This window comes from Grus americana, chromosome Z (assembly GCF_028858705.1).
Source record: "Grus americana isolate bGruAme1 chromosome Z, bGruAme1.mat, whole genome shotgun sequence".
Lineage (NCBI taxonomy): Eukaryota > Metazoa > Chordata > Aves > Gruiformes > Gruidae > Grus > Grus americana.
Window position 1 is genome coordinate 41,041,707 of NC_072891.1, and position 502,582 is coordinate 41,544,288.

The following is a 502,582-nucleotide window of genomic DNA, read 5'->3' on the forward strand; positions in this document are numbered from 1 at the left end:
GGTTAATAACTCTCCCATCTCTACCTGGGAAGACCTACCTGCTTGAGAAGTCGTTCCTGATCCTCCAAAGTTAGCAGCGCAGTGTATAAAGGCAAACCAGCACTGGTTTCACTGCTTCTGCCTTAATACATTGTAGCATAAACTACAGCAAATGAGGAATGCATTCCCCAAGAGTTAAGCCCATAGGGCCAGTTCTGATCCCATAGGAGCTCCCTGTATCTAGCACTCTTTTTGTAAGCCCAAAAGCGTGCAAATGCTGTTGGTTTATTGTTAATTCTTCAGGCATATGAAGATGCGTAGACTGTGACTAGACTGAAACATAAACAGTAAACATGCTTAGGGGCTGATAACAAATTCAAATATTTGGCAAAACCACGTATGTCCCTACAAACATTTTGCTGATCTGAATTTCTCCATTGCTCTTGGACATAGGTCAGAATTCCCTATGGAATCCAGGATCCCCAATCCTACAAGGGGTTTCTTCACCAAGGTGCAGAGTCTCAGTTTCTCTTTTTGTACCCTCTTTCAAATAATTTTCATTTTGCAATCAGTCAAAAAATTAAACAAGAGCTCCGTACTAGGAAAACAGTTTTCTTCCTCACTTCATTATCACCTCTTAACTTATAAAACTGATATCTCCAGCTTTGTCTAACTTAAAAAAAAATGATTATTTTGGACACCAGTTTTTCTTGAATTTCCACCTGTCCTGTTTTCCCAAGCTTTACCTCAGTGGGAGCCTTTCAAAAGCGTGAGTCTGCGTAGTGACAGCTTGCATGAATGCCATTGCGTGGGAGAAGTTAAAGATGAGATAGTTTGCATTCCGATTGAAACAAACTTAAGGACCTACTGCATCAAACAGAAGTTCTTAGCAGTCCGGTAAGAGACCCTTAATGTCACTGCACACTTTATTCTCTTTCTTTCACAATCAGAAAGATGACAGTGGCAACATTTGTTGGCCCGTAAGGGCAACAAATACCTTCGAAAGTATTAACACTGAGTGGGGGAAACGGAGAGAAGGGAGCCAACCACTCACACAAGAAAACTTGGCCTGCTTGTCAGCTTCTAGTCCTAAGCGAAAAACCTCTGAAATTAGTGAAGTTTGGCCGTGAAGGCTTTGAACCAGGTTGTCAGGTGGCTGCCAGGGCTGGTTTGAGGGCGTAAGAAGAGCAAGCAAGAGGCGTTGGTCCAATTAGAGAGCTGAAACGCTTTTCTGTAATGCCCTTCTCTTCTTGGTATCTTCCCTGTTAGCTGACAAGATAATTAGAATATATATAGCCATTACTTACACCTTCCTCCAACTTTGTGGTGCAGATCTGACCTGTTTCTTCTCCACTCACCTCCCCCTCCACCCACCTCCAACTGGCGACCAATCTGTGACATTTTTTGCTCATTTGTTACAGTTGTGCAGGCTGGCCCTGCTGTGCATGGAAAAACAAACTGGCTCATTTCCTCTCTGCATTTCTTCCCCATATGCACAACATCAACACGGGGCTCTCTCAAACTATATTACTATAGCAACTGGTCTCAGATGTCTCACAGATCTATTGTTTCAGTAAAAGGATTCAATATCATATAAAAGGTTTTCAGCTGGACATATTACTCTTTTCCATTTGATGTTATTGCTGGTTTTGCTCCTGAAAAAAAGCCCAAAAAAGTTCAGAATTAGAGGATCAATAAAGTCATTGGGTACCTGGTACCAAATAGCGAGATAAATATATAACTAAACCATAAAAAAAGAATTAGTGAATTTTACTTTCAAACTCTTACTTTAGACGAGATGTTCCACTTCAATTTTCAGCGTTCAAAAATCAAATTCTAGCAAACCTTTTCAAAGCTACTTGTCATTGACAATAATTGTACAAGCTATGACTGTACATAGGAAGGCTCAGGTTTATGAATTTAGGTTTTTTTGATTCCAAGTCAGCTACTCAGCCTAATCTCATGCATATGTTTAGTTATGTGATTATGATGAATGATTCTTTGAGCACATGAGGATTAAGCAAAATCATGTGTTTGTAGATCTGAGTCAAATATATGATTTTGGAAGAAGCTTTCTTACTGTGCTTATTCTAAATCAAATGCTTCTGACTGTAGTTGCTTATGCTTGTTTCAAGGTTTTGCACTCATTGCAGTGGTGGCTCCAAGGCTTTTTAGCTGGTGAAGGTCTCACAAGAAAATGTTGTAGTAGACATGAATGCATGTGTGCACATTTACATACCAAGCAGAGTCTTAAGAGAACAATATTGTACAACACAAGAACGGCATAGGTTTGTAAAGATGGTAGTGTAAAGAAGCTTGTTAACTTCCATATGCCCAAGCTGTTAGTGATCATCTTGGCAAGCTTGGGAATAGCAGCAAAGTCCACAGAGAAATACTGTGCATGTCTGTGGCTGCTTGAACAGGGTTATGAGTTTCAGTGTAATTAAAACAAAAATGTGGAGGGAGATATGTCACATGCCATCCGCTTGTCATATGTTGCCTCTGTTGTGTTATGCTGCCGCTGCACGTCACTCTGAAGACAGCAGCAGTGAAACATTTTAGCAAGGTTTATGAAGTTCTGGTCAGGTTACCCTGCTGCTTGCAAAGAGCGAGCCACCCTCATTAAAAGCAAAAATAATTTTGACATCTACACCAGAGTAACTATTCATTGCATTATGCTGTTATAATTTAAATCCAGAGAACATCTAATGGCAGTGTGTGCTTTGCTTCTGGAGTTTAGTGTGTCACTTTCTTTCACATTAAATTTCAGTGGCTACGATACAGTTTGGCCATACTCATTATTATTTTGTGCTTTATACTCGAAAATAAACAATTTAAAGGTCAGCCCACCAAAAAAAAGATGTGTAGAAACAACCTTTTAAAAACCCTAAAATGTTTTAAAATTTTTTCAATGCACTACATACATACAAGTGAAAACTGTTTCTTAAATAGTAACATGTTCACAAAATGTTTAAAAAACAGACATTGCTGTATAATTGAAAGAGAAGAAAATCATAAATAATACTTTTTTTTTTCCATTGCCACAACTTAGAAGACTAAGTTGTAAAGAGTGCTCATTTTGACAGGATAATTAAATTCTTAGCATTCATTGATTTAGACATATTTAAGGTGGTAGGGGTAATCTACGTTTTTACAGCGTAAGTTTTAACGTTGTACTGTAGCCTTACGTTCTAATGAAAAATCTTCATTATTTAGTTTTTCTTACCAATCCTCCTATCATTTGTTTTAAAACAAACTAGATTGTAGTTGTTCTTCTCTCCAGGATGAGATCTGGAGAAAAGACTGACTCGCACCTGCTGTTTTATCCCCATGTTATCTTAGCTGTCAAAACCTTCATTGGAAGCAAATAATATGAGTGAGATGAAGAGGATAAAGACCCGTGTAGCTCTCCAAGTTAATATCTTTCTTTTCTTTCTTTTTTATTCAATAACAATGTGATTTAGCCATTTTTACTTTTTATTGTAAAAAAGCGAAAGTATTTGCAAATAGACAAAAAATGAAGGATTTGACTTTCTTAAACATTTGGGGGAAAAAAAAAAAAGAGGACAGAAATGTAATTGAAATGCAGAAAAGGTCTGGATATTTGGTGCCTGGAACAAATTTTTTTCATACCTGGAATGCAATTTGGCATGAAAACTCTCTATGTATGGTGCATCTCAGATCCCAGGTCAAAGCCCTCTACACATTGAACAGCAAACTACCCCAAAACAGCACTGCTCAAAGCTATTCAGTAAGAAAATACCAGTATGAACAGGACCTTTAATTAGAGCTTCCAAGTGTTTCACTCAAGGCTGCAGAGACGTGTCTACACATGCTCCAGAAGAAATTCTTGAATGGACCTGCTCCTGGTATCCTGTTTTTTCAAGGCAAAAAAATAAGACTACCTTAGAGATGCAATGTTTGGATCTCACTGTATATTAAAGTGTCTAGAATTTCCTTAAAAAGACACAACACTGCTTCAGCTCCTTTCTTTGCTGTGGAGATCCACACGTGGAAATCTATGTGTGTATGAATGGATGCTGCCTGCTGGGGGGTGCAGAGCAGTGGTAGGCACCTGTGGGAACCCAGGGACAGGGAAAAGGAGCTGGGAGCCTTACATCCCATAGCCTCAGGACACGAGGAGCTGGGAGCCTTACATCCCACAGCCTCAGGACACGAGGAGCTGGGAGCCTTACATCCCACAGCCTCAGGACATGAGGAGCTGGGAGCCTTACATCCCACAGCCTCAGGACATGAGGAGCTGGGAGCCTTACATCCCACAGCCTCAGGACATGAGGAGCTGGGAGCCTTACATCCCACAGCCTCAGGACATGAGGAGCTGGGAGCCTTACATCCCACAGCCTCAGGATGCGAGGAGCTGGGAGCCTTACATCCCACAGCCTGAGGACACGAGGAGCTGGGAGCCTTACATCCCGCAGCCTCAGGACATGAGGAGCTGGGAGCCTTACATCCCACAGCCTCAGGACATGAGGAGCTGGGAGCCTTACATCCCACAGCCTCAGGACACGAGGAGCTGGGAGCCTTACATCCCGCAGCCTCAGGACATGAGGAGCTGGGAGCCTTACATCCCACAGCCTCAGGACACGAGGAGCTGGGAGCCTTACATCCCGCAGCCTCAGGACATGAGGAGCTGGGAGCCTTACATCCCGCAGCCTCAGGACACGAGGAGCTGGGAGCCTTACATCCCGCAGCCTCAGGACACAAAGGAGCTGGGAGCCTTACATCCCACAGCCTCAGGACATGAGGAGCTGGGAGCCTTACATCCCACAGCCTCAGGACATGAGGAGCTGGGAGCCTTACATCCCACAGCCTCAGGACACGAGGAGCTGGGAGCCTTACATCCCACAGCCTGAGGACATGAGGAGCTGGGAGCCTTACATCCCACAGCCTCAGGACACGAGGAGCTGGGAGCCTTACATCCCACAGCCTCAGGACACAAAGGAGCTGGGAGCCTTACATCCCACAGCCTCAGGACGCGAGGAGCTGGGAGCCTTACATCCCGCAGCCTCAGGACACGAGGAGCTGGGAGCCTTACATCCCGCAGCCTCAGGACATGAGGAGCTGGGAGCCTTACATCCCACAGCCTCAGGACACGAGGAGCTGGGAGCCTTACATCCCACAGCCTCAGGACACAAAGGAGCTGGGAGCCTTACATCCCACAGCCTGAGGACACGAGGAGCTGGGAGCCTTACATCCCGCAGCCTCAGGACATGAGGAGCGGGGAGCCTTACATCCCACAGCCTGAGGACATAAGGAGCTGGGAGCCTTACATCCCACAGCCTGAGGACATGAGGAGCTGGGAGCCTTACATCCCGCAGCCTCAGGACACGAGGAGCTGGGAGCCTTACATCCCGCAGCCTCAGGACACGAGGAGCTGGGAGCCTTACATCCCACAGCCTGAGGACATGAGGAGCTGGGAGCCTTACATCCCGCAGCCTCAGGACACGAGGAGCTGGGAGCCTTACATCCCACAGCCTCAGGACGCGAGGAGCTGGGAGCCTTACATCCCACAGCCTGAGGACATGAGGAGCTGGGAGCCTTACATCCCGCAGCCTCAGGACACGAGGAGCTGGGAGCCTTACATCCCACAGCCTCAGGACATGAGGAGCTGGGAGCCTTACATCCCACAGCCTCAGGACACGAGGAGCTGGGAGCCTTACATCCCGCAGCCTCAGGACATGAGGAGCTGGGAGCCTTACATCCCATAGCCTCAGGACACGAGGAGCTGGGAGCCTTACATCCCACAGCCTCAGGACACAAAGGAGCTGGGAGCCTTACATCCCACAGCCTCAGGACATGAGGAGCTGGGAGCCTTACATCCCACAGCCTCAGGACATGAGGAGCTCGGAGCCTTACATCCCACAGCCTCAGGACATGAGGAGCTGGGAGCCTTACATCCCACAGCCTCAGGACACGAGGAGCTGGGAGCCTTACATCCCACAGCCTCAGGATGCGAGGAGCTGGGAGCCTTACATCCCACAGCCTGAGGACACGAGGAGCTGGGAGCCTTACATCCCGCAGCCTCAGGACATGAGGAGCTGGGAGCCTTACATCCCACAGCCTCAGGACATGAGGAGCTGGGAGCCTTACATCCCACAGCCTCAGGACACGAGGAGCTGGGAGCCTTACATCCCGCAGCCTCAGGACATGAGGAGCTGGGAGCCTTACATCCCGCAGCTTCAGGACACGAGGAGCTGGGAGCCTTACATCCCGCAGCCTCAGGACACAGAGGAGCTGGGAGCCTTACATCCCACAGCCTCAGGACATGAGGAGCTGGGAGCCTTACATCCCACAGCCTGAGGACATAAGGAGCTGGGAGCCTTACATCCCACAGCCTGAGGACATGAGGAGCTGGGAGCCTTACATCCCGCAGCCTCAGGACACGAGGAGCTGGGAGCCTTACATCCCGCAGCCTCAGGACATGAGGAGCTGGGAGCCTTACATCCCGCAGCCTCAGGACATGAGGAGCTGGGAGCCTTACATCCCGCAGCCTCAGGACATGAGGAGCTGGGAGCCTTACATCCCGCAGCCTCAGGACATGAGGAGCTGGGAGCCTTACATCCCGCAGCCTCAGGACATGAGGAGCTGGGAGCCTTACATCCCGCAGCCTCAGGACACAAAGGAGCTGGGAGCCTTACATCCCACAGCCTCAGGACATGAGGAGCTGGGAGCCTTACATCCCGCAGCCTCAGGACATGAGGAGCTGGGAGCCTTACATCCCGCAGCCTCAGGACATGAGGAGCTGGGAGCCTTACATCCCACAGCCTCAGGACATGAGGAGCTGGGAGCCTTACATCCCACAGCCTCAGGACGCGAGGAGCTGGGAGCCTTACATCCCACAGCCTCAGGACACGAGGAGCTGGGAGCCTTACATCCCGCAGCCTCAGGACATGAGGAGCTGGGAGCCTTACATCCCGCAGCCTCAGGACATGAGGAGCTGGGAGCCTTACATCCCACAGCCTCAGGACATGAGGAGCTGGGAGCCTTACATCCCACAGCCTCAGGACGCGAGGAGCTGGGAGCCTTACATCCCACAGCCTCAGGACACGAGGAGCTGGGAGCCTTACATCCCGCAGCCTCAGGACATGAGGAGCTGGGAGCCTTACATCCCGCAGCCTCAGGACATGAGGAGCTGGGAGCCTTACATCCCACAGCCTCAGGACATGAGGAGCTGGGAGCCTTACATCCCACAGCCTCAGGACACGAGGAGCTGGGAGCCTTACATCCCACAGCCTGAGGACATGAGGAGCTGGGAGCCTTACATCCCGCAGCCTCAGGACACGAGGAGCTGGGAGCCTTACATCCCGCAGCCTCAGGACACGAGGAGCTGGGAGCCTTACATCCCGCAGCCTCAGGACACGAGGAGCTGGGAGCCTTACATCCCACAGCCTGAGGACATGAGGAGCTGGGAGCCTTACATCCCGCAGCCTCAGGACACGAGGAGCTGGGAGCCTTACATCCCACAGCCTCAGGACGCGAGGAGCTGGGAGCCTTACATCCCACAGCCTCAGGACACGAGGAGCTGGGAGCCTTACATCCCGCAGCCTCAGGACACGAGGAGCTGGGAGCCTTACATCCCGCAGCCTGAGGACATGAGGAGCTGGGAGCCTTACATCCCGCAGCCTCAGGACACGAGGAGCTGGGAGCCTTACATCCCACAGCCTCAGGACACGAGGAGCTGGGAGCCTTACATCCCACAGCCTGAGGACATGAGGAGCTGGGAGCCTTACATCCCGCAGCCTCAGGACACGAGGAGCTGGGAGCCTTACATCCCACAGCCTCAGGACGCGAGGAGCTGGGAGCCTTACATCCCACAGCCTGAGGACATGAGGAGCTGGGAGCCTTACATCCCACAGCCTCAGGACGCGAGGAGCTGGGAGCCTTACATCCCACAGCCTCAGGACATGAGGAGCTGGGAGCCTTACATCCCACAGCCTCAGGACACGAGGAGCTGGGAGCCTTACATCCCACAGCCTCAGGACATGAGGAGCTGGGAGCCTTACATCCCGCAGCCTCAGGACACGAGGAGCTGGGAGCCTTACATCCCGCAGCCTCAGGACATGAGGAGCTGGGAGCCTTACATCCCGCAGCCTCAGGACACGAGGAGCTGGGAGCCTTACATCCCACAGCCTCAGGACATGAGGAGCTGGGAGCCTTACATCCCACAGCCTGAGGACATGAGGAGCTGGGAGCCTTACATCCCGCAGCCTCAGGACACGAGGAGCTGGGATCCTTACATCCCACAGCCTCAGGACGCGAGGAGCTGGGAGCCTTACATCCCACAGCCTCAGGACACGAGGAGCTGGGAGCCTTACATCCCACAGCCTCAGGACATGAGGAGCTGGGAGCCTTACATCCCGCAGCCTCAGGACATGAGGAGCTGGGAGCCTTACATCCCACAGCCTCAGGACATGAGGAGCTGGGAGCCTTACATCCCGCAGCCTCAGGACACGAGGAGCTGGGAGCCTTACATCCCACAGCCTCAGGACGCGAGGAGCTGGGAGCCTTACATCCCACAGCCTCAGGACACGAGGAGCTGGGAGCCTTACATCCCGCAGCCTCAGGACATGAGGAGCTGGGAGCCTTACATCCCGCAGCCTCAGGACATGAGGAGCTGGGAGCCTTACATCCCACAGCCTGAGGACACGAGGAGCTGGGAGCCTTACATCCCGCAGCCTCAGGACATGAGGAGCTGGGAGCCTTACATCCCACAGCCTGAGGACATAAGGAGCTGGGAGCCTTACATCCCACAGCCTGAGGACATGAGGAGCTGGGAGCCTTACATCCCGCAGCCTCAGGACACGAGGAGCTGGGAGCCTTACATCCCACAGCCTCAGGACACGAGGAGCTGGGAGCCTTACATCCCACAGCCTGAGGACATGAGGAGCTGGGAGCCTTACATCCCGCAGCCTCAGGACACGAGGAGCTGGGAGCCTTACATCCCACAGCCTCAGGACGCGAGGAGCTGGGAGCCTTACATCCCACAGCCTCAGGACACGAGGAGCTGGGAGCCTTACATCCCGCAGCCTCAGGACATGAGGAGCTGGGAGCCTTACATCCCACAGACTGAGGACACGAGGAGCTGGGAGCCTTACATCCCACAGCCTGAGGACATGAGGAGCTGGGAGCCTTACATCCCGCAGCCTCAGGACACGAGGAGCTGGGAGCCTTACATCCCGCAGCCTCAGGACACGAGGAGCTGGGAGCCTTACATCCCACAGCCTGAGGACATGAGGAGCTGGGAGCCTTACATCCCGCAGCCTCAGGACACGAGGAGCTGGGAGCCTTACATCCCACAGCCTCAGGACGCGAGGAGCTGGGAGCCTTACATCCCACAGCCTCAGGACACGAGGAGCTGGGAGCCTTACATCCCGCAGCCTCAGGACACGAGGAGCTGGGAGCCTTACATCCCGCAGCCTGAGGACATGAGGAGCTGGGAGCCTTACATCCCGCAGCCTCAGGACACGAGGAGCTGGGAGCCTTACATCCCACAGCCTCAGGACACGAGGAGCTGGGAGCCTTACATCCCACAGCCTCAGGACACGAGGAGCTGGGAGCCTTACATCCCACAGCCTCAGGACGCGAGGAGCTGGGAGCCTTACATCCCACAGCCTCAGGACACGAGGAGCTGGGAGCCTTACATCCCGCAGCCACAGGACATGAGGAGCTGGGAGCCTTACATCCCACAGACTGAGGACACGAGGAGCTGGGAGCCTTACATCCCACAGCCTGAGGACATGAGGAGCTGGGAGCCTTACATCCCGCAGCCTCAGGACACGAGGAGCTGGGAGCCTTACATCCCGCAGCCTCAGGACACGAGGAGCTGGGAGCCTTACATCCCACAGCCTCAGGACATGAGGAGCTGGGAGCCTTACATCCCGCAGCCTCAGGACACGAGGAGCTGGGAGCCTTACATCCCACAGCCTCAGGACGCGAGGAGCTGGGAGCCTTACATCCCACAGCCTCAGGACACGAGGAGCTGGGAGCCTTACATCCCGCAGCCTCAGGACACGAGGAGCTGGGAGCCTTACATCCCGCAGCCTCAGGACACGAGGAGCTGGGAGCCTTACATCCCGCAGCCTGAGGACATGAGGAGCTGGGAGCCTTACATCCCGCAGCCTCAGGACACGAGGAGCTGGGAGCCTTACATCCCACAGCCTCAGGACACGAGGAGCTGGGAGCCTTACATCCCACAGCCTCAGGACACGAGGAGCTGGGAGCCTTACATCCCACAGCCTCAGGACGCGAGGAGCTGGGAGCCTTACATCCCACAGCCTCAGGACACGAGGAGCTGGGAGCCTTACATCCCGCAGCCTCAGGACATGAGGAGCTGGGAGCCTTACATCCCGCAGCCTCAGGACACGAGGAGCTGGGAGCCTTACATCCCACAGCCTCAGGACGCGAGGAGCTGGGAGCCTTACATCCCACAGCCTCAGGACACGAGGAGCTGGGAGCCTTACATCCCGCAGCCTCAGGACATGAGGAGCTGGGAGCCTTACATCCCACAGACTGAGGACACGAGGAGCTGGGAGCCTTACATCCCACAGCCTGAGGACATGAGGAGCTGGGAGCCTTACATCCCGCAGCCTCAGGACACGAGGAGCTGGGAGCCTTACATCCCACAGCCTCAGGACGCGAGGAGCTGGGAGCCTTACATCCCACAGCCTCAGGACACGAGGAGCTGGGAGCCTTACATCCCGCAGCCTCAGGACATGAGGAGCTGGGAGCCTTACATCCCACAGACTGAGGACACGAGGAGCTGGGAGCCTTACATCCCACAGCCTGAGGACATGTGGAGCTGGGAGCCTTACATCCCGCAGCCTCAGGACACGAGGAGCTGGGAGCCTTACATCCCGCAGCCTCAGGACATGAGGAGCTGGGAGCCTTACATCCCGCAGCCTCAGGACGCGAGGAGCTGGGAGCCTTACATCCCGCAGCCTCAGGACATGAGGAGCTGGGAGCCTTACATCCCACAGCCTGAGGACATAAGGAGCTGGGAGCCTTACATCCCACAGCCTCAGGACATGAGGAGCTGGGAGCCTTACATCCCACAGCCTGAGGACAGGAGGAGCTGGGAGCCTTACATCCCGCAGCCTCAGGACATGAGGAGCTGGGAGCCTTACATCCCGCAGCCTCAGGACACGAGGAGCTGGGAGCCTTTCATCCCGCAGCCTCAGGACATGAGGAGCTGGGAGCCTTACATCCCGCAGCCTCAGGCTACGTTCAAGCCCCCTGGGGCCAGGGGATAGTTTGCAAGAACAAGCATTACACTAGGAGTAGGTAACAAGTCTGTCTCCTGCAAGGAGGGAATTCTGCTCCCCATTTCTAGGATTCCTATCATTTTTGGTCATTGAGTAGCCATTGGAAAACAAATGCATGTTACAGCACATATAACAAGCTTTCATGTGGGGATCAGAACCTGTACACCCTCCAGGACGCCTGAGCTCCCTGATGCACTGCGGTTCTGTCCTCGGTTTCTCAGTCCCACATGAACCTGACTCATGCACTGCAGTGAAGCAGTTAGGGTGGCTTCTGTGACATGGGAGAGAAGTTTTAGATCCTCTGGAGCAGAGAAAGGAACTGAATTTGGCTTTGTCATGTAACAGGCCACCCTGCTAGCTGACGGAACTTTTTTTTCCTCCTTGCTAGCCCTTTGCCAATGTGTTTTGAACAGACAGACGTCTTGCTAAAAGGTATTTATTTACAGTCTGAGGTATAGCTTGCCTAACAGAGGGCATTGGTAAGGAAGCTGAGGCAGGAATGCTTCTGGCTGGATGTCACAGTCAGGCCTATGTATGAAACCTGTACCTGAGGTTCTTGTAGCTTTCTTGTAGCTAGAAGGCTTTAAGGCTAAAATAAAAATGGAGGCATTTAAGGAACTTTGTCAAGTTTTAGAGAGTGACAGAGAAAAGAATCACAGCTCTGGTTTTCCTGAACTTTTTCATATTTGATAAGTTAAATAAAGTCACATATAATTTATGGTAAAAAAAAATCTCATTGTTATTATTGTTTCTATTCAGAGTATTATTTTTTATTTCACCAGTAAGTTGTTCAATATTCTGACACTTGTCAGGGACACTGAAGAAGGCTTTAGTAATATAATAAGATTTTGTTCTTCTTCTGCTAACAGTGACTTGAAAGTTCTTAAAGCTCCTTTGCCTGCATATGAAAAGATGAAATGATCTGATGAGCATGTTGCTTTTGAGTGCAATAAGCAATGCTTGAAAGCAGAGCTCAGGCTGTAGGGGTGCTTTGTCTGGTAGCCTGTGACCCTCAAGATGTTAGAAAACAGCATCTTCTCAGTCCCCATGTGACACTGGCAAAGCTGATTCACTACAGCCTTTATTTATTCAGCCATAAATAAGTAAAGTGAATTATTAAGTAACCACCAACTGTTTTATTGTAGTTTGCCATTAGTGTGAAATAAAGGTTTGCCGATTTATGCATCTAGCCAGTAATGATACCTACTAGGAAAAGGGGAAGCTCTTCTCACAAGGGAAAACTCCTATCCCTTCCTGAATTCAAAATGACTCCATAAACAGAGGAAAATTAATCTATAAATAGACCCATTGAACTCATGTGCCATAATGCCTTTCACACCAGTTTCAATAATCATGATCAGTGTCATTCATAGATTGTTTCAAGAACCAGCTGGGATAATTATGACTTGGCTTTGAATCCAGCATTAGTACTAGAATTACGAAATTGATCATTTTATCTCAGGTGACAGGTGGCAAAACTTCTTTTCTCCCCAGGTATCGATTGTCTCCACAGTTGATAAAACACCAGGGCTTACTGCAGGAGACGGCTCGAGGTGTACAGTGATTAGCCTTCCTTTGCGCTCCCCAGCTCAACAGGCAGCAATGTCAGAGGAGAGGAGATAGCTAAAGCCAGTCACGGGCACCTGCGGCAATAACAACATGCAAGAACTCTGAAACTGCTGTGAGGGCTGACTCTTCTCCCTCCACCCCTGCTTTTTCCGCCTCCCTGCTGTAGAAATGCACCAGTGTTGCACTCTGCTGATAGACTTGAACCTGTCGCATCTCCTACATCTCCCAGAATGAGGGAAAGGCAGCTGGATTCATAGCAGTTCGTCTGCGGAGAGTTGGCTGCCCAAATGAAGAACAAACAGGCAAATTTGGTGAGTTTCCCATTCTGTTTAAATGTATTGAAATGAAGTAAGAGTTTTGGTGGTGGTGACTGTTTTAAAAAGTTAATTTCAGATATCGGGATTGCTCTTTCCTAAGTCTCTAGAGACTGTCATGGCAGAGAAACTCTGGAAAGAAGATTTACTTTAACAGTTCACTCTGAGATCGGGTGCACTGTACAGTAGAACGACCGGGAAGCCACAAATGCCTGAAAATATCAGTCTTCCTGGATGATGCAGCATCAGGGTACTGGAGATGTGATAAGCTGTTTCTTGTTTTGTTGTTCCAGGAATGGCAAACAAAATAATGAATACAGAAAGGTTTCAAATCTCTTAAATAAATTGACACTGTCCATGGAAGCGCAAAGATGAAGTTCAAAACTACCACACAGTTTAATGTAATATAACTTTGTTAATTAATTCATAATGCTTAAATAATATATGCAAAATGAACAAAAGTTACATTTTTTAAGCTATGAAAAAATATTAGTGTCTTGTCTTCTCTATTCTGATTTTGAATGTTTAATTCATGTACACTGAGTGTATACACAGAGTGCATGTCATTTTGGTCTTTGTTACTTGTAGAATTTTTTTACTTTTTTAGTAACATTTGTTGTATGGGCTAGGAAGTATCCACTAGACATAACGACAGCTTGCTTCTGCACTGTATTCTGTAAGCAATATGTGAATGCCATTCGAGGGCTGACGCTTAATTCTGTTGAGAACTGCAAACAGGGGATATTGTTTTTGGATATAAGTGAGATGTTTTCTTCTGGAGTTTTGCTTTGTTATTGCTTTGGACCTCACAGTTTAGTAGTCCAAAGAGATTAATTTGGTTTATGTGCAATAATTATTTTTATGTAATTTAGGTGATAAAATCATAGAAATTTTCTTGCTCGTGAAATGTATTTTAAATGGAACATATTCATGCATGACTAAAACTATTCACTGAAAAGGAATTTTCCCACAGAAGTCTAATTTGGAAGGGGTTTCTGACTATGGTAAGTGGTCCTTACTCCTTAAAAGATAAACTGCGATGTGATTTGTCTTGCTGCCTGTGCTTTCCATGCTATGACTTTGCCAGAACTCTTGGTTTAGAGGCACTGCTAAGTGAGGTAAGTGCCGAGAGCTGTTGCCTGACAGTGGCGTTACGGGTGGGGGCAGAAGGAGCCACCTTTGGACAGAGCAGGGTCCAGACAAGAAAAAACCCCCACATTATATGCAACTGCTGTCACAGCCCTCTGGTGTAGGAGAGAGAGGACCTGCATTTTAGGTTTGTGGCTTGCTGTAAACGTTCAAGTTGTTCTACTGACACCATTAAGACCTGTCTATAGATGGCTGGAAATGATAACATTCTCATTATTGGGAGTAGTGTAAAATGGATGAAGCGTAAAATGGGTTCTCCAGGCCTTTTCCACTTCTATCTCAGGTTTTAGAGCACAAATGTTTTGAGATGCAAGTGGAGCGAGTCCCAGGTCTGTCTTGCTTATGTGCAGCATCAGAGGCAGGGGTGTAGAGGCTCTCACATTGGAGAGCATAGCAAGGAAACTGAAGACATCCAGGAGTATTTCCCCAGCAAATGAAATGTATAAGAGCTTAGTTACTGCTTATGAAGGATTCTTAAAAAAATTGTGTTATTTATGTTGTTAGCTATACTGCTATGTCTCTTTGAAAAGCGTATGGGGAGGAGGACTTGGGGGGAACTCAGGACTAGACATTGAAATGGTTTGTAGTCTCTGGATCCCAAACATCTATAGTAGCTTAAAATTATACATAAAATTTATTTTAAGAATCTTAATTTTTTATAGTTCAGTGATAGAAGAGAACTATTTTTCTAATCCCTCTTCCTCCATGGAATTATACAAATACCATTTGAAATTTGCTGGCTTTTCATGAAGTTGTCTTGTGGAGATCTTCTGACATGCTTTTTGTATATTTTTGTGCTTTCCTCCTTTAATGCAAAGAATTGCACAAATCCAAGGTATCTGGTGGTTTTTAAGATTCTATTCCTGCTGATCTCAGTGTCATATTGTTCTCCACAGCAGTACTAACTGTTATGTCACCAAGTGGGAAGGGGGTAATAATTAACAGCAGAGTATCATTAAAACAATAAACATAAGTTCACATGAGAACAAAATAATATTAAAAAGGAGAAAATTAAAAACCCAATGTTGTCCGATAACAGGAATTCTTCTGAAGGGTGAAGTTCCTTTCAGAAAGGCATCAGTACATTTTAAAATGGTCAGGAATGTAATTTAGAAGATTTCATTTCTAATAAAGATGAAAGGACTAATTGTTTGCATGTTTTGCTTCTAGACATGGAAAATGATAGTTCAGCTGTGCAATTGCATGCTCCCCATATTAAGTTTATTTACTGCAAAAAGAGCAGATGTAGTTGCTACTGGTACGGCTGTATTTTTGAAGATCAGCGGTACAATACAATATTATTCTGAACAGTAACATCCCAATCTTCATGCATACACACTAAAACATATTAAAAACTATTATTGATGTTTAAAGGGCATGCCTTGGAAAAAGCTCTCCTGATGGTATTGTAACATTATTGGCTGAGAATACAATTTAAAGACTCCTGTTATTGCATGACGTCTCTTCTCCAAGAAGCTGAAGTGTCAAGGCTGGCCAGGGAGGACAGTTTCCCAGGGTGGCTCTGGTAAAGCCTTCCTGTGACTAACACGGAAAAGCAAAGAAGCGTAGGGTTTTCAGCATCATGCATCTCTGAAGCAGCTCTCCACTGAGTGAATGAAGAGCTTTTGCCTCTTAGAGTCTGGTTCTGTTGGCATCCTCTAGTTCCATCCCTGTTCCAGGCTCACCAGCTCACATCAGTGGGTGGAGGGCCTGCTTCAGGAGAGCACCCAGCATGGTACCTCAAGAAGCATGTTTTCAGTAGTCAGGCCAAAAAACATGTGTGAATTAGACATCACAACACTTTCCATTCACAGATTTTAAACGGATGGGTGCCTTCCTGAATCACTACCAGATGGATCATTTTCTAGACTGTGGGCATAGCAGCCCACTTGCTTGCAGTGATTGTTAACACTGCCATTTTCCATCCATCTGGGTATCAATCTGCTCCACTTTCTGACACTGAGCTCTGCTGGCTGAAGGATTACCTCCCTCATTTTGGAGTGCTTCAGAGGTCAGTGCTGTTGCTGATGAGGTGTGCTGCATGGATCTTCAGTGCATACCAAATCATATCTCACTGGAAAATAAAAGCTTTACCAGCAGGCTGACTCACTGCTTAGGCTGGAGAGGTAATATGCCAGTGTCTGGGTTAGCAGAAGTTTATTACAACCAAAAACCAGCTGTGGTAATGTGTGTGTGGTGGTGGGGTTGTTTATTGTCTTGAGAAGCAGGTGTGAAGTCTTCGTGATGTGCAACAGACTCTCATCACTTTTGCCATGAGTGGCTGGTTGCTGATGGCATTGCTGCTTGAGAAAAACTGCTTGCAGAGTTAGTTCTAGAGTTACGTTGGTAGGGCTGATCATGAATTTGCTTTTGTATGATCTTTAATTATCTTCAGCATGAATAGCACACAGAGTCATACAGGAGAACAGAAACAGTTTGGAAGACACTGATCTGAAAGAGATAAGGGAAGCAGCCTTTATGGAGGGCCAGGGACACGTGTTTTGTCTGAAGTTTAGGCAGATGCAAGTGAATCTTAGTTTGCCCTAAATGAAATCTTCTATTAAAAGGTGCATGAATGGTTTGAAATGTATTTTGGGAACTGGATATTTTCTATGGAAGAAATGCATATTTGCTAAGTTTTTTTTATAAACTTCAAATAAAAAGCATCTTCTAGCTATCATTTTAAAGAGGATGAGTTATCTGGTTACTCTACTGTGATTTCAGATGTGCTACATGAACACGGTGATGGTGTCCTGCTGAACTGGAGGCTGCATCCAGGTTTGAGGGTCACTCAGAGAGGAAATGGTTCTAGAGATGAAGTCGCAAAACTTTTCTCTCTCCAAATACATGAGATTTCTACAGAGCAGTATCTCTTAATGAGTTCAAAATGAAGACCTGAAGAGTCTAACATGCAAATCATTCCTTTCATCTTTCTCATGTTGTTCTTCCTAATTTCTTACAGCAAAATGTTTAAGATTCCTACAAGCACTGAAAGAGGTTATTAGGTTAATAAGGCTGATGTCTATTTACACTGCCAGGTCCTTGATTCCTGATCTCAGAGATGCTGAGGCTTTCCTTAAGCCAGGGACTTTTTGGCTGGTGCTTGCAAATTGTTACAATCATGACATGTACCGTGTGAACTGTGATCATCCAGGGAGCTGTCAGGCTTGTCCTGAAACTCCACTGCACTCTGGGCTGCAGGACAGAGCCACGGTGAGCTCAGATGTTCATGATCTGGCTTTGCCCTCTGGTGGTCCCATCTCGAAAAATTCCCCGGGCTAGGGAAAGGCTTCAGAGGCTGGAGAGATCTGAGGAAATAGTAGGCTTATGTGATGAATGTCATAGTAAAGATTAAAAGAAAGGACAGTCTTGCAAACATCAAGACTGCGGAGGCCAAGGAGGATGCCGAGCAAGAGTTTGAGACGGGAAGGTTCAGTGCTCCTCCATCGAGGCAGGCCTAACAAGGAGTTTCGCTAACATGCAGTTCCTTGCTGCTCTGAGCAACGCTTTGACATGACAAGTGCTTACAACTCGGAAAAAAAAAAAATACTGTTTTATTACAGCTCAGTTCCTTACCTCGTTATGAGGACTTACCCCAGGGAGACTTTCCTGTATCTCAGCAATAGTGAGAACTTTTGGGAATTGGGAACTTTAATCAGAGGCATTCTCTCACTGGTCTTCAGAAAGCTGCCAGTAACAATAAGAGGCTTTCATGCAGTGTGGCTGGCCTTTCATTTAACAGGCAGAGGCATTTTGAGGGGAGATAATTGTTTGATTTTTGCCACCAGGGCAGTTTATGTGCTGGCAGTCCTACATGTGTGGGCATAAAACTTCTGCTTCTCTTCTTGAAAAAGGAACTAGCAACTATTTATGGCCTATAAGGGAGAGAAATGCTCATCTGAGAATATGGTTGAGATGTAAATCAGGTGCTGAGCAGCAATTAGAATAAAGAATGGTGTGTCACAGTTTGAGAAGGAGAATGGCTGTTGTAGGTAATATTTTTTTAAAAAGTGCACAATTTGAATGTCTAGATGTAGCTTTATTTAATGGTTTTGCTGCTTTTCATGCTACTTTAAACTAGGGAGCAAAGAGATGAATGCTTTTCAGAGAAAGGATGTGGGTTTTTTCTCCTTGATAAAAGATTTGTTTAGTTTGGAGGATAAAAGTTCAGAATAGTCATTGTTATATTTAGCCATGTAAAAAGGCAGACCAGATCCTCCCTTTTTACTGGTTTTAGCATTCACAAACAGAAAGCTGCAAGTTAAATTAAAATCAATGTACTTACAGTGGATATGCAAATGTAGGGCTAATCTGCGCAATAATTCTTTGTGGACAGATCACACAGGGAAATAGCTATTGATGAATGAATAAATAAAGTCTGGGGCAGAACAGGACGTGTTTGGCTGGGTATCCCGGTGGGACAATTTTTCATTACCTTCCAAAATAGCTGGGGTATAGGACCATGGGTCTTAGTCTGGTCATGCTTGGATATTGCGGTTATCATATCCTGTAATACGTCTAACTGATGTCTCAGTTTTGGCAGTTGTTACATTTATCTTTCAAAGAAAAGAGCAATAAAATAATCCTTCCTACCATCCATATGACCACATAGCCATAAACCTCCCTTCTTGCAAGCATTTGTTTTCTCTCCTACATTCTGGATCCTGACTTTAATTCTTCAGGCCTTGCAAAGCACTGTGCTCTGTGGAAACGGACAGTACAGTACAGTTTTGTTAGTCTGTCGGTACCACAGAAACTGCTCCAAGGATCCCTACACTCAGAAAATACCATCCTGAGACAGATGTCAACGCACTAATAAAAAGCCAAAAGCCAAAATGCTCTGGAAAGCATTTCTGTTCACACAGATCGGCTCCTTGTTGTTTTTACACCGCAGATGACAAGTTTCGGTGTACCCAAAATGATGTTGTCCATTCCATTGTAGCAGGGTCCTAGAGATATTTTGTACCCATGGTAGGAGAAGGAATAAATTAAAACCAGAAATGTACATATTTGTGAATATTTTTAAGTCAAATAAGATCTTTCTTGTTCTCAGCTTCAATTTTGCTGGTTTCTTCTTTAGAAACAAAGGAAAAATTACTTTTCTTCTATCCCAGTGTAAAGGACCCACGTTGCTATTGGTTCTGATTCCAACATTCAAATTTTTGTCATTCCGTTTTAGTAAATACGCTTTTTTTCCTAAACATAACCATGCTTGTAATGCCCTGAAAAAAAAATCATTGCTAGAGAAAAAACCCCTATCATCAGAGTTATTATACCAATTATCATCTATATTTTTGGTAAAAATTGTTTATAACTTTTAATATGTTTAAATTTTCAAGTTTACTCAAATTAAAGTACCAGACGAAAGGGTGAATGACTTGTTTAAATAGTCCATTCAAAACGTAGCCTTTATTTTTTTCACTCAATTAAATTCTAAATGTTATTCACGTTAAAACGTGCTTTTCCCAGTTGTTGAAGATGAATAAGCAATGCACTTCTTATTCTTTTTCTTTTTCTCCTCCTCAAACTTTTATGGTTTTATATAGGTATTTTTCTCCTTCAAAGGATAAAGGAATATAAGGATGATCAATAACTGCATTAATCTAGGCTTGCAAAGAAAACACTAATGGTATATTTCTAAAGTTAGGTAGTAAGAGTATCACATGTTCTGTACTGCATGGAGCATTAGCTTTGTTAGCTAGTGTTTGTACAATTCACTTTAAAGTAAAAAAAAAATGAAATTACTCTTTGATATCACTTCAATTTTCTCAGTAGGTGTCTTTAAAAGCAGTATTAACAGTGGAGAGCTTTGGGGGAATTGACAAGAAAGACTTTCCATGTCTAGTGCACAGCATCTAAAAACATGTACTAATACTTATGAAAAAGCTGACAAATGGGTAAACGAGACAAAATAGAATAAGCAGAAAATAAAGAAGGATGGAATAAAAAATTGAAGTTGGTAATAAGATGTTCATATTTCAATGCCTGAGCTGTTGGAGGGGTTCAAGAATTAAAATATGGTAAAAATTCTAAGGAAGGAAAATGGCTTTGACAGGCACTTGAGTAGGTGTGGGCAAGACAGTGAGGAGGAGAGAAAATCGAGACTGACAGTGAGACCTGCAAGACCCAGGCAAAGAGACACAAGGCAGCCTTCTGCACTGCTTGGGCTCCAACAGCTTCTGCAAACACTTAGGTAATTGTGATTTGGGTTGGAAGGCCGGGTTCATTCTCTCCCTTCTGCTGCAAATGCCTGCACCTTCTGTCTGGCTGTAAAATCCCTTGCCTTTTTCTTTAGCCTGCTACTTCTTCCCACTTCTACTGGTTGCTGTACAAAATAGGGCAGGAACAATAAATTCTGTAGTACAGTCACTTAAGCTTAGTGCCCATTTCCATATCGTAGTTTAAATCAACACCCAGAACATTTTACCAAAGTATCCAAATTAAGAAGAAATACGGTCACAGCTCCTTGCTATTGAAACACACTTGCTGAAGATTTGAGAAGCATCTTATGGCTCAGCTGTTCAATCACAAACAATTATAATTAGATTATGGGCCGGCATTTATGTAGCACGTAATGGCAATCTGATCACTAAATCCTTCTTGGAGAATCTGATTTAAAGTGTTATCAGGCTTCTTAAATATCTTAGCACGTGTAAATCTTTCTGTCCTGATACAGCTCTTATTTTGTGCAGCTTATCCATTTATACCCTACCACTAATGTAGGGTATAAAAAAATCTAATCTGTGAAGCATTACCAGTGTTTTGTACAACTCTGAACCTTTGGCTTCAGGATACTTCTGCTAACCAAATATTTTACTAATTCGAAATAGTCACATGAGCAACCTGGAAAAGACTTGGGCCTGATATAAGCATGTTGATGACAATAGTTTAGCTGTATAACAGTTTGAGATGGCTTCAGTCCTACATAAGACTACATGGATGATAATTTTGAGAAGATTATTTACAGTTCCAAGACGAAATGTCTTCCTCCTTTCCTCCTAAACAGGAAAGGCTGATAGAGAACTCAGTCACACGAGTTTACTTAAGTACTGTAAACTCTTCATATTTTGTACTTCAGGAATTTTTCTTTTAATGTCAATATCATGCTCTTAAAAACAATTCTTTCAGTTTGCACCCAAAGAGCAGTAGAACAGCCTAAATTTTTATTTTTGGTGACTTTGGAGTAGGGACAAAATTGTAGCTGAAGAATACTCCACCAAGGAGTGGATAACTAGCTCTCGAGGTGTCTGAACCTGCATGTCTGACTGGTTGGGCTACATCACCAAATTGCTCCTGGGTCTGTGCAGCCTTCACTCTCCTCAAGCCCACTTTCCTGCCAAAACTGGTCAAGTGTTCTAGATGCCCAAGGACCAGACAGATCTCATTCAATTCGTCCTCATAGTAGTTCTCACACAGACTTGTATGATCAGAGCCTTCCCAAAATATATTGGTTTTGAGTAAATTTTCTTATGAAACGTGATGGCTAGAGAAGGGGTTGCTCTGGTCAGCACCACCAGTCCTGGTTGGAGTATTTTCTCTGCCCAGCCTGATATGGCTCAAGCACCTCCTGTAACCCCTGGGAGACCCCAGCTCCATGATCTGGAAGTTGATTTGAGCAGGAACAAGCCTGCACCTTCTTCCAAGCTGTGCCCTTGTGCAGAGTGAAGGGCTGGGTTCATAGGATGCAGGACATCCTCAGGTGGGTTTTCCCTCCTACCTGAATGCCTTAACTAAGAGATCTCTGTGCTCTCCTGGATGATGTTTTATCCACAGTTCCACAGTTCTCTTCCTCTATATAGAGGTGCACAATTTTTTTGCATCTTTTCTCTTTAATATCCTGGTACAAACTGTTTTATGATCAGGGAGCAGACTCTGTCTCCAAGTAGAATGTGTTCAATAAAACAAAGCTGGCTCTTTCAAATGCATGTACTACATGATGTCTTCATCTTACTTGTAATAACCTAAAAAACCTAGCAGGCACAATACTGCTATTAGCTTCATAAAATCCTTGTCACAGAGGCTCTGGCATACATCCTGAATTAGACACTTAAATGGATTTTAGAGCATTAAGACTTTTGTGACTCATTAACCTGTTAGACAAATCCCAGATGCAACAGGGTAACTTTAAACAAATCTAAGCTATTTCCTCTTCAGGTAAAATAAAGATCTAAAAATCATACATTTTTTGGTATGAAATTGGGAAAGACACAATTGTCTTTGTTAATGTTAAGGATTCTGTGAACTACATCAAATTGTGATGTGATATTAACGTGTTATGATGTGAGTGTAGCTGTTTGTGTGTCTACAAAGTACATAGATGACAGAATAACATGTAAATCCCCTTTGGAATGGACTGAAATCTGGTAATCAAAACAGAAGATGAAAAATAAGCATATGGCTGGGCAACACATTATCTGCTACTCTATGCTTTAATTAGAGCTAACTGTTCAAAGTGGAAAGTTTCAGCTGTGGTGTCATAAACCTGCATCGTAATAATGATAAACCTAGCCATATTAAATTCCCCAATCTCTATGGCATCAAGATCTGTGATTTAAACTGTAAGCATTCAATTATTTGTAGGTAAGTAAGGCACAATAAAATACAGTGAAATGCTGTTAAGAGAAACTTTTTCCTGTATGGATTGGGATTTTCTCTTGTAACTTCTACAGTGAGTGCAATTGTAAAGAAAGAGGGCTTATTCAACTCAGTGCTGTAAGTTTAAGATTGAGAGACTTTGGTCTTTCATATAATTTGCTGTAGCATTTGGACAAGGTTTTTAAAATTCTAGTCAAAGGTGCTCAGTCTTCCTACTGAAGAGCCCTCTTGCAGGCAGATTGTTTTGCAACTTGTGTTACCAAAAGAAGTTTGGGTAAAAGAGTTTGGACCTAAGTTCAATTTATGTTGCATATTGCACCAAAAAGTACTTGCATCTTTTCTGATATGACCTTTTTTTCCAAACCAGAAATTTAGACATTCTCAAAACTGAGCATTTTGGGACAAAGAATATTCTTGTAAACTGACACAGTGCGTGTAATGCTTATTCCAGGTATTCTGCTCTCCTGCTGATGAATAACAAAAGAATAGAGTTGAGCAATTTTGTTTCTTTTCACTTTAAAATAAACATGGCTTTGGAAAATTTTTACATACCTTACTGCTGTTAAACTTGCCTTTTGGGTTTTTTCCTCCTCTTTTCTCCCTTTCATCTCACGACAGGCAGCAGTAAGTTTGTTGCCTGTCAATGATGGTTAATAGGGCAACGTTCCTGCTGCTTCTGCAGAGGCCAGGTGACACTAACAACCTTGCAGTATGCTCCAGCAGTCAAATTTTCCTCTTTCTAACATCCTACTGGCAGAAAGGAACTGCAGGTGACTCTTTCACATCAGAAACAGAGGAAAAAAAGGTGCAAAGGTTTGCCTCATTTTGTGATTTGAAATGGTAGAAACAGATGTTAAGGGCACAGGTCTTTTCTCCCTCCCCCAGCCCCCACCCCAAAGCATGTGGTGTTTTACGTGAGTTACTGGGTCAGAGTTAAGGCACTAACGTGGCTGGCTTGCTGAGTGATTCCTGGGAGTGGAGAGGATGTCAGAGTCACGGAAACAGCAACTGTCCAGTGATGGCAGGGAGGTCACAGCACCAGTGGATCCATCTACAGGTGTATCCATCTACAGATCCTAATGCAGGTAATGGTTTATAGAGAGGTATCTGTTTCATTAACCATTGTGATAATGAGTAACAGTTTAATATCACACAGCTACATCTTATTTTGAAATGACCAAGGGAGTGTTAAATCACTATATATGATCTGTAACAACTATTAAGTATACTACAAAAAAAAAAAAAATCATTGCCTCCTAGAATACGAATACCTCATATGTGCAACATCCAGAAAGAAGATACCACAAAAATATCATTTTTCCTTGTAGATAGGATGACTTTATTCTGTTTTCTCCTACTTTATTATAGAGTTATTCTGCCCATGTGGAAAGGAAAGCTATGTTTTGAGCCTTTCACCAGCTCTTCATCCTCCAGCAATCTCACATGGCATTGATCAGTCAACACAACTTATCTCTTTGCTTTCCTGTGTGTCCTTGAATGCTTAGAGTCTCTCAGGTCACTTCTTCTCATAACACTGAACTTCATGCAGTTGCCTTACAGAAACAAACAAAATTATATAATTTTTTATTTTCTGGATGATTCTATACTAATGAATATGCACTGAGGCAGAGACAGAAGTGAAGTCGAAGTGTACTTTCCTAACAGAGCTGCATGCTGTTGTTGGGAGCTTTCTTCAGGCTGGAAGTGTCCATTCCCCACCCTGAGGGAGAGCTGCCTCATCCACCACCTAGGAGCACTGGGGTCGCAGGGCATCACCTGGTCACCCTCCACCCTGGTGGAGACGGGCAACAGGGCTCAGCAGAGAAGCCGTAACAGACAACCAGACTTCCAGATGGTAGGCCTGACTTTATCCCTTTCTCCTTGCAGGAGGTGAGGCTTTGGGGCACCTACAAGTGGGTGCAACTTGGCTCTGCCTTTTTGCGATTTCATACACTCAGAACTGGAACTGGAAGGAAAGAGGCTGTGGGGGCTCTGCCTGCCTTCCCCCCTCCCCCCACACCCCTTCCCTCAACTCACTTCCTCACTCTTTAGAGCCCAATCTTTGTACATGAGGATGAAGTAAGGATTAAATAGTTGTCAGGTACCTTTTAGTAAATCTCACTCTGTATAGTGCCCAGGGATCTCTTGCTAAAGAAAAATCTATATGAAATGAGTTGGTTATCATCAGAGGTGCATGTAGGCAAAGTTCTAGCACAGGAAAGGGTTTGGACCATCTGTGATTATCTGCCCAGAATCAAACTACACATGTTCTTAAAAGGTCGAAAGAAAAATGTAAAAAGTATCGAGTAGCTAAAGACCCTTTTGCCAAATACATGTCACGTCACTCGTTTGTACTATAGATACTTACGGTGTGTAGGCTCCCCGCTCCTGGACTTGTTAGGATGGTATGTCTTCAGTGAAGCTCTTTTTTCATTTCTATTCCCTTCTTCTGAGTGCTGTCCATTTGCTGCTGATTGGAGATTTGCATTTTCCACTAATAAGTATTTCCTGGATCATTATTCTCTTTGCTAGCAACAGTTCTATTTCTTATTTAATGACCCAACTAATTTTTTTATTTTCCAGGCACCCTTGCTTGGGAAGAAACCTTGTGGGTGTGTTACGTGCTCTAGTCTTTCTTAGATCGAGTATTTCTGCTAACTTCTTGCTTAGCATAGAGTTTAATCTGCTCATCAAACCAGTGAATAAGCAGAGTTCCCTCTCCTTTTCCCAGGAGAGGTGAGGAGAGGGGGAAGGAGCATCCTCTGTCATGAGAAGGAAGAACATCTCACCTCTGTGACAGGCTGGCAGATCTGTGGTTGACAGAGGTTTCCATTTACTGTCACATACTTTAGGAATCACAAAGAAAATCACTGCTATAACATAAATGGCCTGACTGAGCCCAGAGATGCTGGTGTAGCCTTCCAGAAAAACCCGTCCTGGCTGTCGCTGTAACACAGTGCTGAAGCTCAGAATACCTCCCTATGTGCGCCATACGTCATGGCCCTCAGTGCTTTAAATCAAAGACTTGATCCTGGCTTTTGTTCCTCCACAGCTGCTGTCAGGTAGTTGAGTTGTGGTTACTGTCCGCCAGTGTGTGCTTACAGGCAATTTGACGTGTCCTAGGCTCTTTGTGGGCATAGCCTGGATCACGGTAAGAGAGGTTAAAGCTGAACCAAATTGCCTTGTATTTACTGTAGCCTGTAGGTGGACATACAGGCACTTACTACAAGCCAGCTTCATTAACTATGGAAAATAGATCATGTGCTGAGACTCAGCCTAAGAGCATGCCCCGAGGAGGTAAATTGGGACTTAGTTTCTTGATTTCCTTCCACAGGGAATCATGGTTTCTGCTGCTGCATTTTTTTTTTTTAAGATACGGAGTTAATAAAGTCTTGTTTTAAAAAAGCAGGGAATTTTTCCCATGTAAAGACATTGGTGTACTGCACCCTTCTATTCTCCTACTGGAACGGCCTTAAAAATAACGTTTCCATTGTTCGCTGAAATAGCCGGTATCTCTTGTAAGTTCTGGAGCTCTGGGCTTCCTTGTGTAAATCTAACATTAAAACATTGTTCACTTCCCCCATTCAAACTGTGCAGCAGAGCATAACTGATGTTTTATTGAAGGGATACTAAAATAATCATTTGGCCTTTTTGTCCAAAGGCACTAGCTGTGATTCTCCTTTTCTATGTAGTATATCACTGTTAATTTGACAGTTGACTGTATCCTTCCCCTCTGTGTTCTGAGTGCAAAGAAATCACAGTTCTGCACTGGGTGTATGTCATGATGTACAAGACAGTTATCTTTGCTATTATTTAATTCTCGTGTCTTCTGAATACTCTTTTAATCTAGATATTGCAAATGGTTGTCTTCATCTAAAACTGCAAGTTTACCCTGTTACAATACAACCTTTTTAGACCCTTTGCTTCACTCTTTTGCTCCTGCTCTAATTACTGTAATACCCACATTTAATTTGCATGCAAGGTTATGTGATCAGCTGCACAATTTTCTTTTTAGTCTTTCAACACTTACAAGATTGGGCCTGACTGACTGTATGCATGAGAATAATCTGTGCTGGAGGTCTAGAAAATACAATTGTATGTAGTTGCTATGGTAAAGTTCTTATTAATGAAAAGTTGAGGGTGAGGGGTTATAACAACTGTCATTTTTCCAGAATTTGTCTTTTTGAATGAATGGATTCTTCAGGTTAGGATTTGCTCAGCTATTTGAATTATCTGGATTTTTTATATTCTAAATCAATTTTAATATCATGGGAGAAACAAACATGTTTGTTTAATGCTAGTGTATATATCTTACCGACATTTTTAAACATCCTTGTTTTCATGCTGTGGAGGGACAACTGTCTTAGTAAACTCAGTACAGCTGCTGCTCAGTTTCCCCAGACACATCTTTTTCAGACTTTTTTTTGCTGAAAGATACTCACTGGCAAGAGAGATGGGATGTAGCTTTTTACATCTTATGTGCCAACATGAGGAAAACAGTTCACCAGAACGTCATTAAATTTTCAAGATCTGCAATATGGAAAGATAATCTTTAAAAGCAACCGTTTTGGAAAGAGATCAGCCTGAAAAGGCCTCATTCCCCTGAAGGATGATCCAGGTGTAAACGTGCCCTACAGGAGGTGACCCAAGGAAGGCAGGAAACATTCACTGCAACCCGGTGAGAAACTTTTGTCTGAACTAGGAGATATCAAAGTGGACACAGCAGATTTTTTCCTTAAATGTGGTGTTGAGCTCTGTGGCCACTGGTAGTCTCATACTGCATTTTCCTGAGGATGCTAAGGGACTTTCTTAGGTAATCTTAGTCATACTAAGATTCCCTCTTGCCTCTGTGTTTCTCTGTGCGTAAAAGCTCTTAGTTCCTTCCAAGGATTGCTGTTCTCCAGCTCCTAACCCTGCATGATAGGTACAGAGGGCACTGATGACATAAATGTAACTTTCTGCTTTAAACCAAGAATAGACGAGATTTATTTCACCCCCTTTCTTGTTTAAATCCTTGCAAATGAGGGCAGACATCTTACAAGAGCAAAGCATTAAGTATGCAATAGCCTGGGGGATTTAAATATGAAATTGAGATTTTGTGTTCTATGTGTCTAAAAAAATATTTGAGTAATGAACAAAAAAAAATTGACTGGAGCTGTGCTTCCAAATGAGAAGGATTAACTACCCATATCTTAAATCAGAATAGCTCAGTCATTGCCAAACACTTCCTATGTTAAGTACTATTTAATCTTGGCCTGAAAAGTCCGTTCGAGGCATATTCTTGCCACCTTAGCAAATGCCCCTTGCTGATGTCAGTTGGACTCTGCAATCCCACAAGAAGCCTTAACTTCAACCAGCCCCTGACACAGAAAAGAAGGCCCTGCACCAGAGAAACTTCCTGTAGTCACAGGAATGTGAGACTAGAATACGTCTGGGCCATAAAATCTCGTAATTTGTTCTTGCGGTCAGCTTGTTCTATGTCATTTCAGAATAGGTCCCAGAGAGTTCAAGCAATAAAATATCTCTATGTAAATGACTCGCTTTTCAGACAAGCAAATTCATGTGGAGGATGTCCTAGCTACAACCTCTCTCTGCTTCAGCCAGAGATTGCAGGAATGATATCCTTTTTATTAAACTCACTGAAGACAGAAGCCAGATGTTACTCTGACTATAAGCCATGGTATTGTGCCTCTTGCTGTGGCATTTGACCTCTAAAGCGGCTTTGGGAAAGTTGTGGGAAGTTTTCACATTTACCAGAGCTAGTTGTTAATCTTAGCAGCTACACTGCTTCATTTTGCGCCAATAAACAGGCTCTGCAGAAGAAACATAGCACAAGTTATCAGGGCTGAATTTTTTTCACCACTTGTTTTTCAGCTGTGAGCCTAAAGATGCCAGTATGTATGCAATTTCTGTCTAGTTTGGCTCTTTTGATCATTCAATTTTTTTCTCTTCCTGCAGCTGTAGGAAGGATAATCTCAGTTAGAAACAGTAAAAATAAGCAAGCAGGACTCTAATGGGAATCAATCTGTGCAAACACAAAGGAAATATAAATTTCTTCTGGTGTCTAGATTCCGTATGAAATGTATTAGCTGTGAAGAATGATGGTGTGAGCCTTTGCATGGGTGGTTCTTTACACCGAACTTCTTGAATACTCTCTTATCCTGTATTGTCCTTTTGTATGTGTTTCTTCTTATTTGTTTTTCTTTCCTTTTGGACTGAAGTCAGTAAACTGTCTTCACGTTATATCAGTGAAGTTCATTTTCATCTGAATTAACTAATACATATAAAAGGGTTGTGTTTGTTGCAGAACAAGGAGGAATGCAACTGTCTTGAAATGATTAAAAAAGCTCATAAATCCAATATTAACACTCCTGAGAGTGGCTGGTACCTCATCCCTACGTACCTTCTGCACATTGAACAGCTCTAGAAGACATCTGAACATCTGTCAATTTTGAAATATCTTTGCCTGCACAACAAACATTGGCTCAGATATACTCTGGTACATATCAAGATTTCCAATACTTTCAATAACACAGAAATCTCCCATGACACTTAGTCATAAAAGGTTTAAATTTCTTATAGTTTTTGCATGTCTTGCAATTCCAACCAGGTTTACATACTTTTCAAAAATGCCCCATATTAGTAAGCCACCTTCAGCTGATACCAATAAACATGTAAAGAGGGTTTTTGCATTACTTCGTCAGCATACTTAAGGATGACACAAGGAATCAGAGCAATCTGCATGAATAGTGTTTTCTACATGTCCAGTATATCAACATCATTCATGTTGCTTTTTGTGAAACGGCAGTCTTGTTTTCAGTATTTTTATGTTACTGGTTTTTCACCTGAGATCCCAAGCTTCTCTGACATAAAGGCACCTCCTAGTTTCACTGGAGTGCACAAACATTCTTGTTCCTGGAGTTAGGTCTTGACTCTTGGTAAAATTATTCTTGTGAGTGATGATGTTCAAATGTTCTTGGTGCAAACATCTTCATTTCCCACCTGCGCAACAGTGACTCTGTCCCTACTTCAGTTCACTTGTTCCTTTCTGTTTAAAACCTCTCGGGATGCAGAATGTACCACTCTGTCTTTTTTTTCTTTTTTTTTTTCCTTTTTTTTCCCCTTTTTCTTTTTCCACCCCTTCTTTTCTTTTCCCAGTTTAACTCTTCAGAGATTTCTTAGTTTGGAAAAGTTTATGGAAATCTCTTCAGAACTCCTTCCTTCTTTAACAGAGTCATATTCAAGATAAATGAGAATTTTGGTGTAAGAAATTTAGATTTTTTTTTTCTTTAACTCCCAAAATGTAGTGGGAGCCATTAAGTTAAGAAAATACCACTTGACTGTGGTTTTTACAGTAAATAAATTATGTAGTGCTTGACACATTGACAGAGAATTTAAGGAGAAGGTTTTTCAATGTGTCTAGGAAAATGTCTCGTGAACTTTAGTCTAGAAGCATGTCAAAAGCTTTTGATTTATTACTGTAATCTGTCTGAATTAGATTTTTAAATTATTTTTTCTGAAAGTTACAAGCAAAACCTATTTTATGCATGCTTTTAAAATAGCTTAACATTTCTGGATACTGAGTCTGCTGCAGCAGCACAACCAGTATCCAGAAAAATAATGTGTTTGAATGACTTTATTTTGCGTAACTACATAGAACAAATGTGTTAACAGAAAAGAACTTGGGTTTTTGTGGGTTTTCTTTATCTTTTGAGCGCTTCAGCAGGCTCTCAGATCAGCGTAATAATCTGTTATATGGGGACTGCTGGGGATCAGAAGAGGTCAAACTAAGCTATTTGCTTTTCACGCTACCATTACTTCCTAGAATTGCTCATCTGCAGAATCATAAATAGATGTTATGCATAACGAGAGCAGGTGGCTAATTAAAAAAATACTCTGAAAGGTGTTAGGTAACTATGCAAATCAACGCAATATTAAGAATCTGTTAAAAATATATATATATATATTTTGGCCTGGTGTCAAATTAATGCATAACTTTTAGTGGTGTATTTTTATTTGTATTTAGCAGGATCATTCGGTAAAATTAAATTCAGGCTTATGACACTTGAATAAGGGATTTTTGAAAATAGTATCTGCATCTGATATATGTATTCCAGTATCAGTGCAAGCTGGCATGGCCTAAGCACAACCTCTCCTCCTGCAAGAGACTGCAGGAATTATGCCCTATATTTCACCACAATCTCTATAATTACAATAGAGTGGTATACTGGCCACACACTGGACATGTAGGGCTATTTCACTAGTAGCAATACAGTATTAACCAGCAATACCTCTAATCAATTTTCACTTACATCTATTGATGCATATGTACACAATCTTTTTGGTCATGAATAATTTAAAAAAACTCCAGTATCCCTTTCAGAACTGTTGTGGTTTAACCCGGCTGGCAGCTAAAACAACCACACAGCTGTTCACTGACTTCCCCCCCTCATAGTGGGATGGGGAGAGAATCAAAAGTCAAAAAAAAAGTAAAACTTGTGGGTTGAGATAAAGACAGTTAAATATGACTGAAAAGGAAGGTGATGATGGAGGGTTGATTTAGATTAGATGTTAGAAAGAAATTCTTTACTGTTAGAGTGGTGAGGCACTGGAACAGGTTGCCCAGGGAAGCTGTGGATGTCCCCTCCCTGGAAGTGTTTAAGACCAGGCTGGATGAGGCTTTGGGCAACCTGGTCTGGTGGAGGGTGTCCCTGCCCATGGCAGGGGGGTTGGGACTAGATGGTCTTTGAGGTCCCTTCCAACCCAAACCATTCTGTGATTCTATGATTCTATGATTCTATGATTCTATGATGATGATGATGATGATGATGATAATAATAATAATAATAATAATATACAAGTGATGAACAGCATAATTTCTCACCACCTGAAGCTGATGCTTAGATAGTTCCCAAGCTGCCCCATCTCCTAGCCAACCCCCAGTTATTTACAGAGCATGATGTCATATGATATGGAATATCCCTGTGGCCAGTTTGGGTCAGCTGCCCTGGCTGTGTCCCCTCCCAGCTTGTTGGGTGCCCCCAGCCTTCTTGTTGGCAGGCCAGTACTGAAGCAGGAAGCTGAAAAGTCCTTGACTGCTGGGCAACAGCTAAAAACATCAGTGTGTTATCAACATTGTTCTCATCCTAAATCTGAAACATAGCACTGCACCAGCTGCTAGGAAGAAAATTAACTCTATCCCTGTCAAAACCAGGACAAGAACAAATATCCATTTCACTTGCCTTTTTTAATGATAGGAATTCTGGGGAATACAAGACTCCTTTAAGTCTAAAAAGGATCACTCTCCTCACCCCTACACACCATGTCTTTATGACAGCTCTTCTGTGGCATACCATTTTTCTCCTTGTCTCATTTAAGATCCTTTTGGCTTGTCTTCTTTTTTTTTTTTCCTTTGGTTTATCTTCCTTTCTTTTACCTCCCCATCTTCTCCTTCATCCCCTCAAGCTCACTGGTTTCTCAAAAAACTAAGCTAAAATAGTATTGTCTTCCTGAATTTTGTCACACACCCACTCTGCCTGCCATACACACCCCACTTCTTGTTACAGTAGATTTAATACAAGATCAGACCTAAAAGAACTCAGCCTCAGTGTAACTTTTTTAAATGAGCAGTAACTGAATGATTAAAATAACTTCTCCTGAGATGTTACTGGTTCTCAGGTCTTTTTTGAAAAGGAATAACCTAAGTAATGAATTCTGATATTCTCTGGAAGAAAACGCTCACACTGTACATTTATAGCTTCATACCTGTAAAAGCAATGAACTACTATGAAGTGTGGCCATGCTCCCATTATTCCACACTCTACCAGAAGCTGTGGTTCCCATGTCATTGTGTGTACAGATTCTTACCCTGGTATGGAGCGCTCATTTTAAACACTGAAATTCCTTGGCTGAGTGAGGTAAGTTTTAGCAAGAGCTGACTTTTTTTATCCTCTAAAGTGGACTATGGCACAGATTCTCTGCCCTCTATCTTGTTGCTTCTGTCATGGTTTAACTCCAGCTGGTAACTAAGCACCACACAGCTGCTCACTGACTCCCCCTCCCCAAACCTGGTGGGATAGCGGAGAGAATTGGAAGGGTAAAAGTAAGAAAACTCATGGACTGAAATAAGAACAGTTTAATACTTTAAATAGAATAGAATAGAATAGAATAGAATAGAATAGAATAGAATAGAATAGAATAGAATAGAATAGAATTTATTATTTATTATTATCATTATCATTACATTGTAACGACAAGGAGAATAGCAAAAACAACAACAAAAAAGAGAGAAATAAAAACCAAGAAAAACATGTAATGCAAATGAAAAACAATTGCTCACCACCCAAAGGCATACTTAGCCTGGTCCCCAGCAGCCGCGCCTGCCCCCCCAGCCAGCTTCCCCCAAGTTTATATGCTGAGCATAACAACATATGGTACGAAATATCCCTTTGGTCAGTTTGGGTCAACTGCCCCAGCTGTGTGCCCTCCCAGCTTCTTGGGCACCCCCACCTTCTCATTGGCAGGGCAGTCTGAGAAGCTGAAAATCCCTTGAGTGCTGAGCAACAACTAAAACATCAGTGTGTTATCAACATTATTCTCGCCCTGAATCCAAAATACAGCACTACAGTTGCTAGGAAGAAAATTAACTATCCCTTCCAAAACCAGGCCAGCTTCCCATCCAACTCTCCAGCTGGCTCCAGGGACTTTTTGACTTGGAGCTCTACTTTCTCATTGTCAAGATTTATGTATGCGTGGTGCAGGAAAAGTAGTGCAATATAACTCAGTGTTGAATCTTTTGGAAGGAATATGTGGTACTTGTTTATGAAATCTTTAAGCAAGTTGGTTTTATGCATTCACACTTCTTCTTCCATGGTCTTCATGCACTCACTCTTTCATTCACACACATACTCACAAGCACCAAGATATATGTGTCGAAGTGGACATGGAGGTGTTTCCACTCAGATGTACTGCATTCATATACCAACTTTAATATTCCTGTTAAAAACCTCTACAGCATCCAAAGGTGAAGTATTTAGGGAAAAAAATAGAATATTTTGCTTAATAGTCTTTCTGTAGTGTAGTCTATGTTTTAAAAATAGGTAGAAATTAATTCATTTCTATTTCAATGTAACAAATATCTCTGCTATACAATCAAAGTGGTTGTCACTTCAGTAGAAAAGAATGCTAGGTGGTAGCAAGCATTGTCTTGTTGATATAAATCATCAGTCATTTTGAATATGTGATCACATTAAATGACATAGCAGTACCAAATCTGGGAAAGAATTAATCTGCCAAAAGAACTTGGGGTACCATGGTAACTATTATTTCCAGATTTCACAAGTTATAGTTGGAGTTAAAAAGATGTCTATATTTATGGAAAATATCTTATATAGGCTAATGAGATAAAGTACAAGAAGTCCATTGTTTTATTTTTCATCCCAGTCCCGAGAAAATCTTCTATCTATATGTTTAAGACCAACAAAAATCTTTTTACTTGTAACCATGTTGGAAGACTAACAACTTTTGACTGCAGTGGAACACTTGGTAGTTTAAGGCCTACACAGAGAACATTAATTGGAAAGGCCCCCTATAGGTCCTTTCCCCACTTTGAAATGTGCATAAAATACTGCTTTCTTCTACTTATTAGTTAAATTCCCTCAAAGTACTATAAGCAGAGGAATTAATACACCAGAGTAATGTTAGTGGTTCTATTTTGCCTTTTGTAAAGTTTCGAGTGCTAATCTATTTACACATGTATATAGCTCCAGAGGTAAACTCATTCATGCCCAGCAAGTAACTTTTGTATTCTGGGGTTGTATTTAATAACACTATTACAGAATGCAATGTATAGGACCAGCTTTCTCATCTAAAATGTTGGTGATGTGAAAATCAAACCTTTAATAGCTGGCACACACACATTTTGTGTATCAGTACTTATATATTCAGCAGTACTTCATGAAGCAGACATGTAACTTCAATAAAAATCACTGGCAGTTCTATTGACTTTGAAGTTCAATATCAGTCCAAGTGCTTTGTTGGGTTAAGATCTTAATTTTATTTGAAAGAAAATATTATCATGTTCAACTCAATAAAAGTCATAGTCCTTAACGTATGTGAATAATACATAAATTATTAAGCTCCCATCTGCCAGGTGTCAGAAGTAAGAATTAGATTAAAAGATCACAAAATTCCTCTTATATAAATTTAATGGCTAATGCTGGCTGGACCACTTCAATATTGATCCTTTTCAGGGCTTCTGTTCTGCAAGGACTGATGCAAGGTGGGCAGATGAAGCAGTTCTGGGGTTACTGCCATTTCAGCTTGGCCTTAAATCTGGCAGAAGGGCTAGAAGAATGAAGGCAAACCTACAGTGGCAGATAAAGATTATGATGGTTTCATCTAGAAAGGGGAATTAATAACATTCGTGCATGAGACAGACCAGTTCTATTAGATAAACATAGACCTCATTCAAGCTGGGGACCTATCAGTGTTGGGAGGTCTTCTATGAAAAAGGGCAGTAGAGTGGCTCTCACAAGGAATTCTTTTTTAGAAATAAAGAAAAGTGAGTAAAAGAATCTTCTAGGTTTAGCAAGCTTTCTGAAACTTTTGTGCTGAATGCCTCTACTCTTTCCTTAAATAAATAAAAAGGGCATTGCAGGGGCCACAGAACAGCTTTCCACTGCACAGGAAAATCTGATAAATTAATTGAAAAACATTGTTCCTCCCTCTTTCCCTGGAAGCTTTTCTTCCTTGCAAATTGTTTTCTGGGTTGTATGGGGTTCATCTCCTGCTATTCAAGCATTTGTATGACAGATTCCTATAGCGAAAACAGGCCAGTGAATTAGTCATGATTTTGGACCTTAATAGGCTAATGGGAAAATGAAGATGCAAAATCAGAGCAAGGACTCAGTTTTCTCTAATCTGAATGGATTAACCTTGGCATCCCTTCTATTCCTGTTAGTGCTTCAGTGTTTTATCTGTGACAGCCAACCATATAGCCAACAAAGATCCTTTACTCGCAATTTCAGTCAGAAGTACTTCAGCAATACAAAATTGTAACAGGATGGAGTCCAGTGTTGTCACTTGTTTAAGGCAAATATGTGTCCCAAAACTTTGCATACATTTATTATTATATAATTACTACAGTGGGGTGTAAAAGCAAAAGACATAAACTTGCACAGGAACATCTTAGTTTGCTATAATTTTTAATTGAGAGGAATTAATTGAAAGATAGTGTGTAGCAGTAGGATGAAAACTACTCCTGACAGATGCAGAAGCTATTTTTTTCCATCTTTCATGCTGGGCATATGGTAAACTAATATACCTAGATTTAGTGAACAATAAGGAATCATTAATTTATATGCTGAGGAAAACCACTCAATTTTTAAATACCGATCTAAGTTTTTAAAGCCATGTAATAGTACTGACATTAATCTAACTGTACCATTGTGCCTTATGTGGTGACTGAAGGATTAAATATTGTGGACTTCTATTAGCACAAACTTTTTATTTAAGGCTACAATTGTCATTCATGTTGGATTGTGAAAGTGTGATTTAAAAAAATGACTGTGTAAAGATAAATTGTAGTTCCCAAAGTGCAGTTTTTGAAACTATAACTCCCCTTATTCTCTTTGAGTTTTATATGGGTAGAGAAAAGTCACCGACAGCTGTATCCAACAATATGGCCCGACCTGTGATGCAGACCAGGGTACTTAGCAGATATTTGTGACCAGGTCCGTATAACTACTGTTGGAATGCTTCTTTCCGTGTCTTCTTTGTTTCATCACTTGCCATATTGACTTCTTTATTTGTCTCCATTAATTGACAGTTGTGTATTTTTAGCAAAGGATAAATATTATGAGAATGCCACGGTGGTTCTTAAGCACTTGATATTTTGACATCATGGGTCCTAAGAGGAACATTGCTTCCAAGAATTTATATATCTTGAACTGTACAGGCCCCTCTCCTGAAGGCAGAATAAGCATCTGTGCCTTCTCTGTAGAGTAACTTTACAAAACATTGTTCACTTCCTGCGTTACAGGCAAGTTTCACAGTCTGAGCACAAATATGTTGTGTCATCAAATGTTCTCTTTATGCTGCATTACCAAGTGCTAAATGCATCTTGAAATGAATATTCAATCTAACATTTCTGTAAAAAATAGGCTGAATTCCAAGTCGAGCAATTCTTTATTTTGTTCTGAATTTGCTGCCTGTTTTTTGCATAAGATGAACAACGGCCTTAACAAAAATACTGTACAGTATTTGTTCATGCTGTCTGCTCTGTAAGGTATTACAAATGTTTCTGACAATGCTGTAGTGAAGACTGTGACCTTTTGATGTAAATAGACAGGAGAAAGAAAAACTGAGCATAATTAAAACTTAAATGTTTAAAGTTTGATCTTGCACTCTGTGCTCAAAATGACTTCCCTCTGTAGTGGGAGTTCAGCTTGAATAAACACTACACTGACAGCTTCTAAGAAACCATAAAAATTGTGCCTTTGTTTGTCCTGTCATGCTTTAATGAGGTGTCCAGGTATGTTTTAGAAAGAGATCTTATTAATTGCCAGTATTTTGCTATACTGCTGCTTCCAATAGTGATCAAGAAAACAATCTATCTGTTTGTAGTGTCCTCCTGCCTAAACACTCCAAGGCAAGAATGATCAAGTGGCGAGGGCATCAGACAGAATTGAGAGGATACAGGTTAACATCACTGGTTCAGTTTTAAAGTTGGTGTGACACAGGAGGTCACTTTAACTCTGTTTTTCAGACATAAATTTCCAACACTGCTTTTATCTTTAGTCCACTGTCCTGCGATGATGACTCAGGTAACCGTAAGTATATAAAGTTCATTTTCTAATCTGGTATAAAAAAGCTTTAACTCCATGTCTTTCACATCGCATGGAAGGAAAAACAAACAAAACACATTTAATCCAATGTTTAGTTTGTTTTGAAACAAGCCAAGCAGCCTGTTCCTATTTAGGTTATGGCTTTTTTGTGTGTGTGTGTCAATGACTCAAGCAGTATTTAATGTAAAAGGTTTAATCTATAACCTTCAAAACCCAGAGACTGCTGTAGCTTTGTGCTTTAGAAAATAAATTTTACTGTAGTAATTACCAAGAATTTCAACAGAGATATCTTTACTATCTAATATCTAGTATATCAGACATTTTGGTGGCTCAGTCAGAGTATGAATTTTAAGTGAGTTACAGGGCTGGTTTTGTTGCCTGACTTAAGGAAAAGCGAATGATCACCTTCATTCATTGTGCAAGCAGTTAAGACTGGCCAGTCTTTTTGTTTCAAAATTTAAGTTGTGTTGTGTTGGAGTGCTACCTCTCTCAGAATGTGTTATGGTTGAACTAAACAAGCATTTTGTAAGTATCCACCAAAGAATATTGGTATTGGCTTTGATTTATCTGTCTCTCTACAAAATTGGAAGGCATAAAAAAAAGAAAAAAAAAATCTATGTTAGATAATACAAATGATAAGCAGCAACCGTAGTACAGAATTTCTGAAAAAGACTCCTGCAAGACTTTGATTCTAGTATATTTTACTTTCTTAATTAAAACTCTATAAACTGGAGAATGGAAAAAGTCTTCCATAATGCAGGCGATAAAAAGCAGACGTGTGACCCAGTCCTAGCAGCAGATACATGAAAGAAACTATAACATTGTTCCCATTTTAAGAGCAGTGAATAATTTACATCAGCTCTTGGATTATTACTTTTTCTTTTTCTGTAGAAGCAGGAAACTTTGTGAGGAATCGTGTTTTTTTCTAAAAAGAAAAGAAGTTTGGCAGAGAACTTTGCCTTTGAAAACATGTATTTTTATACTATGACCCACACTTCAAACAGGAGAATTCACAGACAACCTTTTCTGCCCCTCTGCAATTGTTTAATATCCTTAAAGTAATTACTTCCATGAAAAGCTAATCAAAGAAAACATGTAATCTTTGTTTATGTCTTTTCATAGAGTTGGCAGAGTTTATGAAATAGCTGCATAATTTTGTGGAGTAATTTTGAGGTAGTCATAAAAGCATGATCAAAGGCCTAAGAATGAAAGCCCTGCAGATATTTCATACTTGTGATCTACTTGTGATGTACGATCTTACGAAATGTTCATACTGTAAAATAAAAAAGAACTTTGCTTTGTTGAACTTCATGAGGTTTCTACTAGCTTATTTCTCCAACCTGTCCAGATCCTTCTGAATAGTACACTGCCTTCCCCTCAGGTATCTACTGTTTTCCCCCAATGGGCTATCATTTATGAACTTGCTGAGAGCAGACTCCATCTATGTCATTAAAGAGATTAAACAGTATTGACACTATTGATCCTGGAAGGATGTTACTAGTAACCAGCCACCAGCTGGACTTTGTACTGTATTTTATGCTGATCATAACCCTTTGAGCCTAATGGTTCATCAGTTTCCCATCCATCTTATTATCCACTAATACAGTCCATATCGTAGGGTACTATGGGAAACCATACAAAAGGCTTTGCTGCAGTCAGGCAAAGCAACACACACTGCTCTTCCCTTGTCCTCGGAGTCAGTTATCTTGTTCCAAAAGGCAATCAGTTGAGTGAGGCTTGATTCCTCTATGGTAAAAGTATGCTAGCTATTCCTAATCATCACCTTGTTCTTCATGATTCTGGAAATGGATTTCAGGCATATTTTCTCCATACTTTCCCAGGGACTGAGGTTAGATTGACTCATCTTCAGTACCCCAGGTCTTCCTTGCCTCTCTTGAATAGGGGTGTGATGTTCACCTTTTCTTTTCCCAGTCATCAGGAGCCTCCCCTGATTGCCATGACCCTTCAAAGGCAATTGACAGTGGCCTCACACATTGACATTAGCCAGCTCTCCCAGGACCCTTGGATGCATCCCACGAGGTCCCATGGGCTGGCGTGTATCCAGTGGGTTAAACATGCCTTTACTGTAGGGACTACCTCACTCTTACAGATGCTGTTATACATGTGTCTTAACTTCTGTATTTCTGCAATGGAAGACAGAAAACAAGAACAAACAAGCAAAGAGTTTTCTCCAGTTCCAAAAATATGTCACCACATATTCTTAATTACTAATCCCTAGTGCATTTTTAGTTCAACCAAGATATTTCAGCTAAATTATTTCCCAAATGTCTCTGACAATAACTTTTAATTTAAATATTTTTAATATCAATCTTGTTTATAGATAGTTTTGAGAGGGAAAGCACAACGGAGGAAATAACTATGAAGTAGAACTAGACGCTCGAACTGGTGTCCTTCCTTCATTTTCAGGAAGGTACCCAAAGAATACAAGCCATCTGTCCTCCTCTGGTTTAACCACCTAGCTTTTGAATCTATTGACTAGTTTTACCCAATCAGAAAAAAAAAAATAGCAAAAGTATGATAGTTAGTTAAATTCCCATAAATCTCACAAAACAAAACAAAACAAAAAAGTGCTTGTATTAAGTAGTGAGATATAAATAAGCAATAATAAATTAGAGGTTTTACACTGGCCAGCTGGGTGCCAACAAGCTATCAGTGTTCACCTTGCTGTTGGTGAGTCAAACCCTTCATTGCCCCAGGAGACTGCCACATGAATTATTAGAATAGTGAATAGGTTTGTTACTTCACCCGAACATAGAATAACTTAACAGATACTAACAAATTTGCTCCACTTTGTTCTTTCCTAATATCATAAGAACAAAACTAAGCATTCCACAGACTTCTGCCCCAAACTGGCCAGCACTATTTTCCACATGGATTTCGTTTTTCAACTCTTTTGTATTTGTTTGTGGTAGTTTAGATCTGTGCTAACCTTTGAACTGCTCAAGTTTCTGCTTGGTTAGTTGTAGTACACAACAGATGATGTACACAAGACCCCAGGTAATAGGCCCATTATGTCTGATGATGATTAGCAGAAAATTCCAAGCTTATTTGTGAAGCCGCTGAAGTAGCTGAAAAATAAACATTACATACCAGGGTAAGCATAACCAATACCCGAATTATTTCCAATGACTGTATGTCACAAAGAGTAGGTTTTAGGAGGTAACAAAGTATACAAATGCTGTGTTTTAGAATATTGCTCCACTGAAAGATTAAAATCCTCTTCTATCTTCAAAAGTGAGTGTCTTTTCACAGTTGCTTTCATAATTCATACACATATGTAGAATAATTAGTTACAAGTGTTTTCTAAGTGTACAGATGCTGAGGATAACTGAAGGGACCAAACTCATCCCAGACTTTTTTGCCATTAACATCAAAAACCAGATGAAGCATTTGCCATCCACTGGGAAAAGTCTACCTCTCCTCTCTCTCAATCTTAGTCTCCTTCCAGTTTCCACTTCCCTCGCCATGGACCTAGGATGCTGTTTAAGCAGTGGCACCATAGCCTGCAACTATGCTACACTATCATCTTGGTGCTGCTTTGCTGCTGCCTCTTGGTTTCATTGTCCATCAGAGAAGAGCACAGAGGGGAAAGCCTGCTCTTCAGGCTCTCTTGGTCCTCAGCTGGTTCCAGGAGGTAGGCAAGACTGCCTCACTGCAGGTATGATCAGCTGAAAAATTCCCACACATGTAGCTTCCAGGATAACATCCAGGCAAATTGCACTCCTCTGCCCTCCAGCAGACTTACAAGCACTCACCAGAGGCAACAGCATGATTTTTTCTCTCACGAGTTTGAGGCAAAAGCAGAATGACTTTCAAGCCACCTGTCCCAAAAGTCAGTTGCCAGTGCCCTACATCATAGCAATGACAGACTTGCAAAGATGATGGTCCCAGGTAAGACACAGTACCTCTGGCAACACTATACTGCTGTGATAGCAATCTGAATCCGATTAAAGCAGATATATATACAAATAAACACAAATCCATTCTTTTCTAACAGGGAGGGGATGCCAAAAACTGTTCTCAGAAACATTGCAAGGAATAGTACATACTTAAACAGTGTTTATTGTTGTTTTTTTCTTTTCTATTTCTTACATCATAACTATGAAATATCCAAGGACTTTCATTCTCAGGCCTTTGATCATGACATCCTTGTCAGATTCAATGCCAGCTGGCCATAGGCTTTCCTAATGTCATCCCTGTGTGCTAGCACAATATCTCTGTATTCCTCCTAGGCTACCTGTCCTTGCTTTCACCTTCTCTATACTCACTTTTACATTTGAGTTTTGCCCAGATCTCCGTGTTCATCCATGCAGGCATCCTGGACTTTTTCCTTGACTTCCTTTCTCATCAGGATGGACCACTGTTGAGCTTGGAGGAGGTGATCCTTGAATATCAACCAGATCTCTTGGACCCTTCTTTACTTCAGGTCCTTATCCTATGGGACTCTTTCAAGCAGATTCATGAAGAAGCCAAAGTCTGCTTATGCCTGGTTGTGGTGTTCCCCCAGCAGATACTGGGGTGGTTGAAGCTCCCTTGTGAGGACCAGTGCCTGTAAATGTGAGGCTACTTCTAGTCATCTGTAGAAGGCCTCATCCACATGATTAGTGAGAAGAGACCACGAGAATAGGTTTGTCCAGTCTTGAGGGCAGAGCCTACAGGGAGTCTTAATTGTTGCCTCCAACTGCTGAATGGGAAGCTGTAGAGAAGATGAAGCCAGATTATCGTTGAAAGTGTACAGTAAAGCAAGAAGCAGAAACAAACACAAGTGGGAATGTGAGAAATTCCAAGTAGTTATAAGGAAAATCTTTTTCACTGAGACCATGCTTAAGCACTGAAACATTGTCCAGAGAAGCAATGAAATCTTCAGTTTTGTTTTTTTTAAAGATATGACTGGACAAAGCCCTGAGCAAGCTGATCTAAGTGGACCTACTTTAAGCAGAGGGTTGGAACAGGTAACGTCCAGTGGCCCCTTCCAACATAAATTGCTCTATAGCTTCTGTCTTGTTAATGCAAAGTGAAATGAAAACATTTCATAAGCCCTGAATAACTGTTTCCAAGCCCCTGAGTAGTTCAAACTTGTTTGAAAAGTTTCAGTGGGTCTTGGACTCTGCTAGGCTAGAAGACTTAAACCAGGCAAATGGAGCCCTGTCACCACCTATTGACATGCCTTCTTGTAATTCTTGATAAAGATTTGAATGTACATATAAATGACTGTGAAGAACAAACATGTAGGTGGAATGAGAAAGGCTGAAATAAGGGTATCGGGCTACTGTATACATAACACGCAGTCATGTCCTTCTCTGTTCACAATGAAAATACTTTCTTGCCAGGCGTACAATATGCCTGATAAAAGCCCTAACAGCAATGTTTACAAGCACATGAGGAATAAACATATGGTGTGTATAATATAAATGTTAGAAACCAATCCTGTGTAGGTGGTTATTAAACATACATGTTGCATTAAATCATGTCAGACCATGTAACAAGTTGAAACTTACTGTTACGATGGTTTACACAAAAGGTGACTGGCACTTAGATTGTCAGGTTCAGATGAATTAGGGACTGAAATAAGAAGGAAGCTGTTTTCTGCGATGAAACTTCAGCCTCGACATCTGAAAAGAAACAGTATCTTCACATCTATTGACATGTGCATTGCTTTTCACAAAATTTGACCTGCTGATGTTAATCAAATGATCTGTGTTGTGTATTAGACTTGCCGAAGCTTAAATTGCTCTTGGCTATGATTTTGTTCTATTTTAGTTTGAAGTTTGCAGCACAGGCTATTTAAAATAGCTTTGCCATTTTAAATATTATGTTATTATTTGCTTATTTTTCTGTTGTATCTTACATGGTACTGTGAGCTCAATAAGTAGTCTAGCGCTGTCTATGTAACTAAAGAGGTGAAGGCACTAAACTTCATATTCCAGCTGCCAAAGAATTAATCAAGACTACTATCAAATCAGTAACACAAATATTTTTGTATCTTGTGCATGAATTCCTTTAGAGATTTTTATTCCCCATCCTTCCTTCTGCCAAGACTCCTTAAGAGCATGTCTTCCAGGTTTTATGTAATCTGAGTTTTTAAAAAATAACTTGCTTACAAATTTTTGTGGGATTTGAAAATCATTAGACTCCTCTAATGCATAATTAAAGGAAAACACTGAAGTTGGGAAATTTGATAGTTATGACTAGCAGATAGAGGAGACATCAGAGGAGTTGATCTATAGATGCCATTAAAAATGATAAAGCTAATTGACTTAATTGGCAAAGCTGACCAAATGCTGATGTGCCTCTCAGTGTGGAATAAATGAAGCTAAAAGCCCTCATGAGAATAGTTCAGCCAAATGAAGTAACTTGCTATAGTTACAGGTGTTGGAAGGAAAAGACCCTCCAGATAAAGCCTATCTCCAGTGAAGGGAAGGTAGTCAATCAGTTTGGAGTCTCATTAGGGGTGCGGAGGGCATTAGACTACCTAATGCCATAACAAAATACTTAGTTATTAGCTTCCAATCTATATTTAATAGAAAATTTAACATGTTTTTTTGGAAACTCTGACCCATCTTTCTTGCTTGTTGTTATGGCATTAGATACACTGTGACAAAAATATATCCTTTCATAAATCATTTTAAGTACTTAAGAAAGTACTACTGGAGAGAACAGCATACATCTGACTTTTTCAGTCAAATGGTCTTCTGAGAAATCTTGGTAAGAAGGGTTAAATCATAAGTACAAGCCTGCAAAACAAGCAATTTTTTGTAATGATCCCTGAGAATCAGAGCTTTTTTTTTTTTTTTTTTTTTTTTTTACATGGCTGTGTAGAACCAGATAAAATATTTACCTTGTAATGCTGTTGCCTGAGCTTGAATGCTAACACACTGACTAGCCATCTTATTAGTTCAGCCATGGGGACTTGAGCATCCTCTCACCTCATGAAGAAAAACCATCCATGAGCTCAGAGGGCAGAGGAGAGGCAGCTTTCCTCTGAGGCACCGCACCAGTGCCCTGTGCCCAGCACACAGAGCTGATGAACCCAGTCTGCACGCTCCTAAAGTGCCTGGTAGGGCATGTTGAATTCAGGACCCTGACCAGGACCACAGGAGACCCTTCCAGTATTAGTAGAGAGACTGTTAATTCTGGAGATACTCCTCATTTAATTTAATCTAGAAAAGCACCCCCCTAAAAAAAGGTTGCCTTACCAACAGGTATCATGCCATCCTTTGCTTCTGACTTAGTGTTTCCACCCTCCCAAGTGTAAAGAGGAGGGAAAAGTGCTAGACTTAGTGTGGAAAGCTGTGCACTTGTATATGCTGTTGGACTTTCAAAAGGAACATGTTTTATTATGGCAAAACTACTAATTTAGTTCCGTAGAGCTTATAGTGTAGCTTAATGAGAAGAAGCCTCCTGGCAAGATTTTGGCAGGATCTAGACACTGAAGTGAACAGGTGGTGTAACCTGTCACGCCTAAGCACGGTATAGCTACCTGCCCTTTTCATTTATCGTGCCTGTTTCCCAATTCACGCCGGGCACCTTTTTCGGCTCACGCCCTAGATTAAAACTCCAATTTTGCTATGGGATATGACGAGCTTTAATTGCCACCAAGGACGCCACGCCTGCCCCATCACCCCCTCCCCAGGCGGGTGTCCCCTATCACCCCCCCTGCAACTGCTCCCCCCGGGCACCCCTCCCTTCCCGCGCCCCCCCGCCCCCGCGGGACACGCGCCGCTCGCCCCATCACCCCGGCACCGGGGCTCCCCCAGGGCAGTCCCGCGGCCGCGGAGGGCGGGCGGCGCCGCTCCGCCCCAGCCCGCCTCCCCTACCCCCCCCGCGGTGTCTCCGCAGCATCGTTAAAACTAAGGGCGGCGCGGAACGACCACCGGGACCCGGCGGCGCCGCGGGCCATGGGACAGAGGCGGCAGAGCCCCGGGGCGGCGGAGCGGGGCTGCGCCGTCGAGGGGACGGCGGGCAGCGGCCGCGGGAGGCTGGCGGAGTCCTGGCGGCGGCTGAGCTCCCGGCGCGGCTCCGCCAAGCGCGGCGGACCCTCCGCGCCCGCGCCGCCGGTGAGTGCCTGCGACCGGGACCGGGACCGGGCTCCTCCGTCCGGGCACCTCGTGAATCCGGGTGCTGGGTCGGGGTGGTGGTAAGAAACCTGTTGCACTTTGGGAAGAAGAATCCCCCTTCCCGTGCGCTGAATCTCACTTCGTAGTTGTAACAGGTGCAGGTCTGCTGTTTTGCTTTCTGCGTGTGTGAGAGTAGTTGTTAGCGGCGACGCTGCGCGCAGCTCCTGGGAGAGCAGCGGCCCCGCTCCCGCCGCGGGTCTCGGAGCCGCCCGGGAGCGCAGCCGGTGCGGCTGGAAAGCGGCGGCTGGAGACTTGTGGCTGCGTTGCGCAGCTGAGAGGAAAGTGTCAGCTATCTTAAGCGAAAGACTTGAAGGCAGGTAGACTAAAAACATGCGCTTGGGAAACAGAGGTTTTGTTCTTGGGAAGGGGTCTTCCTTGGTGGTGTGTCTGCCTTCAGCTAGCTCGGTGAGATGTGTCAGTAATCTCTGAGGTGATGGACAGACATCTTGATGAAGATGCATGCCACAGCATAGATTACATATCAGGAAAATTAAGATCTTGGGAAGATACACACCAAAATTGAGAGAACAAATCGAGTATTCAAGTAGAAGAAGTGAGAGATTTATTTGAGTGCTTGACGGTCTTTTTCCTTGGGATCAGCACCCTAGTGTGAGGTGCTAAACAAACCCATACAAACAAAGATTTTGGATGAACTGCTCGCTGTCCAAGTACAACCTCAGTCCTCATGTGTTTAGAAACAATGTTGTGTGTTCTTACCAAAAGCTGACTCTCTGAGGTCTGGAATGATATGTCTTATTCAACAGATCAAATGTATTGTTTCAAAAAGAAACATGGATTTATAAGCTTTTGAGAAGAGGGGAAGATGCCCACAGGTTGAATGCCAACTGGGGAAATAAAAAGGGTGAAGAGACCTGCGGTAGAAAGGATGCCATGGCAACAAGAAAGCATCAGAGAAAGTAACACTATTCTCTTATGGAGGGGGAAGAGGAGGAGCATTGCTGTAGATTAAAATACTATAATTTAGGTGTTGGGTTTTTTTCCAGAATATACTAACATCTCTTTACAGTATGTGCCGTAAACTTAATTCTCAGGTATCGGTTCTGTCACCAAAACTCATCGGAAAAATGCATAATGCAGTTGAGGATTGGGGGTTTTTGTAGGGCTTGTTGAGTTTCTGTTGTTCTAACCAAGTGGTTTGTGTGCCTTACAGCAGAGATGAATTCTTACTCCAGGCAAAACCCTGAATGAGATTCAGGTTGTAAGTGTTTGGCCAGAACTGAAAGTCTGTATTAATCTTTGATTAATCTTTACATTTCCAGAATGTTTCTGAATGGGTGAGCAACTTCGTTCTGTTATCTTCTCTAAAGCAGTATTAAAGTGATGTATTTATACTAGTGCATTTGCATTATACTTAAATTAGTAAATTCCATAAATCGCAGGACAGATGGGAATGGTTGATTCTGAATGTTCATTTGTGGGTGGCTTGTTGGTTTTGGTTTTGTTTTTTTTTTTTTTTAAATTTTTGTTAGTTTTTTTATAAAACACTGGGGTTTGTGAATAGGTAGGTATTCATTTGTATTTTCTTCATTTATACATTTCTCTTTTTTTATGAGAGCATAGGTTTTCTGAAATCATATTTTACTAAGAATAATTCACTTGAGATAATTTTCCAAAGCAATACCAGAACATACTAATCCTTAAGACACTTACCACCACCACCTTTGTTTTGCTTCCCTCTTGCCCCCAAACAATCCCTGAAATAAAAAAGTATAAGATTTAAATCCTTTTAGCATTAGCATTATGGCCTCCCCCCAGCCTTGCCTCCCTGATTGTTTTTTTCTTGTAGTAACTTCTATTTGTCTGCCACAGTTTACTTTTACAGGTTGTCACCGATCTGAGGAAGATTTTCTGTCATCAGTGCTGAAGTAGGAGACTGGCACAAGTGATGCTGTACGCGTGTATTTTTTTTGTTCATGGTTCTTCCCTAATCTTGTCTTAATACCATTGTTCTGAGGTCTCAGATTCTGTGCCTTTTTAATTAAGAAAGGCTAGTTTTGGTCAGTGTTGTTAATCATCTGGAAACTGTCCAGGATGTGCGGACTTGCTTTCTTTCGCTCCTTAAGCAGGCTAAGAGCGTAAGAGCCTTTTGTAATGTGCCTTAGGGGAGAGACCACTACGGTGTGCAGAGAGTTTTGGACAGGTGAACGATGATGTGGGTAACCTCCTTGAAAACTTAGAATATCACTGCTTTAAAGCAAGCTCTGGGGTTTAACCTGTGACAAACTTACTTCTTTAAAACTGAGATTTATTCAAAAGAAAATGCAGAGTAACCCAGAGTGAGTGTGTGTGTGTTTGTTTTGCATAAAGCGTCTCATCCGAATGTCTTGTAAAGCCATTTAGGTAGGTGTTCTTGTTGTGCAAGAAAAGGAAAATTCTGCGTTTTGAAGAACTAATTTCCTCCCTATTGAGGCTTGCTTTAGATTTTCTGTCAAATGCAGAAGTTTTATATTAGTAATTGCACATTGTGGTTAGTAGTGAGAATAGCTGTGTTATTCTTCTGCATCCTTCTTATCAAGTACTGTCTACCAATATCTGAATTTTCCAACCTTCCTTTTCTTCACATGATGATTGTAGAAATTGTTGATTCTGATGTTTCACACTTAGTCAATGAAAAAGTAACAAGTAATAATCCTGAAAGTTTACTTTTGTTTTATTTCTTTAATTTTTAATTCCTGAAGAATAATTGGTAGTCTTATTTCTTTACCAAAACAGGGTTTTTATTATTTTATTTAGCTTGTTTTGATATTAGTCCTTGAGTGATAGAGAGGGAGTTGTTCTATTGGCAAGAGCTGAGGAAGGGAAGGGTATTTGAGATAGAAAAGGTTTACAAAAGCTAATATTCGCTAGATCACACATGTGGCTGCCTCTAAACAATCCTTAACTTCAAAGCGGTTATCTTTATTTGTAGTGTACTGACCCCGGTTACGTTTTGAGTAAAGGAGTTACATATTGAGGGACTAAAGTACGGCTATTGCTTCAGAAATGAAGCCTTTGCTGCTGTTTCCCTCTCTTCATCATCTGCTTGTGTAACTCTGGTAACAGAAAGCTGAGTGGAAACTGTCTGCTCAAATTGATGAAAGCTTTGCCATTCAAAACAACAGATCACATTTTGGATCATGTTAAATTTCTGCCCATAAATAGGAATGTCTGGCTTCTTTCTGCCAAGATCTTGATTGTCATTTGTGCTTATGGTCTCTGAATTATGTGAGTTTTTCAACCCATTGTAACCAGGGGCTGCACAGTAGAGTGTTCTAGTTCAGTAAAAAAGGAGTTAAATGGCTATTCTGCTGTACAGTTTCTGATTACAGCAACTCTTTTTTCTTTATTGTTCAAAGATAATAGGGTTTTCTTATTGCTTTTGAGCTGAATTTTCCCAGAGGATATTTACAGTAGCTCAGAAACAAAATGACCAGTGAGAAATGTATGAACACACAAAATACAACTTTTCTCTTTTATTTTGCTGTGGCATCAATGAAATTACAGCTATGAAACAGGTCATTGGTCCTGTCCTGGAGACTGAAAATCAGATGGGCTGAGTACAAAAGATTGGCAGGGAGAAATCTGCTACCTTATGGCAGAGCTGAGCTATAGTTACATGTGTATGTGGTTGGGGAGCAGTACATGTCCGGTAGTTGTCACCCAGTGAGTGAAGAGCTGGATTTCAGACTGACTTGTGGAGCAGATTAGGGGGCCTAGAACAAAACTTAGCTTGCCCTCTGAGTTCCACATTTGTGATTACTGTAATTTCCTCTTTCTAATTTATTGTGGCAAAAGCATCTTTGCCAAGAGGTTGGCCTGTCTGGCAAGGAGACTGTTAAACTGGGAGTGACACCAGAAAGAAATTACAGCCCAGAGGTAAGTGAGAAAATGGTGTGGCAAGGGCAGAAGGCAAAAGTGCAACGTTGGGGGAACAAGGCAGAGCTCAGACATGTTAAAACAGGACAAAAGGATATCCACCTCCAGGGTGCATGCACATCCATACATACATAGTCGAGCAGGAGGGATGAGAGCCCAGCATGTGGTCATAGATCTGCAGCATCATCGGGATACCTGTGACGTGGCGGAACAGCTCATGTGGCTGGAGTGCTGCGATGGATGGAGATGAGCCCTTCAGGAGAGACAGGCAGAGAAGAGGAGGAAGGGGGCTGCCCTCCATGTGAATGAGCAGCTCAGATGTGTGGAGCTCAGGTCTAGGTAAGAGCTCGTCAGGATTGGAGGAGAGGTCACTAAGCATGACACTGTGGTGGGATGTGTTACAGACCACTGACCAGGGTAAGGAAGCAGATGGAGCTTTCTCTGAACAACCTGAAGCAGTCTTTGTCTCACAGACCCCCTTCCTCATTGGGAACTTTAATGTGTCAGGGTGCCAGGCATTCAGGAGATTGCTGGAGGCTGTCAGGTATAACTTCTTGTTATCGAATGGTCCTCCAGTCCTCATACAGCACACTGTGCAGACCCTATCCATAGAAAGGCTGACCTATTTTGCTCATTCAAGCTATTACAGGATTTTCTTCCAAGGAAACAACTCTATTCATCTTTTCTGCTGGCAAAAAGAAACAATGTTCTCATGAGAACTTCTTGCTGCACTTTTAGATGAAAGCACAGTGGTGCAGGTGGTGTAATTTCTGGTGATGAGTGGGAGCTGCCCGCAGGCTACTCTCTTAAAATTGTTGTCTGAGTTTGTCCTGCGGCCAAGGACTTTGTGCAGCACAACACAGCCTGAAGGCCAAGTCATATGAGCAGCACAGCACAGCACAGGCAAGGGTGTACTCAGGAAAACTGGAATGTGGATCACTGACTCCTTGATGTGCAATGGTCTCCCTGACAGGGTCACTGATGGTGAAGGTGATACAGCGACAGCAGACACAGATAAGGCAGATCCCCACCACCTTCTTTGTTGTCACCAGCAAGGTCTGCCAGGCCTCTGTGCTTAGTGACAGGGCTCAAAGAGGAGATGAGCTTCCAGCTGGGGATGATGGTCGAGTCAGGGATCACTCGGGAGCACTCGACCCACACACAACCCTGGGACCCATTGGGCTGCACCTCAGGGTGCTGAGGGAAGTGGCTGATGTCCTTGTGCAGCTGCTCTCCATCAGCTCTCAAAGGTCGTGGAGATCAGGGAGGTCCCCAACAACTGGAGAAAGGCCAATGTCACATCTACTTTCAGCCAACCTGAGGAACCACAGGCCGGCCAGCCTCCTGTCGGTCCCCGGTAAAATCAAGGATTGAGACCTTCTGGAGCCCACATCTGCGCGCAGAAAGGCGAGGACAGCGACAGGGAGCAGTTGGTGAGGATTTACCAAGCGTAAGTCATGCCTGACCCACCTGACTACCTTCTGCAACATGATTGTGAGGACAAGCAGAGAGCAGCAAATGCCACCTACCTCTGCTCTAGCCAGGCTTTTGGCACTGTCTCCCCCAATATTCTTGTACCTGGTCTGTGACATTACATTCTGGGAGGGACGACATGTTGGTGGGTGAGGACCTGGTTGGGTGGTGGGCTCACAGGGTGGTGAGTATGGGTCAGACACTGCCTAAAGGCTGGTATCAAGTGAGATCCCACAGGGTCTGTGCAGGGTCTGTCCTGTTCAGCATCTCCACCAGTGACCTGGAGGAGGGGATGGAGGGCGCGTGCAGCCCTGGGGAGGAGTCAGCTCTGGGGCATGTCCTTGGGCACTGGTGGGCAGCCAGCTGAGCCAGGAATATCTGTATGGCCAGGCAGCAACGAGGACTAGCTGTACCTGTAGTGGAGTGGGGCAGGACATGGCCCGAGAGCCAGGAGAGGGCAGAGACTGTCCCCTCTGCTTTGTGCTTGTCAGACCCCACCTGGGTACCACCTCCAGTTTGGGTTCCCAACACAGAAGAGAGATCAGCAAACCAGAGGGACTTCAGGGGACAGTGACCATCCTGGTGATGGATGATGGGACTGGAGCCCTTGCCTTCCAAGAAGAGGCTGCAGGACCAGGGCTGGTTCAGCTGGGAGGAGGGATGGTTTCAGGAGCACTCAATGGCATCCCTGGCACTGATGGGAGACGATGAAGGAGACACAGTCAGGCTCTTCACAGTGGTGCGTGTGGCAGGGTGAGAGGCAGCAGCACAGCTAAGACAGTGAAGGCTCAGGCTGGAGATAAGAAGAAGGCTTTTCCCCAGGAGGACAGCCCAGCTGTAGAGCCGGGGCCTGGGAGGGTGTGTCGTCTCCATCCTTGGGGGGTTCATGCTCCAACTGGGTGAAGTACTGAGCAGCCCAGTCTGACCCCGTGTCTGAGCCTGCTTTGGGCAGGGGCTGGAACCGGAGAGTGCCCCATGTCCCTGCCAGCCTGAGTTACGCTCGTACTGTGCAAATCAGCATTAAAAAGTCCTTTGAGAATTAATTTACAAGATGCACAGTAACATATCTAGTAACTCTTGTCTATAATCTTAATAACTTCTTGAAAAACTTAGAAGCGTACCAACAGAGGTTATGAGAAGTGAAAACACACTTCTTAATAAAAACCAAAAATAGTAGTTCTAGCCCAGGGCAGGGACTGGTAAAGTAATCTGATAATACTGCAAAACGGAAAGTAACGCTTTGCCTGGCCGTTCTCCCTCCTGCGCCGGTGGGAGGGTGCACTCCTCTCTCCTGCAGCCCCCCAGCCCAGCCCCGGCTCCTGACTGCCTCCTGCAGCTGGACGATTTAGCTTGCAGGAGGTAGCTAAAAGCAGGTGTCTGTTATATTCAAATGTAATACTTTTCTGATGGTTTTGTTGTCCAGAAAGCGTAATAATAAAAGATCCGATAAAAATGGAAACCAGAAGTCTCTGTCAGGGGTGTGACTGGGAGGGGAGGCGAGGTCTTGGCGGATGAAGCCTGTGAGGGTGCTTCTGCAGGATGCAGGTTGGGTGTTGTGCTGCTATGGGACTCACATCATCAGATGAGCTGTAATGAATTTTACTTCTGATATGGTTTTAACATCTTTGAAGAAAATACTCATCATGAATTTTTTGAAGTTTTTGGTAGCTGAAGCGAGCATAAATAATTCTCTGCACAGATACTTTAAAATGTGTGACAAATTGGACATTTTTTCTAGCTTTTATTTTAGGTAACTGATCTTTTTTCTTAATTTTGGCATCTATAAAATGGGGGGTTTAAATATGATATAGTATATAGTGGAGTGTGTTGGGTTTTTAGTTTGTTTCTGTGTACTGTGGATGAACAACGCTTTTTCTGACTGCTTATTCGGAGGGATTAATAACAAAGCCAAAACCAATGGCTGTTTATACTTTGGATTAAACACAGTTTCCTGCACCTCAATGTGAGGTTGCTTTGTTAAGAATCTCTCCTGAATGTGTTGCCTAGTGTCTCCCTGCGGTGAGCTTCCAGTGAGGAAACATGTCAAGAAACTTCTTTTAGTAGACCAGTCCTATATACTTGTCTGGACAGCTGATCTTGAGTTTGTTCTTTTACTGGTGGGGAAAAAAAAAAAGTATTCTGTGATTTACCTATTTGGTGCATGCATGGACTAGTCTAAGTAGTGCAACAGCTGGATTTTTAAAGGTTAATAATTCATCATGATTTTAGGGATCATGTTTTTATCAGAACTGTCCCGTGGAAAATGTTTTTGCTTGCCTGTTACCACTCTTGTGAAGAAGTTCTCTGTTGCATATACTGAGTTTTGTCTGATACTGGAAAAACATCTATAATCCTCTGTCATTAGTATGAACTGATTTTGAAATTGCTGAATTTTGTGCTGAAGAGAAAGTTTCAGATTTTGGATTTAAATAATTTTGGAAGATGCTTATGTTAGGCAACCCTCAGAAGTTCCTTCCATGCTAAATTATTCTATGGTTGTAGCATTTAACAGTAGTACTCCATAGCACAGAAGATGAGGAAAACAGGAAAAAAAAAAAAACAAACCCAAACCCAAACAAAGAGGGGAAACGGATTCTCATTAAAATGATGAAACAGAACAATAGTTTCATTTCCATAATTCTCATCTGTTTGTCTCCCCTGAAAATGCATCAGGGGTTATTATTTTGAAAACATTGTGTCTAAATATCAAGGACTGAAGTTACCTTGCTGTTTTTCTTTCTTTCTTGTGGAGATAATAATTATTAATTATTCATGTACAGTCTATTCTGTATCTGAAATCAAAGTACATGTATTTTAAAAGGAGATGGAGATTTAATAACGATAGTGTCAAACTCCATGGGCAGAATGAAAAAAATTACTAATAATAGGAGGTCTCAGATTTTTTCTCATTTGCTTCTTTGGGGCCTTATAATTTTTAAGTGGTGGTTGGCCTTCCTTTTTAATAGAAGATTGATTTCAAACCGAACATCCAGAATCAACAGACATCTTTTAAAATCTTGAGCACTTCTAATTGTGTGCTGTGGATGAACTGGTAGTCTGTGAGTTGGTGATGTAGAGGTACTGTTGTCCCTGACAGTGATAGAGTGAGATCTCTGTGGTCTTTTGATTTTTGTGGTACATTTTTTTTACTATTTTTTCTTCACTATAGGAAGCAACTACCGTGAGGCATGCATGTTGGCTCTTGGAATTCACCTGAAGGTTATGCAATATTGTTTTATTCATCACAGCATAATACAGACAAGTACTTCTCAAAGTATTCAGTATGTTAATATCAGTTAAGAAAGCAGGAGCACATTTTTAGACACAACTTGCACATTTTTAGTCTAACAATAGCTGAAAAGTGATACAAGTATCCTATTTAACCTATTTTCTATGCTTGTAGCTGAAAGCAACTCTTTAGAGACGTATTTAATACTTCTGCTGAAGCAGCACTTTAAAAATTCTGTCACATTTCAAAATGAAAATTTTAAAATAAATTTTTCTGATATGAGTAGTTTTTTTCTGTTCTTCTTACGTTATTTTTGCTTTTAGGTAACATATTTGCTTTAATGACATAATGGCAATGTATACCAAGTAGGCAATCTCCTGTTGCAGCTTTTAGAAGTTTGCTGTGAATTGCAAAGAAAGTCTTATTATAAACGCCTGTGAATCACAGTGACTGCAGAGGTGCAAGGAGGAGAAAAAAAAATCATGTCTAAACAAGCAACTGAAAACTTTCTGCTACTTATTGCCAGACTTTAAGTGCTTGCTCTCTGGAAATAAAGTGTAATGAGAAAAAGTATCTGATGGTAATGTGCTAATTTATTATAGCTATTTATTCTATCTTTATTTCCCCTGAATGGTCATAACGTGATATTTACTGTGACTATTTTTTCAGCATTTTACTCATATATTTAATTATCTTTTTTTGAACACACATCAGATATAGTTTTTATTTTTAGTGGCTGGCTGAGCTGGTTTATAGACCACCTAAGGAAAAATTTAGATCTTATGAAGATAGGTGAAGCTTCAGTGATGTCAGAGTATTTATGCTTAATCTTATTATACATTTAAGATCAAGAATAAGTTAATAGAGAAATATGTATGTGCATATTTATATATGCTGTGTATTTCTCAACTTACTGAAAATTATTTCCAAATCTAAAACAAAGAAAGTCAGAGGAAGTTCCTGGGAGCAGAAGCTTATGTTTGGCATTACAAATGGTACCCTGTTTCAAGTTGCTCACGACATTAATGTTGAAATACTGCTCTATCCATAGAAGGAGCATTAACAGTGTTAACTAAGAGTTGAATCGCACAAGCTCCTTCTTTGTAGTTATCACCATCTGCATGTTTTAAAAAAATTAAAGACCCGGTTTGCATTGACTGACAGGTTTTATATATACATGTGCATAGTCTGAAAATTTTAGCTATGAGACAATAAAGTCTGTGAACTTCACACTGGTTTTGTGGGGGTTGCTTTCAAAGCTATCAAAACTAAAGGCTAAACCTGGACCTTCTTCATGAAGAAGCAGAGGTGACTGTAATAAATCTGTGGACTAATAGCCTAGTGTTTCCATTCTCTGACTCCCAGCACAGGCCTCCATCAGTATTCCTTGCTCCTCCGGAACGCGACCTTACGCAGACCTACAGGATATTCTGGCACAGGGCTCTCACCTTCATGTTGAGCTGTTACTCTTTCGAGGGAATAAGGTCATTTGGGAAGGTGAAGGTGGGTCCTTGTACCAGCCCTGATGCCTTCTTCACTGGACTAGTTGGTGTGCTGAAGATGCTAATGGGATCTTCTCTCTAGTTTAAGAGTAGAACTAAGGAGAATCTAGCCTGGAATGTTGAAATTACTTTCTTGGTGGAAAAGCTGAAGCAGGCTATAATATGTTTCACTATTTGCTCTCTTTTTTTTCTTTTCGTTTTGAAGACAGTTATTATGGAGAACCCAAATCCACAGTACCTTTACTTCCTCAGTTTTGTCTTGTTCTCCAATGTAAGCCAGCCTTTGTTGTTAAAGGATTCCCAGACATTTCCCAGAAATTCTTCATGGCTGGACGTGATCTAGGGAATTGCATTAGTGGTCCCTCAAGAGAAGGGAATACAAAAAAAGGGAATGAAACAGAAAAGCCACTGCATGTGACTGGATGACTTAGAACTTCCAGAAGGGCTGGTGGGAAGCTTTGGGTCCCAGAAAGTTGTTATAGGAAATGAGGAAGGCTGTAGTAATATCAGAAATTGTGAATGAAGCTTGGGTAGAAGTGGAAAGCTACTGGTGCAAGAAGACGGGAAAGAAGATTTTAATGAGCTTAGCAATGAAGGTAGATGCAATGAGGTCCACCTCACAGAAGTAAGCATATTTGTTCTCCCATTCAATTATGAAAATTGTGACATATGTTCAATCCAACTGTTTTGGAGATTATGATCTTTTTATTTTAGATGCGCATTTTGAAGAAAATATTTCCCTAATGTTTAGGTATTAGAGTTCTTTTAAAAGCTAATATTAAAAGACAGACTGTCAGTCATATACATTGACAACAGAAAAGCACAGATATTGTGTTATATGAAAATACAATTTAATCAGAATGCAAGCTTTCAGCCTGTGTGGGCTAGGTCTCCAAAGGCACAAATTCATTCCTGACCCAATGCATTTGAAGTTGATGGAATATGCCCTGATGCTGAGCATATAAAACATTTAAATATAAGAATGTGAAAGTCTAGGGATACTTTTTTAAAAGGTCACAGTCTTAAAATTAATTCATAGAAGCCATTAAGAAGGCAAGCCTCTTAGTTATGATTGTTCTGTGTCAGTAAATTTGACAACCTTACTAAAACTCCATGATGGTTATTTCTGTGAGGTACTGAGAGGACTTCAGAGATGTCCTATTTCACACTATTGCATCAACTGAGTTATGATGCAAATAGAGCAGTAATGATTTGTCCCTATGTCAGTGCTGGAGTGTGACTGTGTAGATGCCAGTTCATGTTCCAAGTGGGGTGGCACTACTCAGACTGCAGAGTGTGCTGGTGAAAATCTAAGCTGAGTAATTAAGAAAATGCAGAATACAATAGTAGATCGTAATGCACAACATTCATAAATGATGGTGCAGCAGAAAGCAGCGGTTTAATTAACTGGGACACACGTGCTGTTGATCACAATTTTTCTGCAGTAGTTAACAGAGGGTGCGACTAGCAAAATACTGAAATTACTCAGACAAGGTTGTTAATCAAAACGTAAGCAATGAATATCCTTCTGTTAGTGTTAATAGATTCTCAAATAAGGGATTAATTTTGAGTCAATAAAGAAACACAGTCATGATTTTGGTTCATCAAGCGTTTTTCTCATTGTTATGAACAAGCTGCTTATAGGCTACCAGACATACTGTTTTGGCTTTTGTTTCAGTACAGACACAAGTTCATCACTGCAGGCCAAATAAACAGTGGATATGAGCTATAAGCGTAAATCACTACTTGCGTCTCTGTAATCTACCAACTGCTGCATTACAATGTGGTTGTGGTACCTCAATGGGAAAGCCATGGCAAAGTGGCAACTGTACAAAAATGTCTGTTAAAGCAGAAATTTGCCTTAGCTATTTCTTCTGTTTTTTCAAAAGGGGAGAGGGTAACAACCTACATCCTCACTGGTGCATACTGTTGGAGGGGTTTCCCATTTGAAGAGAAATTTAGAACTCTTTAAAGGTCCTTATGTGCTGTGACTTCATTTAGCTTGAGAAAAAACACAGTTCACCCAGCTTCTGTAGTTGCTCTTTGCACTCACCAAAATATCCTTATGCTTCTCTTTGCCCATCATAAACCCCTGTTTATCCCACTTTCCCTGTTTCATCAGCTGTGGGATTGTCTGAACCTCCCCCAGTCCAGTCTCCATTTTCAGGAGTTAATTGTATCTAAAGTTGTCAGATTTTTCTTGGAAATCAGTGGTTTATCTGTGTGTGTTTTCCCTGGACTGTCCTCTTTGCATGTGTTAACTGTTCTATTCTTTCCCTCCGAGACTTTCTGCAACACTGAGACTATCATCTCTGCATATTCTTCTCTTCCCACTCTAATTTTTATATGTATATATGTGTGTGTGTGTATATATATATATATGTAAAGTCTTTTTGAAAGTTGAGTCATAATGATGTGTTTATATTGTGTTATTGTTGGAGAATGAGCAGAAGTACTATTATACTGAAAAGCATTGATGGTCTCATCCCACATTTTCATTGGGTTTTAGATCTATAAACAAGTATAGAATGCTTGAAGCAATGATTCTGCATCACTGTTGATTCCATATCTCCTCCCCACTATTTTTCTTTTGGTTCCCACAGCCTTTCTTCCTTTGTTTCATCTTCTTAGAAACTGCAGTGTAGTTAATATTACAATGCCCAGACTGTTACCTGGCTCTTTCTGAGTCAGGCATGCTGGAGCATGGGCTGGAGCTTAGCGTTGTCTCAGACCCAGCCTGCTAGAATTGAAAGGGCCAGTGAGAATATCTGGTACTCCTCTAGATAGTCAGGGGTCTTGTGACATAAACCAAACCATTTGATGTTGAAACTAGAGGCAAGACTTAATGAAGGTGCCTGTCCCAATAGGTGTGTCTGTTTGCCTTTTTTTTTTTTTTAATAGATAGAATAAGTCTTATAGTTCATTTTATTTAATGTCATGATTTTGAGGGTAATCTTTAGTCTCATGCTGAAAATATCAGGTGTATTCCATTTGCATAAAGGTTAAAATATTTTTAGTTTCCTGGAGGCAGTGACTCTAAAAAAAGAGAAATCATGCAGTCTTGTAAGAGTGTTTTTCTTCACTTAATAATATGGCACTGGAAAGCTATAGCTAATTGTGCCTCCTATGCTAATGACCTTGCTGAGTATGATGTTGTCATCATAGGCAGCTAGGGAGATCACAATTTATTGCTAGTGGCTGGGGTGTGTGTTCCATCAACAGCTGCATATCTCATTGCAGAATGTGTTCTAATGGAAGGAACACTTCAAGTCAAATTAAGAAAGTTGATGATATTTCACTGTTACAATAATCTGACTGGATAAGATGCCTATACCATTACAATCAGATCTAGTACACTGGGAACAAAGTCTCAAATTCATTGTGTGAAAATCCATAAATGTTTTGTTAATTCAGTTTATTAATGTCAGAACTTCAGCTGCTGAAATTGCCAGGCCTTTGGATCTTGATGTTACCCTTAACTAGAAATCACTGTTTTGCTGGCAGATAGGGAAGGAGGTGATAAGTCTCAAATTTTATGAGGAAAATTAGCTGTTGATTTGCCTGGAATCGACTGTTGTACTGGTAGTGTGATGGATGTAACATTGCTGTTAAGGGCTGGTAATAGATACACAGCTGAATCAGCACATAATGAAGCAAGTATGGAAAGTATAGCTAACATCTATCTGGGCATTCTAAATAATCATCCAGTTGCCTCCACCTGCACATACTCAGTGGGCTTTGTTGATTTTTCCGGTATTTTGTAGATATCCCGTAGCTATAGTTCCAAATGTACTGTTGAGCATTGAGAAATCCCGGTATATCTGGTGTACATGTGCAGATGAGAAATTGAGTACATGCACAGTAGATCTGGTATGTCTAGGAAATAAGAGTTTGCCAAGCCGACTTGTGCACGGTGGAACATCTGGCATCTGATACGCTTGCACTCCCCTGGGCTTGCACACATGTGGTACATAGCACATTGACTGTTTTCCTCTTGAAAAACTCACAGTGCAGGACAGGGCTTTGTCACAAAAGCTGTAGCTGCATTAATTAATTCATTAATGAACTAATCCACCTAGAGGATTCCCAGATTTCTAGATAGAAGAGTTTGTCCTAAAACAGTCCCCCATATTACTGTGGTTCTAAAGCGAACTCTTCTATTGAGGTGTGGCATTGACAGAGCCTTACTGCTTCAAGAAATGGAATATGATCTTTGTAGATTTTTCAGAGTTACTTGTCAGTATGGATGGAATTTTTTTCAAAAGGAGACTTTAGAGATAAAAGCACAAGACTTCATTTTGAGATGAGCTTGTTGTGTATAAATACAATTCTTTTTTAAAAAATTGTTTTAGATAATGGTATAAGACCTCTGCATTTGATAAAATATGAGTATTGCACAGTTGGAGAAAATGCTTCTATGACTTTCTCATACGTGCAAGCAATGAAGTAACATGTTTTCACAGGTGTAGTAGGGGACCTAGTGAATTTCTAAGCATATTTGGAACTAGATAGAAGTATATTTATGTGGAATTCAAAGCAAAAAGGAAGAAAAATCTAAACTTTGTTGAAAAACTTAGGTTATGTTTGCTGCTTGATTTTTTCACCTCTGATAGAGACAATTGCTTTTCACATTTAAATAAAATGGTTGTGCAGTTATCTGCATACTTTTAGACACTGACATTGTCCATCTTCTTACATAGAGGGAACCAAGTCCATACACTTCCCAGAATATTGGGGAAATATTTCAAAATCTGAAATACAGATAAATGGCAATGTCACAAAGGTATGAGTTTGAAACAGTTTTAAGATTATATGCTAAGTAGCCTGGCATAGCACTGATTTGCAAATAACTAAGAAATATATGAAATATATGAAATTGATGATCTTTAAGGTCCCTTCCAAGTCAAACCATTCTATGATTCTATGTTTTTGTGAAGATGACCATTTGATTTTTCTTCGTCTGCTTCAGCGTGGTACCAGGAATATAAGAGGTCAGAAATTCCAGCCTAATCATTTGCCTCGTTTCAGTGCAAGAGAAGTCAAAATTGAATTGCTAAATTGTTACCTCCACAGAGGTAAGATGAAATTGGGAAAGGGAATAATAATCAGAATATATTTTAAAACATAGAAATCCAAAGACAAATTTGCAAAGTTCTCAAACAGTCAGTTCATTTAAAGTGTGTAGATGTTACACAAGTATGTAGGTCTTAATTGAAAAGAAGTGTTCAAATAAAAAAGTCACTGTTGGTATATACTGTTATTATTTCATTTGTAGCTTTAGAAATATTTATTACAGAATTCTCCATTGAATTTGGAACCTGTCAGCAAATGCCAACAACAGAAGGAAAAAAAAAATCCAATAAATCTGTTCTCAACACATAGTTAGGTCTGCCCTTTAAAAATGTTCTATGGCTTTTGGGAGAGAAAGGAAATATAAAAAATTAATCTTTTTGAAGGGCATGTCTCATCACCATTCTTTTTTCTCTGAAGAAAGAGGAATGAAATTTTCCTTTAACATAGTCATCCACTCGCCAGACTTACTGTGGGACGTGTCTGGAGAACATTAGCAATAAAATATAGAAAACTTTTATTGTAGAGAAACACGCAGTTAAGACATATACAAGTGTGTACAGGCTACAGTCAGCAGGGTGGACTTGGAAATGAAAATTTTATAGTAAAAAAAAAGAACTCAATGCGTTAAGTCAAATATTTAGACTCTTCAATTCTGAATCAGAGTTCTTTATGTTAGAATGAATCTTACTTGAGTTTGTGCAGGGCAAAAGTGTAAATCTGATTACTTTTGTATATCATATAGAAATTTCCATTCAAATGTAATTCCACTTGACAGTATCACATGAGAATTTATTAACAAGCATAGACATACAAGGTTAGGTTACAGCCGTAGTAATAAATCATTTTGTTTTAGCCTTGTTGGAAAACACCTCCTGCCTTGCAAGTAAGCCTTTTGCAAGGTCCTCAGAAAGAGAGCAGAAGCTGAAGATGGTCTGGCTAATCTACATGGCGGAACAAGTATTAATCTTCTGGGTTTCAAGGGCCCCTATGTGCAGAACATGATTTCAGACTTTTGCCTATCATTTCTTCTGACGGGTTTGCTCTCAAGAGTGTTCTACAGGTGCTGGAGTTCTGCAGAGCTTCATTATGTTTTCTGCTAAGCTGGAGGTTGTTTTCTCAGATGGTAATGAGTGATTTCATGAAGTTCTGTGTGTGGCCACTGCAACTCTGTTTAACCTGAACAGCATGGGCTACTGTTTGCATGCTGGCATCTCCACAAAGTCTTTCTGGCGTGACACTTGAAGAATTCTGATTCCTCTTTAGTTGCATACTCAGTGTGATACTACATCTCAGTTGGGTTGCTTTTGCTCAACTAGGATGGTATGTGGAGTGAGCATAAGACTGGTATGTTGGTGACCAGGCAGTTAGTAATAGGACCTAAGCACTCAGGAGACAGAAATCCAAAAATTACTTGCCATTTCTGGATCTGGCTATACTTTATGTTCTAACATAGTCATACTATGTGACTATGCAGTCTACATTGTACAAAACTTGCCTTTGTCATATGTACTAATCCTGGCATCATGTTAGGCATGTCTGTTCTTGGATGCCTGGAGGTGCTCTGCATATCCCAAGAGAATGAGGGCTGGTGCACAGGAGTGTGAGAGAAGGGCAGTCTTGGCTTCTCATTTGGTCTTGGATGCATCCAGTAACCATCTAGAGGTGACTCAGGAAATTTCTTATCATTTTCCAGTTCACATATAACTATGCAATCAAGCTTTAGCAAATTTTTTGCAGTTTGTCATTTTAACAGCTACCCTGTGATTCAGCTTAGGCTCAGGAGCTCACTTGCACACGTGTGTTTTAGCCTGTTTGGAAGCTTAATTTAAGTGACTGCCTGTTACTATTAGAGATGTCCTTTAGAGGCCTGCTAGAAGAGATCAGCCGCTGAGAGCTTGTTTAATGCAGACAAAGCCTAAATTAATTCCAGTTTTGACTTCTGTGAGACAAAACCTCTAGTTTTATGAAAGTGCTAATGGAAACGTTGCTGACTTGATTTCAGTTCCTGTGAAAACAAAAATTTTGAGCAATATGGGGGGGGGGTTTATGTTTTTTAACATTTGAGACTAACATCACCTCTTTCATTGTCAAAACTTAAGTTCCACAGTTCAAATATAAACTCAAAGCGGACCTTTATTTTGAAGTCTGTTTATGCCCTTACGCTTGTTGGCCCAGTGCTCTGCCCTGAAACCAAAAGGGAACCAGCATTCATTGAAAGCATGGAAGGTGTCTTCTGCATTGGTCTGTCTACTTCCCATTATTTTTAAGTACTACATTATGACACTTCGGTAAGTGTATTGATAATAATTTTAAAAGCAGCTGGGTATTTTGCATGAAGTGGTTAGCAATTATTCTCCTCAGTTTTAGCCTAAATTTATTCATGGCCTCGCTTACCTATTTGTTCTTCTTTTGTTGTCAACCCTTAGATGAGATAAGATTTATCCTATTGGTGTTATTATGAAGTGACAGCTAGAAGTTAATCTAGCTCTAGTCTTCAAATGTCTTTCTCCCTCAACAGCCCTTCTCTGTGCTTATTCTAAAAGAAGCAAATCTTTTTTCTTCTTTTTTTTTTTAACATAAATGGTTAAAGACTACAGATTGCTGCTACAGAATTCCAAAATTACTTTCTTTCCTGGAAATATATTTCCTGATACATCCTAGGACTTGGTGGCATATAGTCTTATCATCTAATCCCCCTTATCATTTAATACCTGTTGAGGGTATGATCTTGCCTTTTGTACTATGAAATGATCTTTCTTCTGTTGGCTGACATGGATAAGTCATCCAGATATTTCCCTGTATGACTGGTGCTTTCCAAAATTCTGTTATTGACAAATATGACTTCTGTTACTGGAACAGGGGTTTTTTTTTTACATTAAGGCAACTAATGAAGCTGTGGAAAAAGACTGTCCTCCAGAATGATACATGAGGAGATCTGCTGGTAATCTCCTTTGTCTGATGCATTTTTATTCCAAACTGCCCTTTCATGTGGTTGTTTTGACTTTCTTTAGCAATTTCATTCTTCTGTAGCTTATCTAATCTCTTGCTGTGTGACAGTGTATCAAATGTTTTATTACAGTCAAAAGAGAGAAAATTCTCTTTTTTTCCTTCCCCTTTGTTCAGAAATCTGGCTCTTTGTGTCTAAGGAGGCTGTTTGGTCCATCTGACATGCTTTGGTTTTGCCAAATTTCCTCAAATTTTTAGTCCTAAATATAATGGAAACAAGTAGCTGTTTTTTCTGCACAACTGTATGAAAAAGGCTTTTTTTTCTTCTTCTTTTTTTTTTTCTTGTTTTTCGGGAGGAGGGTTTGGGAGGTTCAGGAAAACAAATATGTGGACTAATAAACTAACAGCTAACAGCACTACTGATGGACTTTAGTCCTACACTTAACTGGATAAGAAATGTAACTTTATTAAAGAAAAGAACCAGGAACACCAAAACAAGAATGGGGTATGGCATTTATGTTCTCCAGGCAGCCTTTTGATTGCCATTTGCATTAAAGTGTCTACAGACTCCCACATACGTGTAACTTTTCACTTAAATCTTCTGCTTGCACTGAAACAAGTTATAATTAAAAAATAGCCTTGAAACCTGACATATATTTGGCTTGAATAAACAGTGCCATTACATAAAATGCCAGACTTTTTGTAAAGGCAGACACTGTCATTTGTGATACAAGTTTGACAACTTAGTTGAATCTTCATACTGAAACAAAGGCGGTAAGTACTGAATACATTTGACAAGTAAATTCTCCTAGCAGAGGATAGCTCCCATCCTGTCTCCTGGGGAGATCTTGCTTTCTGTTCTCCTTTCTGTGTATGTGAGGGCTCCTGAAAGGACACCAATGTCATTCTGGTCATGGAGACAGAGAAAGAAGTTTGTAATGGGCACAGATGAAACAGCCCAAATTAGAAGAGCTGAACCTTCTGTGTGGCAGAGGAGGTCTATGGGTGCACAAGGTAAACAGAGGAGTCTTGCAAGAGGATTATGACAATACATGAATAACATCAAATGTATGTGGCCAAGGCCTCGATATGTCAATCTGGGACAACATGGACCCACCTTGAAATGAATTGTGTGATGTGATTTAGATGCTGCAGAGGACACTGTGTGATACTTTTGAGGGACCACTGCATATCCCTAAGGCCATTTCCACAGACCAGTCACTCACACATGACAGTAATTTTTTTTTTTTTTTAAGTTTTAGCGCTAACCAGGACCCCTAGACTTACCAGAGGTGTGTAATTTGTTTTTTTACTCTGTGTCCTGATAAGAAGCACGGACACATCAGAATTGTGTAGCCAAATGCAATCTGTTTTAGCCATGGTGCCTCTTCCTTACTGAAAAGTGATAACCATTTGAAGGTAGCTTATATTCTATTTTTATGCAATGTTTCAAAGTCCTCATAAAAAGGCAAAGAATGTCCAAATGACAAGTATAAAAATCAATTAGACTTTTTGTACTCCATATATATATGGCAAACAGTATAATTTGCAGGTTTTGCCCTCTTTAAAATTACCTTGTATTAGCAGAGGGAGGAAAGCAAAGGAACCACCTCACTGCTGTTGGCTGGGCAGGACATTGCACATACCTGTGCAGTTCTTACGACTGGTGGTAGGACCTTCCACTTCAGGAATTTGCCTACTTGAGAGCTTGCTGAAGTTAAACCAAACTTTCTTCCAGGTTCTGTTCCCTAAATGGAGTATAACCTAGATCTATGCTTCTTCATGGTCACCTCAGCCATACAGATAACAAGTCACAGATACAAGCTACAGTTTGTAAGATTCCATTATTTTTCCTGTTTCTTGCAAATGTTTGCCCTTTAGGTGGCTCACTGTCATAAATTTCCTCATTAGGAACAGTAACCAACATTTACCAACCAACAGGAACTAACCAACAGTACAGTAATAAATTTGACGACCATGTAGAAACACTTCTACATGAGGATTTTTAAACTAAGCAGGCTTTAACAGAAAAGCTGACAGTTGTCAGAGGTGTCTTTCTCACTGCATTGTTATCACTGTATCATTTGCGGAAGACGGGTGAGCAGAATTCTCTCAGAAAAATATCCAACCCAAAATATTTATCTTGCAAACTTTCTCCCTCTTACATCTTTTCCTTAGCCTAGCACTTTGCTCCTCTGAAGCACTTTGTTCCTCTGCTCTCCTTTTAACAAAACAGTAAATAGAATTGAACTGATTTAATGGATGGAACGGACGAAAGGCTGAAACAGTATGAATTAGTGCATGAAAGTGTAATCTAATCAAGCTGAGAAAAGTCTAAGATTCTTGTTTCAAAAGCTTCTATACTTACTAAAGGCCTACTTACTGTACAGGAGCTTTCAAAAATTTATATTACTATTTTAATTGTGAGGCATATGCATTGTATTTTGTTATATGCATCAAGCTACTGCATAATTTGGAGTAAAGATTTCAATGGTTAGAGCACTCCTAATGTTTCTTAAGCTTCCTCTATGTATCTACTTAGAGTCATAAAATGTAGTCAATAAAAAATTGCTATGTAATTAAGTATTGTTTCATACTTAGCTTTAATATTTGTGCTGGAAAGTAAATCTGTTGCACAGTGTTTTGCTAAGAGTGGTTAGAAGCAGTGTTGCTAAACTGCTTATCAACGTTAATACGGTACCACTGTTCTCCAAAGCAGAAGGTCCCCACTGAGGGCTAATCACAAGGAAAAAGCTCATCAGTGCATTATGTGGTTTAATTTAACCATCTGTATTACCTTGGCATGACAAGTAATATTTATCTGACTTTCCAGCTGATTTCAGGAAGCTCAGCTGCCAAGATGCAAAGTTTTAAGTAATCAGATAGTAGGAAGACAAAATATTCCTCTAGATAAGGAATGAAGAGCAAAAACTGGGAAAACATTCTTTCAATCCTGTCACTAAATGAAGTTGATGTTCCAACACTGTAAAATATCAAAGGCAATTCAAGTATTGTTTTTAAAAATGATCTAGTTACTCCTACTACACAGTCCATTGAAAATAACCTCTGAAAACTACTTGCACGTGTGTATTTACAGGAAAAAAAACCAAACCAAAACAATGAAGAAAAGATAGCTGAAGGTTAAAGCTGTAGTATAGAAAGAAGTATAGATTAGGTCACCTTGCGTGGGTGGTTTCTCCAAGCCGCGAAGTGCTGTAGTTATAACAATGTTGTGGTAACACTGCAGCTTTTTTGAAGAATATGGGGGAGGAGGTGGGGTTTTGTGGTGTTTTCTTGTCTCACCCCTAATTATTAAATACCAACTTTTGCTTTCTGGAGTACGAGAGTATGGATTATTTATGTAACAGAGTGGGCAAAAATTCAAAAGAGGATTTAAAATGCTGGCACCCTTCCAGGAAAAGATGAGAATCCTGACATGGAACAGATGCTTTGATTACTTTTTTTCCTACAAAACTGTAGACTCCATTGTTTGATGTTGTTTTTAAACCTTCTACAGTTTGACAGTAGCGGTGGTTTGGCATACATCTACAGGTCTGTGGGTTTGGTTTTTTTTCCAGGGCTTAATCTTTGTATCTGTAAAGGGATATCAGTAATGCACACACGTATCCACTCATTCTGAAAAAAATGTTTTAGCAATGTATTCATAGTTTGCATATATAATATGGATTACTTAACCATATCAAAAACAATGGGAAGAGGCTTAGTTACTTGCATTTTTTGCATTGTGCATTCTTCCTTATGATTTGCTCAGCTGGAATCTGATCTGCCAGAGTCCTTGAGACCATTAGACCTCCACCCAGCACATGGCAAGAGGGAAGTGGCAGCGTGGTTTTTAGCACTACAGCTCACAGTCGCAGATGTGTTTAGACAGTCCTGTCTGTTATTCGTACTGTACGTGAACAGATTGCGTCCCTGAAAAAGTTTCTGCATTTCATTCTGCAAACTGGCACTCCAGAAACCAAACCCCTCTTCGTAAATTGACGTGCTGCTTCGCCCCACGTGGGAGGGTTACTCTGAGCTGTGCCGCAGTGACGTGTGCTTGAGCATGGGCTTCCTCTGCTGATGGCTCAGGGATCTCAGGGGCTGTTAAGGGAGATAACAGGCCGCTTTGTGCATTTTTAATGAACTCGTTCTAATTATGGCATAATGAGATTCTGTTCCTGGTCTTTTCTGCTGTGTCATGTGTTAAACCACAGGACTCGCAATAAAGGCAGGGAGGACAGGTGTTGTTTTAGGCTAACACAACTAGACTAGAGCTGTTTTCTTGCCTGAAAAATATGATCTCTGTTCAATTATTGTTTTTTATAGCTTTGCATTTTGAAAGCATTCCCTAGACTGGGTATGAGAAATTGCGTCATTTTAAAGAGAGAGTTTTCGATCTTGTGGGGTCTAGATAAACTACTTGAATAAACTGGGCTGCCATTGAGGCTCCAGTCAACTTTACTGTGACCTAATCTTTCACAATACTGAACTTTTCCTTCTAATATGTTTCATAATTAAGAGTTTGCAGAAGGACCCTCAAAAGATTTATCTGGAAACACTAAATCAATTTATACCAGGTTAGCCTTTCTTACAATGTACATGGGTATAAAATGGAGGAATCTCTTTCTACCTTCATATAAAATATACAATTGGAGCTGACAGGTACCACCTTGTGCTTATTGTAGCTCTTGAATTTTAGTATTCTTACTGAATATTATGAGGCCAGCTTACTTTCATAAGAAGTCAACATTTCCCTGGGCCACAGTTTCATCTTATTCTAGAACTTTTTGACCAAATACAGCCCCTGGCTTAGTTTGTGATTCAGCTGATGGTTAAGGAAACAATTTCAGTTCCTGTTCATCAATAAGTAATGTAAAATGGCAGCAAAGTCATTGTGAGAGATCCCACAGCCACAGTGGTGTTGAGGCTGGTGTGCAGCTTTGGAGATTGCTTGGTCCAAATCCTGGCTCAGAGCAGGGTCAGCTGCAGGAGGTTGCTTAGAACTGTGTCCATTTGATTCTGAGTATCTCCAAGGATGGACACACCACAGTACTTCTTTGGGCAAGTTGTGCCAGTGCATTACCACCATCAGTACCGAAATGATTGTTCCACCTTGTGGTGGGTTGATCCCGGCTGGAGGCCAGGTGCCCACCAGAGCCGCTCTATCACTGCCCTCCTCAGCTGGGCAGGGGAGAGAAAATATAACGGAAGGCTCCTGGGTTGAGATAAGGGCAGGGAGAGATCACTCACCAATTACTGTCACGGGCAAAACAAACTCAACTTAGAAAAAAAAAGTTCATCTAATTTATTGCCAAGCAAAACAGAGTAGAGTAATGAGAAATAAAACCAAATCTTAAAACATCTCCCCACACCTATCCCTTCATCCCAGCCTCAACTTCAGTCCTGATTTCTCTCCCTCCTCCCTGCCAGCGGCAGAGGGGTATGGGGAATGGGGGTTGTGGTCAGTTCATCACATGTCATCTCTGCTGCTCCTTCCTCCTCAGGAGGAGGACTCCTCACATTCTTCCCCTGCTCCAGCATGGGGGCCCTCCCACAGGCTACAGTTCTTCATGAACTGCTCCAGCGTGGGTCTCTCCCATGGGGTGCAGACCTTCAGGAGCAGACTGCTCCAGCGTGGGTCCCGTCCACAGGGTCACAAGTCCTGCCAGCAAACCTGCTCCAGCGTGGGCTCCTCTCTCCATGGGGCCACAGGTCCTGCCAGGAGCCTGCTCCAGCATGGGCTTCCCATGGGGTCACAGCCTCCTTCAGGTGCCTCCACCTGCTCCAGCGTGGGGTCCTCCACGGGCTGCAGGTGGAATCTGTACACCCCCTCATCCTTCCTCCATGGGCTGCAGGGGGACAGCCTGCCTCGTCGTGGTCTTCACCACAGGTTGCAGGGGAATCTCTGCTCTGGCATCTGGAGCACCTCCTCCCCCTCCTGCACTGACCTGGGTGTCTGCAAAGTTGTTTCTCACATCTTCTCTCTCCTTTCTCTGGCTGCAAAAACTACTGCTACTTTGTGGGATTTTTTTTTTCCTTCTTAAACATGTTATCCCAGAGGCCCTACCAGCATTGCTGATGAGCTCGGCCTTGGCCAGTGGTGGGTCTGTCTTGGAGCCAGCTGGCATTGGCTCTATCAGACACAGGGGAAGCTTCTGGCAGCTTCTCACAGAAGCCACCCCTGTAGCCCCCCCCTGCTACCAAAACCTTGCTATGCAAACCCAAAACAGACCTGTTTAAATGGAATTTCCTGTATTTTAATGTGTGCCTGTTGCCTCTTGACCAGTAACTGGGAACCACTAAGAGCCTCGTTCCATCTTCTTTTCTGTCCCCACCAGGTGTTTATATACATGGATAAGATCCCCTTGAGCGTTCTGTCCTCCAGTTCCAGCCCTCTCAACCTCTGCTCATGTGATAGATGCTCCAAGCCCTTCACCATCTTCATGGCCCTTTTCTGGACTCTCCAGTGGCTCCATGTGTCTCTTGTAGTGGGGAGCTGAGAACTGGACACAGAACTCCAGATATGGCCTCACCAGTCCTGAGTAGAGGCAACCTCTGTTTTCTGGCAATGGTCTTCCTAATGCGCTCAGGATGCCATTGGTCTTTGCTGCAGTAGTATGTTGCTGGCTCTTGATCAGCTTTGCTGTCCACCAGGGACCCTCCAGGGCCTTTTCTGACAAGACACGTTCCATTTGGTCAGACCCCAGCCTGTGCTGGAGCCTGGCGTTATTCCTCCCCTGGGACAGGACTTGGCATTTCCCTTTGTTGAACTAAATGAGGTTCCTGTCAGCCCATTTCTCCAGCCCATCAAGGTACCCCTGAATGGCAGCACACCCATTTGGTCTGTCAGCCACTCCTCCCAGGTTTATATCATCTGCAAATCTAATGACAGATAGATCTCTGCAGAAAAATCTAATTTTATTGGAAATTACTGTATGAAGACAACTTTATTTCCTTTCTCAGAATGCTAGAAAATTTTTCAATTGATGACATTGCTAATCTGATTCTGCGAATTGATTTTGTCAATATCCAGAGCTGTGGCTGTTGGATGCTATCGCATTCCATGCTGAGAAGGACAAATCCTTCTTCCACTGTCAACTCAGAAGTCTTTGAAATATAATTGAAATGGTCAGTTAACATCTGAAATTGTTAATAGTATTTGGAGGACCCGGGAGACTGATCATCTGATCAGATGTCCCTCATATCAGATCTGACTGATAACTGAGCTCTCAGAGCCTATAGATTACAGGCTAGGAAGGAGGCCTGATCTCTGTGGTCAGTAGTATGCTAGTGCATTGTCTTATTTCTGGGATTAGATTGCTTGTTAAACTATATCAGGTTTCATATAGCTAGGCTTGTTTTTTTTCTTGAAGCAGGTCTTCATTCATAATTATTTGGAATGAAAATGTTTGATATGAATGTGACTTGAATACTTTTTTTTTTTCAAGTAAACAGTGGAACAACCCTTAACCATCTGTAAGATGCACAGTAAAATGAAAAAAAAAAAAGAGGGAGGGAACATTTGCTTGTGGTATATCTTTAAATGTATTCAAATATGTGGTTTTGGACGAAGGATATTCAGCTTTTTTGCATTGCTCATGCAAGAGGAAACAAGGAAAACATATCTTGCAGTAATTTAGACTGGAAGAGTATGTTGTTATTCGGTTTCAGAAGTTTATAATAAAATGTTTCTTAGTGGCCTTTGTTTCTTCTTAGAACTCAAAGTCTGCACCTCTTCATTTCAGATAAGCAATTCTAAACCAATTCAACTAATTTGCAGTGAAATGCTCATTGCAAATGCTTGAGATGTGCTTCAGGGATGTCTTTAGGTTACATCCTTCCTTTCTTTCTCTTCAAGATGAGAGCTATTGTATTATGAGATGTTATTCTTTGAAAATCAAAGCGAGATTCTAATACTTGGTGATTCTAATTCCTGGCGATGAAGAGAAGATAATTTATTAGGTTGAATAACATTCATTTACACAAGTGTACATGAAATTAGTCTAGCAATTTTGAAGTAAATCCTGCTATTTAAATTACCTTTTTATTGTGTTGATCTCTGATTGCAGGATTCTTTCAAAGCTAAATCAAAATGCCTGAAAACCTCCAGCTACTTTTATAATCAGTGTTTGCCTGCCTGCATTGCATGGCAATATGGTCACAGACACATTGGAAATTCCATATAAAATGAAGTAGGATTTTACGTGTAACCAATATTGCAGTAAAGATGTTAGCCTTCCAACAAAGCAGGCCAGTCTGGTCTCCGGCCGTCACTGCGTGCTGCAGCCAGCCTGCGGTGAAGGCTGGTTCTGAAGTTCATTTCCAGCCCAGCTGAAGGCCAGTGTGTCTCTTCTGCTGGGTAACAGCACCCCCTCCACCCTGACTCCCAAGGGACCACCGCAATCTCCACCCCGTCCCTGTGTTCTCCTTCTCTTTGGACATCTTTGAGGAAACATTTCGACTCTGTAGCGAGCTTGCCTGTGTAACTCCTGAGAAATGTGGAGGCTACTTACACTGACAGACTGAGACTTGAGCCTTGGGCATGATTTTGTCACAGCGAGGGGCCAACATGTCTTTCAGCTATTTCAAGTGCCTGATATGTTGAGCCTTCACACAAACAAGAAATGTAACTTCAGGTTTTTTTCTGATAAGGTATTGAGACCTGCTGACTGGCAGGTCTGGAGGACAAACACAGGTGGAAAGAAACTTCTGTTCAGTCGACTTCTAACAGCTGTGATGAAAGGAGTATACTGATGGCTAATGAAGAAAGAAGAAAAACAGCTAAAAACTGAGATTGAAATGCAGAAAGCTAGAGAGAAAATATTATGTGTCATGTTAATATATAACCAGAGAGGAATGAAAAAATAAACAAAATGTCTTAATGAACCCAAACAAAATGTACTAAACTGCAAGCATTTCTTGAAACTTTCTGTGTATCAGCAGGTATTGGCAACTTCAAATATTTAGCCCTGTATTTAGCACATATTTAAGTATAGCTGTTTGACTTTGTTGACGGCTCTTCTATACACAGGGTAAAAATGGTGAATGCTTACAGCTGTGAGTGTTGGAATAAAGGAAGGAGGAATACTGAAATGTAAGCAGGGCGAAGGTTAGATACTGGAACAGGCAGGGCGAAGGTTAGATACTGGAACAGGCAGGGCTTGTAGCCCAGCTGTACCCCCACTGTTTCCCCATGCTATAAGGCAGAGAGGAGGAATTGGGAAAAATAAAATTGTGGCTGTATGGAGTTGCAGCTAACAACTAGTGAGTGAAGGAAAGTTGCTGAAGTCTGAAAATTAGAATTGCAGATTTTTATTTTTTATTTTCCCTGGCAATATACAGATGTTGTTATTGTTGCAAATATTTTATTTTTATTGGGAAGATCTGAGATATGCACGGATTCCATGGTCATGTATGATCCTGACTTGACATAAGTTAGAATTGCAAATGTAATTCCAAAATAATCATTGCAGTGCTCTATTTAGGAAAAGGGTCAAGATATTTGTATTATAATCCCCCAAAGGAACATTATTGTCATGAAGTTAGTAATGAAATTACATCTTTGACTTCAAAAGCAGTATTCGGCATTACAAGCAATTCACTGGAATCTGTGGAGAAAAAAAGCATAACTTTCAAATGTGTTGCTGTTTTATGCAGTATATTTTTCATAAAACTAAAAGCAGATATTTTTCTAGTAGTGCTACAGTTGTATTATGATGTTTAAGATAAATTTTTTATACTCTGTAAACCAGATACACTTACCTTTAGGAGATATCTGTTTTATTCTGCTTTTATAAAGACATTAGTGCAAGACAAAATTACAATGTCAATGAAGATGTTATTCATTTTAATGAAATAAGCCTAATGCTGCAGAACATGTAAATCAGTATGAAGTGGATGTAAATTGGGAGAACCATTTGCAGCCTACCAAATTTTCTCTCAAAATTAAGCAAATGGGTCAGTGAAGATGATGAACAGGTTTTGCATGCATTAATGAAGCGGAGAAAGTAAAAAGTAGCAAATGTATTCTTCTGTAATATAATAAAGTTGTCTGGTGCCATCTTCTGGAGGTGGCAGTGATGATTCAGAGTGCCTAGGATTCTAAACTGAAAAACGCAGGGTTTTTAAATGCAGTTCAGGATGTCTCAAACAAACGAACAAAAAATGCATTTACTGCAATGCACAGAGAGAAGACCTTGTGTAGCACAGTAGCACTTGCTCTGTCTGGGACATTTACAGCATTTCCAGTGCTGTTTTTCAATTTTTGGCAGTCCTAACTCAAGATAGCTAGAAGTCTTAATCTCTTTTTCACATAAAATGATCTCGTGTAAGTTATCTACCATTCTACACTAAATGCCTGGGGTTATTAATTTTTTCTTCGGGGCTACATCAGTGCTGTGGTGGCAGAGCAGAGGTCTAGGCTAGTTTTCCCAGGAGCAGCCTAGCCATAGAGCTGTCGGTGTGCAGAAGTGGGTACGTGGAAAACCATGGGGGACCAGGTTCCTGTCTGCTCTGTGAGATCACCAGCAGGTTTTGTCCTTTCTGGCAAGTTCTGGTTTTGCTGCCATTGGTCAGCCACGCATTTGCTCAAGTGTATCCTTGCTCGTTTGTGCAAGTGAAAAGAGGCCACGTTTTCCTTTGAAAAAGTCCTGATCCATGTTTAAATGATGTAATTTATTCCTCTTTCTTCCATCCCTCATATCTTTGACAGCTGAGAGAGAGCTTGTCTTCACAGTATGGTTGTGAACCTTTTGTAACAGGGTCACGTAACTTCTGTACTTCAGGCCTGCTACTTGCATAAATGGGTTAGAAAACAAAACAAAACCGGACAACAAAGGAAGACTGCAGAGGTGTGGCTCTGAGTCTTGGGATTTTTTTGTCTAGTCTTATTTCAGGCCTCACTGTTTAATTAAGCCTCATTTCTTAAAGTCACTGCTTTCTTAGAATTGAATGATTCTATCTTCACTTCTCACAGCGGTTTTGAGAGACAGACCTTAGTGTCTTGGTGAGGAAGCTACTGTGCTTGGCTTTTAGAGGAGGTACAGAGTGACTGGGGACAATACAATTGCAGAACTTGGTAACTGGCAGATAATGTTTATTTTGGTTTATGGGCAAGTGCTGCACAGAAATGCACCCAGCCATTAATAATGAAGTAAAATAATAGGTGGATGCTGCTGTTTATTTTTCTGGAGAGCATAGGTTTCTAGATGCTTGTGTGGGTTTGAGGGGGTTTTTTTCTATTTCAAAATATGTAGCAGAGATAATCAATAATCTGCTTGCCATCTTCCCTTCAGTCTTGCTGTAATAGGATACTGCTGTGCTATGTTGGTTACTATAAAGCTACCAAAATACAGGCCACAGCATCTTATGCAAGTTGCAGCAGGGATCCCACAATTAATTTTTGTAATACACTAGTATCCGACTGGTAATGTGAACGTAGTTGTTGCTAAGCACAGTAAGGTCTTTTTTAACCCCCTAGCATACTGTGTGGGTACCCTGTCCTTAATCCGGTCTTCTCAGCATATTAATGGTTACATAGAGCAGTATAGCTCGAAGCCCCCATGTTCACTGTTAATAAAAGCATGGAAGTCCCCGTAACACAGCTCAAGGGTGCATAGCTTGGTAACGCTGTATCTCCTATAGCACGGGTGGATTCAGCTGTAAGGTGCCAAATGCAAGTTAAATGCACCTAACATTATTTAATTCAAACCCAGGTTCTTATTTATTTCTCACTTTTTCAAAAGGTAATTTTTTTTCAGGTGTCACTGTTATTGTTGAAAGATTGTATTTTGCAATGATGTAGAAATGAAGTAAGGCATTGGGTAAAAATACTTCCAGTTTAAATGTACAGGGAAAAAAATTGCTCTTCTAATTCAAAACATGGAAAAGTAGAAAATAAAACTTACTACTGGTATGTTGAATACAGAGGAGAAAAGTTCAGATGTCATCTATGGTTGAGCAAAATTCAGTGAAACTAGTAATTAAAAAAATCCCCAACCAACCCTCAGTTATAATTCAATATTCTCAAGAGAACACTAGGAGGGTTGAGGTCACTTTAAAAATATAAATTCTTTCACTTTGCAGAAAAAACATATCATTAGCTCAGAAAAATGACTTGGTCTTGTAAAGTGCTGAGTACCTCCTGAGGTTTTCTTAGCATCAGCTTCAGTAAGAGGTGATGTTGTGTATATGTATACATATATACTTATATATCACTTTTGCAGTGTGAAGCTCATATGGAAAGGTAAAGTCGCATTAAAGACACATAGGCTGAGGAATGTGGACGGAATACTCTCCTGAGAAGTGCTGAGCATGTTCAACCTCCAGTGGGTAAATTTTGTAAAACTGGATTGCATTTTAATGTTTAACGCTACAGGTGAATATTGAGATGGTTGAAAACAGTGTATCTTTTGGAATTTTAAGAGGAGGCTGAAAGGTTTTTGTTTGTTTGTTTGTTTCTGGGTTTTTTTGGGTTTTTTTGAGGGAGGGATGGGACCCCAAAATGTTCTTTGACTGTAATGTCTATGTGTGCTCAAATAGTGATGACTGTAAATTAATGTGTGACATTATGATATAATCAGAAATAATCACATATGATTAAATGACTGTAGTATAATTGAAAGCTACTGAAAGCTCAATAGTGTATGAGGATAATATGAAAAATTACTTTGCTTAATGATTGCTTTCCTAGCTGCTACAAATGTTCTGTATCCACGGTACTTTCGTGTTAGATAACAAGTCAGGTTGTTTCATTGTCTGTTGACAAGTATATAAGCATGGAGGAGTGTCTCCTCTGTGCAGCCATACCAGGTAATTGTTCTAATTACTCGCTGACAAATTGCCATTAAAAGACATCATTGATTATATAGTCAGAATATTCCGAAGTATTTTTCTACTAAATAGTGCTTGTGTAATACAGTGCAATTATTTAAAAACATACATACACTCAGTATATATTTATTAGAAGCACACATTTTCCTGCATATTTAAATTGCTTAAGCTAGTTTTTTTCTTTTTATTTGCATCTTCAGAGAAAAATGTCACATTCTTCTGAAAATATATATTCAGTTTAATTATAAATGTAGTAATAGTGTTTACTTCTCAGCAGCATTTGGTGTTTTATTTAAAAAACTGTAACTGGGAAATTGTTTTTACTACTCATCAGTGAAAACTGCTCATTCTGTTTATGTATTTGCCCCATTGCAGTCTGCTTAGGTTAAAATAACAGGTTAATTCTTTATTGTGGCAATTTTACAGTCTGGGGAGGCTTTGTGCATGATGCCATCACTTTGTTTCTCGGGTGTATAACATGAGAAGTTTATCTTATTGCACATGCTAATCCTGGTGTTTTTCCTGAGAAATACTGCCAGAATTCCTTGCCTAGTTGTTGCTTTAAGCAGTTCATCTTCTGTCTTTTGTTATCCTCACACATTCTGACTTGCTCAGGTTGCACACCATTCCCTTTTTTTCTGTTCAAATGTAGTTTAACTCCTTAAATAGTTTTGTATGACAATATTTGTCACTATTCCTTTTTAATTAAATGAAGCACCTTCAACATCATGCACAAATTTTTCTAACTTACTATCATCTCACCTGCTTACTTTATATCATCCTTGCCCAGGCCTCTTTACATTGTTAATGAGGATTTGACAAGCTGCTTCCATTTCACCCACAAAGGTTTCCCTGCTTCTGTCTCTGAGCACAATATGTTAAACGTTCTTCCTAAGTTAGTTTAGCAGGACAGTCTTCAAGCTTTCAGACTTAACTGTAGTCTTTTCTCCATCTGGATCTTTATACGTACATTGACAGATCAATGCCTACTTTTATTTATTCAATTAAAGTGGCTCTTTTATTCTACCATTTCTTGGATTTTTCTCTGAGCATATGTTCTATGGGGAAGGACAAATTAGCCCTCTAGTATTTGTACAATATTTGGTATTGTGGGGTTTTAAAAATAAATATGTGCTTGGCAGTGCCTGCACATAAGAGAGAAATCTGGCGCCAAGCACCTGCAGTTTAATTAAATCCATTTTGTATTCTGCACTGAAGTACACAGAGGCATGAGGCACATAAAAATGAAAGTAATACAGTCAGGATATAATACTTGACAATCACTAAGTTAGGAAACAAGTGTTGCAACATACGTGTAGTGTGCTTAAAATCATACTTTTACAGACTAAGACTCATCATACAATTCTGGTTGAAAATCTTGAGTACATCCATTAAAGCCATGAAAGTAACCCATGGAGTTGCTATAGCTGTCTAACAGAGTGTGGTGGGTTGACCCTGGCTGGGGGCCAGGTGCCCACCAGAGCCGCTCTCTCACTCCCCTTATTCACCAAACAGGGGAGAAAAGGCATAATGAAATGCTTGTAGGTCGAGATAAGGACAGGGAGAGATCACTCTCTAATTGTTGTCACGAGCAAAACAGACCAAACTTAGAGAGGGAATTCATCTAATTTATTACTAGGCAAAACAGAGTAGAGGAATGAGAAAATAAAATCAACTCTTAAAACACCTCCCCCCACCCCTCCCATCTTCCCGGGCTCAACCTCACTCCCAGCTTCAACCTTCCCCCCCTCAGCGGCACAGGGGGACGGGGAATGGGGGTTACGGTCAGTTCATCTCACGGTGTTTCTGCCGCTTCTTCATCCTCAGGGGGAGGACTCCTCTCATCGTTCCCCTGCTCCAGCATGGAGTCCCTCTCACGGGGTGCAGACCTTCAGGAGCAAACTGCTCCAGCGTGGGGTCCCCCACGGGGTCACAAGTCCTGCCAGCAAACCTGCCCTGGCGTGGGCTCCCCTCTTCACGGGTCCACCAGTCCGGCCAGGAACTTGCTCCAGCGTGGGCTTCCCACGGGCCGCAGCCTCCTTCAGGTGCCTCCACCTGCTCCGGCGTGGGGTCCTCCACAGGCTGCAGGTGGAATCGCTACACCCCCTCATCCTTCCTCCATGGGCTGCAGGGGGACAGCCTGCTTCACCATGGCCTTCACCATGGGCTGCAGGGGGATCTCTGCTCCGGCGCCTGGAGCTCCTCCTCCCCCTCCATCTGCACTGACCTTGGTGTCTGCAGAGTTTCTTACATCTTCTCACTCCTCTCTCCGGCTGCAAAAGCTCTCTCTCTCTAAGTGTTTTTCTTCTTCTTAAATATGTTATCACAGAGGCGCTGATTGGCTTGGCCTTGGCCAGCGGCGGGCCCGTCTTAGAGCCGGCTGGCATTGGCTCTATCAGACACAGGGGGAGCTTCTAGCAGCTTCTCACAGAAGCCACCCCTGTAGCCCCCCCGCTACCAAAACCTTGCCACGCAAACCCAACACACAGAGATCACTGTTGAATCAAAAAAGCTGAAAAGGATTAATTTTGGTTTTAGCTCTCCTGATTTCATTTTCATATTGTATTGTTGTAGATCATTACCATGGACTTCCGGAGGGCAGACTTTGGCCTGCTCAGGACACTGGTTAAGAAGGTACCTTGGGAGACAGTCCTGAGGGGCAGAGTGGTCCAGGAAGGCTGGGCATTATTCAAGAAGGAAGTCTTAAAGGCGCAGGAGCAAGCCATCCCCATGTGCTGTGAGACAAACTGGTGGGGAAGACGACCCGCCTGGCTGAACAGGGAGCTTTGGCTGGGACTCAGGGAAAAAAGGAGTCTACCACTCTTGGAAGAAAGGGCAGGCAACTCATGAAGAATACAAGGATCTTGTTAGGTCATGCAGAGATAAAATTAGAAAGGCAAAAAGCCCAGCTAGAATTCAATCTGGCCACTGTTGTAAGGGATAACAAAAAATGTTTTTACAAATACATTAACAACAAAAGGAGAGCTAAGGAGAATCTCCGTCATTTATTGGATGCGGAGAGGAACATGGCCACCAAGGATGGGGAAAAGGCTGAAGTACTTAATGCCTTCTTTGCCTTAGTCTTTAATAGACCAGTTGTCCCCAGGGCATTCAGCCCCCTGAGCTGGAAGACAGGGACAGAGAGCAGAATAAACCGCCCATGGTTCAGGAGGAAGCAGTTAACGACCTGCTATGCCATCTGGACACTCACAAGTCTATGGGGTTAGATGGGATCCACCTGAGAGTACTGAGGGAGCTGGCGAAGGAGCTTGCCAAGCCACTTTCCATCATTTATGAACAGTCCTGGTTAATAGGGGAGGTCCCAGCCGACTGGAGGCTTGCCAATGTGATGCCCATCTACAAGAAGGGCCGGAAGGAGGATCCAGGGAACTACAGGCCTGTCAGCCTGACCTTGCAACTGGGGAAGATTATGGAGCGATTCATCTTGAGTGTGCTCACCAGTCAGGTGCAAGACAACTAGGGGATCAGGCCCAGCCAGCATGGGTTCATGAAAGGCAGGTCCTGCTTGACCAACCTGATCTCCTTCTGTGACCAGGTGACCCGCCTAGTGCATGAAGGAAAGGCTGTGGATGTTACCTACCTGGACTTTAGTAAAGCCGTCGATGCTGTCTCCCACAGAATCCTCCTAGAGAAGCTGGTGGCTCATGGCTTAGATGGGTGTGCTCTTTGCTGGGTAAAAAACTGGCTGGAAGGCCGAGCCCAGATTGTTGTGGTGAACGGAGTTAAATCCGGTTGGTGGCCAGTCACAAGTGGTGTTCCTCTGGGCTCAGTCTTGGGGCCAGTCTTCTTTAATATCTTTATCAATGATCTGGATGAGGGGATTGAGTGCGCCCTCAGTAAGTTTGCAGATGACACCAAATTGGGAGAGAGTGTTGATCTGCTTAAGGATAGGAAGGCTCTGCAGAGGGATCTGGACAGGCCGGATCAATGGGCCAAGGTTTAATAAGGCCAAGTGCTGGGTCCTGCACTTGGGTCACAACAACCCCATGCAATGCTACGGGCTTGGGGAAGAGTGGCTGGAAAGCTGCCTGGTGGAAAAGGACCTGGGGGTGCTGGCTGACAGCCAGCTGAACATGAGCCAGCAGTGTGCCTGGGTGGCCAAGAAGGCCACCAGCATCCTGGCTTGTATCAGGAATAGTGTGGCCAGCAGGACTGGGGAAGTGATTGTGCCCCCGTACTTGGCACTGGTGAGGCTGCACCTCGAGTCCTATGTTCAGTTTTGGGCTCCTGACTACAAGAAGGACATGGAGGTGCTGGAGCATGTCCAGAGAAGGGCAACGAAGCTGGTGAAGGGTCTAGAGCACAAGTCTTATGAGGAGCGGCTGAGGGAACTGGGGTTGTTTAGCCTGGAGAAGAGGAGGCTGAGGGGAGACCTTCTCGCTCTGGACAACTACCTGAAAGGAGGTTGTGGTGAGGTGGGTGTTGGTCTCTTCTCCCAAGTAACTAGCGAAAGGATAAGAGGAAATGGCCTCAAATTGCATCAGAAGAGGTTTAGATTGGATATTAGGAAAAATTTCTTCACCGAAAGAGTGGTCAGGCATTGGAAGGGGCTGCCCAGAGAGGTGGTGGAGTCATCATCCCTGGAGGTGTTCAAAAAACCATGTAGACATGGCACTTCGGGACATGGTTTAGTAGACATGGTGGTGTTGGGTCGATGGTTGGACTTGATGATCTTGGAGGTCTTTTCCAACCTTAAAGATTCTATGATTCTATGATTCTACAATTTTGGGCATGTAGAAGTAGATGTTTTAATATGAATGCTACATGTAGAATATTTTATTGATTTCTAGATTAGTTCCTTCTTTGGGGAAGGTATTTAGGTCTGAAAAAATAGACAATACTGACGATGTGGCTTTTTAATTAATTTCCAGCATCTTTGGAATACTAAAAGAAGTTAAGAACTCCCTTGTAGGAGAGGAAAATTCCTGCTCTGTCAGAGGCTGCAGCTCATGTTCTTGCATCAAAGCAGCACATTGGGATATGGTCGACAGGATTAAGACCAAGAGACAATGCAGGTGCTGACTTGGGTTGGCCTAGATTCATGAGGTATGTTTGTCAACTCCTGCAGATGATGAGCTAAGCTCAGAAAAGCTAAGGTCAAGTGGGCTTTATGTACAGACAAGGAAACTTAATATTTCAAAGACCACACTCTGGAATCTCAAAGATTTCACAATATCTTTTCAAAACTTATGTTTTTCTTGTAACGTCCTTTGCTTTTTCACAGGAGCAGTGTATCTGAATTTCATAATAAATCTTCATTCTTGTGGGATATGTCATTTCAATTGGAAATATTGACATAGCAAATATTCACAACTCAAAAACCGTGGGAGCAAAAATACCTATTAAATATCTTGAAAGTCAACAGTAGTTTTCATTCCTATTTAACACAAGTTGCCACATCTCAATGAAAGTAGCAGAAAGATAACTTCCTGTTGCTCTTTTATTAGCTTTTAGTCACTTGTGCATCAATAGCCCCCAATAAGTGTAATAATAATTAGCAAAAAGAAAAAAAAACTCAATAGAAAAAATATGGGAGAAAAAGCTGCCACACAGGAAAAAAGTAAAAAAGATAATTTAATACAGACATCTGTGTGTGTGTAAGTGCTGTCACAAAATGGCACAGTGATGGCTCAGTAAAAGGAAAATACCTATTTTCAGTGATGTTTTTGCAAAGGTCTGACATAGTTGAGAATGGACCAAATCCTACCCTCTTTAATCCCTCCTAGCAGGGCAGCAATTCTGTCCACTTGATCAGTCCCTCTTTTCTGGACCTTTTCTGTCTCTGCTATCCCTCTTCTGGAGGTTCAAAGACCGGAATTGCATGCAGAACTCAAGATATGAGCAAACTATGGGGTTTTTTGTTTGGTTGGTTTTTGAGGGTTTTTTGGGGGGGAGGGTTATGGTGACAAAATAATTGTTCATTTCTGGTCAGCTGTTCTGAGCAGCTGAAGGTCATGTTTATACTTCTATTGCTGAAATACTATCACCTCCATCTGAGACTAGGTGATAAATATTCCTTCTTTTTGTGGTACATGTGCATATTTTTTTTAATATGAAGGAAGAATGAAATTATTAGTTCAGTGAGGGCTGTATATCTCTGTGGAAAAAAGCCATTCCATGTCATCGGAGAACTAGAAAATGACCTGCTATTTCAGCTGCCTCAATAAAAAGCTTGTCTCAGCTAGCAGAGCAATTCATGTGCTTACTCAAGAGAGTGGGAGAAATTTCTGACTTTACCGAACCCTGTAATTCAGTGCTTGTAATATCTGTACTTTAAAATCTGAGTTTTTCCAAAAAAAAAAAAAAGGCTAAATGCTCTTTGCTTGGTCTCTGAATGTCTTCCTTTGTTTCTTTGTCAACATGATGGAGCTCCAGAAGGTGAGAGCTGCTCTTAGGGCACTGAGTCCACAATTGGATATGGTTGTATCCTAAAGGCTGTTGTATACAGCATGCTAAAATGTGATTTAAAGAGGCTTACAAGTATCTTTTCTTTTCCTACGTTACAAGTAGAATTGATGGAAGTACTTTTTTAGTGAAGGAAGATAGAAACTTGCATTTCTGTAAATATTGGAAATGATGGAAATATTCTCATAATATGATATATGTTATTATGGAATTATATTAGGTTTATGTGAAATTTATTCTGCGTTTCAGTAACATTTAAACTTCAAAATCATAGTTCTTTTCCAAAGTTTAATAGTGTTCTACACTGTCAGGTTTTTTTCCAAAACAAGATTTCTCAAATTAAATATGACACCACTTGCTGATTCTGTGATCTTGCTAGGAGTCAAGAATGAGGCATTTTTTGAGCAGATAAATACTATTTATTTAAAAGTACTAAGCCTAAAATGATTCACATCTGTGAAAAATCTTTTAACAGCGTAGTCTACTCATATTTTATACTATGCAGAACATGCTGGCAGCTTATCACAGTTAAGAAGGGATAGTGATAGAATTTTAGAGGAAAAAAGCATATTAAAAAGGAAAATGAGAAAAAATAGTAAATTTAGGATACAAATTAGGACAGCAAACCTGTTGGTGACGGATGGTGAAGAAAGAGTGGCAGTAGTTCCCTACATTTTGCATCCTGAAAATACCGTTCTAGCATACAGGGGGTTTTCTGCTTAAGAATTTTGATGAAAACAAGTTCAGAAGGAATGTTGTTTATGTTTTAATCACTGTGTTATTTTTCTTACCAGATATTTTTTTAAAAAAGCTCCTAACTTAGATTTTTCTGGGAGATCATAGAATCATAGAATGGTTTGGGTTGGAAGGGACCTTAAAGATCATCTAGTTCCAACCCCCCTGCCATGGGCAGGGACACCCTCCACTAGACCAGGTTGCCCAAAGCCCCATCCAACCTGGCCTTGAACACTTCCAGGGATGGGGCCTCCACAGCCTCTCTGGGCAACCTGTTCCAGTGCCTCACCACCCTCACAGTAAAGAATTTCTTTCTAACATCTAATCTAAACTGACCCTCCTTCAGCTTAAACCCATTACCCCTTGTCCTGTCACTGCACTCCCTGATGAACAGTCCCTCACCATCTTTCCTGTAGGCCCCTTCAGGTACTGGTAAGCTGCAGTGTCTGATGTCACAAATGTGTGGACTAAGAAATCTGTATTTCATCACTTGCACACTTTTTTTGTAACAAGGAGTTGAGCTTTATTCTAAAGGATGCAGCTTACTTGAAAGAAAGGTGCCCTGGCCTGACAATGCCTGCAGCCAGCACTGCTTGGCAAGAAGCACCCCTGTCTCTCCCAAGACCATCTGTATTTGTCTTAGGAATGCCTCTTAAGATTTTAAACAAGTGTTGGCTGTTTCATTGCAGCTCTCATGTTTACATACCTTTCCCATCTTTTGTCATTAGTGTGACGTGAGGGATTAAAAACGTGGGGTTTAATTCTTCATCAGTAATTCTGTGGATTTCTAGGTAGAAGAAACTTGACTATGCAAGTCCCCAGGCAACATGATCTAGCCTTAAAGCTAGCCTTGCTTTGAGCAGGAGGTTGGACTGGGTGGCCACTGTCTTCAAACCTAAATGAAATACAGGTTATATCATTCCATAAGCCATATAACTGAGTAATTTGGAGAAGATCAGGCTGTCTAAAATTGTGTCCTGCATACAGGAAAATGCAAGAGTTTGGATCTTAACAGCTTCAGAATTTGTGTCTGAATTCACCAGAAGAAAGTGACATCTAGTCATCTAATATAAAGTTGCAAAAGATTTTGTAAAAGCCCACAGGTGGAGAAGCTCTCATGCAAAATGAACTGGCAAGTAAGTGTGTGGTGTCTGCCTGCCTGCCTGTGTGCGTGTGTGTGTGTTCAGTTTCTAGCTCTGGAGCTACTTTCAGTATGCTCTTGCATTATATGTATTTAAGACAAAAGTCAATTACTGATACTGTATCATGCTAGTTTTGCTTATATTGTCTAATGGCTTGCCCAGAGAGCGGAAACTCCTGCTGTTAATATTTGCCTGTGTTACAGTGACTTGGAGCAGTCATTGTTTATGTAAGTATGCATTAATACTTTGATAGCTCTCTCTAATAGAATTTGGCTTATAAGAACATTATTTGTTTGGACTGAATGAGAGCTAGACTATTAACTCTTTGTAAATTTATGATTAAGTGCTTGATCAGTATTAAATATTAACCATTAAGAGATGTATTTGGTTTATCATATTCTGTTAATAATTTCGGCTATGGTCTATTCATCTAAATGTCCTACCTAGAGACTGACTGTTCTGGAAGTTTGTCTAGTCAAATAGACAGATAGATACAATCTAATATCATCTGAAGAATTAAATTTGAATAGTTTTGGATTCTGAATGCACTTGCCATCAACTTATTCTATTAGCAGCAATTGCTGCAGCTAAATTTTCACATCGTCTTTCTGGGATAAAATAGGATTTCTTCCCTCTGGGTACAGTTGATTATTTGTTCAATACTTGCCTTGCTTTCTTGTCTTAGTATTCTGGACATGTAGGATAGTCATGTAGTAAATATTTCTATCAGTTCTCTTTATAGATTGTGCTTTTTTTTTTTTTTTTTTTGAGATTAAGTTTATCTGTAGGTAGGTTTGTCTACAACTTTAGGTGGAGTGGGAAAGCGAGTAGCTGAAGCTCAGGGAATATGTCAACAGGAAAAGAAATGTTTGCGGGCCTGTCTATGCTGCGGACTTCACTCAAGTGAGAAGACCAATGGACCTCCTTGACTTGACCTTCTCCTCCTGTTCCAGGTTGGAAGTCCTGAACTCCCTGTACTGGCATCTCGCTGGTCTGTTGTTAGCTCTAGAGTATCATGACTACAACTTGTCACTTCGAACACGATTTTATGTGCTTCCCTTGTACTGTTTTCTAGTATGAACTCAGCTGCTGAGCAGAACAGCAAGTGCAATTGACCAGTGTGAACTTCCAGCAGACAGGAAGTATTTCTCCCATGTAGAGTACCTGCCTGCATGGGCACTATAAGTCCAGTAGGATAGAAATTGGTCTTAACCAACCAGCCAGCCAGCTTAACCAAACAAATTAATCTTAATATTGCCTCTGTCTTTCTTTCGTCAGAAAGGTGGTGGTCTTGGCATCTTGTTGAAGCTTGTGCTTTATAGACAAATGCTGGGATAAATGGGATCTTGAAACCTTCTATTCTAACTCTTTAGTTTGAAGTTCAAACTTACTGAACTGAGTGCTTGACATTAAATGCAAAAATAGGCTGTAATGATGATTTGTTTTAAAATCAGCTAATTTTTAGGTAGTTCAGAGTGTACGCGTGTGTGTGTGGGTGTGTACATGGTATACTCTCCTGTTGTGTGTGTTATAAATTCTCACGTAAAAAGCAAAAAAGATTAATATAAACTCATTCAGATCTGAACAACACGATGAAGTTCAATTGCTTTCAATGGTGCAAATCAGCAAGTGAGTGAAAAACAGGTCTCAAAGCCTTTATAAATAGAGATTGATATACTTCACATAGTCAAGCTGCTGTTCTGCCATCTCCGGACAGGAGCTTTCCCCTGATGAAGGCCTCTTGGGCATGCTACTGAAATAAAGTAGTTATGTGGAAGTGCTAAATTATTATGAAAAACCCCAAACAATAATACTTGATTGATAAATATTTCTTTTATATATATGTATATATATATCTCACAAAAATTATTTTTATAATTGCAAGAAATTACCACAACTAATTTCTTTATCCTGTCTTTCAAGATGCTTCTTGTTCTCTGCAGTGGAGAAAAGAGATGATATACAGGTGGAAGGGTTGGATACAGGGATGCCCTGTGTGAACATTTGAAGTATCCACATTCTCCCATCCTAGAACAAGACAAAGGGATATGGATCTAATCCCACATTCTCACAGAATTTTGGGGAGAGACTTTTTGTATGGGATTTAGACCAATTTACCTTCTGTTCCATATCAAAAAGCACCTTGCTTTTCTCAGGTCTCATTTTCATTTTGTTCTCTTTTTGACCTTCTTCCCACCCACTCCTGTGCACAACCAACTGCTCTTGGAGTCAGCCGCTTTCAAAGTAATTAACATTTAAAGCCCTACCCCTTACTACTACCCACTCTCCTTGTCCAGCTTTCTGGTGTCTCTGTTCTGCCCATTCTGCCAGTCTGTCAGGCTTGTCAGCTGTCAGGTAGGTGTACAAGAAGCTCACCAGATGCACTTGCTTGTGACTTACCCACACATTCATTGCCCTATCCACTTTTAATGAGCATGATTAAATATTCACCTTTTTTTTTCTTTACCTCTTCCTGTTATAAGTCAAGCTTCTAATACCCTTGCTCTCTCTTGATTATGCTGTTTTATACTTTATCCTTGGCCTTTAATTGACATTCGTATTCGCCCACTTCCCTAGTGTTGTCTGAGAAGCAACCGCTACCCGTATGTAGGTGCAAACATTTAGCCATCTTGCTTTTTCTTTCCTTATGCTACTTTTCCTCCTCTTCCCTCCCGCCTTCTTACACAGCTAGGGATGTGTCTCAACATGCAGTAGTTATACTCAGCATTCTGTTTACATGTGCTTGTTATTCCCTTTAAATACATCTAAACAGAATAATAAAAGGCATAGGTCTGATTCATCAGTTCCACAGTCCATCTATGCAGATAAATAACCAAGTTACCACGATGTTTTAAAAAAAATCTTCTATAGATACCTACTGAAAAATCTTGGGATGTTGGAAATTCTGTATCAGTTGATGCTATTTTGAAAGCAAGTGAGTGCATTTGAAAAGTGGAGTTAGAAAACATAATTTTTAAAATGTTTTTACAAAATCTGTTAAAATTTCAAAGCAAAGTGCTTTCACACCAATTTCATATGAACTGCCTGGAAAATGAAGGCCTGCACCTGGAAGACTTTTCTGACTCCTACTGGAGTTTCTAGAAGTCCTGCTCTAGTGTAGTGTAGACAGTGATGTCTGTGGGAGAAAGACAAACCAAGTTAACATGCTTTATTATAGCAGAAGAATTGTTTGTCTGCAAAAGAGGCAATGAGGTCTTATGAATGACGAGACCTATCTGTTGACAGTAAAATCTTATTGTATTGGCTTATTCTAGGGCAGTCTGGCAGATTCATCTTTAAAAGAGTAACTTCACAATAAAGTGTTGTTTTATTAGCTCAGATTCTGGGTAACATGCTGAAAATGAGACAAAGAGTTTCTTTTGCGCAGTGAAAGAAACACATTGTGCTGAAAGAAAAGTGTGGCTGGGATACTGAATTTAGTAGAGGTTTTCTCTTTGGTCTTTTTGGTTGTGTAGTGTAATGATTACTTTGAAGTCCAAAATGCTTTGTTTTCTGAATGACAGCTTTTCTATAGCAGCTGGTAGTGATATTGTAAATGTTTTGTGCTAGATTTTCTTATGTAGATTCAGACACATATGCATAAACCTCCCCCCCTCAGCAATCGATACCTTCCTCTGAAATCTTCTATTTATGTATGTAAGCCTACCCTGAATAATTTTATTCTGGAGGACATTCCTATAGATTGCAAATTAGGAAAATAAAGGGCTACAAGAGCATAAATCCTTTCAAATATAGCACAAAAATGGAAGACAAAATTCTACTTACATTGAGATATCTTTTATTTTCTTATTTTACTTTGATCAGAATTTTATGTATATCAGAACATGCTTTGAATGGATGAATTTTGAGCTGATCTTTTAATTATTGATGTATATATTTCTCTATGTTACTGGGTGACAGTGGACACAGTATATTAAGATTTGTAGCTGAATTTCTGTCATATCATTAACATTATGTCTAGCATTGCCCCACACACACACTCCACAGTAAGTTCAGTTAAAATTAAATTTATCGGTCATAATCTTAAATTATAGAAGCACTTAATTCTGACAGCCTCTAAACATATTTTTGTTTTCATATGTCTTTTAAAAAATATCACATAACTCCCCAAATGAAGGAAATTTTTTCATTTTGGATTAAATAATTTCTAGTAAATGGAAACAATACTATTTGTACTTCCCCACTGAAGTCTCAGGCAATTTAGGGGTCAATGGCAGACATGTTAAATTTGTCAGCTTCACCATGTTTTGTCTCATGCTTTGTCCTAGGCGGTCACAAATGTAATCTATTGTCTATTCATACTTACATGACTATATTCACTTCCCGCTGAATTCACTTCCTTCTTCGCATTTTTTAACAGAAATTATGTAGTCCCGTGATGTGCAAGTTAAGTCAGAGGAAAATGTAAAATTTGTCTTCATTTGAAGTCAATAATGAATAACAGAATTACCATCTTGTGGGAAGTCAGTTGAGGAAGAGATACATGCTTACCTAAGCAGTGTTTTGAATTCTTTCTCCAGAATCTGTGTTTTGAGTTGCAGGGTTAATTAGACCTATATGAAAAGCATGTAGTGGGACATCCTGAAATCAATTAGTATTTCAGTAATGGGTTATGAAGCAGGAAATGGTAAAAATGGATGCTTTTGACACCTGAGAAGTGCCGCAGAGTGCAGAATACTGAAGACAAATAATTCAAAAGTGGTCTGAAGAGCTGGGCAAATTAATGTGCCCACATAGTATATGCCCCTAGCATATATGTAAGCCTTTAGGATATTCATTGCTGTGATGATAAGCATTCTAAAACACACAAACCCCCAGTATTTCAGTTGCTTTTTAAAAAATGGAAAATACCTAATTAACTGTCTGGGTTAAAATCAATATGCTGTATTTACAGTGAATTTGTATTGTTCATAGCCTGTGGTTGCTGAAGGGATGTCGTGAAATGAAATTTTTTTACAGGGCTTTGGTTTAGCAGCAACTGAGGATTTATTAATATTTGAGCTAGATCACAATATTAGGTTGTATAATTATTAACAGCACTTAATCATCAGCCAATTAACAGAATGATTCAATTAAATTTGTTACAATCAAAATAGCAACTTAGTTAAAGATTCAAAAATGGCAAGGGTCACCCGAAACTTACAGCAGGGTTCACACACAGGTGGGGATTAAATCAAATAATACGTACAGACAGACAGACAGGCAAATAGTTCTGAACCAATTGCATACACACACACAGAGCTTAGCCTATGATAAAAATTTCCCTTTTTGTGAATTCATAAATTACTCACTTCCATGTGCCGGCATACGTCAACAGATAGTCAGTGAACTTTGCGAAATCAAGCCTTTGAGTCCTCGTGAAATCATTGATGGACGATCTTTGAATCCATGTGAAATCTACCCTGAGATGTGTCCCAGCTCCGGGGAGATACTGGGTCACACAGCCTGCTGTGGTCCTAGAGAGCTCAAAGGGTCTGCAGTAATAGTCCACATGCTTTTCTTTCCAGCTTCTGGTTTTGATTTTTCCTTACACTTCAGCAAAGAGATGATATGATGATCAGATTGAAGTGCTCAGGTCAGACAAAAGGACAACAATATCAATATTAATTGTGTACATCAAGAAAAATAAAAGTAAAGATTTGAATTATATGTTTCAAATGGACTTTTCCACAACAAAAATTTTTTAATGTGGGAATCCATTAATATATTAGAAGTTCTTATTTAATGTATTATTTATTCAGAAACCAAACTTTTACTGTATTTTGAGTTGGCTTCAAATTTTTTCTTCCTTAGTGTTTGCTGTCATGGTTGTTTTGGGGAATTAAATATTTTCAAAGGAGGAAGAGACTGATTTTCTAAGTATTTTATGATTTTAAAATCTCACTTGACTCTAAGTTGAGTAATTCATACCATTCCAAAGAAAATGAAATCCCTGCTCTAAAGGGTTATAACTGAAAATTTAAATTTCTCGTAATTCTGTGATACAAATTTGAAACTAATGATTACATTGTGAAAAGTGCAAATGCATGTGTCTCTCTGGTAAATTGCTACAAAATGTTAATGTGGAGAATTTGAATTTCTACTAATATAACTGAGGTGTGCCTTCATTACATTCATTGCCATTGTTGTGGATTTACATCCTTGTAATGCACTTAGCAATTAGGCTTTGAATCACAAATTGCCAGTACTAGAGAGACTTTTTACAGTAATGCTTTTAGTAGTTTTAGCTGAAAACATCCAGCAGTAGCTCCAGTAGATACAATATTTTCCCTAAAAAGCATCTTTTAGGTAGAAGATTTCCCCTCTTAATCATTCTGGTGATGTATTCCTTAGTTAATCTCTTTTAGAATGCTTTGACAATATACATATATTTCATGGCTATCTGCCCTTAGGGATGTAGACTCTTACAGTCCATAAATAAGCAACATGTGGGTGTGAGTGAAAAAACAAACCCTCCTACCCCCAAAATAAACTTTCCTCATAGGCAGGTTAGCAATTCATAGGGACCTCTGGAGATCCTCTAGTCCAACCCCCCTGCTAATGCAGGATCACCTAGAGCAGGTTGCACAGGATCGCGTCCAGGCAGGTGCTGAATATCTCCAGAGAAGGAGACTCCACAACCTCTCTGGGCAGCCTGTTCCAGTGCTCTGTCACCCTCGGAGTAAAGAAGTTTTTCCTCATGTTCAGATGGAACTTCCTGTGTTCCAGTCTGTGCCTGTTGTCCCTTGTCCTGTCACTGGGCACCACTGAGAAGAGTCTGGCCCCTTCCTCTAGACATCCAGCCTTTATTTATTATCACCACTACAAGCTGTCAGCTAAAGCAATTGTATTTCTAAGCTATACTTTCCTATCCCCACAACAATTTTAACAAGAAATAGTCAAAAAAGAGATTGTGCTAATTCTTCTCTTTTTTACAGAATGTTGTGTTCTCGTTGATTTTCTATATATGCAATCCTCAGAAAATAGTTATGCACACTGAAACTCTGTAAAGGCTGGGTGAAGTGCCACCACATTGTATCTATTGCTGATGTCCAAACGGATTGAGTCAAGGGATAGTCTGTCATCCTGATACTGAGCGTCCCTACAAATGATTATGCAGACCAGAGATTACTGTTTACATATGTCTTGTATTATGGACCTATGCTGACCTTAACTAAATTATACATGAAATTATACATACAAATGTCTAATGTATCTGAGGAAAAAATGAAACGCTTTCATGCCCTGGTGACTTACCCAGAGCTGGTTTGTGTTTACACACAGAGGAACCACAACTGTCTTTCTCTCAGTTAAGAGTATGTGGCTGAGGGAGGCCCTCCTGTTGAGTCATGACATTCAGAAAGGACCCCCCTGCTTTCTAAAGTCCTTCTCAGAGAGGAGCCTAGGTGCGGCTAGGTCCAGTCTTAGTCCCAGACTTGGTCAACAGTTCATGTCTAAAGGATTATGTGTGTAGCCACTTATCAGAGTGAACATTTGTCTGTCAGAGCCCTCTCAAGGGCTTTCACTGAGACAGTTTCACAAAGTTGAAAAGATAGATAATTTATTAAGGCAACAGGTATAACAAGTTCAGAATTACCATTGATAAATACATTTTTTCAAAGTCTCTTTGTGCTAATATTTTCCTTTCTTGAATAAATCCTGTTGTCTTCCTTAAATGGTATGTCCTGCTTTAAAATTAGAAGTTGGTCAACATATTTTTTTCTGGTGTTGTAATTCAATTTATAAGTCTTTGCAAAAACCTTTAAATTTCAGGATGTTTGCAATATAACCCTTTCAAAAATCTTTGTAGTCAGCTTCCTTATGTCTAGTATATTTTTATGCAAGTGGTAAAAACTTAAATGATTGAATGCTAATAATTTGGTAGGAATGATGTATAAACTCAGAGTTAACCTGATCTTTTTGTGTGTGAGAATCTTTTATGATTAAGTTGCCATTTCTCTTGATAAACTTATGTCATCTTAGGTGAAAATATGTGTTATCTATTTAAATGAAAATTGGTAGGAAAAAATATCTTTGGCTTTGTGCTGAAATGCACCCACTTAGAAAATACAGACTTGAGTTAATATTTTTCACTTTTATATTAAGAAGTCATTGAGTGAGGGACTTAAATTCAAGGATGTGCACTTCCCTGTGAGCCACAACACCTGTATTGACACTCACCTACTTTGCAGGGTACAACATCTCCAGTGGGGTTTTCATGGTGCCTCAACCCAGAGGTTTCTAGAAGGAAGAGGTGCTTCTGACATAGGTTCAGGTCCCACGGATTTTCCTCTCCCCTTGTGCCATTACATAGCAATACAATTTCAGCTTCACTGGGATGAGCACTTCTCTCTGCTGCAGTTTAAAGCACAGCAGTCCATAGAATCATAGAATTGTTTTGCTTGGAAAAGACCTCTAAGATTACCAAGTCCAACCATTAACCCAGCACTGCCAAGTCCACCACTAAACCATGTCCCTAAGCACCACATCTACACGTCTTTTAAATACCTCCAGGGATGGTGACTCCACCACTTCCCTGGGCAGCCTGTTCCAATGATTGACAGCCCTTGCAGTGAAAAAATTTTTCCTAATATCCAGTCTAAACCTCCCGTGGCACAACCTGAGGCCATTTCGTGTTGTCCCATCACTTGTTACTTGGGAGAAGAGACCAACACCCACCTGGCTACAGCTTCCTGTCCGGTAGTTGTAGACAGCGAGAAGGTCTCCCCTCAGCCTTCTCTTCTGCAGGCTAAACAACCAGCTCCAGGCTGGTATTGAGAGTAGGCTCATTTGTATGCCACTTTACGACCACAACAAATGCCCTTCAAAATCAATTTTGCCTATGGTGTTCCTTTCCAATGCTGACACACTGAGCAGGTTTGTAGATCATGCACTTAGGCCCCAGCAGGATTTCAACTGCTCCCAGTGTGTTATAACTGAGGGAGCTGGATTTGTAGGGCACATGGCTATTAAATTTTGCAGTGAGTTGAAATCTTTTCTCTTTTTCGGGTAGTCCATCCCTACTGAGTCAATTAGAACTAGCCACACAATGCTTCCCCTGCTGTCAGTTGCACAGAGGGAGCAATAATCTGCGAAATAGCTATATTGTGTTAAAGTTAGTAATTTAAGACCAAAAGAGCATCCAGCTGAGATAGATCTGCTCCCCCTTTGTCCTGTGTCATAAACATTTGAGAGTTCACATACATATCAGAATGGAAATGAGAGATTTAAATAATTTGTTTAGAATTGCTCAGCATCTTTGAGAACTTAAAAAGATTTCCAAACAAGAAAGGGAATTTAGATGGGCTGCGATACAAATTTTGTTTTTGTAAGGTAAAATGTACTTGTTTCCTAATAATTGCTGTTGATGCTCTGGGAAAATCCAGCTATGACTTTAAGGAGTGTAATGCACTTCCCTCTTGTCTCTTTTCAGCTAACAAATGTAAAACTTTTAGCTGAAGCCATAATTGCATGGTTTTGGTTCTTGAGGTGTCAGATTAAGTTCCACACTGATGACAACTAGGTATTATTGCCTGAAACGGGCTTAGGGAAAGCAGGTTGTACAAAGGCAGGAGAGACACTGAATGAGCAGAAAAGCATCTTGTTTCAAAGAGCTCACTCAACCTCCTGGGTGGGATTCATTGGTTTAAGTGTCATCCATAAAGTCCGAAGCTAGTGGAGCTGAGGATTTACAGATATATTCAAAGAACATGAGTACTAAATGAAGAGAAAATCCAAACACTTTTATCCATACGTAATAGAATTAAACATCCTGAAGTGTATGCTGCAGCATCATTTTTCTCCAATTATATGTTACGGATATTGTAGAAACTCTTCGTGAAAAATGAAAAAAGCAGATTTCTGCTTAGTATTGAATAGCTGAAGGAAATAAAATGGAGATAGTTTTTAAAATTGGAAGAATTTAGTTTCCTTAACTTAGGTTCTCATGAATGTATTAGTATAGCCAGAGTTATTACCCCGTGTCATGGTTTTACCCCAGCTGGCAGCTGAGCACCACACAGCCCCTTGCTCGCTCCCCCCCCCCGTGGGGTGAGGGGAGAGAATCAGAAGAGACAAAGAGACAAAAAACTTGTGGGTTGAGATAAAGACAGTTTAATAGGTAAAGCAAAAGCCACACATGCAAGCAAAGCAAAACAAGCAATTCATTCCCCACTTCCCAACACAGGCAGGTGTTCAGCAGGGCTCCATCACATGTAATGGGTATTTGGTAAGACAAACGCCATCATCCGAATGCTGCCACCCCCTCCCACCCCCCCCCCCTCCCCATCCTTCCTCTTCCCCAAGTCCCTTATATGCTGAGCATGATGTCATATGGTATGGGATATCCTTTTGGTCAGTTGGGGTCAGCTGTCCCGGCTGTGTCCGCTCCCAGCTCCTTGTGCACCCCCAGCCATCCCGCTGGTGGGGTGGGGTGAGAAGCAGCAAAGGCCTTGGCTCTGTGTAAGCACTGCTCAGCAGTAACAAAAACATCTCTATATTATCAACACTGTTTTCATCACAAAGCCAAACCATAGCCCCATACTAGCTACTATGAAGAAAATTAACTCTATCTCAGCTGAAACCAGGACACCCTGCCTGTAGGGAAAGGATAACTTTTTATTTGGGACCACCAATGCTAAACTGATAACCTTTGTCTCGAGATAAATAACCAAGCTCTGTTTGAAGCAGAGGATTCGTTAGCTTCATATGAACTAATAATAAACAGGGAGGAAAGGTATATCTAGAAACAAGCACAAAAAACCTTACAGTATTTCTAGTCATAAAAAATCATGCTTTAATTATGAATGAACCCAATATTATCTTTGTGAGCTTACAGACAGCCTAACAGAATAGCTCTGAGAGAAGTAAGCTCATTCATTTAGCTCTTGAAACATAGATATCATTATTTAGGAATTTTACAGCTAGAGAGAATCTTTTAGCAAACTAATTTAACTATATTAAAAACAAGACAGTCTTTGAGTGATGATTATTATATAGTTGTCATGGAGGCAGATATGATTTTCCACCTCTACATGAAAGAATTGGAAGAAATAAGGATTTACTGGACAAAATAGTCAAGTGCAAACACATTTTGGAAGAGGTACCAGAACCCTTGCTGCCCGGAACAGAGGTTTGAAGAACTGTGCTTGTTCCTGCTGTCTTCAAGTAAAGTCATTCTTTGCATATAAGCAAAAGTAAAAGCCTGTGGATCAACACAACCTTGCTGTTAATAATTCTACAACTTATGTCTATTATAATTCTTTTTTCTTTTCTTTTTTCTTTTTTTGCTTTTGATGAATTCTGCAGTGCTGACAATGTAATTTACTTTGAAGATTCTTGCAGATTTAGATAGATTTAGCTAATCTTTTAGCAAATTAATTGGTTTAAGCTAATAAATTTGAACTAACCATAATATGGTTGCTTTTACATTATGGCTGCATATGATGGAGTTTAATTATAATTGCATCTTGAATATGTGAAATACAGCCACTGTATTTTATATATTAATAGAAACTATGAGGAACTGATTAATAGAAATACACACACAGGTGGAAAGTTATATATAAACAGACAGACCTTTCTGAGGTGTCACAGCTTCTCATCCAAAAATGGCATTCCACAAGTTTTGAATTATGAACGCAATTTTTAGCAATCCTATCTGGATACTAGTTTGTGGGTTTTTTTGTTTTATTCTCTGAGGGGCATAGTTTGGGAACATGAGTGCTAAACTTTTTGAGAGGAGGAATTTCTCCTTACATATTGCATAGGACATAGGACTGTCTGGACTGAGGTAGCATGGAGAGAGAAAACAAAACAAGAAAGTAATTTTACCAAACAATAATGTAATTTTTATTATTTGAAGGTAAAATAAAGATGTTACTGTTATATTTACTTCCAAGAGCTAAATTTTTTAGTTACAATTGCCAAACATCAAGATACAAGTAAGTAAGTTGAAGATGCTGCTTTACTGTTTTTGTCTTGTTGACATGCTAGCGTCTGGTGTGATTCCCAGCTATTAGCATTAACCTAAGACATTTACACAGCGACATGTGCCATCTATTCCATTTGATGGAGCATCTGCCACTCCCTGAGGTGCAGTGTAAACTAGAAAGTAGGATTTGTTATGTTTCAGTATCAAGGAATGTGCAATCACTGTCTATAGCAACCAGCAGGCACAGCAGTCTAAATGTGGCTAATAGTGCTTTCAGGTGTCTTCCTCTGAGACCTGTGCACATATATACCATACTATTTTCATGCCCTGCTGTTATTTCAGACTTGCAAATTATCTGAATTATTACTCCTGTGACCTCAATGGTGTTTTCTTCACAATTTTTGCTTTCTGGTTTTGAAACAATATAGTAGTAGGCTGGTGTTAAGACTGTCTGTCATAGTTACAGCCAAATATGAACACAAAAGTGTCATAATGAAATGAATAATTTCCACTGTTAATACCATAAATAAATTGAAATTGTGCAAAGGTGAGTCTAAATATCTGCAGAGGAGTTGTGGAATGGAGTTGCCTTGATGAATTTCCATGGAGAAGATAAAGGACTGATGTAAGAGATCAGCTTGGAGTCTACTAGTTGCTAAATAGGATGGCATTTCCTACTACCAGTGTCAGATAAACACCTCATTTTAGCATGAGATGGGTTTGATTTCAGAACCCTGGCTATCTGCAGCAATAGGGTTCTTTCTACCCTGAACCACCACAGTCAAATTCAGAGCAAGAGTATGGGGAGTGATGGCTCTTACCTAGGAGAGAAACCAGCTTCAGTAAATAGGTGCAGTTCTTGGAAGAACAATTGACATTTTTCAAACCCAAGTAATGATCTCATACCTTACACTGGAAATATTAAGTTGACGTCTTGGTTAGGAAGAATATTTGAATTGGTTCAAAGCCTGTAATAATAGTTCTGTCTTCAACTGATATGTTAAGTAATAGGTTTCTTATTTTGTCTACTCTCTACTTTTTCCTTCCATACTAGATATTGTAAAAGCAGCAGATAAATCAAGGTGGGAAAATGCAAAGCCTCAGCTTAGAATATCTGGATAAACTGGCATCTTTAAACTGAATTTTATCTCAGAAGTATGCGTTGCAAATTGCATCCAAAATACACATCGTCATAAATTACATTTACTGACATCTTACAGCTTTATTTAGGTGTTGTGCAACTGACGTAACAACTGACTTCTGACAGATGCTGATTTGCCTTAAATCCCAATATGCTGTATAACCCCTCAGTAACTGCACTAGTAGGAAACAGCAAAAGAACATCTCACTGCACTGAATCTAGCGTAATTTCTGGAACGGCTTGTTATCATCTGCCCATCTTGAAGGCTAAAACCAGTTGCTTAGCACAGTGTTCCATGAAGGTCTATGAAATAAAACGCAAAATCTTTTCCGTTTGGGCATAAGGAGCCTGGGCATGTAATTTAGGACCCAGAAGTTGATGGGATGTGAGTACCCTTCATTGTGTCCCAACAAGTCTCTCTGGTACTCAGAGTTCTGGCTCTGCTGCTTGTTACAGGCAAATGTAATGAAAAAGTGGGACAAGTCAGCACTGTAGTCCCATAGCTGTGTGGGTCACACAGGTGCTAGGTGGCTTAGTGAGTGGTGAATGCACAATGACTTAAACACTTTTCTTCCTGTTGGTATTGGGGGTGTTGACCATTTGTCTTGTTGCCTGGATTTGGAAATTTGGTAAACCATGTCACTCAAATTTCTACATCTTCAGATATTAAAGCAGAATCAGTCCAAAGTCTGTTGATTATGGGCCCCATCTGCATATATGCTTTAAGTATGCATGCTTTGGCAAAATCATGGAATCATAGAATCACAGAATGGTTTGGGTTGGAAGGGACCTCAAAGATCATCTAGTTCCAACCCCCCTGCCATGGGCAGGGACACCCTCCACTAGACCACGTTGCCCAAAGCCTCATCCAGCCTGGCCTTGAACACTTCCAGGGATGGGGCATCCACAACCTCTCTGGGCAACCTGTTCCAGTACCTCACCACCCTCACAGTGAAGAATTTCTTCCTAACATCTAATCTAAACTGACCCTCCTTCAGCTTAAACCCATTACCGCTTGTCCTGTCACTACACTCCCTGATAAACAGTCCCTCTCCAGCTTTCCTGTAGGCCCCTTCAGGTACTGGTAAGCCACAATTAGATCTCCCCAGAGCCTTCTTTTCTCCAGGCTGAACAACCCCAACTCTCTCAGCCTGTCCTCACAGGAGAGGTGCTCCAGCCCTCTGATCAGCTTCGTGGCCCTCCTCTGGACTCGCTCCAACAGCTCGATGTCTCTCCTGTACTGGGGCCCCCAGAGCTGGACGCAGTACTCCAGGTGGGGTCTCCCAAGAGCAGAGTAGAGGGGCAGGATCACCTCCCTCAACCTGCTGGTCACACTTCTTTTGATGCAGCCCAGGACATGGTTGGCTTTCTGGGCTGCAAGCGCACACTGCCGGCTCATGTTGAGCTTTTCGTCAACCAACACCCCCAAGTCCTTCTCCTCAGGGCTGCTTTCAATCCATTCCTTGCTCAGCCTATAGTGATGCTTGGGATTGCGCCGACCCACGTGCAGGACCTTGCACTTGGCCTTGTTGAACTTCATGCGATTCACACAGGCCCACCTCTCCAGCCTGTCAAGGTCCCTCTGGATGGCATCCCTTCCCTCCAGCGTGTCGACCACACCACGCAGCTTGGTGTCGTCAGCAAACTTGCTGAGGGTGCACTCGATCCCACTGTCCATGTCGCCGACAAAGATGTTAAACAGTGCTGGTCCCAGTACTGACCCCTGAGGAACGCCACTCATCACTGATCTCCACTTGGACATTGAGCCGTTGACCACAACTCTTTGAGTGCAACCATCCAGCCAATTCCTTATCCACTGAGTGGTCCATCCATCGAATCCATGTCTCTCCAATTTAGAAACAAGGATGTCATGCGGGACAGTGTCAAATGCCTTGCACAAGTCCAGGTAGATGACGTCAGTTGCCCTTCCCTTATCCACTGACGCTGTAACCCCATCATAGAAGGCCACCAAGTTTGTCAGGCAGGATTTGCCCCTAGTGAAGCCATGTTGGCTGTCACCAATCACCTCCTTATCTTCCATGTGCCTGAGCATAGTGTCCAGGATGGTCTGCTCCATCATCTTGCCAGGCACGGAGGTGAGACTGACTGGTCTGTAGTTCCCTGGGTCTTCCTTTTTCCCCTTCTTAAAAACGGGGGTTATGTTCCCGCTCTTCCAGTCAGCGGGAACTTCACTGGACTGCCAGGACTTCTCAAATATGACGGAGAGTGGCCTGGCCACTTCATCCACCAGTTCCCTCAAAACCCATGGATGCATCTCATCAGGTCCCATGGACTTGTGCACCTTCAGGTTCCTTAGATATTCTCAAACCTGATCTTCGCCTACAGTGGGTGGTTCTGCATTCTCCCAATCCCTGCCTTCTGTGACCTGGGCAATGTGGCTCAAGCATTTGCCAGTGAAGACTGAGGCAAAGAAGTCATTGACCACCTCAGCCTTCCCCATATCCTGGGTAACCAGGTCATCCATTTCATCCCGGAGGGGAACCCACATTTTCCCTCGTCCTCCTTTTATCACTGACATACCTATAGAAGCTTTTCTTGTTGTCCTTGACATCCCTGGCCAGACTAATTTCTGTCAGGGCTTTAGCTTTCCTAACCTGCTCCCTGGCTGCTCGGACAGTTTCTCTGTATTTCTCCCAGGCTACCTGCCCTTGCTTCCACCCTCTGTACGCTTCCTTTTTGTGTTTGGCTTTGCCCAGGAGCTCCTTGTTCATCTATGGGGGCCTCTTGGTGTTTTTGCTTGACTTCCTCTTTGTTGGGATGCATCGCTCCTGAGCTTGGAGAAGGTGACCCTTGAATATTAGCCAGCTGTCTTGGGCCCCTCTTCCTTCCAGGGCTTTGTCCCATGGTATTCAAAATGAAATTCAAAATGCTGTAGATGTACTGATGTTGTCATAAATGATAACATTTGTCTAGGAAAGTCTCAGAATGAAGAAGTACCACTTTCTACGGGATTGTGTCCTCTAAGTGTGAAAGATGGTGATGATGTATATTATGGTCTAGTGAGGGAGAAAGCATACTATCTAACATATGGACTTCTTAGTCAGCTGCCTGAACGTACATGGATTCATTTTCCTGTGACAATTTTGTATTTATTACTTGTCTAAGTAATTACTGTTACTATGACTGAAAGACAACATTTATTTCCCTACTATTTTCAGCTTATTTCTTCATGCATTTCAGGAAACAACACAGTATAACAACAGCCACACTTCTTAACTCAATTTCTACTTGTCCAAGAGCATCTACTCTAAAAAGCATAAGTCAAGACACTGCATGCACTGATGTGTACTGCGAAGAAGAAAAGGGGGAAAAGCATGCAGTTGCTTTATGCTGCATGCCTCCCATAAAACTCTTGCAACTGTAGTCAGGGATAACAGAAGCATTATGAATGTCCAGCCTTAGCCTTGCCCTGTATCCTTATCCATAAGCAATTCTATTGGAAGTACACTCTAAGATAGCAGTTTTCGAAGTGACTTAAAGCGGACAAGGTCTCTGGCTTTTGGTATGTCAGAGCAGATAAGCAGTACAACATGATTGACTTTAAGTTTTGGCTGAGTGGCTTGGTCAGTGTTTACAGCACAGACAAAGTAATACTTGGAATTTAATCACGGATTTCAGTGCAAAGAATTTATCTTCACCCATTCCTTGAAGGGTCATTGTAATGGAAATTAGGAAAAGCTCTTTCCTGGGGATATCTCAAGATAAACAGAAACAGTTGACTGGACTTCAAATCCCAAGGAATCAATTATCTCACCACAATGTGAAACTCTGTTGCGCCTTCCTGCTTAATCTCAGCGGATTTTTTAAATTGAAACTTTGCTATATTGTTTTTGGCCCTTATAATGCCTCACTTGTCACTTGTTAGTTCCATTTGCAGAGCACAGAAATACCATTAGTGTTAAAGAATTCTGTACGTTTGGTTGCTGCAGTAAATCAGTTTGCATTCAAAGCTAGAGCATGACACCTAACCTCATTTAAAGCCTTAGCTGAAATAAAGAGGAATTTTACTTAGACTAGAGCATATAAGTAGTGAAAAATCTACAACCATTAAATGAGGGATTTTGTTTTTAATGACATGACAAATTATTAATGTGCTGTCAGATTTGTACTATGATGTGTCAGAGGTGTTTATTGGCTAGAAGCTTGTTGCTCATGAGTAAATATTTTCATTATCAATTGGATTTAAGTGATATGTTATTGCAGTTCTGTTTTTATTTCCTTGAATAACGTGTGCAGACATGTGCTGTGCATCTATTCCCTTTCTGATGAAAACATAATTGTATGTTATGCAACAAATATCTGGAGTATAAGAAAAGCATGACAAATGACAAAGTACTTAGTAGTCCTGCATTTTGAATTATGCATTTCCAGGCAACAATGGCAGAAGATATCTTAAAGACATCTTATTAAAATTTCAGGTGAAAGTTAGTCAATGGTCTGAACACTTACAATATCAGGAGAGAAATAGCTTGACCATAATCAAGCTCTTTGTGTTTACTTGCATATTGAGTGTGGAAATACAGCATGCTTTTCTCAACAGAATATGTGTTTCCAGGTATTGGACATCTATCAACAAATGTCACTTCACTGTAAAAGGTGTTTCTGCTTAACTGGAACAACTTTTTATTCGGGCAAGGACAGAAGAATTTTCAGGTTTCTCTATTACAGATCTAAAGGTGATAGTGTTTTCTAGAAGGATGGTAGAATATTGCATAATCACTGACATCTAGCTGCTTTTTTCCCCTAAGTGTGGAGTTTAAGAGTTACTGATTTGCATAAGCACTGTGGGTTAATTAGAATCATAGAATTATAGAATGGTTTGGGTTGGAAAGGACCTTAAAGATTATCTAGTCCAACCCCCTACCATAGGCAGGGACACCTTTCACTAGATCAGGTTGTTCAAAGCCCCATCCAACCTTGAACACTTTTCAGGGATGGGGCATCCAGAACTACTCTGGGCAACAGGTTCCAGTGTCTCACGACCCTCACCGTAAAAATATCATCCTTATGTCTGATCTAAATCTACCCTCCTTCATTTTAAAGCTGTTGCCCCTTGTTCTGTTACTACAGGCCTTGGTAAATGTCTTTCTCTGTCTTTTAGCCCCTGTAAGGTCTCCCCAGAGCCTTCTCTTCTCCAGGCTGAACAGCTCCCAACACTCTCAGCCTGTCTTCATGGGAGAGGTGTTCCAGGCCTCTCATTTTTTGTGGCCCTCCTCTGGACCTGCTCTAACAGGTCCATGTCTTTCTTATATTGGGGACCACAGAGCTGGATGCAGTACTCCAGGTGGGGTCTTATGACAGTGGAGTAGAGGGGCAGAGTCACGTCCCTTGACCTGCTGGCCATGCTTTTTTTTTTTTTTTTTTTTCTTTTGTGCAGCCCAGGATACAACTGGCTTTCCAGGCCAGGCACGTGTTGCTGGCTCATATTTAATTTTTCATCTGCCAGTATCCCCAACTCCTTCTCCACAGGGCTGCTCTCAATCCATTCATTCCCCAGTCTGTACTGATACTGGCGGTTCCCCTGACCCAGGTGCAGGACCTTGCACTTGGCCTTCTTGAACTTCATGAGGGTCACATGGGCCCTCTTTTCAAGCCTGTCATGGTCCCTCTAATGGCATCCCTTTACTCTTACCAACTGCACCACTCAGCTTGGTGTCATCTGCAAACTTTGCTGAAGGTGTATTCAGTCCCACTGTCTATGTAATTGATGAAGATCAATTTGGACATTGAGCCATTGACTGTAACTCTTTGGATGCGGCCACCCAGCCAGTTCCTTACACATCTAATAGTCCATCAAATCTATATCTCTCCAATTACGCAGCAAGAATGTTGCATGGAACTGTGTCAGAGGCCTTACAGAAGTTCAGGTAGATGATAGCAGTTGCTCTTCCCTTGTCCACTGGTGCAGTCACTCCATTGTAGAAGGCCATTAGGTTAGTCAGGCACAATTTGCCCTTGGTGAAGCCATGTTGACTTTCTCTAATCACCTCCTTGTCTTCCATATGTTTCAACATGTCTTCCATATGTTTCAACATATCTTCCAGGAGGATCTGTTCCATAATCTTACTGGGCCCTAAGGGGAGGCTGACTGGTCAGTAGTTCCCAGGGTCCTCCTTTTTACCTTTTTTAAAATGGATGCAATATTCCCTTTTCTCCAGCCACTTGGGACTTTGTCTGACTGCCATGACTTTTCAAATATGATGGACAGTGGTTTAGTGACTACATCTGCCAGTTTCCTCAGGACCCTGGGATGCATCTGATCAAGTCCCAGGAACTTCTGCATGTAGTGGGTTGATCCTGGCTGGAGGCCAGGTGCCCCCCAAAGCCCCTCTATCACTCCCCCTCCTCAGCTGGACAGGGGAGAGACAATACAATGAAAGTCTTGTGGGTCAAGATAAGGACAGGGAGAGATCACCCAGCAATTACCATCACAGGCAAACCAGACTCAACTTAGAAAAAAAAATTAATCTAATTTATTACCAAGCAAAATGAGTAATGAGAAATAAAACCAAATCTTAAAACACCTCCCCCCACTCTTCCCTTCTTCCTGGCCTCAACTTCATGCCTGATTTCTCTCCCTCCTCCCTCCACCAGCACAGGGGGCATGGGGAACGGGGGTTGTGGTCAGTTCACCACACGTTGTCTCTGCTGCTCCTTCCTCCTCAGGAGGAGGACTCCTCACACTCTTCCCTTGCTCCAGCATGGGGTCCTTCCCATGGAAGACAGTCCTCCATGGACTTCTCCAACATGAATCCTTCCCACGGGCTGCAGTTCTTCACAAACTGCTCCAGCGTGGGTCCCTTCCACGGGGTCACAAGTCCTGCCAGCCAACCTGCTCCAGTGTGGGCTCCTCTCTCCATGGGGCCACAGGCGCTGCCAGGAGCCTGCTCCAGCGTGGGCTTCCCAAGGGGGCACAGCCTCCTTCAGGTGCCTCCACCTGCTCTGGCTTGGGGTCCTCCACGGGCTGCAGGTGGATATCTGCTCCCCATCATCCTCCATGGGCTGCAGGGGGACAGCCTGCCTCATCATGGTCTTCACCACAGGTTGCAGGGGAATCTCTGCTCTGGCACCTGGAGCACCTCCTCACCCTCCTTTTCCACTGACCTTGGTGTCTGCAGAGTTGTTTCCATATTCTCACTTCTCTCTCTGGTTGCAAATGCTGCTCGTCTTTTGGTTAGGGTTTTGGTGTTGGTTTTTTTTCCCATCTTAACTCTGTTATCCCAGAGGTGCTACCGCCATCGCTGATGGGCTTGGGCTTTGCCTTGGCCAGCAGCAGATCCGTCTTGGAGCCGGCTGGCATTGGCTCTGTCAGACACAGGGGGAGCTTCTAGCAGCTTCTCACAGAAGCCACCCCTGTAGCCCCCCTCTACCAAAACCTTGCCACACAAACCCAAAACACTGTATGTTTAGGCTCCTCAGGTCTTGAACCTGGTTGTGTCCTGTAATGGGAGAGACCTCATTCTCCCAGTCCCTGCCTTGATGTTCAGGAACTTGAGAGATGTGGGGAGAGATTGACAGTGAAAACTGAGGCAAAAAGATTGTTGAGTACCTCAGCCTTTTCCATGTCAGTTGTCACCAGATCTTCTGTCTTATTTATCGGGGGGGAGGGGGATAATATTTTCTTTATTCTTCCTTTTCTGGTCAACATACCTGTAGAAACCCTTATTATTACTCTTAATGCACATAAGGTTTATTTGTCTGTACTCTTACTTGCAAGTGACAATTTGCCAGGCTATAAAAAGAATATAAACATCATGTTAGAATGCCTTTGGAGATTTTGGAGCAGGATGCTCAAAAGATTTAGTGTCAGATTTTCTTACTAATAATTTGGATTTTCTTATCACATAAAACACTTCAATATATATTTCAACAATAATGCAATCATTTCCAGTGAAAAGTGAGAATATGTTAGCTTGCCTTCTGTATATATGGATGAAAAAATTCACCACAGATATCCAAGCTGAATCATCACAGACTTCATAGCTGTCTTTGAAGGGATACATCAGGTAGTGGGATACCTTTTCATGCTGTCTCTCTAACAATGGCTAGGAAAGACTTATTCTGACAGTTTCACAGCAATAGCTGTGTTTCAGAACACTGCAAGAAAAATCTTTGAAGTGTTCATGCTCTAAGTGTAAGGGACTCTCAGCCATGCCTTGAGAACTGACTTGACTTTCCTTGCACTAGCAGACATGATGTAACTCCCTTTATATTGTTAAATCCTTTAGACATTTTTTTTCCCCTGGTTCTGTTTCTTCTTCTCCACGAAGCAATGGACATATAAATACACATCAGTTCTGTGAAACCCTTGTTTCTGTAACAGTGATCTTTACCCCACTGTATCCTGTGAGCAGGCTGCAGTTTTATTCTTTTAGTGCTACTCATAAATGGGCATGGTATGTGAACTATGTGGTGATTTTACTGCCTTTGAGGACATCGTCTTTATTCTGCTGTGTCATCCCTGCCAGAGGTGAATCATCCCCAAGTTAAATGTTTAACAGCTAATTTTATTCAGGAAAATATTTCCATAAGTTTTGGGGGAGGGGTTTTTTTAACAACACTGATATGCTTTAAAAATTTCTAATTTTTTAGCACTGAATTTTATCTTACATTGCTCACTGGACATGATCATTTGGTAGTGCTGTAATTAAACAAAAGGGTTAAGATTGGAAAGACTGTTCCTGTTGTGAAGGCTTTTGGGGTGCTTTTTGGTTGTGCAGTCTTAAATAAAGAGAATCTGGACCAGGTTGCCCAGAGAAGCTGTGGATGCCCCCTCCCTGGAAGTGTTTAAGACCAGGTTGGATGAGGCTTTGGGCAACATGGTCTAGTGGAGGGTGTCCCTGCCCATGGCAGGGGGGTTGGAACTAGATGGCCTTTAAGGTCCCTTCCAACCCAAACCATTCTATGATTTTATGAACAGAACTTGACTCCTTTTACTTTTTCTTTAATTAGTGAAATTTTTTGTTGTTATATTTATAAAGTTTAACATTTAATATTGTGCTAGTAACAGTAAGATATTATTAGTGATGGACAAATGAAGAGCATAGATAAGTACTGATGATTTGTTGGCAAGCTAATACTGTGAATTATCCACTAGTGCACTAGAATATTTTCCTTGAATTAACTAGTCAGAAATTAGCATTAAGTGCTAATCCCAATTAATTTAAGAAATATTCCTATTATTATTATTATTATTATAACAAAACTTTCAAATCCAAAACAAATAATCCACTTTCTTCTGCACACTAGTACCTACTAGAGATACATGAGCTCACTTTATTATCTGGTTCTCAAAATAAGATCTGACTATATTATAGTAAAATTCAGTTCATTGGTAATATGCTATTGTTTCCAGCCATTACAAACCTGGATTTAACTGAAAAAAAAAAAGACAAAAATGTTTCCCAGAGGCTTTTAAAATTTTGTGTGGTTTTTATGTATATTGCATAACTTTACTATTGAACACAATTGTATGTTGCTCCTTCAGTAATGATGACAAAGAATGTACAGTGCCTGTCTCTTTGGGGGTTTTTTAAATGTAATTATTTATTTTATTTATTATCCTTGCACATACTGACTATCTAAAAATCACTTCAGTGGTGAAATAATTTGTTTTGGAAGTGGAAAACATTTTGGTCATACTTAGTGTTGTGACAAACCCAAAGCTATAGGATCCAGGATGAAGAAGACAATGCTTTTCTCCTTCCTCATGCTGTGTCACAGAATAGCACCATTAAATGAGACAAATCTTGTTCAAAGCCCAGAGTAGAAAACCTAACATTTTAAAGTGGTTAGGGAGAATATCCTGAGCATCAACTCTGTCAATTTTGGTTTTGTTTTTAATGCTTTTCTGAAGTAAAATGGTTAACAGAGTTGTATACTAAGGCACTGAAAATTCCTCAACATCTGAATTAAGAAGCTATGTCATGGCCCGACATGATCTGAAGTTACCATGTTTAAGATCCATGTGAAATACAGTTTTTCACTGTTTTTTTTTTTTTCTAGTTGTGTTCTTAAAAACTGAGCTGAAAACATTAAAATAGTAGCAAATAACTGCATTTTTCTTCATCACAAGAAGAGCTTTACAGTTATTCTAACTTCTAATTCCCTCCCAGAATTATTTGGGAAATCTGCCCCAAATGAAGAGAAGGCCAAGGCATTTCAAGACACAGATTTTGGGTTTGGTTTTGTTTGGTTGGATTTTTTATTTGTTTTGGGGGGTTGGTTTGGGGTTTTTTATGAAGATTTTATCACATATTTCCTCTACTGATACAGAACCCCTTTATTCAGCTTATGTTTAATTTTGATTCTTTCAAGGTTGCAGTTAAATAAGACTTCTATCCGTTGTCCTCAATTTTTTATTTTTTTATTTTCTTGAGAAAGTCCTTCTGAGCTTTTACAAATGGCACTGGAAGATGTTTGCTTTCTCCAAAAAGAAATTGATAACAACAAAACTCAGAGCAACAACAAGGAATTTTGTGTGTACAGAGATTTCATACATCTAAAAATTAAGTTGAATGTCCTATTTGGCATAACTATTCTATGTATGGGGACTGTAGACCTGTTTGTAACTTAATGTTATTCTCAACAGCTCCTGCAATGCTTAATGCTTTACTGTTTAGACGGGAGGGTTACTGTGGTAGCTGATGAGAATCTAGTTGGTGATGCTGCTGTTTCATATATTTTGGAACCACAAAATAATTTAATTTGGGAATTATATGGTCAAAAATCCCATTCAAATTAGGGCCAGCTTTGAAAGTTGAATTAAATTACTCATGGCCACAGAGTTTATGCTCACTAACTTCATTTTCAATCAATATATTAATATCCTCAAGTTAAAGGAATGTTAAAATGTTGGTATTAGAGGAACCTGAGATACTACATAGCATTGTGTGAGAATAATGATGCAAACACAAATGTTTCTTCTTAATGTGGTCTTACAATAAGACTTGGATAGTTTGATTTCATGAGGATTACTGATATGGATACTTTCTCTCTTTCAATTTTATGGCCTGGAGAGAAAACCTGCAGTGATATGTTTTGTGATTACAATCTATCGGATTTTTATTTTATGACAGACCAATTGTATCAGGTGACATTAGAGACTGGTCTAGCCTGGAGTATTTTTGGAGAGAATATAAGGACAAATTAAGCCTATGAGGACAATTCCTCACTGTGCTCTCTAAACTCCAATTGTTTGCAGCTCAGGAATTTCCTTATATGTATAATAATTTAAGGTATTTATGTGGAATATTTTTTAATTTTAGTATTAAATATGAGGTTTCTGTATGCATCTCTGCTAGAGTTCCACTCGTATGTGCAATTTGATTGTGTTTGTGTTATTTTTGTACTTCATAATGGCAATAAAATCTGTCCATTTTTGAAGCAGCTTTTTGAAGTAGGTGTTTAAATCTGGTTTTGGTTTTTTTTTTTAAGAAAAAAAGCTCTTTTGAAAATGTCTATTTATTGCCAGATTTTTTTTTTTTTCTTTTCTTGCGGAGAAGAGTCACTTTTAATAAGCTTTGGCAGGTATGTGTCCTTAATTACTTTGGTGAGATGTTCGAAACCTCCCTTGACAAAAGGGGAAAGGAGTAAATGCCAGGAGCTGCCGCATTCATGAGACTGGTTTTACTATCTTAAGCTGCAAGGAATAGGCCTCTCTATGTGAGGCAAGATCTGGCTCTTTGAATGTAGACTGACTGCCGAGTACCCCAAAAGAGTGATAAATTAACCTGAAAGCTATTGTGTGTTTTGGGCTCTTGTTTTCATTTTTATGTTTGAAGTCATGTTGCTCTTGAATAAATTTAAATGTTTTATGTGGAGCGCTCTTGTACCCTGAAGAAATTCAATCCATAAAACGAGATGCTTCAGAGAATTTTGGTAACAAATGAGATGTTCAGTGGGCTTCAGAGAGCAATGAGTTTCCAGCAAGCCTGGATGTTTAGTATTTTGGTGTCCTTATAATGTATGGAAAGTGCCCACTGGGATGAGCAAAGTTTGAGGTGTGATTCTGTCATTTTCGTTTGATTGACAGTTGCGTATTTTTTTGATTATGTTATGCTTTGGCATAACTGGATACTGCACGACACTTTCCTTCTAAATTAGGGAATTAGATATACATTTCCATCGCATGTGCTAGCGAAACAATCCTTGTAGTAATGTTTGGGATGAATACAGGGCAGGGGGGCCAGATGCTTTTGATGCTTTTCTCCCTTTCCAGCCATTTCTGTGCTCTCCATGTTTTAGTAACTGCTTGCTTGGAGTTTCTCTTCTCTGACTCCATACTGAACTCCCCTTTCTACTCTGGTACTTAATGACTATCCCATCTCCATTGGTATGTTCATCACCAGACATCAAAATCAGCGCAATTTCTCTGCTTGGGCAGTCAGCCACCTTCAGCCCAGGAGGCCTTGTGTCTTCTCTGAAGAGTCTTTCCTGGCTTGCTTTCCACAGCTCTCACCCATCCTCATTTACCTGATGACTGTCAAAATGTTTTGTCAACATGACCTTTTTCTGCCCACGTTACTACCATGGGTCCCCACCTCTGGTGCCTCTCTCAGAAACTGTGTTTGAAAGCACAGAGTCAGTTCCTTTCCATGCCTGCATTTTAATTAATGTCTCCCCAGAGCTTTAAACTTTGACCACTAGCACAGCCAGAAATATTTTCTTAAAAACAACCCTATAAATCACCCCATTGCTTTTTCCTTCACTTTAGAGTAGGCAAAACATATTTCTGTGATATTCAGCTGTCCTTTTCTGTATTCTTGAAATTTATTTCATCATTCAAGAGATCTTCCTTCTTGTACCTACCATGAAATTCACATCATTTGACTTTTAGAGATAGTTTAGGATTAAGTAACCCCAGCTGCAGTGCAGTTGTATCTTTTTTGTGGCATGATGTTGTGTTTGGGATGCAATATATTGAATCAAAACACTGGCACTAGCACTATGCAATCTCATTCTTTTTTTCCTTTATATGATGGTTTAGACTCAGTGATATTTCTGGACCCATTTTCTTATGTAAATATACCAACTGCTTTTTATTATCAATGTGAAAATATGGAAAGCAACAGTTGATAAATAAAATGTTTGATTTTAAAAACATGTAAAAATTGTTTTTAAAGGTTGTATAAAAGTAGTCAAGGAATCCGTTTCTTCATCTTTGTTACGAAAAAGGGTTACAGAGTTTTGTGAGTTTCTTTTGTGGTTGAATTACTTCCTCAAAAAGTTGTCCATCTAAGAAAAAAAAAATTATTTCTTAAAAATTTTAAGAAATGCAGCACGTACTTGTTCTATCTGTCTTACTGACAGCTAAGAATTATACTGCAGCCAGAATATTTTAAATTCCCTTTTCTGTTTTAAAACAACAGGATAGCGCCTTTCATATAGCACATTTGAGTCTTAGCAAGAAACTTGTGGGATTCTGATTTTATGGCTCAAGTGTTTCCAAGCAGATTTTCAAAGGTGAATGTAGTGCGGTTTGTATCTGTTAATTTGCCTTTGTCGTGAATGGAGCTAGAGACATCTAGTGGTTTAAATGAAAAAATACGGGTAATTCTACAGAGTTGAAACTTGCAATTAGCAGTTATCAAAATAGCACTGCAAATAGCATATGCAAAATATCATAATATCAAAATTTAAATTGACAAAATAACTAGAATTTTTACTTTTGATGTGAATGAATGGATTTAGTCCATTCACTCACTTATTTTTCAGAACAATCAAAGTTGCAGATTTTTTTGACCCCCCTTGCAAAATAACTGGAAGTGCAGACATTACCTCCGGTCCCAGACAGCACACATGTTAATTTTTTCATTTTTGTTTGTAGCGATACAATACAAATCACTTCACAGAAGAGAAAAATCATGCGTTAATAACTTACCAAAATGTGTCAGCTGCACACACATTCATGTTGCAAGTCAATGAAATTTACTTTTGCCTGAGCAGTGGTCATGTTCGTGGTCCTTTTATGGCCACTTCAAGGCAGACTGTACGATAAGGGTCCCACTGCACATATCTTCATTTTTTTCCCCATGACTGAGAGAATGTCTGTAAAGACAGGTTCCATAATCTGTCTGCAAGAACAAAGCCATTTATTTCCTGAAATGCTTGGAACTTCTGTTAATCAGTCATTAACAGTTAAAATGCTGCAAGGAAAACCTGTACTCCCAGTCATTTTCCAAAGTGATCAGTTTTTCTTTGTCTTTACCATGTATGTCAATTCTTAAGAGTAATAAATAATGTGATTCCTGTAGTATATATAATCTGTAGTATCATAAATACCCAAAAATTATTTCAATTAGTTTTACTAGCCAAAAATGTAGTTTTCTACGCCTTCAAAGTCTTTGGGTATGTAAGATGGTTGCAGACAAGATGCGTGTACTATCTTCATCTGGACAGTGGCTGAACAGGAGGCAACAGGCACAAGTTGTTTAAGGGAAATTCTGTTTGAGTATTAGTAAAAGATCTTTGCCATGAAAACAATTAAACACTGGAATGTTACCTCAGACAACTCCCCACATAGCAGGGAGGCAATGAAATCCATCTTTATTTGTAGGGCAGTTCCGACTATTAAAAATGCTCAGATAAGTTCTTCCTTTTTATGTACCTGTTGGCAGTACTTCTTCATTTCTAAAGTATCTTAGCACATAAAAGTCTGCTCTGTGAGATTAACGATAGGGCTTTATCCAAGTTTTGCAAATGAGGAAATTTGAATCACAGCTTTCAGGTGCTGGCTTGTAATTCTGTGATTCTGGTTAACCTTAACTGTCATCCAGAAATTGTCTCTGTTTTACACCAGTATAAAAAAAAATTGAGGAATGCTGGACTTCCTATGGAGCACTGAGACGGCTCTCCCTGTTGATGGAGGGAAGAAAAGAGCATTGTTCTTTGTTTTGCTAGGATGAAAATTGGCCAATTACATCCTACTTGCTCATCGTCCTTTTCCCGGTTTTTTTTGGTCCAAGATAATACTACTTGCCCTTTAACTCCTTAGCACTCTGTCATTTCTGGAAAATAAAACCACTAAAATTAAGGCCTCCTTTGTGAATTTAGAGATCATTTTCTTGTATCTACTACCTGGATGTGCTAAATGAAATGTAAGAGATACAATTTCTCTTTTGCAATTCTAATGTTCGTTATCGCACAACTTTCCACTGTGAGACTTTCTTCCACTAACAGGGAATATTCTAGAGACGAATAGTAATTTTGCTGCTACTTACATTAAATTCTTAATCATAACCTTATCCAGCTCTGTTCAGCATCAGTCCTTCATTAGCAATCTTACTGTATTGCTGAAGATTCTTTTGACTTCATCACTATCAACAGTGTTTTGTAATTTATTTTTTTTAGGAACTGGTGGGTCATAGCTTATGGCTTCCCAGCTAAAAAGCAGCTCTGATAAAAAGACTGCTGACAAGATCAGATGCTGATGGTGGATCTAGTAATACATTTGGGTTTATAACGAGCCAGAGAAGCCACAAAGAATGAAAAATAGTGCTTGGTGGCTCTTCCTCAGCAGGCACATTTCTTTATGTGATTTAGTATGACTGTTTCAGTAGATGGGCAGCAATGCATAAAACTTGTCTTGTTTTTTTTAAAACAGAGGAAAAAAGACATGGGTTTATCTGAAATTTTATGGTGGCTATGGCAACACAGTGGTCTGCACATTTTGAATGATCTGTTGCTGTCTGATGTGTTTTCTAGCTGAATGGTTTAATACTAATCCAGTTATAAACAGGACGTGGGAGCTGCCAGGCACTTAGGACCAGGAGTTCTTCTGATGTTCAATTTGACAACTAAAACTTTATCTGTTTTCTTGCACATCTATCATCAACTGCAGAAAGTCCATACAAACTTAGAGACGTTTGTTATTTTTTAATGATCAGTTTAGCAATGTTACCTTTTTACTGAATTCTCTTATGTATATATATTTTCTCAGTTCCCTGGAGAGCTGCCCTGTGCCTTGAAGACTGTAATATTTTCTATCTTGCAACCCTAATGAATAGTTGCTCTAACTAGGGAGGATTCAAAGGTTTTTATTACCTCTCTCAGCCTTGTAGAAGTCTTTGGGTATATGCCATTTGGCATGGTGTATATATCAGTTTGTCTGGACAACCCTTCTCTTCATTGATGAACTGGATGTATTTCCTTCACTTAGCTTCTCAGTAATCTTCTTTAACTGACAGTATAACCCTTTGTGAGGACATTGACATTACAGATCATTCTTGTTTCCAAGTGTTTTCTGTAAAATAATTGGAATAATCTCCCCAGGGAAGTGGTGGATTCCCCAACATTGGACACTTTTAAGATTCAGCTGGACAGAGTGCTGAGCCATCTTGTCTAGACCACGCTTTTGTCTAGACAGAGCTCTTGCCAACAAAATTTGGGCCAGATGATCCTTGAGGTCCCTTACAACCTGGTATTCTGTGATTCTACGATTTGATGAAATACTTTCTGTGTTTCAGCATAACATTTATTTGAATTCCAGCTTTTGCTTTTGTAATTTTATTTACCTTTGCAGTTGCTATTCTCTGGAGTTTGAGGACTTTAATTTTTTTTCTGATACTTCAAAAATTTCTATAGGAAGACTACAGATGAAAATCCAGGAAGAAAATCCATGCCCTAGGAATACTGCTGTAATCCACTTGTTTATTCTTTGTTTTGTTTCTAGTTCTAGCTATTACATTGTGGTTTATCTCTGATAGAATCTATTGTCAGAAAATATTCTCACATCAAAGCTACTATACTCTGATCCAACTGCCTCTTCACTGTTTCATTAAAATATGATTTTAACAATTGGGTTTAAATTATAATCTTCTGTGGTGAGCTATAATTAGCACTGACTAAGATTTAAGGCTTAAAACAAAAAGAAAAAAATGCTCTGCTCCAAAAGGGTGGGTTTATTTCTTCAATTTTTGTGCAGATGGTGGAACAGATGTCTCCTGTCAATAACTTCTAAACTTGTAATTCTGCTTTGAAGTTTTCTACATATGTAGATAAATATGCAAACAGCTTTGTAATTTTTTGGCACAACTTGTATTGTGCCAAATTGTGTATTAGGGAAAGACACTGATCTACACAGGAAAGGTGAAAGCTGCTTTATGTTTATAAATTATTTTTGCTGCTACTTTACATCTCACTGACTAATTTAGCAGAAATAGTCAGCTTGCCTGAAACATCATTGGAAGGTTGAATGCTATGGCAAAATATTTCAGGAACATTTTAAAACGAGTCTGTCAAAGCTTGCTTTAGAGATTGAAAAAACAGACTGTTTTTCATTCCGTGAACAGGTTCCCCATGATATGATTTTTGTCATCTGATGTGGTGATACAGCTCAGACTGGAGCTCCAAATTCCAGATATATTTCAATTTGTTCATTTTCATAAATGACTAGTTCTGGTAAATATAGTTCAATTTTGCACATCCTGTAGGTTGGATAAAACTTATTTAGTAAATCAGGATGGTTCTCTGTAGGCATTATGGTACCTGTGTTGGCAGGTGGGACTTCCCACGTGTGTCCTTTGTGCTGGAGGAGGCAGGCACCTGTCAGCAGCCCAGTAGAGATCCATCTGCTGTCTGTACCCTCACCCTGTCAGACCTGTGCAACCAGGGGGATAACACACCCCCAAAAAATATACATGAATGCTTTCACTTTAAAAATACTTTATTTAGTTAAAATGAAAATTGTTCTCCTTTTTTCTAGGCCTAGATTCTCAAAAAGTTGTTGTGTATGAGCTTGCCTAAACACAGGTGGTGATGCCAAACTTTAGGATTTCTTACACATTGAAAGCTAAGTGTCTGTATTCGTAAATTTTCCTAAGTTCAGAACTAAGCCTTTTTTGCTAAACTATTTTCTTTTTTTGGTATTTCATTAGTGATTTTTATAGCAAGAATGTGACTCTTTCTGCCAGAATTTACTCTCTATATGTAGAACAAACTCACAAGTAAGTGTAGGGAAAAAAGTCTACGGGTCAGTACAGAAGGCTTCAGGATCTTGTGAGAGCATCACTGGGTAGGGTACAAGGGTGCTTCTAAAACTTGCATCTAAACTTGTCAGAAAAGACCTTCTCTTTCCTTTGAATTTACTCTTACAAAGAGATAATGCTACCCTGCACTGACATAAAATTATGTGCTGAAAGAAGATATTTCTTCACATTTTTTCCATGAAAAATTACTGAAGTACATTGGAAAGATACAGAATTTTCTATGCTATGTCAGTATTACCTTTTCAGGCCATGGTAATGTGTGTACTTACTGTCTCTACAGCAAATCTCTGAAATTTTTTCTTGGAACATTGTTTCTGAGAAAATGTGCATCTGACTATATATGGGTAATAAGTAGAGAAAATTTTGTTCTTTATAAAGGTAATAATGCCTAGAACATAATAGCTTCTTGTTAGCATCATTAGTTAAGAGCATTTTATATGAGATGCTACTCATACACAAAGCTGCACTATGATAGAAGTAAATGTAAAAAATGTGAATCGTAGTTGGACTTGGGGCACTGCTGCCAGAGCACATAATTTGTGCTTAACATTTCAAAGTACATTTCTGATCTTCATCTTCCTGCCGGGTCACATTCTAAGTGCAGTTATTAGCAAAAAGTTTTTCTTGAAGTATACCTTACCATCTGTCTGTCATTGTTGAATCTTTTGAAAACTGTGTGTATTTGCAAATGATTTTTAAGCCAAAACAACTCACAGTGTGTTATTTTATTTATTGAAGCTCTACCATGCACCTTTCTCAGTATATAGTGTCAGTTCTTTACCTGCAGCAATACTTTTATTGATTTCAACACATTTTTGCCAATTTATCCTACTTTATAAACTGTTTTAGTGTATATGCATAATAAAAAACATCGCCACATTAACTTCTGTGTTTATTTTATTTTTGAGTTAGCAAAGCATTTTTGTATGCTTTTCCCAGCATGATTCCTCTCTGTATTTGGGGTTTTTTTGAAAAGGTTAGGTTGAGTCAGGTATTTTTCATCTTCCAAGAGATCTTTTGAAGGTGGGGTGTCCTTCCTCTTAGATAAGCATAGTTACAAAGATAAATAAATGACCCTAAAATGGAGGAAGAGCTTTTTTGCATAATGATATGTAATGTTCAGAAGGTTTTAAACTTAGTATCTTCAGAAGACCATAATTTTACATCCTAAATATTGTAATGTCTTTCATCAGTAAATATCTAGTATGTACACAAAGGTACATACTAAATACTGTAATGTCTTTCATCACCCATAAGCAGGATTATATGACCAGAGATACGCCATCTTTCCTCAGCAGGTGGATTCCCTTAAGTGGATGCAATTGTAGCTGTTCCTGGGAAGCTCCTGTGGCTGAGCCTTCCTGGTAGAGACTCAGAGGTGGGGCGATACTCAAGTCAGTACTCCCAGATACTAATTCCTAAAGGAATAAGAGACATCAGGCCAGTCAGCCTCACCTCCATCCCTGGAAAGATGATGGAACAACTTCTTCTGGGGGTTATCAATAAGCATGTGGAGGAGAAGAAGATTATCAGGAGTGGTCAACATGGATTCACCAAGGGGAAATCTGACCAATCTGATAGCCTTCTATGATGGCATGACCAGCCGGGTGGATGAAGGCAGAGCAGTGGATGTTGTATACCTTGTCTTCAGCAAGGCTTTTGATACCATCTCTTATAACATCCTCGTTAGCAAGCTTAGGAAGTGTGGGTTGGATGAGTAGACAGTGAGGTGGGTAGAGAACTGGCTGAATGGCAGAGCCCAGAGGGTTGTGATAAGCGGCACAGAGTCTAGTTGGAGGCCTGCAGCTAGTGGTGTGCCCCAAGGGTCTGTGCTTGGTCCGGTCCTATTACAACATATTCATCAGTGACCCGGTCGAGGGGACAGAGTGTACCCTCAGCAAATTTGCTGATGACACTAAGCTGGGAGGAGTGGCGGACACACCAGAAGGCTGCGCTGCCATTCAGCGAGACCTGGACAGGCTAGAGAGCTGGGCAGAGAGGAACCATATGAAATTCAATAAGAGCAAGTGTAGGGTCCTGCACCTAGTGAAGAACAACTCCAGGCACCAGTGCAGGTACAAGGATGATGAGGGGACTGGAGCATCTCTCCTGTGAGGACAGGCTGAGAGAGCTGGGTCTGTTTAGCCTGGAGAAGAGAAGACTGAGAGGGGATCTTATCAATGCTTATAAATATCTAAAGGGTGGATGTCTAGAGGATGGGGACAGACTCATCTCAATGGGGCCCAGTGACAGGACAAGGGGCAATGGGCACAAACTGGAACACAGAAGTTCCATCTGAACATGAGGAAAAACTTCTTTACTCTGAGGGTGACAGAGCACTGGAACAGGCTGCCCAGAGAGGTTGTGGAGTCTCCTTCTCTGGAGATATTCAGAACTCGCCTGGACATGATTCTGTGCAACATGATTTAAGTGTTCCTGCTTTAGCAGGGAGTTTGGACTAGATGATCTCTAGAGGTTCCTTCCAACCCCTGTCAATCTGTGAATCTGTGAATCTGTGAATGACAAAAGGGGATTTAATTTGCAGGTCTCTGACAACCTTGGTACATCTAGACCATGAAAAAAAAGAATGTTGAAGTGAGACATTTCAGAAAAACATATAAATAAGATGCAGGGAAAGAAGAAAACAAAGCCAGGAACACTTTCTGGAGGAGGTGTTTGCTATATACTCAGCTCTTTACTGCTCCATTAGTAGGTCCACAACTAGTCAAGAAATTTAACTTTTAGTCTCACAATGTGCATGAGTCCTACCGGTATTCATATTTTTTCTAATAGACTAGACTTACAAGCAGTTATGCTCAAAGTCAATAACCAAAGTCAAGTGCTAAAATATGTTTGAGAGAGATTCTGTTACTCAGCAGGATACCTCCCATGTTAAACTGTGTAAACGATATTTTCCCTTACAGAATCTGCAGGTGTGATATGGTAATGAACTCAGGGTACAGCTCCTAGGAAGGCTCCTCCAGAAATTAGATTTTTGTCCCCCCCATATGGCTCAAAATGTTTCAGCATTTTAAGAGCGACCTTTTAATTTAGCATACTATTTCAGTATTTCTGTGACATATCACAACACCCTCATTACCTACCCATGCAAAACTTGCAATGCAAGAAACAGCAGTATTGTGTCCTTATCAAACATGACGGCAAATAAACTTTTTCTGGAACTTCTTCATGTACAGTCATGCCACCTATTGCCAGACATTAGATGTCCATGTTGTCTAAGTTTTAGGGAAGAGAATAATATCCAGGAGTCATCAGATTTGATTTTTCTGTAGTTTGCTGCTGGTCTCAGGGACCGAGTACAAATGCTTAGGAACTGCCGCTGCTGACATGCAATATATTTCAATAATAAGTTGCAATTTTTCTTCAGAACATGTTTAAAGTAGATCATATTTATATTGTCCTTGAATGGATGGTTAACACTAACTTTTATGAAGCAGATATATTTTTTTAAAATCAGTACTATGTCTAGTTTAATGTCATGCAAGTTGTGGGGTCTTTTTCTTTTTTTTTCATGTGTATTATATAAAGAAGAAAATTGTTCAGAAAGTTTCTGACCCAAGTTCTGTCAAAAGGTGCAGATTTCTTCAGTGAAATGTTTTTGGAAACATTAATTTTGATATGCTGTTATTGAAATATAATCTGTTTTCTAAGATAAAGCCACTTTGCAGTATGTGTGTTGGGTTGACCCAGGGACAGAAGTGTTTGAGGAAGTCTTGACATAGTCACACCTCATTGAATGTTCTGGAGTTGGTGGCTCCATCATTTTCATTTTCTTGACCTGTGACCTGTCCCAGCTGCAGAATCAAACCCTAAAGTCCTCGAAGCTCCCAGAGAGCTGCAAAATCTTGAGGGGAATTGCTTATCAGCCACTTCGTCTTCAGGCTAAGAGATACCTTCCTAGTGTGTTTGCAGTGATGGCTTTGAGAACACTTTGATGAACCATTTCTTGGAACATTTCATGACACTTGAAACAGCAGGCAGAGAAACTTGCTGTTCTCCTGCTGGCCTCTCCCATTACTTTCTCCCCTCCTTATCCAATCTGGAAATTCCCCTGCCCACAAGAGTGCTGTGAGTAAGGATACAAAAGAAAACTTCTGACAGTGAAGTATTCAGCCCCTTCTAAAACATTTTCAGAGCTGTGGCTAAGAAAGAGAAGGTAAAACCTCCCTCAGGCCTACACTGAAGATGGTGGTTCCCAGTTCTCATTCTTCTTACAGTGACTATTTAACACTGATCTCATCTGTTTTATCATCTGCATCATTCCCACTAGGTATGTGTCAGTATACTTGCCACGTTTGTATCAATAACATGTAAAATTCCACATAAGGCCCAAAACACCGAGTGCATTCAAGGAGGCCTTGTTGAGAAAGTAGTTTGTACAGATATGCCGCTTAAAGCCAACAGAATGAGTCTTTCCCACACGAGGGTCAGTAGAAGAATGGATGGGAGGGATCTCTTTCCAAGAGAGCCTTTGAGGGCTTGTCGTTGAGTACGTGACTGACATTGAACACGCAATGCAGCAGGAACCATCCTGAATGTGCCCTTACATAGACAAGTCAACCATTTTACCATGTCACTTGAGGAGAATATCAAGTCCCCGTCAAAGAAGGAAGCAGCATGACATTACTGTTTCTATTTTTTAATGCACATGTATTTGTAGGCCTCTCTTCATTTTAGATACAGTCATTTTTTAATTATTTTCTCCAGCAGAAATAGGTTTAAAATTGAGATTTGTGCCCATACAGAAAACCAATCTGATGTGAGAGTAATAGACTTTCCCTGGGCTTTTCTGTTAGCAGAAAATGTTAAATAAAAAATTAAAAGGTTTCAAATTTTGTTTTTATTTCCCATTACACTGAAATCAGGGTGTAAAGAAGGTGGAAGGAGGACCCACTTGAAATAAAACAAAGCACTGAAATGGGGGGGGTTGTGTGTCTGAGTGGAATAAATGGTCAGAATAAATATATATAAAATTAAAAGCTGCTTTTGTTCACAAATATTACTAGATACATGAATCTAAAGAAGTTGTAACAAGTTGTTTCAACAAACAAGCAAAATCCAGTGTTTCATACCTATATATATTAGTTGCACTGAATCATGCAAAGTAAACCTAAATTTATTTTAAGTGCATATACAATTACGTACAATGTGACACTAACAATAAGTGGCACAGTATTGGACAATTCAGCTATCAGAACATTTAAAAGCTACAATGTGAATTGAGTATGGTAGAGGACATATTAAGCTTCGCAGTAAATATGTAACCTGAACTTTTGACAGCAGAACACAACAGTAATACAGCTGGCCAAAAACTTCAAAGAATATTGTAAAAAAATGAAAAACATGTTGGGCTATATATTATATAACATTGTATCACCAGTATTTAAAGCAGAATATTTTTTTTAAAGTGCAGTACTTGAGATACTCTGATTTTTAAAATATCATTTTAGTTAATTTAATTTAATTTTAAAAAATTAATTTATTTTCCTGTCACAGAATTAATAATCTTTGTACAAGTGCAAGATAATTTATCTTTTTGCACTCTACATTTCCTACTGAAATCATAAAATATTTTATTTATTGTACCGTACAGAGCAATTTATAGTAGTTGAATATAGTATAGTCAAGCACACAAATTATGTAGGCTTAATGCAGGTTAACAGTCATAAAAATAAAAGATTATATGCTTCTATTAAGAATGCCAATATATTTTCACCTACCTATCTACTTTGCTAAATCTTAGGAGGAGGTAGTCACAGATCATAACAGCAGCAAATGTTTTCATCCATTTAAAATGACAGTAGTAGTTGAGAAACAAACACCCAGGGAAAGTATATTTTATGGCTAGGAAGGCTAGCTACAGAGAATAATCTTTATTTCTGGCCAGCACTGCTTATTTTATTTCATCAATGAAGAAAAAATCTTTATGCTAAGAGAAGGACAAATTGCAGATACACTTTTACTAAAAATGACCTGAACAACAATGTTGTTATTATTACACAACAACCACCTTACTGAAGTTTTAAAAGCCATTAATATAAATTTTCTTTTTTATTTCTATAAGCGCTTATTGTAAGAGAAATATGAACAGAGAGGCAAAGAGACTTTATTGGTAATCATCCAACAAATATACATGATTGTAGGATAGGATCTTAGGATAATTAAGATTGACAGTGACTTCAAGAGCTCCTCTAGTCCAACCACCTGCTCAAACCATATGAACCAAACCTATATTAAGGTGTAGTCCAATATGAGAATAAGGTGAGGCTTGGAAACATTTTATTCCTCACCTCCTTTTCCCAAAGAAGAAAATTCACTCATTAGGTTTAGAAAATGTTTCAGAAGCATGATCAGCATTTAGCTTTAATAGTTATTTTGAATAATAATAACTCTTACCTGTGAATAGCAAGAGATATAATCACTGCTTAAGAATGCAGTGTTTGTTACTGAATGTCTGTATCAAAGATCTCATTTGTTTGCTATTACAGTTTTAATTATTGAGCATATTCTGACATGATGGTATGATTAATGATTAAAAAAAGGCATTGGTGAATCAGTTTTCTCATACAATGCTTGTATTATTTTCCCTGTCTCTTAGTAATCTTTTTACGTTACTCTAGGAACATATTACTGAATACAGAATAAGCACTTGGTAGAAATTAAAAGAAGGAAAAGTTCTTAACTGCTTGTATACAGATTTCTTTCTTTAGAGCCAGAGGAACTTTTCAAAGAATTTCCCAGGATTGGAAATACAAGGAGCAGCAATACTTCTTCCTGAAGGGAAAAAAGTATGTCAATGTTACTAAATGACTCTTTTCCTTTTGCAGTTTGCATAATTTTTTTTTTTTTAGTACTACCCATACAAACAGTAATAATTGAATCGCAAAACCATATGCTATTAAAAATTAAGAATTTTATTTGTTAGAATTACATTAATTAATTCCATTCTGAATTAAATTCAGTAACTGTATTTGCAGCGGTATTTCTGCATGTCTGGGAATCATACATACTTTTTAAAATGAACCCTTCTGCCTTAAACATTGATCTTTGTTGTCCCTGGATTATTCCCACTATTTTAATAGCTTTCAATGATTTTTTTCCCCTCCGTTCACCAACTTCTTAGTACCTTCCACAAAGATGCGTTCATTTGTGCAATGTCCCCTGTTAGATCTTGAGAATCTGCTGATAAGTAAGCAGATAAGTTACTGTGAAAGACCTGGTAAAACCAAGCAAGCAACAAACATTTGATGCCTGAGCATACTGGATTTCTGATTGGTTGGAGGTGGTCTTTTGGGGAAGTGGAAATTAGGGAGGGATTGTGTAGGTTGGTTGGTTGTTTTCCGCAAGACCCGTATTGTAGTTGCCTCTCCTTCCCTCTTTTTCTCCTGTTCCCCCACTCAGTCGAAGCCATGGGCTGAAAACAGGTCCCCTTAGGCTGCTTAAGAACTGCCAAATCTTTTTTTTTTAGTTGGCAGAGGTCATGTTCAAGGAAATAGGTTTATTGAGATGAGAGAACTGAATATAGAAGACTTTTTAATTTTTCTGAATAATTATGTCAGAATAGTGCTGAGAGTAGGGAAAATGAAAACAATGAAAAATACCTGAATTATTAGTGCAATCATGTTTCTCTCAACACAGCATGGTCTTGATTCAGTAACCATTCCATTAAGATGTATGGTTTTAGACTCTACTTTTTTGTAAATGCAACTTTTTGTAATTGCTAGTTCTATTAATTCCTATTAACTACTGCAGCAGCCTTTTTTTTTTTTTTAATATTTCAGGATACTGACATTAGCAATTGGATTTCCTGTAAAATTAAAAGAATGTGTAAGGATCACTTCAGCAGCAACTAAAACAACATTACCAGAGAAGTAGCTATTTAGCAACAACAGATAGTAGCTTAGGAAATGTAGAAAAAAAATTGACTAAGGCTATTCAAAATATCGATTCTTCCTTTAAAAGTGGAATTCAGTAGTCACAGTTGCCTGGATTACTGTGCTGTATGCAACATCGGCACATTGCTGTATTACGTGGAAATCTGTACCATTTTGTCCAACATCCACTGGTATTTTAGTCACAAAATTGAAAATTAAATCTTCACTCAACTAGTATATCTATTCAAGATCTTATGATCATACGATAAAAATTATGTTTCAGTGGATCCTGAAAAGCACATCTATGTTAAATGTGATTTTTCAAAATCCTTTCCTTCCATGTAATGCAAATGCTTTTATTCTGATTCCTAAACATTTGTAACACTGTCTCTTAATACACTGGTGAAGTAGCATTAATCTTCCTAAAGGTATTATTCAGTGCAAATAATTTATTTCTCAGTTTTGGTGCACATATAAAAACTTAAGCACCATTTGACACTACATAGTTCTGTTCTTTTAAAAAGCTGAAGTTCTAATTAGAAGATAGATCCCTGAGGCTACTTTCCTAGGTTACTCACTCATGAGAATTTGTTTTGTGTCTTAAAGGTCTTTTTATTCTGCTGTTGCTTTTAGAGCAACATTTCAGCAACATAATTACCAATTCCTTTCAATATCCAAGATATTTTTTCCAAAGAAATCACAAGATGAATGATTAATGTGAATAATATTTTGCAGAAAAAACAGCAATACTGAATGAAAAAAACAGTAGAATTGGGTCATAACCCTTTCCAGCTTCTGCATAAAGAAACTTCAAAGTCAGCTTTTTCTTAATTCATACTGAAGTAATATACACACTCCATTTGCATATGAGAGACTTGGGTGGGTGTTGCATGTTCGGCAGAAAGAACAACTTGTTCTGTTATCATGCAAATTGAATTTTGCTTTTTGTCAAAATGCTTCACAACCAGGTTTTACCTGCCTATTCTAAGCCTTGGTAAGAAAAAAATACACCCACTCTCTGCTAAACTTTTCACAAGATTTTTATGATATTTATCCCCTCACATGCCCCCCCCCCCCCCCCCCCGCCCTTTCTAGCACATTGTCTGTGTGCTGCACTTTGTAGCAAAAATATCTTTGCCTGGTAATGAATTGTAGATAGTTGGATTACAACACTGAGTAGTGGAAGATGTTAAGAAGGCACCTAGTATTTATTTATGGAAAATTGTACAGGTATTACAATTTATTGTACTGGAATATATTTAGAACTATCAGTAGTGCTAAATGATTCTTACTATATCAATTTTCTTGGTATTTTAACTTCCAAATTCACAGCTACAGAAATGAAATGAAATGAAACTTTTTTTTGTCTGGTAAATACATTTAATGTACTTTGGCTCTCAAACTGGAGTTCAGGAGGGGAGGCAGTGAGAACAACTTTAGAAATAGGTTGCCAGTTGTACATTTTAACATTTGGAGTGAAAAGGACTGGAAAAATAGTCCTGATGATGCCAAATGTCCCAATTTAACAGTTTAATGTAGCGAGTATAGAAACTAATTTTTATATAAAAGTATTTTTCAATAAACTATTTTTTCATAGAAAAGTAGGAGTTTTCCTTAGTGAATACTTTGCAGTAAATGAACTCAAAGTTACCCTGTGTGCTCTCTAGGATGAGTTAGAGGATGAACTCAAGAGTACAGACAAATCTTTATAGTTCTTTGGAAAAAATAAATCACCCTTGGTTTGATTTAAAAACCAAACAAACTGACAAACCCAAACCTGACAACTTCTATTTGTCTACAACTTCTAAGAAAAATTTCTTTAAAATAATACTACTTAGGTTTGGACATTTCTTTAAGTATAAAGATAAATATTTTATTATAAAGAACAGTTATGTCTGCTGTCTTTACAGTGTTTCTCAATACAATCAGGAAACCATGTGGCACATCTTTCTTATGTATAGTTTGACCTTTTATTAATAAATGTTGCTCTGACAGATCCAGCAACTTCTGCACTCAAAGACTGGCCCACAGAAGGGCTTTTAGGTGATGGACTGGGCATGGCATCAGGTTCCTTGAACAACCATTTCATGCATTTAATCTGTTTAATATAGCTAAAATTTTTTTACCTGTGAAATCACGCTGCAGGGTGCACTTTCAGTTAGATACACAGATTCTCAAGTTCTGTAATTAAGCATTTTTATTAAAGGTGAGCCCCTTACGAAAGGACCATTTTTACGGCATTGTTTTTCTACAGCAGTGATTGATTTATTTGAATAATACAGGTTCAAAATTCCTTTAATATTAGCTGTATAGAACTGTGTGTGTAAGCTAGCTAGAGTTTAGCTAAACAAAAACCTGTTACCATAATGGTGCCATTGTTCCATAGCAGGTAGTTAGGGTGGCCAAACAGTATATCCTAACTGTAGGACATGCGGTGTTTCCTTTTTTTTTTCTTTTTTTAATCCTCCCCACCCCTGCTACTCCTTCGTTCTTACTCTGTTCTTTTTCTCCATTGGTTTGTTGTTGGGTGGTTTTTTTTTTTTAATCTGTATTTCCTGCATTTATTATATATTCAGTCTGTCCTAGATTAAATTCAAAAGAAAAAAAATCTGTGCCTGTGTATGAGTATTATTCTCTCAGAGTGAACATCAATGACTGATCTGTTATTCACCAGTCTATTTATCTTATTATTATTTTTTAACAAGATAATGTTCTTACTCATATGCTTTTACAAGGTTGACGCCTAAGGCTGGAACTGCATGACTCCTCCAGGGTTTGATTCGTAAAACAGCTGCTGTTCTTCCCATCTCCCATATTTCAAAATGAGATTCACTGCACCTGCAGAGCTAACGTCTGGGTCTGTTCTGCACTGGGTCATTGGGGACTGCTGCCAGGGATGCCACATCTCTGAGCAGGAATGCATAGCCTTCCTCATTACGATTTATTTCTTCATTTGCACTGCACTTCAGCTGCGTAACGTGTTGAACCAACACTATAATTCTTACTGATGTTAAACCAGATGTTCAGAAATGTATAGTGGTTGATACAACATGTACATAATTTGTACAAAATATATAAAGCCTATAAGCAAACACAGAAGTTACAACTTTCTTCTTCAGTTAATATTTATTTTAATTGAGTAAGGCTTTTCAGAGTACCTTGGCACTTGACTAAAAGATTTTTCAAAATGTGAGCCCTCATTCTTTGTTTCTGTAGGATCAGTATCTGTCGGGTGTTTTTTGTACTGGCATACATTGTAATCGAAATTGATATTTGTCACATGAAGTAACCAAGATCTAGCTCCTGTGTCCTGCTGGAGCTTTTTAGAAGTTTTTTTTTTTTCTCCTTTCCCTCCTCCACATCTGATGAGCTTTCATTGAGCGTGGTATTCTTGGAATCTGCAATACTTACATTGCATCAACTCAGCCTGATCTCGTCTTTTTTTAAGGCTTTTATCAGAAACCAGAATCCAAGATATGCAATAGAAGAAATAATATGAAAAGAATAATATAAAAAAGCTGCACCCAGTTACTGAATTCATATTTGAATATAATTGATTGCAAGCAATGTACAATGGCTGTTTCAAACTCCATCTATGATAGCAAGCAATGCACAACGGCTGTTTCAAACTCCCATTTATGAGAGTACTCACTCCTATTAATACAACAAAATTATGGTGACTGTTCAGCTATATTGCTATGTTGTATAGAAAAACAGTATGATTCTGCAGAAATGTAATTTATGCAATATAAAAATCCATAGAGTATTTTAATAGGGATTCTAAAGCCTCCTATAACTTGCATTCTACAGGAATGCTTTTGGATTAAAATCCATAGGATTCATAAATCAAGTAAGTTACCTTTAAATGGCTTCTATGACACTTTAGCTTTACAAGCAATACTAATTTAAAGGCCACTGAGGTAATAGAAGTGCACTCATAATTTCTTTATTATTTTTGCTTTACAATATTTTTTGTGAGTAATAGATATTCAGAATTACTAATAACACTGGATGATGTGCTATGCCATGTTTTTAAATGAAAAAGAAATAAGATACAACAGAATGACCAAGGTGTATTTTAAATCATACGGTGGAATAACTTGTATTTGAGTTAAATTTAAAAGTAGCATTATTAAAACATCCTTTTTAGGTTGTTTTCGAAACTTGTTCTACGGGTTTGATACCTTAACACCACTAGATGTCATTGTAGTTGAATCCTACCGCCAGTTTAATATTGACTCCGTGCTGGCTTCGGCCACCGGGTGGCACCTTTCAATTGCTTTCAGGTACAAGGCTTTTTAATAAGGTGATTTACACAAAGCAGCTTATTGTAATGCTTCATTTAATGCTACAGTGCCTCTAAAAGCCTATGTTCTGTTTGCGGACAAAAACTAATATGGATGCCTGAATTTCAGATTTTTAATGAAGTCTGGAAACTTAATACTCAGAAGAGAACTGGAAAGATGTACATCTCAGTAGTTATACAATAGTCTTGCTTGAGGGGAGGTTTCTTGTGGTGCAATCACTGTGAGGTTAAGCGACATTGTGATCTGAAGAATTCTTTGAGCCTCATCAGAGAAATTTCAGGTTTATTGAAAAGAGCATGCAGCGCACTGTGCTTAGCATGGTGTTCAAAAGCATCTGCGTACTTGCTTATTTTGCATTTACCTAGCACAGCAAGTGTAATAAAACTTCTTTTAGTACTGGGACAGATAAGAAGGCATAGCTTCTTGTACAAGTATAACCTTTCAGCACACAAGCGCTGATAAAACACAAAATGATAAATCATTGAGAGTCTGGTTTTGCTGAAGGGTCTAGGGCTTTTCCAGGGTGGGTCTCTGCATTTTTTTTCTTCACTTCTCCTCACTGTCTTCACTTTCCTGATCTCCTGCAAGCTCACTTCTGGCCTGGCACCAACAAGCCAACCAGAGCAGCAAGACTCCAAAGCCTCCCTCCAGTGGCCCTGGCCGCCCAGAGAGATGAGATCTCCTGCCCCAGCTCTGGGTGGGACATTTTGGCCTAGCTGCGTGGGTAGGTGTGCCGGTGGTGGTGCCAAATGTGAGTCACCTGCAGTGAGAGGAGGTTGGCATCCTTTGCATCTGCAAGCAAGGCCCATCTGTGCTGAGGGTGGGGAGAGAGGCTACGCCAGCTCCTTCCTCCCTTGAGAGGCAGCAAGGCGTTTTTTTATCCTTGCCCTCGTTTCCCGCCTAATCTATGCTGCTAGTTTGTATGTTTGACCGTAAATTAAGCTTATGCATAGCTGGGTGGAGATTTGCCACGTTGCAGAAGGGATCCTTCTTGGGCATCTTGCACTGCAGCAGCAGCTTTGCAAGCGCTTCTGCTTCCCCAGAATTGGGGGCAGATGGCCACTGGGTCTCCTCGTGGAGACCCATGTGCAGGCGATCATGCTGATGGGCTGTGACACCCAGCAAACGTGTACAGGAGGAGTGTGCGCAGCTTTTATCCCAAAGCTCAGCTCTGCTTGTGGAGTTATTTTTGTAATACTCTCTTGTTAAAGAATCATTTTATTGGTTGTTTAATATTACATCAGAGCAATTTTAAAGCCCATTGAGATAGGAGAAGATGGTACTTAGGTCTTCACACAGATTTTTAACAAGTCCCACGGGCTGCAGTACTAAATTCAGTCTAGCTTTTTACAATTAAAATTCACAGAATCTATTGGTTATACATCTGTATTTACTTCGTTTACCTGCAGGGGAATGTAAAGACCCCTTCCTCCAAAGAAAGGAATTCAGCTTACCACTTGCCTTCACATAAACGGTACTTTAAGTGTAGTTTTAAAATGTCTCTAAGATAGTAAGAAATTTCATCTCCAGTGTGAAATTAATCTTCTTGTGAAGTTCATGCTGATACCTACTAAAGGTGGGTGTTTGCTCTGATTAGAGTGTAAAAAGTGTCATATGCAGTTTGCTTTTGAAGACTTTCTTTACATACGAAAGGAATTAATAGAAGCAGAGATAGAGCTTAGAGGCTGCTGTAAATGGGCACAGGTCTGGGTTCCGCTAGCTTTTTAGCCTTGAGTAAGCACAAAACACTTGATGTTTTTTAGCCTTCATTGTTGTATCAAGTGTCTTTAAGTCCACCTGTATATATGAAGCATTAAACTAGCCAGGGTTCCGGAATTCAAAAATACTTGGAAAAAAAAATCCACCCTGATTTGGTGACTGATCACCTGCCTTTAAAACACAAAACAAAGCAAACTCCTTTTGGCCACTGAGTAAGATATACTTTAACGCATGATCACACCTCTGGTTCTGGAAACCAGGTATTTTTTCCACTGAGTAATCACCACTTTGACTTCCTTTGCTGAAGAGTTAAAGTGCAACCTATTCTGCAATGATTTACGTGTTACATCTAGAAGCAGAGGGATGCAGTTAGCCTTAATTATTGAGAAGAACACATCAGAATACTTAATGGCAGAGTTATGAACACGTCAAGTGCGTCTCTTCATGTTTGAACAGCAAACATAATTGGGAATACCTGAGGAAACCAGAGGAATATTATGAAGCCTCGGTGGAACCCTTTCAAGCAAAAAAAGTTTCAATAAATTGAGTGCATTAATTAATGAAAGGTTAAATGATCAGACTGAATCAGCAGTTCGATCACTGGTCATTATAGTCATAATGATAAGATTGCAGTGACTTAATCCACTACTTTATACAGTGTAGTATCTACAGCACTTCCGGTTCACAAATAATAGAACAAGACTTTGCTAATCCAATCTCATATTAAATCTAAAGTTATTTACTTTATTTTAGGCTGTGTGCTGTCTTCATTGTGAAGCATCTTGTACCATGACCTGGCAATTTCCTCTGTGAATAGAAGGACTCATGAACTTCTCTTTCTGTGTTCCATTCTTCCATGCCCACTACCTGCCTCTTCAGCCCCAGCTGTGGCTGCTCTGACGTCTCTGCAGTAATAGTCACACGTGGTGTTGCACTGGGCAATCGCAGACGAATCGTCTAGTTGTCGTTATCCTGGCTGCGTTGCTGTGGTACCCAAGGACGTTGTTCCCATTGTGGGAGGTGCTGTATATAGCAAAGAGCCTTTGCTTTGAAGGCCAAGGTCTTCCTGTTTCTTTCTTTGACATTGTCAAGCTGTCTTTAGAGTGATGTAAGCTCTTAATAACAAATTATTTTTCTAATGTTGATGACTCTTCAGCACAGGTAATTTCAGCCTGCTGGTTTTTCTGTTCCTTACCATATTTCTAAAATGCTTGTTTGTACCCAGTAAAATTGTCTATAATTGATTCACTGCCAATGAAATTGAATTAAGATTTCAGGAAGAAATGCTGAGTTTCCAAATAAGCTCAGAAGGGACCAGAATTTTATCTATTCTGCTTTGTTTTTACTAGCTAGTAAACAAACTGTTAAACAGAATAGACAAATAACACTTTTGTTGAGACAGAACTTTCAGTCACTGAATTGAACTTACTCCGTATTTGAATTGTGTGTGAAAGTCTATTTGCTGCTGAACAAAGTATTTTTTGCAGCTATTCTGCAACTGCTCTATTATTCTACCATAAAGAGAAATACAGAAGTAGTATGTGAGGGAAAAGAACAGCTATATTTAAAATCCGGGATTTTAAACGGTGGACTTAGCCTTCCTGAACTCTCCTGCTTTGTAAGAGTTTTAAGGAAATTTTAAGTATGTAAAAGCTACTCTTACTCCTTTAGGAAACCTTTAGGTAAACTGAATTCCCATCCACTGTGCAGGATTAGGAAGCATAAGGATTTTTAATACAATCTGACAATGGAAAGGATGAATCATAGGAAATTTATAAATAAAAATGAACGCTTCAGTTTTCATTAAGATAAGTCAATTAAGAGCTCCCTATGAAAAAAGGAAAAAGAAAAGAAACCTGGATCAACCCATTGTGTAAGACGTGATGTTTAAAGGTCAGAAAAATAGCTTTATGCTAGTAACTTCTTTATGTGTAGTCCCTGCTGTCGTTTATTATCATACTGTCTGATGCGCCCTGCTCAGGACTGCAGCAAATCAGTGTCTTTATGAGCCCAGTGTGTTGCCATACTGAATTACACTCTAGAAAGCAGCAGAGGTAAGGAGCTTTCAAGCAGCCTTTACTGTTCTGCCATGTTCTCATGCGCTAATTCATAACAAGACACCCTGCATGTATTCCATCAAATTTGATTTTATCATGTACAAACATGTTTGCTGTTATAACCTTGAAACGTTTCTTTATGTCGGTCATAAAGTCCCTTGTGGGTGTTGCAACTGACAGGTGCTACCATATTAAAACAGAAACAAAAATGCTTTTGCTAAACAAATAGGGCACACAAAAAAAAGTTCTACCAGATTTTTAACAGTATCTTTGATTTACTAAGATCCAACTATTGTTGTAATGTAAGTTATATGAGAGTGATTACTTATTGTTTTCTGGTGCCTCAGAGGAAAAAATCCATGATCTTTAACTGCTAACTCATAATTGAGAAACTAGGGAATTAAGTTTCTCTTTAAAATATGCAGAGACGAAAGTGCATCATTTGCATTAGTCTTTCATGTTTAGTATGACTTAAGTAGTTAGTGATAACATAGTAAAAAAACCAAAACAAGCCACAGTCAGAAATTGATGGCAGTTTATTTATTCAACTTTGTCGTATTCCATGTATGAGAAGGTCTTTTTAAAGAGAAGGACGTTGAAACATTTTTTTCTCAGATGAGTGTCTTGTTAGGTAATTGTCTTAGTATGTTTGTATAGTTCCTCTGTTTAATGACTTACTCTGTTTTACATTCACTGAAAACATCTTTACACAAAATCTGCATAAGTAAAGCTATACTTAGCTTTACTGTCTTACTACTATATAGACTCAAACTTGCTGGCCATTAAGAGAAGTGCCTGTTTGCAGAGGGGTATTTCCTTTCTGAAACGAAAAGGCTGTCTTAGGTGCATGCATTGTCTGACTGCATTTATTTTTTTAGGGCCTAAGAGTGTAAGTTACGCAGCCTGGGTCAGTGTTGTTACTTTACGATAACGACTGTCACTTACTGAAGGGCTTTGTATGACAGTGCTTAGGGTCAGACAAGCACAACCGCTCTTCCAAAGAGATTTTGGTTTAAAATGTAAGGCCTGGCTTTAGTGCACCTTACTGATCTAGTGAACCTTAGAGGTGCCTTGAGCTGGCTGGTTTTTTACATGATTCTTTTGCAAGTATTGGCTGCCTTCTCTTTAGGAATTTCATATATTTGATGCATTCCTGGCATATATAGGGGGGTTTTGCCACATAAATAGATTTTGTTGCAATACTGAAAAGGCGATGTTTGTATGATATTTCAAAGATGTGTGCTGAAGCTTTGCTTCAGTATTGGCAACTGTCAGAATTTGTGGGTAAATGCTTTCAAAACCAGTGACAGAATTTACTTCATACAGACTGTTTTGAATAGTTGCTCTCATGAGGTTGGGGAAATGTCTGTTTCAATTGAGCACTTAGCTTTCTGATTCCTTAATTTAACTGCAGTGCAGGTTTTATGCATTTATAATGCAGTTAAAAATAGAGGAACAAGAACTAATATTGTAAGAGTGATATATGCATGTGAACACTGTACCAACTCAACTAAGAACTAAAATAACGTGTCAAAAATAGGTATTGTTTCTCGTGGAGGATTTTTTCCCCCCCCATGCTAGAATATAGAGTGCTGTTAAAGACCGGGGAACTATAGCATGCAGTCTTCTCAGAAAGCTCAATCCAGCAGCTCCTCAAAGAGGAAAGTGAGGAGGTGGTTTGATCAGTGTCAGCACACACTTAGTAAGATGACATTATATTCTAGCAGACAAGTATACCAGGAGTCATGGATGGACGATGGCAAGTTTTATTCTAAAAAAAGTACACACTTGTAACAACTACAGCACTATCCATTGCAAAAGGTAAGAGTAGACAGAAGCTACTGCTTGCTGGCAATTTTAAAATCAGAATTAGATGTTTTGTGCATTTCCATGCAGCGGTGATTCATTCAGGAAAGTGCTGCCATTTATCCACACAGGAGTTTGAACTGAATGATCTTTTGTGACATTTATAGACCCAGTGTGAATTTATATGTATACCAAGGTATTTGTGCAATGCTGGCTGATTTCATTTAGTTGCACTTAAACTTACTATCATTGCCCACTTTTCGCTCTCTAGAGGGAGATGAGATGTTTATTCTCTGGCACGACTTGTCTACTTCGCACGTTTTTATGGGAGTTGGTTCATATGCAACAGGTCTGTGTTGAGGAAAGCCACTGTACCCGTGATGCAGTAGCACCGGACCCTGCTGCGTACTGAGAGAGGCCGAGCGCCACTTCTGCTATGAGCATCACGTTCACATTCAACACTGGGAGGATAAACTGTAGTCAGGTGTCGTGCTGGATGAAACCCTGCATCAATCCACAGGGCAGAGGAGTGAAACGCTTTGCAGAGCAAAAGTCAAGAACCTGTAGATGCGCTTTTAGATGGAACGATTGCCTTTGCAGATACTGTTACTCAACACATACGATACTTTCATGGATAGAAAATGTAATTTTACAAGGCACTAAAAATACTCCCTTTTTAGAAGCCTAGCTTGAATGCATTTTTAAAAATATGCGGATGGAGGGAAATTCTAAGCTAAACAAAAGGATAATCCTCAGTTATTTCAGCACCATTTGTTTAGAAGAAACAATATGGATAGTGTAAGAATTTGAGTTTGAATGGATATTATTGTAATGCAAGACATTTTTAAGCTGCTCAGAAATTCCTTTCTATATTAGTTTTTTAGATCTCTATCATTAGGATTGTACAGGACATTTATTTTAATAATGCAAATTTTGTGCACAGTTGTCATGTTGTTTCTAAATATTTATGAACAAGTTTTTGCTGTAGAACAGATCCAAAATTGTTCAAACTTGCAGGTGTCAAATTTTGGGACATGGGCCAACATGTAAAGGGATTCTAAGTGGGTGTTTTGATGTTCAGTTAAGGGTAGAAAGACACTTGCAGTTCTGGTTTTATTTTCAGGAAGGTTCTGGGTTTATTTTCATTTTTATTTTCTGAACCTTAGAAAAGATCAAGGCTGAAGAAAAGTACAATAGATAACTTATGGAAAATGTAAAATTGTAATGAATGTGTCCAGGTTGCATGTAGCTATTCAACTTAGATGTTAAATATGCTACTGTATTTGCTGAGAAAACTGCATTTCCCTGGCCCTTTTCAGTGGCTAAAGTAATCTACCGGCATGATTTATTTATGCACAAGGATGACAGAATCATCCTATTAGCAATTGCAAACTACAGGAAAGCATTTTTTTTAAAAAATAAACTCATGTTTCACCTCAAGTTTCATAAATACTTAAGGGATGTAGCTAGTTTAATGAACTCATTATCTTTTTGGGCTTACGCTTTCACTTTTTCATTTTTTTAAAGAATACCGCAACTTAGCACTCTAAAGATATTTGAAACCATTTATAGTTAAAAAAAAAAAAAAAAAAATCTACCCTTCCCCAAATATTTTACATGTTGAAATTTGTCTCCTCATGCATAATGTGCTGAGTTTCTGGTTACCTAAAGATGAGCTAAGGAGGATTTGCCTAAGTTTTCTAAAAGCATGAACTCTCTGCGTACCTCCAACACTTCACAATAAGCTGGATTTATTTAAGCACCTATATTCCAGTCAGCAGTTTTATGTTTCCTTTAGCTACTGAAATTTGTTAATTCTTTTTCAGTTGCCACTAAGATTTTATTTTGAGAATACAAACATGATTCAACCCTAAGAAACTGACACATTGTGAGATCTTAGAATTGAACTTACTAATGCAAAGTATTGGTGATTGGAATGCTAAATGAATGCTGTTTCTGTGTAGTAAGTATGTTTAATACATATTGGTTGTTGTCAACTTGAAAAGCATTAGTGTTCTCGTATGGCAAATTATTGTCAAGGTTATTCCAAGTATAATATGATATCAGGATTTGTCTGTTGCTGGTAATCAGGAAAGTGGAAATCGAAAGATTCTGGGATTCAAGCTCCTGTATGGAATACTGAATTTCTTACCTTTCCTATTGCTACACTTCTTGCCAGCATGAACTGCTATGTGGGCATCATAAAACACTTTGTTAAATAACATAAAACTTTTATGAACATCGTGTGGCTTATGTGTGGAAAAAATGGGCATGTGTTACTAGGGGCTAGGTAAACAGGGAAACATCTCTCAAAGTATTTTAAGATTCTTCATAACTGTGTCTGACAGTGCATGGGGATTTGTCTCTGCTTTTCTTTTTGCAGTAACATATCTGATGCTTGCATGTATTGCAGGAATGATATGATGCTGAGTAGGCTATCAATGCTTTATAAATTACTATTAAAAAAATCACACTCATCCTTTTCTAGCACACTCTGGATCCCTCTGATGGGATCCTGTTCTGAACTTTTATTGGCGATTAAAGTACTGGTGGTATAAGTGAGAAAAAGGCTGTGGAGTTAAAAAAGGAAAACAAACACCCAAAGCACCCCTTCTACATCACATAAATGAAATTCATTTTTCATATTGTTCTGCTAGTCATTATAAAATTATTTTTATTCTAACTCTTTACAGCTAGAACACTAGGGCAATATTAGTTATCTAGGAGAAAATTGAGAAAATATAGGAAGTACTGTACAGAAACTCTTTTATAATAGAATTAATTCCATCTCAGACTTTAGGTTGAGCACATCAGTAAAGCCTGATTTCCCCAGCATGACTTCTGTATAGTCCTTAAGCATGCTTCTCTCTCAGCTCCTGAAATAACACAGGACTAGTGTGATACATGACCCTGTCCACTGAACATATTTATGGGTGTTAAGGTTCTGATTTAATGGTACTTTACTGATTTAATGGTGCTATATGAGATGTAAGTCTTTTTCAGTGGAGGGGGGAAATGATACAATGCAGAGATTAATCCCATCTACAGTCTTCACAGAAATCTGGTAAACTTTGATCTTTGCTCTACTGTTTCATGAATCAAGAAGCTCTGTCAGGATCTTAGTGGGTGGATGCATACTCCTTTAGTACACATTCAACTGAATGATGGACAGATGGACCCTATTTTGTCATCAGCTTATGAAATCATTTGCTTCACCTTTTTAAATTAATTACTGGAGGCAAAGATTGCATTCATAGCCAGACATGACTTTCCAGTCGGCTGCTGTTTGGTTTCGTGCCAGCAGGATGTCCGTGGCGCTCAACATATACGCTTTGAATGACAAACCACTGAGTGAAGGAACTTGGCGGTCTCAAAAAAAAGTGATGCTTTGTCTCAGAAAAAGCTGGGGCATGGGATGAATGTGGTGCGAGCATCTGTATGTATTACCCAAGTATCACTGTTACCAGGATAGTCAGAACATTGCAGATCACTTTTGCATTCTATTTGCAAATTAAATAAAAAGTGAAATAAATACAAGCAGTTTAGTAGGAAAAGTCTATGACAGCAGAGAAGAGCTAAGAAACTCCTAGGACAGACTTGGAACAGTATTAATGTCTCTCTGTTATTTGGATGGATACAATTAGACTGTTCACCTGTCTTTTTCCTGATGTACAATAATACTTTGAGTTAGAAAATATGTTCTTGATACTATGGAGAGTATTCAGAGATCCAAAAAATTATGGTGTGGCCAGATTCCCTTTTCAGATCTTCTCTTCTCTCTTTCTTTATTTTTTTTTTTTCTTTTTTTCTTTTTTCTTTTTTCTTTTTTCTTTTTTTTTTTTTTTTTTTTTGAGGAATATGGATAATTATCCTTATTGTAAACTTAGGATGAACTTCTGTAATCGTTTTGATCCACATGCAGGTGGGTCTCTCCCACAAGTGATTACAGTTTAATGTTTTAAGTAAATAAGAAAATACAGCACTGAAAGCTGCAGTTGTGCAATTAGAACTGCTGTTATCCATCCTCTTGTCTTAAATGAAGCAGTACTAAATCTCATTATTGATCCTTATGGTGAAAACAAAATCTCTTTTGTTTCTCTGAGTATTATTTTTTCCCCACTTTCATCTTATCTATGAATTTGAGTTTCAGCTTAGTTACTCTGTCATACCTCATTGTGAATCGATTTTGCTAGTGTTCTCAAACTTACTTGGGTTGTAGATAACTGCCTCTTTCCATTTCTAATCTATTGTTCTTCTCTGCTGCAGTGGCCAGTTCTGTATGGCAGGAAGAACGGGCTTTAATGCAGTGCTGACATTGGAAAACTCAAACAGGGGCTATGAGCATTCATCTCAGCAGTGACCTCTGAGAGCGTGAAGAGTATTTGTGCCCTGTCTTCTGGACCACAATGGGACTTAGTCTTCCTGGCAGGCAAGGGGACTTGAAAGGAGAATTAACAATATATGAGAATAGGGGCTTCACTGTTATGCTTGTTTTGCTTCTTTCTTTTTAGTATTTCCTGACTTTCTTCCCTGCTTTTTGGGGGTTTCTTTCTATTTCCTTTTTGGTGATTTATTTCAGTATGGCCTTTCCTACCTTCGTGCTCTTTTGTTTGTTTTATTTGTATTCAGTTACTGCCTAAAATCTCCATTCACAGATCTTGGTATTAGCTACTCAAATACATTCCAACATATTGTTCTATTCCCCCCTTCCATCCTTCCATCCCCCCCCGCCCAAAACTGAAGTAAAATTGAATAATGATGAAAGAAAATATGAAGTGAATGAGTGAAATAATGAAGTGAAATTGAAGAAAATATGTTATTTCTTAAAAAAAGGAAAAAGGGAAATCTAGAGTATTAATGGGACAACTGCAATTAGATCAGGTATTGTGGAAGAGGAGAGCTGTAAGGAGTTATTTACAGAATGCAGAGTTGTTAGGGAGAAGATGCATCCATGTTTGCAAGGTAACAAGGAAGGAAAAAAAAGTCTGAAAAATTATTAAATGGAGAATGAAGTCTAGCATCTTGATTGAGGCAGATCAACAGATCAAAGTGTGGTAAGTTTATGCATTAGGCAGTGATTGCCTGTGAGTGGACCAGCACACAGAAAGCAGAAGGGTTTATTATGGTAGAGATAATCTAGCCTCCCACTAGGTATTCAAAGTACTAATGCCTCCACTTTCATTTCTTCTAAGACTCAGAAACACAGTTCTGTGGCATTTTCCTTGTTTTTCAAAATTGAGAGTTTCTCTGAAGAGTTTAATAGTAACATTGAACTCTGGTTTTACTAAATATATTTTTTGCTATATCTACTGAAAATAATGTATCTTACATAGCTTATACTTCTGCTGCCAGGTAAAGATCTTTTATCACTTCTGAGCACAAAGCTGATAAAGAGATTGTAAAAAGGGATGTGTATTGCCTTCATATTCTAACTTTTCAGGTCAGGTGCAGCTAACAGGGAAATAAATAGTATAGATTTCTTTTGATTTCACCCAATATTGTATAAAATCTCAGCTCCCATAAAGGTTGTGATGTGAGCTGAGAAGTGATATCTTGATTGTAAAACATCAGGAAAAAATTATTACTTTAAACAGACCAAGTTAGTGCGCTCTTTGATAAAAAAAGAAAAAGAAAAAAAGAAGCTAGTAAGAAGTAAAATATTGGCAGACATATTTCATCCTAAAAAGACTATTCTGAAGCAAAACTGAGCAGTTTTAGACTTTTGAGCCTTAGCTATTTGGGCATGGATGCAAGTGGTTAACCCCCTCACTATGGAAGAGGTGGTGCTGCCATAAGCATAGAAATGTTATGCTGTGTTTAAGGTACCACTAAGGGATGGGGGGCCGGGGCAGGGAAGGTGAGCCAGGGTCTCAAAGGCTTATTGGTGTGAAAAAGGCAAAACTAGATTTGAGCTGGAGGTAGTTAAAGCCAATGAAGTTATGGAAGCCAAACTGCAAGCTCCCAGGTTCCGGACTGACATGTGACGGACAGTAGGTATGGTGATATCTTTGCCTAAGGATGGGTTGGCTAGAAATTTCCATAGATGCAAGGAGACACCAGAGAGCATAGTGGAATAAAACATTTAAGGAGGGCATGTTAAATAATCTCCAGCTCAGAAGACTGCTGAAGTTGACAGCAGATAGAGAATGGACATATAGGAAATCCCGTACATACTGACTCTTCCCTGGGATCTCCGTATCTCCCAATGAGAAAAGAATGTTGGCCTAAATAGTGTGAGTCAGTATGGCTATTTTTAGGGAGGGGTATAGGTTTAAGCAGGAGAAGTCTGAAACTCTCAACCCCGTTGCTCTGTAAGGTTGCCTGTCATGTCTTATGCCTTTATTAAAGAACGTATGCAATGTTACATTTCCAACCCCTACCATTCTGTGATGATTCCCTGATTATTGCTGTCTGCTCTTGAAAGCTCCCTCAAGATGCTATGAAGTTTCTCATGTCTCTTCCACTCCCTGCTAAGACTTATGTTGTATTCCTTGTTTTGTGCTTTAAAATCTGCTATCTATACTCCCATGATCAAAAAAATGGACTGAAGGTTCCTGAGTGTTTTGAGACCAGTCAGGGATCCAAAGGAGAGGGAGAGAGCAAGCTGTAATGACAGAGGGGAGGACACTGGTGGAAGCAGCAAGGAAGACAAGAAATAATACTGAAGCATGCTTGAAATTGTTTGCCTATTGCTGTTCCAATAGGACTCTGAAAAACCTACAAATTGGTTAGAATTTCCAAATGAGAGTGGTAAAGAAATGAAAAGCTGTTTAAAAAAGAAGAAAATAACAGGGAATAAAGGGGCTGAAAGTCTGAAATTGCCAATTCACTTAGAACATGTTATTCTTTGTTGTAGAGGTGCTCTGAAATATTTTTTTAATTCAACTCCTTCAGGTAAGGCCAGTAATTATGAAGGATGCCTGTCCTTCACTAGTATAAAATATGAAATTCCTCAGTTTGCTTTCACTTTTATTTAGGTTCAGTTTTCTCCTATGTATTCAGCTATGTCTTCTCTAAGAAAGGGAAAGGGAAACCGGCTCTGCTGAAGGGTTATGTAAGGCTAAAATACCGGGCACAGTAAGAATGGGCTCAACTTTTACATTCAGTTGCTCATGACGTAGCTTTACCAGTGACTTATAAGGGGGTATTTTGTAAAGGAGCTGTCTGATACAGACTCAAGTCAAGCAGTGCTCCCTCTTAGTGGCTTATGGAAAATGTAGGAAGCAGCAGACGTTTTTACTGTCTTGACAAGTATTTCGTACACTAAAAGCTTTTCTTTGCTAATGAAACCTCTCCATATTTTAGTCTTGTGTTATTTCTGACCCTTATGTCTCCCTTCTCCTTTCTGATCCCTGAGTAATATTCTCTGCATTATAGCAAAGTTGCCCTGCATTTGCAGAACTCCTGGAAGAGCTTTTGGGGTTTCCTATTTTTTAATGTTTAAAAAATATATAGTAGCGTCTGAGTATCGTCATTTCCATTATAACTCATGGGAGACATATCAGACAGCTGTGTTTACACATTCAAATTGCAGTTTAAACTCTGAGACTTATGCTAATCCTTCTCATCTAATCAGATACTTATTCTGGCAAGAATTAAAACTGTAGAACATGTACTCGTTATCATTATTATTTCAGTAGATATCTATACAGCAATAAAGTAGGTTAGGAAGTTTTTTATGACATATCTCTTGAGCGGATAGAACTTTTTTCAGTTAATTTAAACCACGATTTGCCTGCACTAGGTTCAAGAAAACATTTTTCATAAATGGGTGCTTTAGTCAAAGGAAAAGTAGAGATCTGAAACCCGAGAGCCATCAATGGTCAGCCAATGGCTGAAGTGTTCACTGTAGATGCAGGAGATCAAGCTGAAATTTCTGGTTTACCTGATTTACAGCAGGATATTGAAATGGCATTTTCAGAATTGCAGATTGCTGTTCTGGACAACAGAGTATAGTGATACTTTAATACCAGCCTCTTACTGGCTTGATGAATATTTCACAATTAAACAAAGAGGAAACACTCCAAACAGAGATAATGGCAGGAGTTAAGGAAAGAAGAAAATCACCATAAGCACATAAGTAAGGGACAGTCAGCTGGTCTATGGAAGACCCAAGTAAATATCTTTTCAATAATTTTGAAGAAAATACTAAAATATTTTGATCCTGCCTTGATACGGAATGCAAACGGGCTTGTCTTTGTGTTGAATTTTTAGTGGACTTTTTTTTTGGTCTGGCTCCTGATAGCCTATAGTACAACTTTTACTTTAGCTAGACATTGAAATACAGTCTTAATGGATATACTTAATGCAATACATTAACAGACATAAGATATCCCTCAGTTTTCATGTTGAATGAACAATGCATTTATGATGAATGATTGTTACTAGTACTTTCAGCTCCTTAAAATACATCTCAGTGTTGATGTACAACTTCATTGGAGAGATTGCAGTGACCCTGTTATAGTGCTATAGTATTTTGAATAGTAAATCCCTTGTCCTGTGACTCACAGGTTGATTCTTAAATAGAATAATGAGTAATAAGAGATTAAAGGATAAATGAGGAATTCTGAATTAATTTCATACTGTGCCCTATCCACCTTCCTTTATATCCTTCCATGTAAAACATGTGAATTTAAAAAAAAAGTGGAAATAACGTGTCTTAACATGCAAAAACATTTTGTTTAACATGCCCGCTTTCCTAACCTGCTTTTTGCAAATAAAAAAAAATAAAATGCATCAATTTTTTAAGCAATTTTCACTACCAGGAAACCACTAGTCAGCAGATGTTTGAGAAATGACCAAAATCCAAGATATGCTTAGGTTTGAGAAAATGCATGTCTCTCCCTCCTCCTTTTATTATTGCTCTCCCATGAAATTTTTGTTCAAGCTGCTCCTACGTCTATTACCCACTCCACCCCACCTCAACTGTAGAGAAGGTAACCACCAGATTTCTGCTTTCTGCTTCAGAAAAGTTTAGCTAGTTGTGTTTTGTTTTGCCAAAAAAAGAAACATTCAGAGAAAATATTGACACATTATAAATAAATAATGATGTCTGTTGGTTTGCCCTAAGGATTTTTATTTTTTTTTACTATGTAATATTTTCTGAATAACAGAATTTGAAATAGTTTTAATCTGGTGTTATTTCAGCCTAAACTAAAAACCTCAAGCAGGAAAAAGCAGTTAAGCATGCACTGGTTAGGATTTTGAGAGACCTTTCCAAGAATTTAATGTCAAAATTGTTCTCAAGCTCAATTACTAAACTCATCCAGGAAATATACATTTAACGTATTCCTAGAGGTTTGTATTTGTTTAAAAGTAAGCAGCAGCAGCAGGCCTGGACTTCAGAGCAAATAAACAGAGCGCAAGGAAGCTGCTTGCAGCCTTATTTTCAAACGTGCTGAAAATGCAGCTGCAGCTCCCAGTGCTTCAGAGCCTGAATGTGAGGTTGCATCTGAAAATCAGGCTGTAAATGAACTCCAGAAACAAAAGGGGAAATAGTGTTCACAAACTCTTGTTGTCTGTTTTAGTAGGCGTTGATATTGTGCCACTAATTTTTTAACATTCTGCTTTAATTAACACTGTTTCCTGAGGCCTCCTGTTCAAGTACTTATTTTTGCTACATTTACATAGACAGAAGGTAATGTTTTTCTGAAGCTGAAGTAGAAAAGACTACTGTGCGTAAGTAGCAAATGTCTTTCTCAAGTGTCAAAAACAAACCCTCAAGTGCTAGGGATGTGTGAAAGATGTTTCTTTTTAACAGCTCAGACTAAGGACGTCACTAGTTTCACAGTGTACCAGGGCACTATGGAGAAGGATGTACTTCTAGTAGACATGAAGTCAGCCAGAAGCTTTCAGTAATTGCAAATGACATTTATATCATTTTGACCTTAACACAACAAAGCTTGGGGATATGAGTGATACATACAGGTTAAGTGGATATGTTAAATGAGTATTATTACCTGTTTTCCAGGAAAACACATCTGATCTGAGGCTATACTAGCATCAGTCAGACTCAAGTGTTTTCAAAATACTTTGTGTTAATAGCATCCTGTCACCCAGAAGGAATGATTTTCAGTTTGATAAGGACCCAGCTAAGACAAGGTTTGAAGATAGTTATAGAAAAATGTAACTGTTAATTTCCAGGTAAGATATGCTCTTACTTTAAGCATAAAGAAGCAAATGCTAAGCACTTGGAGCACCCTGGGTAAAAACCTATTTGGAGTTGGCTTAGAGTATGTATAGAATAAGTAATCTCTCCTTCGCCTAATAATAATTTATTATTCAAAGAGGCATTATAAAAAAGTTGGCTTTTAAAGTATTTTTTGCCCAGATTTCTCAAACACAGCACTAGGATGGAAGCATTATTAAGGTACTGTTCAGAGTTTTAACAATGAGGAAGAACTTTCAAGTGAGCACATGGATTTTCAGGTTAAGGTGATGAGATTGAAAAGCATGGGGAACTACCAGATTGGAGGAGTCTGGATGTGATGGTGTCTCCTACTAAAAAGCTACTGCTGAAATCAGATTTCTTTGTGGTGATGCTCCGTTAATTTATACTTGCGATTAAGTTGTTGAAGAACTGAAAGCACTGATGCATGTTCACGAGTATATCTCAAATGCAATGAAGTTGGCATTATGCTTTTGAAATAGTGCATGCAAATGTCACGGAAGTGGTAGAGAACCACCGAGACTTGCTTAATCCAGAGTAGTGATGGAAAGGATAAAATCGTCCAGTATGACCCATGACAGACAAGTTCATTAGCAGCTAAACCACGGCAGAGTTTAGCCTGGACTGGATGGACTTCCGCAGACGGAAAGCACTGCCAGTAGCCAGAAGGCAATTCCTTCTTGTTTTGTATGGTAGCAAGAATGATTTCAGATTTGTAGAGCATTGAATGAAGCAGAAGCAGCAAAAAACTCTTCAAATATTCCTTGTTAGTATTAAATAAACTGATCAAATTTCATGATAAATTGCAATGGAATTTGAATAGCACTCCCAGATGATGTGTTTGTGATTTAACAAGGAGCTACAGGTACACACTTGGTGTTCTGCACTTATTTGGAAACTCCTAGTTTACAGTGGCATTGACGGGTCATATGATTTGTGCTGCTTTCACAAGGATTGGCAAAAATGCCAATTTTCAGAGGTTTGCCTTTCTGAGTTCTTGGTGGAGTTGTATTTCAGTCTGGCAGATCTTTTGAACTTTCTGTTTGTAGCTTAACATATGTTCCTAAAAAAATAACTACTGTCAGTGTATCTGTTTTCTGACCAAAATGATTCTCGGCTCCTTTTACTTCTGTAGAGTTGGTGTGGTAGTGGAAGAAAGGCTTCAGCCAATTTGTAAGGTAGCTGAGACTTGGAAAAAAATGCAATTGCAAGAGGCCAAATAAGAGAAAAAAGTTCCTGGTTTTTTTTTAAGTTACTGCCTAGGTTTTTAGAAAAACTTCTTTTTATTTACAAACAAGAAGATTTAATATGACTATTTAAAGGAACATATGTTTGAAACAATGGTACTTTTCCATTAACTTTTCATGCTCTAACTGTGTCCACAAAGCACTGTGGCTATGACATTAGTGATGATGGAAAAACTGCATAGGATGTGAAATTTCCTGAAATATGGAATCCAAGTTGCACTATAAAGTAACATATGTCAAAAATATTTCTAGAGGGACCTGAGAAAAGTGTAATCTAAGCTCTGAGAAAAGCATAGATTAGTTTTAGATAACAGCACTGGTTAAGCCCATATAGATGTATAAAATAGTGAATTAATTATAGGGATTTTACTTCTAAATTTTCATTGGGTGCCTTGATTTGTATGCCAGTCATAAATTAACATGTTATAATCTCTGAAGTAATTCAGGATTCAGGAACGAATATAGATTGCTGCAAAGTTGTTGGTTAACTTAGGAAAGTGGAACTTGCTAACTGCACAGCAAACACCAAATCTCACCTCCATTCACCATGAAGCCCCTTTAGAAGGAAAAAGGCATATTCATAGGTGTATCATATGCAAAAACAGTAATAAAAAACCCCAACACTCCAAACAACAAAACAACAAGAAAGCATGTGGAAAATATCTGGAGATTTTGAGTGCTGCACAGAATTCATTTTTGGCATCACCCACCTCGATGGTGTTGTTGCAGCATACACCTTGGAGAGATTAGAAGAAATCCATGAAGTTTCATATATGTCTCATAGGAAAAAAGCTCAGCCTACCATCACAGACTTTAGAAGCAGGAGAAAAGGTACAGCACTAGGTCATCTAGGTTAAGTATGTTTCTGTTAACTTTCTTGTGGAGCCACTCATATTTTGATGTAATTTACTGTCCACTTGATAATGAATGAGTTTGTACATTTTTAAACCTCATCACCTTTCTCCTGGTTAACTTGATTTTATTTCTAAAAAAAAGTCTTGCTTATGTTTTGTGCCCTTTTCACAAAAAAAACCCCAAAACAAACAAACAAAAACCCCCAAAAAACAACCCAGCAACAAAGTAGTCTTTCTCGGGCAAGTATACCTATTGAAGTTTTAATCTGTTGTCATTGAATAGAGGGAGATTAAACAAGTTTATCAGGAGAGGTTAAAGGACTTTATATAGAACAGTGTCTGGATTCACATTATCAAATTCTTCAAAGTTATTGCATGTTCTTATGTGAAATACAGGACCAAACTAAAACAGTGGTATGATAGCTTTCCCAGTAGTGCACAAGACCTTCAAAGCAGTAACCATGCAGGCACCCAGGAACTTAGACTTGTGGAGATATTGATTTTCCCTTAAGATCCATGAATGTTTGATCACACGACTAGAATTCATTTTCCTGTCAAACCTGAATGACATCTGCTCATGGCTGTCATCTGGCTGCTTTCCATGCTGCTGCAGCATCTCCCAGCTGCCAATCCATTTCCGAAACAGTGAGGGAGAAATGGTTCGGCAGGAACAAAACTCCATAAAGCTGGAGGCTCCTGGCACACTATGTGTAATCCAGGACAGACAGTTCAAGCTTTGAATTACAGCACAGACACAGGAAATCTACCCACAGGAAATTATTATTCATTCGTGTAGTAGTAGTAGTAGTAGTACCAAGGGAAGCTCATTAGGAATCTGGGTCGGTTGTCGTAGGAACAGTATGCATAATGATTTTTAAAAGATAGAAAACACTTTAAATCATATCAGAAGCAGAAGAGCTCAGTGATGTGAGGGCTACTTATTACATCCATTCCTGGTTTCCATGGTGTTTTCAAGGAGAAATTAGGACTTATCCTTTCCTCTGCTCTGCCAGGGAAAGCCAGGGTAAGCAGAGAAGGGATGGAGTAGGGAAGTACAGAGAATACTTCTGTGTGGGAGCCACACATCTCAGTAAAGGTGCCTGGCACTCAGGTGTAACAGAAAAAAAAGCTGACATGGTTTTGGAGGTACTGGGGCTACTTCAGCACCTCTAGTGCTCAAGTACCATGCTTTTCCTTCTTGCTGGTCCACCTGTTAGATTTAGAGATCCATCTGGCTGTTTTTCAAAGGTCTGAATAACACAGGCTGCCAAGTCCAAAATGAAATGGGAAAATGCTGTGAGTGAAAGATGGGTACAGTTTAAAAACTTCATCTAATTTGGAAGTGTCCCCACAATGTCATGACACTGCATGCTAGAATCATTTATTCTGCAGGAAAACAGCACCAGTAGCAGTCAACAGCTGTTTCTAATGCTGTTGGTGCTTAGGCGGGTTTTCAGTTCAGACTAAGAAGGATAAGAGAAATGGCATTATAAATACTTTTGACGTTTATGTCTAATAGAGCACATTTGTATAAAAATCTGAACAATAAACTTTTGAATGTAAGTGAGGTTAAAAAATGGAGACAGAGTGGATCATAGTAATTATGTCTAAGAGGGCAGTTGAAAATTTCTGAAGGTTCAGCTGGGTGTCTGATGAGAGACTAACTCTGGTTCAGACTGAGATGAAACACTCTGTGAGAGAGCCCTTTGTGGAAAAAAACCCAACAACAAAAAAAACCCACACCAAAACCCACAGCATTTCACCAAGCAGGTCCTTCAACATGTTTCAAAGCATGGTCTGGTTGCCTCTGCTTGAGACTGTATGTACTATAGAGTAGGACAAGCCAAAATCTGAATGAGAACTCAGTTGGACACCACAATACCAGTACAAGCAAACAGGCAGAGTCAATCACGGTCTTTGGGCAAGGCAAGCCCATTTGGAAATAGATGCAAGAACTTAGATGGATTATATCGCTTTTGGGATTTGGCAACACAAACAGGTTCTGCACAGCATAGAGAAAGAACACAGTATGGTTAAAGGCATAATCAACATCTCTGCCATCTCTCTGGTGTAGGAAGAGACCAGAGACAACATTGAATGATGAACTGTGCAAAGAGGCTTGTGCCAGAATCAATCACCACCTGAGACTGCTGCTCTGAAAAACTGACTGTGGGAGGATATCCTGATGGATGAGGCTTGAGAATGGGAAAATCATCATTAGGTGAACTTTGCCAAAAAGGATTAAAATAAATAATGTGTGTTGCTATACCAAATTAAACAATGAGGTTTTTAGGGATTTTTTTTCATTATTATAATTTAAGAATGGTCCAGTGCTTAGAAGAAAGTGACCATAAAGCATGTATACACAGAAAGCTGATAATCTGAATGTTATTAGCAACTTCTGCTATATTTTTGGCTTGGTTTCATGAAAGGAGGAACACAGGGAAATATAAAACCCCTCTTTACAGCCCTTTTGTATGGAATTATTTTCCCTTTGTTAATTGCCTGGTACATTTGACTTGAACATTGCAATTTGCCATCTGCACCTACATAATGTGCCCTCTTGTTGCTGTCTTTAGTCACATTTCCCACAGGTTCTTATCCCAGCCAGCTTCAGAAATGCAGAATTAGGGTTTACTTATATGCCTGTTGGGAGAAACGTTATCAGACAATAAAGCAAGTACTCATAGACAGGCTAAATTACATTCTTTCCTGGTAAGTTAATTCTTTCCTTGCAAAGTATGACAAGGCGAAGAATTGTATATAAAAGTTGCTTAATTTTATGTGGTCCTCTTTTCCCTCTGACTTCTGCACAGAGCACAAATCTGTGGAAACTCTATTCAAGTCTATTCTCTGGGTAGTCGCATGAACAGATGAGAAAGCCATTGAAAAACTTGCTAGCATTTCTACACTTCAAAAGTTCAGGCTAAAGGTGATGTGAACTAGAAATTTATATTATTTATAGGACAGATTTGCATGGTTCTTTTATGACTAATTGGAATAGATTGTTGCAGCCTTTCTGCCCTGCTTGTGCTAAACTGAAAGCTTGTAGTACTTAAGTAATACTATATTTTTGTTACGTATAAAAGCTGTATTGTTACTAATAATATAATTTTGTAGCATATGAACTATCTTTTTCTAAGGTATAATCTGCAATTCCTCTGTAAACTATAATCCAAGTGAATTACGCTATTGGGTAAAAAGCCTCAATGCATTTATTAAAATTTTCTTGTAAAGACATAATATATCTTAATACAGTCTCTGGTCTTTTTTGTTTCTAATGATCTTTATACCCAGAAGCACTGTCTTCCACAAACATTATATTACAATATGATGGGTAGATACAGAGACCTGTGCATTTTAAAATGTACATAGGCATCATCAATACTACATAGGGCAGTTTACATGACTTGCATACTGTTAACTACTGTTAACTGCTAATGTATGTGAGGGGAAATCCTCCAAAACACTATTTTTCCCATGCTAGAAAGCACCTCTCTTTCTTCACTGACTGTAAAAAGAGCCAAGGTGACTAGCTGAGATGTGGTGCCCAGCTAATGTTATTGTTAATGTCCCATTCTTACTTCCTAACTATATGTTAATGTAAGTTGCAGCTTCGTTGTTTTGTTATATATCCCTCAAATGAAAACAATGTCTAGAACAGCATTAGGAAGAAATACCATATACTTTTGCCCAGTTGTTACTCCCACTGCTGCTACTTGTGCTGCTAACACAAAGAAGATACTGTGTTACATGGAACAATATATGACCTACTATGGCCATTGATAAATAAGTGGTCTTGCCTACTGAGTTCGTTTTTTCCTATTTTTAACTTTTCTTTTTTTTAGCCTGGGCATTCTGTAATCATCTATTTTTTTAAATATTTTCCAGAAGTGAATTTTCAGATAGTAAAAAATGTTTGGCAGTCATTATTTATTTATGTGATGCAACCTTGGTAATGGGAACACTTAAAATGAAATATTTTTAGTGATATATTTCTGACACAACATCAATATCATTCCTTCATCCCATAGTTTTAATCTAAATTGCTCTTAATGTAAGCACTTTGCTATAATCTGATTTAGTTTTTAGCCAATGCCACCATGCCCATGTGTGCAAAATTTATATATTTTAATAAAATTTATTAGAAAAACAGTAGCAAGGAGCTTTAAAACCTGTCCTGCCTTTATTTTCTGATACCTGTGAAGTTTTCAAGCCCTTCCAGATTAATTCTCTTCCTGGGTTAGAGAGACGTGTGTTTGTTAATAATACTGTCATGTATGTGGTAAAGTTTCTCATTAGGCCCTCCTTTAGTGCCGTGTTCTGGGATGTAATTTCTCTTTGCCAGTATATGTAACCAGTATTAAGGATCTTCCTCCATCTCAGTTAAGACCTTTAAAGGATACAACTCCATTTGCTTTTTGTTTACTTTTACAGTTCTACTTGGCAAGACATTGTTAACTTCTTTATCTTCTGTATTATTAATTTCCTACTTGTTATTGGACTGTTGGATTTTTTTTAAAAGCAAAAACTAACAGAAAAATATTTTTAAAGTATAGGAAGTGTAACTAAATCTAGAAAAAATGAGACCCACAGGCATCTGCAGTGTCTGAAATGATATGCAGATGGAGGAACTGAGAATTTTGAATAACCAGCTTTAAACAGACCTGCAACTTGTTGCTGAAATGAATGTTTCCCTGAAACTCTTCTCTAACAGCTATTTCAGTGGCCAGCTAGACTAGGTTGAGTCAAGAAGAGGAGAAAAACATGTAAGTTGTAGAGAGACAGGGGTGAATCACTGCTTTTCGTGATCTAAGACTGAGCCTCCTACTCATTCCACATGACAGTTAATCGGACATAAACTTTCCGCTCCTAAATGAGCCATATTGGTTGTAATTTGTTTATGAGAATAGCGAACTTGGTAGCTTTCCCAAAACTGTGTTTTGATTTGTGATAAGTGTATTTATTTTTTTACTGTTGCAACCGTTAGTAGACTTTAGTGTCCTGGTAAAATGGTGCTGTTAATGCTCTTTCTCTGACATTCTCTGAAAATAATTTCCTTGTCATTTGCTGCCTGCAAACATGATCTGAATCACTTTGGTGTGAAGCGTGACTGCACCTCGTCTTGGCCATGTGATTGGCCTTTTGATCTCCTCTAAATTTTGTCAGGGTAGCTCACACCGTTCATCTCTGAGAAACACTGCAGCATGTCTGGAAATACGACACAAACACTGAACAGCGGAGTTAAAGAGCAGCCCTGCAGATGTGTATGCTGGTGAAATGCCAGTTCAGGACAAAGTACCCGTCCCCAGAAGTCTGTTTGTCGGCAGTTTTCAAAGCAAAATCTCTTGCAAGAGGTAGCTACCTCTTATGAGAACAGCAACGTTGTTGGGAAAAAATGTTCAGTCCTTTAGGCACATTTTGTATACTCATGACCTCACCTGTGTTCTTTTTGACATGCCATTGGTCTCAAAAATCTGCTAAAGAATATTCATTTAGGGTAGGTGGATATCCTATACTCAGAGGACCATGTGTTGTGTCTACTATACTGTCAACTTTGCTCCATCTTGTTTCAGGCCATGAGAGTCTGGCAAACTGAAGACAAGGGCAATAGCAGAACTTAGCGCCAACCGTTCTGCTAGGGTTGCAATATTGCTAACCTATATTCTGAACGCTAGTGATAAGTACTTAAGTCTTTATAAAAAACCTACATATTAAGTGATACATACCAGCTGGCAGTAAACCTAAATTTGCAGCCTAACTTATCCCACTAATGAGCCAGGGGCTGTGATGTGTTCATGTTAAATAGCAGGAAGTGTGCAGCTGTTGCATTAATGCTTTTTAAGTTGCTGTTACAAGCAGGCCAACCTTCTGATTTATCTGTGAATACATTGGATGTCTTAGGAAAAATACACTCTTTTCAGTCTTCTTATGTCAATTCTGCTATCCTCAGTTGATTGAAGCTTATTACATGCAGATATAAAATAAGCGTACTTATGAAATTTGATGCTCAGTCACTCACATTTTTCTTACTGCAGTTTTCCGGCATTTTGCATGAAAAGTCAGACTCGGTTGTAAAAGCTGAGTGGAAGAAGGTGTCCAGTTTAGTTTTTCACGGAAAAAAAAAAAAAAAAATATGGTGCCGGAATCTGAGAATGGCTTAAAATTGCATCATTTCCAATGAAAGATGGAAATTTTATGTGTAATTCAAAATATTTCCTGTAACTTTGTTGTTGACTGTTACAGTACAACAATACTAAATTCTGGTAATTCATCATGGTTTAACCCCATCCGGCAGCGAAGCACCACGCAGCCACTCACTCACTGCCCCCTTGGCAGGATCGGGGACAGAATCAGAAGAGTGAAAGTGAGAAAACTCCTGGGTTGAGATAAAGACAGTTTAATAGGTAAAGCAAAAGCCGCACACACAAGCAAAGCAAGACAAGGAATTCATTCCCCACTTCCCACGGGCAGGCAGGTATCCAGCCATCTCCAGGGCAGCAGGGCTCCATCACACGTAACGGTGACTTGGGAAGACAAACGCCATCACTCCAAATGTGTCCACCCCCCCTTCCTTCTTCTTTCCCCAGCTTTATATGCTGACCATGATGTCATATGGTATGGAATATCCCTTTGGTCAGTTGGGGTCACCTGTCCCAGCTGTGTCCCCTCCCAGCTCCTTGTGCACCCCCAGCCATCCCGCTGGTGGTGTGGTGTGAGAAGCAGCAAAGGCCTTGGCTCTGTGTAAGCACTGCTCAGCAGTAACGAAAACATCCCTGTGTTCATCAGCACAAATCCAAAACATCACCTCACACTAGCTACTGTGAAGAAAATTAACTCTATCCCAGCCGAAACCAGCACAGAAAGTAATTACATTTTCTGGAGTATAAGAACAGCCATAGTTTAGATCCCTCTAAATTATACGACCAGAGTTACTCTAATGAAACTGCATAATCTAGGCTTCATTGCCAACTATCTCTTGCTTTCAGAAAAAACAGCTAATAAATATGTGAAGTATATAAAGCATTAAGGAAGTGCCAATATTTTTTACTTAGGATAAGATTCAGCTGTTACTTTTCCTAAGGCTTTAGCATAAGGTGTTCATAGTGGTTTTAGGTATACATGATAGATTTTCCACTAGATTTATTTTCCTCCATCAGGAAGTATGGTTTTCTGCCAGACTTTTATCCTACCCTGGACAAGAATTCATGCACAGCTGCTGGCTGATAAACTTTTCTCCATTAGAAACTATTCTTCCTCACATTTCCCAAGTCTCCACACCTGCAGTTAAAGCATTAAAGAGCCTAACAAAATGGTATACTCATGGCCAAACAGTCGAGGTAGCTACAAATAACCTTCAATCTAACTTGCAAAACCATGAAAAGGAACCTCTAAGTCAATGAAAGCCTAGCCTTGCTACTCCTATTTCTGAGGAATGCAGCACAGAACATGTGCTACAAACCTAACTTCCTTCCCTCCTCAAAGGGTGCTTGCTCTTGAATCCTCACAATTTTATATTTTTTTTTCTAAATATCTTGGGTGAGCCTTTCTATAATATTAATAATTCAAAATAGGACTCCCTGACATATTTGTTGTTGGATGCTCTTGCACAGTAACAACCTCTTGAAACATTTTGCATCAGCAAGGCTTTTATTCTTACTAGAACTTCCTTTAAATAAATCTCTTGATAGTGCACTTGTAACTATTTGTTTTGTCATGTAGGACACTAAGTACAGCTTTGTGCGTAATCCAATTTAACAGTACCTATAGAGTCTAACGTAGTCACAGATTGAAATAGATACCTTTCTGTGATTTTGTTCCACTCTCAGCCAGAATGAATCTCTGGAAAGAATTCAAAACCACAGGCAATTCAAAGTTATTCTTCTTATTTGCATTGTTGCTTAAGCTGAAATACATGTTAGAAGGAAAAAAGAGCACAGTGTGTTTTTATTTACTATTAGAAATGCTAAGGAAATTATTTTGATTCAGTATTCCATGTGCTAGAGATGCTTTAGTCATGATGGTCTAAGAAATGAAGCTCTGTAGGAAAAAAGTAATGGATTTTATTAGATGACTAAGGTTTTTTTTTCTTTGGTGGAACAAAGTTCCCTGATGAGATGAAAGCATTCTAAGTTTGAAGACTTAGAATCCAATTTTTCTGAAACAGTGTAATTTGAGTGAAAAAGATAGCACCTTTCCCTATATACTTTCTTAGTTTTTCATTATTATGTGTTTTTTTTCATTTGTCAATTTGGTTTGATTCATAGCTAATACATACCAGGTTCCTTTAGAGATAATTATTGATAACATTCAGAATTCATGCATGAACAACAGATTTTTTAGCAAGACAGAATGGCAACCTTCTGGGGGCAGGCTGGAGGGGGGTCGTGCAGATTGTCACTCTGCATTGATTGTCAATCAATGAAACAATACCCCATGTTGAATGTCTACTCTAAAAATTAATGTTAAAACATACTTATACAAGTCTGATTTCAACAAACTAGTGAACAGATGTTTTGCCACAGGAACCGAAGTTGGAAAATACATGTTTGTCTGATTTACAGTCATTCTCATTAAAAGTCTCTGTCTGAAGGGTGATTTCAACTGAGGTGAGGATGGCTGAGGAATATTGCAGTTTTAAGTCTAGTTTAGCACTGAAATATTTTCAATTGGTTCATAGGTGTAGCCTTTACTTGTACAGAAACATTCAAGAAGCAAAAGGTAGCGACTTAGTATTTGAGATACACTTGATCCTTGTGTCATTTGATGAACAATGGTGTCCCTGGTGAATATTCACTTTCACTTCTCAGTGGCCATTTCTCAGCTAGGCAGTCAGCTTGTCTGATACAGTATTAGTCATGGGAATTCACTGAGAGTCGATAACACCATTGTTGCATTGACAGTAATCCTCCTTAATTTCAGCATTCAGAGAGAAAATACCACTACATTAGAGCTGTTAGTAACTGTGGATAATAATAGATACATATCTCATTAGGCAGTTAAAACTGAAAATATCTGATAAACCATATTTAGCATCACAAGCATACTATAATCTTCAAAATAAAGGTAAAAGATAATGTTTAAATCCCAAAATCCAATATCATCTTCTGTTCATAAATAAAAGATGTCAGAACAATAATTTCAATCAATATTGAATTCTAATATAATTGGGGAATGCTAGAAAGCATATGGCTTATACTCTGAAAAATAATATGTAAAGCTTCTTATCTCTTGCCTCAGAATTTGAAGTGTTTCCCTCTGCAAGAATTCCAGCTTTCTCTCCACAGATCAGGAGGGGTTTCTTGCAGATATCTGTAGTACTAGTGTGGAAAGGCAAACTAAAAAAATTTCACTGAGATTATGGTATTCTTACAGGAACACAAACAATGTCAAAATATCACTGATAATCTTCATTAGGGAATAATAACAGAAGCTTGTGTTTATCCTAGGTAAATCTTGCATAATCCCCAAGGTATTGTGCATGTTGCAAACCATGGAAATGACATTGAATGTTTCCAGATGTGTGGTTCCAATCTGTCTCCACAGAAAGAAGAGTAGGACAATCTCAGGCATTTAAGTTATGAACTGAGCAAAACAGGGAGGCAAAAAGAGGCTTAGAGAAGGCAAGAAAATCAGATGGTATGGATAAGGATTCATTATGGATGGATGAATGTTCTAAATAATTTCAGCTGTGAACAGATTTCAGTGCCATCTGAGACTGATGGTAATAGTTCTCCCTCTAAATAAAAAATGTGGAAGTGCATTTACTTCTAGCTCCAGCAGATGAAATCACTGCAGATAGGCTGATGTTGCATTGCTCACAATGATTTTTTTCTTTCTAACCTAGTGTTTTTATTTAGCTTTAAAGACTTTCTTTTCCCCTGCAAAAAAGAACTGCTGCATTATTAGACTTCATGCTTTAAAAATAAATGCATCAGGTTTTATTTACAGCAGAACATTGGGGGGGAATTTTTATGTTATTCTTATTAGAATTTCTTCAGTGTATGCAATCAGCATAAAGGTATGTACTTCTGTGTTTCAAGTGAATGTGGCCCATGGTACCCCACAGTAACCCCTTGACTTCATACAAAGATAAGAGGGAAAAAATTAATTCTCCTTCTTAATGGAACGGTGAGATGACTTACAAAAGGCTGTACAAAATGTACCATCCAAAAGAATTAGTGTTCGTTGTTCTCCCTTTTTGTCTAAATCTATTAAAATTGTAACTCACTTGTTAAAACATATAATTTTTTTTCAAAATGTTTATACAAGTAATTTCATTTTGAGAATAATATCAAATATGAAATATAAACCATTCAAATATCTTTTTTCTCCACACAAGGAGCTATTCCCACATAGCTGAAATAATGCATGCAAACAGTTTTCGTGAAGCTAAAAAAAAAAAAAAAAAAGGCTGAGGAGACTCACGTAGGATCCTGGTTAGCTTAATCGGTACTTAGACCTAAGAGATTACTAGACAGCCATATACAGAAGTATATTCCTCAAGTGCATCCCTCACTGCCTACCACCAGTATAACACGGACAGTTTTGTCTGGGAGGAAGCCCTGTATCGGGGATTATTGTACAGAAAAGCTTTTCATTTTGGAATTGTACTATAATTCTGTGGAGCCTACTTATTACGCTTTCTCTCTTATTCTTTTTCTTACTTTTATATTACTGGACTGTTTAAGCTTTTTTCTTGTTTATCTGTTTATGGTGGGGAAATGTTAGGCTTTGAGTTTTGGTTTTAGTGAGGGGAAGTAGAGACTAGAATGTTCTTTAACAGACATCTTCACATAAGAAGATATTCCATTGTAATTTGGGCATTAAGTCCTATAGCTTCATAAAAGGAAAATAAAGCAAAACATGTGTGCAGAGAGAATAAAAAATATAACAACAGAGAACTCTTGAGATGGATATTGGAAAGCAGTACGTGCCTCTTACTTACCAGTTTATCATACTGTAGATAGTTATAACTAGTACCTAGATTTTTCACTGAGCAGAGCTTGGAAACCACAGAGACACACAATATAAAGATTTTCAGAACACACAGCTGAAAGTAAATATTCTAGATGGAATAAACCAGAAATGTTCACAGTTGCGGAAAAAAATAGCGCAAAACTTGTTTTGCACTATTGGCTCAATATTCATCTTTTATATTCATATTCATCTCTTTTTTTCTCTTGCAAATTCAGATTCAACTTATGACAGAAATACAAGAGGAGAAGATGAAATCTTTAAAAATCTAATTATCAGTATGTCATCTATTGTAGAAATGACAAGATTGCCACGGTATTAAAAGGAAATCTGTGTATAATGTTCAAGTATAAGCAGTTTATTGCAAAAGTTATGTTCACAACACATAATGGAAAAACATGAACAGCTAAAGATACTCAGCCTTAAAAACAGAAGCATGGAATTTCTGTATTACCATTGTCCCAGGCTGCTTTTTCTTCCAGACATCAGTTTGGTTTTCCGACTTACTCTGCAGCACTCTTCCCTAACCACCAGGGAATGCAGGCGGTGCTTGAGATGCATTGGAGCTGCCTTGCTGAGGCTGGCAGAGAGCTGTGGAGTTGGAAGCTGGCAAAATGCTGCAAGGCGCCCTGAGGAAAAGCACTCGTCCACAGCCTTTCTTTTTAGACAGATTTCTGCCATATTTCTATCCCACCACTCCCATGCAAACAGTGTCCAATGTATGGGAATTGCAGCGGGGTTTACATTTGTGTTGTGCTCATGTGTGACACGTGCACCTAAATAATTACGGTAGCCCTAATGTCTGCCCACTGTACCATTAAAATCGGAAACAGTGACTTGTACTTTTCTTACTGGTAAGCACAGAGTCTCAGTGAAACACCGAGCGTCGTGCCAGGATAGCTGATAAAATCATCCAGTGACTGCCTTCTGTTCGCTGGTGTCAACTTGTAAATCTTCCGTTGTGCAAAGAAGTCTCTTTATGCTTTATGTAGACTCCATCAACAAAATGTGTGGGCAGTGCAATGTTCCCTGACTTCAGAAGTTAGTGTTTGGGTTCTAGTTTGAGCGAGTATCAGTAAGTTGCCACTAATTAAAGTGAAATCTTAAGCTTCTCAAAGGCTTAGAGAAAAATCATGACTTCTGGTTCAGCCTTATTTCTCTTATATACCTTGTTCATGTCTAATGAAAGTTCCTACTCCTTTCAGGAATATTCCTTCCCATGTGTTATCCAGGAACAGAAGTAGCAGTAAGCTACCTTGCACTGATTTTGTTTAAACAATAACCCTAATGAGGTCCTATCCTTCTGTGGGTGCAAATGCCAGAAGTCATTACAGTGGGACTCTTGGGTCATTCTTATTACCGTACTAGTAAATTACATAGTCACTCCCTACTCTTCAAGATACAGAGGCAAATTTACCATGGCATGCTTCCCAGGACGAAGGGAGCACATAGCCTTATTCTGTAGGTATTTAGCACCTGCTGTGAATAGCACCAGCAGAAGTCTGCTTTTGTGTCACCTTCTCCATTTCACTGCGGAACTAACCAATGATTAGTGTTTGTCTTGAGGATTTTTTTCTTAAGCTAATGAAATAATCCTTTATAAAACAGATTTTGTGCCAAAATACTATCTTCTATCCATCCTTTTAATCATCCATGTATTCTGTCAAACTCATGAGCAGTTTTTGTAATCAGGGAAATAAAATTCACGTTTCATAGGGCTCAGTATCTGAAGTTGAGCCTTAAATAAATACTTGGCTATATCCTGAAATCTGAATGTTCTTCTTTATGGATATTTGCAATGAGTTTTCACTTATCTTCCATCTTTCAGAATAGGTGTTTCAAGAGCCACAAGGGTAATACTGCTGAAGTCAGCCTTTTAGCTATGGCAGTCTTTCTCCAACAGAAAGAAAGTTAAACATATCAATTATTAAATGCTTTCAGATAGATTCTTCTTAAACAATTTAAAGGAAATATTGGCAGTCTAGACCAAATAAAATGAGAAATGGCTTTCAAACAAGATGCTAGCTGAACTAGAAACAGACTAGAAATAGAAAATTTTCCTTATATGAAGGAAGTTCAAAGAAGAGTGTTATTTCTTCACACCTTGCTAGAACAAATTGTATTTCTATATAGCTGCAGATAATCTATATGGACAAAGTCTATATAGATGTCTATCAAAGACATCTGTTAAATGAAGTGAATCATTCTTGTGGAATAAAATTGTGTTTAAATCTACCTTCTGAAATCCTCTTAGCCTTCTTTATCAATGTAAAAATGGAGGTCATAAAAACAATTAATGCAGTGTTTTTCCTTTCTAATTTTGTGTTTGTGTGACATTTCTCTGGCAGTGTTATTAGATATTCTGTGGGCTGCCTAAGCCCCAGAAACTAGGAGAGAAAGACAACAGAAGTACTCTGAGATTTCAGTTTTATGTTAGCATTCCTAAATTATTTTATTCATTTCTATTTAGGCACAAAAAAAGAAAAGAAAAAAAAAGAAAAAGATGACTCCAAGCAGAATTTTGTTAAATAATGATGCAAATTCATTTTCTGTTACTAAGCACAAATGAAAACAGAAAAAGGGCTGAGCCTACTCGCGTTTCTTTGTTCTTCATTTGTGTGCAATGCGCCAGAAGTAGGCTAGGTTTTTAACAAAGAATAAGAAATCAGTCCTATTATATCTTTCAGATGACCAACACAAAGGAAATGACGGAGTGGTGAGGTTTACATACAACTTGCTGTTTTCCCTTTTTAAAAATTTCTTTTGATCCACTTATTTTGACAACTCTTGCTTGAGAGCAATGATATAAATGCACAAAAGAGAAAGAAAATGGCTTGCTACTTACACATTTGGAGCTGAAAAATGAAATTATACAGTATGGATTCAAGATAGTGTAGATTCTAAGTGGTAGATTCCCAGGGATCCAATTTTCTCAAATACAATTTCTGTTGTACACATTTTCATTGCACAATGTCAGACACTTTTCAGATGTCAGTGTGTTACCCACTTAGTTTCCTTCTTACCTGTACTGTATTTATATTAGTCACTTTCCTGGGCATTGATTTGTAAAACAAGAATATTTTTCTAGAAAAAAAAGCAATTGAATAGGTGAATCCAATGAAGCTTTTCTCATTCTTGGATATGCAAATGCTAATTAATACTTTATAAGTCATATCCAGTGAATGCTGACATCTCCAGTGGGTTGGAAAATCCTGCCACTCATTTTGTGAGTTTGGGAGAGGAGGATTCTAATGGGGAAAATCTGATTTAGTAAGCTTACACATTCAATGTGCAACTGCGCCTTCAAGAGTCAAAGGGAACAAAGTGCCTGTGGACTTCCTTATGGAGATGTTAAATGCCAGAGAATCTGTACAACAGTTTCTCACTCTCTGAAGAACGCAGCCTACACAATTAGTACTATGCTCACTTTCAAACAACTGTTAGTGCACTTTCTATCATCTTTCATTAATTTTATTTGGATGCCTATTTGCAACATTTGCTGGATAGAAAATTCAGTCTTTTATGTGAGTATACAGAATGGTGAAAATAGTATTAATTGGATACTGAAATGTTTAAAACAGTGAAGTTTTTCTGCAGTCCTTGCACTTGTCCATTGTAGTAACTAGCATGAATCAGTGAAACATGAGTGGCATGAATGCATGTATCAAAAAATCAAAATACCTACAGGCATTTCTGGTTTGTTTTAATGGATATAAAGCATATATATGTTTCCATAGGCCATATATCTCAAACTACATATATGGAGAGCAAATTCTCTCTGAACCTTTCTAGTTGTTGCTTCTGTGGAACTTGTAAAGCATATGCACAATAAATTCCTTCTTTCCTTTTTGAAGACTTACAGGGCTATATTTGTATGAATAGAGCTAGTTTTGTGCTAGTGCAACTCCAGTGTTGCTGTAATAACCACCAATCTAATGGAAACAGTGAAAATAGGGACTACCTGGATGACACTCTTAGTCATATGATTTAGTTTTAGGTGGTCCTGTGAGGAGCAGGGACTTGGACTCGATGATCTTTATGGGTCACTTCCAGCTTGAGATATTTTATGGTTCTATAATTCTATAAATATACCAATGTGATGTACAGAATTATGTGGGAGAAGGGAACATTTTTCTTGGTTCAGGCATGCTTGTTAGTTCCCACAACTAACTTCTGTGTCTCTGTTTCTCTTCACAATGTCAACACTGAGCTAGAAGGAAGGAACTGAGGAGAAGCTCTAGGATAGTGAAGCACTTTGGGGTTGTCCTGTGGCATCCCATTCTCTCAGTGCTGCATGATATAGTTATTGTGTAGCTATGCAATTTGTTCATGTGCACACACATGCGTGCATGCACTAATGTCTTTAACATCAGAAAAGATAACCATGAAGTCTTAACAAGGTTTGCCTTGCTAAAGTAGCAGTGTTTCCATCTTACTGCGGGTCAGTTAATCAATAGTCTTGCACTTGAAAAGATTTCCATTTCTGTAACACAGGCTTACAAGGCATCTTCAGGTGCCTTACCCATCTGACAGTGTCAGTACAACTGCAGTATGTTTGGATGCCCAATGATTCAGATACTGAGGAAGGCAAAATACCCATTAAATAAAGGAGTTACAGACCTCTGATGACAGCAGAGGAACAGAGTCAGTAACCCAAAAGGTCTCTTCTGGTTTGGTGTGATGTGCTTCTATTGTCAAGGCAAAAATCTCTTTCCGTAGAACATCCTGCCAGCAGCTCTTTGTGAAGTGGGAAAGAAATACAAAGGTTTCTGCAAATGGTAGCTATGGCAATATGGCATGGAGTAGGAAGCATTCTCTTAAGTAGTGAAGTATAAATCTATTTTAGGTTTTATGGGTCCGTCTTAAAGTCCACCCAGGTAGCAGCAGGAGACTCCTGGAGATCACAGAACAAAGGTCATACATGCTGTCTCTCAGAGACATACTGCCAGCAAGGAGCATTCCCATATTCTGCACTGTTTTTAAGCTCCTCAGTATCCGCATTCTCTATTGCCTCCTCTGATCTGAAGGGGCTTCTAAAAACCACAATTTTACTATCAAGTTTGGATGTGAATATTCACACATTAGAATATTTAGACTCATATACAAATTATTTTAGTTCTAATTTATATTCTGCTAATAATGACAGAGTTTACGCTATGTTTAACAAGTCAGTGCTATGATAATTGCCTAGGTGTTTGACCAAGGAGAGTGAGGCCTTACACATAGAAATGGTGTTATGTTGTGCAACACGATGTCTGTAAATTGTAATTCCTAAATGAAATGGAGTATAGTGCACAAACATCAGAAGTTTTATTATTACCATGTTGACTCATCAAATTAAGACAGATTTCACAAGCTGCTGAAGGGGACCTGGGCAAACTGAAAATGTGCTTTCCTTCCAAACTGCAAATATAGATGGATATATAATTATAGATGCTCTGAACTGTATTGCTCCTTCTAAGTCTTTTCTAATGCCTTTTGAAATCAAAGGAAGTACTCCTCCAGCTTCAGTAAGCTTTAGGTTTGGCCTTTGGTTATCTTCTTTCTGGCTGTGTTCTGAAACCATGTAATCATGTGGGATGTAGGGTAAGCTGCTGTAAATTCTTGTTAATTGCATTTAAAAAAAGAAACTAGTTTCTTCTGCAGAACTTCCTTTTCACTAGATATCTCATAATTACTAAAAATTATCTCTGCTTTTTCAGTGTTTTATTTAGATTCTATTTTTAGTTGAAATTAAACTTTTCAAATGTTTGTGGTGCTGAAAGTTATGATAATATACATATGCTGCATGATATTTAATATAAAGACATATCTGTATATAAGTAATTTTCTTTTTCTTTACATTTTTTCCCACTTTTTTTACAGAGTTCGGGCTTTTATACGTTATTAATTCAAAGTTTTTAAACTTCACGGTAAGGTTTTTTAGGTGTCTCCACAACAACTGACCCATTGGCCAAATCATTGGGATTGCATAAGTATTTTCAGGACTCTATTCTGGAGGGTATTGCTGATACAGAAAGGCTAAATGAGTTCGGTGGGAGACTGGACAATGTTCACAGAACAGAAGCCACCTTTAGAGTTGCTAAGGACTTACAAACCACCTCAAATACAGGATGCTGTAAATGTATGGGTGCTAGAATACCATCACCCCTCACCATTATATGTGCGCATTTGCCCTATTCTCACACTCTTCCATAGGCACTGCCTTTAGCAAAGGTTGGAGAGAGGATACTTTGGTCTGACTGTCTTTCTGTTCTGATGTTCTTCATATCTCTATGCAGATAGAAGTGGTGTCCATGCAATCCATAATGCCAATCTCTGATTTTGTAGAAAAATTCCAATTTCCAGTTGTCATCCTTTAAATTTGACACACTCTGTATCACAGTAATCTCAGAGTGTTGTAGAGTTTGTAGAGTGCATGTTCACACTGACACTATTTAAAGATGCCTGCTCAAGATATGGAGTAGGAAGAGAGTGCATAACCAACCTGATTATTTAACACAGTCATATTATTTTGATACTTTAAGTAGCTTCTATCAATGAACATATTGCAACATTAATTAATTAATTAATTGGACAATTTGTCTTTGATATGTGACAGCAAGGTGGAGTTCTGGGAAACAGAAATTATGTCAGAAAATTTGAGAAAAGAAAAAAAAGAAAAGAAACATCCCTAAGAGTGACATTTCTGACATTTCTCTGAATTATATCAGGCTGTCTGAAAGTTATAATACAGGACTGTGCTGAAGTACGATTTGTACTGAGTACAAATGGAAAGAATCTGAGTAAACATTTTTACACATATCATATGATTTTCATAAAAGCTAGGAAGACTTATTCCAGTACATTCATGTATTGTAGTTCATTTTTCTTAGTGCTCTGATAATCAGACACCACTTACTTTAGTTCCATAGCAATCTCATATGTGTTGCACATTCTTTAAATCTGTGGTATGTTATTCACAAATACTGTTGTGATAAGAAGATAACAAAAGGGAGAAAAACAAACAGCAATAGTGCAAAAAGTAGAAGAATGTTGACAAAGTTTCTCAGCAAATACAGCATCAGCCTTGTTTTAAATTGATTTTTCTGATAAAAGTAGTCCTAAAATGGTACAGCCTTATTTTCTGTCTGATATATATCTTACTTGGCTATCAAGGAGATGATCAGAACTTTTTCTCAAACGAAGATAACTTCTCAAACGTGGTTATTGAACAACATTTTAGTCAAAAAGCTCCACCAGTTGTCTGTTAGATATAATCCTTTCTTAGTGAAAAATCGCTTTTACATTTATTTTAATAAGCTGCTAATCACAAGAAGGCAGTTAAAGGAAAAGTTAGAGTACATAAATGATGTAACAAAGGTGCACTATGATTCAGCAAGGAAAAAACTACTTTTTAAGAAGTATCCATCTTCCTGAGGTTGCCTGACTGCGGTATCTGTCACACTCAAGGCAGAAATTCCCTAAGCTTGCTGTTATGCAGCTTGTAAAAACGGGCAACTGTAGATCTCAGAGCCTTAGTGTAACACTGACATTTGAAATGTTTTTTCTGCTACACAGTGTTGTTTAGTCTGCTGGTGTAGGTATCACCATTTCCCATCGTTGGTGATCTGTAAAGCAATTATAACCTACAGTTCCATGAAATACTGGGAGAGGAGCCGAAAAATATTTAATTCCCTCTGTAGGCAAAAGCTTTCAAGCTTCCTTCATTTTTGTTCTTTCAAATCTGCATACTGCTTGGTGGATTTTTTTTGCCTTAAATATTGATACGGCTAGAAAGTTCTAGACCTTTTAAAGGCAAGGTTGTACAGCAGGTTGTACATCCTGAAATGTTCATTTATAAAGTTTATCATATCATGGGTAAGAACAGCCTCTTCTAGGTCAGTCCCAAGGTCCACCCACACTGTCTCTGACAGTGGCCATCAGGGAAGGCTGAGAACAGGACAACCATATGGTGAGACTTATTAAGGACACTGTCCAGCCTCCAGCATTTTGGCACAAAGCCATTCGGACCTAGATGTGGTCTCTCTGTATTTAACAGATATAGATGGACTTTTTCTTTCCCTCATGAATTTGTTAAATTTATTCTGATATCATAGCGACTTCTATGTATCTGTGATGATGAAGCATTCCACACAAAGTACAGGCAGTGCAAAGGAGCAAGTTTTTTGTTTATTTTGTACCTGATATTTTTTTTAATGTCTCATAGTTCATGTAAAGAAAAAAAACCCACCTGGACAATTGTTTCCTGTTTACTTTTGCTATTGCATTTGCAATTTTATGTCTTTACATCATACCTGTTCTACTTTTCTCTTTCACAGGGCAATGACTCCTTGTCAGCTTAATCATTCCCATTTATACTTACAATTATCAATGGCACCTTCCTCAGAGCTTTTCCAGTCTACATCCTGTTTTAAGATGAAGAATCAAACCCTACACAACATTTAAGATTAAATGTGCTATGGATTATACAGTAGAAAAATCATTATGCTTTTAAGTTTTTTTTCCTTTCCTAATAAAACTAGCATCAGATTTGCTTTTTTTATCTCTGCTGAACTCTGAGATGACATTTTCATGGAACTATCTATTACAGTCCTGAATTCTCATTTTTAAGTAGTAAAAGCCACCTCAGAGAGGTATATAAAATTAAGATTGGGGTTTATTTGTATGCATTACTTTCTTTGCATGAAAGTTCATCATTTTATCAGTAATTCAGTCTCGAAAGGTCTTTCTGCCTTTCTTCATCTTTAGGGCATCATCTTTAATTTTGTTTCCTAATAGCAAATATCAGTAAACTTTGTCACTCACTATTTTTTACTCTTCTAGGGCATTCATAAATCTGATGAACAGCATGAGACCAAAACACACTGTGGAACATTGCTGACCTTTCTGTAGTGCAAAAACTTGCCCTTCAACTCAGTTCTTTGTTTCCAGTAGTGTTTAGCTGCTAGTTTTCCCGGTTTAGTTTCTTTAAGGATTTGTAATGTGAAATCTCTCTCAAGTGCTTTTTGAAAACTCATATAAGCTGTATCGTAGAATCATAGAATGGTTTGGGTTGGAAGGGACCTCAAAGACCATCGAAGACCCCTGCCATGGACAGGGACACCCTCCACCAGACCACGTTGCCCAAAGCCTCATCCAACCTGGCCTTGAACACTTCCAGGGAGGGGGCATCCACAACTTCTCTGGGCAACCTGTTCCAGTGCCTCACCACTCTCACAGTAAAGAATTTCTTTCTAACATCTAATCTAAATCGACCCTCCTTCAGCTTAAACCCATTACCCCTTGTCCTGTCACTGCACTCCCTGATAAACAGTCCCTCACCATCTTTCCTGTAGGCCCCTTCAGGTACTGGAAGGCTGCAATTAGATCTCCCCGGAGCCTTCTGTTCTCCAGGCTGAACAACCCCAACTCTCTCAGCCTGTCCTCATAGGAGAGGTGCTCCAGCCCTCTGATCAGCTTCGTGGCCCTCCTCTGGACCCACTCCAACAGCACCATGTCTTTCTTGTACTGGATGCAGTACTATATCTGCAGTACCAGTACGGAGAGGTAAACTAAAAAAATTTCACTGAGATTATGGTATTCTTATAGGAACTTACTTTTTATTACCCTTCCTTAAACATAGCTTTCGCTTTTTAAAGATGCCCTCTTATTTTTAACATCCTCTTTTATCTTGTAGTGCCATGCAGACTTTATTTTGGTCTTCCTAAAATCTTCTTGGACAGGTGCTATGCATTTGACCCAACGTGCTAATAAATACTTTTTGTGCTGCCTTCAAACATTTTTCGCTTTTAGTTGTTCTTCATTGCTTCTTTTTAGAGAGTTTCCTCTCTAAAGCACTACCATAATGAAGTTGTTGGCTTTTTCTCTCATGCAAGGAAGCTGAATCAAAGCATACTTTTGACACCTTTGGAAAGCTTTTCACTAGAAACATTTTGAACACTGTCCTGTGTGCTACTCAGGATAGCTTTTTCTCTCCTAGGTTCCCTGTATAGGTCTGCCTCAGCATGAGGATTTGTTTTTGTATAGACTGAATCTAACTGGAGGTAGCCACAGTCTTCTGTTGTTATCATGTTTCTTGCCCTCCCACACTGATCTCCCTAAACAAGTCATGGTCACTTTTCCCATCTTGGTAAGAGGATAATAAGATTGTATATGCAAAGAAGTTACTTTGCTTATCTTAATGTTACAGAGGTAGAATTAATGTTTCCATTAGAATTTATCTCACTCCCAAAAATTTAAAATCTACATCAAAAAATTAAATTTCAGGACACAATTGGTTCTATCTATCTGGATATCAATGATCCACTAAGCTAGAATAGACCGTAGATGGGGATCTTTAAGTAGATTCAAAATTCTCCTTTTAGCACATTTCTTGTATTCCTATTTATGAAACATTAAATACACATTACTATTTAAATGTGTCTTCAGTAATGTTTTATTACTGGTTAATAGCTCAAATGCTGACACATATGAACCTGCTGGTCATTTATCTTATGGAAAAACAACATAGAGAAATGCTTGTAAAGGTCACTGTATTGAAATGGTGACAGACCACAGCATTCATTCTGCTGGTTCCATGCCTTTTTTCCTGAACGGCATGTTCACACTGGAGTCTGACTTTGCTCCACATGTTCCTATCCTTATGCATAGCAATACAGCAAAACTAGCTCAGCTATTGCCACCAATTTACCATGTAAGCATCTTGCATGCTGCTGCTGCTGGTGATCACTTCTGGTTAATGTAAGAATCTTACTCCTCCCCATGTCCATGAATTTCTCAGCTGTTAAGTCCTTGCCTGTAGAATATGACTGAGAGATAAAATGGAGGTCTGAATCCAGCTTGCAGGGTTACAGTGGGTGAAGGCATCTTGTGAGTGGGCACATACCGCTAATGCAGATAGCTGGATTACAGAGGCAAAGTCGCTTGAGAGTACCTGCTCTGGTAGCTGTGCCAGGCATGGGCTATACTAACACAGTGAGTGGCGTGTGGGAATGAGTTTTGCTGACAAGAGGTACAATTTATGTACCGGGAGTGGTCTGTAACTCCCAAGGAGCTGCAGAGCCAAATGATAATCGTTCCAAAACTGGTTAGTTCTTAGGCGGCTATTTCAGTATGAGTACCTTTTCCTGGTTTGAAAACATGAAATGCCATATATAAGGTAAAACCCCATTTTTTACAGAACACCCTCAGTGACAATTTGAGAATCGCAAACAGAAGCTCCACAAAGATAATTAGTTAGTTAGGGCTCAGACGTTAATAAAATCATCAATATTATTTTTCACTATATACACTAGTGCTTAATTGCAACGGTAAATTTATAGGCTCCTACTTGAACTTATTTATCCGAATTCCTCTCCTCAAAAAAGTCAAGTGCATATAATCCTCACTGGTCTTTATTACCTGATCGCTATTTAGTAAACCACAACAATCTCTGATATTGAAGCCTCTGAAAGCTCTTACTGTGGCTGCATTGATCCATTTTAATTCAGGTCTGCCAGGAGAGTGGTTTGTAGACCTAGTGTGTAAGGCATAAGCAGAAGTTCTGCTGTGTGGTTACTTAGACATTTTGCAGCGATCTCTTAAGAGTGTCACTACCTTCACCATTCCTGTCTTGGGTAAGCATTTGCATGCTATTTACCCCCCAGTTATAATGCACTATGGAAAAGGATTTATTTACTAGATTCATTTCCTTTCCTTATCTGTTAAATACAGTTGCTGTGCAAAGCTAACCAGTCATTTATATCCTATGGATAAGTCTACATTTCAGTGAAAGGGGACGTGAGATGACTAAATAGGGCTTTTAAAAAAATTAAAATTGAAATTGTTAAATTTTGTAATTTTTCAGGATGAAAAACATTGTATGAACATAAATTTACAGTCAGTAAAGTGCCAGTGTCAATTAAAAATTCTACCAGTCTTCTTTTTCTAAAGAGGCTATTTAGGTACCTAGAGTTGCTGCAAATCAAACCAAACAAAACAAAAATGTTATGTGAAAAACTTACTTCATGAGTTGAAATGGACTTGTGTAAAGTCTACCAGTTACAAAACATGGTTTTAGTCTGTAAAATAAGAACAACCAGGGCTTCACTGGTGTGAATGCACCTGACTGTATCTCATCTCAGAAGTCGCCATCCTGCAATGGCAAGAGGCAAACTACTCCAGAACGCAGATATCATTGCTGTGAGTCGAGGAGTATTTGCCTCCAAATGTTCATCCACAGACTCTGAAGGTGTGAAAAGACTCAGCTTCTCTCTGTAAAAACTGTCAGCTTCATAAATAGGAATAGATTTGTTCTTCAAGACTAGAGCAGGTACCTCTTCCTGATCAGGAAGAAGTAGTTGGGGCCTCCTTCAAAAGTGGGAAGAGGCCTCATGTTCACAGGCCTTGGTCCTCATGAGAGACCTGTATCACATTGATATCTGTTGGAGTGGCAGCACAGCAAGCATGAGCAATCCAGGAGGTTTCTGGAGTGCTTTGATGACAACTTGATGACACAATTAATCAAGGAGCCAAAGAGCTCCCCTCTTTGCAGAGAACTCCATTCTGCTGACCCTCATACTTACAAACAAGGAAGGACTGGTTAAGGATGTGAAAATCAGGGGCAGCCATGGCTGCAGTGACCATGAGATGATGGAGTTCAGAATCCTGAGAGGAGGGAAAAAAGCAAAAGGCAGGATCATAAACGTGGACTTGAGGAGCACAGAGTTTGGCCTGTTCAGGAACATTTCCTATGGGAAATGGTCGTGGAGAGAAGGTAGGTGCAGGAGAGCTGGTTGATTTTTCTGGTGATCCACCTCCAAGATCAAGAATGCTCTGCTCCTGACAAGCTGGAAATTAAGCAGGAGGCCTACATGGATAAACAAGTTGCTCCTGACAAAACTCAGACATAAAAAAAGAAGTGCAAGACAAGAGGTAGAAGTAGCAAAAGGTGGCCCAGGAGGAATTCAGAGACACACTCTGAGCATGCAGGGATGGGGTTAGGAAAGCCAAAGTCCATTTGGAGTTGAATCTGGTGAATAAATTGAATGGTAACAAGCAAGGCATTTATGGGTATACCAGCAAAAAAGGAAGAATAGTAAAAGTGTGGGCCCGTTGGTGAATGGTGCAGGGAACCTGGTGACACAGGAGATGGGAAAAACAACGTACTTGGTGCTTTCTTTGCTTTAGTTTTTACTGGTAAGACTTGCTCTCAGGAATCCAGGGCCACAGAGACCAGTGGGAAAATCCAGAGAAAGGAAGACTTACCTTACTGGAGAAGGATCAGGTTAGGGAGCATTTAAACAGATTGAACACACACAAGTCCATGGGCCCTGACAGGATGCATCTGCAAGTGCTGAGGCAGTTGGGTGATACATTTGTGAGACTTATCTGGACGCAGTATTGGGTAACCTGCTGACACTGCTCTGTGCCCGTGTTAAGTATGCAATACCGAGGTGTTTTGGGTGCACTCAACTACTGCTCAGTCATAGCAGTGAGTAAGCATTTTTGAGGATCAATTGTTCATCAAAAAAATCATGATTTTGAAGAGTTGCAAGGTTTTTTTCCATTATTGGCTGATCAAATGATCAAATAACTTGACCAGTTGATCAAATACACATGAAATATTTCTTTACAGTATTAATCAATACTTTTTTTTTCCAATTCTAGTTGTATACACATATATATTAGTTTCATAGTGTTCCTGAGATGTGTGCTTAATGATATTCTACAAGCAGCTGTATGATTTAGCAATATTCTATTTGGTTTTATGAAAGCTATTCTAAATTCTTCAAAATACAAGCAAATTCTATGCTTGAAAAAGGTCTTTTTCCTCAGTGGGATCTCAAGTAGAGTCAGATGTGACTTCACTGAGTTGGTCTTTCTAACCGAAATGAACACGGAAAAGTAGCACGAAGGCAGAAGACTGGGCTCTTAAGTTTGTACTAATAACACTTATGATAACATTTTACCTTTCACTGGGGCCAGTTCTTGTCATGTGACATTGTTCAAGCTTGCTTCATAAGAACTGTTAGACAGGAACCATATTTTAAAGTGGTCTTTGAAAAATTGTGACTTTAAGGTAATTTTTTCTTTTTATTGAAACAGTGCAAAAGAAAAGCTCTTCATTTGCTGTGTAGATGATAGCTGTAGACAAGAGATATAGCCATAACCTCATATATAAATATGATATATAAATGTTGGTACAAACCACTGATTTTCCAGCCCTCCATGCACACACAATTGCTTGACGCTGGCTTTAATCAACACCAGAGGAAACCCATCTGTTGTGGGTTGACCCTGGCTGGAGGCCAGGTGCCCACCAAAGCTGCTCTATCACTCACCTCCTCAACTGGATGGGGGAGACAAAATACAATGAAAGGTTCAAGGGTCAAGATAAGGACAGGGAGGGGTCATTCACCAATTACCATCACAGGCAAAACAGACTCAACTTAGAAAAAAAAACATAATCTGATTTATTACCACACAAAACAGAGTACTGAGAAATAAAACCAAATCTTAAAACACGTCTCCCCTCCCTTCTTCCTCCCGATTGCTCTACCTCCTCCCTGCCAATGGCACAGGGGGACGGGGAATGGAGGTTGTGGTCAGTTCACCACCCGTTTCTCTGCTGCTCCTTCCTCCTCAGGGGGAGGACTCCTCACACTCTTTCCCTGCTCCAGTGTGAAGTCCCTCCCCCGGGAGACAGTCCTCCACAAACTCTTCCAATGTGAGTTCTTCCCACAGGCTGCAGTTCTTCATGAACAGCTCTAGGGAGGGTCCCGTCCACAGGGTCACAAGTCCTGCCAGCAAACCTGCTCCAGCGTGGGCTCCTCTCTTCATGGGGCCACAGGTCCTGCCAGCAGCCTGCTCCAGTGTGGGCTTCCCACGGGGTCACAGCCTCCTTCAGGTGTCTCCACCTGCTCCAGTGTGGGGTCCTCCACAGGCTGCAGGTGGATATCTGCTCCACCATGGACCTCCATGAGCTGCAGGGGGACAGCCTGCCTCACCATGGTCTTCACCACGGGCTGCAGAGGAATCTCTGCTGTGGCACCTGGAGCACCTCCTCTGCACTGACCTGGGTGTCTACAAAGTTGTTTCTCACATCTTCTCACTCCTCTCTCTGGCTGCAAAAACTGCTGCTCATTTTTTGTTTTCTTTTCGTTCTTAAATATGTTATCACAGAGGAGCTACTGCTGTTGCTGATGGGCTTGGCCTTGACCAGCAGCAGGTCCGTCTTGGAGCCTGCTGGCATTGGCTCCATCAGACACGGGAAGCTTCTGGCAGCTTCTTGCAGAAGCCACCCCTGTAGCCCCCCTGCTACCAAAACCTTGCCACGCAAACCTAATACACCATCAAATAACCTTGCTTAATAGTTTCAATTAATGCATTTAAATTGCACAGAATTTTATGTAGCATCAAACTTGCACAGCATGGCATCTGTTCTAGGTTTTAACCCTCATAAGCATTTACACACGGTGGCCCTCAAGCCATTGCTATCTGCACAAAAACAATATACATCAATTGTGCTGGTTGATGGGCATATGTTAAGTAATATGTTTAGTGGGGCACAAATTGATTTACATGGAAAACCATTGGATATGAGAGGAATAGATTGTTTAACCAGTTATGCTAATTCTGCCATCTAAAATATGAAGAATAAAAGTTGCATAAACACGTTCTAAAATTTTCCTCTAATAGTATGTTCACCAAACATCTAGCAATGTGTAACCTTTTTACCACTGTAAGGTTTATTTACCACTTATGATTATATCTGACTAATAACACAAATTCAAATATTGTTATGTTGCCTTTGTGATGCCTTTCTATATGTTTTTTGATACAGGCTCTTTAGAAAGGATGACCTTTTCATTGTAGGTACAAGTGTCTAGTTCACTCAAGTTGGGGCAGGACAGGACACAGGACTCTTGTTGTACATGTATGAAGTAGCAGCATTCTCAAGACTTTTAACTGAAATACTGGTAAACCAGTCACTCAAGTGCCTTCAGTTGTACATCATGGGAACTATTATATATTTGCACATTATTGTCAAAAGATTTCCGGAGGGATTATTGATGCTGATGGTTCTCGATTAAGGGATTTCATTTCTGCTGCACATTTTCTGCTCTTTCATGGAGAACTAAAAGAAACTGAGGGCAGATTCAAGTTTGTACTATATTAGTTGGGTTGGAAAGTGTTGAGTAGTGTCAATAAATGAGATTTCATTAAATAGAAGTAGTACTGGGCACTAGAAACTAATGTACTGTAATATGCCAAGGAAAAGAAATTCAGTGAATGTTTTATGTGTTTATAATGATGTTTTGGTACAGAATCCTTCCCATAAAAGTAGGATCTTTGCCTATTTAAGGCTCTTACAGTACTACTGAATTGCATGAACTGTGACCACAAATATTTATATAAGTGACTAAAATTACATTTGGCTTACACAGAAAATTAGTCCTCAGGTTACCCTAACACAGCTAGAAAAAAGAACAAAGCGGCTGCTGAGACCCCCTTGGTTCTTACGTTGCACATCTCAGCCATTTTTCCGGGTAAGAAGGAGGAGCCATAGAGTTACTGTTTCCCACCCATCAGGAAAGGAGGGAGGAGACAACAGGCCACAAAAGGCCACAGGTGACCAGCTGGGGACACTTGCAGGGTAAATGTCCCTCTCCCCTGCTGGTTCTGCCTCAGGACCATAGGCTGCAAAGCTCGGGCATTCCCAGTATTAGCCCAACCTCTGCTATTTTTCTGTGGTCATAAGTTTGCAAAGCACAGCTCATGCCTGGATTGCAGCACTTGAAGCCTGTGTATGGGGCTTGCAGAGGAACATTGTGTTGCTGCATTTGATGGAGGTATTGAATTTCTCTTTAATCTTGTTGGGCAGCCCTCGGCTCGATGCCCCTCCACTGGGGATCCCCCACGAAGAGAGCCCCCGAGGTCCCAGTGTGGGTCTAGAAATAATGAGTCCACCCAGTGCCAGGCTGCCTGGCAGCATGTCACCCAAGCATTGCATAGCTAATGTCAAAAACTTTTTCTCTCAACTGAGAGTTTAAGGGAAGACTGTTAGGAGCTTGTCTGCTTTTTCATTCTCCTGGCTCACAGTCTAAAGCAGTAGGCTCTGCTCAGGACAATTTTCATAGAGTCTGTGGTTGTTGTTAGCAGGACTTGAATTCTTAGCAGCATATTAAACAGTTATTGAAATGATTGTATCTCTCTTCCCTCAAAGTCTCTTTCCATGGTAGATAATACGTTTATTTGACAACAAAATGCTAGGGAAGTCACTGATACTCCTTTGGGAAAATCTCATGAAGTATCTTCTCACTGTTTCCTGTACTTGGAAATTGCCTACTGTGTTAATCAATTATATAAATAACATACTACGCCTCTCAAGTCAAATGCAAAATAAAAGTATGTATAACAGAAATGCAGTTTTAGTAATGCTCAGTATAGCAAAAGCAAGCCCTTTTCCCTAGGTAAGAGAGAAAAAAAAAATAGGTTGCCTGTGCCCAAAGCAGTCCAGATGGAATCCCAGTAGGCAGCATACTAGTGTAAATGAAAGGAGTTTTATTTATTTCAGGCACTGTACGCTTCACATTTCTGTTATGTTTCTTTGCTTTCCCAACTATGGCATGCTAATATTCAATTACTAAGTCTTCAGGGATTTTTTAATTTCCAGTGTGCATTGTCACAAAGAGGTTCTACATTTTCCTTGTATTAAAAATATGTTTATTTTATGACAAGACTGGTTTCAAACCACTGCACAATGCTTTTGTTTTCCTGTGTGTTTCAGTATAGTTGAACTATTACATATTATGCCAAATAAAATATCTCAGGTAGCAAACCATCTTATCTTGTTACATTCTTTAAAATAATTTATGTAAGCTGTGCTGTAACAACTTTCTGGAGCTCAAAATATAAATCTAGGTTGTCATGGATACACGCATGAGAAGGTTTTCTTTATAAATATGTTATGAGTCTGACAATTTATTTTTAGTACATAAAAGTAGATTTTAAAAAAAAAAAAAGTAGCATATAGCTAGGGTCATTATTGGTTATTCTGATTGCACTTAAAAGCAATTTCTTGTTCTTCCTGTTCATCACCTCAAAATATTTCTCAACACTGAGGTTTATGTGGATGTCAAAATGGCTGATGAGAGCCCTGGGCTTTTCTCTCACCTGTTTGACCCTCCTTTGTACCAAGTATACCTGAAGTGGAATTTGTATATTGCTTACCACCAGTTAGAAAGTTAGGCTTTTTTATCTAGCACAGGGTCAAGCAGTGCTTTCAGGTCTGAAGATATTTCAGATGGCATTTTTCTCTCCCAGTAGTTAAACTGGATACAGCAATTACAACATGTAGCTGGATAAGCTAAATAATTCATGGAACTTTCAAGTCAGTAGATACCTTCTGGTATCATATGATATATTTTGTTCCCCCTTCTCTGCTATATCACTAGTGCAAGAGTCAATGCCCTAAAATGTGATTTTCTGTTACTGGTGATTATAAAACAGAAAGTTATAAACCTGTGATAAAAACTGATAAGCCTGTGATTTTAAAAAAAAAAAAAAGGGTAATAGAGTGCTGCTAGTTTAGACCTCTCAAACTGGGTGTGTCTTGATATAAAGTAAAACAAAATAAAATAAAAGCAAACTCTTAAAGAGGATAAATGGAGGATTTCAATAGAATAAGCACAAAATATTAACAATTATTTAGAAAATCACATTTTTTCCAAGAGTACATAAATTTTAATCTCCAGTTTGTTGCATGAACTGTAGTGAAAAAACAGATTGTGTTTAGAATTTGTGCAGTTCTTTTCATGGAAACATTAACTAAAAATTTATGAAAAATTCCACATATGAAAATATACTTCTAAGAGCTGACTTGTTGATGTTTGTATCAAACAACAAATAATTTTGAAAAACAGGTATCAAAGATGTTGATGCAAATACTTGAACAGCTGTTCATTGTTATTTTCCAAAAGGCTTTTCTCCCAAGAATTTCTAACTTGCTTATGTTTGTCCAGCTTCAGTAGTCAGTTTTCAATTGTTTCTCCTCTGAATTAGATTAGCAGCTGTAGTAAAATGATACACAAGTCATATCCATAGATGCTCTGTTCCATTAAGAATAAGAAAGTCTTTTTTAGGAGTCTGAAAAATAATTCATGACTTGTGTCCTAAATATAACAGATACTTTATACGTAACACAATAGAGTCATAAAGTCTAGTGCCAACAAACCAGAAAGAATTTGTTTGCTTGCCTTCTGGGACTACGACATAAATCACAAAGCCAAAATTTCTGACCTAGCATATTAAGAAAGTGGTAAAAACATGAAAGAGAGGGTGAAATCACACAGTCCTAGAGAGAATCTGTTCATTTTTTTTAAGGCTACCAGCATCAGCATTGTTTGATGAAATAGAACATAGAATTACTACATCAGGAAATTGCTGTGTCTCAAATTTATTTTCAGGTTCTAGTTGTAGAGAGAGGGCCTAAAATACAATATACATGTACCGTCTTTGCTTGTGATTTGAAAATCTTCGTAATAAGGATTCATAAGTAATAGTAGAATTAGTAGAATTGTACAAATCGTGGGAGTCAAATAACAGAGTGCTTTAAAAATAACTAATATGCTATGTCTGTTGGATGTTACAGGACAGCCTACAATGAGGACATTAACCTGACAAAGACTAATGCCAAAAAAACTCCTCCAGAAAAGCCTTCCAGCAGCTCTATATTGCCAGTGGGATGTGTCCGTTTAGCGTTGGTAGGAATGGCTAGAGTTTTGTAGTAGTGATAGGGGAGCCATGAGCACAGTGCAGTGTTAGAAAATGCATGCTTCAAGTCTATTGCAGAGATCAATTGCATAACTGAGTGACACTTTTAAGAAAAATAATCCTCTTTCCTTTTCTTCTGCTCTGTTCTCCTGCTCCTGTGGATTCTGCTGTTGCTACGTCTGAATCGTTACATGTATTTTCTCTGGAAATGTGGAAAAGCATGGGCAGCTTGTCTCCTTAAATAAATGAGTAGTCTTTCATGAGTATTACCACAGTTGTGCTCTACCAAAAAAGATAGATTCTTCTGCAGTGCAGTTTTATATTCCAGTTCCATTCTGCTGTCTGGTATAAGAGTTTAGAACTGCATGAACTATTGTTCATAGGGGACTAGTGTTGCTACTCACTTAGTATGGGGGTTCACAAACAAGTATTTAATATTTCCCCCCAAAAGTAATAGTTTGGGCAGGCGTTTTTGAAGTATGAGTGATGGCTTTTCAAATGGACTGATTTAATTGATCAATAAACTGTGAAACAGATGTGTTGCAATGTAAAAACAATGATGTGGATTTAGTTTCTGATTTCCTAATTTCTAGTTTCTGGTTTCTTTTGAGCAAGGAACTAAACTGTGCTTTACATCTGAGCAGGAAAAGGGTTTAAATCCTACTACTACAACAACAACAAAAACAACAAAAAGGATTTTAAAAAGGCAGGCAGAGTTTTTTCTGTCTTTCCAAGAAAAAAATTACTGGAAAATATTTCCTTCTGATGAGTAATTTTTTTCAGTAATTTCCCAGGTATCTGCAGTCACAGGACTTCAGTAATATATCATTTAAATGCAATATCAAACTTGAGTAAAAAATTGCCTATAATATAAGCCACTATGAGAGAATGTTGTGTTTAATGGTGGTATATGTGCTTGATAGGTTTGATTCTTCTGTCAGAACTAGAAGGATTTTTAGTAAGTCAGTGCAGATCATTTCTCTAACTTTTAAAGGCATCTGCCTGGGTGCCTCCAAACAGCATCCCTAGGAAGTGGTTAGGCAAGCGCAAGCTGACACTACAGCTTATTTGATGCAATTGATGCTCTTTTTACTGTTGCCCTCATCTGGCACTTTTCGGTTCACCCATCTGTTGTGTCTGGATAGGAAACTAGATTACTGTCTCTGGAGGGCATTAACTACTTTTTCTACAGCTTTGATTAGTGATCAGTCTGAAAGCCCCCAAACTTTGATTTTGTCCCCAGTGTAACACTGAATGCAAATGCATAATAAATGAAAGAGACACCATGGAAAACACCTATATCACACTTTCCAGAGTTTGTTGCTGTCCAGATATGCTTACAATTGTCCCAGTGAAAAATGTAGGTGCAAAATTGCAGGTGTTTTGTGAGCCCACAATATAACAAGAACTTATGTGAACTTGGTATGTAACTTCAAAAATAAATCAAAACAAAACCTGTAAAGTGCTAAAAACAGACTTGATTAAGGTGGTCAGTTTGAAAGTGTATTTTAAAGGACCACAGGAGTCATTTATACGTATTTAAAAAGTGTGGTTTTGAATAATACTTTTTGCTGCACAACCTAGTCCAGCTTTTGCCATTCCCCTTTTGTTTAATTTAATGAAGATCCCAATCTTACCCTTTTCCTTGTGTTGTTCTTTAAAAGAAAAACACAAATTGCTCAGGGGATGCAGAGGATCAGCAGCTCTCTAAGTCTTCTTCCTGTTACCTGGTAGAAGGCATTGCTGCTCAAAACGTGTGAGGAAAAAATTGCTTCTAACTCTTGTGCAAGCTTTATTTTCCAGACCCTGAATCTTCTGTGAAGGATTTCCTACTGAAAGTTCAAGTATACAGTTAGTTAATTCATAGCACCTGTGTAATAAGCATAATTTTATCTCTTTACCAGGGACTTTTGGCTGTTACTTGCTAGCACTCCACCTGTTTGTGTTAAATTGATTTGACAATCTTCCTGCAGCTGCTTCTGTGGTGCTGACTGCTGTGTGTATCTGTTCTGGGCCATCTGTCACCGGGGTGTTTCCTCACAAGCATGAGGGTGCCCCAGAATGGTCTTTTCTCTTCAGTTTTGGTGACTGAACCATTCACTGTCAGATACCCTTCACCATAAGCACTTTGCGGCCAGGTTAATTTCACAGACCGATATGAATACTGGTACACAGCTAACTGAGCAGCTGGGGAAAGTACGAAAGGCCGCGCAGGATTAGCTGTCTGCATGGATGCATGCTGAAGGTGATAAAAATTTGGTGGAAGGGAACTCTCAGGAAAGCAGGCGGGTCAGTAATGAAACACCAAGTGTGCTCAACCCTGCGAGTCTGAGCCAAGTGATTGCAGGAGGCTTAATTATCAGAGGTGGTGTAAGGCCTTTGCCTTTGGGAGGAGGGCAAAGCTGGGGGGGGGGTGTGGGGTGTGCAGATAGGCAGTACATGTGGAAAGGATCATTTGGTTATCTTGGTTCTTTATAACCCATAGCAGAAGGCATTAGAGATTTTTGTGATTCTTTGCCACTTTCAAATGATACTAAAGCACTTTCCAGTTCTGGAGGACTATAAGCTGAGGCAAGAAAGGTGCTCTTGTTGCATACTGCATCTGTCTGTGGCAAATGAAGAGAAGTCCCCTGTTGCAAGATAGTTGCTGTCTAGGGTCTTTGTTGAAGTGCTTAACAGTCAGGGTGAATTGCTCCTTTTCATGAAGTTTTTTTCTTCTGCATTGTATTTACCAAGATAATCAAGACTAGAAAGTGTTTCCCATTTATCTGTAGGAAAATATTACACCAACAAAACTCAGTAATGTTGATATCTGAGCTGAAAATGATAGAAAAAATGAGGTTGCAGATCAAAACTGAGAAAGCATTAACACAAAGTTAAACAATGCAGATGAGAACATGGTGGCCTAAGACAGAGAGAAACTTTTAGCATAAACATAAATCTGAACATTTGAGCAGCCTAATTTCTGTTGTGTGCTGTAGAGGTTACAGAACTAACAGCTTGCCTACACTTGAAAGTCAATTTAAATTAAGATAGATTGTAATTTAAAATGCAGTATTTGTTTCTAAGTAACAATCAACCATGGACATTTCTAGTCCCAAAATAAAAGTGTTATATGCCTATGTGTTTTAATCCCTTTCAAAGATAAACTATAAAGGCTGCAAACTGTGATTAGAGAGGAACGTGTGGTGAAATATACCATTCAAGGATACGGCTTCAATAGTTAAGGGTAGGCAGATTTACACGTACCTGGAGAGCAACCGAAGGTAAAATGGTGCAAATTATCAGGAGTTTCTGCCTGTAGCTGCAGAAGTGGGACCACAAATAATAGTGAAGGCTGCTGATGACATACCTGCTCAAACTTCCATTTTCTGTGTGTATAGTCTAACGTCCACTTGCCTATTTTGGAACTGGGAACAATCTAACAGGGTCTCTAGGAAAATACCTCTAGCAAGGGAGCATTGTGTGTGTCTGCACTGCCCAGATCACCTCCTGTCTCACAAGTTCTCTGCAGTGCATGCTCTGGTAGCCCTGAGATCTCTTGTGGCAGCCCAGCTAGGTGCTTTCCCAGGAAAAAGCTTGATGCAGATCAGTTAAAGGATATTTCAAGGTGGTAGTGAGTAGGTATATAAAATAATTTAATCATATTTGATATTCATCACACACCTGTAAAACTTAAGATAACAGAAAGAATATCCTTTATTCTGGCTTTTCAGTCAGATGCCAAAAGCCATAATTTATAGCTATATACAATACTGTTTATGCATGTGCTGAAAACTGTCTACAGAATTGCCTGCATCTAGGACAAATTATTTAATTAACATTTATAAAGTATATAGACTTTACATTAATACGTGTGTCTGTGTCTGGGGGACAGGGAGTAATGGATATGAGCATGTGGCAGAAGACCTGTGAAAAACCTTAGCAAAGATAACAGCAGAAAAAGCTATGTCAGGCATGCTGTGAATAGAAAAGGTGTGAGAGCAGTGGAGAAGTTTTATACATTAATTATCAGTTAAGTTAAGCTTCAGGAAAATCCAGGTCCATTGAGATGTTATGGCAGGCATAAATTTAAGCATAGTTTATCCCAACTTTATCACATATATGTATCTTTTTATTCTCTGATTTTTGCAAGAAATCACACAAAATGAAGGTAAATAAGTTGAAATATGAGTGTGTTGGAAAAAACCCAACACTGCCATTGCTGTTATAAATATAGGCTTCTGTTCATTGATGTACTCTTCAATATTGTTTAGTTTATAAACCTGTGAAGTGAGTGGGTAGTAAGATGACCGATACTTCTTGACTATACCTGTGAAATGCTTTGTTATCTCTGACTTTTAAAGAATAGCTTTTAAATTACATCTTCTTTTTCTATTGCCATCCTGCCATTTCCTCCACAAACCTAGGAGATGGCCAAAGTGTGTTATGAAGAGCTACCACCTCTGCTTCAGCGTGTCTCTGTAGTACTCCCACGATGAGCAGTGCAAGCATAGCCATGTTTTCTCTGGTATTTTCTCCCCCACTGGGCAGTGCAAGCCCTTGGGGAAGCAGAAAGGTGCTCCAAGATCAAGGAAGCCTTGGCAAAGTGGCTTTATAGCTGCACTGTGAAGAAGATGTATCTTCTCACATCTGTTGATGTAGATGGGAAAAACAGGTGTGGAATCATCGGAAAAGGTTGCTTTCTACCATGCTGACCAATACATCTTTCTGGTTTCCTTGTTCTGCCCTTTCTGCTTTTCATTTACACTGCATCTCTTATTTCATAAAGGAATTGTTAACTGGGCAGGATAAGAGACCAGTGGCTGGGTTTGTAGTCCATAATACCTTTTTGTTAAATGTTTGCTCTCAGGTTGAAAATGTTGCAGATTACTGGTGTGCTGAGAGTGGTCTGGATGTTAATGGGCTTCTCAGCAACTTTTCATTCTGTAGTGTACCCAGAAGTGTTAAAGTTTACTGCATCAGAGCTTTCAGTGTAGGATTATTATCACATTAGATGGCAGAAATCTACGAAGAGGTGGTCTTAAAAATGCTTTCCATGAAAAATAGCTTTAAGAAGAATAGAAATCTCTCCGTATTGTAGGAAGCAATGGAATTTGTCTTCTATTTGCTATGCCTTCCTGTGATACCAAAGGTGCTCCTTGGCAAGAGACAAAGAACTACATGTGAATACTGATGGTGCAGTGAGCATGCTTCAGGGACAGTTTTAATATGAAAGTGGCAGCTCTGTCTTTTAGCGCTAGCAAAGTAGGAACATAAATCCTAGTGGGATTGCTACATTTTTGCATCTCCTAACGGGCCTCAGATTGTAGAAGAGCTGAGCTGAGCACTTGCTTTTTCCAACAGGATAGAGTAAGAGATTCAAACTGACTTTTTCACTGGTGATACAAAGCCCCCCAAAACAAAAAAAAACTAAACTTCTCCCTAATCTTTCACTATATTATTTAATCATTGTTGTCAGCATCTCTGAAAAAAAGCTTTTCAGAATTTGCTTCTTTACTTCCTAACCCTTCACCATTAATGATTACCGAAAATTGGTGGAGCCTGCTGCCAAGACAAAGAAATCTCCTTGCTTGACTTTTCTTAAATTTACACTGAAGAGCCTCAAAATCACTGCAGTATTGCTTATAGGTAAGAGACATACAGTAAAGCTAAAATGAATTAAAATGAAGGCCAAACAGGGATTAAATGATCTATCCAAAGGTACCCAAGGACTTTGTGGTGGAAATTAACCTCCCACGTCATGGTAATGTCCTGTCAGTCAGAGCTTCCTTGCTGCACAAACAGAAGTTAGTATTCTTGCGCTCACTTTCTGCAAATACAAATGACTAGGCAAGGCACAAAGCCATGGAAAACTGGCCTGTGAAAGAAGGTTCGTGTGTATTAAACACTACAGCACATAACAGCTCTTATCCCTAAGGTACTGTTTGCAGAAAGCAATGATAGAGCTCATCTCAAAGACAGCAAGCTCTGTGGAAGCTAGAAGATACATTGGGCTCACTATTTTTAGTTTATTAAAGCTATCTGTTATGTTTCTTTATTGTCTTCAGCTCTCTAGCCTCCTCTAGAGATTTGTTACTCTACTCATGGAAAAGAAGGGCTATGATTCCTCTGTATTTGTCCCTAGCACATAGGCTGAACATTTTGGTTTATGACAGATGACTGATGCAAAACATATGTGAAAGGGTCAAGGTAATGATGAGTCTGGTACCTTCCCAAGAAACTCTTTCCTGATCTTCAAGGGTAAAGAAAAGTTACCAGTATGGCTTGGGGAGTGGGAGGGCAGGGAGAAGACATGGTCTTGGGAGTGTTAAGGAGTCCTTGTTTCTGATTGGTTTGAATCTTTCACTTTCTTTTTACTCTGAACCCCAAAAACTTAATTACTGGATATTATTACCTTTATAAAAGAGCAAAGTTATCATGCCACACACATTTTAAGGTACATTTATTTATTTAAAGTCGGATTATTCTTTTCTACCTTCTTAATTCTGCCTCTTTAATGGAGCCTGAGAAAAGTAGTTTCAGAAAATCATATTTACTTACTCATGTTCCATTTCACTATCAACAGCAAGGGTTTTTTCTTCCTTTAATAAAACAAATACATTCAGAGCTCAAACAGGAAGGCATTTAAGTATGTATAATTTAAACTAGCTGCCCAGTCATAACTAGAAATTCATCTGCACAAATTTTTGTCACAAGGGAATGGCTCCTGGTGTTCTATCCATTCTGTTCCACAGGCAACCCATGGTCTGGTTTCTGCACCTTTGAATTTTTATAGTTTTGCCATGTACAGAGGGATGGAACAGATGAGAGCGCTCTTCTGGTGCATAGTCAGCCTTGCACTATGTTCTGGGACATTATATTCTGGGCAGAATAATTTTTTTATCCAACACTGAGGCTCAATAAGAACATTCATACAATTCTTGAGAGGGTACAATGAGGACGAGCTGGCTAGTATGTGTATGTTCAAAAGAAGCATTAAAGGTACTGGACTTCGACCTCAATGCACATGTGCTCCTTCTACATAGGCCCCAATATATAGGCTTTGGAGAATATCGATCTATGTGCAAGGGCAAAACTTCCTTTGGAGAGGAAGACTGAGATGACCAATCCTTACCCTGCTTTACTGGGATAACTTCAGTGGTTTTAGGATCCTCTGTTTACCTTGGAGGATCTGATGGTATTGACTAAAGTACTGTGTTTCCCTATTCTCCTCAGAGTTATCTGTCCTTAAACAAACTTTAAAAAGCAAACCAGGAGTATTGTTTCATGTTAGAGAGTTTTAGATTTGCAACCCTACTGCAAACCATTATAGACATTAATATGTAAACCAGGCAGATTAGCATAACCTCATGGAAACAATGTTCTTCATCTCTTTCCTCTCATTTGGAGAATTATTCAGCTTTTGCTGATTAATGCAGACAAAATAATAAGAATAAATTATAAACAAAGGAGAAAAATATGTGAACTATTGGAATTAAAAGGAAATATGAAAATGGCAGATCAATGAAGCCTAGCCAAGTAAATTTTCTAACCTGAGTCACAAGAGATTTAAACTTTGCTGAGAAGTGACTGTTTACCTCCATAATCTGAGCAAAAACTGGTCATTACTGGCAAAATGAAACATTCCCATTGCTTTATAGGATGTTTGCTTTTGGACTTTCTAACTCTTCCCTCATGTAATCTTGATGCTCTCCAAAACATAGTGGGAAAAAGGTACTTCTCCTTTAGCTGGGGAACCGGCATTAAGAATAGCTTCATTAGCTGGGAAAGCCAGTTACTGCCCAAATGGAAACATGCTTTACTATACTTGAATTGCCCCAGCACTATTACTTCATGTGTTTGCATGTCTTTAAAAGAATTACTCTGTCCATAGCTTTAATATTAAAAAGAGCTGAATCCTGAACTTGATTTGTTTGGGGTTCTTTTTTTTTTGCCAGAATGTGCATGTTAACGCTCATACTCTTATGGTACAGCTTCTAGCCGCTGCCACTTGCCGCTAGCGCACCAGTACAATGCCCGATCAATGAAACTATGCTTTCTAGGTCCATTATATCAGTAATTCAAGAGTGAATTAATTTTTTCCCCTCTCAATCTTTGCTGTCTGAGCGTTGGCCCCTCCCCTCATGCCGGTTTCCCTCTCCTCGCAATGCTTTCTGAAAGAAAGTGCAATTACCCCTCCGCTTGATTAATTTAAATTATCCATTCTGCCCTGTTTTTTCGCTCAGGGAAGCGGAGGAGCGAGGCGGATGGGTCAGCTTGCCCTGGAGAGGCTGACCTGGGTGCTCTCCGAGGAGCGCGGGAGGGAGAAAGCAGGAGCGGCAGCTCTCACTGCAGGTTTTTTTTTTATGCGGGCTGCCCCTTTTCGCTCAAGGAGCGCAGCGTGCCCTGAACAGCGGGCTAATCGCCTCCATTCAGCCACATTTGGTATGCATGAGCACTGCTGTTCCCACGCAGGAGGTTGCTCTTTTAAGGAGGATCGGTGGCTACAGCCGCGCCACTCGCCCAGCCCAGCCCTCTGCCCGCGCCGGGCCAGCCCTGCCCTGCGGCACGGCGGGCGGGATGCGCCTGGCGTGCCCGCGGCCTGGCGGGCGGTTTCCGCGGTAAGCGCTCTCACGTCTGCGGCTGATCTCCCGGTGGGATTTGTGGACGGTCATGAATCAGACCGATGCTCCCCGGCCACTCAACTGGACCATCCGGAAGCTGTGCCATGCCGCCTTCCTCCCCTCCGTCAGACTTCTTAAGGTACGGTGACAGCCCGCGTTCAGAAACGGCGTCTGCCGCTCAGCATCTGTCCGGAGGACAGCAGACGCTGCTGCTGGAAAGTTAATTCACATATTGTCCCAACTTTACTATTAATTAGCTTCCCTGCTGCCTTTATAACCCCTTGCGAGTACCTGAAGATACCAAAATTCTGTGTCTGTGCTCCGGTTCGGCATGTTTATCACAGAGAAAGGTCTGTGAGGGGGGTAAAAAGGGAGTAAGGGATGGTGGATATCATCTGTGCCTCTATTTGCCTTGTCTTAAAAAAATCAAGTCGTGAACTTCTGGGGATAAAGAAGGAGTCTTTTTCTAAGGTGTGTTCCTTTGTGAGCAGTCCTCTGCTATCTCTTCTTTGGGGTTACCTATTCCCTAGGAAATGCCCAAAGGTCCAGTACTAGTCAGACCAACTTGGAAGTGCAACACTATGTGAGTGGACAAAAATCATCTCGGTTTGTTGAAAGCTGTACGCAGAAACAGGGTCAAAGAAAGACTGGTGGTGCAGACAGCATCACTGAAACTTTCTGATCATGATTTTTTGTTCTTTTTTTTTAAACAAAGTGGCACCGTTTTGAAGGTGCTTTTGAAGGTGTTTTTAAATGTGCTTTCCTAGGACGTAATTATTAATTATTTGAAAAAAAATATTTGGGGTTATAGACAGTGGAGGGCTCTTAATCTCAGCATGCAAAGTGCCATTGCTACTGTGTCCCACCGAAGCTGTTTTAGAGGCATTTGTAACTTGAAAACAAAATATCTTGAATCAACTTTTTGAGGAAGAAAAGGTTACATTAAACTGAAAAGTCTTCTTTGTTCTTGGAACTTCTTAACTGGATTTTACAATGAAAAGTTAAACAAGATAGTCAGGTCCCTTTAGGCTTCTACACCTGTAATACGTTTTATAAAATGCTGGATTCATGACACTAATTATTTCATTTCAGTACTTGATAGTTTGGCTTTGAAATTAATATGCAACCAGGTAAACCATGGCTACTCTAACAGTATATTAGAAGGTGATGTTTGATGTAACCATTTGATTTTGTATGGGTAGCTGAAATTAGGTCAGTTCTTGCTAATGCAACACCTTTGAAGAGTTGGGTAGTGTATGATAGTGCACTTAGCAGACATATATTGCACATATAGTTATTGTACATAGGATGCACAAGTGACCATACTGTGTATCATAACAGGTATTTCTCACATCCTGACAGGAAGGGGCTACCCTAGAAAAATATTTTTCTTTCCAAACCAGATGTATGGCTGCTGGGAGGTACATTGTGAGCAGCTCCAAAGAACAGAAGATAAAACTTAGATTGCTGAAAAATCAAAATATATCTAATACAGAACAAATCAGACAGCGGTGTTGATTCTCTTTGCAAAGGCTTCTGCTCCCCACTACCCCCTCCCTATCCCCCCCCACTGCCACCACCCCAGAAGCACACATTAGAATGTCCGTACTCTACAGGTCAGATACATCTAAGAAAACATAATTTTGTCAGGGTGTGAGAACTCAGATGTGGGGAATTTTATTATCATTCTCAATATCGGGGCGGGGGGGGGAAGTCTGCAATATTTCTTTTTTGGCAGACAAATGTTGCCCCCTGTGTATGATTTCTCTTCATTGCATGTTTTAAGGGTGAACATTGTGATTAATTATTAAAAGAGCTGACTTACTTAAAAATATTTTCTGAAGCTACAGCTATAACCTTTTCGGGCCAGATAGGGAGCGGACCCTGCAGAGTTAACAAGAGCAGGGCAAATAACCAGAGTTAAGCAACCTCTGCAGAGAGGGGTGTGTGAGGTGTGGGAGACACCACAGCAAAGGAGGTGGGACTCTGGCACCTTCCTGGGCTGATGAGCAGAGCTGGTTGATTGGTGAAGGAAATGCATATATCAGCATCTTCAAGGCTTCTAATCAGCTTAAAATTTTGCTTCCAACATATACTTATCTTTGTCTTTTGTTATTTAACATGTTCAAAGCAAGTGATTCACATAAGAGCAGGGCCCCATTTTCCTGATTCTCCAAAAGATACAATAACCAACCTGAAGGAATTCTCCTGTCCTGAAGCGCTATTAAGGAAAGTGTGTGATAATAGCAGCATTAAATTACCAGATGAGCAGTATAAATATTTTCCTGTTTTTCCTCAGGGAATTTGAGAATTTTTGTGTATACAAATTCACTCATCAGAAGGGTGTCTGTATTCTTTTCTGGTTTGTGCCTTTCTCAAAACAATAAAGAAGAAACCCTCTTTTTTTTTTTTTGCCCCTAAATGAAGGGTGCTGCTATAAATCTAAAAACATTGCAAAGGCAAATGCAATAATCAAAGCTCAATTTTTAATTGCTCGGTTTCAAAATGGATTAAGTGGTCTTAAGGACTAATGCAATATTGTTTCTCAGTAGACAACCAGTAGACCCTTTTTTATACAGCCTTTCTCTGCAGAGAATGCCCTCAATAATAGAATAAACTTTGCAAAAGCTGGTATGTAATGTCACATTTTTATTATTATCTACTTTATTTATGGTTGCCAAACTCTATTTCAATTTATTAAGAGTAAGAGAATATAAAATATCATTGTGTCTTTGTCATTTCCATGCTTTATTTTAGTTTACCAGAATAAAACAACTAAATGACATCATTAAGTTCAAGGATACACCTTCGCCTGAACTTGCAAGAATGAGAGATAGCAGAGATTTCCTGTTTTAAGTGTAGCATCAGTGCTTTCACACTGATGGATATAAACACTGGAATCTAGGACTTGCATGGACACTGCTCACTTCATATTCCTCACAACTCTGTAGGATTGTCTTGAAATGACTGGTTTTAAATAAATAATAAAAGGGGTTATTCAACAGGTAGGCTATGCTTTTATTCTGTTCTGTTGAAATGGTGCGCAGTGCTCGGTTGCCTGAACCGAGATTTCATATGGCTCTGGCCGCAATGGCCTCATTTGATTTAGGTAAAGTAGGATCATTTGCAGATGCTGTCCAGCTTTGTTCCCTCTGCTTTTCTTCCAGGCGTGTGTTCCTGTTCTAACCCACTTCACTAATACCCTCATGTTTAGGTATGGTTTTATAATCCTATTTTCTCAGTTTTTCATTTTCTAACAAACAGGCACACGGAGTACTAGGAGCTGTATTTGAAGTACAGATTGAAAGAAATTATTGGAGAACATTTTTACGACTTGTGTCACCAGCTCATCCTTCATTGCTCCCATTTTTTCCCCTAATACATATTTCCTGTAGCACGTTCCATCCTGGTACTTTTTGTAGTTGTTTCAATATGCTTAAACACACGCTAACACACCGTCTAAAGCCTTCCCATCTGAAGTAAGAGGATTAAGAAGTGCCTTGAGCACATGTGCAGAGAGGGTGGCTTTGTGCAGAGGGGCAACTCTCTAAGACTACTAAATTTCTTTTTAATAAATTTGAATTGCATGTCAGTAAGTAGGCTTGGAAGGCAGGAATTTTGGAAGGGCCAGAGGAAATGAAACAGAGTGAATCAGAAGAAACACTGGAGAAAATGTTTAGGCTATTTTTTCCCAGCATATGGCTCAGTAAACATGCCCTGTTCAGCTCTACCAAATAAATACAAAGAACATTTACCTAACCTGGGCAGCAGCCTAATCTAGCTCCAGGAACTGCTGGAATCTTAAAGAGATCAGCCACTAAATTTCTTACCAAATGAGAAACTAAATCTTATTTTTATTAATTATTTTTATTTGCTTGCCCTACCAAGAATGCATAAGGTAACCCACGAGAAAACTAAAAAGCTAAAAAATCGTTCATTAGAATGAGACACAGTGTCTTGAAGTGTAACAATATATACTTAAGAAATGCTGGCTGGGCTGAAATATGTGAAGTAGAAGTGTGGACAGTATCTCTCCTGCTACAGCGAGTTTCATTATGTCCATAAAGAAGGTATCTACAGGAACAAAGACTGGGAAACACGTGGAAGGCTTTATTAAGGTACATGGTGAAATACCACACTGTTGAACAGTTCAAATCAGCTAAAATCTCATTACTATTTGATTACCAAGTCCACCTTTATTTCAGGATAGTTTTTAAAAAACTGATTTGGTAAACTGAATGAAAAATTTTCTTCTCCAGAATAGTGCAAGAATTAAATATGTTCTTTATAAAACAGTAAATATTTATGCTTCTGAACCCTCTACTGTGAGAAATAGTGACTGTAAGAGAGGAGAAAGCTACCGCTTTTGGAGCTGAGTTTATTCCTCATGTGGATTTGGAAAAAAAAAAAAGGTTATTGGACTGATAGAATAGTCCTATAACTCAGGGAAGCTGCGTTCGATAAATTACTTGTAAGTGGATTTGTGTGCTATAATCATGAGACAGTAATGTTAGGTTGTGTTATGGTCTTCAGAAACAGAAGTGTAAGCTTTTTGTGCTATTTTATTCACTATCAGTGAGAAAATGAACAGAAATCTAGACACAAAGGTAATCAAAATGTGTAGATTTTTTTCTCTTAGCTAGTCTTTTGATGTCCAGTTGGCAGTGGAGTGTTCTGGTTTATCACTGCTTAATAGCTAAGAATTTATTCTGATTCTTATTTTAGTTAATTTATCATATCCACCTTTCAAACTGCAACAAAATGAGAGGGCAGGTTTACTAACTCTTGACTGAAAAACTGAGATACTTGGAACAAATCCTAATGCATACCGTTATCATTAGTGATCTGGCACACTAGATGTTTCTGAAAGTAAGTGATATGCACATTACTGACAGTAAAATGAGTGTAGTAATTTACCTGTGCCTGCACTCAGCTGCTTACTGACTTAAATTGTAATAACGAATGAGCCACCACTCTGTTCCTGCTGGAGGATTTGATGCATTCTGGGAAGTAATGACAGTTCAGCCCTTAGGATTAGACTGCTTAAAGCACAGGCATGTAGAAAATATCAGTCAATGTCACAATTTTCTTGTAAATTTGCTAGTAGAATAACTAGTCACACCTCTTGGTATGGTGGGATGCTGTATACAGTATGAAAGATAGATGAGTTCTAACAGTGCATATAAGTTGTGTTCAGAAAGAAATTATTTGATAAACAAACTTCTGTTTTCCTGCCAGAAAGATCATAGTTATATCTATTACAGTTGTAATAGATGTTGCATGTTTTTGACTCTAATTCACAGATTTTCTGGGGTGCATATTTGTCCTTAGAAGCCCAAAAGCCATGTTACCAGCAAAGAGAAAGATTCTGCTTTCTGTTGTGTTTTCTGCTCCTGTGCCATCAGTTTAAGGATGGCAGGAAAGTGACCTGGCTTGGGCATTGCTTTGTCTTTGCGGTCTCCTGCTTTATCAAGAAGTTCGTTTAACACCTCAAAACAGGGGAGCAGTGGGTGCTGCTGTGTAGCTTCGTGGCAGCGTGGTACAGGTATGCTTGCATTGCTGCTGCTCAACTGTTAGCTGCACCTCTAGTACTTCACATTTTATAACCAAGTAATGACAGCACAGTGAAAACACTTTACAGCTGGGGTTGAAGAACTGATAATACGCCTTTTAGGGGCTGCACATTCCCAAAAGCTGCCTATTTTTTTTAAGTCATGCTTCTCGCCAACAGTGAGATGAGCTGATCCTTCTCATGTGGCAACTGGGCATGTTCATGTGTAAGGAGTTTCTGGTAGATTGTTAGTTCATTTCATCTGAAAGGGAAGGAAACGTGGAAGCTGATAATGATTTTTCCCTTTTTTTAATACAAATGTGGTCATTTCATGTGGTTAATTCTTTTTGGTACACTGTACATTTTTTTATGTGATCTAAAGTGAATCAGCTTATTAGCAGTTTGCCTTATTGCCTGAATCTTTTCCGTGAATATGACTCAGTTTGGTGACCACTGACTTGGAAGTGATGTAGCAGCAAATCAGTTTCCACAACAAGAAATATTATCCCAATTAAGAAAAAAGAAAGGGAGAGTTCAAAACAAAAAGCCTAGCAGTAGAATTCATGTTTGCATGGGATAGCCTACACGTAAAAGAGGTAGACGCATCAGTGCCATTTTGAAGGAAACTGTAGTCTACTAATTTCATGTAGAGACAAAAATGTTTTTGATTTTCAGGTTGGAAAAGGCTGTGTGAATGCAAAGTTTCTTCTTTTAAACCAGAGAATTATAGAAAGAACATGGCTTTTCTTTCTAGGTATGTCACCACCATGTGAGTGCTTTTCAAAAAGAAGTAATAGAACAGGTAATACTAAATTTTCAGTCTTGATGCAGCAGCTAAGGTACAAAAGTGCCTGGCTGTTTTAAAGTAAGAATCCTGCAACAGCTACAGGTTTTTATCCTCTTGCATGTCAATGTTATTTTGCATTTTGCTTTCCCTAAATCCAGCTCTTTCATTACTGTCTTTACCTTCATCTTCAAAAATACAGGGGGGGTTTTATCTTCATGCCACATGGCCAGTGGGCTACAGTGACGAAGGTGAGGTATCAGAAAAGTCATTCAGGGTTGTCCACATTTCCTGCATGCAGAAGGACTTGGCTTATAAATGATCTCTGCTTCCCATGAGGCTCAGTCTTTTCAGACTTGAATACTTACATGAGGTGGCAAGTGGCCTCAATTCCCACTGGCCTTTGCAAGAATTGATAATGTATGAAACACTGCAGTAAACTTGCCTATCAGAAAGTAAAGGCAAATTTCCTAATTTGTGACTGCATAAGAGATGCTTTATGGTCTTGTTTCCAGAGAAATAAATAAATAAATAATAGTTGCAAATTTTATGTATATAAACAGAATAGGAAAAAATTAAGGCTTGTTCTGAACAGACACTATTGTTTTAAAAATAATCGTAAAACGCTACTAACTACAGAAGTCATACGAGCAAGAGGCTACAAATACGATGCTGCTTAATGTGTTAGTGGAATCCTGTATTAACAACATAAGATTTTAATGTTGTTCTGCAATACCGTTACTTACATTTGAAAGGGTGCCATGTGAAAAATTCAGGGCACAAGACCATAAAGTGAAGCTGAGTGGTTTTATTCCACCTGAATTGCTAACAAGACTATGCTACAGTGTAAAAAGACGTGCCCTTGGGGCTCTCTGGAAATTTATGTCAAAGCCGGTAATAAAGCATGAAATAAAATCACTTCATCAAAAATATCTTTCATCCCCCAAATAATATGATGACATGAAACAGTCTGACAAAGTGCTTTTAGCAGTGTCAAGGAAGTTACTGAAGAAAATATCAGGATTCTGATAATGTAATTAAAAGAATCATCAGGCTGATTTTACATTAGGGAGGTGATTGAGTGAAAACAGCTTTCAGTTGCCTTTTTCTTCACCTGTCATTGGTAAATGCAGAGGGCAGATGTAGTAACTTACTGAGCTATAACTAAGAATTTAAGAATTTAAGGATGATGCACCGCGCTGTTTTGATAGGGAAGGATGCCATTTTTTGAACTTTGTGGCTTACTGAATCGGCATGGCATGCTACTGCCGGGTCTGTTGTAATGCACTATCACACCTCAGTTTCCCAGTGTGATGGCTTAATGTGCGTCTTTGCGTACAGCTGGAAGGAGAGATCAAAACTACAGCTGGACTGGATGAACTAATTACAGGGTACCCTGAGGACCTTCCAGCCTGACTCTTCTGTGATTGTATGTAGAATTTTCTAAGTTTTCTGAATCACAGAAGACATTTTCTAAATACATTCTTGTTCAAATTTGGGGTTCAGTACTTCAAATTACTGGGTGGGGTCTTATGCAGGAAGCCATATTTTATGAACAGTGGGGTTTTTTCTAGCTGCAAATTCTGTTTTATAACATTAAAACTGTGAAGATCCATACAACCTAGCTATAATACTACTGCTTTTCTCAGATTTTTTCCTACATTTCTGCCCACCTCCCCACTGGCCCTTTTCCTGAACTGCATCACTCAAAGCAGTTTTCTAACATTTAGCTGCTGGTCCTACACTTTCTTCTGTGAGAACAGGATAAATTTGGATATATTGTGAAAAGAGATCCCCAAAAGTTGCTTACTCTATCCTGCCACTAGCAGGACTCCTTCAATATGCATAATTTCTTACAGGTGTTTGTCAAAGTTCCTAAAGCCGTAACCCTCACAGGCAGTCTTTTATAGTGACCCTATCTACACCATCAGAAATGTTTTTCTGTGGTGTCTGCCTGGATCTTTCATGCTGCGGTTAGAGTCTATGATTTCTAGTTTGGGTCACTGTGAGCAGAGGGGACAGATGTAGCAGCCTTTTGTGCTAAAAAAATTCTTGTGTTTGGAAATTGGATAGTTTAATAGATCCGCTCATGACATATGGCTCTTTGTCATCTTCCAGCATAGATTATTAGATTCTTTATTCCACTGTTTCCTCCAAGGAAGTTAGACTGAGTTTCCCTTGCTGCTTGATTTTTTCTCTCTTTCTCTAGTCTTCAGGTGAATTATTGGAAAGGCCAGCTGGAACGTGAGGGACTCCTGCTCAATCCTCCACGCTAATCCTAGCTCTATGAACTGGGGGAGGGTTGATAAGGAAACAGAAGGTAGCACAACCCTCCTTCATTTCTGTCTCCTGAAAAGACCAAATAACATTTCTGTTATATTGCCTACAAAGTCTTTCTGATTTAACTGACTTTACAAGAACGTGAGGTGACTAACAACTATCAGTCTTCAGGGAGGGCTTTGGGGGGGGGGCACAATCACTTTCTATTTCCATGGTAGAAATATTCTGTTTCTTTGCATAGTAATAAAACCAGTGCTTTTTAATGGTCGTATTAGCAAAAAAAATTTAAAACTCAATGTGGGGTACAATCAGCAGCACAGTACTTATTAAGACATTGAACTTCAAGCATACGTGCTACCTTTATTACATACAAATGAGGACATTTAATGTTTTTGTGCATTTCTCTGGAATAAAAAGGTGATTTTGATCCTTCTAACACAAATTTGGAGGGGGAGAAAAAAACAAAAAAGGTTTTCAGAGATATCCTAGTGGGAAATTAAATGTGATCAAGTTATTTTATCTTGATGCATGTGATTATTTAAGAATAATTTAAAGATAAAGATCTGATATATCAAGCCAAAAAATATCCTGTGCAGTTTCTTATTAATGATAACTGTGGGAGCTTTAGCTTATTCAAGATGGGAATAGTAAATTGTTCAGAGGATTGCTTTCCCTTACAAGCGGCTGATTACTATTACTAACATCCAAGGACAAGGTTTTTTTCTTTTGGTTACTTTTATTCTTAAGTAGTGCAAATTTCCAGTTTTATTTAATGTTCAAAAATTCTCAAGCGTTACTAAAACATCCCATGATAAAATGGATGTCTGTAGAGTTAGAACAAATGAGAAGAACTACTTGTTCACCCAGTACTGCAGTCTGCCAGGGATGTGACTACAATAGGAAGTCTTTAAGTAAGTACTGAAACTGAGCAAATTGTTTGCATCAAATTATCTGACAAATTTAGCATCTCAATGCCATGAAATATGTTAGCACAAATAGTTTCCATTAATTTATTTAGGACTTATCTGAAATCCAATTGAATCAATGGAGACACTTTCACTGATTTTTAGGGGGTGTGACCCTTATTTGCCAGGTAGCAGAGCTTGAAGCTTGAAGCAGAAACACTGCAATAGTCCAGGATATGTATAATGTACGTTGTTTTATTTGGATTCAAGACTGGGCACGTGTTCATGTATCTCTGCTGCAAGTAGTTGTGTGCATAACTAATGCTGCAAATTTTTTCCATTTCAAATCCCAAGTGTACTCTCCCCTTAAAGTAAATGAGGAAGGCAAAAAGTTGAAGCAAACTACTTAATATGATTAAATAAATATGAGTAGCTGCAGAGAAATATGTGGAACATTTATTAATTAAACTGATTAGCAGCATAGCATAGAAAAAAAATGCTTTTTCATTTTCTTTGAGCAATGAGGATATGCTCACTGTCCATGGCACTTCTAGCCCTTGTTTGCATTGATGCAATCACAAAATGAAATTTCATTACAGTTAAACCACATTAATGGTGGAGTGTTTGCTTTAGTACTTTGAAATCGCATAGTGAAGTATTCTACTTTAGCTCATTTTGTGGAATACGCTTTATTTCAGTATCGATGTGATCACTTAATGTGACATTATTTCAAGTCTTGATAACTAGATTCTCTGTGACAGTCATCCCAATGCTAATTCTACTCTCAGCACTTGTTAATAAATGTTCATTTGAAAGTCAGAGGTCATTTCATGTCACAAGGCTTTCTCCCCAGTGGCGGTTTAAGCTTGGCTGATGTGGCAGTTGGACCGCAGTTCTGGGACACAATCTTCGTTGGCCTTAGCCAAAGCAAGGTTAATACTGCAACACCATCTGAACCAAGCTGGCATGTGTCCCTTCTTCCTCATTACAAAATGCTATTGCATGCACTGGATGTGTATGTATAGTCTAGAAAAAGGTCTCTTGCAGACTGAAAATCCCAGTTTGGAAGTACCTATTATGTATCATCATGAGTAAAACTAGCATTAACATCCTTAATGTTGCTTTTCAATGCCTTATTTTTGTGTGCTCAGAACTAATATCCCTTGACTCTAGATTGATTTTTCAGAAACGGCTGAGGCAGCATTCTCTGGGAACAATAGTCCCAATACAACTATAAGAGCCCGTTATTTTATTTCCTGAAGCTGGAGAACTCAAAATCGCTAAGATGAGGGACTTAAAATGTGTGTAATGTGTCTGTATCAAAACTGCTCCATTAAAATTTTAGAACTTTCTGGATTTCCGGTTCTGTGCTTCCATGATGCAATAGACTATGAGTCTGAATTTCAGGTTTGAGGTCTTCCTCAGATACTCAAATTAGCTGTCATTAAAACACTTGCTTCCTGCTGTGGGAGCTTTCAACTTTTCACTGGGAGGCCACAGGCAGCACAACATAATGTGCTTATTTCTGTGCAAAGAAGAAAGATTCAGTAAGGAATAAGATATCCATAATTAATTCAGGTAGTTGATATGTGATCTGAATACTCTGTGAATACATAAATGCTAAAACCTATTATGCTTAAAGCAGCAATTATTATTATTATATCCCATTTGTTTGGATTATATACATACTAGTAGATCTCTGCTTGTGCTAGATTTTTTTTTTTCAAATTCGATTCATAAAAGTAGGTTATTTAAAAATAAAAAAATTGAAGTAGGTTAGCAATAGAAATATTGACAAGATGTTATAAGTAAAATAAAGGAGATGAAAATAGAAAATTTAACTAACAGAATGTCTTTGAACTTCATGCACAGGATAAAATACAAATACATTTTAGAATGTTGTATTACTAATATCAGTTTGTTGCAGAAAGATTATCTAATCAAGTTAATCCTTTCACTGGCTGCTGTTTGTTGTCTGCTTCCTGATCTCATTCTGGAGATAGCAGATTACTAGTCCTAGATCTGAGCTAAAATTTGTTAGCTCATCCAGGTGTACTTAGACAATCATAGAATATCTCGAGTTGGAAGGGACCCGTAGCGATCATCAAGTCCAACTCCCTGCTCCTCACAGGACTATGTAAAACAAAACCATATGACTAAGAGCATCATCCAGATGCTCCTTGAACTCTGACAGGCTTGGTGCTGTGACCACTTCTCTGGGGAGCCTGTTCCCGTGACCAACCACCCTCTCAGTGAAGAACCTTTTCCTAATGTCTGAACTTCCCCTGATGCAGCTTCATTCCATTCCCTAGTGTCCTATCACTGGTCACCAGAGAGAGGAGATCAGCACCTCCCCCTCTGCTGACTCCCTTGAGGAAACTGTAGGCTACGATGAGGTCACCCCTCAGCCTTCTCTTCTCCAAGCTGAACAAGCCAAGTGACCTCAGCCACTCTTTGTAAGTCTTGCCCTTGAAGCCTTTCACCATCTTGGTCGCTCCACTTTGGACACACTCTAACAGTTTGATGTCCTTCTTATACTGAGGCACCCAGAACTGTGCACAGTATTCAAGGTGGGGCCACACCAGTGCAGTGCAGAGTGGGTCAGTCACCTCCCTCGAATGGCTGGCAATGCTGTGCTTGATGTACCCCAGGACACGGTTGGCCTTTTTGGCTGCCAGGGCGCACTGTTGACTCATATTCAACTTGCTACCAACCCAAACCCCCAGATCTCTTTCTGTGGGGCTGCTCTCCAGCCCCTCATCCACCAACTTGTATGTATAACCAGGATTGCCCCGTCCCAGGTGCAGAATCTGGCACTTGCTCTTGTTAAATTTCATATGGTTGATGATTGCCCAGCTCTCCAGTCTATCAAAATCTCGCTGTAAGGCCTGTCTACCCTCAAGGAAGTCCACAGCTTTTCCTAGTTTAGTATCATTGGCAAACTTACTTAATTTGACTCCTGCATCCAGATCATTTATAAAAATATTAAGACATTACTTCCCATTTGCGTTTGTACTGTCAATACAGGCATCAGTATGTTTTTTCAGCAAAGAGGGCCAGCTGCATCCTGAACTGCATTAGGACTACAACCAGCAGGGGTCAATGGAAGTGATCCTGCCCCTCTATTTTTGAGACAACATCTGAGAGCTGTGTCCAGTTCTGGGCTCTCCAGAACAAGAAGCATGTGGACATGTTGGAGTGAGTGTGGTGGAGGCCACTAAACTGATCAAGGCGTTTTGCACGTGACATGCAAGAAAGAGCTGGGCTTGTTTAACCATAGGAAGGGAAGGTGGAGCGGAAATCCTATTTCTGGCTTTCTATACCTAAAAACAGGGTACAGAGGAGATGAAGCCCGAGGTTTTTTAGCAATGCAGAGTGTCAGGACAAGAGTAATGGAAACAAGTCATCATAAGGGTGTTTAAGCACTGAAACAGGTTGTTTGGAGAGGCTGTAGACTTTCCATCCTTGGGAGATGCTCAAAACTGAGCTGTATGGGGCCTGAGCAGCCTGACCTAACTGCAGCTGTCTGGCAAATTGTGTTTTCCTGATTTGGTATAGTTTGCAAAATGGAGCAAAGACTTATCTTCAAAGAAAGTGTCCTTGGTGTTGCAGGCGTTTCTTCTGTTTTAAATGTGGGCAGAGATATATTTTTAAACACTTTCCTAAGCAGTGCAGAACAGCACTGCAACTACTAGGCTGTTATCACAGGAGCTTCTTGAATTCAGGAGTTGTCAGAAGAGTCTTCTGAAGTTAGTCTCAGTGCTTGGTGGCAGTGAGTATATCAAGGGCGAAAGGTGACAGACTTTGTATATGTTCTGTGGATGTGAAGCAGAGTGGTTTCTAGGTACACATTACATTACAATTATGTTCTGGAGTTGTTTTTGCTGTAGCAGCTTCCCAGCTGAGTGTCTCACAGATTTGTTTGGATGGCTGATTGTATCACAATTGTAGAAACTGATTTACACCAACAGGCAGCTTTCAGAAAGTTCAGACAGCCATTGTGTCTCTGACTCTTTAGCATGCTAGTGGTTGAGCTAGCAATTTATATCAGCTACATGCTGTCAAGCTGTTTGTTATCTGTGACCTACTTCATTGCAAATTGAATATTTACTTCTTTTATGCACAGTTACGCACAGTGGGCTATCAGTCATTTCTTTGGCAGGACTTGTTTTGATAAGTCTTTATGAACATGGCTGGGCACAACTGGTAGCTATGGTGGAGGAAGCATCCCAGAAGATCCTGAGGCAGGGTTTTGTCTTCAGGCTCTGTCTACATCCTTGCCAGAGAGAAGCACAAAGATCCTGATTGTCAATTAACAATGAGGTTGTGCTGCAGCAGCCATGCCAAGGATGATAGGAAAATGCCATGCAGGATGAGGAAGGACAAAGCGTCTGGAGTCTCATATGTTAGGGGTCCCCTTTGGATGACCCTGCTATCTACAGCAAAGGCAGTGATTGATGTGGGGCATGACTGAGTAGAAACTGGGGTCTTCTGGGCAAGTTGGGAAGCCACAGAACTATGGGAGCCAGGTCTGACAGAGACCCCTGCCTCTGTCAGAGCTGGCCTTGAGTCCAGCCAGCCAACCCCTGGGAGTCAGAGAAAAGAGGTTGCAGAGAAGGATTTCATAGAAAGATGGTTTCAGACTGGTCAGGGCAATCAGAGCTCAAGGCCTTGGACAAACCCTTGCATGGGGATGCAATAGTGATCAAAATTATTTTTTTATTTTTTTAGGAAGGAAAAACAGAGCACTGAGAGGGGCCGTGGAAGACTTTCCAGCCTCACTTGAATCAGTGTGTTGTTCTGCGTGTTTGCTTCGTAAAAGAACTTAAAGCAATCTAGTAAACTGAATGTTTCATTAATTCCCCATTTTCTTTAGACAGGCAATTTAAGCCACTATTTGTACAGGTTTATTGTACATATATACTGCATTGAAGCATATTTTGGAAAAAAAGCTTTTTAAAACCTGAATCATATCTTACAAAGAATTTTCACTTAAGATAAAGATATGGTAGAATATTTTTATGAATAAATATTCCCCCTTGCAGAGTGTACCGATATGACCAAATTTCCAGGGTAAACCACTAAGCAGCCATTAGACTATGACTTTTTCTCAAGAAGCTGTACTGTATTTGAAGCATCGATCAAGGTATCAATATGGAAGATACAAGCAGAAGGTTTTTTTACTTTAGTGAAAATACAAATTCAGTATTTTCCCTGCACTCTCAACCTCACTGTTCCTTTTTCAAAGGAAAACATGTATAATATCTTTCTGAAAAGCTTAAAAATTGTTCTTTCAGTATTGGTATTGGGGCTCATACCCATTAGTTGCTGTTTGTTTGTAGGGCAGGCCTTTTCTTTTCTGATTGTTACACATTCCATCACCTGAAGTAGTTTTCTCTTAAGCACACTATGTATTAATAAACCCATGCTGTGGAGGAATCACTTAACTCTAGCTGAGCTGGATGTATTCACATATGCGCTCACACGTCTCCTTGTAGTCATAGAGCTAGCTATGACATTGCATCTTAGAATGATTGTGAAGAAGGCTGTATGATGTAAGAGATCATAAGTATAGCTATTAATCTTCTCTCATAAGGATAAGAAAAATAAAATCTGTATTCACCAAAGGTATGTGCACAGCAGAGGGAACAAGAAGTCTTCAGAAGTCTCCACTCTGCTTATAGCTCTGTACTGAGATACTGAAACTCAAACCTTCTGACTCAAGATGGTTTCAGATTTATCTGCCATTCCTCTTCCCAGGAATTGTCCAGAGGCTGTTTTCCTTTTCTTCACCTTGAAAGATGAGCTAGTGACTGTACCTGGAAGCAAAGTATCAACTCACAGTCAGTTCTGAAGGATCCTGGAGGATCCTTTCTGAAGTAACTGTAGTAGCAACACCTGTATTTCTTTCCAAAGGTAGAAGATCTAGTCACATAATTCCACTTCTGAAGCATGGAAGATTAATCATCTGTTAAGGTTATACAGCTATATCCAGCCAGACGACATGTAAGTTATTCACCGGTTATTCACTGGGCCTTGGGCATCAAGCTCTGCTGTTTCTTCCCTTTGGCATATGACAAAGAGTTTTGTAAGGATTGAAAATGTTTTAATTAGAACTAATTCAGCTAAATATAGAGATCGACAATATACTCAAGATCAAATCATATGCTTACTTTTCCAAATGGCTTTGAATTCTTTAAAAATATTAGAAATGGATCTCATTTTTCTTTTTAAAACATTTTCTCAACAGGAGGTGGAAACAAAAACTCATTGCAGTGATTTAGAAGGATGATTTCCTCCTCCATATTTGAATGAAAACAGATAAAGAAATAATGTTTTTCTTAGTAAATATATGGTCTTTTGTATGACAAAATATAGCAGTTCTGATACAATTCAGGTAAAATAATTTTTGGATTCTTAATTATGTTACTGTTTGTATCATGCAGTGTGTTTAAATATGATGTGCTCTGTCAGTAGTCATTATTCCCATTGACAATTAGATGCCTAAGAAACATCATATTCACCTCTCAATATTTTACAAACACGTTTGGACTTGTACTCAGGAAAAGTAGTAGGACCCCAGAACAGTACCTTCTCAGTTTGTGATGCTTTCATGTTGTATGATCCCACAAATTTAAGATTGGTTAGTTGATGAAGAAATCTCCAAAGAGAAGAAAGAAGGTAGCACTGATGATTCAATAAATGATTCTTTAAGTTGTGAGCCAGTGAGATGAATCAATACTTCAATATAGTGTTAGATGGACTGTATAGCTTTTTCTGATGGAATGTAAAAAATAAAGTTCAGCTCATTCACATATTCGCTACGTACCCACCGTTGTGGCTTGGACAAATTTACTATTTCGCACATTACCTATATAATTTGGGATAGGTATGTATTTGTCAACTTTGAATGATCTGTATTTCATTGGTAAAAAAGTTTACTTATCATCTGCATATTCCAGCCCGGATGTAATGATTTCTTGTGACAGAATACACAATTAGCACAGATAGTTTGTTCTTTGTTCAGGTTTTTTTAATTTTTTTTTTTAATCTTCACAGTGAAAGATGATAGATGTAAGTTACTGTCTCCAAAGCCGTGCTGAATGAAGATCTAAATAAACTATTTGAGGTATGAATGTCTAGCTAAGAGAATGAAGAGGTTTTGGTAGTTACATAAGAAATTTTTTTTCAAATGTGAAAATTATATACATACTTATGAGACCTTGATTAAATTAAAATTGTCATCAGAATATAAGAGCAATAATAATAATAATAATCATAATAATCTGCCTATTCTTAATCTTTGCAGCAATTGCACAATGATACATGTAACTGAGCTGAATAAAGTAATATGCCATGTTTTCCATACCTAGTATCTGCATAAACATCAAATGAAAAGCAGTCTAAACAAAATGAGCTTAACCTAAACTCTAATGTTTTTCTAATCTTGTAATTGCTGCAAGCAATTACCTGTTGAAGGAAAAAGAATTAAGAGAAAACCTTGTCACTCTGTTCAGGATGACCTTTTATTTAGAAATGGTTATGCTGCCCCAGTAGACATGTTAATAACCTGATATTGAATACTTGCCTCTTTGTCTTAGCTCCAAGTCCTGAACGACTTCACTGAGGTACGTACACAGACGGCATGGAGACCTATTGTGTCAGAGAACATGCATTGTCTTAAGTTGGCTGGTTTTGGCTCAAGTGGTAGCACGTCAGCTTTTTCTGGTTTATGGTCCTTTCTTGACTGAAACCATATAATCACAAAACAGAAAGTAGGGGGAATTAAGCCCAGAATTCTGCCTCTGTCCTTTTGTAGACTCTGGGTTGCCTCTACCTATGACACAAACATTTTGCTATGGTGCTGGGATATGAGGCTATAAAATTAAATATCTAGTAAAAAAAGAAATGAAGATTTAAAAATAAAATCCAAGGACAGTTTCAGGGCTAACACCAAAGTAGGCAGTTTTTTTTAAAAAAAATAGATAATGCAATGCATAACAAGTGATATATTTACTGCTTTTCTTTGTGCCTGTGTACATAACACAAATTATGGCATTTACTCAAAAATATAAAACAATGCGTCTCTTAAAAGCAGGTAGTGATAACAACAGAATAAAACAAACAAACCAAACCACCTGATAGTACCTGAGTTTGGCACATATTTGAATTCTTCTCATTAATTCATGCACTTTAAAAGATTTTTCTCCAAATTAAGAATACCCCATCATTTCCTATAATGATAACATCTGCTTCAGGAAGCTGAAGTAGAAGGACCGCAGACTAAAATTAAGGTTAAAAAGTAAGCCTGCAAGAGGAAAGATTAGAAGTGTGATGCTGAATTAAATATGATACCTCTATAAACACCATTACATACATTCTTCATATAGTAAATCTACACTGCACATTCAAATTTATTCTATTCGCATGGTAATCTATCATATCCAGTTTTCCAGCTGGAGAATAAGAAATGTTTCCCAAGCTGCAAGCCGAATTTTTGCAAAGTGGATTCAGCTTTCATTTCTTGTTGTCAGATTGATTATTTTTGCTTGATGTAGGTCATTTGTATATGTACAGTATTTTTGTTACTTATTCAGTTGTCTGAATTTTCATAAGGTAATAATGTGCCAACAAAAATCATGAAGATGTCCTTTTTTTTTCCCTTTGTGGTATTAGTCTATGAATTTAATTTGTTCTTGATGTATTGCTGAGGAGATGAGGAAGCTGTCTTTATTTGGAATAGTATTGTTAGTCTGATGCAGTTGTGTGATATCTTCAAACATGGCTGGGTCTGGCAATATTCCAGATCAAAATCATAAATTCTGCAGAGATGATCAGAGAAGGTGCTTGTACAGGCTACACTAAGGCCACACTGAAATGGCACTAATTTTTTAGTCCCTGCATCTGGATTGTACATAATTCTGCTAAGATGTAGTGTGTTATTTTGTAGAATTTATGTGATCTATTTTTGTGTACCTATATGCAAATAATTATGATCAACTGAAAACTTTAACTTTGAGCTACTAGTGAAAAATGTCTCTCTCACGAGTCTGCTGTGTGTTAGTTTACAGGAAAAGTGGTATCATATTTTCTTAGTGGACTTCCAACCTTCTTATCCATTTGGTGCATTAAAGTATATAAAGTATTGAATTCATCTCAGTTATGATTGTTGCTTGGGTGCTGAATAGCAAAGTAGCAAAGACAAGAAGATTTCCATGACCCTTTTATGATGTAAAACTCAATTTTGAGTGATGCAATTTTTTTCAGTTCTCTTTTGAATAAGTCTTATCCAAATATAGTGCTAGTGATCTCAACTGGCAAAGTTTGTACATCTTTGGTTATTCATGCACTTTATTTGTAAGATACATGCTTCTGCTGAAATCAGCTGGCAGCCCCAGCTGTGCTAATTGCATTCTGTTCTGGAGACTGGCAATGATTCCAGTTCATTGGGTTGCATATAGCATATGAAGATACAGTTGACTTCTTTATTATCACCTTATGGACCACCATGAGACGTCCCTTGAAGAAACTAATTTTTGTTTGATTGTCTACCTAAAACCCCACAATGTGAAGATTTATGACATCTTTTGACAGTTGACTTCTGCCTTTGTTTTAAGAATGCAAATCTCCACAAATCCACAAATTTCTATTGTACAGGATATTTGCTTTTGTGTGGAATGGTTTACTTTTATAAAGCATCTTTTCCATTTGGATGACTTGTCTTTTCAGGTTACATGCACTTTGTTGCACATTCACAGTTTGCATTTTTTTTCCTGTAAGGCATCCCTGGCATCTACAGAGATCTATAAGGCAGATTTTTGTCCTTTGCATGGTATCATAGTTTATTTGTGATAGAAATGTAGTTATTTCTTCAGATCATCATGTTGTCTGTGAGACCTACCTCTTTTGGCTTTGATTTCCAAATATTAATATTCAACTACTAAACCAGCATTAGGTTGCTTTGTGCACATATGTTGGATATAATGAGCTGCATTTGAGTATAAAATGTTTGGCTGCTTCTGCTCATGGAGTGTATGTTCTGTTTATATTTTCTGGCACTTTTTTTTTCTTTTGATATTTTTCTAGCATGCAGCTTTTTATTGTTATAGTCCTCAGCAGACCTGAACAGAAAATAATTTCCTTATCCTGCCAGAAGCATTGAGATTTCATAAATTCTTTCCTACTCCAGAACAAACCTGAGATTGCCACCCCTTCCCTTGATAACTCCTGAAACATATAGGAAACCTCCGTTTGAAAAGTCCTCCGGTCAATATTAAATTATTATATCATCTTTCTTTATTGTGCCTTATTAAATTGCCTGTTACTTAATTAAACATTTTTTCTTCATTATAATTAAAACATGATGAATTTTTATTTAAAATATGAGATTCCTATATGATTCACTGAGCAGTTTAAACATCAATTATAAAAAACTCGCCATAAAATATTAAATACTTCAAAACTGGTATCTGAGAATGTCTCCCAGATGCCCCTGACACCTTCTTTTGAAGTACTGAGCCAGCAGCTTCTTTCAGTCTTTAAAGAGGACAATGCATTTTGTTTACATGTCTCTACTATGGATAAACAGGATGTCTTCTGCAAGAGTAACAAGGAAAGTAACAAAAATAGATTTTGGAAAATGGCAGGATTTGTTTCAAAGCCTAGTGATTTATGTTTGAAAAAATACATAATATAGCTCATTCCCCTTTTCCAGCTTTCTTTTATACATCTGATTTAAGACATCATTTTAATCTGGCAAAAGCTAATGGCTGTGAAAGGGGAGGACCTTTCCTATTTCTTCAGTGCCAGCTGCTTTTTTTCAACCAGCTCTCTTTTGCCAGTATCAGCATTCATGTGGCCACATCCTGAGCAGAGTAGCAACAGATCCAGCTCAGAAACGTCTCCACTTTTATCAGTACAAGGGGAAGCAATGGGAGTGAGCTACTTGGGACAAGAGAAATATGTGATTATCCTTTCTGGATTTTTGCTAGATTAAAGTAGCAAAGTAACCACAGCTTTAATGGATGTCTTTATGGCAGACTATGCGGATTTCTTTTGAATGCGTATTTGTTCAATACAGTGAGGGCTTGATACTACCTCCTTTCTTCCTTCATGTGATCCTTTGCACTTAAGATTTTTTTCTGTTTCTGCAGGGATCAGTGAAAATCACATGCTTCCTCACTACCGAAGAACTAAATTCAGTCTGTGTTATTAGCATTTTGGATACCTTGTATACTGTCATTTCCTTTTAGTGGCAAACCAGCCCAGTATATTCCTGCTTTGACCTCTTTCCTTACCCTTATACTCATATTAACACTGAAATACTCTGGGCAGTGCATTTCCGATGAATTATTTCATTTCTGGAACCTTTAAAATCTTCTGGCTGTTCACGATGTGCCTTAGATTACCATCAGCAGCATGCAATAATTTCCAACCAAAGGCATTCTTTTCATGTCTTATTATATAAATTAGTTATATTCCATTGACTGTATACATAATTGTCTAAGAAACTATTTCATGTTCCATGCCTGAAAATTTCTATATTCTAATAATATGTGTTTTGATTTGGGGCTTTTGCACTCCTTAGCTTTCTTCTTGAGCAGCAGCAGTCAGGAGTGATGTTGATGGGGTCAGTGGGCACATTGCTGTGGTTGCCCTTATTTGTTCATTGTGGCAGTACAACATCAGTCCCTGTTTTTTAAGTTTTGACGTCACTTTTAAATGCTTCTGAAAACATAAACCCTAATAGCCCAGACTGTTCACTGTCTCACATCAGTCTTACACAGCTAGCAAGTCAAAAATACTTGGTGTTGGTATTTGTATATGGTGCAGCTTCATTACATATATATCTCATCAACTTAATTTTAAACCAGTGAACTTTTACACAAGATTTCTTTTGACCTTTCTTCCTTAATCTGTTTTTATTCATTCTGAATACAAAAGGTGGGTGCAAACATATACATATATACTGTGCAGTTTACCTGTATGTAAGTTCAATATGTAAATGCAATTCATTCTCTATGTGTTTTATCAGTAGTGAAAATGTTATTACCAAGAAGACTAAGACTGGATAAGCAATGAAAAACAGATGCTTCTCTCCCTCTCTTTAAATCATCTTAAATTGTGACCTGCAGGAGGATCAACAGCAGTGCTGGTATAGGCAAGTAAGCATATGGCAGATGTTACCATGATTTTGTTAGAGCAGTTAATACTAAGACATCACTGTCTTAAAAGATTCTGGACACAAATAATTGTTTCAGAGGGAGAGAAGTAGAAAGATAGGTGTATCTATAATAAAGGCTTTATTTCCATATGGTTTGCAGTGAATTTTGTTTTCTTTCAGACAGGAGTTTCTAGCTTTGATAATATTCCCTTCTTTCTCTTCTATTCTGAGTAAATCTGTTTACAAAACAAAAAGACTCTTCACTAAAATATATGTGAATTTGCACAAGCCATTTACAAATACAGATAAATATTTCTTCACTGTGGTGCTGCAATACATGACATTTTATCTTCCTGTGCCCTTTTTGAAAAAGCATAGCCTAAGGACCTGAGACCCCTAAACAAACCTGAAGATGATCAGTGTGTATTTCTATATTCTCACTGGAGTGGAGAAATTACACTGTAGCTCAGTGTTGGAAAGTACAGACAGAGAGATAGATTCCTCCTCTGTGCCCATGAGTGAGCTACCTAGTTGGAGAGAAGTACGAGCATGCAGGCACAGTTTTATGTGTGACGCTAGAAAAATGAGAATTCTGTATATCCTGAATTCTTGGTAGGAAAGATGCTAGCCACTGGCAAACGCTGCTTCTTTTTTTTCCCTAAAAAGGAGCATTTGGAGCCTTCCTTGTTCCATTTCTGTCCTTGACGAGTGAGGGAAGAGATCTCTGTTTGAAGGTCCTGGGGAAGAGAGGGAGTGACTAAGGGCAGTCTTGCAGTGCATACCCAGGAATGTCACAAAGCTGAATAGTTTGGCAATTCTGTAAGGTTTGAAGGCTGTGGTTTACAGGCAGGTATTCAGATGCAAGTCTGCTTGCTAGCTGGTTGGTTTTTTTTTCATAGAATCATAGAATGGTTTGGGTTGGAAGAGACCTTAAAGATGATCTAGTTCCAACCCCCCTGCCATGGACAGGGACACCCTCCACTAGACCAGATTGCCCAAAGCCCCATCCAGCCTGGCCTTGAACACTTCCAGGGAGGGGGCATCCACAGCTTCTCTGGGCAACCTGTGCCAGTGCCTCACCTTCCTCATAGAGAAGAATTTCTTCCTAATATCTAATCTAAATCGACCCTCCTTCAGCTTAAAGCCATTACCCCTTGTCGTATCACTACATGCTCTCGTAAAAAGTCCCTCTCCATCTTTCTTGTATCACATGAATCACAAAATCACAGAATGGTAGGAGTTGGAAGGGACCCCTGGAGATCATCTAGTCCAACATCCCCTGCTAAAGCAGGTGGACCTAGAGCAGGTTGCACAGGATTGCGTTCAGGTGGGTTTTGAATATCTCCAGAGAAGGGCAGCCTGTTCTGGTGCTCTGACACGCTCAAAGTGAACAAGTTATTCCTCATATTGAGATGGAACTTCCTGTGCTCTGGTTTGTGCCCATTGCCTCTTGCCCTGTCACTGGGCACCACTGAAAGAATCTGGCCAAAAGAGTCTGGGCCCCCTTTAGGTACTGGAAAGCTGCTATGAGGTCTCCCTGGAGGCTTTTCTTCTCCAGGCTGAACAATGCCAAAACTCCCAGCCTGTCTTCATAGGAGAGGTGCTCCAGCCCTCTGATCCTCTTTGTGGCCCTCCTCTGGACTTGATCCAACAGCTCCATGTCTTTCTTGTACTGGGGATGCAGTGGTCCAGGTGAGGTCTCACAAAAGCGGACAAAAGAGGACTAGAGGGGGAGAACCACCTACCTTGACCTGCTGGTCACACTTCTTTTAATGCAGTCCAGGATGTGGTTGGCTCTCTGGGCTGTGAGCACACATTGTCAGGTCATGGTGAGCTTCTTATCCACCAACACACCCAAGTCCGTCTCCTCAGGGCTACTCTCAATCCATTCTCTGCTGAGCCTGTAGTTGTGCTTGGGATTGCGCCGACCCATGTGCAGGACCTGGCACTTGGCCTTGTTGAACTTGCTGAGGTTCACACAGGTCCACCTCTCAAGCCTGTCGAAGTCCCTCTGGATGGCATCCCTTCCCTCCAGCATGTTGACTGCACCACACAGCTTGGTATCGTCGGCAAACTTGCTGAAGGTGCACTCGATCGCATTGTCCACGTCACTGACAAAGATGTTAAACAGCACTGGTCCCAGTACTGACACCTGAGCAATGCCACTCATGACTAATCTCCACTTGGACATAGAGCTGTTATCTGCAACTCTTTGAGTGTGACCATCCAGCCAATTCCTTACCCACTGAGTGGTCCATCTGTCAAATCCATGTCTTTCCAATTTAGAAACAAGGATGTTGTGCAGGACAGTGTCAAATGCTTTGCACAAGTCCAGGTAGATGATGTCTGTTGCTCTTCCCTTATCCACTGATGCTGTAACCCCATCATAGAAGGCCACCAAATTTGTCAGGCACAATTTGCCCTTAGTGGAGCAGTGTTGGCTGTCACCAGTCACCTCCTTATTTTCCATGTGCCTTACTATAGTTTCCAGAAGGATCTGCTCTGTGATCTTGCTGGGCACAGAGGTGAGACTGACTGGCCTGTTGTTCCACAGCTCTTCCTTTTTTCCCTTTTTAAAAATGGGGTTCTGTTTCCCCTTTTCCAGTCAGTGGGAACTTCACTGGACTGCCAGGACTTCTCAAATATGATGGGGAATAGCTTAGTACCTTCATCTGCCAGTTCCCTTAGAACCCACAGATGCATGTCATCAGGTCCCATGGGCTTGTGCACCTTCAGGTTCCTTAGATGGTCTCGTAACTAATCTTCTACTGTGGGTAGATCTTTATTCTCCCAGTCCTTGCTTTTGCCTTCTGCGACTTGGGCGGTGTGACTAAGGCACTTGTTGGTGAAGACTGAGGCAAAAAGGTCATCAAGTACCTCAACCTTCTCCATATCCTGGGTAATCAGGTCTTCCATTTCCTTCCAGAGAGGGCCCACATTTTCCTTAGTCTTCCTGTTATCACTGATGTAACTATAGAAGCTTTTCTTGGTGTCCTTGATGTCCCTGGCCAGATGTAATTCTATCAGGGCTTTAGCTTTCCTAACATGATCCCTGGCTGCTCAGACAATGTCTCTGTATTCCTCCCAGGTTACCTGCCCTTGCTTCCAGCCTCTGTAGGCTTCTTTTTCATCTGGAAGCTCCTTGTTCACCCATGCAGGCCTCCTGGCATTTTTGCCTGACTTTCTCTTTGTTGGGATGCATCGCTCCTGAGCTTGGAGGGGGTGATCCTTGAATACTAACCAGCTGTCTTGGGCCCCTCTTCCCCCCAGGGCTTTGTCCTATGGTATTTTACCAAGTAGGTCCCTGAAGGGGCCAAAGGCTGCTCTCCTTAAGTCCAGTGTAGTGAGCTTGCTGTGCGTCCTCCTCACTGCCCTGAGAATCTTGAACTCCACCATTTCATGGTCACTGCAGCCAAGGCTGCCCTTGAGCTTCCCATCCCCCAGCATGGCACCTCTCCTTGTTGGCTCCTCTATCACTTGGTGAAGGAAGTTGTCATCAATGCATTCCAAGAACCTCCTGGATTGCTTATGCCCTGCTGTGTTGTCCCTCCAACAGATAGGGTGGTTGAAGTCCCCCATGAGGACCAGGGCTTGTGAATGTGAGGCTGCTCCTATCTGTCTATAGACGGCCTCATCTGCCCAGTATTTCTGGTTGGGTGGCCTGTAGCAGACCCTCTCTATAATGTCCCATGTCCCTGCCCTCCCTTTAATCCTGACCCATAAGCTCTCAGTTGGCTCCTCATCCATTGTCAGGCAGAGCTCCATGCACTTCAGCTGGTCAGTGACATACAGGGTGACACCGCCTCCTCATCTCCCCTGCCTGTCCTTCCTAAAGAGCCCATATCCTTCCATCCACACACTCTGGTCATAGGAACCATCCCATGTCTCTGTGATGCCAATAAGCCCTGAAGGCGTGTGCACATCTCCAGATCCTCTTGTTTATTCCCCATGCTACATGCATTCGCGTAGAGGCATTTCAGTTGTGACCCCAGTGAGGCTGACTGACTGGCTGGAGTGGCTGGGATTCCTTTGTGCTGCACTTCAGGTGCTCTCGTGCTGACCTGTGATCCTTCTTCTGTCTCTGGGCATCTATTGCTGGCACTGGCATCAAACTGGTAGGAGTGGGATGGATTGAGGTTCCCCTCCCCCAAACACTGACATCGTAAAAATGCATGAAGACTACAACTCAGCAGGATGTTGTTGTGATGTACAAACATAATATACGCATAAGCCTAAAGTTATTGCAGTGAAAGCATCAAGAAAGAAACAGAGAGATCAGTGCAGAAATTGGGTGTTTGTATAACCCATACAGCAAGCTGTCACAGAGCAGCACAGCTGAAACCCTGCTGCTTCCCCTACTCGTTTAAAGAGTTGGTGATTTCTGGCTCTCCAGGGGATCTGTACTTGGTTACTCTGAAACTTGGAACTTGCTGCAGAATTGATTCACTTAAAAGTACCATATCAAGGGTTCGTCTCAGAATAAGGACATCATACATTAATTTTAATATAATACAATGCTTAAACTGTATTTTAATGCTCGCTGTATTAGTACTGGTCCAGCTTTAACAGTTGTTACTGTGGTGTTACATGTTATTAAAATATTTATTAGACTATTTTGTTTAGTATCTGTTGTGTCCATTTATGCCCTCTCTATATATTTTAAATCCTGTGAGGGACAGCTTCTTTGTAAGTTCCTAATTTTGATTGCCTTGAAGTCAATTTGTCCTGAGTTACCTACAAAGAGATTTCCTCTTCCACAGGATAATAATAATTTCAGGTTTTCTGCCAAGTAATTTCACTTCTTCTCAGAATATAGGGGTTTTTTCCTGCTGAACTGATTTCTGTTGTAACTATGGTGTCTCTACAGACTGTAGAGAAAAAAGAATGGAACAGTCTCATATTTTAACTTGTTGAGTCTCTGCTCCTCCGATCTTTCCTGGTGAAGGCACTTTTATTTGAATCTTGACAAACTTCAAACTTCCTTTAATGTTGATGTTTATGGGAGTTTGACATCTCTTGTTAGGCAGTCTCATGTGAATACTCTTTTTTGATAAGAAAGTGTAAGATCTTTTCTATAGCTAGCTTTCACAAGTAGCTACGCTTTCTTCTAAGTGGATGAGTGAGTTACAGAAGTGCTAGATGGCAGAAGAAAAACTCATGCCTCAGGGAGGATATAATCTGGAAGTAAATGAAATAGTGGTGTTACCTACTGGAAGACAGGAGAATTATTGTGTGTCTTTTCTGAGGAGGGGAAAAAAAAAAGGTGCTTTGGTATTTAATATGTTCAAGTCTCTGTGAATTTGTAGCACTGACTTTGAAATGTAAATACAGTGATAGAGCATGCAGGTATTATAACTGAGTGACATTGTATTACCTGATGAGAACAGCCTAAGTATTTTTACTATTTGGATATCAGCTTATCAAACAACTGAAAACCAATATTTGAAGATCTCTTTGTGTGAATACGTAGAACAGGATTTAAAATACAGCTTAAGTGAATTGTACTGAAATAAATGCACCCAACGTATGCTGTTGTTGTTGAATAGGTAGTTAATGGCCCCATTTCCGATAAATATTTCTTTGAGATCAAATGTAGGGTAGAATAGTTTTCATTGCTCTCAGTTATAAGGAAAACTGCAAAATATCCACAGTAATAGAACTGATATCACATTTAAAAGGTCATCAATCTCTTTCTGGCTTGGCTAAATGCCTGTAGCCAGTAGTCCTTAAGCAAAAATCATCTCTCACCTCCCCCCAAAATTAGACAATATTTCTATATATCTGTCAAGTTGCTCAGATCTCATATATGTTTATAACAAATCAGAGATGAAATGGTTATCCTTCACATGTGTACTATGTAGAAACAATATAAATGAGCATAAAGCAGTCATAATTTATCCATGACAAATTCAAACATAGCAAGCAGCTATGCTTCAAACATAACTTCAAACAGCAAACAGCAAAGCCCACAAAGTATCGGCATTGTCCCCAAAAAGCATTATCAGTGAGTTAAAAACACTGGGAATCTCTGCGACAACCTATTGTTGGCTGAAAGCAAGTTTTTGGTTTCCTCCATTGAAATGCTGTTGGCTTCACCAGACACAAGAAACAAGGTAAAGCAAACTCAGAGCACTTTCCTCCTTCTGAGGATTTTCTCTCTATTGTCATTGCTCAAGTTAAATAACAAAACATAGTAGTACTATAGTCTCAGAGTGGCAAAGCCTGGATTATCTAGACACCTTTCTACTACTAGTATTTCCTGCCTTTCCACACCATTCTTACAAAGGTGGGGATTTTATTATTGTTGCAGACATCAGGAGCTCTGTTTGGTGAAGCAGCATCCTTTTTAACACGGGTCTTCTTAGAACTGAACTGTGACTTCCTCTAGGGAGATGTCATCTAAGAGTAACTGTAAATTTATCATAAAGGAAGTCCTTGCTTTCTAGTTTCATGGTATAAAATGAAGGTTTCTCAGAAATACATGCAATTTTGAAAGTGATGAAATGGATAAAAAATATACAACTCTTGTTAAAAAGTAGCATGTTATGACACCTTTTTGACACCTACAGCTTACCTATGGTAATGCACTAATTCTTTGACAATGCTAGTGCTATGTCAAGAATTTGAGGCAAATTTCCTACTACTATAAGGATGTGCATTCTAGGAGTCAGCTAAGTATTTTACTGTTCATATACTTAAGGTCCATGAAGTAGTGATATTTTAATATATGCTTTTTAATTATTATTTTGAGCACCACAGGGTTTCCAGTAATATTGAATTTATTATTTTATTAGCATTCTTAAAGACAGTCTTTCTGGTGATGCTTTGGCTTGAAGCCAGAGCAAAAGGGCTTCCTGAGAATAGAGGTGGTATTGCCTACATTGTTCTATTTCTTCAGGGATGATGCTGGTTATTTGCATTCAGGGAACACAAAAAGATAGCACATGGCTATCTTTGAGCTATTTTATAAATGCAACATTTGGTTTAAAAGACAAATTTCAGTTTAAGTTTATGAACATGAAAACTGACTCTACCAGAACACCTATTTTTGTGGAAATGAAGAAGTTATTAAAAAATAAAATAAAATTAATAGTGCATAGCTAGATTGATTAAAAGGGATTGGTTTTTATTGTCTGCTGTAAGAGAACTGTAATTTTTAGATAGGTCGCACATCTTGATTTTTTTTTTTATTTATTTTTTAAATTACTGTGTGCTGGAAAGGAGAAAAAGGAGAGAGTCATTGATAAGACATGGAATAGCTGACCAAAAACTTGACATCAGATTTAGTTAACAGAAAGCTGTTTCTGGTCAAAGGAAATTCTAGTCTCAGGATTATTCAAAGGTCTCCCTCAATTATTCTTGCTGGATCTGTTCCATGTTGCACAGATAAGTCATTGTTGAACCAGGACTTAAACCTCTTACTTGTAAAGGTGAGTTACTGACATATCGGTCTATGGATCTGCCAGGAGCAGAGATGGTAGCAGAGAAGAAGGCAGGCCACTTCCAGAACAGTCATGTGCGATCTAGTGGTTATACAGTGGCAATGGAAATTTTGCATAAACCAAAAGTCCTCTCTTGCCTATTGATCACCTTCCCTGACCTACCCATTTTTCCTATGTATGAACCACTGCCACCATAGTAGTGAAGAATGCTGATTGCTGAGAAAGAATCTATTTAAATGGAAAATGAAGGAAAACTCCACTCATTATATGCCATGAATTATTCTTTCTGTATGCACAAATCTTTCTGTTTCCATCTACCAAAAGAAACTCTATTTTTATTTAATTGACTTGTATCCTGTATTATAAATGTCTGCTCATTAGACTTGGGCAGAATTACAGTGGTATTTAATACACCAGTAGCTATTAATAATCCTCAGAATTTAGCACTTAGTATTATCCCAACTAATGCCTACCAGACAGAATAATGATATTTTTAGAATATTAAAAAGTTGTAAAACATTATCTCAGTTGTATTTATGCTAAGAACCTCATCTGCAAAATATCCAGAGTCTTTCCACTCCTGCTCTGCTTAAAGGTGTGTTCACGTTTTCCATGAACATGTGAAGAAGGGTAGGGTTTTGCAAACGCAGCCAGACACAGTGTGGTGTACTGTAAGCAGCTGTACTAAATCCAGGAGGTCTAGGGGTTTAGTGGAGCCAAAAGCCAAACTACAGCTGTTAAGACCATAAATGATCAAACTTCTCACTGAAACTGTTTCACTTGGTACAAATATTCATTTGCCGTGGTATGTTAAGGTGGCAGGAACAGTGTTTAAGTCAGGACGCCAAAATACAGACCCTGACATCTCTTTGTGACTTAGGTGTGACTTTGCTCTTCCAAAAAAGTCTTGGGTTAAAAAACAGAATGAGGTATGAAATCTGGGACCATCAAAAGAAGACAGCATGCCAGTGATAAGGGGAAGGAAAAAAAAAGTCAAAGATTATTTTTAAAAGGAGGAATTGAGGGAAAACTGCAGGAAAAACAAGGCAGTGAAATCCAAGTGAAAGACCTGAACAGCCTTTTTGCCTCTATCATGGGTACAGGGAGGAAAAGCAGACGGGCAAGTCAGTATTGTGAGGAGAAAATATTGAGCGTTAGCTCTCTTCTATCTGTAAAAGAAGTTCCAAGGAAAGCCAGGCTAAAAATTGCTTTTAAAGTCTGTTTTTTCGAGCTTCCTTGGTCCTTTATTATAGAAAGTCTTACTTCCCTTCCTGCCCTCCTTTCCTTCACTCAAAACCTAATAATGATTTAATTTCTCAAATAAATAAATAAAAGTAGTGCCTGTTACGTATTTTAGAGAAAGTTAGGGTATTTTTTTAAAAAATTACAAGCACAGAAATCTTGTTCCCAATTGAAAAAAAAAGTAATAACAAATATTTCAAAGACACATAGAAACCGGAAAGATATTTTTAATGTTTGTGTCATTAGTGAAAATTAAATCCAGAGCCAACGTATAAAAAGTAGATGGAATTAGAAATGAACAATGCACTGCATTCTGCAAAAGTGACCTTCATGTAAATGTATGCATCTTTCACGATCTCTCATAGCACACAAAGAATATAGCAGCCAGCGATACTGGAACACAACTCTCAGTCAGCCCACCTCATTTCTGCTGATCTCATCCGTATCTTCTTTTATTTTTTCTTCTTTTTTTTTTTTTTTTTTGAAGATAAGCTGTGTTGTGTAAATATTTTACAATGTTTCATTCTCATTCTTTCATGGCATTCTGAATAACACACACACAGGTTCTGTGCATCTTATCAAAATACGCTTCCCACCTTCATTCCTTTCCTCCCTCTCCAAAAATCGTTGTCTTCAAACAAAATCCTCTGTCTCATTTATCATCATGGACTCCAAAAGGAATATATCATGCATAGAACCCTTCAGGGAGGGAGACTCTCACAAGCATTGTGACATTTGAAATATTGACTGAAATACCAATTTCCATTAAAAAAAAATGCAATACTAAGCACTAATAGACTTACAGGCCAGACTGTGGCTTGAAGGCCACAGGTTGTGGATATATGTGTGTGAGATAGCTTATTGCTACCCGGTGTCCTTGGGGGACTCTCCCGCGGTATTCTTCCCCTCACACCAATTACACATGCACTGGTGTAACATTTCCACCTTAGCCGCTGAAGGGGTGCCACCTTCTGCAAGACCAGTTTTGCTTGGATGCTCAGGGAGGGAAAGGACATTGCCCTAGTTTTATACTCCTTTTTTTCACTTTTGGAGAAACTGGAACCTTATCCACTAGGATGCCAGTGTTGGTTATAACTTAGGAGTATTTATTCAGCCAGCAGTATAGGCTGAATACCCCTTGCACAGGATTTGAGGGGGGATGAAAGGACTGTGTGTATCATCTCCTTTTACGCATCCACAAGAGCCAGGGTCAAGTGGATTACAACATCTCTGCGGCGTAGAGTACACAGAGGATCACTAGTGCTGCAGGTAGCTGCTCATCAATGACAATTCTTGTACACATTTCTAGGAATGACTGTTAAGCATATAAATATCTTGAAAGGTTGTTCATAAATGCCCTACATTTTCCTTTCTTTCATTTCCCTAAAATATCTGGCCCAGCTGTTTGCAAAGTGGATCACGCTGAAAGTTTGCAGCAGGGAGTGAAAGTAGAGTACAGATGTCCTAAACAGACTTGGGCATAAAGAGGCTTACGTTTCTGAGATCTCTTAACCTGATGATGTTAATCCTATGCGTTTGGTAAACCTAATGTATAGCTTCTCTTGTTGTGACCACAACTTGTGTTCGTGAAATTTTTCCTAAATCTTGAAATGTATTGTGAGTTTGAACAGAGAGGTACATGTTCTTACACGTTAAGCTAATATAAAGTGTCATAAAGCAAAACTATGTTCCAGAGAGCATCCTATCTCTGGCAGTGACTAATGCTTCCTCCTTTATACAAGTGCTCAAAGTATCCTACAGAAGATATTTATGGAAAAGTTTCAGCTTTACCCTCAGCAGTAAATGTTTGGCATATTTGCAGAAGCATAAGCATGTGCATATATAGCAACCCCATTTGATGAAACTGTGAATGTTAGCAATATTTTGAATTACATCTAATCCTAATTTAGTTCTTGTTTTCCATATTATGTGGAAATAAATCCTTTTGGTTAATTATTCCCCAAGTTAGTTTCCTTTTACTGGATTTGAATGTCATTGAATATCCCTGTATTTTTCTAGATTTCATTTACAATTCATGACATTTGTAAGTATTTATCTTAATCTCCTCTTCAAAACAAATAGTTCTAATGTTCAGTCCTCCATATACACAATAGGTCCTTTCCATGCTTAGTTCATCAAGTATACTGCAACTGGGTTTTTTAGCATAGAGAACTCAAATGGCACTGAAACAGAGTGAGCCACCTGTTTTGAAACTGCATCCTTAAACTTAGCCCTCACTATCCAACCAATACAACTACTTTTCTTTATAGAATTAACTAACATTCTCATGCATGTTTATTTGAGTAATTAGGATTTCTTATGAAGCTATTTGTTGGAGGTTTTTTTGGGGGGTTGCCTTTTTTTGTTTTTTTATTTGTTGCTGTGCTGTACTTTGATTGTGATGCAAGTTTGCTCCAGATGCAGTTTAGTAATTCTTCTACCGTCTAGCTGAAGGTAGGACTCAAGTCACCCCGTATGGAGCTGAGTAGGTTGATTCTAAGTATTGTGTATGAAAATTATCTCTGTGACCAGTGCTGCTTCCACACGAGAGGTTTTAGAGCCAGTCCACAAAGTTCTTGCAGCAGAATTGCAAAAAGTGGTGGAACCACTCATGAAATGTCACTGCTCTCTCCTGCACATACACTTACATGAGTGAAATGTGTTATGTATAAAGTATTTCTATATATTTAGATGTAAAACGGGGACTCTTCTTTTCTCCCCCCTACTGCGGGCCATCATCATCAGTAGTGAGGAGGTACTTTCTGGCATGGAAGCACAGGAGATAAGTGTTTCCCTCCCTTCTCTGCCTGCCTGCTCCGCAACCCACGTGTGTACGATTCCCCAAGCTCCCTACCAGCAGCTCCTACTCCAATTTCATCTTGCCATCGCCAGCCTTCTGCTCCTGGGGAAGCACAGCCCCGGCAGCGGAGGCTGCTCGGAGAAGATATGCACGTGCCTCTGCCCTGTCCCCAGCTGGCCCTGGGGGCCCCACTGCTGTCTCCCAGGCTGCTGCCAGAGCACAGCTGCCCCCTGCTCCCAGGGACCCTCTTCTGCTGGGATTCCTGAAGGAGCGTCTTGCTAACAGTGTTCATCGGGACCCAATTTTTCCATAACGCTCTCTGCCCCTTGCTTTTTTAAATAAATAATAATAACTTAAAAAACAACTCTGTGTGTGTGGAACATTGCGGATGTAACTGAGCTGGATGTTCAAATAACATCTGCCCCCCTCAGCCAGAGTTTCTGTTTTGTTTATCTTCTGCCAGGGTAGCCCATGAGGACATTAGCAGAGGCGGTGCTGGAGACACAGCTCTTAAGCCTGTCACTTTCTGTGTCAGTGGAAGCTACATTGAAGGGACTTGTCAGAGGAGAGCTAGCTCTGCGAATTAGTTTGTAACAGTTGGCTGCTTCAGAAAAAGGGAATTTTCTTCATTGCCATATCCCACCTCATCAATATTGTATTGCTTTCACTCTCCCTGGGTAGCCAGAGTAAGCATAGTACATCTCTAACCATTTGCACAGTACATCAGAGAGTTTTAATGTCATTATACTGCCTAGAATGGAAGTGGCATTAAAAAGGCTTTAGAAAGTGGTTCTCCTGTATCTTTTTAATGTTCTTGCACTGGAAGGAATGACTGCAATTAGTAATAGATAACATTAAGTGGAAAGTAAGAACTAATTTGCTTCTTTCCCATGAAATAAATTAAAGGGGGTTTGTGTCTGCAAGAAGAACCATATGCAATTGAAATGATTGCAAATGCTTACAAAATTTAAGTACTTCTAAATTATATTTGAATACCTTGGGGGTTGTTCAAGTATGCTCACTATAGGAATAAAAAAATAGTGTTTTGCCTATAGTTTATATATATGTTTTGTTTGCTGTGTGTGGTAGTGTCTTTTTACATGGAGATAAAGTACATATTTAACATCGTTTCACATCTGTATACCCAGCTGTTTGTAGACCAGGAGAGAGAGCAGATCCTGTGTCTCCTTGGATTACTAGTTTCTATGACAGCAGAAATGGTGATAATGAATTTGGAGGATCTGGTTTTCTTTTATAATTTGCTGTTACAGTCCCTTCTGAAACTGCTGTGCTTCACTGCAAGGGGTAGGAGGCAATGACCTCTGTGGAATTACCTGGAAGAAAAAAGAAAATTAAAGCTGATGATTCCGCTAAGAGATTATTCAGATTCTGTGTTCTTACTAACTAACCAAAAGTTCATGTAATCTATCTGAAATATTTCTATACATTTTCAGCACCTGAATTACCTTAAGTAGTACTCTAGGGATTGGAAAAGATTATGTTGATTGGATATTACTTTTTAATCCTACCATGGACTAAGGACACAGAGGAGAAAAAAAAAATCACTCTTTGTCTGCCCACTTACGCTTTTTTTTTTTTTTTTAAACTACAATGTATTTGCTTATATTTAAATATAGGGAAATGTCGCTGTCCTGGCAAACCTAGAAATTGTGTCTGATTCAGCTTACATTTCCTTTGTGATTGCTTCAAAGCATGGTCTTCCCCTTTCAAACATACATAGTGCTCTTGGCTGGTACCAGGGCAAGGAATCTGACTGTTAGTCTTTAGAAATAATGTGAAAGCAAGCAATCAACCTACAGTTGTGACTCAAAAAATGCAAGTACAATTGGGATATATAGTTATCCATTCAAACCAAATCAATATTTGTAACATATCTTGTGTAAGGAAACATACTATCTTTGTGATTATAGGTTATATTTATTCTAATATATGTATCATCCTATGGCAGATAACTTTCAAGCCTTTCCCCTTTAAAATGGGTCAAAAAACAGAACAGAAATGGTGTTACCACGTCAAAGTCCAATGTATGTTTGCACAAAAGTCTCCACATTTTTCACTTATATGTACTAGTCTAGCACATATAATTGTACTAGTCTTCTCTACAGATTTTGCCTTTGAGGGTTGTTTGGTTTTTTGTGTGTTTGTTTGGTGGGTTGGTTTTTTTCCAGGAAGTAAAAACTTGGATTCCTTATGGTTAGTGTTGCTCCAAAAGCATCTGGTTGCTGATCTAGGCCAATGCAGCACAAACCACACTCTCACAACCTTGCTGGTATTGCTGTAGGCATGCTGGCTTGTGCCAGCTCCAGGGCAGGGACGTGTGTTGCCATCCCTGTTCTGTAAGAGCCAGGGAAAAAATTTCTGTCTTCCTCAAGCAGCTTCTGTGCACTGGACATGCATGGGCTTCAAACTGTCTGGTGATAAACACCCTGAATGTCCACCAATATTTGAATTGCTGCCTTCTTCCAAGGCCACAGAATTTTTTCTTTTCATCTGTCTGGATGCATGTGTGTGAGGCAGATGATTATCTCTACCTATCGTCTTGAACATAATGAGAAAGATATTCTTTGGTGTTGTAGACATCCGGAGGTCATCTGGTCCAGCCTCCTGCTGAGCAAGACAAAATTCAAAGTTAGGTCAGATTGGTCAGATGAGTTGTGAAAATCTTCAAAGATGGATATACCACAACCTGCATGGGCAACCTGTCCCAGTGTTAACTACCCCAACAGGATTTTTTACCTATGTGCATTTGGAATTGTGGTTATTGCAACTTGCGACCACTGTCGCTTGTCCTTTCACTATGCCTCTGAACAAAATCTGGCACTGTCTTTTCTACAAGTCCCTTTATGTAGTGGAATTCAGCAATTAACTCCCACCCTTAACCTTCTCTAGGCTGCATAAACCAATTGCCTTATCTGCTCCTGCTATGTCATATGCTCCTGTAATGAGCTTTTTGTGTTCATCCTTACACTGAAATTACCTCAGTGGAGCAGATTAATGTGACTGTTGCATATCAGGATCCTGTTTTAGCTAGCTGTTTTAGCTAGCAAAAGCAAAACTATCATAAGGAAACATCCCTTACATAACTAGTAATAACTCAGATTCTAAAAAAAAAAAAACCTGACCCTTTTGTTTTCTTCATTTTCCTCACAATTTTCAGCTTGCATCCTCTTCATTATGCCTATATGTAATTGTCATCTCTGATCACCCAGCTTTCTCAAGTCTATGACCATACCATTCAGTCTTGTTATACCTTTGCTACTTACGTCATCTAAAATCCCCCCCAGAGTCAGGCTAAATGGCTGGCCCAGACAAAAGGCTTGAGTGGCTTCTGTGGATGAGCATCCCCTAAGGCTGCTTCTCTTGACCATATGAGTCTGAGTAATGGCAGAGCTTTCTGGATCACTTTATTGGTACAACTACCATTGGGTCATGTGTTCTTTACAGTTTTCATAATGATCCAGTGGCAAATCTGCCTAAGGCAATGACCTGGCTCACCTCTGAATTGTGAATAGCCTACATGTGCAGTCACTCAGGGAAGTGTGTTAACTGTAATTAATAAGGCGCTTGAACTGAGTGGACCATACAGAAATCTACAAAAGAGCTTACATCCAAATTCATTTAATTTACTTTGAATTTGGATGAAGGAAATCAGGCCAAGAACAGCCAGCTGCTCCTTATAATATACGTGTAAGTACTATGCTGGGTTTTAATCTTTTTATCAGTTTGTAGAGCATATTGGAAGGGAAAATGGTGTTTCTGTGGATTTCATAATTTTCTCAGGTCATAGACACTCTTATAAGGTAGCCACCAGTGAGGCATTTTATTGCTAGATTGTAATTTATAGCAGTGAGAAGAGCAAAAAGAGAAATACCAGGAATAGCAGCTTTTGTCTTAAATTCAGTTTGGAGCATTACTGAACTTTACTCAGCAACCAAGTTCAGGCCATCTTCTTCCTATCTGATTCCCTCTCTGTCCTGGTTTCAGCTGGGATAGAGTTAATTTTCTTACCAGTAGCTGGTTAGTGCTGTGTTTTGGATTTAGGATGAGAATAAAGTTGATAGCGCATTGATGTTGTAGTTGTTGCCCAGCAGTCAAGGACTTTAGGACTTTTCAGCTTCTCACACTGCCCTGCCAACAATAAAGGCAGGGGGTGCCCAAGAAGCTGGGAGGGGACACAGCCAGAGCAGCTGACCCAAACTGACCAAAGGGATATTCCATACCATATGATGTCATGCTCTGTATATAACTACATATAACTGGGGGGCTGGCCAGGAGGTGGGGCAGCTGCGTATCAGCATCAGGTGGTGAGAAATTATGCTGTTCATCACTTGTTCTGTATATTATTCTTATTCTTAACCTTCCTTTTCTGTTCAATTAAACTGTCTTTATCTCAACCCACGAGACGTACTTTTTTTTTCCCTTTTCAATTCTCTCCCCCCATCCCATGGGGCAGGGGGGAGGAATGAGCAAACGGCTGTGTGGTTGCTTTAGCTGACAGCCAGGTTAAATCATGACACTCTCTCTTTGTACTTATCAATCAGTTTTAAACAAAATTAATAGCTTTTGAATGTGGGGTGGGTGTATGTAAGGTCTGTGCTATATAAAGCGTGATATTTTTGTATGCGTGTGTATGTGTGTATATATATATATACACACACATATATATAGAAGCATTGCAACAAGCAGACTGCGTTAGTGCCTGAGTATAGAATATAGCAAAGTACCAAACACAACTTTCTTGCTTTCCTTATCTTTGCCTTACCTCCCATGACCCACAAAGCTGGAGATGTCACTTAGGACTAGATGTACCAACGCAAGGCACCATGGTTTGGCTGCTTGTCTAATTTGTCTTCAAGTAGCATTGAATAAAATGCCTTCATCCCCAAGCTACAGCCAGTCTCTCTCTTGCATGTTTGTGCATACACAAATTTGTTGATCACTTTGGTCATAATAGCAGTCCCAACAGGAAATGTTGAATTCATTATTCCACCCATAAAGAAAAATCCCAAGCTTCCGGAGTTTGGAGGTTTCTCCCACTAGACTCAATTCTCCAGGATGACTTAGCTGCCTATACAAAATTTATGACAGCAGAAATTCAATTCCATGTGTGTGTCTAACAAAGATGCTGTTTGATTTCTTGAGTTTGCAGAAAGTGGGAGAAAAAAAATGAGGATTTTTTTACACATTGGCTGGCCACATGACATTTGTCTGATTTTTTAATTCTCAAAGAAGGTGCTCTTATGGCAAAAAAATGGAGCATAAAGACTTGAACTGTGTCTAAGTTGATGTTTTATGAACTTTCCAGTTGAATTGATCTAGCTGAGTAGGCAGTGCAGTTGAAAATGAACCATTTTTCTGTTCTAAGCAAGACCATAAATATGAACTGAAAGTATCACAATAAAGAACTGAAAGTTGTTTTTCTCCTAGTAAATATTAACAGCTGTATCTTACTTCCTTCTATAATGCTGTTTAAAACCAGAGAGGGAAAAAGTTCCTTTAATAGATTATAGCTGTTTTCCAGTGATGAATCAGGACAACATATATTGTTTATTTGCTAAGTATGAACAATGTAGTCAATGTTGCATAAGTCATAAAAGCAGTCTGTGCCTCAAAGAACATTTTAATCTAACAACACAGATGTTGAGTAGGCAAAACACGACAGAGTCCCCAGCAGTGGATAATTGGTATTTTTAGTCAAATTTGTAATTAATATAATTTATTCACTGTTTCTGGGCTCAGTTGAAAAGGTCTTGACTAAATACTCACTGAGACAAGAGTCCATTTACTAAGCTGTATGAAAACATACTTAATATGAGAAGTCATTAGTGTAATTTCATCTGGCATCAAGCAGATCAATGAGTGACAGAACTACTTCTTTGAAATTATTTACTTTGCTCAAAGCGCAAGATAATTCTTTGTACAGGAAGAAGAAATGGTTTTTCCTACTGGAAACAGGAATTGGTATTGAATGTGAGCTGTTGCTGTTGTCAGAAATTTCAACAGTACCTTCTTGCTACTACTTTCCCTTTCATACCTGCAGTGCATGGAACTAACAGTATTGAGTACTTGAAGTCAAGGGGACTACCTGTTGGCTCCCTGTGGATACAGATGTTTGGGATACAAATCCAGAACAGATGAGCTGCATTGTCCATGGGCAGCAAACAGCAGCGCTCTCTCTACCTGCCTTGGAAATCTAGGCTCTGTCAGGCAGGGATGCAGAGCCCGTGCAGCTGCACTCAAGGGAGAGGAATGTTTTATTAGCAAAGCTTTCTCCGTGATGTGAAGTGTTCTAAAAAAACCTATAATGTTTGCTCATTTGGGTGCCTGAAATTAGAATGTATGTTGGCATGGATCTGTCTCTGGCAGACAGATAATGCAACTGCTGATTTCACAAGTCTTGTGAAAATTGAGATCTGTGAAGCTCTCAGACATCAGCAAAGATAGATGCAAAAAATCATTACCATAGCCTGTTTCTCCATTTATAGTTTTATGATAGAGTGGAGAAAATGGATATCTACTGATTTTCGTAAATAGTTCTTGTGCATACAGCTCGAAACTAGCTGTGTGCTAAAAGGCTGAATTCTCCTGTAACTGCAATTTACTGAGGATTATTTTTAAAATTCCATTACAATTTCCTGATGAAAAATTATTCATTGCATTTTCATACTGATACATTGAAAGTTATTCTTGGCTGCAGATGTAAAAATGTCTTCTGTGTTTCTCACTTGAAAATTCTGGAACTCTTAAGGATTAGGAATGAGAGAAGTAGCTTCAAAAAGAGACTGAAAAGTAGCAGCAAGTGGCGGCTGGCAGGGCTGGGGCAGAGCCTTTCCCAAGCAATAGCAGAGTGCTGCCAGTGCAGCTTCCCAGTGCTTGAGCTGAGAGAACAGGGTCGTGGAGGGGGACCTAGATTACAGCTTCAGGTTAAAAAAAAAAATCAGGAATAATGGGAGTACCAGGAAGATGGACTGGGTTATATCCATCCCACGAAGAGTATGAGAACTTTTTTTCACATACATGCGAGTGCTGTTCTGGGTTCTCCTTTTGCTTTCCTAGCCAGGATTCATGCCACAGTGATACTGCTGTGATGGTGGGAGAGCTTAAGTTTCATCCAGCGTGAAAGGGGCAGCACTGTGGTAGTGCAAACACACGAGTGATTGGTACTGAGTGGGATGATAACTATGTGCATAAGTCTTGTCCTGAATGCATGAAACTTGATGGGTCTGGTATTGGCCATTGAATTTTGTGAAGCAATACAGGAGTTTACATGCAGGACAAGTAAATTTTTCCATTCCCGTAGTGGAAATGCAGCCGCCACAGGCCACGCTGGAATCCTTGCATTCGCAGCATGGGAAAGGGGGAGTGCTTAATATGCTGATGATGTGTACTTTGTTTCTTATTTTTCTATTTGTGTGGCTTCTTATGATGAAGGTGATGGCGATAATCAGTTTCTACTTTCAGCAAAACCTTGGTCTTGACAGGTATTTATTTGGTATTTTTAAATGAGTGTTGTTCCTGGGGGTGAAATAAAACAGGAAAAGTAGAGAGAGGAATTTAATGCTATCTAAAGAAAAAAACAGGTGGGGTTTTTCTTCCTGAAAATAAGAGATACTACAAAGTAGCGTTCAAAAATAACAAAAATACCTTCTAAAAGGGACTTTTAAAATAGGAAATATCTTTTGCTTAAACATTGTGCAGTTTACTTGATGTAAGTTAAAAGTACTTTACTTCATGTAAAGCCATTCTTTATTACATTCTTGATAAGATTAAAATAAGCTGTAAGCAACAGTATTATTTAATTAATTAGATTTTATTTTAAGAGCTGAACTAACATGGTATTTGCTGGAAAGCCAGCACTTGTGAATCAAAATCTTTATACATCCTCTGATCCTGCTTCTTTTCCAATTCTGTTTTCATGCCTACTACTAGCATCAAATAAATAAGCACAAACGTAAAATCAATATGGCACGTTTAGAAACTGGCAGTGAAAAATATATAATTCACTAAATACAAGTGTACTTGTGTGTAGAATCAGCAAATGTATTTTAAATCTCCTCCAATAGCCATTACAGTTATTTCTGGATCGAGCTTAGCAGTTCTGTTCATGTCATATCTCATTTTATTGCTTGCATTTTAGCACACTGAGGAGCTTTCTGATGATCTGTTTATGACTTTTTCATTTCCTCAATTGGTAGGTGTGTAATATTTATTTAAAATGAAATTTCATGGTGCCAAACACAACCATTAAATTTTTGAAGCACAACATATGGGCAAATTCCAGCTTCTGCTCAGTCAGAAAGAGAGGGGAAGTATAGTGAACAACATTAGCAAATAGAAGATGGCACATATGCAGATACTTTTATTTATGATAGTTATCAAACACAAACTTTGTTTTCACTTAGGAGGACATGAGTAGTATTTAGCACTCAGAGTCCCTTTATTTCAATAAATTAGTGTATTTATACTGAACAGATATGGTGTCTTCAGAGCTGACACACAAGTTTAATGGAAAACTGTGGTATATCCAGTGCAGAAGCCACACTTAAAGTTTGGGGTTGATGCTTCTCTAAACCATCCTTGTGTCCAAGTAATCTGCTTGACACTACAGCACAGCATAAACCAACAAGTTTTACAGACAGTTTGGAATAATCTTAATGGTTTCTGTAAATATAAGTATGTCAAGGTATCTTGTGCTGCAGATCTACAAGGAAAGGGGAAGGGAATGTGTGCTTTGGGATGCTTGATTTGACTGTTGGCAGTGGCTCTGGAAATTAGAACTAAAGGCAAATAATTAATCTCAGGGCTGAGGACCGGACCCTAAGCATCACGTTGCAAATCAGTCTGGTCAGCAACCTCAGTCCCTCTGCAGGCAATCAGAAGAGGCAAATATTTTTCCAGCTAGTTTGGTTTTCCCTTTCTGTTCCCCAAGTGAGTTTGCTCCCTCTCTGTTCAAAAAGCAGTCAGATGGAGGCAGTTTACTCCTGTGTATGTATTACTCTTCATGTTGTGAAGACTCTTGTTTGTGCCTTGTTTGGCAGTGTTTTTCATATTCTCCACTTGTTGAGATTCTGTAGTAGCTAGGAAGCACAGAAGAAGGCAGTAAATACACCATCTGTGGTGGTACCCTGCAGCCTCTACTGTTTCTTCCTTTATAGATGATAAGGAATTTATCCTATTTTTCTTTGGTTTGCTTCTTTTGTTATTGTTGCTTCCAGAGCTGAATTAGTGAGCAAATCTCATTGCCCAGGAGTTTCAGTCTCACTGCCAGAACTTACATGTGTTCTCAATGGAAATGTGCCATTGTAGGAAGTCTCTGCTGTTCAATGAGAAGGAAAATCAGTGCTTTGGCTGATTTTAGGAAAAACAAGCTAGTCACACTGTCAGTGTTAAACAGACCATTCAACCACTTGGTGTGTTTGTGTATATATATTTTTATCGGTAAGATATTTATTTGCATGGATCAAGTGCAATGAAGATACTAGGTAAAACAATGTCAGCCAGTAGACTGCTTAGTAATGTTGTGTAGGGAATACTCCATAAGCAATCAGTTTAGACACATAGTAGGATTTCTATTCTTTGAGAGGAGAGGAAGTAAATAAAGAGGAAATGGAAAAGTTCAAAGTACTAAGTCTTTGATTCACAGCGTAAGACCAGTGTGGATAGGATATATTAATGTTTTCATTTCAGGTCCACGTTTGAGACATTGCTGTCAGAAAAATAGGGCTGGTAGTACTTTGGAAACAAATTTAAATAGAATTTTCTCTTGAAATCAGGTAAAAAAAGGTAACACACTGTTACATTATATGTTTGGTATTTCTATATATTGGGTCAGTCACAAAAGGAATAGTCAGTTCCACCTGTTTCACTTAAGCTCTGGCTTCCTGCCCATTTTTCATTGTTCTGGTTGCAATAAGTTTGGTCACACAAGTTTACTGATGAACTGGAGCATTTAACCTAGCTATTGTCACCATTGAATAATACTTACAGTGTGTTTGCTAGGAAAGGTTTGGTTATACTTTAGGTCATTTCTGCAGTTAATTGCACATTGTTCAACATGTTCACTATAAGCAGGAAGTAGGAGGAGATGCCAAATGTCCAAGGACCACACTGACTCTTTGGGAAGCAAGGTACTATGAGCATTAGAGTTTTGTCTTTATGTGTGGCACTTCTGTTAATGCTCCTAAATGACCTGTGAGCTTCAGACATGAAGAGCAACTACTAGGCAGTTGTGGCTTCATGTCCATTCTTTTTGCTTATTGATTATAAAACTTTTCTTGCATGCAGGAAGCGGGAAATGGGAAGCTCTGTGATTCTAACAGGCTAATGCTGCTGAAGGGAATTTCCCCATAAATGTCTGCAGTACCCTCAAAAGACTTTTCCATTTTACAGTACCAAAGCTATGCCTGAGAGAAAGCCAGAGGAGAAAGTTGTCTTCCAGAGCCAGATCAGGCCCTATGACGAGCAGCAGTTGCTGGCATGCAGATTGCCACACACACGCATGCATGCAGAATAGGATCCTTCACCCAGGGGAAGAGTTAGAAATGGGGTTTAATGAGAAGACAAGGCAGACTGCACTGATCAGGCACTGTACATGTCAGGTAAGTGTACTGACCAGCCCTGTTTGCACATGAATGGTCCCTTTTATCCCCTTTTTTGTCTGTGCTTATTCCTCCTCCATGCTCGTTCCTCCTCAAACCACCATGATCCCTCCTGGTTCTTCCCCTGAACATCCCATAATAAGTCTTGTACAAGCCCAAAAGGCTCTTCCCAGGAGTCCCATGGCCCTGCAGTCTGTGTGAGGAGGCAGGGTCGCAGGGCCCCAGGACCGCTAGTGGGGCTGGCCGCTCTCCCACTGTCACTCGGGGAGCCCAGCTAGGGGCTCCTGGAGGGGTGACCAGGGATCCCCACCTGCCGTTCCCTTGCCCTCTTTGTGTTTGTAGAAACCAGCCTCTAATAGCATAGCCCAACAACAAGGAGAAAGGAAATTAGGATTTTTTAGAAAAAATCCATTCCGTGCTACACCTGGATAAATAATGGACTACCAGCACACAAGTTGCTCTGAAAATGCTGTGAGGACTAGGGCTTGAAGTAGCAGGAGGGAGAGGGGGATGTAGTTCTTGATACTGCAAGGCAGAAGGGGGCTCGCTCCTGCTTAAGGATCACCTGCTGATGATTAGCAGTCCCTGGGTCTCCTGAAACAGAGGTCTCCTTCCTCATGTCACCTCATGTTACTATGGGAAGTCGCTCTAGAAAATTTCTCAGAGAATAAGTTCTCTGATATTTCATAAGTAGAACTTGGTATATCTCAAAACGTTCTATATTGGCATTGTGACCATTATGTTTTCAACACAATCCAATGAAGTGACTGAGATGAAATCAAGTTGAAGATAATTGAATATGATAGAGATTTTGATTTTCAATAGTCTTTTCCATCAGATCTGAAAAAATTAGTATAATTCCATGAAAAATTTTACTACTAATTCTAAACATTTACACCTCTTAAAACTGGGAATCTCATCTGTGTAAAACTGTATGTTATTTATAACATAATACAGTATAATATAATACAATATACTACTATATTTTTTTGATTATGTATGTCTTGGTCACAGATTTTCACAGTGCTTCTCAGCCCCAGATCTTCTGTTTTACTAGTTCTTACTATCGCCAAATGGAATGGTTTCATTTTAATGGTGTTTTGCAGGTTGGGAAACTGACGCAAAGTCCAGGAATAACTTAAGTAAGATTATGCAGGAATTTGTTGGCAGAACAGCAGTTTCAACCTCCTGTCATTTCTCTGAAGGTCCAGCCATGCTGCATCTTGAACACAGAGATAGGAACTTCCAAAATTTCCTTTTGCCAGAAACGCACTGTTAATGTAATGAGGTTTAAGTCAAGAGTGACATCCAGTGGTCAGACCTTTTGTGCATTCAGGACTCTGTTTTCATTTCTCTGGCTAAGCACCAGTAATCTAAATATAAACTAGATTGATTTAGCCCCTCTTTTTTTCTGAGCATCTTCTGTGGAAGACAGATTTTGAAAAATGTGAGCTGCTCAGATAACTGTTCAGTGTATTATGTCTATGAATCCATTTCACCATCAGGACTGCTTTGAAACTCCTTGGTTGCAATTATTGTTCTATGTCTCTGCTGACCATAATTTATAGATTGTATTTTTGGATTGATGATCAAAGCTTCACAGTGCTAAGATCCCTTTACTGGATGTCTCAGACCTACTGAAAGCTTGCAGAATGAGATGGGGGGGGGTGTCTGTGCGTATCTTTATGTGCATATTCCAGTACTGCTAGTGATCTTTGATGCTTCACTTTTTCCATTTTATTACACACTCTGGGAACAAAAATTCATCTAGGGAAGGCTGAAATGTGACTGAAAGTAACGAGATACATCAATAAATCCACTCTGCTGTGGGCAAGCATACTCTCTAATCCCTTCCAAGAGTGTCTCACAGTACAGGCATCCACAAAGAAAGAACAGAAATATAGTTCTGTCAAATAGGCTTTTTACTCCCCTAAATATCATTAAATACTTCTTCTGCTTTCTTTTACTTAGATCTAGTAATTGCCGTGTATGTCTGCTAAGATCTTGCCATATATATCTGCTAGGATCTCAGTGTTTTTTCCCTTATCAGAATAAGAAAATCTCCACAGATCACATACATAGCAAAACATGCTCCTCAAATAATCCTAAAATTGGGATGGAGGAGATAGGATGGGGCACACGGGAAGGGATGGGACTTATGATAAATGCTGTGTTACACATTGATAATAACCTTTTTCATTGGGGAGCAAACTGATGACTGAAAATGCGTATGGTAAGAGAGGAAAGTGTTACAGAATAGAAGTGAAAAATATGAATTCTGGTATTTTTAAAGCAAGAGAAAAGCTGACATGACATTAACTCTCCCAAGGAAATATCACCAACCTGTGTATTTGATGATAAGTTTTATGTGCTTTTTTCTTTCATTCTAGATATGAGAGTTACATCCTGTTACAAAAAGTATTTGGCAAGTTAATAATTCAGTTTGTTTCTAATCAATTAATATGAGGTCATTCAATGAACCAGGTCTAGATTAAAAGATAACTGAGTCACATGATTTAAATGGGCTATTTTATTTTAGCAATTAAGTATCTGGGCTGAAATGAAATTGCATTTGAGAGATGTGACATGAATGTGTTCATTTAGCTCACATTGCCTTTCATTGAGCTGTACCTTAATATTATATTCTATCTCACAATGAATGACAAACCAGAATCTTCTGTCTTAGGGATAAAAAAAACCAAACCAAAACATTGGTACTGAAGTAATAAGGTATTTTGTTTGTAGCAAAATTATTTTGATTAATAATAATAATAATCATTATTATTATTATAAAAAAGCTCTTCTAATGGAATTGCCTTATCAATTTGTATAAAGATAGAGCTATCTCTATTTAAGACATTACTTTATTAAAAAACCTACTGTTTCAGTTAGGCGTATTCTGCTAGGTGACTTGCAGATAAATATCATAAATTTAATTTTTACAGTAGTAGTGAAGTCAAACTCTTCATAAAAACAGAGGCCTAAGCTTGGATATCCAAGTTACTAACATACCAAAATTCATATTCAGAGGGTACAGTTAAGGGATTTGTTTAGTTTATTTTTGTTTCTTATAGTTGGGGGGAGAGGGGGAGGTTGTCACACATTTTAAGAACTTGTTTCAACTTTATTCAAAGTAATTTATTGTTGTTGATCTTCAGAACAGCTGGAGGGGCAATTTCCTTTTCCTGCTTTGGGTGAGTTGCCTTCTTAGAGAGGCGAGTACTGGCTAGGATAAATTAATTTTGAATTTTATATTTTTGTATCTATTGGTTTATTAATTTTTTGACTGGCTTCTGCTGGGTCACAATGATGATAACAGAAATTACTGCCTTGTTTATGGGTGCATTAAAACATTTGATCCATTTTTCTAGGCATGCTTTATCAGTTATTTCCTTTTACATGTATGCCTAGAAAAATCAGTGCCCTTGCTTTTGGAGGGGATTAATGCCCTCAGGAAAGTACAGAAAACAATTTTAGTCTGCTGGTTTTTTCTTAAAGAAAGTTAAGAAACATCACATGGTAAGCACTGATTATTTTTATTTTGGCTGCGAGCCTGATCTAATCTTCAAGACTAAAATTTTTTCTCATTACATTTTGTGTCAAAATAGTCATGTTTCATGTAAGGTAGTAATAATGGAAGCCTAATAATTGCAATGACAGAAATGTAGTGTTGCACGCAATATTTTGTGTTCATAGAGAACCTTTTATCCCCCAAAATGTCAGGCATTTCACAAACTAGGTATGTACTAAGGCTATATTCATCTCTGAAAGGGGAAGATACACATCGTCTGTCATTACTAGCACATATCAAAAGCAAACTCACCAAAACTAGGCAAAACACGTAGGCCCTTATCACTGAATGTGACAACGGAAAGTTACCTTGTGTGGCATGTTGCAATGCAGTTGCAAAGAGAGGAAGTGGTGATATTTGACTTAGGAGTGCTAAGGAAATTCTCCTTTGCAGTAAAAATATAATGGACATTTTTAATATTTGGAATGAGTAGGCATAGAGTTTCATGTGAAAATTTTTTTGTCGATTAACGAAAGTAAAGCAATTAATTACGTACAGTGTGAACTCAGCATTCCGCAGACTAAATGTCATGCGTTGAAAAATCACCGGTAAATATGCAAAGTCTTCCTTTCCAGAGCTGATGTTATCTTTCATTGTTGATCAGAGAGGCTTAAAAATTCAAAGTGAAACACAGATTAGTAATTGCACTCACCTTTCTGGTGAACAAGTTGTTCTCATTTTGAGTGCCACAAACAGCAATCCAGGCAAAGCTTAAATTTTAAGGTACCCCTTGCTTGACTTGGTATGTGCAAAATCAAGGACAGAAGGCAAAGCGTAACTGTGTGGACATGCAATGTTTCCCTTCCTGCTCCCGAAAGTCCTTGTGTAGGTTCAACACTCCCCTCTTTCCTTTAGTCTCAACAGCATAAAACATCCCCCTCCCTATTAGCTTATTCACTCCTTCACTAGTTCCATTTTTGCCTGCCTGGAGTCCTCATGCAACTGTCTTCATTTCTAGTAAAGATCAACTTTACAGTTAATTTTACATCTCCAATGAAATTGTAGTCTCCCTTCTGCTTCCCAAACCATACTCCAGTGACTTAACAAAGATAGCTCTGATATGCTATTTCCTTTTCTTTAGGAAAGGAGCAGGGGCAGAGTGTGAGGAGTCCTCCCCCTGAGGAGGAGGAAGGAGCAGCAGAGACAACGTGTGATGAACTGACCACAAACCCCCATTCCCCGTCCCCCCGTGCTGCTGGTGGGGGAGGAGGAGGGAGAGAAATGGGGAGTGAAGTTGAGCCTGGGAAGAAGGGAGGGGTAGGAGGAAGGTGTTTTAAAGTTTGGGGTTTTTTTATCATTGCTCTAGTCTGATTCAATTAGTAATAAATTAAATTAATTTCCCCAAGTTGAGTCTGTTTTGCCTGTGATGGTAATTGCTGGGTGATCTCTCCCTGCCCTTATCTCGACCCAGGAGCCTTGCGTTGTATTTTTTTCTCCCCCCTGCCCAGCTGAGGAGGGCAGTGATAGAGCGGCTTTGGTGGGCACCTGGCCTCCAGCCAGGGTCATCCCACCACACTAGAAAAAGAGAAAACAGTGCAGCTGTTCCTGACACATTCCTGGTATAAAGTTGCTGAAGGCCTTGGATAGATGCCTACTCTTCTCCCAAGCAGAAGCTAATTTTTTAAGTCTGAGCTTATATTACAGAACTGGATAAAAGAAAGCAGATCACTGCATTTGCTAATTAGTTCCTCCATACAAATAAAGGAGAATCAAATATTAAGAGTTTAATTAGTTGTTAAATCAACAAAGACAGTTCAATTCTTAAATAGTTAATAAATGTTAATATTAGCTTTCAGAAAATCAGAGGTATGGTCTTGAGGCCTCTTAGTTACCTTATCCTTCAAATACATGTATGTTAGTCACAAGAAACACTGGATTTTATTCTTGTAATTTTATGTAGACAGATTAACAATGAAGGCAGAGAAGAGGCATAATCAAAGGCTGTAGTTCTTGTGACCTAGTGAACTGATGAGAGATAGTGCGTAGCTTTTGGCCCACTCTAATTAATTGGATATAAACAGTTACATCAAATTAAGGAAAACTCACTACAATAGCATCTTTCATCTAAAAATAGTTATTCAGTGTGGTGAGTGTGCAGCCACCTTTCAAAAAATGATCAATTTTCAAAGAAAGTCTTATGAGTTATCAAAAGACTTCCAACAGTTCTGTTGTGAAATTATTTCCTTTCATAACTAACTAGTATTTCTACTGTAAATCACTCAGTAGCATCAAGAGGGTAAGCAGTGCTCAGTCAAATTGAAAGTTAAGAGATGTGATTTGTACTGAAAAGAAGATTAGTCTGGTGGTATTGCAGATGTTAGAAGTCCTGCATTTTATATACAGATAAATAAATGACGTCTCTTCTTCTAGTTTAATCATTTTAGTTCCATCTGAAATAACAGTAAGTTATTTGCCTTGGTGATATTACACTGACCTCATTGTGACTCCTATTATTTACCAGTTTTATTTTAGCTCTGGAGGAAGTACTGGACATGAGCATAGAAGATGGTTTCTCTGGACACAGGTAGCTCATCAGTTAATATAAATCTGTGTGACTCTCTCAGTTGATCGGATCCTGCTGTACTCATTTCAGATTAAGTTTTACACTGTCAATCCCGGAGTTTTCTCACAAGCAGTAGGCAGTCTCCGGAGGTCCTGTAACCTGATGAACTCTCTGATACCACAATATCAACGGCAGAATACACCACGCAATAATTACACCATGTTTTACCCTTCTCTCCATTGTGGTCAGGCTTATCTCATCCTTTCATGTGAGCACAAGGCCTCTTTGATATCTCTTTGTAACCCATCAGCGCACAAATGTGCAACTACTGAAGCTAGATGAAAATGAGTACTGAGATGCTTGTTAAAGCAGGAGCAAAAACGCAATACTAAAGGCAAAAGTAGAGAATGCACGATGAAGTTAAATAGATCACTTCAAGCACAGAGTAGCACATATTGTGTATCAAAGCCAGATTTTTCCCTTTCTCTTTTAAAATAATCATTAAGATATCTAGATAGTAATTTTGAGTAAAATAGTTGGAAATTTTAATGTTTCAATTTTAAAATATTTTCACTTGAGCTTTCAGACAAGGTGATCATGTTTTAATGGTGGGGAACTATTTCATATTTTCTTTGTCCCAGTATCTTTCAATTTCATTAAAAACATTGCTTAACAAAATTACTTCTTTGGAATATAAAACTAAAAGGAATAAATGCATTCTAAATAAATGTGAGCAAGAAAAAGGATCAACTTTTACCCATATATCAATCAGGATATATATGTGATGATACTTTTTTTAAATTACATTCCTATGACTAGTACAGACTGCTTTGCTATTGTTTTCCACATCTTAGACAATATATACAGCTGTGTGCACAGAGATATATCTGAATATTTCTCTACACATTCAGGAAAATCTCAGAAAGTATTTATATGACTTGTCACCTCTCCTGCCTCAACACTTGTAATTTAGATAACTAATTAACATTAATTTTACTTGTCTGTTCATGAAGATTAATCACTCCTAACATTGGAAACTGAATAATAATGTTTAACTAAAAATTATGCTTTCTGATCACACCATTTCATTCAGCTTATCAGTTAATTAAATGATTTGCTTGATATTTGAGGAAATACCACATTTTAGTAACAAATAAAATACTCTTGCTCAATTTATGCAGATATTTTATTTTAGTCTGAATTATTTGAAAAAAAATTGCTTTTAGTTTTTGATCTGTATAGGTTTACATACAGAAGCTATTTTTGTGCTAACACCTGAAGTATGGACCAGCTCTTTTTGAGGCTTTTTCAGCATTGCAGGTGAGATATTGATGAGGTATGTGATTCTTACTCTGATCCCCTTAAAACAAGTCATAAGATCAGCCCCAGCTGGGGGAGGGAAGTTCTTCTCTCTGTCCATGGATGACCACCAGCACCAGCTGGCAGCGACAGCGGTGAGGATCAACTCCCAGCCTGTCTGGCTTTCACACTGAAGGCTTGATTTGAGGGTGTTCTGACTGACAGTCAAAACTGTTAATAATTTGAATGAGGGACTAATTAGCACCAAATCCAAGCACTGGTCTGGGGCTAAACACACAGTATGATTATACCTGTAATGGTACACCTTCTGGTAACACTGAGGCAGAATTCATAGTACATCAGTGATGCTGTTGAAGTTGTTTCCCCTCAAATTTAAAATGTTTTATTTGACAGAGTTTTCAGATTCTTCAGGCTATATTATGTATAAATTCTTGTAGTAGGGTTGTTTGCCTGCTGCATCAGAACTCACAGTGCCAAATTTCTGGTGCATATTTTTTATGTTGCTAAAAGCTCCAAAGTTATTTCTTACAGAAGCAATGGATTTGTATCTTATGCCGTCAAGAGAGCTGGCTGTTCTTAACCAGTTCACTGATTAGTTGAATGACATGAGTGAGAAGTTTTGAACCAAGAACAAAGTTATTAGTTGATTTAGAAAAGTACTAGTACAGCTTCTATTTATATGACATAGAATGCATTACCTGAAATGTCTATAGCATGTAAATAAATGACTTGTTACTTTGGAGTGAGAAAAAGTGTTGTCATTACAGTGATTGTTAAGAGTGCCTGTGTGGAAATCAACAGGAGACATCTCAGCTGAAGAGCCCCCTTCCTTCCTTCCTTCCTTCCTTCCTTCCTTCCTTCCTTCCTTCCTTCCTTCCTTCCTTCCTTCCTTCCTTCCTTCCTTCCTTCCTCCCTTCCTCCCTTCCTCCCTTCCTCCCTTCCTCCCTTCTCTCCCTTCTCTCCCTTCTCTCCCTTCTCTCCCTTCTCTCCCTTCTCTCCCTTCTCTCCCTTTCCTTCCTTCCTTCCTTCCTTCCTTCCTTCCTTCCTTCCTTCCTTCCTTCCTTCCTTCCTTCCTTCCTTCCTTCCTTCCTTCCTATTTTTGGATTACAGAAGCATTTTGGGGGTGGGTGGGCATGTGTGTTGATGGAACTTTAGAAATCTGTGTGTTACCATTTTCATTAGTTTGTGAGATGTGAAAGAAACTTCCTTTCTGGGGAAAAAAAAAATAAATGTGATGCAGTCTGGAGATATCTTCATCCTAATAGTACAGCCTATTTAGGACATACTGTGTTGGCAAATGGAGGTGTTCTCAAAAAGGTGCAGTGCTAGACAGGAAGCTGCACTTGCAGAAACAAGTACAAATGAGAATGTGAGCCTATTCACCCACCCCACCACCAATTCACTCTCTGTGACTTGTCTTCTATCATCTGCCCCTTATTGTTTTCTGAACTCTTCTTTTTTATTCAGGAGGGGATCTGTTAGAGCTCAGTGATCCTCCTTCAAAAAAGCCCTCTAGCTATTTCTTAGCTATTCTTAGCTTATTCTTAGCTATTTTGGACCTCAGAACTAATTATTGACCAGGTGGAAAGGCTTTTAAGAATAGTTCAAATCCAACCCTCTCTTCAACTTCGATAGGTACTTCGAACTGAGGACATCACACTTAACGCATTGGGGACTGTCCCACAGTTTACAGGTTGTTGTAGCAACTTCTCCAGATGAAGCAGAAAAAACAACCTCTAAGCAATAAGATAATATACAAAACTGAGTTAGAGCTACAAAACTTGGTTTTGCACATCACAGTCAATGAACGCCAATAAGTTGAAGAAAATGAGACCTTTGTGCAGAGAGCTTGTGGGCAGAGACAGAACCGGCATCAAGAAGTCTTGATTTCTACTTCAGTGTGATAATTGGTAGAGCTATAAAACCTTTGAATGTCTGCAAGAAGGATGTTCTGTGTGAGGATGATAAGCAGCAGTAGATGCAAAAGGAATATACATTAAAAGTAGGGCAACTATAAAATTATTTTCCTTTATATACCCCTCAAGCTTGGATAGACAGCAGTTTAAAGGGTCAGGAGCATCTTCCAGAGCAGTGTGTTTTAGATACTTTGCTTAGAGACATTGATGGTCTCCTTAATTAAATTACTATTTTATTCATCTTTTAACTTAGCCATCTTTAAATTCCTTTATCCCACTGTATCAATGTGTTTCACAGTTTAAATAGTACTCTGTCTGAAAGAGGGGGGTTTTTTATATACTTGCAGCAAAATTCTTAATTCCTAACTGCTTTTATGAGAAATAGGGAATTACCATTCCCTGGTCCCTCTCAACATCATTCATAATACTTTAAGGTTTTTTCTGTGATTTTCCCTCCTTCTCCCCCCATTTATTTGTCTCAGGTGGAAATGCCTTGTCTCTTATACTACGTAGTACTATAAAAGTATTTCATACCTGTAATCACCTTTGTTTTCATTCTCCATTTTTTCATAATCATCCTATATCTTTCTTAAAATCAGCTAACTAGAGTTATCTGACTTCTTATGTTTTGTTCTCAAATTCTTTCCCAATAATTTGTAAGGTTCTGTTTGACTTTCTGATGACACTTGGTGCTGAAACAATGTTTTCCAGGAATTATCCATGACCATTTAAAGATCTTTTCCAAAAGGGAATGACTGAGTCAGAAGCCATGCTTCTGCTTTTCCCCTTGGTGTTACTGTGTACTTTCTATGTTACATTTACCATTTTATTGCCAATTTATTCAGTGTTATGGGAAGTCTGTATTTCCTAGTTGCCTTTAGGAATTGTGTGTTCTGAATAATTCTGTGTTGTACAGGTCATTTTCCAGTATGCTAAACTGTTCACAGTGCCTGTAACCTTTCCCACACTGTGGTGTCTGCCTCATACCTCAACGCCGGTGAATGTGGAGACTCCCTTCCATCGCATGACAGCTTTGTTTCTTTAGGAGGCTTTGTGATAGACTTCTTACAACTTCCCACAATATTCCCAGACACTATCAGCTCACCCACCTGCTCATTGAATCTGTCGCAGAACTCCACCATATTTTTGAGACATTTTTATCTACAAAGCTGTATTGATTTCTCTCCAATACAGTTTCTTTATCCTTTTGCTTTCTGTATTTCATCATCATAGTTTCTACTAGTTGCCTTGGTACAGATCACAAACACACTAGTCTGACTTTTTCATATCATTTCCAGACTAGATTTTGCAACTTTCTGTTGCTAAAACCTTGCTGACTGCACTGGGCCGGGATTTTACTCAGTGGTCATTATGTCAGAGAAGTTGACGGTACCAATTAATAACATTTCAGAAAAACATTCAGATATGATATGTGTGAGATGTTTGTTTCAGTTGACTAATGCCTGCTGATTTATTTCCTTTGGCTGTCTTATCTGTCAGTTCTGTTTCATGAATTATTGTTACACCAAATGCCACAGTAGCCAACAACTCACACACTGCACCTGCTTCTCAATCTGACACACGGATGTTTGATATTAACAGAAAAATTAAGAAGAACAAAGTCAAATTAGAATATTCCCTGTTTTTTTAGTATCAGTGATATTTTGCATTAAAACATTTGGCTCATGAGCAGGCAGGAGATCACATAAAGATAAGAGCATTCCCAGAAGGTTAGAATGCAACTTGCTAATGAAGGATGCAGCAGCATGCATATTATGTGGGATTATCTTTAAATATTACCATAACGAAGTTCAAAGGCTTTGGAGAGATTCAGTTAATCTTCCTTAAATAACTTTGTAGTTCTAGGTGTTTGATAATAACACCTACAGCATGTCAAACGCTTACTGTAAATGCACAACCAACTTTTCAGCTGTAGATACCGCAGATTTTATTTGCAGTTAAGAAAGTTCTCGAATACATTTCTTCAAACCTATGAATAATATTTTCTTTTCATGACATTTGTCTATGTTTGTGTATTTGGCATTTACTAGTAGCAGATATATAAAGTGAGTGGCTGCATCTGCTTCAATTAATTTTAGCACAAACAAAGCCAGGTCCTGAAATTGCAAGTCATCATACCTGATTTTTGGTCAAACTTTAAAATTTTCTTCCTCGTGGTTGTGGGGGAGAAGACTCTGAAAAATGCCTGTCAAATCCATGATCTTCTCAGTATCAGGACCCAGGCTTTTCTCAGAGAAGGATTATTAACTTTGCAAACTGCTTCATTCAACACTTGCAAATTATACTGTGGCCCCTCTCCATTTGACTAATCAGCAGGGGATTTTGAGTTGTCTCCATCACATCTGACAGCTTATTCTAGAGAATGCTTATCCTTTCTCCATGACTGGTCCAAGAAGTATTTGAGGAGGCTCAGTTGCATGTGATGACTAATTGGTACAGTTTTATCCTGTTCTTAGGTCAAGCCTTTAACATCGCATCTGATGGTGGGTATCAAGCCTACCTCAGCAGTCTTTACAAGATCAGTCTGGCCAAATCATCTATGGGAAGACTATTTGTATCTGGGGAGTGGGGATTTTGTGCACTGGCCTGACGAGTGGGTGTGTGGCTGTCCCTTTGGACAAACATGAGGTAAAGAATCTAATCTGTGTTAGGTCAGATAGAGCTGGGAAACGGCATAGGCCTAGAATATTGCAGGCTCTTCTAATGCAGGAGTCTAAACTACGTAACAGAAAACATTACTAAAAGATGTTGACTAAGTCAGATAAGTCAGTCAAGTCAGTCAAGGACAGCTTGAAGGCTTTTTATTTCTTGAAGGGACAGCAGAACGTTGTGCGTTTTTTCAGTTTTTTTAATTATGATCTAGAGTTACATGTCTGTTCCTAAATAAAAAAAAACCCTCTGATTTTCTGAGGCAATACAGGTTTGCAACACCTACTGATTGAGTCCTTGAAATGTAAGATGTTTTCTGAAAACCAACTTTGGGTTTTCAAGTTTGAAAATTTGGTCTTTCTTTAACTTTAGAAGATTCTAGCATGCTTATACAGTATTAATGCCTGAAAATAACCATTTTACCCCTCTCAGAATTGCAAAACACAAAATCAGTAATAGGTGCAGTTTCTTGAATCTCGTATCCTATTTCTCCTTTTTGATTTTTTTTCCTTCCCTACCCTCACCTGCAGTACCATTGCAGATTCTTCATCCTGATACATTTCCCTCACTGGTGTATCTCCCTTCACTGCATTTATGCATTTCCCTTCCTTTCTCTTTCCTTTGTAAGCAAAGTAATCTGTCGCCTTGATCCCAACCCCACATACATATATAGCTCGCTCATTTGAGTCTGCCCTTTAAAGTGTATGGGGCAACTCTTTCCAGCAGTGGAGAGTGGTTCCCATTTGATCTTTCTCTTCTGATCAACCGGTATTCTTGCAGGTCAGTAGAAGAGTCCTCAGATCTTCTAGCCTATTGAGATGCATGACTTTGCTTTGAAGTATGCAAATCAATAGTTATATGCAGGAAATTCATTTAGGCATTTCACAATGATTTATTAACATCCAGATTGCAAAATTCAGGCTTTGAATCCCACAGTTCATACAATCTTTCCCAGCGAAACGTACTTAGTTAACTAGAGTGAGGATATTTTTCTAGGTGGAAGTAATAACAACCCCTTACCTTTTAGCAAATACATTTTTAATAGGAGCACAGCACATGGTGACACAATATGTTAGTGCATCCATATTTCATCGGAGAAGATCAGAATTTCTAGTTCAGACCATTGAACAAAATGAATTTAGGGAGAATTAGGGAATGATTCTAAGTCAGTTGCAATGTTTCAGTGTTTCATAGTATTTCAAGGATGTTTCAAGAGGTAATTCAAGGCAGGTACTCAGTGCAGTTTTTGTTATTTAAATAATTAGCTTACTTCTTACAAGGACTGAGGATGCAATGGTGGAAGACTATGCCCTTTCAACAGCCATTTATGCCACAATACCAACAGAGAGCAGTAAATAAATCTGAAGTTCTAGCAATGTTTGCTAAAGGAAAGCTTTAAGATTGGTATCAGGAATTGCAATTCTTGTGACCTGGCAACCTTCCTGTATAAACATATGTAGCACCCACCTGTACTGCTTTTAGTGTCAGAAATCATTGACTTTTCCCTCATTTGTATGAACAATGAATTCCCTGACAGAACACAAGTGAATTTCAGATTTCTGCCTAAATACATTCACGTAATATGTAGTAGAAGATGAAAAATTTCACAAAATATGAAACCAGTAACTCCATTGATTTAGAGGCAGAGACTGCAGACATCAAATCAAATCATCCCAACATTATTTTCAGGGGTCCTGTCAAGGCTTATGTCTTGCCTGCTGTTATGCATGTAGAGATAGTATTCTAATGGTTTTATGCAATAAGAATTGAAATAATGAGAGGTATAATCTGTGTTGTTACAAACAAAAAAAAGACATCTGTAATGGCACACCTCATATACCTCGGTTTTTAAAAAAGCATGTTGAAATGCAGAGCTGTGCCAAATACTATCAATTTTATTGGTGACATTAAATTTAATTGGAAGCTGTTGATCTGTGCATGTTTTTACTTGGACTTTTCTAAATTATTTTTGCACTTATTTAAATTTTCCCCAGACCTAGGTTGAAAGTTTTAAAATTCAGGTTTGATACAGAATCAGTCATCACCATATTTCTTTAATTCTCTTTGTCTTTAGTGTCTGGCGTGGAACATAGCTTATATATATAGGCGTTCATTTACATTTCTTTCTGTTGATAGAGGATAATTTTACTTAACCATCATATTTAATTTATCGTGCAAGTGAATGATTTTTTATTGTTTGAACTCCAGCTGTAACAGACAAGCTCATTGCCTGTTTAAATACAATTCAGATCTGAAGCCAAAGTTTCAGTGCAGCTGCAGTACTACCACTGCGCATTTCTCCATCATTAGTAGTTCTCCTTTATTTTGAACTCATTTGCTTAAGAAAATACTGGTAAAGAACTGACCTTACTAATGAACAATCTGGTGATAAAAGAACAGAATAGATACATTTTACTGTCAGAGACAGTGAAACTGTTAACAACAAATGAATGGAAGGGTGGTAAAACCAAAGCTAATAGGAAGGGATTCCCAGAAGTCCCTGCTATGGCATAGAGCTTGGCCGTTCCCATCACTGTGCTGCCAAAGAATATCATGTTTTGAACTGTAAATAAGTTAATTGTATCTTGAGCTTTGATATAGTATGTGGACTCACCGCCCTAATTTGGAATACTTAAAACTTTACAAACTGTATGGATACCATCTTCAGAAAATCTCATCTGACTTCTTTTCCTTTCCCTTCCTTTTCCTTTTCCTTTTCCTTTTCCTTTTCCTTTTCCTTTTCCTTTTCCTTTTCCTTTTCCTTTTCCTTTTCCTTGAACGTGTCAGAAGAGAATACACTAAAATTTTTGTTTCTGAAGTCCATGTGCAGTGTATAAGTGAGATCAGAAGATGTCAGGAAAAATAAGAGTGAAGTGTTTCACAAAACACTAAATTTAAAAGCCATGGAGCATTTAAAGAAAAATAAGAATTACAGCCAACACCTGATTAGTTCTTTGTAGACCTGTAAAACGGTAAGTGCTGGTTTGCATTACTTATTCTTGGGTACTTTGAAAGCACTTTTTAGATTACCTCCTTGGCAGAAAGAGTGGAGAGCCAGATATAAAGGCCTGTGTAAAGCGAGAGACACTGACTGCTGCTGTATTTCTCTGGGAGTTAACAGAGAGTAAAAACAGCCAAAGATTAATCTGATAATGATGTCCTTAGGGTCTATGTAGCTTAAAAATATCATCAAAGTAGATTTTTTAAAAGTACAAAAAGGTGGGATTTTTTTTTTTTTTTTTAACAAATTGCACACAGGTAAAGAGAGGAAGAATATTCTGTAGAAGATACAAACAGAGTATGCAGCATGGGTGATATATTTTCTGGGTAAACCTTACCTTACATTTTCTAAGAGCTTAAAGCTTTATAGATCTACACAATCAGAATTTAGTGCTGTAGACTTCACCTATACCAGATTCCATTAAAATCTAATGATGTGAACAACTATTGTGATATCTACCCATCATAATATGCTAAATCTTTTTTTAAAAGGAAAATCTTATGATGGGTGTTCTGATACAGGGCAATTAGGAAAAGAATAACAGTGAATATATATGTCTTGATTGTACCAGTATAGTGACTGAGGTTTTACAGAAATATGACGCCTAAATATGTAGTCACTCATGTGAATGTATATTCACTCAATTAAAGGAGATTTATTTGCATAAATAACATTACTCATGTACACACATTTCCAAATAGGAAACAAAGAGTATTGTTGTGCTGGAAGATTTAATGTAACACTTTTAACCACTTTCTTAGTAGAAAGATCTCTCCTTCAGTCATTTGGAAGACTTTCACTCTTCATCACAGCAAATCTTTCCCTCAGTAATGAAAATTACCGACTCCCAAAAAAGAACTCATCTTCTTAAAATAGCTACACTCTAAAATTTCAAAAAGCATGAGATATTTCTTACTTTCTCAGCATCTCTGTTTGAACCCACTAAATACACTGAATATTCTGAATATTGTCACCTTCTTGCTAGCTAGAACTGAAATAGCTATGACATGAAGTCAGGCATGCATTACCTTTGCAACGAATTATTTAAGATCTTGAGTTCTGTTATAAGGTATACTAGAATTTGAAATTTTCTGAGTGATGTGAGTCATGTTCAGAGATTATATAAACTCATATGAACATAATAGTTTTCATCCAAAATACTTTGGCTGTGGAAGAAAACCCCAAATATTTTTTTAGACATATTTTGCTCTATGATCTTTCTTCCAATATCAATACTTTTACTGACTTTTTTTACAGTGGGCTTTCTGCTTGCGTGAAGACCATTTACACAAACATTACCCTGTGCTAACTGTGATTCACTTACGGTTTTTTCCTTGTTGTTGAAATGAAGGTGAAAATCAAAGCAGTACTAGATCAAGGTTTTTGGAAATACATTTGTGCTGGAGTGTGTGAAATGGCTTGTAACTGCTGTTGCATAAAATGAGCTGGCTTGTTCAAGTTTCTGCTGAAGTCAGCATTGGTAAAGAATATATAAACCATTACTTTAGATTTTCATGTCCCATAGACTGACTTGGAAACAGTTTTAAAAATTGACAGAGTTAGTTAAAAAGAACTTATTTTGTCTCTTTCGCATTTGATGGATGTTTTCTCTGGTTCTATATTAATGGGGTCTGCTGTGCTAACACGAAATACTGACAGAAAGCCCAGCAAATGTCTTTCCAAATTGTCACCAGGATCTGTCGGAACAGTATGATAAATGTTAAGTTTCAATCAAAAAATAAATGGTTCTGTCCTGTAGAGACAGCCACTGAGATGATGAGACACATTATTTTATATGCCATATACAGGCAGGCTCAGGGAATAAGTAGCTGTTGTGGATATTGAAAATGCCCAGAAATTCTGACTAACTGCTCTTCCTGTTTTAATCAAAGACTGTCTACCTGGCACATTCATTTTTAAGGACGGTAGTCTAGAATTTCAAACTTCTATCTAAATTTTACATAGCTAAGGGTTCTCTTGAAAGAGCGCAGAAGCTCTGTAGTCCTGCTTTGAGTGTACTCATATCCTTTTAGATGTCTTTGCAGGTCTAGGTTTGCCTATTCTCTTCTCTTGCAAGATTCATTTTTTGCGCACTTGGAGTAAACTCCAGCATCAGTTTCACTTACTTCCACTGTAAAACATGTCTGACAACTGAACTGACACCTCCAGACAAATTTCACACATTGTAGGTAGAGCTTGCTGGCCTTGTATGGCCTGTAATTTAGGAGACAGATTTTGGTGGTGCGCTATCTGCACAGAGTAGGACTGAGAAATTGAAAAGTCAGTTTTCTTTCAATATTTTTAACTTTTCTGCCTAGCAGAAGTGATGAATAAAGGTCCTTTGCAGATCCAATTTTTAGGTAAATTGGTTATCTTACAAACTGAAGTGTTGTCTTCTAGAACTTACTCGTTTTACCAGCAAGACTGCCTGCAAAATGTTCATATTGAACTGATAGAAGTTGTAAGGAGGCTGTGTGTTACTTGTATAGGGTCCATAGAATCATAGAATGGTTTTGATTGGAAAGGATCTTCAAAGATCATCTAGTCCAGGCCCCCTGCAGGGACATGGACAGGGACATGATTCACTAGATCAGGTGAAAGATATGGAGAGTAACTCTTTTTCTTTGCCCATGCTAAAGCTAATGTCCTGTAAGCTCTGGTTTTTCCAAATAAAAAATTATAAATATAAAACTATGATAAAGAGAGATTGCCTGAAAAATATTAATTATTATAAATATAATTAAAATTCATGCAAATTCTGTGATACCTTGAGAACTTAGATCCACAGAAATTTTTTCCAGCCACTACTGTAACGAGCATCCCTCTGTACAGGATCACATTCAGAGCAGTGTTTGTCAAAGTGTGAAGCTAAATGTCTCCAGTGACCACTGTTGCATCTGTTTCCCTGTGCAGTTTTTAGAACATTATCTGAAAATCTTACTTTCTGTTGCTAAGTTGGATCTTATTATGAATAGTCTGAAATTATGAAAAGTCCTGCTCTTTGACCTTGCTCCAGCATGTTGGCATATCTGCATATGCTCTGACTCACTCCAAATTATGATGCAGACAGATTTTTACTTGCTTTATCTTTTCAGGTACCAGTCATGTCAATATAATTTTTCATGATGAAAATCTGAACTGTTTGACTTTCATGATAAAAAAAAAGTACTTCAATAATGATGAACCATTGTAGATTACATTTTACTTTTCGTGTTTGTTTGCTATTCTGGATGGAGTATATTTTACTCGGACAGACTCGAAACAAGTCTAGGAACAAAATGACTGTGATATTGGGCACACACAGAAAGAAGTGTAATGTTTTATGTTCAGAAAATAGATAGCATTAGACCTTTCAAGCTGTGTGTGCAAAAACACTGAAAACAATATAGGAATGTGAGAAGAGCAAGGGGAATGTAACCTACCAGCCCTTTCTTCACATGAAAAGAAATCAAAACAGTTATTTCACTAATGCTGTTCTTAAATCTATGTACATGCCAAAAATGCTTTGAAGTTTTCAATGTAGAAGATACATGCAGGGTTTAACTGAACAGTCAAGCTCACAGAAAGTCATTGTGGGTAGCATATGTCCCGTCTCATATTAATAAACATCTTTCTGAAATAGAGAGACTTGGAGGTAACCAGGTCAACCTTTTGGAGTTGTTCAGATAACTTTGCTTATTTTCGTCTGCTCTGCCTGTGGGAAAAGTTGGAGATGGTTATTGTGGTACTCCAGGACTTATCCTGGGAGATCAGGTGGATGTTATTAACCAAGTAAAGAGGCTTTATCAAAAAGGGGGGGAAACAAAGACATATTGCTTAGGGGTGACTTGCTGGCTGGTGATTCCAGGATTTAAGGGAAATGTTTTTTTCTGTATGTTTCTGGTTGCTTCTTTCTGCTGAAAGCTGGGGGTAACATCTGGGAAGTGCTCCTAAAAATTTAATATAGCTTTACGGTTATCTCTTTTGAATATTTCTCAGGAAAAACAGAAGGGAAGTAAAAATGTTCTGAGTTTCCTTTGTTACCTCTAATGATGTCTCTCCAGTAGAAGACCTTAATCTTTTGGACAGAACCTCCTGATCATCCCCATATACTGTGGTTGAATCTCAGAGGACACCAAAACAATTTCTTTCAGATGAAACTAAACAGGAAGGTGCATGTTAGGAGCATGCGTGTTGTGCTTCAACTTCTACTGGGCATTCAGTCCCTGAGAGCAGACTAGGACAAGTTCAAAGTTAAACCTTCCTAAAAGCATGTTGTGGCCCCTCAGCACCAACTGTTTCACTCTACTGCTCTTGTCCTATGGACTAACACTTGCTATTGTAGACACTGCCTAAATTTATTAGCTGCGCAAATTTCAAGACTCATACTAAAGCAAGTTACTTAGAAATTAAGAAATTATCTTAAATAATATCCTTAATATTGTTTCTTAAAATACCACTAGAAATCATAAAACTTACACTAACACAAAATAATATTCTTCACAAGTACTTTTTAAAGAAATGTTGATCCCACTGTCATCTTCCCTCTGATTTTGCTCACTCAGAGGTCTCTGTAAATTCTTCCAGGATGCAAAGTTTTTCAGCTTTTGGTCTGTGCATGAAAGCAATGCAGGCTTCTGGATACATTGAGATTAGCAGGACAAATGGGACATTTTCAGCTTTGCCACAACAGAGCATGCAACCCAGCTAACTATAATTGAAAGTTATTAAAGTCTGTAGGTCTTGACCCAGCAACCATAAAAATAGTAACTTTGCCATATTCTAATGACTACAGAGTTGATTTTCCTTCTTTTTTTAAGATGCAACCCAGTACACTCTGCAATCACCTTCCATGGAAAGTACGGGTGCATGCCACTTCTGAAAATTGGGTATTAAGTGTACGTCTGATGGCAAGAATCCTGCCCTATCATCTTATATTGCATCTGTTCTGGGAGAAGCCAAGACCTGACTGACAAGAGGTTTGATAAATCACCCTCCAGTCCCCAGCAGGGCAGTATAGATGCTTATGCTTGCGTTGTCTGTATTACGCTTCTGACAGCTGGGGTTAGAGATCACTCTTGAAAGTTGTCATGATCTTTTCCCCATGAAAAAGAAACTCATTCAAGCTATGTCTCCCTTATTCCACTCTTTGTTGTGGTAGATGGTCTCGGTCTATTTTTAGCATTATCCACTTGACTATGGCCCTTGAGACATCTGATTGAAGAGAGAATGACAATGTGAAGATAGCTACTGATGATAAAAAGTAAGCGGATCATTTTGCCACTCCATCACTGATTTTCAAACCTCTTAATACTTGGAAGCCTTTTGGGATCCCCTCTGGAACACTTCCCACCATAGTGCATTTCTTGAGGGAGGGGAATAGAGTACTTATGTTAAAAGAGCTGTCAGTTTGATAGAGGGGGAACAGGCATTGTATACATAATGAAGGTACAAACTATTTTGGCACAAAGTTGTAGCACTTTCAAAATATGCTACATTTGGTGTGATCATAAGCCTCTAAGGAGTGCTTTTAAATGCTGCTGTTAGATAGCTTTGAATTGTTTTGAGATAGGGATATTTGCATTTTAAGGTAACCTCATTTATTTTCTTTGATTTTTCTCTCCCTGTGGACATTTGTTACATTATTGGAACAGCATCATTTAAACAAGTGTTCCTGCAAGCATTAAAACCAGTTTCCCAGATTTGCCTTTCTTTGGTGACTGACTTTGGTGTTTAAAATGAGGTAAAATTTATTTAAAACTTTTCCTGTTTAGAGGGCATTTTTCTTTTTGTCTTTTTTCCTTCTTCCACATGGACCCATTCTGCCAAGTAATGCATATGCTGCTTCTGCATTTTTCCTACTGTTGCAAACACCTATGGGGTCACTTCCTTCTTCTCTACACACTATTTTAGGACCTCACTTCTCTGTGACCTCTTTTATCCTGACCAGTATGGATAAACTCAGTCACTTGGGTCAAAAGCTTTGGACGCAGGGAACAGAAAATATGTTACATGAATCTGAGAAGCCAAGCCAAAATTAGGAAGAACACTTGCCTGACTTGCTTTACTTTCCAGTCTCTGGCAGGCCTGGGTCTGAAACTAAGGGAAATTTTATAATGGGATGATTTCCCAACTATTTTTTTTTTTTAAATTGAAAAGTTTTGTCAACATATAAGTGAAAAGAGAAACAATCAAGTGGCAAACAAATGGCAATCATAATTCACTATCTCTCTCCAATTCCCTGCTTTTCTTAAGTAGGTTAATCAACTTGCTGTGGCTCAAGCAAAAGGATTGTGTAGAGTCATGTACAAATGCTCATGAACAGATGAGAGAAAGACAAGAGGGAAATTAAATTATATAAATTGTTTTCAGATGGCTTTTTGTTGTTTTGTTTATTTTTTAGTTTTTAAGATAACATGGTTCCAGATCGATTTTTTCTTTTTAGGAAAGACCTTAAAAATTAATGTCTCTTCATGGGATTCATCATCATCAGCTGAATCAACTGCTTACTGTTACATCTGTCACCTCCTCCTCTATAATTTGAATTAAAGAGTCGATGTAGACTTTGATAAAACAGAGCAAAGGAACAAAATTTACCAGTTTTCTCTCCAACTCCATGGATGTTCCCAAGAGTCACTGCCTTCAAAGCAGCAGCTGGATGTTCATTGTGCTGAATCAAGTATAATGAGAATAGAAACTGTATGCACTGCTCTAGCAATTGCTCTGTGAACACCCTTGAGACATTCTCAGCCCAGTAATCTCTTGCAGAAGGAATGAAATTGAATCTGTCAGTTCTGCTTACATACTTATGAAAAGACGCTTTAATTGTTTCTTGATTAGATTAACATTTTACTTATGGTACTTTAATGCACAGAATTTCATGTTATCTGTACTCTGAAAGAAAAATTCTCACTTACTCAGTGGTGGAATGGGTTAATACCTACCTGATACTGACTTTCCCCTGCTTCCTTTGCAGTCTTTTCCTATTCATCTGGTGTACATTACCTGGTGAATTATTCTCAAGGAACAATACCTTGTGAAAGGCTACATTGTTTTTGGTTCTCAGGTTATACTATTAAATTATCATTTCCTGGAAACTTCCATAATATTTGGTGTTAGTACCCTGAAGTAATGCTTCTGGTAAAATTGGTGGTGTAAAACAATGTTGGTTAAATTGAAACCAAGTCTGTTGTGCCTGTAGCGTAGCTGTTAATTACAGCATTTCATACACCGCAGATAACTCTGCCATCAGAAAAACTCTTTATTTCAAATTAATTTTTGTGAACCCATTTAAATTTAATTAGAGAGAAACTGTAACTGTAGGTGGGTGCTTAAGGAAATAGCAGAATACAGATTTTTTTTTCTTCTTGTGCATGTAGTATGTTGTTGTAGAGACGTGGCAGGATTAATTTTATTTTTAAGGGGCTTATAATTGTTCTATAAAAATGTGTTTGGGGTTGAAGATTGGCCAAACCAGTTCTACTACTGAGAACGTTATAAAGCTGGACTAAGATAATTCATTTTGTGCCTTAAATAAAGGATCAATATTGCAAATTCAGTGAAGTGGCAACAAATCTTCACCATACAAAACCCTTGAGGCCCATACTGGAAGTTTCACAGATGTCTGCTACTTGATTGAAAACATCTGAAGAGAGACACTTTTCCAGAGTGCTGCTTTGAAAAGTTGGTGTTCTATGCTTATATTTTTGATTGTAGAACATTAGCAAAGCACTAAAATAGAAAGAACAACGTCACTACAAGAAACTAATACATTTAGCTCCTGGCAAAAAGGATTTCAACAGAAGAAGGGGTTTTAAGCAAATGTTATATTTAATTCATACCTTTGGTTGTGCTCAGGAATCTCAGTTTCCTTTCCCTGGCAACAGTGTAAAGTAAGAATGACCTGATTGAAATCCATTGAGTTTCACAGGCACAAATAAAAGAAGAATCTGACTAGATAATGATTATTCATAATAAATAAGTTTAATATGTGGGCTATTAAAGCTGATTGAAGTGGAAGCCATAAAAGGCCATTTTTGTAAATAATTACTGGATTTTGAATTCATAAAGAAGATATTAAATAGTTTCACTTGATTTTTTAATTCTTCCCCATCTTCTCATTAAAGAAAAAAAAAAAAACACAAGGAAGGAATAAGGGGTAGCAAAAGAGAGAATCAGAATTCAGAATAATTCCTTTCCTTCTTCTGAAGTCTGGGAAAGAAATTTCCCTGACTGATACTGTTGGGGTTTTTTTCTGTTTTCAGTGAAAGGCTATTGATGCTTGTATTTAGTTCCAGTAAAGGCTACTAGTCATGACGGATGAACTGTTTTCATTTCATCTGTGCTGGCCCATCTTTCTGTTCTTCCTTACCAAGCAGTTTGTCAAGGTATCCACTTGTGAGTTTATAAGACACAAGTGCATATGGATGATATTGTTTACATACTGTCTCTGAAATGTATATACCAATACACGTGTTAGAAATGTAGCATTGAATGCAAGTCATTTCTTTTTAGTATACATGTAGCTTCTAAGAAAAGCATTAGTGGGCATTATTGCATGTAAACATTTTGATCTACCTAATGTACCTCAAAATTGTTCCCAGATTTGCATTGTGGATTTACATGTCAGGAGATGTATTTGTAAATTTCTGTGAATGTGAGTGAATAGATTTAAAAGAACTAGCTGTCATATAATCTTCGCCTGAGTGTTTCTTTTTGCAATTGAAAGGATGTGTTTAAAGTGTTTTGGGAGGACAGGGAAATGGGAAGAAATATGTATTTAAAACCATAAGGAAGGATATCACCTGATGTTTTAAGTATCCTGAGGATAAAATTATGAAACTTCACAAATATTATTTAACTACAAATATAAAATAACTGTATAATATTTAGCTAAGTAGGTAAAACTTCTGTGAGATAAGAAGGAAACGTTATGATTAAAGCTATGTGTATGAGAGTCATCAAGAGAGAGAAATAGGAGTTTTGGACATTATCCCTGACTTTTCTGTTACTATCTTTTGCCACAGCCTGGAGAAGAGAAGACTGAAAGTATATATTTATATACTTATAAGTATCTAGAGGGTGGATGTCTAGAGGAAGGGGCTGGACTCTTCTCAGTGGTGCCCAGTGACAGGACAAGGGACAACAGGCACAGACTGGAACACAGGAAGTTCCATCTGAACATGAGGAAAAACTTCTTTACTCCGAGGGTGACAGAGCACTGGAACAGGCTGCCCAGAGAGGTTGTGGAGTCTCCTTCTCTGGAGATATTCAGCACCTGCCTGGACGCGATCCTGTGCAACCTGCTCTAGGTGATCCTGCATTAGCAGGGGGGCTGGACCAGAGGATCTCCAGAGGTCCCCTCCAACCCCCACCATTCTGTGATTCTGTGATTGTGTGATTCTGTGAACAGTGCTTGTGAGAAAATACTCGTGGTGTTCTATTTGTTGTTGTCTTGTACCTGCATCTCGTCATTTGAGTACAAAAGTGGAAACAAAAATTTTACAAAATCAGATCACCAGCATATGGTACTAGCTTTCCATTTGCAAAAGTAACTACATGAGATGTTAGGCAACTGATGAATTCCCTCTTTGTTTTTGAAAGGACATGCTGTTGATCTGTCAGGGCAAGACAGGGAGGAGAAGAGGGCGTTGTTGTTGCCTGTTTTGGACAAGCACCCTTCCCTGTAGTCATACCCAATATGTACTACTTAAATGTGGAATGCAGAAAAAAGTAATTCACCTTTCTCATCTTTAGAGAATTTCTTTTCTTTTGATGAAGTTTTTTGCAGTGGGCTAGAGGGAAGAGAAAGCTCCAAGTGTCTTCACTGGTGGGATTTATTAGTAGGATGATTTTTTCAAGTTTGGCAGGTGGCAGGAACATTGTGACACTTGTGTCTTAACACTGGAAGAAAAGTCCTATGTTCCTCTTCATGTGTGGGAAGCAACTGTATTACTATCAGCATATTTTTTTACAAACTAACAAGAAAAATTGCAGTTTCTGAGAGGGAAGGGAGCATGGTGTGATGTGCTGTGTCACCCTTCTGTGCCACATTTTCCCTCACTCCTCAAAGAACTCCTGTAACTGCCCTGCCCTGCCAGCATGACAAGAGGTTCTCTTTATTTACGGGTGCTGTGAGTAGGAATGAGAGCAAGAACTCTTTGCATGCCTAGATCTTTATAATACTCTTCAGGAAGTATATTTTGGAAAAACAGAAATCCAGGAAGGATGGGAGCCATCTCCAAAGTTTTCTTTAACTAAGGAACAGAAAGGACATCTGCAGTGCAAGCCAAAACAGTGATCTTTTTTATTTTATGAGGCTGTAAAAATGTATTTTTTTAACTTTGATGAATTTAACAAATCTATCAAATGTCTCTTTGTATGTAAATGACAGTGAATTTCTGTAATTACTGACACATACTCACTACTTGAAAGGTCTTTGTTTTTCCTAACCATAGTAGTCTGCCTGTCAGAGAGCTGCAAAACATGGCAACCACTGGTGTCTTGCGCTCTTGGCTATCCAAATCTGAAACAATATAAACCCAAAATAATACCTATTTGAGATAAAACAACACCCTAGAAACTTTGTAAAGGTGTATAACACACTTTGTAAAGGGATACTGATTTTCTCCGAAAAATATTTTCTAAACTCTAGGCTTGATGCATTGAAATTCTGCAAATATCTGTGGTTGTACATGAATACATAACTTAAGATGTCTCAAGCAACTTGAAGGTCAAGACATCTTTTTCAGATGCTTTGGCATCAAAGTTGTCCAGGAAGTTCTGCTGTACAAATCCAGTTAGTGAAAAGTTGTTACAAAAACATAATATATAACATACATTTTGAAGAATTCTTAAGCTTTGAGATAGTCTTTTCATATACTTCTTAAATAGAAATACAGTGCTATAGGAGCCTTGCTTGTTGCCTTTGACATCCCATGCTGGACACATTTAAAGCTGGGCTTTGGCTTTCCCAACCTCATCTCCGGATACTCAGATGATGTCTCTGCATTCCTCCCAGAATGTCTCCATTCACTTTAAATAGCTGTTTCCCCATGCCTATTCTTAATTTTCCCACATGGAGACTATCAAGAGTAACACAAACCTGACTAAAACACAGTCTCTCTGTATCATGAATACTGACTCAGTAGTGAGTGGAACACCCACTCGTTCATGTTGTAAATTTTCTACCATAGGCAATACATAGATAGCACTTCAAAGGTATTTATATATTCTTGCAGAATACAGTAACCCTCAAAAATATGTTATTAGGTGTACATATTAAAAAGGTGGTTAATTGGTTGCTCTTAATTTCCTTAGTTTGGTACATTTCATATAGATATCCAAGAGAAGAGAAAGTGATTTTTGTATGGATTTGAGCTTATTTGAACTTTCACATAGGTGAAAGGCTATTGCACAGTGTTGTAACATCAGGACGATATGTGAGATGACCTATTCTGCCACTCTTATTTCTCTGGCAGAAATAACTGATGTTGCTTTCTTGAGGGGGAGCATATGCTGCTCTGCATCAATGTTTTTGTGTGTCTTGGTCTACTTATTTTAAGTGGCAGTCTGCTCACCAGTCATCTGGTGGTATGTCCCATGTTTACTCTGAGATTACAGATAGTTCATGTATGTCTGGCACTCTAATTGTTTTCAAGCAGTCTATTTAACTGCTTTTTCTCCTCCCTGTCACTATCAGCAGTGTGGACTGTTTTATTATTTGATACTGTAGCCCAAAACATGCAGAAGGTGCTGGAACCATATGAGCAACTCATTTGGAAAGAAATTAATTGCGGTGCAGGAACGTATACTGAGTTTGTGATGGGAAGACACGATGTCAGAAGGCTTTATCCTGAAGGGGTAATATGGTAGCCATGAAGTGTTCATTAAATGACAACTTGTGGTCTGATGTCTATTGTAGCATTTTTTATAAGAAAGGTTGTAACTTTCACAGTGGTTATTCTCAATTTGTTTAATAACCAGACAGCTCTAGCAGCAGCAGGTTTTTATCTTTAATTTAAAAGACGTGCTTGGAGCACATGCCTGTCAGTTCAGGAATCTGCTCATAATTACTTAGGAAATCTTTTACAGAAGGACAGAAGTAATTCTAGACTATTTAACAAGGAGGTTTCACTGAAGCAACATGCATTTATGTAACACACCGTGTCTTGTCACAGTTCTGGGGAGCCATTTACTGCCAATTGTAAACTGCTTTGCAGGGGTTCCTGTTACGTGCAGTTGTAGTCATAGCAGAGGACTGCATGGTGTTTAGACCAGATCTGTGATTTACTCATCCCGACAGGTGATCCCCATTTACTCACACGGTTAGAACAACTATTATGCAGCATCTCTACCGACTCCCTCCACGTGCTGCTGTTCTTGGATCATTTATTGGGAAATACTTTCTGGCTGCAGCAGACATCATTTTTCTAGTCTGGCTCTTTACAGGGTGGCCTTTTAAAGCAGAAGAGAAGGCTTCACTAGGATCGAAGCCGCAGAAAGCTCATGTTAGAGATGTGTATTTTGATGGGCTTAGAAGTGGGGTTTTTTCTGTCAGTTTGTAAGAGGATAACTAGGACTTGTCTGATCTTGTAGGTGTAAGTGAGACCTTAGGTGTAACTGCTTCCTGGTTCATGTTTCACCTTTGAACCTATCGTCTCTTGTTCTGGTTCCTTTCTTTGAGATTACATTGTATTTATCATATTCTAATTCAGTTTCCAGTAAAGTATCAAATGTAAAGATATGGTGAAATAAGACTGAAACTTGACCTTTGTGCGACACCTTAATTCCGGTAGTACTCAACCTGCTGTCTCTGCTGCCTGCCCTTTTCTGCTGTCTTACGGCGATAAGCCGGTGTCATTTTCATGGAGGCAGCAGTACTGTGAATATGCATATTGTTGGCTCTGAACAAGAAATGGTGATGTTAAATATTGATTTGTGGCAGGCTGGTATCTTGAAAAAGAAAAGCACACTCCCAGAATTGAAAGAAAAATCTCATCATCATCAAAGGTTCAGGCTGTAGATTTCAAACTCTGTCAGGGAAAAGTGTTTATATTCAAGGACTGATGGGGACAGCTGTACTTGTTACCAAAGAACTGTGATGCCATGAAATGAAGTCTTTATGTACCTTAGGCTGTAGGTCTGCCTAGAAAAAACTATTTATAAGAAATAGCTGATGACTGACTTTTCTACAAAAATGAGTGAGCAAATATAGCTGACAGTAAACAGGTAATTCCAGACTGTCAAATGTCTGTTTGGGTATTTTCAGTACTGGAGTGTGTTGCTGCCTTCTTCTTTAGTTGTCCTTTTCCATACATGACTGTTGGAAGTACTGTTTCACCTGTGGTGGCATCTTCTCCTGCTCTTTTGGGGAAAACAAGAAAGAATCCAACATCACCCTACTAACAGTTTCTAGATTGAAAGCACTGAATTAACTTGCTGAAATCTCAGCTACAGTTATCTGCTTCCTCAGGAGGACTGGTCACATAATTGTCTCTTCTTTTACAATTTCGTGAAGATCACTGCAGATAGTTCTCTGGGCACTGTTGCAGTCTGAATATCTCAGAGTTTTCTGAATTTTCCATCTATCTGCTGAACTTTATGATGCACTGAATTCTTGATCTAAACCAAAGGCTGTTTTTGAGGTCTGTTTGCTTTATTTCTTTACAAACTGTTGAAACATCTTTAGCCTTTGTGTACATTTGGCAACTACTCTTTTTTCTGTCCTGCTTCTGTAATTTATGTAACTATATCAGATGTGACATGTGCTTTTCTTGTGCTTCTGCAACACTCAGTGTGTGTCTGGCCTGCTAGATTCATTGACCCTTACTTCTGTGCTGTTGGTGTCATTAGCATGTTGCATATTTTAAGTCCCAGGAAGCACTAATCAGGGAAAGAAAACATTGTATGTGACAAACTTTAGGTGTTATGCTCTAATTCTCTGTGTTGGGTTATCTTGTTTTTCCAGCACTGGATGAGAGGCAGAACTAGCCCTAGCACTGAGACAGCATGCACAACCCTTTTACACTGGGAACCAGTGGCCTTTACTCTCTAAACCCCATTCATGTTTCACATGTGCTTAAATGTGGATATAAATCTCCTACTGAGTTGCATGTCTTCATGAGATTTTTCTAAATCAAGAAATGATGGAACAGATAGAATACCATACAAAAGAGAAGTTAACGATTTTTGTTGCATCTGTTTTTCTGATGATGAGTCAGGAGCAATTAAGTGAGAGATCAGAATGTCCCAGAGCACAAAAAACCTGAGATTAGTATAAGCAATCTTTTACTGAACTTTTTCAGGTAATATTTTCATTTTTCTTCCTTAAACATCTGAAAAGTCTTTTAATCAATACACACTTCATATTTCTTTATAAAGTATGTAATACTCAAAGGTACAGCTGGGCATGGTGGGAGGGAAAAAACTCCAGCCTGTGCTTACTTAGGATAAAGCTGAATTTCTAGTTAATAGAGGGTAAGGTTTTTCTCTCTGATCATCTTAGGGGATGCTTAGTGACTTTCACCTCAAAATGATTTTTCTGCACTATGTTAGTAGAAGAGATACCAGGATTTAATCTCATTGGCTAATAACATTTTTAAAATGCAGAACTGTAACCTTTAGGGAAGGACAGTTAGGATAGTTGGTGGTAGAGTGTTTGGTTTGGGGTTTTTTCTTGTGTTTTTTTGTGTTTGTTGTGGGTTTTTGGTTTGGTTTGGGTTTTTTTATGAAGTGGTATAGCAGGCATCATTGCCAAACTTCGAAGTCATTCAGGAAAAGGAGGCTTGATGATCTGTGAGGGTCTAGAGAACATTTGTAAAATATGGGATAGAGAGTGGCTCCTTCATCTTAAAAAACCCAAATGTTTAGGAAAGTATCTGTAAACATAGTTGAATAAACAGGGGAGAGGATGAACTAGTTAATCCAGCAACAGTTATGGCCATTGACAGAAAAACAAATGATAAAAAAAGCAGACCAATAATAATAATAAATGTACAATAGGAGGGGGGAAAAAGTTCCCTAGCCTTATCAGCAGTAATTTTCTGAAACAGCCTTAAAATGACAATTGAGATGTGAAAGACTATGCTCCTCTAAGGACACATCCCATTAGACAGTAAGGGGATTATGTGATACGATGTCTGTGATAGGTACACTGGGCCTAGGAACAAATGGACACTTCAGTCACCAAGTCCTGTTCCCTGTCATGTCAGCAAACAGATGCATCACTGGGTTGCTGGAGATATTCACTGGTTTATCCTCAAATGGCCAGTAAAAGATCAGATGGGATTTTGAATTCCCTTCTCAAAAATGCAGGAAATGAACTGGCCAGTTTGCTTAAAGCTGGCTGCTCAGGCTTTTCCAAGCGTTAAACCTAGTGAAAATCAGTGCTTACCAGATGTGGAGATTTGAAGGGCCTCCCCTAATTAGGCTGTGACTCCTTCAGTCACCAGCTGGTCTGCAAAGCCAGCAGTCTTCTAAATCACTATTTCCCAAGGTAATCAGGAAAGTTTAGTTCTTGGAGTAACTGTTAGACCTTTTTAGTGGGGAGAGAATTTTGTTTATTTGTTTTTACTTTGTGATCAATGAGTTTGTATAGAAATAGTAAGAATTCAGAATTCTTAAATAGTTTTGTCTGAATGACGTTGGATCAGTGCTCTGCAATCCCTTGGGAACAATTTTGTTTAATTGGATTGAAGATGACACCAAGTGCCTGCAGCTCCTTCCATGCTGTAGTCAAGAGTCCTTATTACTCAATTACATGTTTTTAAATTAATTTTATGTTAATTCTCCTTCTTCCATCCACCACACATCTGCCTCCACTCATTTCTGTTTGGTTTTTCTTTTCCAAGATCTGCTGATATTCTGCTTGGAATTTCTCTTGCAGATTCGTGGTCTTAAAATCCGTTTCCTTTATAGTTGAATTTTCTTCAATTCAATTGTACGTCTTCATGGTAGGTCACCATTTTAACTGTACAAACTAAGGCAGACTGTTTAATCAAATTTCAGTGTTAAAAACTGAGGCATCCACAGCCATGATGATTGTACTTATTCCATCAATAGGTTTAGTGAATGTGTCCCTCTACAGCCTCTGCTGACAGGGCAAGTAGAAGCCTGCTAATTACTAACTTTTTGTGGCTTGAAATAAGCCATAATAAAAATCTGCTGGAATGAATATGAAAAATAACTTTAGAAAGAACAATTTAACTTCTTTTTTTCCTTACAGTGCTTTTCTGCTTTTATTCCACTTTACCCATCTATCAAAGAGAAAATTATTCTGGTGTCTATAACACCACAAAAGATCCCTGATGGAATCTTGTCTAGGGCTTTGTATAAGCAGGTGTACATCTTTAAAAGACTTGTTTACAGAAATTCATGACCATAAGCGTACACTGAAGTTCATTCTTTGAATAAATTCAGGGAAATTATCAGTTATGTGGACTCAAATTTTAATTGAAAGTGATCAAAACAGAGTGGTAAGAAACAGTGCTAGTATCCCATGAGGTATAGCCAGGATGTTTTAAAGAATGTATGCTATCTCACCTACAGGAAAAAAAAAATACTTTTTGGCTATTCATAGAAATTTCTTTTTTGTGCTGCTAGTTGTGATCTGTAGATAATCTTGTTCCTTACTCTTATCCTTACTCCTTAATATGTATTTTTTTCTTTCTTTTCTTAAGCAAAACATCATGTTTTGAAGACCAGTTCAACTAGTGCCAGCTTACCTGACTTTTTCTGAGCTTACATCTATAAATTACCTTATATTCATCTTCAGATCCTCTCCATTCCTATAACTCCACTGTCCTTAAGCAAAAGACTTTAAGTAGTCAGAGAAAATTCTTTGTCAAACTTCCCCATGTCTTGCCAGTGATTTTATCTAAACAATTCATCTGTGAGCATCCAATAGCCTAATCAGATACCTTTGCAAAATCTCCCTCTTTGATTGACCTCGTGCGATACACCCCTATTCCTCCCAACACAACACTTTCATTTGAAATCTACCCATAATCATAAAAGGTCCATGTCAGGCACTTCTTTATATTCCCTGAGAAGGGGCTTCAAGTGATCCCTTTTCTCAAGCACAGCCACTTTTGCACTTTGCTTTCTGCAGTCTCAATTTAGGCGTCAATGTTACAGTATATTTGAACAATGTTCAGAAGATCCTCTTTTGCAGCCTCTTTACTTTAGCTGTAGGTCTCGCTGGTTGGCCCTGTTTCACTGTTGAAAGTGGACTGATGTGCCATTAAAAGCAGCTGAATAATTTACGTGCACTAATAATGTATAAGCCGTGCAGCCATCTTAGGGAGAGCTCTGAAACAGGAGAGGGATGGCATACACAAGAAAATATAGCTTTGGGAGTGGGGGAGAACAAAAACAAACGAACAAACCTACCACCACCACAACAACAAAACAAACAAACATACCCCCAGAATTTCACACATCTGTAGAGACCAATGAGCTGCACGTTCCCAGTGCTGCCTGTTACAGATTACATGGACAGCCTCAAACTGGCTCTTCTCTCCCTGCACTTACAGCCATACTCTTCCAAAAATAAAATGTGGATATGCACATCTAATCAGAATAAAATTTTTAAAAGTGTGGTATTATAAAAAAAAAAAATTCCCTTTGATGACAGTTCACACTAATAAAATAAGTTTCAAGAAAGAAATAGGTACATTGATGTGCTGTCAGATGATTAAGTGAAAATTTTTGTTTAAATATTGCACAAATGGCTACTTTCTGATCTTCTATATTAAAATGATCCATTGCTTCCTAGTAAGTCTTCTATCACAAGTAGGAGGCAAGTTTCATTTTAGATTGTTTCAAAGGCCAGACTTTCATTATGTTGAATCTAATATCTGAAAGCTTAATTTTGTTTAAATGAATTTTCACAAAAGGAATTATGTGATGAGAGTCTGTTTCATACTCTGCTTCTACACTTTATTTCTATGGCAATATTGATAATTAATTAGATACAGTTGAAAACCTGACAGGGAAGAAATTAAAGCTTTTATGGAGTTTCTTTTTCAATTGTGCTACCTATTACTAAGCTAGTAAAATTGCAGTTAAATGTAATTTGAAGAGTTCATCACATTGTAAGTTTTGTCCAAGGCCTCTAGCAGTTTATTTGTGACAAATTGTTCTTTTGTTCAAATTATTCTATTTTTAATCAAATATTCTTCTGTTAACATGTCTGTTCTGTTAACATATAAAAGAACAATGCGTAGAGGTGAAAAATGTTATGAGACAAGGTAATTTCCTTTCACTTTTCTTAAGCAATCTAAGTATGGGAAAATATTCTAGCATCTCAGCTTATTAACTTCCCCATCTCAGCCTCTGAGTATTGTATAGGTTTGTGGCTAAATGCCAGGGTGAGCTGTAGTGCTCAAAGAGAGCTCACAACGCCTGAATGACATTTTGGCGGTGCTGAGGCAAGAACCCTAACTAGGCAGCAACTTGTTGGAACCTGAAACATCCCCGGAGACCTGCATGTGGAGTTTCCATGGGGTTTCAAGGTGGCAGCAAAGTATAGAGAGGGGATGTTTTGCAAATCAGCTGGTTATTGGCATCTCTGTGCATTCACAGGAAGCCTACAGGAAGAAACATATGTGCACAGCCTGCACGAGAGCCATGCTGTATGGCCTGTCCTTGGTGAGCTTGGGAGCTCTTGTGTCTACAGGCAACTGGCACATAATCAAAGGAAATTAGCTGCGGCTAGTGTTATGTAAGCAAATCCTTAAATAGGAAAAAACTGCTGCGATGGCTCCTGATTTCTTCTGCCTGGTCATGTTGATGTTGTTAACAGGGCAAAGGAGGTGTTGCCAGAACATCTCTGGATCATGTTAGAGCCGAATTCAGAATCAAGAGGCTCTAGAGAGCAGCTGTATATCAGAGGGAGCAGAGTGGTCCCCTACCTCCTCTCCTGGCAGCTGCATTGAATGTTCTTCCTAAAAATCAGGCCAGCACTGCTTACTTAAGATGAGAAATCATTATGTGCAAGACGAAGCATACATCTGTTAACTACTCCCAAAAGTATTTCTGTCAAGAATCATCAAATTTCTGTATTTTACAAATGCTGGTTTTCTTACCAGCCTTAAGCAAGTAGTGATATGAAGCCTTTAAGTATAAAGAATAAAATGCTGGAGAATCTTTTACAGACTTTTTACACCATTCACTTAGAGAATCCCTCTTTTGGCTTTTTATTTTTGCTTACAGAATTTTTAATATAAAACATACAGTCATGCATGACTTTGGTTTCTGTTCTTGAGTACCGGGTAATATATCTCTATTTCTGTTAAACACTATGTTGAAAATTGTTTTCTGAATTTCTCCTGCATTCCTGAGTCATTTAGAATTCCAGATAAATGTGGCAGCTCTAATACGTATCGGTGTAATGATGTTTCAATGAGATGTTAAACCTGTTAGTTTAAGTCTTTGGGATGCTAATTAGTGGGCCCAACCAACATAAACAAACAAAGGTTTTGTGGCTTTTACTTACTGTGTCATCTGAGAGGGGACATGAGACAGAAAATGAAGAGAGCAGGGAAGCTGAAAAATTGTAAAAGAATGTGAAAGAACAGGGACCTCTGTTTGGATTATAACGTGCAAAAAATCAGTGGTGTTTATAGAATCATAGAATGGTTTGGGTTGGAAGGGACCTCAAAGACCATCTAGTTCCAACCCCCCTGCCATGGGCAGGGACACCCTCCACTAGACCAGGTTGCCCAAAGCCCCATCCAACCTGGCCTTGAACACTTCCAGGGAGGGGGCAGCCACAACCTCTCTGGGCAACCTCTTCATCCAATTTAAAATAATCGCTCTGGATGCTTGTGTACATGAAAGTGAATCCATAAAGCCTCAAGGTGTTTCAAAGAGGAAAACAGAAGAAACTGACAAAGCCAAACCTAGAAGTTGGTTGAGGAAAGAGGAGAGCAGGAAATAGTATTTGTTCTTCAGCACAGTTTGCATTGCTTCTAGTATTTTGAGATCACCATTACTCAGAACAGGCAGGTCCTTCTTGTGGCCCAGTGAGAGATGGACATATGCATACCGTATACAGACCACTCTGATTCCTTTCTTGCTGTAGTTTGCAGGCTTTGGGTCCTTCCCCCTTACGTTCCAAACTGCTCAGGTTAGCATATTATAGAGCATATATCCTTTTGTCTTTCCAGTTAAATTTTCTAGCAAATAGTATATTTACACTTCACTTTTCATTAACTTCAGATGTTAAAACTACTGACAAATCAGCAGACAAAACTGTAGTATATTGTCTTAACCAATGCTGATATCAAAAGTAAGGAAGTTTTGCTTTATTGTTTTTACTGAAAGGAGCTATCTCAAATACTCTGAACTGATAGATAAGTGTCTAAGTTTGGACTTTAAAAGAAGTTTGCCAGGATAGTTACTGCACAAGACCACTTGGGAAAACTATAATCTATGATATAGAAGATAGTTTCAATTATTAATTTTGAATACTGTGTGAACTATAAATTGTTAAAGATTATCAAACCTCCAAAGAGCTGACAAATAAGTCAATATTAACAAATATTTGGTATACATCCGTAATTTAGAATTTGGGGATTATTCATGAACATATTTAACAATGCTGTTAACAATATACGTAGGCAAAATTAATGCAGCAGAGTTTAAAGAGAAAGCTGCTATCACAGGCATTTATTGATACAGTACAGATGTAAGTGGGATGCACTTAGAAACAAATTGAATAGGCCATACCTCACTGAAGATAAGGAGTTGTTAGTGTTTTTACTGCAAGGCTCTAATCTTAATTCAAAAGACTTTTATTTAGAGCATCTGGGGCAGCTGGTAATTAAGTATATTTAACAATTAATTGTAAATAAAGTCTTTCATGTGTAGAAATTAAACACTTTTTTATCACATCATCTCCAACAGTATGCAAAGGATGTAGTATGTATAATATTAATGAAAAATGAACATTAAAGATTTAGCTTTCCTGGTGATAAACACATTTTTAAGAAAAACTGGGGGAAGTGGCATGATTTCAGCAAAATAGACTGCCTTCTATAGAAGGGAAATAGGAAAGTTATGAATGAAAAGATTTTATGGAGAAAAATAAAAGCAAATAAAAAAGATCAGTACAAAGAAAATATTTATCAAAAGTGGTAATTTCCCTCCAAAATGACTGTTTTCTCCAAGATTTAGAGATACAGTTACTTGTCTAAGGGCTCGTCAATAATTTCATGTTTAATTTTTTTTCATAATAAACACTTCATAGTGTAAGATCTTGTACTGAACAAGTGTTAAAAAGTCAATATTTAAAAGCATATTGCATTGTATTTTATTTGCATATTGCATTGTATTAAGTTGATGACATTTAATTAACTCAAATGAAAGCATCATCAATTGCACCAAAAATTATTCTTAAAAAATGTTTACATTGAACATGACTTTTTTTTATTTTTCTGAGCAGAATAAAAGAAAAAAAAAGACTTTGTGTCAAGGAAATTATTCCATCAGACTTGCGATGAAATATGTTATTGCTGGCAATAGAAAGGCAAAGCAAAGTAAAAGCTGGGACAAGTCTTCTTGCTTGTCTGCTGGTTAGATTATTTGTTCAGGACATGGGAAACAGAAGTCCACACTGGTTTAGTTTGCCTAAATAATTATGTGTTTCTTGGAGTAAGAAGTATAATTCTGGTGTCCCATTACTATCCCCCTTGAAAACTGTCCAAAATTTCAGAAAGCCATTCTGTTGTTGTTGTTGTTGTTGTTGTTGTTGTTGTTATTATTATTATTATTATTATTATTATTATTATTATTATTATTATTATCTGTTTCAGCAGGTCAAATTTTATACTGGAGAAAGAGATGCTTTTCCTCTTCAGCATATTTTATTTGAGGGACAGAGGTGAGGGAACTTTTTTCAAATTTTTAGTCCTACTTTACATCCACGACTAACAAAGTACTGAATACTAAGGGCAAGAGGAAAAATACTGGACTGCTGGTGAGTGTACTCTCGGGGGCATTAGCAGCACTGAATTTCCATTCTCTACATCAGCTAATGTTTGCATACACAGAGAGGATTCATATCAGCCAGATAGGATGGGAAAACCTTGCTCCTGAACACAGTGGTGGTTAGCAGTCCTTCTCCAGAAGGTGGGAAATGTAATTCACCAAATTCACCTGCAGCCTATAATTCCCTTCTTGAGTAAATACCATGACCAGGCTCAAAAGTTGCTGAAACAAAACTTTTGATGTGGAATAGTATTCATAATTCCTCAGTATCTATTTTTGTCTGTATCTACTACCACCTCTTGTTTTTGGGAAGGCTTTCTTTTAAGCATCGTATCCTTTCATTCTATGACAAATGTGTCGATCATATTAATTATTTTATGGTCTATTTTTATTTTACCAGGGTTTTTAACTATATGTTAATATATATTTTTCTTGACATACACAAAATCACCACAGGGACATATACAGTGAATTGAAAATTTTCTTAATTACAGAAATAGTTTATAATATTCTCATTCAAAATGATTGTAGCCCTAAGTTAGTCAGGGAATTAGCTAAATTATTAATTATCGATTAATACTGAAACCCAGACAGAGCTGCTGAAGGAGAGGCTGCGGTGCAGACCTCAGGCTGCAGGGAGGGCCCAGACCTTTCTTCCGGGGTGGGGGCAGGCGGCTGAACATCAGGGAGGCTGAGGAGAGTTAGATAGCTGCTTCCAAGCGCAGTCTGCAGTGGAGCCACGGCCAAACAGCCAAAACCCCCCGCACCAGCACACAGAAGGGAGGGGGCCAGTAATGCAGAAGAATGGAAGCTTGTGACGGCGAGGCCTGTCTTCAGTGTCAAGGGCTCTAGCCACACCACCCAGGTTGCAGAAGGCAAAGGCAGGGACTGCGAGCATGAAGAACCACCCACTGTAGGAGAAGATCAGGTTTGAGACCATCTAAAGAACGTGAAGGTGCACAAATCCATGAGACCTGATGAGATACATCTGGGGGTCCTAAGGGAACTGGCAGATGAAGTGGCTAAGCCACTCTCCATTGTATTGAGAAGTTGTGGCAGTCCAGTGAAGTTCCCACTGACTGGGAAAGGGGAAACAGAACCCCATTTTTAAAAAGGGATAAAAGGAAGAGCTGTGGAACAACAGGCCAGTCAGTCTCACCTCTGTGCCCAACAAGATCATGAAGCAGATCCTCCTGGAAACTATGCTAAGGCACATGGAAAATAAGGAGGTGATTGGTGAAAGCCAGCATGGCTCCACTAAGGGCAAATTGTGCCTAACAAATTTGGTGGCCTTCTACGATGGGGTTGCAGCGTTGGTGGATAAGGGAAGGGCAACCGACGTCATCTACCTAGACTTGTGCAAGGCATTTGACACTGTCCCACACGACATCCTTGTCTCTAAATTGGAGAGGCATGAATTCAACAGATGGACCATTCAGTGAATAAGGAATGGGTTGGATGGTCACACTCAAAGAGTTGCACTCAACAGCTTGATGTCCAAGTGGAGACTAGTGGCAAATGGTGTTCCTCAGGGGTCAGTATTGGGACCAGTGCTGTTTAACATCTTTGTCATTTGACGTGGACAGTGGGATCGAGTGCACCCTCAGCAAATTTGCTGATGCCACTAAGCTGTGTGGTGCAGTCAACACGCTGGAGGGAAGGGATGCCATTCAGAGAGACCTTGACAGGCTGGAGAGGTGGGCCTGTGCGAACTGCATAAAGTTCAACAAGGCCAAGTGCAAGGTCCTGCATGTGAGTCGGCACAATCCCAAGCACAACTACAGGCTGTGCAGCGAATGGATTGAGAGTAGCCCTGAGGAGAAGGACTTGGGGGCGTTGGTGTACAAGAAGCTCAACATGAGCCGGCAGTGTGCACTTGCAGCCCAGAAAGCCAACCATATCCTGAGCTGCATCAAAAGAGCTGTGACCAGCAGGTTGACGGAGGTGATTCTGCCCCTCTGCTCTTGTGAGACCCCACCTGGAGTCCCATGTCTAGCTCTGGGGTCCCCAGTACAGGAGAGACATTGAGCTGTTGGAGAGAGTCCAGAGGAGGGCCACAAAGCTAATCAGAGGGCTGGAGCACCTTTCCTATGAGGACAGGCTGAGAGAGTTGGGATTGTTCAGCCTGGAGAAAAGAAGGCTCCAGGGAAACCTTATTGTGGCCTTCCAATACTTAAAGGGGCTACAGGGAAAGGGTTTTTTTGGTTTTGGTTTGTTTTTTTTTTTTCAGAGCACAACCTGGCTTTCTCTTGGTCCATGTTCAGAAATTTTCTTTAGGTTTTTCCTTTAAGGACAAAGTCCCAGACCTCTATTTATGCCAATACAGCCCTCCTTGGACAAATAATCCATACATTTTCTTAATTGGTAGTTTGTTCCTACACTTGCTCAACCCTGTTCCATGACTGATCACTACAGGCAGCAGAAGGTTTCATTAAGCAAAGGATACTGAATCTGTAGGTTTTGGGAAAAGAAAAAAAATCAAACCATGTATAATTTTTTCTAATGCAACTTTTGTTCACTTACTGATACTGGAACATTTTCATCCTTTAATCTCATCCATCTTGACTGTTGCAACCATGTCCGTATCAACTGCACAGTGGGTCGGGGAAATCCCAAGCACGACTATAGGCTGGGTGAGGAATGGATTGAGAGCAGCCCCGAGGAGAAGGACTTGGGAGTATTGATTGATGAGAAGCTCAACATGAGCCGGTAGTGTGCGCTTGCAGCCCAGAAAGCCAACCATATCCTGAGCTGCATCAAAAGCAGTGTGACCACCAGGTCAAGGTAGGTGGTTCTCCCCCTCTACTCTGCTCTTTTGAGACCCCACCTGGAGTACTGCATCCAGATCTGGGGTCCCCAGTACAAGAAAGACATGGAGCTGTTGGAGCGAGTCCAGAGGAGGGCCATGAAGATGATTAGAGGGCTGGAGCACCTCTCCTGCGAGGACAGGCTGAGAGAGTTGGGGTTGTTCAGCCTGGAGAAGGATCTGAGGAAGACCTTATAGGAGCCTTGCAGTATCTGAAGGGGGCCTACAGGAAACCTGGAGAGGGACTGTTTACATGGGCATGTAGTGACAGGACAAGGGGTAATGGCTTTAAACTGAAGGAGGGTAGATTTAGATTAGATGTTAGGAAGAAATTCTTCACTGTGAGGGTGGTGAGGCACTGGAACAGGTTGCCCAGAGAAGCTGTGGATGCCCCATCCCTGGAAGTGTTCAAGGCCAGGCTGGATGGGGCTTTGGGCAACCTGGTGTAGTGGAGGGTGTCCCTGCCCATGGCAGGGGGGTTGGAACTAGGTGATCTCTGAGGTCCCTTCCAACCCACACCATTCTATGAAAATCATTCTATGAAAATCTCAGTAGAGCCGTACAGAATAATGCTGTATGAGGTTTCCTTAGGTGTAATCCCCCTTACACCAAAAGACTAAGCAGATTTGAGTGTCTTATACCAGAATATACTCTGTTTACTCAGAATTCATTTCTGTGAAAATGCAAAGAAAAAGGAAATTTCAAAACTGGATTTATTATTCTTCAGATATTATATTTTAAATACAGATATTTTTACACTGTAATTCACTGAAGTCTATGAACCTGTTTACTGCAATTGGGCTTGCAATCTTGCCTCAGACTCATTAGCAGCGTAGCAGGGTTTTAGATTCCAAGGTCTACATTTCTGCAATCCAGACACAGTAGCAACGTTATGATAAATTACATGTATCCGCAAAGTGCAAGAGCAGTTGATGAGGTAATGTTATAACAGCCTATGCTTCTTTGTCAGAAACATTGATCTATTTATTTCTCCTGCACTATACCTTCACGCGGAGGCATTCCATAATACAGGTTTCACACATATGTTCACTTCTCACCGGGAAATTTCATATGCCTTTTTCTGTTTCTGTGTAATTCCATCTGTGCTGTGTGCAGTGAAAGCTGTGATACGGTGCGTGCAAAGGAACAACTGCTTTATTTACTCTTTTAATGGAAGCATCTTCCACTACCCCTACTTCTGGCAAAACTGCTGGTTCATTTTCCTAATGTAGAAAAGCTTGAGCTCCTTTAAAATTCAAAACCACACATCTGGAACTAGAGTGACAGAGAATCTCTCATTATTAACTGGTTGGTTGTATGCAGTGCTGTGGGCACCTATCAGTGCATGTGCAGATCAAGTAGCGTGTTCTGGCAAAGAAGGGTTTCCATCTGCTTATAAGAAATCTTCTTTCGTATTTCCAAACAAGGATTTTTATCCCTATCCTAACATCTTCATATTATAATTTCGTAAGAATTTAAGTAAATTCTGGAATACTTTTTCATTAAAAAAATTATGTATTTGCATTAGTATTACAAGTGTAAGTGTGGTGGGTTGACCTTGGCTGTAAGCCAGGTGCCCACCAAGCTGCTCTGTCACTGCCCTCCTCAGCTGGGCAGAGGAGAGAAAAAAATAGAACAAAAGGCTCATGCGTCGAGATAAGGGAGAGATGACTCACCAATTCCATCACGGGCAAAACACACTGGACTGGAGAAATTAATTTGTTACCAATCAAATCAGAATAGTGGAATGAGAAATAAACCCAAATCTTAAAAAACCTTCCCCTTACCCCTCCTTTCTTCCTGGGATTACCTTCACTCCTAATTTTCTCTACCTCTCCCCCCAGCAGCACAGGGGGACAGGGAATGGGGGTTGTGGTCAGTTCATCACACGTTGTCTCTGCTGCTCGTTCGTCCTCAGGGGGAGGACTCCTCACACTCTTCACCTGCTCCAGCGTGGGTCCCCCACAGGGTCACAAGTCCTGCCAGCAAACCTGCTCCAGTGTGGGCTCTTCTCTCCACGGGCCACAGGTCCTGCGAGGAGCCTGCTCCAGCATGGGTTTCACACAGTGTCACAGCCTCCGTCGGGTGCCTCCACCTGCTCCAGTGTGGCGTCCTCCATGGGCTGCACGTGGAATCTCTGCTCCACCATCAACTTCCATGGGCTGCAGGGGGACAGCCTGACTCACCATGGTCTTCTCCATGGGCTGCAGGAGAACCTCTGCTCCAGCACCTGGAACATCTCCTCCACTTTCTTCTTCACTAACCTTGGTGTCTGCAGAGTTGTTCCTCTCACATCATCTCACTCCTCTCTTCTGGCTGCTGTTGTGCAGCAGGTTTTTTTCCATTCTTTAATACGTTACCCCAGAGGCACTACCACCATTGCTGATGGACTCAGCATTGGCCAGTGGCTGGTCCATCTTGGAGCCAGCTGGCATTGATTCTGTTGGACATGGAGGAAGCTTCTGGCATCTTCTCACAGAAGCCACCACTACCAAAACCTTGCAAAACAAACCCAATACAATACTGCTGAAATATTTTGTTTTCCCAAATGCATCTTTTAGTTTCTCAAGTATTATTCAAATATTGATCACTAGCAAGGTGCTTAGTTTATGTTTGTACCTGATACAATTTGTTGTTCATATGGAAGTAAAATTGAAAATTTTGAATTGATAACATTTATATTGAGTTTTGGTATTACAGTTGCCCTAGAAGTTAGTTTCTTGGATACAGTTGGAACTTCTGTGTGTATAGTCAATGTAGGAGAGTTCAGGTCAGGCCTTAATGTTTAAGCATAAAATTTTTGTGAAGTAATAGTTCTTTGCAAATTTTGAAAATTAGTTATAAATCTGGTTCTGTAGAAGAACACTAAAGCCAACAAATATATCAACAGAAAAACAGGTCGGAGATAGCTGAGTTATGGTTTCTATAGAAAGGTTTGAAGAAAGAAGAGGCAACTTTTGTGTTAGATTGCAAGGGGAGAACACTGAAAGAAAAGAGCTGTATCAGTTCTCAGGAGACAGACAGATTTTTTTATTTCCAGAAAAAATTTATGTAATACTCTAACACTCTACAAGTGCTCATAGTCTTTCCCAGGAACAGACCAGCTATGTAAGATGTTAGATCTGAGACACAAAGGGACATAGGTTGAAAGTGATGCATCATTAAAAAAAAAATCACTAACTTGTAGCATATAACTTAGAAAAAAGTTTAGTCTGTTTCAATAACTTCAGGATGCAAGAGTATAGTCCCACTACCATAAGCAGGGTCATGCAACACCCGTCAATTCTATAAAATTGTGTTTTGAATTATTATCATAACCTCAGAGCATAGCAGTTTTGATGCTTTCTGAGAAAATCCCGTGTGTTGTCTGCAATGAAGCATCCAGGGAGAGAGTGCAAGAAACTAATAAGCACTGGGCAAATGCTCTTGGGCATCTCTCATACATGACTGGGTGGAATATTATTCTTTTGGGGGCAGAGAATTGCAGAATGGCTGTATTCTCAAAATTACTGGCAAGAACAGTATTATTAGGTAGCAAATTAAAGTCTTCCTGTTATGAGTATGCGGAAATGCCTATCAGTTATGTATTATCCTTGAATTACAGTAAGTAGTTCAACAATGTCCTTATTTCACTATAGCCCTGTGTAACATGACCAAACTACAAGTCCTTATCCAGAAGTAACTGTTGATAAGAAGCAAGCTTATTTCTACTTATCAAGTATGTTTCTTTATTACACTGTTAAAATCTCAATTTTTTCTGGCATACTAACTGGTGTAATTACCAGATAACAATCATAAATGTAGGATCATAAATATATAAACAAGTACTTGAATGCCTTTGAATGTGTCATGCAGTTTCAATGGCTTTCTATGTCTTGTTCTGCCATATATTTTCTTTACAAATTGTGTATCTTATTACTCTGCAGAAAAATATTTCTAGCTTAAAAAATAATCACGGCAAATAAGTATTTTTGCAGGAAAAGCTATAACCATGTTTTATACTTCAGTTGTGCCACCTGGCCTACAGATATTTTAGTGGTAAGTATTAGAAGGTTAATACCTTTATCAGTGATCACTCACCCTTCAATAAAGTGTTCAGGTTTTGGCCAGATTCATTTATGTGCTGGAATCTGCTGCTGCTATTGAAATCAGTACTGATGGTTTCATTTAACTGGAAGCAGTCTTTTGATTATTTAGGGGAATGTACTGGGAGCAAGGCAGATGCAGAAGAAATGCAGTACATTAAAAAAAAAATTTAAAAAAAATTACATAATTTTCCAGGTACCTCACAAAACAGACACAGCCAAGCTTATGCAACTCAAAGACTTTATTTTGTTGGCAAAAGGTTGCACAGCTATTTAAAATTCACCAACTTGTAAACCAGCATTTCCCTTTTTATACTATTTTGTGGCAAGTCCCCTTTCTATTTTTGGCATGTGAAAGTGGTGTTTGCAAGTACTTTTTGTAACAGCTGTATGTTGTTAAGGTAGAGGTGAATTTCCTTTTAGGTGAAATAGTACCTAAAACTGGAATGTGTTTATCAGAAAGTTCCTGCAGAAAATCTACTGTGTCATCAATATGTACTAGCACAAATTTTGATGTGCAGTAGCATATAAAAAAGCTACAGTTTCTGGGCTTGGTACTGAGTTTCAACTCCACGTATGTCACTGAGGTGAGAGCTGAATGCATTAAGTGCCTTACAGGACTGAATCCTTTCATTGCTTGCTATATAATGTAGGTAGTGGTTCAGTAAAAAGCTAATAATGTTTTCTCAGGCCATGTGTAACAAAAATACCTCTCTGAGCTGTGATATAAACAGACATAAATGAATAAATGCTGTTACTTCCAGAATAACGGGCAAAAAAGCACAAAAGCTTTTAAAATAGAAAAAAAATTTTTGTATGAGAGTGGATAGGAAGTATATATAGTAGATAATGTGAATTACATATTTCAGAATGACAGCTAACTAGGCAAATCACAGCATTTAATAGTATCAGCTTTTGTTTCAGCTAGTACTGAGTTAATAAAAATTGTATTGATCTAGTGGTGTGTTGGAAAACTGACAAATCAGGATGACCATACTGAAAGAAAGCAAGATACAATTTTAAAGTAATCCAGATAAGATGGCTCCATATGAAAGAGAATACTTTTATCTGGCTTTATCTTTTGCTGTGCTACATCAGTAAGCAAACGCAATGTTCAAACTGAAACTGAAGAAATATGAGCTACGCTACTTATTTGCTGAGCTCTGAGCAAGAGTTCATCTGAGCAAAGGAAAAGTAATATTTTCAGAAATATTTTACAAAGCTCAAACTGGTTCTTCTCTTCATGCTTTATGTGAAGTCTGTTGAAAACCTAAAAATAATGACATTGGCTTGAATTGCTTTAATTCCTGCCTTTCCTGTTCAGATGGTTTGGTACGTACAGAACATCAACAGCACTTAGCCTAGCTTCTGAGCAGCATCTCCTTAGAAATTTAGCCACAGAAATCCTGCTGTGATGATACTGAAGTTTTAGCAACACAGCTGGCTTTAAAATAGTATAACAGGATGCTGGACCATGAAATGCAGTAAAGAGCAGTTTTGGAGTATAAGGAAGTATCTTAACATGGTGCTGGTGCTGAATATTGCCTATGATTCAACCATGGCCTTATAATAACTACTTGGTAAAATCTGTAAAACTGTTTAAAATTAAATGAATCCAGTAGAAAAATTCACCTGTCCTGCTTTCTGCATAAGCAGAAGCACCTCTGCTCTGAGTCTAACTTGATTATTAGACATCTCTGAAAAACATTTGCTGTGTTTCAGTCATTTCAAAACACTAAGGTTTCTTTAATCAGAGTCTGCAATAATAGGCTTAGATGTAGGTCGTATTGTATGCTGCTATTATTAGGACTTTCAGTGGATTCTGACATGCATAGTCATAACATACTGTCTTTGATCATCTACAGCATTTGGGAAGCTGCCCTGATATACCACTATCTTCTTCTTTTTTTTTTTTTTTAACTTTCCTCTAACAATTTTCCTTTCCACATCTAGAGTAAACTTTTCTACTTAAAATCATCACTGGAGTTGGAGAAAAAATTGGAATTTGCATTCCAGAAAAGCTTCAATACCTTAACATTTTAGAGAGTCTGTGGTCGCCAAAGAAGAAGGAAACCCATGAAAGTCTCAGGAGGAAAAGGGAGTGAAAAGTTTGGTTTAGAATTCATATGAAATGTAAAAAAAATGAAGCAGTTGTGTGGTTTTTGCAATCAAAAGAAATTTCTTGAAATTTCCTGTCCTCACTGTTGAAAGATATAGCATGTTCTTGCCCTAGCTAAGCGTGATTTTCCTTCCATTTAATTCCTGTTGTTCTCAGCATGAAAAATGTGGGGTTTTTGCATTTTCTCATTGCTCAGTGAGACTTTCTTTTTTTTTGAAAAGTGTGTCTTACTTGTAAGACCCTGATAGAATCTATGTGATTTGCATCTGCTTTTTAGTCTTGATAGGTGTATATGCAAAAAAAGATTTTATTCTTTCTTCAGTTCTTTTTTAGTGTTTGACAGCTCACAGACAGTGTTCTAGTAAATGCCTAGTGATATCTGACACTGCTGTTTTCACAATGTATTTCTTAAATATAGCATAGTGAGATTACATTTGCACAATATTTGGTAATTTGTTTATGACTGTAAATATCTGCTGACTTCTACAATTTAAGAACAATCTGCATTCATAGATTGAGTTCTGCCTGGCAACCTTGAGCCATTGTTTCTCAAACAATTACAAAGTGTGAAATCCCTTTGTGAACCCGCATGTATAAACAGGGAGGCAATCCTGTTCTGGAAGTCCAAGTGACTTGCACATAGTTTTATTATGAAGTCCAATACTAGCACGGTAGTGCCATCTGCTGAAAAGTAGTGAGGACCAACTGGTATGTGAGCAGAGTTGTCCAAATGCGCTTTTCTGTCTTGGATGGCAAATTCTCAGTTCCCTCATACTTCTCTGCCTGTCTACAATTATCACTATCATTTTGTCTTAACTTTTTTTTTTCTTCTTATACTGAATGTCATTAGAGTTCTCAACCATAAAACCATTTCTGCTCCACTGTTGTCACTTCAGTGGTGTTTATGTAGCAAACCTAGGAAAGTTAAAACGCAGTCTAAAAATATTTCATGTTAATCAGTCAGAAAGTTTTTCTGTAACTTCATTGTGCTCTGAGATCCCAAACACAGATGTAGACAGAAATGGACGACAGAAATCAAAAGGTGGTTTCTGTTTTCAGGATCCCTGGTTTTGTTGTCTAATACCACCAGTGTGGATTTCTTGCTTGAGTTGGTTTGGTTGTGGTGGTTTTTTGCTATGCTACATGAAAGCACTATCTACCTCAAATAAAAGGTCTGCATCCAGTTTTTTCATAGCCCCTGCACTCAGGTCTTGCTACCCTGTTCTGTGCAACTGCCCTCAGCTACGTCTCCTCCAAACAACATAGCTACAGCCTGAAAGGAGACAGTGCAACTTCAGGAATAGCGGAGCAAGTCTGGGTATGGGCACTGCCCTTCTGGCAGAGCAGGGGCTGCCCTCCTCCTTTTGCATAGACTCTATGTCACGAAGGTGACAACAACCATTAGCAGAGGATGGTGGGTGGCATAACTGTAAAGGTGTCTCTAAGGTATGATTTTTAGTGGATTTCCAAAACCTAAAGACAATGATAGCTTCGGTCCTGTGGGAGCAGCTTAAGGTCTCATTTACTTACAGCTTGTTTTAGCAAAAGGATTCCTAGACATTGTTCTCACTCGTCATGATACCTGTCGTGATGTTCTTTTCAACAAGGTAACTTTTTCTTAATCAGTAGCTAGAAAAGTGCTGAAAGTGGACTTTAGGTTGATGAATAATGTTGTTAATGGCTGCAAAAAAACAGAGTGGAGAGAAGTATGTGCTTAAAACAAAATGCTGGCTAATATATTTAAATGCTAGAGAGGGAAATTGAAGGTGTTAAAAAATATGAAAAGGCAGTGCTTTTGCTACTCATGATCTGACACTCCTAATCTCTGGTTAGTCATAATAGTTTGTTTCTGTCTGTATCAGTTCAAATGAATATATATGTCACAAAAACAGCACCAGAAGTCACCGTAAAAGATGAACACAAGGCTAGAAGTTTCAGTTTACTGGGAAAAATATCTTTATGCCTCTTCAATAACAGAAGTTAAACCAATATGTTTTCAAGACTTTTACACCTGTAAACTGTTTTGATTAAATGTAATAGTGTCAAAGAAGAGGATAAATCACAGCAAGAACATTATTATAGAAAGCAATATAATATAAAATAAAGCATCCAAAGGGACAGTAGATGTTACAAGTCTGAGGGCCAAATATGTATGTTCTAGGACCAGAAAACAATGTTTCATTTATTTTGGTGTAATAATAGTACTGATTAGAAGTTAGAAATTCTCCTTCAGAATATGGAGAAAGAGCAAGATCTTTGATTAAATATACTAATGTCTTCTAAAGGTCTGAATGAAGACTACAGGCACAGATGTGCAGAAAGTCACAAACAATGGAAAGTATTTATGGAGGTGGATCAATAACCATGGTGGAGATGAGTCCCTTGGGGTACTCACTGTACATGCTGATGCCTTATGGAAGGGCACATTCCATGTGAAACAGGCTCAGCCTCTTTGTCAAAGGTGCCTTTATGGTTCAGTCTTACTGGAGAATCGTGCTCTGACTTCATAGTAGTTTGCAAGTTCCAGATCTTGGTTTTAATCTGTTTTGGACTGGGAGAAATATATTTTGTTTCCATAGACATAGTAAGCATATGTTTGCATCATCTTCAGTCATGAAGGTCCTTGTTCCTGTGGTAAGTAATGCATGTTCATGTCCTTTCCCTACCTGATTTGAGAGACAGGAGGTAATGAAAGCAGGGAAAGCTGTGGGCCTTCCTCTCGCCCGTCCTTTGGTGAATTCATGTCAGGTCAGCCAGATTCCGGGTCACCTTTTTATACCGTTGCCTGCAGAATTGGATATTTCTTCTCACACTTTGCCAGCAAAAGTTACCAAAATATATCCATGAACCATTGTAGCATTGTCTCAAAATATTTTGCCAGAATGACATGGCTAATTTTAATGGCTATGTCAGCAGATGATCACTGTTATTTATGTTGTTTTCAGAGCTTAGTATTTTTGTGGTGCTGGTTAAAATGGCTTGCCTGCTGTTCAAATGTTTGCATTGGAATAATACTTCATTTTGCTGCTCAGGGATCCATAAAAATGCATCATTGGAAAGAATTTGTGTCACATCAATAGTCTCCTTGTCTAAACTCCCAAAGTTTTTCTAACTCAGCCTTCTCAGGAGAAGCGGTAAGCCCAGCTTAGTACCTTTGTCACCAGCAACTTAATAAACTGAGAAAAAGAACAGTTCAAAAATTCAAACTTGATATGTTATATATCCCATTCAGCTGGAATCAATTAATCAATCAATTTAATCTAACCAAATTACCATTCAATTAATAAAGGAAAAAATGGTTCCATCAGAGAAGAGGCCGTCCATTTTAACTTCAGACCCTAATATTAGGGTGGCCAACTAAGTTTATAAAATCCCCTTCCACTACTCAAAAGTTGTAGTTTTAACAGCAGTTGAAAAAGGCTTAGGTGGTAGTACTTTATGGGTCAAAATGCTTATTTTTATAAAGATATCACTTGATCAGTTTTAGTAAAATACATTTAGAAACTTTTCTAGCTAACTACTAATCTTTGATCCTTGCTTACTTTATATGCAGATAGATATACTTTGCTCAGTAAACTTACTGAGTCTATTTTCTGAGCATTCAGCTAGTGAAGAATTTTTGTGATGACGTTTTCTTAATGAGAAAAGTGCGTGCTCATAGCTAATAAATGATGTGACTGCTTTCCAGAAGCAATACATCTACAGAGTTGTTCTTTCTGTATTTTTTTCATTTGCCATCCATATGTGGCTTTACTTTTCAGGCATATTATGCTTCTAACTTCAAAATCCATATTGTGCTACATGGTCAGTAACAGACCTCTGTGTCCTGAAGTGAGTATAGATAACTTCAAAATAAAGGGAAACAACAGTCGTTCATTTCAATTTCATGTGAATTTTCCAGTTTGGGGGTTTGGTTTCTTTTCAAGTTTTAAATTTTGGTTTGCTATGACCTGTGAACTTCTTATATCAGTTCCATTTTGTTTTCTTCTCCTTTTAGTCAGTGATTTCTGATGTCAGTAAGAATGGGTATTTTGCTGAGGAAAGCACAGTGCTGCTAAATATTTGCAGCACAATATATGACATAAAATTTACTATTGGCACTGTTAGCTGTGGAAATAAAACAGTCGAGATTTAAAATATGCTCAATAATTAATGATTTTGCTTACAAGGTGGCTCAAATATTTTCATCTGGCCATTATAATTCAGGAGCAAAATAGTTGATTATGTTCTGAAATGCATTTCATGTCTGAGATGTTTTTGTTTACTGCTGTGTTTAGAGAAGTGTTTAGATTGATTTTCTTCTAAAAACATGTGATTCCTTATGAACACACACAGTTGTAAGTTTCTATGAACCCTATGTGCTTGTGCTCCAGAAAATAATTTAGTCCTCAGTAGCAATATAGGTAACTTGAGTTGTCTGTTGTGAAGGGGACATGTTTGATCCAGGTAAGTAATTTTGCTGGAATTAAAAATAAAATTTACATGCTGTGCATCTCAAATCTGAAATGTGGTAACAAGTGAGATCTGCCTATGCAAACTGAATAAAAATAGCTAAGATAGAGTGAGAATAAATACATTATTAATGATGAAATTTTATTAATTTACTGAATGCTGCTGTATCATCAGCTGTTCAACAAATAATTTAATTTAATAGAGTAATAAAACTAGAATTGACTTAAACCTTTAAGAATAAATGTGGTGCACCATTGCAATTGATGCTGAGATCCTGAATTAATGTGACATGCACTTTGGACATTTTACTTCAGCCAAACTTCAGACCCGTCCCCTGCATACAATATATTTGGTGTGAATGGCGTTGAAACAGTACAGACAAAAATTGGTTTCTTGACTATGAGCCCTAAGTGGTCCAAGGAGTGCCACACCGCCCTTTCTTCTGTCTCCTGCAGATGGTGGTACATGTTACTGCAACCATGGTAACTTGTAATTCATTTTTGTTCCTGCTTAATGTACCCCATTATTTCTGTTTGTCCCTGCTTGTTTCCAAGTGACACCACAGCACCTGTGGCCTGCATCTCTTGCTGAATCTGAGGAGGCCAAAGAAGTAAAAAAAAAAAAGGAGAGTGAGGCAGGCAATATCTTAACATTGAAACCCCAGATGACAAGATCTCCTCCAGTCTCTCCTGTATACTGAACCTGAGTCTGCTGTCGTGGGCGCCCAGGCAGGTAGCAGGATCTGTGGTGTGCTTATACCAAAATGTCTGTTCAAGATAGCCACAGAAGGGGCACATCTCCAGAGTGTGGCTATTGTCCCAGATCGTCAGCTCCATGATTTTACTTTTCTTGAATTTTGTTGAACACCCCCACCTGGAGTACTGCATCCAGCTCTGGAGGCCCCAGTACAAGACAGACATGGAGCTGTTGGAGTGAGTCCAGAGGAGGGCCACGAAGCTGATCAGAGGGCTGGAGCACCTCTCCTGTGAGGACAGGCTGAGAGAGTTGGGATTGTTCAGCCTGGAGAAGAGAAGGCTCCAGGGATACCTTATAGCAGCCTTTCAGTACCTGAAGGGGCCTACAGGAAAGCTGGAGAGGGACTGTTTATCAGGGAGTGCAGTGACAGGACAAGGGGTAATGGCCTTAAGCTGAAGGAGGGTCGATTAGGTATTAGGAAGAAACTCTTTACTGTGAGGGTGGTGAGGCACTGGAACAGGTTGCCCAGAGAAGCTGTGGATGCCCCATCCCTGGAAGTGTTCAAGGCCAGGCTGGATGGGGCTTTGGGCAACATGGTCTAGTGGAGGGTGTCCCTGTCCATGGCAGGGGGGTTGGAACTAGATGATCTTTGTGGTCCCTTCCAACCCAAACCATTCTATGATTCTATGATTTATGTTCTTGTTGCCTGGTATTGCCACCAGGTTACTTGATAATTTATCCTCTTTTCCTGTGGTATTGCCACCAGAATACCTGCTATCAGAGAAGCCTTAGACCTTTTTCTGAAACCTGTTTATGAACTTGCTGTTTCCTTGGGGCCATGGGCTGCATCCAGCTGTATCTTTTAGGAGAAATCAGGAAAAGAAAGATCAATAAAAACAATAGGATGGCAATAGATGAGTTGTGGGCATGGCAAGAGAAGGTAGAGTAGGTACGTAAAGCAGGAGAATTGCCATATTTGTATATTCATGAGATCTGGTCCTTACAAGGGGCTTGAGATTCTATAGATAATCATATGAAATACGAAATAACTGGTGCAGTTTGGCTTGTTATACATACACAAAGCACTGCCACCTGTTTGCCGTGGCAGTAGAAGGTTTAAAGACTGTCTGTTGGCATACGCACCGCGTATTATGTCCTGGAGAACATCATGCTGGTACAGCTCAGTCATCAGCCCTGTGTCCCCACTTGGGGCTGGCACACATTCAGAAACCACGGACAAAAGGTCATCTCATTTAGTGTTTTCCAAAAGGAATCTAATTCATATTCACTGAAACTGGTTCACGAACAAAACTAGTGAGGAAAATAGCGTGAGGATTCACTTCAGAAACTCACTACCCGTCTAAATGCTAATGTTGTTATGGTGTATGTCTCAAAATAAGGAAACTTCTGCTGTCGTTTGTGTTTGATGAGTGGCTTTTAAGAAGAAGAGAATGTTTGATTGGGGTTTTGTGTATAAACTAGCCTTGAATAATACAAATTTCTAGAAAAATCAACAATGGTGTTTTAAATTTAATAATCAGATGGCGTTTAATAGCCATTCTCCACACTGGAAGAGGCTGGAGGCTTGCTGGTTTTCAGTAAAAGCTAAAATAATATGTGATATTGGTAGGACTTCAAATGAATGAATGCGGGTGCTGTTCCATTGGTATCATGAGGCCCCAAAGGCTGTCTGTGTTGAAATTGCGAACAGCATGGGAGGAAAGTTATTTTTCCAGCCGTCATACTCTAATTTTCTTGCTTATGAACTCAAAAACCCAATATTGTTATTCATCCATTGGTAATGTACTGAAATAATGTTATTTAATATTTTGTATTTTGCTTTTCATCTCCAGAAAGAGGCTATGTTTTGCAGTCTAGATGAGGAAGTAGAAGAGAGATATTGTGAAGGAGAAATTGCATTTCCCCTCTTCTCTGCCCTGGGAGATACTGCTTTTTTAATACTCCGTTAAAGGAAGAATAGGGATGCTATGCCTTGAACTTGACCCATGCTGAAATTCATCAGAATAAACTTATGTGAAAACGTGTGGTACTTAGCATAGTGGATCTCCACTGCTCCATTACAGTTAATTTTTATAATAATAGTAATGCAGCTGTTTAGAGGTATAGAAAGTGCTTGGTAACATAAACAGAAATTCAGAATTTAAATTCTGCTTTAGCAGAATTTTTTCCTCTTTGCTTAAAAATATATAATTATTAATTACTTACATTTCTTCAAACTGAGTATTACAAATTGCTAGTACACCTTTTTGTCAGTGAGATAAAAGCTTATAACTATTGGTAACACAAAATCTACAGCTGAAATCCTTAATGTTTTTTGCAGAACGTTTGATGGGGTTTTATTTTTGCCTGATGTATTCTCTAAATTGTTCTTATACTTTGGAAAAGTGGATACAAACAGTTCCATTCATGGCTCTCTTGTGAAAGTTCAGGACTCCTTATTTTAAATAACCAAGGGTAAGATGAAATTCTGTAATTTGAGAGAAAAGGGAAAGACTATCACTGAGAAATGATCAGAACCCAGCTCTCATTTAGGCTCTGGGATACCCTTCCACACACTTGTCCTTTTTTTTTTTTTTTAAATGGTGCTGATTTGTCACGTACGTATAATGGCTGTAATCCCCACAACCAAACTTGTCAGTCATTTTCTACCATAATAATGTGCTGAGATTTTTAAAAGTCTGGTGATGAGTAGGATCTCATTTAAGCAACAAAGAAAACTCAGATAATTGTTTCAAGTGCAGAGCCCTGCTACACTGCAGACTATACCCAAGTCCTCCACATTGTCCAGGTTCAGTGACCTAGAAACAAGAACTCCAGTACTAACAGAGAGACTTGAAATGTCAGGAGTTTCAATACAGAGAATGCAAGGGAGTAATGGCATAGAGCTTTTCACATGTAGCTTGACACTTATATTTTGCTTCCTTTAAAGGATCTCCAGTAAAATTATTTTTCTTTAATACTCTCTAAGGAATCATCTGGTAGGGAGCAATTTTATAAGGGCAAACTGAAAGAAGGTATTAAAGTAGAGTACATGGGCAGTTTTGAGGTTTCTTATGTAATGACATACATTTCTCTGTTTTAAAGCCCCAGGCTTAGAGCTGGCCTTTATTGCTGGTAAGCATTTAAAGAGAAAGTTCATGAAAATTGTTGACCTGTAGTTCAGATGACTTGACTCTACATATTTGCATGCTGTAATAAAAAGTCTGATGTAACTCATGCTGATGCATCCAAGCTAGTTTTCTGCTAAGTGATGCAAGTGCTGAAGTTAAACCAGCACAAAGGTTAGCATGGCTTAGTGCTTGAATGTTTGGTCAGGCTCAGTTTTGCAGCTCACACTTTACTTTGGTTTTGGTGATGACGTGACTATCAATACCTGAATTTGCAAACTTGAATCTGGCTTTGTATTTCTGTCTGCTGTCAGGCATTTGGCTGGGGTAACAACATACCCCTAAACTGATTCATGGTGGAGTAAACTTGCTTTTTATTACAGCACACAAATACTGACAACCACTGCCTCTACCTCAGTCAAAGCATTGGCCCTATATTGCTTCTTCCACCACAATACATCAGCGAACATTTCTTCCTTGCAGAGATCCACCATGGATAAATTTCTGAGGCTGTAATGAGTGCCACATCCTTATGGGTTGCTCTTTATTCCAAGACGTGGTCTTGCAGAGCTTTCTTCATCATGTCAGGATGATTTCTTGCTTTATCCAGAGAGGTGATGACATACAATCAGTGACCGCTGGAAAAGAATACAGTGAGATGTATTGTGCATACTCAGCATGTCCCCAAAAATAATTGTGGGCTCAAAGAAAAGAAAGGAAAAGGAGAAAAAAAGAAAATTAACTACATGGCCTGAAGTCTTCTTTAAATCGTAATAGTTCTTACTGTGCTACACAGTTTTCTTCACATCAACAGATGAGAAGCTCTGTTTACTAGAGAAACCATTCCTTGTCATGGCATAGAAAAGGTTTTTTCACCCTGCAAACTATTTCACACCCTTATCACATCACCAGTTATATCTCTGCAGATCTCTGACAGTTACTCTAAAGCCTGAATGTTCCACACACCCTGTGCAACTGAGCCAGGTTGATGAAATGGAGACACTTTACAGAGTAAGCACCAATTAACAGAAATTAAGGAAAAACCTTTGCTTTTTATGGAATCACAAAATAGGAAAGTTGGAAGGAACCTCTGGAGATCATCTAGTCTGACCCTCCTGCTCGAGCAGGGTGAGCTACAGCAGCTTGCTTAGTTCCATGTCTAGTCAGGATTTGAATATCTCCAAGGATGCACACTCTACAACCTCTCTGAACAACCTGTTCCACTGTTCAAACACAGTAACACTTTTTCCCTGTGTTTAGACGTCATATACTGTATTTCAGTGAGTGCCCATTGCCTCTGGTCCTGTCAATGAGCACCACTGAAAAGAGCCTGGCTTTGTCTTCTTTGCACGCTTCCTTCGTGTATTTATATACATTGATAAGATCACCCTGAGCCTTCTCTTCCCCAGGCTAAACAGTCCCGGCTCTCTTGGCCTTTCCTCATAGGAAAGAAGTTCCAGTCCCTTCATGTTCTTAGTGGCCCTTCACTGAACTGTCTCCAGTATGTTCATGTCTCTCTTGTACTGGAGAGCCCAGAACTGTGCACAAGACTCCAGGTGTGGCCTCACCAGTGCTGTGCAGAAGGGAAGGATCATCTCCCTCGACCTGCTGGCTACACTCCTCCTAATGCAGTCCAGGATACCATTAGCGTGTGTTGCTGTATTGGCACATTTCTGGCTCATATTCAACTTGATGTCCACCAGGACCCTTGAACATTTTCTGCAAAGCTACTTTCCAGCTGGTTGAGCCCCAACCTGTGCTGGTGCCTGGAGTTATTCTTCCCCAGGTGCAGGACTTGGCACTTCCCTTTCCTGAACTTCATAAGGTTCCTGTCTGCTCATTTCTCCAGCTTGTTGAGATCCCTCTGGATGGCAGCACAGCCATCTGGTGTATCAAGCATTCCTCCCATTTTTGTATTGTCTACAAATTTGCTGAGGATGCACTTGGTTCCATCATCCAGACCATTAATGAAGTTGTTAAGTGGTATTGGTTATGATATTTACCCAGCTGGACTTTAAACCACCCCTTTCTTCCTTCTTGGTAACTTCAAGTTTCTACTTCAAAGTGGTAGACTCCACAAAGATTTTCAGATGCATAAGTGGAAGCATTTTTTCCATGAACAAGATTTGTTCAAAGATTTTAGTTCAACCTTCAGAAAAGTCTTTCTATCATGTTTGGGTGCTGAAGCTACTGAAGCTGCTGAATTTTTTTGTCATATTTTATAACATTATCCGTGGAGGACTCATCTCCCTAAAATTATTGAAGTTCATATATAATATGATAGCTACGACCATTAAGCATTTCCTTTTCACTTTTTCTGAAGAAAAGTTTTGACCCCTCCCTCCTTTTTGACTATTTATTGTCCTGTTGCATTTCAAAGTTTGTGTGTAGATTGATGCTACCTAAAAAGTGATTCACCAGATGAGGAACAATGAATTTTACTTTGCATAACACAAGTAAGACACAATTCGGATCACTTAAACAAAGAACCTTTATGCCTTATATACCAAATAGGAAAGGACATGTCCGAGGGCAATAAAAAACACACATTAGCCAAAAATAAATGCCCTGGAGTGTGTAGTATCTGATGGTACTGAGCTACATATATGATGTTTGTAAACATATTCTAACTAAATTGAGGGTGTTGATTTAGTATTACATGGAAATGGTACATGAAGGGAGATGAATTTCTGACCACTGAGGGAAAATGTCCAATATACTCTGTACTCATTCTGGTAAGAACAACTGAAGGAAACACTGAAGTATCCAGCTAGCTGAAATTTTGCAGGCTTTACACTTCAGGGGCAATGTGCTGCAGCATAGATTTTTTAGAGCAGCTGAGTTCTACTTATCAGAAGAGACTAGCTAACAGATGAGAAAACAAGTTGCTTTTAGCTAGAAGCACAGAAAATAACTAGATGCTTAAAGAATCAGTGAGCCATATATAGTTCCTATTTCCTGGACCCATGCTAGGCCTTTCTTGTTGCTACCATGGCATTTATGATCCATTTAATGCTTGCCATAGCAAACTTTCCTCTGTTACAAGAACTGCCCTGGGCTAATGTATGCAAGACATATGAGATGCAGTTGTGATCTAGATTGCCTGTTATTTTCAGGGTAAAACAATCAATAAACTCAGAACTTGGGTAGGCAAAACATATCCTAAGTTCATTTAGCCACTTTCACCTGGAGCGATTTCAAAGATTGCATACTTTAATCTCTTTATTCTAGTGGAACCAATGATATATCTAGTTTTTTATGAGTTTTAGTATCCCCTTTTTGGAGTACAATGCCTCTTTCTCGTTACATATCCACTCTTAGCACAGCCTTTGAGATTTCTATCTGACCAAGTTGCTTAGTATTAAAGAAATTTTTTTTTTAAGTATCAAACTGCAGAAAAGCCATACTTACCAGCGTCTATTTCTGGTATTTCATGTGGGCACATTTCATGATGTGTCTCCCATGACATGGGACTCTGCAGTGCCTGAAGTCTCTGTGTGAAACATTTCCTGCTACCAGTGTGATTCCTGTTGTAGACTGAGCTCCTGCTATGCAGAGGTCTGCTAAAATAGCAAATGAAGAAGAGTGTATTAGTAATTTTTATGCATGCCCAGGGCATAAACATTAACGATATACAAGGATCATACTAGAAGTCCCTGAAAACTAGCTGTAACTCCTGGTCTTTGTCTAACTTAAGATCTTTTATAGCATAAGAAAGCTGAGCTAATGGGAATCCAAGGCCAAACCATGGGATAAATGAGGGCCAGTTAGAAATAAACTGTGTGGATGGATGTAACTGAGTGTGTGTTAGGAGGAGGTGAATGTCTGTAACGACAAACAATTGTCAGATATAAAGGGACTGGCAAGAAGAAAGCAAGGTGAAATCAGAAATTGAGAGAGCTAAGATAGATCCGAGAGAGGCTTTGGGAGACAGATTTGTGGCTCAAAAGAGGCTATGGCTGTTAGCAAATAAATCATATTACAAGATAACATTTTTATAATAGAGCATCAGTGGAAGCAGATGGAAACCAAGTTCTAATATTCATTTTGGTGCTGCAAGTGCAACCTTGTGTTCCCACTCTCCAGCTTTGCTTGTGTTTCCATTTACTCACTGTCTAGACTAGTCTGAGCTCTGAGTCCCTGTATTTCTATGTGAAGTGCCTGCAATAACTAGGTTCTGATTTCAGACGGTGGCCTTATGAGTTAGTGCAATATAAATTATTAATAATTCAATTAATATTACATAACAAAATTCATACTTTTTATACACTGTGCTTCCTGTCTATAAGGCTTTCAAGTAATAGTATCCCCAGCTTACTGAGAAACAAATAGAAGCAGGGAGACGAGCTGGTTTGCTCAGTGTAGCATAAGGAATCAGTCAGCAAAACTGGTTCCCACCACTGTGTGAGTGGCGAGGGGCAGAGATGTGGTTTTCAGAAGGTACTGCTGCTTGTGTGTTCCTTCCATGACAAGGCTGCTTTAATTCTGATACAGCCTAAAAAGAGCTAGAAAATTTTCTTCTCCTTTTTTCCTACTCTTCTACTTTGTTCATTCTTAAATTATTCATTACTTTCAGGTGGGAAATTGTATCTGTAGGACCAAATATCACTGAACCATTGTCATAGACCATCTTCCACTTTCACTGCTATATTATAGATGATGATGATGACTCTAGTGTTATGTATTTAAAAGTATTATTTGAAAAGAAAAGGTTTGCAGGTTTTTTTTAATTGGTAGTATGAGGTACACAGTTACAGGAAAATAAAACAGCTCTTATGAGTTTTTTCTTCCAGAATCTCTCATATTTTGGGTGTCAATTTAAGAAATAAAGGAAAATTATTGTAGATGATACAGGGTATTATGATTAAACACGTTATTTTTTCATCGTGAATTCCAGATGCTATTTGCAAACTGTTGTGTCTGTTTGGTTCTTACTGTTGTTGAGAGACCAAGTAAGGAAGCCAATGAATAATTTGAAGCCACTAGTATTTTCTAGATGCTTTCTTAAACTGTTATTTGTGATGTATGTATGTTACGCTGTCATCTATTGATGTGTAGATAAATGGAATCTGCAAATGAAAAGTGCAAAGGAAGAAAGGTGAAGCATTCTCAGCTCACTAAGCACACCGACAGGAAGGAGAGAAGGAATAAGTGAAGTATATATGAAATTTTCATATAGGATTTTCAGTGCTTTTTTTTTTTTAAAAAAAAAAAAAGTATTATATTGATTAGGTAACATACATTAAGAAGGTTGGGATCTTAAGTTTTTCCCGTGGTGTGGCCATGGTCCTCTAAGTGCTGCTAATTATTAAGGCAGGAATTACTCAAAATTTTCAACTACAAAAGCAGGAAATTATGGATTTACTTAATATAAGAGTGTTTGAATAGCAACTAATGATAGACTTTGTTCAATTAGTAAATTCAAGAAATGAAAGATATTTCAAGTGAAAAATTTCCTGATTTTTCCATGAGAAAGGATTTACAGAGCAAACAAGTAAAGTAGACATACAGAAGATGGACAATATGTTTGTGTTACACAACCTGACTTCAGGTGGTGAAAATCTCATAAAAACAACCACAGCTTAAAATTTGGTGATATTTTCCCCATCTACAGATGGCTCTTATCATTTTGGATTTGTCAAATACATCCTCCAGGTATATTTTGATACCTTCTAGGAATTAGTTGAGGTTGGAGAAAGAGTTTATAGTAATTGATACTTTATTATTTGTGAAAAGTGACATTTACATTATAATTCTTGCTGTATGCTGTATGTGTATTTATCTCAGGATAAAAAGTATGTCATAGTAAAGAAAAGAAAAGAAATCCAAATTACTGTTAACCACTGTCGTGGTTTTGCCACAGCCAGCACCTAAGCACCACGCAGCCGCTTGCTCGTCTCCCCTGATGGAATGGGGGAGAGAATCAGAAGAGTGAAAATGAGAAAACTCCTGGGTTGAGATAAAGACAGTTTAACAGGTAAAGCAAAAGCCACACACACAAGCAAAGCAAGACAAGGAATTCATTCCCCACTTCCCATGGGCAGGCAGGTGTTCAGCCATCCCCAGGGCAGCAGGGCTCCATCATGCGTAATGGTTATGTGGGAAGACAAACACCATCTCTGAACATACCCCCCCCTTCCTTCTTCTTCCCCCAGCTTTATATGCTGAGCATGACATCATATGGTATGGGATATCCCTTTGGTCAGTTGGGGTCACCTGTCCCGACTGTGTCCCCTCCCAACTCCTTGTGCACCCCCAGCCCACTCGCTGATGCGGTGGTGTGAGAAGCAGAAAAGGCCTTGGCTCTGTGTAAGCACTGCTCAGCCGTAACAAAGCATCTCTATATTATCAGCATTGTTTTCAGCACAAATCTAAGACAGCCTCATACTAGCTACTGTGAAGAAAATTAACTCTATGCCAGCCAAAACAAGCACAACCACAGACATATATGTGGGGTGAGACTTACTGAAATGATGGCAACAACCCCATTCAGTGTTTGTCGTTGCAGCCATTAAATCCCATGTTTCAAGATAAAAGTGAGTTAGGAATTACAGAGTTTGTGGCAGTGAGCTGCTGAAATTCCAGAAGACTCAAACCTCTAGCCCTTTCAGTAGTCCAGACTGCTGGAAATGCAGATTTTTGCCTTTGCTAAAGATGAACAAAAGTGTCTTAAGTGGTTCCTAGTAACTGAGAAATTACTTTTGCAGTTAAAGGAGTATGCAGAGTCTCTTAAGTTCTTTGGATCAGGAACGCGCTACAAAACATAAGTTGGTAATGAAGACACATTCTCCAGTCAGTCTAAAGACTGGGCCAAACCCTTTCCTGGTGAGACTCCTGACTGCAAGTGAAACTCCTGGTGAAACTTCTGGATGCAGTTCTGGCAGACCAGCATTGACCAAATCTGGAGCTGAGAGCGAGATGGTCCCTGCCTGGGGCAAGCAGACAAACGGCCATAGAGACCAGTTGCTTTGCAGTATCAGTCCAAATAGGAAGGGGAGCTGATGCTGAGCTGAGCTGAGGGAAGGGAGGCAGTTTAGCTTCCCGGATAAGAGACGGCAGCAGTGGGAACAGAGCTACCTGGGGGTTGTTTTCATCATCTAATTTTGCTGAATGGAACTAACTTGCCTCAAGGACGGCAGGATAGCAGCCTAATTGTATCAAGACTATAAATAGACTGGAAGTGTTGAGGATATTCTAAATTTTGAGTGATGAATGCAGTCTAATAATCAGAGTATGCTAAAAATTCAGCACAACATAATACACATGGTGATGCCCCAATTTGTGTTTACTAAATGTCTTCAAAGTACTTTAAAGTTGCCCTACCTTATTACAGTCTTATTTCTTCAAGAAATGAGTTCTACTAGATACTCTCAAACATAAGATGCCTTTACAAGCCTATCTCCTTTTTAGGCAGTATATGTACTTCATGATGTAGTGTATTTGCTGGGTTGCATCAAACCCAACAGCTATCTTTGTGCGTATCCCTTAAGAGATCAAGGACTACTTGTCCATGGAAATTCTGCTTAATAAAGAAGTGACAGTTACCTTTTGAATTCGAAGATTTTTTTGTAATGGATCATCTTTGTTAATGCAGTACTCCTCTCCTGCAGTGCAATAGAAACCCTTACATGTATAGCACTGCCCTGTGCCTAAATAAGCGTCTGCCTCCCCAGTCATGTAGGCGTGAAGATTCTGAATACATCTGCACCATCATAGAAAGGTTGGTGAAAAAATTGTCAGGAGTGGATTGCCCGCTATCCTCTGCGCATCAGAAAGCATCAATAGCTATTCTCCTAACAAAACGTTAACTGTATATTGCCAGAAGTGTATCTACTGTGTTCACTTAGTAGGAGAGTACATTGCAATACACAAAGTAGAGCAGCAGAGCTGTGATAATCCATATTGACTGTTGTTTATATAAAACTTATTTAGTTTTTATTTAACCCCTCCCCTTTGCTCACTTTCATGTTTGTCAGTGAACCTAACTATAACGAAGCTTAAAATCCCAGATTTGTTGGGAGGTTGTTTATTTTACACTCTAATCAGTTGATTGGGTTGAACACCAAATGGTCAGCTTCCGTCCTTGAATGTACGTCTAGCTCCCACCGGTACATTAGTGGGTGCTTTGTTTGAGTGGGTGATATGTATGCTTTGAAGGCTGAATTTAGTTGCCTTGCATAATGCTGGCTCGCTGTAAGCTTTATTTGAGTACTGAGCTTAGATCCTATTATTGTTCATTGTTAAAGATTGTAATTATGATGACCAAAGCAAAAGATTTTTTCTGAAGGGCATTAATCTATCTGAATGCCTCCAACTCTACCTGAAACACCATCCCTGGTGAAAGCCAGTAGAAAATCTGCATCAGAGTAATTGTACCATGGAAATACACCATTTGGTTTCTACGTCTGCAATGGAACAGTTAAATACTGCAGATGGAAAGGGTTCCTTGCCCTGTGGTTTGTCAGACTGTAAGCCTGGCAGCAGTTAAAGACAAACTGGGGTGGATAAGGAGTACTACATGATTGCATCAACTAAATCTGACTACCAAAATAGTTTTCAGCTCCTTCCCTTCCCAAATAAACAGGGAGCGTGAAACAATATCTCAGGGAAAATAATCAGAGCATCCAGCTTTATTAAAATGCAGACAAATTATGGGGGATAGCAAGGGAGGAATGTAAATATCCAGTGCAAATATTTAATTTGCAATTCTGAACATTTTGGTTATACACTGTAATGGAACAGACAGCACATTATATCTGATTTATTTTAAATTTTATAAAACAGAAAAAGGAAAGAGACAGGAAAAATGTTATGTAAAACTAATGGAAAAAATCAGCTGAATAGTACTAAACAAATTTTCTATAAGGGTACTTTTAAAGATGTCCTTTCTCTGCTTAAAGATAAGATAGAAAATAGTTTTCAAAATAACTGAAATTTTAATCATAAAGAGCATAGACATATTCTTCAGAAAATTATTTATCCAATTTAGAAATCCCCTCACCTAAAGAGACTGTCCTTTCATGCAGGAGAACTAGATTAACCTAATAAGAGTCTTTAAAGATTGTTCATGAATCTTGGCTTCTGAGTGAAACACTGAGCACAAGCTCTTACGCATCAAGCTACTCCAGCCATGGATTTGAAATTTATTTGACGTACAGCTCCCTCACCAACAGAATTTAAAAGAGAAACAACCAGAGCATAGGCTGCATTCAGTCCTTTAGCTTTTTTCTGAGAAAAACCGACCCTTTCTTTGCTATTTATTTTCATTTATGCAAAGTTAAAACCTGCAATGTGGCCAAGGGAGGCCAAGAAAGGCCGTTGGAAGACTGCTGGTTAAAGAAGCCCTGATAATGCAGCATACTTCTTCACTTTCTTTTACATGTTATAGGAGAAACCCTACACTCCCTTAATATGCTTCAAATAATTGATTCTGTTTCGTGCCTAAAACCCTGGTTCATGTTTAACGACACAGTCACACAGCCACTGGTAAGAGTCTTGCCTATGTCAGGACTGAAGGTTAAAGCTAGCAGGGTCTATATTTATCACCTTAGGAAATATCTACTGTTAATAACCAGTAGTTATTAATGTCACACCATAACCAGTGTGCTTTAAGGAAGGTATGTTCTCCTCTACAAAAATACATGCCAGGTGGGAGATATGTTTGTAGGTAGGTATCCCGCTTTCCCAGAGTAAAACTCCATTACTGTCATACAGAGCAGAACACTGCTCTTTTTGCTGGTTTGGCTGTCAGGTCATTACATATCACCAGCGTTGGTCTGCCATTATAATGGACTTCCAACCTAGGCCTTCATAGCTGCGTTTGTGTGTATGCCTGTTTTCCATAGCGTATGTTGGAAGCTGTTGATAGTTGACGCAGCATGTCTGGTAGATTATGTTCATTCTTTATAGCCCTTTACACATGATAGAATCGCAGCATATTTAAATACCTCTGGCTTAATTATTTCAATATGGAGGAGCAAAGAGGTTGATATGAAAGTCGAGAATCATAAAAGGAAGCTTGGAGACAAAAAATTCCATGTGTGCTAGGGGTGATGTAGAGTTGGCTTGCTGCTCAAGTCATAATCTTACTCAACACTCATGGTCTACCACCATCCTCTGTGCCACTGATTAGCTAAACCTTTACTTTCTGGCTTGTTAGGTATTCAGTAAAGCCTCCTAACCCACCAGCAGTTGATGCAAAGCATGACCTAGGACCACTGACTAGAGGCAGTGCTCAGCCAGGTGTGGGATGTCCATGTTGCCAACTTAGAGGCTGGCAGAGCAAGTTAGAAAAGAGCAGAACAGATGCAGCGTGAGAAGAGTGAAAAGAGGAGGTAGGTAGTGCAACCTAATAAAAGCAAGTGAAGGGAAAGCAAGAGAGACACTGAAAATTATCCAGGTAAAGATGAAGCACATCCTACTATTATAGGGAGTGGAATGAATGAAATGAGGGAAAATTGTTAATAAGAAATGCATTAAAGAGAAGGCTAACTTGAGGAGGTTACTATATTATAGAGTATGTTGAGCAGTATCCCACTCCAGTTTCTCTAAACTTCAGAAATATGTGGTCAATGGGGGATCACCAAAGCACTGATATTTTTCAAGCTTGTTGCTAGGCAAGTTAGTGTTGGGTCAGATTTAGATTGCGTAGCAATGCTTTGCCAGATACGTTCTGGAAAAGCTAAAGATCACTCCAAGTAAGGATGCTCATTTGTTTACCTATGTGTCTTACATATTTACTTTTTGTTACAGTTTAATTGTTCAGCATAAATAATAGTTCTCCTATGACATTAAATTATTCTTCTGTCTAGGAAAGGTACTTGTTTTCCTCCTTTCAAATGGTGTATTTGTCTCCTGTTAAAAATATATAGTGCATTTTAAAAGCTGAAAGAATTTATAAAAGCCAAGACTATATTTATAGTATTGCTTAATGACTCTGGCAGACTGAGGTCTTAATTCAGGAACGCATCTCTGTTTGGTAAAGTATTTAGGTAAAATTCATTCTATTATTGAGGCTTAGATTTAAGAAGACATGACTATTGAATTTGAGTACGTATACAAATGCTCTGCCAAATCAAGATGTAAGAACGAGGCTTTAAGAATTGTCTTTGACTCAACAGAAATTTTTTTTGCTCTTAAAGGAAAAACTGCAAGCCTATGTATTCTTCTAAAGATGAGATGAGAAAGTAATCTGTATCTGTGGTGTGTAGAATAGCAGTGCCCCCACATGTCCTCTGGATTTTCACTGGAGATGAAAACTTTTCTCACCAGAGAGATGCCAACCCAGTATTTGTGTGCTGGTTTAGCTGTGTCACACCGGGAGAAGTCAGAGCTGAAATCCCAGTTCCACAGGGCACAGGGTGGCTACAACACTCACGTATTTCAATGGGAACTGAGATCATTCAGTGTTTTCCAGATCAGGATCTCTAGGATAACAAAAGCGGTGACCCTCCAACTAATCTCCAGTATTATTTAGTGTTTACATCAACATTACATACCGCATAAAGTTGACTCTCACATTTTATGAGCATCATAATTACTGCTATTGGACTAGAGCAAAATTCAGTTAATATTCTCACTTTTGGCTGCACAGAGCTTTCTGAAGTCTGTGCCAGAGATAATTAATGAATTGTTCAAATGGCAGTCTCTAAGGCTTTGGAAATATCTGTGGGAAATAAGCTGTTCAGTTGTTCTTTACTGCCATAATGTATTAGAAGTGACATTACTAAAAATGGGCTCATCTTTCTGGTCCAGTAGACCAATTCAGGCATTCACATTTTGCAGCCCATGATTGCACAATTGTTGGCATCACTTCTCTCCTTACAGTGGCTTTGCAAAAAGCCCTATAATAGTATATGAAGGCTTTTAATATCTGTGTTTCACAAGGAAAAAGCCTGTGAAGATGTTGAGAGTGAATGAGAAGGATAAGCTAGGGGACGTTTTTTGACCATGTATTTGAGACATACAAAAAGAAGTAATTTTCACATACTGTTTACTGCAACCAAGTTAAAGGGAAAATTGCAGTTGGTGAAAAAGATATCAGCAGGAAAAATAAAATCGCTGACTTCTAGTGGTCTTGCTTTCGGTATGGCTTAATGATTGTTACTCAGATGTTTACAATTAGCCTTCTGTAGTGACTTAATTTACTTCTTGCTGCTTAAGATCTTTTTCTTTTATTAGTCATAGTTTTGAAGGCATTCATTTAGCAAAAAGAGATCCCTGATTCACTAAGATACTCACACATTTAAAATAGCCCCACGTTCAGAAATTCCACATGTTCCTTTTAGCTATCATAGTTTTGGTTAAAAAAAACCTGCTGGTGTCCTATATCTGCATGCACAGTAGCAAAATTATCTTTGCAATTCAGTGCTTCCAGGGTAGTTGTATATTTGTTTGATCAATATCTATCTTTCATAATCCAATTAGGTTTTCTAGAAATGTACTCCATAGTCTCCATTAATTATTACATTTTGCAGCTTTTAAAAAGAAAACCTAATATCTTCATTAGAGTTTTTCAGTTGCAGGTTGATTCTTTTTCGCAATTCTCCTTAATTTTTCTTCAACTCTAACACAATTTTAATGTCTCACAATAATTTGCTGCATTTATGTCAGAGTTTATTTTAAATAATCTTGTGATATAGGGAGAGGAAGATGAGCGTGACAGATAAAAGTGCTTACAAAAATAATCTCCACTATTTGCCTAACTTACCTAGTGCACGTTTCTGATGCAGTTGAAGATGGAGGTTCCTGTATACATGTTGGGCAATAGTATTAGTAATTTTGTCGGTGGTAGACTGTAACTCGGATCTCCACTGAAGCTGGAAAATAAGCAAACATGAGTTTTTGCAGTCATGACAATTTCTTTCACAAGGCTAAAGCTGGGACTGTATACATTAGTTAAAGCATCATGCTGTCAGTGAATTCTAAGCAAAATTGCAGCTAATATTATTTCTCAGATTAAATTCTTACTTGCTACTTTTTCTTAAAAGGCCAGTGCTCTCACCTATAACAGGGTTTTAAGTTTTGTGGTGAAAATTTCAGCTACCAGGAGAGCAGTCTGAAAAGAGTCACACAATTTCTTTTCAGTGTGTGAGATTGTTAAAATAAATAGCAGGATTATGTTATACAGCCTGCACTGGTGATAAAATGGAGATGAGTTAATTACACTACATTACCGAAATTGTTCTATACATAACTCTGTAAAAGCATCACTAAAACAGACTTCCTGTAAGAGATTCCTTTGTCATGATTTCAGATGAGATCTTGAAGTAGCAGATCATTGCACTCTAATTGCATTAAGGTCAATGTTTTCAGAAAATTATTTGCAGTATTTTGTATTTGTAGTAAAAGAAATCGATGTGGCCTGTGGCTTATTTGGTAAATTATTATAGGATGGAGGAGACTGGTGGAGGGAAATAGGGGGAAGTGGAAAGGACTTGGTATCTATTGAAGTCTTATGTGCTATTGAATTAATATTAATGCACAGTACAAGACACCTGAATCCATTTATCTAAATTTGCATAGCTGAGCAGAAGTATCGTGTATGGACAAAGCGTAATGATTTCACCAAATTTTTCATCGTCCTAAACCAAAAAAGCTGATTTCTGTTCCAGAAATTCTTACAGACACATGGTGTTCAAGTTGCCCTCTTGCAAGGTTTTCCACTATTCCCTTTGGATCTTTGTGGCAATATGTGTTGAAAGTGTGCTAATGTGTTTACTGCATATCCTGGAAGTGAGATCCCAGCAATTATGGGACACAGGGCCAGCCTTGGCACACATAGAGTCCCAGGAGAAAAAGATATTTACCTCATCATTAAATAAGCAATGAAGGTTTAAAAATAACCTTCAGTTTTCTCCCTTGACATAAATAAAAAGAGATCATTAATTTGTGACTGCAGTTAGAATAAATGCATTCAGCCTTTTTTTTTCTGTTTTTTTTTTCTTTTTTTTTTCCAAGCAGATTAACTGAAAGGCCCTGCACAAAGGCTGCATAAATCATTTATGTCGTAACTAGAGCCTGAAAGATTTAATACAGAGGGAAGAACGTTGTAGATTTGGTTACAAAAATTAATTTTGCAAGATGTTAAGCCTCTCTGGGCAAACAGTTGTCTCTTGTGTATTTTGGATCGAATTCACCTTTGATATAAGCATGCACATCTCACTTCAGTCTGCAGAGATTGAAACTGAATTTGCCTCACTATGTTTAGATCCAGATGCCAGTCATTTATACATTCAGTCACAAAAGAAAACCTGTGATTGGAGACTGAGGATACCTTTTCAGTCTTTTGATTGATGCTAATTGCAGAGCTGTGCTTGTTTTGGAAACTGCAGTTAGCAATAACAAACTTCTCCATGTTTTCTAATTACCAGTGGATTGGTATCTAAGGTTTTTTTAAACTTTTCATATTGCACTTAGATTCAAGTCATTATATGAAACATTTTTAAAATGCAATGAAATGGTTAACTGGTACAACAGACAAATACTAGCTGTGTAACATACTTGAAGCTACAGCCTGAAGCTGTTCACGACTAATCACTAAATATGAATCTCATATTTAGTTTCAAGCTTAAAGAAACTGAAATATGTCCGAAATCAAGAAATGGTAGAATCTTGCCTTCCTTGTGCATTGGAATCTATGACAATTAGTGTTTTGGGAATACAAAGTTGGATCACCTATGGCTAAATACGTACGCAATAGATATGCAAAACCCCCCAAAATTCATGACATTCACAGGCATGCTGCCATATAAGTAATGCTCTGGCAACGATTTCCTACTAGGAAAGCCCTTCTCAGGCTTTTAACTGAACATTTGTTGGTGAGAATGAGGTCAGTGATAGACTTTTTCTATGTTTGGAGATGCGACATGCCTTGAAGACTTTATACTAAATATACTCATCTCATCACTTTCCATACCACTTGTACCTGTACTGTTGCATTTCACAGTCCTTCAAAACCTCAGGACCATAGATATTTACTTAAAATAGTGCTTCTCAAGCTGTGGGTTATAGTCTTGAAAAAGTTATGGAGACTTCACTGAAAGTCCTGTTGGTCTAAGTCTTAAGAAAAGTCCTTTTAGATATAAAATTAATTAACTTTTATTGACTTATTGCTCACAGCAAGGACAATAATAAAAAGCTATATTATTGGCTGCAAATGTTTGAGATAGCTAGGGAATGGATAGCTACCTTTAATTTCTGACAGCAACTCAACTCTGTAATGTATACTTGTGTGTGTATCAACACCTGCAGATAGTAATCACAGCCTTGATCTTCCTCTCTGTGTCATAAACACCCCATATAAAATTTAACCACAGATTCTCAGCCTGTTGAAGTTGATAACAAGATACTCTCCCTGATGACACAATTAACTCATTATATTAACCAGCAACTGCCCTTACAATTGTGTGCAACATGTGCCTTCTGAATATTGACAAACTATTTCAGGGTGAAACAACGTACTTGTATTAACAAGGCCAGCTCATCAAAAGTTTTAAAATCACATCAGATTTGAGATTTTTCATTTTTTAAAAAGGTGGGGGGAGGGCGGGAGGTGTTGTTTTTTTAAATAATATATGTGGGGAGTTTTCCAAGGAAATAAATCCCAAGGTTTTTAAATAGTAGTAAAATCCCATTCAGTCATGACAAAGCTAAACATGTATGGGTAGGGATATTATTGTCCAAATCTGTGATATTTGCTTCTTTCATGATTTGCTTTTTGCATTAATTTCCATCAAGGAGAATCATGTAGACTATGCTTAATTTTAAGACTCGGTCATCCCGGTATCTGAGGCTTGTACTGAACATTGGTAGGTTTATACCTGCACAGAGAAGGGTTAAGTTACAAAACATAAGTATTGAAAAATCTGCAAGTTACTGGATTTAAGTAGAGTGTAACCACAGATAAAACTTAGAAGTGGTGATGTTAAATGAATGATAGCAGACTTGATTTGTAATTATGGAGCAAGGGCAGGTACACTTAATCATTTCTTGCCTTTAAAAAGGTTCAGATTAAACAACACTCCATCACATTACTGGATTACTGGGGGAATTGTTCTTTCTCCATTGTTGCAATAATAGAGAGGTTGAATTTATGAGTAATAATAAGAGACAAATCTGCATAAACCTTGCTTTAAAGTATACCATGGGACACATGGTTTGTTATTGAAAAACTCATAGCTGATCTTATTTTTCTGTGATACTGACACAGGGAAAATGCTTAACAAAAACATAAATGAGCTTCCAGATTACCATTCAAAAGTCTTCTCTGACTCGGTTTGGAAAGCTCACAACACTGGCAAGAGGTAGCCAGCATTAGGTAACTTTCTGATTGCAGCTGAGAAAGGAATGAGGCATTTAGGAAAGAGAATCACTTCCAAAGGCAGCTGACAAAGAGAGGGTAGAAGTAGGTTTCACAGTTGTGATGTTTGTCCTCTGCAGCACAGAATTATTCCCACTGAAATAGCAGCTATGGAGTGGATGGGAACTGGTGACCCAGGATTTCCTGAGGAAAGATTTAAAAGAAAATACAGGATTTGTTTGCTTTGCTTTCCAGACATGAGCTCCCTCCCACCTTAGCAGAAAGATATTCTGGGAAGTGCTCTGCTTTTGTGCTTTGAGCCAAAAGTTTTTTTCCATGGAAGATCCCTCTGGCACATTTACTGATTTGGCTGCTTGGAGGTATTGGAAACAGGGCATTTTCAAAGTCATACATGTGTGTATAGGGCCACCGTTCTGTTTAGGCCAGAACTCTCATAAGTAGCACTTATCCTGTACTAACAGAACTAACCCTTTCTCAGGCTGTTGTCACAAGGAAAGTCTGTCTGATGATGGTCTCCAAAACTGCCAGTACTGGATCCTTCCCTTGTTTTGGTGTCTTTAGCTCTGTTAGCTAAAATGTTAATATTACAATATGTGCTTTGTGGTAAAAATTTCAAGATAGCATCAAAAAGATAAACTGAGAATAAATTGTTCTCATTGCAAATGTTACATTACAGAATAACAAGTCTGCTGGGCATATCTCTTTGTGAAGCATCCTCTTTTCCTCTTTGTTTCTCTATACTTTCCCAAAACATTTGAATGGCTTTTACAGTTGAAGCCTGAGACACTAATGAGGAAGCTGTAGGGGAAATGGAGTAATAACAGTCTGAATGAAATATTCAGAAACTTCACATACATTGTGACAGTTTTCAAATCCTGTGATGTCCTTTCATTTTTTATTCTGTGTTGTGGTTATTTAACTCTTGCAATTTTTTTCCCCTGTAAAAAATAGTTTTCATATCTTTTATCTAGCTAGCTGTCTGCATATGAGTGTAATGCAACAAGCTGGATGACCTAGATCCTGTTAACATTGCCATACAGAAGGCGGCAATAGTCACGTTCTTCTGTGTATTGAGAGACATTTAGAGCAAAGAGCAACTCTGCTCTGAGCCTGTAGCTTCCCAGTTTTAAACTTGCTGAAGTCATATGGCCATGGAGTTCTTAGAGGTATCTTAACTTTTTAGTTTGTATGATATAAACTTACAAAATCCAAGTTTATCTCATAGAATCCAGCTATCTGTGGAGAAAAGAAAGTCTAAAATGAAGAATACTCTGAACTATTTTTCCAAAGCATCATAGCTGCTATTTTATATATTCTTCATTTGGACAAGCAAACTGTCCAGCAGCATGCAGACAAAATTGGAATTTAGTTAAAAGAGGCACATAAAATTCCAGAGTCTTGATGAAGTGACTTCACAAGAGGATAACTCAGAGATGAGCATTTTTCATAAGCAGAGCTTGTACTTCTGAGGCTTACGGTGTGATTTTCATAAATGCAAGTTTCTGATTATTCCTTACCTTGAGCCTTTTGCAGGCATGGACAAACATAAAATACTCACACTTGGGACAATCAATGGGGAGCTCTTGTGGAGGAGACTTCTTCCTTTTGGAAGCTGATTTGAAATGTTTGCTTTAAAAATATACTTCACATAGAGCCATGGTGCAGAATTATCCACCAAGTACCACCTCTGTCTTCTTGGTGGAATCATTGGTGTCTGAATATAATCCTGTACATTTCCTTTGCTAGGAGGTCTTTAACAATTATAACATGCAGATGAGTAATTAAAGAATAATATGAGGTTTGCAAGATGTTGCATAGTGCAGATGCTTACTGTAGTTCAGTGATTAGTTCTCTGGCAATACCTTTCAAGCGTGAATGTAAAGAATAGGAGATCTGTATCAGATTTGTTGTAGTAATGAGAAGTTTCCAAGGAGCGAACCGCTATGCAGTCTGTAAACCATTGGCTAGATCCCAAGACAGGCTCTTACAAAGAAAACTACCCAGAAACACACAGCCTTACAAACCTGACTGGCAGAAAGATCATGGCTGCAAGAGAAGCTTGGGCCACCTTCATCAGCATCGTCCCCACAAGCAGCTCCAGACGTCTCCAAAAGCCTCAGGAGCAGAGAAAAGCCAACGCAGTTATCCTCCTCCTTCAGATCTCTTTTCTTTACTGTCACTGTTGGTTTGGGGCTGCTGATCTGAGGTGCCAATTCTAACACAAAAGTCTGTGCCTTTTTAGCTGTGACCTTCCCATACTCTGAATAAGTCCTTGTGTTTTCTCTGTGCATAATTAAGTGCCAGGAGCACCTTAAATCTTCAGAGATGGAGTGTTTCTATATCTTTTTCTTTTTTTTTTCCTTTTGAAAAGGTGTAAAATTACTGAGGACACATAAAAGAGAAAAACAAGAGAGGAGCATTCCCAGCTGTGTTATGGTGTAGTCCTTTGGGTTGCTAATAAATCAAACTTCCCTCCACAGCAGCAGCCACTCTGGCTTGACCTGTCACTTCTGTCTGCAGACCTTTCAAGCAGATGTGGCTGATTTAAGCCTCATTCATGCTGTGAATCTCTGATTTTCAGCAGGTTGGATAAGATGAACCACTACACTCATTTTCAGTTGTAATACGTCCTGTTGCAGATCCTGTCCTGGAGATGAAGTAATACACATATTAGGGCACTTTGTTACATATGAGTGTTGCCTGGAGAGACCCAAGAATCCTCCATTAGAGAGCATTAAATTCAATAACTGAAGCCTGATATATACTAGGGTTTCCAGTGAGATAAAATCAGACAAGTTCAGGGCTGAATTCATCTCTGTATTTCATTGATGCTACACCACTGATTTCAGTGGCTTTTCCTGTCAGAAACTAAAGTTTGGCCAAATGCAATCCTCATCTAATACTATTTCAAAAGTTGAAACTAAAATTTAGATATTCCTGATTTTCCCTCTGAAATTTGCTTAAAGTCATCTCTATTATGTTTATTTCCGGCTCTACTGTCTGGCTAAAAATAGTGCAAAATGTCATTAATTCATAGTACACTTTTTTATTATTATTTTTAGTTATACTTGTTGTGCAGTGCCTCATTTATGGAATATAGACTAAACTGTTCTTAGAGTAAATAATGAACCTCCATGTTGGTAAATCTACCTTGCCATAACAAGGTTACTTATTTTTAATTATTTTGGATAAGGGAAACATAGCAGAGTTTAATAACAGCAATAGTAATAATTTAAGTGTTCTTATTCTTTTTTTTTTTTCTCCAAGTTGGTAATGCACAGCTTTCACCATAACCAGAATCCCACTGTGCTGCAGTCGGTATGGTTGTATAGACTGTATCTGTTGCATGCAGCCACCACAGCAACCTTATTCCACTCTTACCAGTTGTCAAAGCTATCTAGAGCTCTGTCTTAAAAGAGCAATGAGAGGTGTCCCTGTATGACTGTGATCTGAGCCTTCGTCACTGTTCTTTTTAGTTTAGCACAAATTCTTCTGCTGGGAGAAAACAGGAGCCATTTTGGTATCACATCTCTCTCATAGAAGTAGAGGGGTTTTTCCAAGTCTTTTAGATACAGTTGCTCTTCGTCAGTTATTTTCTTTCCTTTAATCCTCTTTTCCAAGTCTTACTTAGAATTAGGGTTTTTTTCTTTAAACGAAGAATTTCCAGTGTAAATAAGTCACAGACTAAAACAGACAGTATATAAAAATTCACATGACCTCTTATTTTTAATTGAATCTTAAGTTATAATTCCCTAAGTCAGCAGTGAAAAATAATGGGGAAGATATCTTCATTTAGAATTTAAGATTTTCTACATAATCTTTTAATAAATTAGTCTTTCATGAGTCAGTGACACTTTAATGAGTCACTGACTGCAGTGGGTACAGGATTATTCCTTAAGTTTTTAGAATCTTTCTTAATATTGCTGTTCAACTGAGTATAAAGTTGTCAGATAAAAAGCTTTTTACAGAAACCATTAGAAAACAATTAAATTTAAAATGAGAATTCAAAAAGTTCCAGGACATATTTTTTTTCTGGTTTTTTTTTCTTTTTGGATCAGAGAAAACCGTGCCAGATTTTAGTCATGTATTTGGTAAGACGTTCTTGATGGTAGCCTTAATTTATTCTTTTGAAAAATTAAACCAATCCAAGAGAGTGCTGTCGGGGTCAACTTAGTTTCTAAGTTTGCTGAAGCATAAGCATCTCTGTAAGTTAGAAAACTGCCAGTCCAAAATACATAAACTAAAAGCCCTGTAGTAATGTCACCCTCAGTAGCCCAATGGAAAAGGTAATTATTTCATTCAGTGTTATGTTTTTGTGTGAGGGAGCAACAAATTAAAACAACTAATCCACTTCACTGAACAATATTTAGCAGAGCTCAGAGGCTTCAATTAACCACAGTTTAATAAAGGTACTAATCTGTATTAAATGAAATCCTTCAAGGGCTCACATTGAAACAATGCGTAAGTAGTAATCAGCAAGTCCTGATAGAGCAGCCCGCTGGGGCAGATAGCTGGAATGTGCTGTGTAATCAAATTCCAGGGGATTTAAACCCAACAAAAAAAGAGAAATTGCTCAAGCCTTTTTTAAGTAAAAGGTGTTTGGGGTTTTTTTTTCCCCCATCACTAGATTTTAATATCCAGCATATTCAAAACTGCATATTCTTAAAAAGCTACATTAAAATCCTTATTTCAATGTCAGGTCAAAACAAGAAAGTAATTTAAAGGTGCTTACATGCCCTCCCCATGAATGTCCCCCATCATACAACTTTCCAAATAGTAAAAATAAGCTCCTTAACTGGGGTTTTTCCATCTCTGTACTATGAGTATTCACTAAACTCAGAAGGCCTGATTAGCCACAATTTGTGTGTTTAATTCCTTCCAGAATCCTCTGGAACATGGCAAGCTGCTGGAGAACAGCAGTGGTTTTTATCCTCAGTCATACGTACATTTGTGTGTATGTAGAATTGCATAGCCTTGTAGGGCTCAAGATTATTAATACTAGCACTGTATTGTCTTTTAACAGACAATAGTTGATTTATATTAGTTTAATGAAAGGCCCATAACAGCTTGCTTTCCAAAGTAGTTTCAGCACAAGGAATAAGGGTCTTCAGACATGGTTGTGTTCTGATTTCTGTCACTAAGATTTTAGTGCAAGTCTCATAGCAGGCAAAAGTGAAAAAATCTTAACAAAACAAAACTCAAAAAAAACAATTGAATTGCTTATTAAAAATGTTCACATCAATCACTTTGTTCCTAGGGACTCAAATTCCAATTCTGTGATCAGTGGATAAACAGACTGCCGATTTTGCCAGTCCTGTCTGACCCCTCAGCATCACTGAACTCCACTTTGGTGTTCGTGGGGTGACAGGGTGGAAATTGTACTTCCCATACCAGTAGTGTTAATTTTTCACACTGTGTCTTACAGCACAACTCTGCTTTTTTTCATATACTTTTCCAATAAAACGAATCAGCTCTGAGTACCCAGACTGACCAGCTAATAGAATAAGTCATAGCAGCGCTTATTTCCTTGAGCCTAAAGCTTGCAACTGAGGTCAAGATGGATTAAGTCATTAGCTTTTATGAGAGAGAAGGAAGAGGGATTGACTAGCCTATAGAAAATACTTCAATACTTTATAGAAAGTTGTTCCACAACAAGACACGTGTCTGTTCACATGAAAATATTTTGCTAGGTACTGGAGGAAAAAGCAGTGGATAAGATCTACCAAAAAGTAGAGACAGACCTCTTCTTTCCGTCTTCATGTTAAAGGCCTTCACAGCAGCATGCCAGCCAGGCTTGTTTCTGTAACGGTGCAAATGTTGTAAGCTGAATCCTCTGCAGAGGGGTATCACCCATCAGCAGAAGCCTTTATCACAACTATTCATTTCAAATTTGGGGGGGAGAAAGTGATACGGGGCTCAATCCCAGAGAGTGGGGTTATTGAGTGGTGAAGGCTTTGGGAGTTTTTTTACCCATCAGTCTCTTTCCAAGGCTTCACCTGGTGTATTCACACTTGCTGTTTATTTCCAGATTAGTGTAATGGAGATCCCCCACCCCAACTGTGTTTTATGCTTATACATGTATATATACAGTTGCAAGAATTATTGCATATAAGGAACCATGCCACAGCAGTCATTTTCTTGTTGAGACCGTTTCTGACAGCTGGTACATGAAACTAGTACATTGAATCAGCTAACTGTTGTGGCTGAAACCGCAAGGAAGTATGGTAGCAATGTGAAAGCATGGGGCTTGTTTTCCTCATTGCTAGGCCACAGTTCTTCAGTTTTTCCAAAGTCATGACACTGTGGGTTGCCCACGTAAAAGAATTTGCAGGATTTGAGATTTAATGAGGCCCACCCAGGTTCACTATAAAATTGTAATCCTAATATTAATTCAAGGATTAGAAATGAAATTGTAGGATTGGCTTAATAGTCAAGTCAAAGCCAGAACAGGCTGAAAGAAGGCCTTTCAGTAAAGCTTTCAAATGTCAAGCAAAGCTTAACCCATAAATTAAAATAGCATGGAAAATCCAGTGAAATATTTGCTGTTACATATAATGTAGGTCATAATTATGTGTTCATACACATCATGGTTAATATGATTCTGATATAGATCACCTTTAAAGTTATTTATTACACAAGACCTGAAAATTAAAATCCTGCTTGAGATTTATATCAAGTCTTTTGCTTCAGGAATTCAGCAGATTGAACAAAGTTTCAAACTTCCTGAGACTAAGATACTAGCTGATTTCTTTCAACAGTCTTTTTAAAGTAAGACCCTGTGTTCAGATCAAACATGAAACACTAGAAGCACCTGCTTAATTTCTATTTCCTGTGGTTTTCTTCTTTTCTTAGTCTGTGATTTAATAAGAAATTCTGTCTCAAAGCTATTCTTTTCCTTCTACTTTGACTCTGAAGAAAAGTCACGAAACTTTATAACATCATATTTGGTGATTATTTCTTTGTTGTTAAAGAATGTATTTACTTCTGTTTAAGCTACATTATTAGGACTAAACATCAGGGAGAAAACAGGAATAATGGATTCACATACGTGAAAAGAAAAAACCGTGTTAAGACTTTTATTACACACATCTTGGAAAAATGTGTGTGCTTTTACAGTTGTACTTGAGTCACAGAACAGCTGGAATAATGATTGCATTGAATATAACTGATTATGTTCTACTTCCTTTGCTAATTAAGAAAGCATATGCTGAGGAACAACCTGTGAAATTTCATAGGCCACAGGACAAAAGACAAATAATTATTGTACGCATTGAACTATATGACAAAAAATATCTTGCATCATGCACTTATCTATTATTGGGCTCAAAATTTAAGTCATAGAATTATGCGCTTTTTCATTTTATCTGTGTGAAATTTTCCCTTTTTTGAAATGTTATAGGGCTCTTGGATTAGATAGTCTGACTGCTTTCGTCTGAAAGGGGGAAGAGTTGATAGCACTGGTCACAGTGATTTTTATTTTTTAATTGAAGTTGAATCACTATAGACTGTTGACAGAAAGAAGGAAAAAGCCATGTTTCATTGCCAAGGGGAGTAAAGGAGCAGTCATCAGCACTGAGCATACAAACTGGATGAAAAATATTGTAGTGTGACAAAGGTCTTTAAGTTCTCAAGTGTAGTTATGATTCTAACCAAATAAAAAATACTAGAAAGACAATGAAAATTCCTTGGCATAAAAAAATAATGCCTTGTCTCTTGACCCTGACAGATATGTGCATGACATGGAATTCTTATGGGCTAAATAAGATCAGAAAACTATAAATACGCGGCTAGTTTTTGCATGACTGATTTTTTTAATTGATGCAGCAGTGTAGGTCACAAAATAATATTTGATCTGAACCTTTTCTAAGAAAATATTGAATTATATAATGCTATAAACATTTGGTGAAGAAATATACCTACAAGCAGAGGTACAAAATTTTTGTAATTCTATGAGAGACTATCTATTTCAGATTTTGCTGAACTATGACATTTTACATAGGCTGCTTGCATAATTACATAGTTACGCACACTTTGTAATGCCATTTGAATGGCAAATTAGAGAGAGCAATATTGTCGTAACTTCATGCAGAATATGTCTACCATCTTGTCACAAAAACATAGATAAACAAACTAATATTGAAAGCACTGTTGTCAATGCCACAATTTGGCAATCAGACTCTAAATGATCTAAATTATACGTGGGGCTTGACACAAGCCTAAAACATATCTCTCTGTTATTTGATGTTTCCTAGGGCAGAAGTGACTAAAATCTGATGCGTAAAGTACTGGGAAAAGAAAAGTAAGAAACTCAGGTTATAGGAGAGAAAACAAAATAGCTGCACACGTATAGGACCTGTGCACTTGAGTAACCATATTTTGTATCATAAAGTTGGCAAGGGTGGTCCGGAAGGGTACCCCTCCTACCTTCCAGCACAGTCTGCACATGCTGATGAATCTGACACAAAGATTGTTACAAGAATAGCTTAGAGATCCTGGCTGAAGTTTTACCAAAATCTGGGGACCAATTTCTCCATCTGGCATGGTATGTTTACAGCCTGGAACCCATGTTTTGCTCCCATGTTTTGGTGTGGTTTGGCGCTCTAAGTGGTTTCCAATACCATAGCTGTTTGTGGATTTCCACGCATGGTGGGTGCAATGATCATCTGTTCTCTGTCTGTATAGGATTTTGTGTGATATCCAGGAAAATCTTTCATAAAGTGAATAACCTCTGTTGCTAATACTTTATCACAGCAGAGGACATGCCTTGCAGCTGTGCTGTAAAGATAAATTCCATAGGTTCTACCATATTGTTCTCCAGACTAGAGCAGGATTAAGTCAGTGCCAGAGTTCAGTGAATTAGAGTAAACCATGGTTTGTTGGCGATTGCTGTCCCATGATAATGGTTTCTCTGAAAGTCTGTGCTGAGTGTTGTAGTCATTTCAGCCCTCTGGGGATGTCTGCGGTGCACTAGAGCTTTGGAGTCTTAACATGATTCAAACAATGTGTTTTCAGTCTCTTTCCCACACCCGGTTCTGGTGTCTGTTCATACACCTAAAGACTTTTTTTATTTTTATGTAATGAAAATCTTCACAAATGATCTCTTTATGAAGCTGTTAACAGAGACATTTGGAAAAATAAGCATGGAACTTGCATTATTAGTGAAAAAAAGGAGAAGAAAAGATGTGCCTGTTTGGGGGGATCATCTATTATGAGCAAGTTTCTTTCAATTTATGCTGTGGAGTTCTAATGTAACTTTGTATCTCACCAGTTTCCAATTATTTCTTAATGTGTTAAATATTTAGCCATTCTATTTACCCTTGCATTTTCTGAAATGTGTCTTTTGTAGTTTCTTTCCTTGCAGAAATCTCTGTCCTGCTACTTCTGCAGTGAAGGTCCACTACTCTACACAGCTGTACTTTAAGACAAAAAGAAGAAACTTGAGCAGACAGTCCCAGTTTATGTCTAACAACCTTGAATATCTCAAATAATGTCATATTAGTCCAGCATAGCAAACTCATAGCAAACTTACAGGGCTGGCTTTGATTTCTCTTTAAAATGCAGACCATATAAATAAATTTCCATTGGAGAATGAAAAAACATGAGTATCAACATGAAATATTTCTGTAATAGTTTATCCCTGCTTCATATGAGATATTGATAGGTCAGATTGGGCTACGTACAAAGAATAGGTATGCTTGTAATTTTCTCTGTGCCTGTGGAAAGCTACAGCTATGAAGACTTGACAGAAAGAATACCTGCTTCGAGATCTCTCTTGGTTGTAGCTAAAGTCCACTTAAAACTGTTAGTCCAAAGAGATAATAGGATTTAGACTGTGTTCTTAAATCTTCCTATGTGATTTGAAACCGGTTCAATTTTTACTAAGTTAATAATGCAAATTCCTCTTGACCCTATCTGCTTAGTGATGTGACATAAGCAGAAATCATAACATGTTTCATTCCAATATATACAACTTGGGCAGTATGATTATCAGCAGAGGAAAGCTGCTTTTAGTTTATTCGATATCAGACAACTGACATGATCAGGTCTGAATAACATGGGCTCATATAATTCGAAACCACATAGTTCCAAAGGTCAACAGAAAAATAGAATTAAGAATTTCCCCTTATGACAGAGAATACCTAAGAAGCATCACAGCTAAACTGGATTGTGCTGCCAGGGCAAGAGATGCTTCTCCTTGGACTTTTTTGTCCCATGTCTATTTGGTGACAGTGTTTGTGCAGAGAGCTGAGGTGGCTGTTCCTCCTGCCTGGAGCCCGACTGTTACTCCTTCATGCTGTGCTAAGCAAAAGAGAAGACATGACGCATAGAAGATACCTAGATCCAAGGAGTCTCCAGGAGAAAAGGGAGGAGATAGTGAACAAGCACAGAGGGGTGCAGAGAGGGAAAAGGATGTTTCCCTGCATAAAAGAAACATCCTCTGGTGTTCTGCCTTCAGGATGTTTCATACTGATTTTTTTCCCTTCTTCAGCTAAGGGAAGCTTCCCTTCCTTTGTACCTGAGAAAATTATGAGTTTGGCTCAGCAAAAGAGGAGGGAGACAAAAGAGATGATCAACAGTGTTGTCTTATCTGCTATAACTGGCTCTTCTCATTCCATTTCTCCAAAACAGTGTCTGGAGGAAGGCTAGAGGGTGGTGAAAACAAGACCTCAACCAAGGCATTCTAGTAAAGGATGCTTGTGGGGCTGCGTTATGCAGGGGGCTTAAGAGGGACTTGCGAATAACTGCAGGGCTGGAAGATGAGATGAAATGTGAACAGTGGCCTATAATTGGTCCATTTGAATGTTTAGGATTGGGGAATGTCCAGAATCCTCATTCCTTCAGGGTCTTTCATAGAATTATATACAATTTAATTTTAACTGCTTCATCAACTCAGCACCCACACTGTGTCTAGCAAAACCAGCTCACTCTAGTGAAAGAGCAGACAATGTTATAGATGTCACACATTTGTGAGGTAGAATGAACAATTTAGAAATCAAGTAGTTCAGACCAAAACTGGATTCAATGCAAAACTCCTACGTGTGAATTTTAACCTCACAATTTTTATTAGAGAGCAATGAGATCTGTCTTAATGGGAAGGTTATTTTCTTTCTTTAATTTGAGGAGTTAGGAATAATGTTACACTTCTTTAGACGTCAAAAACAAGTTTACTGTTTTAAAAGATAAATAGTCTGCCAGCGCTGAATGGCAGAAAAATACTTCCTACATATTTGACTTTCCAGTTATGTATGTGCACCTATAAACTTCTATAATATCATGTTTCATTATGATTCGTTAAGCTACGTTTGATATAAATTAGAACTTCATATAGGTGTATTGCTGTTCTGTCAGATTTTGAAACAGCTTGATTTTTATAGCAGTTCTTTACAATTAGTATTATAAATTCTTTACTACACTGGAGTGAAGCATTGGGGTTATGCTAGATACTTCTGTGAAATTGTTACATAGTGCTCAGCAGTGGTGGCGGAGAAAACCAAATCAATTTTTAATAGGAATTATTAAGAAAGGAATAGATACCAAAAGAGTGAATGTCCGCTTGCCACAATACCAATCTGTAGTTCACTTTTGGTGCACAGTTCTGGTTCCTCCCAGAAAAAAATTAACTGGAAAAGGTTTGGAGAAGGGCAGCAAGGATGATAAAATGTAACAAATTGTTTCTATGTGAGGAAATACTTGGTAAATAGTTAATGGAGGTGGGGAATTAAGAAAGTATCTTAAAAGCCATGACTGGTATGAAAAGGATGGATGGGAATTGACTATTCACTGCCTCTCTCAGTGATAAACATCATGGGAAAGTATAAGGAGTCATGTTCAAAACAGAAGGAACTGATTTCCCCTGCAGCAGGGAGAAGGATGTTAAGGATGCTGAAAGTTTGCATGAAATCAGCAAAGTTTATGGAGGAAAGCTCATGGAGGGTTACAGAACACGCAGAAATCGCAACAATGCAGCAGGTCCATGAGCAGAAAATAGTTGCTAGCTGAGCAACTATTAGGAAAAAGCATTATATACATTTGACATGTTTTTTTCCTTTTCTCTAGCACCTATTTATGGCACTTGTAGACACAGGATACTGGGCTAGATGAACCCATCAACTGATCAAGTAGGGCTTTCCTGCTAGAAAAGGTTTATTTACTTATTTAAACAACTTTAACCTTACAACAGATTTGGTGAAATCATAAATATTTCTCTAAAGAAACATCACGAATGAAATCCATAGTCTTAATTCTTCCCCTCATATGCCAGTACCTGTAAGAAGGAAATAGGGAACATTTGTGAAAGTTTTCTTTACAATATATCCTTCATTTTAATAAGCTTTTCTTTAAAATTTTCCCCTTGCACTTCTACTGATCATAAGGAGGTCTGCAGGGGCCTGGTTATCTACACCAATTCTTGAATCTGATCATTCTCCTTGGTTCTTTTTGAAATGTCTGTTCATCTTTCCAGTTAATTTATCAATAGCATGGATAATGAGTGGTCACATATTGCTTGATCTATATAATGTTTTGAAAATATATAAAGCATAAATACAAATTTGCATAACAGCATTGAGACATACAATTTTCATTTCCTTTACCTTGCAGTAAGAAAATGTCAGATATAATGCTTAAAATCATAAACTCTTGAGCAAAAAGTTCCCAGTTATTTTTAAATTACTCTATTTCTTCTAAGTATAAAAATTAGATCTGGTAAACAATGCTACCAGATAAATTCTGTAATGCACTCTAGTAATAAATGACTGCATTCTATTCCCTCCTACTCTGTACTGAATACAGCTTGACTTTCAAGACAGTTCAACATTGTTCTTGGAACAACTCTGATGATAAAGTGCTTGGGAAATCAGTCAGAAGAGCAAAACATACAGAAGTATAGCTCTAGTGAGTAATTGCCTGATGGCCAGCCTCTAAGATGCTACTAGTAATAAACGTCTGTTCGAAAATAAAACATTTTGAGACAGTCTAATGATCCCTGTCTTAATGTCCAGAAAGGTCAATTCCTAATGCTTCAAGCAAGACATAAAAATGCTTACATTTATAATTGGGCAGCACTGCAATGAGAGGTAGAAATTTGGCTTGAGCACACCTAGTACTAAGGTTATATTGAAGCATTGCCATCCTTTCTACTAATCTAGCTATAGAAGTTCACAGATACACAGACTTTACTCAGAGACAGTGGGATTTGCAAAAGTGCCCATTTGATTAAGGAAGACTAATCGCATCAGCTTGCAATAGCACTGATGCAGCTCAGTCACCAGATGCTCCCGCAAATCCTATCTGTAATTTGCTTCAGTAATACTCCATTGCCTGTCCAGCTGCTCTGCCCCACTGCAAGGTAGAGAAAGGCTTTTAACACCACCTCTCTTGCCCCAGTGAAAACTCTAATAACCTGGTTACCTGTTGGAGATAAACGAAGTTGGGAAGCAGAGGGTTAGAACTGCCTCCAGTTCTGCTCTGCCACTGAAATTGCAGGTTTCTAAAATTGTCATTCCCAGTGCTGTTTTTAAAATAACGTTAATTCAGAGGTCAACAGTTAAGCTTCCCAGCTACATAACATGTTAAAATCTGCCAGATATCTTCATGAAAATTTTGTGTTCTTGATTAATTTTTAATATTTGTTCTCTTCTTTTGTGAGAAGTCGGTACTGAGCTTATTGCTAACTGCTGTTTGGGAGTTCATTCCATTAACAGTGAGCTGGGTTGAAAATGTAAATAATGTGTATGTTTATAGCATTAAATGTGCAGCATCCACCTCTCTGAAAGCACTATTTTGCAGTTGCACCATATTGAAAAGAACAGCTGTCACTGCTTATTGGCTGTTTCTTTATTACTCCTCAAAATATAGGAGTATCTGTGGCACTGGTAGTTTCACTGCCGGTGAGTAATAACATTAACACATCTTTAAATGAACCACAGCAAAGACAGTTACAATTTCCTGTAGCATCAGGGGCATATGCCAGCTCAACCTAAGTCCCTGTCTACAAAACGTCCTTCACAGTGCCACTGGGTGACATATGAGAATGAGTATGACCATTGTGGTTTGTGTTGATTTCTTAAGACAAAAGCTGTGGCTTCTCCTCCAGGTTACTTTGCAAGCTGAAACCTGAATCCAGGAACAATCTCCAGAATCTTGTCAAGTCCAAGTACTGAAGTTTCACTTCAAAGTCAAATTTGGATGTTTAGTCAGTTGTCTTCGTCATGTGAAATCTTTCCTTTCCTTCCCTCACTCCTTCTCCACCCTCTCAACAAAACCAAATTCCCATGTGTTAAAATGCAAGCAGTCTTTTCCTGCTGGCTCCCCAGTCATATTGTTTAACTCACTGAGCTGTTCACTAGCTGCTCTCTTGACACTGCAACTTCCTCCACCTTTACCATTCTCTACCAACTATCTCTGGTCTCATCCTGTGCTAAAGAGATCTCACAAGACGTGCACATGGTCTCCATTGCTCCGAACTGCATGGCAGAGAAATCTCACAGGTCACAGCTTTGCTGGAGCAGAGTGTGTATATATGTGCATACAGAGTGTGTATATGTACATACTTCATATATACATTACATATAAAATACCTGTATGTATTTTACACAGAAAAACCTCAGGGAACCAAGAGAGAAAAAAAAATCTTGTGGATTAGCTAGCCTAGCAGGAGCTTCTCAACCTGTGCATTGGTATAAGAAGTTTAGAAGTTGTTGCATATGCTCAGCCTTGCCCATCCTGGGCCCATCAGACCTAATGTACATGCAGAATAATTTAGTGCTTGTGTATTCATAAGTGCCAAGTGTGGACAGAATGTTTTCCATGCATTAGATGCAGCCTTATTGAAAAGGAGAGTATGTATGCATACGTAGGAGTAGAGAGGAATTCATCCAGACTTGGGGGGAGGGGGATGGGTGTAAAAATATTTTATATTTGGAAAACTCTTGAAGTAATCAAACACATATAATTGCTATGTACTAAAAAAATCTAAGTCTTGTTCATATGAAACTGTTGTTCTTCAGTGTTGATATCAAGAGGCTACAGTAAAGAAGTAGTCCCAAAATTTGTAAACATTCAAGTTGTGTTTTAAGCTACTAACTTTTAATTAAGCTGAAAACAATGCAGTTGCTTGTCTCTGAAAGACAAAGGTTTATGTTTATGACTTTCTGAAAAGTTACATTCACTACAGTGCAGCAACTGTGGTGAGAAACAGTGGCAAACCCCAGCTTCTTTGGAAAAATGCCATTGTTGATTAATTGCAATATATTTCAACTGTGTATAGATTTCTCACAGTTACCCAATAAACACACTGGTTTCATTCTTCAGAGATTAACAGTCTCTCTTGTGTGCTCAGGTTCTTTCCAGCTTAGTACACTGTTTCTTTTGAAGGATTTGTTTTCCTGGGTTGAATTTAAGAACTCAGAGCACCTTATCACACTTTCACAAACTCGCTTTCTGAGGGGAAAAGGAGAGGGGGGGGAAAAAGCCCGTCAAGGCTTCTGCCGGTTAAATCCAAGCTCTCAAGGGATTTGTTTTTCTTTTGGCGTCAGATTAGATGTTCAAACCAAGCGGTGTTGTGGGGCTGCGGGTGAGTGTCCACCGAACCCTTAACGAGGCTAATCCCACAGCAGCACATTCCGAGCAGCTAATGGGTGCAAGGGCTTCGCTCGCTCTCAGATCTCTGCGCTGTGGATGGACTGGGCGCCTTGTTCAGGGGGCGGTCGCAAGTCTCTTATTAGCAACGACCGGCCGCAGGGAAACGTGGACAGCAGAATTTGCTCCGGACAGACTTAAACACCAAGTTTGATGCTCAGGTAAAGAGGGAGAAAAAATGTTCTTGGGATTTTTACAGCTAGGTTAATAAAGAGAGAGACTTAACCTAGAGACCTAAGCTATGAGTAAACTAAATCCAAGTAACAGTATGGCATGTAGTTTAGGAGTTCACTGTGGCCTTTAAACTGTCTTATGAATTCATACTGAAGGGGTGTTTATGAAATAAGAGAAAGAGAAGATAAGCTTCTTGCTCTACTAGTCTTGAAAATACTTTGCTATACCTTTCTAAACTTTTTACTACTTTATGAATCCATATTATAAATGAGAGTTTATTGCAGGCTGTTTTGTTATGAATGTGTTGATTTCCTCAAGTTATTCTAATTTTGTAATGAAGACTCTATGGCAAGTAACATAATTTGTTATAACTCTGAACCTTGTACTTCATTGCAAATGATCTCTCTCTCAGAAAGATAACCGGCATGGGGAAGTGAAACAAGATGCTTTTTTTTTAGTTTGGTAGGACAAGGAATTATGAAATGACTAAATCCTGACGCTGTCAGATAGGATAGTATGTTGTTTGAGATCTAAAAGCTGGAAAGTCTTTTTTCCTGATGTGAATAAAGGACTTCTAAAATCAGACTATTATTTTGCAATAGTACATTTGAAGAAATATGATGAAAATTCAAAGGCAAGTTATTGACATAGCTGGGTGTCTTTTCAGCTTGCAAAGACACTGTGAAAAAGAGTAGGAAAACAAATTTTAAATTTTGGTTTCTTGGTTTTTGAAAGCCTACCTCTACACCTAAAGAAAAAGGTTTTCAGTGCAGTACCTGTTATGGCACATTTTTGTATTGGATCTTGAGGCTTAGATAAATTGAATTAATGGCTATCTTAAGAAAAGATACATTAGGCCTATATAGTAAGTAAACTCACCAAGGTAAATTGTTTGCAGAAAAGTATGCAAAAATTATGACATTTAATAAAGGATATTTTTAGGGAGTCTTGGCAACATGATAATCATTCACTATGTAAGCTCTGTAGTAGGAGCTGATTCTGGATTCCAGGAGGAAAATTTGGCTTATAAAAGCTTTTCATGCTTTCTAGAGAAGATAAAGGATATTGCAGTCATGTATTTAGTGTTCAAACAAGCATGAAGATAAAGCTGTCATTATTCTATAAGTGTTCCTTTTTTGTCAAAATGTTACTGTATGTGTGTATATATATATACAACAAAAGGATTCATAAATCTGCAGCTTCTTACGAGTGTGTGTCTTCTGAGGGCAGTATAGAAAGCTTGTGAACTCTTGGAGCTCAGAGGGGAGAAATTTCAAGAATGTGTGGTCTGTACAGTAAAGTATATAATCTCAAATGTTAGCATTGCAATACCTGTATAATGAGTGTGACTTACTTCCTTTCTCTGCAACACTCCACAAAAAGAAAACTCCTAATTTTCCCATATAGTTTAACTTCAAAAGTTCTGCAATAAGAGGGTCGAATGAAGCTCATAAAGTTCACTCCGGATGCCATGACATTTTTAGAAAGTTAGTTTATAAAAAGCCTTTCTTTGCCTGAAAAGACTAGTAAATTGAGAAATTACTCAATGATGAGCTAGACTTCTAAGCTGATGTGACTATATAATATATAATGCTGTGGTGATGATGATGATGATCATTATTGCCTGCATCATAGGCTTGTAAGCATTTAGAAGTTATAATAATTTAGAACTTCAAGGTAATTTCTCCTATGTAAAGTAAATCTTTATTAGATTTTTCAGAATTTCTATTTAACTGTCCTTTGTTTAAACATAAAACAAACCTTGCCCCACATTCTATATTAACTTTCTGTTTGGTACAGTAAGGAAGAACAATCAAATACAGTTCTATTTAATGTTTTTAATAAAATTTTCTTTTTCCTGACTGTAAAAGTTATGTTAGGGTGTCTGCCATTCCTACAAAATACGAAGTCTAGCAGATTTTTCAAATAAAAATGCAAGTAAAGCAAAGATAAAGTATTGTTATATAACATGAATGACCACTAGATCCAGTAAGGGATTATCTTCTGTGAAAAAGGCAAAAGAATAACTTTTTATGTACTGAGAGTGATAAGTAATGATTGTAGCTAGAAATTCTTATTATGGTACTTCATACTACTGACATTCGTTGACTCCAATAAATTTCCACAGTTCACAATGATTTTCGAAAGTCCCAGGAACACAGGTTTCTGGGTTTAAACATGAAAACCAGGATGCAGATTGAGTTGACAAATAGTAACATTAGACAGTTAGGTAACATTAGTTGATAAAGGTAATGGACAGGTTACTATCAAACCTTGCATGGTAAAAGGTAACATTAGTTAATTAGGGAATGCTATAAAGACAATTTTGTAGCTTCTCTTTTTATAGAGGCAAGATGCTCAGATTTTCTTTAAATTATCTAAAGCTCATTTCACATTACTCAACTCTCAGATAACTTTGTCATACTTAATAGTTTATAGTTCTGTTAGGTAATTTTATTAAATACATTTTATAAAAATTATCTGTTTGAAATTAATTTTTAAAGGAAAGTTTCAACTCATGTCCTTATTAAATAAAATAATTGAATTCTATCTGGAGGAATTATTTGAAGACCTTGCCTGAATTCATATTATATGGAGTGAGGACTGTCTGGACAATAAAAAAGATTTCAGAACTCTGACAGTCTCTTCTTTGTTATTTTGTTGCACTTTTTTTTTTTTCTTTCCTACCTATCTGTCTTTCTTTTTAAAAGATCTGTTGTGTATCTGAAAATTAAGACTATGCTGAAGGAAGATACTTGTGATCCTGCAAATATGTAGGGGAAGATTTTGAGTGTTATGAACAGGCATAGCTTCATTTAACTATCAGTTTTAGAGGTTATATCAGCTAGTCATCTGACTCTTAATGTAGAATGTAGTAAAGTTTTTTGTGTCTTTTTTGAGAAACAGATTTTATTTTTTTCTTTTCATTAAGATGTCCACATATGAAACTGTATATTCTGGCTCCATGTTAAATAGCATTCTCAGTACTTGTATAAAAAAATGCATTGGAATCATGGTTTTGTAAGTTTCATTGTGAGAGATTTATTTTCTAATTTCTGAGATTTTTTTTTAATTAGAGCTGACTTAGTTATATCACTAAAATGGAAATAGATTTTTTTTAAGTTTTTTTTTTACCTTGCAGAAAGCTTTACAGTTTTAATTAATTCTTCTCTAGTGATTCCAGCTATGAGAATATAGATGACAGCATCAAAGTCTGGCTGATGACTATGACAACAACCTTAGAGCTCATGCTGAGCGTTTACCTCTAGAAGGGAAACATAGTTCTAATGGAAAATGTTTCCTCTGTGCAAAATGTGTCCTGTGCACTGCATATCTGCAACGTCAGTGAATTTTCTTTTATGTTTGAAGTTTCTCTTCAGTTGTGCTGTAAGTTGTGTTTAATAAGCAAACAGACCTCACAGCATTTCCTTTCTCTTTTTTAGGCACAGAAATCATGGATAGAAAGAGCATTTTACAAGAGAGAATGTGTTCATATCATACCCAGCACCAAAGACCCCCATAGGTAATTGCATGCTACTTGTATAAAAAATGAAAGTCAATTGCAAGAAAATGTCTATATATGTGTGTGTGAATATGTATGTATATGGATATAAATGGTTTCTAAAGAGTTACTTGACCAGAAAGTGGTTGAATTGCACCTGGAGTGATGGATTCCTATAGGCACTATTTGTTTACATGAAACTTATTTCATTAAAAAAAAAAAAAGATAAATCAAAGGTGGATCAGCATCTATGTTTAATTTCCTTATCTTCTTAGTTCAACATTCAGTGCCTTGAATATTTACCTAAATTGGAAGTATGACCCACAATACCATCCAAAGAAAATAGTTGCAGTGAACCACCAATTTAAAATGTGTGCTAGTCCATGCAAAAGCTGATTACTTGGCCTGATGTCATCTGAAGACAGAAGAAAGTGTTCTTTAACTTCATTTTGTACATATTTAGAATAAAGCATGATTTTAATGAAATATAGGAGAGTCCAAAGTAAACAAGTTCATAGAAAAGGTAATATCTGTACTATGGTACTTGCACAAGTAGGGGCTTCAGATAGCAGGACAATGGTCATCAGAAAAAAAGGGGTTTTTTCTGAAGATTTGTAGGCCATTTAAGAGAGTTTGTGTCCCTGTTCAGTTTATATATGCATGTGACTCAAGTTTTCTGTTTATTTAATATCATAGGTGTTGCTGTGGGCGTCTAATAGGTCAACATGCTGGACTGACTCCAAACATCACTGTTCAGAATGAGAAAAATGAAAGCAGGCTTACTCGCAATGACATCCAGTCGGAGAAGTGGTCCATCAGCAAGCACACGCAGCTCAGCCCAACGGACGCTTTTGGAACCATTGAGTTCCAAGGAGGAGGCCACTCCAATAAAGCCATGGTAATCATCTTTTTCTCTTAGACGGATATTGCTGCTAGCTAGAAAAAGGCATTCACAAAGAATAAACAGTATTCTCTCTTAACTTCATTTTAAAGTATTATTTAGTGTAAGACCATACCATATGTTTTTATGTATCATGTGCCAAAGAACTGGTGAACAGAATTAACTGTAAAAGCTGAAGCGCAGCATAAGAGAGGTTACATTTATGAAGACTGAAGGCATGCTAATGTGCTGCTATCTCGTTTTTCTTCCAATGGCTAGCAATCCCTCTTTTTCTGAATAACTTTAAAATTCAGCTACAGTTTCCCATTGCTAGGTGTGTCTGCAAGGCTTACAAATTTGAAAGACACTAAACTTCTTTTAATATTCCTCCAGATATACATTGGAGGGTAGACCAGTTAGACATTTGTTCATCTTTCAATTAAATAAGAGGCCCAGTAAGTGTTTAAGCTCTGAACTGGGAAATCCCTATTCTACCACGGATTTCCTTAGGCAAATCACTTAATCATAATACAATGCCATGAAGAGATACCAAAGTATATTAATCTGAAGGCATTGCTCCACTAAGTAGGAGAGATGTTTCCAGCACCCGCACTAACCCATGCACATATTTCTTCTATGTGGCATTATATGAAAGGAGGAATCTCTCTGGCTCTATCCAAACTGCAGAACCTGGGACTTTTGGAATGAAAGACCAGTGTGTACCTCGCACATCATGGCCCAGACACTGCTTTGAGCAGCAGTGAGGGCAGAAGGAGAACCCCTGGGTGCTCTGCAGAATAACCTGCCCAGCAACCCAGTGCCATCGTCTTTGCCTGAACTCTTCCCAACAGGTCTCAGATCTGTTGTGGTACTAGATGGACTAGAGAAAATGAAGAGCTCAGGTACTATGCTAGTAAGAGACAGATATTTTCCTCAGATGGATTCATAGGTGCTGGAGATGGAATGATTGCTTGAGTGAATGGCTCTGTTTGCCCAGATGGATGGCTTCTTTTGATAGAAACCAGAAAACACTGTTGCACCAAGAAACAGATAGAAAATTAAGTCATTTCTCTGAGAGTATCACAGATACCTTATGTTCATTTGATAACCAATCACCTAAAAATCTGCAAGGCCATTGCTAGACAGAGACTCTGATTCAGTAAATAACATTTGTTTAGTGTGAATAAATTGACACCTCCCTCAGCACTGAAATGAACCAAACTGTGCTGTTGGTATTTTCACAAGCAGTGGGAACAAAACAGAATGCTTTACACCAAAACTGAGAAAGATTCTGAGATACAGTAATCTTCATGCTATTAACCATGTATGGATACTTTGCATTAAATCTGTCTTTATGAGAAAAGGTAATCACTAGAGCTTTTTGAGTGATGTCCTTGAAGATCACTATAAAGCAATAAACTGACCTGCCCAGAGAAAAATAATCTTAGGCAGCCAAGCAATGATGAAGGGTTTAGGAAAGCTGTTGATACCAATTTCTCTAGAGGATTTCTGGTCTTTGTTGGGATTCTGGTGTCCTACCACAATGCCATAAGAGAACAGAAGATGCTCCAAGGTGTATGCTGTGTGCTCAAAGAAATATACTTGAAGCAAAACTGTGGGGATAAAATTGGAAGCCAAGGGAAAGAAAAATCTTGTCACAGAGTGCAGTCAGGAATGAAACCATGAAGAATCTGAGACACCTAAATAACAAGTTAAAAATTATGCATAAATACAGACAAAACATTTACTTCTGGAAAAACTCTGGGTTTATTTTGACATACTAGAATTGCTGCATCTGCCATCTATTCATAGTCATTAAACTCCACCTAAACCATGGGAACAGCCAAATTCTTCATGAATTAAATAAGTCTATAAAAGTTCCAGAAATTCAGTCATCCCACCAGTGGGAAAAGTGTTTCAAATTAAACAATTCACTAAATATCTCTTTAATGGGTGCCCTGTTTGGTTACCACCAATAAGAAAAACCTCTTTCATATGACAAAAACACAAATAAGGAGGTTAGCATAACCAGTAATTGTGCATTTTTTAAATGGAAACAAAATAAAGAGCTTTGTTATACTATGGTGTGTTTGTCACTGAAAACAGTATAAAGGTGTCCTTATGGTCATATTTCCATCCCCAATCACTATTTTAGGGTAGATTGTAGCCTAACTAGTTGTTGCAGTTTTATTAATAGAAAGAATGTAACTCTTATCTCTGAATTTACTGGTTACAAGGTCTTTCCCATAATAAACAAAACTTACCAAAATCAAAAGTTTTCTGTGAAAGCCAAGAGTTTGCTCAGTCAAAGCAACCAACCAATTTTGCCAGCAGAGGAGGGGAAAAGAGAGCACTTAAAATATCTTGAAAAATAAGCTTTGGAAAAAGGAATAAGTACATAATAATCCTTGGAAACATTCTGGTTCAGATAATATATTTTCAAACCCAAAAGCAGAGAAGCTGGAACACCAACAGGAGCAGGGGGAGGGAGAAAAAAGGGAGAGAACATGACAAATTGACATTTCTTCTTTTCTAAAAATATGCTACTTAGTTATTTTCTAGCTCCTGGATATCAAATATCACTATAGCATACAAGCTGGTTTTTGCTGACAATCATGGTAGGTTAATATTGTGCCTATTGGCTAATAGAATAAATCTATGAAGCAGCAAGATTTAGCAAGCTGACCAACATCAAAGAAAGCCTCAGGGGAAGAATTTGGCATAAAATTCACCACCTGTTCCTTACTTTATTTCCTGAAATGTGTGCCCACACATGAAAATTGTTAAGCAAGGGAAACATAGAACTGGCTAATATTATCTTGGTTTGTACTAACAGCAAAATTGGTAAATTTTTCTGAATCAGATTACAAGGAATGAGATGGGATTTATTAATGGAAAACATAACCTCAGATTTATAATTGGGAAACCAGTAGTTAATTAATAGAACAGATTAGTGCGTGTAAGACTGACAAATAATTATTTCCTCCATTGGAAGTAACAGAATTAGATTTTAATAACATATATACAAATTTCATAGTAAATATACATATACTTTGCTTGTATATTTGCAAGCTACAAATGCAGTGATATGATATTGTATCAGTTGCCACCAGACAATTAACAGTGTCATCTTTAGCTGTGAAAATGAAAATTACACTGAAATTATAATAAACACATGGGGTTTGAACAAAACAGAAAAGACAATGTAGGTTTACATAATGACAGTAGAACACACTGTGCCATTAATTCCATTTGCACAGCCACGTAGAACAAAAATTCTCAAACAGCATGAATTTTTGCTAATACCATTGAGTTATATCTTCAGTGGGGCTTCACTAAGCTACTTAAATCAATAATGTGAGTAGCTGAGCATGCAGCGGATTATATAGAAACATATAACCGAGATTAGATAACATTGGTTAACGAGATCAGTTACTAAAGAAGCCTTTCTTTCGGTCTTCATGTAACCACAGATGATCCTGCAACAAGACTGGTTTTTAGATCTCTGCCAATCTCATATTTTCTTTAGAAGTGGTTCATCCCATTAATGTTTAAGAAACACATTTAACAGTTTTGCCATTCACATTTACATTGTTTTTGCAGCAGATTTTCACTTTAGACAACTGTAAAAAGATCTGAGAGGAATGTAGAGATATGTAAAATTTATTAACAGCTTTTAAAATAAATCAGTGGATTAAAAAAAGGAAAATTAATAAAATGTGATCTGCTTATATCAGTTGTGTCTTAGTAGTTTAAGAAATAACATGGGTGAGTTCATCTAACTATATACTGGTGATTTATTACTCTAACTCTGAGCAATTATCAAACTAATCTAACTGCTTCCATTCCAATTATGAGCAATATTCTGAACAATTTCAAAATAGATTCTAGTCATTAGTGGACCAGGTAAGACAACCTTGCTGTGATGCATTTTGCACTTAACTTGTGACAAAACTAAACCAATTTTTTAAATTTACTGTCTGCCTTTCCACACACAAAAACGACCTTACCATTCTTTCATTAATTGGTGTGCCCGGATTCCGTATCAACCTTTTTTAAAGGACCATTTTTTACAGAACTGAAATTTCTTTGATCATGGTTTTTCAAGACTAGGTGGAAAATGGCTGTTTGAAAAGCTTTATTGAGTTAAATACATTGCTCATAATTGAATGCATTCCAATGATACATTTAATATGCACAATAAAAAGCTAGCATACGTTTGCAGCTGTTGAAGAAATAAAGTTTACTTCAGTGTTGCAAGCTTAACCTTTCTTATGGTGCATGGAAACATGAAAGAACATCAGTAGAATTGCAATTTACATAAACAGTTTCTTAGACAGATTTTCTAATATTCAGATCCTCAAAAAGTTACACTTTATTAAGGATATTTGGAAATCAGCCACATAAAAAGGTATATTTCTGCTTTTAAAATATATTGAGCTTTATCAAAACTGTGTAAAAAGGATCTTAAAAGCCATCAATGTTTTTGAGAGAGGGAAAAAAACAAAGAGAGAGAGAGAATCCTGTAACTTGCATAAACCATGAAAAAGGCAGCAAACATTGCTTTTGTTATAGTGAATTAATGCTTAAAGAACATTTAGAGAATTTAAAAGATGATGTCCTACATGGAGAAGAAGAGTAATTAACACAGAAAAGCATCTATCTAAAGTCCATTTAAATTAATGAGGGTCCTTCCACTGACTATTTAGTGGAACTTGGATCAGGCCTTAAGATGTTAAGAAAAATATTAACTTACAAGGAACCAGTCCGGTTTCAGTCAAAGTGACAGTTTATCTGTTGAATTCAGTGAGAATTACATCAGGTCGATTTTTTATGTGAAGATCACACTTTCAGGGAATCAGTCCTTAGCTTGAAGAAGTGTCTGCAGTGACGGAATCTTATTTAGGGTAGGTGAAATAGCCACTCAATACCTCCATTGAGAGGAGAAACGAAGGAACAGCGTTAGACTGCAGATCACAAAATGTTCTCTGAAGGGATTTTCTTTGAAGAAATACAATAAAATTCTAAATCTTTCTATTTTATTCACTGAGACTCTCATCTGCAATCATTCACCACCCACTTTACTGAGACAGCTGTGCTCGAGCAACGGAGTAGTAATTTTACCACTCAGGAACTTCAGCTTTTACCCTGGGGCATCGGAGTCCGACTTGCAAGCATCTGGCTGTTTGACTGATGATGGGCACAGTTATTTTTTAGGAAACAGCTTGATAAAAAAGTGAAATAACTACTGGCATCAAATAACACCCTTTCTGACTACCTCTGTGCTAGTTTAGGGATCAAATGGGCGTGTCAGCTTGAACTTGATTTATCATTTCACAGTGTTATGCTGATGTCAGTCAGGTTGGTCTGTAGGTTTTGTGGTTCAAAACTGTATTTTTGCTTCCCGTGTTTAGCTTAGATTTACATTTAAATTTTAAATCTGCCTCTAGAGGCTATAGCAAAGGAATTCAGGAACAGCAGAAATACTCATTAAGATTCTAAACAAAAACTGAAAAGGCCAAATATTCTGCTACAAGATTGAAAGAAATGAATTTTTAATACAGACAAAAATGCCCTTAAAAGTGTTTATTCATAATTTAATGCATACTTTGAAAGTAATGACAAAAGAATTCTCTTGTACTTGCTAGTTAACATGTTAAGTAATGGCAAAAGAGTAACCCCAAGCATACCAAACTGAAAATAACCTCTATAACAGCAAAAATTAATCAGACAGTCGTAAAAATTGAGTTCTATGCACAGAAGGAAAATTAGGATGTTTTGGCACCATTGCCCTTCTCAAGAAAACTTTTATCCATGATTATTTAAATTTTAATTTACATGAAAAAAGATTTGAGATTTATTTTTGCTTAAATTTCCTCTTTATAAAGTAAAATGAATTCTTATCATTAAAGAGGGCTTGCCTGCAGTATTAAGAACAAGAAGTTGTTTGTAATAAAAGATGCCTACATTTCAAATAAATGTAAGAAAATATTTCTTCTAACTTTGTGATTCACTATATAGATTTGTATTTATTGAAATTCAGAGGTCTTAGTGGATAAGAAAATGAAAGAGATTTTTGTCAATTAATACCTAGGCTTAAGAAGATAGGGACGGTGAAGTCACACATTCTGGAGTATGAAACAATGTGAAAGAATCAAAAAACCAGTCACTGGCTGGACTAGATAATGCAAATCTGACACCATTTGTGCCTTCATCTTAATATCTTCACAGATGATGCAATGGTCTCTGTTTTCAGCAAATTTGTATGGCCATTACTAATATGAATTCACTTTAATTATCTTCTTAAAACTCCCGGTCCATCTTCACCAAAAAGGTGAAGAGTAAGGTACCAATGATCCCAAAACATAATCTCCATAGTTTGACCAGCAGAGGCTTTGTGCAGGCCCCCTGAAGGTTTTTGTCTGTCTATTAATGCCTGCAGTGTTAACAAGGCGTTGCCCTTTGCAATCTCGGCTCTCCCTAAAGGCAGAGCAAAGGGAGTAAGGATCAGTCTCCTTACAACCCCTTTGGTGTGTTAAAACTTTGGCAGCCCTCAAATCCTTATCAAAATTATTAGCTTCACTATCTGGCTGGTGGGATCAGGTGCCATGCAAGATTTTCTCAACTCCCACACAGAAAATTAAATGAGTAGCTACTGAGAATAAAGTTCATGTATATATGAGCTTAAGGATACATTATGCTCTTGCCAGACATGAATATTGTATGTTCTTTGTCCGTTAGCTGTTATGAATTTGCCTGGCTGCTGCAGAGAACATTGCTAATGCACTGGGGTGAATGTGCATTCCCAAGTTCTTGCTCAGCTTTCAGTCTGGCTGTGCCCCCCGCTTGCTTCCTTGTGACTATTTGCCCAAACAGGCTTCTGCTTCCAGAAGCTGTTCACTGTGCAACAATCCATTCTTGCAAAGAAATCTGTCTATTAGCAATACCTTCTTGAAAAAGTCAAGTCCTTATTTCTTATTCAAATAGAAAGGAGTCCACTTTACTGTGATACGATTTACTAAAAAAGAACAGTCTTTTGGCAAGAAATACTGATTAGGCATGTTAAAAAGGAACAAAATGATTACATAATACATGTGGATATTATACTACCTGGCATGTTACGATAAATAATTTAGAACTAGGTCTTCCCCTGGCTGAAAGCAAAGGTGCCTGTGTTATATATCTGACGGCTGTGCTGACAACCCATCAAGGAAAAGACTTCTGAAGCAACACTGTGTGCATTGGTTCCATCAGAAGTTTAATAGATGAGTGGCTTTCTATAACATATTTTATTTAATTAAGACGGTCCTTCCAGATCTTACCAACTGTAGAAAGAATTTTATCCTCTTACGGCCCATTTCTGCTATGCAACCAGAATTCAAAAAAGTATCATCTGCCCTGTCACGGGCTTTGTGAAACCCTTCATGCATCAGCAACAGAAAGAGCAGGAGAAAGAGCCCAGAGAGAAAGGCTTGTCTGGAAGAGACAGGTATGTGTGCAACATGGTAGTGCTGTAGAATTTTTAAAGACAGTTGTTATCTTTGAGCACACACATATGGGCATGATCTCCCTTGGGGCAAAATGCTGCAGATGTAGCACAGAAGAGCCAATAACTGGAAGTGTGTACATGTGTTTCAAAGCAATTTTAGGGTTCTGTGCCTCATTAGGCAAATTCATGAATCAATACAAATCAGTCTCTAAGTCATAAATTAGCATTCATTCATCTGAAAAGTACCTTTTTAGTACTCTTGCTCAGTTTAAACTTACGTGTGCGTGAACAAGTGAACTTGTTTCTGTTATTTCCTACCTTTTGAGAATTTGATTTTGTTAATTTGAAAATAAGATACTAGTGAACGCACAGTTGTGACTCTGACTACTTTGATCATGTTTGGTAGACCACTTAAATTTTTGCTCCAATTTTTGCATCCATAAATTAAAGACATTTATCTTTCAAGGATTGCTAAACACATTGAAACAAGTAATGACTTAATTTCCTAAATAAAGGAAAATTGTCCAGCCTGTGAATTACAAGTGTTCCATTATTCCTAACTTCCTAACTTTCAAAAAATCATCCAGTTAGTGCTTTTGTCATAAAGTTTGCCTTTTTTCAGCAATCTATTGAGCGTGGAGCATATGTATTAGGAAACAGTAAGTATAACCAATCTTTTTTTCTCTACTACTGCCCTTCTTTCTGCAGTATGTACGTGTGTCTTTTGACACAAAGCCTGACCTTCTTCTGCATCTGATGACCAAAGAGTGGCAGCTTGAGCTCCCTAAACTTCTCATCTCTGTGCACGGGGGCCTTCAGAATTTCGAACTTCAGCCAAAACTCAAGCAAGTCTTTGGAAAAGGCCTAATTAAGGCTGCTATGACAACTGGAGCGTGGATATTCACTGGAGGAGTAAACACAGGTAACAGCAACATTGAAATGAAAGCACAGTGGCATCTAGGAGATTTCATCACTGAAAAAAATTGGGACTGATGAGATTAAGAAACCATTCCATGTTTTGTTTTATTAGTGTTGGCTGTACTATGTGCAAAACAGAAAATGCCAAGTTCATACCAGCCTAGCAGCTACCAGGGAATAAAAGCTTTGCTAAAGCATGAAAAGCACACTCAGGAGCTGAAAAGAAAGCCTCCTGTGAGGCAATTATATTAGTGTATTGCCAGTGAATACTTTATAAGATCAACAGTAAGCTACAGAGAGGGACTACTAACCAGAAACCAAGGAAGTCAAACGCTTATTACATAAAAGAGAAAACATTTTCATCCAGAAAAGGCCTTTATTTTATCTTATAAGATGACCTGAAGTATGAAAGGAGAAAAGGTTCTGGTTTGTGGATGTGGTGGAAAACTTTCTTGTGAATAAGTATCAGGTTTTCCTTTCCTGTAGACAGTTTGACCTAATTTTTTTCTATTACCCCTGCAGCAAGAGTGATAACATTGCCGTTTCTATTCAAAGTTAAGAACATCTGTAACAGACCATATGGGTGTCCTAATGACCCAAGATAGCAGCTGGCCCAGCTCCACTGGGAGACAGTGTGTAAGTTTTGGGAATAAGCTGCAAACCATAGTTCCCCAGATAAAAAAGGTTGAGCAGTGGCTTCCCAGTTACCCTCGCTGAAGGAGGCAGAAAGGAGGAGAGAGTCAGGGGAAAGACAAAGAGTTCTGCTAGAGACAAATGCAAAAAGTTTTGAGTTAGGACATGTACTTGTAAATTCTTATGTCATTCTCATTTGCTGCAGTAACAAAGCTGTAATTTATTGCTTGAGCAGTCTCACAGAGTGTATCCCCTTATCCATGTCTATGGACAACACTGTAATCACTCTATCATGCATTAATTTTAGTGCATTGTGGATCAACTCCTACATTTCTGAATATGAATGCTTAATAGGAGTCTTGGGCTTTTTGGTTTCCAGAGCACATCAGATTTAAAACAATATTCAGTTTTATCACAGCAGCGATACAAATAGCAAAAAAGAGGCATAGCTTCTGGAGTGTTAGATAGATGAATAGACAGACTTACACATATGTAATATCCCCAAAACATCTCTGCAGAACAAGGAAGAAAATCAGGTTAAATGTTGAACTGTGTACTGTGGTGATAATAGTTATGTTAGTTGCCAAATACTCCTACAGTGACGAAGGCAAAGACAGATAGAAATTTAAGTTAAAAGCCCATTAGAAAACTATAGATAGTGTACACTCACTGCAGCGGATTACCACAGGAACTGCAGAAATTAAACCATAGAAATTTTGTAAACAAGGGCTAACTATAACATTTGGATTTGGCAAATGCATGATTGCTTCATACTATTTTTCAAATCATCACAGTTGCAAATGCCAAAACAATACAAATGAACCAAGAAAGGCAATATAATTACTGTTGAAGAGGACTTTTTTCCTGTAGTGAAAAACTACCTAAACAAAACAATGAAATTCAAGTTGCTATGTATTATTTTAAAAACCTGTAATTGCAGAACCAGTTCTGCATTATGAGTTACCTCTCATTGCTGTTTTCGATTTCTGAAGCAAAGCAGTTGACTGTTCCAGGGCTAGGTTTTCAAACTGTGTGGGTGAAAATTAGGTGGTTTATCTCTATGTGAAATTGAACAAATTGAGAATTTCTGAGTATAGTCTGTTATGTTGATGATAAATTTTTCAAACAGATTTCTCTTAAGGAAAGGTATAATTGAAAAATCCTGAAATACTGCTGTTGGACCGAGAATCAGTGATGTGACAGGGATGGTGCGTATCTGGCTATAACCATGACTGTTAAATGACTTAAACAAGTTGCTTTGAATATTCATGTCATGCAGAAAGTTGTTTATTCTAAATAGCAGAAGTTTTTGCAGTCTGGACAGATTTTTCTGCTTCGAATACTTTGAGTTGCTGGATCATGGCTTAATTCATAGCAGGTACAGGTTGGGGGTTTTTTTCCCCTTTTCCACCACAGGAAGTAAATCATACTCCAGGACTTAGAGGATTTGATAGATTGTGGGGGTTTTTCTTACATGGTTCATTTACAGTGCAGAAAAACTATAGCTAAAATCACATCTATTGTGTGACTGTTGTTATTCCAATCAAGTCATCTTGAAATTGTGGAATCTGAACAAGAAGCAAGCACAGAAACTGAGCAACAAATAACATCCACAGTAAATCCACAGCTCTGCTTCAGTGCAGACACATCACAAAAATAGTTATTGATACACAGGTGCAAAAACATATTTTATGAAAAGTAAGGAGGAATGGCACTTGTCCTCTTCACAGAGATACCACTGAAACACTGACAGAGCTGGCCTAAAACATACAAGGAGCGTTATCAGAAAGCCCTTGGAAGAGAGCTGGGGAACAGTCATTCTCTCTGTACTAATTTCTGTTTTCTCACTGATCCCCGGGGCGGGTTCTAATTCTCTGCTGGAAGCTATCTCAGGTGACTGAGTTTGTTTGGAAAGCATGGTAGAATAGCTTGCCACAGAGTAGTGTAATGATGTTTTCACATTTCCATCCTTTATTCAGACAGAAGTGAACATTTGTGTGCGAACTACACTTTCTCTTTTTTTTTTTAAGGGGGGAGGGGTAATTCCTGTGTTTCCTTCTATGCTAGGCAAGGCTACAAATGCTTGCATGCACATATGTTCGTGAACACTAGTGCAGAAAAACAAGTTACAGTCAGCTGTGAACATTTCCATTCTTATTTCTAGAGCTGGGTAATTTTTTCTTGCTATTTCGTTTAATATTTTTTAGATTAGATACAAGGGACTGACAGTATTACTGTAATAATAATCAATAGGAATATATTCTTAGCTTTACTTAATTGTAAGTATATGCATAGGTGTTCCCTAAAAAAATATTTCCATACTAAATCCATACCATAATGAACAAAAAGGACATAATTATGAATTTCTAGTTTATGTTGTTTCTTTCTCAGGAGTCATTCGGCATGTTGGAGATGCACTGAAAGATCATGCCTCAAAATCTCGAGGGAAGATCTGCACCATCGGTATAGCTCCCTGGGGGATTGTGGAAAATCAAGAGGATCTGATTGGCAAAGATGTAAGCCCTGTATGGATGTAGATCACCTCCAATATTTATAAATCTTCCAGTTATGTTTCCTTTCCTCTCCATCCCTCACTTAAGAATTCCTCATAGAATTAATGTCTGCAGTAAAAAATCAATACATGCACAGTTTTTCCCTTATGATTGATAGCAGTTTTGACATGGCAACAATAACAATTCCTGCACAGTATATTCTTTAAATTATAAAGAAATTTTGTTAAATGCTATTCTTGAAAACACAGTAAAGGTTCATCCTTAAAACACTATGAACTCTGAAAAGCACCTAAGAAAACACTGATTGCAAAGCTTAAAGTCTGATTTATTTTGAAGCAATACTATGATGCATTGGTTAAATTCAGAATTGCAGACTGTACCCCTTATAATATAGTCCATCTTTTACATTTTTATAACTCTGTGAAGAGTGTTATACTGGACGTGAAGAGTATTGGACATGAGATCAGACCTCAAAGTATCATTACTTCAGGCACCTTCTGAAGAGCAGAGTTGGCGTTTTTTTGTACTCTTTCACATCATTCTTCTCTTTTAAATCTATATTGTCACTCAGAAAGGTTAACGCCCTGATTTTAAATACATGAATAGTTTACTTACACTGGTTAAATGTTACCTGGAGCTTTTCTGAGCACTTTTTTTTTCCTCACCTGTGGTTCATTCCCAAGCAATCTCCCTGAGAAACAGTGGCTAATTTTGAGTGGAGAAGATATATAGTCTTCAATCTGCATAATGAGCATTTTTCTTGTCTACATTACTCTAAACCATTCTTCTCTGTATTTTGTCCATTAGCAAGTGGGGGAGGGGAAGAAGATTCAATTATTAGCTAGGGCAGAAGGAATTACAATGAGTAGGAAGAAATTGATTCAACTGGGATTCATTGCAGTTCACTATTAAAGTATAGCCATTAGGGAGAATTGTATTAGCATGGGGTTTTGTACTCTAATACCACCAGTGCTTGTATAATAGCATTACCAATACATACAAACAAGCAGGACGGGACTCCGCAGCAGTAATTCTGAGTCACTAATGAATTTTTCTGAGATGCAGTGCAAAAGGTGGCTAGCACAAATAGCCCAATACAAAGATGAGGTGTGTCTTCTTAAAGAAGTGTAATGTACAGATCAATTTCAAAAAAGCAGTCTTTCCTGACTATGCGTAGAGTTCTGGAAGCACTGCAAGAAGAGAGAAGACAAGAAAGGACATCAAATTAGTTGTGAATTTTGGGACGTTGTTATTCCTCCATTAGTTATTTCCACCTGTTGGAAAGCTATGTACCTCCATTCTCAGCTAGTCACCACCAGTTAAGGGGGCTCTGGAACCTTCTTTTACAGAACAAGCTGAAGAAGTTGGTTTCCCAGTTGTTCCAGCCAACTGTAATGCCCCCACCCCCCACCCCGATTTCTGACTTCTTTAAGAGACATTATCCTCTAAATATCCTTCCAAGATAACGGGAAACCAAGAAGTTATATGTTAACTTAAATAAATAAATAGACAAACAAACAAACAAAACCCTCAAAAAACCCCATTTTCTGGTAAATCAAAAAATATTAATACTTAGTCTGATCACCAGGCAGAAAGTGACGAAAGTTTAAAAAAATAGTAAAAAAAAAAAAATTTTGTTAACGTCCTGCATTAATGCAGCCAGAATTATATCAGTAGGATGACAATTACAAGGTTATCACTAAGGCCAAAAATAGTTCTGAAATGTATCTGTGATAGACAAAATTGAAACTTTTTCTCTGAACCTTCTGGACCCTAATATTTTCATAAAATGATTGATCAATGGCATGATGCAATGCTGAAGCACTTCTGGTTTTATCCATCTTTAATGCACATGTAATGATATTGCTTTATGCTTACTGATATTGGATTTCATCTTCCATTTTATTGCCTAGTCAGGCTGCTTTATGAAGACTTTCTTTAACTCTTCATAGTCCACTGAAACATCTGTAAGCTTTTCACACTCGTATTAACCCCAAAGCCTTTACAACTGTGTTGAACAGAACATGACCCAGCTTGAGGTAGGCCATTTACGTCACTAAATCTTCTTGGTAACACTCATTCTTTGCAAAAATTAACTTTTCCTTCTTACTGTTTTCCCTCCCTTCCCCTCAGCTTTCCACAGTTACTAATCCCTCAAAGGACTTCTCCTCTCATCCAATATGTGCAGTTTCTTTAGAAACATTTGGTGAGGGAGCTTTCTGAAAGCTTTTCGAAAATCAAAGTGTACTATGTTGACTGGCTCATTAGAGGTGAATGCTGTGAAATGAACCAAGAAGGGGAAATATAAATAGTACCATAAGCATGTAAAATGAATCATCATTAAGCAAGAAACAAAGGCCACAAAGGATTATGCAGGGGGGGAAAAAAGTCAACCAATAGTAAAAGGCCTGTCAAACTCCAGCATCAATGTGGCTTTATGCCTATATGCACTGTGTCTAGTTAAATTATGATCAGAACTGAAGAGCTGTCAAAACATACCCTTCCAGCATCAGATAGATACAGAAAATTGTCTTAGTCATGGGATTTGGGGAAGGGGAGGAGGAGGGAGTTAGTGCCATTGCACATGCCCCGGTACACGTTGCCTCCCTGTGCCTCGTGGCAAGTCATGCGTACTCAGCAGAGCTGTGCCTCTGCTAATGCTCCAGCCCTTGTCTGGCCTGTATGGATCGTGAAGTCATAGCTGAGTTTTATTACATTTACCAGTCCATCCAAATCAGTCAGCTCTTGTGAATCCCAAGGGCTTCCCTCAGAGCCATAAAGAGAACTGGCCCAGTTAAACATAATATTACTGTTGTTTGCTATTTGTTGTATTGTGATGGTTGAAGATCCCTAAAGAGACTTGTCTTACTCCTGTAGTCTAAAAGCAATATAGCAGAAAATAGCCCCACTTACATTCTAATTTGAAAACAAAGCACGCAAAGGAAAGGTAGGTAGTTGCCTTATTTCCAATTTTCTGAAAGCAGAACTGAGAAGGTAAGGTAGCTTGCTCAGTCTTGTAGAAAACTTGGCTTATAAACGAGTTTCTCCCTACATACAGGGCCATTCTTCCTTTTAAAAGAGTGCACTTTGTGCGTCTTCGTAGCATGTACATCTTTCCTTTCAGAGTCTGTTCAGTCCTCTTTTGGGTTTAATTCCTAGTAACCTCAGTAGGAACAGTGCCTGGATTACAAAAAGAACACTGATTTTAGTACTTTCCTTTTGCTCAATGAAATCATTCAAATAAGTTTCGTTTTTAGTCCAAACAAGCTAGTATTTGAGACTTAAATCAAAATATGCTTTTATTGTGCAACTCAGTGAAAAGGGCATTTCCAGCATACTGTGATATGTCATTGATCAGTCAAGATGCTGTAGTATATAACCTACTAACTTCAATAGGATGCATATTTTTAGTAATTAGTTTTGAGGAAAAAAACACCAAACTTTTTCTTACTAATTGAACTAATTGAAACTAAAATTGAGCTTCTGTGCTGCTATGCTGAATCACTACAAAACCCATGACACCCACTCTTCCATGCCTGCTATAAAAATCTTTCCATATGTGGATCCAGCAGGTTGACATAAGGATAAATTCCTAAATCCTCTCCAAATTTCTTGAGTTTTATTCGTCTCCCTTCTTAGACTACTGTTATAGCCATGGATTGTAGTGTGTTTCTCTCCCTACATTACTTCATTGGTCTTTTGGTTGCACTCAACAACTGGTGTATGGCAAAACTGAAGCTCAGCAGAAATTTTGGAAAAAGTAAGATACTTATTATTTTTAACAAAGGCTTTGGCCAGTGAAAAAGAAGCAGTAGTGATCAGCTTTTATCATTTAGTGCAGCAGAATGCATAACCGAAAATATAAGCCTAGTTTGTAGACTTGTGCATAAACATAAAAGTGCTACATAAAAGCAAAAATTGTTATCAGAAAGAAAACTACTTTCTCACAGCAAATTTATATCTATATAATAAATATATTTTTATTATACAAATATATCTTATATGTAACATATATACAATAATATATAATATCTATTATAGATATCCTATGCATTCTGTATTTTAAATTTTATATATTAATACAGATAAATTAATATATTTATATTAATAAAAATTAATAACTAAATGATGTATTAATTTATGTATAAAAAACCCTTTCATGCACTCCGTGTCCCAGAATAAATTATATTTTTTACTTCCTAGAACTCAAAAGTTGGAAGCACAATCATTGCCAGTTGTAGATGTTCTTTATGGATTTCACTAATAACAGATACCTGTTCTTTTGTACTGCTCAGAATATTCAGAAAAAATAAATTAAATGAAACTCAAGGAATGAGTATACTGCTACTTGACACCTACTCTCCTCTACAGCTGAAATCATAAAATTAAGGAGCAAATAGTGTCCCCTTTTATATAAAAGCTAGATTTATATTGGGCTAAGTGTAAGTTGAATCCAAACATCCTTAGATACTTCTTTTGTTAAAAAATAAAGCCTGGCTTTCTCAGTCAGTTTCTAGATAATGCTTCTGATTTATTAAAGGTTGCATTTTCAGAGCAAGCAATTTTTATATTAGTGCAGTTGCTGAGTTTTAAAACCATAACTGGAGGTTAGAACACGTCATCAGCAAAGTTTTCTCTGGCGTGTTCAAACTGTACTCACAGCAGAACTCTGCAGTCTTGATCTACTTGCTCAGTTATATCTTCAGCTTTTTTCAGCATTGATTTGGATGATGGAATAGGGAGGAGATTTAAAAGCTGGAAGGTCGTATGCACTTGAGAGGGCAGGGTCACAATGGAGAAGTTAGAAGTCAGCCTGTCATGGAACAGTTGGTAGCATGAACTACTCAAAATCCCTGGGCAATAACAGGCTAGACAACTTCTTCAGGAAAGGTGGGGACCTTCCAACTTGTAGTGAGTCACCAGGTAATTATTAGTAGTTAACAACTTGATTACATCATAACTCAATGCTGTTTCAGGAAAATGGGTGTTACACTTGAATTTAGTAACAGACTGATATACAACCTTGGGAATCATTCATTTTTATGTCACTGGGCACAGGTGAGGCCAATATCTAGTTATAAGACAAGTCAAGGAAATAAGAGCAAACTGGATATGCAGAAAGCAAAACCAATAAGGAAAGACCTTCTTAAACCTTAAAGAACTGAAACTCTATCAGTACCAAGTCTCCTTCATTTTCAGAATACCGCCTGCCTCCCTGTGGTTACCAAAGGTTATCCAAAGAGAAAAAGTGTGCATTCAAGAATTAACATCCCCTTAGGATTAGTATTAGAATTAGAATCTCCTTACCATTCATGTATATGAAAAAAAAATCATGTAGCTCCCAAGCTTGATAGGTATGTAGCTAGAACTCATCACTTTAAACCATGGTCTTTAAAACACATTCCCACGAGTCTTGTCAGAAAGACCAGCATTCGTATTACCTGCTCTGTATGTGTGTACTAGGTAACATGTACATCAGACTGTCAAGATGGGCTACACGTTTCCTTTTCATTCTCTCGTCTGAATAACAATGTTAACTCATAGCATGAGACTGCTTCCTTCGGTCTCTCATACTTCTATACTTTTTTGCTTTTACAATGTCAGAAAAATTATGTTTTGCTTTAATTATTTTCTGCAGGTTTCAGATTAATGATAAAAGTTACAAATCTCAGGCAACTAATTAATAACTGTATGTTACTTTATTGTTGTTGGATTTGTTGTTACCAATTTTGACTTGGTTTTGGTAGATATTTTGCAATCAACCTTCCAGAAAGATGTTATTCGTTAGAATAAATTGAATTACTGGGGGAAAAAAAGATTACAAATAACCATAAGTAGTTCACAAGTTTGTTTCACTATAACTTTTATCCCACGTTAAAGTATCAGAGCTCCCTTGCAGGCCAGGTCAGGAAATAATGACTGTAAGGAAAGGTGTAAGGAGAAGAGATTCAGCTCTCTCATTGCAAGCTATAAGGTGGGAGTATGCCTGGGGTGAAGCTAGGGACTGGCATATTTGTAGCATATAGGGAGAATTTGGACCATGATGCTTCCAAGATTCTCTAAATTAAACCAGGAACTACTCTATTCCCTGGTGTATGCCAGAACAGTGAGGCTGCAGAGAAGGCTCAATCTGAACAACAGCTGCTACTCTTTGAGAAGCAAAGCACGCATCGCTCTCTTTTTCTGCTGCTACTCTGAACACAATAAGTTTGTTGTAAATTCTTTGCCTTCACCTAGACTGCTCAGATTCATGCGTGGGATCACCTGACACGTGCATGCTCATTGTCCATGGTGAGTTGCCCTAAATGATTTCTCAAGCGCTGTCCCTAAGTGGAGTGTCATGTACCCATGGGGAACGTAAGCAGAGTATAACAGTGCTTGTAATTTAATCTTGCTGCCACCTCAGGGTGCAAAGGCAACTGGTGGGGTTAGCCCAGCTCCTCACCTATTGACAGAGTGACCTCAGCCCGTGCATTGTGAGGACCGCCTTGCAGCATGGCTGCTGTCACATTCATTAACCTATATTTAGAGGGGTTGTCTTGAGCATAAATGCTTCCTTTCAACTCTGCAGAAGAAGATGCCAGGGGCCATTATTCCCTCTTCTCAATGCAGAAGGAGGGTGAGAAGACACTAAAGTCTTGCCTGTAAAATGTAAGGGATTGAAAAGAACAAAGCAATAGGAACTGCAAGAGTGAGAAATTGAAAATCTGCTGAGTGTTGTGGATAAGCAATTCACCTCAAGGAAATAGCCTCAAAGCCTGGGATTTTCTTGCCTTCCTGAAGAATTTACTTCTCCTTCAATCAGGAAAAAATCTGACAGTGTGGTTTGCAAAATTTATAATTTAAAAAAAAAAAAAGTATTTCAGCTGTTGAACTGTGCATGATGTGAACAGTTCAATTGAAAATAATTGTATTCTCATTTTCACATCCATAAAATTTATTAATAATAAGATTCACCTTGTAGCTAAACAGCAGACACAAAACCAAAGGGTAGCTTCTAATCTGCCCTGCAAGCAGCATTACTAAGTAAGTACACGGAGGCTTTGGTGCTGCAGTTCATTAGAACAGCAGATCAAGCTGTCACCATTAGAAAGTTTTGAGCTGTGGCTCTCGGGGACAAACCACAAGCTCTCAGTAGAATTGTATGCATAGTGGCTTGTGATCATACAATGAATGGGTAACTCAAGTCATTCCTTCTCTATCAGATCTTGCTGGCCTGTGGCCTCTAGGTATTGAGAGGTGGGGCAGGTATCACTTTAAAATATCTGTAACTGTTTTGGTTTGATTTTATTTGATTCTTAGAGATGTGAGAAAGAATCTTCTTCTTCTTTCTGACTGTGGCATAGGACGCAGGGTTTCTGTGTCTGTAGAAGCTAGTTAATGAACAAATTCCAGCAGCATACTCATATTTCTTAAGCTACGTGTGCCTGTAGAATAAATGCTTTATGAATGGGCACCAAAAGAAACAGTATAGAAGAAACCTGAGCCAAAGCTATCACCTGTTCTCATAGTGGAGTGCACTGCCTTGCTGTTGGACAGCTGCCCCCTTGGTCTTCTCAGACCTATTTCCTACTTTCTGCAAATGAACAGCTTAGAAAGTACCCTCTGTGCGACAGTTTATAACAGCAAAAATGTCTGTGGGTTTCCTCTTGCCATCCAAGAGTTGACCAAAGTCCTGCAAGCATTTGCAAGTGAAAATATTAGATCTCTGGCCAAAGAATTACTAACACATATTATTTATTAAGAATTATGTCTCAGTTAGAGAGCTCTTTAAAATAACAAAAAGGGAGAGAAGCTTAGGAAGAAAGTAATAATATACTTCTGTCTGCAACTATTTTTGTCAAAACATGAGTGTACGCTTTTTTGCGTTAAAAAGCACAAGATTTTGTTAGATTTGCAAAATGAACAATGCCAGAGCTGTGAAGAAAATTCCTTGCAGATGAAGTATAGCCCAGCTGAGTTTTGTAACTTCAGCATTTCTTCAGCTAGAAATTAATTTTACAAATTTTCAGGAGTTTTGTCTTTCCAAAAAGACAAGACATACATAAACAATGCAGGGAACAATATTTCTAGCCAATGTCTTTGAATGATCAGCCAGGATTCCTCAACACAACACCAGTTCTTTTGCTACATCAGTTTAGTCTTACATCACTGGAGACCCACCAAAGTAGCTGACAGCGAAATGTGGCCCAGTGTTATTACTTGGTCTGTCTGGAGGCTATGGGTGGGATAACTCTGCAATAATTTACTCTGTCTGGAGAAGAGTTTCCCCTGATGAAAACAAATCCAAGGAAGTGTAGCAAACTCCCCATTGCATGGAAATTTTCTAAAGCTGTTGTGGATGCAAGAACTGCCTTTGTCCTGTGCTAAGAATGGGCCAATAGTTTTTTCCAAGATAGTTGAAAATGTGGCGTAATATCATGTATGCACCTCTCCAAGAGTGGAACTCACCTGTGTTGGTGTGTCTGCAGAGGACCTCCAGTCCTGGTGGCTCTGAATAAGCTAGAACAGGGGGGATGGTGCTAGGTGGGGTCTGTGAAGGAAGAATCAAAGGTTGTGATCACATGAGGTGAGGATTTACAGCACCGCTATTGAAAGACAGCAGCAGACAGGGTGTATGTTGTGTGTGTGCGTATTCACACAGACCTTTGGAGGACTGACCATTAGCTAAACTTAACACTGAAACAGTTGCCATTGATGCTATTGAAGCAGATTACCATGGAAAACCATTCAAGCAGTGTCTGCATCTAGAAGGTCAGTGTTTGCAAGAGCTGGCCGCACAGGTTGAAATGCTAAGGTTATTTTCTACTTTACGCATAGAAGGCAGCAGTGCTCAACTGCAATACTTAAAAAAATTTTATTTTTTTTTCTTTGACTTTTGTATCATCTTGTCAGTTTATATCTTAGAATTGATTTAGCTCAGAGGGTCTTTTCTGTTTAGTACTTTTTTTTTTCCTCTGTCTCTAAAATGCAGGTGGTCCGACCATACCAGACGATGTCTAATCCCATGAGTAAATTGACAGTGCTCAACAGTATGCATTCTCATTTTATTTTGGCTGACAATGGAACTGCTGGTAAATATGGAGCAGAGGTGAAACTTCGTAGACAGCTGGAAAAGCACATTTCTCTTCAGAAGATAAATACAAGTGAGTAACATTTTGCATGTATTCTTTTCTAATTGCAATTGTATCAAAGACACTGTGAGTTTAAATAGGCAATAAGATCTGTATATTTGGAGAAGTAGTTCTACTGTGTAAAATGGTAAGCATGAGCTAATAAGAGCAAATAATGGTGAATAAAGATAATAAAATTTTATTTTAGAGTACTGTGGGTAAGGGGTACAGCACAAATAGCTGAATTTGTTTCTAATATGTTTCAAATATTTGTCAAGGCTCTTCAGGTTCAGCTTAGGTCTTTGGTACTCCCACCTCCTTAAAACTGTATACAGTTGTGGTCCCCTTCACTTTGTAAAGAATACAGTGGAATTTGTAAAGGTAGAGAAAAAGGTGACAAAAAGTAAGGGAGATTTTTTTGTGATAAAGACTTTGCAGGCTGGAAGAGAGCTAACCAAGGTGTATAGAGGTATATAAAGTCCTGCATGGTTGCAGGAGAAATGACTGGACAACCAAAGCAGTCCCAGAGCCATCAATATTTAGAGGCAGAGAGAGTATCCCATAGAAGTGTTACTATATGTTTGCACTGTGTTTATTTTTCCTAGGCAGCTGTCATTAACCACAGCTAGAGGCAGAATATGAGGTTAGATGGTCCTTTCACCTCATCTTTTACAAACATGATGATACATTCCACATCATGATCAGACCGATGCCCTAGTTTTTCCCTCAAAGTTATATTTTTTCTTTTATCATCACGTACCACTTTCCTACATAAAATGAAAAGTAAATAGTCATCTAAGTAAGCACTTCTGCTTAGATAAAATAAAAGATGATATCTCAATATTAGTATTATTCTTTCTGTAGTGTACAGATGCTTAATTTAGACTGAGATTTAATTTCTTTCTAGATATTTTGGAATTTTTTTCCTTCAGTTTACAATCATTTAGTTTTTAGAAACTTGGTGCTATCAAAAGAAAAAAGGATCAGATCTAGAAATTGAGACTAGGCCGTACATAGGGAAGAAATCTTCCTTTGGATGTTAGCCAGGCAGGATTTTTTTTTATTCTCACAAACAAACCTCAGTGTTGTGCCTGCATAAGCTACCTTTAGGAATGAAAACAGAACTCATTTTTCAGAAGTGATCATATGCACAGCCTTTCTGCTGATAACGCTCTGTAAACATGCAATTTTGAGGCCAGGAACGGTGACAGGTTTTGTGATATAGGCACTTGAAACTGGATTGAGACCAGGAAACACGTTTAGACTCTTGGACATCAGATGATAATAAATTACAGGCGAGCCCGATGGGGGGAACATAAACTAGCATATTGGTCATGCTTGATAAAGCTTTCTGTATGATGAGTATAGTCTGTGCTTAAAATGATGTGCTACTTACACCTTTCAAGACCACTGCATGAATTACACGCACTACAGGCTTATTGTTTTTACAATATCGGAGTATATATTGCTTTTTCTTAGAGAGCAGTGTGTAGGTATGCACAAATGTGTGTGCATCCTAAGCAGTGTATGCACGCCTGTGAGTTTCCTTAGCTGATGGAGATAGTATGATCCAATCCTAGATTCACCAGCAACAAAAATTCACGTTTGAAAATGGCATATATGATATAATAAAACTGTAGAAAACTGTGCCATAAATAATAATTATTCTGAGAACATTCATAAGAATACAAGCTTTTGCAGTTTACAGCACAACATTGTGTTGGGGAAATCTTTATGTTAAAAAATAAATCTCTTTAGGGAGGTTTAACTTAATTCACGTTTGGAGAAGAGGTTTATCTGTTGAAAAGTTGTTGATGGATGAACCTCAAAACTTTGGTGGTTCAAGATAAATACTTGCCTGACCTCTTCAAACACCTACAAAAAAAGAAGGATTTCTCTTCTCTGGTTTCTCTCTGCAGCCCCTCCTTGCCCCCCAGGAGTGTAGGTATCTTCCTTTTCTCTTCCCTTTTCTCTGTGACAGATTGTCTCTATCATTTAACCTCTCCCTCCCAAATCTCTCTCTCTTATAAACACAAAACCACCTGGGTCTCACAACGCTTTGTCAAAATAGAAATGTGAGAGAACTGTTAAGAAGGATGGTTGCTGATAAGATTTGTACATCTTGGTCCAGTGGCATCCAGAATGTTTCTCCCACAGTTTGTTTTCCTTTGTTTTAAAAGAAGGTGACTGAGTCCTGCCCAGCCTCTAGTTAATAGAAAGGTGACCATATGGATGAGAGAAGGACCACCTGCCCTGTTGGGTCAGCCAAACAGATGGCCACTTTCTGATGCCTTTCCTTACCCTCATTCCTAGCAGAGCAATGGAGATCCTTGGCCCTGTGCATGCAGGGTCACTGCTGCAGAGGGATCTTCATCCAAACGGGAGCGTGTGCAGCCATGCATGTGTGTCCTTACTTATCATTTTCCAGTAATAAGCGTACAGAGTGGTGAAAAGCACTGACAGCATCAGACTTTTGTTTGCTGGAGAGTCAGGAAAAGGTACAATTTTAGTTAATCACCAAACAAAAGAGCAGAGGGCTAGAAAACAGAACAGATTTTGGAACTAATAAACAGTTGGTAGCTTCTTATTTCACAGTCTTTCCCTGGACAATAGTGCTGAAAGCGGATTTTATTCTTATTTTTAAGCCTGCCTGACTTTTACATGCTAGGCTTGTCATTTCTTCTTATGTGCTTTCTTTTGCTTCAACTGTATCTTTCTCCAGTGCAGTGATAGCTCTCCTGGATGTTCGGGATCACAGACAATTCACAAAGAGAAGCTTCAAGCTTGTGCTCGCCTATTAAAGACACAGAAAATGGTATTCCCCTCACGTAGATTAGGACAGTGGCAGTCTCTTTTATAAAATTTAAGATTAAATCAAGTCATTAAGTATGTCAAATAATTCTGAAAGACTTGGCTGGTTTTGTTCCTAATATGGCATCATTTTCAGTCATTCAGCAGTATCTAATTTCCTGAATGAACATACTATTAAATAATAATAAAAAAGCTTGCCTTATGCCCCCTATGAACACTAGAGAAAACGTTGCATTGAATACTCTGTTTCCATTCTACGTTTTTAGATTTTACCACTTCCATAGCTCTTATTTTGTTCTCAGCAAATATTCAGGAATGAAAAAATGCTTTCCAGGCAAGAAAGTACATTTGCATTTGTGGGTCAGTCTGAGTCTGCAGGTTCAGGACAGTCATTCAGTTGTGCATTTATCTAGAGGTCAGTTTGGTGATTCAATGCTCAGGGCAGGTCTTCCTTACTTTCACAAGTGAAGACTATTTTAACACAGCCCAGTAACCATCTCTTGCAGTGTTTCAAAAGTGCATCATTTTGTAATAGGAAATGTTGAAAGATAAACTTTTCTAAAACTGTTTCAATATCAAAAAGAAATATCGAAGGTCATCTGATCAGAAATGTTTCTGGTTTCCTATTCACACGAATATTTGAGTCCTGGACTTTTTGCAGGAACTTAAAGGCAGGGAGATCACCTTAAGATATGTTCTAGAAGGAAGGAAAAATATCTTTGTGACCATCTCTGCCATGTGGTTTATTTTTACAGCATTGCATGGATAATTTGACAGCTCATATAAAAATTTTTACATTGAAATGTGGAGTAAAGCAAAAGTTTATCCTGTTCCAAAAATATTGCATTAATGAGCAGAAAGTTTTCATGACAAATGTATAGAGATTTTAAATGCAATAGAATGTGCCAGCTCAAAATGTGTGATTTTTCAGAGATACAGTAAGTGGATTGCAGTTGTGTTTCCAGCTATGATGCTATGCTTATATTGTTTTGTGGCACATGGGGTTCTACAGCATGTCAGGCTGATGTAATTCACTGCTGCCAGTTTACTGATTTCTGATTCACTGCTTCTGGAAGTGCTCATAATATTAAACTCTGTCTCAGTGCCTTGAACACAAGACGGTTCACAGCTATTCGTAGAATGATGGGTTTCATACGGGATGGAACAGACCTCTGAAGGTCCCCAGCCTGAGCCTCCTCTCAAAGTCAATTGAGAGTCAATGCTAGATAAGCTTGTCCATAGCTTTGTTTAGCCAAGTCTGAAAACCTCCAATAATGGATATTCAACTACATATATGGACTCCAGAAAAATGCTTGGAAACTTTCCCCACCCCAACTTTAGTATCTGCTCTGGAGCCCCCAAACCACTATTTGTGGCCATTTTCCCTTCACAGGGCCTGGCCCTAGCAAGAGGAGTATGGCTCTAGCACCTTTTCAACACCCCTGCAGATAGTTGTAGGCAGGTATTAGATTACTTCTTAGATTTCTTTTCAAAAGGTTAAACAAGCCCTGCTGTCTCAAGCACTCCTCTTCAGACATATGCTCTAAGCCACTATATACCTTAACAGCTTTTCTCTAGATGCTCACCAGTTTCTCCTCATTCTTCTAGAGATGGACAGCCCAAATCTGAATCCAGTACTTCAGATGCAGCCCCACTAGTGATGAAAAGAGTGGGGGCGAGATAAAAACTCACACTTGACACACTTCTCTAACATAGCACAAGTGCATGGTTTGCTTTATGTGCAGTAAGGGCATGCTGTTGGATCAGGGTCGAATTGGTATCCGCTGTAACCCCATGTCCATGACATAAGGATGTAGTTATCTGATAAGGAACAAAAGCTACAAGTTTTACTCTGAACAAGTCAAGTAATTTACATTGCTGGAATCATTTTCCAAGAACGAACACAGAAAAATTGCAATTTATGCAGGATTTTTCAAGTTTGGACTTAATTTTCCCCAAAATCACACAAATCCTTATTGTCTTTGAGCTGTAAAATAACTTTCAGTTTAAAAAATGTTGTCTAATTGACTATCTTTATAACGATAACTAAAAGTCATTAGGCATTCACCCGCAAGAGATAGTCTGCCATGATATTGTAGACCTAGCATTTAATTATTCTTTTTTCTCAAATTCTTGTGCATCCCTCAAGCTCCTCTCATGTACTGTATTCCTTGATTAAAGTCATTCTAAAGTCTTTTTTTCAGAAGGAATAGCGATCAATGTATCTTTTAAAATGTTGAGAACTTCTTTTCTAGAATCCCATACACAATACATTTCCTCCTCTACCTGATGCCTGGGAAGCCTTCTGCACATTTGTGCTGGTTTTGGCAGGGACAGAGTTAATTTTCTTCATAGTACCCAGTACGGGGCTATGGTTTGGATTTGTGCTGAAAAAAGTCTTGATAATTCAGGGATGTTTTTGTTATTGCTGAGCAGTGCTTACACAGAGCCAAGGACTTTCTGCTTCTCACACCACCCCACCAGCAGGATGGCTGGGGGTGCACAAGAAGTTGGGAGGGGACACAGCGGGGACAGTTGACCCCAACTGACCAAAGGGATAGTCCATACCATATGACATCACGCTCAGCATATAAATCTAGGGGAAGAAGAAGGAGGGGAGGGATGTTTGGAGTGTTGGCGTTTGTCTTCCCAAGTCACCATTACGTGTGATGGAGCCCTGCTGTCCTGGGGATGGCTGAACACCTGCCTGCCCATGGGAAGTGGGGAATGAATTCCTTGTCTTGCTTTGCTTGCGTGTGCGGCTTTTGCTTTACCTATTAAACTGTCTTTATCTCAACCCACTAGTTTTCTCACTTTTGCTTTTCCGATTCTCTCCCCCATCTTAACACTGGGGGAGTGAGCGAGTGGCTGCGTGGGGCTTAATTGCTGGCTGGGGTTAAACCATGACAACATTGTAGATTTTTCATCCCCTTTGAAGCTGCTTTTTCCCAAATATTGTATACTTGCATCTTCTTTCCAATGGGTCACAATGATGCAAAGAAATATTTCAAAAGAAACTGTTTAAAATAAAAGAGGTAGAACAATTTTCACCAGAAAGCTGGTAGCTGGTATCGGCATTGGATTAGAAATCAGTTAATATCTTATGGTCCCACAAGATGTGAAAGTGCAGCTAGGTTGTTTTTTTTTCCCATCCTGGGAAAATACTAGTGGCCAGTACAGAAAGACAACTTAATGTATCACCAAACAGATGTTGTAATCTATAAACAGAGAAAGAAATAAAGCATCTAATTACTAGAGATGACCTACTGCAAATTCTCCAATTTGACATTCCTAGACACTAACAAACATTTCTGTGAAGTGTACTAGAATGGCCTGGTCATTTGCTAATATGTACATTGTCACCATTTCTGCAGAACATTGCTGGGTAACTCAATAGGTACATCAGTCTTCTCTCCAACCAGAAACAAAATAAATCTGTCTACAAAATTGCATTGGAAGTTACAAGTCATAAAATATTTATTCCTGCCACTCCACAGATGGTTAGATTAGAGTAATTGCCAAGGTAGCAACCCAGCTGATAGGTCTGATCTGAGGGCTGTTAATCACTTTCAGGCGAAGTCACTCCAATAGGTTGACATGTCATGGGTTTCACCCATTTTGTGATTTGCCAGAACAACGCTTTCTCATTAACAAATGTGGTCTAGAATTAGTTCATATTACTTAAAAAGACCCTTTACCAGTACTTAAAGAATCTTCAAAAATCCTACCTAATTTCTCCCTTTTGGCTCTACACTCATTTTATAACATGCAGCTCATTTCTCCTGTTTGCATTAAGGCCTTCAGTTTATGTGGTATAATTGTCGCTATTAACTGGACTGCAACTACTAACTGAAATACTCTCAAATCCTTAAAGAGCTTACAGCATGGTTGCCAAGCACTTTCATCACAAATGCCTACTTTCTTTCATGTGAATGATCTTACTGGAGCAGTGGAGAAAGACAAGGACGCCAATTATATGTATGCATAAAGTGATCGCATGTAGCCTAAATAAAAGTTTTTTATTTGAATGAAAGAGATTGTGAATTAATTAGGCATGTTGTACGTTTTCCTTTAGAAAACCACATATAATTATCTGTCAGCAGAATCAGAATCTCGACACAACAGCATAGCATAGCATAGCATGGCATAGCATGGCACAGCATGGCGTAGCGTAGCGTAGCGTAGCGTAGCGTAACGTAGCATAGCATAGCATAGCATAGCATAGCATAGCATAGCATAGCATAGCATGCACTTACAGCATGTTCTTGTGTATGCATAAATATTTTGGGAAACATGCAATCATTTTCTTTGTCTTCCATATATCAGCACATACATATCAGTAATAAAATTTGTGTTGGGCATGTGTTAGAAAGGAGTAGTGTGCTTTCAGTAGCGGTTAGAAGGGCAGAATAAGCTTTTATGTGATATTTGCTAATCTGACAAATGGACTTGAAGACATATTCATCATGTGCTAATGACATTTTTCTTTTAAATCCTGACATTTTTCTTATATTGAAAGCTTCATCTATCAAAAGATTTAAATCTTAGAATACTGACAGAGTTTTCTGTTCTCTGTAACTATCTGACAGAGATTTTACATCCTTAAAATTTGCTTTGGAAATAGGTGCAGTCCAACCAGTGAGACAGGGTTACAAGCTACCGTCATGGATTAAAATGTAAAAAAGATCTAATGTTTGCTCTAATGATTTAAAAAAGGCTCATTTACTTGTCAGCTTGGACTACCTAGATTTCTGCCATTTTATAGTATGAAACATAACCTCAGAGAAGGAAAGAGTAGTGATGAGGCAAAAGGACTTCACTATCATGAGGAAAAACGATAACAAGGACATATGATGTCACCTAGACAAAAAGAGTCCAGCCTTTGCTGATGAGGAGGGAAGACATTTTTGACTATGAAAACTCTTTGTTCTTAATAAAACTAGCTACCACCTTCTTCTTCAGGAACAGTTATGCAGAAAAAACAAAGCCCTTTTTGAGTTTTTTAACAATTCTTTTTCAAGAAGACCTAAAAATAAGGTTAAAATGAGGATATGTAACCAAAGACGTATTTGAAACCAGAATGTTAAGCCAGAAGATGCAAAGGCAATGCAAGTTTAATTGCAAGTAGACTCCTTCAAAAAATCAGAGCAGTTTGGTTTATTTTGTATCTTTTATAAAGTCCTTTAACAAACACAATCTTTTAGCCTTTTTGAAGCCTACAAATCCAGAAAATGGACAATATTATTTCTTCTTCAAAGACAAATGTGGGCTATAGGTCAGAAAGGATTAATATGCATGCAGTTGGCCACCCTTCTGGAATAGGCTGACTGTGTCACAAGGCTTTGAAGAACAAGGTGTACATTTATGTTAAAGCTAAATGTCCATTTATGTTAAAGTTGCCACAGCAGATGTATATAGTGAGCCTCAGCACTGCTTTTCATCTCACACTCTCCTGCTAAGTACTATCTACATTGCGCTTTATCTTCTCTGCACTGTATGAAAACAATAGAAAAAAATACATATTCTGTACCACAGTTTTCTTAAGGGCTGGTGCCTTGTCCTCCTTCCTACAGACTCTAGAGACCTCAGCACTTTGGTTTATATTTCCATCAAAAAAGAGGAAAAAAACCCCACACAAACCTCTGTGTATTTTGCCCAAGAATCACTCTGCTCTTCTCAGTCAGTTCCACACAGTGAAGCACATTGGTATTTCTTAGGCAGATTACCAAACCAAATCCTTAGGTTGTGTAGGTCCACTTTGTGATATTCTTACTCTTCATTAGTACATTTCTGGAACATAGGACTTCATTATCAATCCGCAATTGTTCTTATTTTATACATGCTGTTTGGTGCTGAAGGTTTGCTCTACGTCTATGTTATGCAGTTTGAAAACAGGCAGACCACAGGCACAGGTACCTGTGTCCTTGTATTTAATCTTTCTTCTTTATAGAGTTGGTGAATGTAGTTGAGTTTTGGTAGGCCTATGAGAAGAAGTTACATCTGAGTAAGGAATTGATGGATGAAGTTGGGTAATTTGATTGGGTAGAGAAGGCAATTTGGACAGTGTAATATGTCGACAATATCTGTTCATGTGACCCGTGGACTTCCCTTTGTCATCCTATGCCTGAGAATATATGAAGGGGGCTGGGAAGGCAAAGGGACGTTCAACTGTCATCACTGGCATCATCTCTGACCATTACACCATCATCAAATGCATTGGAATTCTCATTTGTTTCAGATTTTTCCTTCATATTCTGTGCAGTCCTAGATGCATTTTCATAACTACATAGCTGGGAAGATGTAGGTACAGACTTCTTTCTAGGAGAGGAAACCTGCTGCAAGTTTGACTTCTGTGAAATCTGAGTAAAACTCAGAACTGTTTGAAGCTTGACTCATTTCAGATTAGAGATCGGAAACTTGGGGCTCTTTCATCAAAAGCATCATTATGTTGATGAATTAGGCACTGGAGACAAAAATATCATCTCAGAAAGGGTTGAGAAAGCACATGCAGGGTAAAAATTGTTCTTGAAGCACAGATAAGTACACAATTGAGTGCAAGGGATTCATAAATTCCTTTCATGGACTTGACTTTCAACAGATGAATTTGTTGAAAATATATGTGTTTTCATATCATTGATATACAAGATCATTTCAGCTCTATAATGTTTGGACATTTTAATTTTTTTGAATTCACTGTAAAAATCAGAACAAAGCCATAAAACTAAGAAGCAGAGATTATTTTAAGTTGAATTCTTTGTTTCACCTGTTGTAGTTTTCTAGAACAGGTGAGAAAGGAAGGATAATTTTCTGAGATTATATAGTGTCCAACATGTTGACAAATCTACAAAATATGGTGAGGAAAAGCTCCTCAGTATGTAATTCGAGGCAGTGTAAAAGTTGGTTATGTTACTGTGATAACTTTATAAAGTGCTGGCTACTATATGTGGTAGTGCTTACATCCGAAGAGAACCAGGGAAAGTACCGAGGAAGACTAGACAGAATGTGAAAATTACTGAAATTGTAGTGGCTCCTGAGTCTCCTTGGCCGTTACCTACAGCTGATGAGCTCCAAGAAGAGCGAAACCAGTTAGGTCCTGTAGTACTGGCCTAATAAACAGTTGACTGCTAGGACAGATAGGGTAAATTTTGACAGAATTCCATGAAGGCTCTTGTGCGCACGTCTTTGAACTTTAACTGCCAGCTTTGAATAATATATTGCCACCCTGTAGAAAGTAACCAGGTGGGTTGTTACTGGCTTGTGAGGCTCACAGATCCCAGGGTTTAGTCTTACATAGACTCTTCCCATGTCTTGCCTGTGCTGAGGATTCTCTAAATTTCGTCCTTTTGCCTTTGCAAAAGGTATGAAAATCAAAAGAAGGTGTCACAAATTTTCCATGTTTTTTCTTTTAACCATCCTTGATATGCTTTGGAGAAGCTTTTAGGATCAGTCCAATATTAAATGAAGATACAGTCCAGGTGCCAGGTCCACAGATTTGTCTGTGAATGACACATCTGGTAGGATGGCAGATACATCACTAGGTAGATTTAGACAGATGAAGAAGGAGCACTGAACAAATAAAAATGAGTGAAAGTACTAAGATGAGGCAGAAGAGAAAGGAGAACAGGCTGGGACAAATGAAATGGTATTGTACTCTTAGTAAAGAGAATTAAAAACAGAGGAGATAAAAGAGGATTATGGATTAGACACAAGGAGACATAGAGGAAGTGAAAGTGTGATTGGGATACCAAAAAGGAAATTAGAAAGATGAGAAGTGGCCATAAGAAGGGGAACAGGGAGAATGAGCGCATACTACAAAGGAAACAATAAAGCTGAACAAAATAAAATTTATAATAGTAATTTTAAAATGTTGTTGGGGAGCATGAAAAAAAAAAGGAAATTATAGCAAATGAGATTCAATGAGCTTATGGCAGAAGAAAAGTCAAAAAATAAATTGAAAAGCAAAAAATAAGTCCAATAGTTGTGAGCTTTCCTTTATTAGTAGTGGTTCTGTGTCATTCTGTCACACATAATCCTTTAGTTCTGTGAATTTGAGAAAAATAGCAAATATTCTTAGAATTTGTTGTATTGGCTTACCAGGTCACCTTGATTTCTCTAGACGTAGGGCATGTTGTGAGCCTCCAAACAAGTGCAAGTTCCACTTAATTTATGAAAATAGAAAACTGTTAAAGATGTTCAAAAGAGGGTAGAATGAGTTTGAGCTCCTTTTTTTTTTTTCATAAATCTGTAAGTTTCTCTGCTCTTACTAGTGAACAGTCTTTTCAAGAATTACAAGCAATATCTGTCTCATCTTTGCCATACCTGGAATACGTAGTAACTAGTTCTGCTCTGGGGAAGGTACTGGAGATAAGATGTGAGGAAAAGGGAGAGCTGACTGTAAGAAATGCAGCTATGCGAAATTAAGTTTGAGCTGGTCGTGGCATCTGGGGGATGTTTCTGTTTCTCTGGGTAATAAGACCCAGCATCTCTCTCCATCATCCTGTGAAATCAAGCTGCATTCCCTTTTTTCCAGTCACGTTCACTTAGTCATCAATAATATAATTGTTTTGGTGGCAAGCATACTGCAGCAGTGATCTGCAGATCTGGGGGAAGTAGGTCTATTGTATATGCAGGTGATCTTATCTATTTACTATTACCATTAGCCAAGATTGTTTCATACGCATCAAGAGGTGTTTCCAAAAGGGCCTGAAGGCTGAAAACAACAGCCTGCAAAAGAAAACAAGCTGTGATATTATTTCAGTGTAACCTAATAGGATGGATCTGTATTATTTCAGGATGTTCTCTGTTATAACTTAGCCTTTCTGAGGCAGTTGGGACCGTAGGGAGTACCACATAGATGTCCATAGGTGAAGCAAACACATTTGTGTGGGCAAACTTTCTAAAGACTGTTGCAAATCAAATACCATTTAAAATATGTATTTAAGCAGCACTTACCCTGTGGTTAGACACATTGTTAACAACCACGTAGCGATGTCTTTTGACTCTGTATTACTGTAAGGCAAATATTAGTTCAGAAATTAAAAATTATTTTCCTCAAACCTTTAAGCTCACGCTGGGTGGACTTTTGCTTATTAAAATTCCAGAGCATATTTAATTGTTTATCCATTGTGTGTAAGTACCTCTTACTAGGATATCCAAGTGCTATGCAAACACTTGGACCAAAACGCTTCCGAAAGCCACAGGTTTTATGTGCTGTGTTTCTTTCAAGCCTTTACTCTGCTAGCTCTATGAAATATAGCAATGGCCTGGAAGTTGGACTTTTAAGACTTCAAAACTGTCAAAGAGCTTGTAATCACATGAACATTTTTGTTGAGTTTCACAACACTTTATCAGTCTTCCATTGACAGTTAAATGGGATTTTCCACTAAATGCCACTGATAATCCTTACATTAAAAAGTCCTGAACTGTAACCTCATCTGTTGAATAAATAGCCTGTACCTGGAAAACATGTCATCTGTTTGATGCAATTAAGCATTTGTTACACTGGCATTTGGTTTAGGATTAGAGGCCCACGTGTGCAGGGTGGTTTTGGTGTTTCTATTCCTAGTTAGTAGAATCGCATTAATAAATTTGTAATTTCATTAACTTCTTATTCATCCACATAGCATTCAAATGCAGCCTAGTTTTGTTTCAATTGTTACACATACAAAACATTTGTAACAATCAAAGAAAACCAAACCAAGATGTATTGGTTAAGAGTTTACCAAAATGAAGTGAATATCAAGATACCTGTTGTGATAGGGTTGTAGTAAATGTGTTCAGACTGCATTTGTGTTAAGATTAAGTAAACCTCTGAACACAAGTTTAACTGCAAGGCCAAATTGGTAAAAACTTGTATTTATGAAGTTTCTTGTTGTGATCATCATATCATATATTTCTGTGTGAATGTATATAAGAGATAGGATGTCTGTAAGGGGAGGGATGATTATCTTCAGTGTGCTAAAAGAACCATATTCCTACTTGTTTCCCATGCTGGCCATTTGCCTTTACACTTTTCCTACACATAAGCCAGTTATCCACCACAGACTGGGCCCTTAAAAGACGGATTAGGCTGCAACCAAGGATGGGATTGGGTCATACCTCAGAGCAACACAAGTACTTGCGGGCTAGCAAGAGCAGCAATTTGTCAGGGAAGAGGAGGCACCAGCATAGGGCTTGTGAAACAACCCTGGAGCTCAGAGAGTTTTTTAACTCCCGGGGTACAGACAGCACAAAGTTCATGAAGTTGTATGTGCAGAGGAAGCTGTGGTCCAGGTTAACAGGCACTTAGTTAAAAGAGCAAAGGTCAGAGAGAGAATATTTTCTTAATATCTTTGGGAAAACCTACTGATTCATTCCTTATAGTAAAGGAGCATTTTCCATTAGCTAGAACAACGTTAAAAAAAACCCAAAACCACCCTACTAAAATTTTCTCCATAAAGCAGACTAGGAAAGCAGGAAAATCTGGAAGAAACAGAGGTCTTCCTTAGGTAAAATTCTATGTGACAGGAAAAGTTTAAAATATCTGGCTTTGCATGAAAATTAATTTTACTTCTCCACATAAAAGGATATAAAGGCTTCACTTTCAGGAAACCTATGGGGCATTTGTGCTAAACAACCTGTGCAAAATGTCTGTATACATGCCTTTGAGTGCACTGTGCAGCTGCAAACACTAGCAGGCACACTACCCTGAATGTACCTGTTGATTTATGGTTTTGGACTTCTATTTTATGACTGAATTTTCTCACTAAGAGAGCATTGAGTTTACCCCTTTACAAAAGTCATTGTCCTAAAAGAATTTTGCAGGTAGAAAGGTATCTGTTGCCCACAAATGGTAGACCTTTTGCAGGACATGCACAAGTTAGAAGCCTGAAATAAATCTAAAGCCTGTCATGGAAACTTTCTACTACGAGAGTCCATTATCTCATTATCTCAGATAAGCACGTGACAACCTGTGACGTGATGACCAGTGGAGAAACCTGCTAATTTATGTACCTCACCGTTCACAGTACATATAGGTCCACAAAAGTTTAGTAACCTGTGGACCTGGAGAGTGGTGCTGTGCAAAACCATAGAGGCCCCTTGATGGTGCAAATAAACCTGCTTTCATGAAAAACTGGTGTGCCATTCCAGCTCGGTGTTGCCTTACACTCCCTGTGCACGCCTGCGGTAGGTTCAGGATTTCTAGGAAGGGTGAGTGAGAATCCTGTCTCCACACTGCACAGATGAGCCGTGTGTGCCTTGTTAAGAGAAGGCTTTGAGATGTCAATTTGACGGCACACGCACTGTGTGTAGGTTGGTGGAGGCTTGTTCTCCTCACCATTTGGAATAGTTTGTACCCACCGAGTATGTCCGTGGTGACTCTGTCTTGTGTGCACCATAAGCCTTAAGTTCTTCCAGCTTCTGGAGAACTTGCTCTACAGCTGCACGTTGTGTGGGAAATGTGACATGAATTTCCAGCTGTACGCCATTTCTGTGCCAACCGCTGTGCAGTAACTCCACCAGTGGGACAGACTCAGGCCCCAACATCCCAAAAAATTCCAAATAATTACCAAATTCTCCAGCCAAAATTTCCAGGTAGAAAAAGAAAATGAATGTAGGAGAACGCACACCAACGTGTCTGACCTGATGAAGGAGCAAAGGTGGCCAGCAGGAAGTCAGCTCAGATGCACTTACCACCACCCAGTGTTAAGATACAGAAATTAGAGGCGTTTCTGTCAGGGATAATGTACTAGAGTCTCTCAGTTTTATTTGCACTGATCTCAGGGGTGAACTTAGAAATAGTGTGCAACGTACTGATATGTCCCAGTTACTCTTATAAGCACACTTAAAAACATGAGTAGTAAATGCATTTTGTAGTAAATGAGGCATTTTATTCACTTGTTGGTCTATTAAAAAATGGGTAACTCATATTTAGCTCTTCATAAAAAGAATTAGTAATAATTTATAAGACACTTATAGATTATTTATAAATATACTCACAGTATAAAATATTCATGTTTTTCCAAGAACTGGGAAAACAAAGTAGGGCTTCTGCAAAGCATGGTAGATTTTTTTAAAATCCCTTTTCACACAGCACAGACATTATGCAGTTTTTCCTTACTTCCATTTCCAAATTCATTCATGTCTTCTAGTTTATTGTTTTAACTTACATATTCATGCAGTATCACTGGGTCGAGGGGAAACTGGGATTGTTTTTCTGTGTTATAACATGAAGGCCTACAAGTTGCCACTGGTTCACATAATGACGAATGTTCAGTTATGTACGTACCTTCCTGGAATCACAATTGCCAGAAAGTCTCTCTCTGGCTCTGTTGATGGCCACAGGGACAACAACACAGTAATGAAGCTTTAGTATGACTGTATCAATCTTTTGTACAATATTGCAGTCTAATTTATAATATGACACCAACAATATCCACAATATCCGACACTGTGAAACACTTAGCAATCTAGTCTACCCTGCAAAAATCTATGCCTATTGAAATGCTCCAAATACAAGTTATTGCTTTCAAAATCAAGATAGTGATAAGCCTCAGAGAACTTATTTTAAGTCCCAGGTCTTTGGTACTATTTCTTCTTCTTTTTGGATGAATCACTATATGAAATGAAAATTAAAACTCTGTTTTGTCTGTATTCTATTAATTAAGTCATGAGAGACTCTCTGTCTTAGCATTTATAGCAGGAATGCTAAGACTTCGGTATGTGAGATGGAGACCTTATTAAATTAGAAATAGTAATATGCAGGTTTGTAAGAGATGTTTCACACATACCTGCTCTTGAATACAAGCTGAATTTTCCTTTGAAAATCTGAGGAAAAAAAACCAAACCTGCTCTCTAGCTTACAAATTATTTTCAATAACATAAAATAAAAATTCTGATACCATTCTTAAGTAGGAACACCTTTGATTTTAGGATCAGACCTTTACCATCTTAAAATATAAGTGTAGTTAACCAAGTGATAAACCTCACAGTGGTAACACAATAGTCAGCATTCCCAGCTGTTCTCAAGTCCACAGATATATTGCTAGACAAGAAGGTCTCTCCATCTTCCAAAAGGAAAAGGAAAAAGATTTGCTGAAACTAAAGGTCATCCCAGAAATTCTGGAAAAAAACCCAATAAACTGAGTAAATTTAAAAATAAATCCTCCATGTAACTATCAGATGGCTGGAAAACACTGTAATTTTTCAGATATTTAAAAATAATTAATTTGAACTTAAAAGAGGATGATTCTTTCTCTACAAAGGATATTCAAAAAGCTCAGTAACATGTCATTTACTGCCTTCTAAGAAACAGAAAATATATTCTGATTTGTGAAAATGAATTGTTCTTTTTCTATGTTTGGAAAACAACACCAGTAATCAATCGTCAATTTCCTGATAATAATAATGCATTGTCCCATCCTGAGAAGGGTCATCTGGAATTTCAGAATGGACAGCATTTCAGTGGAGTATATTACTGCTCCTCGCTTTCCAGTTAATAAAACGTGAAACACACAAATTTGAAGGTTGCATACTTTTAGAGTACTTAGTGAAAACAACAGTGTTGTTGGAGATAGCCTAGCAAGATGAGTGCCACCCTTAGTTTTGCCCAGACCAGGGCAATTTCGTGGTAAATTCTACAAAAAGAATGAAAAGAAAGCTTCTTGCTTGTTGATTTATTGGACTGTCTATTTTAATGCTTGGCACAAAGTTCCCATCTTCTGGATGTGTGCTAGGAGACAGCAAGCCTGGTACTGCAGCCCAGTTTTTCATCAGCATGGTTTTATCTCGGCATTGCCTTGCTTCTGACAATCCCAACTCAAGCAAGAAACTCTTTATAATGGCGATGTCCTCGGCTTTGTAAGGAATGTATTACCTTCAGGTTTAGCATCTCACCTCCCAGCCTGACATTCTCCTTCTTAGTGAAGTGGCTGAAACAAAAGGCTCCCTGTGGATATATCAGTTACTTCCAGCCCCTTCTTTGCTGATTATTGTGTAATGTGCATGCACAAGCTGAAATAGTGTTCTTGCAGAGAATTCCTGACTCTTGCATTTCTAAGGAGATACAGAGATCTAGAAGGAAAAAAAATATTTTAATTACTAGTTTAAGAGAAGCCCATCGTGCTGCCTTTTTCCTAAAGTCAGAGGTTCTGTCTTATTGGCATCATGTGCCAACATTTTTCAAATTGGTCCAGTGTTATAGTAAGACAAGGCAGAGTCAGTTCTCAATTTCATAGATGCAAAATTGTTAGCAAATGCAACATTAATATCTCATCAGGAATAGTCAGTCAATGCCTTCCTACCCACTGAAATTTTTCTACAGACCCTCTGCATTCATTTCCAAATTCCTAATATTTAGTGGCAAAGGTGCATCCAGGATTTTTGGTATCAAACCATGAAAAAGTTTACTTCATTTCTGCTCTGTGTTTTGCCTGAGAGTTATTGTGATGCAGACTTCTCTGGTATAAGTAGCTACACTTCTATTCTGAAACAAATATAATGTCACAAATAATTTAAATGTGATTTGGAACATCATAGAAAACAGAATGTGATAATTCCCACTTTTTTTTTTTTTTCCAAATTTTAAGATACTCAGGCAGACATGACAGTTTTTTCCCATGCCTATGGATTTCCTTTCACACACTGTGGATACCATCACTGCTCAGAAATTAATCATCATTAATCTGGAAAAGCTGATAACATTAGGATTCAGACAACTAGTCTAGAGAGCTTTCCTGAAAGCCATAAGTTGTTATACTCTGAAGAAGTATCAACAAAGTATTATTAACTGATTTTAAAATATTATATCTAATTTCAGAAATGTACTTTCTAATTTTCCCTCTAAAATAAAAAAAAATATATATTTTTTCAAACCAAAATTATTTATCGAGAACAATGACAACTACAAAGAAAAATTCTATTTGCTGATAGTCAGGGATGATTTCTAAAAGGAAAATGAGATGTAGAAATCAAGTTAGTGTTTTAAATCTTCTGTTTCACAAATAAGTCTGCCAGAATAATGGAGAGCTGCATTTCAATCTGGAACTTAATTATACGTGATAAAAGAAAAAGCTCATATGAACCTTAATTTAACTAAAAATTAGAAAGTTTCATTGAAAAGTAGATTTGTAGAGAAATTGTTTTGTTTTACTAGCCTCAAATTAGAAGACTGTTTTCATGCTGGATGTTTCTACAGGATCAGGGAAGAGAAAAAAGGCCACCTTATTAACTGCAATGAAACACAGCTGGAACACTTGCAGAGAACTGTTATATGCCATGCAAATGTTGTGACTATAGCAGTTTAAAATAAAAAAATAAAAAATAAAAAAAAAAAGAAGAATGTAATAGGAATTTCAGATATGCTTTCAAATGGCCAATTCATTGGCCTAAAAATAAAATATAGTTCAGCTGTACAGACTAGCCATCATTATTTATATTACTAGAATTACATAGCTGATCAGTATCCACTAAAATACACTGAGACTGAACAAACTGTCAGCAGACTGAAGAAACCTGCTTTAGGAACAGTTTGCGATACATAAGGTGACTGCATCTATGATTCTTGAGCATCACTCTAAACTCAGAAAGTTTTTCCTTTTTAGTCTTACTAGAGGCTGTGAAGACTTCACTCCTCTGATAGCCAGAAATCTTCTGAACTCCATCTAAAAATATTAATGGCTAATGTGCTGTATGTCATGGGGATATTCAGACATATTGTCTTTCACCCTTCAGTTTGCTAAGGAAGATAGGCCAAACTCATCTTGTCTCATAAGATGGGGTCTTGATTCCCCATATACTCCTTTTGACTTTTCCCTCCATTTGTTCTTTGTGAGCATGGGTGAGCATAGCTACAGGCAGTATTTTGCACAGAATTTCATGAGTGGCTTGCACAATGGCACTGATGTGCCCATATTTCCTACTGAAAATGCTTTTCTGTGTGTATTCCAGGATCATACCTGCCTTCTTCATGGTCTTGCTACACAAAAGACTCAGCTCTCCTGTGATCAGCTGGATCACACCTTTCTCTTTTCTACTATTATTTCCTCCTAATGAGTTCTCACTTTGCAGCAGAACTTATTAATCACCAAGAAAGTGACTTTGCATCTTGCACTGTGAACTTTCTCTATTTCTATTACTCAGTCCTAATGTCACCCAGACCCAATTTGACTCATTACTGAAAATACTTCTTAATATTATCTTATTAGCAGATCTGAGTACCAGTTCTACTTCTTATTTTGAAGTCATTAGTAATAATGATAAGATCAGGGTAAGTTCTAATGATAAGTTCAGGGTAAGAAACTCCATTATTACTACAGTTCCACATACAACTCTACCCATTAATTATATACTTTCAAATCTGTGCACTTATATTCAGCTTTGCTAACAATTTCATATATGATATTATAGCAAATAACTTTACAAAAGACCATCTTTTTATAAGTGTTAGGATCAGGCTTTTAAACACACCTCTGGGGCTTTTTTGATCCATAATGAAATAAAATAGGCCCTACCAGTCAGTTCCCAGAGGAAAATACTATACTGTCAGAGGAAATCTGATATAAGATTTCAGCGAGTTGTGGGCCTCCTACTCAGAATTCATGTTAGATCCACTCTGTGATCAGTCTTTTGAACAAGGAGGACTGAAACAAGAACAGTGAAGAGAAATCCTTATTCAACTACCAAGAACTCACATCTTAAAAAAACTACTTAGGAGAACTAAAAATGCTAGAAGTATTGACTATACAATGTGGTATAAAGAAAAGCTACAAAAGAAGACGACAGTAGTGACAGAAAGTTCAAAAAACTTGGTAACATTACCTTAGCCAGACCACTAGGAATTAAATAATAAAATATCTCCTTCCAATTCTCTATTAAAATTTTAACTAAAGAGAGGCTCTCATCAGCCACCATGTGATTATCCTGGGAATTGTCATAAAGAAAAATAATCCACACCAAGAATTTTATTTTTATTCACCTTCTGATAGCAATTGTCTTAAAAAAAAATAAAAATCTTGTACTAGACGTAACGATAGATAACATTTTTATTGTTACCTAGTAGCAAAGGAAACCCTGGGCAGACTTGTCACATGAGGTTCTCTGTTGCATGCTCAACTGCAGCCAGATATATCATATTACATATGTTGATATGGGAATAAAATCATATTATTTATAAGATTCTCAGGGAAAAAAATTATTGCTAATATCTAGAATACACTTTTAAGGGATGCAATTTTAAGCATGATTAAAATGAATGTTTGCCAAACAAAATTCATCCTTATCTTAATCCCTTAAAGTTAATGGAAGTACCTGTGGGGCAGGTTAACCCATCAGACTTGTAATTCACTCTTCTTAAGCAAAGTTCTTGATTTTCCTTTCTCATTTAACTCCATTTCCCAAAACTGCTTTTCCACTAAGCCCTTTGAAAAGAATTTCACCACCAAAAGAACTTATTGATTAGGTAGAGCAGCAATTCAAGGAAGTCCTTAATATTAATTAAAAAATTAACCAGTGAGACCTGTGCAAATCATCCTGTTTATCACCTTGTTATATTCTATCCTTCTTACTCTCTTTCATTAGCCTGGATTTTATAACTCTGCTTATAGTTTTCTTAACAAAAACAAACACACACCTTGCACTTAAGTTATATAAGAAAAGAGCCACAAATTGACAGTAGATAACAGCCGTAACAAAGCCTGCTGAGAATCTCTCCAGGAAACACAATGTTTGCTTGTAAAGTGGTTCAGGAGGTGCTTACAATATTTTACTGTTGTATATAAGAACCGGGTTTTTTTCTTTTCTAAAGAACAGTTCACTTCATTTTCTGACAGTAATTCAAATCCTTAAAAAATTTTGTGACTATCAAGAATAATTTTGTTTATGAATGTTTCTAGATGGTCTCACCAGATTTAATGTTCCAGTCTCACATGCTTACCTTTGCTTCTGTGGACTGAACTCCTTCTAAATGGGAACCTGAGGCAGTCACATTAAAACTTGTTGTTGTCTGGCCTCATGCAAATTTTCCCAACTCAGCTATTAACATTTAGGGGCACTGTCTTTATTTTTCAGTGAAACATCAAAATTTTTTTGTGCAAAATGCATATAGTTTTTCCTAGGAGAAGCTGGTTTAAAAGGAAAAAGTCTTTCTGTTGACACAAAAAAAAAATGCTAATAGAAAATGTTCAACTAGTTCTATTGCCTGAGTTTTTTTGAATGTCCCTAGTCTCAACTGGTCAAGAAGTGACAACCATAAAATCTTTATCAGTCATGTTGACACCAGCCTGGTGTCAGATTGCCTTCTCTATATCCATAAGACTTTCCTGGCAAAGTCTGTGCTGAAACTTTTGCAGAGGGCTCCCATCTAATTATATCGCAAGTACTGAAAATGAAGATGTCTCTCCTCTGGTTCAGACTACTGCAGCTCTTTCTAGAGCAGTCTCCAGTGTGGGGTCTGCAGATCAAGGAATATGCTGCAAAATTTGGGGAGAATTCAGAGAAAAACCATGAAACCAACTAGAATTGGAAAACAACTATTGCATTGACTTGTAACAGTATATGTTTACTTTATCAAAGTGAAAGTTAATGGACTATCCAGCTATAACCTTAAAAAGTATCTGATACAGCAACAAAAATATAATTGAGGGCATTTTAAAACAGCAAGCAAAGCTACGGGAAAACCCAATGCTTGGAAACTGACACCATGCAAAATCTAAATTACAAGCAAGCTACAAAGTCGTAACTGAACACGTTAGGAAGAATTGTGGTAGCTTCTCTATGTTTTCAAACCAAGATCTTTTAAAAAATTCATGGTCTATTTCAACCATAAATATTGTATTTAAAATGGAAGATAATTCTAGAAAATCCTGTTTTATGCAGTGGGACTGGTGAGATGACTACACTGTTCCCTTCTGCCCTTTAAATCTATGATTTTCTGAATACCATTGTCTCTAACACAACACTGTACTGTCACAATGCAGTAATTTCAGTCTGATTTTTTTTTTCCTGTCTTGTGTTGTTTTGTTTGCTTTGCTGGCTTTGGATTTTCTTCTTCCTTTTCTTTCTTGTTTGGGTTTTTTTGGGTTTGTTTTGGTTTGGTTTGTGGGGTTTGGGTTTTTTTGTTTGTTTGTTTGTTTTACTCCAGGAATTGGTCAAGGGGTTCCAGTAGTGGCCCTCATTGTGGAAGGAGGTCCCAATGTTATCTCCATCGTTCTGGAGTACCTGCGAGACACTCCTCCTGTTCCTGTTGTGATATGCGATGGCAGTGGCCGGGCATCTGACATCCTTGCCTTTGGTCACAAATACTCTGAAGAAGGAGGGTAAGTACTTTCCTAGTGTGTGTTCTTTCTCCATCCACAGGTTCAGTTTGCTAAGATAAAACCCAGGAAATTATTAGGAATATAGTACAAAATCAATACTTTCTTCACATGGCTGTTTTCATCATCAATACAGGTGAAATATTTAAGGTATCCAGAATAAAATAAATAAATAAAGGAGGGAGGGCAGTTAAAGCAACACTAATGAAAGAGTATAAAATAAAACAGAGGTGTATAAACTGTATCATATAGTTACTTGACATGACATGTAACACACTGAGAAGTACAATGTATGGTATCTTGCAGTTGCAGGTCAAGAGATTAAGTCAAAGAGCACAGGGCATTATTTTCACTGGATTAGATATGCTATGACATTATAATATTGTCTACTGCTGTCTTCAGGTTTCATTTAGCCCTACATGTTCATATAAGCTAGTTTTTATTTGCCTTGCCTATTGGGCATGATTCTGCACGCCTGCTTATATTCACACATGACCGTTTGTGCACTGATCTGTGTTGGCACTGTCCCATCTTTCTTTGCAGACTCAAGGTGAGGCAGGGAGAGCGTTTAGCTTTTACTATAGATGATTCAGGTGAAGGTTTTTTTTAATTAGGCTGTAAGCATGCTTTGAAGTTCCAAAGTGCATATTACTACTGAATGCCCAAATCTTTAATATTCTTTGTTCTTTTCTACCCCAAAAAATATATAAACAACCATAGAATCACAGAACAGTTGAGGTTGAAAGGGACCTCTGGAGATCATCTGGTCTAACACCCCCACTCAAGCAGGGACACCTAGAGCCAGTTGCTCAGGACCATGTCCAGATGGCTTTCGAATCTCTCCAAGGATGGAAACTCCACAACCTTTCTGGGCAACCTGTGCACACGTTCAGTACCCGCACAGTAAAAAAAAATATTTCCTGATGTTCAGAGGGAACCTCCTGTGTTTCAGCTTGTGCCCATTGCCTCTGGCCCTGTCACCAGACACCGCTGAAAAGAGTCTGGTTCCATCTTCTTTGCACCCTCCCTTCAGGTATTTATATACATCAATGAGATCCTCTCTGAGCCTTCAGCTCCAGGCTGAACAGTCCCAGCTCCCTCAGCCTTTCTTCATATGTGAGGTGATCCAGTCCTTTCATCATCTTAGTGCACCATCACTGGACAGTCTCCCTTATGTCCATGTCTCTCTTGTAGTGGGGAACCCAGATATGGATACAGGACTCTAAGTGTGTCCTCACCAGTGCTGAGGAGAGAGGAAGGATTACCTGCTTTGGCCTTCTGGCAGCACTCCTCCCAGCGCAGCCCAGAATACCGTTGGCCTTTGTTGTCGCAATGGTACATTGCTGGCTCATGTTCAACTTGCTGTTCACCAGGATCCCCAGGTCTTTTTCTGCCAAGCATCTTTCCTGCTGAGAGGCCCTCAGTATATACTAGTATCTGGGTTTGTTCCTCCCCAGGTGCAGGACTTTACATTTCCCATTGCTGAATTTCATGAGGTTCCTGTCAGCCCATTTCTCCAGCCTGTTAAGGTCCATCTGCCAGAGAGCAGGATGACCTTCTGGCATATCAGCCCTTCCTCCCAGTTTTATATCATCAGCAAACTTGCAGAGGGTACACTCAGCCCCATCTTCGAGATGATTAATGAGGATCTTGAGCAGGACTGGACCCAGGATTGATTCCTGGAATACACAGCTAGTTGCTGGCCTCCAGCTAGAATTCATATCATTGATCACAACCCTCTGGGCCCAGCCATTCAGCCAGTTTTCAATTCACCTCACTGTCTGCTCCTCCAGCCCATACTTCAACAGCTTCTCTATGAGGATCTTATGGGAGACAGTGTCAAAAGCCTTACTGAAGTCTGTGTTGACCGTATCCACTGCTTGCCCCTCATCTACCAAACTGTCATTTTATTACAGAAGGTGATCAGGTTGTCTGACATGACTTCCCCTTAGTGAATCCACAATGACTACTCCTCATCATCTTCCTGTCCTTACATGTGCGTGGGTATGGTTTCCTGGATTAGCTGCTCCATCACTTCCTCAGGGTTCAGGGGGAAGCTGACCAGCCTGCAGTTCCCTGAGTCCTCCTACTTGCTCTTCTTGAGGATAGCAGTGACCATTGCTTTTCTCTAGCCCTCAGGCAATTCTTCCAGTTGTCATGATTGTTCAAAGATTATGGGGTGCCATTGCAATAACATCAGCCAGCTTCCTCAGCATTCATCAGTGCATCCCATTAGGTCCCATTGACTTATGTATGTCCAGTTTGTTTAACTATTCCCTGACCTGTTCAAGTGAGTCCAGAGGAGAGCCACAAAGATGATCAGAGGGCTGGACCACTTCTCCTATGAGGACAGGCTGAGAGAGTTGGGGTTGTTCGGCCTGCAGAAGAGAAGGCTCTGGGGAGACCTTATAGCAGCCTTCCAGTACCTGAAGGGGCCTACAGGAAAGCTGGAGAGGGACTGTTTACAAGGGCATGGAGTGATAGGACAACGAGTAATGGCCTTAAGCTGAAGGAGGGTAGATTTAGATTAGATATTAGGAAGAAATTCTTTAGTGTGAGAGTGGTGAGGCAGTGGAACAGGTTGCCCAGAGAAGCTGTGTATGCCCCCTCCCTGGAAGTGTTCAAGGCCAGGTTGGATGGGGCTTTGGGCAACATGGTCTAGTGGAGGGTGTCCCTGCCCATGGCAGGGGGGTTGGGACTAGATGATCTTTAAGGTCCCTTCCAACCCAGACCATCCTATGGTTCCATTACCTGATCCTCTTACACCAAGGGTATGACATCCTTTCTCCAGACTTTCCCCCCGGTCTCTGGGACCTGGGATTGAAGAAGGCACTCAGTACTTCAGCATTTTCCATGTCCTATGCCACTAGGTCCCCTGCTGCATTCATTGAGCTTGGAGAAGGTGGTACCTGAATATTAGCTTTCTTGGGTCCCTCTTCCCTCTGCATCTTATTCCATAGGACTCTTCCAAGCAGATCCCCAAAGAGGCCAAAGTCTGCTCTCCTCAAGTCCAGGGTTGTGATCTTGCTTTTTGCTTTCTCCCTCCTCTCAGAATCCTGAACTCCACCATGTTATGGTCACTGCAGCCAGGGCTGCCGTTGACCTTCACATACCCATTGAGTCCCTCTTTGTTGGCGAGTATGAGGTCCAGCAGAGCACCTCTCCTTATTAGCTGCTCTATCACTTGTGTCAAGACGTTCATATCAATGCACTCTAGGATTACTTATGCCCTGCTATGTTGTTCCTCCAGCAGATATTGCAGTGATTAAAATTCTCCATAAGTATGTGGGCCTGTGAACATGAGGCTGCTCCTAGCTTTCTGTAGATGGCCTCGTCCACTTGCTCTTCCTGGTCACACAGCGTATAGCAGGCACACTCTACAACATCGCCCTTACCTGTCTTCTCTTTAATCCTAACCCATAAACTCTCAGTTGGTTCATCATCTATCCCCAGGCAGAGCTTCATGCACTCCAGCTGTTCTCACATAAAGGGCAACTCCAACTTTTCATCTTCCCAGACTGTCTTTCCTAAGAGTTTGTATCGTACCATTGCAACACCTCTGCTCATGGGAGCCATCTCAACATGTGTCTGTGATCCCAACAAGACCATAGCCCTACAACTGCACAAAGATCTAACTCATTATGTTTATTCACCATACTTTATTATATAGGCACTATTGAGAGGCATCCTAGAATCCTGATTTCCTAGAAAGGGCTTTGGGAATTTCTCTGTAATGGTGCCCTGTAGGTAATTCCTTGCTTACATAAAAACAATGGAGGTGAGCCCACTTAAGCCCTGTTTTGTTGATTTTGTGATCCCTTCCCATCACACCACTCCAGGCTCTTTGCTCATGAACCCTGTGCATCATGCTTTCACAGGGCTGCTGGTGACTCTCGCTCCCTCCCCCAGCAGTCTTACATTAAAGCCCTTCTCACTAGGTCAGCCATTTCAGCAAAGGTAACTTTGCCCTGCTTAATGAGGTGGATACCATCTCTCACAAGCAGACACTGATCTGCAAACAGGGTCCCATGGTCAGAGAACCCAGAACCCTGTCACAAACACCAGCTCTGCAGCCTGATTGACCTATATTATCAACGTCCTCCCCACACCCTTTCCTCTGACCAGCAAGATTGAGGAGAACACCACCTGGGCCTCCATGCCTTCGACTACTGCTCCCAGAGCTCTGTAGCCACTTCTGATACTCTCCAGGTTTCCCCTTGCAGTATCATTGGTGACCATGTGGAAGAACAGCAGAGGATAGTAGTCAGATGATCAGACAAGCTTTGGCAGTCCCTCCACAATACCCCACTTCTGGGCTTCGTCAGGCAGCAAACCTCTCTAGTTGACAGGTCAGGTCAACAGATGTTGTTCCCTGCAGCAAGGAGCTGCCCGTTATAATCACTCACTGCTTTCTGGTGGGTTTGTGTGGGTTAGGGTCAAGTGGCACAGATCCTTTGCTTGAAGGCATATGTGGTTCGTCTTCAACTTTGAGACCACTGAACCTCTTTTGTATTTGTAAGCCATTAGGTGAGGCAGAAGCCTTACTGTTGGTGCCAGAAGTCACCAGCTTTCATCCTTTACCTTCTCCAGAGGTTACACTTACCTAAACACTAGGTGTGGACACTGCCTGTATCTCTATTGCAATTGGGGCCCAGGGTTCTTCAAGCTGTTGCATCTCAGAGAAGATCTTGTCTATCTCTTTTTCATCTTCTCTGATGCTGTGTAGCCTGCTCACTTCCCTCCATAACTCCTATGCTTGGTGGCCCAGTTCCTCCAAGACAGCACACCTACAGGAAAGAAGGCCATCTCTCCTGGCATCAGAGATAGACTCCGTAGCCTGGGACGTGGGGAGCTGTATCCACCACTCAAAGCTTCATCTGCATCAAAGCCTCTGCTCTGGCAGGGGCAGCTACTCAAGCACCTGCCAGGAAAATTACCCTGTGGCATGTCACCACCATACCTGAGACTATTTATGCTGGAACAAATTCAGCTGATGTCCCCTTCTTCACATTTTCTTGCACGTTTTCTTGTACTGTTGGCCTGTTTCCTATATAGGACTCTCCTAAGCAGCACCTAACGGGTGCTTGACCCTTCCTAATAAGGGTCAGATGCAAATAAGGCTACAGGCACACTAGTTCAAGGGCTGCTCGTTAGAAAATACTGGAGTTTTCTCAGGCCCACACCATTGTGACTGTCCTTACCTTGTCCTTACCCAGCAGCAGGCACCCTCAGAGGGTTTCCCAGTGTTCTGCAATGATCATGGCACCCTCAGAGGGTTTCCCAGTGTTCTGCAATGATCATGGACCTTGTCCCCAGAAGATCTCAAAGCAGAACCCAGGGTCTCCTGCTCAGAGTAGGAAATAACAAATAAGGGAGGGTTTAATAATTTGAGAACAAAACATAAAAGTGGAACCAAACCCCCCTCAGATTCTTATAACTAAGAGCTATTTTGTGCTCTTTATCTAAGTAGCTGCTGTAATCTTCTAATCAGGATTCACTGGGAAGGAACTCATTTTTGTGTGTGTTAGAATATGTGAAGATATGTATTCACACCTACAACAGAGTTATGAAAATAATAAAACATAAATCCATAAACACTGAGCTCTAGACCAAGTGCTATTTTTTTTTTAAATAAATGTGATCATAAACTTAATCAACCTAAAACTCCTACTGGGAAAAAGATAGTTTTCCACAAATATTTAAATCTGGTTTATATTCAGGTTCATACATAGTCAAGTGCTGCATCTGGGATAGATCTGAATGTGCCAGGTTTCATCTGAATCTTTGAGAAGTTGTTTCTGTTTTCAGTGACCTCCCTGTTAACACATTTAACATAACTTCACCCAAACATGGTTCATCCTCTTTTTTTGCTATGTGCCTATACAGTTTCCATCTACCTTGTCTGTGTTCTGATGTCATAATGAAAAAGAATATAGCAAGAAGAGAATGAATGCAATTTATTTCAATATATAAAGGGGGCTTATAAGAAAGATGGAGAGAGACTTTTTAGCAGGGCCTGTAGTGACAGGGCAAGGGGTAATGGTTTTAAATTGAAAGAGGATAGGTTTAGATTGGGCATAAGGAAGAAATTCTTTATGATGAGGGTGGTGAGGCACTGGAACAGGTTGCCCAGAGAAGCTGTGGATGCCCCCTCCCTGGAAGTGTTCAAGGCCAGGTTGGATGAGGCTTTGGGCAACCTGGTCTAGTGGAGGGTGTCCCTGCCTATGGCAGAGGGGTTGGACTGGATGGTCTTTAATGGTCCCTTCTAACCCAAACTGTTCTATGATTCTATGACTCTATTTCATCATCACGAAGTCCTGTCTATAAGAAAGGCAAGTGATAGAATCACTAGAGGCAGAACAAGAAAGCCATTTCTTACCTGAGAAGCTCAAGTCTGACTTTGTGAACCCTATTGTTCTCCCTAACTATGGGTCTTCTTTCTGTGGTGGTGCCATTCCAGGTGGTGCCTGCAATATTGTCAAATAGCTTTTTTTTTTTTTTTTTTTCCCGTTCACCTTGTGCTAAATAGAGTGCACAAACTATGACATTTGTAAAGCTAGCTAGTGGGAATATCTGTGTGTTCACCCTGCTTCAGAAAGCAGTAGTCTAAAATGTAATGATATTTTTAAGAATACCACAAGTAAAAACTCAATATTATTTATATTCATTAAAATATTTTACCCAAATACATTAGCCTTCAGATACAAATTGGTTACTTTTCCCCCTCTGTAACCTACTTTGAATAGTGCTGTATGAGAAGAGTACTGAACAACTGGCACATTAATTGAGTTCAGCTATTAGCTTTTTCTTTTGGATGGAATCTAAGTAGGTTATACAAAACTGTGTCTATTAGACTCTAAATCAATGTAGCACATCCAAATTGCATGCAGAATTTAATTCTGCAGTCCACTGTGCAATCAGACTATAAAGTCAAAAACATATTGCTGCAAATTGGGGTCTTCTGTGAGACACATATCTTCCAACTGCTATGCATTGGATACCTGATCTAAATCATTCAAAAACCACATCACTCATGGCAGCAACAGACTCAGCACTTGCATGTTGGTATTATCATGCTGTTTTTTTCAGTGTCTTAAATTCTCACTCATTGCAGACCGATATGGATTCTTTTTCTGCATATAAGAATGTGTGTATATGTGTACTAGGCACTGCTGTGAGTTTTTAGGTTTATTTGAAAGTTTGTTTCCAGAGGGAAAAGAACTATGTCTGGAGGTGAAGGAGGACAAAATATAGCTCCCTGCTTGAATTTCAATCAGCGTGGTGCCAATCCATCCTCTCAGAGAGATCCTTAAGAGTGCTGGACAATTGCATATCTGCCCAACAGGTCCTTTTCTATTGGGTTTCGCAGAATTGGGATGTGCCCACCTTCCCTTCTCATTATTTGTCCTTCCTAATTAATTTCACATAGCAGAAAAAGGAACAACTTTTTATATTAATCAAGGTGCAATACCTCTTTGCAATGTCCATGTGCATCCTTGAAAAGACAAGACACAAGAAGCTTGAATCTGTTTTATTTTATGGCCTGATTATAGGCTTTCCTCATGAAAAGAAGGACGTTTCAGTCCCCGGGGGCAGTCTTTGGGTATGTATTGCAACTGCAAGCAAGACTTCACAGGGCTGCAGTGGAATGAGGCTGCCAGCACAACACAGAGAGCTGTGCCTGCCCTGCCATGCAGGAGGTGCTGCCTGCAGCTATGATGTACCAAGAACAGGTCAGAAGGAAGTGTGAAGCATACCTTGAAGTAAAGATGTCTTTGGGGGTAGATCAGTCTTGAGGCCTCGGTATCTCTGATATTGCAGTTCCAGGGGGAAGGCAAGGCAGATATAGGCAGTTTCCCACCGAGCTGTTTCAGCATTATAATTATCAGATAGGCACAATTGCAGTTGGTTTTTTTAAGTTTACCATAACATCAAGGACTACATATTGCCTTGGTCTGAAAAGCCTTGAACAGAGTATTAAGAATGTACAAGTTGACTACATTTTGCTATGAGCAAATAAAATTCTCAGTAGCAAGCTAAGTTCCCAGTACTTATTACAGCTTAATCACAAACAAGCCATGTACACAGGATAACCTAAATGAGAGGATGGCTTAATTGCCACCTTCCCCATGCGGTGAACTGGAAAAATGATTTGGCTGCTCATCAGTATTGGCCCTAATTTAAAGGTCAGGTTCTCCAGGATCTAAAGCACTAATTTCTCATTTACTTAAAAGTTGAAAATGTGTTGAACAGCGTTGAGGGGTAAGAACATAAGATCAATCATAAACACTCAAATCTAGTCCCTACTAAGCCCTAAGTGAATATCCTAGTTGTTAATAACTCTCCTTCATATAAAGCCGAAGTATTTTTGACTGTATAATCAAGGATGCCTTCTCATTTCATTGTCTCGCATAAAAGCACAAGCTGGAAGTAAAACAGCTGTAAAGTGTAACTATTTATAGGATCATTCAGTAGTTTTCAACCCTCAGAGATTTTTTTAAATTAAATGCTGAATTCAAAATGAGAAAAATGTAACACTAGGTTAAAATTATGTCACTTCTTAGACAATATTTCCTTACAGAATAGGAAATGATTTGCAATATTCGAATGCAGTCTCCAAGCTGAGTTTATAGCATATTAACTACTCCATCAGTCTGACTCCTGCAAACATGAGACCCTTAAGGAATTCAATTCAATACCATAAAAATGTACTTCTTGCCTAATGTTCACAAGGAAACATAAAACATTCTCTGTGCTTTAAATGAGCATCCTCATATGAGAATCATTAAAGATTGCCTTTGGATTGATCTGTCTCTGCATCCACTATGGCATTTTTTTAGGCTGCATAACTAAAGTATATTACTTAAATCTCTTTTTTCTAATAGAGGAAATAAAAAGATTTTTCACTTAGAGCAAAAGGGATCATGATGTAAATATGATGTGAGTCTTCTGTATCTCCCATATTGTCTACCACATCGTGGGAGATCATGGGTACTATCACATCTGAATTATTTTGTAAGACTGTTTTCACATTACATATTTTGATATCATTTCTCTTGTAACAAAGTACTTTGCAAGTCAAAAGCTGGATAGAAGAAGGTAATTTCTTTATTGAAATACAATCATCTCTCTTTTGCTGAAGGGACAAATATTTAATAAACATAGTCAGGGAAAAATTGTGTAGAAGAACAACCACCAGTTAAGAGCTGCAAATAAAGCTGATTCCTTATAAAAGCACCCAGAAATCATTTCTGTTTGAATAAAATGAAGGAATAACTACATTTATTTTCTGTTTCTTCTCATAACAATGAGATGCAAAATGTGTAGATTTAAAAAGTATGAGAAATTCAGTCAGTCCCACAGAGCTGCACAACTCTGTCTTATTTGTAATTCCAATGGAAGAATGTATCAGCAGAGCCTCTGGTCGTGTTTCTTACATATGGTGTTATTGTCTGAAGTGCAAATCATAATTAAAACAGAAAATCCCCTGAGATTCCCATAAAGGAGGGCAGAGAATAGTTTTCACATCACGCTGGTATTTTATGGATATATTTTCTTTATCCAGAACAGAAACAATAATTACCAAAAAAATAATTTACAAATGAGAAGTTAGAAACAGATTATGTGCAGTTCATTGAATGCAGTGTTTCATTTAGAGAATATCAAAGCATTTTGACAACAATAAGTTTTAAAAGATCTATAATGAACTTGCATTTTGAAATCAGGCTAGAGCATAATCTTTATAAATCTTTAGTACCTTGTACTAAAAGACTAAAAATCTCTGGAGAAAAAAGACTAAATAATTTAGGGAGCTGGCTATGGGTCAGATCTTTCAAATCCTTTCCAATGTTCACTACAAAATCACATGCCATGAATTTGAAAGACTGTAGTGTTATTGAGTGGAATGTCCATTATCTCCTCAAATATCAGGCATGACTTCAAAAAAAAATTTCTTTCTGAGGAAGGAGGATGCCAAAATGCAATCATCTGACTCTTCTGCATCAGCCAAAGCAATGAAGGGGGTTCTGCTTTGCTGTTTAATCTTCCAGCATATCTTGGACAGAAATAGGATGCCATTTTATTTATTTTGTCACTTCGGTGTTTTTAAGTGGCCTCTCCTGATGGATCCAAGACATTTTTCTCCCTTTTTTCCTGTGGTAAGGCCATACAGGTCAATTCTGATAATCTCATGCATCAAAACTAATGTTGCAATATTCTTTTTTTTAAAAAAAATATATATATACTCCTAGCAACAATTATGAGTAGATTTTTTTTCTGAAACTAAATGTAGATATATATAGTTCCACTTTAGATGCCAGATTTTTGACAGTAGGTATCTAAATTCCATCAGCAATCCAGCTCCTCTGGGCGAAAAAAAAAAAAAAAAGTTGGATACCTGCACTGATAGGAAAACAGACTTATCTTAGGTATTTAGGGAATGAAAGAACAGGTTTGAACTATGTGGGGAATGAAAAAGAACATTCTTAAATTGTCCTTTTATAGGACATGTCATTTAGACAGGAGCAAGTTACCTCCAGTATTGCTTCTGTGGCAAATTAAGTGGAATTCAGGGAATCATGCCATCAAAATGCCCCAAACAGGTCTTTACTGGTATGTTGCAAAATGTATTCTGAACTGAAGCCTAGCAGAAAGACGTTAAAAACATTATTTTCATCTGACGCTGTCCGTAGGGTGGGAGTATGCTGGCTTTGAAGGAAGTCATAATCATAAAGTTTCAGTCTGGTAAAGGGAGTAGTTTTATGCCTATGGAGCCTTATGCATATGAGGTTCGTAATCCATGACAGAGGCTGCTGAATATACTGTTCCCAAGTTAGTGGCTGAGAATCTCCCATGTTCTAGGTTAGACCTCTAATCACAAGACACAAGGAGCCACCTCTTTCCTCCCAAATCTAAAATTAGGAATCTGTGACATTAAAAAAATGTGTGATAAAGTTGTATGTGTAACAAATGTGGTTGTCTCTGCATAATGGATAAATCATCACCCCACCTGCAAGTCCTAGTTATTTTGCTCACAGTAGTCTGTGAAGTTACTTGTATTGCATGCATTGGTTTTGGAGTATGGATCATAGATTTAGCCTTTAATAGCCTGGCACAGTTTGTATGTGTCCCAACTGGTTTACACAATTGGGAACTTTGATCTGATACCTTCTAACATTTTAAATTCCTAAGGAGTAAATGTGATATCATCTTTATATCAACGATTTCAGTTTGCACAAAGCTTAACTCAGCTATGATTATTTTATCAGAAAGCTTGCTATTATCATTTCTCTTCCTGATTACAATCACTTCAAGTTTTTCATCTCACAAAGACATAGAATAATCTGTAGAATTGCAGACCAATGAGATGTTGAAAAAAAAAAAAGTACTTACTAAGGCTGGAAAACTGCATAAATCAAGTGATGGCAACAGGAAGTTTCTGAGCAGTGGTATTTCAATAGATATGTACCCCTGTAGTTAGGGAATCACTTCTTGAAACTTCTTTTTAAAAAAAACTCCATATCTTTCACATGGAGTTTGCTTTATATGCTGTTTAAAGTTATGGTACGTACAGGTTTTGATAGCTTTCATTCAGGAAAGTGATGGCTGCTTAGGAAGCCTCAGGACTTAATTCTTTCACTCAATGTTTATGAAAGCAAATTTCTCTTGTTTTCTGTGTGTGTTAGCCTGAGAGAGAGAGAATTTCTGAGATGAAATTTCAGCTTTGGATTCTACACTTTTCAAGGAAAATTAAATTATGATGAGAAAACAGGATAGTTTTCAGCCCAGGATCTTTGGAAAAGTTTTCTGAAGTTCTCTAATTTCAGATTCTTCCAATTCCATGTATTCTTCCACATACTTCATATACTTTTAATACTGTTTCATGTACTTCAATTTCATATATCATTTGTACAGGAAATCAGAGCTTTATTTAAATATCTCTTCAGATTCTTCAGTTGATTTTTTTAGGAAACTTCTTCTTAGTGATTAACCCCTTTTTTTGTCTTAGTTTGAAGAATGGAAAATTGCATAGTTCTGAACCACTTGTATTTATAGTGATAGCACCATTTTGTTAAGAACACCCTTCTTGATTAAATCAAATTTCCAATTGATTTTTTTAAGAGCCTAAAAAAGAGGCTTCATAATTTATACCATATATGACCTACTAATCTGCAACTCAAAGTATGTTAGTGCATTCAGGGTGTCAGCCTTTCCAAGTTGATTCTCTTTAACTTGGAGGGAATGTACATTTCTACCTGTGACCTGATATCTTGATTCATGTTGCCATGTGCTTGCAACATCCTTGCTATATACCGGAGGTTAGGTTATTTTTCTTATAACCTCACACAGAAAGTCCTCTGCTGTCAGGTCTCATTGCTGCCCACCAGGAGGGTTGGAGGTTTTAACTCATCATATGTTGCCTTTTTGTGAGGGAAGCAGATCATGCTGCAGGGAAGGAGTGCTTACACAGTGAGTGAGCAGTAAATGCAGTGTTGTTGCCTCTCCAGTATCCCAGGAAAAAACACATCTGGGGCCATACTGCTCCTCGATGAAAAGAGGAAGTGCAGAGGTAGATTCTCCATTTAAGATGAGTCTGCAATAAAGTAGAAGACAACAGGAGGAGCCAGACATAGAAAGAACAGTGATCCACAGCGTGATGTAAACTCATTTTAATCCAAACACATTGACATATGCCTTAGAGGCTTCTTTGTGAAGTGGGAGTCCTACTCAACAGGGATATTTACAGTCCAAGTCAAATTTAGAGAGTGGAGAACATATGCATTCCATATGCCAGGCCTTTTCTATTCTCCTATGCACCTCTATACCTCTTGCCCATTCCCGTTCATTGTCTCTTCTAATGACATGTTCACTGTAGGCATAAAGACTACATAGATAAATCATATTTAAAATTAAATTGTGTAATGAATATCCTGCAGTTTCATTTGGACTTCCTTGCCGCAAAGAAGTACAGACAACTTTTACCAATAGTATAAAATAAACAGGGGTTAGGTCATTGTTCTCCCAGAGCAGCTGCCATAAGCTAACAATGGCTTTTAGATACTGTGCTGCTTCTGATAATTCTTTGCAGTTGCTGTAGGGCTAAATCTTTGTTCATCTTCTGTCCTAAACTATGAGTCATAAAGATTCTTTGATTTTCATTCCCCCAGGTGATCAACAATGAATGACTTACCCTGTAAAACATTCTGACTCAGCTAATTTGAATCGGTTACCATCTTTAAGTGAGAAAACTGCTATAGTGTAGGAGCTTTCATACATCAGGGAATACATGTTCTAAATGAGAGCCCACTATTTTGTAAGATATTAAGAACAGCAGTGTTTCACCCAGAACAGTCCTGAGGAATAAGCTTTTTGATATCAACGGGTAGGGATCAAGTACTAATATTCCATGTAATATTACTATTTATTTTTGCTGTTGGGCCACTTTTTGCAAGTACTAACATTGGCACTGAGGAGGGATATAAAAATGGTTACTCTTTAAACTCCTGGAAGATCAGCATAACCAAAAGCAAAATGGTTTCTTCCAGTGGACTCAGGAACAGAGAAATTACCTGGTCCTGTGCAGCATCAATAAGGTGGGTTGAAACTGTTGGAATAATCAAGCTAAAATCAAAAACGCTGACAACACAAATGCTCCTAGTTTCATAAAATGAATGATGAGTTGAATTCTGATGTCATTGATAGAAAGGGGTCTTCAGTTCACCTAGAAGTGTTGGTCTCCCTCAAATCCAGACTGCCAGTGTGGTTCTTGTTTTTGTTAGGAAATTCCCCAGAGCTGATAGTTTGAATGACCTTCTGTCATGCGATATGTGGGAACTGAAATAAAAACTTTGGAGATGAGAGATGAGGGACCCCAACATGATCAACCTGTTTCTCTAGAACAGTGTTTTCCAATTTGTCTCTGATAGTTTCCACAATTTCTGTCCTTCAAACCTGTCCAAAACAACATGCAGTGATTTGTTGTGTAACTCTTATTTGTTTGACCCTTGGCTGAAGTTGCATGTCTGTTTTTCTACTTTATATTTTTCTTTTTGAATTTCAGACTTATCAACGAGTCTTTGAGAGACCAGTTGCTGGTTACCATACAGAAGACTTTCACATACACCCGAACCCAGGCACAGCACCTCTTCATTATCCTCATGGAGTGCATGAAGAAGAAGGAGCTGGTATGTTCACACTTTCCTTAGAGGCAAAGAGAGAGCTCAATGCATTATTTTGATTGTCTGTCAGGTCCCTGTTGAAGGATTTCACAAATCTGATCACTGTGATCCAGACTGTAAAAGGATATTATATAATGCTGACTTTTGCTTGCTTTAATCTATATTTTCTCATTTAAAGTGAATAATCCAACAGAACTTTCACCACAGAAAATCTCAGAAGGAAGCACAATTGTTTATCTGTCACTGGGACCATATTTTAAAGATGCTGTACAATTGCATGAGTATCACTAGGGCTATTATTTTATTATGGATATGTGTGACAGGGAAAGAAAAAACAGCTTGTCTCCAAGGCTCATAATCTGCAATGGCAAGGCTATCCCTTTAATGCATACTTACACTTTCTTGAAGAACACAAGATCTTTCAACAGTTTCTGGGAGCTCCATGAGGCTGCTTTTGCAGAAGCATTTTTGAAGCAAAATCACTTTGTAAAAAACTTGGGATTCAATTCCAGGGGGTTTTATTTCTTACAAACTGACTGAATAGACATGCTGCAATTTTGTAACTTAATCTTTCTTCTAAGCTTTGTTTTCAGTTCATATCGCAGCTTCCTGGAATTCCAGACTGATGACAGTCTGCAACACTTTGTGTAGGGTAACACTCAAAAGGAAAGATTGACTCAGTTGTTTTACAGAAGTTTTATTTTCTGAAACTGTTTGAGTTTTTTGTGAATTCATCCTCTGGCACAGAGTAATTAATACCACTGGAAGGGAATGGGGGATAATGGTTAAGAAGTGTTAAAAAACAACAACAACAAAAACCAACCAAACAAACAAAAAAAAACCAACAACCACCTGCCCTTCTAGACAGAACTTTGCAAAATAGAATATATTTCTTTATATGGTTTAATTTGCCAAAAGTGCAGTATTCTGTTTAGTAACTAGCAGTTCATGCATCCATCAAAAAGTGGTCAGCCTTCCTCATGCATAACTGATGATTTACATGTACCACAGTCACCTGGTGTGTAACTTGGACAATGGTAGAGAAGAGAGAATCCCAAGGACAACTTTTCAGGGAAGACATGAGAGCAGCATGCAGCTCCACTACGCCGTTGCAGTGTAGACGGTTGATGGAACTGGACGTACAGCAGTCTCTGCTGTCATCTTCCTCCCACAATCAGAATTCAAACTGTATAGCAGACTTCAAACACCCTTTAGCTATCCACAAGCAGTCAGTGCAGCTCATAAGGTATAGACTAGTCATGCCTTCCCTAGGAGAACTACATCAAGGTAGAGTTCTTTTTTCTTCGTCTTTTTTTTTCCCCCACCAAAATCTCTTTTGCATTTAAAGATGCTCAGAAAAATATGAGTGTGTTTCAGAAATATTCTTTCTATCCATTTATGATTGTCAAGATGTACCATGACCTCCACGGAACTTGAGTTTGCTTTATATGTGTAGTACATATGGGCCTCAGTCTACCTTACTTTTTAATTTGCCGTAACATTTCTTATCATTGATTAGCAAAGAGAACCTCCTTAGGGAAAGAAGGAAAGGAACAAGGGAGGAAGGGGAAAAGGGAGGGAGGGAGGGAGGGAGGGAGGGAGGGAGGGAGGGAGGGAGGGAGGGAAAAAGGGGAGGAGAAAAGGAGGCAGGAAGGTAGGAAGGCAGGAAGGAAAGAAGAATAGAAAGTAGAGGCAGACATTGAATTATCAAGATTGGGAAAATGCAATTCTGGATTGTTCCAGACATCTAAATCCAGAACTGGTTGTCAGGCTTTGAACAAACTCTGCCACTGCAAAGTTAACTGGGACGTTTTTGTCTGCAGTATTCACATCAAGATTTTTATTCCAAGCAAGGTTGTGCATTCATTACAAGTTTCTTTGCAGACATGTAACCTCTGTCACTACTGACATTTTTTACACGTCGTTGAAAAGCTATTAGCCAGGTGATGGTTTGCCCAAAATCAGGTGTGCTGAATTTGAATTTATACCACTAACCCAACCTTATGTAAAGAGAATACATTAAAACAAAACAAGTGTTTCTCTCTGGTACCTCAGTGGTACTCAGACTGTTAATTTTAACAGTGGTATGCTAGAAAAAATTTATGTCTGAGGTGTGGTTGCTAGTCTAAGGGTGTCCTTTAAGACTTATAACCTTGTATATGAATGTAAAAGAAAGATGATACTCATAATGATGAAGATAGCATTACCAGAGGAGATGGATGACCTTGGACGTGTGAAGTGTTCCCAGGAGTGAGTGGTGACTTCACTGGTTCTATAAAGCCAGATGTTTCATATTTCCACATCTGTCCCAGCTCTTGTCCTTCCTCAGGCTTGGTCTTCGGATTTGGTTGTGCATAAGACAAAACACTGCTTGATGAACTAACTTCACCATTAGTCTGATCTCCCCTCTCCCTAAAGAAACAAATAGAAGGAAGAAGCAAAAGATTTTCTCAGAAGGCCCAGCAGCAGCCAAATTGGTCATGGCTTTTTACCCTAAGTTCATGGTCAGTATGCCTGGCTGTCTGACTTTGTGGCTGCTGGATTCATAGGGAACAAAGCAGACAGTGCAGGAAAGGCTTGTCATATTACAGCTAAACAATTAAGTGCAAACAGGGTATAGGCAGGAAGATGCTCTTATAGTAAAGGACATAAATACAGATGAATCACAGATGTGGAGAGAGAAAATAAAATGCAACTTAATCTCTGGAAAGGAACAAAAAGCTACCTTTGAAATAATTTTTCCTACTCTACCTACTTAGAAAAGTAGTGTAGAAAGACTGGCATCTCTTTTATAAATTTGACATAAGTATGGTGGCCAGGGAAAAAGCATAATCATAACAAAAATTACCCCCTTCACAGAACATCAGATTTTTCAAGCTCTGACATTTTGGATTTCACTTTTAAACAATGGTCTCTGAATTGTATGCCCAGGGAGCATCATTATTATGATGTGCAATGTTCCATTTATTTGGTAAAGTGTAAATTCATTTGTCGAATAAAATCTGAGTACACAAGCTGGATGATAAGGTGAGGCCATAGCAGAGGAGAGATCTGTTAGGTTTGCAAGACAGATCAAATTCTAATTCTCAATTTAATGAGTAGTTTTTATTAAATCGTAAATGTAGCTGTGTTGATACTGCAAGCATCAGAGTTTATATTCAGAAATTTATTTGGACCAACGTGCTTAATGAGGACTATGGTATAAAAATCTATTTAAAATTAAGTAAACTATACAGGTCTGTGTATGTAACTGTAGATTACAAGGGTAGGAGAGCATTTTCTATGTAACATATGGAGATTCTTTACTGTCACATTTACATAGAATTCTCAAAACAATTTATGCCCAGAAGTTCCTAAAATAGGAGCATGAAGGCTCATCAAAGCTAAGTGGGCAGCAGGCAGTATTGTGAAGTCCAGTTCACAGTTTTTTTCAAAAAGCACCATGAACATTTTTTCAACTGTTCCCATCTTCTGCATGCAGCTTATGAGAAGCTAAATCAGCTCATTCTTTAATGCAGCCCTTGCCTGCCACTAAATTTAAAAAAAAAAAAAAAAAAAGGAGGGGAGGGGGAATTTAAGAAAAGAAAGAGGAACTTTTTGCTTAGAACATTTGCTTTCCATATCAATTAGTCCAAAGTTACAATAAGATGGAATTCCATACATTAAAAAAAAGTTAAGTAGAATGAGACAGATTTCAAGGGTGTTTTTTGATCTTTCATTCTATTGTGGTTACCTTGCTGATCTCAAAATACAAAGAGCAGGTGAGGGCACTGCCTGAGGACTCAGTCTGGCAGCAACATTTCCCACTGGAGCCCCAGCTCGGCCCCGGAGACAAGTGGCAGTGAGGAAACGAATAGCAGACTAGGAGAGTTCACTTCAGATAGTGCCTGAAAACACTTTGTGTTGGGTTATAGTTCTACTACTAGAAACAGTAGTTTCTTTCTAACTGTGCAAAGGAGTATTTATTTTTGTCTCAGCAAATACATTAGTCTTATTATTTTCCCTTAAAGACAGTAATCCCAGTGCTTGAGTTTTTCTGACAAATACAGGCTGCTCCATTCTTTTAGGAGAAGTTAATCAGTTTGCAGCTTAGACTGGCCTGTTGCTGGAGTGCTTTGTTCACAAATCACGATGTGAATTTCTCGGAAGCCAGAACGTGCTTTCCAGCAAGCTGCGTGGGTCCATCTGTGGACCTTCATTGGGCAGGCACTGCAAAAAGACACCTTGGTAAGCCAGAAAGGTCTATGTCCCTGAAAACAACACTACTTGTTACAATGAGATACATTTGTCATAAAACTAATGTTTCCAGAATAATGCTTTGAGAGTGAATAGACCTAATCTTATATCCATTTAATAGAAAAGGCATTTGCTGTGAATCAGGATAGGTCCAGTCAGTACCTTAGTAATCAAAAAATGGCACATTAACACCAGCAGTAAAGACTCTGTACTGCCTGCTGGTTAAGTTTGTTTTCTTATTATTACCATGACGATTTTCTGCTAAATTTGTTTCCTCAAATATTTGAAGGTTCAATAACTCCATTAAGCAAACTGATAGTGTCATTGCCTACCACTGCATTACAAGAAGGGTTTGCAGAATGGATGGTGAGCATAGGTTTATATGCATCCATGAATTCCTGGAGCTCATTTCCACATAGAGGCAACAGACACAATTTAATTAGTTTCTGTCTAACAGAGAAACAATAAAATCCTATCTCTATCTCATGTCACCAAGTAATGGATATTTTTTTACCTGCCTCCCCTTTCCTCTGTTTTTCCTGTACCTCAGTGTACGATCACTGTGATGAACATAATGGCCTCTTGGAGACCATGTGAACCTCACTTCTACTTTGTGTTGCTGAGTGTATATATGGTAATAGGTCATTCCAGATGACTTCATGACTAACTTGCAAATCTGGTGCTGTCAGATTAAACAAAGCAGATGTCAGGCTGAAGTAGCTGAGTGCACTGAGCTGGGATCAGGACAACCTGCATCATGAAGGTGCTTGTTGTTTATGGTGGTTTCCTTTCAAACACAGATGGATCCAAATTGTCCGGTAATGCAAAGTGCATGAGCAGGCTGTGTTCCAAGCCTAACATTCATATCCCAATATTATCTTAGTAATGCAAGGCTTTGATTCAGCTTATGGGTTACTTACCCAAAGTACTGGGAAGCTGTTGAGTGATTTATCAGTTTCTTTTGTATTTGGACTACAAATAAGACCTATTCATCTTTGGTGGTGTCAGTTTTGTTTGACTGAAAAAACTGGGGCAAACCTGCCCATATTTCTGTAAGAGTTTATACTGGAAAGAGCTTGACTTGATCATACACTGGCTGCAAAAAACATTGTGCTTTTCAGCTGGATGTGCAGGCTCAGTGAATTTGTATGCTAATTAAACACCATCTGCAACTGTTTATTAGCATACACATAGCTATGTTCTGAATTAAATATTAGATAAAACAGGTGGACTTTTGAGAATTTACCAGCATATTGTCACTTCATTACTTTGGCCCTTCCCAAAGTTAAAAAGTTCATTAAGATGCTTTTTTTAAAAAACAAATTTGGCTTCATAAACAAATAAATTATTTCAGCTAAGATTTTTTTAATGCTGATGGAATCTTTTTTAAAGAGCAGGCAGAAGAGGGCTTGATGGTTTCTCAAACAGTAAAAATCAACTGTAGTTCCTGCTGGAGTATAGTTGCTGTGAACCGCATGTAATTTGGCAGTAGAGATCTGGAGCATCATGTAACTACTGGCCTGCTGGTTGCTGAAACAACTCTTGTCTCTCCCATGGAAACACTCGCTGAGATTTCCAGCGTAAAGTGTACTGATGCTAATTAGTCCTCTGCATCCAAATGGAGCTGCCAGTCCTCTTCAGCAGTGACTGTAGCAAGTCTCCTAATTTTGATGAAGGTTAAATCTCCTATCCAGCCAGTGCAAATCAATAAGATTAGTCTAGTAGGTAGGACCTACCTCTGTAAGTAAGTGTTAAGGTGATGATTACAGGGTAGTTTTAAATTCTGCAAACTTCATTTGATTTCTTTTTGCTAAAGAGTTAAAACCATATTTTGTTTTTTCAGCTGCCAAGAAGTCAGATGAAGTTAGCTGGGCTTTGCCATTCACTCCATAGAGAATGAAATCTAATCCTAGGACCAGGTTTTTTATTTCACTAATTCAGAGAACAAGCAAAGCACCTATATACATTTAAAAAAAAAACCAAACAACAAAAAAAAAAAGACAAAACCAAAGGCAGCTCTTGTCTTACAGTGAAGTCTTGAAAAGCTTTGGATCCTACCAGCTGCTTTTCAACTGCTGTCAGGTGAGATAGGGCTTCTGCTAACAGAAAGCACAAGAACGTTAGGTCTACCGTTGAAGCAAAAGTGTGCAATTTAGGCAATTATTTGGTCCATTCTGAACCTCTGCTGTGCCATCTTCAGCACAAGTCTGCAAAGACCAATATTTCTTTTGTTGCTTACATCCAGTAAGCAGGTAATTTCTGTTTTATTTGGTGCACACTGCCTGCACAATTATCACAGATGGAGTCACCTAGTAGCTACTAATGCAACTTTCTTACAAATCTCTTCTCTTCCTATGTATCCTGTGATTAAAATTGCAGCTACAGAAATTAAATTTAGAATGTTTCTTTTCCCTCTAGAAATATAGGCTTGTGAAAATATCCATTACCCCATTTACACTATTAACAAGTAATTCTGGGATACACACACGAAATCATTATACAGCTCTGTCAATTATCCCAGTAATGAAAGTGAAGGCAAAATAGTACTGTGTGACACAGCAACTTCCACATAAGATAATATAGACCAATTTTTGCAATCAGGGAATTGGAAGGGTTCAATGCAGTTTATAAACTCCACAATCCTATTCAGAAACTTTTCTTATTCCCTGGCTCTGTTGTGTCTGGGGAGTTGTAATTTCTTTTGCCTTTCTTATAAAATATAATTACTCTTTCTGTGGCTTCAGATGGGGCATGGAGGCCCATTCATTACTGCTAAAATATCTTAGTCATAGAAGAGGTGTTCACTGTATGAGATGCAGGTTCTATGTAGATAAAGCAGTAAGTGCAAATTTACTGTCCTGTAGGAGCATTTTACACTAAGTGAGCTGCCTTTTCCAAGTATCACCTACTTAGTCTCACCAGCAAACCAGCTAGGAAACTAATGGTTTCTGGCTATATTTGCTGCTTGGTTTCTGTATGTTATCATGACGTTGTTAGCTTAAATACAAACTAGGCATACACCTGCATCATCTATAGCAAAGAACCCTGGGCATCCATGTACTGTCAGACTGTTTGAAAATATCTTGCAAAGCAAAACTAGAAATTGAAGTTTAAGATGGAGCAAGAGTCCCCGACTTCAATACCATTGCAACCCAACCAACTCACCATACTTCCTTCTAAGGTCAGTATTTTCAGTTCAGATTAGAAGACATATGTGTGCATGTAACTCCTGCAGACAACATTGTTTAGGGCAATGACTTGCAAGACATAATTTGTCAGTATGTACTGCAGTGGGAATGACCAAACCGAATTCTTGTTCTCTTAGAGTAACAGAATATTAGGTCTATCCATCTCAGTGATGTGCTTTTTGCATCACTTGTGGCTTTTTTATCAAACTTTGCCTTGAAAACCAATTTAGTTTTACATTGCTTAGCATCTGTGAGCAAGAGATGGGTTACAGGTTAAATTATCTCACTAAAAGCCCAGAATGACATTAGCTTGCTTGGCTGTTTTTTACAGAAATTATCCTACCCGGGACTGTTAGTTTAGCAGGACAACAGAGATACTGCAGATCCAAGGTTAGGTGCCAGAAGGAGCCAATTTATTGCAGAGTAAAACTGTCTAAGACTGTGATTTGCTGCCAGTTCTTATTTTCCCAGAATGAGCTAAGAGGACTTGTGTAAGGACACCCACCCACATAAAGACCAGAGATAACTGAGACTCTAAATGTAAAACAAAGTTGAAATGGTATGTACACAGGTCTTAATCAGAAGGTCAAACACACACATAGATAGAAGTTGATTCTAACCTGTGGCATGGGTGCCTGTTCATCTGTCAGAAGAGTGCTTTCTGGGAGAAATACCCATTTGATGGGCTTACATGACAGCTAACGTCTCCTATAAACACATTTTATTCAGGCTTCTCTTCAGTATGTGTTGGAACTCATGCATGATATCAGTGGATCAATGTGGATAATAGCTGCTTTGGGACCCGTGGGGTTAATAACAAACTCCTGTGTATTAGGTTTCAATTGGTCCTAATTTTGGTTACTTGGGATTCAGATGTCAGAGCCTTCCAGGTGATAAAGCTTCATTATTTTATTCACCATACTATCCATGTCCCGTTCTACCTATTTAAATCACTTTATGTTTTCAGAAGAAAATCTGTGAAGGTAGTGTCTTGCCAACACATCCAAGAATCCTCTCTATAGCAGAAAAGACAGAGGAAGTGAACAAGATCATATTTACTCCACATTTCTTTCCTGAATCAGGGTGATGGAAAAGCTTATATTACACCAATGTTAGAATGAAAATGCCTATCTCATCACCCAAAACCATTTCTCTCTTTGTGGCTGTTCTTAAACAGTCCCAGTGCTACAAGTCTACATGGAAACACATCTGTATTTATCATCACAGTCTGTTGATGTGCACAGCCCAGTGATTTAAAGGACAATGTCTAAATTCTATTCCCCTGCTTATATCCTTTGTGACTTACAATTTATATTTACTAATGTTTCTTCAACTTTAAAATCAGGGACTGGTATTTCATTGCCTGAATAGAGTCATAAATGGCCTAATGTAACAACACCATGAAGCCTGTTCTATAAGGGAAAAGGATTGCTTTCAGTGGTTTTATTGCCAAAACTTAGTTTTGGTCATTTATTCCACTGGAAAATATGCATTTTTCATTCCAAAATGTTGACAGTGTTGTAAAGCTTAAAAATATATGCACATTATAAAATATAAAGTTTCTTACATGAGGCAGAGCTGTGAGATTTCCATAGCCTTTTCTCTTTAGTCATTAAGGGGTTGACACAGCTGTCTCAGTCTGGAACAAAAGCTACCAATTATGGGGGAAGCCAAACATTCACAGTAATTTCTGTCAAATTATTTTCTGTGCACCTAGATGGCTCCTCAACTGCAGAATTGTTGTCTTTCTTATAAGCACTGATTTTTTTGTTTGTTCACTGCTTCTTACCAGTCAATGAGTATATGGCAAATTATTGGATCAAACTAAAATTTGAAATGTTGCAGTGCTGCCACAATACAGAAGGAGATGTAAAATTTAAAAACTTTACAACCAACATTCAAACTTCTCCCCTCATATCTGCTCCCTCTTATTTCCTCATTTGGAATTCTCTTTCTTACTCCTCAGAATAGCAGACCACTTAATTTAGTTTTTCCCTAAACAAAAATGTCTCTTAGCTTTTTTATTCCTGAATTTGCTCTTATCTGGCCATCCCTTTTCTTCTGCAGTGTTATCCACTGACTCACCTGCTCACTTTGATCTTTATTATGCCTCCACATCAAGCAGCTTTTCCCCTGAGTTAAACAGGATTATTCATTGCAAGAAAAAAGGAAATGCTTTCCCCTCTTATCTGAACCATTTTGAGGCTTTGCATAACTGACCTTTTTTAATGTTCTGGTTTATCAAACTCTCTTCTTTTCAGGTTAATTTTGTTCTGAAATATTCAGGTAGGCTTAGCTAAATTATAAATGTCAACATGTACTCTGGAAGGAATTGCCTATTTTGCTGAACCAACCCATGCTTTCATACACGAGAGTTTCAGGTTGTATTCGCAATTGCATCTGCTTTTTTGTAGAAAAGGGAGAATTTTTTTTTTTCCCACTTACATAACTGAGATGCATACAAATAATTTGTGTGTTTGTCAGAGGTGAGATTTAAAGACATTAAAAAATTTTCTGGAGATAGCAGAAAAAAAACCCCACTTTGAATGAATTTTAAATCAGTGTACATTTTCTCCTGATGTCATAGTGAAATGATGGTGAGAAACTTCACCATCTCTAAAAGCATCAATAATTTGTGGCATTCTTAAGATGCTATGTATGTAAAGAGAGCACTCCTGTCTGCTTTCTCTGCTCTCATCGCTGTTACTCTCTTTTCGTCCTGTCTTCAACTCTCCATTGTCTAGTCAGCAGGCGCTGTCAATCTGAGGTGTAGAGAATGAGTTTTTTCTTCATCTCTCGATCCTTCATGACAGAGGTAAAACACCTTTCTGTGCAGGTGTGCACTGCATTCTCCCTGCTGATTTGGTGGTGTTTCCTCTCTCTCCAAACAAACACTAGCCAAAAATCTGAATATATTTCAGCTCACTTTTCATATTCTGAAGTGGTTAAGGTTAACCCTACTGTAAAAAATGAAATGTTCACATGAAATAGAAAATTTTAGAAATACTGAGTACGGCCTGGTGCTGCATAGTGATTGAAATTCAATCCTGGGCCCTTATAAAGGCCTTGAACAGAAGAAGTTCTTCTGTCTTGGTGGAGTTTTCAGAATCAGCCCTAGAAAAAAGTGGTGTGGTGGGAGCAAAGGACTTGCTTTTTGGTTAGAAAAGGCATTAAAAAATGAACTGAAAATGCTGGTAGTTGGAAGACTTTTTATGTCCTGTGATTAATTTCACCACAAGCTGTTTTAAACTATTTCAAAATAATTTTTTACGTTAATTCCCATCCTATCACCTGGCAAATTTGCAGTTAATGATGACTGTGGCTGCTGACGCTACCTGTTGCTCTTGCTTCTCTTCTTAGGAGTAAAATCAACTTCGTCCGTGTAGAGTACAAACCTGTTTGCAGCGTAGCAGCTCATACTGATGAAGGTTTATCATTTATATACCCAGCTAGGCCTGAATATAGCAAACTGTGACACAGTTATGCCAGCTTAGTGAGGACTCTGTAAAGCAAAACCAACAATTTTTTGTGTCAAGGAATTTCCTATAGGTCTATATGACTTGCTCATCAAGGCGCTAGAAATGCTTCTGCCTGTCTTCTCCACAAGTCCTGCCCTCTCCACACACAATAGGTCTGCTTCACCCAGATTAGTAAGGGACAGAAATGTGAACAGTTATCGAGGAACCAGGGAAGGGAACAAGTTGTAAGAATTCAGAAATTTTATTATTAGAACCTATTATAACCTATTACAACTTGTTCCTTGTCCTTCCAAGTATCTCTGCTTTTGCCACTTCAGGGTTTGTCTCACCTACAACTTCATTTGCTTTCTTTTTGACCACATCTTCCCTTTTCGGCATCTATTTGACATATTCTCTTCTGAGCTGGTCCTTTGATTTGGCAGCTGCCATTAAAGAGACTTCATGCACACATCTGCATATGAACAGCTGTGATTTGTATTTCTAAGGTAACCCTACATTTACATACATACAGAACTTGGGAATTCCTAAGCGGCAGTGTAATATCTGTGTCTCTCAGTGTGTGAATAATTTCTGAAAGTCTCTTTGGTATTCACTGCTCTCAGGTAAGACAGTATTACCTGACTTTGCCTATAGAAGTGCAATGCAGTATCAGTGTGAAGGCAGGAAAAAACCAGAATGCATCACACTAGGTTAAACTGACCCTGCTGAGCTAGAAACTATGTAGAGGAAAGTGAAAAGGAAAGAAAAACTAATCTGTCAAACAAGAATGGTGATGGTGCTAAACAGGAAGCAGAGCTGTTTTAAAATGAGTGCTTTTGATAGAGTCTGAGGTCAGATAATTTGCTCCCCCAGCTCTCCTCCTCCCCAAGACTCTCCAGGCCCCTGCCTTGCTTTTTATCCTGCTGCTTTTTTTTGTTCGCTGTCTCTTTGTTTCTTCACTTGCTTTCTACCTGCCCTGTCTGAAAATTAGGGTTCTACCCTGTTGGACTGTAATTATTACTGGCAAGTATCACAGCATGCTGCAATCATTGTGCTTGCAGAGAAGGTCTGTTTTGGCTCAGTGATTTCCTAGCACATTTTCCTGGGAAGAATTAGGACACAGCTAGGTTTTTTTCCTGGAAGTTAATCCTGTTCACATTAAGATACTTCAGTAAAATCTGCAATGACGTAGAGGGAAGACCTTTCCAGTTTTGGAGGGTGGGGGTTGTCTTTTCCTGCTTTTAAGGGCAAACCTCATGCACTTCACTCAGGCAGGTTTTGTGGAGACAAATGGGACTGTCTTGTGATGCAAGGGTTTGACTGGTAGGTCCCAACCACCTCCTCCTGAGAGGAGCCCAGCAGAGCCGGTGGTCCTTGCCCAGCTGCCCCCAGAACTGGAAGTAGCTGCTATCTACTGTACTTACAGGCATATCAAAAGAAATCCAGACATTAGAGTTACGTTTAGCAAGAATCTGGGTGCCTATTAACACTGGTTTTGCAGCTTTTCGGTGCAACCTTTATGGGTGACTCAGAGGCATTTTTGCTTGTCTATTTCAGGTGTGTTTTCATCTGAAGGTTTAACTCTTTCTTCAGTGTGGTACAGTACAGTTTTGTATTTGTAAAGGATGTTAACATCAGCTTCTATTATATTTGTAAAGAAGAGAAGAAAAATATTTTTTTAAAAAAGCTTGCTTTTGGAAGTCACAGTTGTTCACTGAGATGCCTCAGGCAATTACCTGAAAAAGTCATTTCAAGCCAGTAAATAGTGTGAACACTGAGGAAAGAAAGGAGGAAATTGAAAAAAGACCAACTCCAAAATAGCCATGGTGGCAGAGGAACAGAAAAAACTGTTCTTTTAAAATAATCGAGTTTATCATCAACAATTGAAACTACCAGCGACATGGAAGTAATAATGTGACCCAAATCCCTGCAAGAAAAAAGAGTACTTGATTTTGGGATTTTTTTCTTCTTTGAATGTAAATTATTTTTCAGCTCAAAATAAATAGTTGAGTAGGGTAAATGGTAGGTTTTGTTTCTAATACAATTTCATTATGATCAGAAAAATAGAAAACCATTTTATAAATACAGTTTGAGTCAGATCAGCATAAAGAAAATTTCTCAGTTTAAGCTAATCTTCCCTTTTTCACAGCAACACAAAAGAATGGCTTGTGGTAGTATGACTAATACTGCAACTCTTACCCCTTGTTTTCTTTTGGCAGGGTAAGCAAGTCTTAAGCATGTACTACTTTTTAAACCCAACTTTTGGGGGTTTATTTTTTAATAATTAAATGTCCTGGATTGCATATACACACCTTACTAGATTGTTTTTCCTTTTACTTCTTCACTTGAGTTGTAAAGAGGCTAGGACTCAACAACACACTTAAATGGGACTATAGTAGGTCTTTTTAAAGGTGAGTGGCTCTTAGGCACTGTCTCTTCCTTTAAAGAAGGCAGGCTTTCTTTTTTTCTTAGTAGTGAGTTAAGTGGGTTTCTAAGTCTTTGCTGTTATTTTGCATCTCAGTGGCAGACATTCATCCAGGAAGAGGTAGCTGGGAATAGAGTTTAGTGACCCAGATATTTTCCTTTAGCACAGCAGTTTTATATACATTAGTGCAATAGCATCTGTAGCCCATTCTAACAGGGCTGTAGTCAATGTCCTATTTTAACAGCACTGATGTGCTGTTTCTCAGTTCTCTGCAGTGATTTACCCACCAAAGTACCTGTAAATGGCAACTAGCAAGATGCCAGATACATAATGGCTCTTGAAACCAGATGAGTATATTGCAAACATAAAATTCTTACCTGTTAATTGGGGGAAAAGAAATCACCAAATGAACAGGTCTCCAGCAAGACAGACAGATAGGGTTTTTGAGACCTAAAGATATTGAACATTTCTAAGTGTAACAACATCTGCATAAATACTTTAGGATGCATCCCTATTTCCTCACGTCTCTGACTACAAAAAATAAATGAAGCTGGAAAAACTACAAAGTATGTAAAAGCAAAGAAGTAAAACCATGTTTTAGGAACAATTGCTGTCTACTCATAACTGTACTCATAAAATGCAGAAACAAAATTCATGCTTTCTTTCTGGAAAGGTCAAGAGAGTCTTTAACACAAGGCGCTAGGATCCCATCCAATAACAAATTGTATCTTTTTCTACCTCTCTGTATTTCTTCCAAAATTCATTCTGCAGAGCATTAGTGCTGAAATATTTTCCTTTAGCCATTTAAAAGCAAATGTCACTATACTCAAATACCTCTGACATCCAACAGTGAAAGCGACCAACTCATCTGACAAAGATAGAAGGTGAACAAGTTGTACTGAGGAATACTGAAGATCAGGATTAAGATTTTATCAACAGAGATAAAGATTTTATCAACAGTGTGACAAAGTTGGCTCCTCGCCTAATTACAGTTCAGTCCTATTTTAAATCTTCCGCTTTGTGAATGAACAAAAACATTGGTCAAGCTTTAGGGCAACAGTGGAAAGAAGAAACTATCAATCTTCCCAAAATCATGGGAACACATGACAAGGCAAAGACCTGCCTATGAAGTCCAGATTGATAAAAAGCTTTTTCACCAGGTTGGGAAGCAACAGTTCAAAGGATGACTAGCTGTAAGAAGTTTCTCAAAAAAACCTGCATGAGTAAGGTGCTGCAGGTTGTCCAAAATCATCTTCAAGAACTGTGACAGGAGACCATCACAGGAGAAGAGTCAGAGATCACTCAGACAAATCTGATCTAGTAGTTAGTTTGTTGAGTTCTAACCAGTCAATTTAGGTATTTACTAAGTACAGATGGATTGGCAGTCAATACTCTGTTATTTACTACACTTAAAGGTAGTATGGGATACAAAGGTTATTGTGTCAGCTTACTATACGTATCTTAAATGTTACATGCATGCAAAACATGTCAGTCATAAACTCATCGATGTCTGGTGTCAGGTAAGGGACCTCTCAGCCTCAAGGGGTAACCTTGAGAGGCATCCCTACTCAAGGGGACATCACCACTGCGCAGCCAGCTGCTATGGAGGGAGAGCTCAGCGGGGTTTGGTGCTGAGTTCTCACTGACGGCCTCACACAATAGGATTAACTTTGATTAGGCATACTTGCTGAGCATCTACGTGGACCAAAAATCAGTTAGTTCAAACAGGAGGAGTGCATCCATCACAGAGAGAAAGCAGCTATGGATAGTTACCGTTAACCTAAACCTTAAGAAGAGGCTGAACATATCTGTTTACTATCCTAGAAGATTTTGTGCATTCAGAACAGGCAAAAATTCACAGTATCATCTGAGTATTTGAGCTACTAAGCTCACAATATTTTGAAATGAAGTATCACAATATTTTGCCTTGGTTCTGTCTAAAATTCTAGTTCGGTCTTGGGCATGACCCCCAAAATTATAATAATTCTGGTATGAGTCAGAGCAGTCTCTCCATTTCCATTTTTTTCCCAATTATTTATCTTCTTTTTCTTTATTTTACTACTTGAATTATGCTAGACCTCATAAAAATAATAATAAAGTAGGTTAATGTGGAAAAACAGTCTTTTTATTCTAATGTTAATGTTTAAGTCTATTTTATTTTTAATACACCAGCAATTTGTTCTCCTGAAGTGGGTCTATTTTTCTGAGGTATGCAGGGAAGAGGGATGAAAGAAAAGTCAGAAATTTAGGGTTATATGTGGTCCAATACATCCAAAGTGCTTCTCTTAGCTTTCCTGTGGTGATAAGCTGTTCAGTGCTTGCAATTTATATGATGCCTTTTCACTAAGCTAGGAGTTCACTGAGCATGTGTTTAGTTTGAGATGCACTTTGTTCTTTCACTGAACTCCTGTTGTTCAGCATTTTCAGCCTCCAATGTGCAGGCTGCTTCACCTTTGGCCTTAAAGAAAGAGAAGGGCATTTTGCCATGTGCTGATGCCACCAAGCTCAGTGACGCAAACAAGACATTCCCAGCATTAGCTGATCTGCTTGCCAGGCTGTCATGCTTCCCTTCAGTGCTACAGAGATGCGTGTTGCTGCAAAAAATTGTGTAGGAAATTGCAAAGCTTTGTGAGGATGTTATGATCAGATTGTCCTGTGGCAAGACTGTATTCACCCACTTATTGTCAGCACGTGCCAGAGCTGCCCATGAGAAGGGAGATGTTCCTCTTTCCCACTCAGTACGGGAGGAAGGCTTTGTCTTCCTTCTGCCTTCTGACCCGCCTGCCTGACAAACCTCTGTGGCACAGTTCATCATCTGTGGCACAGGAAGCCATCCTGAGTAGAGGGGCTAATCCCATCAGCTCACATTTTTATTGTGTATTGAGATGACACGTACATAGAAATATGCATTTCTACCCACATTACCTGTGCTCTACAGGTCAGAGGAGCAGACTGCCTGCACTGCAGGGAAAGCTTCCTTGCCAGTCGTTGACAAGATAAGAAAAACATTAGGAAAAACATCAGGAAACATTTCTTTGCAGAGAGGGTGGTCAAACCCTGCAACAGGCTTCCTAAAGAGGTGGTCAATGCCCCATGCCTGTCAGGGTTTAAGAGACATTTGGACAATGCCCTTAATAACATGCTTTAACTTTTGGTCAGCCCTGAAATGGTCAGGCAGTTGGACTAGATGATTGTTGTAGGTCCCTTCCAGATGAAACTATTCTATTTTCTATTCTATTCTACTCTATTCTATTTTCTAAAAGTTGCAGTATGAGGATAGACATCAAGAGGTTTGCCAGAAACATCTGTAGATTCCACAGGGAGAGAGAAAATAGATCATTAAAGTATTATTTGCAGTATTTATGCTTTGTCTCAGGAACACTTTGAAGGGTCAAACTAAGTCTAATTTGAAAAAAAGGCTATGTTAACTCGAGAGGACACTTAACATAAATGCTTTCTCACATTAATTGTTTTAGACATCATCTAAATCAATTGACTAATTGAGCTAAACCAGTTTCCTATTACTTCATCCAGTTTTTCAGTCTCTAAATGAATGTCACTGTCACTGATGCCAAAGTCTCTCATCTCCCCTTAAACACCCAAGAGCTCTAGGGTCAAGGTAAGGTAGAATAGGTGCTACAGAAGGACTACACTGGATTTCTTGGGATACACTCTGCAGGGCTATTTCAGCTGGCAAACTGAAGCTTGTCACCAAAGTGCTGTCTTAGCCTTGACCACTTTATATATCTCCCTTCCCCACCATGGTACACTCTTGTTTGTGCTCTGATGTTTGCTGACCTCTATCCCAGATGCTGCTGCAGTTCAGTGGTGCTGTATGAGTAGTAATCTAGAAATATGGGGACAACATTTGCTGCTGAATATGAGAGTAATGTATATTTACAAAATTCTTAATTAAAGGTATCACTTATTAAAAAAAAAAAAATGAGGCAGTCTCTACTGGCACAAGGAAAAATAAAAAACCGATAACAGATATTCAGATCAAAATGATGACATAGGTTTCATTAGTAAAGGAAAGGCACTAATAAAATGCTGCAGTCTCAGTGTCTTCACAAGAAGCAGAGGCCCAAGAGCAGCTATTGCCATGACAACAAAAGGAGCAAGGGGATTTACACTTCTGTATGTTTCTGTGCAGTCTTAACCAAGAGTGAAACTGACTTGAAAGAACAGCCCCATTCATCATTCTTATTCTTTATGAATTGTGTATCTCACCTCACTGCCTCAAACCTTATATCTTATAGCGATAGGTCACTGACCACACATGACTAAAGATGTTTCTGGACCTGTTAGAAGCCTGGTTCTTAGATTATTTATCTAACTTTCTGCTATATAAAATCATGAGGTCGAATAGGTTGCTAATTTCGGTCAATAATATTTATGCAATGCCATATGCCATAAATTAGGTCCACAACCTATAATACACCTAATTCCTCCTAGTAATGTATTGAGAACACTAAATCTAATGTTACTCTCATACAAGAACATGCCTTCATCTCTAATTTCACCCTGTAATTATCACTGAAGACTTTTCTGCCATATGTTTATTAATACAATTTCTATCTTCAGCAAATTTTATCTCACAAAAAATTCTGTGTATCAACCCCATCTAATAAGCTTCTCATAAAATGCATAAAGTAAGATCATCCTGTAGCCATCGGGACATTTTGAGATCCAAATGATGCTGCCCTGATTTAATTTCTTTTTTAAAAAACTACCCTGGTTTCAATAATGGTGTTGTCTTTTAACATTTCAGATCACAGTATTTCGCATGGGATCAGAAGGACACCAGGATATTGATTTAGCTATCCTGACAGCATTACTAAAAGGTAATGGAGTTTCACTCCACAGTGAGTCTGTATCAATTCAAATGGATTAACTCTGTGTCTCTGCTGTGCTGAAACCTGCATTTATTGACAGTATCTACCATATCAAGATGGTAAATTTATACCATGAAATTGAAGTATGCTTTTGCTCTAACTGCTTTATACAAATCCAGTTCTTTCTTTAATCTTTAAATAGCTACTGTTTTTCCTTTCTGAATTTTTATTCTCCACCCACAATCACTAATGTGTCACAAGAAACATCAGTGGTGACTCCCCACCAGTTACCTGAGAAGATTAGTACTCACAAGAAGACAGCCAAAGAAATTCTCAGACTTAGATTGCCTTGGTGGCTAGTAGAACATCCAGAAGGCCGTTATCTCCCTTTAGATAAAACTGGCATTATTGTCAAAGTAAAACGTTGTCTGTAGTCATCCTAGGAAAGTCTCGGAACTGTGTGGGATTCCTTCCAGTCTCCTCTGGTAGAGCTAAGAACTGAGCTATTGGGGTGGTAGAGGTTTTAATCTTAAAACTTCACAGGTCGCTAAATCTTTCTAAGCTATTACATGCTACACTTAACGCTCTTAAAAGATTGTCTTACACTAAATCTATTGTTGCTACAGTTCATTATAAAACCTGGTCTTGCAGACACATCATTTAGCTTGGCTCCCTTCAAGATATGATATTACCAGGTAATTTAATATCTGCTTGCAAATACAGAAACAGGTGAGATTTTAAAGGCTCTGAAGCACAGGTACTTACCTGATGAAGGATTATTCACCTAACCAAGGGCTGGGTACCCCTCCATTTATATTGTATTTCCCCAGATGGGATTTTCACAAATTGCATATATCAATCACCATGGTCATTTTGTTGCTGTCTGGACCTGTTTGTGCTATGTAGTACAGGCTATACTGATTTTAAAAACAGAGAATAAGACATACCAAACAATTTTAAAGAACAATCTGAGAAACATTAGGAAATGAACTTCCAAAGGTGATTGGGGAAAATTATGCTTCATGAGGCTGTTCAGTAGTTGTCATCATGCTATTGCCACCCCACACACTAATAAGAGGGTACATAACACCATGTGGCAGACCTGAATTTGAGTAACAACAAAAAATTTAATAGATTTACCGGGTATTCAAATCTAATGGGAATTATTCTTGCTTGTTCCAGAGCTGTTTTCTTCTCAGTTTCTTCCTATGCAGGCTCACAAAAGCTGTATGAAGAGAAAAGGGAGAAGGCCTGAGTAACTTTCACCTAATCAAGGAAAATAGTATTTTACCTTTTACACAATTATTAATCCCATTTCAAAAATGTTGCTTCAAACATTTAAAACAAAAGTCTGAACAGGAGGAGTAAACAAGCACAGTCCACTTCAAAAGTATGATTGCAAACTGATAGCTACTAGCCAAGGAAATGAGCTGGAATTATTTTGCTCCAGTAGCTTTTGCTTCTTCAGGCTTCTGTAGTATTGCTTTCTCCACTTCTCTGGCTCAATTCAATCTAGATACCAGTTGTTTGACCTGCAGATAACATGACTATTTTGCTGCTACCCCGAGGTAACAAGTTCTAGCCATCTGCATAATTAAATCTCAAGGTATTTTGGACATCTTCACACAGAAACAATATAAATCAAGGTGAAGAAAGGAAAAATAAATTAATTCAAAGCCAGGAAAAAGAACTGGATCCATCACCAAATTCCTCATTTCTATCCTTAGGAAATATGTGAATTGCAAATTTCATGTTTATTTTAAATATAACTGGATCCTTCATTACCCACAGTGTGAAGTGTATTCTCTTCACATTTGTTCTTAAGACAGTCACTGAAACTACTGCTCTTAATTTCTGTTAGTGAGATACAGACTGTCTTAAAGTTGTGATTCCACTTTTTCTAGTATATTTTCAAGGTCTGAATCCCAACATAGATCCCTGGAGTGTTTTCCCACTCTGAAAGCTGCCTCTTGGAGGCTGAAGAAAATAAATCATGGGCCTGGGAGGGATTTTTTTCCTCTTTGAAAAGCTCTTTTGCAGTATTTACATGAGCAACTGTACTACGGTTGCAGTTTGGGTGTATTAGTAGCCCTCTCTGATCTGGAATATCCATTTTGCAAGTGCCTAATTGGTCCTGTTGTCTCCTTAGTAAAATAAAATTACCTTCCCTTTTCATAATAGTAGCGCATCGTACTGAACTTCTGTCAGCTCAGAAGGTGCCTGGATCCGTGTATGTAATTTTGACATCTCCTTTCATGCCTACCTGACAATCTTGATTTGGTAATCTGCTGATGGCAGCAGCACTTGTGTCTTGCTCAAGAGCCAGAGGAACTAAAACTCGCACCTCGTCTTCCCTGATCCTCAGCATTTTCTGATTATGAAGATACTCAATGAAGAGTAGATTTATCAGGTGCCTCTTGTTCATCTGAGCTTTCTGATCACAGGGAATGAAAGTCCTTATGACTGTTCAATCAATGTGTGCCAAGATGAGATCACTTGTGTCTGGCAAGTCAGTTGTCCTTACTCATAACATGTCTTTGTACAAAGGTTCTGGACCACCCTGAGAGAAATACTGCCTTTCTGTAAATATACCTCAGCAGGTTGATGGATAGTTGGGTTTTCCATCAAATCAAGAAATCTAAGGTAGAAATGCTGAACCACTTGTCTATTGATTTACTAATAAGAAGATTTGAAGACTAGGTCTGAGTTACCTTGAAATTCATAAGTTTAGATTCAGGAATTAACCTCTTTCACCTCTTCAACACTGTGTGAAAAAGGGGCAGATAAAAGTATGAAACTGGTGAGTGATTATTGATTACTTTTTCTCCGTCTCACCAATGAGGATTTTGCAGTTCTTGCTAGCCAGTGTTCAAGGTACATACCAGTGAATTACCAATCCCACCCTGGTGTGAGTGATTTGTTCAGGGAGTAGAAGGACAAGGATTGGAAAACATGAAGTATCATTTCCTGCTTGCTGTGTAAAATTCATGATGAGCTAGTCTCTTTTTAAACCCGCATCAGGCACACTGCCAATGCAGGATCTCTCCTGGACAGGATATTCCACAAGCCCCAAACCCTGCACTGAATATGAGAGATTATTTCCTTGTTTGTTTTTGTGAGTCATTTGTTTAATCTTGTCAGCAGATCTATCTTTCTTGGAAGTGATCTCCAATAAACCAGGGAATGGCATCCAAACTGGTTATCAATTTACATTGCATGGATGTCACAACAGCATATGGCTTGTGAATTCCTTTTTTTTTTTTTTTAATTTGGAGAGACGTGCAAATGTAGGAAGCAAGTTTCCAATTGTGTGAATTTGTAGCAAGTAAATTTATTGATACAGTTTAGCTGTTTGTGCTCTCTTAACTTGAACATTTGGAACTCAAACAGTAATGGATTTTGTCCTTTTGCAGCTGCTAATTGAACACAAGGCATATGACAGGGAAGTTAAAGGCAGCATATGGAGGTGTTCTAAAATGTAATTGTTTTGAAGTGGCATCAAAGATCCTAGTTCACAAAGCTGTTGCAATGTCTGGAACATATTAGCAGCACCAGCCATGTTTCACCTGGTGCTCCAGAAGCCTTCCCAGTGCAATTGTTAGCACTGGGAGAGGGGTGCTGTGTGGTATATGCATATCGTAATATTACTGCCATGCAACCTTCTGAGATAAGCCATGTTAGGCTCCTGCAGATCTGATGTCTCTGCATACTTTCCAGCCTGTGAATAAGTCACAATTCATGCTCACTGAACAGCCAGCATGTAGTATCAGATGGTCCTGGAAGACAGTGTGATGGTCTGCCAACGATGAAGTCACTGACACAGAACGATTTCGGAGTTAGGCCAGATATCTGGTTACTGCCCTTATAGTTGTTATTGCTATCATCTTTGTTATTGTCAATTGATTTGCTAAATGCCAGCAAGATGCTTGTAGCAAATGCAGCTGGAAAGAGCCTTTTCACCAAAGAGCTTCTGAAACAGAAGACAGCATAAGACCTGCTGAGATGCAGAGCAGAAAGCTAGTTTGGATTGCCATTTTCCCTAATCTAATTCTTTTCCTTAAATGATGAATCAAAGAGGACGCTGACATGCTTAGAGGCACTGTGGAAATGAATCTCCAACAACCATTTCTGTCTCGATAGATCAGTTTTGTGTCGTTTCAGCTTTCCAGATTCTGAAGCACTGAGTATCATAGACTATGCCAGAAGAATCCTTTAGAGCTTTACATTCATCACCATAAGCATTAGCCAGTATATAAAAGCCTGTAGTCTATCTCTTCAGTAATCTGGGATCCTGCAAGGGCACAACACTCATTGTCTGATGTGTAGTCAGTGTCACCTAGGATTCAGAGGCAAGTTTATGGTCCCAGGCTTTATCATCAAGGAGTGTTGGTTTTGATCCAAGATACTGGATAAACCATTTGACTTTTTACCAGAAGAATCTATGCAAGATATCCAAGCACTCCTGGGAGCATAAAGTTAACACCTGCAGGAGCTGACAGTTCTCCCTGATCTCCTTGTTCATTCAACTTTGCACTATCCATGCATTGTCTATATCCAGCAATATCTATACTGAAATAAAATACTGCCAAAGCAATGCATTGCATCCCAAATGCAACTTTTCTTCTAGGAGCACATGAAGGGAAGGAAGAGTCCCACTGCAGACATTAGTCATATTGTCTTAAAACATTCTTTTGAGGAACATAATCTTATGCTCAGCCAGACACCGGAATAGTAACATTACATAGACATTAGTCATATTGCCTAAAAAACTATTCAAAGCAGTAATTAAAATAGTACAGCACAGCTAAGCAGAGAGTCTTTCCATCAGACAGGATGAAACAGAAATGTAGGGAGAGGAAACGCTAATTTCTCGCCATTGACAGTGTTAAGGGCTTAAGAAATGGTTCCAGTGTGATCCCTGTACTGAGTTGATGAGAGCAGTAGGTTATTAACTCTACCTTATTTTTTTGATTTCCCAAATATATTTTGGCTTTGATTTGCGTCCATTGCAGTGATGCTCATGAGCGGGATGAGTCCCTCAGAGAGGTCACTTTTTGGATTTTTCTTACTCACTCACTCAAATCTATGCTCTGTGGCACTAAATGCAATCAAGGAGATGATTGAAATGAGACAGTATCTTAAGAAAGCCCACCTCACATTTGTTCTAGGGATTTTTTTCTTATATTAGTGGAATTATTTTTACTTCTTAATGCTCGATAGAATTCCACCAGAAATAGCCTGAATACTTTCTTTTTCAATTGAGTCAAAAGTTATCAGTCCATCCTGGAATCAAATTGATTAAATGGCATCCACAGCCCATATGCCGCTCTGTACCAACTTTCATGGCTTTTATTTTCCTTCTCCTCTTATGTAATGCCAGTGTAATCCACATTCACCCGAAAACCACATAGGGAAGACAGGAAAGAGGAGAAGGGTGAAAGGTCTTTCCAGCAACAAACCTCTCTCTGGGAGCAGCCATCCCACTATGTGCATCAGAGCCCCAGTGTGCAGACCTGTACTGCCCAGTCTGTGCCTTAGCTGATGGACTGGTCTGGACCTGAAGTACAAAAAACCCTTGAGAAACGATACATTTCCTTCAACAGCCAAATGTCTGCAGCACTCTGTGAGACAATGAAATGAACCGTTGTGGTAACAAGCACTGAGAAAGGCATTGTCTCCAGGATTGCACATGCACCCACTGGAAAACTTGTCCACTGCTAGCGGCCTTAAACACCATGGAGGAAGGTGAGAAGGAGGGAGGCTGAACCATGACTTGCTTTCCCCTCTGCTCAGTGTATGGAGCAATAAGCATGCTCAGAGAAAACAACTCTGATGAACTGCTGGGCTTGGGGACCTTTCTGGAGATGCACCCACCACCTGGTGCCCCATGTCAGTTGCTCTTTCACGTAATCAGATGCACCAGACACCCCTGTGTTCATCCAGCAGCCGAGTCCTTCCTAAAGCACGAAAAGGCCCAGGAATGCTAGGTCACTTGCCACAAACTGGGGAAGGCTCCCTGCTAGGGGTCAGAAGGTGTTCATCTGGAGCCTCTATGATTTGACTTGAGTTTTCACTGAAGTAGGGGCAACGCAAGTAGCCCACTTCCTTCCCCAAGTCCATCTGATCCACTCTTGATGCAAAATGGTTTCTAACCAGGCTGCACGCCTGGCTACCCAGACTGTAGGCTGCAGTCAGTGTAGGAAATCAGGAGGTGGAGTTCACCCATCACATGTGCAAAATGGTACCAGGCTGCAGGATCGCCATCACTGCCCCTGGGTTTTGGAGCTCACCCATATGCCTCCTCCACCTCTCACCAGACAGCTTGCCTGAGCACCTGCCAAAGCTCTCACTTTCCTGGAGGCACACAGAGGAGATCAAATGACATTTTGAGAGGATCTGTTGTTTGCTTCAGAAAGGGAGAGAACATTATTTGCTCTGTGTACTTAATTTACACTATCATACTCACTGCAGGTAATCTTTTGCTGATTTTATAAATAAAACTGTAGAGACATTTTTGCCCTTCCCAAAGGTAAATATTTTCTGTTCTTGAATGTTGCATGTTGCTTGTGTAAGAAACTCAGAAAGGTTCAGATGTCATTGGCATCCCCCGTGAGGTCTCTTGTGAGAGCTTTTGTCTGTGTTGTGTATAGCAATGAGAAGCTGTGTCTTACACAAAGGGGTGGTCCTGTTACTTCTTAGTCACAGAAAGGTCTTTTATTGTTTTCACTGTCTTTTCTTCTTTTCTCATTTCTTTCTATTGTTCTGCTCCTGCATCACCTACCTGTTTGTCAGAGCTCATTTCTGTAATAAAATGAAAGTGATCTGGGTGATCTACAGTCCACCATCTCCCAAATAATTGCTGTAGATATTGCAGAGTATTTGGCAAAATTTCATGGCAGTGAACTGACTGCAAAGTTGAGAGTTATGAAATTATACTGTAAGCTAAGCTTTCCAAAGGTCTGCTGAGCTGATCCTTCACAGAGAATTTCAGCAGCCACCGTTTTACGCTTTATGTTTCTGTGCCTCCAATTTCAGAGTGCATTTTCAACTGGAACAGTGAGTGATTTTGAATAGTACTGAAATGGGGACAGAAATGCTTTGAAGTAATGAAAAGCTCCTGTTTGTCCTCTTTCCATGATATCAGTATAAGAATTAACAAAGACAAGAAAGCAGTGAAAGTATGAGTCCTTTAAAAAATCAGCCTTTATACAATCACCTAATCACTGTAAGCAGCTATGTAGTTAAAAGTTGAAGTGCCCTTTATTTATTTGGTTGATCAGTTCATTCAGCTAGTTCTCCCTGTGACACTGAAGCACAAATACTGGTTTATTATTACAAATCAGCTAATAACCATGAAATCTTTAGTGAAACATTATAAAAGCACAGCAGGGCAAGAATGTCCTACAGTGTCCATTAAAACTCCAGGGAAAAACATACCCTCCCTTTCAAAAACAAGCAGCTCCAAACCCATCTTATCATCTGCATAGTTTCTTATTTAATTTTGATATTTTTTAACTTGACACCAGCTTTATAGCATGCTTTCTTACATGAATATTGTATGTGTGAAGGGAAATTTGTCCAACCAAGACCCCTCAGTACAAATATATATAGGAGAAATTCCTGTGCTTATACAGGATCCCCACCTTATCAGGTGGGAATGCATACAAGGTGCACATAAAATGCATGACTGTGGAAATCGGTGGGTTGTCTGTGTGTTGAACCTGGTTGTAATTGCTAGATGCATGTGTGTGTATATGTGTGCGCTCGTGTGTGTGTGTGTGTGCGCGCGCGTATTCCTGCAGCTGGATCAGTATCCCTACTGGCTTCTGCTCTCGCTTCCTGTCTGAGAGGAGGGAAACCAGTTCACTCCACCGCGAGTTGCACCTGCTGATATCATGTGTACCTACTGTATTTTTCAAGGGGGATGTGAGGAAATAATTAATGTTTATGAGATAATCTGAGAACCATAGATTCAAATTTGAGAACCAGTATTTCATTACAGGCATAATGGGAAGTATGAGTTTGTTCTAATATGAGATCGGTTGCAGAAATGACATGGACACCTGTGAGACTTTTGACGACGAGGAATTACCATGGTGGTCTGTTGACTGAGTTTAAAGTATGTCTTATTTCTTTTCTCTCTTCCTCTCCTCCCTGCACCCCTGTCTGTATACACAGGAGCTAACGCATCTGCTCCCGACCAGCTGAGCCTAGCATTAGCCTGGAACAGAGTAGACATCGCCCGCAGTCAGATCTTTATTTATGGGCAACAGTGGCCGGTACAGTATATATATAGCATCTTCTACTGAAAACATATTAAACCCTACACGACATTAAATCTATTCTGTTGGTGGTGGTGATTTTAACGCAGCTTAAAATATACTGAGTCATGCTCCCAGCCAAGCACAAAGTTCCCATTCACAGCTACTGAAGGCAAGCACGTTTACAAAGATGTTCATACGTTCGCTTGTTCAAGGAAATGGTGACATCTAGCGATGCCCTCACACTGAGACACCACACCGTTAAAGGAACGAGGGGAAGCAACACATTTATACTATCAAGCAATGATCCTGCAAGCTGAGAAAAACAAGTATCTGTTACAATGTTGGGTTATAAATTAAAGGCAAGGCAAAAATATCTTTTTGCCCTTCGAGCAGTATGCTTCTATATGCAAATAGTGAATTTGATGATAATCAGACATCAAAAAATATGCTGCACAGATGCGGAAGGTCATCAAGGGGATCACGAGAGCTGATCAGCAGTGTTACCACAGAAATGCTGTGGCTCCAGACCTGAGCTGGTGTTAATTTCATGCCCAGTGCTGCTCTGCATCCGTCTGCCCACTTCACATCTGCCTCTTCCTATGCTCCAGCTGCCAGCTGTGGGGACAGGCTCCCAGGCCAACACCGTTCCCTGGGGAGGGGCACCACGGGCTGAGCTTCTCTGCAGGAGTGGGAGGGCTGTAAACAGAGGGGTTATTGCATGCTGTGTGGAGCAGAGGAGAAGTTGTGAACTCCCAACTTGTGCTGCAGTTTTTACAGTGGTAGAAGTCATCCAGAAAAAAAAAGGACTCTGTCTCTACCTGTAGCTCCTTAAAGCCCACCATATCTTTGTTCAGAAGGTTTAACTGGATCCCAACATTCATTACTGTGACATTTGTTTTGTCACAGTCATGAAAATTTCATATGCTATATTACATGAGCATTTACAACTCCCCATGGAAAAAAATATAACAAAAAGAAAAGCTTCTGTTTAAATGTCATTGCTTTAAATGTAGCTTCTGGAGCTTGCTGCCCCTTAAAGCTAGTTTGAAAAATCTTCGCCTTTTCAGTTATGGAGTGAACAGGATTATTTATCTTGTCTTCAGTGTTGGGCCTAAGTATGCATCTAAACACAGGAGCGATTTTAATGGTGGTAAATTGTACTTGTCGTTATCATTCCATCTCCACATCATAACAAAAATTTGCATAAATGCTGCAAGCTGCAATTATTTTGCAAGCTAAAAGCTTGAAGCATGAGATAATTTCTCATCATTCTAACTCCCCCAAACCTGCAAGGGATAGAAAAGGAAAGGTTTTGCATAAGATGTCCTCTTGTATTTTGCCCTTCAAAGAAATGCTAATTGTGAATGAAGCTATTTCTGCTTCCTGGGTGTCAAAGTTCCCCTCAGTTTCCACACCACAAACAGAGGAAAAAGCTAGTAAAGACAGAATTAAAGTGAGTGTGTGTGTGCACATAACAAATATACCTAATATAAATAAAATGTCTGTCAGGAAAGCAAGAAATAAAGATAATAAAGAGATGGTGAATAATGTGGAGGTGTGGTCACCAGTTTCCTGGGTTCCAGTTCCTTGGTCCTAATGCGGGTTTCTCAGAGTATGTTAATCTTAACACTCTGACACTAATTTTTTACATGCTGCCCTGAATCAGAGGTACCAATGTAGACTAAAACTGTGATTATCCCATTTTAAGCTCAACAGAGCAACCCTCAGTATTTTGCCAGGATTCCCTGCTTGTGCCAGGGTGACCAGACCAGCCGGATACAGCCTGTGATGCCCAGGAACAGCCTGAATTAATCGCTTGCTTTGCAGGTGGGCTCCCTTGAGCAAGCAATGCTGGATGCACTGGTGTTGGACAGAGTGGATTTTGTGAAATTACTTATAGAAAATGGAGTAAGCATGCATCGTTTTCTCACCATCTCCCGGCTAGAGGAATTGTACAATACGGTAGGGCCAAACTAAGGCAAATTTTCTGTCTCTATATTCATTGTTCTTGCTCCCACTTGTATTACAACAACATGATGATGGACAAGGCAGCCAACACCTGATGCAAAAATTTTCCATGTTAGAAGTCCACAGTGGCTTTTAGCTTTGTCTCTCATGTAATGGAACACACTGTGTCTTGCCCACCTAATCTGCTGTACAGGTTTAGTAAAACATGGCTTAAGCCCCACACAGTGCCATCTGATTTCTGGTCATTGTAATTCCAATACGATAGGCCTGAGATTTAAGAAGATGGCACTGGCTGGAAGACAGTAACTGGCAAGTTAGGACCTGTAGGACGGTGATACATGACTCCTGACAGTGTAAGCCTTTATGGTTTCAGAAAAGTCTTGCAACTGTTAATCAAACTCAGCCACTAGAAAACAAATAGAAGCAAACTTCTTGGGGTAATATTCTGAATTTAAAGGTGGAATCTGATTATTACAGGTCTATTACAGTGAAAGACTTCCCCATGTCCTCACCAAATGTTCCAAAAATTATAGTTTAGACTTTTTAAAGCCTGTTTGCAAGTTTTATATCTTTGTCCTTAAAATGAACATAAAACTGTACTGGTTCAAATTGTTTCTGAGTTCTCAACTGCAAAACACATTCCAGCATTCACATCATTATTGCCTATTGAGATAAACCAGCAAGTTCAAATTGTTTAAGTAGCATGGAAAAAATCTTAAAGCATTGTCTAGTTCTTAGCACTGTTAGTTCTGTCTCTTGGAGAGAGGTTGTGATATAGTGCATGGCCATTTTCAAAGAGTTTTTTTCTGCCAATATTTTCCAAGCCCTGCCATCATTAGCCGCCACACTGTTATCCACAGATGTTTCACATTGATGGTGACCAGAAATCAGTCTTTCAAAAATATCAAATATGAAAAGAATGCGTAAAATTTGTCCAAAATAGATAAATAGGTATCTGCACCACCCTTGAGACAAATTCTCAACTGATATTTTATTTGCTTAAACTTTGCCTATCAACTAGCATCTATGTATTAAGAACGGAAAGCCTATGAGCTTTCTTGCTACAGAAATAAGCATTGTAGTTCTTGTACCAAAGCCAGTTTTTACAGGGAGTATGTCTGAAGAAAGTCTTCAGTTCTACAGCTAAAAGAAGGCCTTTTTGAACAATTTTTTTGTGAGCTATAGAAATCAACATAAATTATTCATGCAAGAGTTCCAAAAGACCCAGGCTATGAAATGCCTGAACTGCCAATTATGATATATGACCTAATGCATTCATAATAGCCTTAGCACCAAAGAAGTTACACGGCTGGTTTAAAAGCCACCAGATTTCAACATGAGTCCTGAGAGTGACCTGGGAAGCTACAAACCAGTGAATCTGACTTCTCCCATGGCAAATTTGTAAAAATACAAGAATAGAATTAATAGACAAGGGGATTAATTTTATGTAAAGAGTTTACCCGGCTTCTGTAGGAAAATGTTAAGCCTTAGAAATCTATTACCATTTCTGAAGTCAACGTGCAGGAGAATAAGGATGTTGCACTTGGTCCACCTATTTTTGCAAAACCTGTTTGACAATATTTGAAAACCTCAAAGGTTATTAAAGAAATGTAGCTGTCATGGCATTGTAGATAAGGAGCACTTGTGGTTTAAAAACTATCTGAAGGATAGAAAACAGAGAGTAGGGATACATGGTCTGTTCTTACCACAAAAGGACATTATGACCAGGGTCATCCAAGACCGTCCTGGGACCACTGCTCTTCAGCCTGTTTAGAGATGATCTGAAAATTAGTAACTACTGAAAGGACAGTGTTTACACATGATTTAGCATCTTTCAGCATAGGCAAATCTGAAGCAGCATATGAAGAATCACAGCAAAATCTCTTTATGCTTAGTGATGGGTTACATAAAATCAAGTGTTGGCAAGTGCAGAGCAATGTATATATGGAAACATTGACTTCACATACGCAGTGGTCTCATCTATCATCAGTTACAGCCAAGGAGACCTCCCATAAAAGTTTCTTAATATATCAGCAACAGTAAAAAACACAACAGAAAAGAAAGTACTTCTCCACATAACATATAATTGAAATTGTGGGAGTCTGCTGCAGAATGTTTTGTGTGTCAGGTGGAGTCTAAAGAAGATTGGAGAAATTCACAGACTCTGCATGCTGTTAGTGGCTTTCAGATGAGACAGCCTAGATGCAATGTCAGGCTCAGGGGCTCTCTGAGCCATCAACGCTGGAAGTTGAGTGCAGGAAGGCTGACACTTAAGCAACTGTTTTTTTTCTTCCACTCTCTCCCAGAGGCTGTGCATGTTGTGCTGGGCTCCTGCTTTGCCTAAGCCAGGAGCCTAATATGGTATATAGGACCCTAGTTTTCATCCAGTCCGGCTGTTCTTGTGGTTTTCTTACTGAAGAGTTTTGTAAAAAAGTCAGGTGAAATAATGCTCTTGTAATTGATTTCAATTTTTTAAATTGATAACACTGTACAATTGAAGTGCTCTCAGTTGCCTGACTTTTTAGCTACTAAGGTGAGAAAGCCATTTCAGCATTTACCATTTACATCTTACAGGTCTTTGGACAATGCAAAACTATTTTATTCTTCTTTATTTGTCCTTTGCAGAGACATGGACCATCCAACACTCTGTACCATCTAGTCAGGGACGTCAAGAAGGTAAGAGTCCAATAGACGGTAGGTTGGAGATAATGCTATGATTGCTTTTTGCAGCTAGACACAATCTCTGTTTTGCATGAGCTTTCAGTCAGAGCCTTCTCCTTCCCCTATCATTACAGAATGTCCTGTTTGTATGTACTGAATATGAACTTTTTGCATACAAAGCACAATTAGCAAGTTATTTGGCTTGCTTTCTATGTGGTTTTGGATGCTTGGTTAATAGTGCTTCAGCTAGCATAATTGTAGGCTCTTACATATCGTGTGGATTTATGCTGTTATCTGTATTTTTCCATACCTGCAACTATTGTCAAAGCTAACTTCCATGCTGTTAGTTTACTTCCAAGCCTGTAAAATAGCCCATATCCTTGTGCTGGATCCTAGTTTGTTGAAACTGTTCCTCGTTCTGTGTTGTGTGGTATATTGTAACCATCTTCCTCAGCAGAAATATACAAAAAGAAGTAGTGCAACTTTCCCTTGCCCTCTCATCAAGTTAATTTCAAGCGTCTTGAATTATAAAGAGCCATTAGGAGGGCAGGACAGAAACAAAGAAATAGTGTTTCTATAGGAAAGGAAGAGATACCAAATTCCTTTAGCAATGTGCTCAGGATTAAAAGTGTTACAGCAGCAGCAATGAATGAAAATCCCTTATCCTCTAAATATATGAATCAAGTAAGGACATTGAGTCTATAACTGACCTCATGAGCTTGAATATTCTCTCCCAAACCATGCGCAGATTGCAGCCTTGCACATTACGTAAGTCGGACCTCAAGGGTAGCATACTTGAGAAAGGAGATTTCTGTACATGGGACTAGATAGAAGATTGAAAAAGGAATGGAGATTTTTTTTGTAAGAGCACAGGTTTTGGTGGTTTCTTCTGTTACTGACAGCTGAGCAGAACTGAAGGCATCTAGGGGACGGGAGTGGCAGTGCTTCATATGTCATCTTTCTGTTAAATAGTGTTACAGAATAATCAATAGTTGTGTTTAGGGAGGTTCTGGTGGTTTTCTGTGGTTAGTGTGTTACATGGGATCATCATTGTTAAATTATATATAGTATGTTAAGTGACCATCGGAAGGTGTGAAATGAGTACAAAAGAAACTGAAACTGTTCTTATGCACAAATCCCCTTGGATGGAGCAGAGTAAAGATAGAAAGCATTTAGACTGGCTACTTCACTTAAAGCCCAAGTTGCCAGAATTTTTTTTTTTTACTAAATATGCAGTTATTTATGTGCTTATGGGCGTTTTAAACAAGCATCTTCTGTCTTCTTACTTTAAAATACATTCCATTTCGAACTCCTCCTCTCCCCCAGCATCACTTTTCCAAGTCACCCTTTGAAGGCATAGCAATTTGTATATTGAGTGACTAAATAATATCTTTTTCTGAGTCACTAACAAAAGATGTACTTTTAAAGGAGCTCTTGACAAAAAGGCATCAAAATAGGCAAAGACAATCAGTACCCATAGGTATATATTGATAGACTTTGGCATTAAATAAACTTACACCATATTTACGATATTTAATGACATTATTTGTTCCACAGTGATTGCTAAATGTTAGATGGTGGTCATTTTTCCATAAATTCATCTTTCTTTCCTCTGGCCATATCTAAAGTCTCCAGCAATTCCCACTACATGAAGTCAATGTGTACTCTTACTAGAATGTAGTTAAGGGCTTTTAAAACAAACAGCCTGGTGCAGCCCCCTAGCACCTTCATCAGAAAACTGCACCTCTGGGGTTGTATTTTTCATTTTGTCAGTGATGAGAAACAGCCATGGTTCACTCGGAGAAGAGTGACAGCTCTCCATAGCCCTGTCATCTGAGCAGATCCCTTACCAGTCAACCAAGCTGTAAATCAGTCAGCAGATCTGACAACAGTTTAGATGAAAACACCTTCTTGGAAATAACTTCTTAATAGACATCATCACTATTTGACAGTTAAGTGGCCCACTGTGCATGAAAACCACACCACATTGCTGATGCTAATTTTTTGAGTATATATATTTTAATGCCAGATACCTAACCTGGAGTATCACAAAATATAAATATTAAAAAATTAGTATGTCAGCTTGAGACAACACTTAAAGTATATGCATACTCTGTATTTTTTATGCATACATCCCAATTTTAAAACCTGCACTATTTAAAAGGGTGTATACTATTAAAAGTTATTTAGATCTGCATCATTGTGAATTCTCAGATAGAAAATGCTTACAAATCATAGAAGCATTATTTTATTTACTATTATTATATTACATAGCTGTATAAATCACTGGGGGAGGGGGGGGGTGTTTGAAAGACCACTCTGCCTGCTTAATAAAGCAAAGAATTTGAACAACAGAAGTCGCATTAGCACATCCTGTTTGTGGCAGCTTACAGACACACATGCACAGGCACGCATACACACACACACGCACAAGCATGTAAGACAAAAATTTATTATCTCTTTGGATTTCCAGATATCACTGTGAGGACTGTTAGCCTGGGCAGCACGTTGTAAAGGTCTGGAGGCACAGTCTTAAAGAATCTACAGCAATCAGAGTGCACTTAAATTCTACATATATTAACAAGACAAGGTACTTCTTAATGACTCCACTTTAGAGACAACTGTGCTCATCTCTCTTTTCAGTCCTCTCAATTCCATAACTACATGCGGGGACAAATCTGCCTGCATCGTTTGCATCGTGGCCTTTTTCACATCTCCTGTCTAGGGCACAGAATTTAACATACAGGGTTGATTTCCTTCCTGAGACTGTACAAACAGATGCATCTAGGCTAAGCAGGAAGAAACAGCGGCCGTGCTTGGCATCCTGTCTGTAAGTGGAGGTTGCCCTCTACAGGTTGTTTTTAAAAAAATCTTTCCCTTGCTCGAAATTAACAGATTTTTTTTTTCTTGAATCCAACCATTGTATATAATCGCTATATCTTAATCCCACTCTGGGGTGATGTAAATTTTCAAAGTTCTTTATTTTGGACTGCCACTGTATGTCTACATTTCTAGAGAACTAAGAAGCAATATACAGAATTTTTAAAGTAGCATTTTTTCTTTAGTATGCAAAATCAGAGGCTTGGCATTTGCTGAATACAAAAATGCACTTGAAGTGAAAAAAATACTATAATTGATGAGCTACAGTTCGAAGATGATGTTTCTTCAGGAAAAGAATAATGCATTAGCATTGAAGAACTTGTTCCAAGCTTAAAAAATTAGTTGATTATTAACTAGGGTACCTATCATAGCTAAAAATCAAATCTTCTGCTCTGTCATTCCTGACCACCTTGGCTGTACTAGAATTAGCCCATCCAAATTTTTGCTGTTCTTATATAATCATAGAATCATTTTGGTTGGAAAAGACCTCTAAGATTACCAAGTCCAACCATTGACCTAGCACTGCCAAGTCCACCACTAAACCATGTCCCTAAGCACCACATCTACATGTCTTTTAAATACCTCCAGGGATGGTGACTCCACCGCTTCCCTGGGCAGCCTGTTCCATTGCTTGACAATCTCTCGGGGAAGAAATTTTTCCTAATATCCAACCTAAACCTCCCCTGGCACAACTTGAGGCCATTTCCTCTTGTCCTATCACTTGTTACTTGGGAGAAGAGATTGACACTCCCTTGGCTACAGCCTCCTTTCAGGTAGTTGTAGAGAGCGAGAAGGTCTCCCCTCAGCCTCCTCTTCTCCAGGCTAAACAACCCCAGGTCCCTCAGCCGCTCCTCACGAGACTTGTGCTCTAGACCCTTCACCAGCTTCGTTGCCCTTCTCTGGACACGCTCCAGCACCTCAATGTCCTTTTTGCAGTGAGGGGCCCAAAACTGAACACAGGACTCGAGGTGCAACCTCACCAGTGCCAAGTACAGGGGCATGATCACTTCCCTAGTCCTGCTGGCCACACTATTCCTGATACAAAAATTTTCTTGGAGGGGTTCTGTCCCACTTGCAGCACTGTGCTTCACTTACAAGTAGACTCACCACTGCCAGGGTAGTTCAAGGTGTCTGCTGATACAGCAAGTGCTTTGGCACACGCATAACTCCTCTCACAAGGATGGTCAAATTTGCTTTACTAGGGCTGCTTACATTGGAAAAGTAATTGTGTTTTAGCATGGAGCCATACATACATGTATGTCTATAAAATGTGTGTTTCGGCTGTGAATTTGTGAGGCGGTTTTAGTAAAGTGTTTCAGTATTACCTGGGATATTTAGATGCATCTTTTATTAAAGCTACTCTAATGGAATTTTTTTATCTAAATCCCTTTAGGTAATTTTAGAAGTCAGAAGAACTATATAAAAAACCTCACACTTTCTAAAACATGCAGCACCCTGGCGCCTGTTGTGCTGTCTTAATTGCCAAAGTATTTTTTGCCAGTTAATATCAAAGCATTCTGGTTTAGTGTCTTACATTAAGACAGCAGGAGTCTGTTGAAGAACTACAACTCTGTCTTGGAGCTACAACTCCCACTTCTGCCAGTTCCTTCATCCTTGTTCTAGTAAAACTGTCATTGCTTTAAGCATTCTGGAGAGAGAAGAACATTCTGGGGGAAAAACAAACAAACAAACAAACAAAAAACTAGTACAATTTAAATTTTAGATTTATGTTATTTTTCTTTAAGCACTTCAGAATTAAAATTACTGGGCTCAAATAAACTAGGCTAATATGCATTTCTGCAAACCGTAGTGATTCCCCCCACCATCAGATTAGCCAAGAGTGCAAAGAGTACAAAAGGATATGCTAAGGGACATTACTGAAAGATAGTTGGCAGCTCACCTTTTGCCACTAAATTTGCTTGATCTTCTGTCCCTGTGAATCCCAGCCCATTGCTAGGCACAGTGCACCACAGCACTACCTTGCTCTCTCCTTTCTCAGCCTCTCAGCATGCTGTTTGCACTGTGTTGAGCAGGGAGGGAAATAAGCATTGCTCTTCCTGGCTGAAGTAGAAGAGGAAGGGGATCTTTGCATCCATTTCATCTCTTCTGCAGAACCAGTTGCCATCTGCTCCCCATTAGTGTTCCTCTGCTCTGAATCTAATAAGCACATCTGCAGAGAAGCCAGACAGATATCTGCAGACATGAAAATATTTCCAGCAAGACATGGCAGTCATAAAATTGCTCTGTGCGAATTACTAACCTTCTTTTGATGATGACATAAAAAGACCTACAGGGTAACTGTAATCTGTGCTGTATATTATGATAGAAAATGTGATTATTTTATTACAGTGCACTGAAAAAGTTTGAAGCTAACCATTACAATTTCCTGGTCCTTCTGCAATGTTGACTATACGAGTTAATTTTTTACTAGAGTAATTTTCTCTTTTTCCAAAGCTACCACTCAAAGTTCACAGAGGGATAATTTGTAGTCACATCTCTTGCACAATGATATACAGAACAGAGAGGGTTCTGTAAACCTGCATGGTTCCTAATAAGATCTCTAGATCTGGGTGACCTGTTCACAATTTGCTGAATCGTGCTTTTCTGGTAGGGAACTGGTTGCTGAACCATAAACTGTCGTCCGAACTATTTAGAGGCAGTGATTTAGAGAAGGAGGCAAACTTTCATTTGAGGGTATTCCCTTCCCACTAGCGCTTTCCTGCTGTAAAGGAATCAGAGTTTTCCTTGTGGACTTCCCAGGGAGGAACAAAAGAGCAGATGTGCCCACACCAGAGTTTTGTTTTTCCATTGCCGGAGACCCACAAGAGTGCTTCACTGGCACATCCGTGACACCAGCCCACCCTGAAATTGTTCTGGCCTGCTAGGTGTCGCGTCAGGCTTACTGCTGCTGGAGAACAGAAATGCCCAGTTAACTCAAAGGCAGACACAGATTCATATGCAGTAAGAGACAATCTGAGATCTTTCTTTATAGCTTTGCAAGCCATAAGTATTGAAGAACTCCTAACCTTAGCATTGCGGTTTTCAGGCTTGACAGTGAAGAGAAGATACGTGCAAGGGAGTTCACAAAGTGAGCGCAATAAGACATAGGCTATTTATCATTCTTCTTCCCTTCAAAATAAAAGGTGCATGGTGAAGACATTGTGTATATACATTATATTTAACTGAGGCTAAGAAAGGAAAAGAAATGGAAGAGCAAGTATGTAGATATCTTTTCTAGGATCCTACTAGTGACCCTTGCCACTAGTTCACCTTTTGGGAAACAATCTCCCTGGCACTGCTGGAAATTAGGTAGCAAGATTACTGTGCTTAGAGGGGCTTTCAGTAAAATATGTTGGGATTTCCAGGAGGGACCATCTAGGAAAATTGCTAGGCCTGTGGTTTTCTTCTTGAACAAAACCCCAAAGAATTAACCACAGATGTTTTGTTTATTGCAACTTTCATACTTACTTTTATGCATACAGATGCTTTCCTCGCACTAGATGTGGAATTTAAGCAAAGATATGTGTTTATTTGTACATAACCCCAAGAACAAATGCTAACAGACTCTGCTTGCCTCTAGCAACTAGCAATAATAATATCTCGTGCACCGTGTAAGTCCTCTAGAGTAGCTGACACAGCTCTTTCCTCCTTGCCCATCCTTTCCTGGAACATGGGAAGGAAACACTGCAGGATGGGAAGATCACATGCAGAAGCTGGTTCCATGTAAACAAATGATATCGCATGATGTCACTTCATCGTGCCTTGGCAGTGCAGATGAGGCAGTCCAAAGAGATGCCAGCAAAGACATGAGATGCCAGGACAAGGATTGTGGGGGACAGATGGTGCAGAAAAGGTGCTGTCTTCCAAGAGTAGAATCCAGCAACTGTGCCTGACCTTTCAAGTGTGCTGATCCTCGTGCTTTTTGTTCTGCAGTCATGTTCCTTGTTTCCCCAGCTGAAGAATATGAGTACTGTGTACTGATGTTATCTTCTGTTACTTCCAACAAGTTCTTCACCTTCTTATTTAACTTATGTCTTCTTTCCAAGCGAGAATATCCAGGTTTCGGTTGGATCTATTTTAAGGTGAATTAATTAACCAGCATAATAATACATTCCTGTTTTTAATTATTTAATTTGTTTTATTCTAACCTCATTATAAATTATATTTAACAAAGCCAGTAATAAGCATTTCTTCCTCCGCCACTATCCTTCTTACTCTCATTGCAGGGAAACTTACCTCCTGATTATCGGATAAGTCTGATTGATATTGGTTTGGTGATAGAGTACCTGATGGGAGGAGCATATCGCTGTAATTACACCCGAAAGAGGTTCAGAACACTGTACCACAATTTATTTGGGCCCAAGAGGGTAAGAAGCAAGTTATTTGCCATCTGTGTGACTGTACCCACTGGCAGGGATTACCATAGCTTCTTAGGTAGTTCTAGGCTGGGGGGATCCACATGCACACACTATTCAGTCTACAGATTCATTTCCATTACTTACATAGCAGCTATTTTACCACAATCCAGCCAATGATACAAACTATATTTTTTATTAATTGAATGAAAAAATTATTGGGTTCTGCTGCCCTGGTGAGACCAGGACATAAAACAGTCTCCTCTGGCTCTAAAATCTGTAATTATGAGTATCCACAGCTTTTGAAAGACAAGTCTTTTGACATTTATCAAGAATACCATGGGGCATCTGAGTTAGACATGAAAAAACTTGTATTTTGTTAGACACATTTCCTACCTCATGGCTCATCTTCTTGCCTGTGGCCTAAAGGAATCAAGGCAAAGAAACCCATAACTCAAAATTGGCTTCATTGGCTGAATGTGGCTCCAGCAGACTCAGAGGGCTCATGGCAAAAACACCGTTCAGTATTTTTGTGGTTTTCATGTTTGATAGATTACAATACTGTGAATCCAAAGTAAGTTTACTACCTTTCTAAAGCATAAAAGATACTTATTGTCATTCATAATGCCACCAACCCAATCCAGCATGAAGAGAAATCTGCGCAATTGCTCCCAGTAAGGTTTGTACTTCTTTCTTTGCCTATTTTTACCTCAAATTGTCATTTCCTGTCTCAGTTCAGATTTTCGCAATACACACCACTGAATATTGTTCTAGGTGGCTATAAAGAGCACACAGCTCTGTGAAACAGTTACAGCCAAACACAAGAAATGGGTTGGTTTGTTTCCCTACATTTTCATTCTTCACTTCTGAAAGGAAAGGTAGTAATTGTAGCTGCTGGAAGACACTTCCTACCCTTAGTCACTCCATCAAGAAAAGCATTTGATTAGTGATTTCACAGGTACTGAACCAACATACAGAGCTGCTCCACAGCAGTCAATAAAAGCATGCCAGGGGAATGGCCAAAATACTGACGTACTCCAGAGAAATCCATTCATGCTTTAGCAGTAATTCCTCTCTCTTTTCCACTAGAACAGCCCCCAGCCAGCTGTAATTTGTACCTGAATCCAAATATACGACTTCTGTTGTGTGTTTTGGTGACATAGGGTCAAACTCAAAGTTGAATTAAATACATATATGTATGTATTATTTGATTTATGTATATATATATATAATATTCTATTACATTACATATATATTATCTATATTATATAATATATTGCCTTTATATACTGTATATTATATGTTGATACACATATAGTTGTAATTTTTCATCACCCTTCTGGGAGAAATAACATTTTTCTAACTTTTTTCTACAGCCAAAAGCCCTGAAACTGTTGGGAATGGAGGTAGGTGACTTGTGATAAATCTTAATGTCTTTTTCTTCTTTGACAAATACACGCTATATCAAGATAATGTTTAAATTCACAGTAATGAAGGCACCAATAGTTGTTCTCAAGTTTTGTATGAGAAATGCACCACACATATTGTATTTTTCATCCAGGTAACTTGTTTACACAAGGGTCAGATTAAGAAACTTTTCTTAATAAAACTCAGGTGGATAGACAAGAGAAAATAAGGCTCTGCACCTTCTATGCATCATTTTTCTTTTCATGAAGATTAAACAAAATGTTTCGGTCTGTCTGGTCAAGCGGAATTTCAATCAGATGCTTATATAACTTTAAAATGTGTTCAGAGAAATGAAGCAGTTGCAGAGAATGATGCAGAAATCTTTACATGGGCCAAATTTCTAACAGTTTTGTTGACACTTTCGGCAACCCCGATGCTTCAAGAAGATAGTAGTGTTTTCTTGTTTGTTTATTGTATACAGCAATTTTCATTTTGCTGTGTGCAGACGCAGCACAGAATAGGTCAGCTCATCAGATAAAAGCAGTAGGCAAAAATGGGAAAGAAACTAAAGGCGATAGAAATGAGAAAGAGCTGGAGAAAGAAGCAATAAACATGGAATACAAAGGCAGAATGGGAGTGAGGAAAGGAGATTCCTACCCTTGTGAGAAGATAAAGGGAGAAAACACAAGAATAAGCAGGGAGGGAGTCTTCAGCAGACCAGAACATCCCCTGGATAGGTACCTTCTGGAGGTGGAAAGAAGTGGATATATTACATATATGATGATATATTTGGAATTAACTCTTATCTTTATTTTAATGGTGGCTTTTCCAAAATGGTTCTGGATATTGTGTGATTGTGCTCTGTATTCCTAGGGAGAAATAACAGTTCAGAGTGATAGTCCAAAGCTCTTTTTCCCTGTGTTTAGGTATGGGGGTATTACTGACTTCTTAATTGCAATGCATGGACAAATATTTGTCATCGTTTTCCTGTGTGAAACATTTTGTCAAAAAAAGTTGAAGAGGGTGGCCTGCAGAGAATGTGTTTGACATCTCAGGTACTGACTCCAATGCATTGTGTAAATTGATTCAGTTCCTTCATTGATGAAAAAAATCTCTCTACAATTCTCACAGGATGATGTCCCTTTGCGTCGAGGGAGGAAAACAACAAAAAAAAGAGAAGAAGAAGTTGATATTGACTTGGATGACCCTGAGATCAATCATTTCCCCTTCCCATTCCATGAGCTGATGGTGTGGGCTGTGCTGATGAAGCGTCAGAAGATGGCCCTGTTCTTTTGGCAGCATGGGGAAGAGGCTATGGCAAAAGCACTGGTGGCCTGTAAACTCTGCAAAGCCATGGCCCACGAAGCATCAGAAAATGACATGGTGGATGACATATCCCAAGAGCTGAATCATAATTCCAGGTGAATTTTCTTTCATGTACACTTTCCTGGGTTAAAAAAAAAAAGGGGGCCTATCTGTACCTTGCTTTCATTTCTAACTTGTGGGGAAAATGCAGTCCCTTTAGAGAAAGTCTAAATGGCTTTTAAACAATCTGTCTGCCAGAGAAGCAGTTTCTAGCAGTATAACTTCTGCAATGAGAAGGTGTCACAAAGGCAATGAAATATCTATATTGTCTATGTGTTCTCCCTGAGGCCTCAAGAGTCAGGCTGCAACCTTTCCCTGTGCTTTTTCAAGACACTATGTTCTTTCCAAGCAGAACAATTATTGAAACCCTTACAAACATAATATTCAGGCAGAAGTGTTAACTAACCAAGAGCTCATGCTTAAATGAGCAAGCCAAGATACTAGATTCCATAATAATCTCTCCTGATGTTAAAAATCTGAGACACAGAATTTAAAAAAGGGTATTGGACACTCTTTTTTCCAGGAGACTATACCATGAAGCCATGGGCAAACAGCACATAAGCAATCCTCCAAGCTGCAGATAACCAGAGGATTTCAGCTAGAAAATGTCAGGGAGGTGGGCAGGCAGGTGGGAGCAGACAGCTGGGAGGTGTGGGTGCTCATCACTGCTAAGTCGGGGCACTTATTTATATGCCTACCATTAGCTACTCACACTTTAAAATGTGGGTTTCCGTGTGTACAGTCAACATCACGATTTGCATGACGGAAGGTGATACCCCCTTTGCAGAGCTGTCAGTTGCAGGGGGGTGTTTTCTGCAGCAGACTGCTTGGGCTAATGGGAATGAACGAATGTCCCTCTGTTGCAGGGACTTTGGCCAGTTGGCGGTGGAGCTGTTGGACCAGTCATACAAGCAGGACGAGCAACTGGCAATGAAACTGCTGACCTATGAGCTGAAGAACTGGAGCAACGCCACATGCCTGCAGCTCGCAGTGGCAGCCAAGCACAGGGACTTCATTGCTCACACTTGCAGCCAAATGCTCCTCACAGACATGTGGATGGGTCGTCTCCGGATGCGCAAAAATTCTGGCCTGAAGGTCAGCATTGTTTTAAAATAAAATTAACAGTCATAGGAGGTCTAATAGATGGTGGTGGGGCTCACATCAAATCAGTAATAACTGGCTCAATTAACCATATTTCAGGTGCTTGTTTGTAGTGACATTAAGCAGGGCATATTCTTCCTGTGTTCAGCTTTTCAGCAGGGAGCTTATCACAAACCCAAGTTCAAAGCACATTACTTAGTTTTTTCATCATCTTTCTCAAAGCCCCCTTCGGCATCAGTGACAGTTATCAGATTAAGAATTAAGCGAGGAGGTTAGTATGTCACCCTGCCTGGATACTTGAGGAGTTAGCCAAGTTTTTTTAAAGATAAATAAAGAAAAAGGATGTGTAAGTGAATTAACCACCAGTGAAAGGTGCTGATCCGACAACCTTCTCCAGAACAGGCCAAAGCAAGCAGTACAAATTTTCTTGCAATCCCCTGCCCATCTTTCTGATGACTGACTTGAAGGGACTACCTTAGAGGATCTAGAGGATAATTCAATTTTCAAAGCTGTTTAAGCTTTACTTCCACAGTTAGCGAAACTGCTAACAGAGCAAGGTGAATTCTGGGAGGTCAGCTTGTGTCCATGTGCTGGCATCTTTCACCTTCACCAAAGTACTCACCAGTCAGTACCTAAGCAGGAACTGCCTCTTCCTCGCAGACGACTGAGAAATATTTTCAGTGAAGGGGTTGTCTCTCCTGCATTAATCATGTGTGTGAAAAGTGGTAATTTCTCAGCTGTTTTGCTGTGTGACAAGACATTTGGTAATGGTGAGAATGCTTATGAGTACGTGCATCATTAATCATACTGGGTCTAATCCAGTGACAGTGATGAATGGGAGTGAGTGGCTGATAGCATTCTCATCATCCTCCTGCAGGAGCTGTGCATAAATATTGTTCTGCTTACAGACAGAAAGCATTCTCACATTTGGAGACATCTTTACTACCTATTTTTCTGACTTGACTCACAGGTCCATTGCCCTTCAGAGGGACCCCTTGTTCACTGCTTGGCTTTGCAGATATTCAGCCTGGGTAGGCGGGGATCAGTGCAGCAACTCATTTCCCACTGCGTGCTTTCTTCTCTGCAGCATGCATCTCTTAAGCCATAAAATAGACCTTTCTTTCACAATGAATAACTGAAGGTAACAGACTGTTTCCTGTCAGCTTCTTGTAACATCAGGGCTTCATGAGGATCCTGTACTCAGTTTCTAGTCTGTGTTTTATTTCACTGAAGCTCATTAGCAGGGCCTTTTTAAAGCTAAAGCAGGCCTCAAGCTACATGAGGAAAAGGCAGCATAGCAAAGAAATAAATTTGCAAGTGTGAGTCATGCATTATTTCCCATGAACAATTTTGTCCCGTTAAAACAAGCAAATGGCAATAAGGCTGAAGGTAATTCTTTAGAGTCTCACTGGGGATGTATAGCACCAATGGGAGAAGGAGAGGCAATTGTTAATCCTGCCTGATCTTAAAAATAGCCTCTCTGGGAATCCAGGTCTGCCTGTAATCCCCTCTCCCTGGCCACATCTTTTTGTGACATGCCGAGTGCAGGAGCAGTGCAGGGAGCCTGGTGCTCAGTTCTTCCAAGGCTGGGCACAGTGTTCATATATGCTAACTGCGCCTAATTGTGGTGCTTTGGATAGTTTCAACAACACACATGCTGTCTGTCGATATGATGAGCGCAAGCAGTCACCCAACCTGACCTGCCAACAAGCTAACTATCTGGTTTCACTGTCATTTAGGGAGAGATTTATAACAAAATCATTTTCCATGAGAGTACAGCAAAATCAGGAAAACCTATTGTGCTTGTGAATATAGAAAGGCCGCTTCTTTTTGTATTATTATATCTCTTCAGTTATACTACTGATTTAAGCCCAAGCGTCGTTCATTGCATATATCCACACAGTGTACTTTTTATGGTTTCTGCACTCCCATATCATAAGAGAGGGAAGGCAGAAAAGAAAGAGCTGGCATTAACATGCTCATTACACGGCTGCCAGGTTACTGAAGCAAAATCTAAGGGGACTGCATAGCTAACCACATCAGCATTTGTTATGGCTGGCTTTGCCTTGTCTCCTCAGATCTAGACACACTTACACCTTGACTACCTGTGTGCATTAAGTATGGACACAGAGCTTCAGACCTATTAACCCTCTCTGTAAAAATTAATACTGCTTGTGTGTCATTTACACTGATATTGTCTATTAAGTAAAATGCAGAAATTTGCAGGTCTAAGGTCTGAACATCCCCGTGGTCCCACCTTATGTCATATTTTGTAAATATATTCTGGTATGTAACACATCTGATGAGCAAGCAGGTAAAATATTACCCCAAGTGACAAACACTCTATTGTCATAGAAACTCACATGCATGTGTGTCTTTATTTTCCTAAATGTCCTGAGGGACTTGTTCCATTTGATACTAAGTAATCATCATGATTGTAATCTGTTTACTGTGATGATTATTGTTGTCATTATTATTGCTTTAGGTAATTCTAGGGATTCTACTTCCTCCTTCAATTCTCAGCTTGGAGTTCAAGAACAAAGATGATATGCCTTACATGTCCCAGGCCAATGAGATCCACCTTCAAGAGAAGGAGCCAGAGGAACCAGAGAAACCAGTGAAAGAAAAAGAGGAGGAGGACATGGAACTCACCGTAAGTGCCAACAATAAATCACCAGCCTCAGTGCTGTCAGTTTGTTTTTCCCACCTCTGCGGGCATTGCAGGCTGTCTGATGGCTAAATTTAGCAGATGATAGGATACCACTCTTAACACTCCCCTCTCCTCAGTGGGGTTCAAACCAGACAAGTTGGCATCATTGTGTCTCAATGTTGCAGCAGTGCATGGTGATGCTGAAGCATCATGTTGTGATGTAATATCCTCATGTTTTGATTCAATTTGATGCCATGCTGTCTGAAATAAATTAATGAGATTTCAGAATTGGGGGCACTCAGCCATGACAGATGAGTGGGCCTCTCTGGTAGAAAAGAAGCTCAATAAGTCTTCCTTTGGGTGGAAATGCCCAAAGATTCATAGAAACTAGAGATTATATTTTTTCTTTTGGTTAACTTCATTTGAGGGCAAGTAAGCGTGCAAACAGGCAAGAAAAATGATGAAAACCCTTTTCAAAATTCTTTATGAATTTGTGGTCATTGCCGCTCACACATACACACATGGAGTTTTTAATCCACTCAAGATATTAGCAAGCAGCTAGACGGCTCAGGCCTTACCAAGAGCTTCTGCAGCTCAGCAGAACTGTGTAAGGAAGGACTTGTCTATATTAGTAACATAGCCTTAGAGGAATAATTTGCACCACAAAGAGAATCAAACAGCTAAAGCTCTGGAAACAATACAAATCACCTGCTTCCAGTCTCTTGTTCTCTGACTTGTTTGACAGTTTTTAATTTGGGCAATTACCGTATGAGCTATTGGACCTGCCTTAGCTTAGTTTGGTTTGCTTTGATTTGGGTTTGATTGTGGTGTCTTTGAAAGGCTTAAAACTCAACCCCGGTTGGTCAAGGTCAGGATGGAGGCACAGAAGTAAAAGGGATTTTCCTCGTTAATTTTTAAAAAAAAAAACCCTGCCCAAAACCAACAAAAACCAAAAAAACCAGACTGTTTCCCACAGGCAAACAGCAGGAGCTGCCCTCAGGACCCCGTCTGCAGGCAGGCAGAAGGACCTGCCTACAGGACCCAATATGCAGGCAAGCCGAAGGAGCAGCCCACAAGACCCACCTACAGGACCCGTTTGCAGGCAAGAACCTGGCCGTTGGGAAGGACCAGAAGCCAGAATAGCAGCAATGGGCCATTCTCCGCTCATTAGCTATTAATTGCAATTTACTCTCCTTGGCTTCTGATCCATTTATGAAGTGCCTATTCAAATCAAATAAGCACTTTGCAAACTGCCTTTTTCTTGGCGATGGGGAGAAATTTGGGGAGGAAGTAATTTCCATCTCTCTGCAGTTATCCCAGCTCCTGGTTTCTTGTCTACAATACTGTGTTTCCTTTTTACCTTCTGACTCCCGCTACAAGGAAGTGATGTGTGAACTGGATCTGCTTTTCCAGACGAGTCTCAGGTGTTCCCTCCCTTTTCCCTTCCATGTGTTGACAGTCCTATTGCTCTTCCCTGTCATTGACTCTGCCCTTAACTCCTTCAAATTTGATGCATCATTCTAAGTGAAGTTTCAGACACTTACAGCCTTTTTTATAAAACAACTGTTTCTGTGGAGTCTAGCAAGTTTAGAAACATCTTTAGTACACTACTGCTGACTTAATATTTCTGCATATAATCTATACTGGGCTTTAGGACTTCTAACACAGCTTCTTCACTTAGGTGCCCTTCAGTAGTGAGGAGACATGATTTGCTAGCAAAGAGACCTTTGCATATATTTCTGTGGTTAGATGCCATAGCCAGTTATATTTAGTCAGTTTCAGGCACCGTGTCGGGGAGAGTGTTCCTACCTGACATGTTTTAAATATAAGAAAATATTTTAGATTGAAGTTTCGCATTGTTCCAGCCTTAGTAAAATGGTCTGGCATAAGTTAGGGCAAGTCTTTTCTCCACAGATGAGAGGATGCCTGCAAGACTGTTTGGGAAGTGCCTTTGTGAAGTTTGCCTTTAGCCACACTTAAGGATACCTTATTCATAGTTTATTAAGATTAATAATTGATCATGATGTGATATCACAAATGTTTAATCAATTGTTCAATAGATCAATCACTCACCCTAACCACACCTCGTGACTATTGTATTCAGAATGACCTGCATATTTTTCTCCACATTTTTTTCCTTTCAGAACAAATAAATAGGGGGGTTTTGTGATTACTACAGTTTTACTTTATATATTTACTTAATTGGCACATGATTGTTTAAAATATTTTCAAAACTTTTCCATGGTTTGGGTTTCTGAGCTTTGTTGAGCTTAAAGCTTAAACAAACAAAAATTATGAACTATAAATCTTTTTGGTCACCTCAGAAGTCCATTTCTGGCAAATAATGTATCATCCAAACAATCTGCCTATGTTTATTTCTAATCACTCCCCATTAATACTTCTCAAGTCTCTGTATTCCTATAATATTACACCCATTTTTATAAAAGTACTGCTAAGATAGAAAGTTCACATCTAGTCAAGGTCTGTTTACTGATTTCTAATGAAGTCTTTTGTGTCCTGCACTGCTAAACCCAGGTGACTAATGATAGGCGAAAAAGAGTCAGTTTCTTCCTCTGGACTGCACTTGTGCAGAGTGGGTGAGGTTCAGGGCCACAGTGATTTTTGTGCTATTTTACACCTCATTTGCACAGAATAATGTGATCACACAGACTACAGCAACAGTGAAGTAAGTCTCCGCATGGGTGCATCTGTATGTGAGTATGTATTTATTTTATGCTCCTCTCAAAGGATCTGGTGGGTAGCTGAACATTTGGATATACTATAAAGATGTAGTGTTTATTCACTGGAAACTACTTGTTACTGACACCTGCTTTTAACTTTATAACAGATATATGAGAGTGCTGGGTGCACATTTCTTTAACATCTAGACGTTAGGCAACCAACTTTCGTTATAGCAGCTACTCTCAAAAACGCACTTGAATACTGCTTTCATCACCACTCCCTCAGCAACACAGAATTTACCCTAATTTATGCATTGAGCTGCCAGTCATTAATCCTGCATATTAAACATAGATGGGTAGAAGGGCACTAAAACCTAAAGGCCAGGGACAGTTTGGTTTTGCACAATGTCCTGACCTGGGCCTTAATTAGTTCCTGAGTTTCTCATCAGTCAGTAACCACAGCAGTTTACCCTCCTCCCAAAATAACACTGATTCTGGAGCATTCTTATCCCTTATTCAGTGCCTTATTCTTTGGTATTAGAGTTCCCCAGTAAATGGTCGTATTTCAGAACACAGAATAACTCACCTAAGTAACTCCTTTAGAAGATGTTTCAGTTGTTGTTTTGCTCATTTTGTTCTAATTTTCTACATCAAATAGGAAGTTTGGACTTCCATGGGCATCACTAAGAGTTTGAATCAGGACTTTTCAGCAGCAGCAAAGATAGTTGTGTTGGCCTCTGGGCTCACATGATCTCATCTGTAGTAGGTATGTTTAGCCTTTTCTCCGTGGCAAGAACTAACCAAATATCATATCACTAAAAATACGGTTCTTAAGATAGGAAAGGTTGAAGAGCAGTGTCATCGTGCCCCTGGCCCATCTCACCCACCCCTCTGGGGGACGGTACTCACAGCATCTCACATCCGAGCAGCAAGGTTTCCCTTCAGCTTGTCTGGAAAAAGGCAGTGGGAGACACTGCTGGCAGTCACGAAGCAGAAGTTCTGGCCCTCTCCACAAGGAGGGATTTCCCTCCGTTTCTCTGAGGTTTTTGGAAACCACCTACAGCACTACCAGACAACTGCCCAGGTGCTCTCCATGTCCTTCATCACGCTCAGCAGCCAGGATGATTGAGCTCCTGGTGCTTTAGCCCTACTCCTCTGTGTTCACCTTAAAGAATCACTGAGCACATGCAAAATCCAATTTTACACACCTGTAACTCAAAGGCATTAAACTTTTTTTCCTACCAGAACGGTAACCCTAGAACAACTACCATGAAGGCAGCATTTCCATACATAGCGTAGGATACAATGGGATGTGCAGAGAGAGGTATAGTATATCCACCCAGCTACATACCATTTCCACACCAGTTCTGTGTGAATATGGGGTAAGTCTGTCTGTAGCATGTAGGTTTCACTAAGGATAAAATTTGAAGAGGCTATGATCATTCAAGCAGGACTGAAATTCCTGTTATATAATTATAAAACAGATAAATATATTAGAGGGTCATTAACATACATTAATGTAAAAATGCACAACCCAAGATTGTCCTGGTTCCCTATCAGTGAACAATCCTCAATTACATAAAGCAAAATCTGGCCAAAAAAAAACCAAACCAAAAAACCACACACACACACAAAAAAACACCATTGAAAAACCAATCAGAATCCTGATTAGAAAAATCTCCATGTAAAAAATATGCACACATCAATCCCCTCAAGCTAAAATGATGCAGTTACACTGTACTTTACAATGTAGTTGAGCTGCTGTCGGGTTTACCTTGCATGACTCATGGTGAATCATGGACAAAATTGTGTATTAGAGAAAGAGATGTCACCCACACAGAGCAGTGTCTTGAGTTATTCCCACCCTATTGCTTTCCTCTCCAAGAGAAAACACATTTGTTCACACTCAGCATTGCAGCTATTCTGTTAACACAGTCACTTAGGTTATTTCTGTATGTTTCTAATGGGGAGGCTTTTCAATTTGTTAATACTGTGATATAATTAACAGTCAGGGACATCAGGTTAAATCTAATCCCCAGCCATCTCAGAGTAATTCCCCATCTGTAGCATGGGGGAGGTGAGAGGTTAGTAATATATGACACAATTAATTAAAAAATAATTATAACAAGATAAAATTACAGCATCATTATCAACAAGAAAGCAGTGGCAAACAGGAAATCAGCATCCATGACGTAAAACATAAATCCAGGTACTGAAAAAGCATTATCCTAAAAACATCCACGAATCCCTGATTCCACTGAGAGCTAAGGGTATCTCAGAATTAGTAAATTTATAAAATTGTGAACGTTTTAAACTCTGTAAAATAATCCCTTTCACTAAGGCACGGAAGTGCTCATTTGTTAAAGCTGCCAGCATTCGTTTTCACCCTGCTGCAAAATTCTTGAGCACCAGAGGACAGCAGAGACAAAGCCTTGGGAAAAGCTACAGAAAACTGTAGCACCAGATGGCAGCTTTCCCTAAGACAGCGTCAGGAGGTAGAGAGAAGCAAAGAAATTAGTACCTTCTTAGGCTATAGTTTTCCTGAAGCATTCAGATCATACTCCACTTTTTTCCCAAATAAACAATCCTTGTTATAGATCAGGGAATCACTTAGGTTTTGTAGACTTTAGATAATGATACCTGGGGTTCTGTTAGGGGTGTGTAATTTCTGCTACTAGTTATATTCAGTAAATCTCATGTTCTTGCAGACTATCCACTTATCTAATAAGAATCCTTCTCCTGTGCTTAACAGCCTCTTCATCTTTTTCATTTTTTTTATGAAACTCTTGATGGAGTTTTAAGGGGGTTTATGTGCTGTGAGAATCAACAGGAGGTGTATTTAATTTTTTAATATGCATTGTTTTATCTACATTTATGGCAATAAACTTAGAAATCTGCAGGCATAAAAAGGTAAAGGAAATAGGTAACTTAATCAAAGAGAATCTCAGCAGGTTAGTTTCAGTGCAGTATACTTGTGTCCTGAATCTTTGTTCTATTTTATTAAAAATGCTCAGGTTATCATCTGTGCATAGTCAAATTCAAGGATATAAGGGACCACATGGAAAGTAATACCAGAGGAAAAAACTAACTGCAAAAGTGAAATGAAAGAGTAATGTTAGGCAAGAGCCATCTAGAACCATACACAGTCCTAATAATGTTACAAATATCTACACTGAGTGAAAGAAAAAAAAATGTGGTCATCAGTTTATCATTACAAATTACTATTTTACAGGACCAAAGACCTACATAAATAGCTCCACATGAGGCCTAGGAAAAGGAAGAAGAGGAAAGATTGTGATTCTTACTTTTAAATATGTGAGAAGTGCATCTCCTGTTCCTGCAGGGCACTAAGAACCAGATCAAATAGCTCACCTGAAGCTGGTTAGTTAAGTATGTGCTGAACATCCTGTTGAATCAGAGAGCACAGAAATAGATAAAAGAAGGACCTCATTATTGAAAGACAATATGTCTGGCATCTATTTGTTCTCTTCAGGGGCTTAGTTTTCCACGTTTTTTAGTTGCAGATGAGAACAATGTTATCTTCGGGGATGGTGAAAGTTTGCTTCAGTTAACATAAAAGTACAAAAGTGCTTTGATCTACTTGTAGAAAAACATTATAGAAGCATTTAAATAAAAGCACCATCATGCAATCCCTTCATACTTAGATAGGACAGTTGTATCTCAATTCTTGCAATTGCTTTCATGTGTAGGAATGCTACAATCTATAGGTGCTGCCACAAACTAAACAGTAAGAACTTGTTCTGGGCATAGTGACTAAAATCCACTCTTCACCAAAGAACTGTTTCAGAAAGAACATTTAATAGTGCATGCTTTACTCTGAATGCAAAGGAACACCTTCTTTTAAGCATTAACTTCAGGGAGTATATAGCTTAATCACTCCTTCCACCTCTCTGCAGCTGACCGTGAAGTTAAGAGTAAACAAAGTATTACCATCTTTTGCCTGCTAGGTCTGCAATGTTGAGGACTTCTTACATACGTGTTTCTGGAGCTCAGTGTAGTTCTTCAGTGCATCTGAAGTGCAGCAGTAACAGTGAAATCAAGCCTAACAGAGGCAGTGCATGAGCAGTCTGGAACTTCATTATGGAAGAAGCTACAATCATGTTGAAGGATCTTTCAATCCAAGGCCTTAATGCTGCAGTGAACTCTACTGGTCAGTCCTCTACACCCATGTGAAGTTCACTGTGGGATCATTGCCTGTGACAGATCCCATGATCAACACAAAAAGAGTCACTGGCTTCATTGCTTCCAGTCCAGCAACTGCCAACTCATTTTTCCCCCTGTTGTTCCCTCTCGGTCTCAGCCTTATGAACTTCTCTTTGTTTAAAACCAAAACTTACCTGTTTTCTGTGTGCATCTGTTTATTGTATAGACGTACACCACAAAAAGCTGTTGTCAGGTAAAAATTTTGCTGTTCATAAAGTGAAAACCAGAAATGTTCTCCACACCTAATTTTTTGTTCACCAAGGATTTCACACTGGTGCTGACAGTTGTTGCCAAAGCATTGCTTTTTCAGTTTACAAAATATTAAACAGCAGCTTCCCTGCAAAAAAGATAATCTGAGAACAAAGCATTTTACACCTAGCTATGGTCACCTGATTTTGTCTAAAGATCAAGAAATCAGAGAAGTTTTGAATAATTTCCTTTTGAAATTTCATAAAATAGCTTAATTGGGGTTTTTTCCCCCACAAAGAAAGAAACACAAAAATGTCCTTTCTTGTAGGCAATGCTGGGACGAGGGAATGGAGAGTCCTCAAGAAAGAAAGATGAAGAGGAAGTGCAGAGCAGGCACAGACTGATCCCTATTGGAAGAAAGATTTATGAGTTCTACAATGCTCCCATTGTTAAATTTTGGTTTTACACAGTAAGAAATCTTTCCTATTATATTACTGCTGTGTGGACAAATACTGAAACTGGATTAAGGTCATCTTGTGTGTTTCATTGAAAAATCTTAATCTGCATGCGTTGGACGGTTTATCCGTAAACAGTTTAATAAAAATCTTTTGTGGAGGTCAGCTAGCACTTGCAAACCTAAGACCTTTCAAGAGTACCATTTCATTCAGGAAGTTAATGGTTAAAATTTGAATGATTCTGTATGTGTTTCTTCAAATACAAAAATAAGTGGCAGTTCGCTGCAGTCAGTGCTCCCAAGGAATTCCCTGTAGGAGAATTCCCAAAAGGAGAGCTCCCAATAGTTAGCCCAATGGGAGGCTGGGCTGAATCAGGATATTGAATTGTAAAATAATTGATGAAAAAAAGAAGCAGATAGAGCACATCTTTCCTTGGAACATTTTTTCTTTGTTCTGTTTTGACTAGTCTGCAGAGTATCTCTCAGAGAAAGTGTTTGTGTAAGTACCCACAAAATAACAAAAGACATGAGTAGCAGCTAATATACATTTTTCAGAGAAAAATTATGTCAAATCAGTATAATCTCCCTGTGTTATAAAGAAACAGACCTTGCAGGTGGAGCAGAAAAAAAAATTATGTCATATATTTTGACTAAAGTAAGACAGTATCAAAAAATATCCAGTGTATTCTCACAGATAAATTAATAACTGCTATATTAAAGTTACTGTATGGATACAAAGCTTTTTGACAATTAGTGCTCAAGAGTAGATATTAATTATTCACTATCAAGCTGGAAACTGTGATTGGAAAGGATTTCATTAGGGTGTCTCCTACGTCAGGTGCTATCTGATATTTTCATTGAAAACTTGGATGATGGAGTGGAGATTAGTTATTGAATTTGCAAATTGCACTAGAATGTAGAAGGATGAGAACAAAAAGTAAATGAACACAGAAGGTAATCCTTTCAGTCTCCTTGACTGGAATATTCTATCCCAGTTCAGCTTCTGCATCATGTGACAAGTATGCACTGGTTTGAAGGACATAAAAAAGAACAAGAAAAATGTTTCAAGAGGTCTGTAAAACATGACTTAAGCAGAAAGATTTAAAGTGGTGAGGTTGTTTTCTCTGGAAAAAAGAAGCCTGCAGAAGGAATGTAATAGTCTTCAAATATGTGTAAGTAGCTGCAGAGAGGAACAAAATGGAATAATCTCCAAATCCTTGCTGAATAGGACAAGAAGTAATGGTTTAAATTGCAGCAAGGTAGTTCTAGGTAAGATGTTAGGAAACATTTTCTAACTGCTCTGAGAAGTACTGTCATAAACTGTGTAAGGAGATGGTAGATTTTCCATTATTAGAGATTTCTAAGTCTATCTTATCAAAACATATGTCCACTACGGTACACTGTAATTAATCCTGCCTCAGCACCATGTAATTGGCCAGATGATTTCAGGTGGTCCATGCCAGTTATATTTTCCATCGTTCTGCTGAATGCACAGCAAATCACAAAGAATGCAGCCTTCTGTAGATTACTTCTTATAAGAAAAATTGCCTTGCTGAGATCCAGGCAATACACCTACAGACAGCAGGAACATCTGACATCAACAGAGACTAAACTGTGGTGGACAGCTTATGCTAGCATACAGTTCCAGTTTGGCAACTTGCAGGAACTATATGCTGAACTGTGTGGTCATTGAACATTAATTAGGCTGATGAGTCTAGAAACTGCTCATCAGTAGCATAGTCTCATTATCAATTGCAATATGTATTATGCATATCCAGAAAAGTCTTTACACTGTAAATGGAAAAAAAGCATCCTGGCTCTCCCTGTTAGTTCAATCCTGAAATGGGAGAAAAAGATCAATATTGCATTTCCATTTAGACCTGTTCCTACAGTTTTATGTCCTGAGGCAGGTCTCAGTCAAGGTCACTTATTAAATCTGGATCTTGGCTACAGTGAACTTGAAAAGCAAATTAAGGTGGATTTTGGCTGCAGTTCTTGACCAGTTGGGTATATCCAGAAACTCCTGGAAACTAAAAGCCAAACAACTTTCAGAAAAGGGTTAAAATTACATAACCTATCACACTTTTTACAACGACATAGGCAGAAATACTAATCAGAGATTTAAAAAGAAATCCACCAAATTTTACATTCCACAGTCCAAAATGCAAGAAGAGTGACTATACTTATGGCTACTGTATAACATTTAAAATAATTTGATTATTCTATATCCACCTATCTGCTATTACTCTATAGCGATATCCACCTACATTCTCGAAATACAGAAGAGTGGGTTAAATGTGGGGATGTTTGAGTAAGTAACATTTTGGCTCAGCAGATGAGCCAAAATAATCAGCTTTTTCTCAACCAAAAAAACTTTTGCCTTTCTCTCTGGACATGCGGTGGTTTCAAAAGTCAGCTACTCTGTTCTGTTTTGTGGTTGTTGCATTGAAAACCATGACTCAAAGGTTTCACCTCACAGATTGCTTGAGGAGAAGAGGATGGCCTTCCCCTTTTAACAACTAGCTTTAGGCTGAGATGCTAGCAGGCTGTAAGAGGACACATTTCTACCTCTTCGAGGAGGAATAGCTGCAGAGGGAATTGAACCCCAAGTAAGAGTCATCTTCTAAATATCAAAACAGCTCTGCTCTGATTTTTGCATTTTGGGACCACTTCACTTCATGATCATTTAATTATTGCAATCAGTGAAAATGGCAGCCCCTAGCTCTTTGTCACACCATGTAAATCAATAAAAAGAGGGTTCAGCTACTTGTGTAGTAGCACTTTCAAAGAATCTTGAGTACCAGAATGGATAGCTGTACTGATCTGTACAGCTGTACTGTGGGATCAGGACATCCTCATAGAAGACAGGAGAAAGTTACAGGTCTAGGGAGGGAGAAGGAGGGTGTCACCCACTATGTGCAGGGCTTGTTTCTTGGGTAAAAGTGGTGCAGTTTCAACACCATATTATTCTTAAATCAAGATATTTTTATTATTATTTTTTCCCAAGCAAAATTTTCAGCAATTTTCAGTTAATTTGGATTGACAAAAAAAAAAAAAAAAAACCTGAAAACCAAAAACACCAAACACCTCAAAAGAAAACCAAGAAGCAAAACCCACCTTTGTGACCTTAATGTCCCTATTGTTTTGCCATACTAACTCCAAATGCTCACCAAAGGCTTCTGAGTCAGGCCAAATTAATAATATTTGCTGATAATTAATAATCAGTAAGACCTAAGAGGAGGGGTGTTAGATGACAGTATCATCTGGCTTTTTGCACTATAGTAGAAGGTGGTATTTCAGCTAGGGAGGTGTGCGTCCAGTTCTGCCGGCCCAGACAGTTTCTGCTGACTCAGCTGATACCCCAGATGCTGACCTAGGTCAATATTGCTGTCCGTTTCCTTTAGGAGTGTTAAGGGAAGACCAACCTCTAGACCCGACTGTTGCAATCCATCATCGCGCACAAGCTGAAAGACAAAAGAGATCATTTCCTCTTCTGTTTTATGTAGACAAAAAGCAGTGGTTCAACTCATTGTCTCCTCTGTACTGAAAGTTATGGCCAACGTAAATAATTTTCTCGAGTGTCCTTCAAACCAGCAACCAGAAGAAAAGCCAGAACCCTGTGGCTTTTACACAGAGCAGAAGTGATGTTCTCTAAAAAATACAGCAGGACTACAAATCCTGTTCTGTGAGGTGATGAACACTGAAATAATCCTACCCAAACATCTCAGGGCCCTTTGTGGTTGTTTCATTTCGTTAAATCTGACACCAAGTACACAGTAGTTGTGAGTAACATGCAGTTGAGAGAGAAAAACTGTATTGAAATACAAATGTATGGAATAAGCTTTTTGCCACAATGACTAAAATGTTCGTGCACAGAACTGACTCATTTTTCTATGATTTAAATTTGACTTAAGATGCGTTTTCTTGAAGAGCTGCTGTTTGAAAGGCAATGTAGACAGGCAGCTGGATTCTGGCCACCACAGACCCCAGCCACAGCCATCCACACTTGCTACAGCCCATGCTCAAGTGTGACATTCGGGTTTCTCTGAGTATTATGAACTTGATGATGTGATTTGCCTGTCTTGTCTTTCTCTGACTGACCATTACATTACATTCGGTGGAAGGAAAGGAAAAAGAAGCTAAAAACATAATCCACGCTTCCCACAGTATCAAATATTACATCAGAAAGTAGATATATTAGAGAAGAAAAAGCAAAACAGTTATACATAAAAACTTGGAAAAAATATAAGGCAAAGGAGAGCATGGCTATGCCTGGCTACTTGCTGCAGCAATGTGAGTAGGAGTAGCAGTGTTTTGGGGAGGAATCATGGTATGGGTCAGGTCAGTACTACACTGGGTAGAAAGACCTCTACCAACACCTAGGACCTTCTGGGCTCCAGGCAAGGATTGTACAAAAAGGATTTGTAAGGCCAGAGTCAGCCTAGGCTATGTGAACAGGGAGAAAAAAGACAGAGGAGGGATGTTAGATGAGGAAAGGGTGTTAGAAGCAGATGGGGAAGAAATCTTCACATAGGTAACTTAGTTTGGTAGTTGGCATAGTGGTATCAGAGTTCCCATCACTGTGGCAAGATCCAGGGGGACTGCATTAATACAATATTGTTGGGAAGGCAGATGTAGCTGGAGGAGAGGACATTTGTGCATGTATTTTCCAGATTCCACACTGCATGTGATTTAATGTGAGCTTTTTCAGACAACCCAGAACACTGTCTGATTGTTCTTCTGTCTGTTTAACTCTGGTTACAGTGGAATTAGGAATATCGAATCATACCCAAGAAACTGGCTAAGTCATATAAATATAGTGACTATTGATACTCATTTTGTTTTTTTACAGCTGGCATATATAGGCTACTTGATGCTGTTCAATTATATAGTGTTAGTGAAGATGGATCGCTGGCCATCTACACAGGAATGGATTGTCATCTCGTACATTTTCACTCTGGGAATAGAGAAGATGAGAGAGGTAAAACCACCCCAATCAAGAAAGAAAGAATAAAAAAGAAATAAGCGTGGGTTTTTTCATTTTAATACCTATCTTTATTTTTTTTTCTCAGGATAATTTGATGAATGAGCTTATCATAAAATCGCTTTTTTTTTGCTTTTCTTTTTTTTTTCCAGAAAAGCAGCTAGATTGTTAAAAACACAGCATTGAAAAAAACCTATCTTCCTCCATTTTAAAATCAAGAATCTGTCTCTTTCTTTCTCTTTCCTCCATAGAATTTGTTTGTTCAGATTTCTGTGTGATACACGTTTAATAGCATTGACAAGTATGGTGCGATCTTCTGACATATCTTAAAGCTCGGCTATATTCCTTGAAATGTGGCCCAGAAACTGAAGTATGTTTCAGGGAGAGGAAAAGGAGATATGCTACACAAGAATGCACATGGAGACATCGTGATAGCATGACAACTGAAAAGCCATGTTTGAATCCCCAGCACACCCCAAATAGAGTTCATCCAAAATTTACAGCTGCTCTCTCTGTCCAAGTGTCTCATGCAAAGGCCTTAAATAAAACCAGCCATAACTGGGGGAAAATTTAGATCCACATTGAATATTGCAGCACATTTCTAATAGGATTTCCTCCTTTTAATCTTGAAAATTTTTGCTAATTATGTCAAGCAATAGCATGCATCTCCCTAAAGATGCTAAAGCAGACGCACAGAGCAGAGACAGAGCATCTAAGGGGGTGCTCAGTCTACAGGCAGAGTGAAGTTGTTTTGCCATCCCCTGCCCCTCATGGTCTCTCCCACTTGCAGCTACTGCTGTGCTCTTTTCACTTGGCCAAATGCATATTTATTCCACAATGACACCAGAGGCCAAATTCAGCCCTGACGTGAGTGGGTGCGGGTCACGATGACCTCAGCTGAAACAGCACATTTGTACCCCTGGGCTGAATTTGTTACCATCTACGTTTGTATTTTCTGCAGCAAATGCTTTTGAGGACTAGACTAAAAATGGTCTTGCAGCAGCCACTTAGACTTCAGAGACAGATTTCAAACACTATATGTTAAACTCTACATTATAAATAAAAAAGAACAGAGGAAAATACACTACTTGTGTGGCCTATAATAAGTGTGCTTTGCTAACCAAAAGAAAAAGGAAAACAGCGGCAGTAACCACAGGAGGACTCTGCAACACTGATAGAGACAAAGCACCGCTGGCTCAGTAGGTGGGAGGCTGCTGGCAGGAATCGTGTGTGCCATTTTTGTCTAATCATTCACCCCAAATCATCCTTTCCACAAAAGTTTATCAAGAACATTTGTTGGAATGGATTTCTAAGCAGATGTTGGAGATTGTTCACAGAAGATGAGCCTAAAATTCATTCTGAAAATGAATTATAAGAAAATTATAAGAATGGCATTCATCTTTTTAAAGAACTGTATGAGTCTGCTCAAATGTTCTCAGGCTAAATATAGAAAATTAAAACAAACAGCTTGTTAACTCACTAAAAGCTAGGAATTATTCATAGAAATCACTTGAGAAATAGTTTCAACAGTAATTTGGGAAAACAATCAAGTCTCCCAAATGTTCTCGCAAATAGAATGATGGTAAATTCGTAAGGTAAGATTAATTATTTTTGTGAATTATATTCTCAGCTGTGGAACTTAATTTCCAAAACCAGGTCCAAATAGTAGCTAGTATCTCTCTGGATTAAATGCTAAATCCAGACCTTTATGGTTATTAATTATTTTTTGACAGTTTGATACACATTTTTAAATATGTTTTCTTTAAATCTACAGCTTTTTCAAATGTGAATTTTCTGATGAAATATATTTCTATATTTCTTCCTCTATTCCAAGACTCTAAGTAGGGTCAATAAGTTTGAAAAACAGAAAAGTATACATATATTTCTTCTGATTTGGTGGGGATTTTAGGGTGAGTGAGGTTTTCATCCTTTTTCTTTGAAGTATCTTGCACATACATACAGGCTAAGAATGGTTGAAATTGAAGATTTCTCAAAAAAATCAGAGAGCACATGAGACATTTATATGATAGGAGTCTATCAGCTTTGCTTTTGGCCTGTGTGGTATGTATATGTTTACTATAGATTTCTTCAAGCTTAAATTAAGACAGCTCAGCTCCTTTCCTTTCCATATCCTCTGTCCTTCAGATATTGATGTCAGAGCCCGGGAAACTGTTACAGAAAGTAAAAGTTTGGCTTCAGGAGTACTGGAATGTTACTGATCTCATAGCTATCCTCCTGTTCTCCGTTGGGATGGTGCTCCGTCTGCAAGATCTGCCACTCCGGAGTGATGGCCGAGTGATATACTGTGTTAACATCATTTACTGGTATATACGGTTGTTAGACATCTTCGGAGTAAACAAGTATTTGGGACCATATGTTATGATGATTGGAAAAATGGTAAGAGAAGTTGGTGTACTCCTTCTGTGTTTTACAAGCATGTTCTTGACTCAATCTTTTTGGCCAATGACATGGTTGCAAATTTATCTGTATTTTTTTTACACAATAACATTTTCATGTAAGCTAGAAATCAGTGCCTTATTGAATCAAAACCTCAGCACAGACCCCCAGAATTGAGAATTAGACTCTGCCTGTTCTATTAGATGAAGTATTGCTTGTCCTTCTCTGAGATCTCTCTTCAACAGCAAACCCATCTGTCCTACACCTCTCTGCCTCATTTGCAGAAAATACAAAGGTTGCTAATTCTCAACTAGTTGTAAAAGGAGAGTGGTTTGTTAAGATTAAAAAAAAAAAAGTGTTTGATACCTTGAGACTCTCAAAGTGTGTTGAATAGGTGTGGTATGTTCAAAACAACAATTATGATTAAGACTGTGCCCTTTCTAGAGTTTTCTCCGTATGCATATGATCCTGCATCCCTCCTGTTCAGGTGTGCCCTTGTGAGATGAGAAACCTTCCCTCCTGTTCAGGTGTGCCCTTGTGAGATGAGAAACCTATTTGCATAACTGCAGCCTCTGTCCCCTGGCCACATCACGTGTACACAACACGGCAGAAGCATGAATGGTTTATGTAATAGTAAATGCATACAGGAGGAACCAAGAGATATTTGCTGCCAGATGTATAACTTTTGACTTTTTGGCTTTTTCCTTTTACGTTTCAGTAGAAATGCTGCATTAAAGCAGCATTTTGCTCATATGAGTTAAAGAAAATAGCTGAGTTTACAGGTGCACATGCATGTGTCCCCGACATTTGAGTAACCTGCACGTGTACCTAATACATGTGCTCTTAGTTTGCATGCAGTTATCCAGTCTTTGTTGTGTAAATCATGGCTGTTTCATGTATTCTGGGATTTAAGATTTATTTTTAAAAAATAGACTAAAAACCCATTGAAGCTAGCATTCAGTAAAAAACCTAAAGCTAATATTAACTTTTCTAAATACAAATATTACTGCTGTCTGATTGCTATGTGGACAATAATTGGCTAGTCCAAATAGGCTGTCTGTTGTGTTTGCCTTACCATGGGCCTTAAAGAAAAGAACCAGTCACCCTCCTTCCTCACCATCATAGGAAAAAGGGACATACATGAATGCATGGACTTACAATCACTCCTTGATATTACATTAGTCACAACAAGCTCAGTGATCCTAAGCAGGTATAAAACTGAAATGCAAAATATATGTCCAGTTAGGGTCCCTACCCAACAGGTAACCAGACAACTGGAGGTAACTGTAAAAGGACAGCAAGACAAAATGAAAGACGTAAGACAAAAGAGAAAACACTGTGTTATCATCTGTTTCTTTCCTGCCCCACCTGGACTATGTCCCTCCATCAGGGGATCTGGTGGTCTGGGGGGGCTTGCACAACACACAGTGTATAGAACTCCTAGACACCAACTACATTTCTGCTCTGTTGGATTTTTCACAGGTGCCATGCACAAAATGTTTCAGACCCGTGGTTCTAGCAAAGGTGGTCTGAAAACCAGTTCAATAATAAATGGATTGGCCACAAATAACAAACTTCTAGTAGTCAGTGTTATGGATGGCTGACAGGAGCGCAGCTTCACCAATAGTATAAACAGCAGTTTATTTTTCTCCTGAGGTCAACACAGAAAGGAAGTGGTTCAAATCAGCAAAATAATATTATTTTCATTCCTTTGTCATCCTTACATGTGTACAACAAATCAAGCCTCACTCTACTTTCTGTGGAAAACAAATACAGGAAAATCACTAGCCTCTGTAGGCCCAGCACCCACTCAGAGGGCGTTCAGTTTAGCTACCAGAGTGCTCTGAAGGTGTGGGCAACTGTTGAAGGAGGGAAGTTCTTTTATTTTGTGCCTTCCTGTTATTTGATTTTCACACCTCATCCAACTTTCCATGCACTCAGCAACTCTGACACATTCACTTTGCCCACATATGCAAGGCCCAACTGGCTTGAGTTACACAAATTTGCCTCTCGCATCTATTTTCTGGCCAACTTACTCCCCTGTGTAATGGCCAGGCCATTTATATCATACACAGGCTTCCCTGGGAGTTGCACCTGCTTATTCGAGGCTGCAGTGGGATCCCTTGTGTATTATTGTTTAAATCACATGTCTATTTACCTCCTTGGGTTCTGCCTTTTTCATTTCATGGTCTTGCAAGTACCATTCAGCACTATGGAGGACATCAAGCTGGTTATACGTATTTCTACAGAGTAAGCCCATCACAGCTATTGAGTTCCTCAACAGGCCATATTTAACACCTCAGCTTTCATCCTGAGCTTCTATTGTGAGTAAGTTTTACACTCAGGAGGAAAAAGACAACTCTTTCTATCTTTCCAAGGTCAAGGAACTTCCTCTTCACCTGCCTCTGCAACGTATCCAACAAAATAGCTGTCAGAGGTTTTACCTCCGGGCACTGTGAACAGATAAGCAAGTGAAACTAAGCAAAGGGCAGGAATGGGGTCGAGAAGTTTAAAAGCCATGGGCTAAAGCAAAGGTGAAGATAGGAGGAAGAAGCTGAATGGCTAAGTTTATTATTATCTACTAATTTCAGCAACAGAATATGCTTATTATAATGTTCTTCTCTGATCTCTGTGCAGTGACAGATTTTCTCCCCTTTTATTTGGGAATGAACTGAAATCACTGTGGCATGTCAGGAGCGTCAGAGGCAGATCAGTTCCCTTACTGTGTGGGAATGTATACATTTTCTCAGCTTCTCTGCAAATAAAAAAGGGGAAATGGAGCCAACTCATTTATAAAACTGCACCAACAGTTCCTCGTTTTATCACTTTTTTAAATGGGTGACTAATGAGTTCCTCAGAATGATTGAAATGGGCCATTGCCGTGTTAAAATAGCAATTGTAAGTTGACCCTACAGGCCAAAGGGCCTGATAAAATGTCCATTAGAGACAGTGGAAACTCGCCCATCTGTTTCACTGGATTTCAGACAAGCTACTGAGGTTTCAGAAAGATACCTAATTGAAGGAGGGAAAAGCTAATATGCAGCTTGAATAGAGACTAGTACTGAAAAATTTATTTCTTGCAACATGAGGTCAAACCTCTGTGATTCCTGATCAAAAACACTGGAACCATATAAGAAATTGTCTTAAATTGCGACCAAATACTCATGTTTATTTGCTTGCATGACTTTTAAAATAGGTATTATATTACATTGTATCATGTTATATATCTCTGCCTGAAACAAAGTTTCATCAGAAAAGAAAGGAGGAACCAGGTTTCATCTCCAAATTCCTTCCCTAAAAGCCGTAAGAACTAAATTAATTGTGCAGCTTGTCCATTTAAGGATGTTCTCTGAGGTACAATGATCTGGAATTCCTCTTCAATCAGGTTTTCTTGAGAGATAAGTGCTCTGAATAACATAGGAATGTTGGTGATTTACTTGTCTGGTTTGTAATTCTTTAAGGCATTTATTTTCCTCTCTCATCTCCTCAGGGTTTGTTTTTTTTTCCTTTCTTTCCCGCATTTTTTATGGACCTCAAGAGTTTTGTTTTCCCCTACTTTTTTTCACTTGTCCCCAGTTCCTTCCTTCCAAATCCTTGAGTCTCTCCTACCAGAGCCCCGCCTTACAGGTTTCTTTCTCCTACAATCTCTCTCTCAGTAAATATGAGAATATCCTGTTATGTTTGCTTCTCCGTATTCCTCTTTTCTCTGTCAGATACTTTCCCAGCGTTACTTTGACCTCAGGTCTCTCTCGTTGTGCTTTAAAACTGAAGAATCCCCATGGCAGCGCCAGATTCATCTGCTGCAAATGAGTCCCCTCGTCCACCAGCTCCTGCCATGAGCAACCATGCTCTTGAGCTGCAGCAGGTCGCCCACGGAGCGATAAGGCCACTGGCTGAGGTGCAGGTTGGTTGCACACCTGCCTCGCAGGGAAGGCAGAATCTAGCTCAGCCAGAAAATGCAGAGGTTGAAGGGGTTAAAACTCACAAGGTTTAAAGCAGTTCCGGGTTGAGTCTTGGGTCAAATTTTGACCAGAGGCAAAAGTTACATCCAAAGCTGTCAGAAACAGCTTTGTCATAGCAAGCCTTATAACTAAAGACCTGTAAGTAAACATGTAAATAAAGGTTGTAAAGGGAACTTAGAAGTGACTTTACAGGACTCCCATTGTTTTCACATTCATTTTGAGTTATAAAGCGCCTCTGCTGTACCTGCTTGATGCCCATTGCTCTGCTCTCTGGAGGGTCTTTTCTAGCACAGCTTCTCTTCTAATCTTCAGCCTCTATTCAGCACCAGCTAGGATTGCTGTCCCACTTTTTCCAGGAACATTTTGAATGGGTAGGCACTGTTTGCAAGCACTAATTAAACTTGTGCATATGCTAATGAGGCCTTCAACAATGGAGAACAATAGAGTTTAGTGTCTGTGTTATCTGCATTTATTATTTTATTTTTTTTTTTAAATATGGCCTTTGTCACACTCCCCCACCAAGCTGATTTCTAGTCCAGGCAGTATCACAGCTTTCCTTTCTCACTGGCTACCACCATGGTGTCCCTTATGTTGCAGTAACAGGCTGTTCTGCCACCCGTTACTCCTTATGTTAGATGCAGCTTCCTTCCTCTGCTCCAAGACAATGACTACCAGTGAATAAAATAATCCATGTCAGCCCTTTTGTTTTGGTACAGTTGCCACTAGGTGCCTATAAACAATACATCATCTCGCAACCCTTGCCCAGACCAAGCTGCTGATTACAGTGAACCTATATTCTTGTTCAGGCAACTGGTGTGACCAGATGGTATCTTGTCTTTTCAAGCCTATTCAGAACATTGAAGTTGTTCTTAAAAGCAACACTGGGTAAAACTAAGGGCACAATAATACCACATCATTCTCTGAAAATTGAATTTGTTATGCGTAAAACTGAGAATGGCTTTTCAAAATTTGTTTTTGAAAATTCTAAGATTTACAAACTTTTTTTGCCACATGTAGTAATAGGAGTATGGACAAATAAATTCCTCTAATTGTTTTCCCTTCTCTCTTTCTCTCTGTTTTCCTGTCCTTACATTCAGATGATAGACATGATGTACTTTGTCATCATCATGTTGGTGGTTCTGATGAGCTTTGGCGTCGCAAGACAGGCTATTCTCTTCCCCAATGAGGAGCCTTCGTGGAAGCTGGCGAAAAACATTTTTTACATGCCTTATTGGATGATCTATGGGGAAGTGTTTGCAGACCAGATAGACCGTAAGCAAGTTTATGATTCTCATACTCCAAAGTCAGGTATCCAACTTTGATCAGATGACGTCCTATTAGATCATGTGTGTGTGCTCAATAAATGGCTCAGGATAGAGGAACTCCTTCTTCACAGAGAATGGTCACAAAAATATTTTTTCAGCAAATATTGGGAGATCAGTTTCAGAACATGCATCTGGCATCATTTTGCAATTGTTTAACCAAAAATCTGTAATGCTAAATTGCCTTGCATATGAAGAATGTTTTAAAAGGTTCCTTTTTACCAGTTGGGTGACAGGGATACCCTCCCAGGTATCTACCATGAGTTCAATGGTATACTTGGAACATAAAAAGTCACTTCTTGTTTTCTCATCCATTGGTTTGATTTTAGACCTAAATACTTTTTTACCTAACTTCATACTGACCATCAAGTCTAATAATACTGGGTTAGACCTTCAGCTTCTGCACTTCATGAGAATCTAATCCAATGTGTTTTCTTTTTTCTGTTACCTTCTCACTGCCACCACCTTTATGCTAAACCACGTGATGCAATTCTTGGGGGACAGTAGATCCATTATTAGAATTTTGCTTTATTTATTTATTCATCGGAAGGCAAGACTGTGCTAACATCAGTGCAAACAGAACAAAAGCCACTATTTCATGACCTGTCTCCTCAGGATTCACTTGGTTGGTGATCAGGAAAATGCCACTTTTCTACTTAAATTAAACCTCCTGGTGCCACCCAGTGCATTACACCGAAGGAGAGGGGGGGTCATGAGAAATGATGTGGTAGATGAACAAAGAATCACAAACAATGTATCTTTAGCAAACACTGACGTGCAACTGATGTTCATCATTCCTACTTAAATATGTGCAAGCCTTGGCAGCATTTAGAAGTGAGTACCTTTTCCAGTGGCAGATGGCATCCATTAAAGCTTTGTTTAGGATATTCCTGTGTACCACCTTAGGAAAGGGCAGCATTTTCATAATTTATCTTCTGCTTGTTCAATATTGACCAAGTTTGAATGGAAAAAGGGTGTTGATTTTTCCTGAGCTCGTTAAGGTAAGAAATGTATCTATATCACCAATAATGCCCCCAACTTATCAGTGTTTCAGATGGACAGAGGTATACATATCACATGGCATATATTTCAGCAGTTCCATGTTTATTTCTTCTTCCTGGTTAGCACAGAATCATTACTGTGGAAATAGATGAAAGCTCTTTTTTATGTTTACTTCCCCACTTTGTTTTCAGAGGCAGCATGGCATGCAGGGAAGTAAACAAATACTTAAAATCACAAAGCTTCTCACTGAGTTTAGCTTTTTACCCTGTTCCCTCATTTTTATCCTTTTTCCTTTTCTTTTCTCTTTAAAAATTCATTTCATTCTAAAGGCATAATAGCTGGGGTTATAAAACTTCATCTTGGTCCAAAAGTATAATAGAGGGATAAAGGTTTATCCCATTAAACTGTGTCTTCCTTCCACAAGCAGAATTCTGTCTGTCCCTCTACAAGTGGCCATTTATTGATGTTGTACTAAGTAACTACCATAGTGCAACAAACTTGGCAACTGGCTGAATAAAAAGTTCTCAGTATTTTTTTAATGAAGTGCTGATTATAGTTTAGAACCCTGAAACCTAAGAAATTAAAGTGTCTTTGAATGAAGTATGGGTTTTGAGTGTGAAAAGAGGGTGGCAGGCTCCATACCCTTGCATGAGGATTTAGGGACAGTCTTGTGTGTTACTCAGATGCCCAACATTTAAACACTGCAAAAAGATGCAGCATAATTACTTCTGAGGCTTAGGGAAAGTAAAATTCATGATGGTTTCAACTCCAGCTATAAGTGTGGACATGTTGTTGTTCTGTCTGTGTCAAGGAAACTAGGAGTTGCGGCAAAAGTGGTGATGCCAAAATGAAAAGCAGCACCTAGTTCCTCCTTCCTGAGAGACAGATGATGCAGGGAATTAGAATCTGCCACTCTTTCAGCACAAAATATGTTCAATATGTCATGTCTGTCTGAGGCTTGGTTGTCTCAAAAATGTTACCTCTGGAATAGACTGGGAGCATGAGCAACTGGTTCGTGATGTTGTTACACAATAAAAATTACCTGATTGGCACCCAAAAGGTTTTACTAGTATACTTACATTTCTTCACAATTTGGAAATTTGTTGTTATATATATTTTCCAAGTTGTTCTAAGCTAAATCAGCCACCGTATTCATGTTAGAGTATTACAGCATTTGTACTTTCTCAAATATGATAAACATGTTCTCAAATTGTTATCTAAACTGCAATTGAACTTAATAGTACAGAGCAGATTTTTTAATTGCTATTATTTTAGCAAATAACAAGGGTTTCTTTGTTGTTTTCTTTATATTTTGGTGTTTAATATTGCAAAATTATTTGCAAGTTTGGGATTCAGCAAAAGTGCTGATCTTGGAAGTGCATATACATTTGAGCCACGTTCCTGGAGATTATCCTAGTATCTGAGAAATGTACAAAAAAAGTATGATACTCTAAAATTTCTAGCTTTGTTTTGTTTTGTGTTTGGTTTTTCTTAATTTGATTTGTGAAGCATGCCATTAAGGCTGACCAGATACAACGTCTGGATCCATCTCCTCAGCTGGCAGCCTGTCCATCCAGTGGGTTTACTCTGATTTTTATCTTAACACACTGCACTGTTAAAACACTAGCTAAATGCCTCGCTTTAAAATAAAGCATGTTGTATACATTTACATTTTTTACCCATAATTTCTGTATTCATTTCATTTCATTTTTTAAATTCGTATATTAACTGGAGTGGGCATTAGTGTCCTATTGGCATGTGATCTCACCTTCAACTCAAAAGTGGGGATAGAATTGTATCCTCACTTCTGGGAATATGAATACACTATTCAGTGGTGGTGTTTATTATCAGTGATGTACATAAATACTACATTGCTACAAATTCCTGATTATCGACCAATTGTAAGGGGGCGGGGAGGGGGGAGAAGCAGAGTAAATCTTTTCAAATTGCAAAATTCAGGTAAATTCAATAAAAAGAGCAAAACCAGTCTCAAAGCAGATCCTCTCAGACCGACAGTTCATCACAGCCATGTTTGCTGGGGGAGGAAGAGGAATCTGTGTCAGGAAACTGGTGATGGTGTATGCAACTGTCTCACTTTTAGGCTGCCTTTCTTAATCCAGTGGAGCCTTGTGCTGTCGGATGGGATGCACGGGGCAGCAGCCAGCCACTTAGCTGCTTTAGTGAATGCCTGTCTGGAAGGAAATCCACAAACACTGTAAAAATCTCTCCCTCAGTTCACCTCACTTATTCTGGCAATTTTAGCCAAAAAATGCACAACACAGTTGTCACATGCAAAGAACTTTGTTTTCACCTTGCCAAGCTATCTGCCCCTCCAGAATACTATGGGTACAGAAGTATATAAGAAATACTGAAGAGGAAAGAATTACACAGGGAGTGAGTTTGCTTGGTAAAAAATGTAGATAGATGGCATAAATTGCAACATGAGAAATGGCAGTCACCTGTAGAAGATCAGCAACAGACCACACATTTTCCTATATTCAGAAGGCAAAGCAACTGAGCCAACATGGGTTTGGTTTTTTTGGTTTGGGCTGTTTTTCAGATTTGCCTGGTGTCTCACATGTCAGATTTGCATCTGGATTTTCTTTCCAGCTGACAGCATTTCAAGTGCCATCTGGAATCCGAAGATCAGTCTGAGTTGTGTTTGTTCCCTGTGCTTACTCCCTTATTGGAAAAACCTACATAGTTTAAGAGAAAAAGATGGGTCCTCCTTCTCTTTCACTTGTATTGGAGGACTGCCAATTATACACAGGTTTTCACTATCCAGTGAACTTAAGAGGAAAGAATAATTACTAGAAAAGACATTTTTAAATTCTTTAAATTTGTCTATTAGATTTTTTTTTAAGTTCTCAAAGGTTTCTTAGTATAAATGAAAATTTTATGCTAAATTATATACAATCTTAGAGGTTTTACACTTTTCACATCTCCATAGGAGCTTCCTGTGAGGACTGTCATTTGCGTGGATCACTCTGGAATTAGAACAGAATAAATCATACCTGTGTTGGTTTTTCAGTTTGGATTTTGGTTTTTGGTTGCTTTTTTTTTTTTAATGTGTATTGCAGCTCTGCAGCAGGCAAGATTTTTAGCATTGTTAGACAAAGGCAGAGGATGAAATTTGTGCACAGCCCACACATCATTTTGAAAGTCTTTCTGCCCCAAATTGCAGTAGTATTTCCCTTCCTAGCACTCCTCTGAGGTTATATTTTGGGTTCCATTTAGTTGAATATTTTTAATGTCAGCGGGGAGGAGGATGGAGAAAGCACTAGAGAGAACAAGAACAATACAGAGATTTACTATAAATTTTGATTAAAATACCAGCTGATTGGAAAGATGTTTCAAAGTCATTTTTAGTGTGGCTGAGGGCAAGAAGCAACGTGTAAGATCATGATGTTGTAGTTAAAGCAACTTTTCTGAACTAATGAGACACTGTTGAATTCCCTGGATGTTTCTGCTGATGAACAGAGCAATGGTGTGAGATTCAGAGTTCCCAGAGTTCAGTGTTTTCTCTGTCAGTGAAGAAGTGGACAGCACTAGGCAGCTCGCTTAGCCTTTTTTCAATATTTACCAGCCTGGCAAACTGGTAAAGTTGCTTAGACATTTCATTAAAAAAAAAAAAAATGCTTTCAGATCCTTTGAGTTCAACGCAGATCAAAATTGGAAGATGTCTATGTACTCATAAACAGGGTGATCAAAGTGCATTTAAAATGTGCAGGCTTGAATTAAAAAAAAAAAAAAAAAGAAAGATGGGTTGGTTTGTTAGTTAATACACTTATTGGTTTCCCTATTCATTATAATCGTGATCATATGAACCCATTCCACAGTTTCTTGTGATTTCAAACAAATCAACTTCTATTGTAAAAGTGGTATCCATTTTTACGTGAGAAGCTTTCATCAAAGGCAAAAAGTGATTTGGTAACAAAGCTGTTCAATCATGCACTTTCCTCTCTCCATTATTTCCCAGAACTACTTTGGAAGGGTGCAGCTGGGGGAAGAGTCATGATGCAGAAATTTGCAAACATTGTTTCCCAAGCCCTCCACCCAATACACAGTAAAAATTATCAGTGCCCATGTCATGACAGTAATTACGGCAGGGAAACAAATTCTTCCTGAGCTCTGCTGCCACTTTACATCTGAAATGCACAGAGGTGTGGGTTACTGCTGTTACTGCTGTTTGCTTTGCAACTATTTGCTGGCCAGGAAAGAGGAAGGGTTAGGTATGTAGCAGGAAAGGCCCATACAGGAAACTGTAGATGGGAGCCCAGAATGAAAAATAAGCATAGGAGGAGACTGTGAAAAAGGAAACAAGAGATGCAAAAAATATGTACGTCCACAGATGTCAGGATGCAATATTTGAAAGCTGAGTGAAGTTAATGCATGTAATTGAAATTAAAACTCCAGTCATTTATTATTTTGTAAAGCCTGAGTTCAGGACCTAATGTCTGGCCTTTATCCATTGTCCTGTAGGCATCAGACTGATTAGGTTTTTCAGTTACCTGAAATAGGCATATAGTTATACTAACAGAATTTGCTTCAGCAAAAAATTTCAATAGAATTAAGTACTGTATGTATTTTTTGTTAAAGCAAGGCTTTAATGTTAAAAGATGAGTATGTTTTCATACATATGTTGTGGTTTAACCTCAGCTGGCAACAAAGCACCATGCAGGCACTCACTCACTCCCCTCGCCCCAGAGTGGGATGGGGAGGAGAATGGAAAAAAAAATCGTGGGTTGAGATAATGATCAATAGGATAACAAAGGAAGATAATTATTATACAAATGATTAAACAAAAACAAGTGGTGCACAAATGCAATTGCTCACCACTTGCAGGAAGAAAAAACCTGATGCCCAGCCTGTTTTTCCTGAGCAGCGAATCTGCCTCCCGACTAGCTTCCCCAGTTAGATACGGAGTGTGATATTATATGGTAGGGAATATCCCTTTGGCCAGTCTGCGTCAGCTGTCCTGGCTGTGCTCTCCTAGCTTCTTGTGCACCTGGTAGGGCGTGGGAAGCTGAAAAGTCTTTGACTTAGTGTCAGCACAACAACTACCTAGCAACATCTAAAAACATCAGTGTGTTATCAATGTTATTCTCATACTAAATCCAAAACACAGCACTATACCAGCTCGTAGAAAGAAAATTAACTTTATCCCAGCCAAAACCAGCATAACATGTTAAAATCGTGCTTTGAAAAAGTTTCTTATCACAATATGTTACTGCACATATTAAAAAAAAATACTGCATTTCTCCAAACATAATTAAAATGGTCAAACCACGTTACACAAGAAAGACAGGTGCGGATCCCTCAGGGATGAGGCACAGCACTCAGCAAGTGAAAGTGTCGGCTTTATGGAAAGTGTAGCGTTACCATGGTGGGAGCCCCGGGACACCAACACTCATCAAATGGGTCCCCCATGCAGTGGAGCCCCGCTCAGGAGTGAAGCTCAAGGGAAAGCACCGCAGGGGTGGATAGTAAAACTTGCACTGATTAACATATCATGCATATGCAATACCCTGTTTTGCTCATTAGCAAACTTGCTGATGTAATGCAGGTGCTGTTATCCAAATTCTGAGTTCCGCAGCTGTCCTTCACATCACTGGCACCCATGCAGAGATCTGTGCAGATGGGGGGAAGCAAACTCCCCCAGCTTACCATAACAAGGAGATAAGACGCGCTCGGGACTTTACATACTTGGAGGGGGGAGGCAAACTGTCCTGGGTTACCGTAACAAAGTCTTCTCAAACCCTACAAACAGAATTCTAATTTCTTAAATGTAAATAAGTATCTTCATTATCTAAAAATAATATCATTGCTACTTTTAGCCTCCTGCCAGAGTCCTCTGTCCTTTTTCACAGAGAAATTTCTGTTTCTGGTTTCCTGGGAGTAATTATTTTAAACAAACAGTTTATGTAACAGTGGGAAAAAATCTTTTGAAATTAATGTTGTCATTTAAAGATGTAAGAAGTTCAGTGATGTGCAGTGGAACATAGAGTTCTGCATTTTGGACACATATCATACATTTTCTCATGCCACTGAAGATGTGAAGATTAAGTGGTGGCTTAGTTCTCCATAAAGTAAGGCATGAGATTAATATTCCCTTGTTATTTAAAAACTGTTCCCACAGCAGAATGAGTAAAAGAGAGAAACTTTTGCAAACCTTCAGGACAAGCCAAACACTCTACTGGAGAAACTGGCAACTCATGGCTTGCATGGGCATATTCTTCTCTAGGTAAAAAACTGGCTGGATGGCCGGGCCCAAAGAGTTGTGGTGAATGGAGTTACATTCAGTTGGTGGATGGTCACAGGTGATGTTCCCCAGGGCTCAGTACTGTGGCCAGTTTCCTTTAATATCTTTATCAATGATCTGCATGAGCAGATCGAGTGCACCCTTAGTAAATTTGCAGATGACACCAAGCTGAGTGGGAGTGTTGATCTGCTTGAGGGCAGAAAGGCTCTGCAGATGGATCTGGACAGGCTGGATCGATGGGCTGAGGCCAATTGTATGAAGTTCAACAAGGCCAAGTGCCAGGTCCTGCACTTGGGTCACAACAACCCCATACAACGCTACAGGCTTGGGGAAGAGTGGCTGGAAAGCTGCCTGGTGGAAACGGACCTGGGGGTGCTGGCTGACAGCCGGCTGAATATGAGCCAGCAGTGTGCCCAGGTGGCCAAGGAGGCAAACGGCATCCTGGCTTGTATCAGAAATAGTGTGGCCAGCAGGACTAGGGAAGTGATCGTCCCCTTGTATTTGGTACTGGTGAGGCTGCACCTCAAGTCCTGTGTTCCATTTTGGGCCCCTCACTGCAAAAAGGACATTGAGGTGCTGGAGTGTGTCCAGAGAAGGGCAACAAAGCTGGTGAAGGGTCTAGAGCACAAGTCTTGTGAGGAGCGGCTGAGGGACCTGGGGTTGTTTAGCCTGGAGAAGAGGAGGCTGAGGGGAGACCTTCTCACTCTCTACAACTACCTGAAAGGAGGTTGTAGCCAGGTGGGTGTTGGTCTCTTCTCCCAAGTAACAAGTGATAGGGCAAGAGGAAATGGCCTCAAGTTGTGCCAGGGGAGGTTTAGGTTGGATATTAGGAAAAATTTCTTCACCGAAAGGGTTATCAAGCATTGGAACAGGTTGAGTTACCATCCCTGGTGGTATTTAAAAGATGTGTAGATGTGGTGCTTAGGGACATGGTTTAGTGGTGGACTTGGCAGTGCTGGGTTAATGGCTGGACTTGATGATCTTAAAGGTCTTTTCCAGACAAAACAATTCTATGATTTTATGCATGTATAGAATAGACTTTGGGAACTTGTCTGTGTAGGAAGTCTAACTTGGCCATCACTATGTGGCATAAACTGATAGGAATGCACTAATGCCTCTGTTGCAGGCAAATAAAGCTGAAGAAATCTTTTTTGTAGTTGTCAAAGATTATTTTTTTTAGATTAAATTATCTTTTTTTAGTAGAAAAAAAAAAAGGCACAATAGAATTGTAACCAGACTTTGACCTGAGTTTTTTATCTCATTGATCTAAGGTTTAAAAAATGCTTCTCACCAATTTCTCTCATTGCTACAAAAGACATTATTTCTTCTGTCCTTCAGCACACAAAACAGTTTTCCTCAACTGATACAGTGATTGTTCCATTACTGGTGAAATTATGATGGGTTTTGGTAATGTGTTGTGTTGGACTTTGTAGATCTGAATCAACATGTGAGCAAGTTATTTCCACACAGACAGAAATGTAAGTCTCATATTGAGTGCTGATACCAAGAGGTACTATACGTCCCAATTTCTGCTGGGTGATGTCTAAGCACATATAGCCCCACACTCACAGCAGCTCACAGATGGCATTTTGAATGTCTAAATGAAACCAGTGCTTGGAGCAGTGCAGGAAGCATGAAATCAGCACTAACTTAAAATGATCTGCAAGGTGATGCTTTCTGAGAAATAAAGAATTGCATACTCTCAGCCAGTTCCAGTAATAAAGTGTATTTTTGTAAGTAGGAAGGACTAGTGACACGATGGGTCCAGACACAAAAGAGCTGCTTGTAGTAGTAGTAGTATTGCTTGTATTTGGCTTTGCCATTTCTTTTTCCATGAGTTGAATATTTTGAGAGAGTTCTTGTTTGAAGCTGATGTATCGTGCATTCTTCTGTCCCATATGGCTATAATATTTCTATATGTAATAGCCAAACAGCTATTGTAGCACCCAAAACCGCATACCCAAATCACACATAATATCATAAGATTGCCAGTACAGACACCCACAGCTGAATCCCATGCTCTGTGAACCAAGTTCAGGAAGACCTTTTTGAGAAGAAGCAATAGTTGGTATTGGAAATCATGGATTTGTTGACATAGAGTGGAATTTTACAAAACATATGGCATTGGCAAACTTTGTTGTCCGTGAAATCAGTGGGAAACTCACATTGATATCAGCAGAAAATGAGCCAGTGCTGAGCACTTTGAAAATTCCTCATTTAAACTTCTTTTTGATAGGGATGAGGGGAAGCTAGCTGTAGTGCTGTGCAAAATTTACTAAGATGCTTTGTATATGTAAGCTGCTTTTTCAATAATTTTCTTGAAGAGCTGATTACAGAGGTACTTAGGAACACTAGGACTGAGGCTAGAAAGACATAAACTGAATCCACACTTGCAAATGCAGGTCACTCACCACAGTGCATGAAACCATGTAAAAAAAGCAAGCAAGGAAAACTATTTCACAATGTTTTCTCTCCCCTTGCTTCAGTTCTACAACATTAATACTGAGAATATTTTTGTTTCAAAGCATTCAGGGATGGAACAGGTGGCAACTCTGCTGCCTACATGTCCATTTACCTGGTACAGTAAAGACTTTATAATCTCACCCACTGTTTCTAGGCATGCTGTCAAAAGTCCTTAATAGCAGAGGGTCATTATGAGTAAGTCCCAGTGGGGCTTGAGGCAGTGCAGTGCACAGCAATAAATGTCTTCTCATTAATTTACTTGCATGTACTTCTTTTTCCTTATGCTATTTATCACATCCCTCTCCATCAAACAAAAAAGATCAAGCTTTCACCATTAAAAAAATAATATGTGAGCTTTTTTCTGGGATTAAACATTTTGATCATTTTATTTGGACAGCCACTAATTACTACCAGAGTACAATGATATTTTAGCTGTATGCAACCAGGCAGCTTACTCACACCAGACATGTCTCCTGCAATTTCTGAGGGAAATATCTTGATATTCATGGGAAATAACACACAATAACAAGAACTACAGCTTGTAAAATCTGTGATAGCAAGTGCAAACTTCTTGGGGGGGAGCATCAATGCCACTGTTATTTGGAAGATATTGCTTTGGCAGGCAGGCCTTTATAAATATTTAAATATTTCTGTAAAAAGCACTGAAAAAATAAGATTCATTCCTATTTTGCATTTTTTTTTTTTGCATTTTTGTTCCCAGCTCCTTGTGGTCAAAATGAAACCAGAGAAGATGGCAAAATAATCCAGCTACCTCCCTGCAAGACAGGAGCATGGATCGTTCCTGCCATCATGGCCTGTTACCTCTTGGTTGCAAACATACTTTTGGTGAATCTCCTTATTGCTGTTTTCAAGTGAGTGATGCATCGCAAACTATGGACTTGGGGGCAATGGGCATTATTCACAGCCTAAGAAGGCTCCTAAGCTGAAGACTTTGGCTAAGACCCATTTTCAGAGGATGTGAGGGTGAGAGGGAAAGAGGCAGTAGCTTGTCTCCAGGGAATGAGGGAAATGCCAAGTTCTTCACATTGTCTCATTTCCAAGGACAGACACCTGATGGGAATCAGGGCACAGAAGCCAAAAAATGTAAAGTTCAGTAATGGCATCATTCACTCCTGATATGGAAAACAAGAATAAAAATACTTTCCTGTCTCATTGCGTTGAGGTAAGGCTCAGTGGTTGAACACAGCAGACGTACACAGTAGCAAGATACTTTGAAATGGCTAATTGCTGCTGCGCTTTGCTGAAACACAAACTTAATCATTGCTGTTGTTATTCTTCCTCTTTTTGCGACATGGAAACATTTGCCACTATTAATGAAATGTGTCTAGTTAAGGTGCTGTTATGTCATCTTTGGCAAAGTACCCAAAACCATTTCAATCTGATGTTATTTTCCTCATCTTGCCTTCTAGCAATACGTTTTTTGAAGTCAAATCTATATCCAACCAAGTATGGAAGTTTCAAAGATATCAGCTAATCATGACATTTCACGAAAGACCTGTTCTCCCTCCGCCGCTGATCATTTTCAGCCACATGACTATGATATTCCAGCACCTCTGCTGCAGATGGCGGAAGCATGAAAGCGACCCAGATGAGAGAGACTATGGATTAAGTAAGCCTTAGACAATTTAAAGGGTGGGACTTTCAAATGCCCTTGGTAATATCTAGTGTTTTTCATGAAGGAAGGCTAAGTCCAGCACCTTGATAACCTTTCCAGCAGAGAACTACTTTTAACTGCAAAAAACTTATCTGAATCAGTTAGTTTTACCTTCATTGTCCAATCCTAAGCTCTCCGAAGAGCGTTAATGAGGCTATGTTTTTCTGGGATTTTTGGGGTTGCTCCTCCTTTTGTTCCTTCAAAGCAAAGGGGTTTGCTAGAGGTCTGTAATTGCCGGAATTCTTCCTACAGTCCATCACACTTCCAGATCTGTTTTATTTCTGAAAATGCAGAGACAGTATTCCTACTTTTTGAGCAAACAGCACATACTTTCCCCCAACACACTTTTTGCCTAGATAAGCTGAGAGATGGTGAGAAGTAATTATTTTGTAGACACATTTTCTCTCCTTGACACTGACTCAAACTGGAGGAGTAGTTTCTCCAGACGCTTTAATACGAACTCCCATAAGCATGACTGAAAACCTGTCAGATTATTTTGATAACACTTTCTCTCCTCTTCTCTATCTAGTTCTTCAAAGTAGAAGATCTCCACCTCCCGCAATGTATATGCCAGAGGCAGGGAGCTAAGGGATGTGCATCTCTTCCCAACACTAGCCCATGCCGCAGCCCATTTCTCTATGAGGAGGGAGCTGGAGCCATGTGGTGGCACTGGAGATGCAAGTGCAACCAGACTGCTCTCCTCCCACTCGCACCACGCTGTCTGCCACAGCCCTTGCTGCTGCCTGCAGATAGCAGCTCTTGCCATGCCAAATAGATCCTCTGTACTCTCAGACTCCTTTCCTAGCGGTTTACTAATTTGATTACATTTGTCCTAGGTTACAGGTAGGCTTTGGCTCTCACCATCTCTCCAGGACATGACCAGCAGCTGTGTTTAGATCTCATGCAATCAAAACATATTCATGTTTGCTCAGCATTTGCCTGCTTAAGTGTTTCTGTCTCCAGAAACTTATATAATTGAAGCCACTAATTTGGTAATTAGTTGCATTTATCTGCTTTCATACCAAAACGCCAGATACATTTGAAGCCTGCTTTTGAAAGTTTATTCCATGAATTCCGCCATAAGAAGAATGTAGTTAATTTCACATGTTAATCTTTTCCAAATTCACATTTTTCCATTGTTTCCACAGAACTTTTCATAACTGAGGATGAATTGAAAAAAGTCCATGATTTTGAAGAGCAGTGCATAGAAGAATATTTTAGAGAAAAGGATGACAGATTCAATTCCTCCAATGATGAAAGAATCCGCGTCACTTCAGAAAGGTGCACTTTTTTTGTTTGTTGTCTCATAAGGTGATCTGGAAATGTGTTTATGCTGCCATTCTCACCCTTCCTTTCTTTTTCTTGCAAAGGAAAACATTTGAGGTATTTTTTAACATGTCTTAACCAAAAATCAGAGTCATAAAAGGTGGTGAATTTCTTTTCTCTTTTTTTTTTTGTTTCTTAAAGTTTTGAAAATGGGAATCTTTTAACCAGTTGTACTAGAACACAACTGCCATAGTGAGAAACAAAGTATTCTTGCATTCCAGTTCTTAAAGCAGAATTTTAGGGCACAAGTGGTCAGAACCCAATGGGAGAGTAAATGAGAGTTCCTCAATGAAAACTAGGGCTTTAGCACTGACCTGCTAGCCATTCAGATAAACAGTGAGCCTTGTTTCAGGATGGCCTTGCTAGGTAAGCTAGTTTCATTGAGAGCAACAGGGATCTTGCCATTAATTTAAAAGGAACTACACATTTCCCCTACAGCAATGAAATGCACAGAGGACAAAGGTAATATGTTAATTTAGTGGAAGCTGTCAGTCTTCAAATTCATCAGTCCTAAAAATTCATAAATCTATTCATCTGCTGTGGTGCTTATATGCTTTTATCACACAGCAGCTAAGCAACAGAGTTAAATTTTGAGGACAAAGTTTGCTGTCTGATTCATAGCACTGTTACCAATAAATATTTTAGGGCAATATCCTGTCAGATATTCATAAAACTTATGAACCACGGAATACTCTATTCCCTGAATACTCCACTTTTACTTGAGTAACAGAGGTCAGGTGAGTTGTCATTGTAATAGATTACACAGATATAATACTCTTCTCCTTATACATAATCTTCTAACACTGCCCCTTATGCAGCAATGCCTAAAATATGTTTTCTGTAGGCAAGGAAACATGCTTTTAATTTGGTTTTGAAATAAATCTATGCCAGAGCAGGATTAGCAGATATAATATCCTTTAATCATCTGCATTACTGAAAACAGCACTCCTAAAACACACATTTTAGAAAAGGATATTAAAGGGGAAGTATGGTGAGGCATGGAATGGCTTCCTCGCACAGAATGACCAAGTAATCCAGCTCTACTTAGTCTGGAAAAGACAAATGAGTGAAGAAATGATAGAGATCTATATAATTATGAGTGCAAGGAGATGGTAAGTAGAAATCAATTCTTTGCTGCCTCTCTCAGAACAAGATATAGGGGAGCAACAGATTAATCTAGCAGGAGCCCAGCTTCAAAATAAACAAAAATAGGTGGTTTTTTTCATGCAGTAAGTAGTAGAACAGAGCAAATTCTTGAAGGCGGATGAGGTCTAAAAGAAGCGGATGAGGTCTAAAAGAAGCTGATGATGTCAGCTAAAAGTCTACACAGGTTCAAAAGGAGACTAGACAGGCTTACGGAAGAGAAATCCAGTAAGGACTGCTAAATACATAGAGATCATATTAGGTCCATGAAGTTCGTGAGCAGAAAATATTTAGAGACTGAAGAATAGAAGAGGGGAAGGTTTACATATGCTTTAAAGTAAGATAGTGGGCTAAATTGATCTCTGGTCCAACTGAGTACCTTTTTTTCTTGAATTTTGATAGTCCAGTGGTCAGAGAAGTAACCTGAAAATCATAGGTACAGGTTCAAATCTCTGTTCGGGTATAGCTTCCTTTTGGTGGCCAAGGAAAGAAGAGGTACATTTGAAACCTCTGTAATTAAGAAGTAATCCATCTGAGACCTCTCTCACTTTACGCACGTAGTCTAAGTCCTTGAAAATGAATACATACATAAAAGTCTGCCTTTGCACTCTGTGCTGGCTCTGTTTTATAAGAAAAGAGTCTTTATCTCTATTTTACATGAATGGCTTAAAGCACCTCGTTCCAGAAGAGAGTTCATGATTATGAATCCTAAATGAAGACAAGCACCTGAGCCCCACAGAGAAACAGTTCTTTAAAAAGCCATTTACCTTAGTCAATAGTGTAATGTGGAAACCAGCATGCCCCAGCTCTGCGAGGGAGCGACTCCATGGGGTACAGAGGCCACTCCCAGACCCAGGAACACTACTAGGACTTGCAGCAATGAAATCCCAGGTGAATGCAGTTGTCATTTCATAATAGCTCTCTTCTCTCCTTGCCAAACCAACTGCAATGCTCTACCACACAAGGCAAGTGCAAATACTTCAAGGATCTGAGGAATACTTTAAAGATGTTTGAGGAATCAGGGCTATCTAAGTATCTAAAATAACACACATTTTAAAAACTGGATGCCCAGGTCTGTCATTTTGCCTGCAGTTATGGCCAGGAAAATATCCCTTGAAATGTTCTTAATCTAAACACCAAACTTCTTTTTTCTAACCCATGACGCATTCAAGTATTTAAAATCCAGATTTGCACTTTATTGTGTCTGAATAGACACATCTTTGTACAATTATCAAGATGTAAAGCAAAGAAAACAGAAGATGTAAGAGTACACAGTTTCTCTTCCAATGTCCAGTCATTAGCCTGCAGTAGTAGACCAAGCACAATACCTACATTATAGCCATAAGATATCAGCTTAATCATCTGTTCCCCCTGAAGACTTTCTGTTTGCAGGAATCTGAGGATGCTGTTAGGCTCAAGGAGAAGGAAGGGCTGGGACAAGCCCTGTGTGACATACCTGCACCTGGATCTGGACTGGTCACTGCCTTCCCTCTCCTCCATGCTTCTGTGATAAAGGCACCTCTTGCTTGAGCAGCTCCTACTTACAGGTGGATTTATCAGAGTGCCCAAGGTCCTGCTTGGAGGAAGAACAGCTGCACAGTGTAGGCGCAAAGCCCAGTACGCGTGGAAGAGGGAGTAGGAGACAAGCACTGGAAGGGAAACAGTAGATGGGAACAAGACTTACTTTGAGGCTCAGTCTAGGTGTGTCCCAGAGGCAGGTTAGGAGATCAGGAAAACAAAGAATAAGACATCCTGTTTCTTGCTGCATTGACCTGGGTGTGAATCACAGAATCACAGATTGGTGGGGGTTGAAAGGCACCTCTGGAGATCATCTAGTCCAACCCCCCTGCTAAAGCAGAATCACCTAGGGCAGGTTGCACAGGATGATGTCCAGGCAGGTTTTGAATATCTACAGAGAAGAAGACTCCACAGCCTCTCTGAGCAACCTGTTCCAGTGCTCAGTCACCCTCGCAGTAAAGAAGTTTTTCCTCACATTGAGACGGAACTTGCTGTGTTCCAGTTTGTGCCCATTGCCCCTTGTCCTGTCACTGGGCACCACTGAAAAGAGTCTGGAGAGAGATGCTCCAGTCCCCTAATAATCTTTGTAGCCCTCCGCTGGACTCTTTGCAGTAGTTCCCTGTCTTTCTGGACCTGGGGGGCCCAGAACTGGACACAATATTCCAGATGTGGCCTTTCCAGAGCAGAGTAGAGGGGAAGGATAACCTCCCTTGACCTGCTGGCCACGCTCTTCTTAATGCACCCCAGGATACCATTGGCCTCCTTGGCCATGAGGGCACATTGCTGGCTCATGGAGAGCCTGTTGTCCACCAGGACTCCCAGGTCCTTCTCTGCAGCACTGCTTTCCAGCAGGTCAACCCCTAACCTGTACTGGCACTTGGGGTTATTCCTCCCCAAGTGCAGGACCCTACACTTCCCCTGTTGAATTTCATATGGTTCCTCTCCACCCAACTCTCTAGCCTGTCCAGGTCTCGCTGAATGGCAGCGCAGCCTTCTGGTGTGTCGGCCATTCCTCCCAGTTTTGTATCATCAGCAAACTTGCTGAGGGTATACTCTGTCCCCTCGACCAGGTCACTGATGAATATGTGGAATAAGAGTGGACCCAGTACTGACCGCTGGGGCACACCACTAGCTACAGGCCTCCAACTAGACTCTGCGCTACTTATCACAACCCTCTGGGCTCTGCCATTCAGCCAGTTCTCTACCCACCTCACTGTCTACTCATCTAACCCACACTTCCTAAGCTTGCCTATGAAGATGTTATGAGAGACAGTGTCGAAAGCCTTACTGAAGTCAAGGTAGACAACATCTACTGCTCTCCCTTTATCCACCCAGACAGTCATGCCATCACAGAAGGCTATCAGATTGGTCAAGTGTGGTTTCCCCTTGGTGAATCCATGCTGACCACTCCCGATAACCTTATTTTCCTCCACATGCTTATTGATGACCCCCAGAATGAGCTGTTCCATCCCCTCTCCAGGGATGAAGATGAGGCTGACTGGCCTGTAGTTTTCCGGGTCCTCCTTCTTGCCCTTTTTGAAGACCAGAGTGACATCGGCTTTCCTCAAGTCCTCAGGCACCTCTCCTGTTCTCCATGACCTTTCAAAGATGACTGAGAGTGGTCTAGCAATAACATCTACCAGCTCCCTGAGCACTCATGGGTGCATCCCATCAAGGCCCATGGATTTGTGGACGTTGAGTTTACCTATATATTCTCTAACTCAATCCTTCTTGACGAAGGGAAGGTCTTCCTTTCTCCAGACATTCTCTCCCACCTCCAGGGTCTGGGTTTCCTGAGGGCCGGCCTTAGCAATAAAGACCAAAGCAAAGACGACATTCAGTAATTCCACCTTCTCTGTATCCTCTATCACCAGGGCACCCACCTCATTCAGCAGTGGGGCCTGTGGAGGGTTGACCCTGGCTGGAGGCCAGGTGCCCACCAGAGCCGCTCTCTCACTCCCCTCATTCACTAAACAGGGGAGAAAAGGCATAACGAAATGCTTGTAGGTCGAGATAAGGACAGGGAGAGATCACTCACTAATTGTTGTCACGAGCAAAACAGACCAAACTTAGAGAGGGAATTCATCTAATTTATTACTAGGCAAAACAGAGTAGAGGAATGAGAAAATAAAATCAACTCTTGAAACACCTCCCCCCACCCCTCCCATCTTCCCGGGCTCGACTTCACTCCTGGCTTCAACCTTCCCCCCCTCAGCGGCACAGGGGGATGGGGAGTGGGGGTTACGGTCAGTTCATCTCACGGTGTTTCTGCCGCTTCTTCATCCTCAGGGGGAGGACTCCTCTCATCGTTCCCCTGCTCCAGCATGGAGTCCCTCTCACGGGGTGCAGACCTTCAGGAGCAGACTGCTCCAGCGTGGGGTCCCCCACAGGGTCACAAGTCCTGCCAGCAAACCTGCCCTGGCGTGGGCTCCCCTCTCCACGGGTCCACAGGTCCTGCCAGGAACTTGCTCCAGCGTGGGCTTCCCACGGGCCACAGCCTCCTTCAGGTGCCTCCACCTGCTCCAGCATAGGGTCCTCCACGGGCTGCAGGTGGAATCTCTACACCCCCTCATCCTTCCTCCATGGGCTGCAGGGGGACAGCCTGCTTCACCATGGCCTTCACCACGGGCTGCAGGGGGATCTCTGCTCCGGCACCTGGAGCACCTCCTCCCCCTCCTTCTTCACTGACCTTGGTGTCTGCAGAGTTTCTTACATCTTCTCACTCCTCTCTCCGGCTGCAAAAGCTCTCTCTGTTTTTTTTTCCCTTCTTAAATATGTTATCACAGAGGCGCTGATTGGCTTGGCCTTGGCCAGCGGCGTGCCCGTCTTAGAGCTGGCTGGCATTGGCTCTATCAGACAGAGGGGAAGCTTCTAGCAGCTTCTCACAGAAGCCACCCCTGTAGCCCCCCCGCTACCAAAACCTTGCCACGCAAACCCAACACAGGGCCACATTTTCCCTAGTCTTCCTTTTGCTGCTGATGTACTTGAAGAAGCCCCTCTTGTTGTCCTTGACATCCTTTGCCAGACTTAATTTCAAGTGGGCCTTAGTATTCCTCGTTGCATCCCTACATTCTCTGACTACATCCCTGTATTACTCCCAAGTGGCCAGTCCCTTTTTCCACATTCTGTAAACTTCCTTCTTCCTTTGAGTTCTTCCAGGAGCTCCTTGCTCATCCATGCAGGTCTCCTGCCTACTTTGCTTGATTTCCTACTCCTTGGGATGCACCGATCTTGAGCTTGGAGGAAGTGCTTGAATATTGACGAGCTCTCTTGGACCCCTCTACCTTCTAGAGCCCTAACCCACAGGATTCTCCCAAGCAGATCTTTGAAGAGGCCACAGTTAGTTCTCCTGAAGTCCAGGGTTGTAATCCTACTCACTGCCCTGCTGCTTCCACACAGGATCCTGAATTCCACCATCTCATGGTCACTGCAGCGAAGGCTGCCCCTGACCTTCACATCCCCAACCAATCCTTCTTTTTTTTTGTTCGTGCAAGGTCCAGCAGCACCCCTCTCCTCATAGGCTCCTCCACCACCTGTGTCAAAAAGCTATCATCAGTGCGCTTTGCAGGAATCTCCTGGACTGTGCGTGCCTGGCTGTGTTGCCTTCCAGCAAATATCAGGGTGGTTGAAGTCTCCCATGACAACCAGGGCCTGGGATTGTGAGGCTACTTCCAGCTGTCTGTAGAAGGCCTCATTGACTTCCTCTTCCTGATCAGGTGGGCTGTAGTAAACACCCACAACCGTGTCACCCATATTAGCCTGCCCCTTAATTCTTACCCCTTAATTCTCAATCCATTCTTCATCCACCCCTAGGTGGAGCTCAATACATTCTAGTTGCTCTTTCACATAAAGAGCGACTCCACCACCTCGCCTTGCTGGTCTGTCTTTCCAAAAAAAGTATGTAGCCATCCATGACAGCATTCCAGTCATGCAAGCTATCCCACCACATCTCTGTAACTGCAATGAGATCATGGCCCTGCAACCGCACACAGATCTCTAGCTCTTCCTGTTTATTCCTGTTTATAAATTATTTCAGCTAAGTGGTCAGTGGCTGTACTGGGTCAGGACCACAGCTTCTTGTCTGACTCACCTACAACAAGCTGCAGCTTATGCTTTCACCCTGGAACAGTCCACCCTGGCACCCCATGGGTCCTGTCTTGGTTCAGCAATCAACTTCTCTCGTAACAAAGAACATCACAGAGGTGTCCAGATTTGGTGTCACCATGTACAATCTCTCTTTTACCCAATCTTTTCACATTTGGAAATTAAAATCATGAAATGGCACTTGATGTTTGTCCTTCCCTGACCTCAGGTACTAAGTAATTTGGAGGAGTAGCTCACTAGCTAGGATCTCACAGACACATGGGGGTAGCTACAGGTTAGGAAGTGATTGACTAAGCGGAAAAATGCAAAGCAATACAAAGCTGTAAAGTGTTTCCCTTACCTGCATTTATCAGGTTAGGCAAAACTTGATGAATCTCCTGGTGACCTGTGAGGAAAGCAAAGTTGGACAAATTCACTTCATTGCAGCAGAAGAATCAGCAGAAGAATTTCCTGGAGAGCCTTCCCTTCTAATCATTGTGAAACTTTCAGTGGCACATTTTGACCAGCACAGATGCATGCATAATATGATCAAAAAAGACTGCACTATGTTTCTTGATCTGGCATGAAGCCACTAAAATAATCTCTTCAGAAGGCATTTTTGCCATATCAACAGGTCTCGACTCTTTCAAACTCCATACAAAACCTCTTCTTGATTCCAAAGGGAGGGCGGTCACATCCTAACAGTATTTAAAAAGCAGATAAGCTGGATGGAGTAGATATTATTATGTCATCTTTGATACTATATGGTGTCCATTACTACAGCACCTTAACACTATATAGTCTGCAGTGCAATTACACTAACAGCATCCATGTGAATGAAGACATACTTATTATCTTGATTTCAGAGATGGCAGGCTGAAGTGCACAGAAATAGGTTTGATTTGGTAAAAGGGCTGCTACAGAGCCTACCAGACCCAGCCACACATGCAGAGTGACAGTAGGAAAGGTCTGTGAATCTGGTGGCGTCTCTGTGGTCACAAAGGGTTAAGTGGTCTTAGGTTCCAGATGGGAAAGCAGACAGGACATCCTTAGCCTGCAGAAACCACCGCACCTGGGAAAATTGGCTGGACACTTGCCTGAGCAATGCTTTACGAAAAGACGTCAAGCAAAGTACCAACAGCCTGTTACAAGCTTGGGAACCGCTATGTTTTATTTAAATAAAATCATTCTGCAGTCACCTATAACAAGCAGGGTGGATACCCCTGTAAGTGACTTTCAGTGGTGTGGTGGGTTGACCCTGGCTGGAGGCCAGGTGCCCACCAGAGCCGCTCTCTCACTCCCCTCATTCACTAAACAGGGGAGAAAAGGCATAACGAAATGCTTGTGGGTCGAGATAAGGACAGGGAGAGATCACTCACTAATTGTTGTCACGAGCAAAACAGACCAAACTTAGAGAGGGAATTCATCTAATTTATTACTAAGCAAAACAGAGTAGAGGAATGAGAAATAAAATCAACTCTTAAAACACCTCCCCCCACCCCTCCCATCTTCCTGGGCTCAACTTCACTCCTGGCTTCAACCTTCCCCCCCTCAGCGGCACAGGGGGATGGGGAGTGGGGGTTACGGTCAATTCATCTCACGGTGTTTCTGCCGCTTCTTCATCCTCAGGGGGAGGACTCCTCTCATCGTTCCCCTGCTCCAGCATGGAGTCCCTCTCACGGGGTGCAGACCTTCAGGAGCAAACTGCTCCAGCGTGGGGTCCCCCACAGGGTCACAAGTCCTGCCAGCAAACCTGCCCTGGCGTGGGCTCCCCTCTCCACGGGTCCACAGGTCCTGCCAGGAACTTGCTCCAGCGTGGGCTTCCCACGGGCCGCAGCCTCCTTCAGGTGCCTCCACCTGCTCCAGCATAGGGTCCTCCACGGGCTGCAGGTGGAATCTCTACACCCCCTCATCCTTCCTCCATGGGCTGCAGGGGGACAGCCTGCTTCACCATGGCCTTCACCACGGGCTGCAGGGGGATCTCTGCTCCGGCACCTGGAGCACCTCCTCCCCCTCCTTCTTCACTGACCTTGGTGTCTGCAGAGTTTCTTACATCTTCTCACTCCTCTCTCCGGCTGCAAAAGCTCACTCTCTCTAAGTGTTTTTCTTCTTCTTAAATATGTTATCACAGAGGCGCTGATTGGCTTGGCCTTGGCCAGCGGCGGGCCCGTCTTAGAGCCAGCTGGCATTGGCTCTATCAGACAGAGGGGCAGCTTCTAGCAGCTTCTCACAGAAGCCACCCCTGTAGCCCCTCTCTACCAAAACCTTGCCACACAAACCCAACACAAGTGGCTACAGTCTTTGCAGCAGTTGAAAAGGATTCTGAAGTATAAATGATGCCTTAAAAATGGATATAGGTCCACAAAGGGACTTGTGAACCTAATTCTAGCATTCAGTTGAGACGTCTACTTCTAAAAAGAGTGCCTTACTTCCATTAAATCATTACTTCAATTAAATTATTGATGAACAGATGCACAATGGTTAAAAATAAATATAACTAAAATGAATGCCAGCAAAAGGCATCATCTCCCAAACCATAATTAAAATGGCTTGCCACAGGTAATATAAAATCTTTGCCAGGTTCCCAGTTCTGACCTTTTATTTTTTTCCTGGTTACTGAATATTGTCCTCAGGTAGTCCATGTTTGTTTCACTACTAGAAATTTTTGAGCTTCAGCAGAACACACTTGATGCACATTTTACATGTAGCCTCCTCTTTTTCTGTTCTCATGCCCATCTGTTAGGATGGCTTGGCACCATCTTATACATTGGATAAATCTTGCTGTAAGGAAAAGCACAGAAGCACAGGTGCAATGGAGGCTTCATGCATGGATATTGTGAGATTTGCCAAAAGGTTTATACTATCTCCTATACACATGGAAGAAAAAATCCAAAGCAAAACTTGGGCATTCTTATTTTGAAATAGTGTTTTAATTCAAAACTGTTCCTGAAGGCAATACAGCTCTAGCTGTCTGTTCACTGAATGCAAAATCATCCCAATACAGGAAAATAGAAAATTTCACTTATTAAACCATTTTAAGGACCAGATTATAACTGCATTTCTCCAGAACATAGCCTCTTATGTCCACAGTGTTTAGCTGATGTGACTTTAACATGTTTCTAGTAGGATTACTCCCAGATCATGGTGCTGTTCTGTGTGACAAATGATTGCAGAACTGAACATCAAATTAATATGAGAGTATCATTAATTAAAAGAATAAATATTTTCTTAAAAATTCTAGGAGTGGCCATATGCAATACATATAACAAAAGGCAACTAAATTCAGCTAATAGCTTTGGGATTGGAGGAGATCATGATCACTCCAGCTTTCTTTTTGTGAATAAAATTAAATAGTCAGGGCCCATTCAGTCTAAATACATCTATGTACTTCTCAGTTATCTACGCACATCCCTGATTACCCCTGGTTTCCTTATCTTGTTGAGTTTCTATATAAATTTCCCTCTAATATCAATGCAATCACATCTGTGATTACTTCCATAGCAACCAACAGACCATGTAACTCAAAAGTCTCTCTTCGTCTTGGCCAGCAATACCACCAGTCTTATACTCTGTGCCTCTGGCAGTAGCTAATAGATCATGCTCAGGGAAGGCAGGACAAATATATGAATATGTACCAGCAAGGTATGACTCTAGATTCTTCTTGGGATGCATTAATTGTGTTCAGTAGCATTGCATAGCCCTCACATGACTGCAGGACGCAAAACTTATCTCACTATGGACAGTTCTACTTATATTCCAGATACAAATATGTAACCAAGTGCAATAATTGAACTGTCTATATTTGTATTAAAAATTATTTAACTTGTATACATCTCTTAAAGCAAGGAAAAAAAAAACCCACAAACAAAACCAAAAACGAACAAAAAAACCCCAACAAAAACCCCACCAACAAGACTATCTGGTTAGCTTCACAGATTGTTATAAATTCATTCCAGTTCTTGGGTAACTGTTGCTGGGGTGAATGTTTTTTGTTGATCATAATCTGCGAATTTTCAAGTAAAATCCAGGAGGTTTCTCAATTGTTCCATATGTCTGACAGCCCTGAAATTGTGATGTTATATCTGTTCATCTTGGAGCAGTTCTTACAGAATCTGAATGTGTGACGATGCACTCAATTATTAGCTGACAAGTATTTCAAAAGTATAATTGTTTTTATAAAATAGCAGTTCAGAGGGAAAATTCAACTGTTTCCCATATAAACTGTTCTCTCACTATGGAATTATATCCTGTGCTTGCAATAACATCAATCTGTTTTGTTGGAGAAGTTGGTAGAACTAGAGGTAGACTGGTGCCTAAATGATAATGAGTAGAATGAGACTGTTTGAAACTATCAGTTCATTTCTTAGCAGTGATTATTTGAGCATTCATCTGTTGAAGTCTGATGACAGCAATACAGTTACCGCTTCACATTTGAGTTGCTGTGCTTTCAAAACTCATGGTCTTCAACAGGAAGAAAAAGCCCATATTTCACTGGAATTTGAGACTTGCTGTAGGGAGTGGTGTCACAGTCCTCCCTCTCCTTTCTTGTGCAGGCAGGTTGCTGTTGCTCTTCACCACAAGGTAGTCAGACCTCAGTGTTTCACCAGCTAAAGTTCTGTGCATTAATTAACAAGGCATTAATGCTGCCCAATACTTATTTATTGCTAAAAACTTGTTTCCTTCTGGGCAAGTTAGAGTGTTTATGGTGTTGCTAGTTCTAGGTCACTTGTCCTGTTGCAAATTCAACTAGCAATAGTAGATGATGACACTTATCTCATCAGAAATCCTGGCTATGATTGATAGGGTGCCTATTAACATTTGAGTATGAATTGCACTAACAGGCAGACAGCAAGAGACTTGTGAAGAGAAAAGTGTGGAAATTCTGCCATTTGGTATTTGTTGCTTCTCTGTTCATTTTTAAGTGTATACAGGAATAGGGAAAACCATAATTGTAACCTTAAAAATCAGTCAAAGATAACTACATAAATGTGTTGGTTTTAATACTTCTTTGGCAGATAAAGGAGGTCCCTGGTTTACGCTAGGAACTACAACCAGAGAAAATAATTATAAGAAGAAATTTCATATGTTCTAAACGCAATTTCATTGTGTAAAATTAGAGGACTCCATATAAATCCTTCAGTAAGATGTTTTAGAAGCCATAAAATTGAAATGGTTGAAAGCTACCAGTGTAAATTAGTACACAATTCACCTTAAAGTCAAAAACATTTTCAAATGAGACAGATCAACAGTGTAGAACAGATATACTGAAGTTTAAATTAGGATCACACATTTAATTATTACCTGTTAATACCTTAAACTAACTTTTTATTTATGATAGGTAGCTAATAAATAACTTTAAAATTCATCATTTTGATCCCTAAACTATTAACACAGACTACCCAAAGTACAACCACAGTAATGGAACTATCTTAGTGTTTGTACCGTGTTGTAGGCTGTCTTTGGTTTGATCAGTGTTCTCCTCTCTGCAGTTTTCATGCATACTTTACTTGATATTACCTACATCCAATACAATAGCTGATACTTTTTTTTCTATGTATCTGAGCTAAAAATTAATCAGAGGACAAAGAAACTATCTCCTTAGGTCCACATAGCACTAGCTGGTATAAATCTGGCGCAAACATCAGAAAGAAAAATGGGATGTTACCCACCTTCTATGGCATATAGCCCACCTTCATTACTTCACTGAGTTCTGCAGTTAACTGCATTGGTCCTGCCTGTGGCACAACTGGGGACAACGTCATGTTGCAACGTCATGTGGCATCTGCTCCAAGTGTTATTCATTCATAACAAGCTAATTAAAAGATTTGGCAGCAGAGAGGCAGTAAATCACAGTAACATTTCTGTAATAAACCCTGTCCTTGGGAGAGGGCACACCCAAAACCCCCTCTACATTACGCAGCAGACATCCCTGGTTTAACCCACTGGAGCAGTTTCCTGAGCGAGTGGTATTTGTTTGCTGAACCTCTTTTAGCAGGGTTTTGAAACAGATGAGGTGGTGTAGATTGGCTTTGAATTTTAAGACCTATTTGTTCCCATTTGTTTTCATGACCTATTAGCTGAACATCACTGTTTCATAGAAATTAACCTGTTTAATTCTTCCCTTTTTAAGGGTAGAGAACATGGCCATGCGACTGGAAGAAGTAAATGAGCGAGAGCACTGCATGAAGGCCTCTCTGCAGACTGTTGACATCAGGCTTGCCCAGCTGGAAGATATGATGGGACGAATGGTGACAGCCTTAGAAAAAATGACTGGCATAGAGAGAGGTGAGACAACCAAGATACGATCCAGGACCTCATCTGACTGTACTGATGCAGCCTACATTGTGAGGCAGAGTAGCTTCAATAGTCAGGAAGGAAATACTTACAAGCTTCAAGAGAGCATAGATCCCACAGGAGAGGAGTCCATGTCCCCAACGTCTCCTACGATCACACCCCGCATGCGAAGCCACTCTTTCTATGCAACAGATATGAAGGATAAGTGTGGGCTGGAAAAGTTTGAAAGCATTTTTAAGGAAAGATCTCCAAGCCTGCATCGGGCTATCAGTTCCCACTCAATCGCAAAAGAAGGAAAGGTTCCCTTAGCCCCGACCAGCACTTTGTCGATTGCCCCAGACTCCAGAAGGCCTTCATCTTGTATAGACATCTATGTTTCTGCCATGGATGAGATGCATTCTGACACAGAGCCTCTCGACAGCTCCATAAATATTCTTGGTACCGGAGATGCAGCTCTGCAGGCTCACATAGCCTCTTCTATTTTAGCTAACAGTGCGTACATTAGCAGTACACCTGGCGAAAATATTTCTGGCAGGAGTCTTGATTACGAGGAAACCTCTGGAATAGAAACAAGAGCATTTTCTTCAGACTATTCACAAATCACAGATTGCCAAATCCCCTGGGATTCAGACCCTCCCTTGTATCACACTTTAGAGAGATCTAAAAGCAGTCGTTACCTGGCTACAACCCCATTTATTCTGGAGGAAACGCCAATTGTGAAGTCTCACAGTTTTATGTTCTCTCCATCTCGAAGCTACTTCAGCAGCCTTGGCGTCCCAGTGAAAACAGCAGAGTATACAAGTATTACAGACTGCATAGACACGAGGTGTGTGAGCGCTCCCCAGGCCATCGCAGAGAGGGCCAGTTTCCCTGGAAGTCTTGGGGGCAAAGTGGAGGACTTGGGATGCTGCCACCCAGAAAGAGAAGCTGAACTAAGTCACCCGAGCTCTGATCATGAGGATATTGAAGCCAAAGACAAGAAGGGGATCCCCTTATCTCCTCAAGACAGCAATGCTACAAGAACTCTAGCCAACAGCATCCCACTTCCAAAGATAGAACGAGCCAACAGCTACTCCGCAGAGGAGTCCAACATGTTGTATGCACACCACACGCGGAAAAGCTACTCTATCAGCGACAAACTTGACAGACAAAGAAACGCAACAGGCCTGCGAAACCCCTTCCAGAGGAGTAAGTCCTCGAGGCCAGAGAGCAGAGGGGACAACCTGTCCATGAGGAGACTGTCAAGAACGGGAGCCTTCCGCAGCTTTGAAAGCAAGCACAGCTAGGCCTAGACAAAGCTCACCAGCAGTCTAAGGGTCATCTGCTCTCCAGTCCGTTTTTCTTAGAATTAAAAAAAAACCCTCACATCACCCCATGTAAACTCCAGCTGGCATTAGCCACTGGTCAAGGGAGAACATTGTCAGTCTCAGCATCGCCCACTGAGTTACTGCATCTTGACCCAGTTGACATTTGCACTTAAGGAAAAAGGGAGGGATGAAAGCTTTACAAAGACTTCAGTAAACAACAGGAATAACAAGCCCCTTTTATGAAGTCACAAGAAATAAATGAGTAGGTTCAGAAATCTGCCTTTTTTTAGAAGGCATCCTAAGATCTTTGATCATTATTTAAGTTTTTAGAATGCAGGAATTAACTGGCCAAAAGAGATGTACAAATTAGATATTCTAAACTTCAATCACGATTTCTTTTTCATCTGTTTCACCGTTGTGATGACTGATGAAAAGCATTTGTTATTTCTGTAGGAACCGGCAGAAAACAAACCTAAAGTCTCCCAAATCCCTTGCATCCCACACTTGTGGAAATGAAGAAAGATAAACAAGATAACAACAATAATGTTCACTTTCCTCTTTTTGTATCAACTTCTAGTGCCACAAAAAGTTTATATTTTCAAGAGCAGAAAGGGAAATGAAATGCTTTTTGTACTGCAACTTCAATGGAGGAAGAATTTATGTTAAAATATCAGGTGATTTCCTGTATAAAACAGGCATTCTAGATTCTAGCACAGCTGAGCAAGCTCAGGATGAATGTAATTAAGCGGAATAGTATATATTTATTTTTTTACCACATTTGTCATCAATATGTTGTCTCACTAAATCAAAGGATGCGATGGAACAGTAAGAATAGGGTGATCAGAGCAGAGCACAGTAATATTGTCAGGTACTCACTGCTCTGTTTAACTACATATACCAATTTGGGAGATGTATCCACCAGACTACTACCAGGCTCTTCTTGCTGTTCCATTTGAGCTGCTGATTTTTTACATCATTCCCTCGCCTAAAAAATATGCATCTTTTTTTTTTTCATGAGGACATGGCCATATTTGACCATTTCAAAGTATACGAGATTTATCAACAGTCTGAATCCAGATTAATGCAATTAGACTGAAGTTGCTTAAAGGAAAATGTCCTTGGCAGAGGACTAGAAAACACTAAAGAGTATATATGCTTTTAAGGTAAGTTAAATAACCAAAATGAAACTGCAAGTGTCCATAAACAGCAAAAGCCATCAGTTGCAACTAAGCTTCCACCATTCAGCAACATGCAACATGCATTTTAGTAGGAGAAAGAATATCAGAACGTAGTGCAGTTACGGGTTTTGGTTGAAGACATTCGTAACTCCACTGACCCCACCCACATTGCAAGGGTCCACAATGTCAACCAGAGTTTCAAACTTCTCATGAGAAGATATCATAGTGGTCACAAGTGGAAGAGTATGCAGAAGATAGGAAAATGGTGGAGAAGCATAAACTGCAACTGAATAAAAAATTCACATCCTTTATGAAGGCACAACTTTTAAGTTTTTATAAAGAGTTGAAGCTAGTGCTATTCAAAATTAAAACATCTCTACAATGACCAACATCTGTGTAGAACCAGCTCCTTTTTGTTATTAAAACCGAACACATGTGAGTGGGGTACATAGTTCCCATTATTTAAATGGGAATTATCTTTCAAATCTCTAAGGCAGCTTTGAAAATGCAGGCTGACGTTTTCTCTCTAGGATCTCAACCTGGGAGACTCTGAGCACCATAAGAGAGCTAAGTCTGAAAGGCAACAAATCCAAACATAAAAATAATCATCAACCTCAAGAAAAGAGGCAAAGAAGGTGAAAACATTTAAGTACCAAGTCACTACGTTGGAAAATTCAGGAAATAAAGAAATGCAGCATGGGGACTTTCAGCATGTGTTTCATACTTCCTGCGCCAACGTGTTCCTTGCTTTCTTCTATTTGATCAGGCTTTCAATGAGCTAAACTCTACCAAGACACCACGTTTATGCAATTGCCTTGCAGTCCATGTGCAGCGTTACAGTCACATGGCAACACCGAGAAAGGTCAGAAACCTTTCTGTGCATTATGAAGCATGCTTGTGACAGGCTGATTGTTGAACAATAGCAAAACGCCCAGGGGCAAAGGAACTTGTGTTTAACAATCTGCTTCAAACGTGCCAACTTTTGTTAGCAGCCTTTTCCTAAGGCTTCTCCAAATCTATCTATCCTTGGCGAGTAGAGGGGGATATTCTCACTTTGTTTTCTTTGTTACTTTTACGAATGTCTGCTAAAACTGTTTGTGGACTCTTCCACCTTCACCATATTACTGGCCTACTCTAGAGGAACTTCACATTCATTAGAAATTCCTCATCAGTGCTTAGTCAGTTAGTTCAAGGCATAGGGCTCTCCTCTGAGGTAGATTTCATTGCTTAGTTTGTCAGGGTAAAGGAATTTGCCAAACCCAAAAGCTGTACAAATGTTTAGGATACAGCACTTTATTGATCTGGAGCACACATTCCAGGTAAAATGAAACAGGACACTTTATTTACCTCTTAAAATTTGCCATTATATATAAAATGTAAATTCAGATGCTAAAAGCGTGATTGCAAGATGTCAGAACACTACTTTTCCTGAATGTTTCCCATTTATTCTACAGTGTGGTGTCCATAGAATATATTATGATGGATGTTAGATCATTTTATCTTCACTTGTTTTTTACACATTGCATCAAATTGCTCCTTTTTGAATTTGATGGTAAAATTCCCATTCCTTGCAATGGGACCAGATTTCCCACTCCCGATATTATTATGACCATTTACTGAGAGTAAAAGTCTTATCATCCATCATCATGTAGCTATAGCATGTGCCATATGACATATTCTGTATCAAAGGATAGCTTATGAAATAGATATATATACACACATATATACATATCTCCCATATATAAACCAGTATAGTTGTGACATGTGGTAATATTAGTGAACGTTACAGGACAGTTTTATTATCACATTATAAGGACTTGTTTGTAAATCTGTAACATTCAATAAAATAGCACATGTTGCATTGAGCATTAAGTTCCACTATCCAATTATTAGCTTACATATGGAATATGCATTTCTGGTCACAGTGTGTAAGTTTGGTGTGTTTCACACATTTCCTCTGTATAGCTCCACTTAAATGTCTGTATGAGCTGATGTATAAACCTTTAATGAGCCACTGTGGGCTGTGACAGGTGAGTTGTGATAGTGTGAAAGATGAACTGGCATGTTATGCAAAAGATTATAAGATAAATGAACTTTAATAATATTTTGAAACTCAACTGAACTTAGCTGTTTGTTTACATATGCTGGCCGACTGAGGAAGCGGTATACAGTGTTTTATAAATATTTTCCTATAGTAATCCGTTCTGTTGTTTCCAGTTTAAGTGATGCTATTCTACAGTTGGGGTATACACTTGTCCTAGGTATTGGATTATAGTACATTATTCTTTCACAGTAACAGTGTGATATGACCGAAGTAGTTTCTCTTCCTTACAGTCCAGTCTTTTTTTGTGTCAATGGAAATGCATGCATTGTTCCATGAGTTTCTTTGGACTACTATGAGACTTAACATTTTGCTATTGCCTGCCTGTAAAGATGAATCCAGTTAGGAACGAATTCAAGCTTTTGGATGTTTACATTATTTCCATTATGTTTGATCTTTAGCAAAGTAAGTGAATTTTTTATTATTTTTAAATGACAATTGTATTTTATGAAATTGAAATATTCAACACAAAATGCGAACCTACAGCAGTGCTCAGACATTTGGCTCTCTCTTTTTTTTGGAAGAGATAAGGTGCTACATTATTGTTCTTAGCACAAGTGCCAGTTAACAAATGGCAGTGAGGGGATAATTTGAAAATATAATGAAAAACCAAAACATCCATTCATCCACATAAGGAAATCCCTCTGGGTTCCAGATATAGATTGCTTTTTTTTTTTTTCATTTTCCATTGATAGATTTTTTGGTAAAAAAAAAAAAAAACAACTGATTTGTACCTTTTGTGGAATGGATAGCCTTTTGTCAGGGGATAAATATCTTAGTTAGGTATATTTTTTGTATGAGAAGAAAATGATTTGTTTCTTAGAAACTGTCAGCGCATGGAAAATGCAAGTACACAAATAACTGCTCAAAAAAAGTGCTGGTAGCAGCACACAGCCTTAGTCCAATGACTGCAGTCGGAGAAAACAAGTATCTGTCCTGAGAGCAGAAGTTATCAAAGGTATTAGCATAGAGTGAGCCAGTGAAACAAAATTCTGTGTAAACTCATGGTGCAAATTTTCAAAACAAGCATAAATGTCTTGTTATGTTGCTCAGGTTATATACTTAAGAGGATCTGATAATCACCAGAAGGGAAAATGTGAGCTGGTCAATCCTGGCTTTCCCTAGGAATATTTAAGTAGTTGTGATGTCTCTCCCCTGCTTTAAAGTAATAGTCTATTTGCATTTTTGCACAAATATGCACAATTGTTTCAAAAAAGACCACATTTTCAGTTCTGTTAAAAGATACCAGGTAGAGATCACCTTCTTCAAAAGAAATGGGAAAGCTTCCTAGCATGAATTTTCCCTCATCCACCTCAAATAACAGCACAGCCCAAACTAGGCAGAAGTAAAGCGCTGGGGGCGGCTGCTTACCTAATGAAACCCTCCATTCCTGGAGATGGTATTCACTGGCCTTGCCATGTGTTGGCATAAAAGCAGTAGCACTGAATGTGGAGGGACCGAGTTTCTGCGCCCCAGTGAGAGTTATCCTGCTCTACAGCCAACCACACGGTGAACGCTACAGGCCACACAGGCTTCTCTTCTCCGAGATTGACTACGATTTATGGTCTTACCGATGCTGGTGCAAATCTGCAGAAAATCCACTGACTTCAATGGAGTACTCTCACTCTTGTCAGAGGATGGATTTATTCTGCGTTTCTAACTCTATATTACTTTGAGTCATGGCACAGATTATCCTAAATCATCATCAAGTGGGAAGTCTAATGACTGAGCCATTGAGCCAGACTAGTCGTGGAACAGTCTCTGACCTTTTAATTTTTGCTGTATGCTTTCAGATCTCTCATAGACCCACACAGTACTTATTTCGAAAAGCTATTAGGAAAAAATGTTTGATTATTAAATTGCTGCTGTTTCTGCTGCAGGGAAGTGATAACTCTTGTTTATTTTAGTATTTGGTAGGGAGGGGGAAGGGACAGAAGTGGGAATTGGCTGTGAAATACAATTTTATGCCTGCATAAGAGTAAATTGTATTAAAGTTATATCCTTCCACCACTGCAGTTGTTGTACATGAGGAGAGTCTATATGCTGCTACTGCTGTCTGGAACAGTGTTTGCAATATACTATACTAATAGCTATTTAATCGTTTATTATTTGGGCTATCATTTGTAAGTGTATAACAATCATTTATAAAGGGAGAAAAATTATTAAAATGTCATTTTAAACAAATTCCTACTAATATGAAGCTTTTCAAGTATGATTTGTCTAAATGTATATCGCTAGGGAAAATGGTCCTTTCCAAAGGTGTACTGGATTCACAATGCACTTTTAGACTGTGTTTAGATACGTAATAAAAAGCAGAAGTTGGCAATTACTACAGTAGAACTTTCTGAAATTTCTGTAACAGTTGTTTTGCAATAAAAAAAGAGATGTAGTTCAAAACATCTGTTCTTACCAGAGCATTTATTTATGGTCATTTGCTTTCAAAGCAACAAAGCAACAATGCAATGGCAGCTGCTTTTCTCCAAGATCTCTCCCTGCTCCAGGACTAACTTTACACTTTTAAAGAAAATGAAAGGGTTTACACTATTGCACACAGACATTTTGAATGTTGTAAGTTATTTCCACTTCTGAGATCAGGTGTCATTCAGGTGTCCCTTACGCTGGCCAATATCAGACCCCAGTTTGATCCAAGACAGACATATTTCTCGATGTGTTTATTTAAATGGACGGAATAGTTTCTTTTCTTTGTAGCTACCATTTCAGCAAGGGGGGAAACATAAGCATTGATTGCAGATATTCTCTAAATTGCTTCCACATAGACTGGAAGAAGCAAGCCTTTTTGCAGAGCAGTCTCCCCAGGTGGGTGACATTGCTGGCTCTTGTAGCTAAAGAATGTTCATTAAAAACAAAGGGCACCAAGTAATCTGCTAATACTTATGACCTCCTCTGAACTGGTATCTCACCTTCCTCAAGGCAGAAGTCATTGTCTCTCTCTTCATCCAGCTACAACCAGCGCTGATACTTCCTCACAAAAGTGCTGGGAAATGAAAAAAAAGGCACTGCCACAAAATAAGTCAAGGTCAGGATCTGCTGCTTCCACAAATCAGCCTTCACTGAGATAATAATGTCTTTTAGCTAAATGCAAAAGAAACATGGGAAATAAATATCCAATTGAATAACAAAGATATCAAATACTCAAAACAGTTCTGCACAGATCAGTCACACTTCAAGAGAGGAACGGTTCAGAGAGGTGTTCTTTATTTCAAATTTCTGAGAAGGAAATGCTAAATTCTGTAATCAGATTTTATCTAATCCTTTCTCAGGGATTGCCATTCAGTGAAGACTATGGGAGCTTTGAAGCTTTAAAAAAAAAAAAATTAAAAATAAAAATAAAAATCTGTGCCAGACAGTTGTCATTAGGCTTCTTTTCAGGTAACACTGTATTTCTGGTCTCCCTGGGATTATTAACAGTAACAAACTTCATCTAAACTCAGCCAATTAATAAGTGCTGGAAAAAAGCAGCACCAGCAGCCTTGATTTTCATTCCCATGAGCTGCAGTCTTGTATTCTTTAGGGCAGTGGTCTAGTCTCTTTTAATCTCATTAACGCATAATGGCAAATAACTCCATTTAACATTGACCATGGCAGTCAACCCTAATTCATTATCCTCACGACTGAATACAGCAAGAACTTACAGTTACGGCAGCCCTCACTGTCTTTGCATATCAAGCTCGAATTTTACTCTGATTATATTTCTGGAACAACAGAAACTTACAAAACCCCAAGATTTCATTATTTTGAAATTTTCAAATAACTGATTGCAGGCATAAATATTGTATATTTGGATCATACTTTTGGGAGTCAAATAATGACAAGCATTACCTGAGAGGAGGTTACTGCAATGTGTTTACATGAAATAATAGTAGCCCATGAACAGTTACAGACATCCCACTGCAGACAGTACAGGCCATTGCTGTAGAGAACTACGGGTGGAAAAAGAAGAGCTATGAGACGAACTGCCTCTGTTAGTCTGGATTTCAAAACGAGAAGTTCGACAGCTGTACAGATGGTTGGGGAGACTGATATGCTCCTACCACCTTCTAAAACTTAGATTTTTTGCTACATCTTTCCTCACTTAAACATGTAACCAAATGTTAAACAGTCACGCACACTCCACTGAATCAGCCTGCAGAGGTGATAGAATTTTATCCTCACAAAATATTCCAGTGTCTTTACTTCACAGTATGCAAGATAAGAATTTTCTTAACAAACGTGGAAAAATAACATATCAAGGCTTTAAGGACATTACTGAAAATGTGAACACATAACCTTTTTTTTTTCCCCTTTATTTGCAAGATGACAAAAAATTCAGCTACCAAGGTAGCATTTCACTATTCATTAATGAGTATCTTTAAACTAAAATTGCATCTTTAGCAAAAAAATCAATCTTCTGGAAATGTCAGTAAAAAACAGTAAATCTGATTGAAGAATTACTTTCTTCAAAAACTCCTTAGAAACACTTGTCACAAACCTGAATTCTAACTCACAGCTACTGAACTACAGTAACTGCACTGTAATTTGGGGAGGAGGGGGAGCATTCAAGGGGTGTGAAAATGGGGAATGGGGAAAGTTAGTCCACTTAAAGGAAAATATGAACAATGAACTTTAAAATTCATTACTAGATCCCACCTTTTCCCCAGAGTGGATGCTTGGGGAATGATACCATAACTCTGCAAATAGTAATAGGATTAGTTTATGATGAACCCATTTCTACCATGCTATCTATTTTGCTAATACTGTAGTATGTCCCTCGGAGAATCCTAACTTAGACAAATAACTTACAGCAACAATGGTTAATCTGTGCTTATTATGGAATAGATAGTCCCCATCTCACTGGAGCTGTCGAGTGTGTTTTGATGAATATCTAAAACGACATTCTGTCTCTTTGCTCCAACCTTATCAGAGGGATGGTGAATAGCTGCCCTGTTGCAAGAATGGGCCAAAGATTCAGGAAATGTGGCCTGGTCCTCAGTTCCCCAGAAGATCGCTTTCTCCCTGAAGCATTTTGGCTTTCTAACCAGAGCAGATTGCCTTCATCTCCACCCCGTGTCAGCTATGTCAGAGAGGAGCAGCAGCCACCGTGGGAAGTACACAGCAACGCAGGGACATTCCTTTCCCTTTCCTCACTGTGCAGACACATAGCTAGGGCCTACATTACCACTGCAGTCTTTTAAATGTTTATCTGAAACTTCTGTATACGTATTTGTTTTCTCAGTAAGTCTAGAAAATAAACTAAGCTTACCTTAGTCCAAACACAATCTCTTCTAAAATATCTGGGTATTTTCAGGTAATAAGGCACTGCAAACATTGATGGGGAAACAAGTTCTCCATAACAGTAGCTGATCCTACTCACTGACAATGATAAAAAATTTCACCCTCTCCATTTTGTCTGAGATGATGGAGGAAACAGTGCTTTGCAGCACCTCTGCAGTTTCAGAGTGGGGCCCTAGCCCTAGGGTAAGCTGAGCTGCCCTTACACTAGCTCTGTGAACGCACGCTTCAGTTTGCCTGCACCAGCATCAGGGATGGGTGCAAGCCATCCCCTTGGGGGATGGGTGGGTCCACTAGGTCTATTAACTTCATCACTGAGTCGGCAGGTGTCCTGATTTCAGCAGGGATAGAGTTAATTTTCTTTCTGACAGCTGGTGCAGTGCTGTGTTTTGGATTTAGGATGAGATTAGGAACAATGTTGATAACACATTGACGTTTTAGTTGTTGCCCAGCAGTCAAGGGCTTTTCAGCTTCTCATACTGCCCCGCCAACACGAAGCCCAGGGGCACCCAAGAAGCAGGGAGGGGACACAGCCAGGGCAGCTGACCCAAACTGGCCAAAGGGATATTCCATGCCATATGATGTCATGTTCCATTTATAACTGGGGGGTGGGCTGAGAGGCTGGGCAGCTGGGGACCTTGTGCAGCAGCTGCAGGTCTTGCATGGCATCAACTTCAGATGGTGAGAAATTGTGCTGTTCATCACATTATATTATTATTATTATTATTATTATTATTACTATTACTATTACTATTACTACTACTACTACTACTATTACTATTATCCTCCTTTTTTTGTTTGTCCTATTAAACTGTCTTTATCTCAACCCATGAGTTCTCTCACTTTCACTCTTCTGATTCTCTCCCCCATCCTGCCGGGGGGGGAGTGAGTGGGCGGCTTTGTGGGGCTTAGCTGCCAGCTGGGACTAAACCATGACAGCAGGAAATCATGGCATAGCTGACACAGGGAGGAAGAAAGGATGTGGACAGTTTATCACCAGTTTACTCAAGACAGGCTTGACAGTAAGGTTGAGAGACAGAGAATTATCTGTCTCCCATCCTCTTGTGTTCATTCCCTCCTGAGATGTGGTGGAAGTATGTCAGTAGGTGTGCTATAACATATAGGTTTACCCTAGCTAAGTCCAAACAATACACTGCAGTCCAAGATACAGATCAAGGGTGGGATTGCAAAAAAAATTGAGTGCTTTAGGCTTACAAATCTCATAGTAAAATAATATATAAATAAATAAAATCAAGTGCAGATCCTTTTATACTTAAGCAACATACACGTGAGATTTTAGCAGCATGTCGGAGTATTCATCTCAAGTAATCAACGGAGCACAAAGCTGATCCCTGAATCTTTCCTCTGCAAGACAAGCGCATGAAGCTGCTGTCTTTAAAGCCACAATTTCTTCCCCTTGTCTCCAAGAAAGTGTACACATTCATGTCCTGCAGATGAGGCAAAGCAGATAAGCAGCTAATTTATGGATCCAAACAAGGCTTAATGTGAGCCAGACACTAAAGACTCAGTTTTACTGAGCACTCTTAGTTCTGGGTGTACCAGGAAGTTAGGCATAAATTTTTTAAGGTCAGAAGTTGCACAAAATAATTATACTTTAAAAACATATTAATCAAGAAAGGAAGACTACTAACATGAATTGCTGTTCTATTGAAACTTAGCACTGGAATTCCTTAAATAAGCATCTTCCAAAATGTGTACTACTATACAATACAAAATAACGCACAGTACGCATTATTTGCTAAAACTGTTCTGATAATGCTTTTATGTATAAGAAAGGACTGTGAACTTCATCTTGACTCTTCTAAAAGGGAGACATGTAGTAACTGCTCCTTTCTGTTCTGGTGGAATTAACCCTACAATCAAAATGCTACATTTTAACATGTTTTAATAGAAGTTATGATCTAAGATACTTGAGGGAAACAACTTGTTCTTTGCACTGGATGCTTAGATAGGTATAGAAACTAGCAACACACTTGACCCAGGAAAAGAAGGTTGGGCTTATGTGGTGCCATGTAAGTTCTGTTTCCCACACCCCTATGTCTACGGGACACTCCTCCTTTAAAGACACATTCAGAGTTGATCACTGTGGCTCATAACGTGACATCAAAGGCAGAGCTGGCTGACCTGACAGGTTTGTACACAGCAGTCAGAACCTCTCTACCACCCTGAGCAGATCCTAGGATCTCAGTCACATTTTTGGTAATGTGGCACATTAAGTAGTGCCGTCTGTGAATTTAGATAACTTCCTGATGTGGAAGAGGTGTGTCGGTTAGCTCTTCCTATGTCTAAAGCTATTTATGCTGAAAGCCAGAGGCATTCAAAAGCTGAACGGAGGGATACTGGGAAACACGCGTTCTGCGTGGTAAGGAAACACAGCATTTCAAGCCTTTTTCCTTTGGCATCTGTCCTCCCCCAGGCACGGGTGAGGCTCAGCCGCGGCAGGCTCAGGCTGCCCGTGGCGTTGAGCGCTCTGCCTCCAGCCTCCGCTGCTGCCACGCTGCCCCACGCACGCCCTGCACACGTCGGACCGTGTGCTCTCCCGTGCACATCCTCGCACCGGTTTTATCACATGATGTCATTTTTGTCAAAGTGGCCGCTGGATGTCACTGTTTCCCCTCCGAGAGACAGCCACACGGACACATTTCTCTGGCTCGAAATACTGGGTCGAATTGGGGTCCTTAAGGACAAAAAAGACAGAGCTTCCCGGCCTGCCCCAGGACAGCTGTTTGAAGCATCTCTTATTGAAAGAACAGGTGATACAGGAGCACCAGAGGACAAGCAGGTACCCTGCTATACCAGAGGTGACACTGCAGCCCTAAGACTGCTGAATGAACCCCAGTGAACCTTGGTTGAGATACACTAGCAATTAAGCATTACAAGCACCAGCAGGCTGAAGTAAGAAGGCCTCTGAAGTAAATTCTTGGGATTCTAGATGGACTCTAGATCTTGGGACTCTAAACAGACTCTAGACTCTGTGGATAGACTGAGCAAGAGGCTCGATAGACCAAGCAAAAGGCTTTAGAGGAAAAAGTGGAGTGATCTATTTGCACTACCCATGCTCATCACCATTTTTCTAACTCCAGGATGAAAAGTATTGCATAAATATTGTAACTGCTTATGTGGACATAATCTTCAATTTGAAACTTAATTATATATGGGTGTCCTGGTTTGGGCTGGGATAGAGTTAATTTTCTTCACAGTAGCCAGTATGGGGCTATGTTTTGGATTTATGCTGAAAACAGAGTTGCTAACACAGAGATATTTTCATTACTGCTGAGCAGTGCTTACACAGAGCCAAGGCCTTTGCTGCTTCTCACATTGCCCCACCAGCGAGTAGGCTGGGGGTGCACAAGGAGCTGGGAGGGGACACAGCCAGGACAGCTGACCCCAGCTGACCAAAGGGATAGTCCATACCATATGACGTCATGGTCAGCATATAAGGGGCTGGGGGAAGAGGAAGGAAAGGGAAGAGATGTTTGGAGTGATGGCGTTTGTCTTCTGAAGTCACCATTACACGTGATGGATCCCTGCTGCCCTGGGGATGGCTGAACACCTGCCTGCCCATGGGAAGTGGGGAATGAATTCTTTGTCTTGCTTTGCTTGTGTGTGTGGCTTTTGCTTTACTTATTAAACTGTCTCTATCTCAACCCACGGGTTTTCTCACTTTCACTCTTCTGATTCTCTCTCTTATCCCGCCAGGGTGGAATGTGAGCGAGTAGCTGTGTGGTGCTTAATTGCCAGCCAGGGCTAAACTATGATAATAGGAATGGTAACATTATTTCTTATATAAGGAAACATCAGAAAATCTTGATGATGTTTTAATTGTTCAGAATTTTGCTAAACATTGCAGACTTCAAGGCTGAAATTTTCTGGGCTGATTCCTGGTTGGAGGTAAATGTAACCAGGAAAACAAGTGAAAAAAAGTAGTAGTAGTAATTACTATTATTATACATTATTATAATACATACTATTATAATATATATAATTAATGAGCAGCAATGTGTGGGGTTTTTTATTTTAGCAGCTAAAACCCATGGAGGTTTCATAGAATCATAGAATACCTCAAGTTGCAGGGACCCATAAGGACCTTTGAATCCAACTCCCTACATGTGGTACACATGGAGAACTGATGAGGACTTACTTGCACTTGCAGCACTGGGATATGGTAGGTCATTTTTGGACCAGTCATTGAAAGCAGAAACAGGTTTCTCACTCCAGTTCTATATTAAATTATCTCCCGTAACAGAAATCTGCATAGCAGATACACATGTTTCCACCTTGCTGGTGAATCTCCCTGCTAGAAGGCTGCAGTTGAGCATTCAAAGCTTGAAAGTGCTAAACCAAAAGTAGGTCCTACAACCTTGATTTCCTGCTCTTGAGTGTGAGGTGTAAAAATTTCACACAATTGTACACAACTTCAGCCATGAAACGTTGCCCAGCAAAGGTCTGCCCTGGATTTAAACTGGGGCTGGGATCAGAAAGCCTGAAAACTGAAAGGCTGTCTGTATGAAAAGTTTTTTTCCATCAAGGAACTTTTGGACATCTGTTGTGACATGGAGCCACAGAACGTGTCGTACTAACCATGCACTGGGCAACTGGCATCTCTCTTGCGCTGTGGCACACTGTGGCACACTGTCCTTGGTGGTTGTTAATGAGAAAACAACATCCCTGAAGAACAACAAGGTGGTATGATAATTGTGTCCTTCTCATTTTCTAAATTTTTCACACTGTTTTCCTGTGTGGCATGAGGCTGAGCACTCAGCATGGATGAAAGTCAGTAGGAGCTGCTCTGTGAGCATGTGCACTGCTGTATAATGCCAAAACTCCTGAGAAAGCGGGTCCCTAATCAGGACCTTAATCTCCCAACAGTGCATTTCTCTGCCTGTCCTTCTGCTCCCATATACAAGAAGTAAGAGAAAGTGTGTTTATACTATATTCACCCTTCAGGACCAAGAACCCTTCTTTTTACACTATTCATCCAGGACATGGAAAAAATGGGTACAATCCCTCCTCTAATTCAAATTTGTCTGAGACAAATCGCTCTCTCCCACCTCCCCAAAGAGCAGCTAATCACTTTTCCATCTGTAAGTATTCTTGAGCAAACCACTCTCAGTCAGGAGACTGTTTGAAGCTGTTCATTGAGCCAGAGGGCTCCAAAGCCCAGAGCAAAGCTAGGTTAAGGCATTCCCCTGGTGCAATTTGAAGAGTCTCAGACAGAGAAGAGATTGTGAAATGAGGAAAATCTTTCAAAGTTCAGAGTGCTTTTTATATGATGTATAATAGAGGGGGACATCAACGACATAAACAGCTGTTTCTCCTGTTCTCTGTTTTATTACGCACATTCTGAGTTGGCCTATTTTAAGCCTCCTGGGCTTGGAAAGCAAAAGAAGGCGGCAGAGGGGGAAAAAACCTATTTAACGATTCCTTAACGGACTTCATATATCAGCCAAGCTCCTGGCTGTTTGGGAAAATCATGCATAGAAGGTAATGGATACCTCTCCCCCAAGAGACTTTGGGAAAACACAGGCAATTATGAACTTTAGGCACCTACCACACTAGGCAACGGCTAGGTAGATGTATCAATCTAACTTTTGTGCATAGATGTTTCAAGCTGCCATGATATCACATTGTTTTGAAGATCCAGTGCTAAATCATACTCTCCTTCCATGTCTGCTAACAGAACCATTGCACAGGAGAAAGGACTGAAAATGGTGAAGACTAGTATTAAAGATTTTAATCCCCTACTGTGGCAATATCACACCTTAAACCAGTCTATTAATCTGGAATTTGGGAGGGGTCTTCTGCTACCATCTTTCTATTCATATCGATTTAATGCACTGCAAAAGCTGAACCACAGGAAAAGCTGACTACTCAAGCAGCTGAGCTATCGCAAGACTCACAGATTTGTTTCTCTTGGGGGTCTGAGCAGCATAGGACCACCTGTAATACATCTGCTTCTGCAACCAGAAAAAAAGGGGGCTATCCAGGACTGCAAAGAAATCCTGGCAATGCCTGCCTGCCAATCTATCCTTCTAAAAACTTTACTGTCAGGTCTAAGTCCAGCCCACTCCATTTTACAGCAAGGAGTTGGAGAGCCTAAAAGATATCAGTTCTTCTGCTTCACACTTTGAGGTTTCCTCAAATATAAATTAGTCAAAGCAGGGAACCAACTGTCAAAGCTCCTCTACTCAATTCTCTTTACATCTCATGTCTTTGTCCTGTTGCAATCAAAACATTAAAAAATAGTACTAAATGAACTTTCAGAAACATTAAGCAAGCAACACCTGTTATGCTGCTGTGAACCAGTTCATGTTCGCGCCGTGGTGAGTAGAACAGCCCCAGGTGAATTTGAAATGGGAGCAGAAGGTGCACGTCCAGCACAGGAGTCACTTAGAACTGTGGGTATAGAAATAACAAATAAATCTCGCTGAAAGTGGCCACCTGACAGGAACACAGAGATCAAAATCAGTATTTCACTACCTACATAAAACAAAAATTTCAGAAATAAACTCATCACAAACAATCACATAGCAAAACAAACATCAGTGTTTGTGCTTCCTGAACAGAGTATCAAAAATGCAAATGAAAGGAGAAACAAATACTTTGAAGACCAAAGTCTCACCTTGGTTAAGCCAAAACTGGTCAACTGTCTGCTCCACTGAAGCAATGAAGTTACTCAAACTGGGCACTTAATAACTAACAGTAAAACTTGGCACGACAAATTAAATCAACCTGACCAGCAGTGCATAGTGTGATCAGTGATGTTGGCTCTCTGTTCCAAATAAAGGAGCATCTACACTCAGATGAGTAAGAGATGCCTCGAGTTTTTCTCAACAGGATATATCAACCTTACTTGTCTTATGGCGCTCTACAAAAACCTCATTTCAGCCCACTTCTCATGTATGCTGGTGGTTCATAAATCATGTGGGCTGCAATGATTCATCAGAATTTACATAGTAGCTGCATGCAAGGTTTTATCTCCTTCCAATAAGGCAGGCCAACTTAAAAGCCCTGAACTTCTGTGTAAAAGCTATTGTTAGAGTATCAGGGCAAAACATTGCCCCAGCTGCCAGCACTACAGTCCCATTAATCAGGGCTGAAAGAAAAGGATTTATAATCATCTTTTATTCCAGTTATAGGAGAACATTGCAGGCATGTATTTCTATTACTGCCGCTATTATTGATAGCCACATTTCCAAATCTAACATTAGTCTCCTAAAGCCTACCTATGCCCACAAATGATAGTGATTCATAGCTGATGATTAGTCAGAGCTGTAATCAATGAGAAGTTAAGGGTAAAAGTCCCTTTTACTCCCTCTTTCAGTCAGCATTTTCAAGCTATTTCCCCAGCCAAATCTTGGAAATAAAAGAACTAGAACATTTACCTGTTGACACCCGCCAGCCCACTGCTGCCACACGTACACAGGTGAGACAGTTAGCCAAACAGCACCTCATGGGCCAACGCAGATGCGCAGGGTGAACTCTGCTAGCCAGCTGCCACCTTTTCTCCTGGCATCTTTAGGTGACACAGGAGATGGCGGGATGGAGGGTGTTCGATTAAGCAGCCTTTAGGTGAAATTGCAGCTGTAGCTAAGCACCATACAACACTACAATAATTTCAGATCAGGATAGCAATGCTTAGATATGAGAGCTGTAACTATCCACTTAACACATGTCCCAGCCACCCAGCTCCCAGCAAGGAAAGCTTAAGTCATCCCCAAGTAACGGCTCACCGGCTACGCAAGGAGCACTGCATGGCACAAAGAGACACTAAGGTGCTGTAGGGCTTGAGAAGACTTTGTTACGGTAACCCAGGACAGTTTGCCTCCCCCCTCCAAGTATGTAAAGTCCCGAGCGCGTCTTATCTCCTTGTTATGGTAAGCTGGGGGAGTTCGCTTCCCCCCATCTGCACAGATCTCTGCATGGGTGCCAGTGATGTGAAGGACAGCTGCGGAACTCAGAATTTGGATAACAGCACCTGCATTACATCAGCGAGTTTGCTAATGAGCAAAACAGGGTATTGCATATGCACGATATGTTAATCAGTGCAAGTTTTACTATCCACCCCTGCGGTGCTTTCCCTTGAGCTTCACTCCTGAGCGGGGCTCCACTGCATGGGGGACCCATTTGATGAGTGTTGGTGTCCCGGGGCTCCCACCATGGTAACGCTACACTTTCCATAAAGCCGACACTTTCACTTGCTGAGTGCTGTGCCTCATCCCTGAGGGATCCGCACCTGTCTTTTGCTCATAACAGGTGCAATTAAGCAAGTTAGGGGGCTTCAACAGGTGAGGCTCTGAGAAGTTCACAGGCCATTTGCTGTAAGCTGTATGGTCACTGCTGTCCTAAATGTGGGCATAACTTGAACCACCATTCCCTTTCAGTGGGGAAGTGCCCCCAAGAAAAAAAAGAGCACCTTCCAAACCAAAGGCCCAGAGGCAGAAATGGGCTAAGCACTTGCTAAGGAGGGTGTTTAGTAAGTCCTGGCTTGTAGGTAACCCTGAGATTACGGTTTTTAGCTGTGATTAGAGTCCCATTGCTTCAGTTGTCTATCTTTGGGTCACAGGCAATCTTTGCAGCTCGTTTCCTACCATGCTGTTGATTAAGATACATTTGTTTGTTCCAGAGCCACTTGTAGCCCACCACAGGGCCTCGGCAAGCAGATTGCTGTCTGCCTTGGCAGATTTACTTGGATTTTGATGTACAGAAGGAGTGTAGTTGTGTTGAGTGCTTCATAGGCCAAATACAATGTTATAACTGTTGTCATCTGTACCGGTATCTAGTACGGGTATGGTCATGTGAGGTTTTTTGAGCTTTGTACCTTTTTCTGTACAGATGGTGGATTATGAATACCAGCTGAAAGGGTCACACCGCTCTCAGATCTCGCCATTCTTCCCCACAACTTTCTGTTTTCATATTAGAAAAACATTCTGCAAGGCACTCAACCCAGACCTTCTCCCTCTCCCCTAAAAGCACTGACATGTTTGCACATTTCTGCGTGCTTCTTACCTGCATTTGTGCGCGCACACACACAGACAAAAAGTTAAATAGCGTGATAAAATTGATTCTATGGCTTGAAAATTTTCACTTGATTTCTCTAAAAAAGCACTGGAAAATGGGCAAATAACTAAAAGACAAGGAAGAGCAATGTCCTACAAGTGAATAAAAAAAATCGTAAGCTTTGTACAATTATAACTTTTGAGGTAATTTTTGGTCAATATTTTTTATTAATATAGTAATTTATTTTTATGAAGTTCACCTCTGTTAGCAAACAGTACATGAACTAGTATTAGTCTTTTCAGAATCATTCTCTGCTTGAACGATCTGTCAAATATCTGCAAAATGCTTCCTTAGTTTTTTACTATTTGCAAGCAGCTCATTCTCTTTGACCAGATAATAAAAGAACAGGACGTTTTAGATTCTCTGACAAACTGGAGTATATCCAAATCCTTTTCTGGGAAATTAATTCTTGCACGTATGAATCTGAAGCATTTTTTTTTTAAAGACTCTGCAACTAGCACTTGAAACCACTGTTTCAATTAAGGCTTCAAGGAAAATCCACTTCTTACAAAACACACAGGCTTTTAGGTGGCAGGAAAAAGCCAGTTTTCTCCCCACTCAGGTCTAGGAAATCCGAAGTTAGTATTTCTACTTCTGTTTAATTAGACTGTGACTCAGGATCGGATATCTGAAGGTGTTTAGCATCTAATTCTTCATGGATAGTTTAATATGAAAATGCTCACAGCTGAGCTTTTCTCCTTCAGTCAAATAGTCTTTTTGTAATTGAGTTATCAAGGTTTTGAATAAAAGGGTCACAGACTCAGCCACCGTAAGTTACTTACACAGGTATTTATTGACATTCTTCAGCTATCTTCTAGCTCACTATGGGATCAGCACAATAAGCCTGTTTTAATATGAGCAGTTCAATGGTTCCCACTCAGCTTTCAGGTCTTTCAAAACTGTAAGCAGTAAAATGAACGCTAGACTTTCCTTCATTGTGGTTTGAAGGTACAGGGAACTCTAGTTACAACATTTATCTTCTTTGTATCCTATATTAAAAAGCATTCTTAAAGTTTCAAAGCCCTAAAAAGTTAGCAATCAAAAGGTCATCTATGCATTCCCTTTCTGCACAAAATGACAGATTTATTTAAATTTTCAAATACTATTCTCTCCTCCTCCACACCTACCCATAGGATTAGTTTAAATTAATGAGCAGCTATGCTGTTTTCTCATCAATCCCTGCCCATCTTTCTCAGCCTGCTCTTGAAGATCAACTTGTAATTTCATTATGACTTTTTCTGTGATAGTCATTGTTAAATTATCATGTGTTTTTGCATATTTATGAATTAATTTATTTCCACAACTTTGACATGACTAAATGTTCATAATCTTAGTTGAAAAAAGGGTCTGTAATTGTCGAAACTCAATTTGAAAAACATATCATCCAAACTTCTAGCATGTTTCATACTGAATGTTATCCATTTTAGGTACTCTTGGTGGTGTTTTCTACAGCTGTAAACATATATTACTTTTGCAAATGGTCTCATGGCAAGTATCTGTAAAACGAGGGAGACTGTGAAAAGTTCAGTTGAAACAACTTAACCAAAACTTGCAGCACAAACAGGGACAGACCGCAGTTCTTCAGAGAAAGGCTTCTCCATCAGACTTTCTTTCTTTTTCCCAGAATCCCCTGTCTCATTCACGACCACTGACTGGAAGCTTTCCACAGGGAGGCATTTTGTGACAGCAAATGCCCTTTCAGAAAAAATCAAATATTCTTTAGGACATAGAAAAACTACAGAAGCAAAAACAGTCCTTCTTCAACAGCCCACCCAAAAGCAGACAATTTTCATCTCTGCCTGAGCGTGCTGACATCTGTCTGCTCAGCTACCGCAGCTGAGCTTCCCCCCAGCCTCCTCCACCTCCTCGTGAGCCAGGCAGGGGAAGGCAGGCTTCACAGTCCCCCATCTAATGTAACCAGGGCTGGAAGGGCCGCATCATCATCAGTTTGTGCCTGCAGTAAAAGTGGCAAAATTAAACTCAGGCACCTAGGAAGCCAAAGTTGTATTTCTGTTCCCTGATAACTAAATTATTCTTAAAAAAAAAAAAGGGGGGGAAAAAAAAGGAAAAAAAAGAAAAAAAAGGAAAAAAGAAAAAAAAAGGGGGGGGGGAGAAAAACCCCTAATACCCATTTGAGAAGAAAATTTTCTGAAAAACACACCAAAATCCAAATGCATTTTTCCACACGAGGGGTTGTCATACACTAATCAGCTTTATTCAGACTTCAGAAAGAAATGAAATCTGATTCCTGCTGACAAAAGCTTCCTTTGCTGCACACCTCTTATTCATCCCTAAAGCAATCCCATCCTGTGCACAGACTGAGGCAAAATCCTATGGATAAAATGATATATAATCATATAATTAAAGACTGCTGAACACACAAACCTCAGGGGTCTAAATGATGTTATATGGGTACCTCCAAGTGTAGCCTTTCTCAGTTTGTGAATGCACAACTTTGGGACATCTATATTATTTGCATTTTTCTTAAAACAACCCACTTACTTACCCCCGCCAGATATTCCTCATGTGTAATTATATTGGACCATAGCAGAGATGGGGATCACAGCATTGCAGCTTTGTACTTGAATTAATGGAGTGACTGGTACCAACTGGTGTCACCTCCAGGGTCGGCAGCCAGGAGGGGTGCCAGGCAACAGACCTGGCTACCAGCTCCCCACCACCAGTTCCCCCATGGCTGCCCCTGCCCAGCTCCCAGCCCCACCGCTTTCCTCCACCGCACACCGTTCATCCTTGTCCCTGCATCCTGCCTCTCGGGCACCAAAGCAGGCCGGGCAGCTGAAAGATGGCTCTCCGAGCAATAGTTCCATTTCCAAGTCTGAAGCGGTTTACTTCAATTTGCTAGAAAGCGAAGGCTCTCCATGTTGCCAAAAATAGGAAAAGGAATATGCCTAAGAGGTCTCTTTCTTACCTTTAACTTCACATCAGTTATATTTAATTTCTCTTCAGTAGTACTAATCCTGGCTTAGCCTCAGATAAAAAGAGGCCAGAATTCAGCCAGTGTTTTAATTTGTGTGATACACAGACTCTAAAAGGAGATTGAAAACTCAAAGTCTCGTTTTTGAACAACTGAAATTAATTCTAAATACTTCAGTAGCTCCTGAGTGCCCCTCACTCCTGCGCCGCTGTGAAAAACCCACACAAAAGCCAACATGCTACCCTGACGAAAAAGTCAAAGAGAAATTAATCTAGACGCTAGACCTAACACAGACATGTTAACGAAGCAGTGCAGCTGCTGCTGCAACTGAAAGAATCTTCTCTTTTCTCTGCAGCAATATGGAAAACTATGTCAGAAAGAAAATCTGCCTTTCAAGTTGATTGTGACCTCTTTAATTTATGACCTGGTTTTAAAACTATTGCCTGTACTGAAAGCATCTGATCTTATTAATCAGCAGAACTGGGGTCTGCATTCTCCTCCAGTTACTGCTGTACAAAATGATAAACTTCAGTAGGAAGCACTAGAGTGGACAGGGAGAAAGTTTAAGTCCAGACCTTCTAACCAAACCATAACCTAGCAAACTCCAAAATCCAAATGACCACAGTGGACAACAACCCGCTGGACTGAGCCACCTTTGCCTCACCGCCAATGCACACTCTCTGCAGTGACCGACAATCAGAGGAGAGGAACATACGTCATGGATATGACTGCACACTATGACTGCCATCGTCTCCTCTAGATAATGCATTTGTATTCACTGTCATGCCCCTGCCTGTTCTCTATGTCTCCGGTCAGTCATGATGCCAGCCTCCCTCATATGGTGCTTTTCATGCCTGGGAAGGACTCCCAAGGGTTCTCATAATTCTACCAGAGGTCCTTTAAAGTCCTGTGCAACACTCGATGTCTACAGAAAACTCATCTGGTCAGGCTGCTGAGAGGGTAGTATGGTGCTGTCACATTGCTTCCTTCTACTTGTGTATTTCATACTTACCCTTACAATACAGGCTCGTAAAGTTCATGTCTGTTTTTCAGCCGGTACATGCACAGCAGCCAGCACAGCGAGCTCCTCCTCCCTACCTTGGGCTCCTAGTCTCTGCTGCTAACACAAGGACAGAGTAACCCCAGCGAGGTGGCTGCGAGGAGCAACAGCCTTGGATGCAGCTGCATCTCTCCCCGAGAGGACTCTGCAAGAAGCGCAAGCTCAGGCAGTGTTTATTATCCACTGTGCGGGTGAATGACCTGGTATCTTGTTTTTTATTTCAGATGATATTTTAAATAGACAGGGATTTCTATTCTCCTCGTTTGTCAGCTTTCAGAGGAGTTTAGTACAAACTGTCCAGTTCAAGTGGTACTGGAGAAACCTGGGAGTTTAAAAAAGCACTTTGGCAGCAACACGAAAAAGAATACCCAAATGTATCAACGTTAGGCATACAGCCATTACGCATTCTGTTCTTTTTCAAGCATACTTTGTCACTTGTTCTGTTTGCTGAGTATATCTGGTTCATAAAAGAGCTTTCTCTATTGTAGGGTATGACTATTGCAGGGGACTCAACGACTCTTCTTTGTTCTTGAAAAAAAAGAAGTTTCATTTTCAGGGACAATCATCTTTTTATCTGCAACTGCAAATGATTATAAAGTTATTGCACTGCACCACATAGCAGGAGAAAGAAGGAAAACGGCCAGAGTTAGTCTTCTGCCTTCTATTCACAACTTCTGTGAGGCTGCCATAAAAATGTCCTTGAAAAATGTCCTTTACAGGTACCTTCCACCTTGTGTCACTGTAAAGGTATGATACAAATCTAGTAGCCAGACTCACAAACTATTACTACTTTAACATCTGGCTTGGCCAAACTAATTCTAAAAAATATTCTCTTGTGTGACCTATAGTCAAAAGACATTTTGCTTAAAAAAAAAAAAACCAAACCAAAAAACCCAATAGTTCCAGGTGACTGGAACATGGTTTTTTATATAAATGGCTTTGCTAAAGTGGTCAAAGATTATGATCACCCATTGTCAAACATCTTTAGTTCAAAGTTCACATGATACTACAGATAGACAGCAGTGCTTGTAAAAATCCAAAAGCTGACTAACTCATGGCCAGGGATTTCAAAACTAGGCACCTAAATTCACATTCAGACATTTGAGTGAGTTCCCTGATTTCCAACACCCACTGCACCACCACCACTAGCAGTTCCTACCAATTCTTTTGCAGCCTCTTCTCGGGATGAAGAACTCATCACAAGAAAATTCTGCCTTGCCAGACTTGTTAAGTCTGGTTTCACATACATTTCACAGAATATATGTTATATATTCAACAAATCTGGCAGAGATTAAAAGTGTCCCTATATTCATATCCAGGAGTTTAAAAAAAAAAAAAAGATAAATGTATTCAGATGAAAACATTTATGTCAAAAAATCTGCCAAGAAAATGTTACTTAATGGGGTTTTTTAGAGTACAGTTTGAACTTTTAGGCCATCAGTGACAGCAAGAGAAGCCTACTTAGATGTTTCATCAAAAAATTCTATGCTAATTTACCTCTTAAATACAAATTCAACCATTTTAAATTAGGGTTACAAACTCTGATGCTTTAGTAGTACTGATCTGCCATTGTAAATATACATAAGTTTGTAAATCAATAAAGGTATGAGTCAAGAAATTCAACACAAAAGCTCAGTAGAACAGCCTTTGCTCTGATACATACTCTGTTACCTTCATCACTGAGTACACACGTATTCCTAAAATACTCATGGATTCTCAAATCACGGAATACATTCCCAACATGAGTCATATCTTCTGCATGTGAAAAAGCTACCCAAAAGTAGGCCCACCTCCAACTTGACTCCTTTTAAACAAGCAAAAATCAAAGTACTCTTTCTTGGCATCCAGATCCGTCAGGGACTGAATGTCCTCGGCATCTAGTGACTTTCCCACCATCCTACTAGAAAACTCCCATAGCCATTCCCACGTACAGCCACAAGTCTGCAAAACCCCTCCACACCACACCATCCTGTGATGGCAATGGGATCTGTTTGCCTTCCCACTCCAGACTAGGAAGATGCTTTGCTTAATTTATTAACCTTTTTCAGTGAGCTCCTACCACTTCCATTCAACTCAATGAAAGTTGTTGAACTGGAGAAAGGGAGAAATCACATTTCATCAAACTGCCAAACTCAAAGCCAGCCTTGCAGATTTCTGAACTGGATCTCAAACCAGACATGCATTTTCAAAGTCAGTAGCTAGCAACATCCCACAAAAGTAGGTATTCTTACAGCATTTTGAGCTTAAAAGGTTCAAATAATGCAAGTACAACCTTCGATCTCAAATCTTACAAAACCAGTCCACAAGTTTGGAGTGTGGTAGAATCCAGATCCCCTCTGGAGGGTCTAACCTTTAGCTTCTAATGCAGCAGTAAACCCATTCGGGGATCAGAACTTGAACCCTACTTTTTTTTTTCTGTTGTTCTCCAACTGTAACTTGGTCATGGGTACATTTGTGTTTCATGCTTCCTCAGAGTGAAATGTAATGCTGCTCAGCCTCCTGATGCAAGTTTGCTACTTATTCAAATGCCAGATCACTAAAGAAGTTTGTCTGTCTTCTGGGAAAAAAGGAGAATACTTCAGCCAGGCCTGTAGGCTGTCATTTAGGCTAAAGAACTTACACTAAGGCTAAGGCCTAAGGATGACTGTAGGGAATGGAGGCAAGAGCTGGAACAGTTCTGAATAAGGAATAGTAATGAGGATTAGTGAGCCATTCTAACAGGCTAATTACATCAGAAGCTTTCATAAAGCCATCAACTATAGTCTCTCAAAAAACATGCCTATAGAGACAGATACACAGCTTTTGTATACCTATATATAAAATATATGTGCGTGCACACATATATTGCATATATATTTACCTGCAGGTATATTTAACATATTAATACACTTTTTGTGGTTCCAATGCATATATTCCCTATTACAAAAAAGAAATTTCTTACTCTCAGGTCTTGGGGGAATTTGTTTCTTTGGTGCCTCCAAACAAAATTCAAGGTGGAGCGGGGAGAGCTGTAGATATCCATGCCTCACTTGTCCCTACAGCAGACAAGGTTTCAAAGGATGGAAAAGCCAGGAAAAGGGATGGAGAACATTATTATTGATGGAAGCGCTGGACCCCCACCACAAGGGAGGCAGGAGATGACAGAGCAGAGCTATGCTGGGGGAGGAAGGACACAGTGCTCTCATCTTCAAGTGTCATCAAAGGAGACCACACTGTGCACTCCCCCAGGATTCCCAGCATCTTGAGTTCACCCTGACCACAATGCCTCTGTCTGGGGACTGCTGACAGCGCACAGCTGTTTCCTCCCCAGACACAGATGAAAGTCTCGCTTCTGAAAAAGGAAGGAATTACGACCTTTTCATTATTTTACATCTGTGGACCCGCACATAGAAACAGGAGGCAAGAGGAAGCATTGATCGTCTACCCTCTTCTGCAGCTCTCACTGCTGTGTGGTTATTTTTTACATATGCTGTATTACGTGGAAGGCAGCATCGCCCTCTCCCTCCCTCACCAATCTAGACAGCATCAGTTGTCATCACGATACCGATGACTAACTCCAAGTCACTGCCTACCCTGCAAGCGCTACCCCCAACAGGGCAGAGAGCAATGCAACCACTGAGGAGGTGCTCAGCCCACCCGGCTGGAGGACCTGCCGCTGGAAAAAGTAACAGCTGCTTGTGAGCCATCATTATCAACCAAGCTGGTAACTCCCTCTGCTGCATACAGTAACCTTAGTCCATGGTAGATACAGGGACTATTCTCTTTTTGTGCCAACTTAGTAATGCACAGTCCCAAACACAACTGAAAATGGAGAAAATAAAGCTGCCTGCAACTTCCAGACTGGAAGGGAACTTGACAAAATTGCCGGAAATAGTTACAACACTTCCCATTATTGCCCAATAAAGCACTACTGAAAGAAAATCATTCAGAATGAAATCTTCCACACTGCCGCATGCAGCAAGCCCAGAGCTACTGGAGACCTACAATCTACTCCCATGGGTGGACAAAGAAAATCACAAAGTGCTGGAAAGGATTATTCAAAAAAAAAAAAAAAAAAAAAAGAGACTTCTGCTGCCCATGCAAAAGAATTCACTTAGAGAAAGAACATTTTCTTTTGTAAGATCCAGGTGCCACGTCACCCTAATTGAATAAGACTAAGTCCTCTGAACTTGAACAGCTATCAAGTGGAGTAATTAGGGATTAAATTAGTTTGTGGTGTAGCTAGCGGTCAGGTCAAAGCAAAATTATTGTGACAAATAGCCTTGGCTTTCTGAAGAATATTAGATCTTTGCAGGGCTTGTGGAAATTGAGATCCTAAGGGATAAGCATTAATGAGTGTTGGACAAACTGACCCTGTACAGTTATATGTGCACAGAAGGACATGAAGGCAGAACAGAGGGCTAAAGAAATGAGCCATCTCCTGGGACAGATGTGAAAGCAATCTCTGACACAAAAAAAGCTCTGCAAGTGGCAGGAATACCATGAACATAAGAAAAATAACAAAATAACTGTTTTGCAAGGGCATCACCCCATTTTCAAAAATTACAAAGCAGCACAATAAATAAATAAATAAATAAATAAATAAATAAATAAATAAATTTACATATATGTAGCTAGTGGGCAAGTCATAAAGTAAAAAAAAATTCATTCTTAATGATACAAAAACAGAATTCTGCATCAGATAGAGTAAAAGCTGAACTTCCTGGAGACTAGTGGCTCCAAATCGTTACCACAGTCACAATCTATAGGGACACACATCACATCATTTTAGAATGGAAATACCAGCTTGTTTCACAAAGTGGTGTAAAAAGATGCAAAAAAACCCACTAAACTGTTACTCTTGGTGCCAAGTCTGCAGCTCTGTTAATGCACACTGCCCTTCTCTGCAACGCATGGAAAACCAAGAAGCTTTCATAAAAGCCAGGAAGCTGTGTTAAGAGCAAGTAAGATTAATTAGCAAACACTGAAAAGACAGGTGTGTCTTAAACCCTGCCTTTTTGTCCAGGGCTTAGATTCAACACTGTGCAGTACCAGAACCCCAAATTTATGGCCTGGAAGCCAATGTGTCTCATTAAAGAGCCTTATCCAACCCACAGCTTCACTCCAAGTAGGAATGCATGCGTAAGGGGAAAAAAAAGGCTGTCCCACCTCTTTCAACCAGATCTCTAGCTCCTCTCTCCCCCACACCCTGCAGTCAGATCACCGACCCAATCCAGTAAAGCAACAACCCACACAAGACAATTTTTCAGACTGACCAACTCCTTGATCCAAATCAGCTACAACAGATACTAGCGCAGGAGTTGGTGCACGTTCAGAGGAGGGAGAACAAGGCTGCTGTTCTTTGGCAATGTCCAGGACGCAGCTCAGGTTCAAGTGACTTCCCGGAGCACTGCACTTCTGGAATACTTGCAAACTTGACCCATCCACCTCTTCCCCCTGTCAATGCTGCCCAGAGCATGGTAACTGTCCATAATCCTGGCCCTCAGCCTACAAAAAGTAGTTTGCCTCTGTTTCACAGAAAGGAAGTGACTTTGGATTACTTTTGGATGGGTCTTGTATAGTTGCACAGAAGCCTTGCAAAGCGTGAGGAAAGAGGACTTAAGTAGCTCTCAAGGCCTGTGGATAAGATAAAACACACACAGCTGTGAAACAGACTGATAAGAAGCAGGGGCCAGTGCAGTGCTAGGTGCCAACATCAGAAAAAAGCCAAAAAGCAGGGCAACTGAAAGATAAAGGACAAAAAGCAGAGGGAGAAGAGTAGCAATGGGACATGGGACAAAGACAAGGGGTGTCCTGTGGCAAGAAGAGAACAAGGAAGACAGATATGTCCCAACAAGGAACCAAACTGGGACTCCCCTTCTCTAGCAGGCAACGATGTGTGAAACAGGACCACCATCCATGCCCTACCAGCACATATTTCTACAACTTGTAACAAGGCTACACACCCCCGGCATCTTAACCCACCCTCTCTGCCTACCGTCCTCCCGATCCCGTGGGCTAATTCAGCTCCCAGTGCATGGCTGAAGACCAGCTAGCAAAGGGCACAAATCAGACCAGAAGGGTGCTGCATGTTCACCCCCTTTTGGACTAAGGTCTAGCACAAGTGCTACCTGGGAGGTTGCTCTTGCACTTGCTGGATGCGTCTGCCAGGAAGCAATCTGCACTACTTTTAAAGGGAGCATGGCATAACCTTCCTCACAGTACACAGGGAATGAACTCCAAAGTGAGAGCGGTGGGGGTTTTCTGCATGTTTTCACATTTGAAAGGCGAGAGGCTCACCCTATTTTCAGGGCAATACAGTAGTAAAAACAAGGGAAAAAAGATCCTTGCTCACTGGGGTTGAACCGCAGACTACAAGAGGGTGCATCATTTAGCTGTTGAACAGGCTACAGAAAATAATATTAAAGGATTTGATGAGGTGCTTAATGGACTGGAACACACTGAGGATATAACACATCATAGTGATATAAATCCCAGTTTGCTACCAAAAAAATATATGCAGATGGCATCCAGTCAGCACTAAGAAATAAATTCTAAGTCTGTTAAACTGGACTAGATGGTGAGATTAGCTACTGTGAAAAATACACAGGCATTAAGGGAGTGGGTTGACCCTGTGATCTCCGTAACAAAACCAAATTAGAGGCAAAAAGTCTTTCAAAAGCTGTGAACATGTGAGCTTTGCATGAAATATAGGGAATTATACAAAAGAGCTACAAAAATCTCTGGAGATTCTTGATTCATTTGGATCCTAGATTAGCACATAACTGATGGCACTAAACAAGAAAAATGCCTAAGTGTGCTGCTAATCCAGTCACTCCTTTTAACAAAGCTTTTACAGAGACAGCCCCTGGTAATGCAGTGCCGAGGAACATTCCTGTGACGCCAAGGCACCTGTGCTCCCAAGCCTGCCGACGTGTTTACCTGCTGCGGGCTCAAACTGCTTGATTTGCTCCTCTACACCTTTCGCAGGGTATTTTGGTCCTGACAGCCCCACACCACCTCACCTGAGAACTGCACCACAGTGGCACAAACTTCTGAGAGCCACCAGCTTTGAAGACATGCTTTCAAAAAGCTTGTGGGGGTGAGGCGTTCATCAAGCCTTTGGCCTTTTCTTTCTCAGGTGGGGTCAGTGGCACTTTCAGTTTCCTTTGGGAAAGGAACTGAAGTATAACGTTAAGGGCAGGGGAGGAGAGTGAAGGAAAAGTACTTGTTTAACAACGGCAGGCAAAGAAACAACACTGCCATAAATCTACTTCTGTAAAAGCAGGTTTGCCGTGTCTTTTTCTCCATCTTTTCGCAAAGTACGTTTGTTTACGGATGCTGACTGCCTTGCAGGTTTGTTTGGCTTTTTTTTTAATTAAAAAAAAAAAACCCAACAATCAAACACACCCCACCCTAACTACTTACGATGAAACAAACCCTTTGGGAACTTCCTTTCCTCCACCCCCTCCTGCTTTTCTTATGCTCCGTCTCTCTCCCCGCCCTCCCGGCGTGTATCTGCGCGGTCCCCGGAGCAAGGCGGGCTGGGCAAGTTCAATCCCAGTTCAGGGGCGGGCAAAGAACATTCTGTACTCGGCACGGCAGTCACGGCGGCTGTAATACACCATCAACAACACGATCGCGGCGGCGGCGGCGGCAGAGCGGGGTCTGTGGCAGCGTTGGAGCCGCCCGCAGCACGCCCGGCTTGGGGCAGCGGGCAGTCGCGCTCCTTCGCCCGCACACAGGCATGGCCCAGCTCCGCCGAGTCTGCCTTTTTTTTTTTTTTTCTACCTACAATTGAACGCTGAGATTTTTTTTCCCCTCACTGTAAAATGAGTGGGGAGGGTCCCTTCCTTCTCCACGCCGCCACCACCACCCCTCCAACCCCCCCTCCCCCGCCGAGTGTAATTATAGCAAAAGCATTTCCAAGGAAATGATCCTGCCCTTCCCGCTTCCCGGTTCCCTCAAACGCGGCTCGGCCCAGGACTGGAACACGTATTTTTGCATGTCACCAGCACCAGGGTATTGATTAAAGGGATGTTTTCAGCTGTGTGTGGATGTCCTCTGCTGACCTGTATATGTAAATTACAGTGATTTGTTACTTCAGCAGTCGCTGGATCTTGTCATGCTTTAAATATAGAAAAGTGAGACTTCTGCTATACTCTTATCATTTAATCTGGCTTTTTTTTTCCCTGTTTCTGAAGAAGTGCAGAGAACTGCGTAAGCCACAAGCATTCCAGATATATAAAAGCACTGAGGCTTATTCTTGTACAGTAACCTGTAATGAAACCCAGGTATGAAAAAAGTATGAGTTCTTACAAAACAAACAAAACCACCAACAAACCTCAACTTTACTCTTCTGACAGTTGGTTCCTCGTGTAAGGGGATGTCAAAGTGAAATCAAAAGTCACCAGAGTGAAGGCTGAGAGGAAGGGCCATGAAGAAGGAATGCTGCTTGTTTTTAATAACTGACATAATAATTGGATGCTAAAGGTGCCTCATAAGGGAAGGCGTGAGTCTGTGGAGAGACACAGCCCAGGCCGCTGTGCCATGGGGATCCCTGTATGGATGCAGGCTCAGGCAGTGGTACCACACTGCAGGCTGATAGCTCCAGGGCACAGGGACACTTTCCAGTATGTGTGTTGAAATGTTTGTGGTACTTACTGTCTTTTCAACCTTACACTGCCTGCATGTAAGCAGCTTCCTTGTTGGCTAGTAAATGGAGCATGCTGGCAGAAAAAGTTATCCCCAGATTTACCTCAGACTTACCAGAGTCATTGGCAGGTTAAAAAAACCCCAAACATGACTCATTCCTAGTATTTCCTTCTCTAACAAAAATACAATTCTGGCCCAAACACATTATTTCTTTATTCCTTTCCTTCAGGACTGAACTTCTGGCTTGTTGGTGCATGAGCTTCAGAAAGGGTAGAGAGAAACTTTGAAATTAATCATGAAATTTACAGCCAAAAGAAAATATGCAAAGTCCAACTGCATAACTCAAGCACTGGCTTTGTCATTGAGTGAACAGGCCTTGGCCATTGTTACCATTTAATTGTATCTGTATTATTTTTACATTGTGCTATTTTTATAACTGCAGTGCTGGAAGCTGAAGACAACTGGATTCCCACAGAGTCAGATAAAAGATTGTAGGAAAATTGAGAGTTTATTATTTTCTACAAAACCGTGCAGAATTTTTACATAACCTCTGGTGCAAGTTCCTTACATTTTTTTGCATGCTTGTTCCATGTTCCATCTGATATCATTATTTATTTTAAACTGTCACCCTTTTCCCCCTCACTGACTGTCATCTGTCTCCATCAATTTCTGCAGATATACAAAAAGACTTTGATCATTTTAAGATGGAAAAATATTCCTCTTCAACTCATCCATGCTTCCCTCCTTAACTGAATGGATTAAAGTTTCTATGCATATTGCCAATGCATTAGTATCCAGTTATTCATAATTAATCTCTGGATGTAACTATGTTTTTATTTCAGCTTCAAAGGAATTATTTCACAAGGCTTTTTTCTATATCTTTTATTTTTTCATAGTTAATATAGTGCCCCAATTCTACAGACAGTGGTGAAATACAAGGAGGGTTTTCTAAATATTTATCTATTGGCAAGAAAAATTGCAGTGAACATGAAAGACAAGCACCCATTTTCAAAATGCTTTGAATTGTCATTTTCACATAAGATAAATTTAGAGATCGATACTTACCATACTAGAGCAAACCTTCTATATCATGTATGTGTCCGCACGCAACACACACGCACACACATGTATTTTTCATGAACCTGCATGGTGGCCAGAATAGCTTTTGCAGTGCTGCAAACAGAAAAGAAATTTATGGCCTACAGAAGATCAATAAGGTCTGTTCATCCACATTAATTTTTCAGCCAGAAATATTTAAAACTCAACAGGAAGCAGCCTATATACCTCTCACGGTGGATTTTGTGAGTCTCTGTGTTTCATCACTTTCATTTTCTAATTTTGGCTTTTAATTCCAGTGATTCACAAAACATTTGATATGCTATATACTCTACTGTTGTTTCCTTAAATCCTAATGCTGAGCTTTGAAGGCACAGGCAAAGCTGTTGCATATTTGGCTTTCATCCTGAAATGCCGCTGAAACACTTTGCCAGCCTAGAAACTGCAAGGTGCTAGTACATATGTGTAGCTAAGCAATGCTATTACAAAGGGGGCAGGCGATGATAGCACAACATAGTAAATGAAAGGGAGTGTAAGAGGCTGAATCACAGGGTATGCTGAGAGCAAGGGTGTTTGAACTTCTTGTGGCCTGAAACAGCAAATTGGTGGAGAAACTCAAGAACGGACTGAATTGTCAGAAGCATGCTTGCACTATCAAGCTGGGACTTGGGAGACAAAGGAGGAAGAAAGGAAAAAAATGTGGTGGTTGCCCACAAAGCAACATTAGGACTTATGTCAAAGCATTAGCAATAAAAGCAAATGTTGAGATTGGAGAATGCCCATTCCTTTCCTGTAAGACGTGAGGCCAAACATTTCAACTTGCCTTTCATCCGTCAAAAGAGAACAGGGAGAATACCTCCTTCTCAGGCATCTTATGCGTGTCATTTCCAGTCTTCCATCCATAACACTTTGTTTAAACAATTTATTCTTAGAGAGTTTCCTTCCCTGATGGTGGGGTATAGTCCTCCATTTTCCCTGTGCTCACGGCTGAGCTCCCAGACACAAGATCTCTTCTTTTGGCAGTCTGTTACTATAGAGACAAAGGAAAAGAAGTATATACATCTATCATGTCACCATGCTAGAGAACACCCCCTGGTGCCAACAGCAGAACAAAGGAAAGATATAACTGTTGTTCTTCCCAGCATAGATATATGTGGTTATAGCAGGTACTCCAAAAGAAGAACATCCTTTATCAATGGACTAGATGCAGCCACAGTGGTGAAGGGGGAGCGCAATGCAATGGTACAGCCTTTAAATATGGAAATCAGTCACAGTCTAAATGGTGAGGAGGACTGTAGCGATGCACAAGCCCTGTCTGGTAGCGCAAGAACATGTGCTGTACTACTCAGTGCTAATAAGGGGGTCAAGTTAGGTTTAAAGTCCCCCAGTACAGGAGAGACATGGAGCTGTTGGAGCGAGTCCAGAGGAGGGCCATGAAGCTGATCAGAGGGCTGGAGCACCTCTTCTGTGAGGACAGGCTGAGAGAATTGGGGTTGTTCAGCCTGGAGAAGAGAAGGCTCCAGGGAGATCCAATTGCGGCCTTCCAGTACCTGAAGGGGCCTACAGGAAAGATGGTGAGGGACTGTTTATCAGGGAGTGCAGTGACAGGACAAGGGGTAATGGGTTTAAGCTGAAGGAGCGTCGATTTAGATTAGATGTTAGAAAGAAATTCTTTACTGTTAGAGTGGTGAGGCACTGGAACAGGTTGCCCAGGGAAGCTGTGGAGGCCCCATCCCTGGAAGTGTTCAAGGCCAGGTTGGATGGGGCTTTGGGCAACCTGGTGTAGTGGAGGGTGTCCCTGCCCATGGCAGGGGGGTTGGAACTAGATGGTCTTTAAGGTCCCTTCCAACCCAAACCATTCTATGATTCTATGATTCTAATTACCATAGCTTGGCTGATTCTTTCTCTCCTGACATCCGTGCTGAGCTATAAGGTGTTAATAAGCAGTTTGCTGAGATCCTTTAGCCCTCTCTCTCAGTAAATCTGCCCTCTCACCCACTATTCAGGTTGTTTCCCTGTTACGAAATAATGCTCTCTGAGGACAACTACTTCTCTTCCTCTTGTTTTCGCTCTCTAAAGACACTCTCCTCTTGGAATATGAG

General features: G+C 39.5%; 1 protein-coding gene across 4 annotated transcripts; it reads left to right on the forward strand.

Annotated features, from left to right (window-relative positions):
• Positions 1-45,624: 45,624 nt before the first annotated feature.
• TRPM3 (transient receptor potential cation channel subfamily M member 3) lies at positions 45,625-474,801 on the forward strand. Of its 4 annotated transcripts, none has more exons than XM_054809132.1 (26): positions 45,625-45,812; positions 319,186-319,265; positions 319,941-320,142; positions 328,322-328,535; positions 331,556-331,680; positions 340,652-340,823; positions 362,719-362,893; positions 376,950-377,073; positions 395,146-395,218; positions 403,388-403,488; positions 405,301-405,435; positions 408,067-408,117; positions 415,029-415,064; positions 415,209-415,349; positions 416,714-416,743; positions 417,876-418,165; positions 418,976-419,204; positions 421,696-421,863; positions 429,283-429,423; positions 434,261-434,389; positions 436,538-436,789; positions 441,849-442,023; positions 452,522-452,672; positions 453,231-453,430; positions 454,624-454,756; positions 467,676-474,801. In XM_054809132.1, exons 1-26 carry the CDS (start codon positions 45,654-45,656, stop codon positions 469,123-469,125), a joined length of 5,136 nt encoding a protein of 1,711 aa, XP_054665107.1. In that variant the 5' UTR covers positions 45,625-45,653; the 3' UTR covers positions 469,126-474,801. The 4 variants fall into 4 exon arrangements, with proteins under 4 accessions (XP_054665107.1, XP_054665108.1, XP_054665109.1 ...); XM_054809134.1 differs by lacking the exon at positions 45,625-45,812 and adding an exon at positions 185,423-185,722; XM_054809133.1 differs by lacking the exon at positions 415,029-415,064.
• Positions 474,802-502,582: the final 27,781 nt, after the last annotated feature.

Excerpts from the sequence above, each read along its gene's own strand:
- TRPM3 (XM_054809132.1), top strand. The coding sequence starts at position 45,654 with ATGGGACAGAGGCGGCAGAGCCCCGGGGCGGCGGAGCGGGGCTGCGCC. Across the intron at positions 45,813-319,185 it reads CCTCCGCGCCCGCGCCGCCG|GCACAGAAATCATGGATAGA; the intron begins GTGAGTGCCTGC and ends TCTCTTTTTTAG. Across the intron at positions 395,219-403,387 it reads CCTGACAGCATTACTAAAAG|GAGCTAACGCATCTGCTCCC; the intron begins GTAATGGAGTTT and ends CTGTATACACAG.